This window comes from Pseudopodoces humilis, chromosome 1 (assembly GCF_049639895.1).
Source record: "Pseudopodoces humilis isolate 2021_Gansu_Grassland_sample_001 chromosome 1, ASM4963989v1, whole genome shotgun sequence".
In the NCBI taxonomy this organism is placed as follows: Eukaryota; Metazoa; Chordata; class Aves; order Passeriformes; family Paridae; genus Pseudopodoces; species Pseudopodoces humilis.
In genome coordinates this window covers 49,881,559-50,416,418 of record NC_142200.1, presented here as the reverse complement: position 1 = coordinate 50,416,418, position 534,860 = coordinate 49,881,559, and the positions used below count along the sequence as shown (strand labels likewise).

Sequence of the window (534,860 nt, the reverse complement as noted above, 5' to 3'; positions counted from 1 at the left end):
CCCTTATGCCGAAAGATGAGCTGGCAGGAAGAAGATTGGCCTGGCTGAACAGTTTTGGCTGAAACTCAGAAAAGAAAGGTTTATGATCTTTGGAAGAATGGGCAGGCAACTAAGGAGGACTACATGGATGTGTTGAGGTTATACAGAGATAAAATTAGAAGCAACAGGGCCCAGCTAGAACTTAATCTGGCTATTGCCATACAAGACAATAAAAAATGTTTCCGTAAGTACATCAGCACCAAAGGAGGGCTAAGGAGAATTACCGTGCTTTATAAGAGGCAGGGGTAAACATAGTGACAAAGAGGAAAAGGCTGAGGGACTTAATGCCCTCATTGCCTTGGCCTTTAATAGTAAAGCCAGCTGCCCTTTGGGTACCCAGCCCCTAAGATGGAAGACAGGGATGGGGAGCAGAATGAAGCCCGCACAATCCAAAGGGAAATAGTGTCCTGCTACACCAGTAAAGACACATGCAAGTCTACGGGGCTGGATGGGATCCAAGGGTCCTGAGGTAGCTGCTGATAGTGTTCAGTAGGCCACTTTCTGTCACTTTGAATCCTGTGCTTGATTTAACAACAAAATAGACATTGAGGTGCTGGAGTGTCCAGGAAAGGGCAATGTAGCTGGTGATGGGTCTGGAGCACAAGGCTTATGAGGAGTGGCTGAGGGACCACTCACCTTCTCATCTTTCTTCGAAGAATCTTGACATTAGTTGTGTATCTCAAAATCTATTGAAAGGAAGATCTGTCACTATTTCTCTAGCACACAGCACAACAGTGCATAATTCAAGATGTCCTGGTAATCTAGTGGTTTCAGTTTTTTCTGTGCCGTGACTAATAGAAACAAGGCGAATTTCCAGTGTTCCTATTTTCTATTCACTTGTGAAGAAAGGATCTGTTAACCCACTGGTTGAATACCCATTACAGTCAGGTTAAAAAGTTTAGGGACACAATCAAATATTGTTTTAGTCTCCTGACAGATATGAATTTTAGCTTTGGTAAAAGACACAGTGCTAACTGGATGCAGTACAATATCAGGAATTTACTGTATTAAATCCTCACTACATTGAAATCAGTGGCAAACCACCCTTCAATGACCACAATATATCTAATAATTTCAGTATTTCATTATTTCTCTGATTCAAGAAAGTAAAAAAAAACCACCAATATTTCAGAGCAGATGATACTAACCAATTTCTGACACTCCTGAGATTTCTGCTTGCCATGCTTGCTCATCAAAGTGCTCTCACGTTTATTTTGTCTGCAATGAAGAACCTGCCAGGGACTAAAGGACCTCAGCAGCACCTGGTGAGTTTAGTGGTAAAAAGCATTTTGGGCTCAGTGTTAGAAGGAAACAATCCCCACACACTCCCTGAAGAGTGGGAATGCCCCCTCCTCTAACCAGGGCTTCTAAAGAACAGGGATCTGCTAACACAGATGTCTCTGAGCCCATCTTCCCTTTTTTCTCCCATCCTATGATCCTCAATGATTGTGCAGACCATTCAAGTAGTCCATCATTAGATGCTAACATAGGTTGGGGTGACTGCTGAACTTCCATATCCTGCATGACTAACTTTTTCCCCCCTCCCCTCTTCCCACATCACACCACTAATGCCTGCTCTGGGTGGAGCAAGGGCATAAATAAACTGGTTTTGATTCATGTAACAGTTGTAGAGATAAAATCAGGAGACAAAACCCTCTTCATAGTATAATGGATGTAAAGCAAACAGGTTTCCTGAAAATTTTATGATTTATAATGAATAATAAAACATTCAAGCACTCAAATAAATATGTCCTTCTTAAATGCAATAGTTTTTAATTTTTGGTACAAGAGACTGAGATCCCAATCTGCCTATATACAAACAGCACAGAATTACAAAAAGAAAGTTTATCTAAGTCAAATTTCTTAATTTTTATTAAATTCATAAACTGCAGGAAAAATCACAAGTTTCTAAGTACAAATAAAAACAAATCAGCTAAAATAAAATGGTTGTCAAGTTAAAACCCACTTTCCATAATTTTCCCTTCCTTGCTATTGCCCACAGTAACTGAACTCCTAGAAGTGCTTTAGAAATTCACTTTATCTTACCAATAGGATAGTAAACTGTAAGTTTACTATTTAAAAAAGCAAACTGCTTAGGCACAAGGTGGCAGAAGACATAAGCACAAATATCAACCATGCTTTCCTTAATTTTTCAGTAGAAAGCCAGGTGTGCTACAGGCCTGCATGGCATTGAATTCAGAATGTCAGAGCTTATTAAGTGAAATAAGGGCTTTTTTTTTTTTCCCCTGTGTGTGTTAACAGTTTGTTGTGTCTTTTTTTTCTCCCATAAAACAGAGAGAATCTGTTTAAGTCAGTGGTATACTTTACTGTTCAGTGCCAGTGCTCTGGCTAGAAGAGTGGCAAAAGTGACAAAATAGGTTCCAGCACCAGAGAATGCAAAGTAGAGAAGCTGTAGTGTGAAAAAGACTGGTTCATACTTGTGTTGTCAGTGTAATTAATAGTCTGGCGACCACCTGCTAAGACAGCATGACAAGCAGTCACATGCTATTTGAAGATATCAGCTGGGCCAGGTCATCAGCTGCTCTCCCAACAGAGCAGTGACCAAGGTGAACAACTAACGTCTGCTGCTCTTCCAACTACACCTAAAGGAACTATCAAACAGAAAGTTAAATCATAACAAAATTAACACAAGTGTTGTTCCATATTCCAGATTCTACCTTTTACCCATCACTTGATACTTGCCATTCTAATAACAGGTGCAGTTCCACTGTCATTCATAAATACAAAATTTTATTTGCACTTCATTAGTTTAGAAAGACCACAATGTTTTTCAATACCACAACATTCAGGACACACCAAGTTATTCAAATATGCATCTACTGATTTACCACAGCTAAACTAAACAGTGCATTTAATAAAAGATATACCAAAGATATAACTCACAAGTTCATTATCAGACAAAATCCTAACACAGTATTTGCTTGATGGGAATAATTTCCACCATTAGGAAAGAAAATAATTTTACCTTAGGTTCCCTTCCCCCATCTCTACAGATGTCCAGACAAAAATACACATAATATATTCCTTAACACAGGAAAATGTATCATCTTATTTTTTTTTTTAATCAAGAATTTGTCTAGGACAGCAGCATTGCTTTTTTATACCTTCTTTTAGAACTTGATATATCTCCATTCCTTTATTGAAACTTAATGATTCTTGTAACCAAATTTATGTTTATGCAAAAAATTATATATGCTTTTTCAAAGTGCAATCTTAGATCTGCACCAGGTGTGATGTCTTAGTACACAAAGAAAGGGTGCAGCATTAAACAAAATAAATAAAAGACTGCCAAAAATTAAACTTAGCTTTTCAATAAATCCAGTCAGCAGAGGATGCTACAGCCAAAAATGTTTTCACTACATTAAAAGGAAACATAGTGCTGATTATGGAAGCTTTGTACATAAAGTCCTCTGTTTTTAAAAAATTTGTCTTTAAAATAGTTAGCAAAGCACCATATACTTATCTTCATACCAGAAGAGCTTCTGCCTGCCTGTTTATAATAACAAAGAACTATTACAACATTTATGTCAAGAATAGGTATAGATTTAACTTCTCCTCCTCCTCAACTGGATGTGTGGCAAACGCCCACCAACTGTACAGTATTTATAACACTGGGGCAATGAATGAAACATCATTGTGAGGGAGAGGGGTAATAATTAAATGTTATAGTTGAATCCTACATAGGATCGCATATTTGCATATTTACAAGTTAGTGTGTAGCTCTGACTCAAATAACAAAGTGCAACGAGAAACTGCCAAATGATTGTAGTGCAGAGTAGTACAGATACTTTCTTTACCCTCCTGCTCATATTTTTCATTCTGGAGGAAGGAACAAGTCAACAGCAACGGACATGTGGCCTTGGAGGAGGCAGTTCTGGTGGGATTTCTGGCTCTGGTTGCAGGGACAGGATACTGTTGGACAACTCATTTCTTATAACATCCAGTGGCATCTTAAAGAAAAGAAAAATCACTTTTAACAGTCATCTGCATAGGAAGAACTCATTTCAAGAGTTCACTGACAGCTAAAGCCTCAATTTTGGGGTCTTTTGGGTCTTATTAATGAAATGCAGTAGTCAGCAGCCTGTGAACTGCATCATGCCCACTATGCATTATTCAAAAATTTCACCTGGCAATCTGTACTTGCTCTCTGTCCTCCCAAGCATGTGCAGTCATTACTTAAACATTGACCATTTGTGTGACCAGAGGAATACTACCACCTGAGTATTTTACCTTTTTCAGAATGTCATCAACAAGTTTTAGAAATATTTCATCCACATTAAAATTATCCTTGGCACTTGCTTCACAGAACCGCATCCCAGTTATTTGCTGTGCAAACTGATGGGAGAGAAAATAAAATAACTCCATGAAGATATGTGCAAACAGCCACAGACAGCAAGTATATTTGCCTCATAAAACCTTCAAAAAACCCCAAACACACAACTTTCCCCAAATCTGTGGCAGAGGTCTAATTCAATAAATAATCCAGAATCTGCATGGTACAGCAAATATTGCAACATATACCTAATTTTTGCTTAAAATACATTTATTGGAAAAGTGCTCTACATTTTTCCAGACTTAATTCATGTATTCAGTTGACACGTATTGCTGCAGACTGCCAAAAAGGAAGAACTTCTCAGAACAGCTAATCTCAACTTTATTATTCAAAATGTAGAAAAGGGAAGTACAGATGCAAGAATCAGCTCCAAAATTACTTGAAAAGTTTGTAATAAGCCTTCACTTCCAAATATTTGTGTATGCCCATACTGACATCATTCTGATCAAGACGGTGCTGAGTATCACACTACAACAAACATACTCTCTTGGCAGTTTCCTTAACACTTTTGGGGTTGCAAGAGAAAAAAGGAACATGAAAACAGAGGTGAGCCAAGTAAGAAACCAGGGCTGTTGCCTGTCCAAAAACAGTACTGAGAAGCAAACATCTGAAAGAAGGCCCACAAAGATTTCATGAGTAGAGATCTCCATTTGTTCTTCAAGACTTCACTATGTCCCCCAAAAAGGAGTATCCCTACACTACTGGTACAGTGTAAGCCAACCTGTAGCTTACTCTTTCTTTAGACCTAAAACGCACTACTCCAACAGGAACACTTATAACTGCATAATATATACAAATAAACACCACATGGATTTTGAGAGACCACCACCACTCTCAATATGCTCCCTTACGTCCAACAGTCCAAACAAGAGTAGCCATGGACCACCAGCAGCAATGTCACAACAGCTTTGCTTCTAAACCTGTCCTTACCTTCTCTCCCTGCTGCCGAGTAATCTCTCGATCAACTTCACAGTCCAGTTTATTTCCAACTAACAGAAGCTCTGCATCTTCTGAAGCATACTGTAATTAGAACATTTCTAATTAACTAAGATTTTGTAATGCAAACACAACACAAAAAAGGGCAATTCCACTACTAAATAAGGAACCATACTGACACAGTTTATAGGTAAGTGTTCTTCCCAAACATTATTTCAAAAAATCCCAATTTTTAAATTCCATTTTTAAAACATGACTTAAGAACTAGCTGCTCTAGTTTATCTAAGAATGAACACAATGACCTTATTTCACAGACAGGAAACAAACACCAACCCCACCCCCCCCGCCACCCACAAAGGTAAGTGAACAACATTAGAGATTTTCACTGACACTTCTAACTGGGACAATTCTAGTTCAAGAAAGCAGGAATGGACAACCATTTTGCAACAAAAACACATCAATATTAAATTCTGGCTAAAAGTAATCAGTGAAAATTAGCTGACAGTAGTTTATTAATCCTAAACTGATGCTATAAATTTCTTTGAGGGGAAAAAAAAATCCTTGTTAAAAAAAAAAGCACATGAAAAGAAAATACTTAAGGCATACCTTATCAATCATTTTCATCCATTTTGGTAAATCATCAAATGTTTCCTTCTTGGTGATATCATACACCAAAATAATTCCCTTGGCACTTCTGTAATAAGCTGAGGTAATGCTGTTGAATCTCTCCTGACCTGCTGTGTCCCTAAGAAGCAGCAGCAAACAGTGGCACAAATATTTCACCAATTTGCAAAGTACAGAATAACTTTGTTTACATTTTAATAATAACACTCCCACATTCATTAGAGACACTACATTTCCTTCCATATGTGTGAATTTAAGGAAAAAAAAAAGGAGGAACAGTACATTCAATCATAAAAAGTTTTCATATTAAAACTATTTATCCCATACTAACTTCACCAAGAAAGGCCACCAAACATTTCTACATGAAATGTAGTCTGAGTGAAGCTATCCAATGAAAATGTACCAGGAGATAAAGCCTGTTTTGTGTTATTGGGGTTTGTTGTTTGTTTTGTGGACTTTCGGTTGGGTTCTTTAACAGCCCTGAAAAATTGAAAAAATAAATGGATACATGCTTATTAAACACACCCAACTATAAAATAAGCAATGTACTAATCATTATAATTTGAGCTTTCAGATTCTTTTTTTATCAACCATAGCACTTCAGCCACAGTTCTAGAACTACTACAAAACCTACTGGCACAGAAGTGAATGAAAAGAGTGAGAAGACACTAAGTGATACAACTTTTGCACTAGGTATGTGGCTTTCCAGCTTGCATCTAACTTATCTGAGGTGTGCAAGTAACATTTCTGTGCTCACTGTCAGCACTGTAGGCATTTCAGACAGATTGCATTCACACTGGAGACAGATTTCCAGCAATGACACTAAGTCACCCATACTAACTATGGTTTCTGTTCCAAAGTAGATGAGACAGAAGAGTTATTTTTTACTGAACCATGAAAACTTTTGAACTGCTTTTAATCACATCATCAAGCCTGCCTAGGGAAGATTTTTTGGCAGTTATACTAAAAAAATAGCTGGTGCATATCCTAAGTCTTAAAATGTGACTGGCATCTCAACTGGAAACTAAGTTATATGGTGTTCCAAAGTGATCAAGCATTTGCTGCTTGAGTTCAGCCCCCAAAGTCAATTGATAATTTTGGAATTTCACTGTTAGAACAAATCAAAAGATGGATCAAAATTAAGAGTGGAGGGAGGAAAATTGTGTTCATGTACGTTGGGACTCAAAACTTCAAAATTAATCCTCTTCAACAGTCACATTTTAGACAAAAGGAGGAGGAGAATGAACTTGGGAATGAGATTAACAATGGAGACCTGAAACACTTGTTACTAAAAAAAAAAAGGTCATGTCCACAAAATGCCACATTGATTGTCCTAAAGTTTTAATCCTTTTAAGGTTCTATCCACAACAAGCAGTAGAATAGACTACCACAAGCCTATCTTACTCTGCACAAAATCTTTAGGAATTTCAAGCAAGTTTCAAAGTGAAGTATTTAACTTGCCCCTGAAATTGCCACAAGTGTACTTGATAGCAACAAATATTTGCTAGTGATTTTAAAAAGTAAAGCAGTGTCCACTAGAAAAAGATTTGGAACTTCTGCTTCATAGCTTGCGGGAAAATAATGACTTATACTTCACTGCAAGCCAAGGATGCAGCAACAAGGGCCAGAAAAGAGCAAATTCCTACTACATCCATTTTTGTTTTATTTTTATTCAAACCCCACTCTCAGAATTTAAGAATTATTTTCATATAAACCTCTGGCACCCTACAGAAAATGAAAACAGGTAGCCTGTTTCAATAAAGTCAAGCACCAGTAGTACTGCAGACCAGTTTTAGATAGTTAATTGGTTGTTTTCTTAATACTAATGAGGCATTTTTTGTAAGGCAATACAAGTTCTGGCAGCTGATATTATACATATATATATAATATTATTCAGAGCAAGTAACTCTACATTCTTTTTCATTACTTCTTATGGTCAGATTCATTCTTTGGAAGGTCCTTTGGATGTTCAGTCTGTTAAAAATTTAATAATTTTAGTATGAACCGTTGATTTTCCACATATGGATAACATTGCTCTAGTGCTTATGAACAGAACTCTCAGAATTATGACCTTGCAGACCAGCCCCTGTCATGTGTTGCTAATCCAGCCTACTGATGAGGTCTACTAGGGATGGGAGTTCCATCATTCTGAGCACAAATAACTACATGGCAGGTGGAAGGGCACATCTCATGTGGGAGAATATACCAATTCTATCTTGTTCAGAGTAATAGGAAAAGTTGCTTTTTGGTTTTGTTTGTTTGTCAGTTTGTTTTGCTGGCCAGTCTTTTCCCTCTTTTCTGTGCCCTTAGTGTTACACAGAAATAAAGAGGGTATTTCAGAGTCACCTGTCTGCGCCTTCAGATGAGTGCTAAGGACCTTTAGTAACTCCATCACAGGGTACCAGATCACTGAGTACATAAATTATAAAAACAGAGGAGAAACAAATGTTCACTAATGTTCAACCACCCTCCCTGAAGGCAGTCATCAGTGGGTAAGTAGGCCATGAAGAGAACTATGCAACAGCACACAACTCTCCCACTCCAGCTGTCTCCAGCCCCCCATTTCCCCAGCTCTGCTGAGTACTCTGTCTTCAAGTCCACCTGGTACTATCAACTTCTCCTCTCTCCACAACACTCTCAGGCTCTTTAAAAGTTTATAGCATTCCTAGGCAGCTGCACCCTGTGCTCCTGTTTGTGTAGGTCCTTCACCCAAACGTCACACAACCTGTAGTTTGGCTTGCTGACTGTTTGGGAAACACCACATGCTGTGGCCAGTTTAGAACACCCATGGACAGTCTGGCTGCTGACTACTTATAATAAATGGCCAGATGACCACTGACTGACACTCGAGTCATGCCAATTACAGTGGATCATGGCTGACTTTCTTTGCCCTGACTCTCCCACACTTCACCTCTCCTGCAGCAGGTGGAAATGAAAGCAGTCAGCAGGTTTCTGATTGTGAGCATGATATTCTAACACTTATTTCATTTGAGAAGTGGAAGAAAAATAGCTCAATTTGTTGTCTCTAACCTTACCCTTATGTTGTACTAGTCTTCAAACTGTAAGGTGAAAGCTGGAAAACTATTTCTGCAATAAGTAAGTTTAAAATGCAACCCCAGGCTACCTAAGTAAACTGCAGTTTGAGTATCAAGTTGATCTTCAGCATGGAAAATCTTGTCTTCTACCAGGTGCTGTCATATTTTTCATGAAAATGTGCAGCAAATTTATCCAATGTTGAGGAAAAAAATTACAACCCCTAATGCAGAGCTAACATTAAAAGCACATCCTACTTCAAATGCTTTCTTCTAATGTGCAGGGCTGGAGTAATTATTCTTGCTATACTATTTTCTTGCTGCACTCCTGCAGCTGGAGTATTTTAGTAAGGATAGCTATTGAAGCACTAGTGGAAAGCTGGAAGAAGAGATGACCACTGTTTAACTGGGCTAACAGTACATAGCTTCATGACTTTCAGAAGTGATACTAAGTGCTACTAGTTCTTTATTTGCTCTGGTCAGAATCAACACAATAGCAGAAGTCAGTTCAATTTAATTCCAATTAAATTAAACTCGAGAAGTTCAAATAAGAAGTTACTACAACTTAAATAATGACATGGCATAACTGAAAAACCCCATCAGATTACTTTTTTTAATGCTAAAAGCAGTTTTCTAAATGAAAAGCATTGATCTTTCTTTTTTGTAATCAGAAACATACACTGTATGACTCCTCAACCAGCTATAATCTGCAATTAGAGAATCCAACTGCTTGATTGTTTTTACTTCCCAAACAGAAACTAGACATTGCTCCAAAAATACAAACACACATTACAACAAACAAAAGCAAATTAAAAAATCACACAAAGGCCATTTTCAAGTGTTGACTTGTCATGTTCTATGGCAGACTGCATAAAACACAATACAAATACAGTTAATTAAAATATCTTCGGAAAATTTCTCTTTTATATAAATGTTCTCTGTGTCTTTCTAAACCAGCTGAAACAAACACATGGACAGACTCAAAACTGTCTCTGGCTCTCTAGTTAAATTAACTTTTTATGAGTGGTGGTGTAAAGTGGTAATAGGAGTGAAAATATTTTGAAATTACATAAAAACTTAACACTAATTTAACACTTTCACATGCTCTATATAATTCTATGGAACCTACAGGCAATATTTTCAAAAATGCTTTAAAGTATTTTTAGAAGCTAGTTCTACCTGTCAGACAGATTTTTTTCCTCCCACAAACCACAAATATATTTAAGATTTTTTATTATATAAATAATTTATTTCAGAGGTACTGTACCAAAGAAACTACATTCTTATATATTCTAGAACTGGGACTTTCCAAGACAACTGTCTCTCGGAAAACAGAGCAGGCAGAATGTGAATTTTTTATGAGAATGCACCAGTTTAAAACACCTTCAGAAAAAAAAACAAGCTTGTTTTGTTCCCAGGTTGCTGGCTACCTTGAGCATTATACCCCCTAAGGTATTGGAGAGCTCCCTTGGAGACACAGTGACAAACTGGGCACAGTGGCAGGGTGGCAGGGCAGCAGGGCAGGGCAGCACTGCTTCCCACAGCCAGGTCCTTCCCTTCAGAGGGGAAGTTGCTGACTGCTGTGTCAGTGACTGCCCCGATTACTCAGGTGAGAGGGCACAGTTCCTGTCCTGCTTCAAAGTATCAGAGAGGGCTTCCTATTATTTGATCCAGTTTTCCAGCTTTGAAGAAGCACTGATTCACAGATGCTTTGATTTACCTGGACACTCACAATATCCAGCAGTTCTGGTTACTCTACCTCATGACTTGAGCTGCATGCAGGTATTACTTCTTACAGGACACAGGAGCTTTTTTCAGCCCAGGACTGCATGGCAGAAGCTGATTTACCGCATCCTACAACTTTTGGCAACACAAGGGGCACTATTAGGTGTTCCCGGTGGCACAGAAAAGGTGGATACTACTCTGTGTCTTCAGTGAAGCACTATCATTGCATAATCTAAGGAGCAGAAGGTTGTTTCCTGACTGGAAGTCAGGGAAATAGGGAAAGCAGGGACTAGATAGGAAGCTAGAGGCAAGAGCAGACACCTCTGTGATCCTCAGGGCACAGATCCCCATTATTGAAGGAACACAGGAGATAAGTCCTTTTGTATTCTACTCTCCTAACAGCAGCAGGTGTGAAAGCTGCTTTCAAAAGGATGTCTTGCACACCTGATTGCTTGAAATATTCAACACTGTACTATTCTAATGTATCTTTTGATAAACTCAAGTGGTAGAGTTTTGTGGAAAACACTCTGCTGATAGTGGTCAGGGGAGAGACAGGTCAAGTGACCATAAAAATACCAAAGTAAACTTTTTAAAAACCATTCTTGTTTGACTCTAGAAGTAGAATCTTTGGATTGCTAAAAAAATAAGCAAAATTTCATGCTTTGAAATGTAACTTTAGTAATTTTAAGAAAACAGGTAAGTGTAAACTTCAGAAATTATCTGTTCGCTGAACAAAACAGGTCTTTTTGTAGTAAAGTTACCACAATCAATGTATATAACACTACCAAGGAAGTATGAGGCAGCCTAAATTCTGTCACTGCGTAGGTATGAAAGGAGGCTGACTTATGATCAGCCATGCAATTGAAGTCTGCATTTCTAAACTTCCAAGTGTTTGACTTGGTAAATTGCTTTCTTCTTGAATCCAACAACTGGAGGTACAATAAGGAGCTGAGGCAGCTGGGGTTGTTTAGCCTGGAGAAGAGGAGGCCCAAGGGGAGACCTTGTCACTCTCTACAACTCCCTGAAAGGTGGCTGCAGCCAGGTGGGTGTCGGCCTCTTCTCCCAAGTAACAGGGGACAGAACAAGAGAAAACAGCCTCAAGTTCCACTAGGGGAGATTTAGATTGGCTACTAGGAAAAAAAAAATCTCTTTACCAAAAGGATTGCCAAGCACTGGAACAGGCTGCCCAGGGCAACCCGAACAGATATGCAGACATGACCCTTGGGGCCAGGGTTTAGTGGTGGACTTAGCAGCACTGGGTTAATGGTTGGATTCACTGATCTTAAGGGCCTTTTTAAACCTAAATTATTCTGTGGTAGTAAGGGTTTATATATGTAGGCCAAATAACAAGCACAATAGAATTCAGAATTAATTAGCAAAAGTTGTGCTTATCTGCTTTTCTAAAAAAAAATGGAAGCATGCCAAGGCAGTTTTAAAGATTAAGTATAAGAGCAACACTTTAACAGCCACTGTTGGAGAGAAAGTGATACTTGGGAGCAGGATGTCATGTTTATGGATCTGAACATATTTTGAAGTATTATCTCTTAATATTGTGTTTTCCTTGCCATTTTAGTAAGGCTTCCCAAAGGGGTAATTATCACATCTTAGCAGCCTATCAGCTTTGAATTCAATTTTTAACATTTCCTATATCCTACTAGCATATTCTCAATATGTGGAAAATAATGGTTTAAACATCTCTTTTCCAAAAAACTTCACTCCTGTAAAATATTTATTCAACATGAGAATTTTTTGTTATAGGCTTAGCACATTTCACAGTAAGAATGCATATTAGGCATACATTAGCATCTCCACATCAGAATTTTTTGTTACCTCTGTCAGCTCCAGCAGACCCTGGCTAACAATTGCTGGCTCAACTGCCAGTCTTGTGGTCATAGGTTTCCAAACATGGACAGATGAATGAAGACATGCCACTAACATTCAAGTATTAGGTGATGGATGAGACCAAAGATGAAGCAGCAGTTAACTCAGAGGGAAGCAAGACAGACACATGGTGTGACAGACAGAATTGATGGTGACCTGCCAAGAGGAGTTAGTAAACTGAATTCACTGCATCCATGTAGTTAAGAATGAAAAACTACCAGAATATCCCAAAAGTGTAATAAAAAGAATATTTAGAGCTTTTCCCCCCCTCTATGGATTGTTAAGAAGCTTTAACAGCTTAACTACAATGCCAATTATGCATCACACACTGTTAATAAACCAAAGCTAAGCTTCTACATAGTAGTATGTAAGATTAATGTATAGAACATAGCTGGTTTATTCTCTCATAATTATGTTTATGTATTGTACTACTCTGCAAAAGAAAGGAGTGTTTAGCTCAATAATTTCTAAACAATAAAAACTGTATCAATCACCAACATGGAGAACCATTACCAGAAATCAAGTAGCCTACTCCAGAAAGGAAGAGTTTAGCTCTTAGACACTGAGCTTTCTGTAGTAGGACATCAGTACCAGTTAAGGTATAATCTTATTTGCATGGGATTGCTTTATTTTTCCATGCTGTTTAGAGTGGATATGATTTACTTAAGTCTTGAATGCCCTCCACTTTGAAGTTATTTAAAAACAGTGTTAAAGAAACAGCACTGCCTATACCAAATTTTAGAAAAACAGTTTAGAAAATACTTTACAGTTGCTTTATAATTGCTACAATGAAGGTCAGTTTTAATCAGTCCAGAAAAATAAAGAAAACAAAATATACTTTCCCTAGTGTCTATTTAACACAGTCAACTTTTGTTGTTTGTAGAACTCCTATTTCTTGTGTAGGTGATGTCATTCTTCCAGGAAAAGGGACTCAAGGCCTCTGTGATGCATTAATATTTCAGTAATTACATTCATGCCCTACTTCTAACTTTATCTCTCCTTCTCCTCCTTTACCCTCACAAAAATTGAAGAGCTATTTGGTTTTGTTTAAGTCTTGTGGGAATGGAGGAGAGAAGTAATAGGGTAAGAGCTAAACCAGCTTATAACAGTTAATAGTAGTATTAGACAAGCATATTAATTCATGCTAGAACATAAAAATTAAAACATACTGCTGGTTGCATGTTTGTTTTACTTACCAGATTTGTAATCTAATTTTCTTTCCTCTTAGCTCTACTGTTTTGATTTTAAAATCAACACCTATAAATAAAATACAGTAAACAGAAAAGGAGGAATAAGAAGCAAAAGTAATGAGGGTGTAATTATTAATTTTTGATACTTTTTTTTTTTTAGATCAACTTGTAACAGTCTGAACAAGCAGAAGGGTTTGCACCACTATGGTCAACTCAGGAACATCATGGGGACTTGACAACCACTATACAGCCTGTGAGCCATCCAATTTGGCAGCATCACAACATAAACCTTCCACTTTGTGCAAAATTTCCAGCAGCAGGTAAACCCAACACAACAGTAAAACAACAGGCACAGTATGATTCTCTCCTATTCACCTCGACTGTCAAGGACAAGCCTGCTCTACTTCCAACTGGCACAGATGCCCCAGAGGCATGGAGCAGAACCAATCCCTCCGCATCAATTTTGCTGATTGTGAAGCAGGAACTATACAGGTCTGGCTCCCAGGATGGATGCTTAGCATCTGTAAAGTGCTGCAGTAGAGTGCTGGAATTGAGGTTGGTTTATGAAGAAGTCTGTCAAGACTGTCATTGTTAAGTCCTGCGAATATTTATTAGCAAACTTCTTATATTCAAAGAGGTTATTTGATTTTTAAAATTTTGTTTTATACCTGTATGGTACTTTTATTCATTGTCTCAAAACCCCAGTCAAATTTTGAATGCATGCTAAATATCAAAGATAGAAACATGACGACTTTGTTATACAGAAAGATTTAACTTCTATTAAAAAAATAATGCTGGCCAGCAACACATAAGACATATTGTGGTCAATAATAAGGTCGACAATACCTAGACACAACAGATTATCACCTTAACTACAAAAATGTGTCAGGAATAAACGTCTTGGAATATCACAGATTTGCAGATTGTGAACCTGTTGATTTTAGTATACATTTGTATGAAGATTTTTGCTTCAGTTCTTCCTTCTACACATCATCTCTCCTAACAGAGCTAAATTAAAAAGGGAGAAATAGAAAGACATGAGAACATGCTTCAGACCTGTACACTTAAAACTCACACAGAAGTGTAGAAGCATAATGTGTTGGAAACACTTCTGCTATTTCACATGCAATTGTAAACTAAGAACAAGGATGAAACTGAAGAGGAAAAATGGTTTTTATTTTCTCTAACAAAAATGACACATTTTCCCAAAGACTACCCATGGTAAAAGCTGAGTGTCCCTGCTGATATTAAGAATTGAGACTGAATTTAAACTTTGACAGAAGGGACTGAACTTGACCATTGTATCCATATTTTTAGTTTGCAAAGCAGGTGGGCATTGTTCACCCAGAATAAATAAATGGAAGTATCACTGACCTTCATTCTCCTGAACAAATATCCCCGCTAACAGCTTGCATATTGCATATGATAAAAGTAATAGTCATCACACCATGACATTTTTCCTCGTTCTCCATGTCCTTAATAGTGTCTAGCACACTTAATCACCAATTCTTGGAGAGATATTCAGGACATATGATGCCTGTACTTACAAACATGTATCTCTTTCAAACCTCAGGAGGTAATGTGTTAAACTGATTTGTACTAAACAGTCTAAAACTTTATTGGCAATTTTCAAGTATTCATATGCATATTGACAAAGATATTCAAATTATTAAAATTTCAAAGAATTTATTAATCCTAACTTCAAGAAATCTTTTTGCACACTTCTGAAAAGCAACTGTCTTAGTGCAAAAGCAGAAGAGAAATGATCCAGCTATGTTCTAGTATCCAAAGTGTGTGAAATGAGAATTTTTGTAATTGTATTCTAATAATATTTTTTAAAGAAACACATATCCATTTCGACTGTTATAAGACTTTTCTCTATATAAATGCATTTAAACTATAAAATGCAATTGTCTTAATAGTCACAACTTTGTCTACGAGACAGAACTTTACTTAATTAACCATAATTGCTTGCCTCAAAGCTCTCCTGTCCTCAAAGAAGTTAGAATATAACTGCCCAGACATCTCAATCCCAATTCCCAATCCTGTCATTCTGTCATACACAACATACTCTATGATCTGCCATTCATCTGATGTTAAAGAAGTCTAAATTATCTCTGATCCCAAGCTGAGTATTAAAACCACAACAGGGATTTCATGTAGGTTTCAGTAACTACAAAGAGAAAATATTTTTATTTTTATGGAAGTGGTTTATACAAACCACTGCTCTCTTATAAAAACAAAAACAAAAAAACCAAAAAGCTTTTGCTATATTTTTAAAAACTAAAATAATTAACTATGGAGAGAAAATCCAACTGTTGTAATAAACCACATTTTCAACATGGGACTTCCTGGGACTAGAAGGCACAATATATGAATAAAATGAAGCAGAAAAAAGGGTACACATTGAAGAGATGGTTTCAAAATAAATAATATATCAACAGCAGTCTTACTTTAAAGGCAGATCTTTCTACTGATCATCTGAAAGTCATACCATGAAATATTTCCCTACTGTGAAATTTTGGAAGGAATAATACAAGCAAGTAACAGTTTTGGAGAAGCAGACACAATCTTCTACAGAATTGTTTGAATCATTTAACACTTAAGTCAGACAGAGTGCCAGAACTCTGCAAAGGTTGCTCAACTACTTTTTATAATTAGTAATGCTCTGCAAGCATCAACACAATACCAGAAGCTGCATGTCTGCCAATACCAAAGGAAAAAATCTGGCAGCTTTCCTTTTGCACACAAAGAAACAAATTCCTAAGCCTGTCAGGTTTCATTAGCGTGTTTCACCATAGACTGCCAAAGCCAGTGCTTCGAGTTTACATACAAATTAGTAATTCAATTAAAACAACAACACAATAATTTGTTTTCCACTTCAATTTCAAATATTGCATTGAGTTAAGAAAAAGGTTAATGAAAGAAATTATTTAGCTTGACATATGCTAATGGAAATACCTCAATGGAAAGTTTTGCTATCCATACGATTACTATGGCATGGTTTTATATATAGTTCAATAAAACAGAAGAATCAACAATTACTGTTGACAACTACATTAAATCTGAATAACATGTCTTATACAAAGAAAGGATTTTAAAAAGCTCACTTTAGCTGCTACAATACCAGCAAACTATCAGTGGTTTGTATGCTACCTAGCTTGGATTTAAAGGTCTGCTGGCCAATTTATTGTCAGTGAATAACAGAATACACACATGCCAGGAAATCTGACAAGTACATGTGCTTATGACCATACTGAAGCATGCCATTTGACAGGTCACACTGATGTAAGAGGAACCAAAAGGCTTGTTACAATCTCCCATTAAAAAGTCAGTCTTGTCTCTATGTATCAGGCTTGCATGGACAACAGGCAATCAATAATTTTCCAAAATTATTACACTCAGACAACAAGTAAATCCAAATTACCATCTCTCTTTTTTTTTCTTTTTAATTTTATGGATTAAAATGTTACGTGTCTTGGATGTCACATTTTGCCCTTCATTTTTTGCTGAAAAGGCCTTTTTCAGGAGTCCAAACAAACATCCTCCAAAAAGTAATGAAAAAGGCACAAAAACACAGATCTCAGCCTCTTGTTTGGGTCTCTGATTTTGCATTTACTGAAGCATTTGAAAATATACTGATTGAGTTTGCACTACGACTTAAATCTGCAAAGAAGCATCACCTCTCCCCACAGGCTAGATATATGTCAAATAAGGCATTAAGGACAGCAACACTAACCTGGTGTGTTTAATGTAAGGAATTGGAACATTTTATTTAATGTGCACAGTTGTTGTTAGTAGCACAAGAACTTTGGATGAAAAATATACTTCATGCAAAGAACATCTATCATAACATGGGCTCAACTGAACCTATGCCTCCTCCAGGAAAAACTAAGGGCTACCAAGATACAAGGGTTTAAAGTATATTAAACACACAGCCAAACAACCTGTCTGCACTCTGTTTAAAACTAAACAGCCTTAAAAGAAAGAGAACAGAGACTCAAAACAAAAGTGCATTAATGAAGTTCTAGATAAGGGCAAGTCACTGAGGATGACATCTCTTGTCAATGAACCAAACTTGAGACTGTTTCGAAGTTGAGACTGGAATCCTACAAAAATGAAGCCTAGCCCAGAACTGACTACAGTACATTAATTTCTCACCCCAAACAGGAACTAGAGGTTATCTGCTAAAGCACAAACTGGGATACACACAAGTGGGTGCAGCCTTTCTTTTTAAAGCTTAAAGTATTTGTTTAGAAATAAAATAGTAAAGAAACTTTTTACAATGCATTTTATGTTTAAATTTGCAATCTTTAATTTCCTCTCATAAGGGACAGAAAAAGAAAGTGGAAACAGTTTTGCTTTATGCAAACATAGTGACCTTTCTGTGGACAAGATTTCCTAGTAACAAAGTTAATGGAAGAGCTGGGAAAACAGATGCAAATAGAGCACAAAAAACCCCCTCCAACTAAAATCAATTCCAATGGATTCAATTTTCAGAGGCCTGTTAGTGATTTGCATCAAAGTAATTCAATCAGTGAAAGATAATCAGACCGTGCTTAAAGAAACACAATCAGTTTAAAAATTCAGAAGTTATATACTAATTAACTCTTAAAACAGATATATAATTTGAAGGCTATGACAGGTTATTGAATTTGGACATCTGACAGCATTATGCAGAAAAATTTTCTTACTTATCCTGCATTTGATAACTGAGGTCACATGACTTTTGAACTAACAACCATCTTTATTAGTCCTGGTTTGTAACTCAAACAATACTTACACCTATCCCCAAACTGCCAAAGTCAATGAAAAGAGCATGCCTTCTGATTTCTATGTCTTGCTTGAGGGGAGAAAGCAATCAACAACAAAAGGCACACAGGGAGGACAGGAAAAGGTTACAGAAACTGTTACCAGGAAAAAATACCCTAAACCATTTTGTCTTCTTTTAATCTAACTTTGGTTGTTTTTAAAACACACCAAAGTTAAAATGCCTCTTTCAAGCTGCACATTACAAATTTAAAAAAAAATTGAAGAAGAGATTTAGAATCATTTAGTCCTAAATCAGATATAAGTACGTCTGGGGATTATTTTAGAGGCAGGTAAAATACCTTGTCCATAGAGTCCAAGTTTGTAATTCTAGAACGATTAACATGCAGACATTTGAGACTGCTTGCCTAAAATAAAAGTGTACCCATACCTCAACTGGCAACTGGGCTACAGACTAGAATGAAACAGACACCAATTTTCTTTTTTTTCTGTGTGATATACACAAGTGAGTAAATGTTGAAGGTGTAGCCAAATTATTTTATGTTTTTTTTTTGAGCGCCCGATATTCAGCTTCTAAACATTTCAGACACTTGGTGCTTCCCAATTCAGTGAGAAATGAGGAAATTAACATTTCTTTACATTCTTGTGGACAGTAAAATCATAAGACCCTCCAGAAAACCTAGGTTTTTGACGCTATTTAAGACACTAAGTTCAAAGCTTGTACCAAAATGCTGTCAAACAGAATGAGGTGGAAGAGGAAATTGGAAGGAATAAGCCTCTCTGTGGCTTCATGAAAAAGACTTCTTTTCAAATTTCTGATTATAAACCAGAAAAACACATTAAGCTACAGGTCAACAACTACTTCACCTGCAGGGAAAACTGAATGTAGAAAGAAAGGTTATTTCATGAGCAACAACATTGATTTTTAGAAGGCAGTACCTATAAGCATTTTGTTTTGGGTATCAAGTTTCCCTCTCCTTAGGATATCAGCAGAAATAAGTAGTAGAAGTGTTACTAACCAACTTGCAGAAGTCCTTGAGAATCATATGGCCCCTATTTTCTTTTTTTTTTTTTTTTGCTATGACACGCTCAGCTGTTCACAGCAGAGACTGAGTCTGACAGCTGCATTCCACTCTCCTGCAAACCTAACTTCCCATTTGACACCATTCAAGTGGCCTCTTCACTCTGCCTGTTGTTTTATTTGCGTATTCTCATACATGTCCTGACTAGGGACTACAAGGCTCTCTGACAGTCCTCTAGTGTTGATATAACCCAGTGCCTGAATATTTCTATCAGCTGAAGTTAACAAATGAAAAAAAACAAAGTTGAAATTTACTCTTCCTTGTAACTTCTTGTTAATTAAAATCCCAATACGTCCACAAAACCCTATTCCTAAACCCTAATAATTTATATTATCTACCTTTTCGTGTTTGAAATTACAATTTTTCTCACTTAAGAGGATTCAAATGATTATGCATAGCAAACCATTGCTGGCTATACCAAACACTGTAAAATACACTTAGTTGACATATCTGGGGCAAACAATGACTGGCCAGGTGTTTTCACTTGCTGGAGTCTCTATGTTGTCCATTACAAGTGACTACACTGCTGCTAAAGGTAAGAGGCAGCTCCCAGGGCACAGGCCTCTGTCATAATTTGCACCTCCAAAGACAAACAACAAGGTTCATACATGCTCCCTAATTATCTTAAGGTTTTGTGTAAGACAAAACTGTTTTTCTCTGCAAGTTTCCAGCCTCCTGCTCCTCTCTGTTTATAGTTTGGCAAGAAATTGCAGCACACCATTAATAATGTACCAGTATGGCTTATTTACACTATTCTGCACTAGTCAAAAAGCCAACACATAAAACCAGATGTATTAACACCCTGGATATGCAAAAGTAAGAACAGTTAATTCTCTCAGAATTACTTATCCCTCATCAAAACTTCTTTCCCTTTAACAGCAGAAGAAATTTCTCACATTAAAAGCTATTTCTTGATTAAAGCAAGAACATCTTACTGTTACTATGTCAAGATATGGTAAACTAAGAAAGATCTACTTCTACTCTTTCTCCCTTTCCCCACACCAAGTAAGCTTTCAGTGCAATCTTACTGAAGGGGGGGGGGGGGGAAGCTTTAAAGAAAAATTAAAATGAATTATACTTGTCAGAGAGCCTATAGCGTATCAAAGAAATACATAAACACAATAGACACAAGCGTATCAAAGAAAGGAATGCTTAGTTGACTCACAAATTTCTGAAAATTTTATACAGATTGTTCATCATCTCAGATTGCATCAAATTACTGAATTTATTTTTAAGCCATAGTTTTGATTTACTAAAAACAAAAATCAAATTTTTAGTAAGCCATGTACTATATTTACAGTGCCTGTGAGAATACTGATTAGATAACTAAAAAGATTGAAGAGTAGTAACTTAAAGGGCAGTTCTGAAAAATTATACTTTAAAAGTGAGTAGTCTGATACTTTTAAGTGAAAATCATTATGTTATATGACACGCTTATGGGAATGAAACCAAACATTTATGTTGCTAGCCCACATTTTTTAAGGCTAAAGAGAATGAAGACAGGTTTGAATTGTGACAGAAACCCCAAACATATGTATAGGTACGTATAAAAAGGTATATATGTATATACTTGTATACCGTACACAAATGTCTATATATTAAAGACAGAAGTTGCCTTATCTAAGAGCATTCTGATAGAAGATAAAGCTATTCTTTATTTGATGGACTCTAGGAATTTTGCACGGATATGGGTATTTTAAAAATAAATAATAAGAAAAATAACTTGTAGCGAAAACATATGGACCTCCATAAATCTCAGGAGTTTCTGACTTCCACACCATTTCACATGAAGGTGAAACAAGGTCAAAGAGCATTTCTTTGAAGTCAAAGGAATCTTGCATTTACATGCCACTGATCTGGATCCCTCAGGCTACAATTAGCCCAGAACAGATCATAGGTCACTAAATTCTCGGCTTGATCCACAACAAACCTTCCCCATTACAAACTCCACTATCATTTTGCTTGTAAACGAGGATGGAAGGAAGCTTTACTGTATACTACGAATGACACTTTGTTTTCCTATGAACAGCTGCTAAAACAGCCAGCAATGCATAATGCACATAAACTGCACAGCCATTATCAAGGCCAAGGCCTCTTTCCTGGGATGGTTTTGGACCTGGTAGAAAAGAGCTGAAAGATAAGATGAGGTCTCAAGAGACTTTACATACTGAGCCAGCATGTAAAAGAAAAGCTGAGGAGCTCAACTTGATTTGAGGAACCAGGACAATCAGCATCCTAAGAGGTGAGTCAGTGCAGGGCGTCATGTTTGGGAGAGCAGGAACCTCAGGTTCAGAGAATAAAACCCAGAGAGAAGTGTAATGTCTGCAGAAAAATTAGATCAACAGGAAGTACTGCTGAGTACAGGAATTCTGTAGATCTGTCATGGAAGAAAAACAGCAGGGAGACGGAGTGAACTAAAAATTGGTGGATTAGGTAGGACATATAACCTCGAGACTGAGCAGTAGCTGGACGGACACTGGGAAGAGAACAGAGGTCACTGAATATTTAGTAAAGGGACTCTGGTGAAAAAGATGTTGAGATAATACCATTTAAAAAAAATAAATTTAACACCACAACTATGGAGATCTGAATTAGGATGTATTTCTTTCAGGATAAGAACTAGTTGAGGTGTGATAAGGGGGTGGATGAATCAGAGGGAAACACTGTTTCTTCATCCCCATGCTTGAATCTTTTTATAAATGTGGCAATGAGTATTTATCCACTATCCTCGGAAAGATCACTCTTCTTCACACCATATTTGGTGCACATTTTTTTTAATTGTCAAGTCTGGAAAACCTACAAGTGATAGCTTTGGAATCTGCTTCTGAGTGAATAATGCAGGCAACAAATAATAAATGGAGACCACATTTTACTTTAAAAGAAAAAGTATACATTTACGCTTGTTGACAAAGCTAATATGATCCCAGTATTAGCCCTGAGCAAGCTATTACTCCATTATGGAAAGACAGTGGATTTAACACTGGCATGGAGAAATTTTACATTTTTCAAAAATCAGTAAATATTTGAGCATATTGGGTAGTCTCAGTGCTATGTAAATAGCAGATTTAAAGAGACACAATATTACATGCAACTAATTTTATGCCCAAAATAAATACATCAAAAGAATTTTAGATCAACAGCACACTGTGTGCTGCTATGAATAATGTGCTGAATTCTGCCAAGCTATTTTTGAACACTTTCAAAGAAGTTCTGTATCTGAGCTGAGACTGAAGACATGTTGATGTGTTTTCATTACAGAACTTTTTTTTACCTATCTGGCAATGTCTTCTTAAATTAGCATTTAAATACTGTATCTTTCTTAATTGAATCCACACCTTCCCTTTTCTGCAGAAATGCTCCACTTTTCAATAACATGGCACTATTATCAGCACTTGGGGAACAGAGAATGTCTTTGGACATTTGCAATTCTGCCACTGCTGAAGGAAGTCCTCTGAGTAGCCTCTGCTTTCATACAAAAGCTTAAGGTAGTAAATATTCTTTTTGTCTTATACAGCCACAGGTTTTAGTATAAAAACATGAAAGTAAGGTTGAGACTATTAATGTCAAGGTAAGGAAGTAAATACATATTCTAGCATTCCATTTTAAATACAGCTTTGCTAATATAAGGTACATACAGCAACATGTAGTTTTTTGGTTGGTTACATGGCCTTTTCAAATTTAATCTCAAGGTATATTTAGTTTATGTAACTGGATCAGTTACAGCATTTTCACTGATGTTTCAAAACATTCTCCACTTGCAAATTCTTGAAAACCACTGCAGCTAAGTGATGGCAAAGCAAGAACTTTGTGATTTCAACTGTGTATGAGAGGCTGAACTCAGGTTGTTTTGGAGTGTCGGTTATTTTCAATCTATATGAAATATAAATAGCAGAGGTTACTTTTTCTTTATAGCGCAAAAAAAATCTAGAGAACAAGCTGACTGTGAAAAGCTCTTTCATACAGCAGTCAAAAGATCTGGGGGAATCTCAACAGCTCTCAAGTTTAGTCTGAGGACCTTGAAAGAATGGCATTACTATCAAGTCTTTCTACATGTATTTTGGCACAAGTTGATTTCCCTATGCTGCTTTATGTTGGCACATTTTGTACAACAAACATTACGTAACCTTCTGTCTAGCAGCATATCACTACTTATTTCCTGTTTCTTCCCTAAAATAACGAAGCTTCTCTGCTTAAATCACTGTCTCAGTTATTTAGGAAATCAGTTTTGTTCAAAAGGCACCAGCCTGGAAGTCTGGACCAGTGTCTAGACCAACTCCCCTCACTTCCCAAGATTCACAGCAGGAAACTAACCCCAGTTACAGAGAGCAGCCCAGGCTTGACAGCACCCCTAATGTGGGTCAGCCTGAGGAAGATGCAGGAGAATTAAAATCAATGTCCAGACTTGGAGAATTTATGAAGAATACATTCCTCTATTAACTATACTTCAGTTGTACCATAAATTCAATTAATCTGTTTATCTAGGCAAGCCATCTACATTTCTTCATTACAACACATCCCTTGAGGATTAATGCCTCTGAAACTGTCTAACTTCTACAAGGTTAAGTTGCCAACTTCAAAAAATTTATCAACATAACAGTGCTAATCTGTACTACCAGATCTGGATTCTTAACCTAGGAAAGAATTAAGTAACTGGCAAAACACACATTAAAACAAAAGTATGAGTAACTGTGCATCATTTTGTTATAGGAAGATAATTCTGGATAGTAATAACTCAGCTTCTAAAAGGCAATACAACTACTTTTCATCAGATGCTATAAATTCCCTCGCATTCCAAGCTACAATTAAGCTAAGCATACATATTTTCCAGTGACACAGGCTTTAACAATCACCTTGCTGCAATACTCAAGAGTTCAACTCAAGGATAGGACTCTAATAACAACACAGACTAACTAGCTTGTTTTCCTCCCTTTACACACTTGTGTATTAAAAGACAGCAGGCGTTAAATTACCTCTGAGACTCGCACAGATGACTAAACCATGAATAAGGCAGCACACTACAGAACTAGGAGCTTGCTCGCTAGTTAGTTGTATAAAGAGCCAAACACACAGCGTTATCAAGAAACAAAACATTAACCTCGGATCTAACATCACCGGGGTGTTCTTCACGAAGCCATAGCAGCCATCTGGAGTTAATCTGACTGCGGTCTGGAAGAGCAGTTGAATAATACATTGGAAGAATACACAAAATGCACACTGCAACTTTTCAACTACTGAAATATTTCTGTCTCCTTACACGCAACACCTAAGACTTATGCACAAAAAACCTGCTTTACCAACCATGCCTAATTTTTTCTTTTAACTGTTTGCTAAACGTTAGCAAGGCTGAAACAGGACAGCCAGCAGCTTCACAGTACTCGCAAAGGTAACTAGGACATCCACGATCTTTCCAAGAAGCGCTGCTGAAGTCCGGCACCAATCAATCCCCCTGAGCTTCCCACGGCCGAGAAACCCACCCGGGGAGACCCAACCCCGCAGTCCTGGGCGGGAAGGGGACGGGGACCACGGCGCGCCCCGGAGCGGGAAAGGTCTGGGAGGGAATGCCTGGCAGGCGGGGAGCGGGCCCGCACTCGGGGAGAGGCGGGACAGGGGCCGGGGAAGGGCGGCCGCCGCACCGAGACCCGCGTTCCCACGGCCGGGCCCTGCGAGAAGCGCCCCCTCCCCCGGGACGGGACGGGACGCGCTCCCTTACCCACGGTGGACTTGCAGGCCTCGCAGAAGGTGTCGTCGGTGAATCGCTCCATGAGGCTGGTCTTGCCCACCCCCCGCGACCCGATAATGATCACCTGCAGCTTGAAGTCGGGCGGGCGCGGCGGCTGCTTCCTGCGGCGGGACTGTCCCCCCGAGAGCGCCGGCGACCCCGCCGCCGAGCCCGCCCCGAGGTCCAGCCCGCCGCCCCCCGCCCTGCGCTGCGGCAGCCCCGAGCCCGGCTCCATCAGCGATGCATGCGGCGGCGCCGCGCTCCCTCCCCGCCCTCCCCGCCACCGGCGCCGACCACTGCGAGGCACGGGGAGGAGGGGGCAGCGAGGACGAGACGCGGCCGCCGCCCGGCCCTGCCCGAGGGGAACGGGAACAGCCACAGGAACGGGAACTGCGCCGCCGCCGCCGGGAGCGGCGCGCCCAGGCCCGCGCCCGCCCGCGCAGCGCCCTCTGCTGCGCCGGAGCCGCGGCCGGGCCGCGCCGCAGTGCTGGGGGCGGGAGCGCCCGCCTGGCCCGCCCGGCCTGCCTGCCCCGCCCCGGCCCGGCCCGACAGCGGTGTGGGCGGTGTTGCCCGGGGGGCTCAGCCTTGCTCCGGCTACCTGCCGGAGTGACCCGTGGTACGCTCCGGTGCGTGGTGCGCTCCCTGTGCTTCGAGCTCCCAGTGAGAGCTGCCTCTACCTCTGGCCGGGTCTCCATCCTCGTTTGAGGGATTGGAGCGTTACTCCTACGAGGAAAGGTTGAAGGAGTTGCGCTTGTTTAGCCTCAAGTAGAGACAACTAAGAGTGTGTATATAAATATCTAGGAAGGGGTCCCAAGAAGATCAGGCCAAGAAGATCCGTGGTGCCGAGAAATAGGACAAGAGGCAGCGGGGAAAGAGATTGCACAGAAAGTTCCATCGGAACATGAGGAAGAACTTTTTCACTGTGCAGTCCAGTGCACTGGAACAGTGTCCCAGAGGGATGTGGAGCCTCCCTCACCGGGGACAATCAAGAGCCCTCTGGACACAATTCTGTGCACTGTGCTTTGGGATGACCCTGCTTGAGCAGGGAGGTTGGGCCAGATGACCCACTGTGGACCTTCCCTACAAGACCTGTTCTGTAATTCTTGATTTTGTGATTGTCTAATTTTGTCTGATTTAAATTTACCTTCAGGTAGTCAAGCAGACCTCAGCCCTGGGTGGACTCTGTGTGTATGGTAGCACTCGCAAGGGTCTGGGGTCATCCAGGGATGGACTTCACTGTCAGATTTCTGAACCTGGTACCCACTTGCTCCTGGGCACTGACCTTTTTATAACAACCACCTGTGCCAGCTCAGTTGGTCAAATTCCAAGTGAAGGAAAATATGGGTATAGAGGAAGTAGTGTAATAAGTCATATGAGGGGAAAAATGATTGGGATGGCTATTGCTCATTGTAGTTTTTGAAGAAATTCCTATCTCTCCAACTCTGAGGACCTAGAGTTCAGAGTATATGGATTTTTTCAGACACAGCTAGCAGCAAAGGGCGCAGAATCATAGAATGGCCTGTGTTATAAACGCACTCAAGAGAGTGATAGAGTGATATGGTAAAAATTTTATTAATTACAGCAAGCAAGCAATAAGCAAAAAAAAAAAAAAAAAAAAAAAAAAAATCAGCGCTGGGCGGCAGGGGAGTCTCTACTCCTTCGGCTGCCGCACGTCTGATTTCCGTGTCATCCCTTTTAAGTGGTCCGGCTTCCGGGTTACGTGTCCTTTCTCGGGTGTCTCTGCGCATGTGCCTCCGGTCACTGGTGGTCGCTTTTTGCCTTCTGGTGGTCGTAGGATGAAGATCAGGAGTCTTCCTCTTTTGACCTTTCCTCACTGTTCTCCTTTTAAGGCTTATCTGAGTGGCTTAACTTTCTGGAATTCAAGAGAGCTTGCAAGGCTGTTCTCATAATTATACAGACGTCAGCAGCAGCCTTCAACCTCATCCCTATTACACAAAGCATAGTTTTGCAAAGCATCGTATCTTACATGTTTAGGCGAACAAAAGGGTCTCTATTTATTACAGCCTGGGTTGGAAGGGACCTTCAAGATAAATCTAATTCCAATCACACTGCTTTGGGCAGGGACAACTGCTAGACCAAGTTGCTCAGAGCTCCATCTGACTTGGCTTCCAGCACTTTCTGGACTGAGGCAACCACAGCTTCTCTTCCAGACATAGGAGGGATTCATGGTATTAAGAGAATCTGAAATCTACATGTAGGATAAAGTAATATGAACATGAGAAGCATGGACAGCCAAAGCTGGTGGAGATGTGAGAACATTCAGTCCAGTTTTCTAGATTCTCACTACCATTTGTTAACTAAGAAAATTTGTCAAGGGAAATCGGGGGTACATTTAGGAAACCACTGCTATACAGGAACTGCTTTCTCAACAGCTAGTTTTCTTGACCAAGTGAGGCTATTTGATAGTGAGGCCAAGTTTCCAAGAACAACAAACAAACAAACAAAAATAGAAAAAAAACTAAACCCAAAACCTCCCAAATAAGCAAATAAAAAAAAATCCTACAAACAAAATGAGAACTAGAACCAATTTAACATTTTTCTTAGTTGTCACTTATTTTCATTACAAGAAAAACTGGCAGTTCTTCAGGCAAATAAAGTGGTCTAAACCTTAAAACAAACAAACAAAAAACATATCAATCCCAACACTTCTGCATTACGTTCACCCCACTGTCTCCTTACTGATTATATATGTAATGCTGTAATTAGGTGTTTGAAGGGGCAGTTCATCACTGAGAGTGAATTAATCTAGCAAGTACAGTGTCATGACAAGATAACCTTTTTTGTTTGAGTTGGGTTATTTTATCCCTTAGGTCCATCCTCTAGAATTATAATGTTCTTCCAAATCTCTAACTCTGATAGATCCTCAAGACTGCTCTGCTCTTCCTAAAGGGTGCAGGCCACTAGGTATGTTGTAGACTGTTCCTGCACATTCATTATTGGTCATTAGAATAGCCACAGTTCCACTCGTTATTTTGTATGCTACCAATTCACTTTCAATACAAGGTAAATGCCAACAAGCAAATCTATGCTGACCACCCTATTCCTGTACCTGCACACAAACATTCAGCAATATTAATATTTTTAGTCCTTCATTACATGAACTGAACTGTGAATACCAGGCTTCAATTGCATAGCCTTGAGTGGTTTGCACCATTTGTTTAGCAGAAGAGCTTTTTCCTGATTAGTCCACAGCTGTGGAACCCGCAAACATGAAATTAATTCCTTTGTGCCTCCAGTCTGTCACCAGCCATTGTCACTCTTCCTTTTTATCTCTTTGGCTATTTGGTGGGGTCATTTTGGTAAGCATGCATGTCTAGTTCCCAGCATCCAGACCTTTCCTTCAGCATATGTTACCATTCACTGTGTAACTGCTCTTAGTTTTATAAAGAGATTTATATTGGTATGGTTCATACACTTTCCCTAAGTGGGAGCCTGTATATATGAGGTACTAAGTATATGTGCATCTGTAGAATCTTGCCAACATACATACATACATACATACATACATACATAAGAATATACTGATATTACTATATAAAAGGTTTTGGTAAAGCTGTACAACTTTTATGGATATCCTGGCCTGCACTTCAATACATTTATAAACAAATAAAAGATGAACATGGGTATAAAAAGACAGTCAAAAATTATCTCAAAAAAACAGGGAAAGAGATGGGATTTTGATTTCCTTGTAATTGTTTGGTGAAAAATAATCAATGTGCTAGTAGGTAGTGTAGTCTGAGTTGCAATGTTTTCATTACAAATTAAATTGGTATTGGCCGGCAGAAAAAAGGTTGGAGCATAACTCACTGGGTTGCTACAGCAGCAGGGATGAAATAGAAAAACAGCTTCTATCCTCTTGAAAAGCAAAGAAACAAAAGGGAAAAAAGGCTCCCAAACCCCCAAACCTCTCATTTTATTAATAAGCATATGTATGGAAAAAAGGGCTATTTTAATACATGATTCAGCTGTGCTCTTAGGGCAAATGGTAGCTGAAATTTCCATCCCTCCTCTGCATCCTAGACACTCTTAGGGCAGCCAACACATGTGTTTATGTTTAGAAAAGTGAAGGGAGGCTTGCTTCAATGTGGGGAGGTGCTTGGAAATGTCCCTTTGTGTCTGTACATTGAATTTCCACTGTACAGTCTTTAGTATATGACCCCTATATGTCATCTGTCATGCCCCCAGCCTAAACTCTTTCTTTTCATGCAGTTTTTTTTTGCCTTCTGCTATGTCTTGTGCTCTTCTAGATTTGATCCAGGTGGAATTTATTTCAAGAGAATTATTTAAAAGAAAATACATGAAGTATTCCTTTGGAGGGAGGGGGGGCAGAGCAGGGCTGGTTGGATAGATCAGCTTCCCTGGCTGTCAAACCCAGTCTCCCTAAGCTTAAAAGATATTGATGGAATATTGACTGGCTGGTTACTGTTCCAGTGGAAGGAACTCTTGCTACTCAATTGACTACAACAGTATAGTTAATTTGAGTGTCTCTTTAATCAATCTTTCTCACAGGCTGTTCTCTGATACTTGTGCCATGACATCTGAGCTATGTTGCTTTTATATTTATCTTTTCAGTACACATCTAAAGGGATACTGTTATGTCCACATTACAGGTGGGAAACTGAGGCCTTGGAATTTTTGGCTGTGTAGTCTTTGAGACTGGTTGGAAAAATTTTAGATTATTATCTCATGTGTTAAGTCTTGAGTATTTCCTTCATAAACTGCTTGAAATATACTGTTTTGGAATGGGTGGCAAGAAGCTTTTTAAGACAATGGCAGTCAAAATGAATCCTAGACAAGGACTGGAAGTTTACAGTGCTAGAGTGGTGTAAAAATGGGATTCCAAAGGCTTCTGCTATAGTACATTGGAAAATTTATGGCACTTCAGAAGAGTGATCCAAGAAATAGAGTCCTGAAGACATTGGAAGAAATGCTAAGCACAGGGGTATAGCTAACATCTTTCTTTCCTTGAGAGCTCAAAGTTTTATAGAGCTTCTTCAAGGTGCATAGCAGAATGCAGATTCTCCCTCCCAGATTAATATCCTAATACAATCTCTTATCAAATAAAAATTAAGTCAGTGGCTTTTGTTAGCTTCATTGCTCCTCTTTTTACTACATGAGCTTGTGAAAAGATATCTATCTTCTTTTTTTCCTCTTCTATATTTTTTTCCAGAAGGAACAATTACCTTTTCTATCCTGTTTTCAGAAACTTCATCAACTCTGAATATTTTTCCCTTGCAGTTCAGTGGTTAACTGTGATTCCCATGTGAATTTTATGTGTAGTCTCTGAACAGGTTTTATTCTGAGCAAGAAATGTCCTTTTTAATGTTTGTTCCGTTCTAGACTTGAATATTTTATTTTCTGTGTGAATGAACTGAAAAACTTTTTCCAAGGCTAAGAAGCCATTTTGATATTTGAAAAATAGCAATTTTGAGTGAAATCACACCCTGCTTTAGTTCCTTAGTATATTTCCCCCCTTATAATTCAGTATTAGCCTTATTTTATCCATATTAGTCTCATTTTTGGGAAATTCTTTACATGTGTGGGATCTTTATCATCCAGTGTCAACATGTCAAATTGAGTATGACTAAATCCAAGAAGAAATCAAAGAAAAATTAGGAAAAGTCCTACTGTAAACAACTTTGAAAATTCTTTATTGTACTATCAATTTTAAGCAGGTCTTCTCATTGATTGCAGCATGGAGTTTGGCCTCCTGATTGTACATTTAAATTTGAACAAAGAAAATAAATGGATTTTATGTGAGGAAGGGACTTTATTACTAGCACTGTTAGTGTGAGGGTTAATAGGCTGCCTTCTGATCACTGTCACTTCTGAGTAGGTTTTCCTTTGACACATCTTGCACACAGAGAACAGTTTCACACATGTAATTCATGCCTTTCTTCATGCAGGAGTGAACAGCTTTCCACACCTTCTTGGAAACTGGATTAACTTCTACATATGCAGGGACTCTTGGGAGAACTGGAAGTAAGCAGGAGAAGCAGGCACTCACTTAGCCTTCATTTTTTAACAAATTTGGGGATGTAGAACACCTAATACCCTTTAGCTCTTGCCATGGGTTTGTGTGGTCTGTCTTGTGAAGGTAAGCAGCTCCCTATCCCCAGTGGAAGGCTGTCTTAGGACTATATTTTGCTGAGTTCCTTGGTTCACAGAAAAATGTTCATTGACATCTATGGAATCAAACTGGTGCATACTTTTTTTTTTTGTGGTTGAAATTTCCAATGAAGTTCTGAAGTACACTAAAAAATTTACAGAGCAATTTTTCTGATGCAAGCATATCTACCTCAGTCCTGTTTCTAGCAATGCTTCAAGTAAAATATATTTTCTATTGAAATGAGAAACTTGGTAGAGTGCAAAAAATAAATCCTGAAGATAAATGGACCTACAAACAAATTCTTAGATTAAAATTAAAGCTAATGATCCAATAATCTCTGACTGCTGTAATATGATAAAATGTAAAACAAACCTTCAAAGTATGCAATCTTATGGAGCTCAGGTTGTTACAATAAGCTTGACTGATGAGGTTTTCTCCTTTTAATTCTGCACTTTTCTTAGCGATTTCAGAGAGCTATTGTTGGATAGTTTTCAAATTTTGGATTCATTTAAAGAGAAATAAACTCTGAGGTTTGATATCAATATTGCTAATTATTGTGATTAACTTGAAGGCCCTGATTTAAATATGGAAGGATTACGATTAGATGAAGACATTAAAATACTTTGCTCACTGTAAGGAATACTAGATTTTTTTATAAAACATGCAGCATGTATATGGGTTGCCTTTATTGTAAGCAATGACTTTTGAAAAAACACAGGAGTTTTTTTCTTTCTTGTATTTGTCTGTGAAATACTGAAGGAAAAATTCACTAGATAAAGATATAGATCCCAGCAAAAGCAGAAATTACTGTTAAGAAAGTGATCTGTTTATGCATTTCAAGACCACTAGGTGCTGCCTATTCACTGCAGCAAATGTTACAGTCTCTTCTATAGTGAGTTAGAGGAATTATGTGAATTATTCATAGTATCAAACTGAATTTGAGGCCTTTTGCCCCCAATCCAAATAACTGAGAATAAAGCTAAAAATATGGTAGACGGCTTATATTGTGTAGTTATGAGGAGCATTTCCTTGGCCACTTAGTTTTGAGCCCTCAATTACTGACATGGTGAATAATAGGTATCACGAAAATCCTGCAAAAAGCCTTTCCAGTGTTTTAAGAAAGGAGAACACAAAAAGGCCTCTTGTATTCTAGTCTGACTGGCATAGGAGGGATTTACTGTCAGGCAATTACTGAAAATTGAAAAATGTAATTAAGGTTCACTTAAAAGTTTATAATCTTACTCAGCTCTGATGCTCATTATCATCTTAAATGTGACAACTATTGTTGTATAAACAACATGGGAAGAGCTGGTTTCTTACAGTTAGCAGTCAATCCTTCCTAATATATTTCATTACCTGCTAATTCTGTACATGCTACTGCAGATTAAGGACAGACAGGAGTAGAAGAATAGTTTGTTCTGCATGGTTATAATAAAAAAAATTACTGCAGATCTCTAGCATTAAACAAGCCTGTCCAGGACAGTTGTAAATAATGCTTAAGAATGAAATGCCGACAGGAATCACAGCATGTGAGTCACCTATCCACACACAAATTGAAGCTCATGGCTGCATCAAATTTCATGGAATCAGTTGTGGTTTTGTTGTGTTTTACAAGCCTGTATTTCTGTGTTCTACAAAAGGGACTGCTGTATGAAGTTTAACACCAACTGTATGAAGTTAAACAAGGACAAGTGCTGGATTCTGCAGCTGGAGCAGGGCAACCCAGGATGAATGTACATGCCTGGGGAATGAGAGGCTGAAGAGCAGTGCCGTGGAAAGGAACTTTGAATTCTTGGTCTTTGGCAAGCTGAACTCAAGTCAGCAGTGCTCTGGCAGCAAGGTGGGCCAACCATGTTCTTGGGTGGCACCACCAGCTGGTCAAGGGAGGGGATTGTCCTGCTCTGCTCAGCTCTGCTCTGCTCTGCTCTGCTCTGCTCTGCACTGGGGTGGCTTCACCTCAAATCCTGTATGCAGTTTTGGGAGCTACGATATAGGAAAGACATTGAGTTCTTAGAGAGCATCCAAAGGAAGGTCAAAAGGATGGTGAAGGGCCTTGAGGGGAATCCATATGAGGAGCGGCTGAGGTCACTTGGTCTGTTCAGCCTGGAGAAAAAGAGGCTGAGGGGAGATCCCATAGCAGGTACAACTTCCTCGTTGTAGGAAGGGGAAGAGCAGGAGCAGGCACAGATCTCTGCTCTGTGTTGACCAGTGACAGGACCAAGGGAATGGCCTGAAGTTGTGTCAGGGGAGGTTTAGGTTGGATATCAGGAAAAATTCTTCACCCAGAGGGTGGCTGGGCACTGGAACATGGAAGTGGTCACAGCATCAGCCTGACAGAGTTCAAGAAGCATTTAGACAATGCTCTCAGGCACAAGAATGTGACTCTTGGGTTGTCTTGTGCAGGGCCAGGAGCTGGACTTTGAGGATCCCTGTGGGCCACTTCCAACTCAGAACATTCTGTGGTTCTATGACTAGTTTGGAAATAAATATGGGACAAGAAATAGAATTAAAGAGCATTGATACTTTTTCTATATTAGCATATTATAATAAATGAAAAATTGAAGTGAAGTTTGCAGTATGCAGAAAGCTGGGTTATTGTTACTATGTGTGTGTTTGATACCACTTTCTCTTCTCTAATGAAGAAGAGATGAAGTTTCATTTTTCTTTTGACTCGAGTAGACCATTTTTTCAGTAGGGAGAATCATAAAGATGTGAAACTAATGTTGAAAAGCAGAATTAAGCATTATCAAAAGTTTTGGAAAGATTTAGATAAAGAATTGCTAAAGTCCAGTTATTCTCTTCATCTCAGTGAAATGACTAAGAATGAAGCTGTATCCACATTATTTTCGAGGTCTGGAAAAAGAAGTAATGCTTGAATAAACAATGCAATAAAGAAAATTAGTAGTCTAAGTGAAAATAGTCATCACTTCTATAAAATATCTCTCTATTAATACTTCATGTAAAGATTGTCATAAGACAACATATACTTATGTGACAGAAAGCCCAAGGGACCAATGTCATGGTAAGAGCATGGGTAAGAGTCTGAAGCAAAGTTTAGAAACCATGAACCCCCTGCATGTTCAGCTTTTGCTTTCCCCTCTCTTTATTTGCAAGGTGCAAGTTACATATCCCAGAATGATGTTATGATCCAGAAAATGTAACAGGAATCAAAACACTCTCAGTGTTCTATTTTCCAGTGGTAAATCCCAAATCCATTTAAGCTAGTGGGAGGTTAATTTTTTCCACCTGTAATTTCAATACAGTGAAAGTCCATTGGTGTTTCATTTTAACCACTGGCTGGGAAGTGCAGGTTGCTACCAGCTGTATGGAACAGGCATGATATTCCCATCCATGTTTCTGAAACCCTTGTTTTTTACAGCCACTGCCAGGTTTGAGGCCTTCCAGTCAGTCTTCTCTGCTGATTTCCTTTCCTTTTTCAGGGCAAGAGACTTGGCATCCACTATTCATACTGACAGCACTGTGTAACATTCATTAAATAGAATAAATGTTTTGTCCTGGAGGTGGGAAGCGTCAAGCTCATCTTGTCCATGTCACTACTTTGTAGTGCATGTTTTGTTTCTCAGCAGTAAAAATGAGAATTATTTGGGGAACACTCTAATGGCTTGCATCATTCCCTTCTCTAGTGATCTGCCAGAAAAACAGCTTTCAGTCATGTCTGGGGTATGGAAGAGACTGTTGCAGAGCCCACCCTAGTGAATATTGACCAGCTGTGTGAGGTCTAAGCTTTAAATTCTAAATTCTTGAAAACTATCAGTTATTTAATGGTGTTATTTTCAGCTATGTATGGCAAACCTGACCAAAGGACCTGCTCAGTGAGTGTCACTGTTCAGAAATTTTTGTGTAAATAGCAGACTTGTGTCTGATCACACAGTACTCAAGTTACAAGGCAGAGACCTGCATTTGTAGGGAAGGTGTCTTCTTTATGACAATAATGACAAGATCACGGCAACAAACATCTCATTTTCAGGATGGGACAGAACATTTACTCTACCTAAGGAAGGTAGAAAGGAGAATATATGGTAGCATCTTTTAAAATTAAATATATCAATAATTTATGTGCTGTTAAAGTTCTTCTTGAAATAATATTAAATAACACTGATTTTCAAATTAACTTGGAAACCAGAGGACATGTCAGTGGCAGTGAGGATGTCCAGCATTGTTTTATAGAAAGGGAAAGAAACCTGAGGATCTACTTGTTTGCTTAAATCTCATACGAAGTGAAAAAAAAGAAAAAAGAAAAAAGAAAAAAGAAAAAAAGAAAAAAAATTATTAATTAAGTAATTGACAGTAAATAAACTGTCAATAAGTGTTATTTCATGGAAAGTAGAACTTTCCAAACAGCCGTGTTTTTTTCATAGTGAACTGGGTTCTGATGGAACAAGACAGTTGTATTGATATGGCAGTGCTGGAATTCTCCAGTGGGTTTGATATAAAAAAGCACATTCTGGAAAAAAAAAAGGTTATGATTCTCATTCTCATGGGGTAGGCAGTGTGCACACCATATAGAATTAAAGTTGGATGGAAGAGATCTTGAAATACTGCAGCTGATACCAGGCTGTCAGAGCTGGGTACCTTGTGCAGGTTCCAAAGGGGTCATTAAAGTACTTCAGTGCTCTTTTTAAAATCAGTTGTGTGGGTGATGATACAGAATCTTCATCTGGATGGTTTAAAGATGATATAAAGATCGACCAGGGAGTATAATGAATACAAGTTGCTTTACAGAGAGGACCTCATTACCTAATTAAATGCAATTACAGAGTCCAAAGAACTGTGATTCAGAAGAAACACATCTATAACTAGGAGTCATTACAGTTCACAGCAAAGTCTTTGCCAGCACTGAGTATTCTTCAGCAGGGCTACATGGTCTTGGCATGTGGTTTTGGCTGTGCTGTCCACTGTATTCTGATTAACTCTTTAGGGGCCATCTCAGTCATGTCTGAATTGGATTGGATCCAGCTGGTTCCAACTGGATTGGATCTTGCTTACTCTCTGTCTTGATAGGTGAGTGATGCCAAGGAAAGCTGAAAGTTCAGTGTAGGTGATCATCTCAAAATCAAACATTAAGGCTATGTTTTAGGAGGAAGGAGCAAAGGGAAACAAGGAAGTGACTTTATCAACAGGAGCACCTTTACTAGAATACTAGTCTTAATTTTTCATAGCTATGCTATGAGAAGTATGTGGAGATATGATTGAAAGATGCAGAAAGGTACAATCATACTGCAGTTCCAGCATGAGGTCTGTAGATATCCCAGCTCGGTTTATTGACTCCTAACTCTTAGGGAATTTAAAAGAAAGGAGAATACCTTTCCAGCAGTAGCACCTGTGTTCATAGTTTCACCTCCAAGTTGATTACTGGCTTAGAGAAAGTCTGGGCTAAAAACATGCAGCATTGTGCTGTGACTCAAACCTGCCCACTCTCCAGTCTGTGCACTGAAGCATTTTCTCTCATTAGGCAGATAGACTAGGGGATCATTGTAGGTCCTTTCCAAAGAAATATTCTAATCTAGTACAGACGATTCTGTTCTTCAGGATTAACCCTGTCATTGACCCTTTTTCCTTTGGCTTTCCCCCTTCCCCTCCCCCAGCTGATTTTTAAGTGGTCCATATCCTGTGACTTTTTTTTAGTGAAAGCCTACTGGCCACCTGGAACAAATATCAGACAAGATGAGCAAAGGAGATTAACTAAATAAGTCCTGCAGAGGCAATTGCATAATGCTGTGGGTTTTTTTAAAAAAGGTAAACCTGAATTATTTTAGAAAAGATGTTAATCATTATATGCTACTCTAAAGACCCTCTATAATTATCTTTTCTTTTTCACTGACTTCACTGATAGCAGAGGGTGGACCACTAATGATCTTTGGCTACATGGTGCTTTTTTCCTTTCAATGAAAGGACAATAGATAATTACAGCTTATTAATGGACAAGAGAACAGTTATATATATACAGGGAAAAAATGTTGGGGTCTCATTCTAAGCTGCAGGGGGAAATTTTCAATGCATAGAGGCATTCTGTTTTATCAAAGGGCTTGGTTTTTTTCTTCCCTCCAAACACAGATTCTTTGGAAGCTCAGTGGTATTTTGCACACTGCATTATTTTGTTATGTAGCAGTGGGCAAAGATTTGCATCTTATGGAAGGAGGAATCTGCCAAAATTCAAAGACGTTTCATAATTTGGTTTATTGACTATAGTTCAATTCTGTTCCTTCTCAATTCTGATCCTTTTCAGTTAACTGCAGATTTGAAAATGGGAATTTGAAGTGTGATGTCAAATGTCCCTGCCACTGGAAGATTGTAATCTGTCAGCATCCTGAATGACATTTCAACATGTACTTTTACTATTATTAAAAATCAATTTTTTTTAATAACTTCAGTAACAACAAATGTTATTTGAATTTAAATGGTTTCCAGGATGTTTTATAAGTCTCATGGCTGAAAAAAAAAAATAATCATGTATCTCATTAATAGAGCTAGACTATCTGCCTCCTGCTTTGATCAGTACATTGGGTGTTAGGAAGGGATAAAACTGTGCTGTAAATTGTAGCTATTTGCTTGCACTCCAAACCCTTTTAATTCTTCTTTTTTTTTTTTTCTTTTTTTTTTTTTTCAATTTGAAGGAAGAGAAATATGTCCTTTTCCCCAGTCCCTAACAAATACTGCTATGACTCAGAAGTGCAATTTGAGATTAGGCAATTCCCATTTCAAAAGGAGCTTTGGGGAGTGTGGATACATGGAAGATGCAAAACCACTGGAGTCTTTATAGACAACAATTTCTGAACTGTAATACACTGGGGTTTGTTTTTTTTTACTTATTACTAATAAGATGCACCACAAGATGGCTCTCTAATAACAAAAATAGTCATGACATCCGGCACTTGTTCTAAAAATAGTTGCTGAGCTCTGAGTGGGAGCAAATTCACCGCCACAAACCTGCGTGGGGTGCTGTTGGAGCTGAGGAGAAACACTGACCACACGGACAATGTCACATGGATCCTTGTTTTTTTCCTGCAGGTTGTTATTTGCTTACAGGAAGCAAGTAGAATATAAAAGCACTCTTAAAAGTTCAACAGCAAATAGCCATGGCTACCTGTGACAAATCAACCGTGTATTTGTTACATGGCTGCTGAGTGCAACAGCAGAACTCAATGGCATATTTAGATAAAGAACAATTTCAAAATAATTTAAACCAAATTTTGTGTGAAAAAGTGAAGTATTTGTTCTTAATTTGCAGAGTACTGTTTTCCTACTCTACTATCCTATTAAAAGGAAGATAAGCATGTTCCAAACTTCCATTTATTATAAAAAAAATTATGTACAGAGCTATTATTTGACTGACTTGCTTGCTGGAAACAAAAATTTGTATGTACACAAAAGTGAAGGGAGAAGATGTGCATGTGGAGAATGAATAGCAAATAAATGTATATCAATGGCAACTTGTGTGCAGTAATAGGCTTGAGCAGGTGCAGTCAGAAGTAACTACTGGGAAAGGCCATCTCCCAGGAAGTATACACTGACTTTGCTGAAGACAAAGCACCAAAATTTTGTATTCTTGTCCTTCATCTCATAGGTTACCATCAAAAAGCTGAGTTTTCCTGCCTGTAGCAAAGGCTAAAACAAACTTCAGATTTTTTAAAGGCAGCATCTGTTTTTGGAGAGCCATTGAGTAGACGTAGACAGTCCCAGCACAGGACATTTCATGCCCCAGGCAATTAAAAGACAAAGACACTAGTCTAACAAGACTAGTTTAGTCCAGTCAAACTCTCCTTGGATCCTAAGTGCAAATTTTACAACCCAGTGGAAGAAACAGTGTTAGTGGCTTGCTGAGCAGATCAAAACACATGGAACCAAGATGAGAAAGTGAGAAGCTGTCCTTAGCTGCTCCTCATCTGTTAGTCATGGCCAATGGCTGCAACTCAGTAACTGCCCATGTGAGCACTTAGGAATTGTGTCAGGACAAAAATCAGCTTGAAGTCACCTGTTTGAATTTTGCCATAGATGGAGCAGAAGAGCCCCTGTAGTCAGTTACCAGCTCTCAGACAGGAGTTATACATTATCCAGTTCATAGAAGGCAAAATAACAGATAAGTTTGAACTATCTTCAGCAGCTTGTTAAGATAACAGGTCCTGAAATGAAGTGCTTCCATAGCCAGGCACAGCAGAGATGTGATGCTAGAATACCTTTTACCTTCCTTCGCAGCTGGTAGCTGCTGTCTCAGACCCGTACCTGGCTGTGGAAAGGCTTAGGGAGTACTAATAAATCAAAGGCAGGCACAGATTTAATGTGTTAGTGGGTTTGCTGTGACTGAACTTGGGATAGAGAGCTTAGCCACAACTCAGTGTTATTATGGTTCTGATAGAGACCGCTTCACAGAGGCTTGTGGTGCTAGTAATGAAATATAAGAGGATTACTGTTTTGGACAGAGATTTATATCTAGTCTTTCTAGCTCTAATAAGAAATGGTCCTAAGCCACATAAAATGGGATTTAAGACTTTCTTAAAGTTTAGTTGTGTTCTGAATGGGGACTTTGGTTCAGGGGAAGTATTTATAAATGTATGGATCCTGGAATGTCTACTGTCTGAGACTCCCTAGCTCTCTCTATGGCTCCCTGTGGAGCAGTCCAGCAAAATTACTGTGATGAAAGTTCTGCCTCGCAATTCCTCAGTCCTAACCCTGTCCACATTTCTTATAAAGGGCTCTTGTTGCTGAGCTGGGCTCTTTGGTTACTGTCCTTCGGGTAACTTGTCTTTCACAAGGGTGAGCTAAGGTCACAGACAATGCCAATAGAGTTCTCCTAATTTGTTATGATGTGACCATTGTTTGATTGCCCTTATGAAATCATGGGATAGACTGTGTCTGTTGACTGGCACCAAGGGAGGTGATGTATTAGACACTGAAATGGCTGGATCAAACTGGAAGTCATGGCTGATTCTTTCCCTTATCCTGATCAATCTCTTCATTGGATGTGTACTCTCCAGTTATGATACAGCTGCAAAATTTTATCTGATGAAAACAACCCATTGTAGGTGGTAATGAAATAAAAAAGGATCCCTAAATATGTAGAATGGACCAGACAGATTATATTCATTGTTACAGAATCACAGAATGGATGATGTTAGAAGGTACCATCCCAGGAAGTGTTCAAGGGGCCTGAGAAATCTGATCTCTTGAGTGACACCCCTGCCCATGGTAGGGGGTTGGAACTAAATGATACTGAAAGTCCCTTCAAACCCAAGCCATGCAATGATTCTATGACCTTCAACCCCACTGCTCACATATGTCTAGTGAGACCTTCAATTTCTCCACAGATGGAGTATCCACAGCCCTTTGGGGCAACCTGATCCAGTGTTAGGCCACCTTTATGGTAGAAATGTGTTTTACCATGTTCAGATGGAATTTCATGTGGTTTAATGTGTCCTTTGACCCTTCTCTATTCATTGGACACCACTGACAGGAAGCAGGCCCTGTCTTTTTCACTCATTCTCATAAGATATTTATATAAATTGATAAGTTACCCCTGAAAGTTCTCCAGGCTGAGCAGTCCCATCCCTCTCAGCCTTTCCTCATATGAGAGATGCCTCCATCCCTTCATCATCTTAGTGGCCCTTAGCTGAACTTGATCCAGAAAATCAAAATCTGTCTTCTACTGGTGAGCCTAGAACTGAACCCAGCATGCCAGGTGTGGTCCCCCCAGTGCTGAATGCACAGGAGGAATCAACTGCTGGCAGCATCACTCCTAATGCAGCCCAGGACACTGTTGGCCTTTTTTTTTGCCACAGGGGTGCACTGCTGGCTCAGGGGCAGCTTGTCATCCACCAGGAATCCAAGGTCTTCCTTGGCAAAGCTGCTTTCCAGACTCTTGCCCCCAGTGTGTGCTGCTGCCTGGAATTATTCCTCTCCGTGTGTGGGACTCTGTACTCTCCCTTCATGAGATTCACCTCTGCCCCAAAGTCCCTCAACAGTGGCACAACCATCTGGTCTATCAACCACTCCTCTCTTTTATGTCATTTGTGAACTTGCAGAGATGGGGATTCTACCCCATCACTGATGTCATTAATGAAGGTGTTGAACAGTATTGGCCCCAGCATTAAGCCCCATGATGTGTGTCCCTAGGGATTTGCCTCCAGCTGGACTTATGGCCACAGATCACAAAGCGCTGGACCTGGTCGTTCAGCTACCTTCTATTCCACATCACTGTCCACTTTTCTGATCTATATTTTGTCAGCTAGTCTATGATGATACTACAGGACTTGATCTCAAAGTCTTTATTTAGGATAAACAGTGTCCACTGCTCTCCCCTTGTCCACTAGAGCACTCATGAGTGTAGAAGGCTATCAGGTTGTCAAACATGTTCCTCCCTTTGTAAATCCTTGCTGACTACTCCCCGTAACCTTCTTGTCCTTCTTATATTTGGAAATGCTTTCCAGGAAGATTTTCTCCTAAACCTTCATAGAGACTAAGATAAGACTGAATGTCCTGTACTTCTCTAGATAGTTATTCTGGGCTTCTTGAAGATAGGAGTGATATTTTCTCCCAGTTGCCATGACCATTCAAAGGTAATCAAGATTGCCCTTGCAATATTAGCCAGCTCCCTCATCGTGAGTGCAGCCTGTCAGGCCGCAGCAGCTATGTACGTCCACTTGGTTCTAGTGCTCCCTAAACTGCCCCTCTTCCACTAGGGTAAGTCTTCCTGGCCCCAGACCTTCCCTCTGGTCTTAAGTGCCTGGGATTCCTGAAGGATGGTTTTCCTTGTAGAGACTAAGGCAAAAAAGGCACTGAGTACCTCAGCCTCTCCACATTGTATGTCACCAGGTCCCTTGATCCATTCAGCAGTGGGGCCATGTTTTCCATGATGTTTATGAACTTGTAGAGCCCCTTCTGGTAGTCCTTCACACCCCTTGCCAGACCCAGCTCCAAGTTAGCCTGTATATATCAGACTCTGTGCTCCTCCTGGGATGTCTTCCACCCTTCATACACTTACTTTCATAGCCATGTACCTGCTGAAAATGCTTCAGCAGACATGGAGAAGAGCAACAAGATTCTTCATTCTCCACCAGCCCTTTGCAAGACAGGTTGTGCTGGGCTTGTCAGCTTCTCCTTTCATTTGCTTGCACCTCTGGGCTTAGCATGGCTTTCACACCTCAGTGCTGTCAGCAGATTCTGCCCCAGAGGGCAGAGACTTTTTTGCCTTTCACAGTATATTTACAAGAGCAATGTAGTTTTAAAACATAAAGGATGAGGGTAAAGAACATACAAATATATTGCCTATGTTGTTTCATTTATTTCTGTTTAAAAATTTGTTATTGAAACTCAAAATGACAAAAGTGACTTGGCCAGTCAGAATATGCAATCCACTGTACTGCTCTTTGGCAAGTGATGTTTTGGGATGCACAGGACACATTATCATTGCAGTATGCCATGGAGTCAACTGGGAAAAGATACCAGACAGAAGAAATCTCTTGATCTTGTTCTAGGTTAAAATTCACAAATCTTCGTGGATTTAAATGAAGGAAAACCATATTTTTAATTAATCTTGGGTGGTTTGTTTGTTTGTTTGTTTGTTTGTTTTAAGGATTAAACTATAGAACATTAATAATGAAAACAGTAACAACACTTTGGAAATAGATGTGTAACAGTATACTCTTCAATATATTCTCAGTAGTTAGCAATTTGAGTGAATTCAATACAAATGAAAATAAAACAAAATAAATTTCATCTGTGGTGTTCAAATGTTTCACTGGTGTCTTGTGAAATTTACATCTGTGACTCAAGTAATAATACTTGAAAGTCTTAAGTGATAAAACACAAAGCAGTGGCTCATTTGGGCACAGAAATCGTATCAACAGGCACTTAACAGGTACAGTCACAATGGGGAACAACAGAAAGGAAAATTATGGATATGCCATCATTGCTTTCAATGTGGGGATGGGAAGGGAAGATCTGTTTGCAAAAATACTTCATTAAAAAAAATCTATTGACTTAGGCAGCAGCAAATAATCTTGGTGTACTAAAGCATCAACCACCATATTTCATCTTGTGAGAGCTGTATCATTAATCCATATGTGCCCCCAGTGCAATGCTAGGTTATGTAGGTGCATGAGGTTTATCAAAGTGTGCAATATTTTCTTAGATCTGGCAGGCTCTGAGATGTCACACTACTAATTGGCAGTAGAAGAGGGAAAATTGTTTCCCTCTCCATGTGGGGCGTGTTTATGCTCCTGAGCAACTGACAGAACACCAGAGACTTTAATTATCTCATTATTAAAGCTGAGTGTGCCACCATCACATGCCCAGTTTCCACTGAAAGATGTGTTTCAAAGCTCTTGTTGATAAAGATGTTGGTCAAGAGATGCACTGGATGGACAATTTAACTCCCAAATGTTTGTGCAGCCAGACCTGCATTGGAATTGTGCCTGTATGACCTCACCAACATCAGAACTATTGACTTACAGTAAGAATTTGAAACACTGAAGGTCAGGCTGCCAACACACCGTTGAACCATCAAAGCACATGTTCCAAGAGGATGCAGATCAGCAGCAAGCTGCCCCTGAGTGAGTAGCACTGGAGTGGGCAATGCCTTCCAAATTTTCTCTTGCACTCATCCAGCTAGGAGAAATAAAAATCAGGTTGATCTGAGGTTGTAGCCCCGAATCCTAAAGTTCATCTCCCAGGGAGAACAAATGTTTTCCACTGTGCACCATAAATTCCTCATGGGTGAAAATTTGCTGATGCAAGAGTTGAGGTTCAAAATTCCCAGGCTTTAGCCTTCTTGCTACACAATATCTTTTTGTGTTGAATACAATTGTTTTCCAACTGGTAAATATAAGGACAGGCATTTGCAGTGTCTGAATGTCCTAAAGTAGATTCTTGCACCTGGTACTGAGTATGGTAGGAAGAGCATGTTGTCTGGTTCTCTGTTGTTGTGCCAAGCTTTTCAGATGTTCTTTTAAAATCAGTAGTCCTTCAAGATGTGTTCAGTACAAGGAATGTATTTCTTTGTTTTCTAGTGAGAATGTAGCTATCAGTGCAGGTGGCAATAAATATATTTAAAAATGATGAAAAATCTGCTCATCTAGCAGTGATATCTTTCAGGCTTGTATTCTACCACATACATTCATAGCAGGTCTTCCAGGGTTAGTCCTCTGAGCTGGGTGCGTGAACTCCTTAATACCGATGTGTAATCTGCAGCAGAGCTGGTCTCCTGGAAGGAATTACTCCCATGCCTTACTGTGGACAGGGCTCGGCAGGTCTGCCTTTGCATTGTGCAGTTGCAAATGCCTAGGGGAAAGGCACTGAAGTGGTTAAATTTTTGCATGAAGGGGATACTATAGCACAGTCATAGATATCTGTGCATTGGACCAAGGCAGTGTTTTCAACAAAATTCTGAACTGAATTACAATAATAATACCTTATTTGCTTAATGTCAAGCTATCATCAATCCCATACAAATTGTTAGCTTTGCAACAAAACACCATGTAATTGTCACTACAATCTTAAGCCTCAGCAGTCTTGATTTTCAAAATACTAGTTCATCAATAAACAATTGTAAAGGCTTTAAGCTCCATCAGGAATGCAGTAAAGAAGCTCTTTTCATCTGTGATGTCAATAAACTGAGATGAGAAAAGAAACTAGATTCATCCAAGTGACAAGTGGAGATATATATTTTAACCATAATGAATAAATGACATCCCTATTAATGATTTATCTGCTTTCAACTTTAACAAACAGTTCTAGTGATAACAACTAAATTTTTTTTGTATTAGAAAACTAAACTGACACATAGCTAACATAGTCAATTAGAGCCTAGTTCGATATTCATAAATGCTAGCTTAGAGTATGGAAACTGAGTTGGTAATTACAACTAGAACTATTCATTTTCTTTTTTAAGAGTAGATATCTAGGAATGCCATTTAGTCATTACTCAGAATTACTTGTTATCTTTGATGAACTTAGTCTGTGCTTTCATCTGGTACCAGACTGCATGCTAATGCCAATCAACAGTGTAAATATGCAAAGAAAAAATATTTGGGATGCAAATTTTAAATAAGCCTGGTGTCATTTTCATTCTGATCCCATTGAATCAGAAACTGCAGTGGCAGCGCCCTCTTCAAAAATGCTACCACTGGGGCAAGAGGGGATATCATTGTGCTTAGAAAAATCCATCTCTATTCTTGTGACAAGAAATGCACTGCAAATGGGCATTTTTCCTATCCCTCAGTCCATTCCATTTGTTCCTATTCTTATACCAATTTTGAGCCACTCACCCGTATCCTGCCCATTAGAGCTGGTTAGTACGTGCTGTTCATTTATCATACAGGAAACAGGCTGCTTCGCCATTCAGATCTTTTCACAGGAAGGTGGCCGTGTCATCAAGGTATTTCTGAAGGCTTGAAAAGCGAGAGCAGAGCCCTGTGTCCCATGGCAGCCTTGCCATCGCCAGGGGCCACAGGTGCAGGCACTGGAGACTGAAACCCAGTGCTTCTGTTTTGTGCAAACAACGGAAACAGGTTGTTTTTGTCCCTGTACAGAGAAAAAAGCACAGCAGCAACAATAAATGTCACAACCTGAAGAGCTGCCACAAAACAGAAATGTCATCCTCCGGTCAAGTTTTGGAGACATTTAGTTTGGGGATCCAACTCAGCATCTAAGACACACACACACACACAGAGAAAAAGATGATGCAGCTGTTTTTCTGCAACTGGATTCTATTTTTTTTTTCCATCCTTATGTTTAAAATACCTATTTTAAGCTTTCCTGTAGTGTCTGTCATAAACCCCTTTAGGTACTGCAGAGGAAATTTTGAAACACAAATACTCGATAATAACAACAACAATAACAATAAATATGAATGTCAGAAAGACAATTACTCCTATTTTTGCCTTTGAAAGTTCTACCACTGTGTCTATAAACATCCCCAGTGTTCTCTAACCTCAGTACCATTTATCTGTAGGAAGATGAATGCTCTTTTGAAGTTGTGGGTAATTTTTCAAAATATTGGTTTCCTCCTGTTTTCTCTTCATTTTTCTCACGATGCCTCTGCTCCATGGAGATGCTAGTTAGTACATTAGCTCTTTGCTTCTGAAGAGCTAGATGAAAGATTTTAACCTTTCACACTTGTCCCTTGTATTTACTCAGTCATAAACCACAGCACACCTACCAGAAAAGCAGGAGGAAACATAGAGCAGAGCTGGAGCACATGGCTGGATAATGTGAGTACAGCTGCAAGGGAAACATTCACTAAAGCCAGCAGATCTGGTTAAACCTGGGTTAGGCTGTCAGCACTGAGGTCAATGCATTGTCACAGCTGGACCAAGGTGAAATTGGGACTTAACCTCTTTTCTTTTCTGCTGGTTGCAGATTCAGTGCCTCATTCTAGCAAGACTGTAAGAACTCTGCCCCCACCTTTGGAGAACAGACATTAACCTTGAAGGACAGCTATTTGCATAAAATATGTTGCAAATACTGGATTTCTGAACACAGGCTTCTGTTAACATATTTCAGTGGAAGCACATTTTAAAAAAAGATGGTTATTTGGAATTGTCACGCATTACAGTGAATACAAATACACTCTTATAAATGAATAAAATGCTAAAGCTTCTTATGTTAGGATCTGTCACTCAGTCTCAGTGGAACTTTATCCTCTTCATAAAGGCTTAAACTTTCTACTGAAATAAATATAAATCAGCACCTCATTCTAAGTCATTGAAATGGTGGTATGCTTTGTTTTTCTGGATAAAAATCAGATGGGATCCAGTTAGCAAGCTGGCAGTAAATGTCTTAGTGGTCAGACTAATCACCTTTAATCATTTCAAGCCCTGAGTCACTCTGAGATAAAAAGGGGAAATCCAGGCATTGCTGTCTGCACCTTCCTGAGAAAGTGTCTTTGGGCACAAAGCCCAGTGGAGACCACAACCTCAGAAAGAGGGGCCAGAATAAATAATAAAGTAAGTTCAGCTTAGCCTGAAAATGTTCTTTGTCCCGGTGGGGGCCCTCCCAAGGCTCAGAAGGATGCTCCTGTGACCCTTCAGGCATGCTTTAACCTAACTGGAGAGGTTCACAGGAAGCAGGGGGGGAAATGACAGATAGTCCCTCTTGCCATGGTGTGTGATAGGCTGTGCAATTAAGCAGGTTGGTGCTTTTCAGGAGCTTCAGAAAGCAGGCTTTGAGAAGCTGTCCAGCAGGAAGAAGTGGGTGTGTTGTGTATGATGGCTTGCTCCCAGGAAGAGGGCCCTCAATCTCTTTTCCAATGAGGATCTTTTATAGAAAGTCATAGCAAATATCAGACCAGGCATCAGATAGTTCTGTGGTCTCACTGTCCTCAGATTTCAGAAACAGTGTGTATAGGCCATTTTGTTATTTACACTGGAAATCACAGCTTCCTAGCAGAGACTGAGGAGGTTAAATGAGATTTTTTAACTTCTCTAGGAGTCCTGCTGGGCTTAGGTCCATGGTCTGCATGCAGGTGTTGATAATGTCTCTGTATGACAAGGAAATAGCAAATTGAAATCAAAATGGTTTTTCATTGTGAATGTGCTTTGTGACCACAGCCTCTGCAGTACCCATGAGCCATCTCTGATCTTGTAATAATGAGATGTAGATGAAAATTTCCTTTGGAAAAAATGAAGTTAACAGAGCTTTGAAAGTCAAGTCTCTACCCTTTGCCCTGCTTCTTTCACTTATTATAAGAGTTGATAAGGATGTATTTGCTTCTCCCCTTCCCTCCCTCTTTCAGCTCTCTTTTCTCCCTGCTCCTCTAGCTCTGCTAGGGCCTGTCTGCTGTGCCTGAAGTACTCTTGCAGCCGACTGCTTCCAAACAACATTTAGGAAAAAGTTTCTGGCTTGGGACCAGAAAAAAGTGAATGGAAAGGAGGGGAACAAGGTGTGTCTTACAGGCCATTTGTTTCCAAACTTTTCTGTCCCCCACAGTATCATGCAACCAGATCTTGATTATCCACATTAAAAGAGACTTAACACAGCTTGTATAAAGCAAAAATGTAGCTAATGCAAACCATATGGCAATTAGGCTACCAGGACATTGAGTGAAAAAGTAATGGAGAAGGGAAGTAAGGCCAGTAAAACTCTGAAGCCCTTTAAAACTGGGCTTCAAAATTATTGATTCCACTCTGTCTTCTCTGTGGGCTCCCAGAAGAAAACTTTGTCCATGTTCAGCAAACAGCCACTGCAGGTTAAAGTTACCCAGTGGTCAGCCCTGAGGGAGAGTACCTGAAATCACAACAAATGAACACCTGCTTAATGCCCTGGCTGAGAAATGGAAAACCTGGAATCAGAAAAAGGTCCTACTGATGAACTAAAAATGACAGCCTTTGAGCAGTTCATTGTTTAATTGCCCCATCAGATTTCAAAGTGCTTTTCTCACCTGGAAGACAAACCTGAAGAAGTTAATTGACCAAGATACATCAGAATTTCTCATTTGTTTGCAAGTTTATCCTATCCTAGGACACTCCATTTCTCAGTGGAAGGAAACAAGAAATAATTCCTGTAAAAAATGTTTCAAAACCCGCTGTCTGCTGATAATTTAATCAAGATACAAAAATCCCTTTTCTGTTTGGGCACATTAAGTGCTACCCTATGGACTTAAAAGCAAAGGCTCTGCAGTGCATTGTGAAATGGATCCCGGGATTTCAGGACATGGCAAAAACATTTGGAAGACTTAGATGCAAAGCTATTAGGAGGGAAAGCAGTAATAAGGAATCTTAAAATGGTAGGACTGAAACCACCAGATTCCTCATGTGCTATGGGTCACTTGGGATGTCACTTGTCTTAAAATCTAGCTTACTGATTCTCACTATATTGCAGTGGAATGACTGCATCTTCTTCTTACCTGCCACAGCTGTCAGAGTGTGTCTTCTGGTGACTCTTATATCAGACTGTTGTTCAGTAATGAAATACTAAGCGGAAAAGAACTCCGCACATCTCTGGGAGATAGAAAACCCCAAGGAAAAAAAATCTGTGCACGTTCACAAAGAACAAATCGTACCACCCAAGCTAGATTATTTTTTGATAGAATTACTAAATTAATGGATGATGGGAATGAAATCGATTAAGCGGTTCTGAGCTTTCAGTAAGGCTTTTGATATGGTGTGTCACAAAATCTGGTGTGAAAAATGAGTAGCCATCTGAGCTGCAAAGAAACTGTCATGGATTGAATCAAGGACTTAAGGGGAGGGAAAGAAAGTTCAAAAAATAAATGGCAATGACAAACCAGAAGGACGTATTTGCTCTGGGCTCTCCAAAATCTGGTGTTCATTTCACTGGTGTTTCATGCCCTATTAGGGAGCTGTTACAAAAGGTGGAGGTGACAATAAATTAGGAGGTTCAACTGAGTTAGAAATATGAGCAGGAATTAGTAGAAAGATGAATTTTCCCTCAGCCTCAGATTCACTCGATATCACCTCTCCACACACAATCCAGACCCCCTGTAAAATACTGAATCACACCCATTAGGCTGGGAGAAGGGGAGGGAAACACAGCAGGACTGAAACGTGTGCCCAGAGGAGCAGCATGGCAAGGTCAGCACAGACCTTGGTGGAGAGACCTCTTGAGCACCTGAGCATCCAGCTGGTGACCCTCTGGGCCGTGGGTTTTGGTTCTCTCACAGCTTGCTTTGCCTGACAGCTGTGCTCTGCTTGGAAGGCTGAAAAGCCAGCAGAGACCTATAGAGATGGGAATTGAAAAAAAAAAAGAAAATTCAGCAATCTGACTCATGTAGCACAGAAAAAGGGTATTTTAAGGAATGTGTGGGAATGTTTCCTATCATGTCACAGGAAGATCCTGTCTGCATGCTGACGAAACTAGGCTTCAAATACAGCTTTGCTGTGCTGATTTTTACTCCCGTTTCTGTGTCTTTTCAATAATAACTTGGAGAATTAAAGGTGACACAACCAAGCCAAAGGACCAGCAAGGGTCTGTGACATACCCTAGGACAGATCCCTGAGCACTTGATGCCTTAAAACTGAATGCCAACAGTTTTAAGCACTTTATAAGCATTTAACTCCCTCCCTCCCTCTTAGCGTTAGCATTTACTTCCAAATGTTGTTGGATAAAACCACTTGAAGACCTGGAAAGCACCTTTTATTCCTGTATGTGTGTTGTAGCAATTTCTATTCTGAAGGTCTCAGACCTTCTGTGACTCATTTTCTCAGGTGATTTCAGATTTTTGAGCAAGTGAAGTAGCGAGCATGAGTGACACTAACACTTTGCCAAGCAGAGAGACTAATTTTCTTCTGTTACAGAGATTAATGTCATTCTTTTTGGATACAAAAGAAATCTCCTGGCTGATGAACTTTGCTCTGACACTGGGTGGGAATGGTTCCAGACTGTTGTTATTCTCTCTCTTTCCCCGGAATCGCTTTGCTCAGCAGCTATTTATTTGTAGGATACTGAATAAGCCAAGGAGCTGCGCCAGTTCCTGCTGAGAATCAGTGATCAGCTCTTGTGCTGGGGGAAAAGGCAATAGGAGCTGAGCCCTTCTGAGGGAAAGCTGCCTAGTTCAAGACCTCTCAGATGCTGCCAAAACCAACAAGGCAAACAGCCCTCGTGGGCAGCCGTGAACCCATGGGGTTGAGAGGTCTTTGCTGGTGGCACAGTCCACTGGCTGAGAACACCTGCGGTTTGAAGGAGCCAGCAGTCCTTTCTGATTAACAACCTCCTACAAAGCACATTTTCATCTAATTTACCTCTTTTGGCTTTCAAATAAGCAAGTGTAATGTCACACCTGCTAAGCAGCTAGAATTATGCAGCATCATAAATTAAACTTTTTAATTTGCCAAGATTCCTGGCTTATGCTGTTTATCATTCAGAGTCATCCTTCAGAGAGGCAGGAGTGTTTCCTGCATGGCTGCATGTGAGAGGGGAATCTTTTCCCCTAGTCTTGCAGCACAGGAGGAGGCACGGATGGCAGTGGGCAGGGAGCGCCAACACCGGGAGCTCTCCAGAAGGATGCATCATTAGCAAAGTCATTAACCCAGGACACCTGTGTGGCACCTGTGTGTTTTCCACCACGTAGCCCCACAGCTGCTGGAGTGGCTGGCGAGATCCTGCTCCTCGTGGTGCAGACCAGAGCCCTCTCTGGCTGAGGCACTTTCTGTCAGCAGGGCAGCACTGAGGAGCCAACAGCTTTGCAGCTGTCAGGTACTCTGAGAAGTCCTTACAAACAGGAGCATGATGCTCACATTAGTGCTGCTGTTCCAGCTGAGTAGGCTGGCATCAGCTTCAAACGTTCTGCTGTGCAGGAAGGGAAAGTGTCTTTATGAAGTTGGGTATTTTCAGCCTCCTTCCTCCTGTCCCTCGACTCAAGGCCCAAAGCTGTTTAATGCATGAGAGAGGGAATTAGTGAAGAGCATCCTTCTGTAAATGCATTTCACTGATGGAAGCTGGCTTTGGAGATTGTTATCTCTTGAAAAGTATTTAATGCAGTGGGTATCTGTTGGAAAAGTATTGATGAGACTAGATTTTACATAAAAAGAGCAAAATGGTGCTGCTGCTTAGCACAAGTTCCCTGAAGTAGAAATCAGAAGTGTGAGCTAGTCACAGGTCTGGTAATTGCAGAAAAAATGGGGTGACTGTACTGTCTTTTCCTGTGAAATTTTTCAATGGCCTTTTTCCTAAAGCTGAATCCTTCTCATTGTTTGGAGAATTGCGATAGATTCTCCTTCTCAACAAGAAATAGGCTTATTCATGGACTACAACAGTTTGAGGTCAGGGAATGTGGAGTGAAAACACTAAAGTGAAAAAATAATTTCCTTTTGAAGAAACATTTGAAGTAACAACAAATTGCTTTTTGAACAAATCTATGAAGAGTTATCTAGGCAGAAAGTAATACAAATGAGTTAAACTGCTCATAAGCATTTGACCTTTTCCATAAATGAAAAATCTGTATCAAAATAGATATAGTTATATGTGGATATGCTTAGGGTAAAATAACTGCATTTAAAGAACTTGACCCAAAAATAGTAGCACACATAGTCTAGATACTGTGATGCTAGAATATCTAGACTATGTGATGCTAGAAAATGAGGGTGATTAGTGGTACCTTGCAGGGAAAGAGAGCTTAATTTGGATGCTATCCCTTCTTTCTGTACAACATACACATAGCTGCTCGGAAAACAAGCTGAGAAGGAGCCCAGAAGGACAGCAGTGAATGGCATGAACCCCCCAAAAGGGAAAACAAAGTTCACCAACTGTGTAGAGCACAGCTCAGCTTTCCCTATCTGCCCTTGGCTTTGCTGTGGCCAGAGGGCAGAAGGTGGATTCCTTCTGTACAGCCTTCTCCTGGTGAGATCCTGGGCTTGTCAAGGGAAGAGCAAAGGAGCTGTGAAGGCTCAGAGATGTACCTGCTTATGAGACACCAAAACTGCTCTTTGATATCGTGCAATCAGGACAATCCATGGAGGTTTTGTTTCATTGTGGTCTCCTCTGAAGGAAGATAAACTCAAGTTAAATATGCACATTGCCTATGCAATATTGATGAAGAATCTTCTACACTCTGTCCCTTAAGGATATGTTCCATTAAGGGATATAAAAATCCTTGGTTTAAATGAAGACTACATTATTGCTGCTCACATCTAAATTAAAGTGTGGAGACCAAGTATGGAGTTGTTACACAGATCTCTTCCCAGAGGACTTAGCCATATTTATTCAGTGTAGGGACAGATGTGGGAGGCTCAGGGTCTGTAATAAGCATATCCATGGCTTGGATGTGCTGGCACCGCTGGGCCCTTCTCAGTCAGCAATGGGAATGCAGCCTGTGGGTAGCAGACTGTGTCTTGCTTCAGCTGGGCCTGGAGTAGCAATAATAAATAACAAGTAATTCCAAGTCCAGTAGGAACAACCCATCTCCATGGGTCAGTAGCGTTAAATGTCTTCTGGAAGCCAAATCAGTTGGATACCTCATCACCATGTGAAGTATATTTAGAACTTCACACCTGTGAATCATAATAAAAAAATATGCTAACATATACATCAACAAGGTGTGATTTGTGATGTTAATGACATCTATACATTTACTGACAAAATATATTGCATAATTTGTGGAATTGCTTTAGCACTCAGAGCACTAACAGCACCTCTGATTGGTTCAGATCAGTGCCATATGTTGTAGAGAAAATACGTTTATACTCAATGAAGATATGAATTTTAAGGAAACCTTGAGCAAAATTATAAAATTATTAATGAGTTTTCTGCCTGTTGAACACAGAATTTTTATTTGTAATCTTATCTGAGTTGTGCTTCAGCAGTCAGCTTGGCTTTTGTTTTCACCCCTTAAGGCTTTCTTCAAATATTCCTGTACTAGAAATGTTTTCTGAAGCTCTACAACCAGACAATTAAGTGAGTACAAAGAGCACAATAATTACTCCACACAGCAAGTATCGTGTTGTGTATGGTAATGCCTTTCTTCCTTTCAGTTTTTCTTAACTAGAGATAAGTTACACCGACAGTCTGGCTTCTGAGTCCATATCCAGCTCAGTTAGGATGAGTTTTAAGAGAATATTGTGTTTCAGAAAGCACATAAATGCAAATGCTTGAAGACTGGACAGAGTTAAAGTGATCTAGGGATTTTTCATTCTCACTAATTGATGAGAGCATTTAAATTTTAAACTCTACTGCTATAATTTTTTTATATATATATGTATGTATGTATTTAAACTCCATTTCCTCAATTGTTTATTAACGTATAGCATGTTACTTTAAACAGGTTTGTCCTTTCTGAAAGGATTTAGGTGTAAAATATGCAAGAGGAGGTGATGGTAGCCCATCTTACAGGGACACCATCATTGTCAGTTTGTGGAGGCAGACTGGTCTCTTCAAGATGACTCACCCCATGGCCATGGAAAAACAGTTTTGGGGAAGGCAGGCTCCTAGCAGGGTCCTCAGATGGCCATGGTGAGTCAGAGCCCTGGCACGTGTGTTTTATTTGAAATACAGATTTCTGACAATCCTGGTAGACATTGGCCAAGTTGGCCAAGCTTTTTTTCTTTCCTGCCTCCTTTCCAGAGAGAACTGAAGATGTGTTTAACTGCTGCCAACTTTGTTAGCTGATTGATGGTCTTGTTGGCCTGGCCAAGCTCTGCTCTGAAGGTTAGGTTTCCTGAAAGCAGAAGGAAAATTCCCCCATGACCATTCTGGCGCTTGTAGAACAAGCAATTTGTCTGACTGGCTGCTGAATGTATTAATATTTGAAGTTAATTTGTCTGCTTGAATAATCTGGAGCCAAATCATGTAACCATTTATCAGTTGTAAAGGGAAGACACCGCTCTTGCCCAACCACCTCTAGAAAGTACAACCACCATAAGATTGGTACATTTGACACAGCTGATCGTGGAAAATTACACTGCAATATTGTTCTGACTGCTTGCTAACAAGAAGTATTTAGTAGTCTTATGCTCAAGGTTGAACTAAATCATGTCTTCATTGTCCAGAAGAAATGTAACAAATGAATTTGTAGTTGTATTAGCAGTGCCAGTTATGGAAGGGTGTCCAAGTCTTCCTAAGAGTCTCAGCTAAATGGAAATCTCATGCAACAAGTACATGTGTTGCAAGAGAGCATTCTCAGCAGAGGTCTTGGGAAGGGAGAGAATGCTCTGTTTAAAGAAATGGAAGGTAAACACCACCCAAAGCAGTAAAACTTTGCCCACCTTCATCAGATGATGCCCTTCCCCCAGCTGCACTGCTGACAGATGGTGGGATGGCAAACAGGAGAGCAATGCTGCCAGCAGGAATGAGAGCCTTCACTGGAGGACTTGGGTTTGGCAAAGCTGCCTGTCAAACTGGCCACAGGACGACCACAGACTGATTCTTTAGTGTTGTCACATACCCAAAATGTGGGTCAGAGTGATTTGGCAAGAGGGAAAGCTGGCAATGGGAAGGGAGGAAGGAAGAGAGGAGTGCCAACAGGAGAGAGAAGCTCTATTTGACCAGCAGGCTTTTTCATCTGCTAGAAAGACAGTACAGTTTAATATATCAAAAGCTTTCATTTAATAAATCAAAGGCTTTTATTCAAATCAGTTACAGCAGCACTCATTGCTGGGCCCTTTTGGTTGTCAGGCTGAGCCATAGCTCCATGCAAGGCCGTCTAAAGAGGCTAGAAGTCAGACTGATGTTGTATTTCATTCATTGATTGTCACTGAAAGAGATACAGATTTGTGCATGTGCTATTGTCTTGCTAGGTCTTGACACAGATTGGTACAGCCAGGCTTGAAGAACCAGGATGTGAAAAGTATCTAGCTTGGATGTGGCTTGCATTTTGCTCATACCCTACTGAGAAAAAAATGCAACCTGAATAAAATGAAGCAAAAGCGTTGCAAGCCATTGGCAGATGTTTTTTAAGCGCTGTCTCTGGATTTGCTCAAAATCTGGTTTTCAGATGTAGGCTGTAATCATTCCAAAACACAGGACTGCAATCCATGGCTGCAATTCAGTGTGGCTGAGTCTGTCTGATCCCTGTAGCAGCAAAGCTACATTTTGGTTTATGTGGTGTTTACTACTGATTAAATTCCTGTCCATGTCCAACAAAGGTCACTCCCCTTATGCCTGGGTGTGCAAGTTTGCCAGGCATTCCCACCTAACCAGTGCAGACTGGAGAACACTGAGATAATGAAATCTTCAAGGACCAACATAAAATGCCATCCCACTTCTCACAAGGCAAGGCAGTAACTATATTTCACTCCCAAGACTTTTCATCCCCAAAAGGTTTATATTATAGGCTGATAGTTATATACTGTATAAATCAGAATTTCAAGGGGACACAGCAGCAGGTTAGTTCCCTATGCATTCAGCTCAGCTTTTAAGGGTTGCAAATACAGAGAGTAATGAGATTGCATACATATCAGTGTCTCTTCAGAGGCTGCCATTGTTAATCTCATGTGTGGAAGGAGTGTGAAGTATGTGATCCAGCATGGTGCTCTCCCTTCTGAGTTATCTGAAGGTAATAGTTTCTGGAGGAGCAACTCCTCAGGGTCAAATGCCACCTCCTTGTACAGTCTCTACAGTTGTGCAGGCCTGGAAACTCTCAGGAAGGGCTCTGCTGCACTTGTAACATTCATTCATGGCACAGCAAAAACACTAGCTGGAAGGGGTTTGTCATAATAAGTGCTGGTTATAGAAATTGCTTAAAATGGGCTGAATACCATACAAATAGAGAGGGCCAAACATCTGCCCCAAATTTTCTGCCACACACAATTACTTCCATGTTTTTATCACTTTGAATGAGTGGGCCAATATGCTCCATCTATTTAGGTTCATTTTTAAAACGTACTCTCAATGACATACATCATGTGCTTGAGCACCTGAGCAACCCTATTCATTTTATGACAAGCAAACTCCTTTTAAAAGTTTTTCGTTGAAGCATATTGCTGACTGATGCCTGTAGACCTTAGTCCTACAAAGACACTTGCACAGTTCTTTCAGAGAACAGCAAGAGCAAAAGCATGGTAGACATGTGGATTAAGATAAAAAGAGTTTAAGAAGTGAACAAAAGTGGAAGAAAAAAAGGAGAAAAAAGGCCTCAAACAATTAATGCAAAAGCATTCACTCACCAACTCCCACAGACAGACCAGTGTCCAGCCAGTCTCCCAGAAATTGCTTCCCCCTCCTCCATCCCCCTTTTGCTGCTGAGTGTGATGATGTGTTGTATGGGACATCCTGTCTTTGGTCAGTGGAGCAGAGGCAGAGTGAAAACCAGAGAAGGTCTTGATGTTGTGCAAACACTGATCAGCAATAGCTAAAATATTGGTGTGCTATCAACACTTCTTTATCACAAGTACATAACACAGCACCATATGGGCTGCTATGAAGAAAATGAACTTGCTCCCAATTAGACTCAATATAGCATCATGACAGGACATGCACAAGGACTGATGAACTCATATATGCAAAATGTGTGTATCAGATTGATTTTTTTGTGTATGTTGGTCTAGACAAGAGGATATTAATGTGTTTGTAGGACTGGGAGCTCTGATTGCATTTACTCAGGGCTGGCAGCAGTATTAATGTATGTCTAGCATGAAAGATACTTAGGCTTTAATTGTGACCCGCAAGCACATAATCACAAAACCCCTCAATTGATAGAAATATCACAACTGTAGAGATACAATTAAAAATCTTGTAGCTGCTACTAAAAACACATCAATTCAAGAGTTTCAGAAGTAAAGATACCATTGCTTGGAAAGACTGTGAGATATTAATCTCCACCGACATATTCCCTCAGACAAGCTACAGCAAGTATCATTCTCACTCTTCATATCCAAGGCCACCCTTTGCCTTTGTACATTGAATCCTACCAGCAGTATTAAAAAAAACAAAAACAAAAACAAAAACCACGGCAGTGTTTGTAGACCCCAGCCCTCTTCAACCTCAAATCTTCCTTCCACCTCTCTCAAGTCATATTACTGAGAAAGAACAGCACATGCTGTGGTGACAGGACTGGAAGGGCAGTGGGAGCACCAGAGGGCACTGCATCATCCAGGAGAGCCCCTGGAGGTGATGACTTGCCCCGAGAGTAGGTGAAGACCTGGAGAGACAGACTGGAGAAAGTGTGGGCAGCAGGAAGTGGCTTTCATGCTTGAAGCAGATCAGGAGAGTCTGGAGAAATAACCAGGGCAGGAGCTGCCTGTTCAGCCTTCCACAGAGAGGTCTGCTTGGAAATAGCAGCAGTAGTGAAGAAGGCATTTTGCTGCTGCTGTTTATTGCAGTTTGCGAAGGGTTGCCAGGGCTTTAGAAAGGTTTTTCCATTAAAGTGGGCTAGGATGCTGAAGGGGAATGCTGGCTGCTGAGCAGGGATGTGCAGAACAAACTCCCTCATGCCAGTGGTGTATGGAAAGCTCCTGCAGGCAGAGCATGTGAATGGCTGAGGCAATGCAAATACACCCATTAGTTTATAAATTTCACCATATAGGCAAGGTCTAAGCGACAAAAATCAACCAAACAAATGAGCTCCACTAGAAACAGCATTATTTTTCACATGGTCTCTTGGGTTTTACTGGTAGTGTGCCCCAAAATTGGTAGTGGTCACTGTCTTCCCTAACAAGCATCACAGAACAGACCTGAACTGTAGAATTTTTTTTTCTATTCTTAATTTATTTTTTCTTTTAATAAAGCCTTTTGTCTGGCATGAGATGTGGGATGCATGAGACATTGTAGTGCAAGGCTCCAAGCTGATAAAGGAAGTGTAAAGCAAACAATAAATCCAAAATGATACAACGAATCATTCTGTTACAGTGATCTGCCTATATAACTTGCTGCCTGTGACGGCTAATGCACAGATGCTTTAAGAAGTTACTTTGGGAGGCAGAGCAATCCAGTAGCTTTTGAATCAGAAAACTAATGAGGCTGTAAAACCTCAAGTAAACTTCAAATTTATTTACTTTAGTAATTTTTCATATGGGGGAGGGGGCAGGGGGAGAAGGGACAAGACTCAAAACAACCACAAAAGGAGATTCAGCAGATGATCCTGCTCACTTTTGGAGTAATGCCAAAAGCTTTACGTTTGCTACTGCCCTTATGGATTCCCCAGGCCTTCCCAAAGGAAGATGCTTGGAATAGCTGTTGCTGGAAGTGTCAATTTATCTCCATTGCTACACCTCAAAGAACAAAAGCCTGTTTGTGTCTTTTGTTACATGTTATTAAAGAACTGCAAAGGGAGACATACAGTAAGCAGTTGGATCTGGGGGCAGACCCACATACAATGAAATAGAAGGAAAGAAAACATTTCAGAGATATTGAAGGTGAGCCAGAACCAGATAAAGGAGATACCCAAAATGAAGATGGTCTTGATGATGCATTACACCTTCAGATCACGTCTCTGTGGCACAGACACTTTTTTTGAAACACACTATGTAGAGCTGGGTAAGAAGTTTTTTCTATTTTTTTAATTTTTCATCTTACTAGATATAGACCTTAAGCTGTTAGTACTCCATGAAGGTATCCTGCCAGGGACAGTCTAATTTTGCTGATAAAGAAGCCCAGGAAGCTGTCAGGAGCACTGCTGTTATAAAGATGCAGATTGCCTGCCTGCCATCACCTCTCTCACCATACCCTGCTGCTCTTTCAGAATAGCTCAGCAAAAATTACCTACCTCAAGTCCTGAAGAGATGATGAGTTGTGTGATACAACAAATGGCAAACCATTTAAAGCATCTCTTTATTCATTTATATACCTCTTATATACAGGGTACATGGGCATTGAAGAAAACATCTCTCCATCCATTCCAGACTGGGACTGATGTCTCCCAAAGTTCTGCAGCTCTACTTGGCCTGCATTTATGTAACTTTCTTCTGAAAAGGGAGGTTTGATTATGAACATTTACAAAGGCTGTCACTGCTGTTCTCTTCGTCTCCTCCAAAATGCTACCCTCCAGGTAATTTTAGGAGTTCTGGAATATCAGCCCCACATGTTCATATCTTCTTTCTCTTCCTGTTTCCTTGTATTTTCTCTGTTCCTAACTCCTGAATGAATGGTGTGGGTTGGAATGCACTTGTCCAGCCCTGCTGCCATGGGCAGGAACACCTTTCACTAAGATACAAATTGCTCAGAAGTTCATCCAGCATGTCCTTGAATGTTTCCAGGAATGGTCATCTACCACCTCTCTGGGCAGCCTGTTCCAATGTTTTTCCATCCTAACTGGGAAAAAATCATTCCATCTAATCTAAATTGTTCCTCTTTTAACTTAAAACCATTACCCTCCATCCTACTGCAACAGGTCCTGTTACAAAGTCCCTCACCATCTTTCCTGTAGACTACCCTGAACTACTGAAAGGTTGCAGTGAGGTCTCCATGGAGCCTTCTCTTCTCCAGAGAACAACCCCAGCTCTCTCAGCCTTTTCTTATTGGAGAGGTGCTCCAACCATGTGATCAGCTTCATCTGAAGTCCTCATCTGTTTTACCTTCTTGGCAAAATACTGTTTTGCCTAAGCCTAGATTTCTCTGTAAGTTGTAAGGATTGATAGCTGTAGCATGAGAGTGAGGACACAAAGCTGCTTGCTGTGCTTTCTTTGGCTGGCTCCAGTTTTACGACATTTAAGTTTGCAGAATGCCTTTTGGAACAACATCAGACAGACTGCAACATAAACTCTGTGTCAGAAGAACTAGGGAAAAAGAGTAATGTCAGTAAAACAATACGAAACACTGCAGAACTCTTTCCTTCTCATCTCCTTTGACCCCTTTGCCCCACCTCAAGGCCTACCTGTGCAAAGTATGTCTGCAGACGTGCAGCAGCTGAAATAATGTCTGATTGACACTGGCAATCTCTGTCCTCGGGAGAGAAATCCATGATTCCTGCTGCATTTCACATTTGGGATCACATTGCCAGCATCACCTTCTGTCCAAGGACTTCTTTGGCACATGTATCTTACTTATGCTTTTTGAAACACTGGATGTGTCCATGCATATTTCAATGGATAGATCACAGAATACAACTTTTCATGGTCCCATAATTATTACAAAAAGGCGTGCTTGGCTGGCATGCCTGGCCTGTCAAGCTGGTTGTGAGGAATATGATGTTAAGGGTTTGGATTTTTTTTCCTAACACTAGGGTTTTAAAATGAGTAAGAGCACTTTCTGCAACAGGCTGAAGTGCTACAAGGTTTATCCAAGGACCATCATTCTTCTCAGGATTGAGGTTTTATTTCCCAAGTTTTTCAGTACCACTCTTCAATTTATAGCAATGGCCCGTACCTGCCAGCTACACTTTAAAAGAGATGCTTTCCAGATGCAGAGCAAACCTATCTTAGTGTCTCCAGATCTGAATTTCAGAGTGGTTTTGAACTGGGAGTTGACAAGCTATAAGTCATTCTGTCCAAGCTGGATTGTTGGATTTAGAGCTTCTCAAAATGTATCAGGCTGACTGATACATTTATATAGATACTGTCCCCATTCCAGACGGCTTAGCAGGATCTTCTAAGAGCTGAAATACTGTGCAGTCAGCCACATCCCTGAATGGGCTTTCCCATAAAGCTTTGGAAGTACTGAGCAGTTGCTATGCTTGCAATGTCTCCTTGAAACTTCTGAGTGAGAAAATGTTCTGCCGTTCTAGCAGATGGCTCAGCAAGCCATTGCTGACTCATTCCCCCTTTTTGCTGCTTTGTTGCTGCAACAAAGGCAATTCTCAGCATATCCAGACATTGGTCAGTGCTTTGTGGAAAGGGGAACCATCCAAACACCATGGAAGATCAGCACAGCCATTCTCAGGAGCTTTAATGGTGTAAACCTGTCCACTGGCAATACTGACAACAGCTCTAGTAATGGAGCAGTTTCATGATTTTTTGAGTTAACTTCCTCACCAGCCATTCTAGTATTGGTGTCCTTAACGTCTTTAAGAGAAGGAATTACATTCCCCCCACAGCAGTCATACATCTCAAGAACAAGAGCACCCTCTTGGTGCTCCCACAGCAGCAGCAGGCACAGAGGGAATGGCAGGGAATGCCCAGGGCTGCAGAGGGTTGCTGTGACAAGACCAAGTACTGCCAGCACAACACCATGTCTTCTTCAGAGCAGGCCATCTTTCAGGCTCTGCATTTGTGCAAGTGTACTTTTAAGCATTCAATTCACTTCTCTCATACACTGGCACAGCATATCTCACTCCACTCTGGTGAGCTGCACCCAGCTCCAGGGATCCCAGTAAGGCTGAGACAATTGCAATTGTTCAGCCTGGAGAAGGCTTCAGGGTGACCTAATTGCAACCCTCCAGTACCTGAAGGGAGCCTACAAGAAAGATGCAGATGCACTTTTTACAAGGGGTTGTAGTGACAGGACAAGAGGGAATGGATTAAAACCGAGAAACAGCCAATTTAGATTAAGTATTAGGAATAATTTTTCACTTTGAGAGTGGTGCCCAGAGAAGCTGTGGATGCCCCATTCTTGAAGTGTTCAAGGCCAGGCTGGATGGGTCTTTGAACAACCTGATCTAAGGTGTCCCAACCTGGTGAAAGGTGTCCCAACCCACGGCAGGGGCGTTGGAATGAGAGGACCTTTAAGGTCCCTTCCAACCCAAACCATTCTATGATTCTGTGATTCTATGACCTCACTATTGGCTGGATCAACACTGGATCACACAATAAACACTCACTGGAGGTAGCTCAGTATTTACTAGATTTAATCTAGAAAAGAGGCTTAGTTGGAGGCACTCAGATGCCAAGAGATATTAAATTAAACAGAATTTTATCATGTATGTAATTATTTATTGAGCTGAGAATCCATACAAGGTAAACAAATGTTTACACTATCATACAGTAAGCATTTCCAGGGCTTAATAAAAATGATTGTCACTCACTGTGCTTCACCAAAAAAAATCATTTTAATGAATAAATAATTTGATGAAATCAAAAAATATTTACAATATAAACAAATGAAAAAGCTTTGGATATATTAATCTGAGCATCCTGTCTTTTGCATTTTTTAACTGCATTTCCATCAAGATTCTCTCTCTGAAATGGTACAAAGTGGATAGAAATTACAACTCAACAAAGTTATCATGATTTGGTACATGTCTTTCTGTTAGTTCAGATAAGCTACATATGATTTGTTTGTTATGCACGTGTTAGAATACAAATATAACTAAAATCATATATTATCAAAATGCCAGACAGCATTCTCCACAGAACAGAAATGTACACTAGGCTGTGACAATAACTGAGAATCACAGGCAACGAAATGTAACAGAAAAAGTACAAATTCCTTCATAAGAATATAATTGTGCTCTCTTATTTACCAGAAGACTATGCTGCTTCACCACATCAATGGCTGAGTATGAGTACGGTGTTCAAGGACTGCCACGTGGTTCAGTGTAGGCTCACAGGGGTGCCAAAGCAGCGGCTTCAGAGTGGGAATCGGGCAGTGCAAGCGGTTTTATAAACATCTTTTGGGGCTCTTAAAAAGAGCCAATTATACAAAGCAGTAGAAGCATAACACTGAGAAGTCTTCATCTCATTTACACAGACATCATGAAGTGACTTGCTTTGTTTGTGGTAGTGAAAGGAGGAGCTTTGTCTGTGCTGTTTAGACAATCAGCCAGAATTCAAGTATTCTAAAGCCACTTCGTAGCAGAATTTGTATTGATCCTGAAAAATCAAAAGAAAACCACAAAGTCAGTTATTGAAGAAACTTAATTAAAGGGGTCAATATCTCTCTCCTGTTAAAATTATTTACTATCAGCTATTGCCAGTGGGAACCAGTTTGCAAATCCAATTTATGTTCAGATAAGAAAATCGTTATATTAACCAGACAATAGACACTACACATAGTAACTTATGGTACTGCTCAGGTTAGATGAATATTTAGCTGCTCTAACACACTTGTATGAGAAAAACTGACTGCACGTAAGCAAATGGACTTGCAACCCTTCTGTCATCTGTCAAAATGCTCATGTAGCACTTTATGAGAACTGGAGTTACTGAAATTCCTCCCTGAAAATATTTATCTTAAAATAGACCCAGTGTTTTGTACTTCCCTTATTGCAACTTTTATTTTAATGTCATTCAGGCACTTGCTACATTTCAGGGCAAGAGTTGCTTAGTTACTGTTGGTCCTCTATCTCCAGCCCAAACTTTGCAACAGCCTTGTGAGATGGGGCCTGAGCTAAATTAATTGGATTAATTCCAATTAATTTTTAGCAACCGACAGTGATGCTCAAGTTAGGCTCTCCTGGCTCTCTCCCAGGCTAAGTTTTCAGGTGCCAGCCCTATGCTTCAGAGACCTGCTGGTTTTATTTTTAAGTTCTTGGAAACAGAGCAAGTTCCAGGGAAATCCCCTTCCTGAGGGATGCAAACCCACTCTGCATTTGTGGGAACAAAGGGTTATGACTTGGCCCCTTTCATGTCTTCAGTGGAATGGAGAGGACAGATGTTTGGGACTAACCTTTGTCCACTGTGAAACTTTAAAATGATGCACTCACTGATGACTTCCCAGCTTTATGTGCATACATACCCCTCTCTTGTTTCCATTCTTGCTACTTGCAATACATAAAAATATTACAAATAATTAAATGAAAAAAAGGATGAAACAAATATAAGTGCAGATTTCCTGAATTTAAGGGCTCTGGCTTCTGAAAATTCCATTTGGAAACACCTGCCAGTTTTAAGACTATTTCTGTTACTGAAATGCCTCTTTTTCTTATGCAATTTATTCAATTAATAAAGGGTAACTAAGCATATATTGCCATTTAGGAACAACAACAGATTTAACAAGCTGACAGCACTCAGCCTTGCCCAACATCATGAGTAGTAATATCTTCAGATATATTCTCTTTTCACTGAAGCAAAGACTTCAAAGGATTAAATCTTTTGCCCCTTACTTGTGATTTTGGGTCACATTTTAGCTGAGAAGAAGAGTCCACTTAACATACAAAAGACCATATACTATTAATAAAATGAAAAAGCTATGAACAAGCATAGACCATTTCCAAGTTCTTTTGTTGAGAGATGTCATGTCATAAGAAAGGAAGTCTGAGGTGCACATATAACCTAAGTGATGAGTGAGTGAATTGTATGTGAGGGTTTAAAGTCCTGCAGGGTTCCATAAACTACTTGTGTCTTCTTCAGAATAAGAAAAGAATATAAAAAGAGAAGAAAGGAAAGAAGAGAGCATTATGTAAATTCATTTTCTGCTTTTATTGCATATATGTTTCCAAATAAATGGAAATTTTTCTATAACTACATAACAGATCAAAACAAGAGATCAGCCACTCATCCATTTCCACTCTTCCATGCTCATTTTATGCTGATTTACTGATCCAGCAGAATAACTGTAATTTTCAGTAAACTGAATACCTGTCTTAAAGAGCAGACGTATCTTATTTCCCACTGTGTTCACTTCACTAGTGTCCTTTGTACATTTCTATTATTCACTTGATGGTGGCTATTAAAAATCTCTTTAGACTATCTAGATTCAGAGAGGTTAAATTTAAATTTATTTTCTAGGACACCTGTGGGTAGGCCCAATAACATTTATTACCAAATGCTTTGGGCATTCCATAAGAGATATTTTGCAATATCATGTGTTGCCTTTGTATGACAGCTGAAAAAAATCAGATTTCCATACTGTAGGGATGTGGCATTCGGATTTTTACACTTGGAGGAAAACCAAAGGTTTCACTGAAATTAAGAGATGAATCTCTAAGTATGGATGGTAAAGACTGCCTTTTATCTAGTCAGAAAGTGCATGACATGTGTTGATAAAGCAGTCTTAAAACTATTTTTGTGAAATAATGTCATGATTTTGAGCATTTAATCTTTTACCACAAAATTTTAAAACGTGGGTGAATATTACTGTTCCTTTTTCCAACAGAGAAACTGAGGCAAAGACATTAATAAAAGAAAGGTCATACAGGAAAAAGTCAGTAACAAAATTAGGAAAAGAACTCAAGCGTCCCAATTCCCTTTACCATGAAGTAATCTACATTGGAATTGAATACTGGCTAATTCAAATATTTGTTCCTATGAGATGACTGACCACAACCGAAGAGATGTCATTCTAATTCTGTTCAGTCAGTGCATTATGTGAGAATGGGAAAGATCCTGGTTGTCCCTTGCCTTTATTCCTCTGTCTGTTAAAATAAGGAAAACAGTACTGATCTCCTTCATGAGTGCTTTGAAATTTCCTAATAAAAAAAGGCCCTACAAGGCCTTTCTGTGCCTTCCACACATTCCCAATACCACTCTAAATTTACTAAAAGGAACTTTAATATCTAAAATAATACATTTAGCTTTTTTTTATTAAAAAAACTCTCTGCTGAAAAATGGAGACAACTGCCTGACAAATCTATATCTGGAAAACTGTCACAAATGGGAATTTATAGAGAGCATTTTCTTTAACTGTACATCTACACTGGTAATTTTCTTTTTATTTATATAAAATAAATGAATAAGAGATCAGTGAGTTCTGTGGACTTAAGCTCTAGGAGAATGGAGAACATCAGGCCTGCCAAATCCCTGTCTAAACTCTACTACATGAATGAAGAAGTAGGACATTTTTCTTCATATCTAGGAAATAAAAATGTATGGTTCTCAGCGAGACGATTCTCCTCCTGAGAATATAAACTAGAGGAAAAGAAGCCAAACAAGCTGCTCCCTCCCACCATTGTGGAAGTTTGATAGTTTCTCGCTGATACAAGACTCACAGTTCTACACTGCTGGCTCATGGCCCTGTGGTGCTGCTCATGAACTCCCTCCTTGCTTTGCACAGCTGACAACTTCTGGCCTTGTTTCATGTGCTTGGCCAGAGCTGGTTCTAGGGAAGAGTCTGGGACTTCAGAGGCAGGCAAGGAGAGAGCACTGTGATGGGGGATGTGGTGGGAGCAATTCTCCCACAGGAGAGAGGAGGCACAGCCATCCATGTTTTGGGGAGGTGGAATTCCCTCCCTACCTGCCTTCACCTGTCCGTGAAAGCCTCGCTCTTTCTGCCTATTCTCCAGTGTGTGCCACACTCAGCTCATCTGAGGGGGTCCTCTCCTAAAATGACAAGAGGTTGGACCTGCTCAGTGAGAAGTATCCTGCCTCACCCTGGGCATGCTATAGAAAAGTTGCTGAAATTACCCCAGCTTGTTTAACCAGAGCTTGCAAAATTGGCTCAGATTGGGTTAACATCCCTGAAAGTGCCCAGATGCTGCTTCCTCCTGCCTGTGATATTAAATCAAATGCAGCTGCCTCTTAAGCAGCCACCTCTGCAGCAGGATGTTGTAAAAGTGTCTTTTATAGCCCAGCCTTCAGAACAGGGCATCATGCTACACCCATCTCCAAGTACAAAACTACACACTGGAGTGTAAGAACCTGCTGGTTTAAGCTGTTCTGCAGCTCTTCTGGCATAGCAGCTGGCACTTCAGCAGTTCTCCATTTAGGAAAAAAGCTCATAAAACACTCTCTAGGAAAATAATTGCACATGGCCCCTTGTTTCTGAACTTCTTTAATCTTTCTACGAGATAGAGCAACCATAATTAAATGCAATATTCTGGATGTCAAACTGAAATTCATGGCTTTGATAAATATTAGGCAATTAAGCTATTTATAAAATATATAATTTGAAAATCTGGCATTTAATTTTATATAACTATTATTTCTACCATGCAAGACCACTTGGTTCAGCTTGCTAGAAAAGAAAATTAATAAGGATGTTCATCTGAAAGTTTAAAACTCTTAAAAAATTCAGATGAACAGAGACAAAGTCTCCTTCGGAAGAAAGCAGAGTAAAAATACTCTTACAAGTGAAGTGACTTCATTATCCCCTTTGAAAATGACTTGCTTGCTTTGTGAACAACTCCCACTGCAAATCCTGGAAATCTTACTGACTCTTCTGAGAAAAAGAACATTTTCTATTTAATGGTGCAGTTAAAAAGCTCATACCAGAAGGTCCACCATGTTAGGCTTATTATTCCTCAGTGTCTTCACAGCATGGAATACATCAACAGCCCTCTGATGTCGAAGCATTTCACAAACAATACTGATTGCACAAAATGTCCCACTGCGGCCGCCTCCATTCCTGCAGTGAAAGTGATAAAATGGCTCAGTTACAATGGACTCTGTGTCACAAGTGTACAGCAACAGGGATGGCTCCAGAAGGCATGAGTTCCAGCAGGGAGAAACCACAGAACATTCCTGGCCCCAGAGGCTGCTGAACTCCAGGCAAAACCTGATTTTTAATTGGAATTACCATGCTGAAAGATTTTGAAGCTATGATTCAGAAGTCAGCAGGCTGACAGCCTGGAGGGAATTGAATGGCTGAGGTTTTCATCACCCTTCAGTGAACACTGGAGACAGCACAAAGAGGATGCTAAAATAAGGATAAAGTACTTTTAGTTTCAGTTCAACTCTGCATTGTAAACACACATGGCTGCAATGAGCATCAGGCCTGGAAATGCCACAGAGAATGTGAGTCTTTGAGTCCTTTTGTTCCAGATTCTGGTTCATTCCTCCTGGACACAAAGGCATTTCAGAGGAACTGCAAAAGCACCAGAAGTCTCATTTGTGGGAGTCCTGGTGGCTTCGCTTGGTATGGCACTGGGTGGTGCTGCCATGTCCACCTGGCTGATCTCAGCTCCTGGTAGCAGGAAGAGAGGGGCTTGCTGCCTGGCAAGGACTGCTTCTAAAGGCTGATGTATTCCCCCTCCACCCACAGTTATCAGAGGATGAGAACCCAAAGCGAATTGCTAACAAAGAAGCCAGGCACAAGTGTTAATATATGTGATCAAATACAGTATTTAATAATACTTTATCCCTGGTTATTTTTAATCTCCAAGAGAATCTCTTTCTTTCTGGAAACCCCATTATTTCTACACTTATTCTAATCAGAATCTTTAGGCTGTGCTTCACTGAAAATAATAAACCTTAATAATTACCAGAATGTAGACTAGTTAGGTAGCAGGTCTTTCAAACAAGCTTTGCAAATGGTTGATTTTCAAAGGAAGATACAACGTTGCACATCTGTCACATCCAGGCACCATGAAAAGAATGCTCTCTGCTGCCAAAACAGTGCCTGATATTGTGGGACTGTTTGAGAATTTTAATTAAAATAAAGTCATTTAAAAGGATTATATTAGAGCTTTTTCTTTCTTTACTGCCTGGAAGTGACGCATGTGTGATGTTGTACAACTATTTAATATCATCAGCCACCTCAGAGATAACAGTAATTTGCACTTCAAAAGGGTCTTTTCAGCTGAAGATCTCAAAACATTAATTAATCACACTGCACAATGCTCCTTTGATGAAAGTATTATTATCCCCATACTACAGATGGGGAAACTGAAGAGCAATGACTTTTTCAAGGTCAGTGATAGTGGGTATTATTAATATACTCTTAGATTTTCCTCCATCATTCTGACATGGGGTCCCAACTTCTGAACATGGCTTTCCTGTTAGCAGGTCCCTTCTCCATCATGGCAACACCTTTAAACAGATGTTTAAACAAAGACAAATACAGCTTCAACTGCTGAAGACTCAGCCTCAGAAGATCAGCTACTTCTGAGGGCAAAAGCACGTATGAGTATTATACCATATCAAAAGAAGGACGGTGGCAGAGTGGAGGAGAGTCTGCATCAGTGGAGCACAAAGCCACAGGAGGACAAAAATATATACCATTATTAGTGAAAGGTAAGGCAATTACAGGATCATCCTAACTGGTCTGTCACACCACTTTTACTCCTGTGCTTTATGCCTGGAAAATTAATCACCCCTCCAAAACTACTTATTTCTATGGTCCTTATCTGCAGAAATAAAAGGTACATTTTTCTGAAGGCACATTTTTGATTTACTGTGAATAAATATGCAACTTTCCCATTTGCAAGAGTCACTGGGCATTTTTGAATAAAATAGAGTTAACTCGATCCCATCATCTTTTCATAGGGCTCTAACAAAGGACAGATGGGGAAACTCATGAATCTGCATTAAAATTACACAATTCCTCTTGCATTCAAAGCTTTTAAATGAGCAGTTGTATTATTTATTCAGCTCCAGATTAGAGAGATGCCTCTTCATCTCGTCACAAATCTTTCAAAGCCTAGCACAAGTTCTGTGACAGTATTCCCTTACTTCTCTCTTCTGTTCCCAGTACTTACAAGCAATGTACAACTGTGCGTCCCTCTCCCCCGTTGTATTCCTCCTGCCACTTATCCACCTGACGGATGAGCTTCAAGAAGGAGCGTTTAGAAACTGGAGTGTCCCTGTACATGGGCCATCCCAGGAACTGGAACTGCTGCACCATCCGATAGCCGTCCTGGGGCTGTAGAGATCCGGACAAAAGCAGGAAAAGTGGTTTTTTGGCACATAATTTAGGTATTTGCATCAGCGAGGGGAGCAGATGATTGCTGACAAACTGCTAATGGAATTTCAACTGCCCTTGAGAATTTATGAGTTTTAATTTCCAATGGAGTTATTAGAACAAGAGTTTTTAAAAAGACTGCTATACAATAGGCTATATTATAGCAATAGTACATCTGCATGATCAAGCAATTAACTAAATAATGTGATAGGAGGAACTTGTTTGGAAAGACAGAGCTGCAATATAACTTCAATTATATACTGTTTTCATATATAAGCTTCAGTATTTTTAAGAACGTTTATGTGTTTCTGTCCTTTTTTTACAAGATAGGTCAAAACCTCTCTAGATATTTTGAAGCAGGAAACATTAAAAAAAACAAAACTGAACCCTCAGATGTTTCTGGCTTATAAAAAAATATCTAACTACATTTTATTTTATTGTGTTCTACTGCAGCAGTCAGAACCCCTCTGGTGAAACATTACTGAACAGTTGCTTTATGGTGATTTAAAATAAAAAAGGAGCACAGAACAAGGGATAGTGGCAGAAAATTATAGTCCTTTGAAAAGGGCATAATAAACATGCACATGAAAACTGGTTTTGTAGTCTAGAGTTTGCCACTTCAGTGCAAAGTGAGGGCATTTTAGTGCCACTCTTAAAGTGAACAACACACAGAAACGTTGGCATTATATTTTATTCTCTAGAGTAAGAGTTAATAGACAGGATATAAGATTAACACAATATGGGAATAAACCAAACTGGATGCAGCATTAGGTATGCTCTCCAATCAGTTTTGTGTGTTTTATGTCAAAGTCTGGAATCTACTGATTTCCTGTCCGGTTTCTTTCAGATGATGGCCCCTCTTCCCAAAGCATATCAGCCAGACCCAGTGCCTGCTGAAGGTCTTATTAATACTGCTGGAGGTTGTGTTTTTTATACTGCTGCATTTACTACAAATTCCAGGCCTTCATAGTATTAAAGAAGTATTTGAAGCCTTACAATCTGCTTCCTTGTTTGGATATTAACACATTTTTGGTGTCTTTCCCTGCCCAGTGAGCTACCAGGTCCCAGGGAAGTTCTTGATTTTTTTTCAGAAGGGAGTGCTGCTTATTCCTAACTACAGCTTTTTGGTGGTTGATATGAGTCCATTGCAAAGATCCCCTGGATGGCAACAGATACCTGGTGTGTGGTAGAATCTTTTTTCCAGTCAGCTTGAAAGACATGCCTCGTTTAGTCTTCTGTCAGCTTTATGGGAGCATAAAAGCTGGATACAAGAACAACCTGCTTGCCCTTCTGAAGTGGTTACATATGTAATGAAGTATGGTTAGTGGGACAGGATCTTTGCTAAGAGGCTGGGATTGCTATTGGAAAACGTGATTAGTATCGGTGCACAGCTTTCTTCACGTAACACAGGATATAAATATGGCTAATTTCAAACTATTGAAAACAGCACTGATTTCAGCATTTTTTGGCTATCATACAATCTGAATACTGCATTTGTTTCATTTGCATTTAAGACACTTGAGATATGTATTAAAATATTTTTTACTTATATTGTACAGAGAAGGCTTTTTTTCTCCATGATTGTGACGTGACGCAGTATTGAGCCATTACTTACAAATAAATAAGCTGAAAAATGGAAATGGTTCTATATGGGTTCAGCTTTCATTTTTATTATTTGAGTAGGCTCAACTCATCTACTGAGATAAAACTGTTTTGCAAACAAGATCCTTACTCTGGCTGCATTATAAATTCGGAATATCCGGCTGATGATGTCTTCTTCTAAGTCGGCTGATACAAACTCCACCTGAATAGGACCGTGCCGGTGGACTCCATTTTCTGGCCAGTACTGAGGACAGAGCTGTGGGAGACCATGGAAAAAGCACACTGTTAATCACCTTGGATTTCATGCTGCCTCAACATACTCTTCTGTATTTAAATTTTTTGTACATGTACTACTGGAATTCTTGCACAGTATCTTTATAAAATGCACGATGCACCAAGTTCAGTTTCGAGCACTCTGCTGTCATAATGCCTTTTCACGTACCTAACATGCTGTTTCTTGCTGCTGTACTTTCAGTGTCTGGTGTTTGGGGTAAAACACTTCTGACACTCAACATTAGTTCTACAATATATTATGACTGAACAGAGAGAGGTTGACAAATATTGCCGTATCTTGGAGACAGTGGAAGCTAAAGACCAAAGGCCTGGTATCTTCAACTGCCCTGAATAGTTGCTAATGATTCAAACTGCATTAGAATGTGTGATTTATACTAGGAAGGGTACATCAATTCTCAAAACTTGGGACTTAACTTTCACATGTGTTTCACCCATGACTGATGATATTGGCTAATACCAGCATTGCTTTAAACTTTCAGTAATTGCTTAATTTCATCTTATTAGTGACACCTGAAAATATTAATTATGCTTTCTTCAGTTCTCAGAAAAAATTGCTTCAAGGTATCTAAACATCACAAAGTAAAATTACTATTATCTTGCACAGTTTCAGTGTCTAATAATGTGACAATGCCTTAATCCAGGAACCAATTACCATCTGTGTTAATACTTTAAAGATTGAATCAATACTTTGCAAGAAGGTTTTTTGAAGCTAGAAACTGCCTGTCCATTTTTTTTCATGAAAATCCTAATGATTTTTTTTTTGCCAGGGATATTTAGAGCAGTTCGAGCATGTAGCTTTTGTAAGCATTCACCAAAATTAAATATGAACTCATGAAATTTTGTTTGCTTGCAGAAGCATTGATGTCATATTTGGAACTTTTCATTTCATTCAGTAAAACAGCTGTGGTCTTCATTCTGCTGCATTGCTGTTGGTGATCCAGAGCTGAGCTGACAAATCACATTTACTCCAGATGTTGTTTTGCATTTCTTATAATACTTAGTCCTCAACAAAGCTGTTTAGAGATGACTACATTTTAGGAAAACATAATCATTTACTACACCAATTAAAAAAGAAAACACAGTCTGATTTGCAGGAGATCACTTTAACAAGTTAAACCCAGAAATTTTAAGTAGGAAAATATATTTTCATTTTTTTAAACTCCCCCTATGATTTGGTCTGCTGAGACAACTGCTTTCCAAATATTGTCTAAATCTTACACAAATTTTTATTATGAAATATGTTGGTGTACAGAATAGCAAAACGCAGTGCATACAACTGTTGCAAATGCCAGTGCTCAGATCATTTAACATGTGCACAGTTTAGTACACATCTTTCAAATACATAGGAATACAGTTCTAACAGATCTCTGAAAAATGCTTAAATGATAATAAGCAGAGCTGTTTGCTGGGGCTGTTTTGGAAAGCTAAGATTTTTCAAGTTCTAAAGAAACCAAAAGCATTTAAGTCTGCACATTTTGCATGCAAGCGATGCTAGCGACTCTCTTCAAGTCAGAGTCACTGTGAAGGGCTAAATTTCATTTCCCAATAGAGCATAACGATCCACATAAATGGTAATATCTAAACAGAACTGTAAACACTTCATATATACATAAATAATAATCATAACAGTAATTATTAATAAATCTGAATGTAATGTGTGTTTTTAATAAGCTTTGCCCTCTCTCCACTTCTGTTTGCTCTGAGGGTTTTGAGATTTATTCCTAATGAAAAGATTTTTACTTGCATTAAGAGGTAAAAGGTATAGCATACTGCAGAGGCAGGTGCATTAACTGCATATCCCAATAGCTTTTAAATCCTGTGAGGCTAATAAATGCTTGGAATAGCCATGTCCTATTGTAAATTCAAAACACAGCCAACAAATTAAAAAACACTCTGTTCAGCAGTCCCTAACAGTCTGTCTCCCTTGAGTCTTTCCTTATTCACTCAGAAAATAATCTTAGATTCATGAATAAAAGTTTTGTCTTTCATTTCTATCTTTCCTCCCTACAGACAGCACAGGGCTTAGAATCAGAAATTCAGTCTTTAAAACAGTGTGTGGAATTCCTACATGTTCCTTTGAAAAACCAAAAGGAAGATTAGTATCTTTTAGAAACAAATTCTACATGTTAAAAAGAACAGGAGAGATTTTTTTAAAGTATATGCAATACCAAACAAAGCTAAAAAGATTCTTGATCATTAATTGACCTGCAGTCTGCTCTAAAAAATTACAGTTGCTCTCAGCCAATAGTTAACAAATATTTACATATTAAGAATCCAGATTACCACCACATTATTCCAGCAGAGGGCTGGTGCAGTTTGTTTATATCTTTGTAAGAATTTGGGATTGTGCAGTTGTGAGCCAGGCTCTGGGACACTTAGTGATTAATCCTAGTGATTGAATTGCCAACCAGTAGGTTCAGTTTTCCAATTTTCTGAACAACATGTATAGCACGTGCAACACTTTTGTAAGGTAATTACATTCCCCTACATGTTTCGTTGCTCTCTTTTCTCTTCCAAAAGAGTCTCCAATGTTTAATTTCTTTCTCCTAGCTTTGTTCCTATCTCTTTGCTAAAGATAACATCATTTTGTGCAACACCCAACACAGATTTCCACCCTGGGAACACCTATTCCCTGGTAAGGAGACCAAGGTCATTGACCTGTTTCAGGCAGGTAAATGAACAGCTGCTGGCTTCTGTTTATGATTTTGGCCACTACAGCATGTTTCAAACTTGAGTCAGAATTCTACAACTGAAATTTGTGGGTTTTAGCAGCCCTTCCCAAAACATGTTCTCCTAGAATTAATTACAGGTGCATGCACTTATGTGTGTGTGCATTAACATTTGGTGGAGAAGCTGCTGCTGCTGCTGGTCTATGAGTATCAATCTGCAAACTACAAATCAATGTTTTAGTGTGTAAGTATTTAATGTTTTTACAAAACTAATTACATCTTAAGGCTGTTCTGAAACACTGAGGCACTAGCACTCCTCTTTTGAATGAAATATTTTTCTGGACTTACTTGTGCAGGATCCACATCATTCAACATAACTACTGAAGTGCAGTGATAATCTAGGACCAGTCTCCAGAAATCTTTGACAGTATTTGGTAAGGGATGCTGCGTAACTATAAAAGCTGATGGTTGCTTGTAGCTCTGCAAAGAAGTAACAAGATGATGAGAAGAATGGTAAGAGAGAAAAAATCCATTTAGCAGAATGTCAGTCATAGCCCCGGAACTTCAGGACTGAAAGCATATTTCTATTTTCTGTATAATTAATATATTGTTTTCAGCTCTTTCCTGAGATTTTATATGCCTCAAAGTTAATAAACTGTATTTAGGCAGGATATAATTTCTGCAGATGTTATATTTCTAAAATGTATTTCATGCCACAGGCATTGAGTAAAATCATCAGAGGTTTTTGCTTCCAATGCAACTCCTACAAGATTTTGAGCAACGGATTTGTTTTGAGCTGTTAATGGACAGATTAATCTTGGTTGTTTGCATTTAGCTCTAAATTTGAATGATGCCTGTGAAAGGAAGTATCTAGTTATTCTTCAGAAATATTGTTGAAATTCTGGTCTATCTGACAGCAGTGATGATACCCAGGGGATAAATTTCAGTGCTCTTTGTTTCTTTTAGTACCAGAGAATGTCATTGACTGAGCTGTTTGCTGGAACTTTTCCATCATGGCTCTCAAACCAGTACTTTCACTTACATGCTTCTGAGTGTTGAAAGCTACTGTGGCCATACTGGGGCAATTGTTGGGGGGGGGCGTGCCAGTGCCTTGATTAAGGAGGGTGGGGAAGTCTCTGCATTCCTTGAACTGAAGCATTTGCACCACCACAGAGATCCAATCAGATCAGCTACTGCAGGCAAATGGTGTCATTCCTGGGGCTGTCCTTGGTAGGGCCAAGATTTGGACTTGGACTCGGAAGGTGCCAAGAGGATGGTGTCAGACTCTTTTTGGTGCTGCCCAGTGTAAGGACAAGGAGCAATGGCCATAAGCCAAAATAAAAGAAGTTCCAACCTCAAGGTGAGGAAGAATTTCTTCACACTGAGGGTGGCAGAGCACTGGAACATGCTGCCTAGGGAGGCTGCAGAGTCTCCCTCTCTGGAGACATTCAAAATGAACCTGGACATGTTCCCATGTCTCCTGCTGAGGGTGACCCTGCTTGGCAGGAGGGTCAGACCACACGATCTCCAGAGGTCTCTTCCAACCCTAGCAATTATGAGATTTGGTGACCCTTGTGGGTCCCTTCCAACTCAGGATATTCTATGATTCTATGATCATTGTTTCACAGTCACAGAGGAGACCACAGAAAATAATTTCACTGTGTTTTGGGTACAGATGCAGACATGCAAAACTCTGGTCCTTTGTTTCAGCACACGGAAACAAGCAGGTAATGATGCTCTTCCTACATTAGGCAGCTGCTTTCTATCCTACTAGTCCTACCTTGCTGGAAGTTTCATGCAGATGAGAGATGTCCAAAGGGGTCTCCATTAATCACTCAATTAGAAGCATCAGAAGATTTTTTTGGGAGAACTGTTCTGATATTGAGTAACAAAAACTGTTCTTGCTACCCCTTTTTCTTGAAGTGAGCTCTGAAGGCTTAAATGAGGTGATTCAACACCTCAATAGATTCAAGTGGAGAGGGGGAAACAATCTTGCTTGCTGGAGATTGAGTGTTTAGAGAGATGGACAAAAGTCTGCTCTTGTCCATCAGTTCAGGGATGCTGCAGAAGCCTGGCCAAAGTGCTTCAGGTGGAAAGCAACTTAAATCACCTCCTCCCTTGGAGCCTTTTGCCCAGATACAGGTCCGTATGTAGCCCATTGTTTCAATAGTGAAGAAGGGAAGCACCTTCAAAGCAAGTATTAAGGCCCTCCTCTTTCTGAGCATTACTTAATTCACAGTACAAAACAGTACTGAAGTGTCCAGGAAAGAAGGCAATGTAATGGCACAGTTGCAAACTGCAGATTAAGGCAACTCCCTTCTAATATGAAATGTCATTGACCTACTGTGAGAAGCTAGACAAGTCACTTAGACTTCTGTTCTCAGTTTCTCTACAGAGATAAACATAAAGATACATTTTCTTACATTTTCACAGGAGAGTTTTGAACTTGAGCTTATTTTAGGAAAAGGTTTTGAGAACTTGGAAGGAAAGAAATGAAAAAACTGCAATAAACTCTTATTACTCCAGCTTCACTTTTTAAAAGGCCATTTACAATGTGTTCCTTCCTTACTAACCTCTGTTTTCTTGTTGTTTATGTGTTTGACAACCGTAATGACTATAGCTGTAAATTGTCAAAAATAGGCTATAAATATCTACAGACTCTAAAGGCAGTTTAAGTGTCTTTTTACTGTTTCTCTATTACAAGGATTAGAATTGCCATAGATGCATTTGGAATAAAACTCTATACACACATGAAGAGGAACCATTCATTCAAAGAGAAATAAATGGGAAGGCTGAAGTAATGGCTTGTGTACTATCTTGTGTTGACAGACAATTATTTTTTTTGTTAATTACTGTTTAAATTATAAACAAAGGGAACTGAAATATTGCTGCAAACCTTATTATTCTATTTAACTGCCTCAGTCTCTTAATAGGTAACTCTTGTTTTCCTAGGCCAGATGGTTAAAAATTCAAGCACTAGGGAGAAATCCAGACAGATTTAATTTATCAAAACTCCCTGAATTGCTCTCTGAGCATGGCTTTGGAACCTTGGCTGTGACATAACATATGTGTGATCCTAAATGTACTTGGGAATTTAAAGATTTTGTGCCATGCTTCTGGGAAACAAAACAAGCGAGAAGGTTTTCAGTCTTCTCATGCTGACTCCATTTTCTAGCACGGCTCAGTTTGGAGGGCTGCTTATTGCCTTTTTATTATTAATGATGTGGCGGAGACTTACATCCATCAGTGCAGCATTGATGTAGTTACTGCTTTCCCCATCTATCGTGATGAGGAAAGGCAGGCATCTGTCTGGAGGCAGCACATCCATACAGCGATTCTTTTCGTGGTTTCGCGGCAAAAGCGCGATGCTGCAGTCTTCAACGCGCAGCGTCGGAGTCACCATATTTAAAGTCTATCAAAGAGAGTAAACAATGCAACGGAAAAATTAACACAGCAGTGAAAGCAACCCAAAATATTTAAGAATAGATCAGCTCAGCATTCAGTTTCTGTGGGAATCAATATGCAGAGAAACGAAAACACATCACAGTCAGCAGGGTTTGGAAGCAGAGAAATCCTGGAAGCATACGATTATGAAAAATAACCTCAAAGACAGCTGCCTGCCTTCTGAAGAAAGGACAGCGGAAGGATCAACATACTTCCCTCGAGTAAAAAGAATATTTTACTACTACCCCACTGCATTGTTTTATGATTCAGCATAATTCAGTAGAGATGAGTGACATGCACTTTTTTCTTTTTTTTTGCAGTCTTTCCCTCCTAGACCTGTTACAAAATTCATATGACTATAAAAACTTAAGCAGAAGTCTTTAGTATAGCTAAACTCTAAAGCTTCTAGGCAATGTAAGCCACTACTTACCCTAAATTCTTCTTTGATCTGGCTCGAGTTTGTCTGAGGATCTAGTTTATTCATTTCATAGTAAGCAGACCTAACTTGAGAAGCTGGAATAGATGTGTCCCCACAAAGACAGGCTTCCAGGATAGCATCATGGATGAATACATACTGTTCCTGGTAAAGCAATTAAAATAGATAGTTACTGACATGGAGCGCATAGAGCATTAGTATTTTGGTAAATAAAACGTAACAACTAATATAGTTGATACTTCTCTCTTCAGTTTACCAGCATTGAAACAAGACCAGAAGCAACAATCACAGTTTAAAAAACTTTATCACACTCATGCATATATAAAGATTGACTTAAACTAACTACAAGTAGTTAGAGAAGTTCAGTAACACTCCATAATAAAAATCGGAATGTTTCTGGTTTCCTCATTCCTCTGGGCTGTTCTGTAGGTGCTATCATGAAAGTAAGCCCCAATAAGATGTACTCCAGAATGAATCCTTCCCAGAAAGGAAACATTCTTGATTTTCTTTATTTTTTAAGAAACATTGTGAATCTTCAGTGAAGCATAACTATGCACTTGTTTGGGCAGGGGTTCTTCAGGTTTGTGTGGAGATTACTTTCTGCATGTGACTGAGTAAACTACTTTCTGAAGGGTGCCAACCACAAAGCTCCTTCTTTATGGGCTAGAAGAGTATTTTTTCTTGCAAAGCAGTATTCCAGTAGATGAGCAATACCTCGGTCTGCACCATGTTAACTCTCCGGGATCGAAGCTCTCTCACGCAGTTGTAAATGTCTACAACACCTTCTCGTTCTGCCATATCTAGCATGATGTCAATGACAATGAAGCATCCAGTTCTGCCAGCACCAGCACTGAAGTAGAAGAAGAGCACAGTTAACGTGCAGCAGGGTACTGGAACTGTAGAAGTTGTAAGGGTTCATCTGACAGGTACTTGATCAATTGGATGATTACTGAAATTGAGCTGGGCATTTTCAGGACTTCAGGCTCAATTGTCTTACTCTCATTTATGTATTCTATAAATGTTTGTTATATATGTAATATATGTTTTCTTGTTTACAGTTATTTTTTTGTAGAGCTCCAGTGGCTTCAGCAAGCTGTGTGTGGAATACACAGTAAAGGAGAAGCCAAAGTAGGTCTCGAGTTTAATGCAAACCACAAGAGAGAGATTTCTGTTTTACCTACCTGCAGTGAACAACCAGAGGCCCAGCATTTGGTGGGCTCTTGGATTTGACCTGCCGTACAAACCCCAGCAGGCCCGTGGCATGGTATGGGACACCATGGTCTGGCCAGCCTGTGAAGTGGAACTGACGTATTTCCCGAATCTCATGAGCACCTCTCTGTTGAAAAGACAAGGGTTGAAATCTTCAAAAGCCTGAGCCTTGCTGAAGAGCATCCACCTCCTACCAACAATCTGTACAGACTGCTGAAAGCAGGAGAGCAAGTTCAAAGGTTAGCTATCAACTGTTTTCAAAGCCCTCCAACAAAATTAAGTAGTAAGTACTAGATTGGTCAGAAACTTTAAGCATAAAGAGAAATACTCATCTCTGTATTTAAGTACTAGGCTGCTCTGCAAACTGTGGCCTTAAGATGCAGGCCATGAACACAGAATGGGTCAGCAGCAAGGCTGAACACAGAGCACAGATGATTTTCTTTTCCCCACTGGCCTCCACAGGGGTTTTGCTGCTGACTTCAGGGAGCTACAGCTTCAGCATAATTTTCCTTATCATTTGTCTCCTTCATTGGTCTGAAAGAAAGCTGAATAATAGGAAGCCTTTTTGCACCTTCAATCATAGGGGCTGTGTTTGTAGTCCTCCACATACTCACCCTCCAGGTGATTTGCCAGCCTACAAGGACATGGATATAGTGAGACAGGTATGAATGAGAAGCCAATTGTGTAAGTGATTTCCCATGTGACTTTGGGGGAGCAATCTGGATATTAGACGTGTGTATGCTGTTTGATTTTCTTACTGCTTGTATATTCCCTCCCCCCTCTAAAAATGTAGCTGCCTGTATTTTATTCTCATTAGAAATCCACAGCCATCATATATAGCTCATAAGAAAACAGCAAAACTGCTGCATATCATGTCTAATCTGGACTAAATGTTAACAATATTAGTAACTGATAGTCTACAGCATTTCTTCTTAAAGATGTATTTCTTGTTTTGAGGTGGTTTGCATATAAAAGGTTTTATTCTCTTTGAATGGTAAGTAATATAAGCTTCCTAATTTACTGCTATTAAGCATCAGTCTGGGATTTTCAGTGGTGGAGAAACTTTGGACATGGCAGTGTTACAGGACTAGAGAGGACTTAGTGTATGTTGGAATCTGATGCTTGGACAGCTCAGGCTGAGGGGTCTGTGGAGACAGGGCATCTGCTCAGAGGAATATCTCATCTCCCCTGTAAACCGACACAAAAAGGCAGGCGAGGGAGAGGGTTAAGAGCATATGAGGCAGTGGTGTGGACTGAGGAGATCACATCCTTAGAACAGAAATGACCTTATATCCTAAAAACCAATTTTAAAACATATTGAAATTGAGGAATAGATAAAACAATTTGCATTTTAAGTCAAGTCTAGCAAACACATTTGAATACAATTTGGTCCCTGCTCTCTGGGGATTTTAGTGTGCATTAGTTAGTGCATCTCTGCTACTGTAAGCAAGGCCTTCAACTCTGTAAATAGCTCTGCTTAGGTGAAGATAGTTTCTCAAACACTTTTGTATTGCTTGTAACAACTGCCCATGACCCTCTAAGAAACAAAGATCCCACAGAAAATAGTAATGCCATGACTATACAAGCTGAGGACTGAAGTGAATATCCCATACAAATTCTTCATGCTGTATACAGCCGAGATTTACAGACAATATACAAAAAAGAAACTGCCCCTCCAAAGCAATGTGCCTGGCTCCTTCACAGATCAGGTTATGTCCTGTACATCCTCTGCCTTAGTTGTGAAAAGGCTGTCTGTCAGGCTGACTGCATTTTTTCTGTCATTGTTAACAGCTGCTTAGAAAAGGTTTTGCATATAGGATAGTTTTATAATGAGTTTTCTTATTATATCTACAAAGGAATGATTTTTATATCTAGCTTTCCTGCTGGTTTCTAAACCCAAAATAGCACACAACTGCATGAATCATAAAAGCATATGCTCAGCTGGGAAAGACTATACAGCTGAAACAAACAGAAAATGGTGTACACTGCTAAACCCTAGGATGTTAAAAAATTCTACAAAAACTTATGCTGCTGCTCTATGTTACTATTCATGTATGACTTATTCATCTGAGTTAACTGTTGTGCTGTAAAGAAACTGCTCCAAAGAAACTGCTTATTCACACAATGCAAAACATACCTAGGAAACAGTCTTCAAAATCAGACTGCACTTTTGGGTTCAATTTTCTCAGCATTATCCCCTGACTACTCAATATCCATTAAAAAAACCAACAAACCAAAGTAAGCGATCAATTTATCTTCAAGCAAATCAACTTCTAAATCATATTTTATGAGCAGGTATGAGATGTTCATCAACAGAAAGGACCATCAGAAGGGTCTAGAGGTCTTAGAGAATTTGAATCTTCTGATTTTCTGAACATCTATGAGGTAGTTGCAGGCTGCAATTAGATCTTCCTTACCCATCCTCCTCATCTCTACCACAATGGACAAGGCTGGTTCTCTTAACTCTACCCTTGCAGTTTACATGTGCTAAATCTTTCATCATTCTGGATTTCAGGTACTGTCCCCAGAAGTCACCCTGTACTGACACAGGGGGTTAGGCCACCTGAGGCACAGAACTCTGAAATTTTTCCTGTTGAATTACTGAAGTTCCTGTTAGTGAAATCTGCAAGTCCTTTGGAATGGAGGCTCCAGTGTTGTTTCAATACCACCTTTCAATTAGTATTATCTGCATGTTTGGTTAGGGTGCTCTCAGGCTCATCATGCACCTTGACATAGGGAAGGTGAAACGTATCAATCTCAGTATATAAAAAACATGAACTTGAGAGAATTATGGTGAAAGAGATGTTCCAATGCCACTGGAGGAGTTAAAAAATATGGGAAATAGAGTAAAAACAAGTGTACTTTACTCAAACTAGAGTGACACTGCTTTTAGAGGCTTACTGAAAAGCTACCAACTATTAAAAAGCGGTGTCTAAATGAAATCTTTTCAGATGGAGATTTTTAAAAAGAAATAAAATGTTTAGTGCCTTTTATCTCTATCTGTTCTAATGCACTTATTCAAGACAGTTTGGTTATGTTCAACTGTAAAATCCTCTAGGTCTTTTCTTCAGTCCCAGTTAAGAAGCGAAAAGCTAACATCAAAGCATGAGCTTAAAATTTGCAGAATAGAAATCAACCAGTGCTTCATCTACTTCAAAGTGTAGCCAGCATTTCTCCTCTGTTTATTAAAAATACCTAAATGCAAGGAAACAACAGGCTTGATTGAATTCAGTACACAATGTGTATAGTGGTAAACATGATACAATATTTCAATTCATTCAAACCACGTAATTGTATTATCATTACCCTCAGGTTGCTATATTGATGCATATTTAAGTAGTAGATTGAAGAATAAAACACGAAGAAACCCCAATTCCTTTGTTACTCTGGATGTGTGTACAGAGACCCTTGTGGGGTATTCTTTCTGGAAATTTCAGGTACCTGGGTGCAGGATTCTTTGATGCTAAATATTCTGTTCTTCAAACCCATAAATGAATATTATTTCATCATTAGAGAGAACCAATAAATAATGGGTACTGCAACTAAATCAAAAGAAGCTTTCTAAGCTAGTTGGTTGAAAATCTACTCATGGTGATGGAACATTACTTCAGTGTGCCATTGGGAATATCTAGTCTTAACAAAAGGAGGCCCATTGTTTGGTGTTCTGCAACTCAGATGGGTCCTGATCCATACAATTAAAACATTTCTGTCCTTTAATGAATTCTGAATGGAACTGCTGAGATGGCACAAAATGCATGGTACACCTCACCATTGACCGACTCTGCCTGTTCTCACTTGCAGTAAGTACCTTTTGTGTTATTTTACCGAATTTGTACCAAATTTATTATTTGTATGTTTTCTATATGTTGTAGCTGGGGAGCTGCAAGTTCTACAAGCTACAAAGCATCAAACAAATGCATGGCATTATTCTAACAAACGGTAATAGGACACACTGATTGGAACTCTCCATGTAAGGACGGATTCGACGTGAAAAGGGAAATTGCCTTGAGAAGAACAGTAATTTGTTATAACTCTGTCTCTGCAGACCAGACACACCCCAGCCCAACAGACAACTGTATTCTCCACCACAGGCTTCTGAATAATGTTGCATGCAGCCTCTGGTACAGACAGAAAATGATTGTGGGGAACGTAAGATGGGAAAGCAGCACAAATCTGTTTTTCAATTGATTGCTGGAAGGGAGGTTTCGATTTCTCCTAGGCAAGGAACGTCACTTTTTCTAACTCAGGCAGGGGCTAACAGTGATGAAAAGCACAGAACAGTTGCTGCATTTGAAGAACAAAAACACAGATTACCATAAGAGGGCGGTAGTCGTTTACCCAAAAGTACCTACAAACCCAGGATGTCAGTCAAAACATTTAACTTTCCCTTGTTGAATCTGTATGTAAGTTACTTTGGCAGATTCCACTGTATTTAAGAAAACTGAATTTGGAAACTTACCTTTTCTACAGCAAATGTTCGAATCACATATTCAGCCAGCAGCTCTGTTTCTATTAGGGTAACTTTAATGTCTTTATATATCTCTGTGTCATCTGGCCAGTATTTGCAGCATTTGACCTTTAAAAGATACAAAAGAAATTAAGGTTCATTTATTTTAGAAGGTTCATACAGAATCCATTTTGCATGCTGTGCAATGATTTCTGATTTAAAGTGTAATCATGCACAAAACAGTCACATTTCCTCCATGTGGAAATGCTTAATGTTTGAGGGACATTGCCTCTTCTCTTTTTAAGACAGATTTCAGAGTTGCACATGAGCTTTGTGTTGTGCTTAGTGAAGTAAGGCACATTTGTTTGGAGTACAAAGGATATTTATACCCTGCACAGTTCAATTATGGTAACTGTTAATTTTCTGTGCTTTCCAAAGAAGAGTGCACCTAGAGGGACAAATACCACCAGAATTTTTTTCCTCCCAACCTCTACTTGTTGATTTGTCTCAAAAATATCTTTCTACCTTCTAAAATAAAAGTGTTTTGCAGACAGGAAGGAGACCTCATTGCAGTCCACAGCTTCCTCACAAGGGGAAGAAGAGGGGCAGCCGCTGATCTCTTCTCCATGGTGACCAGTGACAGGACCAAGGGAACGACCTGCATCTGTGTCAGGGGATGTTTGGGTTGGGTATCAGGAAAAGGTTTTTCCCCCAGAGGTGGCTGGGCACTGGAACAGGCTCCCCAGGGAAGTGGTCACAGCACCAGCCTGACAGAGTTCAAGAAGCATTTGGAAAATGCTCTCAGGCACACAGTGTGATTCTTCAGCACGGTGCTGGGTGCAGGGCCAGGAGCTGGACTTCAATGATCCTTGTGTATACCTTCTAGTTACGTATTTATTGTATGATTCTCAGAAAAGCACCCGTTTTCTCAGATTAGCTTTCCAAAGGAACAGATGAGAGGCCAAATAGCAAAACTCAATGCTTGGAGTCAAGAGCTAAGGTTTATGCCCAGGCTTTAACTCTACATAACTGTACATAGCTTAACTACTAATTCACTAGATAACTCCAAACATGGGTAGCATTCATCTCACTTAATATATATTTTTATATCTATATATATAGATGGTATAAATATAGATATATAATATATATTAATGCCATTTTTAAAAAAAGTATGGTTTGAGGACTGTATATAACGATGTAGATAGCTAACAGATTTAGGAATTTTCTCCTCCTTCCCATTAGTGGGGACAAAGAGGTAGGCTGGGAAGCTAACACATTACTTACACCTCTCTCTTACTCTACTTTATCACAGTAATAGCTATGCTATCACCACTGCATCTGGTCATCAGTAGTGCAGTATGTGCTATGAGTAGCATCTGTTCTACATCTGCTGCATGGAACAGTTTCTCTCTTTTTCCCACCAAAGGGAAGATTTAAAATTGATCTTTTAATACATGTAAATCTAGTGAACCTAAAGATGCACTTAAATGAGTTGGGTAAAAAACTTGAGCACTTTAAATATTCAATGTAAAACTGATAGAATAAAATTAAACTTCACAACTGATAAGAATATTTCTCAAACCTATTTTCATGCAAAAAATATTTAGACTACTACCATGTTTAATCCTGAGCAAAAGGTAGAACAGATGAATGTGTGTATAAGCATACAGTGAAAACTGTAATGCAAGATTCAAATGGTTTATTTATACAAACTCCAGGTTCTGTATAGAAAGGATTATGCAGAAAGTCAAACCCTGTCTTGTCAAGAAGAAAAAAATACATTTTCTTAAGCATTTGTTTTCAGAATGTAGCTGATAATTGTGTACAATCCTTCTTTACTCTCTGGATAGATGGGAGGTATTGCCACATCACAGTAGTGACATCGGCTGATGAAATTGCAAGTTTGTCCAGGCAGGGTCAGTAGTTCTGCCCCTTTTTCTGACTCATTAGCAGGATGAAATATAAATCTGAATAGAACTGAGTTGAAGGGCTGGCAAAACACAGCCCCACATCAGGATCCTCTTCAATGAAAAACAGTAGCCTGGTCAGAAGCCCTGGCTCCCAGCCACAAAATTATACAAGCATCCTAACAGCTTGTTCCTGCTTACACAGCTGATGGAAAGCTCCTAAAGCAAAGCTAAAGTTCAGGTAGCTTTATAAGCAGGTTTTTATTTATTTTTCTGTACTTGTCTTCAGACCTAGTAACCACATTAGTATTGGCTAAAAAGTTCTTTATAGTCTTCATATTTCATCTGGTATTAAGGGTGGTTTCAGGATGAATGGCAACACCAGAGTTCCCTTCCATGGCAAGAGGCTTGGGAGCTGGGACCCTGGACAGTACTCAGCACTCCTGTAACAGGGCAAGGGTAGCAAGACTGTTCCCCCCACCATGCTCAAGAGCCAGAGAGCTGACAGGGTGCCAGAGAGGAGAAGAAGGATTCTACCAACAAGGGACCAAGTTGAGGGCCATTTCCAAGATCTCTAACAACAGGATCTCTGAAAAATGTGTATTCCTCTCTAAAATGTATCTATCTGCTGTAAGCAATGAACAAGCATTTCAAAAGCATTAAACATTGCTGCAAGCGGTTTAATAGTTCCTGCTGCTATCTATTGTTGCATCTACTTGATATTTATTCAGACCTTATCTTGTTCAGATGTATTTCCAAAAAACCTCTCATAGAAGCTAAGTGAAAAACATCAAATGCTCATTGTTTTTTCTGTGCTGTTAAAACAATCCAGAAAATTCACATCGTTCAAATCCCTTCGGCCAGCAAACTGACCCTTTTATAGTCATTGCCAGAAACTCTTTGAAATAGGGTTTTCCCACCTGTGGCTAAGATGACTTCTTGACTCTTCATGAAGAGTAAGACAATTCACACTGCCTCTGGGCTGGAGCAACACACTGACAGCCCCTTCTCTGGAGCCGATTCCCTTTTCCTGCCTGTTCACATATCCGTTCCATAGGTGGAACCTGAACCTGACGGAGAGGGCCGATGCACGTAGGAAGGGAGCAGCTGCAGCCGTGATCCCTGGCACAGCACTGCTCATCAGCACGTCTCTTTGTTGCTAACTTTAGCCTAGTTTCTTTCTGATGGGCGCCTGCTATCCTTGAAACAGCTCTAGTCTAGCAAAATAAACAATCGGGTGGGGGGGTTGGGGGGGATAAGCAACCTTGGCTGAATTAAATTGCTCTTTTCTTGAAGGAAAACATGCCTGTTTCTAACTTGGTAAGTCCAGACTGTCTGGATTATGGCTAAGAACTAGGGACAATTCAGAAAGACCAATTTAGAAGAGCATGGTCCTCATGTTTTTATGCTTCAACTGCTGGATTTGATTCCACTCTTTTTTAAACCTTATTTAAGATGATACAGTGGAATAATTAGGGAAGCACCGGGAGATGTTGTACAGAAGTTATAGCCTTTTGTGCCTCATGCAGCTTGGGCCCGCTGGGGATTTCTTACTCTGCTGCACAGGGTATTTTGGGCACGGAGCAGACTGGAGCTGAGCAGAAGGATCCATGACAACACAATTTCCTGAAAACTCTCCCAAGTGGAATAGGGGCTGTAAAAGCCACAGGAACAGTGCCAGAATTCAGTCAGAGCCACAGACCAACTGATGATTCACTCTCTAGCAGAGGAAAAAAGACCCAAACCCAACTTTATTTTAATTCAAGCTTTTCTCCTACTTTTGGCTCTTGTTTTGCAATGCTCTGCACGTGCTAAGCTCTGGAACTGAGAACTCCATGGACTCCTGGTGAACCAAAAGTCAAGTAAATGCTTAAAGATCCATCTCCCATCTCCTCTAGGACCACCCAAATAAATGCAAAGGTGTCTTAAAGACAGAAGTAGATTAACTAGTGTAAATCAAAATCACATTTATAAATGCTTATTGGATCAGGGCCTTTATTTGTACAAGAAAAGACAATTGCAACAAAATAGAATATGGTTTTACTCATTAAATATGAGAAACACTGCTGGTAGCATATGTTCCTTTTTTTTTTTTTTTAGCACAGCTTTAGCTACCATAACTCGATGAATCTCTTTTCCATTTTATAAACATTTGGTACGTGTTTTACAAAAAATTCTTACTAACAGAAGGTTTAACTAAATAATTGATACATGATTTCTGAACTGAATATTAAATGCACTAGATCTTTTTTTCCCACACAGTTGCTACCATAACAGTAAATATCATCCTCAAAGCAGAAAACATAATTTTGAAATCTCATCTGAGCAGAATTATAATTGAGAGTTTGTTCACATACACCCCACATTTATATCCTACCAACATGCCAAAAAATACAGATGTTCATCACAAGATGAGATAAAAGGATGATTGCCAGAGACATAATGAAAATGCTCTGGTTTAATCTATTCATCCCAAGGTACACTGTCCAATTGTTTCAAACATGTTTATTTTAGTAATAATTTTAGAAATTTGGAGAAGAGAATTATCTACTTCCACTCTCTAGTTCCATCCCCCAGTAAAACAGTCTAACGTGTGAAACTTAGAATTAAAAATGAAGGGGGAAAGTCGTTCTTGCTAGTTCTAAATACAACAAATAATGTAGGCTGTGGATGGCTAATGAACACAAATTGTGACTTCCGAAGGTGTATATTTAACCATTTGGCAATGTGACACATGTAGCTAAAGGCAGTAGGAAAGTCAGGACAGTAATTTACTTACCTAGAATTTTGGAATAGGAATAGTATTACAGACTTAATATGTGAGCTGGCTGTGAAATACACTTTGCAGCCCATACAGAACAGTTTAAATAACACTTGATTATTCAAAGTTTCCAATTTCCTTTGATTCTGAAATATTCTTAGCAAAAGGGTGATATAACTGACTATGTCCTGTACGGATTGTCATTAATGAAGAGCAGTATTATACATTCTAATTTTAAATTAATCTTGAACTAAGTAATAACGATAAGTCAGACATAAATTTTGTAGTGAAACCTCTTGGCTATAAAATGAAACAGCCAACCATGCTAACTGGTAATTTTTTAAACAGATTTTACAGATGTAGCCTGGATAACAGATACTTTTATTTGGCTGACTTGAACTGAAAGAAGTATTTTTATTTAAATACTTTTCGAACAAAATTGTATTACGATATAAGAACATTTTATATGTTATAAAACAACTTTTGACAGGAGATTAAACTCAGTCTTCCTTTTTTAAATTTTCTTTTGTTTGCTTTTGAGCAAGTCTGTTATTAGTTTTATACCTCATTCTACAGTTTTCTAAAAGAGGTGTGGAAGACTATTGAGAAATACAATATTTGAGATACTCTTTGGCACCATCAGATGAATGGGTCTCTGTGAAGTCAGCCACAAGTCTATATGTTGTTCACAGCTGCCAGGGTGGGCAGAGATGTCTCCACGAATTTTAGCTAGCTCAGTCTAATTTCCACCTTCTTCTGCCCTAAGCTGTCCCAGTACTGCAGCCCTAAGTTGCCTGGTGGGTGCATCCTCATCCAGCTTCTGCCCAGAAGTGCTGGCTTTCTGGACATGTCCAGCAACAGCCATAAACAAATGCTTTCCACCTGACAAAATGAGTGTGATCCCTTTGCTCTTAAGATTCAGGCATTCTGTTAGCATGCCATCAACCTGGCAGAGTGGGTTAGAAGAAATTAAGATGACAGGCCAAACCCTTGGTGTGGCCTTCCTTTGACCATAAATATTTGGTCTATAAGAGTTGCTTTAGGGTAAAGCAACCTGAGGTAAAGCTGTTCCAGTATTCCTGCCTCCATTGTTAATACCAGCAGAGGAATATGGATTGCCTTTGTTTCATTGCTTATGTTTAGGCAATTTTGTGCACCTCAGTACAGTCCTAGAAGAAGAAAGGCTGAGCACAACACACGAGAAGGCTGGTCCCATGCCAAGATGAAGGATGGTTAGCTGGAGGTCCTCAAATCCTGTCTTAATTCCTGACACAACTGTGAAATCATGGCACTGCTTCTCAGATCCTGTGCTCTGAGGACCTGATGTGCCTGCATTGAGCAGCACAGCCTGTGCTCTGAACCATGCTTCCATTCCAAGAGAAAAATCATGCCATTAGTTGGGTCCAGAGCACCACCTACTCAGTGGATTGCCTTCTGGCTCTAAAACCTGGTCATCTGATGTTAGCTTAGACATGTTACTCTACCAGGTAAAGTAAAACTGTCAGTGCCTTCAGGATACTTCTCCCTTCACAGAGACATTAAGAGATAATTTCAAGAGTCTGCTGGGGTAAGGAGACTTGCAGTTACGAAGCCATTTTTCTAGCTGTGACATTTCAAGTAAGAACCTGAAGCCATCTCTCTTGGCAAATTGCACCTAAAGTTGCATCCTACACCTTGGTGGCACTTGAGTTAGTCCAACAAAGGGGTCAGTGCATTTGTGTATCCTAAAATGTCTTTTGTTCATTTCTCAAAGTGAATTATCTCAATTGGATTAGCAGGCATTAAGATATTAATCTGTGTTGATTAACATTCTTTGAAACATAGCTTTTACTGGAGATGAGAATACAACAAAACACTAAGAGCTGAACCCATGTCTGCTCTGAGTGACTGAATACCTCTAGCTTGATGCTCTGTTTCATGATTCTAACATTGTTAACCTGGGCACATCTTCTTTAAAAAATTGCAAAGAGTTGTTCCTTCTCCTTCCTGAAGAACAACAAGGGCTCCTCCCCTACTATATATAATGCAGTACTGTAAACTTGTTACTACTGGTTAAAAATCTAGAAATATGAAATCTGTTTTGATGACTAGAAGGGTTCACTGACTTGAAAGATTAACAATAGTTTTAAATTTTGATTAATTTTCTGTTTTTCTCATAGATATTGTATGAATATGAAAAGCATAAACTGTCCTCTATCCAATAGGAGATACTGGAATTACAGTGAAACCAAATGGATAACAACAGAATATAATACCTTGTGCTTATGTATCACAAGCACAAGTCCCCTTTTTGGGGGGTAAACAAGATTAGGAAAAAAAAAATTCAGTAGCTGAAGAAGAACACTGTTTATATATTTAAGAAGCTGGGACTAGAATTGTCCTGAGGAAGCAAATGGATTCATGTAACAACCTTTCCCCTCTTGTGGTTTCTTTCAGTAGAAAAGTTAAAATGAAACCTTAGTCACCAGTATGCATACAAACTCTTTGGCACACCTCCTAAGGAGCATTAACACCAGTATCCTGAATTAATTCCAGTGTAGGTAATTTGGCTTATTACATTTAGAGGCAGTTTCAATTAGACAGAGTGTTCTTCCATTTATACTAAACACAAACGTGCTGTTTGTGAGACATGCTGAAGAGTCACTGTTTCACCTCTGCAAGATCACAGTATTGGGTGATCTGAATCTTAAATACAATTTACCTTTGTTTATTAGAAGGATCTTCTGCATGGAAGATTCTCAAAACTTGTAAAATATGTAAGTACAAACTTTGTAATAGCTTTGTGAAAAATTCCATTTTCATTCTAAGTGTAGGTGGTAACTCTATTGGAAGTTTCACACAGTTTTGTGTTGCTTTTTTCCCATGAAGATTTTGTTTTCTTCTTTTAATCTGTTTCCAGTAAGAAGTCTTTGGACAGGGTTTTATTTAGCAGTTTTTCTTGGATGTCTAATCTCTGTCAATAACACAAATTATCAAGTAGATCTGAAGAAGATCTGGTTCATCATAAAGACTTTTAGGTTTTATTTGTTAAGGAAACGTATTTGAATCTGTTTAAGAAATGTCTGTTGAATGCTGACCACTGAATCCTGCAAACCCAAAGACATGAACATATGACTGCTTAGGGCTGTGCTTTCTAGGAAGAACAACCCTTTTCTGATGCCATTTATCTTACCACAAGCAATGCTTGTTATAGCAAGTCAGTATCAAGGAGATATTCTCTGTCAGAAGACTATGGTACGGATGTCCTTGCTGTCATGCGGAATGCAATACTCTTTTAAGCATAAAAAGTCAGAATTGTTCCCATTTTTGCAGAGAAGTGCCACATACATAACACGTCAAACACAGGTCCAGGAAAACAAGCCAAGGAAAACTTAAACCCCCACTGTATTCCTCCTTTTCCCCTATGCAAATACAGCCCTTCTGTCTCCTGGGAGGGAAATGACACCTAGGAAGAGTGTGAAATGACTATCAGGAAAGTACCCAGTGACTCCTGGGGGATAAGATGGCAGGGAGAGGCAGTTTGGGTAGCACAAAAGTGTGGGTGCAGGCATAGGGGCTATTTACCAGTTTGAGGCTGCCCTTCATTCCCCTCTGTGTCACATCCATTCTGTTGTAGTCAACCTTGTTTCCCTTCACAAAAAGGGTCTTTTGTGTGCTTATTAACACTATTAGCACTGGCTGTTTTCTAATTCCGAATAATAATTGAGAAACCCAAATTACTGTAATTACTATGCTCCTGGGGTGAGGTTTTATTTTTTATAATTATTTATAGTGATTTTGTTTATGAATACTTTGTTACATTAAAAGCAAAATAGACAATCGTAAGTCCTTGCAGTGCATTTATTTATAACCACCTCCACTGAATTTTGCCAGTGCATTTCAGCATTTATTAATCAGTTATTACTAAATTTTTTCTGCCTAAAGCAAGTGGGAGAGAAAGTGACTACTTATAAATGGCAAATAATGTGACATGCCAAGTTTGATTCTGCCAACTAAGTACCAGTACCAACCCAACAAGAGCAAAGGTGGAGGTGACAGCTAGATGGCACAATTGAATATATTCTGAATCTTCCCATCATGCTTCTTCAAGGAAGACAGAAATGTTTCAATGTGTGCAAACACTGAAACAAATCAAGAGCAACCTGAGACTTTGGCTGGTACGTAAACACCTTGGTCCCATTCCCATTGCTTTCCTGGGTCTTTTGGAGTTTGCCCTCCAGAGTGATCTCTCGGAGTAAGCAAGATGTTCTTCTGTGTCCAATTTATGATCACACCATGTGCTCATAACATCACCACACTGCTGGATAAAAATGTTTGTTTCTTACAGAATAATCCACCAGATTATGCTAAATCTCTCAGGTAAAGATGCTCCCTGAAATGACACTACTATCTTCAGTTGCTCTGCCACTTACAGACATGGGCATGGAGGCTTCTTGCATTAATATAATCCAGAATACTTTACTTTGAAACTGGTTGTTGTCACACTGATGTAATTATATGACTCTTGATTCTCGTTTATGCTCTTTATCCATTAGTGTGTAGCTTGGAAAATTCTGATTCTGGATCATTACCATTAATTACTTGCCATTTTCTTTTTGTGAACTTCATTGTGAGGGAAAAGCTGTTGATCCCAGCATGAAGAAGACAAAGACCTTTTTTCAAGGTTGCTCCAAGGGCTGCTTATTTGTTCAGGGTGTTTTTTTGTAAAACTTGTTATGTCAACCTAGGCCAAACTTAACTAAGTGCCACTTCATCATCCTTTATCAAAGAAGTATTCATTCAACTCAGCAATGCTTTTTCTAAATGACTGTGAGACCTCATTTAGATTTTTAATAAACAGTCACATTCTAATGAGGCCTTCATAAAACTGACTAAATATGTTTAGAAATCATTAGCTTAAATTATCAGTACAAAAGTCTCCTTAGGGAGCCCTGCAGATTTTGTGATAAGATTTCTGGCAGATGGATTAGTGTAACAGCACAAGCTAGTTCTGAATTTCCACACAAGCAGTGTAAATGTGAGTGACTGGGTAACAGGCTACTAGATAAAGAGCTAAATGTCCCTCAGGTGGGTTCATTAAAGAGAGAAAACAATCAAAACACATTTTGGTGCCATTTAAATACCAGGTGCACAGCAGTCTGCAGGTGCCAGAAACACTGACAAGGGTCCCTCGCTGGAACACACAAGAGCTTAAAGGGATGTGTGGTTCTGACAAGTGTGCCTCAGATAATGACAGATATTGGCAGATGTACCCGGACCCTGCTGGAGGGTAATGCAGGGACTGAGTCATTTGCAGCAGGTGCCTGCATTAGGGACAGCCTCATGGTGATTCCTCCAGCAGCAATTAAAACAGTCCTGATGCAAAATGCTCCAGGGCAAGAAGCAAGTTCCTAGCACCGATTTAATGACTATCCAGCCTGTCCCAGTAAACAAATACACATACACCCCCTCAATGATTAATTCATGAAGGCCATACACCGTGTGGCAAAATGATAAATTTTGAAAATTTGTTTACTGAAAATGCAAAAGAATTTTCCTCCTTGGCTTACAATGGGTCAACACAGTTAAAACACAGTTAAAAAGTAAAAATAAAAAACCCCTATAAATCTTATACCAGTGGTAGCAAAATAGAAAACTTCAAGTTTGGGAAGGTTATAAAGTTTGCCCTACAGGAATGCTACCAGAAGTCCATTAAAATCATTACTACTCAAGGTGGCACAGAGCTTGTGTTAGGGGATGCGGGACAGATGGTGTATTTGTAATTTGCCTTCTTGTTGCTGATGATTCCAGCTCTGGGAGTGGCAGAAAAACACCAATGGAGGAGTGAGTGCATTGTTCTGTGGCTCATACAATTTTATTTCCATTAAAAGCTCATTTCAATTTCTGCTGTCTGATCTCACCTATGCTGGCCTCCAGAGAAAGTGAGAACAAAGTCATTTCTACCACTGACAGAAACAACAAAGCTGCAGATCTGTATCCCACTAGGATTCCTGCACCCTGAAGAAATCTCCAAAGTGGCACAAACCATTCCTTATTGCTGTGGGAATGTGCTGTGCACCTAAATGCTGTGAGCAGAGGCTGCCAGCACTGGCATCAAGACTGGTGCCTCCCTTGCTGACATCTGACAGTTCACTCTAATTGGTGCCTCCAAATACTGACTTTGGGAAATCAGTATGTGGTTCCATGCAGAATGCTGCTTTTGCTCTCAGGCTTGTTTATTCACACCCTGAAAACATCCCTTTTAAGTTGTTTGCTTGGGCACTTATGAATGTGTATAAAGCTTTAACAAAGAGGTTTGCTGGAGAGCTTTCTATTCTTACAAATCCATCCGTTTTGAATCAATACGTGACCATCCAGGTATTTCTACCTTCTTCCTCACTCAAGGGACTGCATTTTTAAAGCGGCCTCCATGATCCCTCTTTGTCTCTGCAATTAGTCGTACATGTGTTCCTGCAGCAGGTGTTAATTGCAGTCACAATCCCCATCTTTTTCACATCTAAAAATAATACTGGCACCTGATCTGTTAGCAGGCTTGAGCACACAGATATCTAAATGTTAGGATTTATATTATCAGTGCACAAAGGACATATGGAAGAATCAACTGAGATTGTAAAACTGGACTTGCTCAAAAGGACTTTAACTCACACCACATAAACAGTGCTCTCTCCTAATGCAAATGCCACAGGGCAGAGGGAGTATCAGACACTGCACCAGAGTGAAATTAAAAACATCTCTTAAAACCGTGCTGCTCAAACCAAGATGTGTGCACTTGGGTTCTTATTTCAACACTTCGATTTAGAATAATTGCAGTAGCTCCCATAAAAGCAGTGGGATTTTTTTTTCATATCAAATGAAAGCTATATGCCACATTCCCATGCAAATTTTCTTGAAAAAAACATCCCAGATGAGAACTAAGACAGCAGTGCACAGACAAAGCAGTAAATGAAAAGACTCACTCATTGACAGTTGTGTGAAACAAAGAAAAAGGTTCCATTCAATACTTGTTGAAAACAAAATTAGACATAAAGACTAAGGTGGGAGGCCTGTTTTAGAAGTTACTAAGCAAAGAAGGGAAGTACACTGCATCAACCAGGTAACTCAAGATTTCCTTTACTATCCAGCTCCTGAACATGATCAACGAACAGTGCCCAAATGTGTAAAACTAATTTTTTCTGTTTTAATCCAGAAGGCTTTCAGGAAGGAAATCCCAAACAAGCTGGACCAATTTAGATGAAAATATCAAGAAGCAATTTCACAGTTTAACTACTTTTCTCAGACATTAGTTTCAGAATGACTCCCCCTTAGCTGTCCTTAAAAAAAAAGAGATTATTCCATACCTTGTCCCACAACAAATTTACTGATTTTTCTTAAGAGAAATGGTATATCTGAGATATGTACAAACATATGACACCTCCCCCTCCTTGTCAGTATTTGCAGACTCAGCTGTACAGAATGCAGCTTTATCAGTTACTTTTTCATTGTGCTAATGTTATCAAAGCCAAGCATCCAAGGCATGTTTAAAAATAATTGATAATGAACCTCTCAGCACAGGCAGTCATACATATTTTATGTGCTATATTCGGTATGGAAAAACCTTGTTGGTCTGTTATTTAATTTCAAAAAGCAAACACCTTGGACGTCTTTCATCTTTTTAAGTACAAAAACCACTTACCCTTCCCACTTCTACGAGATTAGTAACCATGATTATGCTGGCTGTGTTTTCATGCCATACCATTCTCCAGAAGTCATATATTGTCTCCTGCATTGGTCCTGAAACAATAAATCAAATAAAAGGTTACTATCTGAAAGTCTCATGATTGGAAGCTTGTCTCTGGGGAACTTGTGACTGTACACATATATTCATATCACTATCATCATATTTTTAATTTAGGGTCGGTCAATTTATTTTCTGTCATCCTACCTATCTGCATTTAAGTATTTTTCTCCTGAAATAGTGTTCTGAAAGAAAGTTTGCTCTCCAGCACTTAGGTATTTATCTCCATAATACCAAGAAGTGGAATTATAAAAAATGGATAACATCACTCTGTCTTTTAGCAATTGGATGATAACCTAGAGAAGGTGTATTTGGAATGAAATGAGCCTCACTGGACTATGTGGCCTTTCCTGGTTTCTAATATTTTGCTTAGTATACACTATCCATCAAATTAGCCCAGCTCCTAAATTGTAGTTCCTGAAGTGAGACAGAAGTTATAGTTTTTTTGCTGCAGTGCATCACTTTGCAAAACAGTAATTTGCAAAAATTTCTGCGAAGAAATGTGATGCGCCACGGCAGCAGGTCTTCTGCAGTGCCTTCCCCAACCTGAGTGCTTCTGTTCATGAACATATAGGGCTTCCTCCAGCATCGTGCTGAAGCTGGGTACCAGCTCACAAGAAATGCTACAGAAATGTAAAATGTTGAGAAGAAACATATCTCTTTGCATGTACCTGGCCCTGTCTGTCGCCTACACGCCTTAGCCATGATGCTTGATGTGCCACCCCAATTTTAAACCAGTGCTTTAAAATCACTGAGCCAATAAGAGTAAACAATATAAACTATAAGCTTAACATCCATACTGAATCCATTACTGAACTGTCACATTGCAGTAAACAATTAGGGGCTTATTTAGAGGAATGACTTAAATCAGCTAAATGGAGAACAAATGGATAATGTATTGGCCTAATGTTCCTCTAGTAAAGAAGCCAACACTCTTCAAGCATTACCAAAAAATACATTGACAGTTTGGCACCCATGTTGTGTACTTTGAGCTCCCTTTGAAAATAAAATCTTCACACTGAAATCAAGTATTTAGTGGAAAATGTAGTAATATATTATTACTGTATTTTCCTGGCAGAAGGCTTGGACCAGATGGTATTTAAAGATCCCTTCCATTCCAAACCATTCTGTGACTTCATGACTCTATAATATTATAGGCAAGCCAAAACCAACTCACTAGGCAAATAACATCACAGTTATGACGTAACTTAGATCTGATATATAAGAAAAAGGTAACAGACTAAAACTTTTGAATTTTTAAAAGATTGTATTTATTTACAGCAATTCCAAATTATAATTTTTTCGCCCATAATTTGCACAGATCATTTAAAGAAGCTACGTATTCTCCCCCTCATTTTATCTGTCTTTAAAAATAATGCATATATTATGAGTTTCACAGGTCTCCTTATAGTTTTCATTTCCTTACAGGTTTCCTTGAATTGCTTTCATTGTTCATGTAACAGGAGAAAAAGCCACTTAAAACAACAGGAAGCTATGACTGTTAGAACATGAAAAATGTCAGAAGGTCTTAAGGGTAGAATTAACAGCAGAATCTAAAACAACAGTTTCTGAAATTACTAAATTCAAGCTGATGTTATGGCTGTGAAACCGAACACCTTCCCTTTCTTTTAATTAACAGCACAGCACAGGTGATACTTTTGTGAGATTTCATTCAGAGTTACAACAAGAGTTTAATCTCTCTCCATAACATGGAAATTTACAGCAAGTATTTTACTTCTACCTAACTGTCCTGGATATGTAATACAGTCATGGTCCAAGTGCAATTTTGAATGTCACAGTAATACAATTAGTATATATTATATTGAAAGTTTAGCTTGTTTGTGTTTTAATATTCTAGGATTCAATGTAGCTTTCTTTGGCAATTAAAGTCACGACAGCACTGGAAAGGTTTTGTGTCAGCCTCCCCTACCAATATAAGGAATCAGAGTATTCCACTCATTGTAGGAAAATACTATCTCTGTATAGCTTCTTCCTTCCTCTCAAATCTGAAACAAATATTTATCTGAATTACTATTGCTCTTGTCTTTCAAGAAGCATAGCTAAAAGTAGGATTAAGGACAGGTGGTTTTCCACAGAGTAGTGTCCTGGAAAAAGTCTGCAAGTTCATACACATTATTACCATTACTTCTGATCAAGGACAAAAAATAACACCACTATTGCTTCAAGAATCCTGGTTTAATGGAAGAATATCTAGATGCACCCCCTGCATTCTGTATTCATAGGTCTTTGTGGTGTTCCAATAAATTTAATCTGAGTATATTTTTGGTAATGCTGCATGAAAGGTAAGAAAAGATCTTCTGTCTACACATGGTTCATACCCTTGCAAGAAGCCAGAATCTTTGAGAAATTGTGGGGGTATGTAGCAAGTCTCTTTATGTATTAATTCAGTTTCCTTTGCCACAGATTCACTTGAGATACAAGACAGTTGGGCCCTACATTGTAACAGTCATTTCTTTTTGACAGCTCTGGGATAACCTGCAACAATTTAATCCTGATTTCTTTTTTCCCCACAGACTGCATAATTTGTGTTGTGATTTAAAGATTTCTACATTTTAAATCCAGAAATCACAAATTACAACCGAGAAAAGATTCTAAACTCTTATTTATTTCTGTAGATTTTGAATTTGTCATTCTCCATAAAGAAAATAAAGACAATAAATTACAATAAAATAAATCTTCAGGGAAAGTATTGGTTTTTTGCAGGCCAGAGAAAGAGCTGAGCTATGACAAGTCTTTCAAGCTTGATTCCAAGTGTACTTCTAGAAGAAATGTCCTATTCTGCAGTGCAGAGTATGCTCTTGTCAATCTCACTATACAAATAAGACAATCATAATTAAAAGTGCAAGCACACAGGATTTCCTTCTGTCCTTTTATCTTCTGACATGTTTTCTTGCTTTTCAGGTCCAATTCTTACGTGTAGCCTCCAAACTTTTTTGACAATCAGGACACTGGGAAGAAAAAAAAACCACCCCTGAGGTAGGTTTTGACCTACCTTAAAGTCTCAGAAAGTAGTTCTTATATATCCCATTTTTCTTTTCTTTTTGACATTTAAAAAAATATTTTCTGACATATAAATAAATTATTACTTGTCTCCAGTGAGAAACGCTTTAGAGGCTAAGTAGGGGTGTGGGATTGATTGTCCTGAAGAACTGAACAATTTGATTCCAGAGACTCATGGTGGGGGGAGAAAGAGCCTGTAATTGTTCTAAGCACCAGCTTAACAGATGTGTGCACAATAGGCAGAAAGGTTATTCTCAGCAGCTGCCCCCTTGCAGGAGAAGAAGGTCTGAACAGAAGGTACTGTGCTACCCAACATAAAGTCTGTGGCACACCCCATTAGCTCCACAATACAGTACTTGGTATCAAAGATCTCTGCTGTGAAAAAAAAAGAGATCAGCAACATACTGCAACCAGAAGATGAAAAGCAAAGGAAAATAAGAAAAAGAAATCAACCCTCCAAACCCCTAGCTAATTAAATGCATTATTGAAAAATCTCAACAGAAACGATTGGTTGTATGTATTACAACCATTGGTTCTATTACCAGCAGTAGTTAGTTGCTGCTCTGGGAACAAAAACATATTAGGAAATGGAAAATCACACAGCTTTTATGAATGGTTTAGACTCTTTAAAGCTGCTTTTGTAACCAGAGTTTTCTAGCGCCTCTACTTCTGCTTCCTATTGAGAGACCCACTTCTAACAACTGGTATTGCTATTGGGGTATGTGATCAATTTGAATGTGATGAACTAGCCCAGAATATAGGAAAAAGTGTTCAGATGTAGGGAATAAAGCGAGCACATGAAGAAACAAGTGCAGCCTGAATCCTGAAGCATACATAGCACCTACTCACACAGGACTTTTAAATCTATGGGTAATTTTTCAATTTCTAGAAAAGCGAGCCGCTTAGACAAGGAACAAATAGCTTCTAAAATATTTTTCTAGCATAGAATGTCAAATCCACAAACTAACATTTGGTCCACCTGAGACCAAGTTCAGTGATAGATATTAAAGCTAGAAATGTGCAGAAAATGAACAGAAACCCTTAAGCTCCAAAGGCTCCCCAGGGACAGCGCACGGGCAGTAGGAGTCATAAATATGGGCTGATAGAGGCAGGGGACTGACATGATGCAAGACCTACACCTGCAGCAGTTAAATTCCATCTTGAAAAGAGAACAGAAATACCCCTTACAGTGAGTAGACTCAACCACACTGCATGAGGAGGTGATTATAAAATGGTCCCTTCACCTACTGGTTACTGCGGTTTCTGGTAGCAATGATAACTGCCTTCACTTTTTACTGAAGCAAAACCTGCTGCTTGCTGCTGTGGCTGCCTACAGCTTGACTACTGAAAGACACTTAGCTAAATATGCCTACTTAGAGGGAGCTGCATTTTAGCATTCATTCTTTTACTATGTATCTTCTCTTCCAAATGAACTTGAGATACAGTGAGTGTTGGCTCATTAAGAGACATGTCAGCACAGCAACAACAATAACAACGAAAGTCCAAAAACAATGATTCCCTTTGCAACTACAGTGTCAAAAACTCCCAAACCCATTATGTAGCAGAAATTGTCTAAAATACAGTCAAAAGCATAAAACCAGAGGGGAATAAAATACTGGGAGAGGAGACTACAAGGAAGTAGATTAAAAAGTTCTTGAAAAGAGAAAAAGAGTTAAATAACTCGCTCCTAATAAACCTTCCGGGATGGATGTAGCCATTAGTAGGAATTTTTTTTTTACAGGAGGAAGCAAAATTTCAAATTTGCACTGCCAGTCCAGAGATCTGATAATCTATAAGAATATCTTATTTTCTCTTTTAACCATGCTAGAATTTGGAGGTAAATTCCCCTGCAGAAAAAGGTATGTAACAAACTGCAGCAAGTTGTAACTTTACACTCTAAATGTCTCTGATTGAAGGCAAGGGCACATCTCCCATAACCGGAATACATTTTTTCCCTACTGAATAAGGCAATGTGCCCAAGATTTTCCCAATAGGAATTTGCAGGTGCATCATTATGTGACCAAGTTTTCATGACTGTTCAGTTCTGTTAGTCTCCCAATTACCTTATGGGAAGATCATCACTGGTCAGCAGCTCTGCAAATCTGGACCCCCTTAGGTGACCACATGTAGGCTAAGGAGTCTTAAGATTGAATTCTCCTTCTTTAGAAAGTAACCTGTCTTCATCTTTCTATCTAAAATAGTCAGCTTACTATAAAGAAAAGGTACAGATCCCAGCTGTGCTGACTTAGCCAACCTGTAAGATAAACTGCTGGTTCAGTGTTTTTTATAATTCCATGGCCACACAGCAGTACAGCTGTTGCTGAATCATCTTCACCTTCCCAAATGAGCTGGTTTCGGAATGGAAGACACTTTGAAGATCTGCTCAGCTGCTGATAATCTAATTTGTCAGGAGCAGTCTTCACCATAGTTGAATAGTTATGGTAGCATGTTTTGAACTTTCACTCATGCTTCCAGGAGCTCTTAGGGATTTAATGCCTCCATGAAGTCCAGAACAAAACTCTGCTATAAAAAAACCCAGGCAAAGATTATATAGTTGTGGTGGTTTCACATTGATTGGCATTTGGGAAAGGAGTAAAAAAAAAAAAAAATCCCACGGAAGCGATTTCTTTAAGAGAAGCAGCTGTGCCTGATACAGGCCAATAGCTGGCCAGTTCTGAGAACCGACAACATTTTGCACCATTAAGAAATTAGATCTGTGTCTGTGAATTCCACATTTCAAAAATCACAACCCCGGGAGCTCTTTCTCTTTGATTCTGGCCTCGAAAGGTAGCAGAGCTCTGGTGAGGCCGGCCCTTCTCCCCCATGGCCTGTGCGGTCTGGGGGAGGCCGGGCCGAACCCCAGCGGCTCCCGGGCAGGGGATGGAGGCTGTGGGACCCCAGTCCCAGGCTGGGCTGGGCCATGGCTGCTGACATCTCACCGACACTAAAGCACCCCTGCCCCGGCCTGCACAGACAGCTCCAGGCCGAGCCAGGACTGCCCACCCCTCCCAGCGGCTGCCGGCAGAGGGAGGGGCCCAGCGCGGCCTGAAATCCAACACCGTGACCGCCGTGGCACCGGGTGAGATATTGACCCTTTCGCTACACAGATGAGACCTGCAGACCTTGTTCCTCTGCCCAGGGAGAGAAAAGGACAGAGTGACGACATGTAGAAAGGCAACATGAAAACACCAAGGTCAGTAAAGACAGAGTCAAGCCCCAGATGGAAGGAGGATGAGGAGATGCAGAATGGGCTGAAATATTATTTTGGTAGGGCCATGGAGATGGACAGTGATATACTGAAATATCTTCTTTAATTCATGAAAAAGAGTATGGGGGGGATGAAGTATTCAAACTGTAGATCTGAGCAGAGGCATCCAATGATGAAGCCAAGCAGATGTTAGAGTAGCTGTGAACTACTATGAGACGCTTGAACAGAGAGAAAGATGAGAGCTGATGAAGACCCTTTGCCCCAGGGAGAGAAGAAGACAACCTCTGTTCCCAGAGATTATCACAGAGACAGATGAAGAAAACCTTTGCCTCTGAACAACTCATCCTTAAAATAATTCCCATGAGTTCATGGCCCATGGACACACCTCTAGGAGGGCTGTGAAAATGAGAGGAATGTTACAATGCAGCATTTTTGCCCGGGCAGTTGCTATTCGTGGAAATGAAAAGCCATGAGAAGACTGTTTCTTGTGGAGAAGTCTCCATGGCATGACAAGAGAAAACTCCTCTCCCTACAAGAACTGAAAGACTATTGTGTAGCTGGTACTCCTTTAGCATCCCATGTTTTGTCACTACATGGTCAGTTGGGTAGGGGGAGGAAAGGTGTTCTGGAGGTTTTATTCTGATGTTTCTTATTCTTGTAGTCCTGTTAATAAAGTTGCTTTATACCTTTTAAGATTTAAGCCCTTCTCCTAATCCATATCTCACAGTAAGAAATGAGTAAGCACCCTGGTGATTTTAGCCAGTGCTAAAACCCACCACATTATTTGGTGCATTGGCCAGGAAACTCAAATTGGCAAATATAAACCACTACAACAGTCTTTTCTCTCTCAAAATAGGTTTAGACATTTGTTTTCTACTGTAACATATACACTTAAAGGTTTATGCAAAAGCATTTTCATAGGCACAGTATGTTTGTTCCTATTGTATGAACAATTTTGATATCTGAGATAAAGCTGAAGTCAAGGTAACACTACACCATATGGGCCCACTGCTCACCACTAGCTATTAAAATGCATACAGATCATTTTGTGTTTTTTAGGTCTGAAGAAAATAATGATGAAAGCCAATCAGGTCACATAACCTGGCCATCTTCTAAAGTCCTCCCAAATCTGTTCCAGAAAATAAAACAACATTAAGGGTAAAAGGTAGACAAGTGCCATCCACCTGTTCACTTTTACTGAAGTCTCCTCCAGGTTTATCACTGTAACAGCACACTAAAAAGCAATAGACATTTGTACTGGCAAAACCTGGCCACTAATGCTTTGGTGTTATTTATTAATTGCTAGTTTCTAGCTGTCATACACATTTTATGCACTAAAGAATCTCAATGAAAGAAACAAAACCCATGTAAATGAGCTGAAAAAACCATGTTTTTGCTTTTATCCCTTTATTTAATTTGAATTCATATTTAATTCCAGTGTTGAGTGTGATGACATTTGAAAAGCACTTTCTAACTTTAGCCTTACAAGTATTAATTATTACATAATCCTCAACAGGGCTACTTTGTAATTATACAGCTATGCTGGATTTCCTGATAAAATTTTCCTTACAAATGTCTCTTGCCTTGGAAAAAATATAAATAAATAAAGTTGTGGATGGCTTACCAACGAGGCTGGTTGCCTATAGGTATGTTAGACCACTAAGGATGCCTGAGGCTACGGCTACTCTCATGGGAGGTATGGAAAAATTCTCTCCCCCAGTCTTAAACCTTATTTTAACAATTCTGCCATTGTAGTAGACTGAGTGGTTGCACAGAGAGAAGCTAACTGCTTGCAGAGGCAGTAATGACCTCATAGCTGAGAAAAGATACAATTTTGTAAGCAAAAATTCTGCTAGAACTTAATTCACAAGCAAATAAAATTGATTGTTTTCTCCTAACACTAGTTTTAACCCAGAACATACCATGCATATCAGATATATCTGAGTTGCAGCCATTCTGCCATTTCTTTTTTTGGCCTTTTGCAACAATACCACCTTCTAATGCTTACCTCCAAAAAACCAGTATGCAGCAACACTGTTCCACAGTAAGTAAGCTAAGCCATACTCAAATGGGTTAATAACTGAGATATGAATTTAAAATGCGCTTTTCATTATTTACTTACTTAGATGGATTGTCAATAAGAAACAGATCTGACTGAATCCTGTTAGCTTGACATTTCCAGTAAACGCTGCTTATGTGGCAAGCTGAAATGCTTTAGTGGGACAAATCCTGCCCAGAGCAGCTACTTGCAATGTAGAGGCTTTCTACTCTATCCTTTGCTCTGGAAAAAACACAGCTTTCTCTCATTACCAGCCAAGGGACAGCATAGTGAATAGTAATTTGCTGATTTTCAAGCACAAACTGAATCCTACCTGCTTTGAGCTAGCCAGTCAGCCAGCCCTGCTGCCTGCACACTGCTATATGTGAAAATTGGCTTTCACAAAATGAAATGTTCAAAGTGCTTTCAAGTCTCATTAGCTTTCAACAAGGCTTAGATTACTAAGTGACTGTGGAGCATGTGGAAATTTTATGTGTAGCTCCCACAAGACTGACCAGTGCTTTGGCTGGCTTTCTATACCACCTACTCCTATATTTAAGGAGTCAGCACTAGACCTCTTACAGGAAGAAGAATAGGAGAAGATTGACTTGTAAATTCTCCATCTCTTTCCAAAAATAAAAAGAAAACAAAAACATTGCTATTTACAATGTACAGTAGTGGGGAGCCAGAGTCCCACTGTTTCATGAAATAATGCAAGTGTTTCACAGATATTTAAAATAAAAAAAACCCTCCATTCTGAATTCCCAGTTTAATATAGAGATACTTTAAAATATTATCCTTTGAGCAATGATAAAACTGATTACTCCAGGGATTTTTTCCTTTAAAATTGCTCATTTCATAAAACTAGATAATCAGTTTGAAAATGCCTATTTTCTAAGCATATGTATATTCACATACACATCAACTGTTGGCTAGAGCTGGATCATTTCTCTTGCTGGCATTTCCTCTCATCCTTTTCTGAAACGATTCTGTGGCTAGTCAGATGGAGGAATGTGGTATTTATGCTCTGGAATATCATATGGCATTTTCTTTTCTTTATTGATACAGATCTAACTGGGCTGGAACAGTGCCCATCTCAATTATTTTGTCTGCATTATGGTACTGTCTAGAAATCCCAGTCTGGGACTGGAGCTCCACTGCAGCAGAAGTGCATTACATATGAAATGCCCTTGAATACACAAAAGATGTTCATGCCTCCCACAGTCATAAGCCAAACACACCTTGAAAGACAACAGAAGCAAGGTAGGGTTTGAATGAACTGAACAGTCTTGGTAAAACGCACAGCAACCACAACATGACAGCTTCTACCATTCCTGAATACCTGCTCCTGCTCCATGTTAGTATTTCCACCATTTTCAGAAACAAGTCATTGCTGAATGTTTTTCAAAGGCTGTGACCACACTTTATTTCTGCACTCTTGACAGGTGCTATTTAAGACATTTTTATACCACTACAGCTGATGCTGCCAGCTAAGTTTCAATATAATAAAGTGTTACACACTTATTGATTGACATTTCTCCATGGCTGGATTTCCAATACTAGCTCAGTTTGTTCTATTTGAACAAAATAAAATGAAAATGTCATATGGTTTCCCAAAGAATAAATAGCACATTTCCACAACACCTTTTGACTACCCACAGAAGTACTGCAGACTGGTAACAGAGGAACTGGCAGCAACAGAAATTGTCCAGATTTAAACAGTTAGCCTGAGATGAGACAAAGCTGAATGCAATAAAAGCGATGCACATAGTACTACTGTCCACGTATGCACCCTTATGCCACTCAAGAAAGTGGCTTTTTCTGATCTTAACTGCAGGAAACTAAACTAAAATAAAACAACATCAGAACAGTGTAGTTTGTAGTTTAATGTTGTTTGTCCAGTCTAACCGAAGAACCTTTCTTTCATATAATTTGCTTGCCCCACAGAAGAGATGTTAAATGGTCTGTTCCTCTCATTAACATTCTCTCAGACTGTGCAAATCCAGTATCTTCCAAATTCTGAATTACATGTAGCACTCTCGGGGGTTAGGAATTCCCTAGAGAGGGCTATGTGGGATACCTGAATAATGCCAGAACCTTGAATCTACCTTTTGGCTTTTAAGACAGCACTGCTAGACAGTGGCTTGCAGAGAGCGTGCTTCAGTTTCTTCTATGAAACAGGAAAAGTTTTGAATAATGTAATCGTAACTAGAGGCCTTGATGTATTTTCCCAGAGTGTACTGGCTACAGAGAAGTAGGTCTCACTCATGGACCTTCTTTCTCTCTATGTACTACAGATATTTTAATTGCTTTATTACAGTCAAGCATGTTAGAAGAATGACAGGTGACCCATCTGGGAACCTGAGATACAAGTATGAGCACATTCAGATGGAACAGCAACAAGAGGTATTGGCCCTCTGCCTGAGGTCACAGCTCTGACTGAAGGGTTATTCCAGGAGGCTTGAGACCATGGTGCAAACCTGAGCTGTCTTTGTGAAAGCACTCCAACACAAAGCTTCAGTTGCTGAATCAGTGTTTTCCACTAAGAAAGATGTTTTGTTTCTAATTTGTGCATTCTCAATAAGTGTGATTTGCATCATGGAAATATGAATACCTATTAATCACTCATTCTAAATAGCTCATCTGAGCTTGGAAAGACAAACACATACAGATTTTTTTTTTTTTTTTTGTAAAAAAACATGCTGCATCTAACATTTCCAAAACAAAAATCTTAAGTAATTGACTTCTTGGACTGGGTTCTTCTTATCAACTTGTAATGCAGAATCAATTCTGATGATGGATGAGAAGTTTAAGATCATTTTATCCCCTTCAGTAGAAGGTTCCTTAGGGAATGGACAAAAGAACCTAATTAGTCTTTTGCGTTTCTACTTTCTATTTCCATGTTGAGTCAATCATAAGCATCAGATTGTAATAAAATCATCACTATTCTCTAGCTCAAAAATATGAGTTCATTTTAGCTACTTGTTTCTTTTCTTTTTCCCCAAGGACCTTATTGTGAAGGAATGTTGCTCATGCATGTGAGTAGGATATTCAGATGCTGTATTTTTTAAACTTGTACTGGGAGTTTAAGTGCATTAACATGAACATTTTACCTAGATGAACAAACAAGATGATTGAGTCTACATTAAAGCATAAGTAAAAATGCTAGAAAAAACTTCTGTCATAGTTTATTGTCCTGATAAGTATCTCGTGAGTGAGATATATCACTCACAGTATATTTTTATATTTAAGGGTAGAGAACATTTATACATTTATTTCTTCCTCACATAGATAGTCAGTATCAAACAATTATTAGTCAGATCAAGCTATGTACAAAAGTCATAAAAAATAAATGTCTATTGGATATTTTTCTTTTCAATATCAAGATAATTACGATTAAAATCAAATCTGTGTAACTAAAAACTCAGCACTATTATTTGTTGTTATTTTTGGGGGTCCACCTGGTTATTTTCAAGTAGAAAAGGGGAATTTTAATGATTTAATTCTGGTTTTTCATTATATTTTATGGGAGACTGCAGTATTTGATACACACTGTAAACAAGGAATGCTATTCTAACATGCCAAGTGTATTTGTGCTTGGTATAGACACAATACATGAACATGCTTACAACAGAATGAGATTTAGAAGCAGCAGCGGGAATCTCTACAGTCTTCATCTGAATATGCAACTGCATTCAAGAACACAGATGGATAGGGAAAGAAATTAATCCAATAAACCTGTATCTCTTCTTGTTTTCAAAGGCAGTGCTTCAAAATCACCCAGACTGGTATGTGCATTTGGTGGCCATATCAATGTAGCGTTTTCAGTTGCCACCAAAATCATTTGGTGATATCAAAAAATCATATATCAATATAAGAAAGAAAAGATAACAGACTTCCAAGATTTGGATATGGTCATAAGACAGAAACAAAAAACAAACCAAAACAACCAACCAAAATACACAAACAAAAAAACCCACCCCCCCAAAAAACCCAAACCACCCAAAACTGCCAAAAACCCCAAAAAACCCAGTATTGTTTCCTGATATATTTGTTTCTAAAATACATTCTGCTTTGTAAATTTGCTACACTCCATTTTTTTTTTTTATCTAGCAGATGAGAAGACCAAAAGCCTTCTTTCTCCAGACTGCTGAAGAAGACCATCTGGTAAATAAACTTCACAGGAAAAAAAGATGCTTTCAATATGTGATTTTTCTGACAAACTGCATTTCTCTACCTTTTCTGCTTTGGCACTAGGCTTCACTGATTAACAGGTGTGTTAATAGGTCTCTCTCAAGGGTGCTAGGTACCCTCCCCATCAAGCCAAATTTATGAATGATTTTTTGTCAAAGATGGAAAACTCCTCATCACACATCAGCTTTTCATAGTTTGCCTTCCTCTAAATTACAGACATGCAGGTGAAATTGTACAGCTGATGCTGCATACATCTTCCTTGAACAAAAAATAGATTCTACAGCATAATAAAGGCAATTAGTAGTCTGAGCAACACTAATACATGGTCATCTTTATAATCTTTTCTGAAAGTGTTTGGTGCACAAGGATGGTGTGCCCAGCTCTTGAGTTTCAGAAAGATGACAATTTCCCTATTTGTAGAGTATATTTTAAATTACATATCTTTAAAGAGGACAAGTATATTACTTTTCACACAATCTTCTATGTTCTACATTACAACCAAGAAACATTTCCTTTTCCCTTATTTACCTCTAATTATTTACTGCAGACTCTCATTTCTCTTACTTCTTTATTCTGATATGCAGAGATCTGTTGTAACTTTTCTAGTCTGATTTTCATAACACAGTAATCAAACCAAGATCTTGTCTTTGAGACAGAGATCTATATATGCTCTGAAGTCCTTTTTGTCTGATTTACTGCATCTCAGTCTATGTGGGGAAAAGGATAGGAAGAATTTTTTTTCTTCCTCTGTGGCTTTGACAATGGACTACAGAAAAATCATGATTTTCTCAAACTTGGTTCACAAGCCACATTGACAGGCAAGGGGAAGAACAGCCTGCATGGGATTTTGGAATTTATACTGGCAAATAAATACTAAATAAATACTTATTTATATAATATCTAGAACTTGTTTGTACTTTCAGAGAATTTCCAAAGGTATATGAAAGGTGGGCATATATTACATACAAAATGTAGCCATATATGTGAAAAATTCACCTAGCTTTCACCTAGCAATGAACCTATCAGCAGTTTTCTAAGACTGCTCCTGTTTCACTTGCACATCTGTATACAAAGATCCAGGGAAATTAAACACTGCAAGGACGCCTAAGTCAACTTTGTATCAGAAAACCATGTTAGCTCTGCATTTACAGCCTTCCACCTGAATGGGGTGTCTCATTCCCTGCACAAGCAAAACTACCACACAGCTGATTACGACAAAGACAGAAAAATACAGAAATCATGAAAATGGTGAAAGACAGATGTTCTGAGACTTATCATTGAACCCTTCCATTAAAATGAAGAGGCAGAGAGAAACTCTGGTATTCTCATTTACCATAAAGTGGTAACTTGTAAGAAGCATTGACTTTGATGACTACTAGTTTTTAGTATACACTGTTTCTTTTTGTCCTCAACACCAGCAAAATACTGGTTTTTTAACTGATACTCAAACATAAATGTTATCACAAGTCTTTGGTGGGTGATGGTAGCAAGTGAGCGAAGGTGAATTTACCCTATGGCTTCACAATATAACCTGTAGATGTCACTTTCACATGTAAAGGGTCTATTACTTCTGTACATGTTTAGGCAGGGGCAAAAAGTAACTTCTTTGTCACCCGTCACTGCTATCGCAAAATAGGTGAACTTGGTTCTATAAAGCCTCACCTTTTTAAAGGAGGGCTTAGAATGGGCTCATCTCTCTGACTGAAGACAGATGGCTTCAATCATCTTTTTAATATTTTGAATATTAAAAAGTAAAGAACAGCATCAAACACAGCTGAATCTTCAAGATTAACACTGGTACACAGAATTTGATCACTTTGCATATATATTAGGAAAACAGCCTGGCTGTTTTCAGTCCCACATCCTGCAAAAAATAACAGCATCTATGAAACTGAGAAACTGTGGACAACTATTTTGCCTTGCTGTTATTCAATTCTCCCTGAAGTAATTCCACATGGTAATATTCATCTGGAGGCTAAAACCATAGAAGCAAAAGTTTCTTTGAAAAGAGAAGTATGGAGCTTCCACACTGCTGTAGTTGTGACATAAAAACAAAAAAACATGCCAAGGAAGTTAAGAATATTGTTATTTAATGCACTATTTCTGCTTCAGATGCCTAAAAGGGAAGTTTCAGTTTGAAAGAAAACGTGTTTTTGTTTCTGAAAACCCTTATTAAAATGTTCACACAGCACAGAGTTGTGCATGGAAGAAAGACAAGTATTTTGCAGAAAAGAGAAGGAATATGAAAGGGGTTATTAGAGAGGCAAGTTTATGCTGTTGGTAGTGAAGACTGTAAACATTTTCCTTTTAAATATTTATTTTCAAAAGTTTCTAACTTATACCTAAAAAAAACTCCTGATTGAAACTTGAATTGATGTCTGTCTCCATAATAACCATATCAGAAAGCAATTTTGCATCTGCTTTACAACTGGACACAGAGTAAAAAAAGAGGTTGAAAGGCTACACTGCACCATTGTATCTAAAATAATTTTATTTTCAAGAGTAACTTTTTACAGTCATTAAGATATGCTCTGAAGTATTTCTACAAAATATCTCTTGCTGCAGCAAGCAGAGACAATCTGAACTGTGGGGAGTATTCAAAAGTCTGAGATGCACAAAATAACATACTTTATATATAAAGATATGCAGCCTGCCTGTGAGTTATCTGCTGTTTCACACATGACTGACCTGCCTGAAAACCAGCCCTGGTGGAAATAGCCATGAGTGATGTTATAGAACTGTGTTAACATTCATTTGTCACTCATCATTTACAGCTGCTGGTGCTGTGGAAGAGAAAACATCCAAAATCCATGATAGAGACTCACTAAAAGAAGCTACAACATAGCTCAGTAAACTACCTGAACTTCAGGAGACACAGAATAAATAAATACAAACCAAATTATTTTTTTCCTGCTCAGTAATCAAGATGAGACATGCTAGATCAGAAATCATACAGCAGTCAGAACATCCAGCACTGTGTGTGAGGATAAGCACTCTACACATATTCAACCTAATGCTCTTACAGAAGGACCAGGTTAAAATTCATTGATTACTTAACTCCTGCAAAAAAATAACCCTTAGCTGCCAGTAAATTGAACAGATCATACAGCTCAATATTCTCCTATGAAAAGAATTATATCCATGGGAACAAGGGATATATAAAGCAAAATAACAAGTTTTAAATTGCACCAGCTGGTTGGTTCTGCATGACCCAATATACTGGCTTTTGACAAGGGATTCTTTTTAATCATGGTGACTCAGGTGCGGATCCCATCTGTTGATGTCAATTACAGCAGATCACTAAAAGTCTTTATTAGCTGTAAATTCAGTCTACCACTCACATTATCCTTATCACATAAAGGAAAATTGATATTAATTTAGTAATTGAAATTGCACACTCTGAATGTATTACTCTTAAAAGCTGAAGTAAAATATTTTTTGTTTTTTAGTTGAGAAAGCCTCCATTAAAAAATTATTTTAAAAAACGTTTCCACCCCTAATTCAAAGTAGCAGCAGGATACTATGAATGCCAAGGTGGAAAGCTACCAGTCTGTATGTCAGACTCTGGTTAGTATGGAAGACAGTAACACTTCAATAAACAGGTGATTAGGCAACTCCCAGCTCTGTTAAAAGCAGATTGGTACTCTATTACAAACTGATTAAATTTGCCACTTCTTCACTTCAAACAATTATATTTGCTCATTAACACTTGATATGTTGAATGCAGCTTAAGAACATAGGAAAATTAAATATCAATCATTCTAACTCCTCAGAGATTTAAAACTGACTCACATAATGATATTTTCCTTCAAAGAACAATAGGCATGTGCACCTGTGAAAGCTGCTGTGGAGGAGAAAAGGGAGAATGGAGAAAGTTATTTAAAGACTGATGAAAAATAGGAATCAAGGGAATTAAACATGCAGCTTAACTGTTGTGCTGCCCTGATGTGTTGGTACATATCTGATCAAAGTGTGTTCTAAAACGGAGCATGAACATTGCTGGCTACAGGGCAAGCTGTGGCACATGACATGCTTCTTAGTAAGGCTGACATAGAATAGAATCATAGAATATCCTGGGACCCACAAGGATCATCAAGTCCAACTCCTGGCCCTGCATACACCAGTCCAAGAATCCCACCATGCACCTGAAAGGACTGCCCAAATGCTCCTTGAATTCTGGCAAGCTTGGTGCTGTGACCACTGGAACATATGGAGGCACAGTCTGATGTGAAACAAATGTGTTTCTTTCACAGTTAATATAATATAGAGTCCTAAAGAAGTTCTGGAGATTATTCCCAGTTACTTTACCACCTTTCCAAAAGATGGAGACTACATTTTACTGGAAGTGTGCTTTGTCAGGAAGCTGGGATACTGGAGAGTAACGCTAACTAGTCTTTAAGAAACTGCATCTATCAGGATGTTGCAGAGAACCATAAAAAACAGAAGAGTATTTTTAACCCTGTTCTGATGATAGGAAAGCTGAGATAGAGGACGAAAAAGAAAGTTGCTCGTGATTCTTCATCAGGCCACAGACAGAACCAGATAGAATACACAAGCTTTGGAAATCAGTGTTCTTCATTCCTACAAACTAGAGGTATGAACCTGCATTCCCACTGGCCTTAAAAAGTAAGATGTTAAAGATGTAAACCACAAAAAACATCACAGCCAGATAATTCTGAGCTTGTTGTAAATTGTATGCTTATTTTTAAATTAATTTTATATTCTTCAGAGAATCTGTTTCCTACTCACTACACCATTGGAGGAAGGGGTTAGGCATCCCCATGTGCACTTAGCTGCGGATACACAGAAGACATTGATGTGACTCACCCCCAAAACTGATAGCTGCAACAGTCATATATCTTTTACATCTTGGAAGAACATTAGTTTCTACTCTTATTCTCTTTCCTGACTAAGTACTTCTTGACACCATACAAGGAAAAAAACATGGCAAAGAAACTGTTGGGACTTGCTGGTGGATCTGGAAAACAGACCTTCAGCACATTATTCATACGTAATTATGTACTTGGTTTTAGGACCTGAAAGTACAAAACTTCAAGCTTGATATTTCCTATTCAAGTATTATGATGATTGTGATAAAAATTATGATAAATTATAATAAACATTGTGATAAAACAGTACTTAAACTTGCTTTAGATGGGGGCCTATGAGAAATATATCTGGCAGATCTTCTGGTGTACTTCCTGATGAAAACTTATTGAAAACTACAAGTTAAAGGCCAACTGTTTATCTTTTTATTTTAGGTTTCAACTAAAAGTGAAAAACACCACTAGGTAAATGTTAAATGGAACAAACCATTTCTTTTTTGAAGAGGAGGGTGGAAAAATCCAAAAGGAATAAATCAAATGCTGCATTTTTGTTCCTGTCTTCCTATCTGGCTGAAAACATGACACTGGGTTGTCTGTAGAGACTGTGGACTAAGGAACATGGTGGATGGGTAGCAGAAGTGGAAGAGGAAGCACATTTACATGGCTCAGATTCTAAGACCACAAATTCTGAAAGTATGAAACTGGTCTAAAAATGTAATGTTGACGCTAGTGAAGTGGCTCTGGAAATAACATCTATGTCCTGCCCCACTGTCATCTGACAGGAAGCAGCACCACATTTGACACTGTGGAGAGCTAAGGTACAGCAAGGTAGAGATAGGAAACCTCCCACTGGTTTAAGTGAGGATTTGAGGCAGCAGACTCTGGGGCATTTAAGAAACAACTTAAATCACAGAAAAATGCCTTATTTGACATGGTCAGCATTTTATTTGCTTTGATAAAAAAACATTAAAAGGTACGTGACCTCTAAATCCAACCCATGTTAAGACTATTCTAACCATATTATACTCAGTACTCCAGCTGAGTCCCTTAAAAGGTTAAAATAACATCTGTGGGTGGAGTTCAGCTTTTTCAGCTTTCAAATGCAGGAAGCTCTGTCACAGTTTACCTATTACAAAAAAGATTCCCTCCAAGCAGTGGAGGAGAAATCAAATTTTTACACAGGCTATCCGAGCATATGCAGGAGATTGGCATATTATTCAATATTGTGACTTAAGTAGTCACAGATGACTCATTCTTTCCATTTGTTCCAGCTCTGAACTTGACCAAAATAATAAATAAGGACTGCATCAGAACGCACAAATTATGTCTTTGAAGACAAGTACAAATTGAAAATTAATTTGCGTGTTGATAAAAGAATAGGCTCTTTTTCTCGAGCAAGCTTCTAAATGATGGCCTGTAAAACTGTCTCTTTAGAACCCTGTGCTGAATCCTCCTGCCTGTGCTTAAATGTCTTTTGGTCCTCTACCAAAACTTGCTAGCTGAAGAGTTTTGTATTTTAAGGACCTGGAACCCAGTTATCACTGAACAGTTAAGAGAACATGCATTTTCATGACACTGCTGTGAACAGGTACAAAACATTTCTACCATGACTAATTTCTTTTTTCATGAGTAACATAATGCTGAGTAACTTCTTTGAAGAAGGTTGTGTTTTTCTTTTTTATTCAAAACCTATTTTAACACAAAGGTAAAGGACTGCTTAGTTGAAATACCTGAAAATTATATATATATAAATATATATAGAATATATATACATATATATATTATACATATAAATATAATATAGTATTTATATATATATAAATATATATAATAATAATAATAATAAATAACTATATATATATATATAAAGATTCAGTTTCCTCTCTTCTACCTAAGCGATTGAGTGGACTCTACCCTGGATATTGACTGTGGCAAGAATGCATATTAGAGAGAATAAACTGCAATACAAGTACCCAAACCTTTTAGCCTCACATAACTGGAAGGAAAGAGTGATAAACTTACCTTGTGTAGCAATGTAGTGATTTGGTCTATGATAACCCTAGAGTAAATTGAAAGGAAAAAAAAAATCAGCAATTTGCACCTTGGCTGTGTTCCTACGAGTGAAACATCATTTAGGATAGTATTCAGTAAATGTCACAACAGTACAAATAATGCATTAGATGCCAAAGTTCTTTTCAGCTGGGGAGGGGTAAGTGAGAAGGGAAACAAAAGCAAGTGTGTTTTCTGTAAAATACTTAAGTTGCAGCCTTTACATTAGGGGCTAGAAATAATATGTTCTTTCAGTCCCTTGTTGGCTCTGCTGAAAATGAACGGCATGAAATCCTCTCTAGCTCTCGCAGCATATGGCATCAGGTACTCATGGAGTCTGAGATATACCTTCACCTATTGCTGTTGACTGCAAAACCTATCCCTTTTTTAACAGCTAAAAAAAGTCAGATTTGCATTCAGCCTGGGGAAGTCAGGAGGCCTATGGTGATTTGTTTATGTTTTATTTCTCAACAGTAAAAAGGAGGGTAAGTTCTTTGATTAAATCATTTGGTATGATCATACTTTTTCAAGAAAAACATAATACAACTCTGATGACAAGAGCGGCTTAATCACAAGTTGGCCAAGCAATAAAAACCAATACTCTATGCATTCTTTGCAACATGGAACAGGTTGCCAAAATGTAATCATAGAATTTTTATAGTATTTGAATTTCTGATGTGATGAGAGTGTCACCAAATGTTCAGATCATGCACCAGTATGCTGATCAATCCAGTTGTAGGAGTCTTAATATTTGAATAATGGTTATGATGCATTGTCAGTGATCAGTAGGAAGAACTTAAGGCTGTAGCATGTATGCCATTGCAACTTTTTTGTGAAAGAGCATGGGGAAATGCAGTGATACGAGGTGGGAAAGAATCAAAACAACTGAAGATACTTTGAATATTACAGAAAGAATAACGTGAATTACAGAATTGATTTCTTTATATGACGTTGAAGCAAAATTTGGAAGTCTCTGAACTGAGAAGTGTTCAGGGAGCTCCAGAGTGGGCTTTTTTTTCCTGCTATGTGTTACCTAATCCTTACTGCCTTAGTGGGATCAAGCACTTCCATTTCCCAGTGAAAAAAAGCATGGGAAGAAATACATCATAACCATTGTGTCTATGATTGTGTCATTCCCTTATTAATGTGTTATACTGACAACATGACAACTCTAGTAATAACTGCATGCAAGAGCAAAATTAAAGCTGTTTCTGTAGCAGAAAAAACAGTGTTTCCAACGGAAATCTGACTAGCAAAATTATAAACAAACATGCTGTGTTTTGTGGCAGAGTTGTCTTTGGAGGATACCTGCAATCCTCCAACCTTTGCAATGAACCCATCTGCTGAGGATGAGGAAAAGACTTTTTTTGTTCTCAGGCACTGTTTCTTCTAGGTCCACATTCTCTCCATCCTTTTGTACTCCATGAAGTACATAAAGTCCATAAAGTACTACATAAAGTAACTTTTTTGCAAAAGCAAAAAAAGGTTTCTGTGCAGATATCTATCAGCATTTTATATGAGACTGTATGACCCAAATCTTTATTTCTCATATCTCATAATATTTTAGAATAAGATCCAAATGTGACACAAGAACATACTGCTAGCCTAAAATGAGAACAATCCTGAACATTGGAGTAAATGTGAAAGTGAATTCAAATCTAAGTCCCAGTGTGAACTCACCTTTCATAACAGATTATTCCCTTGAGAAATTAGTGTGGTGTCTAACTAAATATATTTGTGTATGTGCCTTCACTGCTTGGTGACTGTGCTATTCTTTCAAACAGCAAGGGACTAAGCAGAAATCTGAGGTTAGGTTAATGATCCTTGAATATTCTTATAAACATCAGTAAGAAGAGATATCTTCAGAAAGTTCCCTCAGACTCCATATTATTGCAACTGAAGTACTTGTACAGCTTTAGTTCCTCCACATTCTGAGAAAAAACATCTCTTACATTCCTGTTTCATACTAGTAATTAAAATTGAACTGCAAAATCTGACACCATTTTTCAAAGATGTAACGACTGAACAAGGAATCTTTAGCAGGCACAGTTTCCTATGAAGTAATACTTGTTTTACTTAGCCTAACATCCAGCACTCCATGTGAACAGCAAAACTACTAACTTTGCTATCCATAGACTTCTGGCTTTAGATAAATAATATTGGCTTTTTAATGATTTTCAATTCTACTTTTGAGCTCATTCTTTCAACCAAAAACACCTTGTCTCTTAAAGAATTTATTCTAATGTAAAACATTAAGTTAACATGATGCAGAATGAACAAAGAAGCCACTTTCAATAATTAAACAGCCTACATATTTAATGAAATGTCTTGCTTGCATTAGAAATACTGGTTAACAGCTGCAGAATATACTTTGAAGGCGACTTAAAAGTGCAGAGATGACAAGAGACTGCAAATCTCTGCATTAGGCATTACGGAGTTTTGTCACATTAATATGCAAACAGCTTTCTTTTAAATGTGGAATGATGCCAAGCTGTTGACAGAAAGTGAAAATAACATTTTGCTAGCCCATATAAGCACCAGCAGGAAAAGTAGCCATACAGTGTTCCTGGCAAGGTTTCAGTCTAGTGGCAGTTGGAGGAAATGACTCATTTAATTTACTGATTGACAAACCTTTGAGGCTTTTTTGTTCCTTTAGTGAACACCTAGCTTCCAAAGATAGCACTCTCCAGTGCTAAACAATGTTAGCAGCTGTTATTAGTTGTGGTATCTACTACAAATAGTGAATAATGTGAGAATAATAAGAGTTCCCTCTTTGACTGAGAATAGCATTAAGCTCGTTGACTACTTCAGGATACGCACATCGATATAATTCCCATTGATGTAATCGGAACTTGTTTCTCCTTCAATAGGCTGCAATCTCACTCGAGAATGATCATCTGAAAAGGGAACAATGGAGAGGAAAAAAAAGTAATTAAAAACATATTCAGTAACATAGGCTTAATCAAAATATTCCTTTATAGCCAAACAAAAACCTTAGTAATTACAAGTTCATGCTTATTTTGTTGGACATGAAAACTGTATCTATATTTAATTCTCATTTCAGTCATTCACAGGCTTTCCAAATCCACTCTGTTTTTCAGTATAAATTTCTTAAATCTTATAATGTGAAACCCATTACCTTTATGATTTTTGCCTTGACTGCCACTGCTTTTGCCAATAAAATAACATTAAGTTGTCAAAAAGGCTTATTCATTTGGAAATGCTTCTGCCAGTACTCAGAAGGAGCTGAAGCCATTCAAGACATACTGCCACCCCAGAGTTTTTGGAGGAAGCTCATTATCCTTTTAGTAAGAGAGAAAGCAAAACAAAGTAATGGCAAAACCCAAGCAGTAAGACAACGGCTTTGCCACTGAATTTTGCTCCACTGTGGTCATCTGTATCTGTTCAGGACTGTGAAAGCACTTCCAGCTCCATTTTCTAAATTCCAATCCAAAACACTATGGCATGAATTCATCTCATGACAGCTGCCTCTTCTTCTCTATGATACAGCAACACTGCTAGAGGCTAGTTCCCACCCTGCACAAGAATATCTGTAGGCTGACAGGGCTCCTTCTCCTTGGAGACTTTGTAAGCCCTCTTGACTCTCTTAGTTCAAAAGCAACTACAAACAATGTTCTTTTCAGAATGCTGCACAAGTTGTAGACAAAACAATTTGAGGGTAGGATCTCAAGGATGGAGAGATGGTAAGCAGACATGTTACTGCTGCTTTGTTTGTGAGGTACTCTTGCTAATTAGGTACCTATGTATTATTGTTTTGCTGCCTGCCTGCTGAGCTAGTATTACTTGCAGTTGATGATAGACCTTCATGACCGTCATTATTTGGTTGTAAATGTAAATAATCATTAAAACACCCCAAACTTGCCACCCATGCTCTGAACAGCTATTTCTGAAGCTTTAAAATTCCTAAAAGATTAATAAATGAAAGAATATGAAGCAGCTTAAAAACCTAACTTCATTATAAGTAGCATAATTTTGGCCTACATTATAGTGGAGGAGGAACAGGGCAAGTGCTTCTTAAAATAACATTGTTTTAGAATGACAAGTCAAGAGAGAAACTGGTCAAGGTAAATTCTTTATCTCTTCCTCTTATGTTCCAAGTCTTAGGAAATAGAAATTTTAGAGCCTCATTTATTTCCTCGGGATTCCCTTGGAAGAGAGAAAAGGCATGCTACAACCCCAAACACAGTAAATCAGAATGAATTAGAATTCCATCTTCAGGTTCCACAGGCCTTACATTGCTGTTTTCTTGGAATAATTTCACTCAACAGTAATCAAGAATGAGGTTCTCAAACATGCTTGAATATTTGAATCAGTTATGTTAATCAGGTCAGCCTTTTCAGCCTCTTTACTCACTTTTCCAAGAATAAAAATTTATAGAGCTGTGACTTTCCATATGTAACCCCTGCTTGTCTGACTCTACCAAGCTATGCTTATCTAAGTGCTTTGCTATTCTATGCTTAATTAAGCTATTTATCAGTTTCTTCAGAACAGACATTCAGCTCACAGGACCTTAATATTAAAAATCCATCTCACTTAAGAAAGATACTAAGGAACTTTCTCAGCTCCAGCCATGGCTGCTGCTTTTACTGTTTTGGGACCTGATTTAACTTCTGCTAAAGTCAGCAGACTCAGCAGTCAAGCTTGCTTGGACTCATGGCATATCTTCATCCATATTTTCATGATTTCCCACATCATTGCCTCATAGGCATTCTCATCAGGAAAACTCAAGTAAAGATCTACACTTTTGCATTCCTTGAATTAGAGAGGGCAGGGTTCAGTTGTCTAAGCACAAAACATCTCATGGCACTTTATGCAGCAACCAGGATATACTGCCTAGCTTTCAACTGGCACTCTGGAATAACACGTCTCTCGTACGTACTGTGCCACATTCATTGGCCTTGCACGGATGCCCCAGGTCACCTGAAATGGCACCATGTGTCTATATTTAGGTAACTGAGACCCTGTTTGATCACTGGACTAGAAATGAGTCCCATATTGGACAAAATAAGCTTAGATTTCCCTCTAAGAAATATCTTTAAAATGTAACTTCCTGTTATTTGACTGATCTATACAATTGAATAATATGCAGTATCTTTTCTTTACATTTCCATTATTTTGTTACTTCTCTTGCAATAACTCTTGCTTTGGATTAAGCAAAATAAATAAGTTACTTCATACCTATATCTTCATATCATCTCTTTCCCTTTTTTTTCTCCTGTGAATCTTTTTTAGCACTGCATTCTCAGCTAAGTTTCTGGGAATTCTGGGTGTAATGAACTGTCCAATACCCATTTATTTGCAGTGGAACTAGAGTGACTCCCTTTTTTATTGCTTGGAGAACTTAAGTTAACTCCTTACTGCATGGCAACACTTGTTAAATTGAAAAAAAAATACTTATGTCAACGCATACAAATGTTACTGTGTCTGGGCTGTGCTTATGTCAAGCAGATTTAAAACTAAGAGGTACACAAGCCATATTCTTCAACACATGTGTTGATTCTTAAATAGTCTCTAGGTTAACTGTCTATATTTTTAAGGTATTTTTTTCCTTCATACTTCAGTTTCTCTTAACAATTTCTGTAGCTTTAAAATACTCTTTTTTCCATCTCATTGCTATTTTGATACCCTTCCATTAAGAGACCTAATTTAACTTTCCACTGATCACTTAAGCTTTTAAAATTATTTATCTTAGAGTAAATTTGCCTTTGTAGAATATGGTAGTAGATAATGAATGTAAGCATTTTATTCTCTCTCACCTCGTGTTACCTAGAACATGTATATGCCAGCCTGCAGACTGTGATCTTTAACAAGCCCCTTGAGCACCTGGTTGATTAGCATGCCTAGCCAATGACCCTTTCTTGGGACGTGCATTCCCAATTCTCTGCAAATCAAACCTTTTATAAATGTCTCAGCTAAAATCTTTAGCTGCTTTTAAAAGCTGTGATCAATACTCTCTTCTCGTTTAGTCAATATTGAGTTAGGTAAAAATAAATACAGAACCCCTCCCATTCCCTCAAGATCTTTCATGAGGAAAAATGAATAAATTTTACCAAAATCCATGCCTAACCCCACACAGTTATGTCAGAAACATAAATTTTCTTAGGTGATGAAAGATTCATTTAGCAGGTTCATGCTGGGTTTAGTTTGTAATGAGAATCCATGAAGGTTTTTTTGTTCAGTAAAGAAAGAACACGTTTTCTGTTGGTACTGGACTGTGATCATGATTCAACTTTTTGTAGCCACTGTCATACACTGGGTAGGGCACACTTGCAGCCAATTAAATGCACATCACTTAGATAACATAAAGCATATTGCAATTTTGACAAGCTCCTGCAATGCTGGGTGCTTGGTGCTATTGTTTTAGTTCCCTCCAAGAACAATAATGACTACGAGCAATATTCTAACAGTGGTATCCTGGGAAAAATTAAAACAAAGAGGGTAAATGGATAGAAAAAAATATGTTTTGCAGAAAAAATATACATTTCATTATAATCATGTACCCATAGTCAGTGGCATCTATGCCACTGTATTTTAAAGTGTTTGAACATAGCATAAAAGGGCAATTTATTAAAGTGCTTTTAAGCTAAAGCATATACTTTATACAATTATCTAGGACATATTTTCAAAAGTAGACCATTCAAACTGTACCCTCATACTCTGAGAAATGCAATCATTTATCCAGGAGAAAAACACATAAAATAATTAAATAGTTAACTACCCTATCTGCATACATGTACTTAACAACAACAACAAATAGAACGATAGTTCTTGTGGGCAGTTTCAGCTTTTCTTTTAAGACACTGTCTTTAATTCTAGTAGATCTTAATTTTAACTTGAGTTGTCTTCATTTTCACAGCCACATAAACAGGAAGTGTTATTGATAAAAACTCCATCCAGCTCTCTCCCTCTGCTAAATACTGAGGACATTTCAAGTAAATTGAGCTCTAAATGTCCTGAGTTATACTTGGCCTCTTAGAAAGCCTTCAGTATCACTTGTAATTGTCATTGATTTGTGTATCTAATATCTTTTATGTGTTTTCCCTTGGCTATTCATCACTTGATTACCTCAAACATAAAGCACTAGCAGTTTTCTGGTTTTCTTCAACCAAAGGGTGTCAAAGTGTAAGACAATGTCTAACATGACATGGTAAGAGGGGAGTGACACACTAAACCTGACTACAAGAGAAGGCCTATTGTAATAGGTTTGGACTGGAAAAAAAATTCACAAAGCAAGGATAAGCACAAAACTGCTTTGTATTTCTTATTTTTGATTTTGATATTTTTACTCAAATTATTAGCTGTTACTCATATAATGTATTGCTACATCCTCACAAAATAACAAGTTTGTTCCACATTAAATATTGCTTGGAGGGAAACAAGCAAAACCATATCTAGCTAACTGATCTGCTTTTGCATATGTGCCAGACCATCACAATAATCACATTTCTCTAGAAGATTTAATTTCCATTTTCAGTATATAGCACTGTGTACATCAAAATACATAGCAATACTATTGTGTCCACTCAAAACTATGTGGCAGATCATTTCTCTTGCTTAATTTGCCTCTGCCTCAATGTGTATTTCCTGTGGGCTCTCATTCTGCAGCAAACTACAGAGCTGTTTTCTCCTTGCAGACAGTCTCTGCCCAGCTGGGCCCTATTCTCATCGCCTACTGTAGGTCACTAAGTTGGGAGCTGTTCTCTCCAGACTCGTTACACATGCTCTGCAGAGAGGACCTCCTGAGGTGGTGATTCAGAAGCATTCAAATGGGTTCTGTTTCAGAACCATTTCTCAAGAAGACCTGTCCTTCTCTCTCTCAAGCCCATGTGGTCCACTGATGAAGAAACCGAGGCAGGTATGTGCCTGGACATGCACTTAGGATAGGTGCTGAAGTCAGTGCAAATATGCACTACACACTCCTTCCACAGGTCCTCCAAATGTTCAATCAGCATGGCTTATTTTTCTCTGCTGTCCCATGTACCTTCATTTTCATGCTTACAAAACAAGGTGACGGCTGCTTATTTCTCTGCTTATACCTGCTCATGGTTATCTGGCTGGCTGTTAAAAACACATGCACTCCACATCTTAAATTTAGATCTTAAAGTGAAAAAACAGGGAAGGGATCATCTCCTACATACACACTGAGAACTCACCTTTAAGTGCAACAAGAGCAGTGTGTAAATAATACAATTTTACTGAACTTGATATACTTCCTGCCTCCACGTTCACATGCAACATCTCTAGTCACAATGCTTTGGAAGTCATGATGCAAGATTTAGGGGTCACTCACCAAAGCATGTTATCATCTCCTCAAGTTATTTGATTATTAGTATGTCTAATCCTTATTAAGCCTGGCATTTTTAAGTAAAACATTAAGGGTTACCTTTTTTCCTTAGAGACTGTCTAGCATAAGGCAGAATAGTTGACTCTATTATTGTGGAACACTTAAGCACCAGTATTGTCTGCTCCTAAAATATCCAGAATCTAATACCAAGGTGATGATGTGGTCATGGGTAGTCTTGTGCTAAGCTGACAGGAGCAGTTTGGGACCTGTTAGAGCTGAGTACTGGTTAAGGGTGTCATTCTCTATTAGCCAAATGCTGATCACAGGATGGAAGGTATACAGAAGGGCAGTTGAGAAAATGCATTAAATCTGACAGTTTTCGCAAAGAAAAAAAAAAGTAACATTTTCCCTCATTTTTATCTTCTTAATTAGGGAAAAGGAATATAAGTCTGATGTGAGCACAAGGCTGGTGGTCATTCTTATCCAGATCTGAAGGGAAGTTAACAAAGTGCACAATTATGTTGTCAACACTCACATGCAATGATATTCCCGTATCTATTTTTCATTCTGTTCTCATCTTTCTTAGCTGAATCCCATGGTGCAGACTGTCCTTCAAAGAAACTCTAAAAAAAGGAGAGAAAGTGACATTAAGAAAAGCATGCAGAAACAGTTATCTTATGGCTAAATGAAAGAGAAAGGCAAACAGTACTCGTGGGCTTTGTTGTTAAAGTGGCATTGAACCGATTCATTTATTGAGCAAAAATACGAGTCTCCTGTTTAAATGTTATCTATGCATAGCTCCAGATGTTACTTAAAATTTGACATGAGATTATCTGTGTAATAGCAAGAAGAATTATTTGCAAGTGAAGTGCTATTAAACCTTTCCAAATCTGCGTTCTTGCAACACTGAGAGTCCTTCACTTGTGCTATCCAGATTCCCTGTATAGTTCTGATATACACACGTGAAGCTGAAGGAGCTTCATCATCAGTGTTGGAGGTACTCCAGTATTTGAGTGCAGAAATTACAGACTGTACTGATATGTTTTATTTTTGACATACCCCAAGTTTCATTTACTTGTTGGCAGATGACCTCATGGATCAAAACATATACAGGCATTTAAAAAAACATGGATTCAACTAGCACAATTGTGCCTTTTTTTTCTCTTAAGCACAATTTATGACACCACCATGATGATTCTTTTCCCAGAGAATAAAATCAGTGTGATTTTGTTAAAGATATAATCTCATCTTTACCGAACAGCTGTCCTTTAGCTAATAAATCTCACGTAAACAAGAAAGTTGAAGGTGCTAAAAGTTTATTTTTACATTAATAAAACACAGAAGCTGCCAAAAGGGCAGCAAGCAAGTTGTTATGCCCTATTAGTTCTGAGCTTTCTGTGGTGCAAAAGAGCATTAGCACAACCTCTTTATTTATGCATTTTATCCATATCATGCAGATGTGTTTTAAAATTCTGTATTGAAATATTAATCTTGTGTTAAAAAATACTTAGTTGCCAAGCAAACTACTGGAATTCTATCATGATTATGGCCAGTCTTAACTCATGTTTTCATCTTTTTACTAAAATGATCAGTAAAAATCAGTAAATTAAATCTTCTGTATCACACTAAATAGAGAAAACACTGGGAAGTTTGTATCTTTTGCAAGATCTCAACACAGTGAGTGGTTTAAAACAGATAATATCCATAAAATTGTCTAGTGTTACTGTTTTTTACCGTCAAATTTTAAAATAGTTGTTTTTCAAATCCCAATGATTTCTAGTAGCAAAGAGCATAAAAGTCAAACCAAATCCTTGATCTCTTGCTGAAGTCAAAGGAAGACAAGGACATGCAGTGTCTAAATTGGGTATTCTTTTCACAAGTTTACTAGTGCTGGTTTTCAACTTATGATCTAGAAATTCCTGAAAATATATGGACTACTTCTAAAATGTTTATAAGTAGTAACTCAAGAAAAACAGAAGCCTGTCAGTGGCTTCAATTTGTTTTTCCTTCATCTCCATACTTCCTTAGAAAATTTTTAGTGGTTTGGAAAGTGGAATTATTAAAACCCATTAATACAAATAAATTTCTCCTTAATCCTAACATACCATCATTGGGTACAGCTCTGAGAAACACTCATTGCTACTAGGATAGAGAAGTGCAACCCTGTGAATCCTGAAATGATTTATAGCTTTGGGGCTCTTTGCCAAAACAGCATCAAATGTTATCTGATTATACATTTGCCAACGGCATTTAAAGCAAGCAGGCCCTCCCACTCTAGAGAACTCTCAGCTCAGGCTGGATGGAAATTACTTTTCTAGTAAGTCTGACCAAACTGCAAACTTCATAAGGAATGACTCTCGATGGACAAAGATCTATGTCTCAATTTCTTGCATATTTCACACTCTCGGACAACACTGAACAATTAAACATAGTTAAAGGCAAAGTAGAGATGGAAATGGTCAGCAGCAAAGCTGCAAAGACGAAACAAACTAACAATTCATCTGATCTAAAATTTGATGTGGATTTCGCATTTCATACAGCTAAACAGACTACTGAAAATGCTAGTTTTCTTCTCCTAGAGACTAATGCACAGAATTGATCCATGAGACACCAGCCAGCAAGTGGTTTTGAGTTCAATTCAGTAAGCATTACATGTGCTATTACAGAAAAAGAGTCCTGCTGACACAGCTTCTGAGCCTAAACCTTGAAATACGGAAGACCCAAATATTCTCCAAGGGGCATCTTGTTTCTCTCTGTCCCACTAATGAACTTTCACAGAATTGCTTTGAAACAATCAAATGAAGTAAAGCTCTGGAGGAAACTGGGAAAGATTTAGATGGTGCTGAATTCTGGGAAGAAATACAATAGGCAATGTACTGCTTTCAGAAACTTGTCTGGGTCTCATCTGCAGTGTACAATTCTATTTTTCCCAAGTGTTTGGAACTTCTGAAAACAATGATAATTTTAATGAGTCTTACAGATAAACCATCTCCTAACAATTTATCTCCAACATAGATAATTCTGTTCTTTAGAACAGATATGTATCAAACCTCACACAACAGCAAAAACCAGGAAACAGATTTACATTTCCAGCTACTGCTTTCTGACTTCACTTTCTTTATTAAAAATGTATTACAGAAAAAGAACTTCAGATATTTATTTTTCTTTGAGTTTTTATCAATAAATTAGTGAACGAAATAAAGCATATCACACAGGGAAAATAAGACATAATTTATGTATATCCATTTTTCTTTTTAATTCATTTTGGGATGCACACTGGTATTACAGTGAGAAGAGCACGGGAAAGATAATTTCAAGGAAGAGCTATTACAGTGCAAAAGCATAAAAAAACCCAGTTATTGTAAAAGACAGCTGGAGTGTCATTTCCTAAATTCCCCGTGTGCTACCATTACACAAACTCCAACAGAATGATAATCCACACTGTATTATAAGGAGAAATCTCATTTGTCCCACAAGTAAAGAACAGAGAAGATATTTCATAACAGATGATCTGTCAAGATCTTTCCTTACTTGTGAGAAATACACGTTTCATTACAGAAATTTTTTAAATCTCTTCCCTGACATATCACTCTCCAGGGATGCTGCTCCACAGCAGCCCACACATTATCTTTGTGGCTATTCATTCTAATTCATCCTTAGAAGTTTCTTAAAACTGTGGACCATTAGGAAGAGATATGGCTCACAAACAGCTTCACTCTGCCAAATGCTTGGCAAGGGCAATGGAGAACCAAAAATGAGTATAGGACATTTCTCAAATAATTTAAAATAAGTATTTCTTCAACTCAAAATCACCCAGAACTCTGGCTACCCAGCCTCTGTGATCTTCTTGAAAAATGAAATGCTCTTCAAGCCAGCTGTTGTTACAGCAGAAATTTCAGTATGCATGTCAACTGCCATTCTATTAGTAGAAAATATTACAATAATTATGATGAAACACTTTCTGAAGAAAAATTAATATTAGAGAACTGCTTTATATGCAACATGAAAACTGGACAGTGATGCAGCAGGAGGATCATCTTAGGATGAATGTGATACTTTTGTGTGCTTTAACTCAATACTGAAGTGGTTCCCATTAAAGACTAAATATTTGCCAAGCGCTCATTCACTGTGACCCTCAGACTAGAAAATAACTGCAGTATCTCAAATGAGAGGTGGAGCTAATCATTGCAAACAGAAAAATCTATTTGCGGTGATTAGCTCCCCCTCTCATTTTGCGAAAGAAAGAATTTTTTAGATTATTCCCTTTCCTAATTTAAAATTCGTAAGGCAAAAAATATTGGAAAGGACCTATATAAAAGTGCAGTTTGAAGAGGTTGAATGTGAAGAACAGGGTGAGATCTTTAGAATAAAATTTGTGTATCTGCTGATTGTCATCTTTCCCAACACACTTTCTATCTTAGATTTCATACTTCTAGATAAGAATACTACAAAAAAAATTTGTAAGTGCTTTAAGGTCTACAAATGTAAAGTGTGGAATTACTGTTTTTATTATTAGTCAAAAACCAAGCAGCAACTTTTCCAAAACATACTTTGTAGTTGCTAGGTGACAACTGCGTAGTCTCTTACAATGTCATTTACAAAATGCAAGCTCTTACAAGCAAAGAAAGAAGAAGTTAAGGCCATCATAAATCTCTCTGCCTACTTAATAAGCAAGAATATTACCTGTAGGTTCAAAGAAATGCTATTGCACTGTGTAACAGCTTAAGTTTGACCTGTGGATTTGTTTTTAAATGTATTGGTCTTTATGTTATCTGATTTTCTCAACTGACTCTGAGTTTCTTCACTGGTAACATTCACTTTCCATTGCTATTTCTAAATGACCAGATTACAATGTATTTTAACAACACTGGTAATTTGACCTATCCAGTTATAGGTACCTCTTGATTTTTTTTTAAGTTACATGCAGAGAATTATGCACACTGTCTACTTTAAGCTGGCCCAGACAACTAACAGTGATCCTAATGGAGGTCCTTGTCTAAACTCAATTAGCTGGAGAAAAATCTTAAATTTCTACTATAGAGCCCCTTGAGCAGCAGCTAAATTAGATGCTTAAAATGCCCTGAATTTGATAGTGAAGATTCCTTACTAGTTTAACACTAATGCTGTGTCTATTTCATACATGAAGATTACAGATGGGAAAAATGCATCTATTGAAGTCTGAGTTAAGATCCTAGGGTCACATTAGACTCTTCGTATTTACAAACCCTAGTAAATACACAGTTAAGCATGTCCATAAATGTCTGGAGGACAAGGATCTTCAGGCTCATTTAATGAACACTGCAAGATTTGTGAGTGCAGTAAATCTGTAAGTTCGTTGGATTTTCAGTCTTCAGAATCTGCTAAATATCTGTGGTATATGAGAATGTTCTTGTGACTTAACAACGTTGTTTTTATTTTTTTTAAACATAAAATTGAAATAATTACATTCCGTTTGCTGATAACTCAGTATTTAGACTACTAAGGAATTAAAAAGGGTCACTAAAAGTTACATTAAATGAAATCCGTAGGAAGGCCCAAGCTATTAAACAACATTTTTAATCTTCTAGTCACTTTGAGGGAAGCTTTCATCATTGAAAATGCATCACCTGTAGGTAATAGATCTCCCCAAGTGTTTGTGAGCAGTGGTAAATTATTTCACTGATGGCAACCCACTGTGTGCAAGCAGCTCTTCATACTTCAGTCATTGCTTTGGTCACTGAGAGCATCTGTGGATGACAGCCTGCCACTAGAGAATATATTCACCATCAGCTTTTCCTTCCCTGTCAGCTTCAATCACTGAGAATTATGTCCAGTTTTCAAATAATGGAATTTAAAAAAAACATTTTACTGTGCCTGCCCTTGAAAAGTGTCTGTTGCAAGAGCCAATGTGAAAATCTATCTAATCAATGTAAACTGCCTTCAGCAGCTATAAAGCACTTACTGGTGTATTACAGTAGCCTAAGTCTGAACACAGAAGAAAAAAACCAAAAAACCCAAAACCCAATAAAGACTGCTGCAAATAGAATATATTGATGTTATTGCTAAAACTCCCTTGTAGTGTTCAGATTTTTCTGGTAAAATTAGGCTGACAGTTTACATAAGGTTTTCTATGTGTAAGATATAAGATGCAGATCAGTTTTAAAGCAGATACAGACTTACAGCACCTCTCTGATATTGTTCCCAATGCTCCTTTATGTGGTTGTTCCTCCCTGAACTAATGTAAAAAAAACCTCAGAAACATCCACTCAAGGGTTTGCATAACCAGAGGTAGGAAACAGTCTTTTCTTTCTCAGGTGAATTTAGGCTAGTCTGCATTACACATGAGAGTAAGAGTAGGAAAGCAAAAGTCCTTCCGGTCTTTTGAGACACTAAACATCATGCTCACTGCCTACATTAAGTGTTGAAATGCAAGGGGAACTATTACCTCCTGCACTGACTAACTGCAGCAAGCCTTAACAACACTCAGACTGCAAAACAAGGACAAAAACCACACAGATAAGACAAAATCTGGTACTTATTCTGTGATTGGATTGGTGTGCTCATTTTTCAGAGGCAGTGTTTTCAGTTAGTGCATTTCTCAATATGTTTAAAAATACAAGAAAGTCACAGGCTTTGCTACTCCCTGGACAACTGGGAAGTCTAGTCAACCTACAGCAGCACAAGGAAAACGTACTAAAATTATCATAATGCTTCAGTATAATATTATGAATGATGTAGGTACTTGCACCGCTTACCATGAGCTAGCTCTAGATGACAACAGCATTGGGAAATATACATGAAATTTAGTTAACACTATGGGACAAGAGAGTAGCTCATTAGCTCACTAGAACAGAGAAATAATTTAAGTGAAAGTGAAGACTGTGAAGGTGTAGCACATCTTCAGGAACAGCAGGTTGTGAGTACCAGCCATGCTGAAGGCATAATGCGTGAAGGTGCTAAGAGCATTTGAACAAGATAGTCAAGAATAAGTTCTTTTTTCTACCCAGTCCTATATTTGACAGTGTCTGGAGTTGTTTGGGGAAAGGACCCAGAGGATGAGGTGACCTGAGAGTCTGTAGGAGAACACGTGGCATGGCTGGAACCACAACACAGAGCCACACAAATTCCTTTCTGGAATATGTTGTCTCCTGTGGAGTGGAAGTTGTGGAATTTGTAAAACTGCGCATATTGGTGATTGAAATATTCTGGTATCTTAGTACATTTAGTCTCCAATAACCAATTATCATTTGGTCTTAAATCATGACAAGAGTGTCACAGAGTACTCCTGTAATACCTAACAAAGAATTACTTTCCATATATTTTTAACGCAACCTATTTATGAGATCTGTTAGTGTAACTTCTTTTCTTGCTATCTAACACTGAAGGTAATACCTGAAACTCACCTGTAATATTTGACAGGACTATAAATCTTTATAGATTCTGTAGAGCTGTCTACAGATTTGACAGATAACCTAGTTTTGATAGGCTTTCAGAGCCGTTTCCATTTTACCTATTAAAGTTTTAAAAATTCCATTACTTTAATTCCTTTAAAATTCTTTAAGATTAACGTATAAGAAAAGATTTTAGCAATATGGTGACTTAGTAAGAGGACTGCCATACAACATACAATTAAAATTCTAATTCAGAAAGTTATTCCCTGGCATACTAGACAGCAATAACTTAACCTCATTAATCTTCCTGATTTATCTCCAGCAGAAAAATATAGTATGTTGATAGGATTTCATGATCCTTTTTTATAGAAAGGACCCTCTGGGTACAATATGCACACTTGTATTGTAATTAATGTGCAAGATATATTGTTTTTAACTTGTGTGCAAAAGAAAATAAAGTTGGTCTCAGGCACTGCTTAATCCCTCTTATGTAAATGAATTTCCTGCTTTTGGAGGATTTTATGAATACTTTTCATGTACAGCATGTGGGGTTTTCTTATCTCCCCATTCCTCCCCACCTTTTATTTTATTTCTTCACACAGTATGTAATTAAGAGTGCAAACTTGAGTAAGACCCATGACTGTAATGTCTTAAAACATAAAGTGAATGAACACAGGACACTCTGAATACCAGCTAATTCTGTGCTTTGATAGAAAACCAAAGGACGACACTGATCACCACACAGGCACTATCCATCCTTTTGTGAACAAAGCTATCTGCATCATTATTCATTAACTGAGCCATCTTCTTGCTTCCCCCTCATGTTGTTCCGAAGGAGGTAATTACACATGTTAGTTGTACGCACAAGTGAAAAATGATGCAGAGTCATTTATTTCTTCATGAGAAATCCTACCCACCAGGACACAGGTATTTCTTCTCTACAAGGATGGTGAGGCATCGGAATGAGACGTTGTGGATCCCCCATCCCTCAAAGGGTTCCAGGCCAGGCTGGATAGGGCTCTGAGCAACTAGGGAGACATGTCACCTGTCCATGGCAGGAGGGGAGGAATGAGATGATCTTTTATGTTCCTTCCAACCTAAACCATCCTGGGACTCTGTGATTTACTCAAAATGGGGAGGACTCCAGGTCACATACAGTCCACTGAATGTGTAGGTAAGGCAAATTCTGAATTGACTTCTTTATACTGTCTTCAGAAAGGTAACATGTAAATACCTCAAAGGACTTGGACAGAAGGAAAATACTCACTCTGATCACTATGACATGGTTTGAATGGTTTGAGGCTGGAAAGGAGAGCTGTCTTAAAATGTTGTATGAAGGCAGAGACATTGAATTTGAGCTAATGCAGGTTTCCAAGGTACCATTATAACCAGATTTTTCAACTCTTGTTTTTAATTTCCAATTTACTCAGGAAAATCTTTTTCAAGTTCCTTTCTGCCAAGCAAGACATTCCTTCCACAATGCTACTTAGAGGTACATCACTCCTAGATTTTCTTTAAGGTACTCAGAATGTTATCAGGCAGATGGTTTCTAAAAACTAGTTTTAGATACCTTAGAGTTTTGAGAACATTATTTGGAATATTTTTGTGCACTTCAAATTTTAATTCAGAAAGCAAATAAAAGATGTAAATATTTTTTCTGAGTCTAGCCCATTTTTCCTCCTAAAGATTAGCACTCTGATATTTGATTTACTTTACAAATAATAAAAGCTTGGCCCAGGGAATGGTTTCAAAGAGCTAATGAAATATTATTGAAGTACAGCATAAAGATGTGCTGTGAAAAAAGAAGACAAGGACTGCAGATTTGTTCTTCCTATATTAAAGAGTTTGCAATTGGTTTAAAATATAACAAAAAAGATAAAAAAAAGGAAGAAAAGAAAAAAGAAATTAAAAAGAAAAATTCAGAGTGAGACAGCGAGAGGAGGAGAAGAAGAAAATACAAAAAAAAAAAAATTAGTCACCAGAAGAAAAAGTCTATATTTGAATGAAGTGGTAAGCTTTGTGTTGCAGTTATTAAAATTTTCTGTTCACCCGTGTTTTACACAGTGATTGATGAGAGCTACTTCACTTATTGCCTAAATGTGCTATGTAATGAACAAAACAAGGCTTAAGGATTCCACGAAACTTTTCTGAAGTGGGAAATAGTTTCCATGGGAAAACGCTTCTTTTCCATGACTTGACTGATGCTGTAAGCCTGTGACATTATTCTTTGAGCAACTATATTATTTGAAAAGACACTATTTAATATCTGGGCAATTCTGGTTACTGAAGTTTATTGCTTTTGAAAGGTGATCAACATTAAACTGGCGGACACATACACTGATAAGAAAGGTGACTTCTGACACTTTTCTAGGTAATCCAGTAATATTTTTGCCTGATTTTATCTGAATACATCACTGTAATTGAGACAATGCTCTGAGCTCACAATTCACAGGAACTGCCTGACTTTAAATTATCAGCTAAAACAGGCACAGAAAGCCTGATAAGATCTTCAAATCCCCTGTAAAGACAAGCTGCTTGTGATTTAGAACCACACAATTTGGAAAAACCTTCAATGTAATAAAATTCCCTGAAGCACCAGAAAACGGCAAGTGGAAAAATGAAACAAAAGCAAACAAATGTTGAATTTGAAAAGTGAATAAACCCCTCCCCTATCTTCATCCAAGTTGTAATGTACACACAGCTGATCTAACCTTTCAGAAGTGATAAAGCACCCCACAGATTTGGCTCACTAAGTGGGCCTCAAGGGTTTCCATGAGTGTATCTCGGCTGCTCTAGTTAATATAGTTTGAATAGAAGATAAGAGAGAAACAAAGCTCACATAATAAGATTTTAATTCTGCTACAAGGCAACACTGACATCACATTTAACTACAAGATAAAAGCCAGAGTACACTGGCGTGCACAGATGGAACACAAATATTTTGCACACTGCTATTTTTCCTGTGGAAAAGATAGAACTTTTCAAGGGAAGTGAGAGCAGTAGGGTATGCTAAAAGGGATAAAGGTCTACTTGCAGTGCCCTTTCAAAAAAAGAACAGCACTTCATTGTGCTGGCTCATTAAATTTTTTGATCTTCACACGAAGCTTTGGTGCCTCGATGTCTGCTTTGCTTGTTTGCAAATCCACTATTTGCTTGCATATATAAGGTCAATCAGACATTCCTCTGGGCTTGACTTTTAGGCCAGCACTTTCCTTGTTGTAAAGAAAAAGCTCTCCTATTTAAAAGCTACATGTCTATTTATCACTTTTCCTGGCTGGCATCCAGTCCCTGAGCTTATAATTTTCTACACTCTCTTGCTTTGGGGAGAGCAGTAATGGGTCACAGTAGAGCCACTGAGAACTTCCACAGCAACAGGAGCCCCCATTACTTCACTATCCAAAAATACTGTCTCTGGGTTTTAAAGTTATGCTTCCTTTTCCCAGACATCCCTCTGTAGGCTCTCATTCCGTAATTGCTTCCTGTCAATCATCTTCCCTTTGTAAGGGAAAGGTGGATAAAAACTTCGAAAAAATGGTGTTGGTCCCAGACAATTTCCCGTCTGTCTGAGAAACTACTCAAAGAATGACACAGAGTGTTTAAGAGCATATAAAGATAATCAGCATAAAAACAGTAGAGGTAATAATGGGATTGACAATGACGACAAGTGTTGCTGTCAATTGTTAACCTGATTATTTTTAGCTTGCTCACTGTACACTGACAGACAGCAGACCTTCAATACAGCCTCAAGACTGCTCGTTAGTACAACCAGTGTGTGCCAGCTTAGGCACACTAATGAAGAGCAATGGCTCAACAACCTGAATTGCCTTATTTTGATGTTTGAAACATATATACAGCAATTTCTCATTTCAAGAGAGGTAATCCTGCAGAAATTAATCAACCAGGCTTAAAACCAGACAGGTCATTCAAATATATAATACACTGAATTGAGGCTACTCCAAGGCTGAGCTAATGGTTAATGTGTAGTGGAAGTACTCTGTGGAAGTTAACAATGAAGGAGGGACAAAAGGGGTTGCTGTCCCTAAATGCTCTTATTTGAAGAGCAGTTCTGCATCATCCATCTGACATCAGGTATGTGGTACTAATATCTTCTCAGTAGAAAAACACAATGCATATATGACTGTTCCCCTACACCACGTATCCACAGGAGCTTATTGATGGACATTTGGATTGTCCACTTCTCTTTCCATGTAATCAGCTATTATACTCCTGATCCCCAAGACAGAAACTTCCAAAGAGCTTTGAAAAGCCTTCTGAACTTGTACTGACCTTGTGCAATACAATGGTGATCTCTGAACATCCCAGTGCTAATATCTCCTCCTTCTTATCACTCACACAGCTACATTCAGAGAATGCACTCTGCAATTGAAATAAGTACTGAACTAACAGAAAAAATCTATCTCCAGCAATAAGGATGGAGATGGGAATTTGAGCGTCATAGAGTTACTTACTGGGCAAATGTGGAACAAGAATGTTTCTTCTCCTCTGGTGGTGCTTTATGACAATATGGTGAGAACATGAAGGTGACTTGTTTATGAAGTAAAGAGAGCTAACTGAAAAGTTACCAAGTCTATGTTAACACAAATGGATTCAGACATGAAACTTAAAGAAGAAATAAAGGGTTAGTCACAAAGAGAAATTCAGTGCAAAATATTGTTTATATTCAGAGCCTTAAGAACAGAAAAGAAGCAATCATAGTTCTGCACTTAGATCACACCTTTGACATTATTCTGTGGATTTTTTCCTGGCGTGCAGGACCCTTCTGAACATATCACCTAGCTACTCTTTTGTTCAGATTTAGATCTTGCCGAGCATCAAAACAATCCTTCAGTAATGAAGATTGAGGTTTAATGACTTGATGTGTAATTCTGGATTCTGCAATCTGCTTCCTGATTTTATCTTTTGCATAAACGGAACAAAACACAGCAATTTATCAGCTATCTGTGGACAATTCAAGATTTATATACATTGCAGCTCTAAATTTTTATTCTACACTTCCTTTCATTATAACACTGAACTCAAGATAGATTAATTGAGGCAAGCCAACATTATAACAGCTCTATTGAATAGCAGCAGATGCCTTTATTCTCTGCATCCCTCTATAAAACAAAACTTTAAAAAATTGGAATCTCTATATAAATATTTCCCTTAGAAGACAATACAAAGATTCCAGGCATCTGTTTCTCATTAAGCCAATTACTAGTTGTTTAAAATAACAACTCAGTAAAGTCCGTATTTATTAGATTTCTTAATAAACTCTATGAGCCAAATTCTGCAGATGGAACAAGAAAAAATGATGAAGAGTGAGCTAGATGGACAAGAGTGACCTAGCACTGAAATGCTCCAATCCTGACATTAGGTGGAATAATAAATATCCAATCTAAACAACCCCTGGCACCAACTTGAGGTTGTTTACTTTTTTCCTTTTGCTTGCTTGTTGTTGAGAGAAGAGACCCATCCCCACCTGGTTACAACCTCATTTCAGGTAGCTGAAGAGACAGGTAAAGTCTTACATGTCCCACTCTGGCTCCCTATCTTGCCCTAAGTCAACATGAATCTTAGTTCCATAAGAATATATTAAAAGCATATAAATTCAATACCCCAAAAAAGTATGGTTTGGTGGGTTTTATTGTATTACCTGAATTTGGAAGCTGTCATTCTCTATAACTTCACTGTAGTCACAATAGCTGGCAACTAAACTTGTCATGCCACTTAAAATACAAACACTTGATATGATACCAGATCAAACTTGAATTCTGGCATAAATGAAGACAATTTTTCTGTTTTTCATTAGAAGATGCTGAAAGTTTTCCAAGTGTGGGCAGAAGCTGTATGGTGAATGGAGTACTTCACTGCATATGAATTTCAGCTTTTAAAAATGTGGTGTACATTAGTGACAATCAAAATAGTACTTTCTATAGAGTATTTTTTTTATTTTTTCCTTCATAAAAACAGAGAGGAAACCAGTATCTTTAGGTTTTGGTTGGGTCTGTTTTTTTTTGAATTATTACACTATTAAGCTTGAGCACTCCAAAACACTGTTGCTCCACACTAAAACACTCATGTGGGTAGCACCATCCAAATATTTCATGACACTGAAAAGTCACGCTACTATTACAGTCCCAGATTTTTCTCTCAGGTTTCTAGGGACTCCAGCAGGGAGTGAGTGTAAATACTGATGAAGGGCAAGCAGACCCCTGTGTCAGTGTGCAGCTAGACAAAAACTTAGTAACTCTGTTAGTTTCCTGGCCCTTGGAAAAGGACTATTTTAAAAAGATAAAACCTGATCCCCTACAAGATATTTAAGGCAATTCCACTGTAGCATACTTCTGCTAAAAGAAAACATCCTCCTAGTTATGTCAAAATTAAAGACATATGCTTCCCAGCTAGACTGTCCTTCTACCTCAGCAATGCTCAAATATCAATTAACGGCAGGAATAAAGTGTTTTTAAAAAATGTCACCAAAAAATAAGAAACACACAGTCCCAATAACAAGAAATAAAAAGCAATCTACAAAACAGTTAAACTTTAGAGAAGCCCTAAATCCTGCACATAGTGTAGCTTTTCTAGCTTTCTTTGTACGCCAGAGATACATGTGCTTAGTAAATACCAGTGAAATAAACACAAATGCTGTGCAAAAAAACTGACAAATGGAGGGAAAATATGTCAATCTCAAACCAGATCTACAATTAAACATATAAAAAGCATGAGCAATTTATGTGATTTTCCTTGTATTCAAACACTTTTGTATGTTCTAGCTACTGTCGCTTCTATAGACTTGATTCACAATGTAACCATCAAAACTTAAAATTCAAGCTGCTGATGTTGTAAAAGAAGAGACAATTAAAAAGTCAGTGGAAAAACTGAAATGTGTAGAAAACTACTAGGAAAGCAGCAAGACACCAAATTTTCTTAGATTTTAAATGTGTTTCCCAGTGCAAAACCAAAGGAAATGCTTTGGTATGGTTGGAAGCTCGACCTATTTAACTTAAAAATTCAGATAACAGTGCCCATTTTGCTCTCCAAAACATGAGAAGAAGTGGTTTACTGCTCACACTAGGAGTTTAATTCCACTACCTCAATGTACTGTAAATAATATAACTCTCTTGAAAGGGTCTAATTAATGGAAACAAGATTCTTTACAGAATAAAGCACTGCTCAGAATAAAGGCTCAAGGACTAGGCTTTAGCATAGCAACTACATGCATTTTTACATAAAAGCATTTTACAACTGAATTTCTTTCTTTTTTTTTCTCTTACCCTTTACAGCACCATCAAGGTGCAGCCCAGTACACAGCAGTCCTGAGGCCCACCAGTGACAGTGGACCAGGAAAACAGCTAGTAAAAGAAAAGAGCTAGAAAACACTGAGGATTTGATCTGATTTAAGGAGCAGTTTTTGTTCTTTATAAACTGAGGTGATGTTAGTTCTATAAAACTGACTACCAGTATGGGAAAAAAAGAGAAAGAATTACCTTTTCACATCACATTGTTTGCTGTATATATACAGGGACACTGCTTTATTTTTTTATCTTTTTATGTGAGTTAACAGCCATACTGGGTCAAACCAGAGGTCCATACAACCAATTAGTTTTTCTACAACAGAACTAGTAGCAGATGTTTACAAAGAAGTACGAAGAACAGAGCAAACAGAGAATGAATCTTTCCTCAGCATACCCTTTTAGCTTCTAGCAATCAATGGCTTTCCTGAGCAATCTCTTCCTCAGCCAGAGACTGCACACAGCCATTGTGTTTAATAATGAATTTGTCTAGCCCATTTTTTAACCCATTTATAATTTTGGCTTCACAGCATCTTGAGGCAATGAGTTCCACAATGTAATTATGTGCCGGGTGAAAAATATTTCCTTTTGTTCATTCTAAACCTGCTGCTTAATAGCTTTGTTGGGTGCTCCTGATTCCCTGTATTATAAGGAATAATGAATAATTGCTGTTAGCATTGCTGAAGTAACACTGATCTCTGGAACAGCTCAGAATATCCTAAGGGGGTGTTACAGCAGCCAGGAATGAGTGATATTTCACTGTCCTAGAAAGAAAGTAGAGACTTGGTACTGGAGCTGATAAAGTGTCTCTGTGTCACTTTTAAGGATTTCCTTACTCATATAATCTTTACATAGTTTATTATGCCAACTTTAGGGAAACTGTGCACGGGAGTGCTACACAGAGCATAAAAGCTGGAGTTCAAGTATGAGCGGGTGAATGAGCAAAACTACAAACCCAAAATGCAGACTTCTACTTTAGTTTTCTTTGTCCAGCTTGACAGGAGATACCAGTGAAAAACAGAAACAACTGCAGATAAAAAAAATCAAGGCTAAGTGAAGCAGATATCACAGCCTAATGCAGCAGACAATGTTCTGAAATACTTTTCAAGCAAACAATATACTAAAGTGTTCTGGCAATGACTAATGGTTGACAGCACATGGAAGAGAAATACTGGGATCACAAAAGACTGAAGAACTGTTGCATGCAGACTTTCTCAAGATTAAAAAGCATGTGTCTCAACTTGACAGTCATGCTTCAGATTCAGGGGGCTTTGGAAGGACATGAAAAATCTAAAAAGAACTTTGCGCTACAAGCTCTTCCCCACCTATTTAAGTCCCCTCTGTTCTTTTCTAACTATTCATGTGGGGTTGGAGGTAGGAGTTTTTACTGCTATTTCCTGAGTAGAGGATGAAGGATCTGACCTACCTTTCTAAAATTTGTTATGTCATACTGGAAGTCTGTTCTTGGCCATCATTTTTGGCAAGGGAAAGCACAGAGAGAACTCATGTAGATATTTAGTGTAAACAATCTGAATGGCAATATTATCTCATATCACAAGCTCTGTGACACAGCTGAGTATTTAAGCATCAAAGGCAAAGTATTCCTGTTGTCATCTCCCAGACTAATCAGAAACTATGCTTAGTTCAGGAACCAGTACTGCACTGTGTGGAAGCTTCCACCATTGCAAAGCAAGCAGTAGGAGACATTCTATTCAGAAAGGAACCCTTTCAGCATAGAACAGAGACCAAAATCTAAAATTTCAAAAAAAGATCTTATGTCCCCTTTACTGCAGGCTCCCTTTGTTAGCCGAAGGCTAACAAATAGCAATGTCTGCCTCTGAACAGCCCCAGCCTGTGCATCAAGGAAGGTCCTCATTTCTTTTTATTCCCTTTGGTGTGTGGAGTAAGAGCAGAGATCACCTGTCTCTTGGAAACCCAGACCTCTTTCTTGTAGATACAAGAACTTCTTTTCTGTAAATATATTAAGAACAGTTACTATAGCATAGGGAAAACACCTTAAAGCTAGATGAGTAATAACTGAGCTCAGCTGATTTTAAAAGAAACATATGTCACTTATTTTTAACATAGACCAAAGCAGAGCACTGTCAGTCATGAATCTTTTTAAGATATTAAGAGGAAGAAACTGCACCGTTTTTGTGGATAGATATACAAGCTTCTTCACTATTATATGAGCACGCCTATGATGTCCCTTGTGTGGCTTCCATTTATGTAAATTGTAAAATGTAAAACAGGAAAGAAGGTAGATTCAAAGCAACTTCAAAACAGTGGACCCTTAAATCCCTTTAAAACCAACTGAACTTAAAAACATGTGCTTAAGGTCTTCCCTGTCTTGGCTTCCGAATCATGTTACAGACGTAAACCTTTCAGCTTTTGTGTGTGGATTTATGTCCAGTGACTCCGACCTGATGTTTCTGTCTCGTGAAGAAGTGTCAATATTATGAATTTTCATCAGTCTTGAACTGAGCTGCAAACCCAATACCTCCAATAATTTTACGTGGCTGATGCTGCCATCATACCATTTCTGAAATTCTGTCTCTCACTGACAGTATTTCACAAGTCCCCAAAGCCAGCCTGCTTTTCCTTCTGCACACCTCCTGGGCTGCTTTGTTTCCAGGGGTGCTCTGGACTTCCCATCAGCTTTGCTCTGGAGGCCGATTTTCTGCCCATCATTACTCTGCTCATCTTTGCCTGACTAAGGTGACTGCACCTTCTCACAGCTGTTTAGCAGGCCATGTCCCCTACACCTCTGAAATGACTTGCTGTGGACCCAGGGCAACCTCACTGTTAATTAATGAGACAGATGCAGAGCCAAGCAGCTCAGAAATCAGCACAGCCCCACAACAGAGCAGGCAGGGGCATCACAGATTCCCAGTGTGATGGGTAACCAGGGGAGCAGCTATCACACAGACAGAGGCAATGGCAGGGAACCAGCAGGAGAGAACAGAAGCTTGCCAGCCCCCTTGTCTGCCCAATTATGACCTGGCAGATTTTCAGTGGACTTAACACCTCCTGCAGACTCTTTTGGGCCAATCAAATCATTATGGCTTTAACAACAACAAAAAAATCATTCCTGCCAGAAAATGATGAGCATGTGTTCCATTGACAGGACAATCACTAAAACACTACAGGAAACATGGAAGAAGTCTCGTATTCCAGATAGAAAACTTCTTAAAAGACACTCTGAGCCACAGGCTATATAAAAATATAAATTTTAATTTCTTGAAAAATTTGTAATGACTACTTTAACTTATTTAAAACAAATGCATTATAGAAAATATTGCATGTTTTACATATGCTGTGGATAAACTGATGCTGAACGAAAATCCCAATAGCTAAATTACGCTTAATTTGATTTGAAAAGTGTTTCTCTCACTTTACAAACAGCCAGTAATAATGCTCTGGTCATGAGTCCAGCAATGCACTAAAATGCCTGATTATTTGTAGTGAATAAACGCAATCTATAGAAAACACGGAGTGTATATATATAATTAATAGATTATAATTGCACTTAACATCATCTGCATAATTTAAAATGGAATAACTTCATGACTGATTTTTTATGTCTTTTTAAAGGGCACTAATAAAATATGAAGAAGGTAAGAAGGTTTATATGAGTAGGAAGTGATGAATAATATCTTGAACATTACAGCACAATATATTATTCTGTGCACATAAATTGGACCAATTCATTTTTGCAGGTGCAACGGGAAAAGTATGGTACATCAGCACTTTTCAAAAGTAAATAATATGTTAACTGAAGAAGGGATTACAGATTCTGATCAAATATTCAATGTCTTATTTGAATAATTAATAAGTCAGGCTGGTGCAAATATGCAGCAAATAGCCTGCAATGCTTCAAAAACTTTTCTTTCAAATCATACTTGTCACTAGCATTTAGCATGTTTAACCTATCACCTTACTGCTGTTAGCATTAAAGCCATTCTTTCAGATTTCCCTCTGGAAACTCACATTATGGCTGAAATGACGTTCAGTGGCCTCATTTAGTTTCCTACTGTCTTGTTCAACAGCCTGTAACAATACATAGATTGGCTAAATCTGAAATTAAACCCTGATTTCAATAGGTACAGAGAGAGCATAGATTTGATACTAGCAAAAGCATAGTAGCAGGATCAGTTGGCAAAAATGACTGACTGACCACCAGAGTAAAATACACTGAGAAGTCTGCTTAGTGCAGTTTGACTGTTTCTCAACCCGTGGCTGCCAAAGGGGACAAAGACAAGACAGGCAGGAGAATAACGTTCAACAGATTTCACATGCTAAAACAGTGGAATGATGTGTGTTTGTTATTAATAATAACAGACCTCTGTGTACATCCAAACATGTAGGAAGGAAGCAGTAGGATGGAAAAGGTTAATTCTTTCCATTAATATTATATAACCTCTGTGTTAATTACTTGGACTTACCACACGTGGATACAGTATTTTCAAAGATCTGCTCAGTACTAAGTTGACAATAATCACTGAAACTTGGAAACTATTTCTGTTATTGCTCCAATTTTACATTTCACATGCTCACAAATCTTTCCAGAATAAACTGAGAAAGATTTTGCAATGGCTTCAGAGAATAAAAGATCCTAATGATGGAGTCGTAGGTCAGGAAAAAGGGGGGGAAGATTAAAACGAGTTCTGAAAGACTGCTGTGATGGCTGGACTCAGGATGGAAAAAAAACCCCACAACCTCCTAAAGCAAATTGAAACTTTATTACCACAGGATAATGAAGTGCCAGAGGCACATCCACAAAACTGCATGCAACAGTTAAAATTATCCATTTTAAATGCTTATGTAGGCTCACTCATTATGGATCAGGAATAACATCAGAGGTGCTCATCATGCTTTAGATTAGATTTAGATTTTCAGTCCAGCTATGCTGAGATATAAAACAAATGCCTGCTAAATACCTGATCATGGAAAAGACTCCCAGGGAATCTTCAGGACCAAGAAAAAATGGCATGTTACAGCACATTTTTTCTTGCTGACATATTTTGTACTCATTCATAAGTTTGCCTCAGCATGAGCCAGGACTACCAGACTCAGTGGAAGCAGTGAATGATTGAAACAGCTGCCAGAGTTCCTACACAAGAATAACCTGCACTCGTTTATCCATCCAATTGATCAGCTTAACAATCTATATCTCACGACTTTTGAGTGGACCAACATTTTTCTGAGTGGATCAATACCACCAGTCCCTGTTTTAACTGCTTGGAGAGATACAATGGTCATCAAAGATGCAGTTTAAAGCTACCAGGATTTCCTTAAAGCATAATCTAAACTTTACATACAGGACTAAGTCTGGCAGACTTTCATGAAGAAAAAAATTTGGCTGAATTAGGTATCCTTGTTCTTGTTAGGTGTCCTGCCTGAGATCACACACAATTCAGACTGTTTAGGCTGCTAAGAAGAAAACAAGAAGTCCATACCCAAGTAAATCACAGACTGATCAGTACCAAAAATAGCTGAATCACAGCATGAGCAAACAGCTGCCTTCACCCCATTGAGAGTAATCCTAAAGATACTGGAAGTGTTCTAGTCTATACCCCTCTGCAATTTTATTATTCAAACAGATAAAAGCACAAAGCCTTTCTAATGAAGCCATGACCTGCCTAAATTTATTTTCATTGATAAGAATAAATTCTAATTAAACCTGCTTAAACAAAACAAATCAGAGAGCTGTTTCTGCATATACAAGCATTTTATTTAAATTGGAGGAGAATGCATTTAGGAAGAGTGGGAGAGGGAAAACAGTGTGACTTAGAAAGCTGTGGGACATCTTGATCCCTGGGCAGTTAACCACACTGTGACATAAGGCAGTGTCACATGAATGATATTAAGCACTGTGACAGCACTTCTCATCCGTGTGAAATCTGTTAGGAAGAGAAATTCAGGGTGATAAAGGATAGGTTTAGAATTGCATAAAACTCACTGACAACAACAGATATTCAACAAACTAACTGCCCTTCCTCTGAATGGAAAAAAATCCCAAACTGCCACACAGTTAAAATTGCTGACAACTGATTCTTGCTGATCAACAACTGGAAGTCACCTATTCCTCTACAAGACTTAAAAGGACATTGCATGCACTGGGAAGCTGTCACTAACAACATAGTTTATTCACCAGTGAATGTTGTTTCAGGTTTGGGATTCCTTTATTTCAACAATTTGGTATTGAGCTGGAGTACCTTAGGATTTACAAACCAAAACATACTTTGTGGATAAGGCAGTTGCCAGTTTTTACTACTTCTTTCAACCTTCCTACATATGGTCTCCACAGTGCCAAGTCCTCCTGTGCTCAAGTGTCTGGGATAATCCCAACCAGGAACAAGTTACCTGGTGTTGTTGGAAGGCTTTTGTAGATCCCACAGCAGTGTGAAGCAAGTGGTTATGTCTGAAGAAAATTCTTTAATAAAGGAGGAGTACCTGCCTCATATAAAGGACCTCCATATCCCAATTTGTTGGGGTTATCCCTCATTACGTATGAGAGAACACTTACATAGTAATATATGGCTTACCCAAACCAATGCAACTTGCCAATATTACAGATTAACACTTGAACTGGGCATTCCGTGGTTGTTCTGAGCTCCATCTAAACAGATGAAACTTGAAAAAAAAATAATAGCAGTGATCTCTATGGATGAGTACTTCTAACAATTTTCCATGCCATTTTTCACTGGACAAGTTCCAACTCTTTCACTTCCATCTCTATCTATGTTACATTTAAAATCTCTAATGAGTTTTCCTCTGTACTACAAAAACAGAGATAAACAGTTACCTGCTCCTGGTTCTTGAAGGCACAGATGCTGTCCTTCCTGTATTTACACCCCCATCCTCACCCACTGTTCCAGTATCTGTTTTCTGTGTAACATCTGTCTTGTGAGATAGAAAATAACCTGCACTGATTGTGGTACTGACTGTCTCAGTCAGGTGTTTCTCAGGTGTTGCAGAATATCAAATAAAATCAGAGAAAAAGGTGTGATAAAAATGTACAGGTTGGAGGTGAGAAAGATTAGTTGGAGTCACAAGGAACACGCAGGAAAAAATAGGGACAGCTGTGTCCTACCAGTAGCTATAATAACATAAAGAAATACTCAAATTTCCTACTGTTTTCAAGATTTCAGAATAGGGTCCCAGAAACACAAGTCTTAAAGTGTTGTGTGGCAGCAAATTTGTCTTCCAGCAGGAACCAAAGAGAAAGAAAAGATGCAACTGGAGACTGGGTTTGAGTGACAGGATTCTGGTCTGTTATGGCTTTGCCTGACAGCAGAAAATGGAAATTACACCAGACTTCTTTCAAAGTTAGACATTATTCTAAGAATGTTTTGGAGAAAAAATAAATCCAAAGTAGGCACCTATGGGGCAAACAACCTCCATGAAAAAAATTCCTGCTTGTCTGCAATACTTTCTGTCTCCGCAAACAAGGATCTGTATTTCTACTGGTTTTAGGGAGTTTTCCTCCCCATTTTTGTTTCTTAGTGAGTTGGGTTTTACTGACGATTACCACATCCACTTTAGCATATCTACATTAGTATATCTTCTGAAGTTCCATTTAAATGAATACACTGCTATTGAAACAGAATTTCCGTCATACCCACAATTATTTTCAACACTCATCTCCAAATTCTCTTTAAATTATCCACTTTTAATGATCACCTTTGACCACAACCACCTAAGGTATAGCTGAACAATGACCATGGCCAGATAACCTATTTTTAAATACTTTTGCCAATCTATAATAGGTGCTCAGAAGTGCTAAACTGAAATGAATTGTTTAACACACATTAGATAATATATTTCATGTTTCTGACCTTGACAGGCATCCTGAGCCCATATTCATCTATTTAACTATGATAATTCAGACATTAGTTCAGTTACATTGGTGTAACACATCAGAATGAACACCATGCAGCACAGAAGGAACATATTCAGTGCAGTTTATTTGACAGTATATAATATTATTATATCTGAAATAGTATTGGTTTAATGATACAAAATATTTTCCGGACTGAAACAGTTAACTGCCAGAAAACCTTGAGAAAGGCTGTGTTTGACAGAAGGGGAGGAGAGGGAAGATGATACAAACGATAGGGAGGAAAGCCTTAAAGATAAAGCTACATGGATGAATCTTTTTTAAAATTCTGTTATTGACACAGTCCTGTTAGTGACAGTAAGTGAGGCTGATCTGAGCAGGACACCCTTTGCAAATCTTGGCTTTTCAAAGGAACCTCTGGTTTTGAGATAATGGAAGCTCAGAACTCCCTGTCATGGAACATAATGTGAAATTGATTTTTCAAGGCTTTATCTACACAAAGTTGCACTGGTTTAATTAAAGGTGTGTTTTTAAATCAATTTTGTTAAAGCAGTCCAAGCTCCTGTGTGGACACTCTGAAATCGATTTGGAACTGTCTTATGTCAACTAACCTCAATTTGGCAAAGAACCACTTTACACTGAGTAGTCACCAATTTAAGTCAATCCAAAAGCAGGATTAAAAATAAAACTTATCTGAAATTGTAAGACTTTAATGAATTTATCTGTTTCTGCCCTAGCTATGCCAAACCATGCTGGCCTTCAGTAGCCTAATTAATTGATCTGTTTAAGAAGCAGATGAACTCGCTACTTGGATTTATGGCCCTTTGACAGATGGATATTTTTGAGAAAGGATATAGTGAAACCCCTGTGAAAGCACTGAGTCTGAAACCAAAAGGTGACACGTGTAAGGAGGAAGAAGTGATGAATTGCAGAAGTCACTTTTCCGTTTTCTAGTTTCTTTGTTTCTTTAATGCAGAAAGAAAATGAGCAATGAGGCTCCCTCATGTCCAGTGAAAGCTCTCCCATGCTGTAGTACTGGGGAACAGATTAAATAACCCACAATCAGTGTAGGGGTGCTTGGGAAATCAGGCCAACGTTACCCTGTCAGTGTGACATCTAACACCACTGGAGCCAAGATAAAATCTCTCCTTTCTTATGGGTCTGGCAGGGGATAGAAAGGATTTTAAAGATCCACTGCAGACCAGCTATGCAGATATTTAGCAGAGTTCAAGGATTTCTGTGTAATCCCGGTCATTCGCACTCCACTAGGCCACAAATGAAGGTCTGCATTCAAGCCCACAGCTTACAGAAACGCATTTGTGTTCTTTCCATGCCCGAGGAACAGACGGGAAAGCAGGCAGTGAAGTCGCTACCGGTGTGGCCCTAAGGACATGTCTGCATGTTTGCTGGTTCTACAGACAGGCACAATATCGGTCCCTCCAGCCCAGAGCAAGGGCCTGATCCCGCCTGCAGGAACAGGAGCCTTCTCCCAGGAGAACAAAGGGGTAAAATCCCGCATAACAGGGTGTTCCCCCAAGCCCCTGAGTACTTGGAGCTATACATACTCAGTATCCCAAGTGGGTAAATCCTAACGCAAAGCTGAGTAGTGATCAAGTAAGTACCAGCCTGCTCAAAGACGGTTTTTCAACATTTATCTTTTGTGTCAGTTGTGCTACACCAAAAACTTGTGCATGACACTAACAGGACCTAAAATTACATATATACGCTTATATGGTGAACTACAGCCCAAATTATTGAGAATAGTGGCCCTAATTATTAAGTTTTATTTTAAAGCAATTAAAACTATCCATGACAGCAAGTGCTCTGTATTCTTGCACTCCTCTGAAGTGCTCCTAATGGGCAGTGTGCTACTTTACTTTCTGTTCTCTTCCAAAGATTTATTTTCAGAGTGAATCCTGTGTGAATTTCTCCTGAATCAAACTCTTTCCCTGGTGAGACTATATAATCCTGATGTCTTGTTAGAGCAAAAACCATCTATGAGACTTCATTCAAAACAAATCCCCTGTCAAAGTTTCTTCCTTTTCATTTGGACATTTATCCTTCTGATAATATATAAGGAAGAAATTATTTTGTTGTCTGGTTAAAATTTGTAAAGAGGACAGTATCAGTCTGCCAGAAATGTAAACAAAGAGATGTGCAACCTTTGCAGTGCTAGAATACATTGGGCAGTCATTCACTGCATATGGAGGAAAAAGAGCATTACTGCAGTAGTTCAATAGAAAAAAACCCTCAAATATAGGGCTAGTTATAGTTCACCCTGATTATAAAAGTTTCCATAGATAAAGAGGAGCTTTTGGGTTCCAGCTTCATTATTTTAAATCCTCCTTCCCTGCCACTATTAACAAACTGCACCCTGATACGTACTGCATCTACTGGCATTAGTCATGACTACACCTACTGTCTGTAATGGGATGCCATTCATCAGCTTGGTAGGCTGAAAATTAAGTGATTTTCCTGGAAATTGTTTCTCAGCAGAATCATTTGATCCACTGTAGTTAAAAAGCCATGTCATTGGTTGCACTATAAATTCCATTTTACAGTCTTGATTTTATTTTCTTTTTAATAAATTAATTGTAGTATTCCTCTAGGCTTAATGCGGGCATAAAAGGTTTTGGCTGATGAGCAAATCTTTTCCAAACACAAGAATTTTCAATTCTATCACTTCTAAATAACAGTGGCATAAAAAACCTCACAGGAACAAACTTGTTTAAGTCAATCACACAAATGAAAGTTGACAAGTGATTAGGTCCTCCTGGGAATGAATTGTTTTCTACGTTCCAGGGGAAAAAAATGTCATCAGTGACTTTGGAAGTGGCCTGAAGCATGGGTTTTGGAAATCTAATACTACAAATACCAGTTTAAACAATTACATATTTAAGCAACTTTTATAACACAAAGCTGGCATGACAAAGTTCAAAAAACCACCACCTCTTGTAAAACGCAAGCAGTATACACACTCGCAAAAACTCAGCATCAGACACATACAACCAGTGGTGCAGAAGACATAATAATCAGATCCTTAGACTTGACACTTACTTCATACTCCTCTTTAAATCCGTAGCCTTCTGCACACTTCATCTGTGTGATGTGCTGTAGCAAGTCAGCTACACGGATGGCTGGATGGAGCTGTCCGGTCTGGTAGGGCACGTCCACCGGATCTCTCTTCTTATACGTATGGGATTGGACCAGGCTGCTTGTGTCACTGGCCATCGTGTGGGTTTCATCTAGAAAAAGAGTATATCATCACGTACTGGCTCATTTTCACTTATTGAATGAAATAGAAACTACAAAGATTTCTAGACGAATGGCAGAAATCTGACACCATCAGCATTGGTTCTGTCTGTGAAGGCTACACCAGAAGAACAGTAAATCCATGAGCAGTTTACACACGGAAATTGCAAGACTGACTGGAATGAGGCAAAGTCCATAGTTCTACAATGGAAGCATTGCAGAGCAGTCCAAACTCTAAGATTGTTTTAAATATTGCTAGCTGATTGCAAACAAATTTTAAAACAGGCGTTTTGTTTTAAACTGCATAGAAGTTTCATTCTGAAACTTCAACAAGTCCCATGGAATGAAACTGGACTTGCATCTTTTATAGACTACTAAAGTGCTGTATTTTACACTGCAAATTTAGAGCAAATGTTTGGAGTGAGCAAAATAAAAAGATGCACAAAATGGCTTATGGTTTCATTAAGCTAGGACTGCAATGGAAATGTAGATCTGAAAACGACACTTGGAGACAAACTACAAGAGGACAAATGCAAAGGATCATCTGGTAAGGAGAAATGTCTTGACTGACTGCTGAACATGCTTTAGGACCACGGTGTATCATGAGCCACCACATCAGGCATGGAATGTTATATGTCAACTGACATGCAAGCCAACAAACAGGAGACCCCCGTGGGCTGGTTAAAGTTTTTATGAGACACATACTTCTCCCAACCCTCCACATCTTTTCCATGGGGCAAATGGGCAACTTACCATTGATTGGCACTTTTAAGAAGATACATATCAGGAGAAAAAAAGAGGAGGAGAAAAAGGAAACAGGGCATAAGCAACAGTACTACATTAATAATTACAGGTAATTTTATGTTTTTAATTAATTTAGTCTTTACAGAATGATTCCCTAAATGAGTCAGATTCTGATCTCAGTTTCACAGTAGAAATTAGATTTACTAAAACCAAGGTGTCATACTGTGAGTCAATTCACACAGATGGAACTGAGATCAAAACCCATACTTAGAAGTAAATAGATGTGAAAGTGCACTCTACCTAAGGAAGCAATATGACTTGCTTCCTGTATAAATGGAATTCTAAAAAATTTATTCAGACTTGACAAGAGAAAAAACCCACCCCAAATTCTAAGGTCCTAGAATCATCATAAATATTTTATCTGTTTACTCAAATAGTAATTTTATATATCTTAAGAGTTTTTAAATTTTAACCAAAATTGTTAAATGGTGCTTTGACTTATTCAAGCTATTCCTCTCTGACTGAACATTGAAAAAAAACCCTAAATCTGTATAATGTTTATAAAATAAGGTATTTTTTTAAAAAATACTACTTTGTAAAATAAGCCATATGAAAGGGAAGCATTCAAACAATGTTTTCACTTTTATAAGTTAGATATATTATAGGAGAAAGTTCCACAAATACGCTGTATGGAAAGGTCCCAGATTCTCATGTACACACCAAAAATACTAACACACCTTGTTAAAGGTGAGATTCTGGGCTTAGTTGTACTACTGAAATCATATTTCAAAGATGGTTTGAGGTCCCCTCAATTCCCACTAAGACAAATGAAATCTGGTCCTAACATACAGTCAATATGAACTGTGCACTGACACCTAAACCAAAAACAGCAGAAAAAATTGTATGGGTATGAGTATGGCCACTTCACTCCTTTTCCTGTCAGTCTGCTAATCTGGTCTAATGCAGAGGAAAGGGATTCATCTTTTAGTCATAAAATTTTACAACTTTTGTCTGATGTGGTATAAAATTGTTCTGCAAAGCACCTTGGGATGCATGGCATGAAGCGTGGTATACAAGTGTAGGTACAGTATGTTGCTGCTGAAATGGCACCTGAAAACTACAAGGTGGCTAAGACACAAAAGACAAAAAAAAGTGTAGAAAGTTGAGAATGATTTTTTTGGGTTGCTTATTTCAATTTTAGAAACAGGTTAGAAAATTTGAATATTTTTTTTTCTTTTTTGCAAACTTCAAAATTCTTTGCAACACAGACTGTTAGTAACTAAGATGAAGGCAAAGTTATCAAAGTCTTGTACTATGCAAGCATCAGTTTAATACTTATGAACTCTTTCCTGCAAGCTCCCTAGTTTCAGACTAATTTTCCTCTTTCCGTTTCTTTATCTCTTACAGCTGCATTAATACAGAAGGAGTTATCATTTATGCTTTTTTAAATAAAGTGTTTTTAATCCTTGGTTTATATAGTACATTAGGAGCCGTGTGTATTACAGTATTTTACTTTGCCTCTGAGCACTATGGCATGAGCTTTTCAGGCTGTGAGTTTTCCAAAGAGTGAGCACCTTCAGATGCGGTGTCCATGTGCAAATGGGAAGTCTGTCTGGTTTAAATACTCCTAGAGCTGCAGTTGTCCTACTGTACACTTACCCACTCCCAGAGAGCTACACAACATTTATTAAATAATATACTTTGGAAACAGTAAGTGTGATGTGGCTTTTCTATCAGATTTTGAAAGCTGAACTCGACCATTCACCAGACTTGTACCTTTCCCAGGAGGTCACACTGAGATAATTTAGTTCTAACTATGGGCTTGATCCTGCAGTTTAACACAACTTCTTTGGACAGTGGAAGACAGCAAGAGAAGGTATTACTTGTAATTAAAACACTGCATGCTTTGTTAACAGCTGTATTCCTCTACCAGCTGAAGCATAGTTAATTTGATTTACCTCAGATACAATACTATTTCTGTACAGACTGTCAAAAGCACATATTGGGAGAGAGATCTAATCTGAATGGAACACCATTCATAAAACAGTACTAAATTTTTAACATGTAAAGTTACAAAAATATTTATTTTATTCAGTGAAATAACAACAATATTTTCTGAGATGAGTAAGCACAGGTTTTCAGTAGTAGGCCATAAAATACACACCTAACTAATTAAAAGATTTTACAGTCTTAGTAAAATCAGAGAATTTATTTTTCCCAGTGTGTGTTTACCTGATAGCTGAATTACTTGCTTAGAGATTATTTCTTGGGGGAACAAAAAGCTAACAAATAATTTTACCATTGTTACTATACAGAAAAGGATCACAAAAATAACCAAAAAAAAAAAAAGGCTTTAACTAAATAATACAAATATGAAATCTCTAAGTTTTTCTCCTGATAATAGTACTTTTCTCCTTGCCCACCCACAAGGTCAGAAAGAACATCTACTGCATGAAGCGTTGAATGAATGCTAAAGCACACAAAAAATCTAACATCTCAGGCAGTTAAAAGGCACTGCAAATTTCATTTGCATGCAGATTATTACATTGTTACAGTCACTACCATTACCTTCTTCCAGATTTACATAATGTATAAAACCAGCAAAGTTCCTTCTCAAAGTTATCATACTGAAGTGCACTGCACTAAATATTCTTTCACAATAACAAATTTTCAAGATCACCTTCCTAAACTTTTACTTCTTATATGCTTTATGTCTATGTAAGCCTGTTTAATTTACTGTTTAAGGGCAGGAATCAGTTAAGGGGTCTTAATTTTTTACAGTGATTGGAAGAAAAAAGAGATGAAAATATTTACTGTGAAAATATACATTAAAAATGAATAAATAAATAGGTTTAATACTTAAGGAGTTTGACTTCCTGCTACAGTGCACTGTTATGTTTTGAACTACTATTTAGAAACTGCCTCTGTTTGGTTTAAAGTCAGCACAGGAAGGAGGTGTAAATGAATACAAGCAAGGGGTTAGAGTCAAGCACTGAAAATGCAATAGCACCTTATGCTTACTATTTATCACTGTGCAGAAACCTCTCTCTTTCTGGCATTCGACAATAGTAGATTTTCCTAAATTCCAAGTGGAAATGCTTTACATTTTAACTGCATGTTTTTAACCTAAAGTTTTACTGTTTTATTTCATCCCTGTGATACCTGATGCATAATAAACTATACACTCTACGTGTCATGTTATCATTTTGCTGTTCAAAATACCATCTCTCTGAAACTTCACTTTTTGACAAGCACGTCAGAAACTCTGCAGAATTGTCAAAAGACATGATAGCTGGTAGATGGCCAGAACTGTATTTTGTCTGATATTCTGTATCCTGAGTAGTTTAACTAGGGGAAAAAAAGTTACTTTTAAGAAGTGACATCTTCAGTTCTGAGATAAGACAGAAAAAAAATGAGGAAAATTATTTCAATTGCTGCTATAATCAAATTCTTTTGTGTCACTCCAAATACATGCATAAACATTTCCTTGCAAATCCACTTGTTAAAATTATTTCTGTCTTTTCTCCCCTGACTTGCACTATGGCAGTAGTAATCAAACCTGATAACTGCACTTCAGTGTAGCCAAGTCTACCACCCCTCCCTTTAGCATAAAGCTCCAGCCTTTTGCATACTATTGTCTGCTCCCCAAGAACTGCAACTTCCAAAATTACTTCAGCAATAAACTTTGATAAAGGGAAATGTTCTCACCTAAAATTGCAGTTGGCACAAATGGATCTGTCATACATCATAAGCAGGTCAATGCAGGAAAGGTAAAAAGAGAGAGAACAGTAAATGATTGATACATGTTCCCGAGTTTTCTTTCAGAAAGCTACTGTTAGCAACTGGTATGTTTCTTACATATACATTAAATGTTGATGGCAAGAAGTATAATAACAGAAATATATATGTTTTTATTACGGAAAGGTCTACAGAAGTTGGAAACCAAGAAAAAAACTGGTTACCTGGGTAATAAGAATTAGGCACTGTTGTGCTCAGTGTGTTAGTTTTCATTGTAAATGAAGATGGTGAAGATACAGCTGCAAAGAGAAAGAAAGCTGGTTAGAGACAGAGATATGATACGCCACTACTTAAGCTGAGTGACACAGCAGATGGGATTGACTTAAGAGTTCATCCTGCTGTGCTTCTTGCACTGGAATCAGGACCCAGTGAAAACTAGGCAAGTCTAGTGAATGAAATAGCTTTCTGAATTTGATCAATTCTCTAAAAAGAAGTGTTGGAGAAAGCATTTTGATTGCTGATGGGAAATATACTTCTTAAATCACAAGACTAGACTGGATACTGATGTTTGAAACAGCACATCACAATGAGAAGAGGTGCTCTTGACATAGGCTTTGATCATTAATAAGTTTTCCTTATAATACTGTAAATACCTTATACAAATATTCTACTGTAGTTTAATTTTTCTCTCATTTTTTAATTTGATTTGTTTAGACAGGTAGATAGTGTGCATAGAGATTCTAACAGACCCTGAATATTACTCCTTGTTTAGAGGTAGTTTTCAGGGAGTGACATACAGACCAATGCTCACATTGGTATTTAATCATTGAACCATTTAAAAGCCAATGGGAAAACCGATGGGAACAAATTAAGTTCAGTTTGCCCCTAGTATACAAATATCATGTAAATTACCATTGTAAACACAGATACATTCAACAAGTAGGAGTTAATCACAACATTTTACAGGATGTTCAGCCAAAGAGCCATTAGAGGTTTTTAAGCAAAGCTTTTTGCAAATTCCACCTTAGTTGCTTGTCTACACAGCTCAAATTCAGTCTGACCAGTGAAGGTAAGCATATTCTGGATACCTGTAAACACACTAACAGGAATGTGTGAAACAAAACAGAGCTGAGGAAGACAGGATCTGCTGGTTGAGGAGTGAGATTACTCCTGCTGGCTTTCATCCATCTTTTTTTTCCAGTTGACCTTCTAGGGCAAACAGTTACTAGCCCTTGTTAATATAGGGATATCTCAAAACAGGCTTAATATATCTGAGACCATGTTCCTTTGATTATGTCTCTAGAATGAGGAGATTACATTTCCTTGATTACCAGAACAGAGTGAGACTTCTTTTGGGTATGGATACAAGGATTAGTTGAGGTCAGGGCTGCTGCAGGCAATAAAACTTGCTAGGTAGAGAGTGCAAACAGGGTAATGAACTTTCATAGGAAGTAGGAGATGTTGTAAATCTCTTGAGTAGAAGGCCTTACACAAAGATTATTCCTGAAGATTGTTAATGTGCACCTTGTGGTGACCATGTTTCTTATGGAAAGTCCAATTAGAGGTTTTAGCCCTTGAGCGGTATAAAAGACTTGTTATGGCAATAATTTCAAAGAGGTTTGAGGTGGTTTACATAAAGAGGATTTAGTCCCAAGAACTCACTGCAGCTTCATTTGCAGTTATGACCATTCAGTAGCACCACTGGCAAACTGTACTAGGATGATGGAAGATGAAGTAAAACCTCTTGATCTCTTCACAGAAATAAGCAATCTCATTAACTGCAAGGGTATATTCTCACCAGAAAGGCAGGTCTGATTTGAAAGATCTATTTCAAATCAATTTCAAAAGTAACTCAAATGCAAATTAACACTGCAAATTCTGAGCCTAATGCTGCTGAGAAAAGTCTCACTGTATAAACCTCACGGAGTGTTTGTACAATTGAGCTCATCAAAGATAAATTCTTAAGCATATTATTAAAGAGTGGGAGTTGGGCCTTGCACACTCTTAGTACTTAAAAAAAAAAAAGTCTTTGACAAATTCTGAAGACATTAAAAAAACCACTGGCATACAAAAAACCCGTAAGGTTCCTTAAGAACCAAAAAGTTCAAAAAACTTTTTGAACCTAGTCATTCTTTTAAACAATTATAAAAATCTATTTTTTTTCATGGTGTTTGCTTAATGCGAACCTTCTGACAGAAGTGAAACCATGACTAAAATTCTAATACAGGAAATTTTATAATCCAAATCTTATTTATTTTCAGGACAGATCCAAGAAGACCCAGGATATTAGGGAATCTCTTATGAAATTGCAGAACAGATAAGTCCACTGAGTTCTTCCTTTGCACAAGCAACAGAAAGAGCATCATCTGGAACTGGAAATAATAAGACAATCATATTATCATTATTAAGTTATTACACTCCAAAATAAATTTATACTACCAAAAAAAAGTGAGCAAGGGAAGCATTTGAAGGACTTGGGACAGCATGAGGGATATAAAATTTTCAACATAATGGAGATTGGAAAAAGGTAAAACTACTGTTTCAGTAATGTCACTGCTCTTCTGCAGAAGAAAAGGATGGACAGAAAAAAGCTCAATTATCCTTATTATTTTTAAAGAAGTCTATTCTTGATGTCTGACTGTCCTACTCATTTGAATAGACACTGTAATGTGCTGCACAGTGGGAAACTCTCGGTCCCATGGATTTTCCATGACTGAGTAATGAGGAATATTTTAAAAACCATTTGCACCTTTCTTTCACCTTCAAAAAAGAAAAGAAAAGAAAAGAAAAAACTTACATCTCCCATTTAGATTGTGCGTGTCCATGAAAGAGAAAGCTTCATCACAGTTGGTGCCTTGCTCAGTGTAGCTTTTATCCATTGAATTCACCATCACTGTCATTTCCTGCCGAGTACTACTCAATGTCTCTTTCCGCTTTTTAGCCAATTTTCTTAAGGAATGAATGATGAAGGAAAAAAAAGGAGAAAAACAACTCTCAGTAAGCAGACAGTCTTCATGTTGTTTACATCAGTACTGTAGTTTGTGACCATATTATTAAGTAACATTTACATTTGTTTCTGCATTTCTGGAACTTTAAATTAATTTTACTCTCATCTCTTTCAGTCTGATAATCAAGGGATAGTTTCCAGTGCAACTGGCATGGGGTCAACAGCACCTTAATCCTTGGGCACCACCACTGAATTAAAGGGGACTACTTGGCTATGAAGGTGATGTGAGCTACAGAATCAGAGGCTAAATCTGATTAAACATATAAATAAAAATGAAAAGACAGATTCCACGGGAACTGACGAATCAGTACGGATGCTCACGTGCACAGAAGAGGCTGGAGTGATTTCACTGAGACCCTGTGTAACACAGCAATCTGGTTTATATCATACTGTATAGTCTGTGTTTGAGTTCTGAACACACTGCACACCCAAGAGACATTTCAAATGGACTAGCATTCCTAAAGACTATTTTCTGTCACTCCTGATTTCAGGAGAATTAGTCACACAGAGTTAGTTGCTTCTCAGCAGAAGTGGTCTGTCAGAGACAAGATCTTAAATCTGATACCACAATTAGTGATTCATTAAACTACAGATTTGCCTTGGATGCATATACCTTTTTTTTTTTCCAGATTTGTCTGTTTCAGTCTATAGTCTCACTCTCTTCCCCTGAGTTATGCTTAGCTATATCACAAAACAAAATGTCCAAAACACTTGATTTTTTCCTTCAACTTCTGTGAGGCAACTGTGATCCTGATGATAGTGGATGACATGAGTATTTGGCTTGTTTCCCTGGCCTGTGACTCTGTATGAGACCAAGTCTTTCTCCAAGTTCTTGCTTACAACCTTAAATTTTCCGGATTCCTTCTGTAGAGTATCTTCAAGGTATGGGTTTAAAGAAACCCAACTGCTCCACAGGCTTTACTTGTCCTGTCAATCCAATGACTTTTCCTCTGTGGAAAACACAATAAGCCAGCTTGTATTTGTCTGCCAGAAGGATCTTTTACGTATCTCCAACTAGAAGTTACAGGACCTTACAATCTCACTTAGGTTTCTTCTAGCTACTTCTAGAGGCCAAATGTATCAAGCATAACCAACTCATGCTCATTTTCAAAGCCTTTCTGTTTGTTAACTCTTATTCAGTATGAAAAGACAGTTCCCACCACGGACAAAATTTTATACCAGCCTCCCCTAGATTTTCAAACATTTGTTCCCTCTCATGCTACACAGGAGCCTTTCTGTAACTCTCCTGACTGATATCTCACTTTTCTACTTCAAATCACTGCCTGCAGACAAAACTGCAAAGTACCAATGTTACTGCTTCCTATGCTGATCACTACTGTCTCAGTCTCTTCATGCTCCCCATCTATCCACCTGTTATCCCCTATCTTTCACCTGGATAAGAAGCCATTTGGGCAGGAGCTGTGGTTGTGCTCTGTACCAATGTAGCACCAAGCTCAGCAGTACCTTAATCCATAAATAAAGCCCAAAATGTCTTTGAAATTAAAGGCTTGCTAACAATACAAGTAGGAATAGTGAGTGCAGGCATGGTACTGGGTCACTAGACAGAAAAGTATCAAGGGTCACATTTGGCCAATCAGTAAGCTGACAGATTGCCACCCCATTCCTGAGGGCATGTCCCCATGACTGAAACTACACTGACTTCAACACCTGCTACATCATTTGTAGCAATGAGCAATGTTATGCCTTTGTCCATCCCAGCTCAGGAGTCACCTGTGTTTGCTTGAGCCTTTTCTTACTCTGTAGACTTGATAATAAAACTGTTTTTTTATTACTCCACAGTGCATAAATGCATAAGGGAGCTTAGTCTTCTTGTATCAGAGACAGTTAAGTTTCATTCAAGTACCATAAGTAAAATACAACTCTTAGATCTTTCTCCCTTCAATCCTTCAATCCCCCCACCCTCATTTCATATCTAATTGTAAGTAATAAGTAATATATTATTCAAAGTAGGATCTGACACTTATCATCTAATACATGAATAACAATGGAAGTGCTTTGTAAGGACAGGCTTATCCAAGTGGAGATTTTTTATCCTCTTTCACCCTTAGATGGCAGTACATTTAGGTAGCATTCATGCATGGCTCCCCTTCCAATCCTTGGGTCCCACGCTCAAGCTAAAGCAGATTTATTTTTTAAGACAGTAACAACTGTACAGTACTTCTCAATCTGAATCTAATTCTGGAAATAGGTCTTGTGGGAAAAGTTCAAATCTGAAACAACTTGCAGGAAGAGAGTAATACCAGCCAGACTTCTGTACTGTGAACAGAAACACCCACTGGACTCAGTCAAGTAAACTTTAGCTGAATATAACATTCCTAGCATCTGCAGTTTTTGGATTTCGCTGAAAGTGTTGCAGTGCTGCTGTCTCTGCATCTCATCCATTCCTTGGATCTCTCAATCCCCAAGAGGGTCTAGCTATACAAGATTTAAGAAACTTGTAAAACCATGGTACCTTACATTTCCACCACCTCTCATACTCTTATATTTGAAGTAAATTTTTTGGGAAAAAAAGGTTTAAATATTTGATCATCTTCACTCATGGAAAGACACTTCATAGCTACTACCTGATGTTTCATCCTTCTTAAAGGAAAAGAGATCTACAACCAAAGGGAAAACATAAAACAGATGGAAGCTCCCAGGACAATTACCTAGGATGAAATTGTTTTTGTAGGGAAAGCAAAAAGATCAGCTTATCACACAAATAGTGTTACCATGACTATACGAGGAAAGAGAATGTACTGTATCAGTCCCAGGAAAGGGAAGCCTGATATTCAGAAAAATCTCAAGACTAGCTAGGAACTGTTGGAATTTTAAGACACAAGAAATAGCATGAAGTGAACTGGTGCAATGGTTAAAATAGAGTAAAATGCAGAGCAGACAAAACACAGACTTCCCCTGCAAAACTGTGTGGGATTTTGTGTATTGTATACTCTGTTCTGTTACAAATATTAATAAGAACAGTCCAGGAAAGTAATAAGCTAAACACTTCATCACAATCTGTCCCCATTTTATCTACCATGATGAAACTCTCCAATGATGCATCTTCTCCTGTACAGTCCCTCCTTGCTGAAAGGCTCTCTCTGTAAAACTCGTGCATGCTTAACTCAACATCTTTCTCAAAATCCTCCTTCTCAGTGACTTCTCCCTCAAACCCTCCCAGAAACCAACTCCAGTAACTGTTAAGTGGCTACTACATTGTCAGCCTGTGTCTGGTTTTCCATTTTCCATCTATTTTCCTGCATCCCTTTTCTCTGTCCTGTCTTAAATAACAAGACTCTTTTGGACCTAACTTGCCTTTTCAAATTTAAAAAGCACTGGACACAAAGAATGAGGCACAATGGGACACTGCCATAGTTCATAGAGGAATGTAACAAGAGTAAAAATAAAATTAAAAAAAAAGAGGTGACTGGGGGTGTAATGAACTTAGGCCCTGCTAAAAACGTGCCTTCCATTTTAACTCAGGAACAATGAGAAAAGCATTATTAATTTGAATCTAACAGAAACTTCTTGCTTCCCCATTCCATGCCAAATGTACTCTCCTTTCTGTATCAGTATGCCTCCTTTCTCACCAAGCAAAGAAAGGAGAAACAAGATGCTACCACTTTCCACAGCTCCAGTAACACACTACCATCACCAAGATGTTCATAAACTGAGATGAAATTTATCATTGTGCTGCTAAAGGAACTTGGCTGAATTTTTTCTTTTAATTAATGCACTGATCTATTGCACTTCCTGTAACTCACCACTTCCTATGTAATTATTGTTTCAAATTTTATTTCTCTGCTTGTGGACAAATGACATAAATGGTTCAGATGAAGAAAGGATTGGGGGCTTTCATGTAACACAGTAGTGCAGTGCACTTATGGTTGCAAAAGCCTTTAACAGCTTGCTTACCAAACCTCTGAAGAAATCTAAACTACAATAAGAATAATATTTTAGTAAAATGCTTTAGCAGCTGGTTAGAAAGATGTGACACCAAGGGTAGGGTTAAATGGTCATTTTTTTCATAACAGAGGTACATTACTAGTGGCTGTCCTACATAAATGCATGTTGGTATTTGCACTATTTACCATATACACACTCATCTAGAAAATGTCCAGAATCTTTCTCAACAAAACACAATTTCTAAATTGTAGTAAAAATTATAAATAGGGTTAAAAAGTTACAAATTTACCTCATGATGTAGAGTGATTGGATATTCACTTAAGGTGAAATTCAGTGTTGAAAGATATAAAGTAGTGCATGTGGGAAAAAATAATCCTAATTAAAAACACACAATATTGCATCTAAATGACTTCATAAAATATAGAAGAAAGAAATCTGATAGTCACTGATTCTTTGAAGACAAGAAGTTTAGCACTATATATAGTCAGAAAGGCAAAAAGAAGTCAGAAATGACTATGTAAGGGATAGAGAAAAAAATGGAAAATGCGATTAAGCAATTGTATAGATCTATGAAGCTTCCACATTTTGAACACTGCATGCAGTTCTGACACATGCCTATCCCAAAAAGATTTTCACAAAGTAGAGAACATACATAGAGAGGTGATAGGAAGATCAAAGGACCAGATCCTACCAGAAGAGCAGTAATCCTTCCATAGATAAGGAGTCCCTAGTTTAAAAAGAAGGCAGTTGAACTGAGAATATGATAAAAGTAGATAAAAAAGCTGTGAAGAAAACTAAGAAATTAATGAAGACTTACTATTTCTCAACAATAAGAGAACCAGAAGCAGGGAGTATATAATTTTTTTAAATATAAAAGTAAATATTTTCACAAAACTCAGAAAATGCTCTGCTCTGCCTTGGCTTGATTCCTGCGTAGATTTTTGGGCGCCACAATATAAAAAAGACATTAAGCAATTAGAAAGTATCCAGAGGAGGACAACAAAGATGGTGAAGGGCCTTGAGGGGAAGCTGTATGAGAAGTGGCTGAAGTCACTTGGTCTGCTCAGCCTGAAGGAAGCTGAGGGGAGATCTCATTGCAGGTACAACTTCCTCATAAGGGGAAGAGCAGGGGCAGGCACTGATATCTGCTCTGTGCTGACCAGTGACAGGACCAAGGGAATGGCCTGAAGTTGTGTCAGGGGAGGTTTAGGTTGGATATCAGGAAAAAATTCCTCACCCAGAGGGTGGCTGGGCACTGGAACAGGGAAGTGGTCACTGCACCAGCCTGACAAGAGTTCAAGAAGTGTTTGGACAATGCTCTCAGGTACATGGTGTGACGCTGCGGATGTCCTGTGCAGGGCCAGGAGTTGTAGTCAATTATCTTTGTGGGTCCCCTCCAATTCAGGATATTCTGTGCACATTTTGTAATACACCACAACGGGACTCATGAGATATCAAAAATACTGGTGAAAGAAAATTTGACTAAGGGCTGAGTAGAGTTCAGTGAATACATTACCTTTCCTTCACTCTGATTCTGTATTCATCTAAAGGTCTGTCAATGGCCACTATCACAGACATGGTGTGGACTTCTATTCCAAAATTTGATTCCAAAGTTTTTTTATTGTATTAACAATCCCTTCAACAGATAATGCAGAAAACAGGATTTGAATACATTATTTGCTTTTCAAACACTCAGAATTACGCACTTTTTAAAAATTGTTTTCTCTGCTTATGATACCAGCTGTATTAATCAACTTTATTACTAGTATTAGTATTTGTAGTAGTTTATAAATTAAATTAATTACTTTGCCCATCTATTTTGGCTGCCTAGGATTTGCTAAAAAAACCTCATAGCTAATTTTGGGGTATCTGGTTCAACCTGAAATAATTTAATAAGCATAACTGATTCAACAATACTCAGCATGAAGATGTAATGTGATAAAAGCTCTCTACAGGAAGTGGGTAAGAATTTGCAAAAGTGCAAAGGTAACAGACTTGTGCCTTTTTTTTTGGGTTTTTATACATTTTTCCAACTTACATTGAAATTATTTTCTCTAGAACAATAAAACAATTCTTCTCAATAACTGTGATTGCTTTCCTGTCTTCAACAATGGGCTCTCTAAGGCAGAGACAAACCCATACATCACATATCATTGTGAGAATTACATGTGTGCTAGCTGGTACACATTTGGTAACACTGGGTATTATTATAATCTGCATTAGAAAGTTCCAAAATGCTACTTTCTATTTTTAGAATTTATTTTTTTCTTTATTTGGGAGTACCTTGAATCTTCGATGCTGCATTTGTACTCTTTATGTTGCTTTTTATTGTTAAAAATCCTTATAGGAAACAAGTTTTCAGAACCTGAAAATCAAATCCAATTCAATCAAAATGGTGAATTTTTTTAGATATTATTAAATAACTATAATTACTATTTTTAGTCTACTTTACATTTCTTATCAAAATGGCAACACTCTGCACAGAATCCTTTCTATCTTCCCCAAATGGACCGAGCCACAAATATGAAGCAATTGAAATCAAATAAGGAAATGAAATATAAACAGTTTGGAATTAGTGACAGTAAAGTTCTGCTCACCTGAACTTCTGTCATCCAATTTAACATTTATATGTCTTATATTGAAATGCAATATGCTCAAGACTGCAATTTCGCAGTGACATTAAACTGTGTTCTGTCAATATTCTATCAGACAGGAAATAAGGTTAGGAGAAATATCTTTAAAGGCACTACATTTTGCAGCAGGAGCTAGAGAGCACTTAATAAAATACTTCACAGCCTGTCCCCTGTCCAACTTCAAGGACTAGCATTTCTAGAGAACAACCACAGGGAAAATAATTGTTAGCAGAATTACAAAAAGAGTAAAAGGTGGCAGGATAACACTGAATTGTGTTGCTCCTTGCTTATGATCTCTTAGTATGCAATTGGGTATTAGATTATAAAATTATTCTTTGTCCTAAGAAGTTCAACAAATATTGACACCAAAATGAATTAAAGGTACAACAGTATGGAACACTGATCATGAGTATTTTAATATAGCCAAGAGTGCATAAGCCTTTTTACTTGATGTACAAAGGGGTGGTTTATTATAATTTCTTTTAGGTGCTTTCTCTTTGTTCTAATTATCAGCTTCCTGCTTCAAAGCAAATGCTAACATTATTAATTTCATTTTTATCATGCTCTTGCATTCTCTGATTAAGAAGAAATAAAAAAATGCTGTGATGATGCTCAAATTTTGGAAAAAGTGTTCTTGATACCACAGAATTTAATTTTCGCCCCTTTTATTCACTGTGGCATTCATTTTTTTGCCACAGAGACATTGGGTGAACTTTCAGACCAAGAAGACTTTCTAATACTAGCAGGACTGACTGCAAAGAAGGAAAGAATAGAAGCAAAGGGGTGGGGAGAAGGATTCCTTTAACTTACAGAGTTAAGAGAATCGAGTGCGAGAAGAATGCAAATTTTTTACATGAAGGTGGAGGTAAACAAAAATTGTTTGTTTTTTATTAGGATAAACAAAACCAGTTTTGATTTCTGTGCTTCTTTCTTAACTTGGCTATTTACTCACTGCAAGTAAGGACTTCAGTGGTCTTTTTGCACCTTTTTCTTACTAGTAGATTGGTTCATTAGCATCACAAGAGATCAGAGCTAAAAATTAAAATTATTTGCAAAGATGCCAGCATCACCTGTAGCTTACAGGGTATGGCATGACTTGAGAAACAGTGGCTGAGAAAAGGGAATGAGAATATGGAGGTGAATGTGAAATGATAAGGAAAAGATGATGGAAAAGTAAGGTAGAGCTGCAGCAGAGACACACCTGATCTACTTTAGCTGCTAAGTGTTCTTTCTTGAACTCAAGCATACAGCACATGCTTTGAGATTTGCTTACAGTGACATCATTAAAACCTCTGCTTACTTGTTTCTCAGTTTCTGCTTTGAATGAACTCCACATCAGGTTATCTGAGTTTCTACAAGATGAGGGTTATAGCATCAAACCCAAGAACACCTCAGGTCAAAGGATGCATTGCACTGACAGAATTTGCTGATGCAGACGGGAAACATTGGTGACTGACTGCAAAAAATGGAGCTATGCATTGGTACATCAGATTAATGTAACAACATTTATTTGAAATGGGCTGACTCTTGCTTTAGCTCTTAGAGAAAGTTTAATTTATGGTTACAGTTTAGTTCTTGCATGTCCACCCAAGAGGACCACAATGCATTTTAGTGTGATTGACAGGTTCTTCAGGGAAGGCTCTAGGCTATGGCAGTAAAAGGGAATTTGTGAAGTCCTGGCAGAACCCTTTTGTCTGCAAAGCTGCTCGCTGCACTATTTTTGGCTCAAGTTAGTCACTGGCCTTGGTCTTCAAAAAATGCATCCACACAATTAAAAAAAAAACAAAACTGACAACCTTCTGCCTCCCCAACTGAATAAAACAGCAATGAGATGTGAGCAGCAATAGTACCCATAATTTACTATTATCTCATCTTGACCACGATCTTGAATACTGGAAGTAATGAATTAGGAAATAAAATATCCCATTCTTCTCCACTGAACTAAGGAAGGAAAAATGAAAAGCCATACATTTTCTCAATTTGTTACAAGATTTAAGAATTTTGCAATATGAAGTTTAAATTGTGGTTTGCTTCTTATGATCCTCAAATTAATGAAGAAAATAGTGAACACAATATTTAATTGACCTATAGGTCATAATGAATTATAGGGGTGTATAAGAAAAACCTACAGAATATTAAAACTTGTTCTTTTTCTCTACAAATTAATTACAAGGCAAATGCTTATAAATCTGTTCATTTCACTAAAGACTTATTTATTCAAGTGATTAGAGCAGCCATGTAGAACTATTTGCAGGATGAGGATCAGGTTGCCACTCAGAATATAGAGGAGGCCAAATTACGGCAAATCCTTTATGAGCAGAAGGAGGAACCCAGTAGCCCAGCTGTAAGACTTGAAGGCTTTTCTGATAGAAAAAGAAATGGACTTTTAAATATTACATGGCTGAGCAGGGAATTCAGCCTGGATTTCTCTCAATAGATAAACCCTGGACAAGGAGAGACTGAGAGCTGTGCTTGCTCAGTCTGGAGAAGAGAAAGCTCATAGGGGATTTTAGTGTTATTTTAACAACCTAATGGGAGCATATGGAGGACACAGAACTAGACTCTAGGAACAAGGTGAAAGGACAAGACACACTAGACATGAATTGCAATTGAGGAAATTCCTGTGAGAGCTCAGTAAAGTTTTTGTCACCATTGAGGTAGTCAAACAGTGGAGCAGGTGCTCAGAAAGGTGGTTGAGATCCCAAGCTTTGGAAATACTCAAAACCCTGCTGGACAATGGCCTAAGCAACTTGATTTATTCTAAGTCAGCCTTGAGCAGGAGGTTAGAAAGGATGATCTCTAAAGTTCCCTTCTGACCTGAATTATTTGAGAATTCCCATTAAGTGTCTAGAGTTTTTTTCATAAAAAGGGAGCCATGGGGATTTAAAGCATTACAGATTTGAATACAATCCTCAATTGCGCCTTTTCTTTGACTAGTCCTACATGTAGAGATGCAGTCAGAACCAATAGAGAATAATGCTAACAAAATTACAGACACTCATATAATTAAATATGGTGACAGATACAGATTCCTTTTAGTTAACAATTTCATTCTTTAAGCATTTTCTGCCGCTTGTACTGAATCACCTTTCTAACATAAGGACGGAAGCTTGTGTAAATATTTTTATCAATAAAGCTTTTTCATTAGTGAGCTAGTTATATTCACATTGAACTGCATAATGAGAATGTAAAAATTTTCTATGAAGAAAGACAAATTATGTTTTGATTTTCTAAAATAGTATTAATAATGTGCTCTTATTTTAATGAAAATGAAATGTTCCATTTTCCATTGTTTTACTTGTATTAATTTCTGCTACATTAATTGTACATAAATGTAAAATGGCATTACACTACTTTGCAGGCTTCTATGACAGTATTTCAAGTTCACTGAAATTACGTATTTGAAGTCTTTGAAGAACTCCTTTTTTGAAATGTATGGTCACAGGAAAATTACACATCTGACCTTACCTTTTGCCTGAGAATACTTTCTCCCCATAAAAAGAAATTTCATTCTCTTAGCTAACTCTGTTTGAAGAATATTTAATGAAAATTTACACAGAACCCACACTTTCTCTTTTGTTACCATATATGCCATTTTACTTAGACTCACAGAATCATGAAGGTTGGAAAAAACTTCCAAGATCATCAAGTCTAAGCTTTGACTGAACACCACCCTGTCAATGAAAATACAGCACTAAATACCATATCGTGCTGTTTCTTGAACACTTCCTGGGACGGTGACTCCATCCCTTTCCTGAGCAGCCCATTCCAATGCTCCACCACCCTTTCAGTGAAGAAATTCTTCCTGATGTCCAACCTGAACCTCCCCTGACACAGCTTGAGGTTGTGTCCTCTTGTCCTGTTGTGGGTTGCCTGGGAGAAGAGGCCAAACCCCACCTAACCCCACTGCAGTGAGTTGTGGAAAATGAAGATGTCTCCCCTGAGCCTCCTTTTCTCCGGGCTAAACAATCCCAGGTCTTCATTTAAACAGGAGTACCTATGTTCTTTCGTACGCAGAATAATACACATACCTGATCTTGTTTCAAGAGATAAAATTTTAAAGAAACTATGTAGATGAATGAAAAATGTGTATATCAGATTGGGCTCAGAGAGAGTATGTTCTCCATAGTACCCCTAGTAGATGGGTATTAAAGATACTGCACAAGGTAGAAGAATACCCTATTTATAACATACTGTAATTTCCCTTTGTCTCAACAGCTTTCCTTCTCCCTCTTTGCCCCCATCATATTATCTTATGATCTGAATAAAAAACTAAACAGACAACAGCAGGACCTACTCAGGAGGAGGTAGTTGTGTGATGTGTAGTGCCAGACAACATGAACATGAAAGCTTTTCACAGGAACACATCCATGACAGATTTTCAAACTCTCCTCCTGAAGCTAATTACCATTTTAGAAAAGGCTGGCTAATGATGAAAGAAAACACCTTCTTATCCCATAGCTGTCAGGTTTAACTAGAGCCTTAAACTCCCAGGCATAGTGTGCACTATAGGTGTCCAGAAACCCTCTGTTTTCACAAACCAAAATAAGTGGCAGTATTAAACTAATGCAAATTTATTTTAGGATGGTTTTGCCCACACCAAATTTTCACCGTATTTTCTGAGGTGTTCTAAGCATGAGGAATATGAGGAATTACAGAGATGTGTCTGTAAGATACATTAGCCTCTGTCTTTAAGGTCTGCTATGATACTCTCGAAGTCCTTAAGCATGGTCAGGTAAAATGTCTTTCTTTAAAAGTCTATCTGCCACATAAGCATTTCCATACACAAAGAGAAAATCCCTAGTCCCACAGTGCATCACTACCTGAGGCTGATCTGGGTATGGAACAGGTGTCTTCTAGGTGAAATACCTTGTTACTTGCACTACAGGGTTAGAAAATTTGCAAGTCTCAGTGGAGGAAGCAGATCCTTGGATCTCTACAGCATCTAAAAGTTAGCTCTATGCTTGCATAGGCTCAAGTTAATAGAAAGCAATAGCAACTGTGACAGTTTTAAACAGAGGAGATGTTTCTCCCTTAAGGTATTTAGGTCTCTGTACAGATCCCTCTCTCACTGGCCAGAAACTAAGGCATTTGAGGGCAAATTGTCTGCTGGATATTCATCAAAACAAACAAGTTTGTGACATGCTTGTGACAGGCACGGTCCTGTGAGGCCAGGCTGAATGGGGCTCTGAGCAACCTGATCTAGTAGAAGGTATCCCTGACCAGGGCAGGGGATTTTGACCTAGAGGTATTTAAGGTCCCTTCCAACACAAACCATTCTATGATTTGGCTTTATCAGTATAAGGACATAAAATGCCTTCAAATAAATAAACTTCTCAGAAACATCCCTTAAAAGAATTACCTTTAGCATATTTTCTATTTAGGTGTATGTAAATGTATTGTATATATTGTATCTAATACATAAATGCATGTAGATATGTAAACATATAATTAAATATATGTAGTGGTGTACTACAGAACCAAAGGAAAGCTTTTGACAGGCTTAACTTAACACAACTCATTCACTGCTTTGCTGATTCCCAGTAGTGGAATACAAAAGAGTAAAAGGCTTTCTGCTAATGAAAAAGTCTGTCATGTCAAGTCCAGATGTTCTGGTAAACAGATGAGCATCCTGACCTAGCTCCTGTGTAAGTCCTGCAGTGGGAGGTACTTCAGTTCCTGAATATACTGCCCTCTATGAAAGACAGAGCTCTTTGTTCACGCTGACTTTTGATCCACAGCTCTCACCTGAATGGATAATTTTTGCCTCTTTATATCCTAATACAAGCAGCAGCCTGTAGAACATACTTTCTAGTGCTGGTACTGAGCATTCACAAACTTGCATATAATTTTTTCTGCACAACCTACACTCTATCACGTGCCTTTCACTTTTTCAAGCAGTTTCTTCCTACAGGACTTCTATAATATTCAGTATACCTCAGCAGTTCAAAGTATCCAATGCACAGAGTTTTAATCAGTCTTTTTGGAGTCTGTCTTCCTTTGCTCCCACAAGAAGTAATCTACCTCAAGATTACTGACTAAAAGCTCAGATCAGGCAATATTCAGTCATGTAAGAAAGAAAGAAAGTAATTTCCCTTAAGGGGCTGCTGAAATTGGGCCATCCTCTTGAGGCAGGTAGAATAACTACTGGGATGCATGAGGATACACCTGGAGCATTTCTGGAAGTGCAATAATGCACCAGTGGTCTGTGCTCACTGTGGAAAGGAAGGCACTAAAGAGCAGATCTTTAGCAGCACATAGCTTGTAAACCATTCAAGTGCTCTCCCAAGCCATGGGTATATCACTTAATTGGCAGAGGGAGAGTGGTGGCAGATGGACCACTGCTAATCCAAAAACATGACCAGAGGAGGGAGTGCTCCAGCTGAGACCTTGTGTGGCTGATACTGTTTGGTCAGCCTAAGATGCAGCTGCACACTCAATCCAATTTTATCCCACACAGCAGAATGTGACTTTTGGGACAAACTGTCATCTGTCCCCTGTATAAAATGCTAATGAAGTTGTCCAGCCCCTACTTCTCTTTTAGCAGGTATGTGTGTTGGGGCCTTTTGTGCTATATGCAATGGCTCATAAGGAAGACTTTAATGTGAGGCCTGTATGGCAAGGAAAGCTGATTAATCCACTCCAGGGGCTCTTTATAGCATGCTGGAAAGGACAGCTGATACAGCTGCATACCATGGTGGCTTTATAGGTAAGAACATTTCAAATATTTAGATACCTTCATTTTTAATTCTGGCAAACTTGAACCTATTAGCACCAAAGGCTTTCTTAATTAAAAGATGTAAGAAAGGTGTCAAGGAAAGCTTCTCTAAACCTTTCTAATACAATTTCATCTGAAAAATACAATTGGTTTTACAGCCACAATAACTTTAACATTTGAAAAGAATTTTAATTAATGATTGCATATAATACAGGATTTTCACTCAGAGCTTTGCCACCCACAAGCAGAATGATAATCCAAAGACTGAAGAATCAAATTTTGCATGGAACCATACCTCCTTTAAGTATATACCTCTGTCACAGAAACACAAAGAAAAAATGAATGCCTTGTATTCAAATCTAATTCTAAATTCTGTGAAAATACACTTTCAAAGACAGAATGACATCTTTTATCCTTGAAAAAACCCGAAACTTCTAAACACAGTTTGCTTGGTAAAGTTACTTTGAGCAGAGTCAAAGCAGCAAATAGTCACAGCCCTTCCCCTGATGAAATCATCCGTCACAAAAATAAGTAATGTAAAAGTAAGTAATGTAAGTAATGTAAAAAAGTGAGCTGCTAGGCACTGTTCTGTTCTTCAAGAGGCAACAACCTGAAACAACTAAAATACTACTATATCATTAAAAACATCAGCCAGTTAGAATTTGCAGTTTTAAGAGTAATGATAGCTGCTGTTTTTACAAACACAGTCCAGTACTTCAACTATACTGAAGTATTAGTTTACAGTAGTGATGTAATACAGTAAGTACACTGAGATTTATAGATACAGAGAACTGTCTGAAGGGAGGTGGCCATGAGGCCAGAAACAGAACTAACAGGCTTTTGTGCAGAAAATAACAAACTGTTCCTCTGCAATAACAGACAGTGGTGAAGTTTCTAAGCTATAATGTGTTACTGCTAAAATTAACTCTCCAACTCATCATTTACAGAGAAAGGATACAAACTGTGACAGCTGCAAAGCAAACTGCTCACTCTCTATTAAAAAAAAAACCAAAAAACATCATAATTTGTTAACAAACAAAGCATACATCCTCAGCAAAACCCAAAATTAGTTCCATCAAAATGATTTTGCACCCCTGAAGAATGTGATGGTTAAAAATATCCTTTCTGAGATTTTATTGAATAATATAGCACAGAATTCTCTGTTAAAGCTCTTCATGGTTTGGGAGAGGGTACTTGAGAGGGAGTAACCTAGTGCCGGTAATAAACTGTAGGTTGGGTCAAGAGACAGGTCTGGGTAGGAGTCCCATTAGCAGAAATTAGAGGGAGAGAGAGGTTAGCAGGAGATTAAATTGCAAGGCAACACTACAAGTCAATAACATTTGGGAATATGTGGGTATTTTATTCTCCTGGAAAACTGGCCAAATCTTTCTCTGCATTAAAAACAAAAAGCAGTGAGCAGGAATGCTTCTAAAATAGTACAGCACTTACTGTGAAACAGGTTCTTTTCATGTTCTGGCACAAGTGTTGATATACTTTTAAACGAAACAGGGTAAATAAGCCATAATAGAATATATAGCTATGTAACAATACAAAAGTACCTGAAAATAACTATATTGTGTTTATAACTGAAAATAACTGTATTGTGACTGTTTTCCAGACCTAAAGAAATAGGAATACACAATGTAAAGTTTACCACATTTATAAACTAGATCACAACAATTTCTCTTTAACATACTGTGTGATTCAAATTGTAAGTACCTTAGGATCAGATGTCAAACAAACATTTTTAATAGATTGGCATTTCCTAGCCTATCTAGATAACTCCTTAAAAAGGACTGTATTTCAAGGGAAATTATGAGACTCCTTAAGGCCGACTTCAGTAGACGGTTACGTGAACGAGGAATTCAGAACCACACATTCCACTCCCGCCCTTGGAGGATGGAGTGCTCTTTCAAGAGGCTACCTGGCTTCCACTTGCTAACTTTTACTTGTGTGAGACCAAATGTAAAAGCAGGATCTCTTGTACATCCATTAAACTCAGTCACTTAGTAAACTAAGTAATGGAATCCTCTCAGTGGAAAGATGACCTCAGTGCTTCACCGTGGGTGCTTGTAAGAGCATTACAGTAATTAAAAATTACCCCCCGACCGAGGGTAATGTGGTTTCATGCAAGTCACTGCATGGAATGACATTACCCTCCATCAGGGGGTAATTTTTAACAGTCATTAGTAATCTTAAAGCTTACAAACACTGGATAAAAAATAGTAGTGTGATAGTTGCTTCAACAGCAAGGAAATTAGCAACTTGAAAACAGATGAGTGGACATCTGTGCAATTCATTAGGGACACACTATTTAAATAGTGCCTTCCTTTAAAACACTGCAACACTATAAATAACAGTAAGAGTGGGCAGTGGCATTGCAGTTCTGTTTTGGTACAGGTGAATTACAGGTGAGGAGACTCTAGCTGAATTTAGATGAGAAGTTATGGTAGCAAGAAGCTAGATAAACAAGAGCATTCCCAAAAATCCAGACTAAGAAATGCAGGCTGAAGAAGATACACAGACACCTAGATCAGACACTTGGACAAAAGTCTGGGTAGAATTTAAAACAGCAGTAAACCAGTATTTTCTTTACTGTGACAGCTGATTTCAGAAATTAGATAAAGTTTATGTATTATTGCCGTGTGCAGGTAGAACTGAAGAAAACGGAACAACTTACTCTGTCAGAAGCAGACAGAAATGTTTGCATAACTTGGAAAATTATGTTTTGCATGTCAAAAAACCCTACAGATAGGAATGTATTAATATTGTGGCTTGAATCTGACAAGAACCACTTAACACCCTTCTGCAGTCCCAGCCTGAGCTTGTCTATGCCAATTCTTTACTTTTTCCCACTAGGATTTATGAAGCTTGTGTTCCTACACAATGTAAGACTCATGCTATTTTTCCACTTTACTAATATCACTCCTTTTACCTGAGGAGTTTTAAATATTTCATGGAGTTTTGCTAATTAAAACTTTCATCACCCCATGTGAAATATGTATGGTAAGGGGACAGACAAAAACCACTTCACTGATCAGTAATATGGATCTTGGAAGGAAGTTGACAGTAGGCTGACAGCAGTATTAGTCTTTCCACAGAAGATGGAGAAGACTGTTGCGTTCAGCCGACAGTTGAAAGGATTTCAGCAGGATGAATGTTATCACCTAAATGGAGGGTTGGTCCAGGAAATGGAAGCTTTGCATTTTCAAACAACTCTATTTATGTGCAGTACATCTAATGGATTCAAGCTTTCTATGAATTAATGTCCTGTGCTCCCCAAGTACTGTATGCCCAGATCTCCTCTGGGTCCACAGCACCTGCTCCCCAACATCCCCCAGCTACCTCTCCTACTGCTATAATGAACTAAGTAGCACTAATTGCTAAACAGCAGGAAGGCTAAAAATTGGATGAAATTTAAAGTGTCTCCAAGTATCTGTAAATTCCTCCTTTAAGATGATCCAACAGATGGACAGAGTGTCCCTCAGCACTGCACTGGGACAATGATTCAAAACAAACTTAGGGGTTTTCAACTTAGCTAAGAATTTAAAGAGCAGTTTGCAACTCCATTCAGAATTATGTCTAAAAGTGCTGAGCTCTAAGCAATCACATGATGACAAGGTTTTTGGCAGTTATTGATCACTCTCACTGACAGAGTGGAAGCTAATCATGTCTTGCTGTATTTATTATTTTAACCCCTCCATCTAGTGCCCTTTTTTTAACTTATCCTGCCCACCTATTCTGCCTGGTATTTTTGGATTTCAGGTTCAGCAGTGGTAAGATCTTCATTAATTAGTGTTTGAATGCTTAATGTGAAAGTGTCACATGGAATTGCTTGAATGGTCTTTAGGTGTTTTTTGCTAACAATCTTAAATTAAATAACAGGCAAAAATATCACATTATATATGAGGTAAGCTCAGTACCCTCTGGAGGTTCCCATCTCTCTCCAATATCTTAAAATGGAAGCCATGGATAGTAAAATATTATATTATGTTTATTTAAGATTTAAACTAGAAGGAAATAATCCAACTCCACTGACTCTAGCAGTCAGGGGCACCACTTACCTGCTCCAATTAGTTCAAGTCTAGAAGTAGTTTGGGGCACAGACAGATTGGCAGCCACATTCATAATATTTTATTTCTGCACTGATCACAACATTTTAACTACCAAATAAATCTCAGTGACTAGCTTAAGTTCACATGCCATGCTAGTGCTTCCCTGCTAATAAACCAGGTTCTAAAAAAACAAACAAAGAAACAAAAAAAACAGGCAAAGTAACTCCCGGTAATTTGGAGAACTATTTTGCATGCATAACCACATCTGAAATATTGTGATTTGCTTCTTGGATCTAATGTGCTTGTTACTTGCACGTACTACCAATACCACACAAGTTGAGTATTAAAGAAGCAGGAGGTAAAAATAAAAAGGAAGAAACTGCTCAGTTTCTTCACCATGTGCCCTCATCGCACTGTCTTTCTACTGGTTTCATAAAGAAAGAGATGGGCTGTAATGGTTAATCTATTGTTTATTCAAAACCACCAACAGAAGTTAATAGACAGTTATAAACTAATTGAGTGCGTCTGTAGTGCTATGTCCTCATTCATCTCGCTTATTCGATTTAGCTCTGTTAGTGTTCCATATGGTACAGTGCCCCTGCTGCTAGGAACAGTCATTCATTGCAAAAAACCCCCCCTGTAACAACAGGAAGCTAATAGTTTAACTGTTCCTCTAAATTTGTTTGACAAAACTGACATTTAGTACGCCACGTCACGTTGTCAGTAATCTGCAATTTACCCTTAGGCAGGCAGTGGATGCTCATTTTATTTACCTCTCGTAGTTAAAAGCATAATTAATATTCCACTCTGAAACAAAGATTAGAGATTTGACAAACATTGCAATTTAAATTCTCCATTATAGCAAACATTAAAATCAAACATCTTTCACACACACCATTGCATAAAGGACATGTGTAGCTGTAATTTAACTTTTTAGTCTTTAATACCACAAACTAATTTCTGCTGTCAGTTTAATGAGGTGGAAAACACAAATCTTGTTGCACTCTGTGCACACAGGCTGGGACAGTTAGACTGCAGAGAGCTTGGATCAGTTTGCCTGACAATGTTTCAGTCAAAATCCCCAAAGCATTGTGAGCCTAAAAAAGAAAAAGCCTAAAAAAGAAGTCTTAAAGACTTTATTTAACAAAAGGCTTCAACAAGTGTAACACCACTATCAGCAGTTTTCTGAATTGCTGCAGCATTGCTGAAAAATTCCCAGGAACTGTGGTGAGGGCTGTAACTTTGCATCAGCGCTACCCGCAGCACAAATCTCAGCTAAATTCTCCAAAGATTGCAGAAGGAGGGAGGCTTCCCTCCCTACTGCCTGCCCTCCTTCACCCTGCTTTGCACACAGCTCAGGTTAGGCAGTCATTTAAGTAATTTAATCATGGGCTTAAGGCACAAGCAGGTTGCAATGATTCCTGACCTGGGTCAGCTGCCAGGCTGGAAGCAGGGACTTGCCTGGCATTGTCTCTGCCCCTTTCCCAGTACCTTCGAGGCCAGGCTGGCATGCTCCTCCTCCTTATGCTCCTCCAGCATTTTCTCTGTGCCCACGGATTTTACACCTACAATAAATGCAAACCCAACTGCAGCGCTTCCTGCTCCCAGAAGTTACGCTCTGTGCGCAAGTCCCACACCAGGCTGCTCAGCGGCGCCTGTGGAACAACTGATTTATTGTGCCACATTCTGTGACAACAGGGCACATTATCAGACTGGCAAAGTAGGGGGAGCTCTCAGAAAAATAAATTACTGAGGTTTTTAACTCGTGCTAATTTCTATTGAAATTCTAGATCCGTAAATTCTGTGTGACTGATTAAAATTATTAACATGTAGAACACCTTTAGGCAACCATGCTGGCTCATTAAACATGGAAGCCTAGAATTATCTCCACTGTAACAAATGTGCGTGTGGATGTCTGTGTTTCAGAGACATACATCAGGAATTCGAAATGTTTTTCACATTTCTTCACAGAAGCACTGATTATGCAAAAAAAAAAAAAAAAAAAAAAAAAAAAAAAAAGACAGTATAAACTCAACAAAGAGGCTGCTGTTACTGTCTTCTCAATCCATCCTATGTAGTAACCCACTGACTCCTGACTCCTTCACAAGACTTCATTAGTCACTGCCAACTTCAATCTGCTTCAGTTATTTTGCATTCAGCTCCCAAAGGAAAAGCACTCTGCCCACTGATCACAGACTAAACTAAAGATAAACTGGCTCATTTTATAACCCATCAAGCTAACCTGTCCTGAATCTCACTAACATTACAAACTAGGAAAGAAATCCCTGAATATATCTGACCACATCCCAATACTAAATAAGAGAGATGCACATTTCTAACACTGTCTCCAAAGCAAGTTTTAGATGCAGAGAGGTCAGTATCAGCATATTATTTCTCTCCTGCATGCCATGATGAATGCCTGCATGTAAAAAAACAATTTTAATAGTAGTATTATACTTCAGAAGAGTGCTGCTGATATACTATCTGAGATTCTGTGAATAAATTATTTGAATGTGCAAATATTTGAAAAGGCTATAGTAATTGCATGGAAGTTATCTAGATTTTTTATTTAATTCTAAATGAGATTCAGGCTATGAAGATGTATAAATCAGGAGATAAGCAGCAGAGCCACAAAGGTCAGAATCACAGCTGTTGATAAAGGGAACCTCATTAATCATAATGTAAGAAATGCCATGTTGGATTAGACCCGAGCCCAACTGGTCTTATATCCTCTTTCCATAAACTTCTGGATGTTTTAGGGAAAGTATAAGAGATAACATGAAATGAAAATGTGGAAAAAACTGCTGCAAATCCCCTATCAGCAAGAGACTGTTCTAGATTTTGAAACATCCAGTTTTACATGCCTTCCAAAATGCTTCTTTTAACATTGTTTACACCTGAATTTTAACAGTTCTCCCTCTGCATGTTTTACAAGTCCACAAAGATGTCCAGTTCACCTTTGAATCATACTATAATCTTAGCTCAAGCAGCACCTGGTGGCAATCAGTTTCATAGTATAATTATGCATTATATTAAAGCTTTCATTTCTTTTTAAAATGCAACTTAATTAAAAAACCGTTCCCTTTATGCTTGTATTAGCTGACTTACGGCGAATAGAAATTACTGGTACAATTTACAATGAATTGATTTGTTTACTTTTAATGTACCTATTTTTAAGTTTTTCCTTTAATGGCCAATGCTTAGTGTTTCAGTCCCTGCTCATGTAGCTTATTCTGTGCCTGACTCCTAAACTTCTCTCCCCCTTCATTATTCTCTTTTGGATGAAGACTGATCAAATTATGAGCAGTTTAGAGGTTTACAACTCAGATGCTGATTTGGCCCTTCTAGGTTGAATTCTTTCAGTATTTTATTCCAAATCGAATTCTTCCACTTTGTTATGAGATTGATTGCGACACAAACTCTTGAGAAGCCACTTGAAAGCCTTTTGTGTTTCCGAACTGGTCTAACAACAACGGATGGATTTTACAAGAGCAAATTAAGACAGAAACTTGCATGACAGGAGAATTTATTTCTTTCCTGATTCTAAGTAGCAACACTTGACTCAACACTGTTAACTTTTCCTCTTCCAGGTAAATGGAAAGACAAGACTGCCTTCAAGGAAAATCAAAGAGGCACAAGCACACGTTGGTAGCCCTCACATGTAATTAGTGTGTTCCATTGGCTCAGCATTACTGTAGCAAGAAGAGGGAGGGGCTTCTTCCCTTGGGAGAGTCTAGAATGATGTAAAATCCATTCCATCCTCAGGGCATCAAATTTTCTATAGACAGGGGAAAATGGGAAAGCCTGGCCTTCATTTGAAAAGCTAATAAACATATAGGGAATGCTCTCAGCTTTCTTATTTGTGTCAAAAGTGAAGTCCCTAAGTGTCAGGGTCTTGTAAAATCTGGTTTGTATCTGTGGTGGAGATAGGGGTAACAAGGTTTTCTGTAAACTATTCAGAACTGCTTTTGTTTGCCTTTTGAATTGGCCTCTAGGGTCAGCCTAGCAGACTTCAAATACGAAAACGACCAGTGTTCTCACCAGAATCTTTGGGATTGTCTGGGAAGGTTTGCTCTGTGAATCACAAAAATCACTGCAATTATTTTACCTGGGCTTTGTATGGCCCTCTCCATAAACTTCCTCGCTCTGATCATGCCATAACAAGCTGGAGAAACCAACACAGGTTTTCTTAGTCAGGACTTTTCTGTAGTTTCATAAGAAGAAGAGAAAAACCCACATTGCCTGCACTTACTTGCTTTTTCTCCTTGTCCTACTTTTAAAGGAGAAATAAATAAACAACAATTGCTGTGGCAACAGAACAGCAACAATTAAATCCCTGGCATTTTCATGCTCTTCTAAGTGATACGCTCCAATCAAGAGACCTTTAACTTCTGTGAGAATGGTCTTCAGAACAGACAAAGAAAACTGTGAACAAAACATCCAGTTTGAAGGTTCTGCTTGAAATGCTCCTATCTCTGAATGATGCCTAACATTTTTTTCAACATTTGCACCCTAAATGCTGAGATGAAATTTATAAAGAACAGTCTAGTGGATTCAAATTGACATGAATTTCTGGGATTTGTTTTTTGCCTAAACAGCACAACAAAAGCATGTCTTATTTCCCGTGTCTTTCAATAAGCTCTTGACTCTACCTGTGCCAGTGTTCTGAGGTATAGTTGACAGAATTCACAGGAGTTCAAGAAATTATAGAATTCTTACTGATAACGTCTTTTCAGCCTAGTCTGGGGGAATCTACCATGGAAACGTTCAGCTTCCTTTCTAACTGTGAGCCATTGCAAATGTTTTGCTAAAACTGACAGAACTAACTTAGATTTCTAATCTTTTGCCTTAAAGCTTCTTCTCAAAGAAATGCAATTTTCTCAACATGGAAAATGTCACCTAAAATAAGCTCCACTTAGGAAATTGAAGTTCATTATACACCTAAAATGAGACTCTATCATATTATACATAGTATGCCAACATTATGTCCATAGATGACTAGGTAGGCAATTACATATGAAAGCTAACTGAATAAACAGAGGTATTTTTGGCAGTCTAGATCACAGCTAAAAATGTCTTTTTTTCTGATCTGTCAAATTATTTTCATACGTATGTATAATACAGATCAGTGTACATGTATCTTTCTGCATTACCAGACTAAGAGTACTGAGCAATAAATGATAACAAGACTTTCTATATTTATGTTATATAACCTCTTAAACAACCTTTTCCAACTACAAACTCACATTATATGCAAAGAAACAGTTAACTGACTTTACCATTATATGTTTAATTTGATTATACTTGTGGCTTCTTTTTAAAACCTTTCCCACTGAACTAATTTATTCCATGAACTTACATGTGCTTTATCTAGGACATTGCTGAATTTATTTTTCCTTCACAAATGTTTATTAAAATTTTTGAATCTGCCCTACCATTGACATTTGGGCCTAATGAATGAAAATCTTGAATTGGTAACTAACTATGTGAGTGGGACCTATGTGTATAAATGCTTGACATGTCTTAGGAATCAAATCCTTTATGAGAAAATTTGATGTTGTAATAGCTATAGGTTCTTGAACTTCTCTTACAATACTAAATTATTAATTCATCCCACTTTTCAATTCTTTTACAAGCATTTAGGAATCAAACAAAATTTTCTATGCTCTCAGATTCCTCTTAGAACATGTGATTTACAAACCCAAAGTCTTGCTGAGAAATGCACAGAAAGCTCTGAAGGAAATGTTTTACATCCCAGAAAGGCTAATTTAGGCAGCTATCACTGCATTAGGTAAGTCAAAACCACTTATTTATTGTTCAGAAATTTTGGAAACTATGATTTAACTGGTTGCATCCCCAAAGAATGGCACAATCACAGCCATGGTATTATTTTAACACTTTCAGAGGTGATTTGTGTCAGTACAAATATAAACAAAATAAAATCTACCTGATTTGCTGTGAAGGTGGAATTGTACTGCCTAGCAGTTCACTGCTTTAGCCTAAGAAGGGTGTGAATTGAAGCTGTGGTGGTTGGATTGGCCACAAATTTGTGGTAGAGAGTGACATAGATAAAGTTTCTCAGAGGCCTCTTGTAGCGTAAACACATTTCTCTTTTACCTCTAGGTGTTTCTAAAGTTCCTGGGACTCTGTAGTTTTTGAAAATACTTGGCAGCTAGTTGAAAGCTGGAAAATTTGCAAAAAGCTCTTGCCAGTAAAGTCCTACTCATGCATGCTGTGTTTAGGCTGTGTATACACTGTGGGAATGTTTGTGTGTCTGTGATGGATGAATCATTAGGATGATAAAGCTAATTGAACAGTATAGAACTGTTGTGCTGAAAAAATTAATTTTGACTGTTTCAGATAGCACCAAAATGTATTTCCTTGACAAATGAATACAACTGTAATGGTTTGGTGTACGAGGTTCCTGCCAGATTTCAGTCTTTAATGGATGCTGTATCTCAGTTCTGTGAATGCAGCAACATTCAGCATTTTAAAATAATCACTACATTCCACAGGGCAAGTCATGAGACTTGAAGTCACATAACCCAGCGACAGAGCACCATCTGTGGTCCCCAGCATAAGAAGGAGCTGTAAAGTGAATCCAGAGGTGGGCCACAAAGATGATGAGAGGGCTGGAGCAGCTGTCCTCTGAAGACAGGCTGAGAAAGCTGGGGCTGTTCGGACTGGAGAAAAGGCTCCAGGGAGACCTCACTGCAGCCTTCCAGTAGATAGCGGGGGTACAGAGAGTTGTAGTGACAGGAAAAGGGGTAATGGCTTCAAAAGGGAAGACGATAGATACAGATTAGATGTCTGGAAGGAATTCATCACCTAAGGATGGTGAAGCACTGAAATATGTTGCCTGGAGAAGATATGGATGGCCCATCCCTGGCAATGCTTAAGGTCAGGATGAATACGGCTCTGGTGTACTGGAAGGTGTCCCTGCCAATGGCAGGAGGGTTAGAATGAGATGATTTTAAAGATCCCTTCCAATCCAAGCCATTTTACAATTCTATGATTTTTCTTTTTGGCTAGAATACTTTTCTAATTGACAAGTCAATTCAAAAAACTTGGAAGTATTTAACTTGGCAGTATTTGGGTCAATAATAGCAGAGAAACTACTCCATAAAAGCAGCAGTAAAGTTACAAGCAGTACAGGTACAAGCAACCTCAGAAATTAGATATCTTTTGAAGTTTTCATATAATCTTTTTGAATACTGTAGCTATCTCCATTACTAGACCTGAGCATCACAGATCACAAAGAACTAAGGGAATTCAAAGGAATAAAAGTAACTTAGGATGAAAGAAAGTTGAAAAGAATAAATCAGCATACATGGAATAATAGGCTGAAGATGATGTATAGATATGGAACTTCCAATCCAATCACTCTTCTGAATCAGATGCAAATACAATTCAGGTAAATTTTAAATGAACTGCAAAGACTGACCTTTCTTACCACACCTTCCATTCATCACACTTCACTGAGAGGCTGAGAGCCATCTCCTTTCATCTCTGAATCTTTCCCACCCTCCTCTAGACAACCCCCACCCCAGAAAACTGTTACTGAAGCAAGGTATGCTCGTCCCTTTTTTCCACCGTTTTGTAGTCTGTAAGCAGCCATTGTGCTTTCAAAACTAATCTTCTTTCTATTTATATATCAATAAAAGAAAGCCTAGACTGCAGCATTTCACTAAACAGCTTCAGGGATTTGAAAAGAAAACAAGCCTATTTCACTTCAAAATGTCAAGATTCAATTCACCCTACCATGCTATTCAGCATACACAAAGAAGGGATAAAACATATCCTAAAGTGTAGTAAGTGACTACCAATCAAAAAATGTCACATTTAGGTAGAGAGCTATTGATAAACCTAGGGGAAGAACAGGAAGAAGCGGGTACTAATGACAACAATTATTCACATACACACCCCTGAGGGGCAGGAAAAAAAGCGATAATTAAGACTGTAATCTGTGTATCTACAATAAATATGAACTGACACTAAAGCAAAGGAAATGACTTCACTGTTGTCTCTGTTAGCATCCACAATACAGCGATAACATTTGACTGTGTTCTGTTCCTACAAAAATAGCAATGGCAGTTTAAGTAAGTAGAGAGACTGTTTGAAGATGTTTCAAATTCCTCCCCCCTTTTCTTCTGTCTTGGAAGAGTGCCTCTATTCTAAGGAGATGATTGAAAAATAATCTAAGGAGGACACTTTCAATACCAGCCACTAGAATTCCTCCATGTCTTTTTTCTGCCATTTTCATGACAGTATGTTTACTAAGAATGAATTCATAGACATAAGCCAAGAAACAATAAATCACTCCTATGTATATAAAGAAGATTGGTCTTGAAAGCATAATTTTGAACAGTCTGCAAGGAGCTAAACATTGGAGAACATTGGAGAATAGCCTTGCAGCTATTAAAGGGATGCTCTATATAATTCGCAATATTTAATTAGTTGCTTATTTATCACATCAAAAATGTTAGTGAAAACCTCTGCTGTTTTAATGCAAAGATATTTTGATCACACAACATGTTCTCAGAACACATATACTGTACACTCTGCGATTTATTCTATTCTATTCTTGTTTGAATTGTGTTGTAATGATTCCAAGGAGTTCAAAGGAGTGATCTAAATACTGCAAAGCACACAGAGATCCACGATTATTTTCTGCTGTCAAAACAGTTACCTTTAACTTAGGTTTCGATTAGCAAAAGGCTGTATGTACAGCTAGGAGAAACAGGAGACTGTTTGGAGGAAGACTGCATGTCAGCTGTATTAACAAAGATGGAATCAGTGCAACTTTCTTCAATGAACCAGCTATGCCTTCTCCTCATCACTTCATGAAAACCTTCATGTCTGAGTAAAGACGCAGGACTGCATGAACAGTCCATTATAACCTCCAAGAACCTCATTATAACCTCAAAGAAGAACACTGCCACCAGCATGCCATGCCACCTCTTGGTCTCCTGGACAGCAATTACTATGCACACTGTGGATGCTAAAAGGCATTCTCTATGAGATTGCCTCTTCCTACTGTTAAATTCCAACATCTTCTCCCCTGTACTTTTGTGCCCAGCTCATCTTCATTTCCCTGTCCTCCAGGGTATTTATAATGCTTGCTTACCCATCAGTAAACTTCATTAGCACACTTCTGGGTTTTCCTGGGACACGATGAATAACGGCAGATCAGTCTTTAGAGCGATACTTAAGAAGCTTCTATGTCAAAAAAAGGGGTTTGCCACTAATATAACTAAGCATTGCCATCTCTCCTTTGATCACTTTTGGTGCTTCCATCTGTAATAACTGCCATCCTGCCCAGTTTAAGAAATACAAATGGTACTGCACCTCTTGCCTTACTGAATTCCAGACAGACTGACCAATTACATTCCTCCTGTGTAGAAGATAATTTATAGTACTACTCAAAAATATCCTATTGATTTAGCATGACCTACCTCAGAAAATCTACTTTCATATGATTTATCTTTAATCTCGTTTCCAAATAATTTTATTAAAAAAACATTCTAAAGTCTTGAATAAAAGTAGGATGATCTAAGACAACAGTTGCTCGTGGGTTTTTTTTTTCTTGAAGACACGGGCTGCATTCAGTATTTTCCAGTCACACAAAACCATTCTGACTCAATAACTCTATTAAAAGCTGTTGCTATTGGACCTGTCATTTCATCTGACACTTCTTTTGGAATTTGAGAAGGTGCATCATTTGCTTCCTCCAGCTTGGGGCTTTGAGTTTTGCTTCCACCATGCAGGGGTAATTTCCATTTTAAAATTTATTTTCTTTATTTTGCTTTATTTTATTTATATGGTAATTTCCATACCTTTATGCATGGCAGTCATTCTTCCTACAGGCATTTATCCCCATGTTAACCATGATCATAAGATATAAACATAGCCTTTGTTCAAGAAACTCTCTTCAGCATGGAGACCAGGAAGAAACAGCATAAGAAAGATAAATCATGCATTCAGAACAGGTATTATGTTGTACGGCTCAAATGATTATACTAACATCTTTGATGATTTGCTTGGTGAGTTATGTAATAATGGAACCTTATGGTAATAACCTTAATTCACAGCTAAAAGAAATTATTTTTGGAGAACACTAATTGTGCTGATTTTGTTTCAATCATCCATGTGCCTGAGTTTTTACTGATTTTACATCAGTGCTAGTGCTCTAATGTAAAATATCATACTGCTGTGTTCCAGAGGGACACAGAAAGTCTGAATTGTCCCAGGACACGCAGGAAAGATTTTAACTGGAATTTTAACGCAGCCTTGGGATACAATTTGAAAGTAATCCTTCCTATTCCAAGTCATACAATTTAATACAAAGTTACACACTTCTAGTATCAAGAATTTCTGGTAATAGCTGAGAGCACATTTAACAAAGAAGTAAAAGACCTTGGTATATTATTTATCATCAGATTATTATAATACATCAATATGATGCTTTAAAGAAGGAAATTCAATTCCTGGCTGTAACAGGACAGACATTTCCAGAGACAGAGAAGTATTAATGTCAGAATTGTCAGGGTACAAGGCACTGGCAATAGCTTATCTGGACTTTTTCAGACGGAAAAAAAAATCCCCAAACTCCCTCAAACTGGATTAGATACAAAGAAGGGGTTCTGATTTATGTAGAGCAGAGACCTTATTTAACAGAGGAGAATTTTCAGAAAGCTCATGTGAGGAAATGAGTTCCACCTGGGACACATACAGATATGGCAGCACAGACACAAGAAGACCACCTATAGCTAGGAAGAACTTTATGTCTTTGTCAACTAATAACTTGGAGATAACAAGAACCATATAAATTAGAGGTCCATGCTGCCATGAAGAAAACAATTTCCTGTAAAGTATATGAGCTGGAAGTAGTCAAATATGGACCAAAAGTGGTCAATGTATGGACCAAACTTCAGAGCAGAGGAAGCTTCCCAGTACATATAAATTTATGAAAGCAATTTTATGCCATTATTACGGAGAAAGTGATTAGATTTGATGAGCCTTCAAGTCTGAAGATCCTACATTCTTAGAAATTTATGTGCTGTGATAATCAGAGTAGCAGGAGCAAAATTTTCATGCATGACATTGTGCACATGGTTTTTTACTGATTTATACAACTTGGCTAAGTAGAGATATCCCATATCAAAATGGAATGTGCAATTTTTCTGTACACAAAATTTTGTGGCAGGATAAATTGTATATTTATCTGTTGGAATTCAGAGGTAACCAGTATTTGGCTATTAAATAACCATGCAAATTTGGTACATTTCAACAGTTTCTACACTAGTACAAGTTATTTTCTTGATAAATCAAGAAAAATCCACCCAAGATGGGCCAAAACTTGACAGTACATAACTAATAAAGAAGCAGTCAGTAACAGTAGAAAGCAGCTAGATCATAGATAACATACTAAACCTTCAGCTTGTGACTTAGCTTTCACTCATTGTCAACAATTTTTTCAACCAGATTAAATTAAAAGAACCTAAATGAAGAGTATTTGAGTTAAATGGAGCTGCCCATCCTGGTTAGGTGGAGTAGCTTTACAAAGCAAGGGCAAATGCTACCTGCTTCACCCTGTACTTGCCTTGTCTGATTTATTCCAAACAGAAGACTTGCAGTAAGAATTTAGGGAGTACAACCCTCCATGACAGATTTCAGCAGAAACATGTCTGATCTTTAGACAGATGTGAGTGCCAAAGACAGTAGCAAACATAAACAAGGTCCGAGTTAAGCAATGCTGATCACACCTAAGGGTCAAATTCAGTTCAGTTTGCTGCATAAGGATGTAATTTAATGTGGTACATCAAGGGACATGTCATGAACCCCTGCATCTCACAAATACCTTGCACGAAAGGTACGGGAAAGAATCTCTATTCTGAGAATGGATCATACTCTATCATATGAGAATATGATCCATGTATCATTAATTTAAAAGAAACAACAAGCCTCCCCCCCCATTAAGTGCAAAATAGGCTAAGAATTGCATATTTACAATCACCACTGACTTTTTACTGAGCGTTACCCACCCTCTGCTGCCTGAGATAGAGTATGAAGGGAGTTTGGTGATTCAGCGATACTGTAAAAAGGAAACCCAAAATGGAATCCAGCTGTAAGTGAACAGAATGAAGCACAGGAATGTGCTTCCTAAGCTGAAGCTTTGGTGTTTGGTTCTACTTTCCAGAGTTTTGTGCCTGTATTAAAGGGCTAAAGCAGATTTGGGATGCATACAAAGATGTGACTAAGGCCTTCCATGACTAAGCTGGCTATTTTTTCACAGGAATCAAGGAAAAAGTTCCCTTCTTACTCCTCAGGAGCAGAATGAGAGGATCTTAGAAACAGAACAGAATTGTATTTCCATTGCCTGTGCAGTGGACAAAGATAATCTCAGCTAAGGCTGGTCGTAAAGGCTTTACTTCTAAGATACCTCATTTAGAACAGTTGGATCAATACATTTGGATGTATTTTTCTGCTTTCACAGTGGAAAACTAACATAAAATTGACTTAACTGGGTAGTTAAGTCCAGTTAATGGCTAGTTTGAATCTCCAAAGCATCACAAAGCAGTTGGAGTGTACTAGTGACTCTGGCATTTGCAGTTTTATTTTGTCTTTAATAGAAACATTCTAATGAGGTTCTTGTATGTCTGTCTTGAAGTATTTTGGGATAAATTTATGATGTTGAATTGGATTTTGTGATTAAAAAAAAAATCCAATTAACAAATAAAATGCATTTTCTCCTGTGAAGCCTTTTTTCCCCCCAATAAAATTACACAGTTCATATTTTACATAGCTAACATGTACACAAGGTATCTAAGTTTTTTAATTTATAATTTTCTTTTTTTTTTTTTTCCCCCACGTCTTCACACCAACTGCAGGAGCAAGCAGCTATTTTTTTCAGATCATGCAATTTAATGTTGAAGAAAATATCAGGTGCTGGATTATGAAGTCTGGGGATTCAGATATAAAATGGAAAATAGTTTCTCATATGTATAATTAAGAGACGGTCAAAAATATCCCTTAAAAGAGGATTTATTTTAAAAGTTGCTTGAGTTATGTATTTTACTTTAAATAGGGCAGTTTTTAAAGGTCAGTGAATGTTGGTCTTTAATAGGTTTATAGCAACTGGGGGCAAACTGCAGAGGCAGGTCAAGATGCAGGAAATCTGCAGCATACTCGGGATGATGGACCCTGAAAACATCTTGTGACATGTCTGCTTACATAATGCACTGCCATGCAAGGGTCATTTGCAAATTAAAAGCATGAAAATGCTGATGCTACTCAAAACCATATTAGCAGAACCACAAGACAGCATGTGGCTCAATTAATCTTGTGAACTCGGCATTAACATATTACTAGATCACAATGTAGATTGCACATTTATGAGCATATCAACAACCAATGCTGAGTAAAGTATGCCCTGGAGGACCTCTGAGTGTAATTTTCTTCTTCAAATAAAAACAAAGATTTCAGAGCAATGGCCAGCAGCACCTCCAGGCTCAACAAGAAATAATGTGATCAGATTATTTCAAATTGCCACAAATGGCTGCTTCAGAATTCTATCTCCAGTTTCAAATTAAGCCTATGATTACAATGATTAAAAAAGAGAATCTATCTACAAGGAATTATTCAAGACATTTGGGATTTAACATTTACCACGAACACATGATGATATGTTGTTGATCACTGAAGGAAAGCTTACCAATATATACATGTGCTATTTAAATGGTCGTTACATTCTAAATTAAACAAACACTGATGACATCCTGAATTCCATGTTTGAGTCCTGTGATTTCTAACATTGCCTGTAAGATTTGTACTGCCTAATAATACTTTCCCACTTTACTGTGGATTAGTGAGATATTGAACAGATGGGTAACTACCAAATCAAAGGCTGAGAAAGAACAGAATGTATGAGTCTCAGGTCTTAGATCATGCTCGATACAATCGTGATATAATATTCTCAATACACCTCAATGCAAAGATACAGTAACTCTTTCTTGCTCTAAAGTGATTATCACTCATTTTTCTTCACTATTTTTTGGATTAAAGAGCCTCTGTGCACAACATACCTGCTTTGGGAGTGGGTCACTGAAAAGCTGACATTCAGCCTGCCTTGGAACACAGACCCACCTGACCGGTTTCCAGGTCCACAGCCACAAAAAGCCCCAAGATCTGCCCAACAATATTCATCTGACAATGAACATGACAAACACACCACATCCTGTGCTGTATGCACATCCCAGCAGTGATGCAATGGACTTACTGCACAGGGAACAATCATGCTCAGTGTTTAGAGAAACCTTCAGGCAGTCAAACCAGCCATGAGACAGATTTGCCAGTGTCAGAGAGTCTGACACAATTTTGAGCATGGAAATTTTGTCTTGTCCTTACTCCAGTTTAGCACTAGATGACCACAGAGTACCTATGACGCTCTTCCATCCAGAACTGATAACAACTACAGGTAAAAGAGAAGGCTTGGAAACAATTTTAGGATCCTGTCTTCTTGTGTATATCTTGAAAAACTATACTGAATTGAAGCAGTAGAATTCCTTTCACTCTTCATGAAACCAGGTTTCATGGAAAGGGAACACGGAAAGATCTGGGTCTGGAGCCCCATAGTACATGCTCCTTCAAATCCTTCAAATGCTGCCAGCATGGTTCATTCTGGAGGAGACCTCAGGATACATCCAGTCCAGAACCGTGGGGACCAAAAGATGTTCTTTACAGCACACTTTTACAAAAGTTTCCTTGAACACATACAGAGGACTTGCTGAATAACTGCAACACAACTGATAAGATTTTTCACATTTCATTCAGTGAAAAACCTCCATGTAACTCAGCTGTAAACTGATGACACAGCCTCATCATCCAATAAAAAAAAGAGAGGCAGTAAAGGTTAAAGGTACTGTTCGTGAGGGATAAGCTTCAAAAAAATTTTTTTAAAAAGCCTTTTCATTCTGAAGGACAAAAAGTTGCCGAGGTTATTTCCTACTTTATTTCTAAGTATCTTAAGATGTTCTGCTTACAAAATACATATCACAGCTGCTCCTACTTTTTGTCAGGATGATTTACTATGCCAGATTCCAAACACCTGCGATTGCTCTATCCAATGCATTTCTGAATATAACAGGACATTCTGCTAGAATGGACCCAATGATTTCCATATGATGATGTGATGTGGGGATAAGTGTCATCAGACCAGCTGTCCTCTCAAGGTTCCTTCCAACTTAAATTATTCTGTAAGCCTGTATCTGCTTACCTACTGATACTTCTAATGTCCAGAATAGCCCAAACTTATCAAAGAAACAGCTACAAGTAAACAAAGAATTATAAAAAGGCCTATCATGAGTTTCACTGCTTCTCTCTAGAGGTCTGAATAGATGGTAGAAATTTGTACATAGCTGGTACCTCAGACACAGGGGATCAAAAAACTCAGAAAAAAATTTCCATATCGTCTGTTAACTACGAACAAATGCCTGTGCCATTTTCAGGCCGAGTAGACAAGAAACAATTCCTCTGCTGCAATCACAGCAAAGAAACAAGGCCTACTAAATAACCATTGCTACTTCAGAGAAGTCAAGGTATTCCTGTTCACAAAGCAGTTGGTGTATATTGTTTCCATCATATTGTGTCCTTGTAGTTCATAATAGAACAGACAGAAAGCATTCTGCTTTTTGCTTGCTTACTTGCTAATAGGAGAGGTGTTAACTGTGGCATTACCTAAGTTTATGAAACATCATAAATTGATTTGTTTTGGATTTCTCTTTTTTTTGATCATCTGCTAACATTCAACTCCATTATTAAAAATTCGGTTTCTACTTGGCTGGCATAAAAAATATGAACATATTTGATGTGAAAATACCATTTACACAACTGATCTTCAAATAATTAGCTGTTTTCCAAGCAACAGAAAAATAATCTCTGTGAAAACACACTGCAGCTTTGCCGTATCACCAAGTGTTGTGAATGTCTCCAAAGTGAGGGGTTTAGCAAACAGAAAGGACAAAAATTGAGGGCTAAGTCCAGCTGAAAGATAAGATACAGCCACCTGACTTTAGAAATTGCCTGTTAACTGCCAACTGTATAATGAGTAAATATCAGGTGAACATGAAGTTGCTGACAGTTATGGAGAGAAAAACAGTTGTGTCAAAACAAACAGGTACTACAGAACTGACATTCTGTTCATGGATTTAGCTTTTCTGCAATTTACCAGGTCTCTTCAGAAAGATGGTGTATTTCTTTGCTAGAAGTAACCTACCAAATGTCTGCCTACATACCTGCCTGAATGCGAGGTTTGTCTGCAGTTCTGATTTATCTTAGAACTGTTTGGTATAATTGCATATATGAGAGCAATCATTAGGTGCCTGAAACAGCTCTGCATCTATCTGAATGGAGCAAAAGCGAAGAACCTTCACAAGTAAGCGAGGTACAGTACTGATAGTCAAGAGTTCTCTGTCCTAGATGCTCTTATATTTGGATGAAGGTTGAGCATTGAATAAATAAAGTGCACTATGTGCAAGCCACACATACATGAAAAAGATTATCTAATGGCTAAGGGACACATTCAGCTCAAGTATTTTTTTTTTTTTTTTTTTTTTGTGGCACAGAATTCTGCTTCTAGATTAGCTTATAATGTTCTTTGTGAGACAAATTTCTTTTTAAAATCTTCCATGGAATTTCTTCCTGAAATGCAGCCTTCTATACTGCTGCATCAACTCTACTTCTGGAAGCCCATTCATCTATTGCACTTTTAACCTCGTTATCACATGTAACCAAGTAAAGGTAAGAAAAATTAATTTTCTGAAAATGAATGTTATCTTCAACACAAGGGCCACTGAAAGGCCCAAAATACAGTGTTCTTTCCTTTTCTTATGGCTACAGTGTCATTTTATTGGGAACTACTCTTCCCTCTTGCTCCTTGTAAACTCATTTAACACCAGAAAATGCCACAAGTTTGTCGTTTTTTACCATTGTAAACACACACGATGTTGATGTGAAAATGCCATTTCCTTTAACGTTCTACATGTTGCCAAGAATGAAAAAAGATTTTGAGGCCTGGTTCAGTATAGAGTATCAGTATTCACATGCACATTTCTGGCAGAATTTGCTGCAAAATTATGGGTTGGTTTAATGCTACGGAATAGAAAAATGGCAGCTGCTTCTGCTACAATAAAGGGTAGCAAAAATTCCAGCTGTGGATATGCAATCCCTCTTTCAGTGTAATACAAGAAGTGATATTTCCTAGGACTAAATGCAATGTGCAACTTTGGCTTGTTTCACTCTAATCTCATGTTTTCAGCTACTTAACTTTCTTCAGGATTGAAAAAAACAGATGCTCAATGCACCACTCCCACAAACAAAAGTATCCATGGAATAATTAATGAAAGCTGTGTAATTTCTTTTTTTCTGTTTGTGAATCAACCCGTAATTTCAATCTCTTCTGATTTCTGTATAAACATTTATTTTTAGCTTCAGAGATGAAAAGCTGACTGGCTTGGTAAAGAGACATTCAAAAGAAATAAGGCATAGGAAAATTTAATAGCTATTAGATATAAGCATAAAAATGCCATCTGTATATAAACTCCAACCAGCATATAAGAAAAAAAAAAATGCAGCTGACATGTTTAAATGTCTATATTTCACTGGTAAATTAGCTACTGTAGGAATTTTCCAGTACTAGTAATAAAAGATAAGACACTGTCTTGTAGTGGAGCTGATAGATGATGAAGGAAACATAACACAGTCCTGTTGCCTTAGATTTGCAAAGACAGAATTTAATAACAGAATGTCTTGTTGCATTATGTTACAGACTTAACCACCAAGAGCTGTGACTTCAAATCTGGGCCATCCTGAAGCTTCTGTGGACCCCTGACACCTCCTTCAAAGCTTTTTATGCCGTATATGGAAAAAGGGTGAGTTACATTATCACAGCAAGCCACAACAGGTGACAGGTCTCATGTTCCTGCTGTACCCATCTTCACTCCAGCAATACTAGAAGGATGACTGTCTGGCACAAGATTGTGACAAGGTGTGTGGATATTGACTCCAAAGAAGAGAAGGATCACAGTTATTTCTCCTCCCACAGAGTACCTCTGCTTCTGTATCACCAAAAATTACAGTCCATGCGGTACCAGCTAATTATTTTTCTGGTTGAATGGGTATGTGTGGATGTTAGGCTGTAAGAGAAATTTGTCAGCAGCTGAAGCACTGTCAGATGAGGATTTTCAATGCTTTTCTTTCTACTGAAAGTGCTACCTCTGTCTCATGGATATTTTCTTTCACTGGTTTGCCTCCTGGGACATTTCCTTAGCTATTCCTTTTGGGGGCACATTTGTTCCTTGATTAAGCATACAGCTGTGTCCCAGCTTAAGGCTGAACTGAGGAAACCAGGATTCCTCATTAGTCCCACTAGCCTGGGTGCATACCCCGACTTCATCCTGGCTCTCAGGTGAAACTGACAAAGACCATCCCAAAGTCCAGAGGGTTTGGGATTCAAACTAACCAGCATACTCCAAAAACTAGAGCATATGGTGTCCATTTGTCTTGCAGAGGAGTTCCTGAAAGAAAGACTTAGTGGCCAAGGATGCACTGATCCTGCAGGAAAGCATCAGAATGCGAGTGGGATGGCACAGCCCATTGGCTGTTACCAGTTCACAGTAATTTGTCTCATGTCTTACTTTCTAGTGTCCTCATGCTGCTTCAGTTGTCTCCTGTAGTAAAGATGTGGAGCTCTAATTGCCTCACATCTTGAGACTTGTTACAAGCAGAGTGAAACACCCTGAGGCACCCTAGCATCAGCTTCCAAATTTTCTTCTCAAAAAGTTTAGTTGAGTTACAAGACAGTCAGGTGGAGAGCTGAACTGCTCACTTTTTAAAGATCATCCATGCAGAGATACTGACTAATGCAAAAAGAGGGCGAAAGCCTGTTTGAAGATGAGGAGATGAGGTCATAGCAGGCCATGAGCTCTTCTGCAGTCAAGTTTTATATAGCTTGTTACATCATCTTAAACCTATGAAAAGACCACTTCAGGATGAGAGAGTGAACATCACTCATACTGCACTACTTCTACAATAGTCTGTAATAATTATCTTATTAGAGAAAAACACAGGACTATATCAGCCCCCTTAATTTTGAAAGCTGGTATATGTGGATTATCATCAAAATGCTGGCAACTAGATGTTAGTAAGACTTCATCCAAAAAAAGTCTCCAAGTTCCTTCTTCAACGCTTGATAAAAATCCACAGCTCAAAATCAACAAACTCCAAGAAAAGAAAGGCGCCAAAGAGGCACTTATTTACTAGGTATTGGGACAAAAACCTGAGGAAGTTTATTATGCAGAGCACATGTACACATACACTTACAGAGCTTCAGATTACAGCTTGAACAGAGGGACAGAGGTATGAAATACCTGATGTCAGTACTCTGGCACTTCACTTCCTTTGCTTCTGATACATCCTCAAATGATATAAAAATAGACTTGCATTACTTTCTGACATGACCAAGGTTCTTCAGTTTTGATCTACATACAACTACATTAATAATAGATTAAGGGCTGCTATCAAAGCATGATCACATGCTCCAAAAGGAAGAAAGTACAAAGTACAGCTGTCAAATCACTCTCACTAGCTAAAGCAAGGGCAAACTAACTGCATTGGAACTTCTAGGCCATTTGCTGGTCTATTCAACCTCTCTTTAACATTTCATTCCTGACTTGCATGCACATGACACAAACTAGCATTCTCCTTCTTACTGACCTTGGACAGATAAGGAAAGCAAAGACTTTTTTCTGTGAAGATGACAGTATCATTGCAGGACATAATTCAATAAAGCAAGTGCCTGCAGAGAGCAGGAGAAACTGTGACATTAATATTTTGTTAGTTGATACTGAAGAACTAGCATGTGACAGATTTAGTTAGTATCTCAATTCAATTTCTCAAGGATTACTCAAAATTGAGGGGATGATATCACTCCATAATGCAAAAACTCTAAGTAACCCTTCAACTATTTATTGTTTCCTTGCTAACTACACCACTGTCTTAAATATGCAAACTAGTCTGTTTAGCCTGATTTTTAAAATAGCTGTTTTGATTTATTTCTGATAAGCATCCAACAGCAAAACAAGCAACAAATAAAGACAGTCCTTCACTGTCTTTCCTTCTGTCAGAGTTCATTGTAAAGTCTGCAATGTGGACATTTGTTGCTAAAGGACACAAAATGATTCACACGAACGCCTCTCAGTGTCAGAACAGAATAAACAGTGCCTTTATTCTCTGACTCCAGTAATTATAGATTCTCGACAATGACCAGGGATTGGATAATTAAGTTACAACCTTCTCAAGCACACTGGTCATGAGAAATGTCCATCAAAAGACGTTTCTTAGAAGGAATGTGATAAACAACTTATGTTTACAGGACTTGCATGGGAAAGTAACTAAACTATGAAAACATTATCAGAAGGCTTTAATTTTTCAGGGTGACAGACATTACTCAACACCAATGAGAAACCAAGTGCATAGAACTTAGTAAAATTATAACAAATGGCTAAAATATGCATGGAGAGCCACTTTGTCACATGAATATTTACAGAAAAGCACAGAATTGTGAGGGCTGGGAAAGACCTCTAAGATCATCAAGTTCAATGGTAAAATCCTTAATCACAGGTACTCTGGAGGGCAGTGAGATACGGAGAAGATGAAGACAGACCAACTTAGCTCTAAACTTTTGGTGACTCCTCAGCAGTCATGAACCAGGACAGTGACCTTTCCTGCTGAGTTTTGTTCCTGGTTAGCTACTCCAATATATACACTTTTCTTGGCTCTCAGATGATGCAAGACAGAAAAGCATTTCCTTCAAAGGAAATTCACAAGTACCAAAATAACATCAAGTGACTCTTCATAGTGTATTACAACTTCTTGGACTACTGCAATTTCTCACTCATATTAAAAAAAAAACTTTTAAAAAGAGAACTGATGTGAGTATAAAGTCTAGATTCTCCATGAGTAACCGAGTACAAGAGATATATTGTGAAAATCATATCCTATAAATTAAGCCTAGATTTCAGTAGACTCTGGCAGGACTCAGCAGAAGAAAAATTCATTCTCCCAAGAAGGTCCACAAAATGAAAATAAACCCAACTTTAAAAAGGGAGAAACATATCACCAAAATTTTAACCTGCTGTCAATATTTTTAACCCACTAGGCAATGATGTAGTCATAGGAAACACACGAGATTAAATTACATGGAAAACAACACTTCTCAGATGAACCTGCTTACCACAGAAGAAGAAAACACTGACGAACCTGATAGAATATTAAATGAAATGAGCACTAGAACCAGAGTAGGCATTTACTATGTTACTAAAAAACAATGTGGGTCAAAAAAAAAAGGAAAATAAGTTTTAATACTTGCATCCTGTATTAAGGATGTGCATTATTTTGTAAATAATCAGAATGGCAGTTAAATGCAGAGTTCATGGCTGAAAATGAAAGATGTGATTAACCAAGAGTAGTGTGTCTTGGAGTGCTTGTAGTGGACAGTAATATTTCATTTATCATTGAGGTTAATTTCCATTTCTGAGGGTCACTAACTTAATCATATTTGCTTGAGTTAATGCTGATCTTCTATAACCATAACAAAAAAAAAAAAAAAAGTAATGCCTGTCTGAATGGAGCTAATTTAATCATATGACCTTTTCCATCTTATTTTCACCCTATGGCCATATGATGTCTTCTAACCAGATAGCAAATTACTGAACTGTAAGTGGCATAGTATGCTTAGCTAATTTGTTCATACATTTCTGAAAATTATGAGTTGTTAATTAGTGCATTATGCTGTTTTACTGTTTCCATACATTTATCAAAAGGAATCTACTATTGCAGTATCTGGGCTTTACATAATGATAATTTCCTTTGTCAAAAGAGTAATCCAAGTGCTGAAGAGTTCAAGCAGTAAAGCTTAGATGCTGATTATTCCTACTGTGGGAAAGGCAGCTCTGCAGCCACTGAAGTGTCAAAGCAGCTAGGGTCAGGCAAAACACATTACACCTCCCCTGATGCTTTAGCAAGGGCTACTCCTAAGAGAACGTGTTGGTAACCCTGACTGAGCTGGTGATGTCTCCATCACTGATTTTCAGGTACTAACTCTAAATTCTCAGTTTAGAAACACAAAGACCAGATCTTCTAAAACCCAAGTGATGGTAAAGGAAGCATGAAGCACTTCACCTCCGATATCAGACCTCTGATAACTCTAATACCACTGCTTTGCCAAAGTTAATAGCAATCAAAATGTAATTAATGTGGAGAATACGACACCCAAAGAACTTTCATCAGCACTGGTAGCAGACACCAGACCTCTTGACTCCTCTGCTCCTTCCATGACCTATTTGGAAACTTTTTTATAAAATCAATTGCTATTAGATTTTTATGTCAGGAAGTAGCCTATTGGAAAGAAGTGAACAACAGAATTTCTGGAAGGGTAACTTCAAACAATTGCAAAACTACAGACTGAATACTGGTCTGAAAGGTTCTGCAGAAGTATTAAAATTACAAAACCTCTGGAAACCGGGGGGAAATTGCAGGGCAAAGACAGACTTTCACTGAACAGCCAAGTTTTTTATCTGCCACCACAGCTCCATCACTCTTCAGTTCATTTCTCTTATAATGAACGTGAGCAGTAATGGCAATATTTACAAATCATCAAAACTTGCTTTAATCAGCTATTATTTAGATATGAGAGACGGCAATAATATTCATGGTGACTTTATTGCCTTACCAGAACTGTATCTCTCTTTGAATTTAATAGAAAAAATTTACAACTGTGCCATGAATACTTTTCAGAAGTTAGTATGTAGGACAAAATAAATGTCCCCTATGAAATCAAATCTACATTCTACTCATGTATGCCTTGCAGCATCACATATTTATATGAAACACAGTAAACCAGCTAATTTATTACAAAACACAAGACAGTGATTTATTGGTCTTTTGTCACGCTGCTAGAAAATCTGGAGTCTCTTGAATTTTAGTCTCATATAGTTATGTTTTGCTACACCCTAGCAATTCTGTCCAGTTGAATGTTGCACCTGATTCCAGGCTGAACACAACCCTCTAATAATCAGGAACAGAGAAGATGGATCCCTTTTCTTTAACCTTTAATTAGTATTTAGCTACATTACACATGCTGAGGGCAAGATTAGCCATAAATGCTTCCAGGGGCACTGTACACTTACTAGTAACCTCTGCACGTAGAAAATATGTATTTCACTCAGAACCAGCAAGTGGAAAAATATGTAGCAGAGAGGGTTGGACAGCATATAATTAAACTTGCTTTGCATATTAGGTGAGCAGCTAAAGTAGAAGCCATCACTCTCTGTCTGCAGAGCACCCCCCAAGGTTGCTGCAGCAGAACCACAGAGCTTTGCAACACCAGGTAGGTACAGGCTGCACTTGTCCAGTGAAAAACAGGCTTTGTCTTCTGGCAGGGCTGAGACATCCAAACACATCCAAATACAGGATCAATTTCTGAGTGGTGCTGGAGTCAACAGGAACTGAGGCTATCCAGCACTTAAAGGAATTCACACAGCAGGCTATCAGAACAGGCCTTGTTTTAGCTGTTTTATGCAATCAAATTTAAGTGGTTATGCTGAGGTTTGATGTTGGCTTTATCATTCCAGAATTTTAATGCATTGAAGCTTTCCACTGACTAGTCAAATTACTAGATATAATATATGATATTTTCTTTAAGGATATGATTTTAGGGAGCATGCTGGTTTCATGACACTATATAGTGGGGGAAAAAATATACTTATAATCTTAAAAATCTCATCTAATACAAAGCAATCACACCCCAAACAACTAAAGCAGTGTTCTACTGAACCTTTCAGAGTTTTTTTCATGCTTATGTCAGCATGTAAAACTGAATACGTCATCATGGACTCATGCTAACTCAAGCTCTGAGTGTTTCCTGTGAACAACACTTTCTACTCCTAGACTCCCTGTCACTGAGAAGTCAACTAACAGTCATGCTTAGAAATTAATTTATTTCAGGTATGCTGTAAGAACCATAATATGCCATAAATCCTTTTGCCCTGTCTGCATTTACTGAATTTGCCTTAATTATACTGTTGCCTAATTATGAAGCTCGGTCTAGAGGGGAACTTGCAAGAAGCAATGGTGCAGAAAGTAGAGGACAGTTTATTCCACTTCATGGATTTACAACTTTCTGCTACTGCACACCATTTGGAACAGACTCTATTTGTGAGGTCATTAACATGTAAACAGTGCCACACTGAAGATGCATGGCAATGACCTACCATGCTAATGAAAAGTGATACTGAGTTTGCTAATTCAGATAAGGGTACACAGATTGCCTTTTCTCTAATGTGCAAGGGCCTGTCACAGAAATAAATGCATGGTCCTTGTTGCAATTAATTTGATTCTTGTTCTTTTAAAGCTTTACTTGTAGATTTAATTAAAGCTTTCATGCAGCACATACTTTCAGGAAGTATCTATGTTTAATGGCTTTTTCTCCTAAATTAAAGAAACGAGTGAATGTTAAGATTCAAAGAAGAACAAGAGGGCATAAAAGGAAGAGCAGTGCTTAATACAGTAAGCATTACCTTGTTTGGACATAAGCAAATATGCAGTATTTATATACATTTCTTAAAATTAGTGTTACATTGCAGCTTTCATGGTGAAATAATTTTCAATTGCTTAGGATAATTTTTTTCATTTTTGAATATAAAATATTGTGTGCTATGTTTCACCCTGGAGGTGAATTTTATTTTAAAAACTGGTATCAGTTTTTAGATAAGAAAAAAGTAAACAAATAAAAACAGTGTATGGTTTTTACCAAAAAAAAAAAAATCCCCAATTATACAAAACAATCCCCAATGCATTGCAATGTAAAAAACAATTTTACAAAAATAATCCCCACTGCAAAAATCCCCAGTGCAAATGCAGAGCACAGAGAATGAAAATAAGGCAATTCTAAAGAAATTTTTTTCAAGGTGTGACAGACATTATACTATCTGGGGCAGGGGTAAAGAAAAATGAGATAAAGAATAGGAGTAAGTAAAAGAAGGAGCAGAGTAAGAAGAGAAACAGATGAAAAAGTAAAAGGCCAGGAGAACAAGGAGGCAGGCTTAAGAGCTGGGCACGTAAGTGTTGAAATAGAAGTTGGAAGGAAGACAAAAATGGTTGGGTCTAAGGAGCAAGTTAGGTATAATAATTTTTGGACAGAGGAATAGACAAGACAGTTCCATGAATGCTCAGCGCTACTGCTTCAGAATAGGTTTATGATGCTTTGGATTCCATCAAAAGGCAGTTGAAACTGTATTTACCTATTAATAAAAAATACGGTCTCTGTTCTTGCTGGGAGCATGTATTAGAACTCAATATGCAACCCATGAATTCTGTTCTCTATTTAATTATTTTTAGAGCACGCAGTAGGTAATCCCACTGGTTTACTAACACTCTTGTAAGTTTCTCTTCTTTTGTTAGTTTAAATTATCTTATATAATCTTAGTAATATTAAAGTGCAGACATGGCTCCTCCCTATGTGTGTAAGCAGAAAGGAAAGTCCTTCTGCCAGTAACACCTGGATGTTATAACATCCAGGAAGAGATGGACAGGATCCAAGGAACAGAGCTGTAATCCACCATGTATCATAAACATGACGATTTGACCTGAAAAAGTCACTAAATACAAAGAATTCAGTATTTCATCTGCTTTTGAAAATACACCATAAGCCATGAACTTAGTTGATCTGAAGTGACCTTTCCACTGACAATTTCCAAATAGGACCATAAATGGCAAAATACTAGCCTTTATACCAAAAACGTATGCAAAAACTATGTTGCTGCAGCAAATAATGTAAATTGCATTATTACACTCAATAAGAACATGTTTATAAAATCCATATCGGAAGATTTTATTTTGCGCTACTGATGTCAACACAGGAGGAAAGAACGCTATTACTTTGAAACAGGAGGTGTAGAGTAGCATAACTGCCCTGAAACAGCTGATTCTCTCATTCCTGTTCAACTGTGAAATGCACAGGCTTGCAAATGTTTTCCTCTGCCTTTTCTTCAGACAAGACACATGCCTCTGGTAGTTCCAAATTTTGCTTTCATGATCAGAGGAATCAGGGAATGGGAATGAAGGGGAGAAGCTACCTCCCTCTGCAGGTGAACTGAGTATAATGAAGACACCCCCAGACATTTGCTTCAATACCTCACTGAGCGATCTCAGTTCAAATGCAGAAACAGCCCTGAACTTCAGCAACTAAAAAGAAAAATAAGTGTGCATCTTTATGTTCACCGTCTCAGTGCTCACAGGAGCAGATATTTCACAGCATAAGCCCTACAACACCCTGCTCTGCTCAAACTACTGCTTCTTTTTATTTGGATCACTGTGTCAGATTGGCACAGGAACTGACAGAATTGTGCAAGACTTTCTTGACCTATAGTCTCACAGATTTCTCTCTGTAGCATACACTAAATAAATAAATAAATATTACAGACTAAATAATAATAATAATAATAATAATAATAATAAGAATAATAATAATAGCAGTAATAACAAATCCTTTCTTGCACATTTATAAATGAAATAGAGTCATGATTCTAACATACTATGATAAGTCTCATAAAAGATATATTCTTTTGCAGCAGGGTGTCTGGCTGAAGAAATGCCAGGCAGGCTTTGCTAGATATGCTAGCACACAGCACAGTCCATTCCTCTGGTTCCTTGCTTGATTAGCTTTTGTGATGTTCAGCTTCAAAATTGATGCAATCTTCCCAGTTACACTTTGCAAGTGCAATATTGCACTGAAATTAGGAAGGACCCTGGTCAGAGAGAAACCTTGCACAGACTCTCAAGTGGAAACAGAAGGTAAGAGTCATCAGGAATAGAAGAAGAAAGCACCTGAGATATGGTTCCTTATCCTCTCATGCCAGAAATAGGTAATTAGTGCAGGAAATGACAGATAAGTGACAGAAAAGAAATCTGAAAATGAATGATGATTTTGGTCATCTAGACATCACAGAAAGCAAATGACCATTGTTCTCCCCTTTGGGGATCTGTTCTCTTCAAGGGAGCTCAAGGTGTACTTTAGGTAAGAAAGGAAATGTAAAGGAGAAGTAGGAAAAGAAGCCAAGATTAGAACATTTTCTTTGTGAAATTAACACTCAACAGTGATAGATGCCACCTTGAGGTGGATCATCATTAACCTGACCATAACCACTGCAGATAGGCTCAAAAATTTATTTCAGGTGAAGCACCTCCCAGGGGATTAAGCAATAGAGACCAGATTTCAGATAACAAGCTCAAGAAAAAAAATATCACTCAGTAGAAGCTATCACAGAACTAATGACTACAACACCTCAGTGCCCTGTGCTGGCATCTCTCAACAGACATGAACATCTTGTTACAGTTGTTCTCGTCTGCACCACAGAAGTGATGTAGCCTGTGGCTTACTGGAGCTATGAAGTCTTAGGGTTAGATCCTTTGTATGACTTCTTCAACTCATTTTTCTTTATTTTCTGCTTGTCCTCCTTGAGACCAAGAGAAATACACTGCATCCTTCATCTCATTCCCTGTAGTCCCATCTTTTGCAGACATATTCTGTCAATCAGTTCAATATTTCATAATGCCATTTTCAAAACTAACACTTCAATCTTTCAGAAAAAATACAGGCCAACATAAATTATGAAGTGAGTTTTGGTCTTAATATGCAGCATAAGTTCTCTACTTTCTGTTAACACATTTGCAATCACATAAAGTGTAATGGCAGGTTTGGCTTTTAGAGAAACTGAGTTTCCAACACCATCATTACCTTGTAAAATAAATACTAATACTACTACTACTAATAATAATAATAAATGAAATATGAAACTCATCTTCCTATTTGTGTATTTTAAATTGAAGTATTTAAAGTAATTTTTGAGCTATCTGTGTATACAGAAATGCAATTTCAGAGTAAAACCCACATAAATAAAGCACCATTTTTTCCTGAGGGAAAAGTTTGAAACAAAGTGAATGAAAATGATTCACCTTATAATATCTTTGAAAGTATAATACAACAATGATGGCTGATAATGGCAAGATCTCAGTGCCTAGAATGACTGCTGTTGACAGCAAGAATGATTGATTTGGGAATAAAATTTTTAAGAAAGCTAAAACCCAGTGTCAACAGGCTAATTGAAAATTTATTCAATACACGGTTTTATAGAGGAGACAGGCCACCCTGGTAATAGTACCTCAACAAAAGTCACATGGGATGGCAACACAAATACTCAAATACAATGGTAACTTCTTAAATACACATAGCTGTCACCATAATTTCTTTCTCTCCCAAGTATATGGATCGTGTCTCTATGTTATATATAATAAAGACAGGCTTTCAGGCTTATCCTACAAGAGTATATGGATTCCACAGTTTCTAAAAGCAATCTCAGTATTCAATTCAAATCCCATATATTAGTTTAGAAAACAACACAAATCTTTTAATAGCATGGAAAGAACAAAGACATCTCTAGGCTGCATAAGTATTTATTTTTTCTACAGTTACATTGTTTCCCTCACTAGATGTCTGGTACCTTCACCAAACAAGTACTGTTCCATCTAAGGACGGAAAAACCTCCAAACCTCAGCTCATCTGCAAATTTATTGCTTGACACTAATGGAGCACAGACAGTAATTTGTGTTGTGGTTTAGGAATGGCATTCTCCAATTTAGTGTTCCCACTGAAAGCACTCCAAATCCAAGAGACACTCTTTCACTCCCAGCTCCCCTCTCTCTCCCCCTGTGGCGGGCAGGAGAGCAGGACTGGAGGCACCGAAGGTAAAGGTTGAGACAAGAGCAATTTACTGGAAACAGCAATGGGACAGGAAAACAAACAGTAACAGCAACAATGCTAATGACAGGGGGTACAAGGAAGAGGCAACACAGACATGCCCCTGAAAACACCAGCCCCTCCCTCAAACGCTTCAGAAAGAGCTAATAAAATTTTAAAAAATAATTACTTACTGCTGGTCAGTGTGTTAAGGATTATTTACAATTTTTGTACAGTGAAATGGGAACGTAAGCCTTGGCTATAAAGCAACATAATCAGATCCAAAAGAATCAGAAGATACAAGGAATCAGTATAAGAAATAATGAATTTAGATAAATTAAAAAAAAATTATGTCATTTATTTTAATTAAAAATAAAATCCAAATTCTGATCCTTTTTGCTATCTGTGCATAAAAGCTAGATACTGCACATCTGTACACAAAGCATACAGCACGTAGCACAAAAATGTAGTTTATAGTGATTGAGTAGAACACCCTTCTTGCCTTATTTTGGACACCAAATATTATCTGAAGATTTCAGTATATCGGCATTGTAGACTTTGCAACATGCAACAAACTCCTGGGACATCCCCTTATCATATGAGTCTAGTTTACAACACAGTTATAGAAATCCATGGTTACTGTTGGTTACAGGATTCTATGACACAGGCCTATGTAACTCTGCATACTTAAAGAAGCAGAAGAGATCACAGGTGTAGTCTAACAGATCAAACAGTTCAAACACATTCGTGTTTTTCTGTTCAATACCCTCCTCCACCGACAAGATGCAAACATGATCTCACTCTGGTTCCCAGGGCAGCTGTAGTTAAGAAAACAGGATTCTTTCTTATCTCCTTCTCTGTTTTTGTATTACTGCATTGGTTTTAAACGTGAAGACTGCATATTCTCTGGCATTATCCAGAAATCACTGTTAGGAGTTTTGACACTACTGATTTTTTTGAAACATTATTACTGTAATTATTAGGGTAATTTTTCAAATTTACTAACATTGAGCTTTCTGCCCTATGTACTAGGTCAATGGCAGTGGGATGGTGCAAATGAGCTAGAAATTAAGTCTCCATAGAGAGATACAGAAGCCAACACTGAGTATCTGCTAGTGAAGCAAGAGATCTAAACTGAGAACAGACTGCCAGGCTTCTGAGCTCAAGTTAGAGACACAAGAAAAGCATACTTAACTGGGCCCCAAACTATCAAATTCTCATGGAAAGTAGGGTATGTTTTCATGCACATTTATATGAAAAAGCTTGGTGTTTGTGGAATTAGTTTTCTTGCAGGAGGAATTTTGTCCCCTGTGTCATACACCAAGTATCAGGCAATAGAGCCTCTAGTCCTATAAAGTCTATTATTTTAGTATTTTAATACAGTATTAAGCTTTGGGATTGAGATTTCCATACAGACGATGCACTTCTGTTCTAGGGCACCTAACTAGATGATTAGTGCTGGGACACACAAGAGCAGATTCCTGCTATTAAGATCTTAACATGATTAGCATTGTATAAGAATATTATGTAATAATTGTCTCCTATTTCCCTACCTCACCTTCCACAAGCTAAAATTACTTGTGAAAAGGCACAAAAATATAATAACATTATGCACCTAACTGCTGTGCAGCTCTGTTGTTGCATAAGTACTTAATTTCAGTAATAATCATAACATATCATTTTGATATCAAGCTCAAACTGAGGAACAGCATCAAAAGCTGCCTTCACAACTTCGCATTTTAATTTGGTATACATCCCACTCATAGCAATATTCTGAAATCTTTTATAGAAAGGAACTTATGAAAGCTACAATCTGTAACTATCTGCCCAAGAATCTGGGGTAAACTGAATTGGCCAAACTATCAGCCAGCAGTGTCTGGAGTAAATTCTGATGGTCCAAGCATTCAATTTGTTTTTCTTATGCTTTAATTTCCATGAAATGTAGTTGTTAGCTCCTGACAAATGGGTAATGAGCTACAAGGGCAGAATCTTTACAAAAATTAAAATCTCACATACAAAAGGCCAATGGTCAGCACAGTGGTGCTTGTTGTTGCCTCAGCAGCAGGCTTGCCTAGCCCATTTAACCATAATTACACAACAAAATATAAACACACTTTTCCTTCTTCAGCCCATGGCGTGGGGGTTTTGCCCGTCAGAAGATGTGTGCAAGCAGTTCATGCCAGTGCCACCTGCCATGCTGAGAACATCACTCATTGCCAGTACAACTAATGACACCATCTCCATTCTTCCTTTTTCCCACCTGGAATCAACTGCCAAGTCAAAAGACCTGCTGCAGAGTTAATGAGCACTATAAAATTTACTCTAATCTTAGGAACAAAAGAACATACAGAGGACTAACTATGTCCAGAAAAAAAAAAATTAAAAAAAAATCTGCAGCCTGACTGAGGTGAAAGGTAAAAAATGCACCAGATGTCATGAATGCAAGAGGGGGAGGAAAGACTGGCAGAGGTACTTAGGCCCATTAAAAAGAATTCTCAATAGCAGTACTCAACTCTTTTTTCTGTAATAACTATTGACTGGCTAACTAGTAAACACAAGATAAAATAGAAATAATTCTCTGCCAAATATGCACAGCTGTAGGTCCACCTCTGACGATTCATCAGCAGCTCTTGGCATCTGCCAATTTTTTCTTTTTAAATTTTAATTTAGGATGGATCTACAAGTGGCAGAGATTGCAGTCTGCTAGGGAAAAGGAGCCCACAGCACACAAGGAAAGCAGCACACAAGACAATAGTAACTATTTCAGTGCATAGATCCTCACTTGGATGTTATAGCTTGCATTTACAATGACTAATCAGTAAATTTGAATATGATACTCAGTATAGAAGTGGTAAATTAGCAATGGCAGAGTACTTGAAATTATGTTTCTCAAAATATAGAACATTTTATAATCTATACCAACTTCCTCAGCTAAAAATAAAACTGTAATGAATCCTGCATTCATCTAAGATTTCCACCAATTTCAGTGAAATTGTGTGATGCGTAAACAGGTGGAGAATTTGGTCCAAAATATTTCCTTCTACTGACAGCCAATCTTGACTGCACTTTGCAGGGCTCTTACTTCCCTTCTTTTGTCAGATGGGGAACAAAACACTATGAGGTCAAAATCCCACAATTTTTTTTTGGAAAAGTTAATCAACCCAAGCTAGAAAGTTACTGAAATTGTGTCACACTAACAAGAAGATCTTTTCTTGATGTCACTAGGAGAGTACTGAAAATAATCCTCAGATGCCCTATTCCATCCACTATTTACAGTCTCTGTGACTGCAAAACTAGGGACAAAACCTGTTTGTAATACCTAAAAGAAATATTTCAATTCAGGCATTTTCCTTTATCTGTGGAAAAAGAGGAAAAAAAAAATAAAAGATAGAATCCAATTTCTCTAAATAATGAAACATTGTTTCATTTAATGTTCCATTTGTTTCAATTTTTTTTTATTTAGCTTTGAGACATGAATCATATTAAAATATAAATTTAAATATATTTACTTATTAAGGCAAGACATGTCTTACTGTATTATATTCTTTCAACATTTTGAAGAACTACATTTAAATGCTCCCGAACTAAATTTATTTTTTTAAGTTGTATTTCATGGAAAATATGTCTTTTCATATCTGGAACAGAAAAAAATTTTGGAATACTATATATGTGGAAGAGCTAATTTTCTCTGACCTCCACATTAATATATTGCTTTAAACTACAACTTAAAAAAATGGCACTATACATAAAGTGTCAAATAATGTAATATGAAATCTGAATTACCAAGCACATGAGCTGTTTCCATATATTGTGAAGTCTTAAAGAATTTCAGTTTTGAGGTTTGAATTTTAGTTGCTTTAATTCATTTGAAGAATGGTTCTGCTTGGTTTCTTGAAGAACAAGTTTTCAAGATAGAAAACATTTAAACATTTTCCATAAATTCTATAAATGAATGTTTGATGCTTTTTTCAAAATATAAACTGAAAAAAAACGTATTTAAGAAGTTTGAAGTGCAACTGAAAGGAACATGACAAGCTACATATTGCATTTAAATAAAAACATTACTGAAATGTGTTCAAGAGCATGCTACCACCATGCGTACTTAAAAACTGGTACTAAAATCTGTCTTATGCAAGGAACACCCCAACTTCTGTAACCATGTAAAATATCTCACAGGTTCTCATGACTTTTAAATCTGAGGTTTAAAGAAAACAGATAACAACTGGATAGCTGATTTTGCTGCTGGCCAACGGGATTATACAAGATTAAAGGCATCTCATTTTGCAACTAAGCAAGACTCCTAGTATTTTGCTAATCTATTATGTACTCCTTGTACCTGGAAAGCAAGTAGAAGTGAATAGCCTCAGAAAGGGATTTTCTAAATTCAAAGAAGAACCCTTCTCATTCATCACCTGCTGACAACAGGGAATGAAGTGAGGCTTTGAGTAAATAAAGAAGCACATAATGGTATTACTAAGGACTGAATCAAAACAAAAAATTTGTTACTTACTGAAAGTTATGCTTCATCCTCATTTTTTAGTGCTCTCTCCTTTGAAATTCACTCCAGGAATGGTAACTTATGATGTTTATGCATGATCATTATTCATAAAAAAATAGTAATATGTACACAGCAACAAATAGAAGTGCTTGTACATGTCTAACCAATGCTGTAATTTCAACAGTACAAATGAGAAACAAACTACTAAATAAATTCTAAAATAGTTATTTAGGCATGAAAATTTCTCATTGACATGGATATTTATACCTACCACTTCTCAATTAAGAAAATTCTTTATATAATGTTATTCAAAGGACTAATGCACAGCATGAGACATAAGAAACTCTTATAAAGCTAAATATTTCATTACATTATTGACCATGTTTTTATCTTGGTGAAATTTTTACAAAGTATGTTTTTATAAAGGAACTTTCAGTATTAGCATTCACTACTTAGGCATGGAACAACATGGCAGAAAGTGTGTCTCTGATGACAAAGAAGTTACTTACAGGTAATAAGTGTAGGAGTGATAGCTTCTTCTGCCATGATGGTGGAAGGATTAGGCAGTGGTGGAAAAGATGAAATGGAAGGAAAGAAAAGTCAAATATTAATGTATGAAAAATCAAGATGAAACTGAGACCTGAACTGGTGACACAAATGAAAGGTAGCAAGAATGTATATCTGGGCATATCATGCAATGTTTCTGGAATAGACAGGTGACATATCCAAGCTCCATAACACTTTGAGCAGTACAATATATAATGCATCTCCACCTGTTGAATCAAACCACCTTAAGGTATACCTACTAACTAATGTTAAGTATTTAATGTATTTTCATATTTGCATACACTATACACACAAATATTCCCAATTAAAGTACTAAACCACTTCTGATTACACCTCAGCTGCATTAGGAATAAGGGTATGGAACTTCTAGGATGGTGTTAGAAGCTCACCAATACAGAATTTCAGAGTGTGTTTGAAGTAGCTCCTCTTCCTATCACAGCCCTGTAGAATCTTAGCTTATCCCTTTTTTTACTTAAAGCAGTCAGTTCTGTCTTTGAAAGGACTTGTTTCCAGAGGGAAAAAAATCAATGGCCACAGCTCTTTTAATATTTCAGCTTTTAAATAACCATTTAAATTCAGAAGGAAGAGATACTTACTGTCATGCAAATAAAAAGTCTATTATTGTGGGCTAAAATTAAATTGGTGGTATTTCCCCATGTGGCAGAGATAAAAATAAGAACTGATCCTGCATCATCCATGTTATTCCTGCCCAAGTGAATGCCACTAAGAACAACTTGGGAGACCTAGCACCAGCACCCTGACAAATATGGGCTCAGCCAGCCTTGTGTAACCTCTTGCACAGCCAGATACTCACTTAGACATGCTTGGTGTGAACATGAAGTATAGAAGCCCTCCAGCTATGCTCTTCTGCTTTACATCCTTCCCTCCCTCAGTTACGAGCCCACTACAAGCACGGCTGCAACCCTCCAGAAAGGGCAAGCTTCAACCCAAATGAATTCCATATATTGACTGCAATTAAAAGAAGGCTGGAGATCTTAAAAACGTCTCTGAGCATAATGTCGACTAGCATTCACATGTTGGTAAGATGAAAGACTGAAAGGAACCATGTAGGCATTTGTAATTTTTACAGCACATGCATACAGCCTTTTGACTACAGAGGAAACATGTAAACAGGCCTTGCAAAGGACTATAACTAATGTTAACTTGCCTCTGGCTACATGCTTCAGGCATCCCTTTGAAAACTAGGCTTTCATCAAATTTTCTCTCTCATCTTCTTTGTGTGAAGATGCCGCTAGAAATATTTTCCAGTTTTTATTCCCATTTTTCTGATGCAAACAGTATTGTTCAAACACAGGAGGCTACACACTGCATATTTAATCACATGGCACATCTGGAAAATGTATACCTGCTGAAGCTGAGTTTTAAAAGATATCCAAGAATAGAGTAAGGGGCAACTGCAAAACAGTTGTAAGCCTCTGCAATCCATAGGGAGCATGGGATCAGGTCCTATCAAAGCACTTACCTGCACTATAAGCAAGCAGTTGTTTTCTAGTTCAGCCATAATTACATTTTCCCCTACCTTTCTTTTCAGAATTACTCATTCTCTCACTCTGATTTAGAATCTCATGACACTGCCAACCCTGTTTCTTGCCATATGTTGCCACAAGAGAGATTTAATGTAATTAGTACAAATGTTCTCATACTTCTAAAAGATGTATAATAATTTGAGAAACAACAATAAATATAATTAATCAGTGAAGCACTGATGGCACTTATATGCAGAATTCTGCCAAATATGTTACAGAGATAAATTATTCCTTATGAAAAAAATGCTGAAAATCCAGGAACCTTATTGTGTGTAAATGTCCCATTAAGAATTTGCATAACATGAGAAAAATTCTTAGTCTCAAGCTCCAGCTATTTTTATATTGCTACGGTTGTGAGATTTTCCATATAAAAGTCCTTAAAGAACAGCACCAAGTGTTGACACTCAAGAATACCAGACACTGAAAGGAACAGGTAAGAAAAATACATTAAAATCCTGCAGAAATTGAAAGTTTTATACTTGCAAGTTTTATACAAGCTTTTCAGGCCACATGCAAAAGCACCATTCATAACTGAATGGATTTAGCTTTTTTAAGAAATATGGACAAGCTCCATTTTTCCTCCAACATAATGAATACAAACTAAAATTTCTGTCTATGTATGAATTTTTTTTTTTCTGTTAAAAAGACCAATGCAAATATTTTGGCCGACTTAGGCCAAATTTTCTTATGAGCATGCCTCTTCAGTCACTTCCAGGTAGTGAGGTTATTTTATGTCAATAAACTGTCTCTGCATATTGTGACAATATTAAGCACTTTTAACTCCTTTAGGACTGAAGATATACATTCATTTCATTAATACCACTTGTAGAATAAGGCCCCACTATACAATTTAACAAAACCAGCACTGGAGGGTGGCTGCAGAAGGACTGACCCATCAGAATAGAAACTTTTGGAACTGTATCATTACCTCAGTGATTTCTTTCATCATCTCTCTTTTGTAGTTAGCCTATGGGGAAAAAACAAGGTTCAGGGAGAGGAGGCTGGAATTTTCCTTCAGCCTTGTTATCTTCAGTTTCTATCCTATGTGCTTGAAATTGTTGGCAAAGGTGTGTGTATAGCTGAACAGCCTGATTTGCTATCACTGAATGGGAACAATGCATTCCCAGCCCAGCTCCACTGAGTGCAAAATCCTTCCTTCTCCACTGCCAAGAACCAAGGTCTCTGACTTAAACAGATGCCACAATTACATACAGTAGAAACTCACGGAATGTTCAGGCACAGAGACAGATGAAAACAGAAACTAAAACCAGGCAAAACAAAATAGCTTTTTTATGATCAGAAAAACTCCATTCTACAACTGAATCAGAAGCCAGCAGAATAAAATTTTAATAACTGCTTCCTTACTGCACTCCCCCTGCAGCAAGAAAATGGCAGCCCCAATGAAAACAGCTGCCCCAAAAAAATCTAAAGGGCTTTTAAGGAAATGTTGAACCATTAACTTACCAACTGATACAAAATATTTAAATTTAACTTAAATAGAATTTAAAGAAAAAGATAAAAAAGGAAAGGAGAAAATAAAGCATTAAGTGTCTAATTTATGCAAGTCTTGATTTAATTGCTATTGCTTTTCCAAAGGTTGTAGCAACAGCACTCTCATTTTCACTGCTCCACTTTAAGCTGACCAAAAGATGAAGTTACTTGGTGCACTCTTTATTTTTAATGTTTTTATAAAATCCTATGCAAGTACATCAAAGAGTGGGCCTTGCCCAAGATTTAACATTCAGGATCAGATTCAAAGTCCACTTTATTGTGGATCAATTCTGTGGAAACACATGTATTGTTTTCATCTAACTTTGTGTTAATTCTTATGTGAGAGATACAGAGCAGAACTGGGGAGAGGAAAGCCTATTGGCACTACTCTGACTTCACAGAGAAGAATCATCTCATTGATATGACAATACTGGTGTTGGGAATAGCATGCAGATTCCTAGACTACATTACACAACACCTTTATGCAGGAATGCTAATGGATAAAAAAAGGATAGAACAGAATGGGTAAAGAACGATGAACGACCAAGTTCAGGAGAGATAAAGAGGAAAGCACTAACAGCCTTCCCCTGCCCCATGTGCCAAGTTTACAAATTTGGTTTACTTCAGCTAAAAGCTGAGTGTTCAGCTGAGTGCTGAAGCATGCATGATGTTTCTACCCTCACTAGTGACTCCAAACCATGCACTGAATTGCTAGGCCACCTAATCTCTCTGGTTTATGATATAACTACTTCAGAAGACCTCACTATTATAGAGTGAAATTAATAATGCTGCTTAATGACTATTAATATTTGTAGAACTTCTTTACATATTGTTTTGATAACGGGCATATCCAAAGCATGTCTGTGCCACACTGAAAACCTCCTTGAATGTTGGTCTTCTCTACTTGGCTACTGAATTAAAAGACTGATCTGTGAAAATCTGTGGTGCCTGGCACCAACCAAACAAAGAATGGTTGCTGAGTGAAATAAGGTGGCTATTTAAAGGAATAGGCTGGACAAAGTCATGGTTATCACACAAGTGAAACTCCTTTCCAGCTGCTTGACAATGGAAATAAATGGTTTGATATTAAGTTAATTAAGCACTGTGAAGCCCCAGAGACAGAGTTGGTTTCATCTACTGGTGCGATCTGGAGATCAAGTACACAAGACTCTGTTCTGTGGAAGAATGAATAACACATGGTATTTGCTTTGGGACATGCCTTGGGATAGCAGGATGTGAATGGGATTTTGCTGTAGCCAACTCCAAACAAGACAAGTTTCAAAGCACGTAGAGTCAGTGCAGTGAAACTCACCATTGTAGCCCAGAGAGTCTGCATATAATAGTGCAGAGAACAAAGTGGTTCTTGGGGGAAAGGTGCCACTGAATTACAAGGTGCTATTTTATTTTTCACTCAGACCTTTACACTAGTAAAGCTCCTGATAAAGTAAATGAAATAAAATGATCAAGTGCAGAAGTCAAACAGCACACTAGCCTGATAAGATTGTTTCTCAAAGTAGCACCTAAAAATACCGCAGAACTGCAAAACCTCTAGGGTCACACTAAGCTTGTGGCATGATTTATACGTTTTCTTCAAATGCATAATGTATACACAGTAACTGAACCAAGGTGAAACCATAGGGGCCCTCAGCAGCCTAGTGAATTAATGCACCAATAACAATCTATTGAATAATCGGTTCATCTTCTGCTTAAGTCATGAGTGTAATTGTATTCAAGATCTTCTATGCTACAGCAGATGCTTAAGAGGTTTGGGACACAATATACCCACCTCCTGAAACTCTCATTAAAGCCTAGTCACATCCTGTTACTCAAATGAACCATTCTTACTTTTTAATATTTGCTTCAACTCATTTCAGTTTGTTTTGTTCAAGGCTGCAGCATCATTCTGGGACATGTTTAAGTTATTGGTATCATTCTTTCTGTACTACACAATGGAATTGTGTGTATTTGGCAACAGAGTTCCTGGACTTGTATTTTTAGTAGTTCCATTCCTGTCACAAGCAGATTTATTCAAAAAACTAAGGAAGCTCACAGAATGCGTTTTTTCTCTAACAACAGAATTACTATGAATAATAATTACTTCGCTGTGGTAGACAGAAGGAATCAAGTATCCTTCTGCATTAATGCAAACACTTAGGATCTGAGCCCTCCTGCCTCTAATAATTAGATTATCAAAGAGTTTTTCTCTAGAGAATTAAGCAGGAGCTGGCATAGCATCCATTTAGCCAGAGACCCAGACACCTTATTCTCTTTGAAACTATTTGGATCATTTTGCAATGCTCTCCCTTCAAGATTAAGAATAACTTGTCTCCCTTGGGTGAATACATTCTATCTTTGGCAGAAACACTTAAGGAGAGGCTCAGAACTCAACAGAGAGAATGATGAATGCTGGTCAGGAATTGTGTGAAGAAGGATTGGCCAGAAAATCCAAGGAGCCTTCCTCCCTGCATGCCAAGTGCTGTGTCTGGCTCTAGGGAGGAGCTGGGAAGTTCAGCTGCTGAAACTGAAGGTATGAATGATGCAAGAAATTGGAAGTGGGAAGAAAAAAGTACTGCAAAGTCAGAACAGATTTCAACCCTGCTACACTGTACTTTATTGAGCAGACTTGGTTACTGGGTCAACTCCATTGCCCCAGTCAGACTCACCCTGGGGCTTAAGTCTCAGTCTCTTCTGTACAGTAGCTTTTGAATGCTTTATATACCTCTTGTCATGACCTAGCCCCCAGCCCTGGCCACAGTTTGCCTTTCTCTCCCTTCTAACTCATAGAGCCCTACTAACTCATGGCCCTGCTTCTGCCTTCAAGGAGAGTGAAAAGCAGCTACTTCTGTTGCCTGCCCTGAGGCACTGTCAGGCAGCTGCCTCCTTTGCTGTGCACCTCCACTGCTCAAATTCTGGAAGAAATGTGGGCAGCTCAGGGGTTTGGACTATCTCAGACCTGCCAAACTAGTTAACATACAATTAAACTACACAGGGTCGGGATGAGCCAAATCAGGCCAGGATTCCTCTCAAAGGAAAAAAGGGGATAATTCAAGGGCAGTAGCAAGGAGGTGAGGGGTTATGGGACACAGCAGGGAGACTGTGGCAGGCGTGGAAGGAGAATTTGTCACTCAGCCCCTTTACGCAGCACTCACAGATTCCCAACCCCACCTCTAAGAGCTGCAAATCTCACACTGCTCATTATAGAAGCTAAAACCTTAATTCTATTTGCTAATTAATTTCTCTCAATCTAGACTAAGCTTCTAAGATCATATGAGTTTTTTTCCTTATCTGTGCCACTTCCCTAGCTATATTTTTCCTGTTACTATTTTACCTCTTACAGTGTTGAGAAAGGCAGTTTTAAAAGCCTTACACTTCTAATAATGTAGCAGTTTTCAAATGATATTCAAAGCAAAACAATCTCAATGCATGAGTGTGTTGAACCAGCATTTGGAAACATTCAGCACCATTGTAACATTTTCCTTTGTTTTCAGGGAATGAAGGTTACGCAGAACAATACAGACCTCATTCTTAGCAGAAATTACCTTAGCTCTAGCTCTTGTTTGACTAAGGATTTCTTTTACATGCAAGAATGAAACTACACCTAGCTTCCAGCCGATCTGTTGAATAGGGTGGAGACTCACACAGGACAAGATACTCTCCTGTTATTAGAGTCCATCATGCAGTACTGGTGTAAGAAGTGCTAGAATCATTAACCTTGAGTTGTTATATATGAAACAAAGACACAAACATTGATTCTCAGAGGGTACGAAGGTGGCTGGACACTTTTACCAACAGCAAACTGAGTACTGCCGTAGGAGATGCAATATGAATATGGACATAGGAAACATCCACTAATTGCTCACCTTTTCTTCATTACCAGCACGACCCCCAAAAATATAATGACAAACAGCAAGATGCCTGCAATGACTCCAGCAATTTTAACGGTATGGTCTGTCTGCTTCTCAGGCTCCGGGTCTGGTTTTCGAGTGGCAGCCCCTATGGAATCGATAAAAGAAAAAGAGGAATGAGAAAAAGAATAAAGAATTTTGATGTTTGTACCCTTACTCTACTAATGTCATTAATCTTAGCCAGGGCCAACAGATATTAATGCCTGGTCTTTTAAGAAAAAATCCTGCTTTCATATGAATTGTCAGGAGTAGAATTCTTTATATTGTTCCAAGACATTTTGCAGGACCACAATACAGGTAGGATACCACTTCCAGCCCTGACCCTTTGCAGAAGCCTCTTCACAGATTCACAGGTTTCTGTATTTTTATTATCTGCACTGGCTCCCTTTTCTTCCATTTAGAAACTTGCTAACAACACAATAACTATACTAAGCCTTTATCCAAATTTGATTTGCTGGAACATTTTCCTCAATTATTTTTCATAAATGAAGCTGTAATTCCATAACATACTAGCTTAAACACCTGGAAAAGTGAGATAAGCTCATTTACCATGCATTTTACCCACAATTGTTTTTTTACACAATAGACTTTTTTTTTGCCTTTGGAAATCTAAATCTAGGTCACATCTGGTAGGAAAAAAGACTCCTTCTAAGCAATTTATTCACAAAGTGGGAAGCAGCTGATGATCACACCACTGGCACCTACATTTAATATCTGTTTAAATGAGATAACCAGTGCCTTACAGCAGCTACTGTCTTAGCTCTTCCAGCTTCTCCATTTTAAAAAAATAACATCGTTTGTACTGTTTACTGTATAATGTGATGGAACGTCAAATCCATGTCTGATGAAATATCCATTTCCCCTACTAAATGAGTTCAGGATGAAAAATGTTAAGGAAGCAACATTCAATTCACTAAGCTGATTTTATTTTTTTATGGATTTCCATTTTGTTTTTTAATCAAAATGTGTCAGCATTCATCATTTGAGGCACCATACCATAAAGTGGACACAGGGATTCGCTTTCCTGCTTTTTTGGGAAGGGAGAAGGAAGAGTAAATCCTGAGTGAATTGTAATCTTTTAAGACCACATTCTTGTGTCACACTAACTGGGTTTCAGAGAGGATTCTGACAGTACCAACTATATTTTACTTGTTTCTTCACTTTCTCCTTCTGGAAAGGAAACAAATTAATGGCCAATTTACTTGAAGTGCTATTTCCTGAAAAACAGAATGAAAACATTATCAATGTTTCTTCTCAATTTTAACCAGGATATTCTAAGATGAAGAGTATTTCTGAGTGCCCACACTTTTTTTACACTTTTGGCCTACATCTTCAAAACTCCTTGCCAAGAGGAATGCCAGAAAAACCTGCCAGAAAAGGTGATAACCATTAATCAAAACATATCTAGAGCTAACTGAAGGAACCAGGTTCTTTGGAAGATCCTGGCTAAGGTACTTGACAGGAATGCTAAATCAGAGAAGATGATGTGCTTACTGTCCCTGTGCCCAGTCCCATAAGAATAATAGTTTGAAAGAAATACACACACACATTTTTCTGAATTGTTAAAATCCTTACTTTGTATGAATAAAGGATGATTCATACTTTGTATGAGTAAACAGTTCTATTTTTGTTTTCCTGTATTATGTACAAATACTTTTTTAAAACTCTGTATTGCTGTACTCTTCACAGAACTCAAAACTGCAGTAGATATTTAGAAGACATCTAGAGCATGTTCATGCAAAAAGCAGCTGTTGAACTGAACTTGGCCAACAGGAACCAGTGAATCAAGTATGATGCAAATGGTAAGACATAAGAAGGACTCCAAAGCTCTCTTTTAAATCTAAAACCCAAGAAAGAAAGAATGTTAAGTCAATAGCAAGTAGTATCTTTTCAGATGCAGCTTCTAAGACTGGTTCCTTCCAGAGCCTATTCCTCATTATCTCCTTCAGGCTACCCCAGCCAACTGGAATACTTATCAGTAATGACTTGCTTAAAACAATTTCTGCCTTATGGTTTCATTCCTTTTGTTAAGGCTTCCAGCATTAGTTTTGAGAATATGAGTGCTAAACAGTGAAATTAAGTAAAGGCAACCATTTCTGGTGCTATCCAATGTGCCCATCAGTGTCATGTCTCTCCTTAGCAGCTCATGGTCCTCAGCTCAGTGGAACCAGCTACACTTACACTACGCAGAGGAGATAGTATCAAAGTCATATTCAAAGCACACACGTTGTCTGCATACAAAGGAGCATAACTTTGATGAAATGCCTTCCATCGCACAAAGCACTGTCCTGTTGGGACTACTGAACAAGCTGGTGAATCCGCCACTAACGCAAAATCTCCAGAGCCTCGACAGGAAGTGGCACAGAGCCTAACACCAGGACATTTGAACTCCCATATTGCATCATTTATTGATTATGCAACTGAGGAATCATCTCAAATTGCCTATGAAAAGAATTGTAATGCCAAGTTAAAAATAAAGTACTGTTTCTCACAGTGATGGACTCAGCATTGCTTACAGGTTATCTTAAACTAGAAGCATGATGCTTAACAAGCCTTTTAAATTTTAATTAATGACATTCATTATTTAAGTATCCTATCATTAATTATTATAAAATAATATTGGCATTCTCTCAATTCTCCTTTATTTCCATTCAGCAGCTTATTTATTTGCTGACAAAATGTTGTTCTTAGTGGTTTCCAAAATCCATTTAGGTAAATGAAAAGAACTTTCATCTCTCTTGAACATTCCTTGAGTCTTTTACTATTAGAAATTCGGGATTCCCATTCTGCATTTTATTTAATGCTGTTTATTCATTTAACATACCTCAGTTTTTCTACAAATGGATTTCAGAAAATTGCTGTGCTCTAATCCACTCTTCATACCCCTTAGCATTCTGTTTGATTGTATTTCATCATCAGATGGACATTGAAAGTTTTTTACAGTGTATTATTTACAGTGAAACATGCATCCCTTTCTTCAGTGCAGCCTTCAGCTTTGAATCCTTTACAAGTTAAAAGCCATTCAAACTTATATTTTAGCATTTATCAAGACTGAAATTTGAGTTGGTATGACCTCTTCATTTGGTTTGCTTTTGTCCCACTGAAATTCTTCGTAGTCCTATGTGAATTCTGCTAAATTATACCATCTAGCACTGTATTCAACAGCTGCTGCCCCAACACTGACTCTTCCACGCATTTAATAAACATACCATACAGCATTTAATATTAAATACTAAAGTGCATTAGCTATGACAAGCAGTGTAACTGTACTTCTCCCATGTTTCTGTCTGTTAATTGAGTGATATTTGCCTCTCACCTCATAATTACTTCTTGACTGACTTTTAACCCATATCCACACAGGTAATTGCACTGGCACCATGGAGGGAAGTGTGAGCCATGCCTAAGGGGAGGGAGGCAATTCAGACAGTAGTTCTGAAATTAATTTTGTCTCCTGATAAACTGCAATGACCATTTGTGCATTTGGTTTTGTTTGTATGTTTTCATGAGAGATGTGGAAAAGTACCATTGGAATCTTAAAAAAAAGACATGCTTTAATTTCTCTTTTACTCTGCTGTACTGACAGATGCTAAAAATATTGAGTGAAATGTAATTTATCATTACAGAAACAGTGTTACTGATACACTATTTTATCATGATGATCTAGTCTTAGTGGTTTATCTCTTTATTTTATTACTGTTGTTTCAACCTCTTTGTCTGACACAGTGATTTTTAATTTCCTTGACTGCCCTGGAGCCTTTAAGAATATACAGCTACAAGACTAATTCTGTGCCTATAGTAAAATATCTGTATTTAATGAAAACAGGTCATTAAGTTGATGCAAACAACTGTGCTGTGCCCACTGAATTTTCCTCACAACACTGGACCTAATGACTTACTTGGATTTTTTGCTTGTTTTACTTTTAAGATTTTAATTCCACCCTTGCATACAGATGACTGACTTCAAGCCTTGCATACAAAACCTCACTTCTCTTTTCTGAGTTTGTCTGGGCTAGTGGAGCTGCAAGAAATAAGGCTAAACTGACATATAAACTGTGGTGCAACTCTAGAAAGACAATAGGTCACTAAAGAGCAGTAAGTGCAGGATAGCTCAAGGGAGCCGCTTAGAAAATGAAAGGACAAGGAGATGCTTCCTGCCAGTTTAAAAAAGATTAAGGTGCTGACTTTGGAAAGTCTTTACTTGATGAAAACAAACTAGAGTGCTTCCTGCCAGAAGTGAAAAACAGAAAGATACACTTGAAGATAAACCCTAAGGTGCTACAAAACCCAGCAACCTATTTTCCCAGGCTTCCTGTGCTGAATCAAGTGGAAGACAGTAACATTGCTTGGTTCCGTACCCTTCGATATTTACTTTTCTAGTTAATCTCAGCGACTACAATTTCCCTTTTACTGACTTATTTCCCATTCCTAGTGGCTCTCCCAGTAGCATTTAAAATGTGAAATACGTTTCTTTTCCTTCACTTAGAACAAATGGCATTCAGCCGGCCTGACTTAGGATTTTTCCTCACGGATCCCATTTTCTTCCATACTTTGCAAGCCTCAGTAATAATATTTTTAAGTAGTACCCATGAAACATCTAAAGACACTATTTCACTTAGTTTTTACTCTCAGAGCTATTCCATTAACTTTTTCTTAATATTGGAATCTCCTCTGAAGTTGAGTCATTACTCTGCCAGTTCACGGCGTGTTACTTCCTCTTCAAAATGAGAACTGAATTATAGTCTAGTTGCTGTATTAGTGTCTGCCAAGTTAGAATTCTTAGATGAGTCTGTGCAGGTCAATTTCTATTTCCACACAATGGGTTAGAAGACTGGGTAAAAAAAATTCCTCCTCTATCCTTGAAGAATTTCTAGTTCTGCCACTTCCTTTGGTGGAAAATTTCCCTTTCTCTCTCAGAAGGCACAAGTATCATGTAATCATCAACCTCAAAACTTCACAGAGAATGACCTCTTGTAGGTAGCTTGTGGATAGAAAAGGTTGCAGCAGAACTACTTATCACTGAAATGAAAGCTAAGGTGAATTAATTATGTGAGCAAGATAATAATTCCTTTAATTTAGAGGCAATCACTATCTTGTTTTCAAGAAAAATGAAAATGTTTTCCAGCAGAAAAAATGGACCTCTATCAAACTGAATAAACTCTCTTTCTCCTCCCTTTGTAAATGAACAAAGTTTGGACTTGCTATTCAATATTTCTTTCCCCCAAAAAATGTACTTAGAAATGACTGACCATTTTACAGAATGGAATAACCAATAAAATAATCCCGCCCCAGAAGTCTAGGTGCTGCTGGTCATATTTACGAAGAGAGGGACAAGATATAAGCTGTTACTAGTAAAAAATAGCTAAAGCTTGTTTTGTCTAAAACATTCTTTAAAAAATTCAGATGTTTCTTCTACATGAGTCAAAAAATAATCCCTTCCATTAATTAACTAGACCAGTTTCCTTTTATTTCTCCCACTCAAGGCTGACCATAGTTCCTGCCTTTTTTACTTCCTTTCTGCAGCTGTGCACCCTCAAAAGGTAATTGATTGGTAAGACGCTTGCAAGCCTTTCCAACTACATTTCATCCACAGGTGTTTCAGTGACTGATGTAATGGCTAACCTTACAAGGCTTTAAGGCAGTAATACAGTTAGTTCACCCTATTTTCCAGTCAAATTTGAAACCAACTTTTGAGTTAGTAACTACCCTGTGATTTTTTTATGCAGGCAGTGAGATTCAACTATCACATCTCAGCACCTACTTTTGAGTTATTTCACAGAGTAAGTCAGGAAAATGAAACATTATACCCCTGTGTGACAGTTGCACCGTGATTAGGTGGCAGAAATCATGCAAAATGGTACAAGGCAGAAGAGAGGCAGAGAGGTATGATGCTTCCTTGGAACACCCATCACTAGGATCCTATTGTCCCTGCCACAAAGTGAGAAGACTGAAAAGATCAGAGAGCTTGGCTTTAAAGACTCTGCCCACGCTTTCCAAGGACAACATGAATTACAGAGGCTACTATCATTATTACTCTCTATTATTTGTATGATAGTAGGAGCTAGAAGCTGTAAATCAGACTGGGAGCCCCACTGTGCTAAGAACAGAGCAGGCACACAGCTAAGTAATCTCTGCCACTAAAAGCACACGACCTAGCTGAGCTAGGCTGTAATAGGCAGGTGTAGCAATCACAGGGGGAAGGGGGAGGCAAAAACCCCTAAAAAGATGCATTTGCAATAGCCAAATAGTTCTATCCTTCCTGCTCTTTTAACTAGCTGGTATCACTCAGCATTTCCAGTTAGTTCCACAGTAGAAACAGATCTTCAGGAGTGATTTGGGGGACTTACAAATGTTTTAATTGGTAATGTTGGTTGGGGTGTTTCAAGGAAGGAAGCAACAGAAAGGTTCATTAACATAAAAGTAGGAAAAGCAGAGTTGCCAAAAGAAAAGGACTGAGACAAAAGGCAGTATGACAAAGTAAGAAAGAATGCTGATATGTCTCTCCTGGTATGAAAGCAGGTGGTTCACAGAGGTAGGTCCTTATATATGTCAAATGACCAACAGAAAATGCAATCCTGTATCACAAACTGCAATATACACTGCAACAGGGCAGCAGTGTAAAATGTCCAGAAACAGCATTTCTCCCTTCATGTCACCCATGGCTGCAAAAAATGGTATCCTTATTTATTAATCTGTAGCAGCAGCATTACCGATGCTGTGAGAGATGAGCCAGTTCAACACACTTTTATTTGAGTTTCAAGTTCATCCCAGATGCCAGGATTTGAGCCTGTCTTGGAGAAGACCCAAAACACTTACAGATCTGTAGATGAAATGAATAACCACCCTGGCTCTTTTGTTTACACTGTAAGTGACTGTCATTCAGTCCTCATCTGCTAGCCAACATGTATTCTACTAACAAAGTCTTTGTTTTATTACTCCTGGTAGAACTCCAGCTAGGAGAGAGAGTTCTCCCTTGCCATCCTCATTGTTAGCTTTCCAGTCAGCACTCCTCGTTCTTCAAAACTGCAGGTTTTTGTCCATATGGTAGAAGTTATGAGGTGCTGTTGGGCAAGGTACACTTTGTGCCAGAAGGTGGTTTTGATCAGTTTTTTTCAGTTTTCTGTCTCTAGCCGGTGTCTTGAATATATTAGTTTTGGAATTGTCACAAGAGTAAGGTCTGTTTACTTCTCTTTTTCCAATATTTTTCCTTTCTGTTGCTGGTTTCTCTTGGAAGTGCTCATGTACAAACTGCTTTTTCTACATGGCAGAGACTATGTTTTCCCTCTGTTTTGCTACACATAGGAGTCATTTAAGTGTTGAAATCAATGAAGTCTGATTTTCCCTCCTGTGATGTGCTCACCACTCTATTTATATGAAGTCCGGGAAAGAGGGCAAGCAGTACTCACATTTTAGCAGAAGAGTATTTTCTTTGCAAGTTATGATCATGGAAAACCATGATGATATGGTATATTTTTTATTTGGTGTTTTTTTAAATACAGGAAAACCCAGACTTGTTACAAGGTCTATGGTAAGAAGGAAGTATCAAAATAAGGCTCTGCTGTGTAACAATAGTTATGAATTATTAATTTTGTTTGTGATAGTCTTTATGAAAATGTAAATATAAGTGACAAAGAACTGCATGAAAAGACATGCAAAGAACTGTTTCACTGATGAATACGACTCATTTGACTATCACATGACGTGTCTCTCACTGGTGGATGATTCATGGTGGTACATGTGAAAGATGACTTTGGTTAAACATCTGCATTTCTGGTTGTCAGGAATAACAAAGTTCTTTACAAAACATGCCTAAAAAAATGAAGCTCCCAGTTTGACTTTTGATCTCATCACAATCTAATTCTAACAGGATTTTAATCCAGACTATTTACACTGGATTTTTTCTGGAGACTGTGGGTTTTTTTAAAAAAATACTTTAAACAAGCAATCAAGTGTTGATAAACAGCTCATTTCTCCTTTGAAACAAAGCCACCATCCTTTCTGCTAGCTCTTCTTTGCCTTTTTCTTTTAAGCAAAGAAATTTAAATAATTAAAATTCATAAAAATTTTCCTCTCTAGTGGGCACCCAAGGAGTTGGAAGCCCTCAATCATTCTGGAAAAAAATGTAAGCCCTCACACTTTAATAGAACTGAGATCATTAAAGGATGTTTAAAGCACACTCAATAGCTGTACCATAACCAGAAATTATTAACAAGTCTCAAATATACAGACACAGTGTATCTCCTTCTTGGAAATAAATAATTTAGTATGGAAAAAAAAATGTAAGTTGTTTGGAACTTTAAGCTTTCAAATAGTCCTAAAGGGTACTCCCACACACTTTAGTATATTTTATGAAGAAAAAAGGATGGTTACATATTTATAAGTACTAACTATGTATGGCCAAAGAAGCAGCCACAGTGGTGCACATCACAGACCTCTATGCCAACAAATGGAAAAGCAATGGCAGCATATTTTAAAACAGACCCGGCCACTGAAATAAAAGTTGAAATCCTCCCAACTTCTGTGGAAAGATGAAACTTGGCTTTCTTACCAACTACTCTCTAACTACACAAGCACAACAATGGCCAGGATGAGACACACATTTCTAATCAAGGTTGACTGAGGAGTAATGAGAATATACTTGCATCAAATTAGCTGTATGCATGTAGAGCTCAAACTGAATAAGGATGAGGAGGTCCGAGAAAAGAAGCACCGACAAGGGCTGAAACTGCAGGTATCCCAGTACTTTGAACTTAAGGCTTGTTCCCAACTGATGCTCTGTGAAAGAGTTCCCACTCACAGCCACTGGAAGTGCAATTGCATCTTATAGTCCCTGATTTTGGTGAACAAGAAGTCACAGAGGTACATAATGTACAAGGGTAGCCTTTAGACCTAAACCATTTCATTTTATGGCTCTCTACACAGCCTCAAACCAACAGTACTCAGGGTAGAAGAGTACTATTCTCAAATTAGCTCTAAGAAAATGAAAGCAGACAATCAGGATTGATCCTGTCCATACCTAATGTATTTTCTAAGCAAGTCAGCACCACTTTCAGGACATCCCTATAGCAGAAGTGGAAGATTCATCATCAGCCTCACCAAGGGTAATTTGACTTTCACTTATTGCTGAAGGAGACCTCTTGTTGACTCCCATGCTTTCAACACTAGATCTCCTGAAAATATAGTGAGACATGACAAGAAATATCAGGCACCACTGAGAATTTATTTCAGCTGTTTTCTAGAAACAGGAAAGGTGTGGATTTGAGGACTGAAGAGGACTGCCCTCTTCAGGGGAGATAAAATGTGGTTTTCTAGCATTCAACTGGCTTCTACCAAGCCCGGAAGATGTGAAATAAGATCAAACAGTAATGTTTCTGGAGTTGTCCTACTCAGCTACAGAACTAGATGTTTTTGGCCTGGAGAAACACAGCTGTTTTATTTTCCATCCCTCAATGAAAGGGATTGCATCCAGCATGGGAACAAAGCAACCTGAAGCTATGGGTAAGAAGCGGCAGAGTGACCTATCATCTTCTGATCTCACTGTCAGCCAAGGACTTTAAACAGAGGAATGGCTCCAAATGGAAAGTCAGTGAAGGCTTGGTTACTTTGACATTAGGAGGATGGAGGGCAGAGGGTAATGCAGTATATAGGTATCCCTGCCTGTGGGAGGTCTGAACACCCATGGATGTTTTGGCCTGTGCTGCCACTGGCTCACAGATGAGGCTGACATTCCTGGTGATTTCCACTACCCACCTCCCTTCACACTGCAATCCTTATGAAGGATTCTTCAGAAATCCTTCAAAAACAATCACTTGGAATTTACTTCTCATTATTCATTACCCACATATTTTCTTGGAAGAAAGCATAACATACTTAATTCTACTAACAAATAAATGGAATTATACATGTAACGATACATGAAGAAATAGAGAAATATGTTTGTGATAATTTATAAAAAGTAAGAAAAAACACTCTAAACCTTTTTCTTTTAAATCATTTCAGAATCAACACTGTTTTGGGGCAGGAAGGTCAGCTAGAGGAACTGGAAAGGAGAATCAGCACAACAAAGGAAATATAATTCCACAAAATTCTAAATATGTCTTTGTGCCATACAGTGTAGCAGTTCTTTTGTTCATATTTTAGAAATGTTTACAGTATTGCCAATAAAAAACCCTATTCAGACCAAAATAATGTTGAATGCACCAGTATTCTAGTACAGGGACAAGAATAGACTAGGCCTCCTCTGAATCATTATCACTGATTTACGTTTTGTTTTTCATTTATTTCCTGGAGGTTTGAGGGGTTAAAGGAAAATCTCAACTTTTCTCTACTTGATTAAGAATGCCTTGAACAGTCATTTTTATCATCAGCTCTTTTCACTTTTAATTATTGACACATTTACTCATAACCAGAAGCAGTCTAATTCAATGACAGCATACTGAAAAGTGCAACTATTTTGCTTCAAAATAGGTTTATAGAATACTTTGTTTGCTTCTGACCAATTAGAATTTACTGGTTTTCCTGTTTCTCTTTGTGCTTCTGACATGAACTCAAAAGTTTAAACAGAACCTGATAGTACTTATTTCCCCTTTTGACTGCTTAAAACCATGCAACACAATTTCTGTTTACTTTTATAAAAAACTGTGACTCAACTTCCATTTGCATGGGAATTTTCTATGCACACAAAAACTTCTTAGTGCTCAGCAATGATAGAAAATCAGAAGAAGGGAAGGAAATGAAAATTCAAAATTTTTGAAAAATGAAGACTTGAAAATGCATGGATAAACCTGATTGTCTTTCCCAGAACTCTAAAATCATTGGTTCTTGCAGTCAAACTCCCATTGTTCATTTCCTATTGAAAAGAACATTTTCAATATACTGTCTGAAGAAGGTGTTAAAAACTCATCAATAACTCCAGTTATGGCTTGCATAGTATTGAATTGTTACCCAAGCAGACAAATGTAGCTCAGATTCTCAGTAAGATTTGAGGCATTTCAAGGAAACTAAACTAGAGTAAATTGCTGAAACATTATTTTGCCCAAGATGGTATGTTCCTTAACTTTTGCTTAAAGCTGACAGTATTACTCTCCTCTTTGCAACACTACTCTGTTGTGTTCAAATGTGTAGCACATTTGAATGCTCACTACACATTAGAACAGAAGCAATCCATGTAATATTGCCTTAAACATTTGTCAAACTCTCCAGTGGTACAAACACCAAATTTGCAGATTTGAAGAACTACAGATTATTTTTACCCACAACTTCTCCCACATTTTATTTAAACTTAATATTCAAATTGCTTAGCATTTTATGAATACAATCAAAAAACTACAGGTGGGAAACACTGAAATTCACAGGTTTTTTTTAGTTACTACTTATATCTCTGAGTTTCTTTGTCTTCCCTTGTCTCTCCTTAATTTTTCATTGTGATACATACAAAACATGTTCTCTTTCAAATGTTAAAATCAGAAGCATATTTTTTAATATAGAAATGAAATAACACACTGTATGACAGCTATGCTCTAAAAATTACCTACTGGAATTTTTGCATTGTTTTAAGTTTTCTGCTTCTCTGTACATTGCTGATGTTGAAACATTTTGGAGTAGGTGTGATACTGACCAGTACCAGTACTAAACAGATGGCAGAGATTCCTGCACTTTGTTAAAGAATTTATCCTGGTCATTTCATTCCTGTCATTACTTTCATGACTGGGTTTTATGCTTCCATTCTCTATAATGTGATTAAGAAAAGCTCTGTCTCCTCCCAGCCCAACCTCAAACAGCCTCACAGATATCCTGACATGAAAATTACACATTACTAAGAGAACAGATTATTTTTCAAGCTAGAATGAACCAAACAGACCCATCTTTAGTGGCTTACATTGAATTTGGATGACTTTCTTTATGAAAGACATATTAGACACGTGGTATGTACTGCAAGGCTCAAACTTCCAGACTGGTTTTGTTCTTGGGGGATGTAACAAAGCTCCTGCAATGACTGACTATTACTTCTGTGGCAACCAACTTTTTAACTCCTCTGAATAAAAGACAAACACTTTCTACAGTGGAAAACATACCTAACTAGGCTACTTGTCCTTCCTAAAGGGGGAAAGGTTGATACTTTCCTCTAGTTCACGGGATCTTCTCCAGCTGCTCCTGTCCCAGGTCCGTAGCACACCGGCTCTGGCGATGCAGCGCCAGCACAGCTGAAGAACCCACACCCCCTTGGCCAACCAGAAGCATCAATGGCCAGAATAAAACTGCTGACAAGACCCTCTGCAGTTTATCCTCCCTATTCTCCTACTTACACAAGAGAGTTGGGAGGGTCCCACTTCCAGAGGATGTTAAAGGAACTATTATTTTAAAACATTAAGCGGTGTACTTATTATGACTAATATAATCCCACTGATAACTGACTTCTAATGAGGTTGGGCTCTTTATTGTGCACAGATGGCAAAGGCTTGTATTTGTATTATGGGTTATTTCACCATTTGTGAAATGTTAGTTACTAACATTATTTTTGGGCCTCCTTTGTCTTATTGTTTAACTTTAGCTCTTCCTCAGTTGCTCTGTGGAAAATGTACTTATGCTTAAAAGCATAGATGCTTTGGCTGCACTGTCTTACAGAAAACCTGACATTTGACTCTGTAATGTACTAGGGGAAATAAAAGGGAGAAAAGGAAACAGCAGCTCCCATGGCACTCCTGTATCCTCTTAACATTTTCTTGTAACTATGCTGTTTTATAGATGAAACTGTCACTGCAAAAATGACAAATATAACACATAAAAGAACAAAAATGGGCAATAAATCACAAGTGACACCACAGCCCATTGAAATGCATTCAGCCAGTGCTGCAGAAAGTAGAAACATTTCCTTGTTTTGCATTCTGCCCAGCTGAGCAAGAAGACCAGAATCCTTGAACAATTGGTACAACAATTGCTGGGGCCATCACATAAAAATGGGCTTAGAATTTCACTTTGGAGAGTCAGATCCGTTCTCATTCTGCTTTCCCTATCACTTGACCTTGCAACAGCACTGCAGTATGGCTTTGACATTACAGCACACAGGTGCTTATTCTCCCCTGGATAACCATCCACAATTCCAACTAACGCACATGTCGTCCAGAAGTATCAAGACAAGAATAAACTTCTAAAACAGTGTATTGAACCTGCAGACAGACGTGTCTGCACTTAGGTTTGTTATTATAGACTGAAGTAGGAAATTGTCTCAACTAGGAAATAGTGGATTCTACATTGCCCAAAATAGCACTTCACATTTTAGCATTCAGAATATATCTAAATCAATGTTACATGGTTCAGGATGGAGAAACAATGAATGTGAATGTCTGTCCAGCATATGTTGTTATACCTCAAATGCATTGTAAAGCAAAACAATCAAAGTAAATAGCAAAAACACTCCTTCCCAAATTTATGCTGTTGGTTTATCTGTTAATAAACAAACTATGTTTTCAGTAACGCAGTACAAAACTGGAGTAAATCCCTTGACGTGAAAAAATTCCATGAAGTTTCGATTTAATCAATCAAAGATTTCAGTTCATTTTTTTCACTGTTACAGTGGAATGGATGAGAACAGAATGTGACCCAGAACACAGAAATAAATCTTGCTATGTACTGAATTCACATCTGAAGAAAGGGGTATATTTTATTATGGTGGTAACTTCATAAGGGAGAAGAAACCAACTGGGATTATTTTATGACTGCTTTTAACTAGTTTATAAAATACGGTGATCATCTAGACCTTCACGTGTGCAGGAAAAAAATAATTAAATTTTAAGCTTTTGCCCTTTTCTTTAAAAAAAAAACAAAACACCAAAACTTCCCAATTGTTAAGTATCTGTTACTTTACAAAACTTCTGACAGATCTTGCTGCATTTGATTTGCACCAAGAATTTCATGTATGAGGAATGTACAATACAGAGTTCTCTCTTGCAGCTGGATGTGTAATTAACAATGGGTCATAAAAAGGGTGTTCTATGGAAATCAGTCTTAATAATATCCAGCGAAGTAGTGGCTGCTCCACTAAATCACAAATGGAAATAATTTAATTTAAATACAAGTATCTCAGACATATTTCAACAATTAAGAAAATGCCTGACAGAATGAACACCCTAATTATGATTCCAAGCATGCTATTTTATCAGAATGCGGAGAAAACAGAATATATGAGGGCCAAGTGAATACCAAATATGGCCAATTTAAACCTATTAGATGAAGTGTCTCTTACAAAATACTGAAACAAACTGCAAATGATTTCAGTCTTTCTCAAAAAAGATGTATTTGCTATTCAACTTTGAAGTTAAGATCATACAGTCACATTTGTGTGGGGTAAGTTTTTTGATAACATCCTACATGATTCCAACTGTATGTTAAACTGTGTTATGAAAACATGGATCCTTTTTCCTCACAGACAGATGTAAGTCAGTTAGGTATTTTCCTTGTCTGTTGGAGGACAGGGTCAATTGAGTGAATTTCAAGTTAGCTACTTTTTGTAAGGTAACATTGAAAACTAAACACTATCCACTAAATTTAAATTCTTAGCTACTAAGTTATTGTATCACTGGTAATAATATATTGACTAATAAATTAATTTCCCTGTTTTGGCTTCTAAGACTCAAAATCACAGTTGCTTTTACACTAGGTTATCTTATGCTATAACTCAAGGACAACTACACTGTGGGTATTTCAAGTGCAACTGCAAGAAAAAGTTCTCTTTGCTACAGGCAGCAAAGACAACCTGAAGTGGCTCTCAAGATATTTAGGGCAACTAACTCGTAATCCTATAAACGGAAGACCTGTTATTTTTATATGAAAAAGGAAGGAGAAAGGAAGGACAAAGAGGAATTAATAATGCATTGTTTATAAACTGCACCAGTAAGAGGCAAGATGAGCTGATGACGAGGTTGGAGGAAATGAGTGCAAGTAGAATTGGCTTGAAAGCAGAGCCATATTATCATGATATTTGTGAAGAGGAAGACCTTTCAAATTTGGTAACGATATTCAGGAATACAGCCAAGATTTTAAATTTTTATTATGCAAAAAGCATCAACTTCCAATGTAAGGAAACACAAAATGCCATCCTTGACCTTCCCACTGCCGCTTATGTATCTCCTCAAATGCTAAAAGATGAAAGTAATTTCTTGATCTCAAATGTAATTACTTTGGTTCTGAGCAAAGAAGTGAGGAAAAAGCACTGAACAGAAAATGCTAAGTGACATTTAACAGTTACAGCTGTAGGGCTTGTGGTAACTACAGTTAGAAACAGCTCTATACCTTAATATAAACAAATCCTTTTACATGTAAATCCTTTCTACGGTCTTGAAATTTATCGGAGAAAAATGTGGGGACAATGTGTATCACTCCCAGGTCCCGCATGTGTGGTCCAGTTTCTGTAAACCTCCTTTAAGAAAACCTTTTTGCTTCTCATGGATACTGCAGGTCCCATTACTGCTATACTGCCCTGAAGCTGAAAAGCCTGCCCTAAGGACCCCTAGGCAGGATGTCTCCCTAGAAAAACAGAAATTCTTGTTGCTGTCATGGGACAACCATGTGGGCTGGGTGAGGCTTCTTTGCTTGTTATTGTAGTTGTGGCAAAAAAGGAGGATGTTTCTTTCCTTTTGAGCAGAGTCTTTCAAACATGAGATGGGATTGGGAAGATGATGAGGGCATTTCAAAGGCTTTCCAATACATTTCACAGATAGCTATAAATGCTGTGGGTGGGTATAATCTGATACTTTCTTTTTCACTACAAAATTAGATTCTGATAGAACATCTTTATTTTCTTTTCAAGGAAAAGGAAACGAAATTCACAGATATGACAGACAACCACAGACTGTCAATGCCACTACTGACAATGCAATGAAATAAATACTTTGCCAGCTATCCTATGCTAGCTGTATCTCTTTTCTCTCACTGTTAAGAACTGTAGCCATCTCCTTCCTGCGAAACAGGCATGTCTCCAGTGTTACCTATAGCTACCCAGTTTTGCATTGAAAGAAACAGTAAAAACAAAATACGAGAAGAGAAACATTTCAATCTCCACATGGAAAAATATAGAAGCTTATTTGAATCCTGTGATGAAGATATAAAAACTTGTTGTAATTCAAGGATATGAAAGAGATCCTGTCTCTTCAATGCTTTATTTGAATTGTCAAACAAAAAAAAATAACTGAGGTGTAAAAATGTATGCAGACACAGCTTCTGCCAAGCAGCAGTAACAAGAACAAGCTACTTAATGGCATCATCTAAGTATGTTATTCTGATTAGTTCATACAATATTACAAAATGAAAGTATACATGCAGCAATTTTGTCTTGATTGACAAGGTAACTTGGGAACTGTGGATCACTCAGCTTTACTATTATTACACATACTGCAGAATTAAAAGCTATAGCAGACATGTCACTAATCCTCTTATCTTAAGCTCAATCATTGAACTGCCTCTCATTGAATGTAGCAGTACCCAGATACCAGACATCTGAACTCCTCTTAGACACCCTAGTAGCAACATGGGAACAATGTGCTTTCCCAAGGAACTATGCCAGGATCCTTCAAAAAAGCAATGATCTTATCATACACTAAAAGCTGACAGACTAGGTTTACTTCCCCCATTACATATTTTATCACTTCAGGTTCTAGAGTATTTAATGCTCTTTAGATCTGTTTGAAAATAACAATGTTTGCAAATCTCTCAAAGGTTTTAGGCATGGGTTTATTTTCTGACAAAATCAATCATTTCTCCAGGTTCATAGAGATTTTCTGGTATATTCTGAGCCATCCTTCAAGCCACATACGGCCTAATAATGGTTCCACTTGAATACTGAGTTCACTTTGACTATTAGATTTTAAATCCTTAAGTCTTGCTCATTCTCTTATGTCACATGCTAGGGCGTTTTATTTTAATCCTAGAAGTCATGTATGACATAATAAAAAGGAATCTATTTCTTTATTTTCTTTCATATTGAAATTTTGCCAGAAAACATGATCTTCCTACCACTACACAGAAAAAAATCTGAATCTACTAATACTAGATCTTTGTCCTAACTTGCACATGCAACTCCTGAGCCTTAATTATTTAGAAATTCTATTGTCTTGATCCAATAACAGAGAAAAAAACAAACAGGTACACAGATATGTATCTATATTCAAACTTTCATTTAATTTATGGATGGAGCAAGATGAGATCTTTTTACAACATCAGGCTTGAAGGAACATTCCACAGTTCACAATCACAATGAGCACATGCAGCGGAGTTGTACATACAGGGACGTGTGTGTAAGTTTTTGTGCCAAGCACACCACTGAATTTAATGGAGCTGAGGAAGAAATTATGAACAGAAAGGAACTTTTAACACAGGGAAACTGTTTATGAGCAGAAAAAGAAGAACCTGTCAGGGAAAAGGAGCCAAAGAAAAAGAGACAGAATGGGCATGATGACTTGTCTGTAGTTGAACATCTGACCTGTTAGCTGGTCGTCGCCTGCAGCAGGGGCGATGCGAATGTATGGTGTTGTAAGCTGAGTCACGATTATCGCAGCTAAGGCAAAGGAAGAGTTCCAGGTCAGCATGCATGAGGGAAAAAAAAGCCAGACTGAAGCTACGCCAGCAAGAAGAATCTTGGTCAGTCGTTTATTGTCTGAACTTCACAAATAAAAACCAAAAAACTCCCACAAGTTCCTTTTCATCTTCAGTTGTTAGTGTGGTTATTCTGAAAATTAATAAGCTGTTGTGTGCGACTTTCATTCAGGAAAAGGACTCAAAGCACATTATTTACTGCATTTGAGGAAACTGGAGGCTCTTCAGCTCTGCTAGTAACAGCACTAAGCTTTCTAAGTGAACACAAGCTGATTATTCAGATTACTCTAATATGAACTTCTCCAAGTAATTTGAGCTAGTTTCATTTTTATTTTCCTATTTCATAATACTACATTTTTCCTACGATTTTTTGAAGATAACTTTTATGTAAAACATTTTTGAGCTAGTTAAGATTAATTTTTCTTATAACCACTTGGGTCACTGTTCTAAAAATGTGCACACTACACATATATTTAATGCTCAGCACACAGAGAATGACCACTGAGAGGTGGCACACTTTTAATTAGGTACGTGTGTAACTGTCCGAGGTCTGAGTTTCAAGTTCACAAGAAAAAGCTGAAAAACCTGAATTGACCTGCCCTGAAATACCCAGATTTTTCTGACAGAGTTGTAACAACCACTGTCTGCTACAGACCACTATGACCATGGCTCACATTAATAAAATCTGTTATTTCTTTGTTTTCTGGCAGTTCTTTGATTGCCTCTAAATGGTTAAGCACGCTGTGATACATATATATTAAGGAATATAAAAAAAATTAAAAGGTCAGATCCAACATGATGCAGCTGGAGAATGATGCAAAGAAAAAATATTGGAAAATTAAGGACAAAATTATATGAAAGATCACTCATTTACATAGAACAGCCTGGGTGCTATTAGAAATGTGGCAGCGAGAGAGGAAAATAGATCATCTACCATCTGCAGACAATTAAACTCAAAACTGCTGCTGCATAATATTTTGAAATATCCCTCTGCAACACTGAAATGCAGTGTTGATAGTAGCTTCTAGAGTACTGTTGCTATTGGATTTAAAATATTATAATATCCTTTTCTCTCTCATAATTAATGAAAGCCTTCCAATATTGCAAAATTAGAACAATGATGCCTCCCTCTTGAGAACTGCATTCCTAGGAGATAATCAAGATGTTTCTATCCAGACAGTGTTGCAAGTCATATCAGGAAATATAGTCTTAATATAAATCACAAACCACCACAAAGTTGATAGTAATAAACTTGGAGGAGTTTTGGAATGTTTTCAACTTAGTCTGTTGAGATTTTACAGTCATTTAGCTTGAAGAAAGAGTAGGAATATGAAAGCTGTATTTCAAGCAATATATGACAACCTTTATTACCACTGGTACAAAAAGCTATTCCTGATTTTGTTTGTTTGTTTGTTTAATTATCTTGTCAAAAATAATGGGAGTGGAAACCCTGCAGTCTCCACATTTGTATATACACCAAACAGTCACAGAGGTCCCAGAAGCCTTTCTGAAGAAAACTGGGATCAGGAGACTCCACATCATACTGATGTGCTGTATGATCCTTCTGCTAACAAAGTCAATGGCAAAGGCTTCCTTTGACTTCATCAGAAGCAGAAGGAGAACCTTCAGCTCTACAAAATCAAACATTCTCATCCTACTTTTTTACTTATAATCATTGCAACCAGGATTTTTATATGATCTCTAAAAGAACACATTTAACAGAGGTTTTGTTTGAAAAAATGTAATGGTCATAAAACAAGATCATATTTTAAAAGGGTACAAATTGCAGTTGTTTAAAATATACTTGATGGAATGAGAAAGTATTATCTAGCTACTGACCCGAGACATGCATTTGACCCAGTAGAATTAGGCTGCACTTTTCTGGAGGTAGGCTGTACTCTTCTAACAGGAAACCAATCAATATGATAATAAACTATCTGGTGCACTTGGTCTCTGATACAACATGCAACAAGGTTCAGGGTTTGCCAGTTGAGCACATGCTTGACAGTAAAGTACAGACATTATTCCTGCAGACATCAATGGGAGGGAAAACTGTTCTCAAGGTCCAGAACAGCTCTGCTGGATCTGGGACACGAACATTACGTTTATATTACAGTTATGTATTTTTCTTTTAACAAAAAATTAAGAAGTATGGTGGGCCATGGAATGAACACTGCATGACAATGATAAAATCAACTCTCAGTGATCTTAAGGGCACCAACAACTTCACTATTTGGAGGTGAGACAGTTAAAGGGAATACAACTAGCAAGTGACATGCTCTGAATCCCCATATCGCTCCTCAGGGTGGACTCCAAACAGGCTAACCATAATGAGGTGGCTTGGCCAATCTCAGCTAGCTCAGTGGAGCAGCAACTTGAAAGTTGCCTTGAGCGACCTTGATCCTAGGAAGGGCACAGGCCTTTATCTAGTAAAATACTTACATGTCTACTTTAAGACAGAATTGTTGTGAAGTAGTCAATGAGACTACTCTGTGTGCAAATTTAGGTACATCATTAACTTGATTAGGGCCTAGGTGGTCAGAGCATGGTGCTAAGAACACAAAAATTGTGGGTTCAACCCCCATACGGGCCATTCACTTAAGAGCTGGATTCGATGATCCCTTGCAATTCAGAATATTCTGTGATTCTGTGAAAGCATATGGTTTCTCACACAGTAGAATCTACAATGGCCTACACAAGGCTGTGGGTATTTTTAGGATCAGACCTTAATTCAAAAGAAGATTGCACCAGTTTTATACATGAATGGTCTGAAGCACTTCCTCTAGCTTTAAAAAACACCAAACTTGAACTTCTGAAGATAAGAGAAGCCCAGATTATGAATATTCCAGGAATGTTTACTAGTATGTGAAAACTAGATGTAGTTCTGGAGAGCGTTCCCAATCTTATTTGCCAGAAGCACTATGGCACATAAATAGATGGACATAACAAGCACATAGAGCTTAAGTAGCTTACTGTCTAGTAGCTACACTGCAGTCTCAAAGCTCAGTGGAAAACTGTGCAAGTCTAAGAAATCTGACAGAGTGGTCAGAGCAGGCGTTGTTTACTGGAGTACAAACAACATGAATGTACTGAGCTACTGTACCGAGCTGTTTGTGGGCGTTGAATAGGAGAGGAGAATGAGAGAGGACAATTTTAAGTCTTGTCCCAATGCAGGTATAGTGATTCCTGACCTACAGACATAGAGCATTTTTTCTTTTTTTTTTCTAACCCAAATGTGAAAGGTCCAGAGAGAGCACAGAATTCTGCTTTTCCCTTAAGTATCTCTGTTAGAACCAAAGGGAAAACATCTGTGCAGACAGCAACTTTTAATACCATATTAAAGTATCGCATGGTGTCCATTTAATTTTTTTTAATTAATACAGATTAAAAATATAATACAAGCATTTGGTTTAAAATCATGGAAATCAGTGCTTTACTGTAGCCCCCCCAAGAAAATTTTTATTTCAGGGGCTATAAATACCATCAAGGATACCTCTGTTTAAAAAAAAAAAAAAAAGTCCTAACAACAACTTCTAACATTATTTGATTATGAAAAAATATGAAACATGCTTTCAAAACAGGAATGTAGGGAGATTTGTTTAAAATAAAAGCTGCATTTCTCACATTTCCATTGCCAAATGGGTTAGCTCAAAGTAGCTTGTTGCTATGGGAGCTATTCCAATCCACAAAGTTACCCTCGCTTCTCAAATGAGAGTAAAAATTTTCAGTCAGTCAAGTAATTTAAATAGTTGAACATCCTTTAGTGATCAGGAATACAAATCTTCAAAAAATTTAAAATCCATTCCTCTAATCATCTATTATGATTTCTGGTGTAATGTAGTTCACTCCTGATATCTCTGAAGCTATTTGAAAACAATACAAGATTTCACCTGCATCTGGAATTAATCTCTCATCTGTGTTATATTTGGGTTGAGTTCAGATATTTGAAATATTTCTATGGTTTAGTAAGCAGTCAGTTAGTAAATGAAAATTTAAACTACTTCCTTTGGTTTGGAAAAGAAAAGAAGCCAAGAATGAGTTCAAAGAGACACAAAAATGTATTTGTCACAGTAGGGAGTATCCAAACTTTCAACAGGGACAACTTTATGCTAACATTTCTGTTTCTTTTAAGTAGTGACCTTCTCATCCACCCCATTTAGACTTAGAGGTGGTGGTGGAATTGCGAAGTCTACATGTGAAGGAAATCATGGTGGGATCAATTCCATTGGGGTAGTCACTGAGACAATCATGATCTCCTGCAAGGTGCAGAAGTACAGGGATGAAGCAGTTTTTGTTTCATGCTCCTGCCAGGCGCCCTAACTGTCAGGTGGTATTACCTGCACCTACTCACAGCACCACACTCCTTCCAGTTCCTCTACTACAATCTCCAAGTAAACTGTACTATTCCATCACTTCTTTTTAGTTAGTCACTTCTTTTTACGCTTTTAAGTTGCCACCAGCTAAAGGTATTAAAAAGGTGAGACTACAAAGATAATCACAGATAGATCTAGCCCCCAAAGATAAATAGATCAGCAGCATGTTTACCTTTCCCTGTTTGGAGACAAAACCTATAGCCAGTACTGTCTCAAGTGTACATATCTGTCTCACAAATGGTAATATCATGTGCTGACAGTTGAGTAAATATAGCTGATCTGTCTCATTAAAATGAAGAACGTGATTTCTCCACTTCTTTTTTATACAGCAATTAAGTTAAGGTAATTGCTTACAAGTAAGGGGCAATTTTTCACTATGGATGTATAAGCAGCTAGTATGTACTCTACAACTGGCAATTTTACAACTCTACTATATATATATATATGTATATATATATGTATGTATGTATGAATGTGAGCACAAAATATTTATTGTGAGATCATATAAAAACCCACAGAATGTATTTTAAGAGCCCTGTGTTCAAGCAGATAACCAAAACTAATTAATACATTTATGACTAAAAACAAACAAACAAACAAATTTCCTAGATCTCAGCTAAGGATGCAAATGATTCTATGAAAATTCTCTAATATGTTTAGTGATCTGTTTTAGCAATATAAACACTTCTGGAAGTTTCCAAATACCATGTGAGGGGAAGGTCAACAAGATGAAGTACAGAATACATGAAATAATAAAAACATACCTTTTGTGGCTACCCTGACGCAGTCAATTTTAGTTTCCTGTGTCAAATAAAGAGGAAAAAGGTCACATCTTGTGTTTCTAAACAAAGAAAGAAACAAATCATCCATAATTCTATTCTTAAAAGTACTGATAAAATGGCAGAGCAGAATGTGCCCCATTCCATATTTAACTGCTTATTAGCTAATCCAAAAATGCTTTCATAATATGGACCAATGCTGCTTGGGTATGGTACATAAACATTCCACTTGATTCCTCTAAAAGTAAGAAATGTGGAAGATATTCACAGGAGTACAGGCAAGGAAGGGTTCAGCTTTTTAACTCTGGAAACATAATGACCTTGGGAGATTTTTTTTTTATCTTACAGAAAGTATAGTTTGAAGCATCATGTTAAGACAATTTTAGAAAGAAAAAATAATCAATGGTGTTTCACATTTCTGCACTGTCGGTGCACTGTGAATGAGGGACCATTATGGTTTCTGGCAGAAAACATTTCCAGGCTGTCAGCACAGACAGCCAAAGCTTATCAAGAATTGAAGGGCTCTGGGTAGGTCTGTCAAGGAAATGAAAAACAATTCCAGGAAGAATTAGCCTGATGAAACATGATCTGTGAGGATCTTTTTAAACACTTTTCATTTCAGTTCCATCTACTTCCTTTTCTTTTTAATTTGTTTGCAGAAAGGGACAAAAAAAAAAAGAAAAAAAAAAAAAGGGATTTCTAATTCAATCAGGGATTTCTAATTCAATCAGGGCAACCAAATAAGAAAAAAGGAGATCAAGATGTTGCGAACTAAGGTAACAGGACTGGACATGCCAAGAGAGATGTGCTAAAATCCGCAATCATGTTTGGCTTAAATGTAACGAAAGAAATCACAACATTTTCTTGTTCTAAACAAGAAAAAAACAAGAAGGAAGGAAAAAAGCCCATCAAACACAGCCACTGGACTTTTAGCTAGTAAGACAGAATGGCAACATACTTCTTTGCCTGCTCACTACTGACAAAATGTGGTTTTCCCCTCCTCTTTCCTGTAACCTTTAATCACTAAGCAATATTGTGTTAGGAAAACTGCTATTTTTTAAACACTGTGTGTTAAATTTCACGGTTACTTCATTTTCCCATTAGCAAATAAATTGGGCATCCTGCTAGTTGATGCCAATCATTTATTTACACACAAACACTGTATAAAACCATGCCTATTGAAAGACCTACCCCATTGGCTCTGCTAGCAGCTTGAAAATAGATGCTGTAGCTCTTATGAGGAAGAAGAGGAGTATTCCAAAAACCACTGTAGGTTTTGTTATCACCAATAGTAAAAGGCTGAGCAGCTAGTAAACTATTGGCTGGAATCTCTGCAGCAAAGTAGTACTGGGAATTCAAGAGTGAGGCATTCTGGAAATGAATGGGCACTGGGTAGCACTTCAGGATTTCAGTTGTCTTTTTGGTCCTCCGTGGGCGCTCTTCCTCAACAACGATTTGATAGACACTAAGAGAGTGAAAGAAAAGAATGAAAGAAACAGTGGTTATTTTAAAACTTGGGCAGTCAAACCATCCTAAAACCATAACAGCCTACCAATATTTACTGGAACAAAAAAACTGTTAAAAGCAAAGAACACAGGAAGAAAATGACATTTTAATATTCAGGTGCATAAATCTGTGGAATGGATTCATGCTTTCATATTCATTTTTTTCTGGAAAAATAAAATTAACCATTTGCACCACGGCTTTTCACAAAAGCAAATGCAAAGGACATTTTCTTCAAACTCTTGTACAGAAAAGGTGTACTTAATCAGTGCTAAAAGGTAAAATTAAGTATTATTTTGTTCACTAATGCAAGTATAAAGCTATAGAGTCCTTTCTCTAGCCTGTTTATCTTACCTAAATGAAATTAAATTAGTACTAAGATAAAAATGAAGACAAATTACAGAGAGACAGGGACCAGTGTTTACTTAACTGTTGACTTTACAGGTATTTATAAAAGCACAAATTAAAATTTCAGTGACATATTGACTATTGCTGAGCAAGTATAAAACAGTTTTTGATGAAAGTTATTATCACTCAGCAAAGCACTTTTACACATCTTATAGGTAACTGTATTTTTCAGTTTCTGCATTCTGCAAGGCAAGTCAGTTTGCACTTGCAGTCTCTGCTGTACTGGGACCTACAGAGAACAGTCCATCCGTCTCCACTGTAAAGGTGCTATGGACATTCAGACAGGAACAAAGAAATTGCAATTTCTGCTGTATATGCAAACAGTGTAATCATTATACCCTTGCAGTTGCTCTAAAAGACTGAGTCAGTGCTTTTAAATTCGTGATGTGGGAAGTCCGTGTCTCTAAAGAGGACTGGCTTACAAATTTATTGCTTCACTAGGGACCAGTGGTTCTTAATCAGTATTTGTCTCCTAGAATCTTGAATCCCAGCAAAGAAGTCAATCTGGATAATTGATGTCAAAGTGGCAACATGTCCATATTTTTGGGTATCATCTACATCCACTAACAATTTATAATCTTTCCAGTTGACAGTTCATGAAAACCAGCAATCTCTGCATAGGAGCTTTCTTAAAAAATAAATATCCACGGAGTCTCCTGACGTGTTACTCTTCCGTCATCAGTAGGTAGAGAATTATGTGTACAGAAGACTCTGTCCAAAGTACAGGGACACATGGGCTGAACTTCTGCAGGACCACCTCAGTCTGGACCCAACAGGGTTTATTGGGTTAGTCATATGCCTACATAGCTACGTGGCTACTTCCCTTCTGAAGGCAAAACTGGTTTAGAAATAAAGGGATGAACTGTCCAGTGACAGGAGGGATGGTGTTTTAAGCAACCTGGTCTAGGGGAAGGTGTCCCTTGACCATATCAGGGGGTTGGACTAGATGATCTTTAAAGGTCTCTTCCAGCCCAGACCCCTCCATAATTTTATGACACCACCATTTAAGGTCTTCTGATTCTTCATAGTCTAGTATCACCAAGGGGAAGAAAAAGCCAATTTTATTGATCATCTTAGTGTTTTTTTTTACCAGACTTACTGATTATGTGCCACAGACCCTGATGATTTTTAAGATCTAGCATCTTCAGTAGGAGAAGTTGAATTTCTCTGCTCACAAAAAATGCCCAGAAAGTTAACTCTGAGAATGCAATCAATACCTCTTCTTCTGTCTTAAGACTTTCAACACTGTGGAGCTTTAGTTTAATGTGAACACACTCAAACCTATTTGCTTTCATGAAGATGTCTGCACACCTACAATTCTCAGAGAACTCAGCAGAAAGAAGGTGTCTACTTTTGGGTCAAACTAATTGCTTCTCAGACTCCATTGATAACAGTAACGAAATACAAAGCTCACATGTAGACATCTAGAAGTGGATACCCAAATTGAAATGTTTTAGTTTAATGCTGAACTTCATACAGAAATCTAACCAGGAATAGGTTTGGTACAGCCAAGGACACAGAAATGTCTTGAGGGTTCACTTGAAGGTCTCTGCCTGTACATTTTGCAGCTCTGTGCAACAAAGTCTTCATAACAAACAAAGATTTTCATTAGCTGATTAATTCCATGCTGAGTAGTAAATGAAGGTCAATCCACAGCAATCATTCTTTGATCCTGTGGGAACTGATTTGCAAAAAAACTAGCCATGGAATATCTACATTAAAATCTTGGGTTTTTTCTTACAAATCAAATTTTGACATGATTTTCACAATTAATTTTCTAGAACAAAATAAGAGTTCCTTAGAACTGGGATTCCAAGCTACTTTGAAAACAGCATGTTGCCTCCTCTAACTATTAATTTGCAGTGAATTTACAATAAATACCATTTGTAAACTTAAATGGAGTATAGGAAACAAATGCAGAAGGTGATGTAAACATTTATCCTTGCAAGACAGTGAAGCTGGATATGCTTGCCTAATACTGCAGCAAATGTAAGAATCCCACAGTTTCACTGAAGAATGATGGATAGTAAACTAAGTTACTTCTTGTAACAGGCATGAATATAAGAGGGACTTCAGACCAGATAAGGTAATATGACCTGTTTCAGTACTGGCTGAAATGAGGATTCTCTTAATTTCATCATTCAGTGATTAAAGCTACAGACAGTAGCTGTTTTAGAAATAAATCTGTTATTAAAATGCTTCTTTCCCTGTGGTAAATACTACATGCACTACTCCTTGTGTACCTCTCAGATGCCTGCCATGTACTCATTTTCAGATACTTTAAAGAAAGAAGTAAGTCAACTGGAGCAATTTCAAACTCAAAATGTCTTTTAATCCTGACTCCACAAGACAAATTAGATTTGCAAGCATCTAGACCTCAAATCTATTTGCTCTTTAATAATTTAAGCACTGAAAGGTCAAACAACTCTTTTCTGTTCCCCTTCATCAAAGTCCAAATGCTAATGAAAAATAACTAAATCCTATCTGCTGGCCAATTTCCACACACTGCTGTTTCTCTGATGTAAATTAACACATTATGAGTACCTGGGTCAATGGAAACCTGACAGAATTTCACCTGAATTTACTTTTTACATTTTTTCAAATGAGATCATGCTAATGAATTTTACAAAATTACCCAAATTACAATTATAATCCAAAAGCTTTCTCTAGTTCTTACAATTAATATTGCTTTCTTTAATATGTAACAGCTGGACTGCCTAGAGCTTGAACCTCTGAAAAAGGGTTCAAGCTCAGTGAATTGAGCTAACACTGTGCCACGACTGTATTATTCCTCTTAGGTATTCGTCAGATTTCCTGTCTGAAGTTGAATTACTCCTTTTCCACACCTCTACATTTCAGAGAATAAAGTCTTCCTATCTGTAATCCAGAAAATAAGTTCTACACTACAGTGAAATGTGCCAAAAGCGTATCAGTTATCGGCAGCATTTAGACTGATTTTTCTGAAGGAAAGAAATGTAATTTAAGTGCAATTCACGTTACACAGTTCTACTACAGAATTTCAGTGCCTTGGAAATTAAATACAAGATTTGTTTTTATACAGACTGAAGTTTGCTGTTGCATTAAGAAAGGAACACATGGCAGTTATGTTTAACTTAAGATTTAAATGCTTTAAATTTGGTGATTAAAAAAGGTATAAGGAAGAATTAAAAAAAATTATATTATTTTTACACTGCTTTTTATTCTAACATTTCCAAACAAGTTCTAAATTTATATGATTACGCAAAGACACAGATCTGAACACAACAGTTTAATTTATGTTAGAATTTGGACATAGCAGGTCTCTCAGATATTTATTGAATTTGGATTGCTTAAATTGGAATGGTGTATCAATGTCTGATAAATATGCAAATCTTTTTCAGAGTTGAAAAAGAGACATGAAAGCAGAAAGAAAACATATTAGCACAGTAATAAAAGATGCTCAGAATCCTTAGACAAATGACAATTTCAAAAAAGACTTCAGTATGTATCTAGTTTTAACTACATGAAATGATGGGTTTTGGTAACCTGAATAGGGACATTATTTCACATTACTGGAATGCTGTAAATCAAATTTATTTAATCAAAGTCTCATTCAAAGTTACAAAATAACTTTTCAAGAAGGACCTATTGGATGCAAACATGGACTTCAGAATTCTTCATACAGGAATCCTTAACATGTACAATCTAGGCATTTATTGAAACTTATTAATCTATAATTACACCTAATTCCAAATTACAAACAAAGGGAAAACAAGCTTGATTACTTCATTATCGAACTGTCAGCTCTGTTTTGTTTCTCTAAAACAGTTTTGATGCTTTACATAACTGAAGCATTAAAGAATTTTTCAGAATTCATTTTACAGAAGGAAGATGGCCTAAGGAACTGTGTCTAGACAAAGACTATCTGAATTTATTTACTAGTCTTAATACAACTGCTGTGTGTGATCCCAGGCAAGTCAATCAACTATTATGGGCCTCAGAAATCCAGTTGTAAAATGGGAACAAGAAACTTTCTTATTCCATCTGGCCTGCTTCAACTGTTTAAAACATCTTCAAATTCTTTTTGTTATCTTTCTTTTTTTTTTTTTTCTTTTTCTCCCTAGGAAATGTACAAAGCCTGCAAAACTCTTAAGGTCCATTAAGAGTGCCCTGATTATCTGTGTTAACTGTTGGGCTACCTTTGCAGACTGTTATGGTGACATTCTTGAGTCTAATTTGAAGTTTTCTGCTCACTGTTTTAAGTTCATGCTTTATTTAGAAATATACAAAACTGGTACGCTTTTATAGATCTCTTTCTGTATTTTGACTTGCATGCTTGCTTTGGTTTAATGCTTGCAGATTCAAACAATAGAATAACCCTTAATCTACATACTGACCATAACTTCAGTTACTCATTCCCACAGCCCTATTTACCTGCATGCTAGAATCACTTTACTACGTTCTTCTACTAAAATACCAGTTCCAAGAGAGGGCAAAATTAAGAAACCCAAACTCCACCCCTTTATCTCAGTTCTAAGTTCATGAAGAACCTGACTGCTCAAACCATAAGTCTCCACAGTTTACAGGTCCCCACAGTTTCAGCAAAACTTCTGTAGACCTTGAAAATTCTTCTATTGTACTGCCATTAAGATTTTTAAAATATAACAGTTGTTTTGCTTATGTTATGCATCTAGAACTTCATAAATATTTGTTTATCATGTGTTATGTAAGTTTATTGCCTAACATTGCTTCTTGAAAAGACTACAGCCTTTGGACAGTTTTTTCTATATAATATGCAAAATAACTTCACCTCTGTGATCAGTTGTCTCTGACATGGTCATGTAATATTTATATGGATTAACGTTGGAGATACATATCTATTTCTCCATGCCCTTATATTGCACTAGATTCTTGCAATTCATCCCTTAACTCCAAATTTTACAGTTCTAGAAATGATATGTAATTATACATATGTAATGTATCTTGAAATGGAAGAGGGAAATTACCTTTTAAAGGACAGGAATTAATAATTTATGTCTAGCAGGCAAATAGAAATAGGCTACAAGAAATTGCCACTAACTCTCCTACTGTGCATGAGCATTTATATTTATTATAGGTGGGTTAAACAGAGGTGATGAACAACCCCTAATTTATCAGGTGTCTCACCATCACAGCTACACAGGTTTTGCCAGTGGGTCAGAAGTTCTAGCAACACCTAATATACAGTGAATAAAATCTATTCTGTGTGCAGTCATTTCCAGAACAGATTCAGTGCCAGAGAACCAGAAGAATAGCAGTCCTGTCCTGCTGGCCACTGTCCCTGTGACCACTTTGCATATTTTATCAAAGGGGAAGCACACATGGTTCAACTGTGTCAGAGAGTTTTTGATTGTCAGCAGGACAAATGAGTATACCTACTAATAATGGAGAAGACTCTTTAAGGTAGCTGCCTCTATTTCAGGGATGTTTTATTTGGGAGATCAAATTTTATGGGCTTTATACAAAAAGCATTTAATACAGCATTTCCCACTTCTGAAAAAAAGGTGAAGAAGCTAAAAAAAAAATCCCTTGTAGGAATGTAATGTTCAGATATGAAAATACAGAACTTAGAGTGAAGAAAAACAAGCAGACTAAACAAAACCTCTAAACTGATGTTGGTGTACCAATGGCAACAACAATGGCAACAAGTATTTTTAAAATCATACACTAATATGTAATTTATACATGGGGGAAAAAGCGATTTATGCAAAAAATATTTGCACAACACATAATCATCGAAATTCTTGCCATGGTTCCCATTTAAGCACTTGACATGCCAGTGCTAGAGGTGTATTGACTGCTTCTTTGGGTGAGCAGAGGGAATCTTAAATCCTTACAGCTTTTTGGAGTAAAATGAGTCTTAAATCCTTTCAACTTTTTGTTTGCATCTTTACTTGAAGCTACAAAGTTCCATGTAAACAAAAGCTTCACAGTTTTTGGCAAGTTTCTAACTCTGTGGAACAGTTGTAACCTCACAAACCTAGGAAAGGTGCTAAGCAAATAAATACTTTGTGGTGGCAGCTTGTTCAAACTTGAATGGAATAACTCTACCTTCACACCTGGCTTTATTTACTACCTTTGCAGGTCAAGAGATAAGTCTGGTTATATTTTCCAAGGCAAGGCCTGTCTTCATTCTCAGGAAATACTATTACTGGCACCTGAAATTTTCTGCCCATGGGGAAAAATCAAATTCAAGAAATCTTTTTGCATCAGACCTGTCATGAACACAAGAGAGACTAATATTATACAACACCTCCATTGTCATGCAGGGAGCCCTATTTCTCAGATCAATCACAGCAGAAATACCTAAACGGCTGTAAAGGAGGAGATAAGACAGCTTAGGTTCAGTCCCCAGAGATAGTGCCAAATGTAAACTCTCAGGTGTCGTAATAAGCTTTATCTTCACAGACCCAAGTCCACTGGGGAACAGTATCTGGTTTTTAATGTAAAACTCCTAAGCTGCTTTGTGACTGCCCAACTCTTTTGTATGGATGGTCTCAAAGACTTAAAAGTCAGCATTTACAAAGGAGATTTTCTGGGAAAAATACATCCAAGCAAATCTCTCCTTAGCATTCCTATGGTTTTATACAGGAAATCCTGACAATTCTTCCAATGGAAAGCATTATGTCACTGGAAGTTAAAGATATTTTGCTTGTTCTTTCCTCCAAGGACAGTCACCAGGGGAGGATATGACAAGGGGTTCAATTCCCTTTAGAAGGAAAACATGCTACATAATATCTTAATTGCAGAAAAGACAGGCTCTGAAAATGCTAATTTAATGGCCACCATAAGTACATAATACATTCAAATTATTTTTTTCCAGAAGCAGAAGAAAAATTTCTCTTTTGAAAATCTGGACTCCCTAGGATTCAAGGGACACATTAGAGCTTTAGCTCAAAAAATTGCATGAAGAAAATCTGCAAGGAAAAGGAGACAATGATGCATGCTCCTTCCACTTTCCAGTGGCCAGATGGGTGCCACCTAGTCCTGATGACACTGGGTGTTCAACTTCCTGTCTTACTTCCTAGTAGAGAGATTAATTGTTTTAGAGAATCTAAGCACACTTGTCAGGGGCGGAGAGTGTCCAGCAGATCTTCAGCCTTGTAATTGCAGGCAACCATAACACCGTACATAAAACCTTTCTGAAATGTTTCTGCCTTCAGATTCAGTTAACACAAATGACAACCCAAAATGCAGTTTCGTTTTGTTAGCAGAGAAGGAGAGAGAGAGAGAGTGAAAAATCTTACAAGGATTTCAGTTTGCAACACTTTTCTATTTAGCAGGACAATAAAGATTGTGGCAGTAGATAATCTGTACTTGGTTTTACAACATACAGTCTGCTGATGGACTGCAGTTTTAACTTTGTCCCATTCATCCTTCGCAAAAAATCAATAAATTCAATACTTATGCCAACCTACATCTATTCAAAAAAAGTATTAATTTACTATTGAAACAGCATGTTAAAATTTATAAGAATCATTTTCTCAACGAACAATTATTGTGGCACAAGAGACTGCTCTGTTGTTAACTGAGATTTGTGAACTGGCAAGGGGATCAAAACTGTCCTCTCAATGCTCCCAACCTCACTAATCCTTGAAAATATTGATTAAATTATATTTTTTTCTCCCTGGTTATACCACCCCATGGTTAATTACTTGTAATTACTGAAATACTGGTGCCCAACTAGGACTTAGGAATGTTATTACTGCACTGGCCTACAAGAGTGACTGTCATAATTACCACAAACAGGGTAACAAAGATGACAGGCTGTAACTGTTTTCACAACTGTTATGGGCATGAACATATTCACAGCTGTTATGTATATTGCTACACCTGAAATTCCTTAATTGTCTAATAGAGTTTACCCACCCCTACTCTCCCAGGGGCTGAGTACTGCTCTGTACTGATGTGATCCATCTGATGTACTAGCAATTCTGCATACTTAGAAATAACCACGTAATTCTACCTTTCTTCAACAAGGTAATCATATAGATCAATTTTTTATTTTGTAGGGGAAGTTTTTAACTATTATGGGTTAATAATCTACCCCATACAGCATCAATGAGATCAATCTGCAAAATACAGGCTGCAAGTGACAAACTAATAGGGGCACCAGAGACCTGGCAATGTATTTTGGTGGTGGTGGTTTTTCTTTTCCCTTTTGGGTGTTTTTAGTTTTTTTTTTGTTTGGTTGGGCAGTTGGTTTTTTTTGTGTGTTGTTTTATTTTGGTTTGATTTAGTTTGGTTTTTTTCCCACAGAAAAAAAAGGAATGCTGCACACAAGAAATTGTGCATATGAAAAGAGAGGAAAAAAAAAGATGAAACAAAACTAGGGAAAGATTGAAATATTCAAGAATACTGAAGCTTACACAAGGTAGGAATGCAGAGACTAAAAGAAGAAAATAACAGATAATGTATTGAAAACAACTTGACGTGTATCATCCTACCTGGTAAATAAGAAGTGAAAATAAAAAGTAGCAGTAGGAAAGATGAAATAGAAATGAAGTCTATCTCATACAGATACACTTTAAACAAAGCATTTTTAACAACTTGCACCCAGCTACTTTTTTATAAATTACATGCAGTATGTTTGGAAAAGGTGCTAGATTTCATAGCTGTATTATGAAATCAAATACCTTTTACAAACAAATTGTGCATAATTTATAAAATTATTTTATTTCATAGGAGTTAAGACATCATATTATGTCCTTTTATAAAACTGGGGGGGGGTGGAATTGTTATTCAAGAATGACTGCCTACAAGATGTCTTTACACTCACTATGATCTACTGAGTATTTTTTTAAATTTCTCTACCAGCTGATGCTTGGCTTCATACTTAAATAACTCCGGTAGATGCAAGCTTATAATCTTTTTGATAGGTATGTCACCATTAACTTTTTGGCAACAATAAAACATCTCTGCTGACAGCTCCTTCATGTTAAACATCCCATTTACATTGACCAGGTACTATTAAAAAAGGCCATTTGAAATAGAAGATGCTTCGAAGCCTTATAAATAGACTAAGACACTACAAGTTTTACTGCAAGAAATCCAGACTGCTGTAATCCCATCTCTACTCCAGATGTCACCCGTGATACCCGGCTCCCACCCTCAGTATGTTCAGCTCCTTTTAGTGTCTCCCAAATACTGGCTGGAAAAGAGGTGACACATGCTGTGGCTGCTTCTGGGCTGCTTGGTATGGCTCGATGGTATGTGAATTGTAGATCTCTGCTGATGGACCACATGAAATGAACTAACTCATACTCTAAAACATCCTAACCCTTCAGATGCTAATCTGGGTCTTTCACAGAGGTTCCAGAGTATGTGAGAAACTTACTATTTCTGCAACATTCAAATTATTGCTTGAAAATTTCCAAGAGGTCCTATATTAATGAGGGAAGGAACATACAGGCAGATGAACACGATGATACTTAAGACTTGTTTTCTTAGGAAAACAGGAAAAAAAATCCGGTGTAAACTTTAACTTATTTATGAGTAAGAAAGTTTAATTCAGATCCTGGACATGTAATATAGCACACAGAAGACAAGGAGTACTCCCTTTCTTCATTTTACCAGTGAAGTTTTATTCCTACTGAGTAATGACTCAGTCCCTCTAGGAACCAGATACTATTGATCTCACTCCACAAGGCTTTATGCTCTTAATTTAAACCCAAGCAGCAATGTCACTGACTTAAATGATGCTGGTCTAAACTGAACTAACCTAAAGCTTCAGATCCTCCAGGGCTTTCAGATCGACTTCATTACCAAGCAGTACAAAACAGAGATGCCTCCTACTTTCTTTATGGTCTTCTCACAGCTTGCCTTTAAAATGAATGACAACTACAAAGAGATTGTGGGATTACTAATTCCACAAAATAGTCCACAAAGCCACTAGTCTGAGATCTTCTGGTGGTCAACTTGGAAAAGCTGAATAGAAAATAAATAAATAATTTTCAGAGAGTGAGTTATACATTCAGCTGCTTATTATGCTACTTCTCACCATTTCCAAGTTGTTTACAATTATATATAGGTATCTTTTCATCTTTTTCTTTAGAGTATTTCCGTTTATTTTAACCTAAGATATAGGAATGAAGAAAGCATCATATATTGACTTGCAGAAAGCTGAATGGATTGTCCCTAACCCCACCAGAAATAAAACTGTGCTCTCATCTGCACTGATCCCCAGGGCTTGATCTCCTAGGCCATCCTTCCAACCACAGCAAGGCTGCACTTTTCTGTAGCCAGAAACACACTGCAGCTCCTCTCCTGACCACGTGAGGAGGCTTAGCTCCTCTTCATCTTTGCAACAGAGCTCTCCCTTGGGGAAGAAGGGCCTACTCATTCTCTAAGCAACTTCGTTGTGTACAAACAACTAAAACTAATTTTAAAAGAAAGTTGCAGGTATAGATTTCAAGAGGCTATTTTTGCTGTTAGCAAACAATGAACAAACCATTTCAAGTGCAGAGCTTGTTCTATACTATCCTGCTAGAGATCTTTTCTTAATTTGAGTACTTTCTTCCTGTAATCACCTATTCAAAGCACTGAGGGAAGAAGGAAGACCTTGAGAGAGAGGTGGGGAGAAAGAGGGATGCAGTGGAAAAAAGGGAGAGATGGAGAGGGAGAGGTAGAGGGGGAGGGAGATTTCTGTGTAAAATCCTGCTGAGAGCAGGGATGCCAGCTAGTCACGAGTTATGTGGGAAGTTTTTATAATGAAAACCACCGATCATCAAAGTTATCTAGGTTTATGAAACATTTCTCTCCAATATTTACAGATATTTATGTGGTAAGACTTTTTCCATATTTAAAAGTCTGTATTAAAAACATCTTACTTCCATCAGAATAGCTTAGAGTAACACCCACCACCCCCTTGGTACAGAGTGCAGTGCAAAGAAATCATTTCGGTTTATTCCAGTTTAAAGGACAAATAGCAAAACAACTTAGATATTCAGATTTCTACATTTGTCATGCTGTGGAGGTGTTTGTGCTTAACAGAGATCAGAGGACAGTGTGTAACTCGTAGTACAAAGAGTGTATGACCTAAATTGGTCTTGCTCATAAAATATAATAATGAAAACAGTTAATAGCTGGTCTTGCACAGACCATTTTTGTTAGATGCCACTTGTCTGATTTAATAACACAACACTGAATATTTCAGTCTTGTAACTTTAATTTCTCTTTGTCCTGGCTTGATCAAGATAAGATCAGTTCTAAATTGCTTTGGAATATTAGCTGGGTACCATGAATTTATTTTGTATTCTCTCAACCATAACTCATTACATGGAACTTGCTTGGCATCAATAAGTCACTATGGCTTTTGTGTGTGTACGTGTGTGTGGGAGTGTGTGTGTGGCTCAATACCCTGCTGCTAGGCTATTTAGTGATAAAATCTGATATAATAAAATATTAATTACAGCTGAAAGGTTGGGTGAGAAATATGAACTCAATTACAGTCCCATATTGTGAACAAAGGGCACGGTGAAAAAATCCTTTAGTTATAGATGTTTGGGATAATAAAAGAACAACTAGAACATTAGACTCAAGCTGAGTGCTCCCTAAAAGGCCACCTGTTATTAATCTTCACATCAGGCATAGAATTTCAAGTAAATTAGGTCAAGATGAAAGACTTTTGCTGCTGATTTTTTTTTTTACTTAACTAATTTAAAGATTTCTTTATCTGAGTAGTTTTACTTTGATGTCACTGCAATAATTTAGTAATTAAAAATTTGTAAGAAGCACAAGGACACGGCAATTGTAATGAAAGGTTGGATATCATATATAGTATGCAAAATGATCACCTTATATGGCGGCAAGAATTAGCAATTTATTCTAGAATTCTTCTGTCAAATTACCAGTTTCTCAGAACCAAACTTCAGATGTGGTTATGCCATCTTAGAAAGCCTCTTTCTTGGTTTGGTTTGGTTTTTTTTTCAAAAAATACCAGCAGTAGAATGTAAGTTATTCTAAGACTTCTTAACACACACATTTTTTTTCATCAGTTTGATTTACCTGAGTCTGAAGTCAGATGCATTACCGAAGACTTAACAGAATGTGACCAGATTGCAAACAAGCACAACTGTGATTCAAAGTTAGTCCAAATCAAATAATATGACCTTGAAATCCCATGCTCAGTAGCAAATCATAAGACCTAAGAAATCTTATCTATTACTGCAGGCTAAAATGTGCCATTAGATCATAAAATAAGATTCTCATTGTCTGATGAACTGTGTTCTCTATTAACATTGTTTTCAAATTCAACACATTTTGCTGAAACTATGGCAATATATTTTGGTATTAATCCAGAAAAGAGATTTTCAATGAATTTACATTTATGATACTTGAAACAATCCAAAGACCATTTCAAAGCTTCTTAATCAGCTTTATGTTCTTTGCTTAATTTCTTTTTAAAAAGAACACAGAAAAATGGTAAGTTCATAAACACAAGATAAAAGTATCTTGGAACAACAAGCAAAGTGCTTTTATAAGGCAATATTACACCATTTAACTCACCATTTTCAGGTTGCCAAGGCCAATTTACGGAACAACAGGAAAGCATGGAAAAGGAGTAAAGTCTTGCCACAGTTTAAAATAAATTAAAGAAAGCAAAACTGTCTAAAATAATTTAGTCTAAAAATGAACAAAGTTAGAGGGGATCTGAGGGAAATATTCTAAATGGAAAGCCATGTCTGGGCTGGCTGTTCCTTTCTTTTCAATCTGTCACAGAGGAAGAAAATGCTGATGCACAATGGTACTGAAGTACAGATCAATGAGGAGGATACAGAAGAAAATACCAGGAGTCTGAACACACGCAAACCAATATGCAACAATCTGCAAGATCACATAAGCCCATCTTATCAGAATCGGAAGTATCACTTCTGCAAGTGTATGCCTAACTTTCTCATACCCAAAGACAGCTCACAGCTGCTTGAAAATTGCTTATGACTGGAATGCAAAGATTCATTACAACACATTACAACAGCTCCAGCAAAGTTGTTGATGGCACCCAAATCATCAGATTCCACCTGGGTTCCATCCTGCTATGTGAGGCAAAGAGGAGGCAAAGAAGGAACAGACTGGGTATTTTTCTTATTATAGAATATGATGCCATGCTGTTACCCTGTCTTCACAAATTAGGTAGAAAATAGATCTACCAAGGTCTGAATGAGCAGTTTACTTGGGATTCTCAAGAAAACAGGAAGGCCAATTCCCACCCAACAGAGGCAATTGTAGTTCTTTGAGTCTAAATGGGATGAATATGTTATGTCATTTCCACTAAATAATTCCGAGATTCAAGCATCTGTTTTAAAATAAATACTCTGTTGTTTTCATTCTACAGTCTTCAAGGTAGCTGGATTTGATACAATAAAATACTCTACAGGAATGAAAAGAAATGGAGTTACACAAAAAAGCAGCAGCCTTCTTCATGTAAGAACCTGACCTGGTAATATCTACTTTCAAAGAAATCCAGCCACTTTCAAACAAGAGATTTCTTCCTCAATAGCCATGAAGAAAATCAATAGCTACACAAAGTTAAATTAGAAGAACAGTGAAAAAAATACCTTGAGAAATTATGTGATCTCCTTAAGGAATGGTAACATTCCCTCAGATCTAAATCCATACATAAATAATAGATATACACTTTTCCTCAGTCTCTTGTATTCAACTCCCAATTTATGCATATTATATGTGATGCTGCCTCCTAGAGCAGTGGTTTTCATTCTGTTCTCCACAAATTTGTAGAAAATGCAGTTTGCAGAAGGTAAGAAAAACATACCTCTCCTGGATTTCAAATCACAGCAATAAGATCTGCATGTGTGCTGAAATATCTTCAGGGGTTTATAAATTAAAAAAATAATTCTATTAAGATAAACTGACTATAAAAATTACAAGTAAGTGATATTCTACTTCAATGTTTTCTAGTAAACAATAGACTACTGTAATGATATAACTATGCCCTGGAGAGTGCCCATGAGGTGTGAACAGTCTGCAAATACACTGATGTTCATGGGCATGACTATGGCCAGTTGCACAGCTTTTATTTATGAATTTGAATTAATATGTACATGCAAACTGATCAAGGAACCTGGATATTACACAGAAATTAAGAAGTAGGATTTAGAGCAGGAGATCAGCTAATGGATTAATAACACTGTTAACACTAAATATATCCTATATCTACAAATCTGTGGACTGGAAATTCACAACTGAATTGAGCTGGGGAATTAAGAAAACAGATGTAATAAAATTAGCAGTTTATAAGTAGAGGGAGAATGCTTATTTTCTCCCTTTATCCAAGGATGCTCTGCAATCTGCTGGTTTGTGTACAGCACAGGAAGAAAAATATTTGCTGAGGCAGCTGACTGAATACACAAGCCAATTTCAACAGGTTTTTTGATTCAAAGCTTGGAAACTGTTTACTGCTCATTAAAGCACTCACAGTGGATATGAAGTTTTTAATCTATTCAGTGAGGGGATTCAATGAGGAACATGGAGAGACTAGCTCAAACAGATCCACCACAATCATTTAAGATGTGGTCTCATTTGTCCATTTTCTCCTGCTAGATGCCTTGTTTTCATGGGAAAATTGGTGGGAAGCAGCACATGCCTTTGCTTCAGCTGCAATTGCAGAATCAAGTGCTATCACTTAAGCACCCAAGGCACAGGCACATTTTCTCCTGCTGGCTCTGCTGTGGGAGAGCAGGACCACAGCAAAAATAACCACAACAGAATTCTCGCCTCTCAATGTTATCATCTCTTTTCACAACTTAAATGCAGTGGGTTCCAGTCCAGCAATTTGGAAACGGAGATTACTGTGCTCATTTTCATTCTTTCTTCCCTACAAAAAAGCTCTGCAGGGCACTTTAATCAGTGCAAAATGATGCAGGCAGACAGAAAACAAGTCAGTTTTTGTGGCATCGTCCCCAGTTTTCAGGACTTCTGTGGATAAATGCAAGGCTGACCTTCTGTTTTGTCAGTGAAGGTAGAACTCTTCCTCCTCCCTGCACTGGGAATGACTCTGGTAGGATTAGGTGGCACAGAAACCTTGGCAGCATGACATTGTGCAGCTCTTCCCACAGGAAATCTGGCTGTAGATAAAAGATTCTGCACAGTTCAGGATTAGCACAACTGTTAAATACAGATGAGATTTTGGCCTTGTGCTTCTACTACCCTACAAGGCTAATCTTGAAAACAGCTTCAACTCTGGATGTGAGAATGCCGTTAATTCATCTGTCCTCATCTGAATTCCCCATGGTGCTTTCTCCCTAAATTCGACATTTTTATAATGCCTTACACATCTATCCTACCACTTTCTGAGGCTGCTTTAGGCTGAGGCTTTTACACTTCTCCTGACTAAAGAGCTGCCGCTTTCAGCTGTAGAGCCCAGTAAGTGACTCTAATGTTTCTTTGTGTCATTTAATGTAATCCAGTTGAGCAGATTAGCTTTTACTTAGCAATGCTTTAGAGTCATGATGCTTGTTGTAAATGCCAGTGATTTCCTTTCCTACTTAAATGAACAGAATAACAGGAAGTTTACATGTTAATATTCAGCAAAATGAATACTACTTCAGCATCAAGTGTGGGGAATGACAGTGTTTCACTTGGAGTGCATCTATAGCTTTTCTTCCTCTTTCCATGCAGCACTCCTCTTTATCCTTTTCTTTTCCTTTAACATTACTTAGTATCAAATAAAAGCATTTATTTGATTGCTTGAAATATGAGATCAAAATGCTTTAGAACAAATGGTTCAATGGTTTAGAATAGTTAAATCAAAAATTTATACTGAGAGTTAGGAATTGGCCCAAATTACTTTGTTCTGGAAACCACAGTCCTCCTGCTGTACATTTAAGTATTAGCAACAGAATTTTTTTTATGCAGCTGCTTAGTGTTTGTTAGTGAATAAAGGGCTCATACAAACTTGCTCAAAATGCACAATACTGAAGAAAAATTCCTAAGGTCAATGGCAGTATGGAAATGCAATTAAAGTGGTACTGATTACAACTGTGTTGCAACCTAAATTATTAGAAAAAATCCCACTGACTTTTTGCTCCTTGTCACTCAGACAACTCCGATCCATGTAAGAATCTTGACAAAAGCTCTCCTGGGGGTTGTCATGTACAGAACACTGAAATATGTACTTTTGGTGCCATAGTGCTGTGTGACTTTAACTAGCAGCACCTTTCTGACAGATATATACACTTGTTTCAATTCACCACTGCCTGGAGAATTTATATTTGAGCTGTTTATATACATGCTCTCTGAACTAAAATTACTCTCCTTCTTCTCTGAAGTTTATCCCTCCGATGCATTTTTAGAAAACAACCATTTCTTCTCTTAGCCTTAATTGGTTAGCTAAAAAACAAGTCGAATTCTCTTGGTTCCTCCATATGTAACGTAGGTTTTCCATGATCATTTATGCCAAAACACTCACTACTGTAGCACCAGTACATTGGTATTTCTTGGCAGATCAGAACAAGGCCTAGGAGCTCACATGTGCTCCTGCCAGCGTCTTGTACAGTGGTGCTCAGAGCTTGTCACCTTTTCTGGAAACCACACCTGCTGAGTACAGTCTATTTGCCTATTTCACAGACATGCTGTGTTTTGATGATTCATAGTCATAGTGTAAGCCATCCACACACACTTTCTTCTCTGTTACTTCCAAAAATGAGCCTCTATCTTACAATGTGCATCCTTCTTATTAGCTCATAAAAGGCAACTTTGCATCTCATCCTGAAGGCTATTCAGTATTTTCTGTGCAATGTTCCAACCCAATGCTTCAGGAAGGATTACTGTCAAATCGATTAAAATGTGTTATATTTATATTTTAGATCTATAAATGAAACAGGCATTGAGTCACCTCTCAGTTGATAATTCAGTACATCACTATACAGCACAGTGACCATGTACTTCTATCACAGTCTGTTTCAGAGCTCTTAAGAACCACTTAAAATTACATATTTAATTTAAATACTTATGAAAGAAAAGGAACTGAATCTTGAGAATCACAAAAAATAGAAAGTATATGGCATAGCTAGGGAACAGAAATATTGATGTGCAACATTGCCAAGGCCTCAGCACTACCAGGGGCCAAGCAGACAGGGCTTGCAGTACAACTTGCAAGCCTGACTTGAGCGCTCGTTTAGTCAAATGGGTGAATGAAGACCAAAGGTGACACCATACTTTTCACTTGGGACACTCACTTTGGGATCTAGAATTTAAGAGGAAAAATAGTGTCAAGATTCAAACCTTCGCAAAAACAAAATAACTGAGGTAAGATGGTAAGCTACAGTAATTTCACACTGACAAGGATATGGGAAGTGAACATACATAATGCACATTAAGGTCAACAGTGAAAGCTCCCAGAGAGAGCAATGGGTTATGCATGCCTGACAACTCCTAACCACAGTTTTACAGGAATTTAGGATGGGTCACTCAGCACTGTGGCTACAAACTAACATAACTGTGATGCACACTGTCAGGAAATTACTTTAAAACATCTCCACAAAGTACATCCCCAAATAAACCGGTCCAACAACCACCTGGGGAAATGTAGCTGGCCCACACACTCCCCCTTCAATCCTTCCACAGCACACAGTAAAATGAAAACAAATCCCTGGCACACTTCAGTAAGCACAGAGCAACAGCACCTCTTTCTTACACTTCCAAGGAGTGTTCTGATTTTTCTGCATTTGAACTTGAGTTTGGTTAAACTGAGTGCTCCTTCAAAAATCATGCAGTGCAGTAATTCCCAGTGATGTTCGTAACTTCTTCACTGTGGTCCCTACACGAAACACCTCCTTCTCTCAAGGCAAGCACCCAGAAGGACATCTGAGCCCCTGAAACACAGTGGGAGAAACATGTCTCTACAATTCCAGAGGGTGACTCTGACATGAAGGAATGATTGTACCTCTCACACTGTCTCTACGGAATGATCAATGCCCCTAACCGAGGAACTTCCTAAACTAAGACAGAAGCAGGTGCTTACATTTAAAGAGCTAAAATACACCTTATTTGGGCTTTCACTGTATAGATCTACATCTGCTTAAGATACAAGTGTCTGAGCTCTCTCAGGAGAGATGTGACATTCATACCAGCTTTTTCTACAATAACCTCACAACTCTAGCAGGTTTGCAGAAATCAGAGGCTGGGGTTAACTACTGCTTTCAACATGAGAGACTTTGACCATACTGCTCCCACACCCCAAACATCTGTACAGCATTACTGTGGTCTGCTGAGGCTGGTGCTGCATGAAAACACAAATACAAGAAAAATCGGAGAGCTAGGAGAGTGTACATGATGAAACCTGTCTAATCAAATGGAGACTCTCCTTATGCTGTCCATCTAAACTGTAACACACCAAAAGTCCCATGAGAAAAGAACATGGACTTCAGGTCTCGTTTGCCTGAGAGGAGCTTCAAGAACTATGTACTTCCAGTCAGAGGTTTCTGTGGCTTTATTGGAAACATATGATACTTGAGAATAGATTGGTGGCTCAGACTTGTTAACACTGAGCAGCTTAAAATCCATCTAAGCTATTTATGAAATTTTATGCTATCTAAGCTGTTAAATTGCTGGAAAGGTCCCCAGCAGGGCTGTGGCACCAGCCAGCTACCACTCTCCCCAAAATTCCCAGACATGAATCAGGGCCTGTTCCCAAATGGCAGTTTGGGGATCCTAGTGCCTGGGAGCTCTGCAGTATGAATACGGACTGGTTTTAGCCAGTTGGCCTCAGCAAAAGAGAATGGTACTGGACATAAAAATTTCACTGGTAAATATGCACATCTGAAGTCTGAGCTCAAGTACATTAATCTGAGCACTGAGTAGCCATCCCTCCCAAAGGGGTCATGAAAAATTATGACCCCATTCTATTCCTTGAATACTTAGAGACTGAGCTGTTCATTTTAGTAAGTAGATTTAAGAAAAACATGTTTTATCAATTCTGACTGAAGTTGGCAATACAGAGCCAGCAAAACAGGTGTGAGTTCCAAGAGTTAATGATTCACTGGTTGAATTGTTGCTGGACTTCAGCTTTCATGAGGGAGATTGGAAAAATCCAGTGCTTCGAAGGATCTTAACAAAGAACTGATGTAGATGAACTGGACTAACATGCTGTCAGAATGAGAGGTAAGCGATATAGAGAAGACTATCATAAGGAATTTTGCAAAGAAATGATCTCCACTGCATCCTACTTAAGGCCAGCATGTAGAAGGAAGGCTAAAGAAAAAAAAAAGCAGAGCCTCCTAACAGTGCAACAAATTTTTAAGTTGTTAATTATAACCAAAATCTGTGAGAAAGTATTAGTGAGTTATAAAACTGAAATTAAACTCTTCAGAGATATGGAATAATCTTTTTTTCTCTTTTATTCTTGAATTGCTCTAGCTTGCTTTACTTATTATGGATTAATTTTTATTAATTGCTAAATGACAGGTGTCATTACATGCTGGGTTCTCAGTGAGACAAATTAGTACTTGAATAAATCAAGAATCAATACTCATTTTGCCCAGGGACTATGTGAGAAGTCACAGCAAAAGGACCACGGAAATTTCTGAACCAGCTAACAGGACATGTGAAGCTGCACCATGCATGTCCAGGCAACAGGTACGATAAATTCTAGTTCAAGCTGCAGTAAAAAATCCAAGGACAAGTTCTACTGCATAACAAAAAAGAATTACAGCGTTTTTATACCACAAGCAATTACCGTACCGTTCCCTCAATGAAACAGAAATTGACCCTTCTGCTGTAAATAATTTTACTTGTTGCTATAAAGAAGTGACAATTATGGGCATTAATAAAACCCAATCCCTTCTCTACCACAGACATCCTCAAACAACTTTACTGGCCCTTACAGGTTGTAAAACTATGATTTGCAAAGAGCTGACCCTACAGCACACAATTCAGGCCTTTATGTTTACAGACCCTTAAGCAATAGAAAGGATGCTGGTAGCAAGCAAATTAAAGAGTTTCCTTCACGCTCTTTAGATCCCGTAGTCTCACAGTAATTTGAAAGTCTTTATTTTGAACATGGCATTCAAGAATATTAGAGAGTTAGTAATGTTACTTAAACACGTAGAGCTACATTATTTCAAAATGCCCATTTCTTTATCATAAATACACCTAATACCCAGACTGTTTTATCTGTGAGCTTTAGAAAGGCCAGAGTTCACATTTCCTTTTATTGGGAAGCTTTCCAAATTCTGCTGGTAAACGTACAGTTCTGACACTTCTCAGCTGTGTCTACATAGGGTTTTCTTTTTTCTCATTACTGTATTACCATGTTATGCCACTGGGAATAGAAGGAAATTACAAAAACATGCTAGCATTACATAATGTGCAAGGCAAGAATTGTGAGAGGACATAGCTAAAAATGCAGATATTGCAATGTCTTTTTTGGCATATGCTGTTGCCATGGTTTTGCCCACACAGAGCACCAACATCTCTTATTGTACCAATCGGCATTCTCCCATTTCAAAACTCATTTGCTCACATATCCTGAATTTAGAATTATACTCATGATGTCTGCCTTCATAATTCACTCACAGTAACTAATGATGTGTTCTCACTACGCAACAGAGAAACTCAGACAGAGATATCAGAAACTTCAGGAAGGGGATTGTAACTTTGAGGCCCACATCTGTGGCTACAGTATACTCACAACAGCAATACAAGTGTCCCATGGACTTTTCGCAGTAATGGAAAGTATCCTGAAACTTTTGTATTTAGAGTGTTTGAAACCCTGCTGCTTTCTGAGTTCCAGTGATATCTGCATATGTTTCCAAACAGCCTGCCTAGCTTGCTAGGTTGTTTGTTTTTTTTTTGATTTCTTGATTGCCAGTGAAACAATCAAAATCTGCTGAACTCCGGACAAAGTGAGTGATTTTTGTAAAGATTGTACATTTCAAGAATAAAGATAGGCAGTGGCTTTTCTGGAATGCTGTCAGATTGGAGAATCCTGAAAAAGCTCTCTCAGGCTTCGGATGACCCCATTTCTTCATATGGAAGCGGATGGGCAGTGCTGCATGACCTAACTTGTGTGGCACACTGCCTGCTGCCAGCCTACAAGGAAGGGAGAAGACACAGCGACAGAGCAGAGACGATGGCCAGACATGCGGAAGGCTGATCCTCACAGCACCGGTCATGCTGAAGGAAAGGATGAGGCCCTAAGACAAATCCTCCTGCCCTGTAATGTGTGTGGCAGGCATGGGAAGGTAACTGTGACCTCTGCTTCACACATAGAATGGGGTGGTTCTGTGGGGAACTGCTGCGTTACATACCAGTCTTTGCATTTCAAGGTGACCCCCTCAGATTAACTCACTCCATCCTTCTACTGCCAGTGGGTAGGAATCAGGTGCCCTCTGTCATTCATTTAAAAATGATTACACTCAGCGCTGTTGAAATGGCTAAGCCACATACAGAATTAAGTACTCCTTAAACTTGGGTTGACAAAAGTTCCTTTACACCATTTCGATCTCCTGTGAATCACGCTGTTCCTATGCCAGGGACCGTGTGCAGATAACCTTCATTCCAGCTGTGACAATGAACCAAGTATTTACATGGTGCCTTTAAAAGTCTGGATAAGCCAAAAAGAAATGTACACTTCTGTGAAATTTAGGCAATCTCATGTGTCCCTCTGATGAGGTAGTAGAAAGGAGTGCTTATCACTTTAGATAACATGTCGTTTGAAATTTCTACAGTAATTTCCAGTTGTAGTGCAAAATACTTATTATCTTATTATGGCCTTTTGAAGTATAATAAATGCTACTTCTTCAAGGTATTAAGAGAGATTAAAAAGTATGTTTCAAAATTAAGCACTTCAAGTAGAGATGTTTATTTTCCTAGTAGAGTTCTTATTTATGCAAGTTCTTATTTATGGATGAAGTTGGGCACGCAGGTGATAAAGGGCATGCATGGAGAGTACACAGATTGCCTTCACTCTAGAACACTTGGCTTTCAACTCACATAATTCAAAGCTTATTTGCTTCCTTCTGCATGTTTTCTTTATGATCCTTTTAAATTATACTACCTGGCAATTGCTGTAATTCTCTCCCTCTCATCCTGTCTGGGCTTTGCAGCCCCAGATGCTGCTGGACTGATCCCACGTACTCAGAGCAGGAAGTACTTTGGCTTCCCTAATGCCAAGTATTGCCTCCACAGGGATTTGCTTAGCTGACACATTTGGTCATCCTGTTCTTTCATTTCTGACTGGAAAAGGAAAGTACCAAATGCCTGTGGTGTCTGTAAGAGTAGAAAGGTAGGCTCAATGGGCAATTAACTGTCCCGAAGAGTTTAATGGGGCAAACCCAGCTGAGCCAAACTCTGTAAAAATGTAGTATGAAAAGCAGATCATTACACAGAGTAGAACCAGGATGGTCTCACCTTCTTTCTTATCCATTTTGCTCCTTTCCCAAGTCTGCTCCCCACACAGACTTGCTACCACCAGGTAGTTCCAGTGTTATCTGAGCCAAAACCTTTGGGATGTTTACTACTAAAGCTTTTTGAGGATGTGGCACAGAATAGCAGGAAGAGGGTGTTACGGGGACAACATTTTGCTGCTTACGTAAACAGATAAAAGAAGTGGAAACACTCGACCTTTATCACGGCAAGACTGAATAGAAATAGGTGCAACAAAGAAAACTTCGTTCTCCTGCTGAAGCTAAAACCTTCCAGGACAACTTTTTTCAGAGGAGGTCACAAGAACCTTTTACAATGCAATGTGACAAACAATCTAAAGTTCTTTCTAACATAGATGAATATATAAATAGCAGTAAATGTGTGCAGTAACCAAGCATTACAGTCTTCATTCCTGTGTGTGAGCCAGATCTTTGCAGTAAATTAGCATTCCTTGGTTGAGTATATGGCACTGACCAACTTACATATTTGCAGAAAATTTGGCCCCAGAGTCTTCTAAACTTTAGGTTAACTTGCCCTGGAGAAGTAAAATGTACAAATGGTATTGCCTGGGAAGAGTGAGTCCCCCGCAAACAGATGTTGAAGAGCCCTCACAGAAAAAATATTTGCATTTGTATGCTTTTTATGCAAATTCTTCAAAACTTTACCGACTCTTAAATTCAAATGTCTGAAAAAAGAGAATATCTGCAGTAAGACCTATATTACACAATTTCCACAAAGGGATCATCTTAAATTAAACATTTTTTGTTTCATGTAAGCTTTGCAAATTACAATCATTCTAAAACTCAAAATAGCTTAGCCAGCTGTTAAAGAAGTGCATACATTCATCATTACTGAATGCATTACTACTTAAAACATACATAATTCCAAAATAATCTCCTTGAAACAAAGACAGCAACAGCCATAAAACATGCTGGGCCTGAAACTGGAGACAACGCAAGCAGTATTTGTTGTATTAAAAATCAAAAAAAATGCACTTCAATCATGTCCAGTCTTATGAATTCTAAAACACCCTGGAATGCCATTTGGCCTTCATGATTATTGTGTGTTTTATCATTGTAAACAGAGCTTTCTGAACATTTCTATAAAGTCTGTTTTTTGAATCAACATTTAAGCAATCAGCATTACACCTTCTTTCCTCTGATGTTGTGCTAGTTGTGTGCAGACTCTAAGTGGCATAAAATAACAGGATTTTTTTAATTTAAGAAGAGAAAAATAATTTAATCACAGGAAAAAAGGCTGGACTTCAGAATGACCTCAGGTATCAGTTTTGTTGACGTGAATGGCAGAATTTGTGCTCTCCTTTTCCATCTCAGGAACTGAAGATGGTTGGAATCTCAGGAATCTTTCATGGTTGTGATGCATTGATCAATAAAACAACAGTCATTTACACTGCAAGTTTAGTGCAGTTTCAAATATCTGCATTAACCAAGTCGGTAGCTGTAGCAGAATCAATAGACAGGGCATTTTGCCTATTGTAGTGTGGATAAACGAAGTATGACTAAACTTTTAACACCCAATGAATACAGATTAAGATGATAAAATATAGATTTTATATGCAGGATGTGTTTTTCAAGCAGTGTGCTTGGGAGTGGAATGTACTATAAAATGCTAGAAGTATTAAGAAATTCTTACTTTCATTTTCACTCTGCTTCACTCAGCATTTACACTCTAAGTTTGCAGTCAGCCTTCATTTTATTTTAAGACCTGTTGCAAAGGACCTCGGTAAATTTGCTGCTGTGTGCTCAACTGTCAGTTCTACAGCTTCATGTCACTTTAAATCTCTCCTCCTATTAACCATTCATCCACTTATTTGGCACACTTTCATCTCCTAACGAGATCCCTTCTATTGTCAGTGAAGTTTCTGATATGTCACTACTGCCACGAGAGCCAATCATCTTTAGTTCACAATGTAGATAAAAAGAATGAAACCATTTTTTTATTAATAGCCTAATACGTTAATGTTTAAACAATGACTTCAACTTGTACCATTTTCATCCAGATGCATGAATTCAGAAGGACTGCACTAGAGCTTTGTGAGATAAAGTCAGACAAATATCAAATAATTCTGTTTCTAATCTAACCTGCTCAATCAGTTTCATTAAATGTGCTCTAATATTTGCTGCTTTTTTCCTCGGGTGGTTCAAACTCCTGTGATGTGCTACATTTTCTTTTTAAACAGGTGCCTGAATGAACAACTGAACAGCATTTTCAAAACACAGACCTATGTACATATAATATATCTAAGTAACAGTAAAAGCTCCTAATTATATGAATTGTATGGATATTCTGAAGAAACCCGAAGAACGTTTATTTTCATTCATGCATATACAAGCGTGACAGATCTGGATTTCCCAGATGAACAGAAATTATCAAAAACTTCAGCATCAGAATGAAAATATATGATAGCCACTCAGTATAGATGGAAACTCTTCCTACAGTAATGGAAGAATTAAGGAGGATACACAATTACCCAAAAGGAAAAACATCCTAATAGCTGTGAAGAATCTCTCTTTCTCTTATCTTCCATTTTGTTTATTCAGAGTATTGAGCTCATTATTGGTTCTCATGTAGAATAATCTAACAACTTCTCTGTCTTCCTCACTGAAAATCAGGCATCCTTTATTCTAATCATGAAGAACTTACACAGTACCATGTCTTTGGCAGGAAGATAAACCTCTGAAAACTGGAAATTCATTAATGGATACTATATAACACTAAAGAATTCAAGACACTGGTTTTAAAGGTTGCTTTTTAAAATTGTAATTTCTGCTATTGTGGTCAAATAATGTAAATACTTTATGAATGCTACAGTACACACTGTTTAAATTGGCTAACTTACTAAGAGTTGACTACCTTAAATCTGTGAAGTAAACAAGAAAACTGAATATTAAAGACAGTAGCTCAGCATAAAAAATGTGATATGCCCTTGAACTTATAACACCGCAGTAAGCAATTACCTTAAAGAAGCCACCCACACAACAGAACTATGGCTTTGTTCCTTATCTTCAAAGAACAAGCCACTTGCATCTGGATCAAATCCTTTAAACAATACAGGAACACTCAACATCAAAGCACTTTCATTTTCTTCAGTTATTTAATTTAATTAGAACTAATACAGACATGAATTTAGACACTGATTGCTGTATAGAAAATCCCCAGAAAATATGCTCAAGAAATCAATCAATTTGGTTTTTAATTTCATAAAGAATTTTTCCCCCAGTACCTGACAGGAGCGCCTCTGCTCTGTGCAGGTTTCAGCAAGACTGTCACAGTGCTGTCAGTTTGATTCAAAGGTGTTTCAAGTTCATATGGTGGCATAGAGGGTGCTAGAAAAAGAAAAGAAAAGAGGAAAATAAAATCATTATTCTTGTATTTCTTCTTTCAAGAGCTGTATCTTTATTTTAATATGCAATTTTAAATGCTTCTTCAAATACAAGGAACATACTGCAAGTCTAAGGTGTTTTCTGTTACAATGCAAGCGTGAGACGAGTGTTGAATAACTTCAGGGGAAAAAAAAACCAAAACAACAAATACCAAATAAAGAAATACCATCTCACTGCCAATTTCAAGACAGGAAACAGATACTAGTGGGAGTAAGTTTGCAGAAACTATTGAGAATCCATGACTTGGAAATGAAAAGTTATCTTAAGAACAGCATCTGCAAATGTGTATGCTGAAGTGACTTGTTTTTGAAACTAAGCCCAGCTTTCTCAGTATGACAGCTGTATCAGGATGCACTCTCATAGTTTGTTTTTCCTGGAATTTTAACTAGGACTGTAAGTGTCCTGGGTCTATTGTCCACCAAGACAAGAGTTTATCTTAGTCTGAAGCCCCACCCAGCACTGTTGCAAACTGTATCTTCATTAAAGATTTACAGTTGTGATTAAAACAAATGATGCCTCAGTTATTGCCTTTTACTCTTGTTTCTTCACTGCTATCATCTACTCACATTTGTATCATTACATTGGAGGGAAGGCTACTCAGTTAATTGGTTATTTGACAGGCCACCGTATCCTTATTGTTCACTTGTTAATGGTGCTGAACAATTAACAGATTTAAAGGTTAGAGAAGCAAAAAGTGGTCATTGCAATAGTCTCTTCTGACTGCAAGAATAATGCAGGGCAATTAACTTCCCTAAATTAATTCCCACTTGAAAGGGAAAACACATTTAGTGGGAAGAAGACCTCTTCCTTAGAAGATTCTTCCAAAGATTCATTTAGTTCTTCTCAATTCATTTAGTTTCATCTTACTGGATACTTTGTGTGATACATATCAACAAAATGTATTATGCTCCACATAGAGATAGTATCAACCTCTAGCAAATTATTTTCAAGTGTATTTTTCAACCATTTACATTTTTCCAGTAGTATCTGCATCAACTTAAGAGGTAAATTAATTTCTCTCTCTTAATCCATAGCGCCCTACCTATCCAAGTAAGGATTGATTTAAGAATTGCACTGTACTCCACAATTCCTCATTTGCTGTGAAAACATTAAAATCTTCATTGCTTTGCATTGTTATTAACCAGTTTTGAAATGTTTCACAAATAAAAAAAAAATCTTCAAAACCTCCATCTTTTGTATGTTGAGAGGGTGTTACTCTGTTATATTTAGACTAATAATTTTAAGTAATTTGGATACCACCTAAGTCATACTGCCACACACTGCTTTAAAGGTTCAGGCACACTTTGCAGTTTTGAAGATTCAGAATTTGTTTATATAATGCCCCATTGTCAACCTGACCATCCTGAAAAGAAGAATGGACAAGAACTGTATCTTCAAAAAGCTGTATGAACTATGAACATTTTTTGAGTACTCTCTCCTTTCTTGTCCTTTTCCTCCTGCCCACATCTTAGCAAGTCTTTTGATTTTCTTAATTTATGACTCCTAAGTCCTTACTTGGTCTCTTTACTAATTTAAGTGTCCCTACAAAGACCAAAACTGGTTTTCTGTTCCAGATACGAGTTGTGGCTCTTCCAATCATAACCTTTAGTCCTGGCTATTTTTTCTTTTCTCCAGTTTCCCTTGTCTACATTAGGACTCTTCCTCCTCCACACTACCTACATCTAAAGAAGGAACTTATTAATAAACAGAGAAAACAGGAAATTGTCATGTAATCGTAAAATAAAATACAACAACTATTTCCAATACATAAGAGCACTATTCAAAAGACGTGACAGGAAATTTAGAAATTTTTATTCAGAAAAAAATGCAGTCCAGAATTAGAGTAAAATGCAAAAACTGGCCAAATTGCACCTAATCTATTCTAAAAACAGTGAAACCTTTCATCCAGAAATGTTCAGGAGTTCTGTCTCACATCTGTCCAAAACGGAGAGCACTGGCCACATGAAAGAGCCTCAAAGCTTTCCAGTGAGAGAATTAGATCACAGCCAACAGCACTGCAAAGAGGGTTTCATATTCAACAACTAAAATACCAGTCAGGACTTTTTAATTATATTAAAAAATACACACGTTTTGTTTCCATTTTAAATTCATCAGCAATTGGTTTCAACTACCCATGGACAAGGCATAAACACTTCTTGTTAGTACAGTAACTAAGGAAGCAATGAGAGAGTGGGGTGCAGACAAGACAGTCTGCAGAACCTTGCCACATGAAGACTTGGAGGTTGGCCTCACTCTCAAGCACTCCTGCAGTGCCTGTTCCCACTGGGGAGTTTTTGTTGGTGGCATATCATTTTAGAAAAAAACAATTTAAGATCCACTACTATTCCCAAATGTCCAGATTCTCATCCATACTCAGTAGTCCCCATTCCTCATTCTAATAAGGGGTGGTCTCATCACCCTAACTCATAAAAAGTTTTGCTGTGTCAGAAATTGATTTTTGACAGAGAAAATTTCTGTTCAGTATTTGAAAGGAGATGGCAAACAAACTCCAACTTTACTGATCAGTGTTAATTATGTTTCACGTTCCACACAGAGTTAATTGTCTAACTTGAAAATCAGCAACAAAATTTTTGTTTCTCTACAAACAGCTGTGCTGGCAATAAATTCCACCTTGCATTAACTGTCCTTTCCTATAATAAGATAGGAGAGATTATTTTATTTCTGATAAACACTTGTCAGTTTTATTCATTCCAGTGAGGACAGAAAATGAGGAATGGGGAAGAAGTACACAGAATGAGAGTTAAAGAAAAAGAAGATTTTGTACCCAAATGCTTTCTGGAAAGCCCAGTTGACCACAAATGTGTAAGGTAATTTTCTATAAATTTTATCAAGGGGCCAGTTTATTACTGAACTCCCAGTTTAATTCTGAAGCAGACTGTAGAGAAGCGAAGAATAAAGGGATTTCAACCGCAACTTTGAAAACATTTTGTCATGAATTACGTAAGAATTTTGGAGGATGCAATAATATTCCATCCCCTCAATGAAGTGTTCCCTGCCTCAAGGGAGGGCTTGAAATATTGGTCAAGGATCTGCAGAAGTGACAGAGTCATGCTGCTGTTATTTGAAAACCACTAGTCCTGACGTTCTTGTCTGATACACTTTCATACCCATTTCAGTCCCCATGCCTGTTAGGCACACAGGCAGCCTGGCAGCTAACTACAGTTTCTAAGTGAGCTCTAGACGTACAGCATCTCTGCTCTACTCTCAATTGTTCATGGCTCATTAAAGAGATTTTCCAGCACTGTTACTGTTCTAATTTAGAATCATGTCAAGGCTGACTAAGCTCTGAACGAACCCCTCATCTTCAGGTCCAAAAAAACCCTATGCTAAATGTTGCAACTGCAGCTGGCACTGGCTGCAAACACATAATTCACAGGGGATTCTTGAGTGATATGTTACAGCTGTGAACAGGAATTTCAAAATACTAGCTAATATTTAAGCACTTGGAAGTTCTTCAGATATGGTAATATATGTCACTTTGACATCTTCGAGGATGAACGCGTTCTTCCCTTTTTCAATTTGCTGCTTGATAAATTCTAAAGAAGTAAACAACAAAAGAATTACCTAACTCATTATCATAAGAAAATCAGATTCTTTGATCAAGTACCTGATATTTTAGTAGTGAACTGATTTGTTATTGGAGGTCCGAAGCCTTTAGCTGTGCTGGCTCTGATGGTAAAAGAGTAGGTGGTGCCAGGATACAGTCCAAAAAAGAGATAGTGCGTTTCATTTCCTAGCTTTGAGACTCGTCCACTTTGATTGGATAAATCTATTTCTGGGTCAAAAGAACTGACTGCTTTGTAGGTGATCTGCAAAAGAATAAGAAAGTTATAAACTGCCTTGAGCAGATGGACAGAGATTGCATCTTTATCCAGTAAACCCTCCTGATGTATGCGCTGTCAGACATTTTATGATAAGTTATCTTACTCTCCTATACTCTTCAAATCCCAAATCCCGCAAAGGGGCACAGGAACTGAGTCGTAACTCGTATGAGTTATTACTTTTACAGATACAGAGACTTAGAGGCAGCTAGATTACAACTCTAAAGGATGGGTTCAGGCTTGCATTAATTCCTTCAAGATGCTGGATTTAACAGTGTCACATTTTGAATTCATCTTAATGTTGGTTTTGATCAGCACGAGTAACAAAACCAAAGCAAACAGGTAAAAACAGAGAAGTGACCAAGAGGGGGTATAGGCCCCCCCAGTTCCAGCTGACTTTACTATAATTACACTTTACCCTGAATAAGGTTATCTGTAAAAGATGACAAGGGCAGCTTAAGGCAAACTTTTCAGAAATTGGGTAACGCTTCTATTTTAGTCTGAAGCTTAGCTATTACAATTGCTAATTTGGATTTTTTCAGGTTATTATATTGTACCTAGGTCAGATTCTCATTTGGAGGGAAGAAGAGATAAATGTTAAGTAATATATGCAGAGTGTATATTGTATCCCCAGTTCCTTCCTTAATTCAAACAGTATTTTTAGTTTTCATTAGAAATGTTAATGTAAGTTCACAGTAAAACTTGATCCAGACTTCTTCTATTAATTACTGATTTCTATGCACTGTAATGAGAATTTAAAAATATGGACGCCATTTAAAAATATGAAAGCCGTTAAAAAATTAGGAAAGTAAAAATTATTCACCCCTCCTTTTTGCTTTTAAAGTTTCATTTTCATGTGAATAATTCCAAACCCCTTATTATATAAAGTGATAATAGACATTCTTTTTGCCATACTTATTCAATATAATTTTAATTAAGAAGACCCATAATACAGCAAATAGACACCTCCAAGTGTCAGTGTTACACACCTTAAACACTTGCAATTTCCTAAAACCTCTGACCTAATGAAAATTGATTTTTATATGAGCCATCTAACGTAACATCAATGAAGTGCTGAAAATTAGTAATAAAAACCTTCATACTATTCAGATAAACCCTGACCTTATTACAGCAGATATAGGCATATCCTCTACAAATCCACATCCATAAACTGAACTCAAGTTCAGTTAAACTTAAAAAGCTGACCTTAAAAAGCACCCAACTAACCCTTCTACTTCTAACAGATGACAGAAGATTAAACCACCAACTGTCTGAACATTTATCAATAAGGAAATCAAGGTAACATACTGCTCACATCAATCTCCCTATCTCAATACAGCTGATGGAGTTATGTGTGCGTACATTTAAGGATGAACTGCCCGGATACAGTGAGCGTACTCAGCAATGGAATGAGACATACAGGCATGTTCCTAAGTAGAAATGGGATGCACCACCGTGTGTTTCTATGTACATAAATCTAGCAACAGTAACAACATTAACACTTAACTAAAACATTCTGATCACTGAATACAGACAACTGTCGTGGTAGCTATAAAGTTGTTAGCTTTACAAAAATCAATTCATACTTTTTCATAACATTTTATCCTCTTACAATAAAGTAGTTTTCAAAACAGTATCAATAGGTTACCATTCAATTTAACTTTTCTTTTACACTGTATCTCATTTAGGTGGGTTTTTTTAAACAAAGCATTTCAATACCAATTTTGTAGTAAGGTCAGGTAAGAAGCTTAACAGTGATTACTGTCTGACAGCTTAATCTGCGCAGTCTTTTGTCAATTTTTCTAAGAGGTATTCAGGCAGAGCTTCCACATGAGAAAAAGCAGTGATTTTTAGACATCTAACAACATACAATTTTGTTGAATTTGCATTTTAAAAAAGCTAGATTTTTTAAAATTATGCCTGCTTGTTTCTGTTACAATAGGCTTTCTATAATGAAGCCTATCTAAATGTGACGTTGGCTGTAACCACTGTCTTATGTCTCTTATTTTTTAAGAATTTTGCTAAGATCTGTCTTTCAATCTTTAAAATATTTGATCTAGAGTAATAGATGGAATGCTATTGGTTCTAGATATAGCGGGTTTCTTAAAATTGGCAGCTTAAGGACATGCTGGGTCCTGCATAATCCACTCCTAAATTATATTTACTTTTAAATGGCTACTGTTTTTAAAATGAAGTTAATTTCACATGAACTGTGAGAACATACTATTTTTTTTTATGATTATGCACTTTGGAAAATCAAAACTAGACATAAAACGTGGCAGATTTCTAGATACCTCATACAAAGTAATCACACCATATGTTTGCGCTGGCTCTCTCCACTGAAGAAAAATCTTCTCTTCAAAGGTACTCCCTTGAATGGATTCAAGCGGCACAGCACTAGGGACTAACAGATTTAAAAAAAAAAAAAAAAAAAAAGTGGTTTTAAGAAAAATCTCAGAAGGACACACTCTATTTAAATTCTTGTACTGCTGAGGCATGAAAAGCATCCCACCATAATTTCCCCAAAGACTGAAGCAAAGGCCAGGGTAGCTCAGGAGGAGAACGATTTATTTAACAAGACAGTGCCATTATGCATCACCTTCAGTGTGAGAACAAATTAGTGAGCATCACACATTTCCTGTAACCTCTACTGATAATTAAAAAAAAGGACAAATCAGCTTTTTTTTAAGGAACTAGGTGGTATCTCAAATAGGAATTTTTGCAAGTAAAATCTACTTGTGATATCTACTTACCAACAGTGTTACTTCCCAAAGGGGAAAACATATTAAACATTCATATACAAAAACGGACAAGCATTGAAATAACAAGGTATACTTCCAGAAGACAGAAGTAGAAAAGTTATCTTGGAAAGATGAGCTACATATTGCATTGAACAACAACACTCACTGACAGTAGGCCTGAAAACCTACAACACAATGGACATAAAAAATGTGAAACAGTCAAAGTAAAAATCTGACATTATTAATTTTTCTTGAAGTCTTAATGTGGGAGAAAGACCTGTGAAGAGTCAGGGATATCAGAAGGTTCTGATTAAAGGTATGCAAGCTGCTCTCAGGTATCTACTTGTGTTTGCCATTTGTTCTGCAACCATTGCCTTATCCCCAGACAATGCAATTTTCAGAGGAGACATGGGCATGTATCTGTGATTCTTTTGTAACAACACTGGCAAAGTAATGTCAAAAAAAAAAAAAAAAATCCAGAAAAGCGCACACAGGACTGTTGTGAAGCAAAAGGCATTACCCATCAGCACTTTTACAGAAACTCCACGTGAAAATCCAATAGAAAGATACACATAACATCTTCTATTTGCCACAGAAAGAAGGTGGAAGTGACTTGCTGGAGTGGTTGAAATAACTTCTCAAACCCCTTCCTGAGATTTGCTCGAATGGATAAGGAATAGAAAAATCTGCAAGCAAGACATTTAGTGACTCCTTCCTGTTGGCACTTCTGGTACAGAACTTCCTTCTCCTACTGTTCCATGCTGTTGCTGTGGGAGTTTACAAGGTTTAAGGCTTTTTAATCATCTCTCCATAGCTCTCCAGAGAGCTCCTTCCTCTACCAAGTGGAAGCTCCAAGGATACAGGTTCTGAACTGGCTTACCAGTCCTGTGTGCACCAGTAAAATGACAGCTTTAGGGAAACCTTAATTCTGGGCACTAAACCTTGTTTCCAGGTAGGAGAGAACTGGCAAAACTCATTTGGAATTTTGAGATTAATGATTTATGTGTAAAGGAAGAGGAATAAAATATAGTGTAAGTAAGCTGGAAGTAGAGCAAAGCACTGTGGTAACCTCTCAAGTTATCTGAAGGCCATGAACTCTGAGCAGTTGTGACATACAGGGGTGGTTCAAACACTGGCAGAGGTCACCTAGAGATGTACTCAAACTCAGCTGAACAAGGCCTTGAGCAATCTGCTATCACTTGATCTTCTGTGAGCAGAAGGTTGGACTAAATGAGCTCTGGAAGTCCCTTGCAACCAACAAAATCGTGTGACTTGAAAAATTATGATGATTGTTTGGTTCAGTATACTCTTCTGTTTTATACTCAGACTTATATACTTCACTGAATGTGTACTCTACACTAAAAAGGTATAATTTTTTTCAAGGTATTCTCTCAGACACTGACACTGGTTTTTAATAGGTCCTGAAATAACATGAAATTCAAGAGGGACAGGAAGTAGACATTTTAGATAAAACAAAAAAGACATCCCAGACAACAATAAGCTCTTTAGTGTTGTCATCCTACAATTGGACTGGATTAAATTTAGAGCATGACAGAACAATTAATTCTAATTAAACATTTTTCTGTTAGCTATGCTTTGCTGAATAAGCTGCATTAGTAACTGCATATTCCTAAATTGTTTAATTTATTCCCTCATATATTTTGATTAGAAATTAGTACTACATAAAACCAATACAGCATGCATTAAATAATTTAATAGGCTTAAATGACAGACTTCAAGTATTTATTATAAAAGAAGCTCATCATTGCTGAAGTTTTTACTAGAAATATTTCCATCATGTTTTAAGGAAATCTATCATTGATCTGGAAGAAAATATAAATCCATTTGTGTTTAGATTTCAGACGATTAAAATGGAAGGAGGACAGATTTGTTACATAAAGCAATGCCAAGTCATTTGACGAGTTTCCTTTGGACTGTATGCATTTGAAAGAACCAAAAACAAGGTCAAAAAACTAAGGTACACTTGTAAGGGGCTATATAGCAGCACAGAGTATTCTAAAGGTGAAACTGATTCCTGGTGCATGACCAATTCAACAAGGAAGTCACATTTTGGTATTGTAGCTAATAGAGCTTCAGTAAACTCTCTGCATGTGTAATCAAAACAATATCAGAGAAGACTTGAGAGGACAGTATAACAATTTTCATAAAATATTACTAGAGCATTCCAGAGATACATTGCCCAATTCTGCTGTCTCTGCCTCAAAAAAGACTTCAGCTAATTACATGATTTATTATTTATTATTTATTATTCATCAAAATAGAATGAGTTTTAAAAAAAGATCTGAAAACCCCATATGAGTGGAAAATTAATAAAAGGAAGAGAATAACTATGTATTTCAATGTCTGTATAAGGAATATAGTGTCTGAATTAGCAACAGTGTCCAGTGGTTAGAAAGCCAAAGACAGAGAAACTGAAACTGCCAATCAAGAGGAAATATTTAGTGCAGAGCACACCACCCAGTAGAGGAGCTTCCATAAGGATACTGCTGACAATCACCTGAAGATTCTTCAAACTGATACTGGAACTTTAGAGAAGGAGAACACAGTTCAAGCAGAAGTTACAAGTTTAATGATGAAATGATTAAACTATCGTGGGATGTTATACGTTATGTGAAAGATCACTCTAATAATTAAGTTTCATAAAAATTGGTGAGGCTGGTATAAAAACTGTTAAAAATTTTAATGAAAGTAGAACATGCACCTATACAGAAAATGTATGCTATCAGGTCATGCACCATGTATACGTAAACACAAAAACTCACCATCTTCATCCGTTTGCACGACAAGTTCTTGGCTTTCTTTCCGTCCTTCGGGATTCATCAATACTAATTTGATGCTGACATTTGTGTATGGTGATAGGTTGGTAATTGTGTGCTGGGGATGTGAACTCTCTGTATCCCAGCTGACTTCCTCTCTCACTTGCTCCTGTCCTCCAGCCTGGTAGCGGTAATGGACTGTGAGGTTGTAGCGATGGCAACGTGTGACATTATACCCAAATGGCTCCCAGCAAATAGTGATCTGTCTAGATTTGATCTCCACAACCTCCAGTCTTCGTGGCCCACGCATCGGATCTGCAAAATTACCAGCATAATTCTGGTGTGATTACTTCTTCGTATTATAATAGTCACATGAGAAGGAAGTTGTACAGTTCTACAAGTATGACAGATAAGCAGAAACAGAAATCCATTGCTTCACAGAATGGTTTTATAAATATATATATATATATAATAATATATAGTATTTTATATATAGAATATTATATAGAATAATGGAATATTATGTATAGAATAATAGAATATTATGTATAGTATAATAGAAGCATAGTCTCTGAAAAAACAGGAAAAAATGGAGAAAAGAGTGAGCAGTGTCTTCCGAAAAACAAAGAGGAAACAAAACACTGAAAAGTTCTTATGATTCAACTCAAATTGCATGGTACATGTGAGATGACACTTTTTTACCTATCTGTTGCTTGCAAAAAGTAAGCATGACCGATTCCTTTTGCACAAGTTATTTGTATTAACACTTTCAGAGCAAAAACCTGCACAAAACAATTATCTAAAAAGAAAATGTCATTTCAGAGTAAACTTGCAAATATATGTTGATTTTCTTGCAGGACTGTTCATACAAAGGCTAGATAGCTCTTCAGCTACTTCTTATTTATTTGTTTTTAACTTAGACTGAATGCAATTTCTCAGTCTGTTTGTCCAGGACATTACGTTAATATTCAAATTTCTTTAGAACAGATCATAGGGTTTTTTCCCACAAAAACATTAGCTGTTAATAGTGCAAATACCTCAGAGTGTTATAGTGGTTTAGCAAAGATACAAAACAAACAAGATATTCTCCTGCATCTGTGCTTTTCTAGAGATCTCCCAGTTGAAAATGAGCCATCAGTAAAAACTACCAAAATCTATACACAAGCACCAAAGACTGTGTTAGATAAACTTAAATTTTTCTCAGTCCTACTGGTCACAGCAACTGAGACAGAAAAGTGAATTAAAATTTCCACCATATTACAGCAGAACCACTGAGCTGACACCCCCCACGTTTTCAAAACACTGTCATTAACGGAGCTATTATACATATTTAGCAATAATCTGGGTTTTTTTCATATTTCAGTCCTCAAAAAGATTAAAGACAATGTCAGGTTTTATCCACTGCTTCACTAGTTAAACACTTAGAAGACTTTTAATGAGTTAGAACACTCTTATACGTAAACAAATTAATATGCATCTTCCTCCTTTTATGTTTATTAATCAACATGTCTTCACCAGGAATGTTCTAAACAATTTACACAGGATTTCATCTTTTTACTTTTTAACATAATCCCTGCATGCTTGAAATATTTGTTCAAAGATGTTATTCATCTTAACTCCTTGAAGAAAAGGTGTTAAGAAATTGCTTGTTCTAACATCTACAAAGAAGGATATTTTTTTCCCCTTTTAAATCATCCAGCTGCTTTTTAAATTTCTTTAAATTAATTTTCACTGTCAAACAATGTTGATAACCAGTACAGAATATTTGGCAATTGGTGAAAAAATGGAAAAACAAACCAAATTCTAATCCTGGTCTCCTTTCTAGTGACTTGACTGAGAGGTAAAAATGTCTCCACTAAGCATAAATTGCTGTTGAGCCATTTATCTGCTTCCACATTCAGGCATCCCAGCTAAGAATTCTGGCATCTGGGAGCTTTGCCACATTTCTCTTGCCACCACAATTAAAATTTATATGAAGCAAACCTCAAGGACTGGCATATGGACTCAATAATTTCCTAAACATTTACTTCTGTGTAGTTTAGACATAAACTTAATGGAAAATGAGTTTTCCTGTTTTGTTTTTTTTAATTTAATTTCAGCTTCTAAGAATTTTTTGTTTTAGGTGAGATGATGAATAGCAAAGGACGCTTGAGAGGTATTGTGTAACTGTAATTGTATCTGAATGGGCTAAACAGAAATAAAAAACCAAAAAAATTGAGGTGACCCTGACATACAACATTAAACAATTGAAGCTCCTGGCTGAAAGAATATGGAACAGCCTGCTTAGCTCCACAGTGGGCGTATCAGAAAATTCACAGGGGAGCTGAGAAATCATTTTGTTAGAGACATAAACCTAATTCATAGCATTTTAAAAGAGAAATTGAGTGTCTGTACAAAATATATGGATCAAAACCTATCCAAGATTTCTGCCCAGGACAAAGGTATTCTTATGTCATGTTACCTTAATAAAAAGTACAAGTTAGCCCTCTAGTTAAATCTAAGAGAATGACAGCTACATTTTCACCTCCAACAAAAGAGACAAGGGAAAAAAGAGTTTAGATTGTAAAAGATAGAGACTATACAGCTTCCCTTGATATTCACAGGACAAAGCTCATCAGACAAGGCCAATACCCTGGTTGCTTTGGCTCCTGACTTGATTCTGTAACCCACAGCATCAGATAGGTAGACAGCTTGTATCCATTTTTCCTACCATTCATTCAGAGATTATGCAACTGACAGGGCCCTAATGAAGCCTGTCATTAATGACTGTTTTAATGGTGCTATTTTTAACCAGAAAAAAAAAAAGGCTAAGGTAACAACAGAATTTTGGGATTAAAAAAGCCACGTGGCTCAAAACAGCCCTGAAAAATAGTAGTTAGTGCAACAAAATATAGAAAATGAAGATTCAATTTTATCAATTTATCAACTAAACTGAACTTCTCTGGAGGTATCACTGCATACGACAGAGGAAATATTTCACAGAATGGAATCACAGAATCGTGAAGATTAGAAGAGATCTTCAACATCATCAAGTCCACCTGTCAACACAGCATTGTCACTGTAACCCCTAAACCACTAAATCATATCACCCAGTGCCAGATCCTGATGCCTCTAAGCACCTCTAGGGACTATCACTCCCTACAGCTCCCTAGGCAACCTATTCTAATGACTGACCAGCCTAACTGTGAAAAAAAAATTCTAATTATCTATCTATCTATCTATCTATCTATCTATCTATCTATCTATCTATCTATCTATCTATCTATCTATCTATCTGTCTGTCTGTCTGTCTATCTATCTATCTATCTATCTATCTATCTATCTATCTATCTATCTCTAATGTAATATGGTTCTGAGAGCACAGCACATCACTTCCAATACACTGGAAGGTATATGCTCTTCATCAGGCAGGATGCAGGATACTTGGGGAAAGGTAACTGTTAAGCAGCACTAAAAGAATGACAGCTAATGACCATGACTTAAAAGGGAAAGCTGAATTAATTGCTACAGCATGACACCTTCAGTTAGTTGATTTTATTTTCTGCAGAATTTATCCTTTCCCATGGAGAGTTCCCAACTTTAAGTGAAGTAGGCATCCTTCAGAGACCCCGCTGTTGTGCTCATGAGACTTGCACTAACTATCCCTGTGAAGTGGAAGGCTGTCATCCCAGCAATGGTCTGTTGTTGTTATCTTGCACCAGGTAAGGTAAGTGATAGCTACACAGAAAAGTGTCATTTCACAGTTTTGATCACAGCTGAAATCACACATTCTAGAGTAGAAGAATACGGAGTTCAACACACCACACCGACTGTATTATATACAACATATGTAGTTCACAGCACGAGCACCATTTGCTGAGCATTTGCCTCCTCCTTGCTCAGTAAATGCCCACCTGCAGGAGTTACACAGCCAGATCTCTCCACCCACTGCAGATTTCTAAGTGAACCGAGCCTCTGTTGCTCCTCAGTACTCCAACTATTTTCTTACACCTTACTGGTACAAATCATGAGGCAAACGGGGAAAATGAGGCTGCCCACCTCATAAGAGAAAAGGTTTTCCTCCCAAAGGAACACACTGTCTGTCAAGCCCTGAAGCTCAGCCAGGTAGTTCTTTACCCATTCCCCTGCTGGTGCCTGCAGCATTTTTCATACTGCTCTTCTGCCAGGTTCAGCAGGGAATCAGGCAGTGAATTCTGACAGTTGCAGTTCTGACCTGAGGGACCAACAAGCCTGGTTCTAGCCCTTGGCAATTTAGCATCCCATTTAATCAGTGATCTTGGCTCCTTCTCTGCTTCACTCTGTTTTCCTGAGAATACGGAGCACAGACTGACAGACAGGATCAATTTCCATTGCAGCTGCAATTCACAGCTCATTTCTCTCAAACTTCACTCTTTACCTTTTACCACAAGTACAATGCTTTTTCAGAAACTCAATTTCAGAATCACAGAGACATTTAGGTGTATTTTTAGCATCCCATCATTGATCATCAAAACTTGGGCTTAGGATGAAAACTCAAGACTGGAAGTTTTGTCTTTTCATCACAGCCTGCACAGACCTGCTGAGATAAGAAGAAGAAAGGAATGGCATGGTGGTTTTTTGCCACTCCATGGTACTCTGGTAGCTACAGACATCTGGTATGTGTTAGATACAATTTGAAAGGCACCTAACAATAGGAATTAAGAATTTATTTCTTGTCTAGGCAAACTATTAGTGGAGTTTAGCTATGCAACAACTCTCAGGACTGAAATTTTAGACCAGACTATTGTCCTTCCACAGAAAGTTAGGGATGGGTAGAATAGAATAATATACAAATTTAAGATGAAAAGTGAATCATTTGAGATTTAAGTTATCCCCTATATAGCTTTTAATAACACAATCGTTAATTAATAATTAAATGTAAAGACTACTTTACAGATTGCCTAAGCAGTCACATTCAAATCACTTAACATCTTTTCACATCAATTCCCTCTGAGTAAAGTGAGAGCCACAGTATTCTAGCACCAGTATCTGAGGGTGTCACATAGAATTTCATGAACACCTGCAAGGAGCTTGCACATTACAGTGATGGAGACCACCTACAGGGGAACAGAAAACATGGCTTGTGAGCCAGCTGCTATCAAAGTAACAACATTTGGTTTGTTTCTAGAAAACAAATCTCTACATTTGTATACATCTACAGTCAACACCGAACAAGAATATAGGTAGAATAATTTACTTGTTTGGCTTGTCCTCAATTGATTTGAAATCTAATCTACACATGACTGCTAACAATTCAAGGTTGTTTGCAAACTTGGTAAGACAGTTTTGTAAACGATCACATTCAACTGTGATGGTGTGATTTTTACACTGCAATTATTCTTCATCTGAGTTCTTCAACAACAGATTGAAGTTCAAAAAGAGCTCTTCTTTGCTCCAAATGCCACATGATTTATCTGGTCTGATAACAGATCAGGGTTTTTTGAATTCCAGTTTGCCAAAAACTGTGGAATGCAGTTGAGGAAAGAAACAATGAGCAAGATTTTGGGTGGTGCAATTTCAGAGTTTTTTAACACATTTTTATTTAAATCAGATTTGTTAATACAAAGAACTGCTTTGTAGTTAGGATTAGAGGAAGAAAAGGAACACTTTACCACATGATTTTTCATACTGCCCATTATTTGGGTTATAAAAGAAAGTATTCAAACAAGGAGAGGGCAAACAAAGAAACAAAGGGACAAGTGACTCATGAACAGAATCAAAATCCTAATATGATGATGGTGGTGTGATTGTACTGCTTAGTCCCACTATTTTAAAATGAAAACGAAGACTAAGCTGCCAGTGTGCACAAAACTGTTGAAGATCCAGAAACAACCTTTGAGTTAAGAGCAGCACATTAGAGGTTGGTCATTTTATTCATCTCAGTGCACAGCATGTTCAGGAAACAACCAAAAATGTTAAAAACCAGCAAAGAATAATTACAAATCTGTGAAACAGTGGTGTCATATGAAATGACACTCATGGAGCAGCCATGGAAATTGATAGCAACAGTTACTAAGGTTATTCAGGTAAACGCAAAAGACCACAGAAGATATCAGCATCTCCTGGAAAGATTACAAATGCTTTTATTTAAAATTCTTACCAATATTTCATATTACTAACTAATAACATTTCAAAAAGAATATGTTTCTACTGAAAAACCAGATGCCTCCCACAGAAAAGCAGCACTTCTATCAGACTTCTAAATGTACTCCCTGACACTTTAAAAAATGTTGTGATGCAAGACCTGCAGAGTTTCAGTGCTAATGAAAGAAATAACAATGTGACAGCAAAACTGAAATGGTAGTCACCTGCAAGGCCACAGAGGAAGAAATAATCAGGTTTTCATATATATAAAATATAGGCTGAAAACTAGACAATAAATGCTTGCTCCAATTCTGGGCAAAATGGCTTCTTTTTAATAGTATTGTTTTTAAAAATATTTTCTTCTTTTTGATTATATTCTTTCAATTATATTAATTTGTCTTCCACAGTCACAATGCCAGCGAAAGAAGAACAGAAGGATGTACATATTCTAAAATCAGCCTACTAGCTTTGAGCAATAGCCTGTGGGGATCTTTCTCGTTACTGCAGACTTAAGGGCATTGAGAAGCAAGAATAAGCACACAATTCCCTCAGAACCTTTACTGTCATGATCAGAATCCACAGCGTCACAATGGACAGAGAGGTGCCAACAGGACTAGACTGAAGTAAAAAAAAAAAATTAAAAGAATCTCAGTGCACCCACTACCACAGATAGTTTTCTTTCTCTGGATTAAACCACTTCCCATCATCTGAGAACTGGAAGAATCACATTTAGAGCATGTGCTTCTTCTCAGCCTCTATTTACTGGTCAAGATGCCAACAGTCTACCAGGTAAAAGAGGAAAGCCAGCATCCCCCAAAGCACCTCCAAAACTGCCATGAAGATTATACTTAATCTTATATTAATCTTTTGCCAGAAGATTACAGCTAATGCCATTTTTCTTCAGTGTGGAACCAGATGCAAGACCGTGCTTCCACTGATTACTTTCTAGTAATTGAATACTTCAAGTATTGTGTAGGCAAACCTTATGTATCTCTATCATGTATGACAAAAGCATGCTCTCCTAGTACATATCCAAAGAAAGTGAAACTCAGAAGAAATTGAACTACCTGGTCAAGGTTGAAGTTCATCAGTAAAAGCCACAGAATCCCAGTACTCAGCCTCATTTCTAACCCATTAAAATACAGCATTGAAATTTGCTTTTTTTCTCTGTACTTTGTGGCCAAAAGAGGTTAGTTCCAAAATGTGGGAGCTCAGAAAACAATAAAATACTCACAGCTCACAGCAACAAAATTCATAGGCCAAATTCTTATAATAAGCCTGCTTGAATTGTTACTCACTTCACAAATTCAAATGTGAGACATAGTAGATGTCTACTTTTTCCAGGAAGGATCCTAAATACTAGTATCACATCATCACTAGGATAATTTTTTCTGTGGTATTTCTAGATGAGACACAAGCTAAGATATAGGAATTATTGAGAGAGAACCATAATATTTAGCCAACTATAGAAGATCCATGGAGAGCAAATTCTAGTAAGCATCTAAGGCGTCAGCTCACTGCTTATAAAAATTAAGTGCAGCTGTTGCTTGAAACCAGATCAAGCATTTGAACTAAGCTTTTAGGAATATATTACTACAAGCACTTGACACAGAAACATGAATGAGTAATAAAATCATGCATGAGAAGTTTCCTTAACTTTTTACCTCTTCTCCAATTCATGGCTACACGTATTCCATGAGGCCTATGTCTTCAGGCTGACATTCACATTTGCAAAATATATTGGTCTAATCATCAATAATACCCTTTTAATCATCCATTACATCCTTTTAAAGGTAATAACATTTTTGTTGGTTTCTGTACAGTATTTCCTTTCATGAGAGGGTTGATATGAATGTTTCACTTCATAGTAAAATTTAAATCTGAACCCATGTAAACTGAATCCCATATTTCTTTATGTTGTCATTTTACAGGTATACTCTGAATGGTAAATCATTTAAATTCTAATACATTTAAATAAGGTATGAAAGAAAAACATAATTTGATATATTTTTGTCAAATTACCTACATTACATGATTACTCCTCCACAATCAAAATCAGATTTTAAGTATGAATGATACAAACAAGATTACATTCCAAATCTGCAACACAGATTTTTGTTGCTTGTTTAAAATGACATACCTAGCTATTCAGTAATCACTTTATAATAACCCCTTTCATTTCTAAATCTTCTTAGCCATCAGCCACTAGTGAGGAAAATGCTGGCAGTGGTTTCTACAACTACACATTAGTTCTACATTTCATGACAAGCTAATTCTACAGAGTTTGAAAGACAGGCAAGCACGTGTTCTTAAGGTATTCCTTCTTTTGCATGAAGAAATCACAAATCTAACAGAAATGAAAAATAAAGAGTTCAGACATATACTTTCCACTTCACACATATGGCAGTAACAATTTATCCCAACTTCACCCCAGGAACTGCCATGAACATGTAAATCAAGAAGAATTAAAAGGTGATGACAAAAAACTCTCAGAAGAATTACCATGGCAAGATGGCAAATAGAGTGCCTGTTTCTGGTAGAAGCTACATTTCTTGGCTCTACCTTTGATAGATGCTGGATCAGAATAATCTTTGAGGAAAACTGAAGTCAAATAAGCCATGGTGCATATACTGTCCCTCTCGACTGGATCTATCATAGGCATTTAAATTTAACCCTTTGACTGAGTTACCACATGACTGCTTTACAGTGTCATTATTGTCCTTTTCTATCACTTCTCCATGGTTTCGTAACACAACACATCATCATCTGCTGAGCTGACACAGACATGTGTCAGATGTAGGCAGACATGCACCTCCACACCTGTGGCACCCTTCAGAAGCTGGCACAGACTTTCAGGCCAGTTTATACAGAATGCAGATCAGATGCTGCTCATATGTGAGAAGATGCAGGCAACACAAAAGAAATCGAAGGTCTGACAAATTGCTTTTGTGGCCACCTGACATACCTCCTCCACACATTTATCAGAACACAGAACTGCATTCAGTTAATGTAAAACAATCTGGTTTCATGGGTCAATACAAAAATTTTCAGATATACTAAGGAATGGTGCAGGTGGGTGGCTCATAATTAAACATATTCATGAGAACAACAAGACACAATTTGACCACACACTACAAAGACAGGTAATTACATTAATGTAACACACACTCTTCTATTCACTGCTCAAAAAATGGGGATGCAGGAGAACATTAAAAACATTTAGAAGTTCTAGTGTGAGGGAATAATCAATTTTTCTAGTCCATTTTCCTAGAAATGGCTGGAATACATTTAGGGCATTGTAAGATGGTAAACCATTCTCTCCATATGCCAATAAAGTACATGTATTTTTTACAGTGCCTCAATCACCTTCTAATTGTGACTAGTACTAATGGCAAAACATACACCGTTGCTCTAATGTGTGACAGATTAGCATGCTCAAACTCCTCACATTTTATGGTACAGCTGCCTGAGTTACCCCTAAAGCCAACCGGAGAAAAGATAAACCATTGTGTAAATTAGTGAAGGTTTCAGCTGTTCAATACCTGCCCTGAAAGTAGAAGCCCATAGACTGTTTATTATATTGCACAAAAGAATAAATGGGCAATGCTGTTTCACAAATCAGTCAGAGTAAGATGCAGCCGTGTGTTCTGGTTATCACTGTGGGCTATCACCACTGACAAATCACATCATTTCAGAGCTGTTGCATACAGAGGTGGTAGCTAAATTGGGGATTGAAAACAGAACCTAGATTGAACCTAGATGACAGGACAACATGGTCATATAAATCTACGTAGAAGAAAAAAATGCCACCAATCAATGTTACTCATCTAAAATGTGTATTTACCATTCTTTCTAATCTGACATGTGCAGTCAACCTTAACCAAATGATGTACAGTGAGATCAGTTCTGACAAATAACTCTCAAATGCATAAACCTGATAAATGAATCAGATTCTCTGCAACAACTGGTAAAGAAACTTTGAGCTTACATGCATGTCAAAGGGGAACAGAATATTCTGTCTTCCTACTACAGTATTATGTGCTAACTACCATAAACATCTAAGTACTGTATAGTTGATAAGATCATCTGTTTAATTTGTGACAAGACTCACTTCCCAAAAGAATCTCCTATGTATTTGCCACCCAGTCTGGATACATGTCCTCATGTTAGATCTGTCCTCAGGACTTTTACAGGAGCTTCATCCAAACCTGAGTAGTTACTAGCTACTAAGTAATTCAAGATGTTTTTTCATCCACAATCTCAAATGTCATCTTTGTCTCTGATACTAAACTTTGCCACTAACTGAAACACTTGACTTCAGGATCAGTTGCAGTATTCAACTAGAAACAGTATTTTGTAAATTAAAGTTTTTGGAAAGTACTTACATTAAGATGATACACTCTTGATTTATTGGTTGAATATATTCAACCTTTTTTTCCTGCTATATCTAGAAAATACTTCAAGAAATCACACACATCGCTCTCTCTCTGGTAGATGTTTTTGAATTTTCCTGGAACAGATCAAGAAGCTATTTACAACCAGTCTTTGCTATGCCACTCCCCATAAAAAGCAAACATGTTTGCTGATGAAGGGAATTTATATTGTTATATTGAAGCACGAAACACAGAAGAAACTAGCCCATCATTGTTTCTGATACATTTTAGTAAATAAACTGCCAGCAGAGGAGAAAGGAGAACATCTGGGAAAAGGGGGTGTACTGGATGGTAAACTGGTTCAAATTAATTCTTGTTAAGATTTAACAGTCCTAAGATTCCCATAAAAACATATATGCCTGAGAATTTGGTATCTGCCTCAATACAGAAATATATGGTCTACTGACAAAAAGAATACGGATAAACAAACACAAGCATGGGATAAAGAGGAAAATAGGAACAAAAATATGCTTTTGTGTAATGTGTATCACACATTAGTCAATCCTGTGTTGGTTATTTCCTTTAAACCATGCTTTATTTCCACACATGAGATCTTGAGCCTGTTTTGTTTATTTCCTTTCTCTAGTCCTACTAAAGATTAAACATTTATCAGGACTACATTTCCCTCTGTTGCCTCCAGCATCCCTTGCTTTAAACACTACAAGTCACTTTGCATTGACTATGTCCTTTTGCTTCTTTCCCTTCCTCTAAACTTGGTCCTGTCAAATGGATTAAAGAACCTGTGCATTTATGCCAGAACCATAACTGACATGGAAGAGCACAAAGCAGCCATCAAATATTCAGGAAGCAGAGGTTATGGGAGGTTGCTAAAGTACCTGTGAACGTGAGCAAAGGAGAGGGCCCACGACTACATTACAGTTTCACTGGTCCAAGACAGGCAGTTGCTCTTCTGTTGAGACAGAACCAAATGGCTCTGCAAATCACTCAGGAGCACTGGATCACAGTTTTACCACACAACTCAAGAAAAACACAGTAAAAGTGCACCAGACACAAGATGGTGTGACAAATTACAGAACTGCATATGACAGCAATTAAATAAATCTGAAAACTATCCAATTCTATCATCAATGACTTGGGATTCAAAGTCCATTAAGCATTGTTTTTTTTCCAATTGAACTGAACTAATGTAAAATAATTCTAATGCTGAAAAAGGTCATACACCAAGTAATAAAAAACAAGTACTGTACAGTCACTATTTGCAAGTTACTCTAATTTGAATTTATAAATTGATGACATCTGTTATAAATCATGCAGTTTTCTTCTAAACACAGAAATTTCTCATTGCCAGCATTTCCCAGTCTTTATCACAATTATCAAACTGAAAAATTCAGGATAATATGTTACAGTTTGTGAACTGCTCAGAGTTTGCAAAGTTTTAATCTTTCAGTGTGCTTTTCCTATCGTAACTGGGAAAAGAGTAAAGAAGAAGCAAAAAATCATAAAATCCAAACATATAAAAAGCAACAAACACCTACAACAGCTTAAAATCAGCAGTTCCTGGAGTTCTAGGCCAGTGAATAGCCACAGACATGTCCTCATTTAAAAATGAAAATGAAGTTTTAAAGCAGTTTAATTTTAGAAAATAGGAAATATTCAGAAAGATATAAACCATACATTTTAAGTATCAAAATTTGCATTTGCATGATAGAAAATATAAGCTCTTATTGTAACTCATAATTGAACCAAATGAGAAGGCAACAATAGAAGAGCTGCTGCTTTTGAATCTGCAGAATGGTGTAGGGTTCGTCTACTATAATCTTGAATTATGATGATGCTTATTTTTTTGTCAGGAATCTATATGCAAATAGAAATGGTTTGCTGGATTTAGTATATATATCCACAGAAAATCTAGAAATATTCGTATAATGTATAACCAACTTAAACCAGAAATTTCTTCACAACTGAGCATCTGGTTTATGTTTATTTAAGCCTGCCAGTACAATAGCACAACTGCATTTTAAACTGTTTCTGTAGGAATAAATAATTTCATTGACTTGTAGTAAGGATTGTAAAATTCAGAATCCATTTCCAATAGGTAATCTACAAAAACAGAAAGCAGCCATTAATAAGGTATAAATATTAACTGATCTTGCTGTACCAGATCATAGAAACATAGAGTTGGAAGGGACCCACAAAGATCATCTAGTCCAATTCCTGGCCCAGCAGGCAACACGCCAAGAGTCACACTGTGTGCCTGTGAGCATTGTCTAAATGCTTCTTGAACTCTGCCAGGCTGGTGCTGCAACCACTTCCCTGAGGAGCCTGGTCCAGTGCCCAACTACCTTTCAGTGAAGAACTTTTTCCTGATATCCAACCTAAACTTCCCCTGACACAACTTCAGGCCGTTCCCTTGGTCAGCACAGAGCAGAGATCAGTGCTTGTCCCTGCTCTTCCCCTCACGAGGAAGTTGTACCTGCAATGAGATCTCCCCTCAGTCACCTCTTTCTCCAGGCTGAACAAACCAATAGACTCCAGATGTTCTCCTTATGGCTTCCCCTTCAGGCCCTTCCCCATCCTTGCGACCCTCCTTTGGACACTCCATAACAGCTCAGTATCTTTTTTACATTGTGGTGCCCAAAACGGCACACAGCGCACAAGGTCACATGGCACCCATGCAGAGTAGATGCAAACACTCCTGTGAAGTTTTCCTGACTGGATCTCCAAGCTAAACCACACAGACAAAATGGAAAAAAAAATCCACAGAAAGACAAAACAACAGAGACTTCAAGTCCACAAAAGCTTGTTTGCCGTATCCAATCCGTTGGCTGAAGTCTGTGTGGATCAGTATTATCCACAGCAATAACTTTCAGTGGAAAGATACCTACCTGTACTGGAGGACTTGAAACCTCAGCTCAGTTTCTGACTTAGGTACTTGTCACTGTAAGATCACAGAAATCCCATTCAATACCACCGATCTGAATAACTAAATCCTCTGTTTGCAAAGTACTTCGATATTTATAGAATCATAAAATAGAATGATAGAAATGTTAAGTTTGGAAAAGATCTTTAAGTCTGAGTCCAACATTAACCACAGCACTGCCAAGCCCACCACTAAACATCATCCCCAAATGTCACATCAACGTGCCTTCTAAATACCTCTGGGGATGGTAACTCCAGCTGGCCCCAACCAATACACTGCAGGACACGGCTCTGAGGACAGGTAATCTCACTGTTTCCATTTCTCTGTTTCTCATGACTCAAGTCTATTTCAAATCACAAAAAAACATATTCATTCTTCCCAAATTGAGTCTTTTTTGTGTCTGATGGTGGTTGGCAAGAGATCTGCTTCTCTTTACCCTGATCCATGACCTTTCCCATCCTATTTTTTCCCTTGTCCTGCTGGAGAGGGGCATTGAGAGAGCAACGTGTCAGGCCGCCAGAGCCAGCCAAGGTCAGCCCACCACAGATTAGTTTGGCAGAATTCATTGTGTATTTTCAGTTGCATTCAGGTACAGTGAGTGTTCCCTGGATGAAGAACACAGTATCAAGGCCTCCACAGATAGCAGCCTAAAATAAACAAGAAATTTCGCACTATAGAATTTTTTTTTGTGTTTAATTTTTGATGAATTCACACTGCATTAAGTATTGGAGCAGAAAGCAATCGTTTCAAAGTATATCAGCACTAGCAGCATGTAACCATGGTAATTAAAACAATATTATTTTTTAAAATTACAAAAGACTACTCAAGACATATGAAAAGGAACGACCCAAGAAAGAATATCTTTCTTCCGATAACTACAGCTCGTTAAGTCTGGAAAATTATTAAGACACAGACATTTTTTACTCTTGCTAAACAATTAGTTAGATATGCCACAGAGTAATGATTTTAATTAAGAATTAAATTAAACAGGAGTTTCCATGGACAGAACTTACAAGAAGCCTTAAAGCAAATTACTGTTAGATGTCTGAGAATATTTTGACTAGAACTTCTCTTTCCCTTTGTTTAATTGAAGATTTCACTACCTTAATTCATATTTACAAGTATTCTAATACAAGAGTCGTTCCTAACTGGGAAAATACCACACCATCAAAACAAAAAAAAAATCTTTATTTTACTAGTTAAAGCAGAGGGTGCTCACATGACAGCTCAGAATATGTAAATTCACTTCAGCCCTTTCACTGAACTGAACTGAATATCTAATACTATCATAAAGAATACAGGTGAACGGGGGTTGGAGGGACTGGTCCCTCATACTGTGGTCTTTGCTTATGACAGAAGAAAAAACTCAGCAGGCAACAGCAAGGAACCACTTCAGTGCTAATTTTTATAATAATGTTTAGCATGGTACAAAAGCATTCTTGATTTAACTCACTGATCTGAAACTTCCAACACTGGCTTCTGCCAGTAACAAAAAAGATAAATTTTTGGAAGTGTTACAGTTGTTCAATATGGCAAGACTATCCCTGGAGAAAATCTGGTTTCAATTACGAGCTAAAATAAGAAAAATGTTTCTGTAAGCCCAAGTGTAGTTTTCTCTCTGAATTCACGAGTGAATTCAGCCACTGCACAGCCATGATATGTGGCTGTCATAGCAAAACTTCTGAAGCCCAATGCACTGAAGAAAGATCTGCGAGTTCAGAAGAAATGTATCCTCTGCCCTTTCCAGCATGCTGCAGAACAGCAATTCCCCACAGGATCATATGGGGCACAGGATCCCTTGTGTGCGGGATCCCACCTACAGCAAGGAGACCCAAAAAGCTCACAGGCATACCTGAGGTCCATTAGAGAAAATAAGTTAGCAAAGGCCTTAAGTTTTGCCTTAGTTTAACAGGAGCATGGGTGACACACTCCTGGTAGGTGAAAACAGTTAACACAGACAAGTCTCACGCGTTCTCAAGTTTCCCATCAAATACTGAATTGTCACCAAAAGTCAAAATACAACACTTCCACTAACACCAAGAGATTGGAACATTTAAGTTTAACCTCTTATCAATATTCAGGATGATATCCTATCATCCTTCTCACTCAGGGTTCTGTTTGAGCATGCAAATGCCCTGGGAGAAATGTTCACCATATAGCACTATCATGTATCCCTGCGCATACACCCTATATTATGACATGTCCTATGCTTTAGTTGCATCCCAAGAGCTCCCATCCTGTCTCATCTTCCGAGTGACAGGTGTAGTAAAAGCTGCTGTCTGACACAAACAGGGAAACACACTTTTGATTTTCTTCATTTCTCTCCACTGCCCTTGGCAAAATGCAGCAGGAAGTGGAGATTGGAAGAGAGGCTTCAGCTATTTTCAGCTGCCTACAGGAAGCGTGGGGGGCCCACCGCAGACAGACATATAATTGGATAATGAAGGACCTCAAAGATGATGGAAACCTTTGGTTATTCCTACAGCATGTAGAGGCATTTAGCGAACTCTTTGAGTTAACCAGACTCCCTGTTAAGAAGCAGAAGTGCCAAATGTCTCATCAGAAAGTCTTTTCTTGGTACTAGTTGACTGTTCAGCTTAGCAGATTCAGAGCTTATGAAAAAGCAGCTGAATAAAGACAAAGGTTGGTTATTTGAATCAGGCTTTGGCTCAGAATGTCACCTGTCACTGGAGGGAAGCACTGTACGTCAATGCTGTAGGTAAAAGACAAAACCAGGTAGTGTTTATACATGCTGTGCAATGCCACCTTACATATTTGTAAGAGGGCTTTAAAATCACAAACATAAAGCTTAAAATTTGAACCTATTATTATGGTGATTTTGCTTTCTAGCAGAGGGAAGTCTAAAGCATACATTTTTACAAGTTTATGCTAAATCACTTATTCAAATTTTCTTTAGATGAATTTGCAGTAACAAGATTAAAAACACATAGAAGAAGTTAGGTACAACTGGCAGTACAAACCCTAGGAGGCTTCTGGCAGCTTCATAAGCATTAATCATGGTCCATACAAAAGTAATCCCCATGAATTCACATAAAATAAGGCAATAATTCCATCTACAGTTTTCAAAGGCATGAACAAATGACTCAAGATTCAGTCCTGTTGTTTATGATGTTGCTAGAATCTCCTGAAAAAGGTGAAGCCTAATGTTTGTAACTAAAGCCACATTATTTTTTACAGTATGTTCAGCAGGTCATACAATTACCTACATGACTGCATGTTGTTGAAACAATTTTGCTCTAAGTGCAGCTGAAAAGCTACCTAAAATTAAAACAAGTAAACCCATTGGACTCAAAAGAACCTGCAACTCATATCAATTTTTAAAAACAGAAATAGTTCTACATAATGATCAGGAAAACTACCTCTTAAGTCAAAACAGAAACATATGGACAACAAAATGAATATAGCAATACTATGGAGACAAAAGAAATATGTGTAGGACGGCTGTTCTATATATATACACATTTTTTTATTTTTTTTTTGCCTAAGGCACTGTCTAGAATATCCTGAAAGAAAATTCCCAATAGCTGGTTTAAACTTTCTCCATTTATTTTAAGGAAGAATGAAGAAGAGCATGTGAAACATTCTGAAGGCAATCTACCAAAACCACTGACTAATAGAGAGCTCCCCCTGTAACACCCAGAAATCATTATAAAGAGAACTGTACATACAAATGCCACTATGAAAATGTAACAGGCAGAAAAATGCCTGACAGTACCACAGACATCACTAAAAATGCTGAATTCTTTTATTTAATTGCAAGAATTAAAGAATTTTATTGTTTCTTGATAAAGCTGCAGAATTGCACAAACAATGTCGATATCTATTTCAGCTCTCTTATGGTTATCTTGTATATTCCTTAAATATTACATTATGGCTTAGATGTAGCTGTTTGTCTCACCAGGAGAGAAATTTAGCAGTTATCTGAAGATATCTCACTCCTGTGTAAATATATTTTTATATGCATTTAAGTCTGGCAGTCCATATGGCAACATGATTGCTGTTTCACTTCAAAAAACATCTGCATATCCAAAATTTATGTAAAGCCATGTCAGTACATTAATTTTTATCTTGAACCAAATTATTAAGCAATATCAGAAAAAGGTGTATTTAAAAATTTAGTATCATTTGCTTTCTTGAAAATAGACAAAATAGTTCATAAATAGCTGGATTTTTAGTTTAAAGAGCAGTGGATAATTACAGAAGTTATGGAAAGAAAGCAGAGAAAATCACACGCTGCACAAAGATGCAAACTGGAGAAGAGCAAAGAGGGAGTAGTATCAGGACTTAGGTCAGAACAGCAGAATACTCTTTTTTAGCAAAAGCACGGTTTCACAAAATACAGGATTCCTATTCTTGACTCCCATCAAGTTTATGGCTGTGCTCTCATATAAGATGTTTATTAAGAAGCATGTCCGGTGAAAAAAAGCGAGCTCTTTGCGTGACAGCTGGTCTACAGAACTGTCCTAAGTCACTGCAGCCTGCAGATCACAACCAGTCCTTGGCAGACCAGGCACAACTGGCTGGAAAAGCTGCAATGGCAGGAGGAGACATCCCCAAGTGCTGGGGAGAGAGGGGCACCTTACACTGCTTTCAGGATGAGCATTCTGATGCTGACAGGAGAGCATTCTTGCTGTGTGTGGAGCAGAACAGCAGCAAAAATGAGGCTGAATTTTAAGGAATGGAAGCTGCTGGCAACGTTCCGGAGGAGACAAAGGTTTTCTATACAGAAGAACCATGAAAAATTAGAAGATAAAGGAAAGAAAAAAGAACTTTAATTACCACCTTTACTTAGCAATTATTCCAACCAGAAGTATGCGGACAGCACAATCTATATACTCATTATGATGTGAATGGTCATTGCATTTCACTTTGAGACTGTTTTTCTAGATAAAGTACTTTTTCAAAAATGTTGTGGAAATAGAAAATGTTACTTGTATAATGCGATATCTGAGGTGGAAGAAGAGCTGAAGCCCTTTGTAAAAATCAAGCATTCATGGTTTGAGGCATAGGGCAAAGTGGAGCCAGTTATTTTTAAGGTTTCCTTTCCTTTTCTAGCTGACTCTACTTTCTAAAAAAGTAACTGCTTCACTTGTATCCAAAACAAAAACAACTTCATTAGATGGCAAATGGCTCACCTTGTGACCACAGGCTAACATTCCAATCTTGCATTATAGTAAAACACTGCCCACAGTAAAACACACTCTGTCATTTTTGGTCGGGCAGCCTGATACCTATGGTATCCAGGGGCAGAATCGGCCATGTGAGGGCAAGTGAAATAAATCTCTCCTTTCAACAAAAGACAAATTACAATGTTACAAAGCTAAGCCAAGCATATTGCCCAGGGTATCTGCAAGGTGCTTGCAGACTGTTCACCATCTAGTTGTAAAATAAGAAGATGGAGGACTAGAGGTTCTTGTGCTACACTGATACAGCAGACCTGAGGCAATCAAACCTCAAAAAAAAGCAGTACATTTAAAACATTTTTCAATTCATTTAATTTTTTTGTTAAGCACATATTTTCACTTAATGTTTTCTCTTCACTCCACATGAGGGTTCTTTAATCTTTCATACTAATATCTTGTGTGATTAAGCACAGTCAGCATCCACTGTCATTAATTATTTGATGACTACACAGATCTCACAAAATTAAAAGCTTCTATGTTTTTTGTGTTACATTTTGGATGCTTTTTAAAATCCCGAAAGTACACGAAGAAGGGTTTATGCCTTAAAATCAAGGCAGGTATAGCTTGTGATACAGAACAGCATTATATCTGGGCAACACTTTCATTCATTTTTGGCAACCAAAGGCTTGAGCATACAGTTTCTGGTTTATCCATGAATTTCTATGTTTTCAGAAGTAATGCAATTTGGCTATGATACAATGCATCACTGGTTTATTTTTCAATAAAACTGTGAAGGCATTTTCTGTCTAATGAAAGCATTTACTAAAGTTCCCATCTCTAGGAATAATGAGAAGCCTGCACAGATCTACCTTCCCCTTGTTGAAGAAATAATGTTGGCAGATGATTTAGTCTGTAAACACCATTTGGAGACATCTCTACCTGGGAAAACATTTTCTCCAGTTCTCACAAGCTTTGCTGACTTGCCTTCTTTGACAAGTTTGTGACTCCTAGCAAACGGATTCACAGTAGATTTGTTGCTAATGGTATTTCTTGTAAATGCTCCAATGTCACGTTTTGGTAACTGTCAGGAAACCAACTGTAACCCAAGGATTTGGAATGCATGCAGCACAGGCCTCAAAAATCCATATGGCAACTGGGCTGTTGTGATTGTCAAGCAATGAGCCTGTCCTACCAGACTGATGACAAATTTAGTCTTACAATCTGTCATGACATTTTCCTGGAGTAATTCAATTTCTGTGAACAAGACAGTTTTCCTTGGTCATTTTCCTGCAAGGTAGAAGGTAGGCAAAGAGAAGCACATTTGTTCAGCTCTTAATATCCACTCTGAGATGAAATATCAGATCCACATTTATCCACTGGGCAAAAGATTTAATCTACGTGAATCATATGGCTTCCACATGTGATAAAAGACGGGACATTAACTTTACAGATCACCCTGCTGGAAAATGAAACAGCAATGAACAAAGAATGCTGAAGCCTAAGATTTCATGATGGAAGGTTCTCCAGGGAGTCTAAGATCCTAAGTGGAGTATCAAAAGGACATTATCACCACTTGCAGCTAATGCCATAAAGATACAATAATTGAATGCAGCATTCATTACCTATGCACACTCTTTGCTTTGAATGCATTTATCAGGAAAAGACGATTTCTGGAATACACTGATTTCTTTCTAGAAGGCATGGAAATATAAGCATATTCTCTCTTTTCAGTCCATTGTAGAGCTTACCCCAGCAGTCCACTGCCTAGGTAAAGCTAACTAGAAATACAAGGTGAGAATTGCTAAGAAGCAATTTCATGGCTTTATTTTCAGCTAAGGTACTATTATGAAATAACATCATTATGAAATAAGGTGAATCAGGGGCCTAACTGAAGGTCTGTATGAAGACACAGCATCTTCAGCAAAAAGCTTCTCATTTATTTGCAGTTTAGATGAGAAAAGCAGGCAATAGTTAAAGGTTCATTTAAAATACAGGGATACTGTAACTCCTGGTCCCAGACCAGTTCTTTTTCTCAGGTGACATGAGCAGTCTCAGGCAGAGAGCAGCTCTGCACATGTACTACATCTTGCTTTTGCAAGAAGAATTCTGCTAAAATATCCTGACTTAGTGGTTTAGTCACTAAAAGGGTATTATTAGAATTAAAGGTCAAGTGTGCCTGTTTCAAGGCACTTCAAGTGCTGCACAGACATGCTGGGTGTAAGCTGGGAGCAAGACTGACATCTTCTAACTGTTCATAGAGAAACAGCATGGTGCTGCTATACCCCACAATTTGCAGATGAGAGTTGTAGCAGCTGCTGATGCTTCTGGCAATACTGGGAGCTGGTAGTGATGGAGTGGCTCCTGCTGGCACAAGAGGAGAGAGGAAGCGAGACTTTGCAAGTGGCACAAAGACAGCTCCAAAGGTGAGCAGCTCCCACTGCAATGTGAGCAGCTGACCTACAGTGACCACTGTTACTTGGTGCCAGACCTGAACTCTCCACATTACTAGAGCCGCAAAGAATTTGGAGACCCTTTTCCAAAATGATGCCATTATTTCTGTATGTGCATAATTATAAACAGTATTTTTTTATCAGTCAGTGTGCTTTCAGCATGTTATCTGAACTTTTTCCAAAGCTTAGGAGGTATAACTAATAGCAAAGATGTTTTACTCAGCCTCTTCCTGTCTGTTAAAATGCTCCCTGGTAGACAGGTAAAATTGAAGTAGTACAGGAAAACAGACTGCAGAATCAGAGCTTTCTTATACACTAGAGGAAAGCTTCCTACTTAATTTAATACAACACTTGTTCTTATCTTTGATTGCAAATTACATGTTTGGAACTCTTTTTTCCTGTTAGTGCTTGTGGATTTGATGAAGAAATGTGTTTAGATATATTCTATCTGTGTTCTCCTTTTCTGTCTCTCAACATTTTTTTTAAATCTTGGAGTATTTGTTTGCATGACCACATAACTCTGGTTCTCTTTCAAGCAGTAACTGTTAGGAACATTGAAACACAATGCAGTGCTTTCCTTATGCCATAATTAAACAAATTCAGCTCTCAGAACACAATACAAAAGAGACTGACTGAAGTAGAGAGAACGCATTTTGTATTCTTAATTGCAACTTGAAAGAAAAGGGGGAGAAGGGATGTAAGATAAAACCAAAAATAGATGAACATATTATTGAAGTAATAAAGCTCATAGGCAAGAACTACTGTTTCAAAATTTTCATCAGTTTCTCACATACTGTATTTGACAGAATTACTGCTCTGCTTGCTGACTTAATCCACTCTCCTCCAGATACTGACAGGAATGTCACTGTCAAACTTGACACCTGTTTTTCATGTCCAAACATTGATTCTCCATCATAAAGCCAAGGTATATCATAAAATTAAATTGTTATCATTATCAGCAAAATATTGATTAGACTGAAATCCCTACTTGTAAATTTATAGCCTTAATTTCAAGTAGTAGCCTTCATTTCATCCGTTATCTTCAAGAAGATGAAGATGCAAAGGAGTAACATGTCTCAAGCAAAATGTGAGCTAGTCTCTCATGTATTTATTAAAGTTTAATGAAAACAATGAATAAATAATTACTTCTATATAATTGGAAGGAAAAGAAAAAAAAGAAACAAGCCAAAAATGAACAAGCACCTGCTTAGGGCCAGATGACAGAAACTCAGAATTATAAACCACAGACCTTACAGTTAAGTAATAACATAGGCAGAAGTCCACAAGGAAAAAGCACAGTTCTTCTAGTTGCAGAGCAAGAAAGAGGTTAAGGCACCCCAACACCAACCCCCCTCTAAACCCCCCTGTACATTCAGCCTATTACCAAAGCCACTTCTTTCTGTCTCTGTTGTACTACCAAAACACTACTTGAGTCCCTGGGATTCTGAAATCACTTATCCTGGATAAATGACTCCCTCTGGCATCCACATTTCTCATATCGCACATGAAATAGAAGGACCACCTGCTGCCATTTGTGTTTTAACCTGTTATATACTTTTTTTTCAGTTTGTCATGCATTGTTTTATTATATTTACCCTCCTCATCTCTGGGAGATGATCATTTTCCACACATACTTCCAGAGTCGAGATCCTTCCAATTCCCTCCTCATTCACTAACCTTGGACTAATTATTTTCTTTGTCTCCATTCCTCACCCATGGCCTTTGACTGTTCTTTCTGTGAATCCATGTCTTCTCTCCACCGCCTTTTTTGTGACCATTTTCATATTCTAACCCTCAGCACTTTCCTGTTGTTCTTCAGGGTCATGATGATGTTAGTCAGATACTGTGGAAACAACTCACAGCACTCTCCCGTACAAGGGTCTGTAACAAGCATTGTGCTTTATCATTTCAGCAGGTGCCTTATTTCACACAGGCAAGTTGAAACTTGGACCTATAACCTTATGACCATTGAAGAAGAGGGTCAGAAGCAGCTTTTTAAAATGCAGAGCAATTTGTCAAAGCAGCCTACAAATAAGAGCTCTTCTGAGCATTACCAGCACATAAGGACACTTTCCAACAGACAGTGCACCTCTGAGAGGAACAAGAGTGCTGGGAGATCAAGGGTAACTTTTCTTCTTACTAGCCTTAAAAAAATAATTTTTTTCCTCCTTTAATTATAAATAATTACCATCTATACATTGAAAAAGAAAATGAGGCATTTTCATAGGGAACAAAAAGTAATTTTTGTTTCTAGAAATTATACTGTTCTGATTTAATTGATTCAAAATACATTTAAGAGAACAAATTAAGGATCAGAAGTTTAACTTCTTTTTCACCCAAACCTCTGGTTTTGGTAATTACAGTTGAACAACAAAATGCATGTGAATGTACATTGTGTGAACCTTGCAAGTAGCAAACATGGACTTATATGGTGATATTTATAATGACTTGTGAGGTTATTTTCATGAAACTTATATTCCAGAGGAATATGAAGTCTCAATACCTCAATGCCAAGAGTACAGGAATACATTTCTGACAGCGTATGACATATGACCCACTGAGTGGATGAAGAAAGGCTGGGGATGCTGTCTGCCTTTTCTGAAATCCACATTGGATGAAATTTTTTTCCACACCATTCTCCTGGAGAAACTGTCTACTCATGGCTTGGATGGGTGCACTGTTTGCTGGCTGGATAGCCAGGCCCAGAGAGTGGTGGTGAAGAGAGCTACATCCAGGCAGGAAGGCTCTACAGAAGGATCCGAAGATGATGGATTTGTGGGCTAAGGCCAACTGGACGGTGCTCAAAAAGGCAAAGTCCCTGGTCCTGCACTTGGGTCACAATATCCCGGAGAGTGCTACAGGCTGAGGGAAGAGCAGTTGGAAAGTGTTCTTGTGGAAAAGGACCTGAGAGTGCTGGCTGACAGCAGGTGAACATAGGCCAGCATGTGCCCAGGTGGCCAAGAAGTGCCATCCTCGCCTGGATCAGCAGTAGTGTGGCCAGCAGGAGCAGGGCAGGGATTGTCCCGCTGTACTGGGCAGTACTGGTGAGGCCTGGAGCAAAAGGCTTGTAAGGAGGAGCTGAGGGAGCTGGGCTTCTTTAGCCTGGACAAAAGAAGGCTTGGGGGAACCTTATCACTCTCTACAACTTCTTGAAAGGAGGTTGAAGCCAGATGGGTGTTTGTCCTCTTCTCCCAGGTAACAGTGATGGGACAAGAGGAAACGGCTTCAAGTTGCTCTAAGAGAGGTTTAGATTGGATATTAGGAAAAAATTCTTCATGGTAAATGATGTCAAGCACTGGAAAACGCTGCCCAGGAAAGGGATGGAGTTACCATTCCTGGAGGATGCGAAGATATGCAGATGTGACACCTGGGGACACGGTTTAGTGGTGGACTTGGCAGTGCTGACTCAATGATCTTAAAGGTCTTTTCCAACTTAAGTGATTCAAAGACTCTGTATGTTCCCAGAAGCCTCATTCTCTGTCTCTTCCCTTCCTCTATTCCTTCTTCTTACTTACTCAAAAGAACTACTTATACAATGAAAATCCCAATCTAAAGTAAACCCATGGGATTTATTTAACAAACTCGTGTTGTTTTCAGCTGTATTTATAATGGCACAGCTAGGAATATAGCAACACAACACAATTCATGTTGTAAATAAAATAACTCACTCTTCATTCATTAACCACATACTGTGACAAATGTGAAAGAGAAAAAAATGACTATAAGAAAAAATGCTAAATCTTGGCTATTAATTTATGCCTAGCTGTACAATATCCAGAAGCACCTTTATACAGACAGACTGAAAAATTCCTGGAAATCAAGAGGTAATAGATGAGATTTACATGCTGAAACAGCAAACAACAACAACAAAAAAATCATGAACTACACAGATTTCTAGGGAAACAAATATATATACATTTTTCAAATTATATGCAAGTCATTTACACTGCTGATGTTGATACCCATTTCAGGGAAAGAAGAACGTACAATGTTCATTGTGACTGACAGAGTTGTGCCTAAAACCAGAGATGTAGGTCATTACTCTTTCAATTTACAGTGCATAATACAAATTTTGCAAACTGTAAAAACATTATGCTCTGGTTTATTCTGCTGTTCTGGTAACATACTCTGGTTGGTCAGAGTGACATTTTACTTTTGAATAATGCAGAGAATCAATAGCTTAACACAGAAGGGATGTGTGGGAAAGGATGCTGAGGGGAACTCGTAGAAAAACTTTCACTTGGATTGTGCATATGATGTCCCAAGAGACCACAGATTAATATGATACATAACATACATGTGCAACAAGGTCAAACCTGCTGCAAGTTTCTCTATACAGAGACTGGAAGGATTTTTGTTTGTAACCTACAAAACTCTCATAGGCTGCTAAATCTTGAAAAGCAGATGTTATCTTCCATGGAGCAAAGATGATGATAGTTAAAAAGTTATTCAGAGAACCATCCTCTGTACTTTCAACACCTGGAGATGAGAAGGAAATATAGGACAAAGTTGGTCAAATCACTAAATACAGATGCCTCCAAAGACAGAAATCAGTAGGGTGCAGCAGAACTGTGCAACTGCCATACAAATGATGGTAAAAAGAATACCAAAGAGAAAAGAGGTTTGGTATTGAACAAAAAGGAAAATCATCCAGTATGGACATCTAGACAACTATGTATGCAATGCTCCTTTTGTGTGAGAATCCGCTAAAAAAATCAACTTTGACCTACTGTTTGTCAAAAATGCCCATGTGAGGAGTAAACATCTTAGTCTGAAGTAGGGAAGCAACTGGCACGCTGAAGGGTACTTGGATCTAAGCTGGATATTTTCACACCCAGGCCTGTTGGTCACCCTGTTTACTTGAAAACTGACTATCTGGAAAACTTGCATGCAAGATCTCAAAAAAAGCAAAAATATGCTGTACACTTTTTTCCCAAGGCTATTTCTAAAACCCTAAATGAAGACACATGAATTAAAGGCCCCTAGAACAAATAACTAGACTACATGCAACAAACAGAACTCCTCCTCACCCCTGCCAAATTAGCAGAAGACACAAAAAAAGACTTGCTAAAAACACACCACACAGAAAATAAAATACATTTCATTTCTTTGACAAGGCAACAGGCCTCAAGTTGGGAAGCAGAGTAGTGGATGCATATGTTTTGACTATATTAAGGTCTTTAACACTACTTTAAGTAAGTTTTCTGTAGCTCAAAGAAGTTAAGGAGGATTAGCCTAAATCAAGATGTTACACTGTGGACTCAAGAGAAAAATCCCATTGGAAAACTGCACTGAAAATGTAGTGATCTGGTACTCTGCCAAAGTGTAGCTGAGAGGCATCTGTCTAGGATCTGTAGCTACTAAAAATTATCACCAGTGCAACAGTAAAGTTGAGAAGATCTTGGCCAAAATTTCTGGAAAAAAGAGAGGAATAATCCCATCCTACCACCAATCATCATGACACTATTCCTCAGTTAGAACTGTGAGATGCTGCCAAGAGGCAGGAACAATGAACTGTGTAAACTTTTTTTGTCATTTCTATTTAGCAGTATCACATGTGAAAAAGGCAACATTGTTGGGTCCACACAGGACTCAACTAGAATGCCATGTTCAGGTAGTGGATAATCTTTTCTCTGTGGCTACAACTGAAAAATTAAAGATTTGCACTGCAGCACAGAAGACTGAGTTTAGGGATTAGAAAAATTTCTACTGCATGAACTGCTGGAATGGGTGGGATGAAGAAATGATAAAATCTAATGTATTTGAAAACTTTCAGAAAGGTAGCAAAAAAGACATCACAAAGAACAGAAATATAGTTGGTATGCCTTATAACCTATTTTCAGACAGGGAAGGAAGAGAAGGCCACTTGAAAGTCTTTCCATTCTAGAACCCTAGGAAAAGCAAACCATGAGGACACAAAGAAATGGAAAAACATACTAAATTATGTATTTAGGGTACATTATTTTTGGTCATAGATTTTACTAAGAAATATTCAAACAGTACTATTGTACCATTATTCTGAAACATAGCTCTCAATTACTAATGTTGTTTGCTTTGGGCAAGCCTCTAGGAAACTCAATTTGACATTGTTTCCTTGAATAAAGTTTCTTAGTAAAGAATACGAGAAATTAAAAAAGAGAACAGAGAGAGCTGCTTTCTTTCCAAGCAGAAGTTTGCCACTAATTGTTCCCTCCCATGCTTGCCTTTTGAAATCCAGTCCTATGCATGGACTAAATATCTAAAGCTACCAGAAACCTAGACAAAGGAAAGTGTAGCTTCCCCACTGGCAATACCTGACATCAGCATTAGAAAGAAAATGTTACTGACTCCTTTGAGACAGCAGTATGTGATGAACAGAGAAAACTGAGAGCTCCAGGCTAACAGGTGGAATGCACTAAGCTCTTCTATATTTTGTGACTGTAGCTTCAGAATTCCACCTACAGTATTGTGCTCCAGAAATCGAGTTTTAATTTTGGCATTAAAAAGACCTCAAAAAAATCCCCCTAAACCATCTTGCATTTTGATTGCAATCACAGTGATGACAATAGCCTGTATACTACACACTCTTTTTTAATCTGCCAGTAATTTAAAACAATAGCTTCAGGAAACTTAAAATCCAACTCTGATGTCAAGAAATCCTTAATTCTAAAACCTGTGTACACATCAACATCCTTAACTTCTTGCTCTTGTTGACTGGCTATTCTCTCTTCTTCCCAAGGGAGGAGCTGGTGGCCACTCTGATGTTAAAGTTAGGGATATAATCTCTCTGAAGGCTTGAGTGCAGGAGAACGCACACTGAAGTGCTTGAACTTGAGTGATCGTTTACAAACTAACACTTCTCTGCCAACAGGAGTTAGTAGTTCACCTAGATACTAAATGGCATCTCAGCTTCTTCCAGTTGATATTTTCTTTCTCTCCTGAAGAAGCTTAAATGTAATGATGTCATGCCAATAAAAGTTTCATTTCTTTTGGTAAGTAGGCCAAAGTAGCAGATGTCTGGTTTAGCCTGAAGGAAAGGACATTTAATGGTGTGTGACAAATAAAAAGAAATAAAACACCAAGCAACATTTTTTCAATACTGCCTACTTTAAAAATGTTGTTTTACTGAATTATTTAAGTTGTACGTCCCTACTTATATTTCATTAGAATAACAGTAGTATTTTCTCATTCAAGACTGGCTATTAAAAATCACCACAGTAACCTGCAATATACTTAATAGTTATCTCTTGATTTTATTAAAGTCTTGACCCACTACTTATCTCCTGAATAGCCATCTACCAAAAGTGGACGATAATGGAGTTAAACACAAGGAATCAATTGTGTCATTCCTTTCAAGCTCTCCACACGTGTGCGCTGCCAAATCCAGGCGCCTCACTTGACTGGTTTAAAATGCAACACTGCTTTCCCAGAGAGGATAATGGACTAGTGTATAAACAGAATTTTTTCAGAAAACCAACAAGGCAGGCCGAATGATAGAAGCCTTTAAGGGGGGGAAAATAATTTTTTGAAAGGGAACAGATGCTTTAGATACTGTATTAATGTAGCTTCCAAGAGAGTCTATTAAAAAACCTACTTAACACTTTTAATATATTAAAAATAATAATGTTATAACCCTAAATGATCAATAAAGCAGACAATACTGTACCAGTAGTGCCTAATCTAACACAAAATTACCACATATTACCAAAGGGTCCAAATTATATAATTAATCAAATCTCTACATATCTCTGGTAAATCTCTGGTCTTTCATTATGGATAGACCATTAAAATACCTAGTTTTATACAGAATACAGTTTAAAAATATTTCTGCCATATTAATGTCTTTGGAATAGAAAGTCCTTAGTGTGGTCTATGGGATTTTTTAATGCATTTTGATTAAAAAGAAAAATTGTCTTCGGTATTTATGCCAGGCTCTTGTACACACCAAATCCTGTCCTCCACAAGACTGTGTAGGCAACATTCCTCTACTTCCCTTTTCATATAGCATAAACTTTTTAAAAATCTAAGTGCATTTCTCCTACTTTTCACCAGAAGTCAAGGACACAGAAACAAAATTTGTCTTTTCACTGCATGTTTTTACATTTCACAGAAATTCATACTCAGAAGTTTCTTTGGAGAGCAGGGTGGAAAAGGTGAGGTTTTATTTTAGGATGCTTCAGAAGAAGCTTTAAGAAATCAGTTGACTTTCTCTTTACTGCCAAGAACAAAGTAAGGAAAATAGTAGCTGAATTTGTGAATAACCCCATGTTATTCTGCCCATTATGTGTAGTGAATGTTGTGTAGGGCATTCTTGCAAAGCAGTGATTAGGGTCAGTGTAGAAAGAACTGTACACATTGTACTCATGATCACACACAGAGTTTATGCCCTTTTCCTACTGTGATTTAGTCCGCAGTGGATGCTCTAAATAACATGGTAATTGCAGATTTATTGAAAGGAGACAATTTCACCAGTTCAGTGAGCTTATCAGAATGAGTTCTGCAGATGAAACTGCACAACATTTTTAGAAATGAAATGTGAAGGACAGAGAGGAGCAAAGTCTTTTTCTTCAAGGCTCTCACTGGCTAGCAGAGCATGCAAGTGGATATTGGTAATTGACAATTTTTCTCTGGATTTATAGCAATATATTACTAGGATGCAACATAAATGCCGAGCCGTCACAGAGAATGGTGCATATTTTCCACAGTAGAAGGTTTTTTTGACAAGATCTACTGACTTAGCAGACTCACACTCCTCATACATAGAGTTCCTCACTCAGAACTCAAAAGCAAAGAACAGGTTCTCTTCTGTCAAGCTCTTGCCTTCATTATTGCCTAATTTGATATCAACTTTCCACATTTCACTTAGCAGTAAACAACTGAGGCATAATGTACCCATAAGAGGCAATTATCCTCACAGTGCTAATTGCTGTGTAATATTTCTGCACTTTAAGAGTAACAGAATACAAATGTTTGCCTTCTGCAGAAGCAATATGAGGATGAAAAAGCTACTGCACTAAGCTATCAAGATTTCACCCACACAAGTAAATAGCCAAATCTGAAAATAAAAATGCAAGAACAACAAATTTATCCATACAATTTACTTGAGTATGACTCAATAAAGTGCTTCTGGGCACAGTTTAGTTGCTGATACCTGAAATATTCTAGCATATCTAGACCAATTTCAGACAAAATGGGCTATTAAGATATTCTCTGTTCTTCTGGACTGGCAGAGAGACCAGGAGGGACACTACGAACAATCTCCAAAGATACTCACTAGTTCCTTGTGTTTTGGGACCTGAACTGAGCCTTACAACTTCAGGGAAAACAAATTAAACATGATTAGTTAGCACCTTTTAAATAAGGTTTTGTCATGGAGAGGGCCAAGACTATCACAATCAAGAATAAAAAGAAGCAAGGAAAAAATAGAAAGCAAATTATTTTATGTGTGACTGCAATTTCTCTTACAAAACAATATATTGTCTTTTCTTCTTTAATATTAAATGTATAATAGGGAAAAAATAAGAAACAGGAAATTATTATACCAAGTGCCCACCCAGTCTAACACATGATCATTTGGGTAAGATTAGCTTTATTTATGCTAAAAAAATCTGTAGTCTATCATGACTAAGCAGAACTGAAAGAAGTAGAAAAAAATAAAGGAAGAGAATCAGGGAAGCAACTCAGATGAAGCAACAGGAGAAGCCATGTTTATTCCTTGGTTTATGACTTCTTTCCATATTCACTACCACTGTATTTCTTTTTTCCATTCTTTATGAAGAATGTAAACTAACAAAACTAACAACTAACTACACAATGATGGAAAAGAAATCCTTTAAGTGCTAGTTTCATTTCAGCAAAGTGTAATATCATATGTTTGTAGCTAGAAAAAATTCAAGGTATGAAGTGAATTCACATGAACAGAGACAGAGTCTAAAAGTTACCTTTATGTTTCAAAAATGGGGAATTAAGACAAGTGTAAGTCCTAGAAGTACGTGATTATGCAGCTCTTCTTCATTCTTCTGTGCAATTTTACCCTGGTATGATCAATATTAAGCTTCATAAACAAAGAAATTTTTTTGCTATCACAATATGACTTCCACACTGCTGGAAGAAATGCATTAGGGAACACACACGTTACTCTCTGCAAGTTATTAATGTGCTTAGCTGCTTGGAAAGTAGTGCTAAAATGATTAACAAAATATGCCTTGCTACTGTAGCTCTGGGATTTTTTCATCACCACCTCTTCAGCCATTTCCAACAACACTTAAACAGAACCAATCACCTCTTAATTATGCTTTTTGGATGCTGATGTTGGCATGACACAAAGCCATAGGACAAAAGTCTACTCTCAGCTTCCCCTGCTGGAGCTTAGAAATGCTTCTTCAGTTGAACTTGCTGGACTCAGAGCTGCTCCTCATTTGGCCCCACATGCCTGGGTAATACCAGTAGGTTCATGCTCTGTAAACTGCATCTGAAAGCACCATCTGCTTTCAGAGCCACAGACCTCCATGGAGGTAAAAGAAAATATCTAAATTCAAGCTTTTCAAGCTGTTGTGCAACAGAAACCCATGGATAGGTGCATTAGCAGTCTTGCAGAGTGGAACAATCAAAGAAGGTTTCCCTTCCCTTGTCTCATGGGTAACACACATTTCCAAAGACAGGAATAAAGCTATGAAAAGAACCAGAAACTATTTATGTTACTATTACTCCATGGAAAAAACAGTCTTCCAGGTTGGAAAAAAAATAATGTGTTTTGTTAAACACTTCGAAAAAGGATAGTTAAAAAATATTTGTTTCTTTCTTCTTCACAGTTCTGTATGAGGAAGATTTTTTTTTTCTGTAAGACCTGTTCTAAAAACTAAATGTATAGATGAAAAGAAGAGGTGAGGTTTTTTCTCAAAAATTTTATTTTAAGCTTAATAAGGGAACACCTTATTAACCACCACCTTTCCTCCTCAGCCATTAATTTTCCCATAGTGTGTCATCAGCTGTTTAATGACTTTTTTAACATCTATTTTGCGTTGTACAGGACTTCACTGTTGACCTCCTACTGCACACATCTGATAGTCTGCAACTTCCATGCTATGTAGGAGGATGATCTGATATTGGTAGTTTACATGGCAGCAATATTAGCACCTTGCTAAGTTGGCAAAGGCTTCCTTATGTAGTGTTCCTGTGCTAATTCACCACATATTCCAACCAGGAAAGAACAGTCTGAAAACTATTCACCTACATTTTAGAGTTCATCTCCATACTAAAATACTAGATGAGCCTCTAAGGGGGCCTGTCAGGGCATATGCCATCTAAAAATTTTGCAATCTGCATAACCAGGCATGGATGGTAGGTAATTTTGCAAAAATATTCCAGAACAGAGCTGAAATTCTGTCTTTTCCAAACATTACCAAGATATTTGACAGCATTAAAAATGAAAATGCTTTATTTTCTTATAAAATTTGCATCATACTTGAATTAGTATTAAAGAGGTTCATCCACATAAGGATTTTAGTTTGTTAATATGCCCCAGAGTCACAGCATGTTCTTATTACTTCAGAAGCCATAAAAATTAAAATGTTTTTGGGCATTATCTGACTTTGCTCCTCAAAACAGCTACTGTAGTTTGTGTGCAGGACATAATGACTAGAGAACTGAGTTTTATTTTGTACCTTTCTTGATTTCTTAACCAAATACATCCAGACAGGAGCCAAATCTGATTACACAATGAAAGATGTACTGAACAGACACACAGTTAAATTGTAAACATCTGGTTTTATGTTCCAGCACCAAGTCTGGCAATCCTAAAGCTGCTCCTCCAGAGCAGAAGCTGTAATCCCAAAATACCATATTTCCTGCCACCATTTAGAGCCTACTTCTCAGGAGGGACAACATTTGCCAAAGCTCTTTTTTAACCAAAGCCATTTCTGAGAAGAGAAAATTTATGAACATAGCTCTTCCTTAGGACAATAAGCTTTTAAAGCTTTAAATATCCCTAGAGACTTGTTCCTTCTTTGCAGGCCTCGTGAATAGGATTTCACAGCTCACATGAAACCACATAAAACCCTAGATTTTGTTCCACTACTTTCTACCAGGTTTAACAGAACTATAATTTGGGTTAGATGGGCCATATTCAAGTGTCCACAGACATAACATTCCACCGAACCACCTCACACTAAGGTTGTGGAAACTACCCTGGTTAGATATCTTCTCACCATGGCTGCCTGAAAAAGCAAGAAGCAGACCCAGCAGCAACTGAGAAAGACTGGAACTGTTATACTTGGGACTATCAAGAACAAAAAATCCTCACAATAATTAGAGATCTGGCAAGACTCAAACCTTTGTTCAGATAAAACACTCTAGCCCCCTTTGCTCAAATTTGCTTGACATTATCTGAATATTTAGGGAGTGAACACAGATTTTACTCAGGCCATATCTGGCTCATACACAAGACTGGACCAAGAGGAACACTTAAGACACTTAGGTTAAATATTGTACCAGGTCAAGAAAACTGCACAGGATCTAGAATTTGTCTGAATAGCATTTGCCCAGCTTGTACCTCATTCCTCAAAAAACAAGTCTATAGCCAGAACTCCAATTAAACCAGTACAGCCTTATGGATATATCACAAGCTATAGGGCCAATCAAGTTTGCAAGGCTGTGAGCAACTAAAATGAAGATACAATGAATCATCTATTGCTCAGAATTGTGATGAGATAACTGACAGAAAAAAGCTTTCTAAGTGATATAAAACATTTGTACAAATTAGGCCACCGCAAAGTTGAAATGGAAGGTGCAATATGGATGTAACAAAGGAAAGACAGCCTGTGGAGAAGGCTCAGGAGGAAATGCCAACTCATCCTGAGGGGTCCAATGCACAATCTCACGCAAACACAGCCGTGCAGGTTCCAGACCTGAGCGAGCTCACCGGCAGCCAGCTCAGGTCTCCTCACTGGTGGCACAACTTGAAGTCGGATAATCCATTTTTGGGTAACTGTGGGGCTCAGTTTCCCAGCAATGCACTTTGTGATGGCATGTCACTGTAATTAGAATTCCTGCTGCTGGAAAAACAGTAGCTAAGAAATAACCAACCCATGCCAGTATTTGCATGGGTTTTTGCATTCAAAATAAGTCATTTAGTGTTGCAGGTTCACCTGGAATTTCTTCCTAGTCTACAGGTCACAGAACATTGTCTATTTCCTTCAATGTATATAATATAGCCACTAATTTAATGTCATATAGCTGTAATATATAGCTACAAGTATAATATTAGGTAATAATACAGCTTAGACATAATATTATAGAAAACATATTTTCCACAATTTAGCTTCTACTTTTCTAACCTATGTAATTACTGCTTAGGGAGTTTTAGAAACTTGTTTTCTTCCTTAGCCTTTGCACTGAGTTGTTAGTAACTGGGATATGTATGGGATTTGTTTTTGAAGGGCAGAGAGAGAAAAAATCCCAAACAAATAAAGATAAAGAAATAATAATATATAATTTTTTCTATCTGAATTTCTGAAGTTGTGTACAGCCTCAAGAGGGTTCTGCTTATAAAACAATCTGAAGCCTTTCAGCAAGGCTTGATGTTTGGTGAAAAACTGGAATGGAATGGAATGGAATACTGTGTCCCTAATTAGAAATATTTTTTAAACTATAAATTATCTGTCTAGAAAAAACAACATGGTAAGACACTGATGCACACAAGCATGAAAAAAATTTTACTTGTGTTCATTACTCAGGAAAATAAGTATTTTAGAAACAGCTGGATACAGAATTTGTAGGATGATGTATTCCAAGAACTTGAATCTTCAAAAGTTATTGTTATTGTTTAATGCCTAAGGGCATTGTGCAAGCACTGAGCATTTTCAGGATCCATTCTTTCTCATACAGAAACTTAACTCACCCAGTAAACTCTACAAAGCAAAAACAACATAGAAGTCCATTTTCCAAATTCTCACCTGTTTTTCACAGGTAGATCATCTTTTTCCCTGAGTGAACTTTTTATGGTTTATTTCTTCTTTTCTTAAAATCATTCACAGTTACCTGAAATTCCTAACTGACACCTAGGAACAAGATATACATTTTATCTGAGCTTTGAAAACTCTTCCTCTACTGTTAGTCTTTTTACTGTCACTAAAACAAAACTTGTTTAAAACTGTAAATAAATAAACCACAGCAGCAATAATGACATTGCCTTATTCTATACCCAATATAATCTCTGTTATTGTATGAACTGAAAATTGCATGAAGAACCAGGAAACTTCACAATGTGAGTATATCTGGATGTTTCTTGCTTATCAAGCTTTACCATATGGCACATTTTTTGTTTGTGTGGTAAACAATCAGTATCGATTATGAGAAGCAGTTATGGCATGTACTGTTTATATGAAATTTAGGAAACACAACATTCATCAGAAGAAATTTTTTATGTTGAGCTATTTTATGTACAATATATTTACTATTACAAGTGTTTTAGAGTAAACAGGGTAAATATGGCTCAACATTTTTATCACCTTTACTGCAACTGTCTGATGCTATCACAGTGTCTCGAAACTGAGACCATCCGATTAAAAATCCTGGTCTACTGTTTCATTTTCCTGTGGGCACTGCTGGCTTTCCCATGGCTGGGTAAGAGCTGTCAGGAGGCCCACCTGAGCTCTGAGACATCCTACACTTCACCTGAGGTGTTGGAGTGAGGTGCAGTACAGGACTGTGATGTGGCTCTTCCAAATCCCACATCATTTTCCACCTGCAGACACAGTAACAAGGCAAAGGAGTTTTAGCCCTGCTCACTTGCAGAGGCATTCTCTTAGCAACACTTACACAGACCTAATTCAGGTTAACAGAAATCTCATCTATCCCCTCTACTCCTAGAAAATTACATTTTCTCTCTCTCCCATTAGTCTTGAGTCAGCAAATGCCCTTAAACCTCCATTGTTCTGAAGTGAGATTTCACAGATGGTCAAATGAAACACTCTGAGGAGTCTTGCACTGTACTAAAAAGCTACAAGTGTGGAGATGCATGAGGATTGCTTCCTTTTTATGCAGAATTTAGCACAGGTCTGACCATCTGCTAGAAAATGTATCCAAAGTAACTGAGTAAAAACCATGTGGAGTTACAATATTTCTAAGTCCCAAAACATCACTATCCAATTCACTCTAGATGACACAGTTTACCACAAACCCTTCTAAAAATTACCAGGATCAGCCTTTCTCAGTGGAAATTTCTGGGGTTCCATCAATTATTTCTCCATGATCCTCAGGAGATAACTAAACAGACCTCTAGTCAATAGCCTTATATGCATTATCCAGAGTGATGTATGCAGCAATGGCACAGCTGTTTAAGTTTTTATGGAGGTCTACAAATGAAGTACAGGGGAAAAAAAAAAAAAGCAAAAAAAAAAAAAAAAAAAAGCACTCACTTAACAGCGCTTTACCCAAATTTAAAGCTATCTTATTTATCAATGCAATGAAAGTACAAATAAGGAGCTCTAACCTCCACTCTGTCTCAGAGAGTGATTTTGAAATTAAAGACTGCATGAAGTTGCAAGCCATTTCTGGGGGAAATATCCATTAAAAGGAAAGCGCTAGTGAAATGACCTCTCTGCCAGCAATTTTACTCAAGAGATGTTTGTTACTGCTGCATCCAAGACCAGGCAGTTTTGAAACTCTCCAAAGATCTGGGCCTGAAACTTCTCACAGTAACAGAGATGGTAATTCCTCTGGCAACAGCAAAGCTGCTGAGAGAAGACAAGGCCCCAAGATCTGGAATTTTGTCTTCAGTCTAACAGTCAGCTCAGCACTAACCCATAAAGCCAGGAGAGGACCACACAGCATGGATTTTTCTGCTTCTGGGTTGTTGTTTTTTTCCCTTAACCTCATGGTTAAAGTGAAAACACTATCCTGATAAATGCATCAAGCACAATAAAGCAAAATTAAAATAAATCAGAATAAAAGCATGAGGACTAAGACCTACAACCACATCACAGATTGATTTTACATGAGTTATTACGGTGAAAGTCAGGGGGTATAATTAGTTTCTACATCATTCCTGCTATGTGTTTTGGAACCACACTTAACTACAGGTATCATTAAAGTTAAGGAATTGCTTCTTTTATGAGGAGAGAAACATTTGCAGCCCTACAAACCACAGACTAGCCATCAGGGAAAACATACTAACATCTGAATTTAATAATTTGTTCCTTCCATCTCGACGAACGCAGTTCACAAACGTTTAGTACCAATACAGTAGTATCAGTCCAAGATGTGGAAAATACTCTTGTGGTTAAAATAGATGAAATATTTCAGGGAGTTTTGTAGTTGAAACTGCCCTTTTCATATGCCAAGCTTCACTGAGATTAAAGTCAGTTCATAAAGGAAATGAAAACACTTTTTCCATCTGTTTTGCTCTGCCCATTTTTTTATTTGCCACTTGCATGCAAGGAAAAGAAAGTTGATTTTGCAACATGAAATACTACGTCTTGCAGTGATCTGCAATCTTGCAGATTGTTGAAAGGATCATTACATATTTCCTCCTTTTTCTTTCCTTTTGCTAATAACACTTTTCCAAGCAATAGCAATATTCTGTGTAACTGTATCTTGACAGCGGATCTCTGCACAAGTCAACATTTAAGGTATAATCAATGACATTTAAGATCTGCAAGTGCTGTTCCTACCTGATTATGATCCTGCTACTTATTATAGCACCCCCTGGTTCTATTGAAAGTGGCTGAATAAATTGGCTTTTTCCAAGAAAGGATAAGGTATCACTTCTGTACTTCCAAAAGATCTTCCAAAAGATCAATCCATGACATAAAAAAAAAATTCACTATATATCTGCATGGTAATAGGATTTATATAGACTGTAAATCTCTTTTCATCCCCTTTTAAAATACTGATTTCATGATTCTTTCTCAGAAGACTAGGCACCAAAAATAGCTTTCTCTGAATATCTCTGAGTTCTCTCAAAATTTGACTTTCAAAAGCAAAGCAGTGAGACTGAATGAAACTGGTCTGTGAAAAAGCATGCAGCCTCCAAGCAAATATCTTGGTTTGTGTCTATCTAATGAGGAAAAAAAACCTATGGGTAAATATACTTGGACTTTTGGTTATTTGCCTGATAATTTTCAGCTATACATTTCTAGAGAAGCCACGCAACTGGAGAAAAAATTATGGGAAAGCGTATGTGCTAGGGCTGGAATCCAACTCTTTGGGAAGCCAGTACTCCTCCTTATGTTTTTCTGCAAAAATACTAGCTGAAACAAGTCCAAGAACTATTTCCTAAATATTCTCATTTCTAGGGACTTTCCTCAACAATTTCACACTCTCCTACTCCAAGACACTAAAGCTGTGCTGCCTTCTGACAGATGTCCAAATTCCTAAGCTTACACCTTTTATGAATGTGCTCTGAATTCCAAAATGATGCTGTCTGCCAGTGGACCTCCTTGTACACAGGATCACAAAGGTTTGTGTCAGCTAGAATATTACTAACTGGATCCCAGCTACTCCTTTGCATCCAGGAATGTTTCATGCTGAAGTTAGCACTTTTTCAGCAGGTTCACTATCTCTGTGGGAAAAAAATCATTAACTCTAAATAATCCAAAACATGATGTATACCTAGAAATCTGTGCAGAAGTGTGGCTTTCATTTTTCTAAATCTTATTTCTGATAGTGCAGCTCTGTCTCTTTTGGTGTTTATCTGAATCCCTGGAGGAGCCAGTGCTCCACTGAAGATGACATTGCTGTAGTCTAGATTTACTGCAAATCAATGCTGAGTTCATAATTCACTCTGGTTATATTCTAAATGGCTTTCCTCTTGGATGATGGCTTGATAAAAGTGTAATCAAGGTAAAGAAAAAATTAATCACCACAAGTTTCCAAAATGCTTTACTAATTCCTAGGATCATAAAAAAACCAAATGGCACATATGTATCAACAATAGATGTCCTTTCCATGCTCAAACTTTAAGTTAAAAAAATATTCTTCCTGGTTTGAAAAAGCATCAAAGAAACTGTCAAGAGTTTCTTGGATCAAATTCAGTTCTGAAGTAGCTCTTTATTTTACAAGGAAGATTAACCAGATGATGCAGGACATTCACATTTCTTTGATTCTTTTGACATTATTCCCTTTGGGATTTCTCTGATCTGTTTCACAGGGCAGTTCTGCTTGAAGCACCTGAAGAGTGTCTATGCCAAATATAATTCCTCCACAGGACAGAAAAGAGCTTCTTCTCCCTTATTGACAATCCCTTTGGAGACTGCAGCAGACCCTGGCTGGCCAAAGACAATAGGTCACAACAGAAAGAGACACTTAGCCAAAGTTTCAGAGAAGTTTCTAGCCCCAAAAACAGAACTAAGAAGAAATGGAAAGGATCAGAGCACAGTCTGTAAAATCCTAGCTCAGCTGTCAGGTGTCCAAGGCTGGGAGCATTTTTGTGGTCATTGCTACAGCCAAACCTCTTCTATCCTGTGACAATTCACATCTCTTTCTGAAAGCATTGCAAAAGAAACAAAAAGTTTAATCATGCTACAAACAAAGCATTAAAATGTCTTATCTGAAATAATGCAACAATAGCCTGTATTTTTAAAGAATTCTTTTGATCATTTCTAGTATTTTGAAAAATTTTAAACCCCATATGTATCAGCAATTTTTTTTTTTTTTTGTTAAAATCCATGAAGAGTTGGGGAAAATTAAAAAAAAGATACTGTCTGTCAGATGATAATCTCTTAGTTGCTTTCTTTCTAGCATTTCTATTTCTGGTGGACAGGATACTAACAGGAAAGCAAACCTACTGCCTTTATCTTAAAACAAGATATACTTTCAGATTTTTCACTCCATTCAGTCTTACCACACCAAACAGAGTAAAATGGAATAGCATAAAATTTGCCACATTTTTTCAGGTGTGCATATTTCTTTCAGTGGGACTTATATGTAATGTGATTCTAAATGCTACGCATTTAATGAAGGGGTTGTGTAAACCAGCAAAATATGCAGCAGAGGAAGAAAAGTAAAAAATAAAGATTCTAGACAAAAGAAGCTGTCACAAGAAAAAACTAAGTGAAATGAAGTGAAAAAGCAGATAGCACAGGTAAGAATAATCTGTACTTTGAACATCCTATATGCAAAACCTATGCTGGTTCATGGGAAAAAAAAACAAAAAAGAAAAAAAAAAGGGAAGTGGATATACAGGTAATCTCTACGTCCTATACTGATATACTTACAGCAACGTACTACAGATATCTTTGGGATTACAATTTATTCTTTTTCAAACAGCTAAGCAGGAACTAGAAAATGCCCATCTACAAGGGTCAGACTGCAGGCCTCGCAGCCTGACCTTGGCAGATCATCATGCAGAGTGCCACACACACCACAGGACAAGTAGAGAACTGGGCCCAGCCAGCATGGGTTTAGAAAAGGCAGGTCCTGCTTCACCAACCTGTTTGCTTTTATGACGAAAGTGACATGCTTCTGAGTGTTGTCTACCTAGATTTCTGTAAAGCATTTGACACCATCTCAGGATTAGTGTGGCCAGCAAGACCAGGGCACTGATTTCCTCCCTGTACTCAGCACTGGTGAGGCCACACCTGGAATCCAGTGTTCAGCTTTGAGCCTGTCCCTGTAAGAAAGGCACTGAGGTGCTGGAGCATGTCCAGAGAAGGGCAACAGAGCTGCTAAAAAGTTCTGTAGCACAATACTTATGAGGAACAGCTGAAGGAGCAGGAGGTGTTTAGTGTTTAGGAGAAAAAGGAGGCTCAGGGATGACCTTATTGCTCTGTACAACTACCTGCATGGAGGCTGTAGTGAGGTGGAAACTGCTCTCCTCTGGCATGTCTCAAGTGAAAAGATGAGAGGAAATGGCCCTAAATTGTTCAGATTAGGTATTAGAAAACAAAATTTCACTGAAAGAGTGATTAGGCATTGGAATATGCTGCTCAGGGAGGTGGTGGAATCACCATCTCTGGAAGCATTCAAGAAGCATGTGGCATTGAGGTTATGGTTTAGGGGCGATTATGTGTTGCTAGGCTGATGGTTAGACAAGACATTCTTTTTCAGCCTCTATGATTCTGTCAGTATGTGAAATTTGACAGAGAAAAAAAGGCCCTCCAGAAAACCTCTCCTCTTCCATTAAGAATTACTAAAACCAGAAAACAAATAAATCCAATCCTTCCGACAAAATTAGAGAATTATTTTTATTTTCCTCCAGAACATGAAACTTTGCTGTTAACACTATACTGTTGACAGCTTATTCTTAAGCAGCACAATTCCTTGGCACCTCACAGTATTTCAAATCAGTTACATAAAATCTGTGGCAGTTGACCTCAGAATTTAGTCTTTTTATCTGGTATGGAAATTCTCTTGTTTATATTAGATGTTTGGGCAACTTCTAACTCCACTGACAGAACAAATAGTATCATCCTTGGAAAAGCTATTGAGAGCAAGCCGAGTCAATGTTTTATACTTTAACCTTGGCAGTGGCCCATCTAAAATTAATGGATACAGTCTGGAAGATTAAGGAGACATTTGTCTTCTCTGTTTAGAATAAGGACATATTCTGCTCAGATTCAGAAAATCGAAGCACCATCTTGCATTATATCACAGAACTTAATCAACAACATCCTAAAAGAGAGGCTTTAAACTAGATCTTATTTTAGGAAAGTAACTGGTTTTAGTCCTTCATCAATAGATATTAGGACTATCACTGTACAACAGCCTAGGCAGGTCTTTACATATTTTATAGGAGCAACTGATCTTACCTTCATCCGAAAATGCTTTATCTTTTTCCCTACAGAGACATGTGGGTATTAACAAAAATGCAGTAGTTAGTTTCCCTAGAAGCATTTTATCTTTGGTGGAAACAGAATAAAATTTAAAAGACGAATTTAAAATAAGAAATAAATAAAGGAGTCCTTTAGAAGATAAGCAAAACCACTTGGTTTGGATCCTGGTTTCAATCAACATTTTACAACGTCTGTCCTTCCCAGCTGACTACAGAAGTCACCAAAGTTACACACTCAGTAGCACAACCATCACTCCTGACAGCCTATGCAAAAGCTGGAGGAAACTCTTAGTTGGGAACTCACTTTCTAAGATTCAGCAGAAATATGAGTTTATGGGAGTATTATTTATTGTTTCCATAGGCACTAAACTGTCTAAGGAACCATGGCATTTCCTTAGATTATTCATAGCAATTCTGGGGCAAAAACAACAGAAAATTTATTATGAAAATATTGACAAAACCTTTTCAAGTTTGATCACAGGAAGCAGAATTAGTCTAGTCTTGCTGGCTGATATTTACTTTTGCCAAAATAAAATTCCCTGAAGTAACAGCATGATGGCAATACAATTATACAGCATAATCAGATTGCTTATTAGTACCTTAAAAACAAACATTTCTTTGTTTCCATGATTACTCCTGATAAATACCATAGATTTGCCTCAGAATTTTTTTATTTTCAGCACTAGATCGTTATTAGTTAGAAGCAAAATCTAGTGTTATTTCAATAATTGCTTTCTCAACTGTGCTTTTCAGGATTATGCTTGCATAACCTATTTTGTTACATGGCTTACACATGAAATGCTACCCAAAAACTGGAGTTAAACATAATGAATAAAACAGGAATGTAATGAGAATAAGGAACGATATAAGCACAATAAAATGCTGGAAAACAGCAAAAAAATGCAGCCCAGGTTGGAATGGATTAATGATCTTCAGCCAAACAAAAACTTTTCCAAAAGGAAAGGACTCAAGGTCTCCTGAACCTCATCTAGAATGCTTCTATCTGAAAAAAGCTTACTCCTTTCCCCTCTTCCCTCCTCAAAAAGAGACATTCCACATTCACTTCTGCTCCCCCATCCAGCTCAGAAAGCTGCTCTTTTTGCCCTTTTTGTTTCTGTGCAGAGTTAGGATACATTTGTAACACATGCCACTTTTTTACAAGTTTTGAGCAGGTAAAGGCTTATTGACCCATGATACCTTCTGTATATCCCTGCAGGTTGTCTCATTCTAGAACATTCTTAAGTTGCTACACATTTCAGCTTCTCTTTTTCACTGGCAAAAGTGATTCCATTTGTAATATCAACATCTAATATCACTGCAACACTGCTGAAGCCTTTTCCCCCCCATCCCAAACACAAAAGCGGTAATTTTTGTAATCGTGGAAACTTAAAATTGAAAACAGGCAATTTTCTTTTTTTCTACATCATGCTCCTCTATTGTAGCAATGCAAAATGGTGTTCTGAATTCCTGGACAATTTTGTACCAGCCAAGACAAATGAAATCACTGTCAGTTTCTTTTAAAACAGTATCTGAATAGGATATATTATTTAATATTTCATAGTGAAAAAAATAAGATAGTCACTACTACTACTTTAAATTATACTCAATGCATTTTCTTTTAGCCAGGGCATGTTAATGCACCTAAGCAACTTCTGAATTCATTTGCTAGCCTTATATTTAATGTTTTGCATGAGAAATAGCACAAGCAAGTATATGCCTAGAGACACCAGTGCACACAGCTGTCACAAACATTTTATCATCAGTCCCTTACCAACTGTTTGTGCAACACTGCCAATTATTAGCAACTTGCTCTGAAATGGCTACCCTTTCTCTTTCATTGTGATAGAAACTTTTAGCAAACATAGTTCAGCTTTTGCTGAGAATGTCTTTAAAATTAGCTTATCCATTGTTATGTGTCTTTCCATCATTGTTTAACAGCTCCACCAACCCCTCAGGGCAAGAAATAATCTTGTAGGGAGAAAAAAAAAAAAGAAAAAAAAAAAATTGGTTACTTGTGCTTACAAAAATAAACCTAGATGCACGTGTTGTAAATCTGGGAAATAAGTCATCATTTATATGTTATCTAAGAACTCCATAATGATTTGCTCCCATGAGTTGGTCAGATATACTAGATACAATCATTTTTAATCAAAGTAATAAGTTAGCTTCTATGAAGAAATAATTAAATGTTTAGGTGGATCTGGGATTTACTCATGTTCACAGAATTTTCTGAAGGTTACCTTTTTCTTCTTCATTCATCCCTAAGACATTGAAAAGGCAGAACACTCTTGCCCTGCCATTTCAGCATTTCAACTTGTCAAATCAACTGCTATTAGATTACAATTGTTACAGAAGACACCTAGGGCCATGCCACTTAAAACTTCTCAAACAGAAGACAGCTCAAAACATTTTAAAGGAAAAACCTCTTATCTGATCCACTGCAGAACTATGCATCTGTAAAGCTCCAAATGCAGAACAAACCTCTAGGATGTTATCTAATTGCAAATCAATGCATAAATCAGTTTGTGAAGATTAAAACCCATTGTTTGGATGAAAAGAAAGAAGACATACAAACTGGTCTCAGCAGCTTGTGGTAACATCCAGGAAGCAGCTACTGCACAGCATAAAAATGAATGCAAAAAAGTACTCTCCTGGCAGATTTTTAAGATTTTAACACTGACTGCTTTCATAAGCAATGATCTGTAAGCGGAGAGATGAACAGTGAAGTGCTAGTACACACAACAGTAAACAACCACTTTGAATTTTAGCAGGCAGTCTCTGAAATTTATCATTATGAAAATAAACTATTTTCAAGTCACTTGTTTTAGGAACTCAATACCATATTGTACACTAACTGCTTAGAAGAGGTTGTGCCACTGTAACACAGAATGAAATAATTTAGTTTTGGAAGATTCACTCCAAACTGTTCTGTGATGTTATCAGAGCAGTCATAGTTCATTGTTTTAACAGACTCATAAGTAAGATGAAAGTCATTTTTACTCGGTCGAGTCCAACCATATTTTCAGATGAACAGCATACACACTTCATTTAAAGAATGAACAGATAGTATATTAAGAGGAATCAGAGTGCAATTAGACCTAATTAATAGTGATAACTGAAGCACATAAAATAGTACTGTAAATGCAGAGCTCAAGTGAGTGTATGGAAGAACAATGACTTCTCTAAAGAAGTTAAATGAGAAAGATTCTGAGCTTTGCTGTGGCCTATGAAAATCTGCTACCCAAACTTTTTAAATATTTGTCTATGCTGGCTCTCCCTTTGAAAGATTATGTAGAAATGAACGGAGTAGCTTCATAATGTTTTTGTTCATTTTCTTTGAGACTCCAGTACTGGAAAGCAAAGGGTCCATCTCAATCAATAACTGGAGAGCTTGAAAATGAGAATATGCTGTCACTTCTCCTATCAGAAACAACTGTTCAAGACTAAACAGAATCTTGCTAAGATGGCCTTAAAAAGATTATATTTCTTCATAAACAGTCTTAGATACAGACTTACACAAAGTAAAGGTTAATGAAGAGAAACAGTCTGAGAAACCCTATCTGTACAATATTACTGTGAATTACAGCATGATTCAACCACCAGAATTTTTTGCCTCCTTTTACAGTAAGTGAAAAAAATAACAAAAGGATTTTTAGTTTCTTTTTAAAACAACTAATAATGCAATGCTGTTTGTCAGTGAAAGGTTTTTTGACAAAAGAAATGCTTTCATTGATTACCCTGAATTATAAATTATAGCTCTCTAATTTTTCCTCTTATAAATGAATACTCTTCACAATCTAGCCTCACATGTCAGACAAAAAACCTGAAACTTTTATAATGGAAATTTAATTATAGTACAACTTTTGCCAGTTGTCATTCCGAAGTCAACCACAATTATGCTCAGGTCATTGAAAGTTATTTTTTTCATTTACTTGGCCAAATATGCCAGTTACACATTGGTCCGTCCTTTCAAATTCAACACTATAAAATAGTAATTAAGAAAATTATTGATTTTTTTTTTACTTTTTACGCTAATTGCAAATAAAACATCTGCAGAAATAGTCAAAACAAATAGCAACTGACAGACAACTTGATTTTTGCTTCCAAAGAACATAAATTTTCAGAATAGAAAAGGCACTTCTGTATGTCAAGAGTAAACATTTATTACCTTTTTGCTTTACATGCATTTTTCCATATGATAATTCTAAAAGATAAGAGTCCAGTATAAACATGATTTTCTACTGCAAAATTTCGGCACCAAAATACCTTCAGAGAGCTTTTTGAAAGTTGTGAATCATGAACTAATAAATGAAACTGAACTCTCCCAAAAAAAAGCCCTTTTCTCTCCTTCCAGGAAGTGCATCACATTTAATGGAATGAGTAAGCATGAACTAAATGCAGAGATAGCTGGTAATATATTTTAAATAATAACAAGAGTGGTCAAATGACAGTATAAATTAAAAGACAGCTAAATGCAGATATCAAAAGTATAAATTTGAAAACACAGTTGTTGAAACTATTTGAGATGGCTGGGCATACTGAAATGCAAAAGCCATAAATCATTAACTTTACTGGCAATTCGATTTTCATCACCACTATTTGTCTTTCAACACAGTACCTCAAGATAATGCTAGACAAAGCCTTTCACAATTTTATTTCTTATTTCTTCTTAGAGATTTAAGTTAGTATTTCCTTGCTGAATGCCTTCCAGTAAAATGTTTTATTTCCTGGGCCAGAATTCACTTAGTCATGTATAAACTGAGTAGGAAAAAAAAAAATACAGAGCAGCTTTCCTCACTCGCATGTTTCTGTCCTCTTAAGAGTCTGGAAAATTCTAGCTCCATGGGGATGCCCCTCTGCCTAAACAACAGAGCAGCAATTAGATTACAAAAAAAAAAAAAAAAATTAAATTAAACCTATTACCAAAAAAACCTATTTTTTTAGCACCTATAGAAGCCGAGATCCAATACTCTGTGAACTGTTTCAACTTCATTTTTGCTGTAAACAGAACTGTGCTGCGCACTTGCTCACCACGAGAGATCCTTGGATTACAGGACAGCATTACCTACTCACAGCACTGCAACAACCTAGTACTCTCAAGAGGGAGAACTTTTTATCTCCAAAGTCAGCATATCTCTTCATCAGGATCTGCCCTGACTTCAGGTCTCAAACTTGACACATAGCCTACAGACTAGGCTATAAAGTTGTAATTGAACTTTATAGAAAAATGTAATACCAGAAAAGCCAGAACTCAACTTCTCTTCCTGGGAACCTTTAGGAGGTTGGACTGAATTCTACATATGACTCTACATTTGCAAAACAGGTTTGTAAAGCCAAAATGCCTCCCAAGCACTGAAAAAACTGGAAATACCTGAGTGGTGTAGTTGTTTGTTTTCTTTTGAAGTGAGCTAAAATTAATATACCATTCTTTCTAAAAACTGGTAACTACTTTTTTTGTCATTTGAAAAAAAACCCGAACTACTAGAAGGTTTAAAAAACTAAAGCATCTCTGTGTTTCTACATCATTCCTGGATGTTTCATGCTTCATAGATACTTTAATAGAATTGTGCAACTTTGTGTTTTAAAGCAGGCCAAAGCTGCTGGGCAAGATAGCACACAGGTCTAACAGTCTCAAACAAAAGAGTGAGCCTTCAATTACCAAAACCAAGGGGCATGCCTGTCTATTCATCCATTTCCATCTTTCAGCACCCTTTAAAACCACTGGCAAATTTCATCCAAATAACCTGCTTAAAATTTAAACTGATTTGACACGGTACTGCCAGAATTTAATTCCAGAAGATGAGAGAGCCAAACTAGTGACCCTATTCAGGAGGCTTAGGGTGGAAGTTAGCAGAAGTCTAACATCAAATATTCCATTCGACATCAGATTTGTGGTTAATTTGGAACTCCCTCCAGCCATGCAGGTCTGTCATAAGGGAAAATGGGATTATCTTCACACAGTGGTGATATTTAGTATCACAGATGTCTATGTGACACATTATTTTCCTGACTCCTGAAACAAAAAGTGTCTTTAGACTTGGCTCAGAAGTTCACGCAACTATATTTTTTTTTAAGCAAGAAACCTGCCCTTTAGAGCCTGAATTCCCTCCCTTTGGCCATAGGGTTGACACAATCATACCTATATATGAAGGAAAAAGAGATGGGGATATATGTGCATGTCTGTATATACACATACACTCTCTTTGGCACACACAATCAGTTATTCTTTTAGACACAAACTGGAGTAAATATACTTTGTTCACTTCACATGCATACAAGATTTTGCTTTGGTTTTGGATAAGACCAAGTCAGAGGAGAAAACCATACCTTCATGTTTCATTTGCTAAAGTTTTTGCCAAAGGATTAACAGAATTAAAAACGAAGTCTGCCTGTGAGTGGAAGACAGTATGGTATAACTGTATGTGAGAACTGGAACAGCTGATGTAAAAATAGGCCTCAAAAGAGGGGAGAAAGCTCTCAGCATGAAGTTGGTAAGGATAAATTTCAAGGCACCATGAAACTTCACTGGAAAGACACAGAATGCTCTTTCCTGCTATTATTAATTGCTTTTAATAACAGAGTACCAATACATTCATTTAAATCTGCAGTAATAATATACATCTGAGAAGAGAGATCCAAAGCATCTGTGAAACAGCTTGTATTTCATTTGTTCAGAACAGAGTAATACTAAGGAACACCCTGTAAAAACGGTATTTTTTACAAGTATTTACGAGTATTTATAATTTACCACTTCTAATAAAGATGCCCACATAGCAGTCTTTTATTTATAACCAGTACACTCCCATTGCTGGGTTTTTCTCACTCCCTAACAACCAATTCCTGAACTGAAGTTAGGTACAGTAATTGCCTGAGTGTGTGTTTTTGAGCTTATCCTTGTAACTAGTAAGAGACTACAACAAAGACTGGAGATGAAGATATGTCACAGGGGAAATCATATTATCTACTTTTCCTTAAGGGTCATTATGTTTTCTTCACATTCCCTCCACCTGGCAGATGTGAAATTAATAATCTTGCCCCTCAGGTTTGCTCTAAGTTAGTGAAGGTTCATTTGTCTCGAAGAGCAGGTTAATTTCTTCCTCTGCAAATGTTTTGAAATGGGAATCTATTAAAGTGAAAAAATAAGTCTCCATTTATATGACTGCTTTTCACACAACCAAAGACGTGGCAGTTATTCTTACATACATTCTGTTTCCATCTGTCTATTAACCCAGCTGTAACTGTCAGGAAATGTTTCTCCTTATTCTAATGTGGAGCTTCTCAAAACAAACTGATCTGACAGTCAGGTTTCATGCTCTGTGTCCTTACCAGCACTAGATTGTGTCTATATTCCTTTTATACTTCAGCACGTGTCAGAAAGAGAGCCAACAGACCATACTTGCAGCAGTTTTCCTGCCCTTTTTTTACCCTCCCATTCATGTGGAGGGAGTGAAAATGTTCTGCTTCTCAAGTGAGATCTCTGGATGCTCTATCTAACCAAAAATTATTTCTTTAGGGACTAATGGAGACACAAAAGTACAGGTATTAGTAATTTCTATAAAGGCCTGTTCTCTTGACTGCCAATATTAGGATAAGCTTTTGTGTTCACAGGCTGAAAATTCACTGAATGGAGAACCGACCCGTGATTTCCCCTGCAAAGCAAAGACGCATTCGGGATTAAAGGGTGCATACTCTCATGGTGTTTATTTCCTAAAAGAAAATGTTCTGTTCTCATTATCACTGGCAACCACAAATCTAGAGAAACATTCCATGTAGTGGAACTCCAACTTTTGTCTGTGATGAAGTCTTTCCATCACACTGTACCTCACTGTCTATACAGTCTCAGACAAGGACAGGAATACAGTGGAGAAAGATCATGACACATTCCTGTGTATTAAAGCAGAATCTAGGAGAATTTAACAAACTCCATGGTGAGAGCTTCTCTTCCCAGATTTTGACAGAAACTTGGAATCACAGAACAGCTGAGGTAGGAAGGGTCTGGTTCATCTGGTCCAACCCTCGCTGTACACCACCCTTGCTCTACCAATGCCAGCTACAACAGCTTGTATGATGTCCAGATAACTTCTGAGTATCTCCAGTGTTCTTTACGTTTCAACACAGGAGTTTGGGTTCATCAAGCATGACTTCCCCTCTGTGAATCCATGCTGACTACTCCCTATCATGTTTTTGTCCCTTGTGCTCCTGGAAATGGTTTCTAAGATTGGTTGTTCTATCATCTTCCCAGGGTTTATGGTGAGACTGACCAGACTGTAGCTTTTTGTTTGGTTTTTTTGGGGGTTTTTTTGGGGTTTTTTTTAGCAACTTAAAGGAGTCTGAGGGGAAATTCTAAACTGTGAGACAAGGAGCAAGAGAACTGGATTTAAAGAGATTTTTATATGGGAGGAATTTGGATTATCTGGGTTTTTCCCAACCCAAGACCCCTGATAACACAAGGCAGGCTGTTCTGTACATGGTATCTGAGATGACAGAAGTCATCTCAGTGAGGAACACCTTGGGCACTTGTCCCTGGACAAGTGGCTGCCAATGAAGAACACCACTTCTTACACACTAGTTCATACACTAGTCAATGCTGAACACCATTTGTGTTTTCTGAAGGGTCCCTTCCAAGATGTTTTATTTCCCCATCAGAAGTAAGTGACCAGTGATATAGACACATGGACATGTATCTCACTACGCAGTATTTTCTTGGAATTCTATTAAAATCTTTCAGTTTACCTCCTGCACATCTAAAAGCTGCAAGTCACCTGCTACATGCAGGAAATCCAAAACTAGCTTTTACCCTTAGGAGAAAGTGACCTTATATGAAATGATTTGTGTATCAGAAAGGCATTAGAAAAAAGGACAATACAGTAGGATCTTACTTTCATAATAAAACAATAAATAAAATATAAGTTCACTGTAGACTTCTAGTTCTGATAAATCAATGCAACCTTCTACTAAAGTTTATTACAGTTTCAGGTTAGGAATGGAGACTTTAGAAATATCATGGAACTTTTCCATGGAAAATAAAATGGTGCAATACCTGCACCCTATTCCTCAGGGTTCAGGTGTCTCTGACCGGAGGTCTAACTCTAATACAACACAGCTGCAAAAACCTTGGTTAAAACTTCTGAAGAAAATTGCTAAGGAAAAGAGTTATGGAAAAAAACTGCAGTGTGGCTTCAGGTTGACATTTTCCTATGATCACAAAACTAAGCAATGTTAAGACTTTGTTATATGCTTGAAAATACCCTGAACTTCTTCACAGGCAGCTCCCCATGGTATAGCAACAAGAAGGAATAACTTAATTCCCAGTTACAGTAAGATCCTTCCTCCTTTCTTGAGACAAAACAGTCAAAAGTTTCAAGTCTTGAAGGACAGTGAAAGGCAGCTGCCATTTCAACCTAGAGAAGTTCTTAGGAACTCATCTTTCCTAATAATGATATAGAATGGGGAAAGGCATGGAAATCAGCAGTAAGCACCACTGAGCTTCATGAAAGGCTAGGGCATGGACACTGACAAAGGGAGAGACTAACTAGGGAATTAATGAGGGTGGGAGGGTGGAGAACAGGGAAAACCATCTGCAAAACTGACTTATTATTCAGACTGTTGTACACAAGAAAATACAGACTGTCCATCCTGTAGGATTTGGACAGTGCTCCATGTCATGGGGCAGGAGGAAAGTGGTGGCACTGAGTACTGTCCAGCATACCTGAGCACACCAAAGTTAAATGCAGGGTTCAAGACAGTTCCTGGTCTGTGCCATTTGCCCAGAGATACCTCTGCCTGGTGCAACCTGATGCAGGTCTGAACTGATCAGAGGGAAGAGGATACTCACTCCATCAGTGTATTCTAGCACACGCAAATTTTTTTCTCATAATGCCAGTGGATGTCAGTGGGTAACACAGAACTAGTGAAATAATTCTGACACCTTCAAAGATTTACCAGCTGAAGCCAAAGCAATGAGTGAACTGAGAAAAACAAAGATTATTCTTTTCCCAGAGAGGGGATTTAAAGAGTTCTTCTGCCCTGTTCTTCCAGATTGTAACAAGCCTTTTAGGAGTACCAGACAGTTTACAACAAACCTGCAGCAGTGTTTCAAGAGCTCAGTTGTACTGGGAGTAACAGCTTTCCTCCTGACAAGCTCAGGTGATGGGATAGAAGAGACAGCAAAATCAACTATGTTAATTAAAACATTCCTGTTATTTCATTGTATGAAAATTATTGGTTAAATTGACAGTGATTGTTTTGGCAAATACTCCAGGGCAGTAATTGTGTCTTAGTGCAAAGAAGCAGAGATCTGACTGTTAAAAAACCCCACAGTTTGGGGATAATTCATCAGAAGATTCTTTCATGGCATTCTTTTAATTTATTATTTTTTCATTTTCTTAAATTCCAGTAGAGTTTTCTGGTTTAGTAAAGGAAAATATGCTAATTTTCAGAAATTATGCCAAATGTCACAGGGAAAAAAAAATAATTATGAGAAAAAGAAAACAACTTTCCCTAGGGGGCCTTAACAATCCCCTCCCTTAGCAGGAGGGAGGGTTTTATTTTAACTTTTCTTCCTAAGGTAGCTGTCTTTAAGACGTATCTGTTCACCAGCAAATTCAAGGAACAATATAAATTAGAAATAAAGTCTCCTAATAGAGGGGCCATAGCAAAAAAAAAAAAAAAATTAATAAATTGCAGGAGCTCATTTAGCAGTTCTGCATTATTCAGGTGTGTTTTAACTGGGGCACTGCTTCATCACCAGAATGCAGGGACACAGACCAAATCAAGATTTGTATCATGCAATGAATGCCAAAGACAAAGCATGCTGGAAAGCCCTGAAATAAATAAATCTACCCAATGGAATACTGGTATGGATAAGAAAAAAACTACAAAACACAGTCTATCTTATTAATCCTTCAGCATATCTACTTTAGTTTTACTTTGGACAATTCCACTGGTTTTGGGCCAGACTGTGTCTCATCAGGAACAATAGTGAAAGGACAAAGGGAAGAGCTTCAAACTGGAAATAGGTTTAGATCAGATATTAGAAAGGAATTCTTTACTGTGGGGATGGTGAGGCAGTTGGAACAGGATTCCCAGAGAAGCTGTGGATGCCCCATCCCTGGCACTCAGCATTCTTGGTTCACAGCACCATATGAGATGGTTGTGGGGAGAAGGAGCTTTGAGCATAGGAACAGGTGATTTAAATTCCAGACAACCAGGGAAGACCTTCTTTTCACACCTTTAAATGAGAAAACCCCTTTTTTCTAAGTCTGACTCAAATGTGGTTCACCGTGGCCAAAAGCCATTAAATTACTTCAAACCTGAACTCCACATTCTAGGTTAAATCTAATCCAGACCTGAATGTGATTCTCTAGCTTCCTGAGAATTACACTGTAAAAGCACTAACATTATATTTCATCAAAAGGAAACAAAGCACTTTCTAAAGTGGCAACTGCTCCAGTGAGTGTGATGCAACCAAGTCTGGAAAGACTTTTTTCCTTCCCATTCTAATTACAGACACTTTTATTTAGTGAAGTTACAGATAAGACTTGTCTATTACAAGCCTCTGAAATCTCATTTTGCTAAAATGAAAACATATTTCAAATGCTTTGGAGAACTATTAAGATTATTGAATGCCTAGCATACTGCTTCAAGTCTCCAAGTGGTTCACTATCTTCCCCTAGGGAACAGGCAAGCAGCATGCAATTATCACAGTAATTAAAAAGGTGCAATGATTCTTCTCTTAAAGACTCCTGTTTTATTAATTCTATGGTATGCTTTGGAGACTGGCATTATTTTACTCCTACCCAGCTTAATTATACCGTCATTAGTTTATCAGCATCTCTTTTTAAACCCTTGGGCCACTTATTAGCATGTCACTTGCTAACAGTTAACCAATAACCACCACACCTTCAAAGCAGGGTCTTCTGCTATAAAATAGCCAAATTGTAGAGACAGATTTAATATCATCATTCAATTTACATTTTTCAGTCATTTAACTTTCTGCTTTTAATTTAAGAAGGTTACTGTTTAGCTTAATAAAAACACAAATAATTCTGATGTATTACAAGCCATTACCAGGTAATAAAACACTTCCAGTACACAGTGGTTTATGAAACTGAATGCCTGTTTTATTACTCAACATTATGCACCACAGAGCAGAACAGAAAGCATGTGATATTCTTAAATATAACTAAAGTTCTGGATATCACTCTCTACTAAGTCTGGCTGAGGTGGAGTTAAATTTCCTTCATAGCAGCCTGTTTGGTGCTGCATTTTGGATTTGTGACTAATCCAAGGTTGGTAACACAACACAACCCTACAGGAGAGACAGGCTCACTCACACAGCACCCAGTACTGCATTACCTGATCCTACAAGCAGATGAAAAGACTATTAGTAAAACTGTTTAATTTTAAAATAACTGAAATACTTGTGTATTAAACACGTACTTACCTTGTCTAGACAGACATTTACAATATTATGAAGGGCACAGTGACCCAGAAACCCTCCTGAAGGGAACTATATTTCATTTCTATGCTCCACTTCTGACTGAGCTACTATCTTAACCTAGTAGAGGAAATCTTATAAATATAAAATACTTATCTATTATTATAATGTAGCTGTACTGCTTTCTGGTACTTTTCATTAAATACTTTTTTCCAGTAATGAGAGGAAGAAAAATACCAAAAATAACACCAAAGAATTAGTACTTGTGTAAGTTTGCATCTTCAGAACATAATAGTGGGATTCTGACAGCAACTCTATTTCATTTTGTGTTTGACATCACACCAATTCAATTCAACTGAAATGACATTTACTAACAAATGGCCAGGTGACTTTACAAAAAATACATGCAATGGAAATATATTATTTCTGTTCAGGTACGTAATTTTTCTGTTAAAAAGGCAAGTAAGACCAAGTCATTCTTTAAAAGACTAGGAACAATAAGCTAACACCACTTGTTACTGTCATATTCTCTAGTTACACTCCTGCCTACCTTCCACCAGCTTTACAGCAGCAGAGAGAGATGATTCAAAATCTTGGGTGAAAATACTTATGACCAAAGAAAATCCAGGTCACAGTATCCTCTATTATTTTCTGAGCGGCTAAATCCCAAACTAAATATCACTGCCAGTCTCACTGAAAATTATTCTACAATTGCTTCTGTATAATAGGTGAACTTTGTATGCTATTACAAATAATTATATCATCCAAAACAGGAGCCAAGATCGCTACAACACACCAGAAATCACACTATCTCATTTAGTAAAGAGACATGCTGTCAGTCACTCAAGAAAGCAGTCCTTTGCTAAACCTCATCTGCTAATTGAGACTCAACAGTGAATGCTTTTGCTGTTACACAGGATCTCTTTCCACTTTATCTACAAGTTTGATATAACTGACACTGAAAGAAAAAGAAAGCACACACAGTCATGATTTCATCTACAGTCGCACGGAAAGTTGCTTTCAAGGTCATTGTAGCTGGAAAATGCTAATAGGTTATACTTAAAACCATTCAGTCTTAATTCCTGTAACCTGCTGGTTTAAGACAGACAGTAAAAACTGCTAGTGAAATAACTTATGTCTTCAGCCCTAGAAAGATGCTTACAACTTTCCTATCACCTTGGAGTACTCACCAGCACATTTTGTTCTTGTTTTGAGAGCTGGGCCAGGAGACCCTGTTCCTCCTTCACCTGGTCTTGTAAGTAATACACTGATTTCATACTCTGTATCAGGATCCAGGTGCCCAATCTTATAGCTTGTGGAGTCCACGGGTTGTATGTCGTACCAGCTTCCGCTGGAAGTTCGATACTCAACTTCTCTTTGGATAATGGGTCCATCCCCATTGATGGAATTGGCATTCAGCTGTATCCACAGGTAAGTTGCACCAACTGAGGACAGCTGAGGTGGGGCAATGGGAACTGGTGGCTCTGAAAAACAGTAAGGTATGATAACAAGCTATGATTACACTTTTTCTGCTTCAAAACATTCAAATAAGCAACAGGGTTTGTATTACATTAGAGTTGAAGACTGCATAAAAATATGGATATGAAGGAATCACCACTACAGACTGACTTATTCTCATTAAACTGCAATATTCAGATTCTTTTGCTTATGCACTTGGAGATTTTAACCCGAAGCCTTTGGTTTATACCACATAACGTCAAACCAGGTGCAAATGGAATTCTATTCACTACACATTCCCCCATGGCAACCCCCAACTTAAAAAGAAAGATAATTTCAGGTTTTCTCATACAAATACAGTTTGTTCCAGATATTAATCCTACTCAAAAAAAAATATTTTTAAGCTGAAATTTATATTGTAGCCTATCCTTACACATAACAAGGACAGAAATTTCTGCACAGAAACAAAATTATATTTTTATTAATTATGTTTTATGTACTTAACTACTCACCCTTTGTATTTTCAGACTTCTGTGTAAGCAGAGTAAATATAGTAATTTTTCAAGTTCTATAATTCAGTTAAAATTGAAGAGCTTCTGAAAGCTGGGGGATTTCTCGAGTTTTTACTACGAGTCTGTTTCTGCCTCATGTAATGGCTATTTTCACTAACTACCACACAGAAGTGTACTCTGTATCACAGAACAAGCATGCATGTGATATCCTGATAGATTGGATTCTAAAGATTTCAAAAGCAGCCAAAGTTTTAAACCCACTTTAATTTACTCTGTGATGGGCATCTAATTTTAAATTAGACTGCAGAAATAATTTGCAGACATCATCTTTTTTGAAAGGTAAATAATAAATCCTTTTTCCCCTTACTGGTTAAATTACTCTGCTGTTTCATGCATCATAGCTGTAAAAAATTTGCCTTCCTGTTGGTTAAATATATTCATGTAGAATGAAATTGAGCCACCATAATAAGGCACTGTTTGATCCAATATTCTTAACATATCTATCAGCAAACACTGCCACCTTCTCAGTGCTACACAGAATATGGAATGAATGCAGGACAGCTGTCTTCCCTAAGCTTTAAATTCAGATTTATCTTCTTCTGCTATTTCCCTCTGTGTTGAGGTACAGGTAGTCAAACAGACAAGAACCTGAATTTATGTATTTCATCATTTTGTCATGGTCTTCAAAGTCACAGTTAAAGCAAAGAAACATTTAATATTTCCTGAGGAACAGAAGAATTGCTACTTTAACAAATCTGTAATTATCATAGAGTAAGCAAGCTTTTTTCATTTATAGAAAGAGTAACTCAGAGCACTGAGTACACTGAAGATTAGCTGAGCTTCAGATATATGGTGTTTCTAATTAGCAGGGTACACTTGTATGCAAACTTTGATCTGTGCAATCTGTTAGCAATTGCTGAAATACAACACTACAGACCAGCAAACACAAACGTTAGCACTGTGTGTTTTCATCTTAACAAAACTAAATGATTACTATCATGAAAAACACAATACAAAGGGCAAAACACCAGAACATCTCCGAAGATATATATTAAGGACTACTAATTGGAATAGACATAAAAATAGCTTAATGTATTGTGGCAGATTGCAGGATATAAATAATATTGTTTAGATTTTTCAAATCAGCAGTGAAAGCACTGTTTTATGTCTATAGCAATATATGGCAAACCGATGTCATTGTTGAATTAGAAACATACTGCAGTTTTATTGAAACTATTCTTCCTAAGTATATAAACTATGGCTTCCTACAGTGATAGTATGTCTGGAAACAGTTCTGACTTGACTCAAAATGATTTAGCATCAATTTAAATCATTAGGCTGTTCTGTGAACCAAGACATGAAATGGAACTTTTATAAAGCATCCTAAGGCATTTACTTAGCCATGCTGAAAGAACAGTTAATTACTTTCAAGTTTCAAATGCTACTAAAGGCTGTTGAAGTGCCATTCAAAATGCAAACTCAGGAGTTAGTGTTACACCAGGTTAGTGGTTACACCAATTCATTCCAAATATTACAAGTACTTGAAACAGACAGTATTTTATTGTCTTTTTATACCTCAGGGCATGTTTTTTATTTCTCTGGCACCACAATGAAAAAGGTTAATTCAAGTTACATTATTTTAGCAAAACCTGCATATGCTGCAATTTCATACTATTATCATGGTTTAACACCAGAAGTTACCCTCTTACCAGAGATCGAGACTACCTAAAAAGCAACCTTTTGTTACAAATATAATGCTCATATTAAGTGACTGGTTAAAAATATGAGATCAGTTAAGCAGATCCTCTAATAAAAACACTGTATACCCAAATATAATTAAACTGATTTCACAACTGAAGTCTGAAATATATTATTTTGTCTTTTTAATTTATTTTTTCTTTCGACAGAATGATTCAAAATTTTTAGGATGCTGAGGAGTTTGAATCACTTAGGTAAGTACCACACTGCAGCACTACTGTCCCTCACTAAAAGCAGTTTTACTGGCGGACACTGAGATGGTCTCAATTAAATAACATGCAAATTAATACCTTTATGAAACAGTAAAATATACTTGATATTTCAGGGCTGTGTATGCTCAAGGAAGGATTTTCAGCTGACAGCAGAAACAAGTTTGTAGCAGTGGATATTTAATACAATGACTTATCTTAAAGAGGAGTTCTTCCTTGCAGATCTCCTCCTGAAGCAAGCAGACAAAGCTATTCAGTACTGTGAAGCCCTTTTAAATGTAGGTTTTTAAAACAGAATATTAACTGAGAAAAAGAAGGTAAGTGGATCCATATTTCAAATTTTATTTATTATTTATTTCAGCCTTTTAGACTTTGAACAGACATGTGACCTCCTCTTGAATTCTCTGACAAATGCCAATTTGGGCACAATCCCTTAGGGAAAGGAAACAGTGGCTACCTGACAAAGCCAGAGGTCTGCAGGTGACAGAAAGCTTTAAGCAGGTGCTCTCAGGTTATCCTACAGAAATGGATCATTTGTATTAAATACAAGAAAAAGACAGTCCTCATGATAAGGAGCACCCCTTCTCTTGCACAGAGAATAAAAACAAATGTAGCCATACATGAATGTAAACTATTTATTCTTATGCACTTTACATTAATTGAAAACACACTTGAAACTGGAACTTCATTTAAACTGCTTTGTACTTAAATGATACAGATTTTCCAAACATTTTCTACAACATCTTAACATCTTTTACTTTGCAGTTCTTCTAAAAATTTAATTGGGAGGGTAAAGGAATCACACTGACTTGCCACTGGAGATCATGTAAACCCGTAAGATTTAAGTCAGTCAAAGAAGACAAAACCAGACATTTCTTCTCTGCAGGTCAGAAGCACTCTCTTGAAAAATGGCAAAATCTACTTCCTCACTTTTTGCAAACACATGAATGTGTACATGTTTACCTTCCCCTCTTTGTCACAAAATCATAGAATCATGTTTGAAAAAACCTCCAGGATAACTGAATTCAACCTTTGACCAAACACCAAGATGCCAACTAAACCATGGCATAAAGCGAATGTTTTCAGGGATGGGACCCCACCACTCCCCTGAGCAGCCCGTTCCAATGCTTAACCATCCTTTCAATGAAAACATTCTTCCTGATGTCCAACCCAAATCTCCCTGGCAAAGCTGGAGCCTATAAGCTCTTGTCCTGTTCCTTGATGCCTGGGAGAAGAGGCTGACCCCCTCCTGGCTATGACCTCCTGTCAGGCAGCTGTAGAGACCAATGAGGTCCCCTCTGAGCCTCCTTTTCTTTAGGCTAAACACCCTCAGCACACCCAGCTGCTCCTGATCCACTCTCCAGACTCTCCACCAGCTCCTTGCCCTTCTTTGGACTCACTCCAGCACCTCAATGTCTTTCCTGTAGTGAGGAGACCAGAACTGGACAAAGCACTCAAGATTGGCCTCACCTGTGCCTGGTACAGGGGGACAATCCCTGCCCTGGTCCTGCTGGCCACATATGGGCCAGGGAGCCATTGGCCTTCCTGGTCACCCAGACACATGCTGGCTCAGGTTCAGCGGCTGATGATCAGCACCCCCATCTCTTTCTCCCCAGCTTTCAGTACTTGTGTAGTCCTAATTTTCAAATACCTTCCCTCTCATTTCAAAACATCTCCCAGTTTGTCCTTCTGTTCAGTCTCAGCATGAACAACCTCATCTGGGTATGTAGCTTCTTGTTCCTGCACTCCTCACTATCCACATTGTTAATCCATCACCATTTTACTCTCAAAGTACAAGGATTCAGTAAGATGGAGGACTGTATACTAAAAGCACACAAATGTTAAGGTCATGAGTCTTGATCCCTGTGCCTGGATCCAGCCTGCTCCCACAGCAGCTCAGATCCCTGCTTGCAATTAAATTCCGTATACTGTATCTAGAATTTTGGGGAAATTTGAAAGATGAACTCAAAGAAGCCTCAGGATCTTTTGGGGTTTTATTTAATAGTTTGTTAACTAACTATATTCGAGAACAGATTTTCACAGGAAGAGAAAAATAGTGTTCTTGACATAACTAGTACCCTCCTGAAAAAATATTACTGTTTCCAAGTCCAGACCCTTCAGCACTTTCCTATGGCAAGTTTGCTAAGATGGATGATGTATATCAGCTCTTCTAGATGGAGGTTTTCTCAATACCTCCAGGCTGAGGCACACATTCACACTGAAAAATACAAGCCACAAGTCAGTTTGCCAAAAAATGAGCATATGCAACTGGACTTCATTATAGGAATTGTTAGGCAACAATAAAAGTCCTAATGCCAGCACTGATGGTAAAAAGAGGGGTACAGACAGTGATTGATCCACCATGAAAGGTTAATTGGAGAGAGCAAAAACAGATGCCAAGTATCCGTGTATATTTAATGTATGAGAACAACTGATACCACAGATAAGTAATTGTTGATATTTTCTTACTGTGTCTTGATGCCAAAATGACTTTGCCCTCCAGAAGGAATTCTTTGCTCTGGAGGTCCTGAAGAGGTTTGGTTCTGTTCCCAGTGTTAAATTTTCCACTTGGAAAATGCAGACATTTAAGCTGCCAGCATTACAGATGGCTACCTTTCTATGCCCTTGCTTAAAAACCTAACCAAACTCCTTTTAACCAATTTGACACTTAGGTTTACCTTGTTCGAACTCAATAAGCAGTCTGAACTCTGCAATAATCTGATGTCTGCTAGACAGGCTCATTCTGTTCTCCTAAATCTAATCTGTGTTGGATCTGCCCACTATTAGAAAACTTCAACCTAGGGACTGCATGTAGATCTGTAATTTACTTCACCAAACATATTTAATCAATTCTACCCGACTATTTTCCTTTTGCTCAATGTTTGATTACTTTTATGTCATCTATTAGATACGAGCCGATGTTTTTTTACAATAAGTGGGTTATCTGACAAGGCCAATTTCATGCCTCCCATTAGATAAACTGACATTTCAATCCAATTCTCTGACAAACTTAGATGAGGATACTGTGCAGTTGGAGCACATACAATGACAAGGCACTTGTCTTTTCATCCTTTCTTATCAGAACAAACACTCAGGTAAATTGAAAACCTCCCCTTCAGGATTTATTTAAATAGAACAATCAATACTTTACTTCACCACCCTCTAAAAGGAATATAAGCTACCACAAACAAGTTTTCAAAAAATCACCTTTCTTTCCTCCCCCTGCTTTTTAATGCCAGACTAATTGTTCACTGACAAGCTTTTCCTCATTAACTAGACAATATTCACGTTTACAATTACTTAATAGCAGAACTGACAGCTCTTAGATTGCGACCTTTTCCCCCTACATACTGCTGAAACCTTGCTATAACATGCTCACTCAGGTAAAAAAGAAAAAAAAAAAAAAAAAAAGAGAGAATAAGAATACCTGGCAGTTTCTTACATGTCTTTCATTTTCAAGATTTCACTCCTATTCCTGCATTATTGCAGATTTGATTTTCATCACCTGAAACTAGCAGCCCTTCTGTTCTTTTCAAGAGTTCTGGTACCTGGTCTCCAGTGCCACACATCGTGCCACAACAGCACTACAAAGCTTAAAAATCCTTAAACACATAATTGGAATCTACTTAGAGTAAATTCCTATTTAGTGAAACTTTGTCTACAGTGAAGTAGAATGAATGTTGTACAGAGTTCTAACCCACTCTACTGTGCACACATCTCTACTTAAAAGCAAACATATTTTGAAAAAAGCCCTATTCCAGTGCAGAGCTTTTTGCAACCTGAGTTACAGGTTCAGCAACCAGTATGAAACAGAGCATGATAATTCTGAATAACTGATTCTCTTTAACTTATAAATGCTCTGTTTGACCCTCCTGTCATTCTAGCAATGTAATCCAAGGAAATTCCTCGTAAGTCAGTTTAGTTACACCAGCGTAAATAAGAAGAGAATTAAATTTGTAGTTTGTAACAAAGAGGGGGGAGTAATTACACCACTGTTTTTACAAATATTATTAAGCCATGAGTAGTTCCCAAGTATACTAAACATTACATGCAGTGTGGACATATGTACATTCTTCATGATTTATGGATGGTAATGGATTAAAAAAATAAATAACTGCACTGAAATCAAGCCATTATCTTTGAAGTCTGGTAACTGATATAGCAGAAAACCTGCTAAAAATGAGAAAATACAACTTCTTAACTATATGTCATCAATAAGAAAGCATATTTATTAATTGGCCCCTAATGCTGCTGTTCAGTACAGTCATCTAAGGTTTTACAGCACAATGTTTAAAATAGGTCTTTTTAGGTCAGAAGGAGTGACCTGCAGGTGGTCTCATAAAAGCTCCAATACAGGCAATGGGGATTACCATAATTACTTTGCCACTCTACAAGTAGTTAATGGGATTACACCCTAAGGCTATCCACTTACTCACAGTGCCCAGTGCAAATTTTCTGAAAGAATCCGGGTAAGCACAAATGCTTTAATGATATGCTTCATAATTTCATCTACTGCGCCTCAAAAGGAGCACTAACAAATTAAAACACCCTGATTCAAAGATACTGAGAAGAAATTAATTCCTTTGGCTTCCTGTACCTCTCATCACTGACGCAGTACTCCAGAACTCCTCCCTCTGCCTCCTTCAGGCAGTGTTCATTCCTCCTTGTTTTCACTGGTGTTAGCTCTGAAAGATGGTTCATCATTCCTACTGTGGTTATAGTCCATGCTTGCTTTCTTTGCTGACTTTCATATGTATCTATTTTTGGCCACCTACTTTATTTTCTTTTCATGCTTGGACTGAAACAACCTCATTTCTTCCACCATGCCTTATAATTATATTCTCATCTCACCCACTCTATTTGTTTCTTTTTTCATCTATCCATTCAAATAGCTCTTCTGTGTTTTCATGCTACAATTTGTTTTGTCTTGTTATCTTCATACCCTGGCTATTTCCAACATCCTTCTCTTGCTCTGTTTCTCTTCATTTTCTCTACAACACATTCACTAAAACCCTATTCTTGCTTTTGGAAAATGGTTTAATCTTCATTATGGCTTCCTTGCATCTTCTGCCAGTGACAGATGATTCCCAATTCTACTTACATCTAAGTGTTCCCAAAAGTTATTAAAAACACCCCTCCATATACTGAAATATGTGTAATTTATGTGTTCACTTTAATGTAAATCTTGTATATTTTGTAGTAAATACAGTTTTAGAATACAATCTCCACAAAGGAGGCAAGTAGCCATTATTATGTTCATACTTTAAATGAAAGCTTTTAAAGATATACAGGTCTAAAGGGTGGTGGTTTTTTTTGGAAAATATCTAAAACAGCAATCAACAAGTACCTAGTTAATTAGCCCTGGTTTCTTCCATCACTCTCTTGTTACAGCTGGATAGACTCTCAAGATTTACATAAGCAAAACCTATTTACTGAACCTCTTATAAAGTTTAACAGGCTATGGGCGACATTCTTACTGCATTAGCAGCTGCAAGCCCTGATTCCATACACAGAGCATGCAAATACTGATTTGTATGGTGAAGTACCTTTGACTATCAGCTCTGCATAGTTGGACACACCAACTCCTCCTTCTGTCCGGATCATGCAGCGATAGTTGCCAGCGTCGCGCTTCGTGGCGTTTACCACACTGAAAAGGGCTACAAATCGTCGGGCGTTGAACACTTTTATGTCCTTCAAAGGTGCATCCCGTACATAAATACCCTAGGCAAAGAAACAAAGAATATTATTAGTCATATTAAAAAAAAATGAAAAAAAAATGCTGGCAACCCATTTTACTTCTCTCAAGTTCCCCAGTAGGAGAGGAAATATAAAAGCAGAAGACTGTATGTTACTTTTATAGCTGTAACAGTGAGACATTTCTGCCTTCCCACATGAGTTAAACCGTTCAGCGTGAGTGGGCAACCATTAATCTGTAACAGCTGCTTTCAGCTCTTTATAGATTATAGATTGAAAGATTTGAGAGCAATGCAACATTTACTTGCTTAGCTTGTTTTACACAAATACTTAAATTTATTTATTTTTAAAAAAACCATGAAGAGCAGCATAGTCAGTCTGCTTTTTCTTCCCTCCCTGCATCTGCTGCTTGGCATATGCATTTTGCAGGGAGACATCAGTGGATGGTTCTCATAGCAGCACCCACCCAAGGGGTTACCAGCAACTCTGGTAAAAGAGACCAGGCACAGATGTACCAGGTAAATGACCTGAAGCTGTCTCCACCTCTAACTTTCTCAGCATGACACTGGAAACTGGGAAGTTTCTATTTCAGCACAGTGTGTTGCTGTCAATTCAACACATTACATGTATGGCACAAGAAAATGAGTCCTGTAACAGCTGAGGAGAACAAGGAGTGAAAAAACAGAGGGGAAAAGACAGAAGAAGGCCAAGATGACAACTTGCCGTGTCCTTTGACACAAAGATAATGGCAGAGAGACTTGGCCCTCAAATCCTCATCAGAACTCATGCTCCACCTGACCATGAAATAGGATCTGTGCACTATGAACAGGCAAAAACACACAGAAAATGTGAACTGAATTATGAAAGCAGGATGGGAAAAAAAAATCTAACCAACCACTAAAATCTACTGACATTAACCCAAACAAGCAAACAAGAAAGATGCACTTTTCATACAATGAATGATATATATTCCAAAAAACTGAAGGCTGCAACCACTATTGAAACATGAAGAGAAACTGGAAAACCCCAACTATCACTTCACAAAAATCACTCTCTCCAGGAAGGCACACACATTGTCTGATGCTATGTAAAATGACACCAGGTATGTTCAGTGGGTTTCTCTGACTTGAGGAGCTTCAAGCAAGGTCAAGGGTCCTGCACTATCTAGCTTCTATAAAACAACAACATATCTGGTGACAGCTGTTTTTCTGCCCTGGAGTTTCTAGTTTTTCCTGCAGAGTTCAAGACATATTGATCTCATTTTACTATGATTTTATTTGCCAATAAATTGGAAGTATCCTTAAAATACAAGTTATAAGGAAATAGTTTTAAACAACAGTCACACAAAGTTAAACTCATCCATAAATCACAAAACCAAGTCGAAGTTAATCATGCTGTTATACCAAAGAAGCAACATAATTAACAATAAATACTAATTCAAATGCACAGTCATGTAGAGTTATTTCCCCTTCAAAAGAAAACATGGGTGAGGTGAAGCTTATGTGAAAGAAAAATAAGTTTGTATGATGCCCAAAGAAGAACATGCTATCATGCCTTAAAAATTACTCAGCCATAAATAATTACTTGAGAATTACTTCAGATAATTGACAGTTCCTTAACATTCCTCAGAGTTTGAGCTGCTGATAAAGCAACTTCTGTGACATGGCATGGCAGTTACCAAAACCTAAACTTGGAACAAAACATTTCAAACTACTATTTCAAAACTACTATTTTTACTAGTAATATCTATAAAATATACTAAAATATAATAATATACTAGTAATATCCTTCTAGCAAAAATGGCTGCAGATAACAGGAGATAAGCAGTGGGGGTTAATTAGGATTTTGGAGAATGAATATTTTTTTAAAAGCCACATTATTTCTTACCTAATACAATAACTTATTTAGCCCTGATAATCAGAACCACTGTTCAATCACAAGCCATAAGCCAGTTTTAAAGTATGTTACTGCAGCTTTCAGACTATTGAAGGACCCCGTACCAAATCTCGAGGTTATATTACACCCACCCATATTACTATTCCCATTTCTCTAGTTGCAACATCAGGAAGCCTTATATATAATAACTTACCCAGAAATAGGATAAGTTATTCCCTAGGGAAAAACATACTGCCACACACTGATTAAATCTAGCACCTAAACCAGCTCAGCTCATTTGGAGTGTGAACAAACTCCTCTGCTCCACAGCCTGCACAGTACACCCTCCCTTCCACATGGGGAACCTGCATCCACAGTTTACCAGGACTTTTATGAGTTACCCATACAACTGAAGAACTGTGTAAATATTTTTAAATGAAATTTTCCTGCTGTTCTCATGGAGAAAGAGATGAAGGGAAAGGACTAGGCAACACCACTGTAATTTCTGCCTTAATCTTCAGTTCATGAAGAGGGCAACCATGGGAAGATATGATGCATATACAGCTCCCTACACAGAGAACTGTCTCCTACCACACTGTCCCCTCAGACCTCCCAGTGGCTGGTAGAAATCCTGAGCTTCACAGTCTGGGTGTTCATAGAAACTGCCAGGAGTCCTTGAAGGCAACTGCTCCAATACCCAGTCCCACAGGACATATTTCCCATCTTCTTCATGCATATTTAGAATGGAAATTGGAACTAATCAATGCACTGTAGCAGTTACAATAAATTACTATTTCACTTGGGTCCCATAATCTTTTTCACCTTCTGCTGATTCTCAAATATACTAATCTCACCTGATTTTGAATGTTTTAACTGCTGTTCTACAATAGGAAATCTTAGTTTGATCAAATGATTGACTTACATGGCTTTGTGACACATGCCATCCATTCGCATACCAAAAATTGTAACTGAAAAAAGAGAAGCCAAATCAGACTTCAGGAGGTGCACATCATTTTGCTCAAATGATAAAGCTGGAGGAGCCTAAAATGTAACTCAACTTGGCTCCACAGAGGATTTGAGCATATTTGCCCTCTACCAAATACAGGTGAGAAAATGTTATTAATAGTGGCTTCAGAATTCACGAAAGAGCTCTGGAATAAAAAGCTGTTGTCATCATTACTATAACAAAGCTGTAAAATATCTGGGAGATTATTATCAATAAAGATTATCTTGACTGACTTCTCTTGAACATTACAAACTCATGGAGGCAAAGTTTAGCGTGTCTAATTATATGTTAGAATTCAAACAGTCCCACAGAATCACTAGCATGACATTTTATACTAGAACTCAAAGGAGAAAAAAGAAGCCAAGTTTTTTCTTTAGTCTCTTTAGGGAGAAATATTTTCAGGGAAAATATAGTGTCTGGAACAGACAGAGACTAAGAAACATAATTGCTTTACGTTCCACAAGAAAAAATACAACCCAAGAGAGCAAGCTTTCCCTCCCTTCTGGGATGATAGCAAATGAGTAGGAGAGCTTCCTAATTGATTTAAGCCTAAGCATAAAGGAACAGTAATGAAGGTAATGAATTCAAGTAGAAGAAAAGTTCAATCTATAGGCATTACAGAAGGCAGTTACAAAGGCTGCACAGAAAAAAATAAAAAAAAAAAAATCCCACACCTACAACTTCTCACAAATTCTTATTTCACCAGTGGACAAATGGCGGAAGACTATTTTTAGTCTGAAAACATGCTATTTACAATTTGATATATGAATACAGAATCATTTCTGTTATAACAATACCCACACATCCAGCTCCGCTCTCTTTATTTGTGATTCATGTTTTGTTCTCCCTGACTCACTGCAATGACTTCAGTAACTTAGATAGGTATGCTATCTTTTTCCCAGTATGTAACAGACCCATTTCAGGTCGCTGTATGATAAACTACAAGCTCTCAGTGCTGACTGCCAACAGCTATTTCATTTAGAATGCCTCAAAATAACATATCAAATGAAAATTTGTTTATTAAACATACTAGCACATCCCACTACAATTTCTTTATGAAGAACTATTTCCATTAGCATTCAGAAAAGTTTTCATCACTCATGAATGCAACAATCTGAGCTCGCACAAGTAAGAGTGTATTTATGTTAGACTGTTTTACTAGCTATAGCCATTAAAACTTTAATCTCAAGTTTTTTTTGAGATTCTTAAATTTACCAGTAGGTCTTACAAACTCTCACTTTTTACATGAAAGCCTGAATATTTCCAAATACATTACATCTTATTGAAAAATAAACAAAAAAATAATTTACTAATCCCATTCCAGAAAGGAGGATGAAATTCATTATTTACAATATATCACTATGGTACTGGTATTAAGACCTACTAGAACAGGTTGTTGGAGCAAATTTGTAGTATCCTGTTTTCTGGGTGGGGTTTATTGGTTTTGGTTTGTTTGTTTGTTTTGGGTTTTTTCTTTTTTTTTTTTCTGTTTTGTTTAAATACAATTTAAAAAAAAAATGGTTCAACTTTCTTTACTTTAGCCCTGATTTGCCACACAAAAGTCTGAGGCTTTACTTCTGATTAGGGCTGTTAGCTTTTCATGCCCCTGGGACTTGAAGAACTGTGTGAACAGGATCCTTCATTCTTTGGAAAGAGGAAGCTGCCATAATCATTTAATGTTAGACCTGCTTGGACCACAAAGGCCACGTCCCCAGGGCAGAGCTATCTCACCTCCTTAGAAGAACTATGGCCACAGAATAAATTCTGAGATCCAAAAATGAAAATAACAGATTCCATTGGCTTTTGAGGAACCTGTGCATTTTCAAATGCTCCGAGAAAGCTTTTAAAAAATACATTAAAAACTGCTACTTAAGCCAACTAATGAAAATATGTAACTGGTAAGTCACTTGTAAAAATAAATTTTCTATTAAACAGCAAGTTATTTAATACACATAAAAATAAGCTTAATGTAACTTCAGGATATATGCAGCTTGAAAAACCCATATTCCTAGTACCAACATATTAAATGCATATAGAGACATCTTAAAGCACTTTAAAATGCACATTATTTTTCCATTTTAGGCAAGTTAGAATGAAAAGAAATAGGTTGATAGTTATTTAAATTACACTTAGTGGCTCTTACAAGCAATGAACTAACTCTAAGTCTTTTAAATGAACAGCAATTTAGCAGCAACAATCTATATATTAAACCTTTCAGAAATACTTTTAATAAAAACGCAGCAGCAATTCAAAGGCATTGAAGTTCTGGGATGTTACATCCAGCACCACCAGCAATAATTGCTCTCAAGGCATGTATCAACAATTTTGTGAGAAGAGAGTTAGAAGGAAACATCAGTCACCCTCTGTCCATATAGGCAGATTAGGCAGTTTTTCATGCATTTAATAGAACAAAGGGTTTGCATTATCCCACTTCCAAATATGCACATTTACGTAACTGTGATTAGAGTTATACTAGCAGGATCTCAAATAAAACCAGCAAGACCAGAAGCAGTTTTTGTTTAAAATATGTGTAATATCTAAATAAAATAGTAATTAATACCTCAGGAAAATTGCTTTGCAGAGTTCATATAATTTCAGTAAAAGACTACCTCTGAATTTCTGGATTTGTGTTTATAACCAAGACAACTGTTTGTCAGTCTAGATTAGAGGCATCACATACCTTGTGATTATCTTATATTTATTCCATCTGTGTAAGTTAATATTCCATTCAAGTAATAAGGCCATGCTGGAAAAATATTATTATTGTTCTATTTGGAATTATTCTGCTATGAGACAGAATTGCACTCCACATGTGTAACTATTATTATTATTTTACCTTTCAAAAAAGGTTTTTCCTTTCAGTATTTTAATGTTTGATAACTGAGCCTTTTCTTCAAACCACGTAACTCTCCAGAAATCCCTGTTTATTATGACTAAACATAAATATTGGCTGGAGCTCTCAGGTAGTACTGTAAAATATTATTTAAGTTACACATTAAGTAGTCACATTATCAAATATTAAGCACTGACATCTATTTGAAGACACACTTACAAACACAGAAAGTAAACAAAGACAATGCATTTTCTGCAGTCATTAAACTCCGTGTAATTTAACCAAAGCAGTTACTCTCTACTCATATACTGAAATTATTTTGTATCATTCTGACAGGAGAAAAATCTGTTATCATTACATAGACATTTTAAAAGTAAGAAAAATCAACCCAAAAACTGTTCAATCTATTTCTTATTTTTACTTTAAATTCCAGAGCAGCTAAGAAGAGTTTATATCCTCTAACAATTTGCCAGTGCTTACAAAATATGTAAAATTCCAAATCTTCTTTCCATTCATTTTTAATAGCACACAATGGAATATAAAATGAGTTGTAGGAAACTACAGCCTCAGAAACATCTGGAGAAAACAAAGTACCGGGAAATATCTATCTAACAGGGAGTTTAATACTCTGGATAAAAATTATGGCAAAGATCCATGTATCCACTAAGCATTTTGTTGAACTCACAGCCCTACTTATAAAGTCACTTACTCTAATAGTCTATTTTAATTCTTTGAAGCACACAACACTTAGTACTTCCCATCATCCTTCTATTTGTGTTTAAAATTCCAAGAGCTAGAATGAACACCTTGCTAGAAACTGAAGGGAACTTATACAGGAATTTAAATACTCTGGGGCTTGGCAACCTGCAGGTGCCAGGCTCATGGAGGGGCTAGAAAGGAGCAAAGTGATGAGAAGAAAATGAGGAAGTAGAGTCCATTAGCTTAATTTTCATCGGTAAACACCATACAAAGCATAGTAACGCAGGTCTTTGCTTTTTGTATGCAACTACACAACAGGAGACTTAAAAACCAGTGCACTCATGTCCTACATTCCCTTCACTGCAAAAGTGTTAATCTTGGGAAGAAAGGCAGCATGGGAAGAAGAAACTCCAACATGCAAGTTTGGGGTCAGCCTGAAGTCTGTTCTGAAGCTTAAAACAAGCAGAATAGCAGACAGAGCCAAAACAAAACTGAGTCCTACAAAGCAGGTAAGGAAGAAGCAGCCAAGAAAGAAACACAGATAGATTTGAGGATGACAAATCATTATGGGCTTGGCTACTGCCTCCTGGATAGATTCTTCCAAATGGGAGGAATGAATGGTGACAAGAGAGGCAGAAAAGAAAGCTGTAATAAACCCCTCAATACTGATAGTGCAATTCATGAATAAAGGAGTAATAGGAGTTATAATATTACCATAGGAGTAATAATCAGTAGTAAGGAAGGCACAAGTTGGTTCATGTAACAGGGAATATACAGAGGGGTTTGGCTGGAGGTTTTTCACTCTTAATTACTGAGACAGTCACAGTAATCAAGCCATAGTTTAACAACTCACCCTCCTCAGTGGTCTGCTTCCTTCCCATCATGTTCTCCTTGGATTTAATTTAAACTTGACTTTGGTTCTCCTTGCCTCAAAACAGCTTCAACAGCCTCTATTATTTTTTTTTTCCTTCTTTTCTAAGAAAAGCCTCTCCTAAACTCCAATTTGAACAAGGTACCTTCCAGCAGTAACTTTGCACATTTTACCTACAGTATTCATGGTAAAGGTCACTGTTTCTTCCTCCCAAAGGTCCAGCATAGCACAGAAAACTTACTGAATTTATTTCATCAGTTCCCTAATTCTTACATATCCTTAAGCAATTCTATTGCTGCTGAACAGTGATTCATATCAAGGCAGTCTTCAGGATCCAGAAACAGTCCAACACCCTGCACTCTTGGAAGGAAAGCTGAATTTAATCAGCCCTCTCTGGCACAGGTCAACTGTTTCATTAACTTAGGTCTGCTAATCACCATTTTATTATTTAATACTCCAGAATAACTGGAAGACTAACACATCACAATGAATTTTTTGAAAAGTGTACACTTGGGTTGCCTCATTTTTAAAATCAGACAAGAATTTCAAAAATGTTTGACTGATAGAAGTAATCCCAGAACAACTTTTCTTATGAGTGACTTCATTAAATGAGAATATATATGTATTGGGGGGGGGGAAGGTTTATGTGTATCCCCTCTGAGTTATGTCCATAATTATCTGCAGATAAGCAAATTTTCTGCAAATCAATGTACGTAGTCCATTCATTAATATTTGGTAACTTTTGAATACCTGACACACATATCAAAAACAGGGAGAAAGGGAAGAAGAAACAAGAACTATTATTACCTGTTACCACAAGAATTTTGTCCAAAGCTGAAGTTTTGTATCAACTTGTAATACAAAAATAATAACAGCTCTCCTGCATGGTACTTCTGATACTATAGATATAACCTGCAATTTCAGCAGATGTGGAAGATGAAAACCCACTAATTGTTCAGGTTACTTGCAAACAAACTGTGCCAAGCTTTCCCTAGGTCTCTTCAGGTTTTGCACTGTTTTCCATAATGAAGTTCCCAGTGGATTAATAGCATACAGTGTTAAAAAAATGCAAACTTTCAAACTTTAATGCATCTATTAAAAGTTTTCAGAACCCACATTGCCTTCATAAGCAGGAACAGCTGGTTGGAAGCCAAATGCATATTTCAGTGTCACAAGGACACTCTTGGCTGAGCAGACCACCTCTGCTAGACAGGTGATGAAGGAAGGCCTTTGGAGAACACCACCCATTATCACTCCTTGCAACCTGATGGATGAGCAGCACCACTACACAGGAAAGAATGTCTTCCCTCTATCTACACTACTTTTTTCCTAGTGCATCAAGGGTTGCGTAGGGTTTTAGGGTTTTTCATAAAATAATCAGATTTGCTTACATCACCTTAAGTTTCTTTTCTGGCATCACTACCAACATGGTCTGTTTTGCTTATTGGCCTGAAGGGTTTCTGATTCAAGGGTTTTGAGTAATGTCGTAACATAAAACTTCACAACTGCTCAGTTAAGTATTTTCACCAGAATTCAACAGAATTCAAGTGTTTTGAGTAAGACTTCCACACCATTTAGGAATGATGTAGCTTATACACAATTATCGAAGTGACATTTATTCTTCCACCTACCCCCATCTGAATTAATTCAGTATTAATAACAAAATTCCCTGACATTTCTTCATGGTTACCAACATTTGGCTTTTTTATGCCAGACATTCCAGTCTGGGTGGATTGGGAGGTGTAGCCTGCAGAGCAGCTTTGCTGGCCAGGCTTCTTCAGTGTTTCTCCAAGAGAGAATAAAAGGCTTATTTCTGGCTTATTTACAGTGGCACCATCTCATACAAGTCATGGAAGGCAATAGATTCAGAAGAGCTGCTGCACCACCAGGCATGACTTTCTCCAGCTGTGCCTTTCACTGCTCATAGTACAAGATAAGAGTACACAGAGCCTGCTGTACCACTTAGTGCTGCTGAAGCTATCCTGTAACAGAAAACTTGGTACCCTAGGGGGGAAACCACCTTTAATGTACATTCCCACCACACTCCAAACACATTCAGCTGCACACAGCTTCCTAATAAAATCACTAGACTCAAAGGTTTCTGCCACCTCCAAAACCTCCCCGAAGTCAAAACACTTCAGAGAGATCAATTTCAAGATGACATTTTGCCTCTTGCATATGTTCACTGGGATTTATCATTAACAGTCCACAATTAATTAATTTCTCCTAGTCTCTGGTATCGCTAATAACTGAAGATACTGTAATAGAAACCATAGGATCAGAGAAGCATTAGCCAAACCTATATTCAGACAAGAATAAAACCAGTAAGTCCATGTAAAAAAGTATATTATATGTATCAGATGATTCATGTGTAAGGCATATAACGAGAGAAAAGGGTGCACCAAATATCACAGGTCCCTAGACACTGGCTAACACAAACACAATACACATCACAAACCTCCTACAGATGCTTTTCTGCTATATGGTAAGTTTATGGTACTGATTTACTGAAAAACACCTAAAATTGATTAATGACAATTAATAGAAAATACTTAATATATGCTGCAAAAATAGCACTAAATATTAACAATATTAATATTACTATTGTTGATAATATTAATAATAATATTATTAATATTATTAATATTATCAATATAAATAAATATAAACAAGTTGTGAGAGGGACACAAAGAAATTAACGTTCCAAAAACTGGAAATAATATTAAATAATCACCGTAATTTAAAGAAAAACCCAAACTTTCACCTATGCAGTAATGTATAGTGTCCCTTCCTATAGGACCTTAATTGTTCTTCTAACAGTAAAATCATCTCAGGTTATCTACGAAAAATCAGATCAGGATGCACATGCTTCAGGATGCATGCAATCTTAGCAAAATCTTTAGCTAACTGATGTCATTAAAGCTGCTCTCAAGGCAATGGGCTCTAGACAATTTGCAGTGAACAAGACGGTTTGACCAGTCTTGGAAGACTGAGTTATTGATAAACAAGAGGAAAAATGGTCTTGTGCAGTCCTGTAGTACACAAATGCACCTAACTCATCAAACACCAAGTACTTCAATGTTAAAAAGAGCATCTTTAGGCCTATCTCATTGTACAGTTTACATTAATAGTTTAATAAGTTTGTAAACACCTGTTGTGTTACCAAGTTGTTACATGTGTATGATTTAACAATTAAATTACTGCTTCATTATCTTAGTACTCAAAAATGGCCTAAATATTTTTTTCCTCAAGTGCTTCAAAACTTGGCAATGAAAATTATAATTATGGGAAAGTCTCAGAGAGTTTACAGCACAACAAAAAAATTCTTATGGAAGTCTGGAACTTTGTTCACCCTCTCGGTTACTGTATACAATTTACATAACAAGCACATGCACACAACATACACACACACAGTTTTGTATATCCTATAAATCTATTCGATTTTAATCATCTGCCAAGAGTAATTTCACTGGTTCTACATTCTTCCAAGGATGTTTTTGATATCTCTCATTTGGGTATGTGTGTACTCCTGAGGAAAACAATTTGCTTTCCAGAACTCCCTCTGACACAGGACTATATCTCTTCCTTTGAAAAAGTAATAAATAATGCATACAGGTAGTTTTGTATATAGATGAATAAAATCTTTCATAGTCTTCACACCTTCAGCAAAAGATTACTGAGGATGCAAAAAAAAAAATAAAAAAAAAAATACACTGAATAAGGTGAAAGACAGCTTTCAGGAAACACAAAAGGAAAAGCCAAATCCAGGAAATAAACTATTTACATAAGGTAGGAGAGAGATTGGCCATTAAAGTGATACTGTTCTTAGTTTCTTGGCTGCAAATGAAGTAGTACACATCCTGCATGCATAAACCACAGTATGAAAGATTTCACCCTCTCCCTTTTTATCAAAAAATATCCATTAGTCACTTGCTACTGATAAATCTGATGGTTCTGCTTACTAAAGCTGTCAGACATATCCTGAGATCCTATTGTTATCTGCTCGCCATCAACAAATTTCTACTTTCAGTTCTCTATTCTGCAATAAAATTTATGTGTTTGAGAATTACATTTTAAAGTAACTATTTACATTTCAACCATGGTTTAGAATAAAGCCAGGAAAAATAAATTACTGCTGTGAAGTGATGACCTCTCTTTTCATCAGCTATAGCTGAGGAACCTCTCTCAAGAAAGGCTACTCACGTTGGGTCAAAGCACATCTGAAAAATGCAATTGCAATATCAAAAGATTGTGTTTGATATTAAAATGGAATTTCATTGTATCTGGGTATGATTTGACAGCAATTTCCTGTAAATCATACTGTAGATCATTCTAAGGATAAGCAAGACACAGAGACAACTAAATGAACCCGCTGCAAATAATGAGAAGCAGCAGATGAGGATGGGAAAATGAAGAAATGGAGACAGGCCTCATAAGCTAAAGAAAACCAAGCCAATTCTTTGCAGCCAATATGATACACCAAAAGCAGGTTACTTCCAGAAATGAAGTAACCCCTCTCTCCTATAATACTCTGTATATATATGTGTTTATATATATATATATATATGTGTGCATATATATATATATATATGTGTTTCCTATGCCAATTTACTGGACACTAAGGCTTTTCAGAAGACTGTCTCAGCTGCTTTCATTTGACCATGAATGGTTCAGTATTCCACCTGTTCATTTCTTTCCAACAGTGGGAGCACAAGAAGGAGCACAGGAATTATTTCTCAACCATTCAATAGGAAAGAGTCATCCCATACTGGCAATAACCTGCATTGTTCACAGATGTGAAAAAGAAAATGTAAGCAGATTAGACACATCTGTTAATTGTAGACATTCAGATTTATTTTGTTATGTTTATGTTTAGAACATAAGCTAGTGGAGATGTGAATTCATAAACATACAATCTAACCAATGACCTTATTAACCAGACACTCATTACAATGACAAAACAAACTTGTTTGATGTATGATACTATGTGGTGCTCTTGAGCCCCTTCATTTGAATTTAACCTGAAATGGTATCACTGAAAATACCCACAATTTGCTGTCAGATTACCTGACAAGCTTGTGATCACAGCTCATGAACTAGGGAGTATGGCTGCCTAGTGGAATGAGGAAAAATGTTTTTCTGCACCATGCAGTAGGTAAACAGCTTTCTGTCTTCCCTTTCCCGAAAGAGCAAATACTGATCACAGCATCATGAAACAAATTTCATGCCTCAGTGGTCTAATTTGGGTAGCTAACATATGAATTGCGATTCCCTCAAGGCCCTTTCAATTGCAAAAAGTTCTACAATACTCCATAAATTAGCAGACTCCACGTTCCATGGGGAATAAGAGTGGGAAAGACTTGAGGAAAAAAAAAAAAAAAAGTGATGGAAGTAAAGTATAATTTATGGATTTCACTCAGGACTGCTTCAAAGCCTGGGCATTATTAGACTAAGAACATCTATGCTGTTTCCAGCAACTACTTTCTTAGGAAATACATGGAGACTAAAACCACAAATCAACTCACAATTATTAATTTGTTTTAAAGAACATATAGCCCTCACAGTCTAGCAGACTGTAAAAAGTAAAGAATTTGCTCATCAGATAAATGTGTACCTCTAAACTTGAACTCTGTTGCATAGAAGCAGAGAGGTACTAAGTAAGAGACAGAAATACAGTAGTGAAATCCTGCCACTACTGGAAACTGCAGAAATGTCACTGAATTCAGTGGGCCTGTGATTTCAACCTGGCAATTTACCTGTACTTCAGACTAACAATGTGAATCTGAAGAAAATGACAGGTACTGGAAATCATTTGGGAGAAAATTATCTCACAGTATTCTGAAATTGTCAAATCCAAACAGATTAGGCCTCCCAATTCACATGGCAGAAATGCTGAAAAGCCCCTGATAATATCACTCAACTGCGTTTACTTATTTATTTATTTACTCTGATTTATCCTTAAGGTTTTATAGGTGTAATGAAACAAACCACTGAAAGGATAGTGGAAAAGGCTTACTCTTTCTGGTGAACTAAGCATATCATAGAGATTGAATGATTTGTTTGCAGTACCACTAAAGCCCAAACCCCTCTTACCTGAGTGCTAGCATAAACGTTCCCAGGGAATGGTGTTCATTTTATTCTGGCTCTAGCGTATGTAAGAATGTCTTTTATTAAGACGTTTTGTAGTTGAATATTGGGTTTAGTGCTACTGGGAACGCAAAGATCCTCAACATCCACATAACCAGTTATATGATGTATTGGATACCATGTTTTCTGACAGCTGGTACTGACAGCTGCATTGCACTCATAGTCCTGCAGCAGTGTCATGAGATGTCACACACAGGCATATACAAAACTCCCCAGCATCACACCACGAGACCAGAGAGCCAGGTGATGAATGGACAGGTGCAAGGGCTGGGGATCTGTTACCCAACAGCACCCTAGTGTGCTAAAATGCAGCTGATCCTGTAGGGAACTGTTATCTCATAGCCTCGATTTGCAGCATCCCACACATGGAGCTGTTTGATCAGTCTTACTGGAAGTTGAGCAGACATCTGTGGAAACTGGCAAACAAGTGCAAAAATAAATCCAAGCTATCCAGGAGATCCTGTCAACTTCTAAAACATTCTTATGCAAAGGCACACCTGGAATTTGCACAACCTTAAGCTGATTACCAGGGGGACCTATAGTTCTACAGGCAGAATAAATAAACAGTGGCCCTGTAGGAAGATAAAATTCCTCTAAAGTCTGTCTGTCTCTACTTTCTTATCCTTCATATAGAAAAAAAACCCTCATAATCATGTACAAACAAGGAATCAACTAAGATCAGATATTTTGGAATTTCTATGCTGTTAATAAAATAGTTTTGTATTACATAAAGTCTAGAAGGATATTTAATTTCTACAATAAAGAAATTAAATTCCAGCCTGGCTAAGAATTTATGCATGTTCTAAATTCTGTGAAAAAAATTAAAGGTGTAAAGGTACTGTCCTGAAACATGAAAAACTGAATGGAATGAGGATTTCCTTACACTGAATTCTACCTTCAGTTTTACAATAGAGCATTTTGTCAAAGTTCAAAGGCCCTAGAAAGGATATAATTGATGAAATAGCAACCCATTATTTTCCCATACATGCTAAACCCTTTCATGACTAGAAAAATTTTTCAGAAAATCTTGGTGGCTTAGGAAAGACAAGAGTCTAATTTTAGCAATTCAGCAGTGAATACTGTCTTTAAGGGGTTGGAACACTAGAAAAATATCAGCCTTGTATCAGCAAGATGTTGGAAATACCCATGCAAACCCAAATAAAACCAAAGGAGATTTTCATTGCCTTCAATTCATTTGATCAGGCTCTTTCTGAACAGACATAACAGTTCATCATTCATATAGTGATAAATATGAGGCTTTGCTTTTCAACTGATTTTAATTATATTTTTGTGTGTTAGATTTCTTGCAACTACTTGGTTGTTTAACCTGACACACTTAAATGAATAATTTACAAAATGCAAATGCAATGAGAAAGGATAACTATAGTAAAAGCCTGAAATTGTTTGAAAGAACAAATAGAGAATTTAATTTCTAAGTCCCACGTGTTACCATTGCCTATTTCACCTATCCCTCTTTCTCCACTTATTGCAGCTTTACCTGACTGATCTTCTCAGACATTGTTCTGCTTATTTTGATTGTCCTTACTTCCTTCTCACATACAATGTCTCAGCTCTGGCATGCTGGTTTTCATGTGTGGAAATCACTGGGATCTGGAGGCTGCTGTACTCCTGATGCTAAGTCCAAAACACTCACTATTGCTTGCTGTAGGGAACAACTCTGCTGGCAGCAAGACAGCTGCTAAACTTGCACCCCCATTATTAAAAGAGACCAAGCAGAAAGGCATGTCTTTGATAACTACACATATGAGTAAGGGAACACAATCTTTACTGGAAGAAAATGAGTTGGAGACAGACTTTAAATCAAGATCTGATACCCGTCTAGAAGCTACATTACTGATTAAGTGAAAAACAACTGACTAAAGGAATAGAAGATTATTTGGCTCTGTAATATAGAAGGTCAGATTTGACTTTCATACACTGTCTTCTCCCCAGCTAGACTGTGAGAATGGAATTTTAGCTGAAAATACTGAACAGAGATAGAGGTAAGCCAAGAGATATTGTAATATTCCAGTTAGCCAGCACAGACTTCTGTTCTTCCTTGGGGATTTAACCTTTACTCATGATTGCCACACATAAGAAAAACAGTACCTTTATTTTCAGTAAGGCTTTACACCAAAACAAGGCAGGAAAATCTTCCAGTAGCGTTTTCTACAACCGAATACCTACCATACAGCAGCAGCTCAAAGGCACTAAAAAATCTAACACTGATGAAGTGGACAGCCCGTAATTTTTCACGTTTTACATTCCTTTCAAAGTCTCTCCTCTCTCCAGATATCAGTGCATTAGGAAAAAAAAGAAATTACCTGTAACCAGAGTTTGTCACCTGAGTCTGTTCCACCATTGGCAGTGCATTGAAAAGTAGCAAACTGTCCTGCATTGACTTCCACACTCTGAAGACGCAAGAAATGGGGAGTTTTTGCTGTTGGAAAAGACACAAGCGTTAAAGTTATGCAAGACCAAAGTACTGGCTATAAAAGATACACCAAGTAAACTAAATAGTTCTGCTTTCAAAGGTTCAAGTCACTGACTATGCATCAGATTCTAGGCTGGTTTACTTCCATGCCTTGGGAAGAGTAGAATAGAAGGGTGGTGTGTAATTGTTCCTGATGTGTAAACTATATCAGCTCAGCATCCCTCTTGTAATAACAACCTATTAAAACAGATCATTTTGGAAACCAAGCATGTTTTGAAGACAAACCTATTAAATGTTTACACTACCAACTAGACAAGCCAGTAAGAAATGATGTTATCAGGGGAACAGGTTTTTCTTCTTAACCAAGTACCTTGTCTATAGAGGAGATCCTTCAGAAATGCAGCCCACCAAACAGGGACAATATTAACATAACACTCCTCACCAACTACAGCTGTACTGTTTAAACACAATTCTTTTCAACAACACTGCAGAAAAAACCCAAAACACAACACATATTCTCCATACCAATGCTTATTTTTCTTCTAGAAAGAGAAAACAATCTCAGTAAAAATTAAAGCAATATACCTACTAAGCTAATGGATGAAACTGATATTCAAACAAGAATTATATCCACTGAAGTAAAAAAGGCAGTGTATTTTTGTTTTACTAGAGAGAGTCAAGCATGTAGTATAGAAAAATATAGATATATGATACAGAAACCCATCCTTTAAAGCACAATCTTCCCCAACCTACTCAAATCCTACTGCAGCCATGCAGACTTCTCTCTTGCACTGTCTATACTAATGGATAAACCAGGCTTCAAACATTGCTTTTCATCATGAAAATCTTAGTACTAGCAGTAGAATAGCAAACTAAGCATCTGTTTTCTAGCAGAGCATTACAACCATTTAAAGTGTTGATGATATTATCTTAAAAGCTCTTATTACTGGAAGAAATTGCATTTTTAAGGAATTTATAAATAGCTAGCTTCACAGAAAAGTTGCTAAATATCCAGTGCAAGACAGCATAAGAAGGAGGAGGGGGAATAAAATTTATTATACATACAGACATTTTGGTTTTTAAACATTTTTCAATTAGGACAGACAGAGTTTAGGTCAAAATTATCCATTTATTTGCCTTTGAAACTATTTGTGTCAGAATACCCAGTAAAATTCTTCGGTATGTTCCCCATTTCTCAGCTGTCACTTTTTTTTCTTTTTTTTCCCCCAAATCTGCTTTTACCCCACTTGATTTTAATGGTTCCTTGGTCTTCTTAAATTCTAGGAAACTAGCTTTTCTGAATTACCAAGTATGGCCTAAGTGGAGAATAGCATTGGGTTTTAAAAACAAACACACACACACAAAAACCTGGCCATCTACCACAACTCATTGCTTTCATTTCTACACACCTACAATCTGTCTTCTGCTTGGTCTTTGTACTACCCAGGCAGCTGACTATCAAATATTTTTCCCATTTCAATTTTTGTTTAAAGAGTTAATAATTCCAGAAATATACAGAACGAATATCATTATGAGCTTCACAAAGTTTCAGACAGAGTAGTTTTACTTTAATTTTCACACTTTTTCAATTTTCTTTAGACAGTTTAACTGGTTTGAAGTCTTAATTTCTAACATTTTGATTACTTCATCAAAGAACTTTTCATTAAAGCTTTTGCATTGCAATACTGTTATGTTAGAATTCTACATGCTACAGGCTATAAACAAGAACGATTTGCAGGTTTTGAGAATTGATTGGTACAAACACACAGATCAGACCCCTCAAGATCTGTATAAAAAAAACAGTAAGCCACTAAAATGCTGCCTCAGACTTCTCCTACCTGAACCAAGGATATAAATTCAAAATGCAGAAGCACCTATACTTTCTAACAACATGAGAGCCTGCTGTGTTTATTAGAAATAAGTGACTCAGAAATAACAGCTGCTGATTCTGCATAACTGTCTCTGTATTTGAAGAAATGTGTGTGTCTTCTTGCCATTAACACTAAAACCATTTTTATGAGGTGCTTCAGTACTTACCGACAGAGCACTTTCTATTTGGAATTACAGCTCTTACTTAAAAGTCACAACAAATGCATACAAGCACAATATGGTGTAAGAGGAACAACCACACAGAAGTTGGTGTCTTCCCCACTCAGCCATTTGGTCAGTAAGATCACAACCTACTATTCCATGTATGATCTTAATACATCTTATTTAACAAACAGCAGACATGTGAAGTAATGTTTTATTTAAGTTGTATATTTAATTATGTCTGGATTACCACATTAAAGCTTTATTTACAAGGTCTGACTTGACAATTCAGGATAATTAAGTACTACATATCCTTAATAATGAGATAATGAAATATATCTGAAGCATAAAGAAGTAAAACAGTGCAGAAATTGAGCCATGAACCTTGGGAAGTACCCTAAGTGACCCTGCTTAGCAAAGCCTCAGTCTTCAGCCAGCTGGGTTTTCTTCTTTCTAAGCCTTGGAAAAAGTAATTATATATAGTCAGCTGTTGTGCTGTTCATCTCCTCTCATTAATATCTCAGCTTGTGGCTGCACTGAATTTTTGATGCAGATGGAAAACTCATCAACAAATCTTAGAATCACAGAATCATGACTTGGTGATTTTGTTCTAAAGAAGCTGCCATATGGCCCGGTTTGGGTTTGGGACTCATGCTAAGTGCTGTACACAAGGTGCTCATAAAACAGATGTCTTTCAGTGTAATAAGGTGCAATGATGCCATTTTTAGCAACACTTCATACATATACTCAGCCTGTACTTATGGCATCAACATTGTTTTCTGACAATTTCCTTATCTTTTACTCCACATTTATCGAAGCATAGTGGAACATTTATTTTAGGGGGTTTGGCTTTACAACACAAGATAGGTACTTACTACATGGATGTCCTAGAACTTTCACTTCATCAATAGCCACATATCCAGAGTGACCTGATGTAACCACTTCAAAAACAACCTGAGAAGCAGAAATAGAATTTTGGTTAGCATATTTGGAACACAGGGAATATAAAAATAGTTTGTCATGGAAAAATAAATCAACTCTTTCAATATGTTAAGGACGCCTGGAAAGCAAAACACAATCATAAACCCCTCAAAATGTGTTGCTCTTATCATCAAAATTAACCAGAACTTAAATTACATTTTTTCATGTTTACATCGTTTTTGGAGATTTACAAGCAGAATTATATATAGCTCATAGTAGAAATAACTGATCTCCCCAATATTTGCTCTGCCAAAATAGTTATCTAATAAATGCCTTAAGTATTAAGATCAGTATTTTATTTCCAACTCTTTGCCTTGCAGGATGAACTGATTTTATTTTAAAAATTACAATTCTGTATTATACAGAGATTTTCAGGGTATCAGACAGAAACACACCTATTTTCAGGAATGCATTTTGCATGCTTTTAATCTTCCACTAAATGCAGTGAATTAAGCAAAGCAGATCCATTTGCCATGGTTTGTTTAATGGCTATAAATAGGTCACAACTGTTCTTGTCATTTGAATTGAGTACACCCTAAAGTAAACCTTTCCAAACTTTGGCAGCCTTAGCTTTGGACACCCCAAGAATGTTTACATGGAATAGAGGAAAATATGCCAGTAATGTTAGCAGGTACATTTCCACACCAATGCTCAAGAAATTCATGCTAAAATCCAGGTTGTTATTTTTTGGGGTTTTTTTTTTTAATACTTTACTCTTGCTCAGAAAGTTAACTCTAATTGCCTTTTGTAACTGGTGTCAGGAAGCACCCTGAGGAAGACAAAGCTTAGAAACCATTTTTTGCACATATGCTGTACCTGACCTTGGAAGAGATGCACACCCTTTATACCATATCCCTTACTGAATGATACAGAATGCAAGTATGTTACGAGGATAACATACAGCTCCATAATATATCACAATTTTCTGATGTTGAATAAACACTCTCAGAACACTGATTCTGATTTTAAAACAAATCTTGTTGTAAGAAAAACTTTCCCACCCTTCTGCCTTTGCCTTCTCCCTTCTTTTTCACTGCTCTACCTGTGGACACCGATCTGTTGTTCTCTTCAAGATTTCTTCTTCCTAACATCTGTCCATCTCTCCCTCCCAGTCCCACTGGAATAAAATTGCTGTAACTATAGCATTAACTCTACATGGCTGAAAAGGAAAAAAGTATTTTTCATTCTAGCTCTGCCTCCTGTCTACACAAAATTTCAACCTAAAGTGCCAGTGTTGCCACTATATGAATCGTGCTGCAAGAAAAAAACACAAGATGTCACTGAGCAAAGTCCAAATGCTGCCAAAGAAATTTTTCAGAAACAAGTTCAGCAGGAAAAGGGTTGCTCAGTTGGCTTTCTAAATGCCAGATGCCACTCTATTGGCTGTTAAAGTTGGTATTACTGATCCACAGCACCAGGCTGAACAGGATTTTGGCTCCCAGCGTTTAGCGGAACATCCAGAGCAACACCATTCAAAATCTCAAAGGCTCTCCTTCCCTACAAAGAAGAAAATCTCCTGATAAAATTTGTCTTAACTTTCTTTGGAAGCAGAAGTTCTTACAGACAAAAAGGGAAGCCTCAGTGAATAACCTGCATTCAGGGACCTGAGAGGTGATGTGCACTAAGTAACCCTAAGTTTTAACAGCAGTGCAAGACCCAAGAATGCAGCTCCTGTTGTCCGTCACTGAACTTTGAAAAAAGAACAAGCATTTCTCTCTATTAAGAAATACAACAAAGTTGCAAGTTCTTAATTTGTATTACAATCTCTGAAAAAAAAGTAACTATTCTGACGCCCTTGAATAAAGGCAGAGTGCTCCATTTCCTGAAGAGATACCAAGCCTATTGCACAATGAGAACACTCAAAAGACCACAGGGTATGAGAACAACGGCATAGCCCCAGGAACCTGCAGTTAAGGCAGAGACATTGCAACACAGTAGTGGAGAACAGGGAGCAGACAACCAGGTCTCAGAAATGATGGAAAAGTTACCCAGGGAAATATGCTGCCACAAAGTAATTCACTGAGATAACTGAATCTAGGTGTGGACACAAAGACCTGCCTCTAAAAACAACAGAGGGCTGGGGACAGCTACTGATTTGTTTTCTGTATTCTCTAGTGGCTTAGAGTTTTCTCTGTTAAGAAGAAAAATACATTAACAACTAACCTTCTGGGTTTTATTGAAGCATAACCTAAAAAAAAAAAAAATAAATAAAAAAATATAAAATAAAAATAAACCCTGTATCTCCTATGGAGCATTCAGCATAAGAGCAGCTGCACAAAGCCATCCGAAAGGCCTAGCTGATCCACAATCCCATCACTGCAAAGTATGTTGGTTTTTTTTCAGGTTCTCAACTTTCACATGCTAAATTCTAAAAGATACCCTGAGGAACTGGCACATGCACACCTGTGGAGCAGCCAGCCAAAGCAGTCAGATGTTTTCTGCTAAAAATGTTACTTCCAAGTAACAAGGACTTAAACTATTTTTTAAAAATGCTGCATAGGAGTGTCTTTTCTAAAGAACTACTTGATTTCCAGCAAGACCAATAACCTGAGCTTTAGAAAAGAAAACATGCAATATCTGAGTCAATCACAAAATAATTTCTGCAATTCATAACAGGGGAGCTTAGCTACAAGCTCTCTGAGAGGTTTTAAGTATCTCAGTATTGCAATCTATTCACAGCCAAAAAAAAAGCTCGTAGATTCCTATTCCTTCAGTTCATAGGCTGAAACTACAACCTTGAAACATTAGCATCAGAACTGCTAGTAACAACAGCAGAGAAAAAACTCAACAACTCATACAATTGATCTAAAATACCCTGCTGTACCTCTAGACAAAATAGCGAAAGTGTTATTCCACAAAAAAGCTAGGCAGTGTACCAAGAAAATGCCAATTGGACATACAACTGAATTACAATTATTGACATTAATGAGAGTATGTTCCAAAGAAAAGTATTACAAATTGAAATGCTGTCAGTTTAATCGTGCTTCCACTAAAAGCAATAGCCAAACTTTAATAATATAAACTTTAATGACTGTAACTTTTAGTCTCTTCTGATGTGGAATATGCCATTTTTAGTAAATGGAAAGAGACAATAAAGTCAATAGTGACATACCATTCTCAGAGACACTGATTCATATATAGAAGAAAAAATATGTACAAATACAGACTGGTCAGAATGGAATAACAGCAGACCTGAGGAGAAGAACTTGAGGGTGTTGCTGGATGAGAAGGTCAAAGCAACCCAGCCATGTGCGCTTGAAGCCCAGAAAGCCAACTTTACCCTGGATGCACATAGTGATATGACAAGGAACGATGGCTTTGAACTGAAAGAGGATGGATTTTGATTAGATACTAGTACAAAAACCTTTACTGAGAGGGTGGTGAAACACTGGCATATGTTTCCCAGAGAAATTGAGCTCCATCTCTGGAAGTGTTCAAAGATACGGTTCACAGGATGGGGCTTTGAGAAACCTGGTTTCATGGAAGGTGTCCCAGTCACAGCAGGAGCTTGGAGTCTGGAGATAGATGATCTTTAAGGTCCCTTCCAACTCAACTCATTCTATGATTATAAAAACACGACAGCTTATTCCAAGTGTAGGAATATAATCCCTCTTCTGTTCACAGGCTGTGAAATACTATCAATTGCTGTATACAAAATCAGTATTTTGTTTTATTTGAACAGATGAATGAAGATTATGGATCAAATATCTGCTAACTAAACATTTTCCCTTTTTAAATTAAAAAAGTAATTTGATTCTATACATTACAGGTTTCTGAAAGTCCTGATAAGAGTGCTACACACGGTGAGTGAGAGAGACCTGAGAAACACTTCTGGTAGCCCATTTACTCACTGAAAACCTTACAATAGGGATGTCAAGACTCTTCACAAATCTGGATCAGTGTTCCTAGTAAATTCACTAGAAATGAAACCTAGAAACTTATTTTGCATCCAATATTCTCCATAATTTCCCATTTGAAAAGTAGCTTGCCATTAACTTTTTCACTGCCACCTCCAAACTCTGCCTTTTCTCATGGCTGATGCAACACCCGCAGGCAATACAAAAGACTCGAGTCAAATCAGAGAAAACACTCCAGCAACGTCAGACTGGGCGGCCCTTGGATTTTTTGCCTATTATTCCACCACCTTATCAGTCCGGAAACAACTGGTTAAAACACGGAATTCATTTGCTCAGGAAAAGCTGCTGAGCACTGCCCTGAGAGCTGTTTTACACCGTTCTCCCCGCAGCAGGCCTGCCAAACAGGAACCAGGGAAGCGGCTTAGCACTGCACTGTCCCTGATCCTCCCTGCTTCACTGAAGAGCAAAATTAGCTTTTCATTCCTGCCACTTCCCCTTGCTACATATGAACAAAGAAAGGGGGTCTGCTCACCAACAAAAATGCTTACTGCTGAAAATGTGCAACTCAAGATAACTCGTTTGTTCCAAAGAACAATAGAAATAAACAGGTTTTGTTGCCACACAACCTCACTCTAAATTCCTGCCTTTGTTGCTGCAAAATTACAACACTTTCAGTCAAAAGGTGGATTGTACCTAATATAAACACTGTCCTTCACACAACTTAAAAATAGCACTTTGCAAAAACAATAAAGAGAAAGGAGTGTTAAGAAAGCTGCTTAAGCTCAGGTTGTAATCCTGCCCCCCTGCATCCCCAGTGCAGGCAGTGCTGCATCGCACGCTGCACTCTCCTCTCTCCCTGCTGTGTTTTACTGCACAGGGCACCGTTCTTTGACTGCACTGTACAAGGCACTGGGAACAGTTTCTCTCCAGAAAATTGGCATTGACTTGTACCCTGTGGGTTGAATTCTCCTCCCCTTTCTGACTCACCCTAGGACTACCTGCCTTATCACAGCAGCAGCAAGTGCCTTCTCATCAAAGCCATATGAAAGCAGGTTCCTGACCTGGACCTTCCCAGGCCCCGTAGAGGTCCATCACAGCTTATTGACGTGGGCTGCCTAAACTGTGTTCAGGCCTCCCTGGATGGGAATTCACTTCATGCCAACTTCCCTCCCCAACTCTCCTACACAACTATCACCTGGCCCTCACAACTGCACTCAAGAACATGAAACAACATTTTGGTGGCTGCTGCCAACCCAAGACTACAAAGAAACAAGCAAGCCAGACAGAAAACTGAACTCCTGACATTAAGGCTTGTTAAATCTTGTTCTTCTTTTTCTGTTTTTTAAACCAGTTGCTGTCTTGTGTTTCTCTACTGAAGGCCTGAATGCTTTTCTGGTTTAGAGGCAAGGGACAGGAGTAAATAACAGAGCCTTGTGTATATGACAAAAATTGCATGCGTCCTTACTTGTGACCATTTTTAGACTGCTGGGGGCTTTTAATTTAGGTATGTGGTTTGCCCTGGTGCATCTATCTCAAAACAGCTATTCCCAAAGCATGTGAGTCAACGAAGAAGAACTATTTAAGATGCCTGACACAGGTTTGTTTTTCAAAATGCAATATGCATTTCAAAGTTTCTTTGGAGTTCAAAGCACAGTTCAGGAACTGTACGTGTGCAGTTGAATGCAACACACACAACACATGAGAATGTGAGCCTAACTTTTACTGAATAAGAAGCTTAATGCTCTGTCCTAGATGAGGATTTAAGCACATTGCATGAGCCAAACTCCAAGAAAAACATGTACAAAGCCGGTTATGAAACAAATGTATGTTTAAGTTCAGATTTAAAAAGTTAGGTTGGATCTACTGCTTCCTATTCCCTAAACTCCTAATTTACAAGGGGAAGTGTCAGAATGGTGAAGGGTAAATCTCATCTCTGTGAAGTGATACCATGTAACTCCTTTGTGTCCTCACTAAAAAGGATCAGGAGTTACTGACAGGCTCTTACCCCATTTTTTCAGTCCAGCTTCATGGGATTTTAAATTTAAAGATGGTGCAGTGGCACAGACAGTTGTGTTACTCCACTGGAAGCTATTTTAATATTTTCAGTTCAATTTCTGGATTTTAAATCCGCAGTGTTTGTTGCTTTATTTAAACAAGATTTGTTTCAGTTCAGTGCTGCCAAGACTGACTTCCAGCAAAGTACAAAGCAAATAATACAAAATATAAAAACTGATAAGGGGATGGTGTGTGACTAGCAGTGGTGCGGTGTTAAATTGCTTGCTTGAAGGGTTAGAAGCAGGGAACACAATCCCCTCTCCACACTCAACTCAGTAGTAGCTTTTGCATATTGTTATGTTCCAAAATGGTAACACTTCTAAATATATTTATATATAGTATATATTTGATTTTAATATATAATAAATTTTAAATACTACTTACTGGTCTGAGAATTGTTAACTAACCTAGGAAAAAAACCCTAAAATCACCAGATTCTACTCCTGCTAAAAAATCCAAATGAGAAAAAACCTCAAAACATTAAAGAAAATAAAAACATACCCCTCCCCCAAAAAAAACCCAAAACCCTGTCACCCTCTCCTCACTAGATGAGGACTGTTTTCATGACTTTTATCTCAAAGCATCAATTTTAGAGCCTCTCAACCTACTGAGACTGCTCCCCAAGAAACTAAAAACAATCTTGCCACTAACCAGCAAAATCTATGCAGTGCTCACTTTTCTTTCTCTATGTACATTCTAATTCTACCCAAGTTAGAAAGAGGGTGAAGGTCTTAGGAATTGTGTGAAGCTTTGTTTTGTTTGCAGGCTGTCTCCAAAGGTACAATAAACTCCTTGATGCTCTTGCTGAAGATGCACCAAACAGACAATAGCTCAGCAAACCAAACAAATTTCTCCCGGGCACAATGTTAAAAAGAGGAAGGCAATGCTCCCTCAGGGGAGCACTCCTAAAGCGATTTTATAAAACAGAAATGAGACTAGTACCTGCAGAAATACACCAGCTACTTCAAAACAAATAGCTCAGAGACCAGGAGGCACAGCAGAAAAGAACAAGCTGTGCTGATTATCTTGGACTCTCAGAAGGTGCTTGGCAGCTTGAACCCATGTTACTGCAAGCACACTGTTATCACTAACTGGACAGCAGTGCAGACATACCCTAAAATCAATGGCAGATATTAGGCAGCAGTACTTGGAAGATCATGAAAAATTACAAAATTAAATATATCCTTCATTGACAGAATGCTTGACAATTTAAATAGTCAGCAAGTAATCAACAATTAATGTGGTTACATGCAGGTTATAATTGTGATTTGTGATATATATGTAGTACAGGTTACCTATGGTGTGCAACATACACAAATAGCTAACTGGCAAAAAGAAATGGGTACATTAAAGGAAATACATTATTTAGTTCAAAAACTGTACTTCTAACAAGTTGATTCTAAATAGAAACCCAACCTGAACAGTATTTACAAGCTTGGGCAACTGGTACTACAGTAATAAACTACTGTTAATTATTAAATCTTTTCAACATTTTGCTTATATGCGTCTGCAATACATGATTTAAACCAATAAATCTTTAGAAGCTGGATTAAAATTCAGTCCACACTACATAATCTGATTTGTAGTCAGCTACCATTTAGTGGGAGTTATTTTGCCTACGTTTTTCAACAGCAAAGCAGACACAACACACTGTTTGAAAAAATATTGAATTGTACAAATATTGTAACCCTGAAATATCATCATATATAATTTGTTCTCAGAGTTCTGTAGTACATTTTGGTTTCATTTGCATCTAGACAACTTGTAGGTGTTCTGCTAAGGGAATGGAATTACAAAACATTCACAGATGTGGATGGCTACACAGGTGATGTGATGTAAAAACACAACAATCACAAAATTACTCTGCTTTGTCCCTTCACCTATTAATGTCATGTCTTCTCTTGGAAATTACTCATTGGGAAACTACAACCTTCATACAAGAAAATTTAAAAAGGGCTCCATCATTCCTTAAAAATCTTCTTAAGGAGCTTTTCTTAATTATATTCAGTAAGGTCAGACAAACTCAGAAAATCACTGCAAGTCTTGCATATTTTGAAGGTTTTGTGTGGAACATAAGGATTTGTGCCAAAGAAGGTTGGAGTGCTGGACTCGAATGAATAGTAGTTCAGGAAACAGACTTGGTACTGTATTATATACCCATCAGATGAGTCCTGTGCCTTTCCCACTATTCCTGCCATCACCGGAGCTGTCACCTAACTTGGGCCATATTCTCACAAGATCCACGTATACCCTCTCTCCTCTTCCTGCCCTTCTCCCAGCTGCTTGCAGCTAACATCCTGTCTTCCCCCACAACAAACTCTGTGAAGAAAAAGCATGAAAACTGATGAAAGGAGTTCAGAAACGATGAAAAATTGCAAATGTCAGCACTCAAGTGAGGAAATTGCATCACAGATCTCTGAGAGGATGGAGGCAACCAAAAACGAAGACAATTAACTGTAAGCTCTTAAAATGGTGACAGCACTTCCCGGAAAATAAATGAGCTTATTTACAATGAAACCAGTGAAGCTACAGTATTTAACAGTGATTCCCTGCACTGCCATGGATATTACCATAGCATGAGATCTTCTGGCACATCAGCTAAACTGCAGAACCTAACCAGGTACTACTTCAGACTATACGCAGCAAATGCAAAGAAAATTACTTACTATACTCCACAATGAAATAAAGATTATGCAAAAATGTCAACATTTCCAGCAGCAAGGAGAGCACACACAACCCATTACAGACAGGCTCAGGCATCTATTACACATTAGCTGATGAGTGCCAATCTGCTAAACTGCAGTACCACATCCAAAGCATGTAAGGGTTCACCTACAAATAATGAACAGTCCAGATGGCTAGGTCTTGAGGAAAAAGAGGATGGGAAAGGTTATCCTTCTGCTTCTATGGCCAAATACCCATATTACTCAGACATCAGTTAGATGTATCATACAGTCAGAAATCTGACACAAATTATTATTAATAACATTAGTAATGAACATTTGAAACTATTGGAGGTTTTGTGTATTTTTAAGAACATGTTAATTTACCTTAAAATTAGTCAGTCAAGTCTTCTACTAAAATCCCCCTGTCCACATCAGCCTTTTGATTCAAAGCTAGAGTGAGACTTTGAAGCATAGCCCTCTTCTTTACTGACTGCTGATTCCTCAGCAGTTCTGCTGCATAAAACCAGACTCCTTTCACAAGACAGAAAACCGGATGTTCCTCTACTAATTCACTAGACAGTTGGGAACATTTCAGACTTGAGCATAAATGACACAGTCACACATTTACCCAGTATTCAGTACTCCTGAACCGCCCACCATGTTCACAAAACCTTCCAGTACATTCCACATTATAAACCACTGAGCTACATCCAGTATCAGCCACAAAATTGTCTGTGGGATGCTCTATCCTCTTCTCCCACCATCCATTGAGGCTAACAACACAGACTGGTCTTCACTATTTCAGTCAAGACAGAAAGGCTTTTTGGCAGCACTGGAAGGCATTCTCAACACTGGCATCAAATTGTTAACATGAGATCTTGATGTAAGGGCAGAGAATCATAGGTGTGTCCTGAGCTGGGAAAAGGCACTTAAAGATTATGGATACCAACTCCCTGCTCTTCACAGGACTACCTAAAACCAAACCAAATGACAGAGAGCATCATCTAAACACTTCCTAAACTCTGACAGGCAACAAAATACATACTGCCCTTTCATGCTGAGAGATGTATGACTAAACCAAGCTTGGACTTTGTGATCAGGATACAGCCTTGTGCTCCAGAGTCAGGTAGCACACGGCTTCTCCCACACAGCTGAGGTGAACCTCAGCTCTGCTAATATGCCTGCCCTTCCTCAAAAGGCACAAGAGTATTACCTCATCGAGCCTGCAGACAATTATAAAAGATCCTCATCATGAAGTTTGCTGAGATGTCCTTAAGCTTACCCTGAATCCCCTCCAGGAAGTCCTGACAATCCAGTTGCAGCAATTCCTAGGATTCTTGGGTAGAAGACTGGATGCAAATGCAGACCCTGTGAATACCAGCTATCCAACCTAGGAACACACTATCAGGGGCAAGAGGAAATGAATACGGGTGCTCTTTTGGGTCTGCAAGTATTGCATCAACTGCCAGGCATCTCACATTCCAAGAATAAAATGTTCCTAGCCCTCCAAACTCATCTTTTGGAGTAGGACTTCCTGTTTCATTTTGGGTGAAACAATCATAGGGGAAAGACTCCAGAAAGTTCTTCAGCATTTTTTTTTCCTTAGAAGAAAAGAGTTCAAAAAGGACAGACTGAGTTCACTTGAGACATCCTCACAGATCAGATGCTGCAGCTGCAGAAAGGAGTCCACTGAAGCCTCCCAGAGTACCTTACTTACCATAAGTAAGGTGACAATATTCAATACAGGCAAACAAATAAAATACAATTCAAACTTTCGAAACTTCAAGTGAAGATGGAGGAACCTCAGTAACACCTGTATGCTACTGGCCTGCTCTTATTAAAGTAAGTTACTTGTTTGTGGAGACATAGACTTTTTCACAGGAAGAAGGAAAAAAAACATTGAACTACTATAGAACAGTAAGTAACTGTATAATCTAAACCTTCGTACAGAAAAGCAGCCCCCTAAGGGACTGTCAAGTGAAATTCCCCATGAATCTTTAGGATGCACTCAAAATACCATTCCTGTGACAGCTATGATTATATTTATGTTTACTACTGGACAAATGGATATTGCATTCAGAGTTAAGACGTGAACTGAGGATTCAAAGGATTCTGCTGGTTCGAAAGCAACAAGTATTGCTGATCTAAATCAAACTTGAAGACTGTACTGTAACAAAAATTGCTGCATCCCTAATGAACTGAAAGAACGAGTGAATTTATTACAGAGAAATAGAGTTAATTGACTGAAATCAATGGCAAAATTTCTAGATTTTTTTCAACATAATTAGTTCATCCACATTTAGAGCATGTGTGCACTTCAAACACTTCTATAAATATATGTAAACATATAAACACAGCCATATGTATGTAAAAACAAACATTTAGCATCATGTACAAAAATGTGATTAAGATGATGATCAACTAGAAATACTGAAAGGTACTTTGATTTAAAGTTAAAATGATGATTAACAACCAGTAGGTATCATGAGAAATGAAATTTCATAAAAAGTAAGACATACCTGATAAAAATTGGGCCAGAAAGTACTAATTGCCAGTTCTGCTCTGTTCCAAGTGGCAGTGACAGATGTGTTCCAGACTGGGTTACCAATAGGACCATCATTAACCTTCACATATACATTCAAAGTGCCAGGGCTAGCTCCACTCTTGCTTGAAACATAATAGTGAAAATCAATACAATGTGTATCATTTTCTTTCAGATGGGGCATCAGGAGGTGAGCTTTCTGTCCGGCAAATCTTCCAGATGTGTTCACCAGCATGAAAGAACCTGCAAAAACAAAGCAACTGATTAAATTTCTTCCTTATTTTTCTCTTCTTAATATGGTAGTATATGTAATTAAAACATAAAATAATAATAATAATAATAATAATAATAATAATAATAATAATAATAATAATAATAATAATAATAATAATAATAATAATTATTATTATTATTATTGTTATTATTATTATTATTATTATTATTATTCAACCATTTTTCTTCTACTAACATAAGAGTAATTTTTATTTGGTAGGTATTTAATCTCAAATTTCTTTTGCAGAATCTAAAAATTCTTTTGTAAAGCTAGTAAATACTACAGCCTTTATTCTACAGTAAATACTACAGTCTTTATTCTACAGGTGGGGAAGGACAGAGACAAAAACCCCCAAATGCTGAAGCAATCTGCACTGCAATAAACCTACAGATGGTAGTACAGAATCAACTGTAGGTCTCAGCTATCTGAGTGTTTCTACATGCACGGTCTCTGCTGGCTTTGCCTGGCAAGGCTGTGGTAGTGGGGGAGCTACAGGAGTGGCTTCTTGTGAGGAGCTTCCCCACATGTCCTAGGCAGCCAGCTCCACGGCAGCCCCACTGCTGGCCAAAGCCAAGCCCAGCGGTGATGGTGGCAGAGCCTTTGGGAGAACATAATTAGAAAGGTGGGAAAAAAGAAGAACTTCAAACTGTAGACGAAGAGAGGAGTGAGAATATGTGAGGGACACAGCTCTGCAGACACCAAGGTCAGTCCAGGAGGGGAGAAGGTGCTCCAGGCCCTGGAGCTGAGATTCCCCAGCAGCCCAGGTGAGGACCAGGGTGAGTCAGGCTGGCCCCTGCAGCCCATGGACTCCAGGGATGGAGCAGAGATCCACCTGCAGCCTGTGGAGGGCCCCACATCAGATCAACCATATGGCCAGAGGAGGCTGTGACTTTGTGGGAAGTCCACACTGGAGCAGGTTTACTGCCAGGACTCAAGACCTGGGGTGAGACCCACACTGGAGCAATCTGTGCCTGCAGGACTGCATCCTGTGGGAAGGGACCCCATGCCAGAGCAGGAGGAGACTGCGAGGGTCCTGCTCTTAATGAGGAAGGAGTGGCAGAGACAGTGTGTGATGAACTGACCTACTTCCTGTCCCTCTGCACTGCTGGGAGGGAAAAGAGAGAAAACTCAGGAGTGAAGCTGAGACCAGGATGAAGGGGAGCGCACTTAGTGTCCAGCCAGGGTCAATCCACAAGGATTGCAATGAAATTTAGGAGAATTTTATGTGTTCAGATGGTTGGATGCAATATGTGATGCAGAGTTTAAAATGTTCTCAGCCCCTTAGCCTTCCTCTAGCTAATCACAAGTTACCTACTTGACTAAGTATGACAATTGTCTCCAGTCCTCAAAAGCCCACAAAAGAATGAACAAATGTAAATACAAGTAAACCGGTAAGCTTTACAGGCAAAATAAGAAAGCGGTGGGGTTGAATTTTGTATTATGGTCACAAAGCAGCAGATGACAAGAAATGTAAAAGTATTCAAACAAAGTTACATTCAAACAACTCTCACATGAGCACTAGTCATTTTATACACTATTTTTCAGGGCTCATTTATGTGTTTCATTGAAGTACACCTTCAAAATAATCATGCTGCAGAATTATGGAATTTGAAAGACTGCAGAGATGTTAGCAATATACATGATTTCTGAGACATTCATATTTCTGGGTTGAACAAATGAAAAGGAAAGAATTTTATTAACAGATAACCTATCATATCACAGAAGGAAATAAAATTCAATACCTATTTTGGAAAGAAAACATATCAATAAAATGCATGAGATAATTTAAACCCTGCATTTTTCATAAGTTCAGAAATGGATATGTTATAGTTCCCTGCTACATAGCATACAATACATAGCTAAGTGCTCTTAGAAAAATAAGAGTACACACACATTTGTCACATAATTAATAGAAACTAAGTTTTCTTTTTTCTTTTTTTCTTACTTTGATGAGTGACAATACCTCTTAATGAGATGCAAATCATTTCTTAAAATGGAAATGTTGGAGAACCTTTGTCCAGACTGCAACTTTATGCTAAATAAGTTAAACTATACAATAATCTTAGTTTTGCAGTTTAATTTAAATTATTCATCAAGTATCATTTCCTTTCTAGACAAGTTCATAAAATTGACAAAAATGGAACTTACTTATAATACAAAGGAATATAAATATTTTACTTCTTAAAAGGTGTTACTCTATATTTAATTCACAGTCTGTTTGTTACTATAATATATTGGGAAAAATCCTTATTCATTAGTAACATAAAGTCACTGAATACACTTTTTTTTCTTTAAACAGACAGAAAAGAAACTAATATTCCTTCCATCAATTAGTACATGCTCTGCCATTCAATTAATTTATTTACATTTAAAATATAAATCCCTTGAAATAGGTATAATTTGCTAAGTTATAAGAGCAATATTTAAAGCATTCATGAATTCACTAAAAATTAACTGTCACGATTTTTCATATGGAAACTATCAATCCAACAAACAAAAATCCCCAAAGTATACTTTCTCACAGTGGATCAGTTCTCCAGAACAGCTTATCATATACTGGGGCACATAAGAAATACACATAAAAAATAACTGAAGCTATACACTGGCATATCTAGAAGGAAACAGTTATCTGCCAAAATTGAAGGACTCCACAAGAAAACACGTACAATTATCATCAACCAACCACTCATTCCTAAGAAGAAACAGCAAGTGCACATCTTGCTATAAATACACTTACTTTATCACACTTACTTAATTTCTCTAGATGCACTTCCATATTTAAACACATGGATGATGGTCATTTCCTCAGCCAAAAAGTTTTAATGGGATTTACTTGGGTTTAGTCTTCAGGGCTATGTTTAGGCACTAGATGCAGTGTAGTAAAACCTAATGGTGTTCATCATTCATTAAATTCAGGCTACTTTAGTCCATAACCTTGCTAAATCACCTGTATTTCATCATTTTAGCTAAGGAGTTGAAATCAACAAAGCAGTGACTTTCCTAAAGTCACTGCTGCTGTTTACAATTCCTCACTGAAAAATGATTCAGTAGTAATTCAGCAAATATTTGGTTTGTGTAAATATGAATTCTAACAAGATGCAATTCTTGAAAAAAAAATGGATTTGCTTCAGAGTAAATGGGAAATTAATATCCTGGTAATTCTCACTAGCATAAATGTACATTTTCTGTGAAATATTGGACACACAAAGATGGTCAAAAGATAGAGTGGCAGAAGAACTGAAAAAAAAAAAAAAGGAAATCTGACAAATGGAAAAGCAATATGCTACCCTACAAAAAATGATGGGAATGGCATAAGAGAGATTTTCCAGTCACTTCTGCAAGTTTTCACCATGTCACTTCACCTTGTTAAGAGATCCTTTTTATATTAGGAATGTCAAACACAATGAAATTGAATGCAGTATCATTTTTCATGCATGAAGAAAATGTGACTAGTGAGCACAGAAAGTTACTTTGCTGATTTTTCACCAGTTATATATGGTTGAGGACAAATTATTAGTCTTCCTAATAAATATTTTTTTAAAAAGTACTAGCATTTAACTTGCTTAGGCGTTACTATTGGTTGATTTTGACTCTCAGTATTTGAAAAATTTGCTAAATGATGGAGAGCAAAGAAGTCTGATTTTAAGAACAGATATTCTGTGTATTTCTTTATTAATAAAACATCCTTCAGGTGCCAAAGGGCATCATAAATGCTGTGATGGGGCAGTTCATAGAATCACAGAAAGGCCTGGATTGGAAGGTACATACAAAAGATGACTTTTTTTATCAAAACAGGATTCCTTAAATGCCAGCCAACCCTACAGCCATCACTCACAAGAGATTTTGACTGATTGCCCAAGACCAAGTGTGGAGGAACTGTTCAAGACGCTGGAACTGCTGTGCATGAGCAGATGAATTGTGAGGCTAAAGAAGAATGAGCACCACTTTCAGATAAGGCAAACTCAGTAAAGGTGTTATTTATTTACTGTATATCATAAACAAACATGTACACAGTCCACCTTGAAGTACTGCAGAAAGCTAAGGACCTGAATGCAGTAACAGTCCAACTTGCACTTTAACTCCCAAAGCTTGCAAACAAAACAGGTTTTGTCTTCAGGATTTTTTCTTACTATTTACTAATATTATAGAAAAAGGAAAATACATTTTCAGGTAACATTTGAATATTACAGGGCTGCTGTAATTTGAGAAAACTCTCAAAGCACAACTAGCACTACCTAAAGAAGCTGGAGCTTTTACTCAAATGCACCACTTCCAGACATCACCCAGAAGGCATGTGCACACAAACATCAGAGACACTTGAACCCCTGAACTGACATAATCAGGTGTCCCAAAATACACCAGCTGAAAGTCTTCCCTCCAGAGCCATCAGTTCTGCTCATTAACTAACTAACCATTACTGTCTCCAGGTGAATTTTAAGTCTTCTTTTGAGCAATATTTACTCAAATTAAATTTAACATGGTAATTTCAATCATTATTTATTACCTATCCAAAAAACATCATTAGTCTCCACTTTCAAGCTGTTTATCTTCCAAATTTGCAACTATTCAAACTCTTGGAAAAAATCCATTAAAAATCCACCGTAAGTCCGGTGTATTTTTTTAAAAGATCAATTCATTTCTACCCATAATGACAGCTTTGTTTTAGCAGAACAATTAATAAGACTAATAAGCCTTATAATTCTTTCACTAAATTCAATTCTTAAAATTCTTCCTCATCTCATATGCATAGACACATCTTCCATTACTTTGTTAGAAACTGCTTTGATCAAGCTTGAACATGAAATCATTTATTTCTTTATCCTGGAATTTCTTCAGCCCCTTTTCCAATAGCCATTATAAACAAAAAAAAAGAAACTCTACCTTCTGATGAATGCTGTTTGTTTTTTCAAGCCTTTTCAATATTTATTGATTTTGAAAACTCATCCTGTAATCTGTTTTTCTGTTTTCTTCATGTCTATTCTATGTTTTCAAAAACCGTACTGACATTTTGAAGGCTACTTCCTATATAACTAATATTACCTCTTCACAGAAAGCTAAGCAATGTATTGTAGAGGCATACAAAGTTCACAAGCTATTAGAGAAATCAACTGCATGAGAGTAAATTCTGAGAGAGTTGTCTCAAGTTTCAAATTCAACTTCTGAAGCAATCACTTTATCAATAATTTTAGGAAAAACAGAAATCACAGTAAGATTGAAGATAGGCAGACCCAGACACAAGGAGTTTTAAACACTAAGCTTTCCAGCAGCATCTCCCTTGGTCTGGAACAAGCAAATTCTGGTTAAGCATTCTAAAGCAGGGAGTAGGTATATATTCAAAACACTTAACACTTGAAAATTAATTGAAAGTAACTAAAATTAAAGGACAGTCTGGATCTTTCCAAAGTCCTAGTATCATGGAATCATTTAGGTTGGGAAAAAACTATACTACTGTTGATAGAGAACAAAGTTAATGCTATGTTTGTATAAAACCTTCTGAAGGTCAGGGAAAAGAGATCACATATGAACTGCAATTCCACTCATGAACACAACTGGGAAGTTTTCTGTTTGGTTAGTTTATTTGTTTATTTGTTTGTAACAGGAAACCTGACTTGCCTGAATAAAAGGAAATGCATCTACAAGGAAATTCTCTGCTTGATAAGAAAGGTCAGGCGTGGTGTGGACAACAAAATCTCCAAGGAATTGTGCTACTCCTCTTGTTCCTGGAGAGTCACCTTAGATGCAGCCCAGGCCTGAGGCAGTAAAGCAGCAAACACCACAGAGGCAAAGTTTCCTTACCAGCCCCAGTCACTCAGAAAACCCACATCTGTACTACTACCTCTACTGGGAGAGATTCTCACTTTTAAAGGAACTGTGCTCCTTCTGGGTTTCAAAGACGTAAGTCCGGTGCAGGGCAATGGGTTTTTTTCATTTGTCATTCCACATTTGGTGTACCCTAATATGCTCTGCAGCTTCACCAATATCTTCTACAGCCAGTGGAAATTGTGCTACAAACTGCTAAGACTGAGAACTAATATCACTCACAATAAAAAGTTTCCCCAACAAGGTATGCAAACTTTTTTTCAAATTCTCTCTAGAGTCCTCATGATGCAGTCAGCTGGATTTCTTTAAAGGTGACCTAATGTATTTCACCAGCTATAATATTTTTTTAACTTTTATGCTATGACTGGATTTCAAACATGCCAGAGCTTTGAGACAGATCTGTCTACACCTTTGCCTTAAAATGAACACACCAAAAGATACCAAAAGTGCTTGAAAGAAATGGTGTTTTATTGGAACACAGACTTGAAAAACTGTCTTCTGTCTGAAAACCCAGATTCTTTTGAGAGACAGAGGTAAAATAGAGCCATTTGAAAACAAATACCTTTTCTGCCCAACTATGTCTTTGCAACAAGGGCCCTTTTCCTCCAGACCTGCTTGGCACACTAGCAATCTTCAATAGCCCTTACGGATTCAACAACTTTACTCGTCGTCCTCTGGGTTAACAGAAAAATCTTCCCTCTTCTCATCATGTCTGGCCTAGTTTTGTGTTTCTTCCCCATGACTCTAAGAAAACTTCCAATGTGTGAGCTCTCCAGTTCACACATCTATTACTGCCTATCCTACTGTTCCCTGGAAAAGACTCTCCCATAGCCAGATGCTCTCAAAGAAATCCTTTTTTCCACTTCTGAGAACTTTCCCTAACCAAAAGCACACAGTTACCCACCACGGACTTTACCACAGCATATAACACACAGACAAAAAATTATTTTAAAAGACACCTTGAACCACTCATTGTCAACACAGAGAACAACAGCATGTGTGTGAAGAGTTTTTTGCGTGTCCCTTCTGTTTTCAAGGAAATGAGGCAACGTTTCGAACGTCACTAACAGAATAGAACTTGTTCAGCACAAAAGCTCTCTCCCTGCCTCAGAGGCTACATTCACAGATGTTTCCTTGCCTTGTTTGTTCCTAATAAGGCACAGCTCCACTGGTTGATTGTTTAGCCTGTGTACCTGCACTGAGACTAGAAGAGGTCTGCTAGACACATCTGCTGATCTACCCTGAACAAAAGTAAGGGAAGTCAAAATACAGGATGTGGAACATAAAGGATTAAAGGGTAAGGACAGAAATAGTAACAATCAGCATTGTAACAGACAAACAGGCCTTGCTTAAAAAAAATAAAATAAAAAATAAAAAATAGCCAGCCCTTGGATGTACAGTTGAAGGAGCCTGTAAGTATTGCTGTAACTACAGCAGCTAAAGATCTAATACTTCTATGAAGTGCTTACCATAGTAAGTGAATTGATCAGAGCAGCATAAGAGAACACATCTAATGTATTAAAAGCTGAATTACTGAAGCAACTGGTAATGAAGAAATCCTAGTAAACATGGATGAGGTTCTGCTAGTGGGATTTTTTTACATGACTGTTAAATTAGGCGCTGTTTAACTTCCTTAACAGGGATATAAGAACAGATGTAAACCTGTTTCTGGGAAAAAATGAAATTACACAAACACTGGCAAAAATCCCACAAAGCATCTGAGTAGCCAAATCTATGCTACTCTCAGGAACCAGGGTGAATCTTCATCTCCCTGCCTGACAGACATGGCTGCTACAGTTCCACATCCCCAGATCCAGCTGGTTCCCAACACTGGCAGACAGACATACAGCAAGAGAGGAGAGAGAGACAGACTGACAGATCAAATACAGACAGAAAAACACTGCTTTTATCAGCGTCCCTGTGAACACACCAAGCACTCACACAAAGCACTGGCAGCCCTGTCCTGTTCCTGTCCTCTCCAGCCCAGGGCAATCTCACTGCTAGAGGAACCTACACCCTGCTCCTCCCCAGGCTCTAGCCCCCACATACAAAAGCCCCTGACTTTCATGGTCCCAGAGCAGCTCCTGACACTCAAATCTCTTCTCCCACTCTCTGGTTAGCTTGAAGTTTATGAGCATCCACACACACACAAACTCTGAAAATCTGAGTGCACCCACAGACAAGATTGTTGAAACTGGGTTTAGTAAGAACACAGGATCGATTGCTATAATCAAGCATCAGGCAGAGTCTCACCAGCATACTGAGCAGTCAGATACGTACACAGGACGAGACTTTTATGCCTTTATCCCTCTATTTCTGCCATGCGTGCTCCTTCCCAATCCAACTTGACTACTGCCTTTGGTCCCCATATTCACAGCTGCACATGCAGTGAGAGCAGCACACAAAATGGCAAGCTGTGTTTTCTGATGAGTCGCTTACCCTATGGACTTGCATTTTATTATAACATGGCATTCAAAGCATGGGACAGTTGTTCCGTCACAGAAGGTAAGTATCTGTAAAACTAACCAGCACGTGCTAACAATAGCTGCTGCAGCCCAGAAACTCTCCTTTCTCTTCTAAGCACATTTTCCTTGCTGCACCACCAGTAACATTAGTCATTATTTTTGTAAACCATTCAACCATGCAATTCAGCATTTAAGAAACAATACTCAGGAGATAAGCAGGAATCGGTTTTAACATGTTTCAGGGGAGCTCTTGGGGTAAACCAGGTACTTTTCAGATAAAAGCTTTGCAGAAGTAAATGCAGAAAGGCTGGGGAAGAGGGGATCATAGTTTGATCCATGTTACTCTTATCTGAAAAGTACCATCTCCAAGAACAGGGTTAAGTGCTACTGGTACTCTTCTCCCTTCCCAGTGACAGGCTGAAAGGTCTGTTAAACACAGAGGTTAATATAAAAAGCTTCTGAAGGCCCAAAGACAGTGAGCTTTACAACTTCTACAGAGATACAATTTTCTTTCAGCTTTAGGTCGCTAGGTTAATGTCTGGCTAACGATCGCACCCATGTATACTCTTCCTGTTCTAGATCATCCAAGCAGTAAGTTACTTCTCATTTAAAAGCTGACTGTCATTTGTAAAGTGTTTTCTGGCTGATTACTAATTTCCTAGCTACTGATAAAAACAAATTGTCATCATAATACTATCAGGTGTGTAAAAGGCACACTACATGCAAATGGCAGGCATCTTTGAATTTCACTCAATTGTCTGAGAGTTTTTCACACACCTGTAAAGCAGAAAACAAAAACTATTGTATTGCCTATGGCACTAAATCCCACAATAACAGAGAACCTTCTGAAATCCTGCTGGATTTATCAGTAATTTTAGAAGCATATTAGCCTTAAGGGATTTTTTTGTTACTGGAGTAATTTACTAATGGTTTCATGAGCATGAATAAAGACAACTCACAAGAAATCTTCCTTATGTAGTCAAAAGAGTATGTTAAACATTGCATTGCCGTCTACTGTGGATCTGTGGATTTGTTTTGTTTTTACTCTACCCTCCTCTTTTGAATCAAAGCAGCCATCTTTGTCTCATCTGTTCAATACACTCATCTTACAACTCCCTTAGCATGGGCCATGTGTCACTTCAATTCTTTTACTTCCACATAAAAAATCTTGCTCAGAAATTAGAAGCTCACCAGTATAATTACAATCAGAGTGGCTTCCCTAAAACATACTTTTATGCTCTGTTTTTCTAAATTGAATCACTCATTGAGACTCCAAACCACAAGTAGAGGGCTTTCTTCCCCAGTTAAACTACAAATTACTTCAGATTAGTATTCACAGCATTTTTCTTCCACAGAAACACTTCAGAGACCTTAGACAAGACTTGCTGAGCAAAATTTTAAGCACATCAGGGCCTGTGTTTCACTGATGAGTAACAGGATGGCTCAGGACCTTTACTCCTGAGCTCATGTCCCACAGGAAATCATTGTTATACCAGCACAAAGGGACACACGCACCCCATGGCAACTACAGGACAGTTTAAGCCATAATGGATCAGATACTGCACTTTCTGCAGGCAAAGTTACACATTTTAGTCAACCTATACTGTAACAATATGAAAGCTTTAAAACTGATGGAATAGCATATCCAGTTGGGGCTATTACTTCCATCTTAAATAAATCACAAAACAAACAACCCCCCCTGCCCCCATGAATTCAATCTGCTTTTAAAATGAAATTTAACACTAGTTTACACCAAGATTTATACCTGCCTGTGTGTGCATTTATCAGCTTGGAATATTGCCTTAGCTGGGCTTTGTACAGGAATTACAGACCCATTACACCTCCATTTTTCCATTTCTTTTTTTTATTTTTAAATGCACTTATACCTTTGCCACAAAGGCAGCTGACAGCATTTTCTACAAATTGGTATATAAAGCCATATTTCATTAGGTATTCTCCTCTTACAGATCCTGATACACTTATCAATGACAAAGAGATGAATGACATATCTTAAGAATTCACATTTGTTTTTTCTACCTGATTTTCAAATTCTAAAGCAAATGAAAAATACGTAGGTATTTGTTATCCAAGGTGTAAGTTATGTGAAAGAATTTCACTACATGACAAATTAAAAAAAAAAATATTTAAAGCATAAAGATTGTCTTTCCTTAAAGAATATATTAAACTACTCATTCAACATAACATCAGCTCTAAAATAAAGTTCTTTTTGCAAAAAAACACCTTGGCAGGAAGAAAATAAAGCCTATGGTTGGCTATTTTATTCTTGACATGGTAACCATTACAGTACAGTCTTATCTTTAAAGGCTCTTATCTAGAAGAGATTACGTCACAAACCACATCAGAAAAAATGAATACTGTGCAGGTTGCCAATTTATCTGTGTTTATTCACACAATAATTTCCTTCACTGTGGCAACCGGCAGACTTCCCAAAGCCATTTGCACACTGATAAAATGGGAATTTAGCTTCTCATTCTTTTAAAGAGACTTTTTCCAAGCCCCAGATGGAACTGGTTTTAAGTCTTATACTATCATGGCTATTTTCCATGTCCTAATTAGTCTCCACTTGTATCCACCTTAAATACAGAAGAAAAAAATCTCTAATTCATTTAACTGCTGTACATAACAGTTAACGTATTTACCAAATGAACTTCATGTTGGGCTTTCTGCCTGTGCAGCCCCATGGCGGATACTGTTTAATGTACTTATTTTCAAGTTCTAGTCTGCTAGAGACACATTAAAGATATTAATCTGGGCCTGATTCATCACTGAAATAAGCCTTCCAGTTTCCATGACTCACGATCCCAGGAACTGAGATTGTCATTCAAGAGAACAACAGAATCAGGGTAGGTTTTTTTCAAAAAGGGAAAGCGTAAGACTCTAATTAACACAAGGGCTTAACGATGTGCTTAAGTACCATTCAGGAAAGCACTTAGATACTTAATTTGTCTTCAATAGGATTAAAAATTCAGAAGGTGCATGCTAATATTTCTGCAGGATGCTTTCTGGACTCCTGAGATCCTGCCATTGCAGGAATCTGACATTTCACAGCTTTATTAAAAATTGCTAATTGAAATGTCATTGTGTTAAAGCACACAATTTTCAAAAATTACATTTTATACTAAAGGTGGCTGGTGGTCTGCAAGAAAAATTAAGGATTTGTAGAAGTGCTCAAGCAAAAAAAGTTTGGACAATTGACTTAAACTCTTCACTTTTTTCTCTTTTTTTCCCCAGAAATTAATCTGGAAGTGAATATTCAGGCATGTGAGTGATTTTAAAGGGGAAAGAGAGATAAGTAAGTGTTTTCCCTATTGAAAAAGGGGAACATGTCTTTACATGTATTTAAAATAGGCTGCAGAATAAATAACAACCAAACAGAAACCAACCTAAAGGAAAACAAATGCTCTGCACTTTTCTTCTTTGTTGACATTTAAAAGCTTCTAGGTCAACACTTGGACAAGAAAGTAAGAATCCCCTTGATTTAACTGCAAATCAGTCAAACAAAAACTAGAAAACTAAAATTAATATTTTTCCATCACCCTACTCTTTTCTGCAGTCCTTTTGTCCTGGCATCCTCACGACCCATTCTGCTTCTCTGTGCTGCCCATGGAGCCGTGTCACCCCCCCACTGAAGCTTTTAGGGGTGACTCAGGCTGCAGTTTGCAGCCACTGCTCCATCCCTTCCCTGCCACGCTGTGCCTGGCTGGTGGGAGGACAGAGGAGGCTCCCAAAAAGACCATGATCCCCAGAAGAGCAGGGTGGGTAGCCAGGAGCCCAAGGCAGGTGTAAACAACACCTGCCAAAGGGAGACAGGGAGCAGAGGGGACAGATCCTCACCCTCAAGCTGGCAGGGAAGGAAATGGGACATGAGCCATATCACAGGGCCCTCAGCCAACTAAGACTGGGAAAGACGGTCACATTACGCATGGTGCATTCACTGCTATCCTTCCCCACTCCCAGGATGTTATACATATTCTGCTAATTCTTTTTTTTCCCTTTTTTTAAATCCCCATTTCAACTGTTTTGGGTTTTTTTTTTCCCAGTATGAGGGGCACAGAGCATCCCTAACCAACCCAGTGCCACAAAAACCCATCCCAGCTGTGACGCTCCTGCTGCAGGGAGATGAAGGTTGGCCACGTAGGTTTTACCACATGTACACACCTAATGGTCCTGCCTGTCATTATTAACTTGCTCTACATCAACAGCTTCTTATTTCTGGCCCCAGACATTAAGAGAAAGTTGCTGCATACAAGCAGGCATCCTGAAGCTGAGCCTTGTACCAAGATAACCATGAAAACAAGCAGTGTAGGCAATAGTTGGGGTGCATGTCAAACCACTCACAAAGTGATGTTTCTCTATTTAAAACACTTAATGAAAAAAAATCAGCTTCCAAACTGACATATTCACTGTGTCTGACTGTAGTTAAAGTCTCAATTCCATTAAACTTCCTTTCCTTGTCTGCAAACATGAACACTTATAAATGTATTTTCCAAAGTACTACAGACCTTTTATTGTCATTATGCTCAAAGCCTGTTTCATATAACCAAATAAGCTACACTTCAACAGCATTTTATGGGACAAAAATTCCATTATAGAACATTACCATAATGAAACAGATTACATTAAAATATTAAAGGAAAATTAAAATTTTACAGTGAGTAACTGCTAGACTCAATTATCTTTTCCAGTGAAACCAATACTTTCTGTTGCATTCGGACTAAAACTCTGTGTCAAAAGTAGAAATGCAAAACCGTAGTGACATAATTTCATATTTAGGCAAGCAACTTGGTTTTACTTGATACACTGTAGCATTTTTTACTCTCACCTTATGTGTTGCCTTTTTATTTTGCCTATAACTGTTTGATTTTGTTTTGGTTTGATTTACTGAACTAAAATTGCAGTTTATTCTCCTGGAGTTTTTGCTGTGATCCTTTGAAGCCTGGCTACCTTAATTCTGTGAATATTTTCAAGTGTTTTACTGGTGAAGTTTCAACCAAATGTACCAAATGTTAAAGACTTACCTGCAATCAACCTAGTAATAACTTGCTGAGGAAATTGTATCATTGTCAGAAATTAACATACTCAAACTAAAAACTTCACTTCTAAAGGGGTATTTTTTAATCAGCTATGATTAAAAGCAATACCTTGAACTCTAATATTTAGTAAAAAAAAAAAAAATAATATACCCCCCATTTTTTCAGGGTCTCATGTGTATGTTAGACAGTACTTTGTATACAGAAGCATAGAGACTCCAAGCTATACATTCAAACTAAAATGGAGATCAAACTGAAAAAACAGAATAAAGTAAGAATTAAAAAAATAGTAATTTTAAAAATGGATGGCAGATATGGTACGGAAAATTCATTTGAAGTGACTTTCCTTTGTAAGTTGACTTGTTTTGAAATAAAAGCCCACTCTTCCAGCTTCCTTAAGAGTCCTAAGTCTCTCCTTCAGAAAAGGTAGAAAATAAACTATAAACAAAACCACCCCTTAGAAAACACCCACTCTGAAGCACGCTGAAAAGCCCAGATCCTGAGGCAAAATTGATTGTTTGCTAAGTCTGCTGTGTTAACCTGAACACTGAGACCGCTCACTTGCTCGCTCTGTCTTTACTTCGCTTGTCATATTCTTCTATTCCTTCTTATCATCTGCTGTACACAGGAGGAAAGTGGAGAATAGTCTACTGGAAAGTGAATGCACACTTAGCTAGCAGATGTCAGCATCTATTTCACATGTTGCACAATTAGGAATCTGAAAGTTCAGAGACTGAGGCTTAAAAACACACTGAAAACATTTCAATAGAAATTCTTGTAAAGATATTCCTTTAAGGTGGGCATATTTTAAATGTATATTCTGAAATGCCTGCTCAGACACAAAAGTTGCTATGGGGAGCACAACAAAGACAGAAGTACTGAATGTTGTTTATGCACACAATGAATTACCTGTAATGCCCAGGAAGCTGAGCATCACTCTTTGCATTCTGCTTCAAGTTTACACTAACTTTTTAAACTAAAGAAGTCTGTTGAAAATGAATCCTACTTCCACTCGCTCACATAAGCCTCTCGAGATACAGAGATTTTTTCATCATTTGAAATGTACTTATTTTAAAAAGAAAGAAAATATTACAGGAGAGGCAGTGACATTACCCATTTCGTAACACTCAAACTTGATTTTTTTTGGAGATTGTAACTCAGCAGACATTGCAATATGATGAGCGATTACTAGATAAATGCATCTAGGCTATTCCTACTCTTTGCTCATCATTTTTGATAAGGCCTGTCATGAGACAGCAGGCAAGCTTTAACAGAATGTAAGTTAATTTCCTGAAAGAATAATTTAAGGGAAATTTTTTATTAAACCCTAATTACTTCTACTTCATTATCACTTCAGTCGGTGGATTGGTTGATATCATTATTGTAATGGAGGTCAGTGAGAATTAATCAGTCCAGTCTTACAAATATACTGCTTCCTCTCATCTTTTTATAAGTCTGTCTCCTTTTCATGTATTTCAGTAATAAAATTCAGAGAGGTCATAGCAGGAAGTGAAAAAGCAGTGACTGAAAAGGGTCAATGGTAGATGAGCTCTTACTGTCTTTTTAAAGTAAACTTCAACCAGAACTTCCCAGAGTTGTATAGTCTGGCAGTACTGCTAACATAAAATAATTTAATGTTTAACCTGCTTTAGCAGATGAGAAGAATGTGTTATGAGTGCCTTGGACTTGTCAGAAGTCAGGGGCAAAATGTCTGTGGTATATTCTGACAATGGATACTTCAGGAGTGATCTACAGCTTACCAAGTCTAGCTCAAGCAAGTAGACAGGAATAATCTTTTGTTTTTTTCTAGAATGCTCTTTTTTCCCCCACCTGAATATTTTCAAACAATTAATTTAAATGGTTACAATTTATAAGACTGTTTCACTGATTTAGAAATCTTTCCACTTGGTTAAAAAATTGCTGTCTTGATATCCTCTGAGTGAACTTTTCATTAACAGTAGTCCATAATAACTATTGTTATCCAATCCTTAAGAATAAAGAGAAGAGGAGAAAACAAAGGACTAGGAAAAGAATAAAATTCTACAAAACCTAATTCCTTTGAAAGCTTGAGTTGCTGAAAAAGTATTTTTATGAACAGCTAGGATTCCTTTGAGAGGATAAGTTGGTTTGGGTTTTGTTTTTGTTATATTTATTGCAGCTAATTACTTGTGTAATTATTTTTAAGAACTGGCCTTTATTTCACACCTACAAAAAATAATCTAAGATTCTTACAGTTTCTCTGTCTAATTCTTTCTTTAAATTTATGAAGTTACTTGTCCTGTCACATTCTCCTTAGCTTCTTTGCTCCTTCAGGGATGCCAGCTTCATCAATCCCTTTGGTTTCTTTCTGATCATCTCCCTGCATACCTTCCTTCTGACCGAATGTTCAACAACCCAACCTCCTTCCATTATTCAAAAACATCAGTTTGAAGGGGCATCCAATATACTAATAGACTAAAGAAGTTAGCTCTTGAACCTTGCTGTTTCCTCTGCCTTGAATCCTGATTCTTCAATTTCTATTAATGGGGGATATACAGCTATCATCATTTCTGAAAGTATAGGTGCATCAAGTACATAAGCATTTGTACTGTCTGGCTTGTCCCAGGTGCCAGGAACATTGCTACATGGTAAACAGAGCCTTTGAACTTCATTAGAAGTAAGTAAAATTCTACACATAGCAGCATATACCTGATCTAATCACAGTATCAGGGTCTTAAAACCACAGGAGGCATTCACATCCTTACAACCCTCAGTTACCTATCTACCCATTAGGTGTCCTAAATTATTGTGTGAAAAGAATTCTTTAGATGTACTGACTTTAATTCTACATTAAACAACAAAAATAGTATTTCATACCTTCAAAAACTCAAATTCTTTTCTAGCAGATGAAAAAACAGTGATTGAGCCAAAACACTTTTTTTTTTTTTTTTTAAGAGTGGAAAAATTGTTCAGTCCATTAAAAAAAAAAACCAGACTGATAACACTTAAGATTTTCTGAGAAAAAATGTTGCTTAAGGGTTTTCAAATGCCCAGGAAAATCATTAATAAGAAATGACTTTCTAATCAAGCACCATGAGGAAAGTAGAAAGTATTTTATTCCCTATAACAATGTAACTCATGCTTAAATACTTTGAAACATTGTTTATACTTCAAGAGAGTAGTTATCTTCAGAAATGAGTGGAAGTTACAGAAGAAGTTATCTCCAGAAAATTCTCTAATACTTAGCTTATATCCACGGGGAGATTTAAACTCTTATTTCCCTGTAGCTTGCCTTTCCTTAAAAATTTGCAGCATAAAACATAAAGTCATCTTAATTTTTATGATTTTTCATCTAAGCTAGGACAGTAACTACAGACTTTTAGTTTTTTGAAGAAAAAATGGATACTTAGTATTGTAATTACTTAACAATGACTCAGATATTTCAGTAGCACAGATAAACAGTGTTTTCAGCTAACTATTTTAAAAATAGTTGGCATTTTAAGAGAAAATCCAGTGGAAATAATTTTGAGCAGTTCACTTAATATTCTATATTTATATAATTTTCCTTATCCTTCTGCTTTGTTTTTCACAGATTTTCATATAAACATGCTACAAATTTTATTCTCAAAATGGTTAAACTGATCCCCTAGGTAAGAAGGGATTCCCAAATCATCCCCAAAGCTGCTGAAAAGCATGACTAATGTCCATGCACATCTTAATAATGTTACTAAAATGAAAACCTTAGAAATAGGAGACTCTGAAATTTCAATTGCCAAAGAAAATCCCTGTCTCTTCAGAAGCAATCTTCAAAACAAATCTGCATTGCCTGATAATACTTAGAAATTTTAAAAAATATAGTTAGTACTGTTGGCAAGTAATATCAGAATATTATTGTTTATAAATTACTGCAGAGTAAAATTAATCAGGAGAGAAACTTTCACACTTGGCCACTCATACAATGTCTGTGTCTGAGCAGAGGCTGAAGAGGAGTACCTCAGGCTTCCTGAAACAAAATTCCCTGAAGAATAAAAAAGACTTTTACCAGTCTTGCACTAATATAAAGAGAAACTCCACCTGGAAGTTTACTGGAGAAAGGTAACAACACATTCTAGGCAACATCAACATCTGTCATCTCATGCAGGAAAACATTCACTGCGACTGATGCATTTTCTTGTAATCTCTCAGTGCTGAGTGCAAACACCCATTATTAAAAGTTTGTATTTTACCAATGCCTACTTCAGTAACTTTTTTTTTTTTTTAATATTTTAATGAAAGTTTGAGATTGCAGACTTAAGTCAGCATTGGTGTTCTGGAGTGGAAAGCAATATAGGCAACCTATTAGGAATCATAAACTAGCTTAAGTACTTCCCATCTTTATTTCACATTCTGCCACTCTTTCATTATCTCAAGTGAATCACTTAACCTGCACAGGTCAATTAGATTGTCTGCAAATTATGCAGGACACCACACAGCCTCCTGGTTGTTATGAGGTGATACTTGTTTCTGGAAAAAAAAAAACATCTGACATTCTTGGATGAATATGAGTGTAAATTTTATTATTGCCAGCTAATGAGAAATTAGTTTATGAGGGCCATGCTATGTGCTGTTTGCAGTTTTCTTCCATGATAAATGATTCTCCCAAATAGTCATCAGTGATCAATGCCACTTTTCTCAGTCCTTACCCTGTTTTTCATATTTACAAGCTTACATTACTATGCCAGGAGACAGGCACAAAACAAGGACAGTAACTATCAGTTCACACAGAACTGAAACAGAAATGTACACACAGCAGCCACAAACGTGCCATATAGTGTTCATTTTGTTCTGAAAAGTAAAACAAATAGCATTTTTTTTAGTCGTGGTTACTATGTCCTTAATTAATTTTCCTGCTTCTTGAAAAGCAGAAACAAGCTCTGTAAGGAGCACCGAGTCCAAATACTTAGCTTACAATGCACTATTATTTATCTGACAGATACGTTGAAACCAAGCCCATTTAAGCTGTTCATACGTGTTTTACTATTTCATTATTACTACCAGAAGTGGCACAGAAAGACTGTTTACTACAAAGTAATAAGCAATATTTGGCAGTAGCAGGCATAAAAGATAGCGAGGTCATCAGCTTTTAAGTAAGGGAATGTAAGGAAATACACTTTGATTGGTTGATTCACAGGAAACAGCTTGTTACTAACACCTTCTTCTGGGCTTTTTCCCCCCCTTGCTTTAATTAAAACAGGAATAAACTATTTTTCAGTTTTGCTAAACAAACAGAAAAAAAATCACACTGACAGAAGAAAGAAAAGGTCCTTTCTCAGGAGCCATTTCTTAAATGTATAACCTTCAATAACCTTTAGCTTCTCCGGGTACAAAATTTTATTCAAGTCAAATGCAATTGTTTTTTTAAATGGGCAAAAACTGTCTGAATTATTATGGATACCCAATCCCTTCTGCATCAGCCAGACATGCAGAAGCATTTCAAGGCCTACCTGTGTAGCCAAAATTGCTCTTTAAGCCCTACAGAACCATACCACTACTGAAAGCAATTCACACATTTATACTGTGCCTTCTGTTTCTGTCCTATGAGGCTGCACAATAAACCAAGGTATGAATACACAGATGCTTTCTCTGTTGTTGGGGTGTGTTTTTTTACAGCAGGAGATGTGTGATACAGTGGTGTCAGACCCCCAAAGGCACTACTGGGCCCTCCTGTCCCATCCCATACCCTTGGTTTAGCTCAGTCCCAGGCCATCAGTCCCCGCCCCAGCAATGCTGGAGATGTGCCTGTCTGAAGCTCTGTCTCTGGATCCTCCACCTCTGGCTCCTGGACCTGGCACTTCCACTAGCATGGAATCATTACTCCTGTTACTGCTGCCTGCATTTACATGCTGTGGAACCGTGCCCCATGTGTAAGGGCACAGCCAGTGCCAGCCCTTGCTGCTCCCCAACAGAGGAAGGAAGGTGTTGTTCAAGGTAATACAACCATGTGTGAAACTAACCCCTAAAAACTAGGCTTCATCTAAGCCATAGGAAATAATTATAATGTATTTCCTCTCCAGTTGTACAGACCTTAGGAAAAAAGTGAAATCCTAAGCAATACTGATATTTAACAAATCCTGTCTGCTATGTGAGATAGCACTTGCTGAAACAAAGAGCTATTGCTTCAGGTCTTCTGCAAAAGCACTTACAGCAAAGCTAAACATTTCCACCACATTTTAATGTTTGTAGCATAACAGATAGAGGCATTTCATTAATTTCAGTGAGAAAACTTAGGCAAGAAATCTATCCCTATCCTGATAATACTGATCCTTCAAAAAAAAAAAAAAAAATCATGGCACTCACAGATCCCATGCTAATCCTAGACCAGGAAAACTAACAGGGATGATCCAATAGGGTCTACCTCCAACACAGATAGTAACAGCAGTATGACCTACCTATCACATTTCTTTCCAAGGATGATCTTAAAGTACAGGAAAATAGGAGGTGAGTGCTTAGCATAATCATAAAAGGCTTCTAAAAGCAGGAGCTATTCCACTCCATTTCAAAATGAAGAAATCTAGATTAATTTGACATAACCCAGAAAGGCCTCATTTCAACTTTATATTCCTTTAGTAGAAAAAGAAACTACTGGAAAATACCCAAAATAACTGCTCTGAGAGTTTTAGTATGCATTAGACTTGAATGAATGTTAAGATACAGTCTTCCAACATCTTATTGGGTATTTCATTTTTGAAACATCCCCTGCCTTCCACAATCTGTTCCAGCAGCTGCCAATTTTACTGACCACAGAGCACAATCTACAGACTTGCCCGCTTAGACCACAACATGATCTTTGCTTACAGCACACATTCTTCTGACTCCCACTGCTAGACAACATTTATTAATTGGATGGTGTCTTGAACCAGACTTCAAGGATGACCGCTGACAGACAGTACCTACCACAAGACCACAAAATAAGTATGTACTTTTCCTATTTTCTTACTTTCTAACCACCTTTTTCCAGATGTATGTTGTATTTGCTCTTTCCCCCCCGATGATCTTACTCAATATGCGTACTCCCTTGTCTTCCTCCTGACCTAATTTCCTACACTTAAAAACAGTTGTCAGTTTCCTGCATCCTTAAAGAACAAAGTGTTGCTTTACAGTATGATGTAGCTAATGAAAAAAGACTACAACTCCAAGAAGAACCTACCTTCGAGCACTAAGTTTGAGCAACATTTCGTCTCTTGTCTCTATTGAGAAATACGGCAAAATACAGAGAAGAACTGCAGGAACCTCAACTGTGGCAATACCAGGCTGGATCTGATGTCAGCCTATTCCAGCACCTGGCATCTTGCCTGTGCCCAAAACAAAAGAATCTTTGGGGAGACGGTGGCTACTAACCCTAAAGCAGGGTGGTCTGAGACAATCTAGAAGCCATGTTAGTCTTTTCCTGTCCTCCAGAAGTAAAAAAAAAAATATATATATTAAGAGTTGTATAGAGGCAGAAAAGCTAACACTCGAGCCATATGGACCACACAACTTTAATGCCTTGAGTTCTTCCCTTTAGCTATATGTGTGGTACCCTTTAACAACTGTTCTATATTTAGCACACCAATATTTAAATAATATGCTATTTCATTATACAATTGTTAGTACAAAAGTAGTTAATTTATTGTTTTAAAGGCTGGGTTTGTTTTACTTGGGGGGGAGGTAGTTCATGGCTTTTTGGTTGGTTGTTTTTTTTAAAAGAAACCTAGTATTCTACTCTCACTGGCCAGAAGTAATACATATGTTTGAAAAGTGCAGAATATTAAGACATGTAGCATCTTCCATTGTAAAGAAACAAAAACCAACCAAACAATCATTCTCCCAAAGGAACTTAAATAAAATTAGAAGTGTATTCTCATTTGAGACTCAAAGTTAAAATACAAACTATGTGGAATTGTATAGCAAAAATACATTTCTGTAATGTAACAGAGTTATAAATACAATCTCCCAAGTTAACACAACTATACAGAACAAGCTACTCTGTCTTTGTTATTCCTGAAAAAGGATGTGAAGGAAGAGGGATGTGCAGTAAGAGGAAAAAAGAGGAAAGAATGACAAAGAAAAATCATTTTGTCATATACTCTACATAAAAGTTTATCATTATTTAGAATAACAAACAACTTATGCTCCCAAAAGTACAGTGCAGCAAAATTTAGTTGTGAGCATTTGGATATAGCTAGCCTAGCATAAGAAAATAAGGTTCAGAAGAAGTCCATGGCAGTAATGGACAAGATAACTGGAATTCTGCTTAAGCCCTCATTGGACATAATGTTGGTTTCTTTAGTCATTACTAACAATTAACATCCTATCTAAATTTTAAGCATGCTATCCTCATAACTCCTACAAGGAAGTGTTGTCTTATTATAATAAACATTTATATTTTAAAAAAAAATTGAAATTTACTTAGAAATTCCATTTCTAATGACAAGGTATGTCTCTTGTAAAAGACCACATGAATATTCAAGGCAAAATACTTTTTGACACCGTAACAAAGAATGTACTGAACAAAGAAAAACAGTCACTAAAGTTTTAATTACCGTGCTATAATTAACATGTCATGTATAGCAAACTATAGAATTGTAGACAACAAATATCAGATGAGGGCAAAACTTGGTGCTATCTGCTATTTGCACTTAATCAGCAACCAAAAAAACCTGCAGGTTTATCAGTTTCTAAAGACATGCTTTTTCACAATTTAATCTTGACATGGAAAGAGGCATGAAGCTTTGCATTAGGTATTGAAGTATTGAGGAATGCCTTGGAAAAAAGCAGCCTAATATTTTTTATCTTGAATATAAGTAATGCACCTGTGCATGCAGAAGCCAAGCAAAACCTTCATGTGTTCATTTCAAAGCAAAGACAACTACCTTGCTCAGAATATCCTGTGGCTCAGCAGATGTATTGAAAATCAACATGGTTATACTCAGTTGCTAGTCAGCCCTTCTGGAGTCAAAACACACACAGCCATAAATATTAATGTGTGTGCTTTTCTAGACCTATCTTCAAGTGTTCCATCAAATTTTCTTCAAATGAGGAAGAACATAAAGGAGCACATTTTAATAGGCAGAGCAAAGCAAAGCTCGGGGAACTATTAGGTAAAAAAGGATATCCCAGAATTCTTTAGGGAATTTAGCAGTCTGTGCTTCCCTAGACTCTGCATCATTGGTATGTTTAAATGCAGTAAACCAACAAAGCTTTTGCTAGGAAATGAATCTGTGAAAAATAACAATGCTTAGAAAAAACACCAAGAGTGAGAGGTGGCAGAGAAATTTGGCACACAATAAACAAACATGGCAGCTGATATAAAATGTAAAGTCTGTGTGTGGCTAGAGAATTCAGCACAATTTAGAGAGGCAGTATGAAGATTTTCTGAATACAGAAGTCTCATACACATACTGAGATTAAAACAGAAGGATGACAGAATAACATTCTTGTAAATAAATACATTCTTCCAGAAAATGAGAATGGCACATGAACTGTACAGAATAGAACAAGAAAAAGAATCTTGAATTAAGAAAACTCCAGAATCTCAAAGTAACAAAAGTGATAAGTGTTTTGGCTATTAAAGTTTGCTTCTGTTACAAAGATCTCTCACTTAAAAACCATAGTACAAAAATTAGAGCCTCTGCTGGGCTTCAGCCTTACCACAGTACTGAAAAATTCTTAAAAGGCAAAATAAAAGAAATTCACACCATCATAAAAGCAGCTTACCTATTAACACACAATATAGTGGCCTCAGGTCACATGATTTCAGATGCTTTTCTTTTCAATAAGAAGACTAACCAGTGAAAGAAATTAGGCAAGCTGAGATTATACCAAAGGATTTTCTATATTCTTTATGCTATATTACGTAGCAAAGGTTTTATTTGACAAATACAAAGAATAAATAGCAACATCACTGCATTACACATTTTTATTTCCATATTACAGGTGACAAAGTAGCATTAGTAGCTTTTCCAAAGGAGTATTTTCATTTGAATGACAGCAATATGGGTTAATAAAAGATCTCAGAGGAGCTCTTTTCAGGAACTTTAAAGGCAAATTCATTGGAAACAAACCCATAAAACTTTTTATTTCTGCTAAGATAGTTTCACATGTGCTTTGCTAAATATCTTTCAGTATCTCACAAAAACTGTAGATTTCAGATTCCAGGAATAAAACATTTTGATGATGATTTCTTTATGAACCCCTTGCTGTTGAGTCTGAACATCACTGCAGTTTAGCAAAACTGACCACCATTTCTCTCTAAAGGAGACTAACTTGGTAGAAAAGGATGCATTTAGTCTGAACCACAGTACTACAAAAAATGTCAGCTCAGAGCTGGAGACATTTCCAATAAATTTAGGCTTGAAGAGGCGATAAGAATGATGAAACTGAAGGGGAAGCTGGACAACGTTAATTAACATAGATGTGTACCTTTAGAAACATACTGAAATCCTCCTGGCGCTGTGTAGTGGCGAAGACTACACGTAATATAAATCTATTTTGTACATGTAGAAATAATAATTGATTTTATTTACGAAAGGTCTAGATTCCAATGGATTTTTCTTTTTTTTTTTCAATTTAACTTTGCTTCTTTACAGACTAGCACAGAAATTAAAATTACCTGTTTTAATGCTTTATTTTAACTTAAATATACAACTGGATGTAGACACACTAAAACATGGGTAATTTAAATTCAAGAGGCACTATAATATATCCTGGCAAAATATAGCTTTTAGTTGCTGTACCTAAAATAATAATTAAATTCTTACTAATTATACAATTGTTATTACTGCTATACTAAAAACCAGGGAAAAGATCTGCCATGCACTCATAAAGCTGCATCCATTTTGCAAGCCAAGTAAGTAAAGTGCCGGAATTGAAATTCCTCCAAACAACTTTCTGCCATCACAAATGTGCCTCACACTAAAATTAAACATGGCAAGAACACCCTAGCACACGTAACACCTAAATGTGATTGCTGAAAGATGTAACACATCTTTTTATACATGGTATATCAATTTATTCCACTGTAAAATTTCAAGCTACAGGCTGCCTTAAATTTCACACAGCAAATTGTACACTCATGAAGGGAACTTGATGCTGTTGCTGATCAAGTCTGCTCCAGAACACGATAACTTCTTTGTTTCTGACACATAATCATTTCTATTGCTGCTACACAGTGAGCTTCTAAAACACGGGTAACATCTTCACCTTGTACTGTCTGACGTTTTTTAGATTAATCAGTTCCCAGAGAAACTAGATCAAGAGCAGGTGCACGCTATCCAACTGATCTCCCCAGAACAGGACCCTCATCAATTATCATCCTGGATGTTCCAAAGGTGTTTCATTTAATAGTGGCTGCTTAATAAGGAAACCTCATAAGGAAATGCCAAGAAAAGCAGCAAGTTTTACATCCCTTTTCTCAAGTCCCATGCTAGCTTCTACAGAAGCACCCTTCCTTATTTGGGAAACAGACAAGCCAAGAATCCTCCTCTGAAAGCCTGCCCTCTCTTTCAGTTCTTTCTTGGGATACAAGTTGTAAGAAATCATGACATCACCTTTTTATGCAGCCCTTTCTTCAGGTGTGAGAACCACTGCGTGTGTGCTGTCTGCCACTCAAACAGTGACTGCCTCTGATTCCTACTAACTGAAAACTGCTAACATTTTAGACATTAAAGACTGGACCAGGGACCTACTTCTCTTCACCTTCTGTTTTCCTCCCAGAGCCCTCTCAAATGCCTGACAAATGTAACTTTCTCTTCTATGGATTCATTTCTACAACATCCCATGTGCAGAAAGAGGGCTACTGACCAACTCAGGTTCTCATCATTTCCTCGCACCTTTATGATATGTATGAATGTAAAAAAGCTTCAGAAAGAAGCATCTCTTAACTCCTTTGAGCAGTGGTCTTATCACACAGACCTGGCATAAAAGAAATTTGCCTCCAGAAAATTTCCATTCCCTTCCTTTCTTTTGTAGCTCTCAACATATAAGTAAGGGAATACATTAAGGATCATCCCATTGATCTGTTTCTCATGTAACTGCAGGAGAGAGACATGCTGGGAAGAACAACACCTGACTCCCGAGTTCAGGATGGTGCCACAGTGCCCAGCTGCACAAGCATCAGGCACTGGGAGAACTCTCCTGCACTACACTGGGACTCACATGGTGCTCCAGCAGAAACCAGAATGACTCAAGAGTTGACTGTGACATCTAGAACAGGTAAAGGCTGTAAGAGAATGGGGGAATAAGGAACTCAAATTTGGCAGAAGGATGTTCCTCTCCTATAAATCATGTGGAAAAATGAAATAGTAAAAATTTAAATAAGAAATATTTGAACTTAATGCAAAATCACAGTATACGGAGGTACTGGTGAGAAAAGTACATCTGTGGATTCCATGTTCTAACATGAATACATGTGTATTGAAAAGTGTTTTTCAAATTTGTTACACGTGAGAAACCCAGAACTGTGATCAATTGCTTGCAATTATCACAAATATTTGATGTTATTAGCTGCTGCAACATTATGACTTGGATAATTACCTGCACCTGCTTTCTCATTAAATGACTGTGAACATCATTACATTTTCAATGAGGTCCAGACAGCTTCTTTTTTTTCCTTCGTGCCACTGAAAAGCAGTTGATTGGAAATGTGACTTCTAGAGAAAGCATTATGTCAGCTGGTGAGGGAAATAAGTACAATGCTTTAACACTGAGAAAAAAAAGTACTGAGCACTTTAATTCCATTCATGAAGTTCATGTAATTGCTTCTTCCCTGACTCTGAGTTCTGCAAATGACTATAAAGGATTAAGACTTTGTCTGAAATTCTGCGAAACCAAATTGTTTCAGATACCAGAAGACTTACATACAGAAGAAAAACCAATCCATCCATTCTGCTTCTGCACTAACCTACCTCTGCTGCCACATTTCCCACATGACAAAGTCCCACATGACTTTCCTCAACTTGGGAGTAGAAGTCCAAAGAGTGTAGACATCTGGGAGCACTTGAAGCCACATTCAGCACTTAATGACCTCTGCCTCAAATCAGTGACCTTTTGGCCCCTCCTATTATAGTCACAAATTAGATCTGCTAACAACATACTATCAGTCTCAATGCCTGCCACCAAATTAAGTCCTGTCAAAGGCTATGAAAAATCTCCCATAAATCTAACTGAAACAATAAATTCCTCTAAAATTCCTGAAAAAAAAAAATACCTAAAATTTGTAACATTTACTTTCCTAAAGAGTAGTCATGGAGTCCATCTTCAGCTCCTCCCTGTCATTTTCACATTTATGCCTATGACTATGATCTTGTCATATAGAAGAACTGTCTTAAAAGACAAACTACTAACTTGGGTAGGAACTGACTTAGGCCCTGAAATGGAGGCAGTCACGTTCCACACATTAAAGCCTGCAGATGCAAGGAAAGGTTTTGATCCACTCTTTATTAGTTTCTAAAGGGCAGGATGGATGAGAAGAAATCTAATGGGATAAGCATGAGACTGAAAGAAAAGCCCTGAAGACTGCAAGAAATTAAGAGGCTTTTTTTTTTTTTCCAGTAGATTAATTACTAAATAAGAAAAAGCTTATTTAGGAATACTCTGATTATTTCCTTTCTCTTGATCTTGCAATGCAGTGAGTGCAGCTCCTAGAGGAGCATCTTAAGACTTGCTGTTTATTCTTGGGCTTTTTACTGGCCACAGCTTTGCTTGAACTGGTATTTTCCTTCTTCAACAGAAGAAAACAGCCAGGCAAACAAGCATGGAAATTGTATTGGTACTTAATACAAGTCTGCTAAAACTGGAGCAGAAACTGCAGTGGTTTCAGTAAGACACCCATGGCAGGGAGCAGTAACATGCCTTCAGCACGGAGTGAGTCCCTAGGGAACCCTACACTAAAGCATGTGCTGCTTGCTTTATATTACCAGAGTCTCAAACACCTAGATTAAAGCATCCTGAGGTTCACTGGGCATATCCCAGGAAGGAGAATTTACATTCTTATGTGGTCTTTTTCAAACCAAGAGCCCTTACCAGAGGTAGCTTCATTCCTCTTTTCCAGACAATATTCCACTTGAAAAATGCTAGTTCACTACAAGGTATTGTAAAAAGGTATTTTTTTTTTACCAGCTTTACAACATGAAGCACTTTGTCTCTCTCCTATTTGGAGTCTCTAACTTCCTGTCTCCTGTTGGAATACTCCTACCGTATCTGAATGAACTCATCATGAGTCCAGGAACGGAAAACAAATACACAAACAAACCCCGTTGTTCAGAATACTTCTATTTTAAATTTAGCAGGGAAATCTGAAACTAGATTCTGATGCACTTAACCAGCAGGACAGTGTCTGGCACTATGGGTGGAAGACGGGGAGGGAGACCGAATTTCTGATGTGTAACAAAAAAGAACTTTCTTATCTCAAACATTTTTGTTGTAAAGATATCCATTTCAAACCCAGTTCCAGTGTCTAACTTATGATGTCAGCTGCTTCTCAGCATATATGGTGGTAGATGTCAGATATAAGCTCAGCAGGAAACATGCAATCACAGCAAGATAAATGAATTAGGTTAGAGGACTTGCTTAGCACGTGGTACATGGTGATACACAGAATTATCCTCAGCAGTCAACTTTATCTTCCAGGTGGCTTTGAGAATACTCTGGTTTAATCAGAAGTGACTTCTCAGATCTTTCATGCAGCTTCTGCCTGTCGTCTACAGAAGAGGAAAGTTCCTCAAACATTAAAAAAGTGCTATAATTTACTGTATCATTATACTTCAGTCAAACATCTTGAACAAATCCTTATCAGCTACCGCTGCTTCTAATACAGTGTCTCCCACTTTCATGACTTGGAGCATGTTCTGCAATTTTGCACTCAAATATGTGATGGCTGATGGAATGCATAAGAAAACAAGAAAATTGATGTCCTGAAGTTACAGTTATGAACACTATAGAAAGCATGTTACTTCAAATGAAAATCTGCAAATCAGTCATCTACGTTAGGTATTATTACTTCATAAACGACACTGTTCATATTCAAAATCATTTGTTCTCAAATGTGCAAACCAAGAGTCACATATGAGAACATCTACAACAAAGGGCTAAGTAAACCCTTAGCACTAAACTTCTGAAAGCTCTTAGGCATGCAGAAAAAATATACTATAATAATTTGTCTAATTCAACCACTAAGCAACCTAGGAACACTGTCCATCAGTGATTCAGAAAGAGGGATTCTGATGCTGATTAATCTTCTACTACCCTTTGCAAGAATGATAGATGCTCAATATTTGTAACAAATTTGTGAATTTGTGCCAGTTGCTCAAATCTCTAAGTCAGGTCAGAAGTTACAAAAATGGCCATAAGATCCATACAGCAAGCAACACCTCAGACATAGCTGGTGGCATCACTCTTGCTGTTGAACAGACCTGTTAAGAACACCACTCAGGAAGTTTTTAGGTGTGTTTTTATAACAGGCAACCCCTCCAGTGCTGGCACCGTAGCCATGGCAGCACAGAGCTGCCGTGGCTCCCTGCTCAGGTGGTTTGCTCTGTCTGACCTCCATGTTGCTCCGTATTAGCAGCAACTGGTGTTAACTTACTGGAGTTAATTGGAAGCTGGAGCTGCTTGCCAAAAGGCATGTCCTTAATGGCTGCAGCTATTACCTGGGTGTGCAATAAAATGCTAAACATGCTACTGTTCCAGGTCTAGAAAATTCTATGAAAAAATTTAACTTTAACACAGTGAGCAAGCTGCGACTCCCACACCTTGACAGTGTATACACATATTATATATATATACATATATGTAATATATTATCCCTAGGTAGCATTCAAATGAATTAAAAATGCAGCTGTTGAAACTAATATGGGGGAAACAGGATTGAGTAAGAAATTTATTTAATTCTTTTCAATATGAATGCAAACAGAAGAAAAGTATCCCTGCTAGCATACGACAAAAATGCAATGCAGTGCTAAAATGTGCCTAATGATAAAGTACAAAATCAAAGAACGATAATTTTACATGGTAAAATATTGCAGTTGGCTTGAACTCCCACTTGCCGACTGATCACTTTATCTGTCTTTTAAAATGGATCACAACTCTTCTATGCACAATTAAACAACAATGTATATTTTTCACACAACTACTTCACATTCTATAATACTAAATACTCCTCTGAATCACTGCCTTGTTTACAGAATATATAGAACAGAATATCTGCTAGCTCTGCATGTCTGGTTCAAAAGGCCATTTTAAACAATAATATAAACATTATAAGCATTTTCTGCAGACACTGCATAGGCATTAAGCAACACTACGTATTCAGAATACAAATAAGCATAGTAGGCCTTTCAAAATATCACATATAGCCATGAAGATCATGTATTATCACCTCAAATAGCACAAACAGAATTCTCATACTGGCTTTAACCAGCACTGCAGAAACACAGAAAGTTTCATTGCAGGAAACATCCTTTCAACACAGTGAATGGCAGCCTGTGAAGATTCAATTTATATTTGGGGCTGAACTGTTTTTAAAAGAATGAAAGGCTGATGCCAGTGACTTGGTGCAAATGCAGTGACATCCCCTCAGAGGTATCAAACCAACCACTGCATCGAATAAAAATTATACTACTGTCCTTCAAAAATCAACTGGAACTGTGAAACACCATAGAAAGATTTTACACGACTGAACACAATGTTACATAAAAAAAATACAGGGACACGAACAGAAATAATATCCAGTAAATGACAAATACAGAAGACTCCTGACAATATTTCTATTTCTTACAGTAATCCATAAAATTCTAATTGCATCGCTGTCAGTGATGACTTACTGCAGCATTAGCTCAACTAACACAACGCACTCAAGTATCTCAAAAAAACTCAAAACAACCTCTTTCCACGGGACACAGTCCTTCAGGAATGTACTGCTCCAGTGATCCCACAGGCCACAGGTCCTGAGATAAAATTTTCCCCTGTGTGGACTCCTCTCCATGAGCTGCAGCTTTCCTCAGGAAATCACCTTTTCTTGGCGTGGGGTCACGCACAGGCAGCAGGACGATCTCCACCATGGACCCCATGGGCTGCAGGGGCACAGCTGCCTCACCATGGGCTGTGCCACAGGCTGCAAGGGAATCTCAGCTCCACTGCCTGAGGCACCTCCTGCTCCTCCTTCTGCACTGACCCTGGTGTCTGCTGGGCTTTCTCTCATATTTTCTCATTTCCCTCTCTTGACAGCTGCTGCCCAGTGGCTTTTACCCTTTCCTAAATACTCCATCCCAGAGGTGCAGTGGGAGCTCAGCTGTACCCAGTGGTGTGTCCAACACAGGGCATCCCCGACCTCTTCTCCCAGAGGCCACTCCTACAGCCCACACCTTGCCAATAGAGTAATCTACTGTTTGGGCACATTCTTCTGAAGACATTTTTATTGGACTACAACTAGAGCGCTTACAGTTAGCTGTAATTGTAAATCTGTGTTATATAAACACATTAATATCAAACTGCTGTAACTGTTCCATAGGATAATACAAGATGGCAATGATAATGACTAAGTGTTTCTTAGTCATTCTTCTTAAATGTTTCTGTAATTAAAGTTGTGAACACTATTTTAAACACACTTTCTTGGAACAGAAAGACAAGGAGAAGACAGGCTGAGAAATGGGAAGATCTGTTCTTCCGAACAGCATTTACTCCATCTGACTCACAAGGCACTTGAAAAAGAAGAGCAATGGCTTAACAACATTCATTTAATTCATATGAATATATATAGAAATTCATATATGTCCTTACTTCTTGGATCTATTTAACACCATTTCAGATTAATACTGACTCATTACGGGCCGTGCTTATCTTTATCAAGGAAATTAGACCACTAGAACCCTACTACCTGTAGTGGTATCTTCCTATTTCTGTGCTATAGTAACAATCCTAAAGAGATTGAAGTCCACTGTAATGAACACTTCTGGATTTTTTTTTTTATTATTACCTTTAATACAGTTCAGTGATTTTCATCTAAAACAAGATCTCAAGTATTCACAAACATGTAAACTGTGTGTACATTAGAGCGTGTACACCACATATGCATGAATCTTAGATGACATTTCTTTTGTCCCACTGAAATAACATATCAAGCCAAAGCATTACTTATCTATCTGAAGTGCAGCTATGCTCTCAGCACTCTCATGTGGATTAAAAGAATTCAAATGCCATAACTTGTGTGCTTCCCCCTGACTGCCACCAAATTATACAAAATATTATTTATCGACATCAACTCACTCACTGGAGCATGTTGCCTGAAATTAGGAATGTTATGTGCATTAATTTTTTCTTCTGTCAAGGGAGTACAGAACTGAGAGTACTTGTTTCAGTCTAGTATTACAACATTGTTGCATAAAGCATTTTGCTTTCAAGCCAAGAATTCCCCACAAACCATTAATTTAAGATGTTCTATTCATTATCATCTGACATTATTTCTTCTTAAATATGTAGCTCAGAAACTGCTGACAAACTACTTGAAATAATTTTTTAAGTGTATCACATAACCCTCTGGCTAAGGCTAACTGAAAACTAATTAAAATCATTAAGATGATGATTTGAACAAGAACAGGAAAATGTGTCTAGATGAAATTATGAGGAAAAACTAGGTATCACTTGACTAAATCGTGCTGTTAGACACAGTGCTTCTCATTTGCAAAAAATGAGCATTTCTTTCCCTCTCAAAGGGGTTTTTGACCTTTTAAGGCACCAATGTCCTCAACCCTCCTCAGATGAACTCGTTCGTCTTCTGACCCAGTGCTCCAAAAGATATTTTTCTTCCTTTATGGGCAGAAATAAAACTCCCTAAACTGTAAATATAACTTTCTACCAAATTAAATAGATTTTTACTAGATCATCAGAACATTATTTCAGACTTCTGATAAAAAGGCAAGAAGGCAAATAAGAAACAAGTTGTATGACACCTGATAAATAAAATTATACATATAATTTTCCTTCTATAAACATGCCAGTCGCTAGTCTAGACTCCTCCCACTGAGAAAAAAAACCCCAAAAAATCTTCAAGCCCATGGTCATCAGAGAAGAGAACATAGATTTAAATCTCTTCTATCTGCCAAGAAGACTGAGCATCACATACCGACAATTGGTTTCACAAATCCAAGGGGGAAGAGTAATGAAGGAAATTTGGAACAGAAAGAAAATTCCAGCGGCGTGACTGAAAAAAAGAATGTAGCTCTCGTACCACTAGCCAAGATGGCTGATAAACTATGTCTGTTATCTCCAGCTTGAGCAACAGTATCAAGCACTAATGAAATAGTTCAGAAAATGGGTAGCAGTATATGCCAAGACTGGATGAAAGCCAGTTTAATAAGGAATTTGAAAGAACCTTCTTTATCTGGGTTGATGAACTCAATCTAGCATGATAATCCAAATGTCTGGACTCAGATAAACTGAACATCCATCTTGAAGCTGGGAGTCCTGCCTTTGCCAGAGGAAACAAAGCATAGAAGGTACTTCAGCCATGCACCTTAGATAAGATGTCATCCACAACTCAGGGCGACACTGGTAAATCTACAGTGAACACTGAAAGCCTTTTTTTTTTACAAGTGAATGTTATCTAAGATGGATTGTGCATTAGTACATTTATTGCACTAATGATGAGTGCATATGTTCAGGTTTTGTTTATACTGCTGCTTCTAAAGATTCACGTTGTCTATATTTCCCAATTTCCTTATTCAAAAATTAGGGAGGAACATTTTCTCGAGAACAACAACTTTTGAAAAGATTTTATATAAACACCTAAGTACACTATGGGTACTTAATTGTTCTTTAAAGACCTCATTGAAAGGATGTAAAACACTGGGACATTCATCTGCAAAGCTTTTAAGTGTTATGGATATATGTGTACTAAGTTATAAGAATAATTCAGAAGAAGTCCCACAATGCTACAAGCAATGATTTTATCTCATGGTCTCTTTGTTTTGCCTACTTTTAGGTGATAATAGCTGAAGGTCAGTTTATAAGCAACAAAGCAGATGCTGAGCTGAGCTCCAGGCAATCATAGGCCAGGAAACAGGTATCAGTACTTGGTGGAAATTCTTAACATGCCTAGCTAAAAACTAGAAAAAAGAGCAACTGGTATTTTTTAGGCTAGTGAATAGTTTAAAACCAGCAGCCAGACTTTACATATTTCTGTGGGTGAAGTACTAAGGTAACGACTATATTACTAGGGTGAGTTTGTAGTTCAGCATAATGCACAGTTTGCTGCTGTGGAACAAGATCCAACTCCGTGCAGTGCAAAAAATCCATTAAGTAATGGTATCACAACTATCTTTTAAAATCAATGAGCATAATATCATTGAGACACTTTGTTTTTGGATACCTTTGCTTTTTCACTCACCTCTTCTTCCCTCTCAGTCTCTTTATAACAGATTTTGATTATTATCTCTTTCAATGAAAATACCTAAGTCTATCTTCCTTTTCTGTCTTACTAAGTCCTGTCTGCCTGTTCCTGTTTCTAGTACTACTTCAGATTCAATTTCATGGCACCCTTCTGTTTTCTTTCGGCCTTCCCCAATAACACCAAGTTTCTATTCCTTCTTTCTAACCTTTATACTCTCCACATAAAAATCCCAAACCTTTGATTTGCAAATTATCCCTCACAGAAATCGCTTGGAAAATCTGAGCATTCCACTTAAACAGACTCAGATGAAGCAGCATTTTAAGAACAGTACTGCAAATAAATGCTGGACAAACACATAATCTAACATTGAAGAGAAACAAAGCAAAATAAAGACGAACCCGATGGCATCCCTTGACCCGAGGACGGCTTCATGGGTGCATTCACCTGATCCCAGTTGAGATCATCATCATCTGACTGACTGTAGCCACAGGAACTGAGAGGCTCATCAAAAGTGCAGCACCCTGTTAAAGAATCACACAGGTAAAAGTTAAGCCATGTACCCGATGGATTATGAATCTCCAATCCTAACAACTGCAACATCACTCAATGCAGGTTGTGTCTAAACATCTTTTAATACAAATTATTATCTATTTATTAATCTTCACTTTCTGAGAGGGCATAAAAGTTTCTTGTCATGAAAACAAAATCCTAAGGGAAAAAGAGCAGATTTAGAATTGCGGACAAATTTTCTCTTATGATCCAATCACCAGGTATAAAAAACAAAATAGCAAAATAAATAGCAGTAAAAATCAGAATATTAGAAGACTGCATTATTAAGATTCTTCAGGGAAAAAAATTATTCCATGCCTAAGGACCTACATTTTAGAAGAAAACTGAAAGGGTGGGAACATCAGCTTTCACTCCTGTATCTTGATTTCCAAGCAAGGAAAAAACCTACATGCTCCCAGGTATGCTGCACTGGGAACAGGCCATTTGTGGCACAACACAGCACATCTACCTCAAAATGTCAATCTATGCTCAGTCTCAGAACCTCTGAAAGAAAAAAAGTATTATTTCCTCTTTTTTTTTTTTTTTTTTCCCTCCTCACTCTCTTCTAAGTAAATTAGAACAGAATAACATCTTATAAAAGCTCACACTCCCTCCAGCTGGGGTAGGGAAAAAATTAATGTCCCAAATTCAGAAGAATGCAGTTTAACATTATCCACAAGAAAACAGAAAAGCTTTGCTTTTTTCCTGTGGAACAGAGGAAACTTCAGCTTTTTTACATTGCTATCATCTAACAGGAGGGTTACAAAATTCTGTTTTATTTGATGTTTCACTCCAGTGAAGAATGACATCTTTCCTGTTTCTGAAAATAAATAGAACTCTAGTCAGAGATATTTCTGTCCATATTAAAGGAAATTCTGCAGCTGTTCAAACAAAACTAAACTTTAGGGATATTCATCACATTTGCTATCTGTCCAAAGGCACAGTAGGTTTAGCCCTGCCAAGCTGCATTAAAATAGGAAACAGACAAAATCTAGCTTAAAAAATTACTTTTAAAATCTGAATTTTCCTAGAGCACTATAAATGACATTACAGAATACCATATTGTCCCATTTTCACTAGGATAGAACTGATTTCTACTTTTTGTCAAGTGTTGTGGTTTTAAGCCCTGGGAAGAAGACAAAATTCCATTGCACCTGACAAATACCACCTAACTGGAGTCCAGCCTTCCTAATAACTAGTCCAAGTGTATATCTGAGACTCATAGCAAGAACTCTGCAAGCATATAATCTTCAATAAAAATTATTCTTACATGCAATCACTAAGAAATTTAGTTTTTTCTTCTCTTAACAGTGAGAATATTACATTGGCTTTTACAGACATACTGTGTTTGCCCTGCCCTCTAATACAGGTCATCCTGTACTAGCCTCTGTTCTAAAATATCTTTCTATAGAAAGTGTCCAATATATCCAAGTATATGAGAGAAATGAGCACCTCTGGAAACTGCTTTTTTCTGTACAAATTTAAGTGCAAAGGATTCAATTAGATAATCCAACGGGAACAGAAAACCCATTAAAAAACTCGCAACTCCAAACTCCAACATTTTGCCTCAATGTTAACAAGAGATATAAACTCTCGCTCTCTCCTGAAGTCAAAAAAATCCAGAAATACATGAGATTTTTATAGAGTATATTAAATAACATCTGCAACATTTCCAGAGGGAAAGCTTAAAAATTTAGGCAGTCATTTACACATTTTTTTCTAGTACTTGAATTGCTTGCATAAATATTACTTTAAACTTCATAAAATACACCACAAGCTAAGTTTCAGACATACAAGCTGAACATCAACTTTAACAGATACATTTGTGCTTTTTTATATAAAATAAAAATAAAAAGGAAAGGCAGTTTCCTTGCCAAAGTACTGCTAATGATAATAGGACATAAATTTAAACACCAGGTTATGCAGTCTGCAATGTAGTCAAGCTTGGCAGAAAATACCGAATAGAAGTTGGCATAAATCAGCGTTTACAATTCCAACCAAGACCAACGAATATACGGAATAGCTCCCACACTTTATTACATCAAACATATCTCTAGTGACAAGACAAAATAGTATAGCTTTCTTCCTCAAATCCATAGGCCCAGCCAAGCATTGCAAAATATCCAATACTGGGAAAAAGGCAAGATTTGTGATTACAGATGGTTAATAAAGGCTTCTGCCATTCTCATGAATAAGGAAGATGTCAAAAACGTGGATAAATAGAATGACAGTTCTGTTTGTCTACCATTCTTCTCTCAACACAGGATCCTTTCTCACTGCTTGTTTCTCTTCATTTCTCTTGCAAGTCTGCAGCTAAATCACACTCCAAGTATTTCTTTTTTTTTCCATCCTTGCCATTTACATCCTTTGTTGTATTGCTATTACTGTAACTTCATCAAAATAGGTATCAAATATTCATGTATGCTACAGGAAGAGTTTTAAAGGAACTTCTGAACTCCTTCAATTCCCATAAGGCTTCCACCCACAAGTAATAAAGTTCAGCAAGTATCACTGCAAGTAATCAAGCTGTACAGTCACCTATCCAGAGCACTGACTGCCACACATTAGATCTTTAATAGCACAGGTGTCAAGCCATGTTTCTTTTGATGGCGAGACACTGAGGTTAAGATGAATACTAACAAAGGCTTCGCACAGCCATGACTTCTTGTAAAGTCTTGTGCAGATTAAAACAGCATACATGGCATGTATAGGTGTTGGAAATGAAGGCCAACTTGTAACACACAACATCTTAGTGGAACAAAACAAACACCGAAAAACCCGCTTAGCCAAACCAGCCAAGAAATAATCAATGTAAATTAATAGTCATTAACAATCCTAGTGGCTTATGACCAACTCCTGGAAGTTCTGCCTCTCACATTTGACCGTACTACAAGATGAAGTTCCTTAGAAATGGGTCATCAACCTTTGAGAAACCTGTACATTTGCCTCTCCTGAAGCCCTCCTGGCTGCCACTGCAGTGCTTCCTCTATTTTCCAGTCATGGTTCTCTTACTGTGCAAGGTTTTCAGCTCATTAAATGGACCCATGGTATCAACAAGGACTGGTAAAGTCTGAGCAATTATCAGGTCTTTAATGTCTCTCATCATCACACTGTTTTGAAACACGAGCCACTGCCAAGACAGGCTGCTGTTTATAATCAACCCGCTCACTTGAGAAATCTGCTCATTTTTTGCTACTAGAATTGATAATAATAATCAAAATACATATTGGCTGTTACACAGTTTAATCAAGCAAAGCAATTTCCCTGCCTGTTATACTGATATCACAGTTTGGATGGCCAAACCATATTTTAAAGAATGAACTCCTTGCTGACTGAAATATTTATAAGTAAAACAGAAGACATATATTCCATTAAGATTCTTTGGCTTGTGCTGCATTTTATAGATATTTTTGGATTCCTAAGGGGAACTGAATTTACAAATGCACAAAATGCAACACAGTCTATTACAGCCTATGGTTCTTTCAACTGCAATTATCCATTTAACCATCATGAACTCAGTTCAATGTAACTATGACATTGTCTGAGCGTAGTCCTTTTTGGATGCTTCAATTTTAGCTGTCTAAATTACTTTAGATCTTGAAAAATTTATGAGCTTAAACAAGGAATATAATTTAAGATGAAAGCAACCAATTAAAGTAACAGGGATAAAGAATACACTGTATTTCTCCTAATTTATTCCAACTATTTTGTGTTTTACAGACCCTTGACATCTGTTACGAAGCATTCTCAAAGAATACCTTAGCAAATAGTAGGATACTACAAATCCTTTAAGTGACAAAATGTAACGTAGAAAAAAGTTCCAATTACGCTGGACACTACTTTATTTCTGTTGATTTTGTATACTTCAGAGACCTCAGATGAGTATCTACCTTCCATCAAAAATCTGCTGCCAAGTGTACAAGTGCTAAAACTAGGAATTCTTATGTCAGTGCTAGCACTGGCAGGGAATATAAGTGCATACCAGAACTAACGCAATGTCCCTGCTTTGGGATAAAATAATTTTTTTTCTTTGCAGCAAAGCCCCATGGTTTCTGATCTGCCACAGTACCATGAATTCGCTGCAGAATATGTGAACCCAGAAGATAACTTTACTGAATCCCCTGTTTTCCTAGTATTCTTCTTTTTCTCATTTAAAAAGTATTCTGAATTCTGCTGTCTCTGTTATTTTCGGTTTCATACTGGAAATGGGGTTATGTCGATTAACTCTAAGTGCAATGTAGCTATACTTTGAAATAGAAATTAAAATGTTGATATCTGATCTGAAAGCTGGGATGCCTCGACCCCGTTTTATATCAGGAGTCTTGGATATTTCAGGGAAAGATACATCTCCTATTAGGCAATTTATCTTTCCTTTCTGTCTGTAACAAAAAAAGAAGTCTCTGCCCAAACCAACAACATAGCATTCTTCAGGCAACTGCATTCCCTCCTGAATGAACACGCCTGCATCCAAGAGCAATGGACCAAGTGCATCACTCAGACAACATACCAAGGCAAAAGAAAACTGAAATAACTGAAAATCCATGACAAACGGCAATTGTTAAGATTGTGAATGAGTCAGCTTATCCTCAAGGGTTACTGCTCAGGACAATCATCCTATCTAGACACTCTCACAACAATATAAAGTGATCTGAGAAACAGAGCATTAGGAAAATGGGATCCTGTGCCTCTAAGCTGACAAGCCATCCCATCAGAGAATAAACAATTTCTCCTTTGGGGGAAGATAAGGAGTCATAAAGAGGAGAATAAGCCATTCTCAATTATAAACTCACTATTAAAGAAAGCAACAGTGAGAATAAATGTATAATTTTTAACATTAAAAAAAAATTGAAGTGCTGCCTGTAAACCTGCACCACAGGTCTGGTCTGCTGTATAATTTCTACTATAGATGGGGTGATGACAGAAATTGCCTAGTTCAAAACCATTTGCTTCTCTGAAATCAATAAATGGTTGAGCCAATAAAGGTTCATGCAAACTAACTTCAGCTACGTAAATGGATTATTTAAAGAACTTACTAGAAACTGAACATAGTGGTCTGCTGGATTCTACTTAGTGTGCAGTTTCTTAGCAAAAAAAAGGCTCTACCTGCCCTTTCAAAGGGGTTGAAAGGGCTTATAAGACATGCTAGCTCAGAGATAGCCAGTAAAATAAACTCTTCTTTCGCTGTGTGCCTCTGAAGCACACACAGAAGTGCCACGTATCTGCAGAGACATACATGCACCAAAAATTCTCATGCAGGCTTTACAAGCGAGCTTTCAACAGTGGGTAGTCTGTTTTAAAACGGAACACTTATTTTCTCTCAAAATAGACCAAGGTTTGTCTTGTTCTTCCTACCGAAGGCAAGTGTTCAGAGCTCTAAAGTAATTCTGTCATCTGTATTACTGGTCAGGGAGCCTGAAAATCCATGCGCTGCATAAAGTTGATCTAATTTAAAACAGTATCTACATTTTGTCAAGTCTACATATGCATGGGGATGAGAAAGAAGAGCAAAAGGAAAGAGACTTGACAATTAGAGACCTTCTTTTGATTGTGGCTGTGCTCACAATGGGTTTTGAAAAAGGCAGAGGATAGAAGAATTGTCTGGAGAAATCTCAAGAGCCAGAGCAAAGATCATGAGGTAAAAGTTTTAGGAATTTAGGAACTAAGAAAGTCTGATATTAATTCTCCCTAAGGGAGAAAATAAGACAAAAATTATATAAAACTGTGCTGAGACTTGTGGAGAAAGTAGTACAAGAATGCTAGAGAATTCCAAATTTATGGACACAATTCCAGCAGTATCACATGACAACATACAAAAAAAACCCCATTTAGATAAACACTTAAAGCTTTTATTTAAGAGTCTTCAAAACCTCACCACATGATCATAAAACATTTACAGTTGTTCTCTCTTTTCTTCTTCCACTTACCTGACAGAAACTGAATCAACATGTATGTCACCAAAAGTGTTTCAGTTTTGGTGACACAGGATAATGTAGAAAAGTTGAATTTTATGGAAAGCGTATCTGTCAGTTCTAGCTTCCCCCAGAAAGCTGCCCACTCTTAGGTAAATAAAATGGTTTTTAACAATTGAATTTGCCTAATAGATACTGAGAATACTTCAAAATTTGGGTTCCTGGACTGAAAAGCCCTGAAGAAAGTTTCATCTCCATATGTGCATTTAGACTCCTGTGGAAAAAACAGAAAAAGAAACCACTCTCCAAAGCAAGACAATGAATAAAGGCTCTTAAAATAAAAATCATCTATCTTGTGTAAGCAAATACAATCCATGTATTTGTGTCATTTTTGTATCAGTGAATATTTATGAGGCCCATGGGAAAAAGAGTGCACATTAATATTCTATGAGCAAACTTATTTCTGGCATTATTTAATGGCAGGGTGTTCGATTTCACAATATTAGTGATAGCTTCTCTTAACGTATGGCATCAATTATACGGGCAAGTGCACATACATGCTTACACACACAAATTATAACCCTGCTGCAGTTGTCACTAGTTAGGACATCTACCAAGAGAAATACCTGAATTTTCAATCCTATAAGGAGTGTACAGGATTATGCAGAAATATACTATGGAGATCCTATTTTGAGAAGTACTATTAAAACCAGCATATTTGCAGAAGTCATCAAATTTTATGCTTTAGTTAAAGGGAGGATATCATGCTGGGTGTTAAAACTAACAGCTATTCTTCCAGTTTGACATGAGTTAATAGTAAGAGACATTTCTTGTATGCGTAACAGCTATGGATAAATTTTAGTGGCTGTTGGAGGGAGGGGGTTGGTGGGATTTTTTTTGTTTTCTTTTTTTTTTCCATGTGTATTGCTGTCCTTTTAAATTACTAATTTATGCTTAAATTGAATTCTAGATTAAGGAATTTACTTTACAAACGTATGTTAGGATAACTTTTGTACCAAAAAAAGCTCCATATGAGAAGTACTTTGCAAAGATTTTCCAAGAACAACAAGAAGTCCAATCTGTAACATCTTTTTAACCTACAGATGTACACACCATATTAAAAAAGATCATGCTGGGTATACCAGTTGCAAAAGGGAGACAGGTGATTTACGTTTTTATTGGAGCTGAATGAACATGATTAAATTCTGGACTTTGGTAAAAACCACTACAGAAATGAATTAACAAAAGGCAGATTTCCCATATGTTTTGCATCTTGTTTATCACAAATACATGACAAAAATGTGCTTCAAAATACAAAAAAATCTCTTACATAAACAGCCTGAAACATTTCAGTATAAAGCTTTGACCTACAAATAACAAAAGGAACCTTCTTCATATACTTAAAACAGAATTAAAAATTCAAATTATATTTTGGCAGTGGAAAAAGCCTACTGAGAAAAACAAAAAATGCAACTGCACACCTATTTCATACTGTTTATACCATAGGATTTTTTTATTTTTTTTTTTATAGTTACCACCCAGAAGTGCACAGAACCCCTTTATTAAACATGTAAAAGCAGTCAGTCATCCTGGCTGGCAAAGAAAGCAGATGCTATGGAACAGAGATATGGGAGACATTATTTTTTCCCCCATTTACCTGAAATGGAGACTAGTAAGGACATGATCAGGAGGGTGGAATGCACACAGTGCACTCACAAGGTAACAATTAGGCATACTTTCATTTGACACCATACAGCACCCCTTAAAGGATCTGGAACGACACCTCTGTTTTGGAATTCTCTAGTAAAACCCACAACACTGTCTCTGTACTCTTTTCTAGGGAAGAAAAGGAAGAGGTGTGATTTTCAGTGCAGCCCCTGGACCACACTCCCCCTCCCAGCTGCAACTTCGAAGCAGCAGTCTGCAGCACTTCACCCTTCTGTCAGCTGAGGGACAAAGCACATTCCACAGGGATCTCTCTTCCACTCAGCATCTATTTGTGATTTCTTAGACTGGCAACAGATGCTGCCCCTATTAATTTAATTATTATGTAGAATGCCTCTAACCTTTTCTCATTTAGATTTTATTGCAATTTTATCTTCACTTCTCTTTTCAGTATACTGAGGAAAGATCTATCACCAAAATATGCTCAAGCATGTACAGATGCAATGAAAGAAAATATCTAAACACAGTAAGAAATCACGAATTTGATTTCACTCTTTCCTGGTTTCATTTGCTCGTACAGAGCTACCAATGTCTAAAGGCAAAATCCTAACTTGTTTCCTTAGGTGAAGTGCTACCCTGATAAAGGGTAAACTCAAGAATCACTCACCATTAACCTCCCAATATGGTATTTATGAGGGATGTAACCAGTTGTGCTGATGTGTCAAAAATAAGCAAATTCCAACCAAACAGGACAGCTGTCTACTCTCAGTAGTTTCATATTAATTCCACTTTTTTAACTGATTATGCTAAAAACTGCTTAGTCCGTTTCATTTCACCTCACCCAAGCACCCCAGAATCTTTCACCAAAACAGCATAGTAGAGCTATCCCAGAAAGATTCATCCAGGGAAGGGGAGAGAAGAGCAGGGAAAGACATTTGGAAAGCACCACAGAACTGTAGAAGTGGAAAACAATATAGAACTGCACAGATGATATTCAAGAAAAAAAATCATATATAATGGAAAGTCTGAAGCAAAATAAAATGAAATTCAGAAGGAAGGAAAAAAAGGGTGGGAAAACCTACTCTTTTTTTCCATCCCAGCTGGGAGGAAGAGATTGAAACATATGCCTTGCAGACAAAATTTATCATAATACTGGGTCTGGTCATCCCAACACTCTATTTAAAACACAGTATAACCTCAGAAGCATACAATCATCAAGACTGTGATTATGAGACCACACCAGACCATTTCTCTAACATCTGTTCAGGAAACACCATATTAGATTTTCAGTTTGTCATGAAGACAAACCTTTTCATGCTACATCCATCCTAGGACTCTGGGGAAATACAGCCTAATAAAAGACAGTCAGAACACCTTTTTCACAACCAGCACTGCTAGCCATTCAACTCACAAAGCCATTAAATTCCTGATCCCAGTGGAATCTGTTTTTCGCTAAGGCACTTTTTAATAACTTCAAAAAACAGCTCCTCTTTCTTAAAATTACTAAAATCCAACACTTTCATTCTTAGTTAGATATTGTGCCACTCAATTCCCCCCCACAAAGTTTTTCCCCATGTTATAATGGATAGGCAGGAATGAATGGATGTGAATGAAGGCAAACTTAAGTAGCACACTGAGCAGCCACTGTTCTTTTGTCTACGGTTGTGCCAAGAGCCACACAAGTTTTCACCAAACAAACAGTAATCAGCTGCACTTCATGCTATGAGACTGTGAAAAAAAAAGGACCATGTTGCTTCAACACATTTATTACATAAATCTGCAATTCAGATTGAGCTTATTGAGAGTAAGGACACTTACTCTGACTGAACAAATCAAGCCAAAGTGTTATTTCCCAGGTCAATGTGGCTTTGTTCATGCCCTGTCTTCCAGCATTAGGTAAATGGACACACATTGACAAACAATCCCTTTTTCTTGCAGACTAATCAAAACCTGTGATATTTTATATTACTTTAACTACTGTGTAACAACTGTATCTGTTAACAGCACAGATTATATCTGAAAAAAAGCAAGTAAGAATCTAAGTTCTGATTTTAAAGCTCAATATCATGTTTTTCTAAAGTAAATAAGCATAACAGTGTAAAACAGTTCAAAGTCTTGATTAGGCAAAAGCCATCTCTAAGGCAGTGGACCGACAGCAAATTTTATTTTCATACCATAGCTGAACTGCTATTACAGATAGAATATCCTCAAGGGGAGCCCCAAGACTAACTTCTTCCCCAGATTTCACAGCTTTTACAAGCAGTAAATACTGCCTCTGAAGTTATCAGATAACAGGACTGTAGACAACCTGTTTTATCAAAATCCAATTTTGATAGCTGAGAGATTAACTATTATTTCATCCTACTATCAGGACATTCTGAGCTGAGTAATTTTTTGGGTTTGCTTTTTTTTTTTCTCTCCTTTGATTTTGTCAAAAAACTACTATAACATGCTATTTATCTCTATATAAAGGGATTTCTTTGAGAAACCTGACAGCATTCTCTCATCTGCCAGCTGAGCTTTTAAAATGTATCTTCACCTTTAAACTCTTCAAGCTAAAAAACATAAGTGTACTTGAAGCTCAATCATTCTCCCTGGTGCTACCCATTTTTAATGAGCATCTTTTCTTTACGACTCCCAGCAGACTCCACAAAACAATCTCAGGTGCTGTGAAACCAGTGCTTGATGATTCTCCAAACCTCTGTCTTTTTGAGCCTGAAATCTTCCTGCTAAACCCATATGGGACTGATGGGCTGTTTCAGCCAAACCCAATTTCACTTATTTATCACAAGCCTCTACTTAGAAACTCTGCTGTGGATTGCTTGTAGACACAATCTGTTTCCAGCTTTGAACTTTAAAAAGGATTTAAGCAGTCAATCTCATATCATTATAAATCCAACATGCATTACTTGTCTATTGATTGTGAGAAAATAAAAGTTTGAAGCTTGATTTCAGGGCTAATCTTTCCATTTGCTTGATGAGTTCTGCAGTTGTTAGAGAACACTTAATGCATCCTGTTATACTACAGCATATTAAGCTTGGATGAAAAATACAGACTATTTACAACACAGCTCTAGTTTAAGTAAAGAACAAAGGCAGTGTTAGCTTTTCTAGTCTCAAGAGGTTTTTTAGCTATGCCACAATTAAAAACAAAACAAAAAAAAAACCCTAAATATGTCTTTATACTAATAACATTCAGATGAATTTTATAATTCTTCTGCCCCATATATCAGAAGTTTATATTCTACTTCATCAGTGGATAGAACAAAAGAAAAAAAAGAAAGAACACATTGGTACTCATTATTTTCCTTATTAAACTGCTTTACTAATGGTATTTTTCCCTATAAATTTCAAGTAAAATTGTTTATCATCTAATTAAACAAGTTGCTTATGTTCTGACTTCTAATGTGTACACTAAGATACCTGAGAACAAATGCCATAAAATAATTTTATATGTAGATCAAATTTTAAATCAAACACTGAAGCCCCTGCAGGTCCTGTCCTGCCCACTAACCCAAGAATCCTACCACACTTCTTCTTTTTTTTTTTTTTTTCCTTTTAATATCTGTGGGTTTTCCTTCAGGTGAGAAAGGCTGTTCTGGTTTTCTTTTTAAAGTCCCCACATATGCATTTTCCCATGCAGTGACTGTGCAGCACTACAGACTTTAGTTCTGTGATACAACCATTGATAAAGCTCTACTCAATCAATAATTCAGGAAAATATTCATCTCTAGATTACTTACTGCTGTCATTAGGACTCTGTGACTGGGTGAAGGAGAGCATGACCTCCACCTGGAGGTTTTTACCTGTGCTGTGAATTATCTTTTTACTCTGTGAATTAACCTGTAGGAGGTGCCACAGTGATGAAGCAGTCAAAAACCTCCAACAGGCAACTTCATCACATGGGTAATTAGTTCACTACATCAATAATGCCTCCAGTCATTAGCAGCACTAAGGCTGAATCCCAGGTCTGCTTGCTAAATTCAGACAGCAAAACAGCTTTTAACTGTGCTACAGGTATAAATAACTTTCTATTTTTAAATGTAGTTAGCTACTGCTTTTTTTCCCCCCTTGGTTTTAGTCATTATCTCTTGCAGTAAATTATACTTTATTTCATTCATCACATCCATAACCTTCTTTCAGAAGGAAAAGAATTAATTAATTTTAGATACCTCTGGTATTTTCACAAGGTCTCATCAGCTACAAGAGAGACCCACATTTGACACTGCTGAAAACATTACTGCTGCAACACTGACATGCCCAAACTTAGATGACCCAAGGAGCGAACTCTTGAACCTCCCACGCAGCAGAACAGGGCACTATAACTACATCACCCAGATAAAAGAATTACTTTCAAATCTTGCTTATAAGAGGATTAAGTCAGTAGTAAACTCACTTAAATGTTATACTGTAACAAAAAGAAAAACTGAGGCCACACAAATCTTCAATCTACTTTCCAACCTTGCTGAAACCATTTCAGGTCTGCGTGTGAATGACTGTAATCATCTGAATATGAGAAAGTTCAAAAAACTGTCAGGGTGATTCAAATTCTTTTTTGCTTTCCACAAATTTGTGTTCCACGTCTGATGAAAGGGATGTTTTTTCCAGGTTGTAATGCTGGAACAAGCATCTCTGATCCTTTGTGAAAAACATCTGATATTCCTGGGACACCAGTATGTTACACTGGGAAGGTCATACCCTCTCAGTTGCCAAAGTTTGCTTCAGGATAGGAATAAAAATAATAATAGCTATGTATGCTCATGTCTCCAAACAGTATAGATCAGGACAGTATCATTGATTTATGACAGATTAGGCTAGCTCAGAGGTTTTAGGCTCAATTATTTGAAAGTACTGATATAATATTACAAAATAATATCACTTGTTATATATGGTATATATTTATACATTTTCATGCATATTTTCAAGTATCTCTCTTGATTTACCTTTAATTATTTATTAGCCACTAAAACACTTGAGCTTTTAGGGCAATTTTCACATTTTTTCAAATGCATCTTACTTGAACATTTAAAAATCTTTATAAAAGGTTGTACTTGGTCTCTATATCTGAAGTACCAAATAGGTCTAAAGATTTAAAAAGAAGGCAAGAACTGTGCATCAAGTGACAACAGCCAGTTACTGAGTATTTGTGGGGCTGGAGACTCCACAACCATCACAGGCAATCTGTGGCAGACTTCTTGTCACATCTTTCAGTTTCCTAATGGATTAGAGGGAACCTCCTGTGTTTCAGGTTGTGCCCATCGCCTCTGCTCCCGTCACTGGGCACCACTGAATAGAGCCTGGCTCTGTCCTCTTTGTACCATCCCCTCAGATATTTATGGACATTGATAAGATCCCCCTAAGAAGCCTTCTCTTCTCCAGGCTGTGCTGCTCCTGTACTCTTATCCTTTTATTAGAGAGACATACTCCAGTCCACCATCTCTGTGGCACTTCACTAGATGTTCTTCAGTATATTCATGTCGCTCCTGTACTGGGGAGCCTAGAACTGGGCCCAGCACTCCAGCTTTGGCCTCACCAGTGCTGAGCAGAGGCAAAGGATCACCTCCCTGGATTTGCTGGGAATACTCCTAATGCAACTCAGGAGACCACTGGCCTTTACTGTGAGGGCCTGTTGTTGGCTCATGGTCAGCCTGGTGTTCACCTTGATCCATTTTTGGCAAAGCTGCTCTCCAGCTGGTCAGACACCAGCCTGTACAGATGTCAGGGAGAATTCCTCCCCAGGTGCAGGACTTTGCATTTTGCTGAACAGTTCTTTAGTGTATCAGCCACCCCTTCCAGTTCTGTGTCAACTGCAAACTTGCTGAGGGTGTGCTCTGCCCACTCATCCAGATCATTAATGAAGATGCTGAACAGGACTGGACCCCCAAGCCTGTCACCAGTCACCAGTCTTCAACTAACATTACGTGCCACAGAACATCACCCTTTGGGCCTGGATGCTCACACAGCTTTCTGCCTGTCCACTGTCTGCTCATTCAGCCTATACTCCATCAGCTTCTCTGTGAGGTACTACAGCCAAGCTGGACAAAATCTGGTCGTCTCTTCTCATTTACCAGGACAGACATTTCATCATAGCTGGTTATCAAGTTGGTCAAGAAGGTCATCCCATTGCTCACTTCCCCTTGGTGAGTTCATGCTACTCCTCCTGATCTTGTCCTTCATACACCTGAAAATGGTTTCCAGAATTAGCTGCTCCATCACCTTCTGAGGTGAGGCTGACCTGCCTGTTGTTTCCTGAATCCTTTTACTTGCTCTTTTTGACATTTGTTTTTCTCTAGCTCTCAGGCACCTCTTCCAGTTGAAATGATCATCCAAAGGTTATGAAGAATGGCCTTATAATGATATCAACCAGCTCTCTCATGCATCCCATTAGGACCACAGGTACCAAAGGAACATCCACTTCAACTCTCTGGTTTTTCCAAACATTAATTCACCTTATTCTCAGCCTGAATTTGTTTAGTCATTCGGGCTTTTTTTCTACTAGCGGTCTGCCTCAATTGTTAAACGACAGTTCTCTACAGCATGTTTCCAAACATAGATCAAATCTTCTAAGTATGACTGGCTCAATAGATTCTATATTTAAGGAATTTCAAAGGTGTGCTCCCAAAGACTTAATGGTTCAGAACAGTTACTCTTCTGAGCTTCCCTGAGTTCATGAGTTGAGATGTTGCATGAGCTGGATCAAGTATTCTAATGACATAATAATAATGCCAAGTGTCCCTCCTGTTTCAGATACTTCTGATCACACATCACAAAGCATGGCTTCCATGTCTTTTTCAATCACTGTCTCCTTAATAATGTCTCTTGAGGCTGGAGGCACATCTTCATTTCTGTGTCAGAACATACAGCTCCACCTTACTAGATGACTTAGCTCTCCTCTGATCACTATTTACCAAGGCACTAACCATGCTGTCATCTGCATGCTTTTATCAGTAATGACTCTGTACTTCTTCCTCATCACTAATAAAAAGGTTAAACACCATCAGATATAAAATTAATCCTCAGAGGACCTCTACATACTCCACACTTATTACCTATTAACCATTTTTCTAGAAGACATTTGATGTATGCTGATGATTCTGTACCGCTCCAATTTCTAAATCAACATGTCGCATGGCGCCAAATCAAATATTTTACAAATACTAAATGTCACATATCTCTGAAAAGTCAAACTTATTCTCTGAAAACATCACGTTCTCCTGAGAAAAGATCCATCCCTCAGAACTCTATGTTGAGTGAAATTACCTTATGAAGAATTACAGATATGTAACACAGTTTATTCCCAGGCAGCCATGCTACTTTGCACCAAATTAATGTCTGTTTGACAGACTTGGTCATCCTATTCATCCTTTTAATGCTTTGTCTTACCAATTTTAAACAATTACAAACTTACTTTTAATACACATCCATCAATCTTTCCTACACTTCCTCCTGTCCTACACTTTTCCTTCTGTCTTAAAAAGCATACATCAAACAATTCTATTTTTGCAATAAGCAATATTCTGCATATATTTTCTTCTGCTTCTTCCATATTAGTCCTGCTTCCAGAACTAACTGCCAATGAATTCTGACAAAGAAATGTCTTATTCTCATGATAAACAAGCACACCAACATTCATGGTTTTATGATGCTGGTACGTAAACTGCCAACAACAGAAGTAGGGACAATACCAGGCAATTCCTAATATATAAAGGAGTTCTAAATAGTGAAGCAGGGAAATTCTTTCACAGATATATCCTTTCTTAAACAAACAATCAAACCAACCAAAAAACCCCAACCAAGACTTAAACATAAAAACAGAAAGCCAGATTTTTTATATAGAACCTAGCACTCCAAAACATATCATGAAACTATTACATAAAGCCATACACTCAGAGTAGTGATGCAGAACAACCATCTATTGCAGAAAATATCCTCACAATCAGTGAAGTCACTGCTCTTTTTAAATAGCTCCACTAAGATGGACTGAGACTTTCAGGAACACACATTTGCGTCTTTTCACACAATTTGTTTTATTCACAATGGTAAAAAAATTGTGACATAACTCACCTGTGGTATGAATTGATTAGCAGTGTTCTGAGAAATCTGGTATTTTTTTTAGAAAGGCATTGATTTGCAAGCAATAGGGCTAAAGAGACATAGCTAAACCAAACTAAATAAAGGACTAAACGAATGTTCATGCAGACAGGGAATTCTGTGCATGAGAACTTTCTGGAGAAAAATTTATATTAAGTTTTTGTTCTTTAAAATTTAGATGAGTAGTTGCAAGATGAATGGCCAGTTTCACCGTTTTTAATAGTTTCTATACCTTAGAAGGTTATTTTATTGATGTAAAATTTAAACCATGGTTGACAAAATGCACCTCTGCATCTCTACAGCTGTGAAAGTACTACAAAATAATGGATCTCCTTCCTGTAGAAAATTGCCTCATTTACAAGATAAGTGTCCCATATTTTATGCATACGTTATATTCAGACATATTTTCCCATGTTCTTTGGCTGTTTTTATTTTTTTTTCTTTTCTCCCTGTAGCCTCAGGTAAGCCTGAAAGCAACCAAGAATTAATTTAAGCAACCAGAATGAGACAAAATTTGTATTTCTTATTTTTCTTACTCCTTCTAGCACATTTACCTTCCAATTTTTTAGGGAAGTATTTTAATCTAGCTTCAAATTCATGATTACCATAGTCTTATTTTAAGATAAATGCTACACTAATACTACAGTAATTTTCCTCCTTCACTGATTTACAGCAGCAGATCTGTTCTTTGGTGCCAAAGAGACCAGTGGCATTCATCCGTACTCCACCTCCTGCATCCTTTTTTTGGTTTGTTTGTTTTTGGGGGGGGGAAGTTGTTTTGGTTTGTAATGATTTGTTTTCCCAAAATAAGCATACTGAAGAAATGGCCTCCTCACAGTCCATCCTTTTAACCAACCATACTTCAGAGCTGGGTAGAGACAGGACATGGGGGTAGGTAATGGGGATGCTGCACAATGACTCAGCTGCCCTCTGAGCACATCCCCCATTGCTAAGAGAAGGTACTAGACTCTCATTCTGTGTTTGTTTGCAGTTGATCTTATGACATGTATATGTATGCAATGCCCAAACTCTGGCATTTTCTTTGCAGGGAACTAATCGCTGTCTTGCAATATCCTCAGCATCATGTGGTGCAACTGTCACTTACCAAACCTGACAGGAAATAAAACCTGAGATCTTTTTTGGTAAAGCAAAGAGTAGTCACTGTGAAGGTCCACACCCAACAGACAAACAAAAAATAAAGCCAAAAAGATGGCTTCACTATTTTAAAAAGGACCGCTATCATGCCGACTGATGCATGAAGAGAGTTTCAAAATTACATCTTAAATTAACAAGGTTGAAGCAGTTCCCACAGATGGTAGATCAACAACAGCTTCTGTACTGTAAATCCTTTACTAAAAACTGTAAATCCGCGCCTTTAAGGCCCAACTCTCTGTAATCATCTTTGTTCATCTTTAACTACATTGCCAAAAGCCCCTAATTAGTACCATCTTAGGCTGCCTTTCACTGCTCCCCAGCCTAATCATTTGACTAATTACTGCCACATAATCTCAGTGTCAGGTTAGAATATGTTTTTTGAATGAAGATAAGCATATGGCAGAAGTGCCTTAACTAGGGGGCATGGAAGATAGCCTGTGCTCAGCTTCAAGACAACCCCGAGTAGCAGGTAGGCAAAGCTATTGAGCCTGGCTTAAGGCTAGGAAAGGGTGAAGAAAGATGCAGTCACAGCCAACAGCAAATTCACAAACATGATAATCCACAAAGGCCAACAGCAAGAAGCTTTTAGTGGAGAAAGATTACAGTCTGAACATTCATTCTAGCAAGATAGCAGGGAATGTGACTTTGGATTTTCAATGAGTTATACAAAGGAACACCAGCAAATTCTGCAGTAATGAATGGAGGAGGGAAGGAAAGCATACAGAATTGTTTTTTGCAAAGGCAAGAAAAGAACATGTCTGATTTAAGGAATATATGAAAGGATCAGGAGATGGTAGGCATGGATAGCAAAAAAGAAAGCACCAGAGATGTACCCTAAAAAAAGCAATCAAAATAATTAACCAAGGAGCATGGGAAGAGCAGAAACAACAGTGCAGAGAACACCTAAGAGTTCCCTGTCCCCCAACTCAGTGAGCACTGATGCAACACCTCAGCATAGTGATATGCACTAAAGAGTAAAGGAGATAATACCGGGAAGAGGAAAAGGACAGGATTAGGAAAGGAATCCTTTCAAGACTCTTCTCAAAGCAGAGACCTCACACTCATGCTGTTACACTGACCAGCAGCCACAGACGTGGATTTACAGTACAGCCAAACTCTCCAAGTTGATGCTACAGGTCCAATGGAAGCCACATTCCAATAGTTTAAAGGAAGTCTCACAGCCCTGAAATTACCACATTTCAGAGCTTGCTATGGTACACAGAGGATGAAGACTTAACTGTGCACTTGGTAGCAGTGTTGCAACACATCAATCCCCACAGTTCCAGGCTTGGACTGTGTCCAACAGCAAGCACATCCCGCCCTGCGGAGTCACTACCAGGCACTGCTGCTCCTGCATCCTCTCAGTAATTTCTACCCATCTCTGGTAGGCTCCCTCACAAACAGTGATGTGGTCCAGAACCAAATGCTCACTCTAAATCATCACAAGGCCTAGAAATCAGTGTTAGCGCACCATAATTTGTTTCCCATGGAAGTATTTTGTGGAATACTGTAACATAGGCCAAAAAAAACCCCAAAAAAACCCACCAAAAACCACCACACCAGCAATCAAACAAACAAACCAAAAAAATCTCAACCAACCCCAATGACTTTTCTCTTTATTTAGCTAGTTTCTTCTTAATAAGGAGAAAGGTTACTTTGGCTAAACTATCTATCATACAGTTAACATACAGTAGCTTATTAATCTTAACAATGGAAGAAAAATCTGAGGGACCTGCTGAACCTAAGGGCTAAAGAGTCTCAGGACTGCACTAGGATTTACCTCCCCTTTACTTCGGACACAGCTGCCTGATAAGAAAATCAGCTCCCTGACAGCCCTGGCCCCCCACCATATAATCCAGTGAACAAGCAGTGTTTGTACTTCTAAAGGACAATCACAGTATGGCTTCCTATTTAGGGTTGGTTGCTACTATTTATGTCTTTATGCAATATTGCTTTCAAAACAGCTTTGAAAACTCTCTAGTCTAAATTAAATGTTTTGTAACACATGTCAAAACTGCAAGTCACTGAACAGTAGCAGAAAGCTGACAGAGAAGATGCAACTTGCTCAGTACAATTCTCTCAATCTGCTAAGCCAAAAGTTGTTTAATACGATTTATCACACCCTGGAGTGTAGTTAAATAATTGTGATGGATGGCAGCATGTCTTAGTCTTTTCCATTTGTTAAATTATGATAGATGAATTATGCACACTAGTGAATTTCAATGAATTCTTTCTGTTCACCACGCCTGTTTCAAGAAAAACACCCAGTCAATAAACAGTCTAAATCCATCTCCATCAGAACCATACAATGTTCTAGTATTATGATAAAGAAGCTGAAGGCCAAAAGTGCTTCAGAACAAGGCCCCTGACATTAAGAGCCACAACAAAGGTATGCATGTAAGGTAACTAACCCTTTCTACTATCTTTTAAATAAAGTAAGACAACCTGTATCTGGTAAAACTGTTTGTTATTATCACTTTATGAGAACTTTGGGGGAGAGAAGACTATAATGAATCAAGCCTCACAGAAGACACAGACACGTTTTTTTTTCTTCTAGCAATTAGCTAACACAATATCAAAGGCACATATTGAAAATTATGTAAAAACTATTCTTTCAAATAAAAAGGAAAAGTAAAAAATATATTGCTAAATATAATAGGATACTTTCTCAGAATAACTTCAGTTGAGCAGCCATTAGCTAATTAAGCAACTGTTAGGTAATTATCTGGTTTTTGACAACGATCTCACAGACAGTGCTAGGATGTACAGCTTGTCATTTTAATGACATGCCAGAGCACTAAGATTCAAAAAAGAAAATCCATACCATCTACTTTTTCAAAGGGTTTTTATCCTGCCATATTTTCTGCAAGTGACTGCATCTGACTTACAGCTATTTTGATTTCTAAGCCTAACCAGTAGGGCACTCCAGTAGAACATTTATTTGGAATTACTCCTTCAACTGGATTAGTCTTCATCTACTTCTGTAGTGTCTGAAGTTCCTCACAGGAGATTATAAAGTGAAAATGACTGATACAGATTCTCTGTATACATGTCTCCATATATAACTGTATATATTCATAAACTACCATAACCAAAAATGTCTGATAGATGCACTACAAAATTAATCGAAACCACTTCTGATTTTGGATGTGATGATGTGCGCCAGGAGAAAATCTAAGAAACCTAGGGAGGTACATCAAGGAAAGACAAGTCTGCAAGAGAATCTAGTCAAGGTTTAAATGCATCCCTTACGATTTATAAAAAAGGAAACAAGACCAAGAAAACAAAAAGGATTTGATTTCACTACACGTGCCACACATTTCAAAGATTACAGGGTATTTACTTCAACTGCTGGTGAGGTATAATTTAAGACAACTGAAGAACAGCATTTTGTGTATGATTCACACTACAAGAATGAGATATCTTCCACAGTTGGTTTTTGTCAAAAATAAATGAAAGGACTCAACTTAGAACATCTTTAAAGACTAAGGCAGCAGGAAAACAAAAAAAAAAACCAAAAAAAAAAACCCCAGAACTCAAACAACTGGACTAACAACTTCACTATCAAGTTTCTCCATCTTTGATGAAAGGACTTATGAGAAGTTTATGAAAGTGGCATATGAGGCAGTAGCTCTGTAAAATCTCAGAGATCTGGTCTGACTGACAGGTATGCAGCTTCACAAATACATCCTGACAGTTACACACACTGCAGCACAAGGAATCTTATTTTAAATAAAGTTTACAAAAACTAAAATGTGACATTTACAAGATTTCTGAGCAAAAAGACCTCAGGGACAAATTCAGTCTCTATTACTTTCATTTCATCCTAACTTTCCTTAAATATATTGTCCCAGGGTTGTACTTCTGATGTCTTCCATCCAGATACAGACCTAATGCCTAGGAACTACCTTGTCACTTTGTGTCTGCCAGGAGCTTTCAAAAGGCATTTTTATCTTAAATGTGAAGTGTTTTCCTGCTGGCAAAATGGCATTACATCTTGCGGAATTCTTCATTCATCTCCAGCGATACCACCTACCGTGGAAGGTTAGATCTGAATCATCTCCCTTAAAGGAAGCTTGACAGTTCATTTCAGAGGTTCCTTTTTGTCTCCAATTTCAAGCAGAAAGTAGTGTACATTCAGTACATTCAGAGATTTCAAGCAGCTGTGCACCACTGCAAGTGCCACAGAACTAAAATAACGTTTCTCAGAATTAGTCTGTCATAGTTTAAAGTATCAAAAGTGTTAAGCAATTCTCAATTGACAATGTAATTACAGTGTGCAGTCTCAGTGATGTTATATACTTAAGGTTGGAAATGCAATCTAAAACGCTATTTTCAGTTTCTTGCAACTTTCTCAGTACCCTTCCTTTACGGCATACCTGACAGGAACAGGCAGAAGCACTCTTTTTTTGACAAGGGCCCCCTTCATGATTCCAACTTTTATTGACTAAGCAAGCCCATGTTCCTTAGAGATATGAATGCTCAAACAGGAAATAGTAGTGATTTCTAGACATAAATATTGCAGAAAAACAGTTAAGTCAAATCATTCATTCTTGCCCCACCGGGTCCTGTTGTGACAACAAAAGCTGCGCATGTAGTTGAAAGCAGGTCACAATAGCAGTGCAGACACCATGAAATGGTGAAAAAGCTCCTAAATTAGGTGTAGTACAATTTGGAGAAGAATATTCAACAATTTCTCACATTTCTGTAACTTCTTCTGGGCTTTATCAGGTGTTTATTCATTTACAAAGTCCCACAGTGCAAGAAGCTGTCAGTTTATATAAGGGATGTCTTTTTTCCCTCCACTAGAAGTCATCTCCAAAAATTACCCATCAATAAGCAAAGGATGTTGATTTAGTTGTATTAAAATTCTTCCCAGAAAATCCTGCAACTGTTTCCTCACCAAGACTGCCTTTTTTCAATTGTCAAGGTTGATTGAAGAACACAGGGAAAGAAAAATCATCCACCATTCTTTCCTTCCCACCATATCTCCACTGTATTTAATCCAACAGACAACAGCAATTTATCATACAGCATGTGCAAGATCATGAAAACATGACCTTGTTATTCAACTTTGTTATTCAACTTGCATGTTTTACCAGATGAAGATACTGAAAAAGGTCCCTGCACACAGCAAGTGAATGTGCTGAATTTCTATTGATATAAAAATAGTAAATCCTCTTGGATGTATTTATTTATCTATTTTGGGAGGATACACTGGGTTTTTTTCATTTTCCCTAACTAACACAGACAGCAAATATCCTTAATTTCTGTACCTAAGTTCCCTAAATGACAATGAAAACTAAGTATTTATTCTGAAGAACAGGAGAGAGTGAACAGAAAGATGTACAAAAATAAAGAAAGAAATAAATGGGAGGTCTTTTTGGCATACTGCAAGTGAGAGCCAGTGATCTGAATAAGCAAGTTTATTTCAAGACTGCTTAAAAAACACCACTGGCTTTAAAAATAGAAGTGAACATCCTCACATCCTTTCTTTATAAAAGGAAAATTAAGAATGCAAAGAGACATCAAAAGAGACATGATCAAAAATAATTATTCAGTAAATCTTAAAACAGTAGTTGAAAGAAATTAAAGGAAACAGAGAAATTTGTGAAACCTATAGAATAGAAACAGAGAAAATCAGAATTATTATTAGAGTAACTGAAAATATTTTATTAAATTTTATTCCTTTCCAGCTTCCATTTATATAGCTCTAGCTAAGTTTTTTTTATGCAGCTTTGAAATAAAGCTCTTGAGAGAAGAGGATATACGTGGAATAAAACCAGCAAGTAACTTTTCCATCTGCAGTGACCAATCACTGGAACATGCCAACATCAACTAACCAGTTTGTTATTTTAACCTTGAATTAAAAATAAAATTAACATTCCATCAACAAAGTGTATTTTGTGAATTCTATAAAGGCTTAATAAAAAATTCTCCCTTCTTTTTATGGACAGTCAATGTGACATTTTTCCTTCCTCACAAAATCTGGAGACTTAAGAATTATTTTCATGCCACTGAGAATAATCCAGGCCTCTTTCAATACTTGTTACATTTCTCTGCAACAGTTTATAAACTGAACACTTGCATTGACAAACACTTGTCCCAAACTTTTCAGTGAAACAATGAAAGAACACAGTAAGTAAATAACATAAAATGTTTTCAGCAAGTATATCGCTCCCTTAAAAATGTAATCCTCAGCAGATTCTTCAAAAGAATTGATTATAATTTTCAGTCCTTCTAAGCAGGTTGATTTAATATAACAAAACTGGACATCAACTTGTTCCCCAAATACTGATAGTTATTGTTCACGTAAATCATGGTTATAAAATATGCCTCAAATTTAGCCTAGAAAGCTGTATTTCCTCTTAGTTTAGCTACTTTTTTTCCCTACAAAATCATGTAGAAACACTTCATATGTAGACAGATGTCAAACTTTTATACACGTTCCTGAGAGAGGCTGTGAAAAAAAGAACAGTTTTTCCAAAGATGACATCCACAAAGTGAGAAGCAGCCACATTCCTGCTGTCAATGGATGGCAGCAAAAACTATCCAAGAAGAGGCATTTCCAGTCCTTCAACATACAGATATCTCTCCAGTAATTTTTGTTACCAGAGAGAACTATGAAATGTATAGGTTTCCATATAATTCATGCTTTTTTAATAAAATGCTGGATTTTACCCGTACCAAGAGTCTTCTGAGAAAACTTCCACAAAGCCTATCCCATTTTTAAAGCATAAAACAAATATAGGACTTTGCAGCCTATTTAGTGGCAACAACTGGACATTACCACTAATTTCAATCCAATCAATAAAAATTAAATGCATACATTATATTTAAATTAACTACAGCTGATTGAAGAACTTACAGATCTGTCCTGAATAAAGATCAGAGTATTGACATAAATGTTAATTTAAATGGAACCTTTTTTGTAGCAATCAAGCTTTTAAGAAAATTAGTTAAATGTTAATTTTTCATCAACCACTAATAATATTTGAACATGATCAGACCTTCAGCCTTCAAAACTAAAATGCAACACTCATTCTATACATCTGTTTCAATGCAGCAATGTCATTTATTCCTCCTGTCTTGGCAATTGCAAAAGGTCAGCTTGTTACACAATGTGGAAAAAAACTCTTAGACCATAAATTATTAAAGTGAGTTACATGACATTCCTCATGAACCTGAAGTTATTCCCCACTAAGTAGTTTTGCGGAAATGTATTAAATTGCAAGGTTTTCAAATATATTACGAGAAACAGGTGGGAAATACATCCAAAAGGAAAAGCACTAACAGAAAGGAATTGGTTTTTAAAAATTCTTAATTCTCCCTGTGCACTACAGAACATCAGAAATCCATTCTTTGATGATGCTGTAATGAAAGTAAGTTGCTCTGGTAATATATACAAAGCCCCAGATAAAAGCTTACAGGATTAAAGGATTACATGAAGGTTATTAAAGGGGTTTGGAAGGGAGGGAGCAGGATGCACGCTCTTTTAAATAATGATCATCATTCTGTTCAGAAACATGATAAGTTTGTTTTTAGGCTGTGTTTTAGCTTTGGTAATAAATGCTCTACTTACTGTCTTTTGAGCAAAACCAAACCAGTAATACGTACAGAAACAAGTGCTGAACTTGGTACTCGGATGCAGAAGATTTGTTTGCAACATAAATCTGCTGCATTGGCATAGCTTCATTAAATAGAGGTTTCAGTTCTGAACTGGCACATTATATATTGCATTTTTATCCGTAAGACTGTCAAGCACCATATTTTCAGTATTTCTTCCTATGCAAAAAAGAGATCTAAATGAAAAATTGACATATCAGTGTAATGAATTACAGTGTTTATTACTTCTGAAATAAATACTAGACTACTGTTAATTTACTCACATTATCCATATACATTATGCATGAGTTTCACAAAGTTTACAGTTGACCAAGATTAAATCCACTGCAGCCTCTTATTTCACTTAATATTGAAAGTAAATGCAACTCATCATATGAGCAAACATCTTTTGTAAAGGACCTGGAGATCTCTCATACATCTCAAATCACTGAGTTTCAGCTCATCCCAAAAGAAAATTCCAACATTAAGAATATATAACTGTGTCCTGAGCAGGAAATCTTCAATATGATTTGGACTTACTAGAATTATTTAAAAGACACTGGGTGCACCACAGTCACTATAGTTTTATTGACTTTTGTAAGCAAAAAAATGTGTAGTTGATCTGACTGCTAAATATAAAATACTAATCTCAGACATGTAAGACCTTAGACTAATGGGCTATTACCTTATTCTAATGCAGCTGTACATTTTGTAATTAAAGGTTCCTTGAGAATTGTCTAATTTCTTACAACTATAAAAAACCAGGGAAAAAAATGAAAAAATTAAAATCAAACATTATTTGATTCTAAACAATACTGCTGTTCCAGTGTACTGGGTATAGCTGGTATAGAAAAAAATTACTACAGTAATTGAAACAGCACTCTAGCTCTTTGCAGATATAATGAAATACTCGACATCTCCTTGGGGACTCATTTGTTCTTAGTAATTAAGCATAAATTGAAACTCTTGCTGAGGGCAAATCTGTAAACAAGTATTTACCGTAGCTAAGAAAACAGGGCAGTCCATCTGCTCTGCAACCAGCAATTAATAGCCACTTAGAATAGTGGAACAGTTTGGGTGGGAAGGGATCCTCGAAGGCCATCTAGTCCAACCTTCCCGCAATGAGCAGGGGCATCTTGAACCAGATCAGGTTGCTCAGAGCCTCACCCAACCTGATATTCAATTTTTCCAGGGAAGGGACATGTACCACACCTTTATGGACAAGGTAACTTTTAGGGTAACACATGGATTTAAGTTCAAATATTTGGTCTGCAATCAGTAAATGCATTCCATTTTACATGTAACAAATCCTGTTCATATATTATGCAGGTCAATGAAAAACAATCAATTGGGATCATCACTTTCCAAAGGCAGGTCATTTTGCAAGTTCACACAAGAAAACATTTTACAGTAATGTATTTCTTCTACATTTCCTAGTATATATCATAGTACCTACCAAAAGTGATACAGGAATTAGCTGAAGACTTTGTGAACCAGGTATTTTTTCAAACTTATTTTAAAGTAATTCATGTAAAATATATCTAAAAAATGTAACAATTTAAAAGATCCAGAAATCAAAAACACAGGTAGTCTTTGATGTCCCACTTAAACAGCATTTGAAAGCAACATTCTAATTATTTTTGACAATCACTAAGCTATCTTACAGACAACAACGGGGGGAAAAAAGACCAGAAAGTGAATGAGACCAGAATGAGAATAATGAGATGTATGAGTAACCTGGACAAAACAGACATTTTACAATTAATACTAAGCGTATTCATGGGAGCACTATTTAAATTATCAATTATGTTCCTCCAATAGTATCAGCTTTTAATCTATTATTCTAATACACCTATTGGAGAGATAAGTAACCATGGATGGGGTACAGAGGATTTACAAGAGTAACTTTATTAACATTACTGGGTACTACTACTGTAAATCATAACCAGAAAAAGCCCCACAGTAATAAAAAACTCAAAATATGGATGCAATATGTATATAGTTTTGTCTGCATTTATAATACACTAATCCACTACTAAATCCTTGCGCTGAACAGCAGTTGCACAATATCCTATCTGTGACAGGAACCCCCATGGAGAAAATGTTAAAAAGTTGATAAGAAAATTTCAAGCAACTGAGAGCAAGATTTCTTGATTTCCACCTCAGCAATTTCTATATCTCTTACATTCATCAAAGTAAGTGACAGGCTTTCTGTCAAATAAAATTATCAGATATTCAAAGGTCACCCATTCTGCTGGTAGGGAGAGACTATGGATAGACAGGCTGGAGAGTATAGGTGAGTCAAAAGGATATTTTTTCCAAACCATCCTTTCAAAGTCCTGGCACAAGAAGAACCAGTAGCAACAACCTCCACACTCCAAAACCATCTCAAACAGTAACCATTAAAAGAGCTAAACAGTGACCTAATAAAAGGACACAAAACTGAGACAGTTATTCTACAGCCACATGCTGCATTGGAGCTTTTCTCTGCAAGTCCCACATTTCATTTAACCTCATTCTTCAGTACAAACTCAAATCCCAAGGATTTTGCTAAAATTTTTACAGATGGGAAGTACTCACTACCTTGATGCAGCTTCTTTTGAGTAGTTTATGGAAACACATCACTGTAGCAAGGCACATTTCATAAATTATCTTTGTTGTGCTTTATACCTTTCACTTGCATTATTTGCCCAACTTGCTCCAGTTATAAAACTTCATACATATGGATAATGCTCCTTTGTATGTGCTAACAATACTGGCAGGTTTTCCTTCAATAAACCACTCCAGATGTTAGTCTCAGTAATTATGTCTGACATCTCTCAGCTTTGGTAATGAAGTACTGCTGATACAATTCCTTGTTTGTATTTCTATGGACCATCTTCAGACATAAAATCTACAGAGTTAAAACAGCCACATCGACAAGCACAGAATGAAAATCTGCTAAAATGAATACACAGCCATTGCTTGATTAGCATAAACAGGATAAATATGGAAATACAATATTCTATGAAAAAACGATCAGTTATACAGTATATTTCACTTTTCTGCCTAATAAAGTGCACTTTAAAGTATTATATATACATATGTATGACTGCATGAAAGACAAAATTACCGCTGTTATCAATATCATGTAACATCATATAAAATATAACCTCTTTCTTGCTTCAAAGAATCAAACCCCAACATTACACAATAGATCTGTAGCCAACAAGATAGGAGAAAGATGCACAGTGAAATTTCTAACCTGAGAAGTACTTATTTCAGTACTTAATTTACCTAGCATATTATCACATCAACTAAACTGAACATTTAAAGTCCTTAGGGAAAAATATAGTTGAACAATTTGCATCCAAAAAGCTTGAATTTTGCAGATGTGGTCTTAGAGAATGAAGATTTTAGAAGGATGAGCTGTTTAGAACTGTATGAGCCTATGATGACTTCTTGAGCATATTATAAATGCTAAGGAAGTCATCATAGGCTCATACAGTTCTAATAAGCTTTTTAAATTATCACATTAAATGTCATCACTAACAATAAAGTAATCGAACAGTCAGTACACAACTACTGCCGGTGGCCAGTCTCTAGTACTCTCAATGTTGTATAGGAGGCAGAGAAGAGAATTTAAGCAGGACCTGATTTTTATAAATATAAACACTTCTCACTGTCCTAAGCTTTTACAGTTGTCATGCCAAATATTTCTGCCAACATTATTTTACTTCAGATAAATCATCAAATAGTGTTGACACCTTTTATGTGATAATAGCTTTCCAATACTTACACACAATAAAACCTGACACATTACACATATTAATTACTATGACTGCCCAGCAACATTAAAACCCATCACTAAGAAGCAACTTTTAGAATCTATCCATTAGCACAAACTAGCTTTAATTTTTTTTAAAATATGAATAATGTAAAAATCACTTCAGCTACTGACTTCAGCAAGACTGAAATTAAGCTGAAGTCACTTAAATCAGTAAAAACCTAAGTGAATTATAATTTGAAGCCTACTTAATGAAAGTGAGGAAGTCACTCATATTTGCTGTAATATGCAATTCCACCATTTTCATCACAAACAAAAAACTTCAGCACATGAAGCAATGAAAGAACTTCCCCACAGGCTACATGAAGAATGAGAAGCGGGCTGTTTCCCAAATAGTATTATGACTGCTCATATTGTTATCCTGCCACTTCATATCATAACTGAAAATCATTCATAAAAACACACAATTACAATAATGATGTCCCATCACTGAACATTTTGTTTACATAACAATGAGCAAATGTTTTGAATAGAAATATGTGGATGCACATATAGCTGCCCATCCCTACGGCAAAAAACCCAGAAACGCTTAGAAAAACACATGGACTACACTGGATGTTCTTCTGTAAACTCAAGGTCATTCAAAACAGTTAGTGGGTTTGGACTTCTCCAAGTATTTTGAGTCATTTAAGTCAGCAAATTGTTTGTTTAACTACAACATTCAGTTAATGATCAAACAAGAAACCAGTTTTAACTGGTCATCCATGACAAAATCTCATTCCTATAGCTTACTAGCGAAGCAGTAATTATGTTTTGTAAGAAATAAGGAAGCGTATTTTTCAAAGGAATTATGTATTAAAAAAAAAAAAATTAACATCTCAGAAGAATGAATCAGGGCTTGCCCCATCCAGTGAGAGAAGAAAGGTCAAAAGGAGTCAAAGGACCATTATCTGCAATTCTGAACATCTTGATGTGACCATCACATGAACCCTATTAACCAGAACTACAGCATTTAAGTGGAAGAAGTGAATTGATGCCAGTGCTGTCATTCATAACAGGGTATATGAAATGTCCTGAAGATAATGTGATTTTATTTAACCTAGACTGTGCTAATTACTTTGCCGGTCTTTTTTTTTTTTTTTTTTTTTTTTTTTTTCCCTGGTAGGGTGAAAGAAAAGGACTAAGAAAAGCTCAGCAGACTTGGAAGGGAGTGATTTCAGCAAAATATGAACAGTGTATTTCGGGAAGACATTAGGAGAAATATATCAAATGCTTCAGATGATTCAGAAAGTTCAAGTAGAAGGTGTTACAGACACTTCAGATTTTAAGACACCACTGCTTTTTTTTTGACTATAAACAGAAAACCATCAAGCTCGCAAATAAGAAAAAAAAAGCTGCATATATTATTGTGCAGATGCAATAAATTCCCTGTGTTTTCTTCTAGAAAACTCTGTCTGAAGGCTAGAACCAGTCAATAGGAAAGAGCTGACTCTGGGGATTACCCTCTGCATGAGTACATTTGAACTTACAAGGAGAGTCAGCTCCTTAAAGACAGGACAGCAAGCCTAACAGGGCACTGGTACAGGCTTTTCTAAGACTCAGATGAATGATTTCATGACCTAGGACAAAGCTGACATGTTGGTAAATGAAATTCAAAGGCAAACTTTCCCTTTGTCCATGCTCATGACCCATCTTCACGGTACACAATGGAAAGAGATAAACTGGATCTCTTAGAAGCAGCAGCACGAAGTGGTACATCAGAGGCACAGAAATTTGTCTTCCTACAGCCTAGGCCACTGACCTGTGTTTTGAAATATTCACACTACGCAAAATTAAAATGTCAAATATTGTATGCTGACTGTATCACAACGAAAGACGAACCACAGGAAGATAAAACTCTAACAACTACTCTTAGTGGAAAAAAATAAACTAAGTGTTGGGAATATTTTACTATGCAGAGTGGAAAAAAACAATTTTAAATAGTGTTATTTTCTGTGACATCTCTGAGAGGAGAACCACCTCCAGCTGAAGTACTACCTCCTCATCTCTGTTCTTCAAATAAAGCCTTCCACAGTACTAACATGGTACATGAAAGTGTGCTTACTTAGGAGCTAAAGAGCATCATTATTTTGACAGGACTGCCTACATAACAATACGCTTGTGCTAGACTACTTTGCTTAATTGAGATCTAAAGGCTGAAGTAATGAGAGAAAAAACATTAACTCCATTGTAACCACTAAAGGTGAAGTGACTGAGTGCTATGATAGACACCAATTTCTACAGCTAGAAGTTTGTTAAAAAACTTTTGATCTGTGATTCCTTTCAAATAGGCTTAAGAGTAGAGCTTAAACATTTCAGTTCAAGACAGGCCTCTAGGGAGAAGCCAACACTCACCACTCTGAAATTTCTCAGGAAGAGGTAGCTTATGCCATGGCTGGATGCATTTCGCAAACAAGGGGTTTTTTTACAGTATCAAAACATTATGAATTCAGAGACAAAGAGACTAGTTTTATTTGCTCTCATGCAATACACAACAAACCTTTATAAAAAGATCCTAATTTTTCTAAAAAAAAAAATTTCCAATCTTCCATTACAAGCTATAACCTTTGCAACTGGTTCAAGCACAAACTAGTGTCAGAAATTTACAGAAGAAATATTAATTCTTCAAAAGAATCATTATTGCCTTTTACCTTTTGAACCATGTAGGAGAGCATGCACAAAACAAAGCCACAGCCTTCTCCCTCCTGACTCATGTGGCCTTTCTTTACCACCAGTCCTTGCTTTAAAAAGGCAGGTGGTACTTAATGCCAAGGCTAAGCTAGCTGCATCCAGACAATAATAACTATTTTTATTACTTGGTATCTGAGATAAGAGGATTCTGTCATTAAAGTGTTCTCTTATGCAGTACTTATCCCTGCACTAGTATACAGGCTGAGACTGGGAAAGCTTGGAACTGATCACTTCTATTTGTTTTAATAAACTGCCCTACTTAACTCCCAAGACTGTATTGGCTTCATTCTCCAAGAGGCTTCAATTATGGTGATTAAAGTATGTCATTTTTATATTACTTCTAATTGTTGTTTTTAAAGGAAGCTTTAATTTATGATGTATTTTCTAGCAAACTATACAGACACCCTATGCAAAATATAAAGATGTAAATCCCCTGTTTCTGTTCTCAATGGAATAAATAGTACTTTGAACCAAGTTTCTGTACTCTCAATGCAATGTGATGCAAAGAATCACTAGCAGTGTCTTTCTGCACGTGAAAATATCTTGACAGCTGCACTGCTTGAATGTTGCTATGTATTTACATTATTATATGTTTCCAGCAGGTTTTAAGTACATTCTCCAAATAGAATTCTTCATTTATTTGAACCCTGGCATGTGCCAGCTGAACACTGTTACGATGTACTTGAACTATGCTTTAAGGAACAACTCTTGTTTACTGCAGGGAGCCTCGCAATGTTTTCCCCCACAGTAACTGTGCAGAACATGATCCAACCCAGAGGAATGGGAAAGTGGCAGCAGCACACCAGGAGAACTACACCTTCAAGAAAGGACAAAGGTGCAGATCATCTGTAACAAAGTGGTCTCCTGCAGCACTGTATGACAGCACAAGTGAAAGGTGAATACAGAGATCCAAACAAGAAAACTGAAAAAGCTCCTGAATCATCTCAGGCTGGAAGGAAGTCTGTGACAGAAGAAAAGAGGTGAGCTGGGGCAGAGGAGAGGTCTCATAACATCATATTTCGAACACCAGGAAACTCTTCCCTCCTGTGAGGGTGACCAAGCACTGGCACAGCTTGCCCAGGGCGGATGTGGAGTGTCCCTCTTAGAGATATTTCAAATCCATTTGAACATGACCCTGGACATCCTGCTGTAGGTGTCCCTGACTGACCAGAGGGGCTGGATGAAATCATGTCCAGAGGCCCCTTCCAACTTCAGACATCTACAATTTTGTGAATTGAGGCAGAATATAGGCCAGAAGTAATGTCTGACCCAGGATTTACCTGTTACACCCACATGACAATAAAACCTATTTTTAAATGTCCATTATAAACCTGAAAGTGTCTTTTACATTTTGATTGCTACAATGAGATGTATACAGTATTTTACATTACCCCAAGCAGATGACATTAAATGATCATATGAAGAAATTCTTGTTTTCAAGCTAGTTGTAAATCCCTGTGTGACTTAGCTTCTCTAACTCCTGCCTCATTTAGAGGCATCACATCAAATTTTAGAAACTCACTTCATACAGAACTGAAGCACCTAACAGAATATGAATGAAAGTAACTGGTAAATACCTTTACCTTTCAAAATATTTACTATGTGTTTATATGGGAGCACCTTAAGAGTAATGAAAATCTTAATTTTGTTGACTTTTAATATGGTATATTTTATTCTAAGTTTTAACTGCAAGTAAGATTTATTACTTCTCCCTTTGAACAGATTTCCTTTCTATTTCAATATTTCATAACATGATACAGAAATTTTAAGTCTGACCACTGTAATTAATTTAATATTACACAGCATTACCATTTATTTTCTAAAGTCAAATAGCTAGCCAGTACCATGCCAAACATAACCCATCTAACTTACTGCATATTCACAGGAATATCAAGTTTAAGAATCTATTTATCAGGAAATGTGGTTTTCTGTAGACACAGGAAACACACTTTCTTTTGCAGTAGTTATTCATCATAAAGCAAATATCGCAACCTGTTTTGCAAGCTGTTACTCTCCTACTTGAATTACATCTTTCAGCTTTCTGTAGCTGTCATTAACTTTGGCCTCTTCTTTATCTTCAATCTGAAGTTAATTCTTTGGCCAGCATGTTGCTTGCCGCTTTGAGGGATTAAATATAAGGGTTTATGAAGAAAAGGAGCTTTTCATACAATGCTATTACACCATGATAGCTTTCACATAAATTATATACTCTTGGAAAATGCATGTTGAACATATATGCTGTTCATTTAAAAAGAAATATTATCATATTGTAAAATAATAAAAAAGGATTATTTTAAAGCACTCACTAAACATATACACAATCCTATTAAAAGAAGCAGGCAATAACATACCCACACTGTCAGCGCAGCACACAGACACTGGAAATGCTGTTTGCTGTTCATATCCAGTGTACCATTATTCTTTTGAAACATATTCAAAACTGTACCTAAATTTTTACTTCTAAAGGCAATTCTCTTAAGAAAACAATAAATCTAGAAAAGAATTCTACTGTTGAAGGGTTACAAATCTGTGTTGCTGTTGTACCAGTCCTTACATTTCATCTCACTTCAGCTGCTGGAGTGAAACATTTATCCACAGACCTATTTGGAAAATCAGCACAGTAATTAAATGGTTTATGCTAACCATAATACAATATGTCTGTGCTAATTTCTAGGATCTGTCTAACCAGTGAATGCAGTAACAGACGAGAAATTTTGTGCATTTGTGGACATTTCCTTTCATACATACTTCAAAACAGAAACTCACAGATAATTCTAATGTGATAAAAACAGACATACTTCAATTTTTTTTGAAAGTGGACCCATTTCATCTGAACATGGTTATCCAGCTGAGTGCACAGTACCTCAGGCTTTCCAGTTACAAACACCTGTGAAAATCTCAGAAAACTAAAGTACCTGTGAGGTGCTAATCACAGTTATTATATTGTATTATAATCACCTGATGACCAGGTCATCAGTTAGGAATAATGATAATATCACTCTCATTTCCCTTCCCAGTATGTCTTCTATTCCATAAAATTGAGAATTGTGTAGGAGGCTTTAAGAGAAAACACTGCTAGCAGTTTAGCTACTGAAATAGCTCCACAGTTCAGGGAATTTTCCACAGCATTCCTCAGCATCTATCACTACCTAATACTAGGTAGTAGTATTAAAAAGTTAAAGCCCCAAATTCTGTGTAAAAAAAAAAATAAAAGATGCCACTAAAACTACGTATCAGTAAATGTAACAGAAAGTCTGTCTCTGTGGAAAGCACATGTTGCACCGTGATTTTGTTTATATGCAAAAAAGTAAGTACCTATCCCAGCACTTCTACAAGCAGTAATCACTCAGACGTGTCTCCCTTTCCTGAAGTGCTCTGAAATACTAAAATAAAGACTGTTTCTAACTTCAGTTAATTTGCACTGGATTACAGCTGAGAGACTTAAGTAAAATATATATATATTATTAATATTACATCTGTTACAGATGGAATAAACACGGATAAGCATAATCTTTTCATTGTTTTATGGAACCACAATCCACCAGCAAGTGTACAAATCCGAGCGATATCCCTAAGTGCTGGATTTAAACTGGGGTCTTGGAGAGAGGTGAAAGATGTGCAAGAACTTAAGCACACAAAGAATCCTTAGCTGACTAAACATATAAGCTAGCTTCTGCAACTCATTTTCAGGGATAAAGCACATCTTATTTCAGTATAATCAACATAATTTCTCACTTGTTCCCGAGTTTCCAAAGAGTACAGAGAAAAAAAAAAACAGTGCAGTATTCTTCCCACAAGCTCTCCATGAAAACCAGAGATGAAAGCTTTGCTGGACTAGCTGTGAATGCAAAAACCCTGACATATATATGCACTCAGCAAGAGAAATTAACTGTCAGCAGAAGCATTTTTGTTCCAGTGTAACTTTAAATACACGGGATTCAGCACAGCAGAATTAGCAACCTACATAACACATACAGTCCTTCATAATTTGAAATATCCAAATACCCATAACTTACTTTTCCAGGTGATACTATTACCCTTGAAAACATTTTAAGTTTATTCCTTTAGACCTTGGCTTCAGATTAAAGAAACAAAACCTAGCAGTAGAAGCACTTCCCTTGGAAGAGTTCTAGTAGACTGACACATTAAAAATTATGAAAGATAACAAATCGTCAGACAGAATGAAGAGTAGATGCCCTAATAGGCAGAAGTCTTTTGTACTAGTTAATACAGAATCTCTCTCCTTTCCCTACTGACCATGCAGCAATCTTCCAAACAGCTCTTCAGCTCACCTTCCATTTTAAAACATGCTGAATATAAAATCACAAAACTGCTGTTCTGCCCATCCACAAGAGATTTTATTTAGCAGAATACTTTTCACCTACTTCACACACACAGGCCAAAGGGGAAGATGGCAAGCTGTCTGTCATTTCTACATTCCTTGTTTTCCTTTAATACTTCAGGTAAATATTCTTTAATATACTTCAGGTAAATAAATTCTGAGCATTTATTAAACATATAAGCTACAAAAAACTCGCCTGTCTCCCTGATGACTTGTATATTAGAACAGTCTTTATATTGTGTATTTAAGAGGTGGTAGACCACATACAGTGTGGCTCACAAGGAATGGCAGAAATAACCAAGACATGGAACAGAATTAACAGCGTATTGTCCCATAACCTAAAGAAGTTAGCAAAGCAACACACCCCAGCAATACCCACCAATTACTAGAGAATCACATAATCAATTATGTTGGAAAAGATCTCTGAAACTGCTGAGTCCAACCTGTGACCAGACACCACCCTCCAAGGTAGATCATGGCACTCAGTGCCATGTCCCATCCCTGTCTGAACACCTCCAGGGACGGTATGTCCACCACCTCCCTGGGCAGCCCATTTCAACATCTAATCAGCCTTTCTGTGAAAAAATCCCTCTTCATGTCCATCTTGAACCTCCCTGGCACAGTTTGAGGCCATGTCCTCTTGCCCTCTCGCTGGTTGCCTGGAGTAAGAGGCCAATCTCCACCTGGCTACAACCTCCTTCCAAGTAGTTGCAGGGAGTAGTAAGGTCATTCCTCTGTCGCCTCCAGGCTAAACAACTCCAGCTCCCTCAGCCATTCCTCAAAAGACTCACCCTTCAGACCCTCCACCAGTTCTGTTGCCCTTGTCTGGACTTGCCCCAGCTCCTCAATGTAATTCCTGAATTGAGGGGCCCAAAACTGAACACAGGACTCAAGGTGTGACCTCACCAGACCTGAGTACAGGGCAAGTAGACCCTGGAACATGGGGCAAAGACAAAGATGAAAAGGATTCTACCACTAAATGTCACAACTAGTATGAACACATGGACAAAGCCCTCCAGCATCTAGAAGAGAGGGCTTTGATACTTTAGCATCTGCTCTTCAACAGGCAGCCTGCTGAAAGCTAAGGGCAGGCCTTCAACTGATGGGAAATAAATGGAATAGGAAATAAATGGATCTTTCTTTTTTAATGAAATTGTTTAGTCAAGGCCTCACATACACTATTATTTATCATGGGGGTGTGCGGGGTGTTAATTGAAAAGGGCAAATTAGGTATGAGGTTCAAAGTGAAAGCTAACAACAAGGTACTCAGTCACTTTGATTAACCAAGCAGCATTCACACAGTACTTGTCTCTGAACAATACAGTATGAATACTGGCTCAGCCTGTACGTGAAATACAAAACTGTTTATCTAATCATGAATTTAAAATAGGCATGAAGCACTTGAAACTTACAGTGTAGCCATGAATAGTAAACAAACTCTTTATAGAAAATAGCAGCATGGGGCCTAGAGGACACTATGTGTTACACAAAGAGCAGATGAATTATTATTTAATTAAGCTTGCCTTGAAAGCATATCCATCCAAAGAAGCCCTGAGCACCGGCTTTTCACACCAAAATTCTCCCTTTATAATGCTGGTTATCCACCAAGAAATAGAACACTTCAAAATTTTTGGCTTACTACTAACTTCATCTGAACAACTGAAATAGGGTGATCATAGTTAATAATACTACATATATAAACCCTTTAATAACTTGACATATTAATTTTAAAATAATTTCATAGTCTCAGATCATAAGAAAATTGTGTTCTTAAGAACTTCAAACTTGAAACACTTCCCTAAGTTTTTAGACATTTGCAAATCTATATTGCACTCTTCAAAACTTAAATTCTTGTCCTTATAAATAACTAATTTAGACAAGACTATTTTCTTTCATCTTTCTACCCCACACCTGGATCAAAAACTGTTTGTGGTTGCAGCTAAGCCTGACACTTAGCTCTCAAATGTGGTTTTGAGAGAATAAAAAAACAACAGCCAGAAAAACCCACCAAAACCCAAAAAAAAAACCCATAAACAAACAGACAGCACTGACACACATAACAATGCAAGCTGGATTTCTTTAAAAAGGAAGAAAATAACAGAACCCAGTTAAGAATTTCCAGCCTGGTAACATGAATACAGAACACCACATGAAGTATCCTACACCCTGGAGAAGCTATCCAGTGGTTGGAACCCTCTTCCTCAACAGCAAACCTGAGCTCAGCCAAGAGAATAAAATGAATTAACTTTAAAGCACAAATTTACATTCCCAAAATTAAAATTCTACTAAAATATTCAATAGATTAAAATAACCTTGTGAGCAAGGAAGTTTCAATTAAAATCTTAGTGTAGAAAATAAGACAGCAGTAAAATGTAAACATGACACAGCACATTAGCTAAGCCTACTCTTGATGCTGGTAGGAAATACCCAAGAGAAGTGTACTTCATACAGCAGAAAGCCTAAGGGACCTTTAACCCCAGGACAATGAACAACTTCACACAGCACAGAAGCAATGAAGACTAAATACCATGCCTTATTCTCAGAGCCAAAACAATGGGTTTGATTCAGTACCTATGTAAAAGAGTATCTGTGGGCTGAAGGAAGGAGGTAAAAGTATGGTGGCAATTCCCTTAATGATCACCATGGAGAACATGCCGGCACGAAACAGCCAGTTACCCATTTCCAGGAGTACATTAGCACTTTCTAGGCTTGTGCTGGGCACCCCAGCCAAGCAACTGCTCCAGCCCAGAGCGTACTCAAGTTCTCTGAGACAGCCGTGGAAGTGGACCTTGCATAGGATGCTGCAGTTATTTAAACAACCAGAGCTTCAGACTAAAAACTTCCAAACTGCCAGGTAGCCACTACCTTTCCAGGTGAGATTATTTGTGTTTTATAGAAATACTCAAGTAGTCCAATTACCTTATAGATAACTCATTCTCACCCAGTTCCTCTGAGATAACAGGTATGTTCAGGTAAAAACTGCCTTCTCCTCAATGAACTGAGAATTAGTATGACAAAATTTACTGCACTGTACTGTTAATACTGGTATTTCTCCTCCATTTCCATTCCTCATTGAAGTTTTCTGCTTCCAGCTTTACAGATTGTGTGCAACATGTGATTCCTTCTCCACCACCTTACCTCACCTTACTCTTGTGGGCTAAAATCCTTTAAATTATCATATTTGCTGAAGACATTCATTCAGTAAAACCAAGGGAAAGTATTTTACTATGTATTTTTTGTGTATTCTTTCTTTTATTGGTAGGAGAAAAGTCTAGAGCATCAAGTAAATACCTTGAGGAAAAAATATAAAAAAACATATTTCAATCAAAATAATTTGCCTCCAGAACAAACTCACCTAGTTTCTCCTGGAAACTGAATTTTCAGTTAGTTCTGTTTGAACAGAAGCAAACCTGCAATTTGTTAGATAAAGGAAAAGTGGGTCAATCTAAATCTCAATTCTTCATGAAGCAGAGGATGGCTTAGTGCTGTGTGTCAGGATCATAACCAGTTTAAAGTTTGCCAACTGTAGTTTCTCTGACAAGGGCTGGTAACAAGTCAACTTTTATACTTTTACTCTCCAACGCTCAGAAGAAAATTCTTGAAGGAACATTTAACTGACCTCACAGTGCTAACTCAGTCCACTCTAAAGTGATGAATGACCAGCTCTACAGGGCTCCACTTAGAAGAACTTTAAATAGCACAGCTGACCAGTAACACTAAAAGGTTCTTTAGTTTTGACCTACACTTTTCCTGTACAGGTGCAGGGAAAGGGAGGGAGAAGGATTTTATCCTGAGGGCAGAAGAGAGATGCTGACTGAAATCTTAAATGATACTTCCACTTAAGACATTAGAGAATATACTTTTTTATGTTACTAAGAGCAATAAATATACTTACTGCATGTTTAACCTTGACTACTGAAGTTTTTCTCAAACCACCTGAGACACAAATATGGTAATACATAGGCTATATTTTTTTTTTCTGGTCAGACTGCTCAAAGGTTTCCAATTTAATTAAAATTGTTGTTGATTTATTAGCAGTTCCAATTGACTCTACTCTGTATGTTGGCAGCATTGATTTTTTTTTTTTAAAGGTTTGGCGAGGTTTGTTTTGTGGTAGAGTTTCGTTGGGGCTTTTTTGGTGCGGGCTTTTTAAACAACAATTTATTCATAGTGTTACAATCAATAGCAGATATGTAACTAAGCCATCTTTGCTTATAACATTGAAAGAATGTGCTTCACTCATTTAAGTAAAATTATTTTTTCCTGCTGATTCAGAGTACTCTAAATCATCGGTATTTTCAGAGGGGCAAAAAGTATCTTTAAGAATATCTAATTTACAAATTACAGAAACGTGTCATGCCAGCTATAATTTTATACAAACTCTAAATTTCTTGTTGGAATTGCTGAAAATAAAGAGCACATTATCCCTATGACAATCATTTCGTAAGACTGATTTATTTATTAATGATGATTATTAAAGTAATCTCTTATCATTCCTATTCCCACATCAACCATATACAGCTATCCACCTCTGCACACAAAAACTTGGGCTATGACTAGATAAAATACAGAAATAGAAAAGTATCTATTAGGGAAAATTGTTGATACCAAACACACTTATTACACAGGTATGCACTACGTGAACCTTCAGAAGACATTGGAACATTTTCTCCCTGAATGAATAAAATGCAGCATCCACTCATTCACTTAAAAAATGCCAACAAACAAACAAACAAAAAGCTCCACCAATCAAAAAGCATTTTCACTTGAAAACACCAACACATTCCCACAAACGAGAGAAAAGTAACCCAGAAGTTTTGGTGATGTTACTCTACCAACGTCTTGCTGGACTCCAAAGTGTCAAAGTGAATAATTGATCGACTGTGACACCACAATAGCTGCAACCACACAGCAAAAGAGAGGGAAAGATCCCTAAGGACCCAAGTGCACATCTCTGCAGTGGGAGCAGCTGTAATAAATCTAAGCTGACAAGTATTCAGAGACTGAAGCAATGTTCCATCAAATATTTTTAAAGTCAGTTCCACACAAGTCAACCCAGCTTTGCCTGGAGATTTATCAGACATTTAGCTGGTGCACGTGATCACTTGTTAAAGTGAAGAGGAAAGCAAAGGAAGTGGACAAATGAGAGATACTGAACCACAGCACAGAAAGATTTTAATGCCCAAGGATGAACTTTCACATTTCATTAAAGTTTAGAAAAATCTAAAAAACTCTTCTCATGCCTTATATTTTTGAAGTATCTTTTTCTTTCCCTGAAAGGTTTTCATTTAAGGAAAGTAATTGTGTAATTATTTTCTTTATTTTCCTAAAATTAGAAATGTGTTCCAATCAAGGTTCTTGAATTTTTTTATTTTTTTTTAATTACACATACAAGTTGTTCTTTATGTCCTAACAATTGCACACTTTACATTTCCAAGGTTTTACAGAGGAGTTTGTAAAATGCTGCTGAGAAACACAGGAAAAATCAAACAGAAGTTGAATATTTGATTTTAATGGACTTCTGGAAACAGTACAAAAAAAGTAAGACATCATTCATTATCAATTTACTAATATTCTTCACAGCTTAAGCAAAAGAGGAAGAGCAGTCACGGAGTCCCTGTTCTAGAACCACCATCCCCAGTAGCAGACTAAGTCTTTTAAATACTGGGAATTCTTCAAAACCCCTATCAAAAGGGACAATTTGCCAAATCCTGATGTCAGCAAAAGACTCCAACATTTGGCAACAAAAATAGATACATCACATATCCAGCTATGACAGGCTGACTCTATCCTTCTTCCATCTATACCTCCAGGAGAAAAGCGAGCAGCCCTCAAATGCTGAAACTCAACACAGTTCAAATGTAGACACTGTTAACCAAACTCTGCTAAGATCAAACCTTCCTAAAATATAGAAATAGAGAAAATTATAAAGCAGGGAGCGGAAGAAAAAGATGATGCAGGGGACAGAGTGATATCCAAAGCAATAGGAAAAAACAATCAGCTAAAGGTCATGAAATAAGATGAAAAGACAGAATGCTGTACCATTTGACAAAGACCCTTCAGGGATAGAGGAACTGACAATCAGACATTCCCCAGCATGAGCCCTGGCTCCATCCTTCTTCTGTGTGCTGGTCTGGCTAACAACACACAGTGCAGGCATGACCCTTTTCATAGTGTCAATGGTAATTTTTGGGGGTTTCGTTTCATAGAAGTGAAATGTAAAAATGTGGAAAGTCTTCAGTGGTATTCCAGACTGGAACAGACTGTCTACTCCCCAGAGGTTCATGTCTGCAAAATTTAGTGGATCTGAGTCAACTGGCTCAGGGATCCAGGAGTCTGAAGGTATTTCTACAAAGTTTCTGAATCTCACTGCCAGCAGGAAGTTCTTTGACTGTTTGATTTACTTACACCCACATTTTCATATCCAAGTTTGATGACAGCCATCTTCTGACAATGGAGCGAACATAGATGGATAAACTGTCACACAAACTGACATCCACAGTTTTACTCATCTGATGATGGAAGCTGGCACCAGCTCATCTGTGTGAATGAGAGAAGACAGCACAGGGTGGAGATGTATCGTGAGGGGCTGTTAAAGTCCCTGAACACAAACACAAGGAGTTCATAATTGATGAGGTAAAGATGTAAGAGCCAGATGGATTTCTATCACCAGGTCTTTTTTCATCCTCATTTATGTTCTCTTCTGTTGAAGTCTGCGGGAGTTGCTGGTGTCAGTGATGCAGTGCTACCCTACCTAATGCCCATCATGGCCAAAATGCACCACTGCACCTCCTACTGCAAACCCTACGTCCCTAGAAAGGACATGCAATTCTAATTCTGCTAAACCAACACTACTGCAGTTCACAAAGAAACAAAGACTACAGCAAGATGACCAATTCTGAGTACCAATCTTTTTTTTTCATTTAAAGCTTTTGATTAACTTTAAAATTACTAAGGTGAATAGTTTCAGAATTTTTAAATTCACAGGTAAGCATTTTTACAGACCAACATGTATCAACTGCAACTGATCAAACCTAATTATCATAGAATGGTTTGAATTATGAGGGACCTTAAAGATGATCTCATTCCAACCCCCTTGCCATAGGCAGGGACACCCTTATTAGACCAGATTGCTCAGGGATCAAATAATCCTCATCCTGAACACTTCCAGGAATGGGGCATCCACAATTTTTCTTGGCAGCATGTTCCAGTGCCTCACCACCTTTGTAGTAAAGAATTTTTCTGATTTCTTACTTATATCCAGTCTAATACTACACTCTTTCAATTCAAAACCATTATCCCTTGTCCTATTTTCCAAGACAATTATATATCATTACTAATTTGATATCTTTGTTAGTCCAAACTCTCCAGAGCTACTGTATTATTTACTAGTCTGTGTAGATATTAACATGCAAAGTTTTTTCATCAAGATACATCAAGAATTACATGCATTTTAATTCAAGTTATGGAGGGTTCAGGAACAGATAAAGAAAAAGCAAAGACCACCCCTTCATTTCTGCTTTATAGGAGCCCAGTATTGAAAGTGGTGCTGCCACCGTGCAGCTGCAGCACTGTATCTGAAGAGGATTCCCAACGGATTGAACTGCAAAAATACCAATGAAACCATTCACTGTCTCTCAGCTCTCTAAAAGCCATTATTTAAGTCAGTAATTTACAACCTCTCTATAATGAGGAGTTGACAGTAACTGTATAAGCTAATTCATCCCATACTAAGGAAGGCAGCCAAGAAAAATCAGATGTGTGACCCTACAAGAAGTCTCTTGCCACTATCAGCTGGAAAAGCTAAAACAACTAAAATTACACAAGTTGTCTGATCTCAACACATAAAGTCAAAAGAAATAATTCAATCCCCTTGCTCTTTTGACTGAGTTGGGGTGCTTGATTTTATGTTAACTGAAGAACCTACTTTCCATGATCTGCACTAACTAAAAATAGAAGACAGTGCATCAAAAGAAGCAAAGAGCAGACAATGAAATTAATTTGAGAATTAGCTTTAGCTCTTTGTCATGCTTGAAAAAACTATGACAAATCAAGGTTGCTGTCATTCACAGAAACACTATAAAAATAACATAATAGAGTGGCCAAAATTAATTTTAAAAGGAGAAATACATATAGATAATTCTTCTCTTTTTCTTTAGTCCCTTTTACAAAGGCTGAGAGGCAACATGGACATTGCCTACTCCAGCTATTGCAAAGCAGAGAAAGAGCTGTAATAAATTTTGCACTTGTTCTAGAGAGGTTAGAGGATTGAGTCCTTATCTTAAACACCAAACATGATTAATTTGATTCAATGGGACTACTCGCATTAGCAAAAACATTTGTATATATGCCTGTTTGCAGAGTAAGACCTAGAGCAATTTTGTTCTCCTTGACGTTCTTTCATGCAGAGGCCTTTTATTTTCCATATACGACACTCATATTTTATACATGGCAGCTTGGAGAGCGCCACTTTCATCAACCTCGGCACCCTTCTTAAATCCTGTAATGCACTGAAGCTTGTCTAGGAATACGGCAAGTCTGTATTCAGCACTTGAAATAAAGGAGGAAGTTGTTTGAAAACACACCTGAGAGGACTGAAATAAAATGTATCATTTGGTGAAAAAACAGAAACACACAAGATTCATGCATCTTTTATGGTTTTATATCACATGACAATGCTTGCAAAGTACACATATATTGTGTGAGCTGGACTCAGATAATTTAGGATTAAAATCTGAATAAAAATAAGTAAAATAATTATCTGAATAAGCAAACATTAATAGGAAGTAATTTCCTTCATTTTCACTTCTCTGGATAATTATACCTGTGGGCTATTATGAATAATTTATGAGATGGCATTCGGTTTACATGTAGCCCTGGAAGTCTATGCATTTATAATATGATCATTCCAAATCATTCTGGGGCAAGCCATGCCTGGTAAGCGACGTCTGCACAAACAGTCTTTCAGCCTTAGGATACTTCAGGCTTCCCTTAACTGAGCAATGCACTCCACTAAGAAAAAGAAGAAGGGGAAAAAAAAAAAGTATTCTTAGTTTATTTAAATCTCTCTCCCACAAGTGGCATTCAATAATTCATTAAAATCTTGTAACTCCAAACTTCCCTTAAGCTTTGCGAAATATTGACTAACTACTTTATATATTGATCTTCACAGTGATTAAATTTTTAAGGCACTTGAGACTAAATTCTGGTAAGGGCAAGATCCTCTTTTCCCAGCAGCATACAAATTATGTTGTGCAGCCCAAGCCCAAACCATTGAGCACCCTGCTCTAGTTTTAGAAGTACATCATTGTTTCAAGAACAAAAAACCCAACTCATAATTCCAGCATAATATTTTCTGACACAGTGAAATATGTGTGGGGACCATTTAAAACCACTATATAGCATTCTATTGAAAATCCTATTGGCCAAGAAATAGTTCATTGTACACATAGTAAAAAAAGCCCAAGAATATGCAAAAAGCCTTCCTTTTTTTTTTGGCTACAGTTTATTTTAGTCTTGACCAAAAATGAAAAAAGCACTTGCACGAATACAATAGGACTACACATTCTTTCCTCTCAAGATCACTGTGCAGATTTGTAAACACACAGTACTTTGTCTTCCAGCATAAGTAAACTATATTTAATGATTAGAGGACTACTGTATGAAGAGATAAACTAGAACAAAAGACATTCTGCAAAACACAATTCAGTCTTTATGCATAAATTAGCCATTCACAATGCTGGCGCCTTGTAACAAATTTTGGCCTTTAAAGTAAAATTTTTATAGCTTTCTTTGTTTCCAACACATTTATTGTTTTTTATTGCACATTTTACTCTTTCCTTTTCAAGATGCAATGGAAATAATAACCCAACAACAGAAACTGAGTATTTCAAATCCTGTAAGTTTACTTATGAATTCTTCTCTGCCTAAACTGTGTATCTCCAAAATACATCTATTGTGTTCCCGTACCCTTTAAATTCAGAGATTGGAGTTTGTTGTTTTATCCATGTTTCACTTGTACCTCTGAACCTATCTTCAAAGTACACTATAATACTCCTTAAAAATTTTAAAAAAACAAAAAAAAAAGAAAAAAGAAACATGTTCCTGACAATCATCCAAAGCACTGACATAGCTCCCTCTTCCACCCACTACATTTTGCTAATTATATTTCAACAGCTCAGCTCTCTCAAGACAGCAAGGGAAGCAGATGACACTGTCAGTATGCCAGGCAAAAGAGTTAGGGGAAAGAGAAGATAAGCAACCAAGGGAACCCCATGAGGGAGGAGAATTGAGAGATGCTAAATTTTGTAGCAACTACCAAAACCCAGTTCAATTGTATGTAAAGATGACATGTGCTTCAATCCTGCTCTGAAGTCGTTGTATGCCAAGAACTACCATGTGTATTCCTTCTGTGAAGAAAGAGGGTGGTTTGGACACAAATTTGGCATCAAAGATGTGAGAAGAAAAAATGCCAGTTCAAAATAACACAGAAAAAAAGACTCAGAAGTCTCCTCTTAAAATAACTTCCCTTGTATTTAACATCCTCCATCTCCTGCTACCACATACTTTTGCTTCTTTCCAACAAAAACATGACCTTTTGAGCTTGGACTTCTGTATCTCTCATACCTTCTCTTTTCAAGATCTTCCAGTAGCACTATCTTGTCTACCTCCATCCAGGACCCACTTTCAATCTCATAGCAGTTTAAATTTCTGAGCACATACCAAAAATAGTGATTTTTATAAGCAGTTGGCACTACATCAGTAATAAAACTTAGTAACCCTTAGCCCTGCCTACAAAGGGCATTGGGCAATATCTACCCTACTTGGAAGCTGTTGATATATTTGAGAAGTACATCAACTTCCTTTTTGAAAAAGTAAAGGTCACCGGCCAGAGAACATGATTCCAGATGTCCTTTCTTGACTTTATTGTTTTCCATTTTGCTGCAAGAGTGATTACACATAAAATTTTCCTTCCATAATATACATTGTATCATACCCAAGCATGTGCTTAAGTTACTTGTAATCTAGTTTCATAATCAAAGCTGTGGTATCCCCTTCATAGTAAGTGAAACAAACACTCAAGATTCTAAATACAGAGACTCATTCAAGGAAGTCAAGGGGGTATAGCAGCAGAGCTACACAGCAGTTACCTGTGATAGAAATGAGGAAAAACAAGTTAATTTTGAATGGGGGGAAAAGCCACAAAACCTAACTTTCTGCTTTGGTTCTGAATCAGCTATGCAGGCAACCATATGCACCCACATAAGCTATGCACCCACCCTTCCCTGGTATCTATTGTCAATGCCACACCGGAAGAAGAACCTCCTCACTATCAGTTCACACCTGTAGTAGCTAGAACAAATTTCTGTGGGACAGACATCCCTTACTTTGGGGCAGCATCTTACTTGAAATGCATGAGATGGAGAAAGAGCAGTGCTGTTCCATGCAGTGATCCTCGCAGCAGTATACCTTTCATATCCTTCTAGCAGAAAGGGAATGTCAAAAGGAGAAATGGTAAGACCAAAAAACCACCATGTTCAACCATATCTTAGTAAATGCCAGGATAAAAAGAGCATTAAAAGCAAAGATGATTCAGGGAAATTTGGCTTAACTTGAAATGAATGTCTGTAGTGCTATATAGTTACAAAAAAAACCCAAATGCAATTCAGCATCTTCCTCTATCGTCTTGTACTTGCAGCTGAAATGAAAAAAGTAATACTTGATGTCAAGTATTTTCTATTTTATAGGACACAGATGGCCCCAAACAGTGTGCAAGTTCTTACAGAAATACTGATTTTTCATTCTTACTGAATAAGTGGACCTTCAAGAAATTCGTCAATCTTAAAACCTACGTGGCTACTTCACACAAAAAACTCCAGTAAACTGGGTCATCATTTGGTATTATATTTTCCCCCTGAAAAAAGTATTGTGCAGTCTCCAGCTACCTATGCTAGAAATCATAAGGAAGCAGCACAATATCAGAAAGCACAGAGGTCCTCTGAGTCCTGAAGATCCAGTTAAGTGCCAGTCACTGGTTGAGCATACTAAGGAAAGACAAGTCAGCTCCTGAAATGAGCCACAAACGGGCAGCAAAAGCCAGCAGGTTTTTGGATTTGAAGCATGGTTAACACCGAGCAAAAATAAGATGAAGGCTACTTTAATGTTCGCATGTAACCTTTGTCTTCCAAATAGGGAACTATTTAAGAAGGCAGTTACAGGGTAAATCAATTTAGCAAGCTTTTGGTAACTGAAGACTTCACTCAAGTTTTATTTGCATGGGGTACTGAGATTCACGTGCGTACAGAAAAATACTATACTTCAAACTTTCTTGGGAGTATAAACCAACACAAATTTTTGCCGCCTCCTCAAGAATTCAGAATTATGATTTTGACAGGGACTGGTTTTGCTTTCTTGTTCAGGTATTTTTCATTAAAGAGGGCAGTTTTGTAAATCTCTATATTCTCAAAGTTAAACACAAATGCCCAAGTGCAAGAGAATCATGCTTGTCTGACATCTATGATTAAGCAAATATAATATCCTGCCCTCATTTCTACATCTAATGATAAGCATTATCCTCTGCCTTGAAGCAGAGGAAAAAACAGCTAGTAGACAAGAAAACATTTTTAATTCATGCTTTTAAGGAAGTAAAGAATAAATGCTTAAGGAAGGATATATTTTAAACCAAAAGACAGTCAACACAAAAAAGGTTTGACACATTTATGGCATGCAGTATTTTGCTACATAAACACTCAGAACTAAAGGAAGTAATTTACCAAAAGAAATCCAGATTTTCCACATAGGAACCTGGTGCTGTAACATCACATTTGAAGTCTAAATCCTATCATGCACTCCTCCTCAGAGTACAAATGTCTGGAATAATACAATCTGAAATAAGTAATTATTTTAATGCAATAAGAAATATTATCTGCAAAACTCTTGCTAGGCACCCTGTACTTTAAATGGTCTATTAAAAAGGAAAGCTGGCTTATCTAGAAATCAGTCTTTCAAATTAATACCTTTTATGTTCTAAATAATGTATTGTAGCTAAGTAGCAGAGAAATTGGAAAATTTATGAGTAACATTATAGATGATTATAAAAAATTACCCTTTCCTTTTTTTCTTGAAGGAATCTGGCATACTATTTTTTTTTTTTTTGAACTCTCAGTAAAGCATCTGCAATGCTCACGGTATTCCTCTTTATACTTTACAACTAACAGCTTTTCTGCATTAATACTAAACATGCAGTAGCATAATCCTTTTGGGAACATACATGATTTTACATGTAGTCTCTATCTGTACAAAAAAAGTTGGAGAACCAAATCTGTCACAGTGGTCAGGAGAATATCATAACTCAGTGTCATGAGTTTCTCAGTGTAGTAACAGATTTTATGAGAATTTTATAGAACACTAGATTATAGATAAATGAAAGATATACAAGCCTGTAATATCTATACAAAGCCCAAACCTTTCTGTGTCTTCACAATTTGTCCCATGGCAGCTCAATGTGCAAAAGGATTAAACAGCATAAAGACACCTGAGAATGAAGATCTAGCCAGACTGATATATTTTGGCACGTAACTTTCCCACAAAAAAAAAATCTTTTAATTGTGTTGTATACATAGGAAGAAGAACGGTATCTTCAGGAAAAAAAAAAAAAAGGAAAAAAAAACCCAACCAAGCAATAAACCAAGACCAAAAAACCCTAAAAACCCAAAACCAAGGAGCGAGCTTAAGTTTTTCTCACACTATTTCTTAAGATGCACCCCTGTTAGAGTCAGGAGGGCTACAATGAAAGAAGGCAAGAGGGCACACATTTTTGTCCTGTAAAGCCAATATAATTCTTCATGACCCTTGAGTAAATGAGCCTGCGTTGCCAAGTTCTTCAGCAATCCAAGTCCACCATGGATGAGCTTCTTTTACTTCCTATTATTTTCAACAATACAAAACAATACAAAAGCTTATTTTATGACTCAGCAGGCCACAGTTTGTCTGGTTTTCAGCTTGCAGATGGACCCTCTCAGCTTAAATAAACCTCTAAAACTTGATTTAAATTTCTCTGAACTGCATCAAAAAAGTGCATTACCACAGCTGCATAAATTGTTCTACACCACACACTGAAGCATCTGCAGGGAGAAGAACAACACCGGAAGTCTCATTTTCTTTTAATTCACCCTTATCACTGCCATTTGTACCCTCAGTGGGTGTGAGTATACAAAAATTATTTCCTATTCCAAGGAACTACTTTCTTTCCCTTTTCCAATTATGACTTACAACAATACACCCATACTCAAAGCATGAGATAGACTACTTGACTGTAGATTTCTAATGGGTTTTGGATTTTTGATAGCAGTACTGTAAACTGAGCAGTAAACTCAGAAAATAATTACGGAGAGCAATAAATTAAACACCTCCACATTTTTGGGTATTGATGCTTCATTAAAAAACAAGGAGCCACCCACAAAAACAAAACAAACTAAACAAAAACAACCAAAACCCCAACACTTTATCCTGAATGATAGTTACATAAGGTCAACATCAATTAAATCTTAAGCGCTCCTTTCATGATCCAGCTGTTGAGCCTCCCATATAATTTTGGTAGAATATACAGCATATGAGTAGTGGAGCTTCTATTTGTATTCTGTCATTCTCTATTAGTGTTGTGTACAGAAAACAAGACCCAAACAGTTAGTGATGAGTGAGGTGAAGAAGGGAAATGAAAATGTCAAATGCAGGAAAAAACTGTTAAATGGCACCAAGTGCCTGGGTGAGGTGTTTGTCTATCCATGTGCTGCTTGTCTTTCTCAATCTATCATCAGAAAGGACAAGGAACCTCAGGAGGAATGAATGTCCTAAGTCAGAAGGATGGAGCGGGCTACATCCCTGACTGCCCCAGGCAATAGCATGCTTGCCCTAAACTGTCAGTTTATGGTCTTCACTGCAATCTGCCTCCTGTCAATGTAAAATTCAGAAACTGAAATCCAATGTGGTTTGTAGCCTTCAAAAATTGACTATACTCTCCCTCCCACCCCTCCCCAAAAAAAAAAAAAAAAAAAAAATATTACAGGCATTTTCAGGGGGCATCACAGAATGAGAGGGGACACACATTCAAATACACCAACTTACCCCATTTTTTCACACAGATTAATGCTGAGACATAAGAGACTGACTGGAAACAGCTGGCCCAAATGACCATCTGACCATGAAAGAGAAATATACAGGCTAAAATTTCTAAGGAAGTCCTATTGGAAATGTAAGAGACAGAAGTAGCACTGCTATTACTGTCATTAAGAAAGGACTGGAATAACAGAAGTTAATCAAAATAGTTAAAAATGAGAAAACACACAGGAACATGCTTAAGTTTCTACATGTCATTTCATCTCTCCTGCTTCATAATAAGCAATGAGAAGACAAATAGGAGCTAACAGGCTTGCTCACTTGTTCTTGATGAGCAGTAAGTCTCACTGAAAGACAATAGGCTACCTACTTCTAAATACAGCAGCATCATGAGCACACAATGATAAGTGTAAGCAGTTTATCCTAGTTCTTGTCTGCTTTTCTGTTTTTTTGAAGTATTTTTCTTCTTACATGTGAGCATATTACAAACAGAAGAGGTCTATATGAGTGTAAAATTCAGAATGGCTGTTTCTCTTTTACATCATGAAAACATAATAAGAGGATTATATCCTACTTCATCAAAGAATAGTGATTTAGGGTTTATTTTGTTAAATCTTTCTTATAAGTGAGGATTTTAAAGAGTATTTTTACATTTCCTAAGAATAATTTACAAATGAAGGCACATTATTAATATTAAATAGTGCAGAATGCTTACAATAGTAACACAAACCATGGATGTCATCCCTTGGTCATCCACAGACACAAAGCCAAAGCCCAGATCTGACAGTATTTTATTAAGAGACCTTAAAATGCATAACCATTTATTGTAATTTAAGCTACACTGGGGTCTTGCATTGAAAGTATTTATTATAGAGAGCCCTTACTAAGTCCACAGTTAATTATTAAACAACTACATTTTATTTAAGATGTCCAATAAAGACTTTCACTCACAGCCAGTTTACAACTTGAAAAATAATGCTGTATAACTTGTACAGTCAGAAAAAAATTAATAATGCAAACATTTGTAAATGTTATATTCAGAAGCAACCCAAATCTTTTAAATTTTACACATTTTACAGAACCTTACATCCAGGCTATCATCCAATTAAATGTCACCACAGTAAGATCATAGTTCCATGCATTTGAGACCTGAAGTCTACATCCACATGACAAGGAAGAATGTTGTAATCTTTTGGGTTTTACATGCAACATATTTAGAACTAGATATTGTGCTACAACAGAGCCTACTGCTACTCCAGCAGAACTAGCGTCCTCTTCTCATAACAAATCACCAGAGACCAAGCAAACATATGCTGGAAATTTATGAACAGACAGTGTAGGTGAGAGGGATGCTGAAAACACACCAGTTCTAGCAATTCATGCCCAATTTGCCAGATGCTTTAAGCAGGAATCAAAACAACCTGTACCCAGAACAATCTTTGCTGTCTTAAGGGCAACTGCATCAGAATCAACAAGATTTTTTTTTTATAGCCTCCAGAACCTTAAGTAGTTGCTGGCATAGGTTACACACCTTGGCAAAGGGGCATGCTTTAAAGCTGATACAGACCTTAAAAGCTGGCTGTGTAGTTCTGACAGGGTTCTGTGCCAAGCCAGGCCATGTTTTCACCTTCTCCCCGACATGAAGCACAGCTTCCAACCTAATATCCATATATAAACAGGAAATAAAACAGTTGGTGGAAGACTGTCACACAGCATGAGTATCTGTTCTGGATTCCTCTAACAGTGTTGCTTAGCACAAGCCTGGAAAAAACCATACAGCTTAGTTTGTCAACATATGTATTACTGCAAGAATTTTCAACCTTTTTATAGGTATTAAAAGATGTAGAAACTGCTTAAATGGAAAGTAATTCAAAGAAAGGGCTATTTACACATTGGTTTTGATTTTTTGCACTGTTATTCCTAGTGTTTGATTCCATCGGGAAATAGCAGAGGAAGATAAAGACTGCAAATTCTCTTTTTTCTTAGTTGGATTTTGTGTGTTTTTAAATGCAAATTGTCTCAATATCTTGAATTGTAGCTTTTCCCACTTACAGCCTGTAAGATAAATACAGTGTGTGTATCTCTCTCCATCTTCATCTTCACCATTCAGTAATTTGGTGTGATACCAAGTAACACCATCATATATCACAGAATATTCTGAGCTGGAAGGAACCCACAGACTCATGAAGTCAAACTCCTAAGTGAAAGTCCCATACACAAGTCCCACTGAACACTTTCTCCCCCCTCCCCCGCCAAAAAAAAAAGGTCAAAAAGAATTAAATATAATCATCACCTTCTAAACCCCCTAGCCTCTGACAGTTCACAGGCTGGAGTGTTTGGCCTTTCAGCAGCCCCTCTACTTCTCACTTGTCCCAGGACTCTGCTTTTGAATGAGCACACATGGCAAAATATGGAGTATAAGGGTCACTGATAGCATTTAGGGGAAGAGACTTCTAAGGAAAAAATAATTTTTAAGGAATCCCCCAAAAGTGTCTCAATACTCAGTTTCACAAAACAAGAGCAAATGTAGTAACAAAGTGAGGTCCGCCATTCTATCTCCATCAGCACGATATTCTCTGTGGGAAAGAAGGGAGAGAAACAGGACAGGGGCCCTAGAGGGAGAAGAAGGAGCCTCAGTGACTTACGACACAAGATTTCTCTCCTAGCAGGACTAATCTCCATTTACTCTACTAGGATGGAGCTTCTTTATGGAACACTTCATCTACAGCAGGGGATTATTGATACACCATCCATCAGAAACAAATCTCATTTTTTATTTTTTTTTAAGCCGAATAGCTTTGAAGATAAGAGTTCTGCTGGATACATACAATACAATTGCTTCTTATTTAGTGGCTTATTCCAGAAATAACATCCCAAATTTAAAAGTAATCCGCCCTCACCCTCATCCCACCATAACTATATATCTGTCTTAACAGTATGATCATCATTGACCACAGGGCAGATTGCCTCAGGTCAGGTGAATTTGCAGTGATCCTATGATACAAAAATAATATAATCTGAAGGGAAGAGAAAGCCCCGTAAGATACATGTGAAAGACAAACTGCTCAGTCTTTCCTTTTAACTCCAATAATCATAGAAAGAGCGACTCACTCTCAAAACAGCCCTGGTTTTCTAAATGAAAAAGGGACTTTCACCCCTGGCCCCAGAATGCCAATCAACAAAGCCAAGAAAGGCTTTCAAATAGGTGAATGAGGAAATGCAGCTTTTTTATTCATCCCAGTGAAAAGCAATCCCAATTGTTTTTCCAGTATATGTAGATATATAATATTATATTATAATTTATTATAAAATGTTCTGCTGGGATGATTACCTGTTTTGTTTTTTTTAAATAAATTACTATTGATCAACTAGTTTCCAAGCCTTGATCATCTCTCCAAAGCTGTAGCTAAGGGTTCTTAGGACAACTACAGACAGCCAGTGAATAAGGGCACACATTAACATAACTGAAAATGCACCCACACCAATTTCAAATTTGAATTCACCATGGTGTTGCTTTTACCCCAGCAGCTCTGATAAGTTGCTCAAGGTTCTAGTTATTAAAAGGTCACTCTGTAGCATTTTTTCCCCTTATTTTTTAATGTCAGAGAAACCCCCAGGGCACTTGCGAGTTGCTCTGCAAATGCCATAACACAGAATGGAAGAGAACAGCTTTTGGGTTGGGGTAGGCATCTGTGAGAAACCAAACCCTCATGGTCCCCAAGGTGACAGTGAAGATGAATTCACTGTACAGACTCATGCAGACAGAGCTACTGAGGACTGTGACAGTCTGCCCTCGGTGCCCTCACGCAAAATCTGCAGAAGGAACACTGCTTTTCCTTCTACACCTCTTTGTAGTGTACACTAACCATCTAGTGCTTCACCAAGTCAAATGAGATGGGTGGGAGAGCTGGAGAGGACAAGGGCTGAAAGAACACAATTAGACCAGAATCATTCAAAAAGATTAACTTGGAAGAAAAGCAGTTCAGAACAATAAACTAATCACTTCCAGACTGAAAAGTCTCACAGAATAAAACAACTAGAGTGCTATATAGAAACACTGCACATCAGGAAGACTGTAATTACCCTCTGAAGAAATTACAGAAGGAGATTACAACAAGAAAAAACAAATTAGAAGGTAAAGTCAGCAAGTTTAAAGATTAAAATCACTACTTTTTGCAGAATGAAGAAAACATAACTACTATACTTTCATCTTTATATATAATAACAGGTAACAGGAGGTAGTTACTCGAAAATACGGAATCCATGAAACTGGACATAATAGCTGGCACATGTCTAATCCATTCCAGTTTACACTCATTATTTCTTCTCGTGTCCTCCCACTACACGCAAGAAAAAAATCCACACACAACAAAAAGAAAGTGTTAAACATTTCAGACCAAAATTAGAAAGGCAACATAGGAACTATTTCCAAGTCTGTTTTGTGCTTCACATCATCATGGCCAAATAACAGCACAGTTTTCCTTATACTGCAAACACTGAAATAACCATCCATATCTATGTCTCCTCCATGTTAGACAGCTGATCCTGAAATCACAATAAGAAATCACCTTAAACTCTGTGCAGAACTCCACAGCCCATATACCAGAAAATGCAGCTACATTGGCTACCTATGGCACTAACACAGTCCCAGAGTAGACTGACCTTTATTTATCTGAAAGTTCCCCTTTCTTCAAAAGAGACTTAAGTCACACCACTGCAGCTACATACACGTGATGCTACAGCTGGAACTCCAGGTATGTAAGAGATGAACGATTAACATGGTATTTCTAATTTTCTAAGCATATCACAAAGTTGCCATTAGCCAACAGCACAGAAGAAGAATACTTTCACAATGAAATCATTTTTTGGGCATTTGTTTCCACTGGCAAGAAATTCACATAAGTGGTCAATTTTTACACCATGACCTTATAATTAAAAATTAATAAATATATATTTGCTGAACAGAGCTCCCTCATCTCAGACAGCCAACTACCTTTATCCATTTACCTTAAGGTGTTTTTGGAGTTTTCTTATGTTGTTCAAGCTTTTAATAGCCATGTTTATTCTAGTAGGGTTCTGATTTGAAATCTCTTTAGTCTACCTATAGAAAGTAACACGTCTGTTAATAACAACTTCTGCAGAAGTAGTGCCATTATACCCAGTCTAGCAATTCAGAAGTGCAGAGGACCACCATGAAGAGTTAATGAACTTAACAGGTAATGCAGTCTAACAGTAAAATGTTCAAGTTGCTTCTATATTCCCATTAAAAATAACAACAACTGAAATAGACACAAACAAAATTCCATTTGGCTTTGGCTTTGCAGCATAGTTTTGCCTCCACATCAGGTGATAACATTTCAAGATAAGAAAAGAAAGCCAGTATGTTTGTTTATCTCCCACCCACCTCTGGTACTGCATCCAAGAAGGGTTCTGTTTGGCCCTAGCAAGGACTAGGATAGGACTGACTTCAGTTAAATCACCACAACCCTCCCATATTGGAAGATAAGGCAAGACTACATTTTGACAAGTGGTTCTATATAAATATAGGTCACGATTGACCTGGAGGCTATGTTGTTTTGGCAGTAGAATAAGGAGGAAGCCCTCATCTCCTCATTTTCTGTGAGGTTTGAATGCAAATCAACTGACCTAAAAACCAAAATATACTGAAGACACCAGCGAACCAGGAAGCAAAAGCAGTGGGCAACCTGCAACAAGTAGTCAGATATAATTTGAGCATTCAAAAAAGCAGGCAGAAACTATCTGATCACAGTGGACAACCTCTCAACTCTGTGCAGCACGATATTTCTTGAAAATGGAACTAATATTGTCAATAGAGGGGAACTGGAACTCAGTCATGCCTGATTGTGATTATACTGTAGACAATTTGCTATCTGCCATTCAGTCCTATATGATGTCTCTACCTTGCCTGTCTCCACATGGGAGCCAAACAGGATTGCAAGGTTTATCATTTCAGCCACTACTGCACTTACAGTGTTCTTCTGAAAGTACTACTCAATCAAAAGGAGAAAGTACCTATAAATCCTCTTTTATCTCTATAATATAAGAGCACAATAATCTGCAAGTTCAATATACTGTGTAAGTTACAAATTAAATCAACTGCTAGCATTTTGAAGAGTTCTCATTTTTAAAGGCTCATGCTTCAGCACAGAAATGAAACACCTCATTCTAAAAGCTAACAACGAATATAAAAACTCCTCTGGTTTAACAGAACTACTGTGCTTTATAGGGATCAGAAATTTTGAATGGACTTTTGCATTAATAATAATACTAAAACGCATCTAGATTAATATAATGAAAAATAAAACCAAGTTGCTTTCAGTAAGAATTTGATATCAGATGTGTCATGGTTACATATCAAGTGTTTCATACAACAGGAAACTATACACATTACCGAAAATAACACAGCTATTCCTTGAATTTATGTGAGTTATTTGATGTTAATCAGCTTAAAAGTACAAGACAACAGAGCTTTTGCCTGATTTTAAGAGCATCAACCACACACCGTGTAACTGCTTTGGTTTACAGTTCTACCACCATTGCTGTTAATGACACTGCAGCCTGATCCATCAGAAGCTAATCCTCAGGTTTAAACAAATGATTCCCTATTATCTCTTGGCCTTAAAATGTGCTGCATCAAAGATCTGATGGATTAATGAAACACTGCTCCTGCTAATTGCTGACACAGGAGTATTTAGGGCACTGAGGCAACCAGGAGTAAAAAAATAATAATTTAAAAAAAAGAAAAAAAGAAGAAGAAAGAAAAAGGCTTCCTAGCTTTTCTCTGCAATACATTATTAACCAGTCACAGAATGTCCTGTTGTGAAAAATCACTAGACCTATGCTTTATCACTTGGTCCCAAAGTCTTTTCCCTATTAAGTGTTCTTTGGTTTATCAACTGTACAACCAACAATCACAGATACAAAACACAGACATGAAAGTAAGATAAAGAGATGTTTTTACACTGACTTCCTGTAAAACTGTGCATAATGCAGGAAGAGGCTAAGGAAAATGAGAAAACTCTTAACCTTCATAAAACTTTATGCCTGATCCCTAGGAAAAAGTGGACCATTTTCAAAAGTGCACTGATCAGCCTTACTTTTACAGACATAAAAACCTAAGATGGTTATTAAAGAACCATTTCACTCAGCAGAAATCACAGCTTTTCTCCTGAACAGCGTGGTTTCATTGCGAATACCTGTGAAGGAAGTGGAGGTGTTTTGTTAAGTCCCTAAATACACAGGCACCTCAACTGCTAATGATCAGCATACTGAGCTCTCACCAAGTTATCAAAATAAATAAAATGCGATGGAAATATGGAAAACATGCTGATTACAAGGCAGTATATAATACATTTTCTTTCTGCTTAATGAAAAAACACCAGTCATTTTCTGTGATCCACCAAACACTGAAATGCATGTTCACCTGCCATATCACAAATGATAGAAACAGAAACACAGAAACAAGTGAAAAAACCCTTACAACATGGTGAACATGAAAGATGGCCTCCCTCCCTTGGACAAAGGCAAAGAATTAAACTGCATTACTATTTAAAAACAGTGAGAAAACAGGCTTTAAAAACTTCCCTCCTTTTGCCTGCACAACAAGAAGGCAGAATCTTGGGAGGACAAGGCCACACAGATGAAATGTAAAGAGAGTTGACCAGAAAATTTAACATTTATGTGTCCTGCTTCTAAGTTAAGACAAATAACCAGCAGTTAATGAAATAAACATGGCAACTAATTCCTCAGGATTTTATGCAATAACCTCAGCATACAGAGATCCACTCCTAGATTTCAACTAACATAACACTAAATTTCCAGCACCTTGTGCAGTTTAGGACTTCAAAAAGTCAGAAACCTCTTGAATTGCCAGTATCTGCAGGTCCAATGATGCAGCATCAGCGAGAAGCAGCATTTCCAAGGAAAGCAAAGGCATGTGCAGCCTTTGCTACACCACCCCAGCCTCCCACAGCCTGGGCACAGAGCTGACCTGTTTTTTTAACTTCACTGCAATGAATGGGCTTTCACACATTCAAAGTGAAATAACCACAAATACCACAGCATTTAATGCCTGGGTATCCCACAGCCATTATCAGTGTCTTTACTGTGGTCTGCTACCCTGATCAGAAGTGGTGGAAATTATTCCCCACCACTAGTAGATTACTGGCCATGAAACTCTTTCCTATGAACCTAGGAACTTTAATTCAGGAAGAGAAACCCTGAGAGAGCATTTCTATCTTATCTCAAAAAGCATCTAATTTGAGTGTTAAAACTCCAGAAAAAGTGATATTACAGAGATCTGCCCCCTTTTACTGATATTATATAGTTAATGGAGCTTCTTGTCAGTGTTTTGAATAATGCAGTTCTAAGTGAAACAGGCATAAAAAGTATTTTTTAACTTAAGTCCTTCACAGTTTAAAAACAGGAAGGTGAATAATGCAACATACAAAGAATTGCACTGGTTCTGATTTCCCTTACCCTACACATCTCTACTAAAATATCATTTACATGCTCTTACACATTATTTTCCCATATTTTTTTACTGTTTGCCAAATATGAAACTCCATCTTAGAAATCAGAATGAAGTATCATTAAAATTATCTATTGCACTATCTGATGTTCTCTGAAGATTAAAACACATATTAAGATGCTTTTCTCTAAGAAAAGTGCCCAAGTAGAAAGACTTGATGCTCTATGTTTTTGAATACACACAACAATAGAATGAAAAAAAACTCTGAAAGCCTGAAGTTACTAGTACACTTATAATGATATTCATGAAAAATTTAATACTTACAGGTGGCTAATGCAGTAGAAGCAGCCTCCATTCCCAGCAATATTACAGTATGTAGTCTTTTGCCAGAGGTGAAAAACATCTGAGTCCCCCAACTTCTGGCTGTCACTTTCAAGCACAAGCAATTTAGGAAGTGAAAAAGAACTATCGGAAAATGGAAGATTATTGAAGGGAAGACTCAACAACAATGAACTAGTACATTGAATTTACACAGAAAAATTAGTTTGAATTAAAAGGGATCTTTTTCCTTTATTTTAATCATCAGAAATGATCCCCCTGGTGCTCTGGTATTGAAAGAGTATCTAGAGAACAGACAGTAGACTTCTGCATATCCTACAGTTCAAGCCAATGTTATGCCATAGGAACTGCTGCACTCCAGCAACTTTTCTATCCCAGCAGCAGAAATCAGGATGAACACATACATTTTGGTAAATGCAAGCAAAATGCATTTTCCTTCAGAGAGTAAGATAATTCAGCACTCCTTCTAAATACTCATTACAGTTTTTGGTTTCCAGTTCCCTTTTGGCTGTAGCTATGTCAACCATGGTAGAGACAGCTCACACCAAGCCTTTGCATTAATGACTATCTGCAGTGTTCCTGCAGTGGAAGTAGGAGAGGCAGCAGGTGCTGGAACATCCGAGTGAGGCTGGAATTACACACATATGCAGCGTGGAACTGGAGAAAGACAACCCACATAGACAAGTTACTAAGCAACTCAAAGACATCAACCACCTGCAAGACAGCAACCAGAACCATTCCCAGGTTTAAACATGCCTTGTGTGCCTGGCCAGACTCTAGAATACAAAACTGAGAGATTGGAAATGCCACTGTACAAACTATGAAGGAGGTTTCATTGTATTATGATGTTCTTTACTGCATCTATGACATTCAGAATCGTGAAGTAATGGGATTTTCATCTTTGTACTATACTGAACTTTCAACAATGTCTATCTTCAATATGAAAAGCCAGGAAAAGAAACTTTCTGAAGATATTTTAGATATATTGAAGATATCAACAAATAACTTCATCCCATGTAAGTTTCTGCAATTTAAAAAACTGCAGAAACTTCAGCAATATTCTAATTCACTTTCTAGCCTATGTCCAATTCTTACCAATTACCTAAATAAATGCTTACAATGAACTGGGACTTCTTCCCAGACTATATTTCAACTGATTTTAGAAGCAATTATTTTATATGCCTCTTGCTGTGGGAATAGTGGCATAAACAATTACAACAGTGAATGACTAAGTAGGCAGAAGCTGATAGATGGCAGTAAAACTTACAGTCCTGTAAAAATCTTCAGGGAAAAAAAACCAAAAAGATAAAACCTAGAAAAAGGATGCTTGCTGTGCATTGTCATTAAAACCATAAAAAGGCCTTAAATCAGAAATCTTGTAATATTTAAATAAAGTGGCATATTTTACTGCTTTAAAAACTCATCCCAACACTTTTTTTCCCATTCAACAGATAAATCACTGCATTTTGGCTTATCTTTCTATCTAATAAAGCAATAACAGCAATTTTAACTGAAATTATCAACTAAAAAATGGCAAATTTGTCGTTTTGCGAAGATCAGATATTCAAGGGGTTTTTTCCAAGACAAAAAATACCTCTTGTTTGCTACAATTCTCTTCCAGATCACACCATGATAGAGATACTTTTTCTACTGGGAAACATTTAATGTTAACATGAAATCCATCTGTGAACTACCAAAAATACATTATTTCTTCTTATTTTACTACAGCTCTGTCAGAGCAAACACATCACTGACTAATATTCAGACTAATTACTTGTGGTGTGATATCTACTCCTGACTAGAATGATTACATTTTGATTTTAAAAGTTTGTGGCTGGAATACAACCAACCCAGTATTATTCAGCAAAAGTGAACCACAAGATACATAGATGAAACTGGTTTTTGGGGTTTTTTCTAATCCCCCTAGGCCAGTAAAAGCTATGTAATTATTCAAAAATTCAATTTAATTTCTGAGGACGTATACATAGACTGAATCTTCAGAGACAACAGTAGTGTCTCCTCTGCTTAATTTAGTTCTTTATATTAGTATTGCAGTCCTAATGTTTTCATTATTTGAACTTTAATCTGCTGATTAATTTGTTGACGTAGGTTTATTAGTCAGTGGGCTTAGTGCCCCCACTTAGTGACTTTAATTACTGGTTCCTTGTTGAATTTTTCCGTCCTTTGGTAGGCAGCCTTCAATTACTTTTTTAGCTTCTTGTGCTTTTCTTAAGGATAGTGCATTTGTTTCTGTACCAACAACAGAAGTATATTTATGGCAGCAGCAAACATTAAACAACACTTTCACAACTGGCATTCTTACCAAGGTTATTACATCCAATATTGTTCCTCGTTCCCTTGCTCTTTGTCACCTTTGAGAGTGATGCTCTCACAGCCAGACCCTCATTCACACGCTTTCTTTTCACTTGCCTCCTCTCCACGTTAAACTGCAGCTCTTGTAAAAATCATGGTGTTATACAGACCACAGAGTGACGCATCCTTTTACTCGTATCGCCTCTGATTTTTCCTGTGTGGCACCTGATTGCCAAGGGTTCAGTGAGTTATTTGTTAGCGGGAGAGGGATGGAGGTGTGGGGATTGGGAGCACTGAAATTAATTTTGAGTCAGCTACTTAGGAAAACACTTTTCTTTTTGTAGTATAATCTGGCAGGGCTTTTCAGCAGGGGACGCCTAACTCTGAAATTGGTTGATTCTGCAAAACTACACAACACTGACCTTCACAAAAGGATGCAAAATGTTCCCGTTCTCTAACAATTTTTCAAGACAAGGACAGCAAGTAAGGAACAAGCAGACCAGGAAGGCCTACAGCTTTCCTGAAAACTGCTGCTAATATAATATTTTTGGTTTGTACACTAGATTAATAGTATACTTCAGCTGCTCATCAGGTAGATATTCTGAAATAGTATTTTATTTCAACTGTCTTATCTTGCCTGTCTTAACTTCCGCACAACAAACATTCTGGAAATAAGTCTAGCTGACCTTTGTCACTCTTGTCTAATAACAAAATAACTCTGTTCATAACAAAAAAGCATGGAACTCAGAGTTTTCAGCTTTCTCATCATTTCAGGTGAAGAGAGATGCAATCTCCCAAAAAGCCAAATATTCTCTTATACCAAAATATTCTCTTATAAAGAGATGCTCTTGGACAGGAATGCAATCAGCCTTCATAATTATTCTTCTTTTATCCTCTACCAGTCTATTTGGGTAGGTTTTTTAACTACCATGGAAATACATAATCCATGCTTTGTCATGCAGATTCCTGTGTGTTTTTAGGCCAAGACCACAAAAGCAGTGGCAGACCAACCAGATAACCATATTCTTCAACTTACAACCTCAGGCAAATGACATTAAATGCTGCAAAACAGAATCTTCATCAAATCCAAATAAAAGTAATAAATTAATGTTAAAAATGTTAACATTCAGAAGCTTAAGAACTGTCCTGAGGACATGGCAGAATGTTAAATACACTAAAAACAGTCTTGAAAAAAAATACAGCAATGAAGAGACAATAAATCTTTCTCAAAGGCCCTCTCCACTGCACACCACTTAAAAGTGAATTTTAACTTGTGTATTTAAGTTTCATCAAAGTTAAAAGAAAAAAAAAAATCAGCACTTCTTTCACAATGGAACAAATACGAGCTCTAGGAAATAGCTCAGGATTTCCTGCTACAAATTGCCATATCTCATCACAAATTCCACTGAACAGGGTCCTCGTGTTTCCCTCATTACCACTGCTGTTCCCCTCTGCCCCCCACTAGGTGTGCCAGAACCCCACCGAGATGGTTCCAGGTGGGCCAGGACACAGCTGCCCACAGCAGCAACTGGCACACACCAACTCAAACCTCACTCACACTCAGTCACCAATGTTCACACAACTAGCAGGAACTGGTTACCTCTTCCTCTGAGTTTTTTTACAGGTGTTAAATGTGGAGAAGGAGGTTCCAATGTCACAATTAGGGGCTGACAGAGGAAGAAGCAGAGAGCAGTCACATGAACTGCAGCACTTGGGACAATATGCTGCAGATCTGGCAAAGCTAAAGCTTTTGTTTCTGACTCAAGGCTTAGATAAAAAGTGTGTACAACCAAAATAATCCATTCTTGATTATGCTTGGGATTTCCTGACCTTTGTGTTCAGATAGCACACTTTCTGACAGTAGGGTGGAAGATTACCAGCCAGTTTTCACTGCAGATATATCAGAATTAATCATACAGTGTATGGTCCCATGCCCCCTCATTTGCTTCCAATGCATTTCCCTGGTCAAATTCCAGAGGAAGTTGGCTAAAACTGCCCAGCTGTAACACTATGGAACAAGCACGGCCTGATGAATCTTAAGCTAACCTGAAGTTACTTACTGTCTGCTTTTTGGTCATTTACTAGGGCTGAGAAACTCAAACCCAGAAAATTCTCTCAAGTTACAGAGTTCTTTAAACAAAGATGTAGCTTTACTTTCTTTAGCTTCCATATACTCAAAATGCTAGGAAAAACATCCAAGGCTGCAGGTAAGTTACCTATGCCATAAGACAGAGGTATTCCTCTCATACAGTGAAAAAAATAATATTTTTTTAGCAAATGAGGATGTTAAGAAACTATTAACATAGTTAATATGTTAATATGTATGGCAGCTCTACTAAGATCTTGATTCCAAGACAGATGACTTCAGCAATTTCTGAAGCATGCATAGTATTCAGGAAATAACTATGCAAGAACTGAAGGCCTGAAATACCAACAAATTTCAGGAAATAAAGCTGTAATCAGTAGATAAAGTTGAAATTGCACCAAAAAAAAAAATTACAAGAACAAGAAACTTATTGAACTCTCCCTGGATCCTGAAACAATCCCCAGTGAGAGAACAGCTGCTACAAAGTTCAGTTATAGCAAACTACCATAAATTAACACCAGTTTAGGGATATTACCTTAAAAAAACTGAAGCGTGTACTTAAAAGCAAACTCATTAAAATGTAAGTTCTGATGCATTTTTTTCATGAGAACTTTACAATAATCTATCAGAAAAATCAGAATAATTAATTTTAAAAATTACATTTGTTAATGTAGTTAAAATCTATTCAAAGACATACAGTATCTAGAAAAAAACACAAAACACTAAGTGTGCAGGAGGAGGTCATAACAAAAATATTCAACAGGACACTGTTAGCAACCTTTCAGAAAGCTGCACCATCACCAAACTGAGTTTGAAGATGATGGAAGGACTGAGGAAGACCCATTAATTAATGAAGAGCATTACACAGCACCCTCAGCAACATTCACTAAGTCAGACATTAGTATATAATCACTTTGACAAACATGTAAAAAAACTTGCACTTAGAAGGAAAGAATGAGTATGGAGCACAAGGACCTCTACGCTAAGAAGGAAGGACAGAAGGCATCAACAATAAATGTGTTTAAAACCAAACACACCAACCCAAACAAAAGACAATTAAACACCTGTGCAAACGTGCACTGCCTGGAAATTAAATGCTGGGGTTCAAGGAGGACTTCACTGTGGAAGTTGCTACAGTCTGGGCTATGAAGGCAGACAGACCAAGCAATCCACAAACTCCCACCCCCATCTCCCTTCTGGTATTATAATCTACATATAACGTAAAAATTTCCATAACCCCCAAACCAGATCAGCTTCCTTTAAAAGGAAAGAGAAACAAAAGAAGGAAACTGGCTTTTTAACAGGCAATTAATAATTTTTACCCTTTCTTTTTTTGTTCAACAATACACTTCAGTATCAAATTATTCTTAGGCTTGAAACACAGGGAAACACTTGCCTAGCAAAATCAACTTTTCACAATAGCAAACTATGCTGATTTTCTTAATACAAATAAAATTTCCACAAGATCTCCATGACAAAGGATAAAGACAACTAAAATTTCAGTGAAGCCCTAAATCATTATGCAGAAATGTGTGGATGCTATTATGCAACAAAACACAGAAAAACTAAAATCTTTAACAAGGGGCAACCCTTGAGGTTAAAAATATTTAGCTGCCAGAACTGTAACTAGTAACCTCTGGAATTTTTTATTAACTTTAGCAGCTTTCCAATAAGCCACTGTGCTGTACAGAAATTCACCACTAAGTATGTGTACATACATAAATTTCTGCTTTGCCAAAACAGTTACATACATCTTTATCAAATAAAATTTCAAAGGCAAAGAGGTACAGAAATTCACTGGTTTTGTAGCAAAGGAGAAATGGCTATTTGATTATGGGTTTAAGAAAGCAGCACTCACTTTCAAGTTTGTAAGCACTGTTATTATCCATTACATGACTTCAGTAGTACCACAGTGGACCATTTATTTTATAGCATTACTTGGGGGTTGTGGTGTGGAAATATGAGCCCAATTTTAAGAGAAGAATTTATTTAAGTAATTATTAAAATGCTGGGCACAGATAGCCAGAAAACCAACTAACACCAATGTGTAGAAATCACAAATGAAAGACATCACTGAAACAAAGTAACTGATAAATACATGCAAAATATTAGCAGAAACAACAAAGCAACAGAAGGAAGTACGGGTTCTCTCAAAGGTGAACATTTATTCCTCAAATTCAGCACTATTACGTCTATAAATTGACAACAGCAACAAAAGGAGAGCTAAGAATTCATCAAGCTGGGTTCTCACTTAGCATGGGTTGACCCTGAGCTCAAAATTTCCTGTTACACAATCATAATGCTGGAAGACTTCTGTGTGAAAAAAACATTTAGGTGTAGATTTTTTATTAAAAAAGCTCCACCACACTGATTTGTCTGCCTTAAAACCACCTCAACAAAGTTTTCATATAAATTGGTTAATACTGGTAGATATGGGAATTCTATTATTGTATTTTACAGAAAGAGTCTCATGGAGCCCAGTATTTGCAAGAGCATGCACATTAGCCTGCACATATTAGCATTTTACATTTCCACAATAAAGAGCAATTAAGTTGTTTTAATTAATACTCTTTTGTAAATTATTTAACACTGTATAATATACACATCTAATTTATCAAAATAGCTATTATATTTGAATTAACTGAGTTCCTTTCAGCACTGCCATTTGGTATGATTTGTGTTTGTGTACAACAGACCACACCATGATGACATCTGTACATACAGCTGGAAATTCACCACAGGATTTCAGATTTTCCCTTTCTTCTTTTACAGCTACTCTGTGGAGAGGGAGATGCTGAATATCAGGGGCTTGCAATGATTAGATCACTAAATTGCTCAATCTAATATGCAGACAGAGTGCTGTTCTTGTAAGATTTCGATTTCAGAAGTTTGCATTTCTTTAAGAAAATAAATCCTCTGCCATGCATGCACTCTCACGGCAGCTAAAACATTATCCTTCTGTCAACATCTTCTCAATGCTAATCCAGTGATTTCATCAGTGCCAATAATATTTGATTGTTCACCCCTCTGCAGGTTTATGCAACTTGAATCGCTGGAATTGTATCCTGCCTGTGAGCTCACAGGTCACGATCAGCCACCTGAGCAACTAATCTACTTTCTGGTTGACTTTACGATTCACCCAACCTCTAATCCACAAGGAATTTATCCCAAACACTTTGCAGAGATACTAGCAAATAGATACCAAATGCCTTACTGCATGGGTTCCCAAAAGATTCAAGGCGAACAAACCTGTCTGATTTCGTATTCCTGATTTCAGAAGTCTTGTGCCTCACTTCACAGCTGAGGAAAGAGTGCTTGACCTGGAAAATAGCACTGACTTCCCTTTAAATAGGAAGAGAAGCTTGTAAAAGCTGGCTATGTCCTGAACACGTGAGCAGAATTCTAAGTACACTATTTCTTGGATAACAGGAGGTGACCAGTCTTTAGGTTCCCAAGAACATTTCAGAGTTTAGCTAACAAAGTCCCTGAAGAGATGCTCATTTTTAAAAGGCAACTAAATGTAACAATATCTCAGGCAGAGGTCTGCTGACTTGAAAAAAACTGCCCTTACTTCCACAGCAATAGGTCACTAAATGGATTGTCTACCAAAGGAAGCCTTGACAAAAAAAAAAAAAGTGGAAAAAATAAGGATCACGTGAGTGACTAGAAGACACCAGTAGCTTTCAAAGGCAGTTGGAGATGGATATCATTTTCCCAATCTCCCATGGGAACTGTGAATTCACCTACCATTTTAACAAAATGCTTATAGCAGAGAGCAGATGTCCACATGGACATTTCAGACATTACCTGAAATGAAAGCCTTTTGAGGAAGATTTACACTTTTCTTTGGGGTGCCCCTTGTTAATATGGCTTATTCTTAGAAATAAGCTAAATGTTTTCAACTGTTCCATTTTGCTTTGGTTTCAGCCTGCTTGGAAGCAAGTTCTGCCCAGCACAGCAATATCTTCTTATCCTGGCAGTAGATTTCATGATACTTTCCATTTGTTATGAAATTCCATAGATGAATTTTCACAGAAAACAGCAAAGCAAGACCAGATGAGAACGGCTGTTCCTTTTACTGCAAGGGAATCTAATCAGAGGGGTTCTAGCTCCACCGGATACTAAAAGCAATATATTAGGTGAGAGAGTATTTATCAATTTGTCGTGGTTTTAAACCAATAACTAAGAAAATTACTTATTTCTTGCTATGAGATATGGATTAGAACAAGAGCAAAACAGGCACAAAACTTAAAAGGAAAAAAAAAGAAAGTTTATTGACAAACTACAATAAGAACACCAGAATAAACTTCCATAAAAACCTTTTCATCCCCTGTCTACCCACTATTCCCTTGTTCACATGACAAAAGAGACAAAAACTTTGGAACTTTGATGGTTAAAACAGTCCCAATTCTTGCTACAGTCTTTTCACCAGTCTTTATAGAGAAACAGAAGTTTCTTCCTGTTAATTTATGGAGTTTCTCACAAGAAAAACTATTTTTGTTATAGTTTTCCATTGCCCTAATGTTAGCTGCCCAGAGCTGCTGTTATTAGAGCCCACTCCTCCCATTTTCACATCACTCTCAAGTGTGTATGGGCCATGAGTCTAGGGATGGGATTTTTAAGGATAAGTTATTCAAAGGCAAAAAGTCTTCTTCATCTGTTTCTGTGAGCTTCACTAGAAAACAGTTTTCTCATTGCCTCTCAAGGCTTCAAATCTTCCAGCACTTCACTGTACCATAATTACTCTACTTTTTTACTCAAAATTTACACTTTGAACACTCTATTCCTCCCTATTTACTGTCATGAATTAAAGGAGTGTTTTCAAGACCTTATTGTCCATTTCCATAGTTTTAACAGAAAGATATTTCAGCTTAATTAAAGCATCTTCTTAATTCTCTACCTTTTCTGAAGCTTCTTTTCTTTCCTGTCACTGGTAGTTTATAAAGTCTCTTTTCATGTTGATCACTCTCTTTTTCTCTCTCTGGATAAAAAGATTAATCCGCAAGTCTCATCTGGGTAATGAAAGAGTTAAAATCTTGCCCAGGCTGTTGTAGGTAGTTCTGTGGCCTCGGCCGGTGCAGGAGCTGGAGCCGTCTGCGATGGAAGGCTCCTCATGGCTGCTCTGGAGAGTGCAGTCGCCGCCCCAGGCCGCTGCAGGTCTAGAGCCTCTCTCTTTCTTCACTCAGCAGTTTCTAGTGAATTTAGTTACAGCAAAAAACCTGCAGCTGAGCCAGAGATCGGCTCGGCCCAGCCCGGCCAGAGCCCGGAGAAAACCTTCCGCAGGGCCCGCATCCCCCGGCCGGGAGACGCTGGGCCCAGCCCAGTCCCCGCCCGGCCGCATGGCCTGGGCAGGGAACGGGAGGCCTGGAGCTCTGCCGCCCTTCCCAGCCAGGAAACAAAGAGAACCAAGAGAGCTCTGGTTTTACACTTTAAGGTAGGGTTCACAAGTTGATCCCACTTTTCAATGGCCTAAACTGCTGTCAATTCTCAGCAATGACCGATAATTGGTCAGGAGAAAAGACTCCAGGCAGTTCCCAGCAACTTAAACTTTCTTAAAGGTAAAGTAACTCCATGACACAATTATCTGAGGGGACCAATGGTAAATACAGGTACAAATACAGGCCTTCACGATGTTATCACCCATACTCATAATAGCTGAGCACCTTTTTGTCAGACATGAACTTCAGCTTCTAAAGTCAAGGGATGCTAACTTTTAAGTTATGAATGAACTTTTAAGTTAGTAATGAAGCCAAGGACAAAAAACTTATAATGCTGATAATACAAATTATTCAACAACAAAATACACTATCACTTTTTGATTTTGCTAGGTAACTTAGCAGACTTCAGTGTACAACAGACAATTTTGGCAGAATAAACCAACAAAAAAATTGTTAGAAGGAACACAAGCATTAATGAAGGTCTGAAAAATCTGTCATTTTATATGAGACCTACGAAGTCCAAATAACTATTTATTTCACAACGTTTCAGAGGCAATTTACTCATTTTCTAAGGAATTTAAACAACAAGACTTCTGATAATAGGTAATTTCTTCATCTAGCAAAAAAATGCATCATGAAATAGAGCAGAACTTCAAAGTGTAAACTAAATCAAATTAGAAATAGGTATTCATTTAAATTATCTAAGTGACAGTAATTTACCACTAAAACCCCTACCCCAGGATTTGTATTTTTTAGCCATCAGACGCCCTGCATAATTAGCTTTCCACAAACAGATCCAAAAGATAGTGTGAAATGTAATGGGAAAGCCTGTGTAGGCAACAGAGAAAATTAAAATCTACTAATCTATAAATTAATTGAATTGTTATTGGACCTTCTTACAGATGAGTCACAGCACAGACTTTATAGCTTTCAGAGGGAAAATTAGAGAAGCCAATATAAGAAATATAAGAGTTCCATACCAACACAGCAATTAGCATGTGAAGAAATTAGATGAACTGAATAGGCAAGAACGTTTTTAAAGCACAGAAAATTATCCCAAGTTTGTGCGAATTCAACCTGAAGAGTTTCTCACATTACATTTTGATCCCTGTAGTAAAGCTTTTAAATACTAGATATCTCATTAGCAGGTTTAATAAGAAATTTAAACAGGAGAAGGGAGTATTGGTGGGAAAGCTTTTGTACTTTTTAAAATTGGAATCCCAAATAATATTGTTTCACTTGGCAGAAAGGAAAAGAAATCCTAGGATACTTTAATATTCCTGACATGCTAATAGTCCTTCTGCTGCCTTCTCCTTTCAAAGAAAGGATCTACTCCATACAGTTACGTTAAACAAACAAACAAAAAAGACCAAAACAAAAAAAACCCACCCTGAGGTCAAAACAAAACTGAAAATCTGATTTATAGGTGGGATGAGGGTGTATTCAGAATTCATCATACAGCAAAGGAATTTTAACAGCAAACATCTCAACTGATAAGAAATCTCAACAACAAAATTGTTCAAATAATTGGAAGCCATCCTCCCAAATACAACATATTCTTTTTTATGAAGAATATTTTAAAATCTTAAACACTTCTCTACAAACCTCAAACAATCCCAGTAGATTTTGGGGTTTTTTTGGAGTTTGTTTGTTGTTTTTTTTTGGGGGGGGGGGGTTGTTTGTTTTGTTTATTTGGGGGGGGTTTTGGAGTTTTTTTTTTTGGAAACTTCAATAAATGTTCCCTGGGGCAAAGCTCACACAAAAACTACAGAATGTCTCCTGATACTAAAGCTTCTGTGAATCAAGCTTTTAGATACTTGAAACGCTCTAGCATCAAGACGTTCATACGACTCTGAATTATTTATTCATCAATCTTTGTGCAACTTCCCAAACACCAATGGAGACCAAGATGATTTCAGCTATTTGATGTTACATCTTCTCAAGTGGCTGAAGAGGCTATAAAGCACCCCATTGCTTAAGCCTGCCATCTCGGTTCCATTAGCAGTAAAGACCTCTCTATTCAAGCTGCTAAGTAAATCCTCCGAGAGCGGAGGACTGTTTCATGCTTGAAAGCAACTGTTAAGAATTTGACAACAACCAAACTGTTCCTATTTAATCCTTCTCCCAAGGTAAAAAGAATTATAGGTAAACATATGCCTTCATTATTTGCTTTGCTGCATTTCAATACTCAATCCCACACAAAATTGCCAGCCAAGGATTTAATGCAATCTCTTCTGTATTTCAGAGCTATTGCCTTTACAGAATGGAAAAAGCTTAATAAGGGCTGTAGAGTTGGTTAGCAAACAACTCTATTTTCTATAACATACACTAGAGATTTTGCAGAGGTAACTTTAATAATGCAAGGAATTTGAGAAATCCTTTTCAAGTTAGGATTTTCAGGTAAACCAGAATAGCTGTTAGTCTATTCAGTCTGCCAGTCAATGCTTTTCTCTTCAATTAAAGGAAACAAAATTGATCTGCTACAGAGTACAACTACTCTTGTTTTAGAACATACACAGATTTACATAAGCTTTCTTTTGGGTTAGTAATATGCATGTTAATCAAACACTAGACTATCGCAGAAAGCTTCTTAGATACACTCTGGGATGCATTAAAATGAAAATTTCAAGCCTTTGGTCAGGTTTAATTCAAGAATCAAAATTTTTCAGCGAGACCAACGCTGTTACTTACTGATGTACAGTGTTCTCACCAACTCAGCCACTGTCTAATCCTTATTCTTGATGAACAAAATCGAACCATTACATATAGAGAATAATGACTGAATTAAAATGAACACACATGTTCTGTGAGGAGAAAGTGTATTAGCCCAATTAATATTTCCTTTTAAACTGGAAGCAGTTTTAAAAAATTATCCTCAAAAAGATAACATTTCACAGGAGTTTATTTGGACTGCATTATTGTTTGGAGACAAAACAAGGGCTAATATTAAGTTTAGGTGTATATTTAAACAAAAGAAATTAACAATTTAAAAGGAAGGCTGTGGACAATTCATCAGGCAGTAGAGACCAAAGGCTAAATCCAGGTCTCTCATTAAATTTCATGGATTCAGACTTAATATACAGTACAGCAGATGTATTATTTACATATAGTACAACAGATAGGTCCGAAACATAGTACAACACATAGGTCCAAAATAATCTATACAGTTACTAACAGTTACACCCTGTCAGAAGAGTTTTATGACAAAGCAAAAGAAATGTGAATCTTACATCTAGTTAACATGGCACAACTAATCACTGGAAAAGCTAAACCCAAAAATCAGAAACTTAAGCTCCAATGCTTATCCTTAAAGTCAAAAACAAAATTCCCAAATTATTTCTCACACCATGCATCACTTATACCTCACTTTCTAGTGGGTTTCCCACACACATCTTAGTGAGCAAAGACCCTAAATAACTTTAATACTACTTCCTGCAAGTAAACAAGGAGGTCATGAAAACAAACAGGAGACTTGAAGACACTCAGACAGTTACTGTAAGGCTAATTATGCTATTTAATGGAAAAGAAAGCCTTCTTCCTAGCCTAATTTAAGCAGCAAGAAAAAGCCACCACTGGATTAGAAAGCTGCAGCTTTCTGCACCATTCAATTAAGCTTTCTTCTTTTTTCTGCACATTCACACATTAAAACTTCTTGTTCTTTTCATAAACATTTAAATAATAAATTCCCTTTTCTGCTCTCTACTGCTTAAGGAAATGGGCACAGTACAGCCTTTATATTACTTGTATGCTTTTCTGCCATGTCAAGTCTCTACAGATGTCTTGGTTGTGCTTAACACAGTCCTAAAGCACTGCTGAACGAATTATGGCTGGAGCAGTAGATGAAGAAGAGTACCTTAATAGTTGTTGCTTTTCTCTTACATCAACTCTTTAGAAACATCTAGAAACAATTTTGCATTAAAAACACCATTCTTTTTACTTTCTAGCTCATGGCTGTCCTCTAACCCGTGCTTCCCTATACAATGACATTGTGGTACAATAGTGCGCTATTAGTGCAGATAAATTACTATCTTTCGAAGGGAAAATAATATAACTAATAATACGTCATTTTACCCCCATAAAGAAGCTCAAGTGAGGACTTAGGTGAATTGACACTTATTTTGAGACTTCTTCAATACATTCAGTGTATTTCAGGTTTCTTGTTACTCCTCCTAAGAAATACTGCTCTGCTGAGGAGCTTGCTTGTTAGCAAAATTCTCTTCTTTTGGAAAAAAGCGGTAAAGTGAGTGCACAATAAGAACAATAAATGTTAACAGCAAACTCCTTCATTTAAATGGAGATGGAAAAGAAAGGTAGTGTCAGAGTGTGAATAGTCTTCAATGATCTTCCTCTGGTGGCTTTGAAAAGTTTTGTGTATTTCTTCCATACTGTATCCTAAGTATTTAGCATCATTAAAAACACTGCACAGTATAATAGAAGATTTCACACGCAGTAATCAAGCACACAGTGCAAAAGCAAAATGTGTCTTTGTAAACAAATATAAAGTGTCAGTCACTTCATATCATCCTTCTTCACATACTTGAAATTTTAATGTTACTGACAGACAGAGGTGTCCACTACATTAAAAACAGGAGATAAAGTTAATCAGAATCTGATATAGATGCAGTTTTTTAGAAATTGTTCTAGTAGTGCTGCTCTGATCAATGATTTGTTCTCTGCACTGTTGACCTTATCCCTTACATGCTTGTAGGCTTCTCCCGGGACAAATACATCTACTGCCCTGCTTACACAGGACTGACCATGATGCCCCTTTGATTCTGAAATACCGTCCTGCTTCTTACAATTAATGGTAAGAGCTCTCTTGCTTTCTGTCTGCTCCCGTGCTCCTTTATTCTGTGTTGTAGTTCAGCATCCCTAAACAATCATCAACTGCTTCTTTACCCTACAGACAGCACAGGGGGACAAAAAATGTGGGATGCACATATATCCATCACATGTATCTCTCCTAAAAAAATCAAGACATAACTCATCTATATGTTATAAGAAACAATAAGAAATCTATATGTATATAAGAAACAACATCTGGATGTTTCTTTCTATAATTATAATATTGTAGAGTCCACAAACAGCCTAAGCACTAAATGATACACTGTGGCTGTTGCTAAGGCAGCAGCAGATTTGCATGGGTGAAATCTAGCCAGTGTACCACCCTGGTAAATTATCAATAATTAAGCTGCTTCTCCTTTAAGACTGCTGCAGATTAAAAAAAAAAAAAAGAAAATTTCATTTGTTATGAAAACTTCACATAAAATGAAGTCTATACAGTAAAAATATATCTTTTCTAGCTTTCAGAACAATTTTAGAACAATTCTGACAACTGTGTTTAGAAAGTGAAGCAACTATTCACGGGCTATATGCCCATTGTTCAGGAAAGAAAAAACAAACCCCAAACCAGTTGCATAAAAACTGTTTCATAACCAGTTTCACTGCACACCATCATGCTTTATCTAGGTTAACTGCATTGCAGGTATTCCCAACTTTGGGTAGTTTCAGGAAACTCCTACCTCTGTCTTTAACTCAATGGAAGTACTCCTAACAGCAAGAATTTACAAGACTTTCTCACAGAAAAATAAAGGAACAGAGAAAGTAGAGGTTTGTCACTGCTTTTTCCTCACTGAAATTGACAAAGAGTAAAAGTAACAGAGATTTTATTCTGAATCAGATCAGAAATAAAACTTAGCAAAAGCACTTTACAAGCCTAGCACAGAAGTCTCCACATATTACCCAATTATAATTAATACCAGCTGTGAGAAGTTTCAAAAACTTTTCCAGAACTTATTTCCAAAGAAGTGGCTGGGTTTGTCTGCAAACAGTTTTTGAAAGACAGAAAACAAACTCTCAGCAAATTCTGCATCAGAAAGAGAGCACAACATTCCATACTCCAACACAGAATACCAAAGCCATAGCAAATTAATACCAGCTTTACTGATTTTATTCAAATTTCCTATCATTATGTTAATAAAAAAATTAGTGGGAAATTAGTACATCACAGTAGTTGCATTACAAGACAGTGATATTGAAACATGATAGTTTAAATGAGACTGGTAAAAATATATTTTAACACATTATTTGCACAAGAAGCTTCATAATAGGTATCAGTCTTGTTTAATTAAAACAAAAAATTAAGCTTACTTTTTCTGCTGTCTCTCCAGATCAATCTACACATACCAGATAAGCATTCTAATCTATACAGTGTAGTGTTTGAGTGGATTTTTAAAACTTCTACAATTTCAAATGAAATTTGCTTTCAGGAAGTTTACACTGCATAAGCTTCCCCTCAATAGAATATGCTTGATGAATGGACACAAGTGTAAAAGATAAAACTACTGTAAATGCCTGCATTTATTTTTGAGAGAGCTAGAAGTATGTGCATATTAAAATTTATGTTGCCTTAAATTCATTTATGTAAAATGCTACATTAGAAACCAAGTTGTAAATCCATGGAGATTTATCCAGCTCAAATACCTGAACTTCTCTTTCCTTTAGTCCATTTAACCTCTGCATTGGTTAAGGGGAACAAAAAATTCTATAAAGGGCCCATATCCAATCACATAAAGAGGCATTTTACCAGAATGCTTGCAGAAGACAATAAAATTGTGTTTCACCATGACTGACAGCCTTCAAGAGCTTTTGAGACATTCATAGTTGTTATGACATATCAAAAAAAGAAAAACCAAAAAAACCAAGAAGTTCTGCATTAATCAATAAGGCAGATTATCCACATTTCCTCCATAAAATGAGGAAACTTATCTTCCTTTGTAATGTGCTCTGAGATCTGCTGAAAAATAGCTATAGATGATGTAAGGAGAGAATAAGCACATATCTTTTCAGCTTGGCACACATGCTAAGTATTTTTTAACCTTAAATCATGTGACATATTTATACTTTTTACCTAGTATGTATTTTTATATATGTACCCTTGCAACAATATTTTAAAAAGAAATATAATGTCTCTGGCTTTAAACAAGAACATTTATTAATATATTTATTTAAAAGTGGAAGTATTTACAAATTAACCTTGATAATTTTATTATTAGAATGAATTAAGAGCTTACAAAGAACACAATAACAAGTAGCAATGGAGTTTTTCTTATTCCAAGGTTTTACTATTAAGTCAAACATTTTGCTCATGCACATATGATTTTGACTAAAGTATAACAATATGACCAAAACATCTGGAAATTGGAAAAGCATCAAGACATCACCCTTCTCTTCTTAGATTATTGTCAAGATCTAATAAATGCTCAGGAAGCAGCAGTTTAGTTGCAAATATTAGCTAAATCAATATAATTAAAAGCTGTTACATTAGAAACCAGCATTTACAGTAATCTCTAAAGGGATTCTATTTCACCCACATCACCCTGAGAGAGCATCAGGTTTTCCTACTGCATCCAGCATAACTTTAAAAGAAAACAATGAGAAATATTCCAATTGCAGAAGCTTTCTTCACCAGCAGTGACACACACAACAAGCACTATGCCCATGAAGCAGCAATTGCACGAGAGGAAATGATGGGAGATCTAATTAATAGAAATTTTTCAGTCTGAAAACTCAAAATAAAAAGGGGGCTGAGTGTTATTGACTCTATTAAAAATACACACACACTCGTAACAATATGAATTGGACCTGATGATGTCTGTGGGCCCCTTCCAACTCAGCATATTCTGTGATTCTGTATTATGCTACAAACAGCACAGGGCACAAAGTCTGGGCTCTATTAACAACAGTCACAAGCTTCAAAGGGAGGTAGGTAGTGTAGTATGGTTAATATGCTTGCTTTGAGATCTTCTGACAAAGTAAATAAAGAACACTGCCTTGCTTCTGTTTTACTCACTAATTCATTCTTCTGAAATGCCTTGGTGCAAAGTGAGAATACATCAGGACAGGAGTGCCTATTGCAGCCCTAAGCAGCAGCACTTGAATTTGGGAAGATGAGAACTGGACTGTGTAACACCACAAAGAGTGGAAAAGAATCACTGAAGGTTAAACATTAAAAAAAGTAGAAAAAAATTAAACAGTCACAATAGCTGTCACATTTATGCATGCTCATCTAACTTTGAACAGCTGTGGCTATGTAATTCGCACCAACAGCAACAAATTTTTGTCTCTGTGTGTACGTCTTCTACACTGTCTCTTGGGTTTTTATTGTTGTTTCTTCACGTTTGTAAGATGCCAGCATCAGGAACAGCTACTGCAAGCCACCCAGTAACAGATGCTAAGGAGGAAGGAGAAATCTTTTAAAATAATCATCATCTTTTGACCAACTCGAAAGATTTTCTTGAATCTCCTGCAGTAGACAATAAAAGTGAAATGGAGTGTAACAAACACGCAGCATAATGAACTCAGAACTTGAATTCCATTTAAAATACGACATAAGATATGCACACACAGAAAAAAAAAAATCACAGGAGAAGGAATTTACAGCATAAGGCTCCATAAAGACGGCGTAGATACTTTTCCTAGCACAGTTGGAATACCTCCCGGCTGGGCTGCCTGCTTTGCCAGCACTGGTGGCTTATGCTGCTGTTTCACAGCCTTTCAAGAACTCCCTCTGCACAGCTGGTACACAACTGCCAGTACAATGTACATTCACACCTTAACCCAGATCACGTCAATTTCTTCATACACAAACCCTAAAAGCAAAATAGTTTTTCAAATAGCCACATGGCCAGTGTCTATTCAAAAGAGAATTAGTGCCATCTGATTTCACACACTGCAGCACCTGAGCACTCCTCTCCTAATGCTTATAGGTGCAGCGCTACTTGTTCTTCATTCAGCAATAATTCTTGATCTGTGTCCCAGAGATCAAAGGAGATCACAATCAAATAGTTCCACCTAGCCTTACACTACATTAGGTTACGCATTTGCAGAAAAATCAATTAACCACTGGAATTCCACTACATACTTAATAAACATTTAAAGTCAAAAGACAATTTAGTCATAATATATAGGGCATTTTCTGCAAAAGACAGAATTTTAAATAATTAATTCCATATAAATGCACTCATAAAAGGCTATATGCAGCACCAGTGCAAGAGCACCTGTCCAATCACACATTTGCCCAATGCAAAAATCCAAGAAACAATAAGTGAATTATATTGTACTACTGTTTGGATAAGATCCAAAATCATGTTTCAGTTAATAAATTGATATTCACCATAGAAATATTTTTCACTGATGAAGTGACTGTATGCAAGACAGAAGCATTTTCCCGCATCTGCCTGAAGAACTCGAACATATATATATATAGAGACCTTTTCTCAGCTGCAGAAAACTCATTTTATTTTTGCAATGTACATACATGTTGGAATTTGTTAAAATAGGATTAAGAATATATTAGCTTAAGTTCAATACTATTTAATTCATATATATATATATGTGACTTCTGTCATGACAATGACAATCCAAATAATCTCATACACAGATCTACCAGACTATTTTGAAAGATCAGTTATTTGCTTCGTGAAATCGGCCAGCTTGAGAAAAGGATAAAGCATCATGGTTGTATTTTTTTTTAAACTCACCATATGGGGTCTGTTTGCTTTAGTTTTTAAGTTATAAAACCTATGGCTTCTGAAGGATGGCAAAAAGAAAAGAAGAGCAACACATTAGCCTCAAATTTTGCCCCAATGCAGTTTTGCCAGTATTGACAGGTCAGATAACATCAACTAAGTGAGTAAACAAATCTATTTTCATTTCATGTTTAATTAAAAACACAGTGGGTTGTCCAGACGGAGAAAAATTGGGATGAAAAAAAAAAAAAAACCTACTTTCCTAATTTTAAAGAATTTTTTAAGTGCAGACTATCATTGGAGAGACAAAACAGTACCAACTTATGGTCAATATACATACAAGAACTTGAAAAACTGACCTGACATATGTTACAGAACCAAATCCACCTAAATCAGTGTGTAATCAGGTGCACAAAAAAAAACCAAAAAAACTCTTCAGACAGCATGTAATCTGCTTAGTTGCAATATACTGTAACTAGTTTTCATGAATGAACTCAAAACTTTGAGTTTCTTGCTGCTTGTTAATTTCATTTTTCCCTTTCTTATACTGAACAACATACTCATACACTCATAACAAATGAGATACATACTTCTTTATGTTCCACATTCCTCACGCATTTGTTTTTATTCTCTCTTCTGCTTTGCAGAATTTTCCACCCTGTGTTTTCTATTCCCTTTCATTTCCCAGTTCTGTTTATGTATCCCTTCTTTCTTCTCCATATTTTAAACACCTCTGACAACAGCATTATATCAGACAAATTTAAATATGCTAAACAATATAATTACAGCCAAAAATACACGGAACTGTTGTTGACACTGCTTGAAGACTCATCCATCTCTCTTGGTAACAGATTTCAGCAGCAGCCAAGCTTCCCCCAGCCTAAAGCTTTCTTCTCCAAAAACAAGCACCAAAAACCCAGGGCCATCATCACATGCACCAACCAGTGCACCAACATTTCTGTGAAGGCATTCTGGTCATCAGTTACATCCTGGTTCCTACTGACAAGGAACAAAAGTAATACTAGAATGGAAATGCAGTCCACCATTCATCCACCATTCACGCAGGGATGAATTTCAGTCCTACAAGTAACAGTCTGTGGTGTAAAATCAGCCAGAACTTGAAGCTTCAAACTCCTGCTCAAAATGCCCTCCCCTCCCACCAGCATGCAGTACTCCACCAAACAGCCACAATTACTACTAGAACAAGAAGGATGGGACACTAATGCAGAAAAAAAAGGGCTAAATAAAAGTAGTGTGTTGAGTCCTGAGAGTGTCAAATAATGAGACTGTGAATGGAAAAAAAATACTCTAAATTTAGGAAGTTTGTTTTGCTGGGTTTTTTTTAAATTTTCCTGCTGGCCTGAGTCACATGTTAGGCCTGGGGAAATGTTTACAGATACCTTTTATGTACACCAACTCCAATACTCATAATTCTGTTGATGTGCAAGTGTAAAGTGGTGGTGTTTTTTAACTCATTAGTTTCCTCTTGCTTTGAGCTGACAGTTCTTAAAACTGGGCATTTATGTGTCCATATGCATGGACACGGAGACACAAATAATAGCAGCTACATGACTACTTGCAAAGCATGCTACTTAGTCTTCTGCATTTTATCTCCCCAGAAGATAAAAATCAGCATGCTGCTACCTAAACCAGCAGTAACTGAACAGAAAGAATCCCTTTGCAATATTTTAAAGAACTTTAAAAAAATCCCAAAACATTTTAAACAGTGAAAGAATTGCATCTGGAATCTTTACTTTATGGTGTGGATTCTACAGAGCCTGTGGAGATTCCCAAAGCACAGAAAGAAGAAAAGAAAGAAGATAGACATTTATTTTAGTAATTTGTGAAACCTCAGCTATTATACACCAACTCCTAATTAGAAGTCTGACATAGTAATTAATTTAAACACAGAATAGCCTATAACCTTATCACTGTTCAGTGATTAGTAGCAAGATGTTTTTACTGTGATCATAAACTCTAGAATTCTCTGAAAACGTGAACTTTAATCCCCTGGAAATGACCATCATGTGTCATCTCATTACTTAGCACATTTCTGGCAAGAACAAGATTTATTGCCAAAAGGATAAATAAGGAAAGAGAACAGCAATGGAGACTTAAATTAGATATGCCTCAAATGAACCAATACCCCTGTGAATAGCAGCATGCCTGGGATCTAAGGGGATCTAAGCATGTCTAGCCAGATCCGTTTCTCTCAGTCTTTTTTTATTTGTTCTCCAAACAAAGAGAAAGGTTCAGGTTTCTACAGCACTTGGAATTCATGGCACCCTACTGAAATGGCAGCCAAAAATAGTTAAATGAATTAGGAAACAAAAAAAAGTATAGGAAAGAACCTTCAGACGTGGTGTAATGAACTCTAGTTATTCTGCATCAGGAAAGCATGTTAGTGCTTGTTCCTTTCCACAAACTCCTCTAGAGGCATCACTCATTCTTCCTTCCACTGCTTTAAAACTCCCCACAGTACCACAGTTAGACAGTAAGGACCTTTCTTTCCCTGCCAGTGTTATCTGGGACAAAACTCAGTTACAACTCCGTAATTCTTATCTTCAACTACACATTTCCGTCCACTGGGATTTCTTTTAATACATTTTACTCATTTTTTTTGGTTCTGCAATTTGTTTTTTGTTTAGTATTGTCCTGTCTTTTCTTTTAGCTGAACTTTTTAACTGAAGAAAGCACCTCTGTCAGGGAGAGCTGCAGTATTCTCTGTTATTAAACAAGAACGCCGGTACCACAGAATGAAAACTTCTGCTGTTAAAATAGTTAAGTCTATGCCTTTAAGCTACATTAATCCAAAAATCAAATTAAAATGTTTTCTGGAGCAACACTCTTCCTTGATATAGGTCATCATTTTATTATCTGAAAAAATAAGACAATCAGAAACAATCACTGGCACAACCATACTCACACTGAACAAAACTAGGACAGACAGCAACAGGAGTTTATATTACTGAAATCCTTAAAAAGTATTTGTCAAAACTATGGAAATTTATTAAGAGAGGCTCCCTAACAGATGCATTTCAAGTACAGTACATTCAGAAACCTAAAAGAAAAATCCTTTAACTTTTACCTTTTATATTTTAATATGCACTGGAATACTTCTTCTTGTACAAAAATACTACTCTAACTTACCGAAAAAATTTCAGAGACCATATTTTACAAGTTCATTTAATGCAAAGGGGCTGCAGAACCTTCCTCCATCCTTAAAGAACTCAAAACTCAACTGGACAACCCGAGTAACACCACCTAGCTTTGAAATTAACTCTCTCAGTGCTGAGCTGAAAGGATGGGCTGGAAAACTCTCAGAGGACTCTTCTTACTTTAATTGTTTCATTACTCTACTGAAAAAACACCGCAGCACATAAATGCAAAGCATTACTAATGATGTCTTAAAAAAATCTGCTGCTTCTACCAACACGGGATACTGAGTGGGACGGCATTTCTCCAACTCCACATATACATTTCACAGTCTCTGAAAAGCTGTTAGACCAGCAATACTCATTCTTCGAGGTGGAGAAAACTAGCAAGTGTGAACCAGAGCTGTGTTACTGTTCATCCTCTTGTATTCTAGATCTGCTTCTTGGAGGCAAAGTCTGTCAAGAAATATCCAGGAAAACTTGACAGCAAGAATCTCATAGTCGAGCCTCATTTGGCAGAGACGGGCATCTTCTGGCTCCATTTCTACTTCCATCTGGTAAGGCTGCCTTTCAAGATTACAAAAGACAGTCAAAACACAACAAAGACTAAAAGCCACTGTTGCCAAAAGTCAATCATGAGTAAATTTCCCTCTTTTTAGGTCTAAATGCTAATTGCACTAGCGCCAGATTCTACCTGTCACTGCTCAGAAGCAGGTGATGTATGAAGTAGCTATCTACTCATTGCAGTGCTCATCATAATGAGAATATGGCTCATTTACAATTTTTGCCTATTAACTTCTGGTAGCACACTATTCATATAAACCAATTTGGCATAAACATCAAAGTTATAATGTATGCATTTTTGTTTCATCTCATACACTGCCTTTTTTTTTTGCCTTTTTTTTTTTTTGTTTTGTTTCTTTTGGTAAGGATTTTTCAGCACCTTTAACAAGTAATTTACAGAATGGGCTGCTATACAGCCGGGGCTGGGAGCTGCACTATGCCCATCCTTCCAAACAGCACCAGCTCTGCAAATAGACAGAAACCTTTATACATTTACTGTGTAGGGGACAGGCACCAGAAACAAAAGTTTAAAATTCAAATTCAACTTTTTAAAAATATAAAAAAACAGAAGCAGACATTTTTCATCAGTGATGTTTGTACTTTTTGCATTTAGTCAGCAAAACAAAACTGATTCTTCCTAATACTTTCTGACTTCATAAGCAAATATTTATTTCCCAGTACCATGGGCTTTGCATGCAAATGCTATAGGATAATATTTTAATACATAAACTATGTAAATGAAGATATATCTTGGTTTCCTAATGTTATTTTCATTATGAAATGGCTCAATATTAACACTTCTATTTCTAAGAACAGATTTTCCTGCTCAAACCTAAGCTCTTAACTGTCCTTTTAAATGTTTATACTACCTAAGTATGTAAAAATGCAATGGAGTTAACCCAGGTTTTAGCATACAAGGTCAAACCCACCACATTTTCAAGAGCAGCACCCTGCCTCTGGCAGAAACCATTAACTGGAACTTCAGAAAATAAAATACCCATAATGCATCTAACTAGTTTTGTTGAGCTTTTTGGTGCGCTTTAGAGAAACAATCCTGTCATCAACAAGTCTAAACTACTGCAGGTAATACATTTAGGCATTATTAAGAGTTCTGAGTCTTTAACAAGAGCACTCTTAATCAATAAAAAGGTCAAAGCCCAATCAGTTTTGCTTCTTTCTTCTCCTTGATCATACCATCTCAGAAACCCCCAGTGCTACAAATTACCACTTCTAATCCTTCTCCTATACAGTAGAATCCCTATTCCCTTACAGGAAGGGTCAAGGTGAAATGCTTGTGATGTAGAGCTGAAGCCTTGCAGCTCCCTATTTACCAAGCCCTCTAGACAAGAAAACTGGTGTATGTGAGCCAAATCCAAGCGATGCTAATGCATTAATGACTGACATGTGGCAGAGGCACGGACACATAGATGCAGCTTGACATTAATGGAGAGATTTGCCTGTAGTCATGCACAGAGAAGGGGGGCAAAAACAGACCCACCTGCCTCATGTTTTAACCTGAGTATGAAATCAAATGTCAGAGAAGATTAATTAGATGCCAGGAGTTTTATTCTTTTCTGTTGATAGAAAAAGCACATTTCCATAATGTGAGGAAGCATTTATGTGGATAGCAAATCAGGTTGACATTGAGAGAAGGTTTACTTTATTGTGAATGCTAGCTGTGTGGTGCTTGTCAGTGCAATTACTTTCTACTCAAGTACTTTGCTTTTTAACATTTTATTATCTTAACAATAAAAACCCTGGAAGCAATAATTATTTATTATGCTAATTCTTTAGCTTTTTTCTTATTAAGTTCTTCCAGACCATTAAAACTTGCTGTTTTCCAGAAATAAACCTAATTTATTAATATTCAGCCAATTATGGAAAAAAAAGAAAGAAGGCAAAAACAATCTCTTTACTGGTAATTAGTTACTAACCAGTCAATTTGTACGCCTATCAGCTTCCCCATAAACTCTGTTTTCATGTATTCAATACCCAACATTTCTAACATAATTCTGATCGAAAGCAACTTCAAAACGCCAAGTCCACTGCAGAATTTTTTATAAATAGTAATTTAGCAGTCTGAGAGGCAGCAGGGTTTTAGACCACTTTGAAAATGCACTGTGCTCAAGGACTGCATTTTAATTATGGAAACCTTTTAGAACATCCCTGTTTTATTAACAGTAAGTGAAAGACTATAAACAAGGCTACAGTATGCACCACTTCTCAATCCTGCCTGAAGCCCTCAAGGGGAAAGAACTTCAATGTGCTTTCATTTCTCCCCCCTAGCATTCTCATCTCTGAATGCCTCTTCTCACCAGCTTTAAAATTCATTTAACATAACAACCACACAGTTATGCTTTTTTCTTCCCTTTTTTTTTTTTAATATACAAGTGTTCCCTCCTTTAGGAATAAACACCAAGGCCACAGCTCTCAAACTCCCATGGCATAAATGCAATATAGGAGACCATAAGCAGTCTAAGCAGAAAAGCACTGCAACTAAATGTACCTTGAAAAGCTCTTAGTTTGCAATGCTTTTATAAAGCTTCATGTCCATGCACAAACTGTCCCTACATTTCACGCAGTGACAGTGCTAGTAATCCCTGGAAAACTTCTGGAACAAATTCCCTCGCTCAGAGCTCAGTTCAGCTCAGTTCTCTCTGAGCCAGTACAGCACTAGCTTTTTCCATGGCAAGGATGCAATGTTCCCAGGTTTGTCAGAGCAGCCCCCCCAGCTTCAGAGAACAACACAGACTCCTGTGCTGCCACCACGCACGAGAGCAGAGCCAGGCTTCTCCATCGCTCCCTGCTTCTGAGACAGCTTTCTCCTGTACCTCCCACCGGGAGATTCCGCCTGTGGCAACAGAAAATTCCCTATTAATATGTAATATATACCACAATTAGCACTGTAAAGCAGGTAGTTATCTCCCAACCATCCTCCCATCCCCTCTCTCATAATCACAAAAGTTTGTTTACAGGGGGAAAAAAAAATAGAAAGAAAAAAGAACCCCACAAAACTAGTGACGAATGTCTGATTCTTTTTATTTGTGTTTTTTTAAAGTTAAATTCTAACATTAAGGTTTTGCTTCTAGCATTTGTCTCCTACACAGGAAGTGTGAAAGTACGAGTGAAATGCTGCCTCTGCAGGGCTGGATGCTGTTTGGAAGGATGGGTGTAGTGCAACTCCCAGCCATGGCTGTATTAGCAGCCCACTCTCAAAAAAATCACTAATTAAAGGTGCTGAAGAATCCTTACCAAAAGAAAAAAAAAAAAAGTGTACTAGATCAAACAAAAATGCATATATATACAACTTTGATGTTTTTACCAACAAGCTCCTGGCCTTTTATATAAAAAGAGCATGAAGAAAATCACCACAAGAATGCTACTGATGTTCAGTACCACTTGTTATCCTAAGAGAGAAAACCAAACACACCCCACAAATAAATCAATCAGGGCCAGACTACAAAAGTCACCAAGACTATTTAACAAAATCAGAGTGGAAAGGAAATCTTTATAAGGTACTTTTTAAGCACAGAGTCTAGAGATGGAGGAATTTATTTGCTTTTCTGAATACATGCACAGCATTATCACTTTAGTCCCTCCCAGGACATCAGGTTAGGCCTTTAGGGTTTATAACATTAGTTCAGCCTTTCTAATGAAGTGTGTGCTTCAATGATCTGCATTATTCTCTTCTACAGAAGCAGCAGCCTGATTTGGAACAGTCATTGCATTCCTAGCCATGTCTCTGACTAAGCGTGCAAAAACCTCTGAAGTTCTCTTATTCCTGGATCCCAAAACTATTTCATCAGCAAATCTAAGCCAGTGTGAGTTGCATTTGCTACCAAAAAGTAGACAAGGTCAATTGTGAGTTTCAGCATGACTACTCCTCTTCAGAAGAAACTTAGTATGTGGACCCCATGAGTTTTATTTCCAGACATATTGTATATGATTAAGTGAATACTAGGGTTTTTTTTTAACATACAAAAATTCTCTCAAACACTATTCACCTACCAAAATACTTCAAAAAACAAATTAACTTGGGAGCTACATAGAAACTCCTAACAAATTCAGACTTCCACAGAACACACCTGAAGACAATTAACTTTTGGCAATGACTTTTGGCTGCTCTACTCACAATACCTTAATAAATACACAGTATATAATTCCAGAGAACCAATGTGCATGGAACAGTCCAACTCTGAAGCCTCTGATTTTCTCTCTCAGGACAGACACCAATTTTTTATTACTATATTCTAAAAAGTATATTACTAAACATAAAGCAGAAACACTAAATGTAACGCAAGAACAGAAACAGAAAAAGCTCTTAAAAAGCATAAGATGATGTGACACAAGCTACACAGCCTATTATTTTCATTTATTACCCATGCATGTCAAATGGCAGTAATTTACAACAGTAAAAAGCAAAGCCATTAAGTACATACAGTGCTCAGAGAATTTCATGTGTGAAACAGAGCAGCTTCTCACAACAGCTAAGAGTTCTGTTAAGCAAAAAGTTGAGAGAGTAAAACTCCACACCATTGCAACTCTATCTTGAGTATGCAGAGGAAAATGTATGGAGTAGCTGTAAATATTTTCTCTTAAAGAAAATTAATTGCCCTAAGTGCAGTATTCCTATATCAATGGCACAATAGTTCACAGTCACCTTCCACATCAACATAAAAATTTATCGCAAGTGATGTCAAAATCCACTAAGTCCCACTTTGTTTATTACTGATTCATTGCTGGAGGCAGTTAGTTCCATACCCAACTGGGCTGCATTAGCAGGCTGACTCCAGAGCAAAGTCAGAGTGGGGAGCATGAACCAGCTCTGAAAACAGATAGGTTTGACCAGAAACAGATGAGGAGTGCTCATGAAATCTATGCCATAGCTGCGTGATAAGGCACGTATTTTCTATCTCTAGGTGGGTAGTATCTTCAGAAACAAATTTAACTCCAGTGACTTAGGAGTTAATCTACCTGAACTATTACAGGAACATACCTCTACTAAATCCATTATCCTGTTATACAACTGCAGCCATTTTACAGTTTTTGGATGATTTAAACTATTCCCACAGAGGTGGACCTGCGCCTGGTGTGTGTACACAAGATCAGAGCAATCCCTTTCTAGTCCAAATCACGGCTTCACCTCAGCTAATCTTACTGCTTTCAGATACCTAAGACCCTGCTTGGAAATCTTCAGTTATTCTTAAAAGTCACCCCACTCTTCAGGCTTATGATTCTGTTGATACTGCAGAAGCCAGCAAAAGAATCAGCTGCAGTCTCAGAGCTATGTAGCGCTGAAGACTCCAGTAAAACTTGCTCCTGTCATTAAAGAGAGGAAACAGAAACCAACCGGCATTCAGCTTCCCAAAGCTCTGTGATCTAATTCTACACAAAAGGCTTAATAAGGTTTAGGCTCATAATACAATTAGTAATTTAGCTCACAAATTAGACTATCTATTAACACTCCAGCAGAGACATCAGCTATATGAGGATTAAGAAGGAATCTGCTGTTCTCAATATGGGAGTGAGAACTTGAATGCTTTAATAGACCACTTCAGCTTCTGCTAATGCGAACATATATTGTGTTGTAAAGGATGATGCGAGCATGGCCAGCAGCCTGCTCATATATTGAAATTTCATCAGTAGGAGCCACAATAATAATTTGCACAGTAAGTACAGACTGGCAACTTTTTAAGAGCTCATCTTAAAGCACAATTTTAACTAGTAAAAAATGTACCAGTACTGTGAAATACACTGCATATGCATTAGAAGTGCACATAGAAACCAGGGCCAAAATTAACAGGTCAGCATGGACAAAGACAGGTCAACTCAAATATGGATATTGTATTATACAGTATTTAATTGCAATATTTGAATAAAGAAGAGACGCTCTTCCAAATCTTTGCAACCACATATATTTTGTATCTATTAAGAATGGAAGCAGGCTTTTGAAATAAAAGATTATTTGTCATCTTCTCCCACAAACTGTGCCCTTAGGATTTTAAAGAAGAGCTGGTATCTCTTGCATGCTTTGTGTGTGCATTGCTCACACAAAAAAATACTCCAGATGAGTTTTCAAAGGTAGCCTAAAAAACCACTCTACTTATCATAAGAAACTAAAATTTCAACCACTGTGTTTGAAAAGTGCTGTTCCAATTTCCAGAAAACTATACATGTAACTACATTTCTACAAAATGCTGATATTGGTGCGCTAATGCTGACCTGTGTTAACATCTGATTTACTTGCAGTAACAGGAGCTTTTTCTAATTACTTTGACAGTACGCACAAAACTGACTACATTCATCCTGAGGTTTTAAGCTTTTGTTTGTGTAATTAGGGCCAGTATTACTAATTCTTTTTAGCTTGAAAACAAACAAACAAAAAATCTTCATCAGTTTACTTCACACTCTGGTAAAAACCATTCACACCCAAATAATATTACGAACAACATCCATCTGGTCTGAAATCTAGATCTGGCCGCTGTATCTCATTCCCCAGCAGCACTGCCTGCTGCTGCTATCAAGTGTTCAGTGTGAACCCGCTCCCTGCAAAGCAAGACTTAAACTCCACTCACTCACAGTACCTACTCATAAGCACACGCTTTGTTGTCACGTGTGTTAGCACATGCACAGGGCCATTTTGGTCTTATCTGTCTCAAGGAGAAATAAAAAGGCAAACCCCTTAACTTGTTATGAATGATACTCATGCAGGCAGGAATTGTATCCCCAAGCTTCCACCACAGCCACCCGGAGGCTCTGCAGCCTTCTGAAAACATGCACGTACTTCTCCAAACTCTAAGGGCAAAAGTGCCCCACAGCAACACAGGATATCCACATCAGAGCTGCCATCCTGCAGGCTCAGCTCCCTCCTCAGCTCTGTCACTGCTGCCCAGAGGATGGCACAAAATTATTTGAGGAGAAGTTGCACGCAGACCTCATAGCAGCTTTCCAGTGTCTGCATGGGGCCTACAAGGATGCCAGAGAGGAACACTTCATCAGGAAGTATACTGACAGGAAAAAGGGAAATAGCTTCCAACTGAGAGTAGATTAGATTATATATTAGGAAAAGAGTCTTTACTGTGTGGCTGGTGAAGCACTGGAACAGGTTGCTCAGAGAAGTTGCAGATGCCCCAACCCAGCAGTGTTGAAGGCCAGGTTGGACAGGGTTTGAGCAACCCTGTCTACTGGGAGGTAGAAAAGAATGAAAAATTCATGAAAAGAATTTTGGAACTAGATGATCTTCATGGCCCTATCTAACCCAAGCCATTCTATTATTTTATTTGTGGAACATAGTGATGAGGAACTGACATGAACAAAGAAAAGGCAGCGGAGAAAGCTCAGGAGGTGGAACGTAAGCAGCGTATTCTTAAAGGTGGCCTGGTGGTTAACAGCTTTGTTAAATATGTATTATATTTGCTGTAGAATACATTTTACTAAAGTACAATTTTAGAACTGAGTGCAGGTAAGAACCCTCCCTCTTCCTCTGCACAAAATTCCACAGTACACAGCTCAGGAAGATTACTATAATTGTCCAATTCCTTCTTTTATTGCTAGACCACTGGGCAGGGTGAAAGCACTGAAATCAGGGAAATGGGGCTGCTTATGAATGTTACATATTTGCTCAAAGCCAGTTTCAAGCACACAGATCCCTTTTTTTGAAGTTCTCCTCCCAAAGGTTTAGAAATACACATTTTTTAATCCCAGCATACAAGCAAGAATTAATTTTTCAGTGCTACAAATCTAGCGTGACACTGCAGTTCGTGAAGACTTCAATAGACTGAGTTCTGGAAACGTGAGCTTTCTCACTCAGAGACAGTGAGTGGTTCCTAAACTGTTGTTTGAAAAGCTGTGATCCACCCACTATGAGCACTGATTTGAAGTAAACAAGCACATCAGATACTGCCAGACTGAAGGAGATTTGCTGTGGACCAATTCATAAAACCAGAAGTTCATGTCCATTTTGAAATTAAATGTAATTCAAAAATATGGACAGTACTCATTGCAGTCTTGGGGTTTGGGCTGCACATCAGAAACTGGTTCTATTTTTTGCAATGGGCTCAACAGAAATGACAGGCGAGCAGTAACTTTAAAAACGCAAGTTTCCATGTTGCAGCCTAAACTGCCACCCAATCCATATAACCAAAACCTCTGAAGTAGTTTCTGACTGATGCCAGAATGACTCAACAACTGCTCCTTTGCATTTCCATTCATCAACAAGTCATTACAGATACCTTCCAAAATAAAAATTTAGACTTCCAACGGTTGTATCTGTTTCTCTGCAGAAATCAGAGAAAAAATTTCAAATGCACAGACAATGTGTGCACTGCTTATATTCCCTAATTCCCCTTGAGTTGACCTTGGCCATTCAGCAAGATAAAGCCCAGACAGTCTTTATCTGAAATTCTCAGTCTGAACATATGCTTCACCCCTACTCCAAGTCAGAATTAATATCTGCTCTTCAACACTCCAATTCCACTATATGACACAGGAAGGTACAGGTGAATAAGGCTGAAGTTCACAGTCAGCAATGATCTGCCAGTGAATCAACCCACAGGCACGACAGTATGTTTGCCTGTGACTGAAAACAGAAGTAGCCGAGGAAAATTATTTTTAAGGGGTTATTTCCCCATCATTTCCCTGCATGGATAACCTTATGCTACACACTGGGCTACAGCTTTACACTCTAAGGCTTTTTGTTTACACCTTTCTGTGGCCACAGAAAGTGTTTAACAAGGGTTAACATATAAGTGCCAAAAATTCAGAATGCAAAGAAGTACCAGATTCTCATGGACAAACTTTCCAAAGAGCAATTGTACATGTAAGGATCTAGCTTTGAACCTTCTGCAAGACTCATTTAAAAACCTCCATCCATATCAGCTGGTGGTGCATGGCTACTGCAGATGTCAGGGGTTTTACTTATCAAGAGTCCATTTCAACTTGTGTTGGGCTCCTGGGCCCTATGCAATTTCAATGCATATTTGCTCTAAAGGGTGTGTGCTTGTTTCAAACACTCTTAAATAAATAAAACAAACCCCAGTGTTTTTCCAAATCCACAAATGAAAGTGCTACGCCAGTTCACATAAATCCCTTGCTAGCCTAGATTTATGGAGGCAATTCTAACAACAATTCTTGAAGTAAAAATAAGTAAAACACACCTCATGAACTTTATATGTGGTCTCCAATCCATGTGCTTTGCTGTTGCCATAAACAGCAGGTACTAATGTCAGGCAATATGCCGGCTTCCATTTCACATTTTCACCTGCTAAGGTCTTAAATAGACATTAACTTTAGTTGTCTCCTAGTTTTGCCTGTTCCCCAGTGCAAAGTCTGTGACGCTCACAGACATAATCCCAAAAGGTTTCTTTCCCACTTAGAAAGCTGCTTGCAAAGGTTTTCCCCTGAGCTAGGACAGAGTCAAGATGACATCTCTCAGACACCATAAAAAGGGCATCAGCTGCACAGTGCCTCAAAATTATTACTGGGACAACAGTTTATCTTACATAACTGAGAAATTACTTCAGTATCAAGCTGTGTCTGCAGAAGTTAAAAAGAAAAAGCTTAAGTGATGTGTTATGTAAAGTGCTTATATTAAAGTGTTGAATGCAGTGCTTTGTAAAATGATTTTCATCTACTCTACTGAAGTCAGAAAAGGTAACATTAAAGGAAAAAGGCTTTTTCAGTCATTAACATAAGAACTACCCCACAGAGAACTATGGTTCCTGGAAGCGTCCATAACTGCCTCTATTTCCTAAACATGTGGCAGTATTTAACCTTTTTTTTTGAGTTTTCAGGGAAAATTGAAGCTAGAGGTGGTGACAAGTGCTGCTGTAGATTTTCTCTAAATACGTGTTGGGGTTCCAACCTATCACCTTCCTTTTTTGTAGTGTTTTGTAAATAGCAATTTAGCAGATTTCTCAACCATGGGGAAAAAAAAAAAAAAAAAAAAAGAAATTCCAGCTAGTCTGGCTGTGAAGATCCTTATCCATGTCACAAACACCAGAGCACAGAGTTAAATCTGCATCTCCCACACCTATGTGGGAGTTCTGATCACTAAGCAACTATTAAAACAGAAATTGAAAAAATGTATGTAAATATATATAAACATATACATAGATGCACACACATGTATGTCTTCTTCATGTTGTCCTCCAGAGGTGTGGTTCATGTTAGGCAATGTCATCCCAATGCGGAACCAGAGAAGTCTCCACGCTCAGAAAAAGTTCCACAGAGTTAAAACAGTACCTTGGTTAAGATTTTATTATGTATCTCAAAACAGTTAAGTAAAAAGAGGTATTACACTATAGAAACACTATTAACTTCCAAATTAATCATCAGAACACTGTTGTTTCTGAATTACACTGATTGACAGAAACATTACAGCAATTACTATATGCTATATATAGTCCCAACAGGTGTGCAAACAGTGTCAAACACCTTGAAACAAAAATATTTTCTTTCAAGTTTCTGCCACACCTTTGAGCACACTCTGAGCAGGCTGCACAGTTGTTAGGGAACATTGGACTTCTCACAGTGGATGAAAGATGGAAGAAGCAACAATGACATTTTTCAAACAAAACAAACATATAAATGACGTAAGAAGAAAGAGCAGCTGTACTAAACTAAGCAGCTACGGAGGAAACAGTTATGTCTGCTATAGTGCCTCACACAGTACATTGAGATGGCAGTTGACTTTCATGTTGGTTTTCAGCTGTTCTCTGAACTGTTAGAACAGTAAAATGCCATGAAGGTAAAAAATAGCAGAAGTGAGACAAACAGAAATTTCTATGGAGGTAGGGGACAATATGAACCCCTTTTGGAAACCTCCACCTCTTCTTGAGATATAACCTTTTTCTCTCAGGAACTGTGAGAAACTCTACCCTCAGAAACTATGTAGACTTGGCAACCAAAACTTTAAGATGTGCACATAGATGACTGTTTCATTGGTCACAAACTACTGCATCAGCCACAGCAGAATGACTAAGCATCAGCCACCAAAATAAGGAATTATTTGGCCATAGAAGGGAAAAAAAAATACAATCGCCCTGCCACTACCTCTGCATCAAGTACACCATGGAAAATGCACACATCTGCTAATAGGTAGTAATTCATCAACTTTATGACAGAGACATACAAACTAGTACACAGATTACAGGAACATGTATGTAAGTGAGCATATCAGGGGTAGAAATTATTTACTCAGTCTAATGTATATTCATCAGGAAAAAAAAAAAAAATTAACAGCCACTCAATTTATCTGCAACAATAACTCCGTCAAGGAAACCTTAAGTATTAGGTTACTGATCCAATGTTTATAGACCTGAAGGTACACAGAAACTCCTGTAATATCCTCCTCTATCTCATGTTAAAATCTTATCAGCACAAATAAACAGTTCTTTCACCTAATGAGCCTACATTTATGTATTACAGAATTAAAATAAAGGTCCACTGACAAAAATATTCTATCCACTACATTATTTATAAATAATCTAAACCATATTTGATTTTACAGTTAAGAACAAAAGATGTGACAGGATTTAAGACAATAAAGCATGATCTTTCTGAAAACTTCCCCAAAATAACTGTGTCTTAAAAATTAAAAAAAGCCAAACAATAAAACATCAAACAAGCAAAAATCCCCCAAAAATATGTGGTGGAAAAAATATCTGCTCTAAAACAGGCATGTGATGCTCTATTTCATTCTCCTAGAAGATGAAGAGCTGAAGTGATAAAAGAGGTAATTAGCTGTTAGTTATTCCAGAGCAAAAACACATTTCTAGTGATTAACAAAAAATGCTGTAAGAGATATTTATAATAGCTTAACAGTGAAGAAGATTAAAAAGCCAAAAAAACAGGGGGGAGCAATAAAAAAGCTAATTTACCCCTCAAAAAATCCCACTCTAACCAAAAATTACTGCTCTAAATCAGGGTATATTACACATGGGGGTGGGGAGGGGAAAAACAAACAGTCATAAGCAAAATGTTGGGTTTATACCATTTCGCAGAAAAAAATTAAAGATTCATTAACATCATTACATTTAATCATATGTGTAAAGATAATCAACTATTGCTATGTAAAGCTGTCAGAAGACATATCTGAGCCTTGAATACATTATTAAAAACAAATGTGTTGAAAACTAAGATAATGGAAAATAAGAAAATATGAATAATTATAAATTTACTTCAGTTTTCCTCAAGTAATTCAGCTGTCTTTTAGACTTCAGTGTATTTTTTTATATCCTCTTTTCTAGTAACTTCACATTTTCCATTCTTCCAGCAAATGCTATACCTTCTTTCCCACCTTTTCCCCCCCTCCAAAACAGACTAAGTCTAACCTGCTTTCAGAACTCCTTTCTGCTAATATTGCCATGGTTTTGTCTGAACAGCTGTGGTCATTACGGGGTTTTTTTTTTCTCCTACCTTGCTCCTTATGTGGCAAAGGGTCACTGTTGAGTCAGACACTTCTGGCTGAGACACTTCTTTCCTATTCTCTACAGATACTGAGCAAGGGTATGTCTTAGAGACATAAATACACCTTAATTTTTACTGTTATTACTCTCAGAAGTCTGGGCACAAAAATGTCTTTCCTTCATTTTCAAGCTTTACCCTCTGTACCTCCTCATAGCATTAATGGAAGCCACATGGCTTGAAAACCAGCACACCAACTCCTTAAGCCAAAAGGACAACGGAATTCCACTGACAGCAACATCATCTCCATAGATAATTATTCTGAATGGATCAGAAAGGTTCTTAATAGGTTTTGAGGAGACATGTACTCACACAAAACTTAAGGTTATATCTTAACCATCTTGACTGATCCTTAAAGAAAAGCTTATCAGATCTCTGCAGCAATAATTCTTACATTTAAAACACTAGGAAAACACTGGCAACTTCTCCATAGTTTTATGCATTTTATTATGTATTTTTGTCATATTTGAGCATTTGTTTGTCTTCATGTTGAATACTAACACTGATACTAAAATCAGCCTTTTCACATGTAATTAAAAGTTCATTTGTATTGTAATCAAACTGATGCAAACAAGCCACCAATGGATTAAAATTCTCTAGGTCACAAAAATCCATCATCTATTTTCACACCTCCCCACCTCCAAATACACCTACATTCTCACAAAGCCTAGCTTGCAGCCCTTTCTCTTTCTATGCTTAGAAAAATGGATTTAGAGATGCAGCTACACCTAGTGATCAGCAGCAGATCACAGCAGGCAAAACTCTGGAAGACATGACAAAATTCAGAAAGAAGTATCTGAATACATTTGGGTGAACCGGCTGACATAGGAAAATTTATTGCTACTTTTTTTTTTTTCCTAAATATATGGTCATATGCTCCAAATTGGTTTCTGTGTCTCGAAATCCTGTTTTAACATATAACATTGCACATCAGAAATAAGAGAACTGGAAGTTATCAACAAAATCAAATGAAATTAAATGAAATAAGGAGAAGATTCTCAATTTTTCCTAAAGAAAATGAACAGATAATTCAGCTGCATTCACACATTAACAGTTTGTTCCTGGGAAAATTTACAAAACTACTACTTCTTTACACAAGAGTCATAATTGTGAGCTGAAAGGTTCATAATTGCATGTCATTTCCTAGGGAAACATCTTCAGAATTTAGTGACATAGCATAGAAGAAGTAAGTGTTTGACAGTGATACTAACAAGCTTTAAACAGTAGAGATATCCCTCTCAAAAAGCCTTTCCTTTAGCATAAAGTTGCAACACGTGAAATACGGGATCAATTCACAGATCCTGACCCTGCAACATCATTGGACTTCGTTCCATCAAGTCTACACTTATTATCTTCCCCCCAGCTGAATGCAACGATGCACACTCAAGGGGTTGTCTCAGCAGAATGTGTAATACTGACCTGGCCACCAGCAACTCGCCTGTCTGACATTTCTGCTGATCGTCGCAGGGTGTGGGTGAGCGCACATGAGAAATAAACCATCCCCACATGTCTTCAGGTCAGATTCAAATGACATTAGCGAGGTGTAGTTCAGAAGCTTGCTCACTCTACCCTAACATGTTTTGTGATTTGCCTGGGGATTTCGTCTCCCTAGCTGTCAATCTAGCAATTTCTGTGAGCACTGAAGACATTATTTCATATATTATATGCGCTTATGTTGTTTCAGGACACCATGATTTGTTTTCCTCATGAATTCTGACAACTGCTAAATCATGAGACTAAATGAACACCACAACATTTTTTTCACCCAGTGCTATTACATCCTTCAAGTATTTTGTAAGATTTATTTCTAATTTCTGATGATGTTTCATTACGGTCTTTTGAAACCAGAACAGCTAAATAAAATAAATTAAAAAAAAAACCCCAAAAGATACCCACCACACAGTTTCTTTTTTGATTAAATACGCCACTTCCAGAGCCCTGACTCATTTTCACCTGAAGCATTCTAAAGCAAATCCCAGTTTACACAGGAACACAATCTTCACTTCATTTGTTATAACTGCAAAGAGTTGTTCGTTTTTTTTAAAAAAAAAAGGTCTAAAAAACAACATCACATTTAGAAGCAGGTTTTTCAAAACACTTCCATTAATTTGCTGGAGTATTTTAAATATGAATAGTCTTAGATGCAAAACAGAAATCGAGTCATTCACCTATTCACCTAACAGCTATAATAGCAGCAGCTAAAGTCTCTTTACAGCAGGAAGTTTGATTTGAGAATCTTCCCCCACAGTTCTCACTGTTTAGTGAAGCCAAGTCCATGCTATGACCTGTAGCTGGAATAGTTTAGCAAACGAGCTGACAAACTGCACCAACCACTAATAAAGCTGCATCTTCGCTGGCATATGTTACATCCCTTCGAAGATGCACAAATACAGACTTGATGGATGTGTGGAGAGAAAGAAAAGTAGGTGGAATAAACAATGCAAACAAAACCAGAATTTGCTAAAGTGAGATGCTACTACACTTAGAGTTCTTTCTTGCTAAAGTGATCCGAATAACTATTACAGCCTTCCAAAGAGAGATCCTGAATACTCCGAGAAATCTCTTTAAACACAGTTAATTATACCAGAAACTTCTTATTTTGTAGACATTGGCAGAAGCTTCATTTCAGCTAGGATAGGACCAATGAAGACTTAACCTATATTCTTTCTTTTCTCTGCAGTCACCAAACATTAACATGATCACAGTAAATTTCAACTTCAGCATGTCAAACTTCTTCCTTACATCCCTTTTCTGGAAAATGTGATCCCTCTTTTTAAAGTGCCTACACCCAAATATGAACAGATGAATCTAAGGCACAACAATTCTATTCAGAATGCAAGGTTTTGTAATTTTAATCCATTAAATAGCTTGAGAGTTACTTTTATGTAAAACCTTTACCACTCCCTAGGAAAAGTCATTTTCAAGTTTCGTACAGCACTCTTCCTCCTTTTCTTCTCTTCATAATTGCCACTAGTCCTGGTTCATTACAAATGGCCTCCCACAAGCATTTTTAATCAGTCTGTCCATCCCTCTCACTGCAATCAGACTCATTCCTTCTCAGAGAAATACAAAAACTTTTTAAACCATAAAAAAGTTTTATGCCAGTGCCATAAAGAGAGGCATTGATATACAACCTCAGTGCTTTTCACAGCAAAAGAGAATATAACAGACTAATAATAGCCCTCCCTCTTTAAGAGTCAGGTTGTAACCAAGAAACACCAATTTCAGAATTCAGGCTGTGTGCACATTTACATCTACCTGAATATGAATGCCTTCACAAAACCAGTTTCCAAGTTCTGTTACACATTTCCTTGCTTTCAATTTCAGCTCCCCGTTTCTGTATTTGACAGAACTCATCCCATCCAGACACTTAATTTTATGTGAGATCAAATATTTAAGTTTACAATGTCCCTTCTAACTTCCTGTATCTCTGTGTTTGACCTAAATCCCTTACAGGAGTGAATTGCTTTCCCTAGCCTGAATAATCTACCAAAGAGGTGGATGACGAAACGTGGCGGAGTCAAGTGACATTTTCTATGACTGAACACCACTCTTCAGGGACTTTTTTAATATTAGCATTCAGTCTTCACATGGGACCAACTTAATAACATTTTGCTGAAATTATAAACAAAACCAGCTAAATTAGTTGTGATATAGTTTCTCAGAAAGAAACTCAAAAATAGTAAAAAAACCCAAACCAAAAACTAATCTTGCAGGAAAGAGTCCACCTACTTTTAAAAACTTAGGATAAGCAGTACTATCCATTTAAGTCAATTTTTTCAGTAATATCTCTCGAATTCAAATTCTTGAGATCATTTACTTCTTGAACTGATGAATCCAGAATTTTAAAATCTTTAATTAAGGACTCAGAGAAAATCTCATTGTTATTAACTGTTAAGCTGCTTTCAAAAGATTACTTGAGAGCTCCCAGGCCTTAAAAAGCCAAGGTCTGATCTTTCAGTAAGATTATTTTCTAAATAAGAAACTCAAGACAATAGCTGAACATAGCATTAGAACCAATCTTTGTGAAACAAATCAGTCAGTTTAGAAAAGGGTAAAAATAAAAATGGAACTATAAATGCCACAGGCACTTAATTCATACACTGCTATTCTTTGCTTAGAACATGTCTGGAGTTGGCTTTGTTTCTTCTTTCTTTGTTTTAAACTTTTCATAGGTTAGTCATATAACTCCCTTCTGCAATAAGGGACAGCTATTACAAAAGATAACTCCCCAACTCAAGGATGGATTTAATTTAATTTCTATGATGGTAATGCATCAAGGTTTTAACAAAGGAAACAGGATTTCCCCCCCCAATCAGAAATGATACCTAGACACAAGTTTCATATGGTAAAGTACAAAAATGGAAATTTCATCAATCTTGTTCCAAGTGCTGAGAATCAATACTAAAAAGAAAAAATTCTGTAAATGCACCTTCACAAATAATCTTTTCCTTCAATATTTAACATACATATACATATGCACACATGGGGAGAAAACTGTGCAGACTCTGCATCCCATGCCATCCTTTGCAGTCTCACTGAAATGCGTGAATAGCAGCCTTCATTATTGAGTACTTCAGCTGGTGTGGAATTGCACCCTTGGAATACCTGTATGCACAACTCATTGGTGAATTGTTTGCGGTTTTCAGCACTGTTCTCTCCACAGCGTGTGTCAGGTAAATGAATACAAGATACAAATCAAACAGTAATGTGGGATTGTTCTTCAGCAACACGAACAGCCCTTCAGTGCTGATCCCACTACAGTATCAGCACATCGCAAGCACAAGCTATTTGAATATCCAGAAGAAGAGTTGCCCCAGCTTAAATTTGAACTAAAAGTAAGATAGTCCACACGGGTCAGCAATGAGTTACAGATTTATCTTAATAAACCATGTGCTCCCATTGAAGTCTGGACACTAGAATTCCAACATTAATGCGTTGTAGAGCTAATACAACCGTGTACCGTTTCATAATTCGCTGCAGAGCATACCTTCCTTCTAACAGGACTTTGGAAAATTGTTACATATCACCTTGGAACAAAACATTTTTCTACTAGGAGAGCTTCTGTGTCATCTACAGTAAAAATGCTCTCTGGGGGGAATGCAGCTACGTATACAAGAGGTCCCTGGAACCAAACATAAAACCTGAATTTCAATTTTTTTTAGTAAGTTCTCAACCAAACCACCAATTCCCAGCCATAAAACTTGGTTTAGCTACAGTGCTCCATAGAAGCAACATGTAATGTGCAAAATATAAACTATTCTGCAGCCTGAGCAACAAGGAGTCAAAAGGACTGCTTCCCACCAGATCAAAGCACACTTCGCACGAGCTGAGGACCAGATGTCTCCAATTTAACGTGCTTTCAGTCGCACTAACTTCATGTTAAGAACAAAACAAACAAAAAAAAATTCTGAAGTTACTCTTTGCAGTGAAACACGCAGAACTATTTCACAATCCAAATTTCTATCTAAAATTACGGGTTTCTCCAACATATAAATAGGACGGGGTGCAGGCAAGGGACTCGAGACCAAAAGAACCATGTGTAGGTCTGGGGACTCGGGAACCAGAGGAACGCTGCCGCTGATGGGGCACTTCGCCGGGCCCCTCTCGGCCCTGAACGCGGGCACCCATCGGCGGCGGGCAGCTCCTGCCCTGCCCTCTCAGGTGACGCTCTGGGGGCTGCGGAGAGCGCGGGGCCGGGGCTTTCCCTCCGCCTCTGCCGGCGTCTCACAGCCGCAGCTCCGGGCAGCGCCGAGGGCCAGTGCCCAAGCACCGGCGGGCGGGCAGAGCCGCGGGGCCCCGCCGGCCCCTCCGGGGAGCACCGCAAGCCCTCCTTCCTCCCGTCGCCAGCCGCGGTGGCGGGCGGAGCGCCGGTACCAGCTCACCTCGCCCCTCCGCCTCCCGAGCCGGGCAGCGGGAAACTTTCGGGAAGTCAGCGGCGGAAAAACGCCGGAGCGAGCCCGAGTCCCGCCCGTCCCTCCAGCCCTGCCCTAGGGCTGCCCGAGCCCCGCCAGCCTCTCGACCTTCCATCAGGGCTCAGGGGCGCCAGCGGAGCGGCATCCCGCCACCGCTGCCTCCTCTGGACACTTTTTCCACCCCATCGACGCAGCGGTTCTGAAGTGTCAGACCCGTCAGGGGGATGTGGATGGGGAAAAAAAAATAAAAAAATAAGGAGAAAAAGAAAAAAGATGCAGAAGAAAACAAAAACCCAACCCAAACCCCCACCGCCTCCCAAGTGCCCGCGCTCCCCCCTGCCCCTTCGCCGCTTGGCCCCCGGGAAGGCTGCCCGGCCCCGGGCTGGCGAGCCGACTCCTTACCTGTGAACGTCTGCGCTCCCGCTGCCAGCAGAAGTCCGGCCAAAGTAACCAGGCAAGTTCCAACTTTCCCCATATTTCCAGCCCTTCCTGCTCCGAATCCAGCAAAGTGTCAAAGTGTTTGCCAAAGTAGGAGGCGCTCCTCTCGCCCCCCTCCAGTCCAGTGGGGCAGGCGAGGAGGGGGCGGCCGGACTCCCGCACTTGGTGCCCCGAGGGCTGCTCTCCCTTCCTCGCCCTCTCTCCGCTCTTAAGGGCAGGGAAGAGGGTGCGAAGTGACCGGCGGCCGCCCACCCGTCTGCCTTCCTCCAGCCGCGCCGCTGCCCCGGGGGCTGTTTGGGCTCCGCTCGCCTCCCCCGGTGCCCGGGGGGGGCACCCTTAATCGCGGAGCCTCCCCGGCCGGCGCCGCCGCTAGTCCCGGCTCAGCTCGGCTCCCTGACTGACTCGCGGTCCCCCCCGGCGGGCGGGCGGGCTGAAGGGAGCGCGGAAAGTCACGCCCAGCCGCCGGCGCCGCCGCTGTCCCCCGCTAGAGGGCGAGGCGGCCGGGCCCCGCCGCCGACAGCAGCTCGGGGGCGGCCGCCGCCTGCGGGGGCGAAGCGCTCGCGTCTCCTTCCCGCCCCGCTGCCCCGAGAGCGACTCTCTCTGCTGAGGAGGTGGTGGCTCCGTGCCGAGCAGGACGATGTCGAAAGTTCGCGGACAGCGCGGGGGGAAAGAGAAGAAGGAATCAAAACAACAAAAAAAAAAAAGATCTGAGCCAGGCGTCTTGGTAACTTTGCGGCGGGCCGGCCCCAGCCAGAGCCGCAGGCGCTGAAATTGTGGCCGCCTCGGGTCCTGGCCCCGCCGTGACGGGGCCCCGCGGGAGCGAGCAGTCCGGCCCCGGGGGAGCGGTCTCGTCCCCGCCCCGCCGATCAGCCGCTGCTCCGAGCACCGGGACAGGGAAGCGCAGGAGAGGAGGAGAGCGCCGGCGCTCCATAAGCGCTTGGGTTTGTTTGTACAGGAGGTCTGGAGTCTGTCGGAAGAACTAGTTGGAGGCCAGCGCTCAGCCTTCCGCGGGAACCGCAAGCGTGAGAGCCCTGCCCGCACGGCGAGCGGCTGGTACCGAGAGGAAATTAAGATATAAGGGGTTCTCTGGGCTGGCGAGGAGCGACACTTCTTTGTACATTAATTGCTTCGCATTCGCGTGCTGATCATAAAACTTGATCTCCTTGCCTAGACCTTGGTAAGAGCCGCCCTTCGCCCCTCCAGGGCGTTTCGGGAAAGGATCTCTGGAGAGCGCCCAGCCCGGCCCCCGGTTCAAGACACGGGCGCATCTCTGAGTCCTGCGAGTGAAGAATAATGTCAGGAATTAGCAGGATTAGAGAGGGAGTGATGGAAATAAAATCACATTAAAATGGCAGTTTATCTCCGCGTCACGTATGAAATACAGCTGCATGACAGCCGTCTTCCCACTGGGGCTTTGGCTCCTGGTGTCCATGGCACTGCAAGGATGTGTTTGCTGGTTTTAAAACAGTTTTAAAAAGGAAGTGAAGTTCTAGAGGTGCAAATATTTTTGTTGGCCCTCGCTTTCAATGAAAGCTTTTCCTTTCAAGTGCAACTGTGACCAAATTTGATGCTTTATTTATTCCGTGTGGGTTACTAAAACGATAAGAACAAGAATGTAAATAATGCTGGTTTTAAGAGCTTGAGCTCAGGTTCTAGTTTCTGGTTTTTCTCCAGCACATATTCTCCGTGCTGCTTTTCCGTGTAGTTAGCCGGCTTCGCTGCGGCTTTCAATTGAACTTCAGACTCTACCCGTCCCCCACATAGCCGTGCGAGCTCCAACATATTTAGTTATTTGTGCGTATTCTGAATTATTTTTACATACAGCGCATTAAGTGCGAGCTTAGGCAGGCAGCTGTGTAATTTCCAGGGATGGCCCAACCATGCTGTTTTCGGGACGCTGCTCTGTTATGTTTTGGGTGATGCATCTGCGACTTGACACCGTCTTCGCGAAGGGATGAACTTCGGGATGTGTGGGGCTACGGCAGCTACCTCAAAAATTAACGCAAGGGGGCAGAATAGCATTAATTGTTGTGCTTCCTGACGTCAGACTTTTTCTTTTCAATAGCAAGTATTCTTTTAGTTTATTGTTTGCATTGAACTTCAGTCTTCTCCCGCCCCCCCAAAAAAGACATTGCCTTAATTCCCCGGAGCCTTGCTAACCTATGGGTGTTTTGCAATAAAAAACTCGATTTTTTTAAAAAAAATTATTTTTTCCCGTGGTTACATAACTGAGGCAATTTCTGTTTTCTTTAAAAGCTGCAGTTATAGCTTCCAAAAATTAGAAACTATACCTGGTCTGGAAATAGTTACCTTTATAGCACAAAACTTAAAAAAACTCAAATGTCGTAAGTAATTTAACTTGCAACGAAATAAACTTTCAAATTTGTCTTCTGCCAGTAAAAACCCAGAAATGAGCAGTTACACCAGTGTTTCTGCTAATGATGACCTCTCTCGGTTCAGAATGTCCAGGTACACGTGAAATCGTATCCCTGATCAGCCGTGCAGTGCGGTGAAGTATGGTGTTCAGACGTATAACAGTAGCTCTCCACCCTGCCTTTGTTACAGGGAATTGGAAAAATCCATGCCTATATCCACAGCTATCTGACGTTAGTTTAGAGAAGATGAGATAGAAAGTTGCCGAGTTCTGAGTATTACAGAAGAGCATTATAAGAGTGTTTGGTCACAGTCACAGTGGGAGTGAGGCTAAAGTGCTTGACCTTCAAAGACACAACCGGTCTCCTTTAATTACAGCAAATCTAGACACGGTTGAGCTCCGGGGAATTGCTAAACCAACAAGAACAATAGAAAATACAGGTCATGCGTGGCTGATCGGGAATTGTGAGTTGTGTTTCACTGTGTTCAGTGCTGGAGCATGCATGAAAACCATCCAGAAAATGTACAAAAAAAACCCTAGAGCATCAGGAAAAGACTAGACAAAAACCCACAGGTTCACTGGTGGTTTGGTTCCAAGAATGCATTCAAGAGAGTTCATTAAAGGCTAAGCTGTGACTAGAGAGGGGATTGGAAGCATCTGCATGGGGAAAAAAAAAAAGTACCTTGCTGATTGTTTTTCACTGAGAAGCAGATACATTAGATACCTTGCATCTGTTCTTGAACTGGATCACCTCAAAGAAAAACCTGTTTACACTTCCCTACATATACATACTTCAGCTGAGGAGCATAGGAGTTCCCAGTTATCACAAATAAATTTATTCCTGCTGACAGGAGTATGAATGAGATAGTACAACATGTAGAATAAGGAGAAAATCTGGAAATGGTTGTAACTCATTTCTAGATTTTAATGTGCATCAGTAGGAAATGCACATAAGCAGCCTTCATTGAAAAGATTTTATTTTTAAATATGGAATTTGTATACATCCCACTGAGGGAAAATTAACCTGATGATAAATTATGAATAATTACACTGTTTATTACAGAAACTTCACTGGCAGAGCTAATAATTCTCTTAGAACTGCTTCCCATATTCCAGATCTTGGAGCTACTTCTGGCAACTGATTTTTGAAAATTTCAAACTGAACAAGAAATTTTTTAGTGGTTACAGAGGTCTGATGTCCAAATACTTATCATAATGTGGAAACAGGTCTGCTTGACCTATGTCAGGAAGAATCCTTTGGATAGGCACAAATCTCCGCTTAACAATTAGATATGTAGATTGTGTTTATCTATTTAGCTGCTACCTTTAAGATGCTAATGATATTCACAGTGCTCTTCATTCTGTATTACTGGCACAAGAACAAGTAAACATACCTCAAATTCTGTAAGACATCAAGGCCACCCTGCATAATCCATAGTATGAAGTCACCCTTCCTATAATGATACAAAGCAGGAACACTCTCTTGCTCATGTTACAGCAGAAATAGAAAAGCAAAGACTCATATTCAAATATTGGAAGAAGGCCCAAACACCCTGCCTTTTTTTGACCCGTGACAATGCTGATTAAGTGGCCAAGAATGTGGGTTACACAGCTGTCACCTGATCTTTTGGTTCAGTAGCAGATAACATCACTCTCACAGCTCAAAGCTATTTTTTGCACTATAAAGTAGTTAGACAAGAGTGATTTTCACTAGCTCACTCCATCTTGTTTTAAAGCTCAGACAGACAAGCTTCATGAATCTTTCAATGACATTGCTGTTTAAATATGATGAAAAAGTAATTTTCTTCCTGGGACAGGGGCACATTTTCTTAGTTAAGTACGGCTACTGAGTAAAAGTACTATTTGCTTTGAAAAAGACAGAAAAAAGACAGGCAACAATTCCAATTCTCTGGTTTTATCAAAGCTACTTTTCTGCTCAGTGAAATTCCAGAGGCAATCCTTGGTCTGAAGAACCACTCAAAAATATAACATCATCTCTGTAGGTCAAGGAAATATGTGTCAAAAAATTTATTTTTTTTTCCATTTGGGGCTTTTCTTAAACACAGAGCAGCTAATATTCATTTATCTTTAGGTAGCTTTATCTTCTCACCCAGATTTTTACTGATGCTCTTTACCTTTTTACTGATGATTTTTGTCAAAACCTACAAAAAGAAAAGTATGTGTGCTTATCTATCTGCCAGGATTTATTGATTGCATTATACTCAATTATATTCTGTTTCATAATACTTAACGTTTCTGTATCCGTAGATGCTATAATGGTTTCATTTGTTACTGAAGAGTTATTTCAGTGATAATTGTAGCTCCTCCAATGTTTATTTGAAAAAGCCTACCTGCACCTTCTTTGGAGGAGTAGGATGAGGTTCCAATAGTGTCCTTAAAAGATCACATCTACCCCATACCTTGTCTTTCCCGTCCTCCAAGGAACCACGAAGAACTGCTTGGAATCTAAGGTCAATCTAAACCAATCTGAGCAGCTGCAAAAGTTGCTGCATCCAAAATATTCCATCGCCAGTAGAGGCTCATCATCTTTCCTGCTTATTGCTGCTGGGGTGTGCTGGCACTAGAACTGATCCCTGATTATTGATATGGCACTGAAATGCACTTATCACAACTGTGACTGCTCCCTATCAGATATTGCCATGTGTAATATGACTGCCTCCTTTTTTCTTTTCTTTCTTTTTTTTTTTTTTAATTACTAATTATTTATGCAAGCAACAATAATTATCCATTTTGTCACAAGGACATTTTGCCTTATTCACTTGATCACTCTGAAATTTGGTGGTAATAAAAACCAAAGTCCTCTTTGTTTCCAGCTGCTAAAACCCAACATTTTTTATAATAGCTGAGGAAATTCTACATGGCCACTACTGGCTCTGATATTAAACCATAGTTGGAAGTTGAGAGAGAAAACTCATCCAAATCTTTGGGAAGTATTTAAAAGATTAGCAAGAAGCAATCTTTAATCAGAAATTGTTGAAATAGAAGTGAGAAAAAGGTCTCAAGTGTCCAAGTAAAACAGTGGGGGAACTTTAGGATCTGAATGTCAGGAAGGAAGCAAAGAGCAACAGAACACACTGTACAGAGATGGTTACTGCTAGTTCAAGCCCCAAAAAAATTAACTGAATTGTGGAAGAATATTCATTTCATAATTATTATAACAAGATAGATAATAGAGAGTGTAGCCTAGGCAGGTCGAAGTTTGTAAACTCGTAACATATTAATGCCATGATCCACATAGTCTCCTTCTACCATTTGTGTGATTTGTACAGACAAGGAAGAACATGCACCTCATACCGCATTGTGTTTGATGTATTTGTATGTCTGCAAGCCAAATTACGTCTCACCTGATTGTCAGCATTTCATTAGAAAACTATTGTGTTTAACCATCTACAAAAACTTAAAACACTCGTGGCTTTTTACTCTTCACTTAGAAATACATCCATCTGTACGTATATGTGAGAAGCAGGCCTCCTAAAATTTGAGCTTTCTGGCAGGGAGCAGGAAGGGTCGGCTGCTCCCTAAGGGATGGGGAGCCAGGTCTACTGCAATAAGACAGGTCCGAGATCAAGCCCAGCATAAACCCACTGGGACACTGGGAGCTGGGTCATCAGGGTCTGTGACCAGCACTATTGAGACCAGTCCTACACTGTAGCTCCAGCAGAAACTGAAGGCCCCAGGGTGAGCTGAAATTGTGCTTCCAGGACAAATGGGCAGAGGCTATGGGAGGGTGTTCCAGGTGAGGTTGATCAGAGTCATTACTGCACTCAAAATCATCTCACTTCTCACCTTTGCATCTTAGAATGTATTACATGGCTTGTAATAATTGTTCTAGCTCCTGATACCTTGTAAAGAAAAAGACTGGGTTTTTTTTTTTTACTACTTGTTCTTAGCTTCTCCCAAAATGTGCCTGTCCTTAGCTGTGCCTCTGTCCTCATTATCAGAAGATACATACAGGAGGTGAGGGCAAAGTAGTCCAAGTACAAAACAGTGTTAAACAAACACCTACCAAGAGTGTACAACCTTCAAGTTTGTGTGAGGTTGTATAGGATTGGTCAGGAGCAGAAAGAAGCAGAAACACAATTGATTAAATGCAAATACTTGCAAATATTCATATATTCAGTCTTCAAAGTCTGTACAAATACCGACTGTAATATCATCTTTGTCACTCGTTGCTTTGATCTTGTCATTCATCTGGGTTAACATCCTTTTCTATTACAAATTTAGGCTTAATTTCATTGTCTTCAAAGTTCCGTACTGTTCCACCTCTCCCTACTCATTTGAACTTCAAGTTGCTGTTCTTTCTGTTCAGTGCTTCTATAATCAACCGTGTCAAGGAGTGAAACCAGAAGAATCGGAATTTAGATGAGCACTGTGAAGTAAGCTAACTTCTCAGTCTTCCAAGACAGAGTAATTGTTCCAAAATAAATTGGTGATTATTACATAATAGAAGGAACACACACTGAGTTTTACCAGCAGAGCTATAGCATTTTACTTTTTCTGCTAAAAATATTCTAGTCCATTTTCTAGAGGGGGTTTCTCTGAAGGCTTCTGTCAGATGGAACATTTCCTTTAGGAATAATCCCTAGAAATGCTTGACAAAAGTTTGCATTTCAGACATCTTCATAAAAGGCAAAGAACTGAAGCAGACAACTGAAATAGTAATGTCTCATGCCATCAGTGCTAATATTGACTGATCATATCTGCAAATGCCCTTCAGATGGTTTTTCCAGTTGGGAAAACATATTTCTGACATCTTGGGTTCGTTCCACCAAAAATGCACAGAAGCAAAAGCCACATTCAATATAAGGTTAGTGTCCTTTCTGCCTGTGAACTTCTCTTGAGTTTGTTCACTCATATGTTTTTCTCATTTTTCTTGCACAGCTCTAAATTAGCATCAGATAATAGGATCTGTGCCTTGGCATAAGATTAACTTTTCCCGAAAGTTCATTTACAGCTAATTAGGAGTTTGTGAAACAGAAGAAGTGAAATATGCAGCCTCTTTGGTTCTCTTTGTGGGTTTTAAAAACAGTCATTGATGGATGGAATTATCATTCCTCCATCCTCTTTATTACTAGTTTATTACCTCTGATTTAGCTATGTAGCATTCATGTTGTCAGCAGCACCTCCAGACAACTTGCTGCTATTACTTTGATGCAATTGTCATATGAGATGCGTGGGACATTATTCATATGGATCCCATTGGAATAAGAAGATTTTTTTTTTTCCTACAGTCATAGTTGAGTGGAAGGATGTGAACTTTATATCTTGTCTTTCAAATAAAAAAAACCAAACTCCCATGAAGTCTTCTTTAACAACAATTTATACTGCTGCAAAATACTGGAACACCATCTCATCAGAGGCAGTTCTAAGCAGGCAGGCCCAGTAGTCAGTGGTGCAGAATCCATTAAAGAGGCAGGATATGAGCACAGATGTAAGTACAGACTCTCACACCACCACCTGTGATGAATGCAGGTTTTTACCCTAATATGTTAAAAACTTGTTTATTAGTAAATTATATGTTATAATGATGACATCTCTAAAGTACACAGTTTGTCTTAGTCATTCTTATAATTTAGTTAATATTTTAAGTATTTCAAAGTATTTGAATGATTTATTTTTTAATGGTGGTACCGTGTCAGGAGAGGTACTACACAGTTGAAAGGTTCACATGTAAAAATCTATTGTTATTTAGCAATTTTTTCTTATTCTTTATTTTCCTTTTTTAATATCTGCTTTTTTAGAAAGGGGAGGAATATATTTTGATGTACTTATGATTGAATTCTTGTTGGTGTTCACTTGTGCAGAATGATGAAGAGGCGTGAAAGTTAAATGTGCTTCATACCATCATTTTTTCCTCTTGATTGCTTTCATACCAACAGCAGATGTCCAGTGAAGGGGACACAAATATTTCCCTTTAGCAAGTCATTCCACTGAAAATAATGGGAGCTTATTTAAATAGTGTAGCTCTGAGGAAACAAAGGGGGGAGCAAACACAGGAGAGAATAAGAGCAGAAATGTACTCAGCCAAAGAATGACTTTATTTACATGCAGTGAATTTTTTTAGCATTTTACACATAATAAAATTAGTAGCAAATCAGCTACCCATTGATTTTTCAAAAGCATTGGGAATGATAATTTGAAATTTGTTGTGGCCATGGATGCTATTGATTCTCCTCTTTCGTGCACTATTGTGCTAAAAATCAATTACTTAATATTTTACATTATACTGTTAAATTATTTTATTAAGTCTAGATTAAGAATTATGATGGATACAAATGTATGTGCTAAAACATAATGCTGAAATGGATTCCTTTCACAAGTTTAAATACCCATTCTGATGAGAAGAGTGATTGTCAAAGTAAAAGCATGATAAATAAAACTCAGGAAGGCTTTGCAGATGTGGTGAATCACTACTTATTACTTTGTTTTTCAAAATGAGTGCTGATCCTGCTGTTGTTTATTGTGCAGAACTTAGATTAAAGTTAATGGGATTTATATGCACAGGAAAGCTGAATTGTGGAAGATTCAGGGGTTTTTACCATCACACCATTACTAGTGGAAATTACACCTGTGGTTTGGGGCAAAACCATTACCCATATAAAAAAATCGAACCACATTTGAAGGACTTACAGCTCTCAAAAAGGTGAATTTCTGTCAAATAAGAAAATGTTGTTCTCTCCCTTCTTTCAGATAGATTCTAAGTCAAGGGCAACTTCTCATCAAAAATCCTTATTTTGTTTACAGTACAAACAAAAAAATAGTAAAAGAACACTACTAAAAATCAGGCACCAAAAATTTGTAAGACACCTAGATTAAAACACTTCTGAAACATCAGGGCTATACCTCTGCCAAATTCAAAGGTTCAGGGGCAAACAATGAATTGACAGAGCTCTTCAGAGTATAAATGAATGAATGAAGTACAATAACCTTTGTAGTCAGAAGCATTGCAGATACAACCTAAAAGTTTCCTAGATTAGAGTTCCTTCCTTCTGAGCACCAAATGCTTTGAAATAATCCATATTATAATGGGAAGTAACTGCTTCTGTTACTGGAAATAATAGCTTAACATCTCTGAAATGCCTCAAAACCATGGATGCACAGCTTCTGGAACAGAGTAACTGGGGAAAAACCCAAAAGGAGAAATCAAAATATTTTTTGTTTTCCTGATCACACTAGTAGAACGACAAGCCTACACCTGATTTGTCTGCTGTAATGTTTTCACCAGTAGTGCTGTTCCTGTTTGAACAGCAGTCCTGCTCCCAGTGAAGCCAGTAGTAGCACTTAGGCTGTACTTCAGGATGCTAACCACCATCCTATGCTTGTGACAGCTCCCCATTGTCCATACTGATTTTGATATGCAGCTGTGCAGAATAAGGCAAAGGTGATGGTGAAATGCCAGAGTGAGGCCTGTTTGTTCTCTTCGAATGGAGAACACATAAAGCTCCTGAGCCCTGTGAGTTCACCATCGTGACTCACGGGAGCTACAACATTTTGGTGGCTAAGAAGCTGCCTGAAGTAGATAACCAGTGTGCAGTCCTTGTTCAATGTCAAGATGTGCATATGGAGTAATAGGCTGTCCAGCTATGCACCCTGTAAGGCATGGCTCTGTCCTAAGGCCATTCCTCAAACCATGGACACCTAGTTTGACAAAGAGCAGGTCGTCTTCCTGGTAGGACTGACACAACTGGTGGCTTTGCATAATGATACAAAGACAGCTTTTGTAAGCCTGGACCAAAGGAGTATGTCTGGGGAGACTTGAATCCATGCAGAGTGGGCAGTATTCCTGCTATAGATTATGTTCTCTGTTGGGATGGTCTGGAAACTTTTTGCATTATACTGCCACCAGTTTGGGGAATAACAGTCTGAAAATTGTTGTGAAGTTATTTGGCATGGGTGGTCTTTACAGTGCATTTGGCCTTAAGGCTGTGTCTGAAGATGCTCTTACAAGATAGCACAGAGGTAGATGTTAAAGACACCAAAAGGAAATAGCCTATTTTATTCATGCCTTTTTCTAGTTTTGAACTTTGTGTGTTTGGCTCTGCTAACAGTCATTAAGTGCACCGCTAAAATAATAAATTTAAATTAGAAATGAAATCTGACAGGAGTTGGGAGGCAATGAAATCATAAAGATGAATGAATGACTTATTAAATTAGTCAAACTTGCATGGCATGTCAATATTTCTGCTAATGTTAAAAATAGTGATCGTACAAGAAGATAATGTAAACAATGTCACATATTTGTAAGGCTCATATTGTCTGGCACAATTAAGTGAGAAAGCTGTCACTCTGTACATCACAAAAAAGAAAGAACCAAGAATTACATAGAATTCCTCCTCTCATAACTTAGCAGTATTTTTGCCCACTTATGGTTACTTTCTCCAAAACCAATGCTTAGATCTTCAGTCATCATAAGTTATATTTTGACCTTTATAAATACCATTTTGACATAAATGTGCTGCAGCTTCTTTAATCTGTTGCAGCTCACTTGGCCGCAAGACTTTCTTCACTAACAGCAGAACACCAGCTGTATTAGTTGTGTCTGTCTTAGATAAATGTAAGTGAAAATGTCTCTCCTAGTCACTGAACATTTTAGGTTTTACTGAGGAGCAAACATTTCTCAGCTGCTCCTGATGCCTTTGAGAACAGTTTTTCTCATTTTTTCTTAATTCTTCTCTGTGATTCAGTTTCAAAGCAGAGACTCTAAGAGAAACACCAAAGTCAGGGGAAGGAAAAGAGTGGAAGAGTAGCAAAGAAAGAAAGGAAAGGTGCAGTTAAGAAAAACCCAACATGTAACAGAAGCACTAATGAAATGGGATGCTGTGAAGGGGGAAGAGGAATTGGAGACCCACAATAAAGGGATTCAGAAAATGATAAAACAATTGTGACTGACACAGAAAGCTGGAACTTACCAGTAGCTAACACAAAAAAGACATTTGCAATAAGAACAGTCTGCTTATACCCCATGGTCCTTTCTACCCAGCCCATTTGAGAAATATTAATGGAGGAGAGAAGTCTACAAGACATAATGGAAGATGCAAAAAGCTCTCATTATGTGTGTGTATGTTATGTGATTGCTGATCTCCATTGATGACATATTTTTCAATTCACTGAGTTCTTTAGGTGGGAGAAATCAGAAAATATATCAGTAACATTATTTTCGTTCTTTTCAGAGTGAAAAGAAATGTCAGTGCTTTCATGTGTAATATATGTGTAGTATTTTTTTTATAACGAATTACAGTCTATAAAATGCAAACTATTTTAAAAACTTTAAGTAATTAATGCTATGGATATTACTCATACATAAATAAAAGAGTTTGCAGAGGACTGATCCAATATTAAAAGAGAAGTTTTAATGTGTAGAGTGCTAGAATGTTTTCAGATGCTTCAAAATGTGGGAAAATTATTTTTTTCAGATGTTACAATGAAGTGAGTAGTAACTTTATCAATTTAAGAGGTCTACTTTGTACTATATACTGAGAGTATTCTTTGAGTTTGTGTTATGTCATCCTCAGCAGCTGGTTTATTTGAAAAACACATTTAATGCTTCTCTGGGCAAAAATAAAAGTATTAATAACCACTAGTTCTCACTAATAATTTTACTTGACACAAGATTTCTGGTTCATCCTCAAGGACCAGTTCTGGACAAATTTAAGTGGAAGAATGATAGATTGGTGTGAGTGGTGATGTTTTCATCATCATTGAACAGAGAGAGGTGAATGTGGTACTGTGCAGAAGAGAGTAGGACATTGTTGCAAAAGGAGAGCTCAGGAGGGAAAGAGGGGATTTACCAATCTCAGTGGCAAAAAAAAAAAAAAAAAAAAAAAAATCCCCCAAAACCCCAAATAACACATCCCCAGATTTAGAGCAGAGATCAGTTTAGATCAGGAGGAAATGTGCCAAAGCACCTGTAGGTTTCAGAGAATCTCATAAGGTAAACTCAAAGACATTTATTTTCTGAACTTCAATTCCAGATTTTTCTGACACATCCAATTTGAAGGGTATAAATTTGATCTGCAAATCACTCTCACAGTGCATGACTGGAGGGTGTGGGAATGTGCAGATGCTGCAGTAGACTGGAAGACTATAACTTTTCTAATTGGTAAAAGGATACTAGACTGCTAGACAAAAAAAATCTTCAGTTCAAGAGTGTTAGTTTCAAACTAGGAGCTTGAGAAACTATAGGAGGTCTCAAAGTAGAGGCACTTTGCATGAAAGCACATGAAAGTGAACAGATTACTCTATTTGCATCAGTTTAATGGATAATGAGGTTAATTTGTAACTGGATAACTTACCCCGTATTCCTGTCTACCTTGCTAGGTGTATGTGTTTATTTACAGCTACAGAAAGGAAGCATATTTGTATGGGAATAATTAAAACAGATATTTGTATACATGACCTGCACAGACACTCTTGGCAAGATCATCTGCTCTGAAGATTATATTCCTGCTGTTCAAATGAAAATCTGATTTCATTTAGACAAACCTTTCACTGCTTTTTAATAATAAATGAGAGACAATGCTACACATTAACTATATGGCTAAAATATCACACATGCTGAACAGATATCATTGTCAAAGCAAATGAGCATTTGGATGATACAATGATAAGAATAATGTAATTAAATTCATTTTCATACCACTGATTTTATCACCCCATTTTCACACTGTTCCTTCCAGCCATATGCTTTGTTTCCATCCAAATCTGCTCATTAGGGAAGAGTGACTAACATTTGTTCCAGACAATGCTGAAATCAGGTCCTGGGCTTCCTGGAATAAGGTTTAATTCATTTGAAGAAGTAAGAATGTAGTAAGAAAGAAGAGAGGGAGAAGCTGATATAAAATGGAAAAGCCCATGAACACAGCTGGGTAAAGAACTGGGAAGCTGAGGAGGCAGATGATCAAAAGGATTTGGAAAAAAAATTAAAGTAGGTGAAAATGAAAAAGACATAAACAAGGATGAAAGGGAAAGAAGGAAAAAGGATAAGAAGGGGAGAATGAAAAGGAGCCTGTTAATGGTAGCTGGAGATAAAAGGGGAGAGGGAGGATAAGGCATAAAATGAGACAGAATTTAATTATGCATACTTTTCTTTAAATGGCCATCTAGCCTCTAGCTCTGTGGGCCAAGTGTCTGTTTCAGTTTGATAGGTGGAACAAGCTCGTCGTGTATCACAGCTTAAATATTTAGCTCCAGTGGTACGCTGAAAGGAGCTCCCTGTTCTTACAGAGACACTGGGCAGGATGCGATGCTGGGGATCAGAGCGCTGAAGGAGCAGGAACTCAAGTAGCAATGCTCACCCCCAGGGCCAGGCTGGCAGGATCTCACATGCCTTCCTCTGCCAGTGGGAAAGTGGCACTTGTGAAGCTGAGGGCTGCTTTACTCTTTCCTGAAGTGGAGATGTGCTTTGACTGTTTTGTTTGTCAGGGTCCACAGGACCAAAGTACTTGGACTATTTGAGCATTTCTTAGAGTTTTGTGTACCTGTCTGACTGTACTGCAGCCTTTGCATCCATGTCTCTGCCTTCAAGTGTCCCCTTGGCTTTCTGGTGTGGTTTTGGCAGCATGGCTCCTTCCCCTCACTTCAAATTGGGCATTAAGAGGGGAACCAAGGAATCATTCTCTGATCAGAACTGGCTGGTTTTTGTTAGGAGCAGGGCAAGAGTTAGGATTCAGTCTTTCTGAATTTAGCATTTTTGGAATTGGAATATTGGTGTTTTACTTAAGCTATTAGTATACAAAGGTTTTTCTAATGGCTAAGTTTATAAAATGTTAAGTTTTGGGAAGTCCTGAAGATCACAGATGAAACTTTCAGCTCCATCCTTAGATAAAGAGGTCTGTCTTTATGCTCTTGAAGTGGCTTGCTAGCGCTTGAAAGGAGCTTCATACATTCCTTTAGGAATCCCTGGGTCAGGGAGGGAACCACTGACACACTAAGAGAAAACTGACCCCACCAACTGAGGCTTTTCTGGGAACAAACCACAGAAGAGCCTCTTTGAGATGGACCTTCTCTTTTTCCTGAATATTCTCAGGTCAGAAACTAAAAATAGTTTATTTTCTCCTGTTCTGCTCTTTCAGAAAGAAAACACCATTGTCAGAAATGTTAAAAGAATTGCTCTAGAGTCATGATGACTCACAGCATTGAACCGGTCTTCATGATAAGGATAATAAGATTTTACATTTTGAGGCCTGTTTTCCAGTTCAATCAACATCAACAGTCTTTGGATCTATTTTTCTTTTACTATCTCTGGTACTGTTGCAATATATTATTTTTTGATAGTGGGGATGGGGGGATATCTTGCTGTCTATTGCCACCATGTAAATAATGTGTAGGAATGTGCAATGTATTTCATCTCTCCAAGTGTGTATAATTTATAAGAGGACTAAACTTGCTAAACAGTGAGGTCATGACATGCTCTGGCCTCTTGGTCCCTCAGCAGCAAACCATGGTGCAATATAATACCTTTTCTATCTATACAAACTTTCTTTATTTTGATTAGAAAAGTGAACAGAACCCAGTGGATATTTATGGCTGGGACTCACATGATAGTACAGGAGGATGCATGTCCTCATGGAGAGCAGCAGTATATACATAACCAGAAACACCAATTTCTTTCTCTTTGTCCAAAAGGCTGCTTTATGTAAGGCTGTATTAACTTCCTTTAAGGCTGTAAGATTTAAGGTTATTTCAGCTTTGCCTTTTCATTAGCTTTCTTTCCCCCTTACTGTGTCATCTCATTTTTCTCTCTCTTCTTCTTGTAGCTCTGATTCTGTGTCCTTTAAGAAAAGGTTTATAATAGCATCCCACTATTTCCTAAATGAGTTCAAGTCCGTTTGGCTTAGAACCCAAGTGCCAGAAGGCCACTGCTGACATTTTTAACACTCTTTGAGATTCATCTCCTCTGAAACTCTTCTGAACACACGTGCAAGGTGGGAGTTTAAAAGGTCACCTAAGGCTAGTGAGATAGTCACATTCTGTTAGTATACAGTGTTTATGTTACTACTCATTTCACAGCACGTTGGTCGGGAAGCCACAGGGAAAAGACAGAAGCCACCTATTGTCCCAGATATTGAGAGTTCTAAAATGCAGGTGGTTTTCTACATTTTTGTCGAGGTGACATCCTTTATGTAAGTCTGTATACTTGGTGTATTCTTACCTACATGTATTGTCATAACATGTGGCTTGACATACACCCCTTTTTATATATATTTGGGAAAAATAAACATATCAGTGCAGGTGGAGGTTTAACCAACAAAGAGGCAGGTTATTTCAGCTGATGGAAAAATAATTAGCAGCTGTCCTTCTTCTGCTACTGAGAGGAAGACCAATAAAAGAATGCTCATATGACATATAATGTGGTGTTTAGATACTGGCATTTAAGAAACTTGCATCCAAAGCATTTTTATGGACATTATGGCTATTAAGTCTATTGGTTTGCTCTTTCACTTTTTAAAAAAATAACATGAAGAAAACACAAGCAAAAGGGACACAGAATGTTAACTTGCCCTCAGATCCAAGTCTAACTTTTGGATTTAAATCCAACCTCTCAAGGGACTTCAAAGAAAGCTTTACACAGTCATCTAGAGAAAAAACTAAATTGAGCCAGTAAAAAAGGAATCCTCACACCTGCAGTTCCTGTTTTTATCAGTATTTCATCTCTAGACATTTTGTTGAGAGAGAACTGGTGCCCAAATTTTCTGCAGGTTAAAAATGTACCCTAACCACTTGCCTGCCAAATGATTGTTTTATTTTTTTCTTTCTTTTTTTTCAAACAATTTTACTGCAGGGATTTAGAGATTTTTCTTTCATTCTATAAAGCCTGGAAGTAGACATTTCAACAATTCATTAGTTTTCCTCAAAAAATGATACCTCTTCCATAAATTGAGCATTTTAAGTAAAAAAGCTGTTTTGGTGTTTGATTCTTCCCACTAGCTTCTTTATTTGTAAAACCACCATGGCTACATTGTTGTATTTTAAAGATCATAAACACTTACTGTTCTTCTTCAAGAAGGAGAATAGAAAATTATTCTTTTTACTTCAGTCAATAAGATAATGTTCAAAATTACTCACACAATTCAAAATCAGATTTCTAGGGGTTTATGTTTGTTCTGTAACAAGTAGAAAACAAGCCTTAATAGACATAGAAAATGTGAGTTCAGATGTATTACTAAATCATATTTTAAGGTTAGACAATATGGTAAAATGTTATTCAGTAAAGAAATAAATGCCTTTTGTGGAAACAAGATGTAGGCTGTCTTGTCCTCCAAAATCTACAGCGAGCACTTAATCAAATTTCAGACATATACAGAAGCAAGCATATTCAGTGATCTGTGTTACCACCATTCTGTGGTAAGCAAACGTGAAGAAGGAAATCATTGGCTGTTAAGAGCCTGTGAGAGCTTGTTTGGAAGTTGGTGTCACTAATGTGCTTCAGAGGAGAACTAAGGCAGCATCTGCATTCCCAGATATGGTAAAATAATTTTAAAGCCATTTGGGTTTTATTCTGCTATTAAAACCACACCATGTCTTGAATGGAGTACAACACTGGAGAAATTTTTTGGGCTTCTTATCTAACTATTTTTAGTACAGAGGATGGAGTTACATCCTTCTTTGTTTTCCATATAAAATCTTAGGATTACTGTGGCTGTTTCAGCCAGCTACTGACTTAGCTGGCTTCTGCTCCAGCCATCATGGAAGGAGTACAAGAAAGGCTGCTGTTAGTCAAGAAGGCAGTCAAATGGTTAGTTTGACCCTCTCTGTGTATTAAGCAATAAGAAATAAATAATTTCCCTCTGAATGATTAAGACTGATTTAGCACTCATGATGCATTTTCTCAAAAATTATGGGATTGTTACAAGGAAGGAGAAAAATGTAGGGCTATGTCTGCTAAGAAGTTACTCAGAACTTTAGATGTTTTGCATTCCCAAGTTCTGCAAATGTTCTTTGAAATATCAATAAAAAAGGCAAGCTTTGATATGCTTTTTCAGTAGAATACCATTCATAGTTATATGAACATAAATGCTTCTGGTGTGTTATGAATGCCAGCTATCTGCTCAATAGGTGGGCCTTTTTGGCAGCTGAATGTGAGTTAACTATACTGCTTCATGTGTCTTTGCTGACTCAGTTCTGAAGCATGCCAAATTCCATTAACAGGTACCCAAAAAATTAATTTGATTTTTTCATTCTTTTCATAATTTCGAAAAGTTCATCCTCTCTATGTAGTGGCAGTCTGCTTTAAAAAGCGGAACTGGTGAAGTTAAAAGTTATTTAGTCATGACTGAAAAATAAAAGTAAAATAAAAAAATTGTTTTGCAAAATTAATGTAACTGTACATATTTAAAATTGTACACAAATTTTACATAATAAATCATTTAGCACATTGTTTTGTTTGCTGCATCCAGCATCTTACTCAAGTCTCCCCTTGTTCCCAGATAAGCTTTCAGGAATAATAAATACCCCCTTAAGGGAATATGTGTTTAAGCAAATAACAACTGCCAAATAATTTATCACATGTAACCACTGGTCTCCATTCTTATTTAGTGGCATTTCATTCTAGTGCTTGTTTAGGAGAAGTTAAGCTTAATGTCTGTTCTCTGTATTTTTATTTTTTTTGTGAGAGCTTCTTTTCATCACGTATTCAAAGCTTGAACTAGACTGTCCCTTTTTTTGTGAACAAAAGCATTTCAGTGGGACTTTGCCTATGGGACCCTGTGGCAGAGAGAATCCTATTTTATTCTTGGCATGAGACATACAAAAGAAGTCCTTATTTGATTCAGGTTCAATAAACAATAGTTGGTACTTATTTGCATGGGGTAAGCTCTATGCTTAATTTTTGGCTAGTTCAAGTTTTTCCTTCTGTTCAATATTTATTTCTTTAATTTATTTAGTGCAGCAATATTTGGATGGTGTTTTTCTGAGAACAGAAACAGAATGAATAGTCTGACTCCTTGTGGTTTCACTGAACTTTTTTCAAGGTCATAACAGTTTACTAAGACATGACTGCCTCTAAGGTCCAAGTTACAAAGAATTTATTCCAATTTTAAAATGGCTTGGCTTTAAAGAAAAAAGAGGGAGGAAAAAGCCCATGCATTTTCATCTAGCTTATTTCACTATGATATTGAATAACAAAAGATAATATTCTGCACCCATCAAACAGATACAATTCCTCTGATGTAATGGATTTGTGTAAGCAAATGTCTTGTAGCTTTTGGTGTGTATGAGGAAGGAAGTTTTAAATAGATCATTTCAAACAGTGTTATAAATCAGTCTTGATTACACAAAAATAAAAGATGTGCTCCTTTACTTGCAGTTTATCCTCTTAAAGTCACATTGTCCTCTGGAGTCATGGAGCAGAAAATGAACAGGAGTGATCCTGACTATTTGCTGATGAGTTTAGCTCAACTTGTCAGCTCTTTAACCAATAGATGATACTGAAAGCTGGACTCTGCAGTGGTCTGAGCACTACGTGGCTTAAGTTGGATATGGTTCCCAGGACAGATTTACACAGGATCTGTATAATCTAGGGAACATGCTGACTGTCACTGTGTCTAGGTGAGAAGTGGAAAGGACAACATCTCTGTTTCTGCCTAGGCTACTTGACTCCTGAGTGATGCAAGTGTGACAAGTACCACTATTCAGAAAGACAGTGATGAACCTCAGCTACTACACACCAGCAAATGGCCACACAAGAACTGCATCATGAAGAGATACCTGTAAATGCTTGAGGCCTCTTGCCCTGCTCCCACTGATCCCTTGTTCAGTGATCTAAATGTCTGATCTGACTTGTGGAATTAAACTTGTGCTCTCTTTGGAGTAGCAAAAGGACTCCTGGTTACCTGTAAGCTGTTAGACACAAACCTGGGCTCACCAGCTGCCTGTAGATGTACGTATGCACCCAGGCGGGTGTTTTGTACCTACTTTGCAGTCTAAATGTGAGTACAAATTTTCACAAGGGCAGGGACTAAACTGACAAGATCACATTATTTCCATAATTTAAGAGGACTAGACAGAAAACTTTTTTTTAATGTAAAGGTGGCAACGTAGCCCTCATTTGAGTGGCTTGCACATGGAATACTAAGACACAAAACATTGCCTAGTCTCTATGGTTGGGCTGTAGAGGGGAAGTGTGTCTCTTAATTTGTCCCCTGAAGCAACAAGATCTATAATCAGATAGTGAAATGTTTTTCTGAATAAAAACTAGTGCGTTTCATTCAAAGTATAAGATAAAGCTATTTGAAAACTGGTTACACCATAATGAGTGTGCTTTATGTTCAAAGCAGAGGGAGCAGGGCTGCATTTCAATCAGCAGTGAAGGTAGAATAGTGTACTTTTTTTCTCTGAATGTAGATATTTCTAAAAATAAAGGAGTAGTTTTGTTATTTTTTTAAGGCAAACCATCTTAGCAACATTTTTTATATATAAATATGGGAAATGGCAGTGGATGTGCCAAGGAATATATTAGCATTGAAGCAGTAATATGTTTTAGTTTCTACAGATATTTGAATTAATTTTTTTTTTCATTTGTTTGTATCTCATACTATACCTTTCCTTAAATATCTTGAGGATTTATCTGAAAATAAATCACCGTTCCAAATTTCCCCATCTGTTTTCACCAACAAATTCTATAGCAAATATAGGATTATGCAGCTATAATGAGTTAAAAAAAAAAATCACTTCTGGGCTCAAATACAATTGAAATAAGTCCAGTATCTGTCTTTTCTTTATCACCATTTACACACTGCAGATACTAATTTTAGAAAAGAAATCATTCAAATACAAGTAAAAGATTAAAAATGTGTAAGAAATTAGATTAAAGTAGCTAAAATATTTCACAGAATTGCAAGAAAAAGATGAATTGTGTTTTGCTTTGTTTTCCTAGACTGTAGGGGAGACATTATCCACAAAATCATAAGAAATAGAGCCAATATAACTTAGATTTATTCCTAAGAGAAGGCTATGTTCGGAAATTACAAGATAATCAAATCTCCACTATAAACAAATAGGAACATTCTAGGCACAGTTTTATAAAGAACCAAGGGGCAATATTGACAGCACAAGGTTTTACTGGGGAAATGAGTGCAAATCTCCAGAGGGCTAGAAGAATTCAGTGCTAACTGCTGCAAACAGTGAAGGTTTTCCTTAGAGAAAAAATACCAGTGAGAAATTATGATTAGCTGTTTCCTACTGTAAGTTTGAAAAAATTAATGCAGGAAGCAAAAGGAGGTACTGTGGTAGCAGCAGGTTTCTTGAATGACTTATTGTCCAATTTTAAAACACTGACAGAAATTAGTAGAAAATTCATATTCAGTATTGCTTACCTCTGTTGTTTATTGCTTACTTTTATAGCTGCTTCCTCTACTTACATAAGTAGAGCAATTTATACCCTTCTGGCATTTATAGATTTAAGTTCTCTTATTTCCAAATATTCATTCTTTAGAGACTGAAAATCAGCAGGCATTGTGGGCAGTCTCAGTATAGTATCAGGCACAATTGCATAAAGTGTGATTTGAAATAGGACCTGGGCCTTGAGTGTGAACAGAGCTTGTTTGTCTGCAAAAAAAATATATATATTTAAACCATACAGATAGCTAACAAGCCCTACAGATAGCTAATAAACCCTACAGATAACTACTAAATCCTACAGATAGCTAACAGGCATCACAACTGTTGCCCATTGATCACAGAAGGAGTTAGCATCTGGCAATCCTGACTGTTGGCTATGCAGCTTGAAGCGCACGTTGCTCTCTGGAACTTCAGTGCCCACAGCAAAGCTGAAGGAAAAATTCTGCCTCTCCCAGAGGCCTGAACTGCAGCTCAGATTCCTGCTTCTGGTGGTGGAGTCCGTTCCCAGAATCCGCAGCAGAGGAGAGAGCGTTTGTAGTCGATGGCCCTGCTATTAATTGATCCAAGCGCTAGTTTTCTGACCTTCAGGCATGCAGTCAGCTTGTCCACGAAGCCTGGCTTGTACCCTGCACTAACTGTGGGGTTCCTGGAGGCAAGATTTTGAGGAAAATTCCTGTGAGCTGATATTTATTGACATTTGCTGTGAAATATCACACAAACTGTGTTTGATAGACACATTTTTATAGATCTTGAATTAAAATTAAATACCACACTTAAAAATGCAGTGTTTTCCTTGTTGCTCTATCCTGGTAAGCAGGGTTATATATATTAAATATATTTTTGGGGTTGTAGGCCCAATTTGCCATCTAGAATCCTGCTGTAATAACTGGTATTCAACTTTGTGTGCATACAGTTCATGGGAGATGTGTGGAACAAGTCTGTATGGAACTCTGCAGAACAGTATTCAATCTTAAAAAAATATATGCAAAACATCTGCCAATGTAATTCCAGTGGTACCTAAACTAATGTAAATGTTAGCAATGCAAGGTGATACTATAAGCCTTATGTGTATGATACACCGTCACCACCATCAAGATGAGTGACTTTTCAAGAGAAGGCAAATTTCTAGCAACCAAAAAAAAATTATAGAATCACTGAATAGAGTTAGAAGGAACCTTTAAAGGTCATCTAGTCCAGCTCCCCTGCCATGGAGAGGGGCATGTTCATCTAGATCAGGTTGCTCAGACCCCTTCATCCAGCCTGACCTTGAATGTTTCCAGGGATGGGACATCTACCATCTCTCTGTGCAACCTGTTCCAGTGTTTTACCACCCTCATTGTTAAAAACAGGTTGAGTCGTGGCTATCCCAAGGAAAAAAATCCAAGTACTTGATTTTTAAATGCAGACAATTTTACTCCCCCACTCAAAACAATCAAAGCAAAATAAGTCATTGATTAAATTTGCAAGATGGTCAATTCATTAATACACTTTTAATATACTACATTTAATAACCACATCTCTCAAAACATTCTAGAATTTCCTGATTTCAATACATCAGCACTAGTAAAACACTATAATATTATAAAAGCCTTTTCTACATTTCTTTCTTCTGAATTTATAGAAATTGTCTCAAGTCTTTATCTGTCCAAAAATCTCTACAATCAAGTTTAATTTTATTTGTTGGATATATGCTACACTTTTCATAGCAGTTGAAGAATCTTAATTTTCCTACTAATCAGCACTGAATAGTCCAAAGAGGCATTCCTACCATCTACTTCATGCAGTACAGAGCACATTGAGTAGAGCAGTCAAGCCTTTCTATATTAGATATCACCAGACAGTGATTCAGGTCACCTGCAGCTAAAAATATACAGTGTGACTCTCTTGCTGGAGGTCTTAGAAATATTCAGGCTTAAGTTGTAAATTAGTTTTCTTCCAAAGGGCCTTTTCTATCACCAGCAATTGGTTCACAGTTCAGAAAGGAATTGCCTTTACACCCTCAAGCACAGGTAACAGCACTGAAAAAGGACAGAACACATATGGATGACTAAAGCAAATCCTCTTGGCTGTTGCAGCTGCTCTTGTGTATATGTATGCCTGGAAATTCTTGCTGTTCTATCAAACATGAATCCTTTGTCTCAATCATATTAGCAAATCAAATGTCATTTGAATGATGTGAATGTTACTTCAAATGCCTTGCTTCTTTTTAAAGGCATAATTTTAAACATTAGATTTCTTTTCATCTCATTCTGTTGTGTGTCTGGTTTGGCCATGCCTGCAAGATCCTCCTGAAACAGATAAGATGTAATTTCATATGCTTTATAAATTGATTATGAGATCAGAACACAACCTAAAGCCATTGGCAAAAATCTAATGAACCTCCATGAGAGGCCATCAGTTTTTAAATATTATGTAAGCTGGTATTAAAAGGCATTGATCTCAGTGGAGATGCCTCTGGGTCCCTGCTTTTGTGAAAATGCTAAGGCCTTTGTAATCTCAGCCATTTGCTTTCCACCTCCCTGATGTTTCTTAGCTATTTTATTTTGTTTTACTTTATTACCTGTCCTGTATTTGAGAAGATCATGACACAATAATCCATCATGTCTAAAGTTAACTACAGGTTTGTGAAAATCCAAATAAGCTAAATCTGCTGGCTCTGTCTATACCAACAGTTATTTCATTAAATACTACGATTTGTCTGAGATGATTTACCTTTCACAAATCCATGATGACTCATGCTTATTAAATTGTTCTCTTCCAAACTGAGTGAATATTTAAGATAGCCAAAAATAGCATCTCAAAGTTCTGCTACTGTTGGATCAGGCTTTGACATGCTTAAAATGACTGCTAAGTATCTTCCTTCACTAAATTCCAGTGGGGATTTTTTTTTCAAAGTAAGTTATTATTAAGCCTGCATAAAGGTGGCAGAATTTTTCTCATGGATGCTTTTCTTAAGATTTACTATGGTGTTAATCACTACAATTTCTGAAACTGATCCATTTATGATCTAAGTTACTTTTCTTTCTTCTCAGCTGGTGAGACATTTTTAAGTGCTTATTCATGATATTTGAAAGGTCTAGTTTTTAAGACATATTATTTTCTGTTCACAAAGACAAGGCATTAGAGATACTTTTCTACTTATCTGTGGAGGGGAGAGAAAAACTTTAAAGCACTGGGAAGACTAACTGTAAGAAACTGATTAAACACTTTGAAGAGTATTTATTTTACTCATCTCCCTTGATAACTACAAAATGTGCCTGTTTTTAAAACTACATTTATTTTAGCATTACTATTCTAAGCTGTCTTTGTTAAAAAAAACTGCTGATTCTTAGTTGATTTTTTTTTTTTAATTTATTTTACTTGCCACAAACTTTTTACATGTGCTTCATATTCTGTCCAAGTTAGGGAAAGGTTAGCAATGCATGTGAAATCAGTGCAAGACTTTTATCACTGTAGTTGCTGAGGTCTTTTCATACAGTGTTTGCTTCTTCCTCTGCTCTGCTGGGTAAGTTAAGGACTCTTATTTAGTGCAGCCAGTTTTGTTGCCTTCTGCCCAACCTGGAATTGAAACTCAAGATAATTTTAGTAAGAAGGTAATATAAAAGGGGATCGTTATTTGAAGGCCTTCAGAGGCAATTAGATGGAAAGATGTCCACAAAAGCCCACCTCCCCCAAGAGTGAATACATTCTTCATAGGTTTTAGGAAATCAGCATAATTGATAAAAGCACCAATTAGGAGGACAAGTGGTAATGCAATTCACCCTCAGGTCAAGCCCCTTCTCTGGAGCCTCCCCTTCAGCACTAATTCACTTTATCCATGAAAATGTACCTGGAAGAGTTGTTCTCAGCCTTGGTTCCCAGGAAGAGCCAAGATAGGATAGGGGCCCTGGACTTCCCGGGGCTTGGAGCTCTGGAATTGGTTTTGTCTTTCTGCTTAGGGAAAGGCCATGGAAAAGTACTGGGAAAACTAGCCACTAATGCAATAGGTGACAGAGTTACAAATATATTTGTGAAGAATACAGAGAACATATAAAAGAAAAAAAGGCAAAACCCAAATGGCATCATTTTTATGTAAGCTGTATGAGAACAAGAAGGCAGAGCTGGAGTAAAAAGTGAGACAGCATCTGTTAGTCTCCAAGACAATGAAAATTAATATCTTTCAAATGAAAGAAGTAATGTTGGAAGAATGAATCCGAGAATGAAGAGAACAAAAATAAAGAGCAGGAAGGTGAGGTGACCACAGTACAAATGAAATCTTAATGATTTGAATTAACTTTTGTTTGTTCCAACATGCTGCACTGCTCTAATGATGAAGTTGCCAAAAATCTGGAATTGTTTCCAAAAGCCTGGGAAGCATCTCTAATTTGTGCACTGAAACATGAAAGAGCCAGTCCCTGGCACATGTAGAGACCAGAGACTTCCACTTGCAGTGAGTTTCTCATATTTATGAACATATCTTCTAAAGAAAAATATTCGCTCCATTAATTTCCATGTCAACACCACTCAGTAGTTCATTGAATTTGACTGGGAATGCCAACAGCAACTCCTGCCTCCTGCTTCCTCCTCCCCCAACATTCTCAGGTCATTTTTTCTTGTGCAACTCATTACTATAGAAACAATCTTTCCTAAGGTATTTCAGTTTCAAGGAGCAATGCTATATTAAAGCCATTCTGCTTACAGAACATTTTGTTTCTTATTGAAAATGTCTTAGGTGAAATACACCATGACAATAAATGTTTTCAAGAAACAAATTCCCCCAATACAAACTAAATGAGCATTTACTGCTATGGTGGTACTATCACAGTTTCCACAATAACACCATTGAAGGTCATGTAAACTTTCATATTGCTCATTTCATGTTTCATCTAGTTCTACACCTATGTGTGTGTAAATTTCATATATTGTAGAAACAGAGGCCCGAGAAGATTTATGTCATATGATTGCTTTCATGGAGTTTCCCAGTAACAGCTTCAACAAAGGTGGTGGCTTTAGCTAAGAGACCCCACAGAGCCTAATTTTTAGGAAAGCTCCTTTTTTTAGAAATAGAAATCCAGTTTGCACCCTGAATTTATCCATGATTAAGTTTCTTCCTTTTAGGCAAGTTCAGTCCTTTAGTTTAAGAATCTCTCTTTTCTCTTTGATATCTATCCTTACAATAAAAGCCCAGACAGCAACAAGGTCCACAACTTGGCTAAACTGTGCACGCCACACCTTCTATGCTTTCTTCATAAGACATCTCCTTTCACAGTGCGATTTCAACTTTTTTCTGTGCTCCTTGTTCCTCTTAATCCTTTGGTTTCTTGTATTTCACACTGGTACCTCTATATTCCTCCCTGCTTCAGCTCATCTCCACATCCCCCACCTCTTCACCTTTCTCTCTCACCACCACTTTCAAAAGCTACCTGCACATCCACTTTCTTCACCTGCCATTGCGATATTAGGCTTCGAGCAGCAGCTGGCAGGCTTTTCCTCAGCTTAATTAAAGGTCACCCTTAATCTTCACAGGAAATATCTGTATTTGGGACCTCAGTGCTCTAGCTGCACTTGGAACACTGAGAGAATTTTTTTATATGATTCAGTGCATTAATACTACTGATGTTAAGACTTCCAAAGCTGCCAGAATCCATACAAAACAAGACCCCACAAAAATAATATTTTTTTCATGGATTATAATTAGCTAAAGATAATATGCATGGAACAAGAAGAAAAAAAAAAAAACAGACCTACTGCATATGCTTTGCTATGTGAAACTAGGTCTTAAAGAGTAACAAGTAATTGCTGTGATTTTGTTTTCATGAGCTAAACTTAGTTTTGCACCAGTGGCTCACAAAAGCCTATGCCAAGCAAGATGTTCTCAGAATTAAGGAGGAAGGAAAGAAGTCTCTGGCTGGGGAGGAGAACATCTATTCTCTCTCAAAAACATCTGAGAAATAAAAGATTCACCCTCTTGTTTAAAATCACTTTCCAGCTGGATCAGTTCTAAGTGTCACACATTCCAGATGTGTTTCATATATTTGGACAGTGATGCTTTAGTGTCATGAATCCTTCTGAATCATCTCTTCCAGTAGAACATCCAGAGCTATCTTCCCCAGAAGGCTGAGAGCAGCCCAGTCTGGGTTTGGGTTGCCCCAGCATACATGTGCAAATGCTGCACTGGTGAGAACTGTACAGCAAGAGAAAATTCTGCAGGGAACGTGGATGGCATAGGAAAATCCTGTCCAGCACTGAGTATCACAAACAGCAAATTAAGAGATGCTTACAGATATAATATCTGTGAACCAAAGAGGGGAAATTGTAGTAATCACACATTGTGTTTGAATAGTACTTTGTATTGTGAGAAAGCTTAGCATAATATGGTATATAACTACATTGCAACAGGCCTGTCATTTGGAAAGTGGGAGGGAAAGAGTTTATCCTCTCCTCCAATCCATCCCTCATTTGAGTTTCTCTTTGAAAAGTCATTTCAATAGCAAGCAAAAGCTCACAGTGCAGTAAGCACGAGTCTAATCAGCTTTCAATGCCCCCACTTCCACTGGATTTTAAGTAGCAGATTCCCCTGAGCACAGCAGAGTTTGATCAGAGTTCTTTGCTGAAATGGGGGCTCTGCTGTTGGTGTTCCAAGAAAAACACAGTTTTTCAGGTACATACATCACCTACAAGACTGAGACATTCCACTGGACTTGTCAGTCCTTGCAAGGAGGGGGTCTTCCACAGGGATGGGAAAGCTCAGGACAGTGCTGTGTACCCTTGAGATATGCAAGCGGGAGCTGCACAGAGCGATGTTCACCAAAGTACAAGCAGTTCTTGCCATCCAGCACTCCTGGCACAGAACTGGAGATGACAACCCAGGAAGTCTGCCTCCACAAATGCAGTTTCACATACTTTCATCTTTTCATGTAGATTTTATAAAATAAGAGGTATTAAAAGAAAAAGGCAACAATTGGAAGCTCCAGAAATAGTTTATATTTTAAAAACCTCCTATTTTGTGTTACGTGAGCAAAGCTTGTGCTAGATTTCAATTGCCAAAGGGCATATGAGCTGCCTGTGAAATGTCCAACATTCTCATCTGGAAAAACTTTTAGATTTTATTCCTTTATTTGGCTTGAAACAGAGCTTTTTTGCTTTTGTTAAATCTTTAACTGAGGTCTGGACCACAGGAAAAGTAAAAGAAAACATGCTGGCTAGAGGCCATAATTTTACATTTTAGAAGAAGGATTTGGAGTGAAAACAGATGAAAGCTATGGGGGCCCTGGTCAGATGGCAGTCAAAAAAATCTCCAGGAGCCAGAAGGAACAGAGTCCAATATATTTGAATACTGGCTCAGAAGAAATCAATGATCAGCTAAAACTGGGGATGATGCAAGGAAAAATAAAGAAACCAACATTCCTTGAGGTATTGCTTCAGCACTTTGTATAGTGAAAAATGGAAAAATACCATTGAGAGGAGATTTTCATGATTCTGGCATCAAGAATTTCTGTGTTTTAGCATTAACCACTGTCACTCTGGTGATATTTCTAAACAGAACAGAAGCTGCAGAGGCACAAAAAACAAAAGTCGACCCAGAACAAACAGGGAGACATGGAAAACCTGGAGAGAGCAGACTAAAGAGTTTTATAGAAGTCTAGTCCATGCTCAGAACCAAATGGGAATTGGAGAAGTAATTAGGGAGGAAGGGGACTGATGACACTGGATGAAGTAACCAGTCAGGGCAGAAGAGGAATTCAATATGAAGAAGGCTATGTAAAGGAGATGTGAGTAGAGGTCATTGTTTTTGTGAAAGCTAATGAGTCAATTAACATACAGCACCCCCAAACTTTCTGCCTCTGAAGCATCCCATGCCCTTGTTTAGGAAAGTCACAGAGGTCACAAATTATAAATGAACCTTTTTAGCTTGACTACACAATCTTAAAGAGGTAGAGTCATTGCAGGAAACCAGTCCCTTGACTTACAATGGCATCAAAATATGGCTTTACCATGTTGGTTATACTGTTATTTCAGGTGTTTGTATTGCTGTTGTCCCTAGCTGTGCCATTTCAGTCAAATCCTGTTTTCTTCATCATCCAGGAGTGGTCATTGGAAGTAGGATATCCTCCTCATGCCCTGGGGCACAATCTTGCTTTCCTCACTAAATATCGTTTTCAGAAGCAGTTTGTATAACCATGAGAAACAGAACTGAACCCTTACATGGCTTCTGTGGTCCTAAAAACACCATGCAATGGATGTGACCCAAGGAAATGATCAGTAATTTTAGCTTTTACTGCAGTATTGCAGACTCACGTTAAGCTACTGGGAAAAATCAACCCAGCCAACAAGAATATAGGTGAACTTTCTGTCACTGTGCTATAACCACATTCAAAATTAACTTTGTGCTGTAAACAACCCAGCTGAGCTTATATAGTGACTGAGGTGCTGGTGAGAGAGAGAAGACTGTTCTTCAGCTGTTTCTGTCCTCTTCGGTCTGCAAAACTTGATTGCCAGGAAAGGGCACACACTAGAGGTTTAATTTCATCAGCTACTTTGAACCATTACACAAAATTATTTAAAATTAAACAAAATGTCTAACCTTCCCTCCAATTCTTCAGGTTCCTATTGACAATATATCATATTACTGATTTATTTTATAAATGGTGAATCTTCAGGTATGATCTTATATAAAAGATCTTATATAAATGTACCAGGTTGAAGAGAAGCAGGGAGTGAGAAGGCTGAAGGAAGTTAGGTTTGAACATTCATTGTTCCAGAAATCCATCACTATTTTAAAATTTCTTAAACTGTTTTCCACGTGTGCTATTGTTAAAGCCTCTGTGTGTCACACCGGATGATGTCTTGTGCTGCTGCACCGGGTCCTTGAAAGGAAATGGAGTCATTCAGCCAGTCACTTCTTTCTCTATTGTTCTGTCAAGGTTAAAGTTTTCTTTCCTTAAGCATCCCAGCTGTAAACAAGCAGCCCCTAACACAAATAGTCTCAAAAAACCCTTGTAGTTTA

At 37.6% G+C, this 534,860-nt stretch overlaps 2 protein-coding genes across 13 annotated transcripts; both read right to left on the bottom strand.

Annotated features, from left to right (window-relative positions):
• Positions 1-1,787: 1,787 nt before the first annotated feature.
• RAB12 (RAB12, member RAS oncogene family) lies at positions 1,788-25,700 on the bottom strand. Its single transcript, XM_005517252.3, has 6 exons — positions 25,344-25,700; positions 13,788-13,848; positions 5,936-6,074; positions 5,324-5,413; positions 4,291-4,395; positions 1,788-4,010 (listed from the first exon to the last, which is right to left on the bottom strand). Exons 1-6 carry the CDS (start codon positions 25,585-25,587, stop codon positions 3,897-3,899), a joined length of 753 nt encoding a protein of 250 aa, XP_005517309.2. The 5' UTR covers positions 25,588-25,700; the 3' UTR covers positions 1,788-3,896.
• A 36,885-nt stretch (positions 25,701-62,585) lies between these two features.
• PTPRM (protein tyrosine phosphatase receptor type M) lies at positions 62,586-505,535 on the bottom strand. 12 transcript variants are annotated; one of them, XM_088050998.1, is made up of 34 exons: positions 505,108-505,535; positions 403,882-404,004; positions 369,471-369,736; positions 358,268-358,346; positions 355,252-355,367; positions 339,349-339,523; positions 331,056-331,349; positions 275,674-275,982; positions 272,444-272,553; positions 269,936-270,137; positions 266,148-266,250; positions 239,783-240,056; positions 238,577-238,613; positions 233,327-233,401; positions 215,812-215,944; positions 208,856-208,885; positions 157,478-157,629; positions 154,905-154,979; positions 154,651-154,677; positions 150,004-150,191; positions 124,974-125,061; positions 118,954-119,030; positions 116,107-116,143; positions 96,696-96,793; positions 84,365-84,481; positions 79,878-80,032; positions 79,411-79,546; positions 78,691-78,840; positions 78,055-78,228; positions 75,165-75,296; positions 71,984-72,109; positions 70,049-70,212; positions 67,842-67,977; positions 62,586-63,566 (listed from the first exon to the last, which is right to left on the bottom strand). In XM_088050998.1, exons 1-34 carry the CDS (start codon positions 505,178-505,180, stop codon positions 63,513-63,515), a joined length of 4,485 nt encoding a protein of 1,494 aa, XP_087907124.1. In that variant the 5' UTR covers positions 505,181-505,535; the 3' UTR covers positions 62,586-63,512. The 12 variants fall into 12 exon arrangements, with proteins under 12 accessions (XP_087907124.1, XP_087907143.1, XP_087907129.1 ...); XM_088051017.1 differs by lacking the exon at positions 505,108-505,535 and adding an exon at positions 415,350-415,404; XM_088051003.1 differs by lacking the exon at positions 154,651-154,677.
• Positions 505,536-534,860: the final 29,325 nt, after the last annotated feature.

Coding starts and splice junctions, on each gene's coding strand:
- RAB12 (XM_005517252.3), bottom strand. CDS start 25,587: ATGGAGCCGGGCTCGGGGCTGCCGCAGCGCAGGGCGGGGGGCGGCGGG. Junction 13,849..25,343: donor GGCCTGCAAGTCCACCGTGG/GTAAGGGAGCGC, acceptor TTTTATTTATAG/GTGTTGATTTTAAAATCAAA. Junction 5,414..5,935: donor GGATGAAAATGATTGATAAG/GTATGCCTTAAG, acceptor TTCTAATTACAG/TATGCTTCAGAAGATGCAGA.
- PTPRM (XM_088050998.1), bottom strand. CDS start 505,180: ATGGGGAAAGTTGGAACTTGCCTGGTTACTTTGGCCGGACTTCTGCTG. Junction 270,138..272,443: donor GTGTGATTACTTTGTATGAG/GTATCTAGAAAT, acceptor ATTCTTTTGCAG/ATCACCTACAAAGCAGTCAG. Junction 70,213..71,983: donor GAATTTATAATGCAGCCAGA/GTAAGGATCTTG, acceptor GGATCTCTACAG/CCCCAGGACGGCTATCGGAT.